Below are 529091 nucleotides of genomic sequence, written 5' to 3'. Positions count from 1 at the left end.
TACAAGTTTTCTGGTCTCTGGTTTTTGCTTGCTGTGTACCTGTTGAACCAAGGCATGGTAAAAACATCTGGGAGCAGCCTGGAATAAACATTTGTTTTTTTCCAGTGATGTCTTTTTGTGGATTCTTTCAAGAGTTTCCATGGACTATTGGCTTCCGGTTTTAGAAAAACTGCTTGATGAAATCGACCTTGACTCAATAACGAGAGATGGAGAAACTGCCTACATGGAAGTAGAACTTCCTGTGGTCTGTGCAGCATCATACATCTGTGCTTCAGAGCTGGGATGTCCCCAGCTAGCCCAGGTCTTGTGAACTACAAACTTGCTCTCCCATCCAAGACAGGACACCAGATTTGCCCAAGGAAGCTGGGTGGAGGCATTTAGCCTACCTGCATCCTGGGCTAGCGTAGGACACAACTGGTCCCACCGGCAAGGCAAGCTTTTACCAATCTCTGCGGACGCTGAGGATGCTCTCATCAACAGGCAGAGAAGGTGAGGGGAGGAAAATGGCTGGGATTTGATTTGTTCTTGTTGTATTCCACCCGCATTTGTCAAATTCAAGGAAAATCTCACAACCTTGCTTTTATTTCTTCCTTACAGGGCTCATGCATTTCAACATGGAGTCTTATTAGTGGGCAGGAAAGCAGGTAGGTCCTAACAGTATCTGGGTGCAAAAGGGAGAGGCACCGTGGGCTCAGCTGTAGTCACCTGTCAGTAGGGACCAGGTTTGGAGACAGCCATACGTTTTCACTTGTTTTTGAGCACCCGCGGTCAGGTACTTTAAACTGGATTTGCACTGCAAGGGCAGTTTGTGAATGCAAAAGGGAGCTTTGAAACTGAAGCCTCCAAATTCATGCACAAAAAAAATAAGTAATCAGATGCAGCAGCTCCTGCATTAAGATGCCGTGGTTGTGGCACACGCCGTTCAAAAGGCAAAAGTGTTATAAGAGCCACAAGTCAGAAGGAACCTCGCTTCCTACTGAGGGCCAGGCAAGGTAGTACTGGCTCTGTCTCAATCTCAGGGTGGCACTGTCGTGATCTGTTAAATTGGAGATGGCACTTGCACTACAGGCATGAGCAGAGAAATGACAAAAGCGGGAGCAGAAAAGGAGAGAAAGAGTCTTCACAAACACACAAAGGTGCAAAGTCCTCACTCACCTCCCTGCAAACAGCATGCTGTAAAAAGACGGAAAATATGCACCCTGGTGAGACAGGAGGAGAGCTGACTCTGTGTTTCAGCGGACAATAAGCAAGACAGGAGAAGAGTGATGCAGATAGAAGAGAACTCTGCTTAGCTCATGCTCACCCAGGTGCTGTGCTGTTTGGCACCCTAGAGAAAGCCCCAAGGTCAGGAGATTGCAAAGATATGAAGACTCTCATTCTGATCCCATTCGAGGTACAAGCTGCTTTCAAGGTGGTGGTGGTGGTGTACCCACTTGTGCCTACACTTCAAGGACTTCACAGGTGGCTGGAGGAAAGGACAGAGGTGACACCCAGAGACCAGAAGAGGTTTCATGGAGAGCTGTGAGATGAACAAAGAACTGGGACCTCCAGCACCCAGAGAGAGACTTTTCATCCAGGTCCAAGCTCCTGTCCTGGCAGTCACTTGGAGTCCTAGATCGGTGCTTACAGCTTTTGGCTGGCTCCAGATGGTAAATGAAACTGGACCATGGCTGCTTCCGTTTTAGGAAGATGGCTGTTAGCTGTGACTGCCAAGGAGGGTAAATCACAATTTTCTTCTGTGCCTTACAGGTGATAAATCTTTGTACATTTTATAATATTTGGTCGTGGTAGTGAAACATGCCTGAGTGCAGCAGGGAGGGAGGCTATAACCAGCCCTTGTGGGATGTGTTGTGTGTTCCCTCACCCAGTTGGTGCACGTATAAGGTAACTACCGGAACTCTTTGTGTATTAAATTATAATATTCACTTCTGGTTGCATTTTTTTCCCCTTTCTCTTCATGTTCCTGAAAGAAAAGCACTTAAATGTCACAATTTTGAAGCAGAACACCCACCAAGTGAAGGAATCCTTAAATGAAGGTATTTGAGGCTGTTTTGTGTCTTCGGTGCCACGGTCACCCCCATCTCTTCTGTTCCTGCTTCACACTGTGCCCTGGCTGCTCCTGGTATTTCTTTCATCTTCAAAAAAGATCATTTTGTACCTACTTAGAGGACTGAAGAGTTGATTTATCCAGGCAACTATTTCTGGGGTGATGCCCCACAAAAGGATGCCTGTGTTTTACTAGGAAAAACACCTTCTCGTGGTGTTTGTGCAAGCGATGAGAGGCTACTTTTCCCATGACAGGCAGGAGCTCGGGCACCCAGAGGATGGAAACCATCATTTTGGTGCTGCCCGAGCCAGCATGAGAACTTGGGAAGGAGTTCTGTACAGAGAGGTGGTGCACTGCCTGTCGTCCAGGCACCCATGGTGAAAGGCTGTGTTGCAGCAAGCAAAGCCATTTCATCTCCCTTACCGCAGCCTCCACCAGCCCTCTGAGCGATGCTTGCGTAGGCAGGCAAGCAAAGGAAGAGAAAGACGCAAGAAAAAGCGTGTGTGGCCACGGAAGAGGTTTATGCAAGTGCTTCAAAGCTCTGCCCTTGGGGTGAGCAGCAAAGTTCATCTGCCAAAAGGGCAGCTGCAAAGCTCAGTGTCCAAATCTTCAAATCTTCACCTCTCCAGACCTTTTTTTTTTTTTTTTTTTTTTCAGGGTTGCTCTTCCCAAAGCAAATCAGAGAGCTTTCTTTAATCATTTTGCACTTGCAAACACCTTTGCATGGGTCTCTGTCCCTGCCATGCCCACTTCAGATTTTTACAGACTTGCTCACTGCATTATAACGTTTACGCACCATGGTTCCCAGACATTTCCTTCTAATGGATTTTGCATTAGTAGCTAGTATCGGGAAATCTAGTACCAAAAGGTTAATGTACATCCATTAGTCCTCTCCCCGCCCCCCCCCGCCCCACTTCTTTATGTGCTAGTAGAAGACAACCAATTTCAGTACATACATTAGGTCTGGAAGCACTTGAAATTCTGTATGTGCAAAGCTGTGGGGCTGTTAATATTGCCCTGTCCAAGCACTATGAGTAAAGTGGGATTTGCAGATGCTGAATGATACTTTTCAGGTGTTCCCCAGCCTCCACAACCTTTCTTTTCCTCATAAAAAGAGCTTGGTTTTTTTGAGACCTGCTCTTTTCACTGAGTGGATTACTTGCTCTGCATCTCCTACGTCATGAAGAAAGCTGTGCTTTCATGTGCGTGCTCTCTCAGCAATAGGCAAGCTAAGGAGGAAGGATGTCAGGGTGGTTCAGAGTCTTCTAAGGGCAGCTGAGCTCGCTTTAACAGCTAGACTCTTCCTTGACCCGCAGCAAATGGTTTGGTCCCTCATCCCCCAAAGCCAGCATGACGATTTCTGTCTTGCTAATTGGAGCAAAGCTGAACCCTAAGCCTATCTCATTGCGTTCTCTGACCTGCACTTTAGACAAGATCAAGCTTTTTCACTGAAAAAAGTGGGGTAGGAGCGGTAGGGAGGGCTGGCTAATTGGTTTGCTTCCTGATGTATTTATGACTTGCAGAACTTGCCATGTTCTTTAACTGAAACCTTATGTTTTAGCACTGCAGATCTTTGAAAGTTAAGAATTTGGGTCATGATACTCTCATGCTGGCTGTCTTCGTGTTTAGCACGTAGTCAGCATGGGCTGAACCTCCTTGCCCTTCGAGCCATCTATCAAGACCCTAATCAAGAGCCACACCACCACCCTCAGTCTTCCCACACACTCTTGCCCACCCCAAACCAGGACTCAACCCCTCAGCTCTCCAGTTCCCCCAAGGTCCTTCCACATGTCTAACCTGGTTCTCCGTGCTCCATGGTATCCTGCTTTCCACCCCTGGCAGAGCTGAGGGGCTGAGCAGCAGAGCAGACATGGTGCATGAAGATGAGGCATGGCGACCTCACTGCTCTGTGAACCAGCAGCTCCTGGTCTCTGAACCTTGTTGCTGTTATTTCCCAGTACCACGTTGTTGTTCAGACTGAGGATTTGTGTCTGGCACTAAAAGCTGTGACTCATAGAGAACATCTGCACTGGTCTTATTTAAGGCCCCATTGCAGGTTGAGCTGCTGCAGGATGGTCTACAACTGTGTATGAGGCTTAGTTCTGCAAGGAGCAGTATCCCCTCGTCTCCGTCTTTAACCAATTCTCCAGATCCCAGGTAAGCTCTCCTCTACTGGAGGCTCACTGCCTTGAAGATATTTAGGTGAAATGGGGGTACACAAAGCTGGGTCCATGAGCAGCTCTGGGTATGCAAGTTCAAAACGTTGCAGAATCAAGGCCAAAAGAAAAGAAAAAAAAATCCCACGTGCTTTAATTTCACTTAATGAGAAACCATTCAGAGCTTTCCATTTCTGATCCGTATCTTTCCATTTCTATTCTAATGGTAATTACTGTAGCAGTTTATTAACAAAGAAACCATTTGATAGCTTTCACATATTTCCATACTTCAAGTATCTAACAACCTATTGATTTGATAGCTTGGCAGTGTTCCTGATCGAGGAGCTGGAGTTTGATTTTTTTTTTTTTTTTTTTTTAAAAACACTTTGATCATTTCACACGCAAAGGATAATTATTTTTCTCGTTGAAACAGGGAATGGATTGCAGATTGATGAAGTCTACAGTATGTTCTTGTGTGTGATCCTTGCCGCACCCACAGTAGGAGCAAGCAGTGTCCTCATTTTCTTACAGAAGGTCTTATGGAAGGACCTTGAAAAGTTATCATTGGGTTGGATTTCTGATCCCTGAGTTACTACAATCAGCAATGAAAAAGTTTGCAACACATGTGCAGAGAGGTAATTTCAATATTTGACACTAATGAGCTTACCTTTATGAAGGGTTTTAGTGGCTTTCCATTGGGCCCCAGCAAAGTGCTGCGTGGAGCAGGTTTTGCAATGGCAAAGCATTTTCATAGCCCTCACTCATGCTGCAGACTCATGACGCTGCTGTGCCCTTCACCACCCCTCCTCTCACTTTCTGGATGATTTCTCGCTTTTTCAAGGTGGCTGGAGAAATTTTCCCTGACACCAGTGCACACTGGTACAGAAGACAGAGGTCCCAGAGGGCTGCGCAGTGGGTGATGAATGAGTCTGCAACAGCGGCACACAAGCCCAGCCATGGTCCATGTGTGGTCCAGCCCTTCAGAGAGAACCAGCAGCCAGTTTGCCGCTGCACTGGGATGGCTGTGGTGCATGAGATGGGGTGGAGGAGTGAAAAACAAGGTGGCGCTTCTGGAAGCAGTGTGTGGCAAAGACTGCTTGTGTGCGCATTGCCGTCATGTTTTTTGTGGATTTCTAGCAAATTGTTCCCAATTATATTGGAATCCGACATGGGAATTGTATTTCTGCTGTTAAACAACAGGGAAGCTCGCCTAGAAAGAGGACTCGGCTACCTCAGTAAGTAGACTTAGACCACATGCCTTTGGTCACGTCACGAGCCCTTCTGGAAGGAGTGAGGAGAGCAAAATGGATGGAAGCGATTTGCTGTAAGTTTTCTCATGCAGGCTTGGAAAGAACAGAAACATTTGACCTCTATGAGGAGAAGCTGCTACCTGTGTCCTCGCAGGGCTTTTTATGCACATGACCCTAAATGGGCTTCTGAACTGGTTGGTTAATAATTCATGTGCTTCTGAGATGGCCCGGTTTGATCATGCAATGCCTAGGTGACCCTACAACCTATCGGGAATAAGGCACCGGGAGAACTTGAATTACAGGTTAGTCATTTTTCCCATCTAATATATCACAAACTGAAAGCTTTATGACTTCAGAGCTTACTGTATTAATTTTATGCATGAGTGCTTTATTTTTGCCATACGAGATATATCATTGGCTTACTAGAGCAAAATATCATTAGACCTGGAAAGGGATTTGGTCACTTACACTTTGTCACCAAGGATCATTGCTCATAGATTATGTAGGGCTGTACGGTGCCATTTCTCATGTGTTTATTAAGTGATTATAAATATCGAACAGCGTGCCTTCAGGGGACACTTGAGATCTGTTATTGTAGCAACATTTCATTTAGAAAGATGGCACACATGCAGTGATTTGTGCCTTGGGAGGGTCTGCTGAAGGGTTTGTCTGATGAGAAGACAAGAGGTAGCCTGTTCTGCCTTGAAGCAGCTCTCCTCTGTTGTTCTTAGTCTTAGCTGTTATCGTTGTGCATCTTCTCTAACCCTGGTGGCACATCCTGGTGGCTGGAGTCAAGGACAGGATCCTGAAACACCCTGAGTCCAGTGCTGCCTGTGCCAGAGTCCTTGACTAAATCACATCAAACTACTTTGGGTCCTTTGGTTTTCTCTGTCTCAGTTCAGGATGTCGTTTTTAAAACACCACAAACTTGACTTTTCAGAAGTGCCAAGCCCTCAGTCTTTATTGTTTCAATGATAATGAAAGGGTTCTGTATCTGAACCCATAAAATACAGCTGTTTACTGTGAACATTCAACTTACCTCTGCACGAGCCAAGGGAAAAGAGCCTGTGAAGGTACCAATGGCTGAGGGGGACGCCTGTGTCCCACCTTGGTGCCATTTCCCCCAGCCCAAAACTGTGTAAGAGTCTGCCTCGGAGTTCTTTCACTCCTCAGCCACTGAGACCAAAGAGCAGCCCCTACCTCCAGACTTTGCTTTCCATTTGCTGCCAAGACTGTCAGAGAGCTGATGCCTGGAGCCAAGTTTTCAGAAGAACTCCGTTCCTCTTTGGTCGCTGCAATAGGTTTGATTTTTCCACAAAAAAATTAACTTGTAAAGCACCTGCAGGGGGAGTTGGTGAAGGCTCGGCCTCTTCTGGAAACTGACTCTTCTTTAGGTACCTTCTTTTCATTTAAAATATTATATTAAAATGTTTCCTGCTGGGTATGTAAAGCAAAAACTGAAAAGGTAGCTGTTCTCCATTTCTGGATTTCCACTTAATAATGGAACAACGCAGGCCCACCTTTGATTAAGTGATCCACAGAAGAAAAAGAACGCACTATCTGCCTCTTAAATGTTAATTAATGCTTCCGTGATTCATTAATGAAAAAGACCGAGATGAGAAAAGAAGTAGGTGAGCAGTAAGGAGAAGAATAAGTTCACCAACAAACTGATAGAAATCTGTAATTGTGTTCTGAGGCTGAGAACGCGGGGAAATGGGGTAAAAATGATTTGTGGCCAGGAGAAGGAGGAATTTCCTTGTGTTACGTGACTGCACGCTTTTATTAGTTTGATGATGTACAGTGGGATTATTTCTCTCAGAAATGGCTTTTTGGTTAGCATTTCATTTTCCTTCCCAAAGTTAGCTCTTGCTCACAGCGATGTGAAACACAGTGCCCTGCAATTGGCTATCCCCGAACTTTATTAATACCATTTCTTGTTGTAAGTGATCTATTTCGGAACAAGTAATAAAGCTCTTGTTTTGCAGGTAAGCAAGCCCTCGCCCTTTATTGCACGGCACTTCCACAGCAGGGGAAGAATGAAAAATTTGTTAATAAAAAATAATAAGAATAAAACTCATAATATGTTGTATTGATAGTTATATCACTTTTATACCAGCCGCTTCTCTTAGAAATCTGAGGCCGTGCACTAATTTAATATAACTAAATTGGCCCAGGTTTTGATGTGATCTATCCTACTGATATTGCATTTCCAGCCGTTGTCGCTTTGATATTACACGGTGTATCTGAATAACAGCATCTGGAAAAGTACCAAGTTCACTTTTATCTGCAAAAGGCATGAGTTTTCAGGGTCAGAGGGGTGGTGTAGATCGGCCGGCGTCGGATTAACGTACATTTATCACCAAATAGATAGGAGAAAATTGGATTGAGGGGCTTGTTGCTCATACCCATGGGAATAATTTCCCATGGTGAATGGAGCTATTAATACTGGGGCTGAGGAATGGCGAGAGACTCCTGGTGTCGCTGGTCCTGGATGTAGCATCTTCGCATGAGGTGAAGTTTTTTCCCCTGCGTCTTCTCCAGGAGCAGGTTCTGGTCCAAATTTGTGCTTGTTTGAAGGGAATGTGGCTCAGCTGTTTCCATGTTTCTTTCTTTTCGTGTGTTTTAACCTGCTCAGTTTTCTCTTTTCTCTTTACTGGTAACAGAAAGGCTGTGACACCTCAAGGTTTCCCGAGGACAAGGCTCCAGAACTGTTGCCCACTGGTTGCCCCTGCACGTGGAGGTAGCAAAATCTTTGCTATGTGTTATGTTCCTACAGGAATTTTTCATTTGTCTCAAAGACTAAGGCCTTGTTGTATAATACTTGTTGAAAAGTGTATCTGACAAAATGACCGAACGAGTCTGTGGTGCGTGTGGATTTCTCTAAACCTCCTCTCTACCCTGCTCAAGGATGGAGGAGCAATGGGCCAGGCCTCGCCGGTGAATCTTTCCTTCACTGGTCAGAAATTCAGACATGCATCCACTTAAATTTCTATTTCCACACTCATCTGCTCTTAAGAATCTTGTCTCCCATTCAGCTACTACTTATTTCTGCTCTTACCATGGTTTTGCAGAAGAAAATTCCTGTATTTCCGCTACCAGGCATTACAGTCACTCATAGCATACAAACAGTGGGTGATTTTGGCCTAGGAACTGATGGCTTTTGTTTGTGATTCTCTTTCTCAGATCCAGAAGGATGGAGCCCACATCACCGCTGACGGTTTTAGTGAGAAGTGGGACTGCAAATGATGCAGTGGGTTCCCAAGCTCCAGCTCGATGGAGACCAGCCTTCTATCTTCTCATAAGCACCCAAGAGGAGCGGGCAGGGACAACCCATCGTCTCACGCGGTTGTGGTGTCTCTACCTCATGGGATTTATGGTATCTCCACTTTTTCTGTGCTGTCTACTTTCACTATCAGGGAAATGTTAAGGGTTGTGAGGAGTGGCCTTTCCCTACGTCCCTCCCGCTCCCTTGCCCGCGGCGCCTGCGCCCCCTTCCATTTGTTATCTTTCACACCGCCGACAAAACCAGCGGGATTTAGGCTGTTTTAAGCAAAACTATGAGGGCTAAAATATCCCGTGGGGCTTCACAGCATGATAACAAACAGGCTTTGTTTTCCAGGCACGTCTCCATTTGCTTGCTCTTCACGCCGGCGGGGTGAGGAGGGGCGGCGCTACTATTTGTTTAGAAATGCAATTAGCCCAAGCGCGCAGGCCTGCAGCGAGCCAAGACGATAACCTTGAATCCAGAGAAAGTTAGGGGAAATTTAAAGCCATCTGCAGCTCCAATGGGTCCCCACGCACCCCTTTTCGCTCGCAGTTTCTATTCATGCCGATAAAGTGCCGGAAGATATGCAATACAATGGGAAATTGCTTCTTTGGGTATCGTAGCATCTTGACTTAGAAGTGCTTTAACCTTGGCCTCATGCTTCCTGCGGGGCCTGTTGTCTTTGCTGCAGAAGTGCCGACACCAGCCAGGAACGTGTAGGATTTTTTTCATCTGAGTAAAATTAAACCCCAAAACCTTTACCATCCTCTCAATGCCAGACATGCTCTACCTGCATTAACTTGAGCTTAATGGACTGCAAAATGAGCGCTTCGGCGCGTGTGGGAGTGGATTATTCGTGGGAGAGCAAGTTCCTCACATTTTTGTCTCTTCCCTTTCCCATTCCACACCAGCTTCCCCTGGATCCATCCAAGATCAGGATGAAGACAGTCTATTAACACAGCACAACTCCAGAACAGCTCGGTTTTAGAACATTGCAGATGATTTTTTTTTTTTTTTTTTTTTTCTGGGAAGCTGCTATCTGCAATCTCGAAAAGTAAATAAATAAATAAAAATTAACAAAACTTTTGTCCTTCCAAAAAAAAAAAAAAAGCAGATACAGCTAAATTATTGGAACAGAGCCTGGCTCTAGGAAATCCAGAAAACTGTTCCAGCAAGGCAGAGGTTGCATCCATCAAGCCAGCTAAGTAATGAAAACAGCAAAGATCACCGGTCCCTACCTATGAAACTGAGATGATTTTTGTTAACCAAGTGCTTGATGGCAGTGTTGGGGATGATGTAAACGCTGAAGACAACACTTCTCAGCAGGCCAGCTGAACACCTCACCCTGGCTTTATTGCAGCTTCTTCTGAAGTCCTTCAAGGTAGGACGCCACGGTTCCCAAAGCTGGAGCCCGCTGGCCCCAGCCACCCCAGTGCCTGGCACGCTGGCTGCACAGCCGGGGATAGGACGCTCTGTCTTTGCAGCCCGTTCCAAGGCACGGTCTGCGGTCTCCACTCCCGTCATCGTGCGTCGTTTAGAGGGACAACATAAAGCCTGGCCAGCCCCGTTTTTCACCTGCTTCCTTGCAGTTTTGCCTTCCAGATTCAGATGATTTTTCCAAAAACTCCTTAGGCTGGGATTTGGCTGTTTCTCCAAATGCAGAGCCGAGCCACTGCTGGAATACCTGAAGGGATTAATCCGTGTGGGTAACAGGATAATCTTTATGGGTAACCGGGTGGGAGAGTGGCCTGGTGGTTTCTCTTCAAGCTTTCATGGGTTATCACTGTAAGGAGAACAGCAGTGTGAAACAACTGTGTATGTGTTGTAATGACCAAAAATACCTTGACGACGTCCTTTCCAGTGCCAGATGCCTTACAGTCTAAACGAGCATCTTTAATAGTGGCGTTAATTATTATTGAAATTCTGCTCTGTCCCACTGAAACAAATCTAATAGCTCAGACTCGCTCTTTCTCTCGCTCTCTCCCTTCCCCAGGTTGCCATCTCCTGTGTCTGAAGCAAACACCAGAAAGACACGCAGCGAAGGGTCCTCTCGCCTGACGAGTTGGTCCACTAGGGTGGAGAAACCATGGGAGAGCTGACTCCGCTGAGCACCGTGCTGGCCAGGTGAGTGGAAAGCATTCTCCGTGGCGTTGAGGACACAGCTCTGAGACGGGGTACCAGCAGCAGGGCTGCTGCACAAACTGTGGATTGGAAGGGTTGTGTTGGGAAGGGTGCCCTGAAACTGTCAGATAATGTTGCTCCTCTACTCACCCCCTGCCTTCTTCTAAGGAAAGCCCGGTGCCAAGAAAATGTCGGCTGGCAGCTCCCAGGGACGCAGATAACTAATTAATTAGTGACCCTAGAAGAATCAACATGGTCAGAGGACACAAACTCCCTGAGAAAGGAGAGGCTTTGACCTCCTCTTGCTGAACGGATATCGATAACACCCGGCTGGCTGCTTGCCCAAGAGATGAGGCTGGCTGTGCAGAAGGGGTGCAACCATCACACGTCCCCCCCGGCCTTGGCGGGGAGGGCACCAGCCAGTGCTGGTGGGGACACCGTCTAGCTCTGCACCATCCCTAAGGAGCCCATCTTAGCTTCCTAGTTGTGTTTTGTCTCTCCTTCCAGTTTTCTGGTATGTTATTATCCCTTTTTCTGGGCTTGCGCATCCCGTGTCCAGAAGCATGCCACCTCTGGGCAATGGCTTATTCTTGCCTGCTTTGGGCTGGTTATGCACGTGCAGCACAGTAAGGCCCCAAATAATATTTTATATGGCTTAATATGGGTCAGGGCCTCTGATTGTTGTTTACTTACGGGGTATTGGTGCTGGCCTTCTTGCTCCCCATTCATGGAGTCGGCACTCGTGACCGTGGGTACCGGGAAGGGAATTGCCAAAAGGAGCAATTCAGTGACCGAGGGCAGTTACCTGGGTTGAGATGCTATCCTAGGGGGAGAATGGGAGGTTCTGTGGATCTCAGGTTCTTCATTTTCTGTGTGGAGTTGCTGGAAAAAAATACCAGCCATCTATTTTTTGTGTTCCTCTGCTATTTATTCAGATGGCAATCTATGGTCACGGTGGCTAATGGGTTTCCAAAGTAGAGTTAGCTTCTGTCTAGGTGGCTTGGAGGGGGACAAAGTTCATGGTCATCCTGCAAAATTCTGTGCATCGAGAACCCCCTTGAAGAGAATTTGGAGGATCTCCATCACCTTAGTATATGAACCAAAATAGTCATGTTTCCAGACCTCCTCTGTCAATAGGGAAGTAAGTATAACATGTCATGTTGAACATAGTCCTGTGTTGGGGATATTCAGATGCAAAACTCTCACTGCATCCTGTGGCACTGGGGTGGCACTGGCTCTCCTGGGACCACGCAGGAAGAGTGTGGCTGAGTGGGGGCACGTACTGGCATCTTAGATAGTGAAGTTAGTCACGGTGTAAAGAAATGTTGCCTAAAAAACAGCTTTTGAAAACGTAGGAAGTATATCTGCAAATATAAATATATACATAAGGTATATTAAATACATAAATACAGGCACTCACTTCATTTCCATGCACTCTATTCCCTGTGTTGTAAAAGCTAACCTTCCACACTACAAAGGAAGGTGGATTTTTGATAAATTTTTCATTTTCTATATTGACTTGCTGTTGCAAAAACATGTAATTTTGCTATATAAAAGGCATTCATTCACTATACAGTCACTTGGGCCCTCTTTTCTCTTTAAGAGCCACCAGAAAGAAACACATTATTGCTCATGCTGTGCTGGAAGCTGAAGATTTGCTCTTTGGCTTTACATTTAGCAGAGCCATGGTTGAATAGGGGTTGCTGCAGCCGGATCCGGCATCCCTGCCGGCTGGGACAGCTGGGCCGGGGGAAGGTCACGTCAGACAGGACTCGATTCATTATGTGCCACTAAAGCCCTGACACGCTGCTGACTTAGGAGCAGTGGTGCTCAGTGCTAGTACTGCGTGGAGCCAGCTGGGCAGGATGGTAGGATGGAGAGTACTGAAAGTTCAGGCTTTTTTCCCAGCCTTAGCCTGGTTTGGAGTGTCCCTTGCAGGCTCTTGGTGGAGAACAGCAGTGCCCTACTGATGCTTTGTAGGCGATACGGAGCTGAGACAGCTCCTCCGCTGGGGTGTGCAGGAAATAATCCTGTAATTATAAAATAATCTTGGGTAACGGCATGTTAATGAGGATGGGGAAAAGGTGATGCTCTCAGGGTGGGCTTTCCCACTGCTTGGAGAAGGAGGGATGCTGTACACAGCTGCTGCACTTTGGGGCTGAAAAATGGCATCAAAGTGAGACTTGCGTGTAAAGCCCTGAGGGAGGAAGGATCGCCTTTCTGGCTCTGGGTGTGCTTCTTCCACAAAGTTCACTGTTACTCATGCTGACGGTGGTGCCCCTAAGATATCCACTCCCAGACCTTCTCTTTTGCTCCAGTTCAAGAGCTTTTGTCTCCCTTTTCCCTATGCACGTCTCCTAGGCTATATCATTTCTAACTTCCCGTCACGCTGTCCTCTTTATCCCTCATCTTTCTGACCTGTCAACTCCACCTTGCCCTACTTCCCCTACTTTCTGCCCTACCAAGCCCCCATCTCTTTTCTCTAGCTCTCAGCATCTTCTGTCACCTTTGTCCACCTTCTCCTCTTCTCCATCTCCCATGAATGCCTCTTGCATTTTCAAGAATGTCAGCCTGGGGGGACAGGAAGGACAGCATCTGCAGAGGAGGTTGTGCTCCCCCATCTAATAACATACGTATCAGACACCTTTCCCTTGAGATGGCAGCCTCTGGAAGCCCAAGACGAACCTTTCAGCAAGATTAAAGAGATGGTATTAATTGCTATCGATCATGGGTCAACAAATTAAATTGCATCTGCAACTGCATCTTGGAAAGGTCTAAATGAGAAGAGTAGTTAATGGGTCTGGCTGGCCCAGAGCTGTGATTAATTAAAGGGAGAAATGAACTAAAACATTTAAAAAAAAAAAAAAAAAAAAAAGGCAGAATAGGAGGAGATTGAGATGAGGCTGAAACTCTTTGGTTCAGAATGAAAATAGCGAGTGTGGAGAGAGCTCATTGGGATTTCAATTCTAGTTGCACCCTGTCTGGCCTGAGAGGGGCAGCCACAAAGCAGTCCTGCTGGCGATGATTTTTGAGGCTGTTGCTCCAAGTGCCCCAGGTGCTGTGGAAGTGCTGCCCACCAGTGACTGGTGAGTCTTCCACCCAGATCCCCAGAAAAGCCCATCTGTGGCCATCGCTCCTCCCTGCGACCCCAGACCTTGCCCCGTTGCCACCTTGGTGCTCGGGGAGAGCAACGGGATCCCTCAGCGGGACTATGTGCCTAATGCTGCTGGATTCGGGTGAAATGGATCCCTTCTGTGGTCTGAGCCAGCATCTTGTGGACACCTCACAGAAACATCCATGACGGGATCTGCAGGGCTTCCCCCCTCATTTCATCCAAACGTGCGTTCCAGCTCACTGTGTGTGGTCCTTGGGGCATCCCCCTGCCATCACCTTTTTTTTTTTCCCCACTTTTTTTTTTTCCACATTTTTTTTTTTTTTCAAACTCAATGCCCTGAAAGGGTGAAGGGAAAAAAACCTGACCATCCTTATGTTGCTGAGCAATCCCGCTCACTGTTGATACTGCTCTTCCCACTCCGGTCCCGTGTGGCAGCCAGCACCACAGCATCCTGGTGGGAGCCGGGAATAAATTAGTCCTAGGTGGGAATAAGGGCGCTACCGTGACTCCTTGGGAAATAATGAAGTAGCACAGCATGGAATGGAGATGGTGCTTAATTAATAATGAAGAAAATAATAATATGTGGCACGTATAGTGCTGTACTCGTTCCAAGCACTGTACAAACATTAACTACAGTAATTAAGCTGTAATTAATTAGAGTAACTACTAATCAGTGTAAATAATGATGCATCTGGAGGTACCAAATGGAGTCTGTGAACTGAAAGCAAATTTCCATGTTCAGGAAATGGCATCAAATATAAAATGGCACCAGAAAAAGACAAAAACATATGGAGGTTAAAGCGAGAGCCTGGGAGTTGTGCTGGTCCACGACGGCTCCCCAGAAGGGAATCACAGTTTGGCAGGTATCCTGCCACAAAGCAAAGCTGATTTACTGATTTACTCCTGAGGAGCTCCCTGAGCAACCCATCCCAACCATCGGACTTTTGCAGCAATTTCCAGGCTCCAAGCCGGCTCCTCCCACCCCAGCTCCGTCACTTCGCTCACCAGCGCTGCAGGGAGTCGGGGGCTGGAGCGAGGGATGGGACGGGGAAGTGGGAGCTTGCAGGGGGAAGATCAGCAGAGTAAAATACACCACAAATATATAATTTTGGTTGGTTTTTTTTCTGGTTCACACACTTTATATTTAACAAAATAATTTTTTAATAATATAGTCTTTTACACATCAAATATCATTTCTAGACACCCCTCCCCCATTTTTTACAGAATAGTTTTGTGTTGGTTTTTTTTTTTCTCACTAGTTTCAGGCACACTATTGTTGGAAAATTTTGAAACCAGATAGTCATTGATAGGCAACAGCTTGCAGAGAGATGTGGCGATGACTTCTTTAATGGTACCAGTTCAACTTCCAGGAAGCCATTGCTCAGCCCAAGTATGGCAACCACTGTGCTAGTGCTTGTCCTACCCCCTGCCCTCCAGTAAACACAAAAAACAGGGAAGAAATAGAAATATAAAGGCAACAGTGTGCATAAACCGAGACTGACCATGCTGATCTGTTTCGGTGGAGGATGCTGTAAGGACGTTTTGCTGCCATTGCTGTTAAAAGCAGGTGATGAACTGAAGGCTGAACAAAATAAGCACCATCACCAATGGCCATGACCAAAAACCAGCAAACTAAGCGTGGACAGTGATGGGAAAGGTTCCTGCGCTCACCTGGGCAGGGCAGAGCAGGGAAATGACACTGGTGGCTTTTCTCTCACAGTATCGCTTGGAAGCTGCAGCCTGAGGAAGCAAGAGGTGCTGGAGAGCCCGAAGGGGACCCTCGGCTGCTGGCAGGGACCACAGGGACCTCTCCTCCCGGCAGGCAGGCACGTAGCTGCTTTTTCACCAGGAATTCTCACGGATACAGCCAGCCTGTCCCTAGCCCTCCGTGCACCCTGGCTTGCTTTATTCCCAGCAGTACAGATGCTCCCGGGACTGGAGGAGAGGGTCTTACACTGCAGCAAAAGGGTCTTACCTGCCAGCTGAGCTGGTGGCATTAGTGGTGGCCCAGTGATGGGACATTTCTGGAAACCTCCCTAAGGGTGATGGGCAGAGGAGGAGGGGGGGATCAGATATTTTAATTTTGACTCGCAGCAGCCGTGTCCCGCTGTCACTGATGTGAATGAAACGGTGCCTTTGGCTCCAACGAGAGCAGCCTCGGCACCAGCAAAGCAGTGATGGGGGGAGGCAGGCAAGCGCCTGCTCAGCCCAAGAGCCGGCAGAGCCACAGCACAGCTGGTACCCCTCTTCCCTTCCACCACCAGCACCCCAGCTGGGCATCACACGAAGACAACAGTGCCTTTCCAGCGCTTTCTGTCTCGCCATCCCTGCCTGCCCGCGCAGCCGGTGTTGGCTCTGATCAAGGTGACGGTGACGGTGTAGGTGTCTTCGACTTTATTGTCCCCACTCAGTGGAGAAAGTGTAACACAGATACAGCTTGTGTCTTGGGTGTCTGGCCGTATACCTGTGCGTCTACCTCCGTCCTTCCACAGGTTACACTCCAGTTGAGTGTTTTTTTTTTAGCCCCTTCCTCCCCTTTTCATTTCTACCTCCCTCCTGTCCTTACTGCCCCCACCGCCCCTTATAGAATCATAGAATGGTTAGAGTTGGAAGGGACCTTAAAGATCATCGAGTTCCAACCCCCCTGCCGTGGGCAGGGACACCTCCACTAGAGCAGGTTGCTCAAAGCCCCGATGAAAATGATCCATCGCTTCACTGCTAGCTGTATTGCCCCGACGCTCCCAGCTTAGGAAGAGGCTTTAAAAAAAAAAACCAAAAAAACCAAAGCACAATAGCAAAAAACCCTTCAATAAATAAACGCGAAAACCCCGCAATCCGCACTGTAGAAAGTGAGAGCGGTGAATCAATCGGCGTCTCGGAGGTGTCACAAGTCCAAGAACTTGCGTGGGCTGTTTTTGTTTTCTCCTCCCCAAAGCTGACCACCGCAACCCTACCGAGCGCTGATAATTACAAAAAGCAGAGTAGATACCTAGATACTGGTTACATAGTGTGTAAAGCGAGAGAAGAGCAGGAAGGAGTGGGGGGGGGGAGAGGGAGACCCTTCCCCGTGAGTAAAAATCTCTGCTTGTGTGAAATCCTTGCAGGTTTTGCTGGTGACCCTGTTGCAGCTGGCGGGAGGTCGAACACCTGTGCAGCATTGAAGCCGGTCCTTCATCGTCACCATTACCGTCGTGGCGTTTGCCCGGCGGTGGCACTGGCAGGGGGCTGTGCCGCTACAGAGCCTGCTTGCCCTGGCACTCGCGCTTGGAGCACTGTGCTGGCTTCCACCAGTCCCCGTTGTGGCAGTGGCAGATGTTGCAGTCGTCCACCTTCACCTCGATGCCAGCGGGAATTATTGTGGTTCCCGCAAAGCAGTTCGGACCTGCAAAAACACCCGGGAGTAATAGAGATAAATACTTTTATTATTATTATTATTTTTAAATTGGCTGTAGCAGCTCTGCTATAGGTGCCTGGGAACAGGCAGGTGCTCTACCCCACACCCATCACTTCTCTCGGGTTTTTTTTTTTTTTTCTAGTGCCCTCAGACACTAAAGAAAAAACAAAAAGGCCTTGAAAGTTTCCTTTTCCTGTTTCTGTACCCAACCACTAACATCAACGGCACTGAACGCCCCATCGATGCACCCAGCTTTTTCTGCTTGGTTGCCCACTGATTTAGTATCGCTTTCTCCTAAGATTTGGCTCTGAGATGGACGAGGCCACGAGGACAAGCATCGGGACACAGACCAGCCTTTGCTGTTCTGCCCTGGTGAGCCTGCACAGATCTGCGGGGACCAGAGCCTGTGGGACCAGAGCCATCGCACAGGACCGCAGCAGCCATGCCTGAACGCCCCCGATAGCCCCAGCTCCCCCCCGCACCCTCCCGCCCCCGAGCTCAGGGCCATTAAACCATAAATGATCGATGGCATCAAATTAACAAAGACCATTCACCTCCCAAATAAGCTTTCTGATAAAATCTATTTTTTCTCAAGGGTGATTCCCTTCATCTGCTCATTATTGGTAATTTTTTTGGCTGCTTTATTGCATAATACCAAAGCTGAGCCGCAAATCCGCAAGGATCTTATTTTCCTCCTTCTCGTAAAAGCCCAGCGAATACCCATTGCCCAGCTGTCCCTCTGCAAACCCTCTCCTCCTCCTCCCCTCTCGCCCCTGCATTACTTAGCACGGGGAATTAATGTCAGAGCCAGCAGCACACGGGGGGGAAAAAAAAAATAAAAATCAGGGCAGTGGCATTCGTGGCATCAGGGAAGCGTGAAGAGATTTGAAAAGCCTCTCGTGGCTCGGGTGCTGCTCCAAAAATGTCACCCCTCAGCTGGCCACCGGTTTTAATCTACGCCTCTGGGGCACGAGGTGCATTCACAAGATGAAAGCGTGTACAGACTTAAAACTACCGGCAAGTTGTTAGTGCTTAAAAATAAGACTTAAGACTGTTTGAACAGGAAAATGGGATCCCTACGTGGCTGGAAACAGGCTGAGCTGTAGTCAATCCCGCGCCAGGGTTTCACATTTTATAGTCTCAGAGAACTATTAACTTCATGTCACTGATATAATCGTGCCCTGACTTTATTAAGATGCTCCTCAGGACACTATGTTTAAGCTCAACAGCCCACAAGTTTGACAGGGCTGGTCTTAACCACACGTAGGTGATTCAGATTGCTGCCAGGCCAAATGGTGCCTGAATGTTTGTTTTTATGAAACCTCCTCCCCCCTTTACTAAACGCCCTTCAAACATTTATCAGCTCAACAGCAACATTTCACATCAGTCTTGATGAAGCCACAGCAGAAAGGCCTGAGAAAGGTGTCTCCCAATGGCTTCTGTACCAGAATTTGGGGTGACTGGGTGCACCCCAGGGCTGCTGCTTCCTTCTGTGGGCAAGACTTGGGAAGGCCTGCTGTGGCACTGGGAAGGTTCTGTGTCTCTCTGTGAAAGGGGGATGATGCCTCCTCCTTTGCCCTGACCAGCACGTGAGTAGGATGCCAGGAGGAAGCAGACTTTTTCTCTAAACAATGACATTCACCATCAGTTGTTGAGCTAGAGTTCAGGCTCTGCTGGTCTGCAGGCAGCTGAGGACCATTGCACTGGGCGTGGGGATGTTTTAAGTCTGCTTTGAGCTGGACAACCTCCAAAGGTCCTCTCCAACCTCAGTCATTCCTTGGCGCAAAGATTTTCAAAGCCAGGAATGACTAACCAAGGACACACAGCGATACAGAAAAGCCTAACTCTACATATGCACATATATATATACACACTCTCTATGTGTTTTTCTTTCCATGCACATGGTTGAAGAAGTCATGACCTGTTTTGGTCACAAGCTGGAGATTTCTGAAGCTGGCGTCTCTCTGGAAGACACAATCCTGGTTGGAGAGCCTGTGACCCAACTGTGGTATTTCTCTGGCAACTCACTGATGTGTTTGCTTCTCCCCATGGCTTTCGGGTGCCTGTACTGGCCACGCTGCTGCCTCTGCTCTTCATCACAGATTTTAATTCTCTGCTTCACCAAGTCTGGCAGGGGGGGCGTTGCGTGATGAAACCCAGCGTGGGCTTCACCATCAGGTTGGCTCATTTTTTGCCGTTAAATGACCATGGCTCAAATGCAATGCCAATAATTGTAGGCGGCCGTATTTAAAGTTGAAGTAAGTGCCTGTCCCTCTTTCATAGGATATTCTGATTTCCTGCTGATGTCGGGGATGCCCAGGTGGGGCAGCCTGCTCTGCACTCCCAGAACAACAAAAAAACCAAAAACAACAAACCCCTTTTCATTAAAATTTAAACTAAAAGCTTCCTCCAGAGATTAGGGTGGCAAGGAAAGGGGAAGATTGTTTTCTCTCTTGTTGCCCTTGCAGCTGCCCATTAATCATCTCATTTGAGAAGCCAATACTGCCTTGACACCCACACGCGCCCCCCAGACACAGCCTTCTCCGGGTGCTGAATGACGGTGGATTTATAGCACCGCCGGCCCATTCACTGTGGCTGAAAACGTGCAGGAGGCAGGTGGTGACAGGGGCCGGCGTGTCTTCTCACTCGCAGGTGGGCCCACCTTGGCTGCCCAGCCTGGGTTTGGGGTCCCTGCACCCCCTCTGTAGGGTTCTGGCTGCATCCCTGCGCTGAAATGCCGCAGCGCAGCTCGGGGCCATGGTCGGCCGAGGGCGGGCGAGTTGGGACTGCCCGAATGGGGAACTGCAAACTGAGGAAAAGCTTCTTTTTCCTTCCAACCTGCTTATCTGTCCATCCCAATGGCTGCTCCATCACGGTCACAGCTATCCTTCTGCCCTCTCTCCTCCTCCCAGGAGCCTCAGGTCCCTTCTCCCTCTTGGGTTCCCCCGGGGCGGGGGGGGTCATTTGGGAAAAAAAACCCCAAACATTAAACACCCCTCATTAATGTCCCTATCCCAGAGCCAAGAAGCAGAAAGCAGTGACCACGATGAAAAGAAGAGATGGATGAGGGGGATGTACTAAAAGCCTCACCCATGCTTTTGAGGTCCCCAGCGGAGAGGGCATCATTCATTTTGGGGACAGCACCAGAGCAGCGACGCCCCTGCCCCGGCCAAGGACATAGGGCAGGTCTGCAAAACAGTAATTAAACACTAATAATCTGCCCCTCTGGTATCTGTCAAGCCAGGACGGACCTGGCAAACGCCTCTGTGTCTAAAGGAAAATCCTTGGGATGCTGCCACCCCTCCCAAAGGGGTGAAGGGAAGAGGAAAATTTAGAACTATTTTGGATAAACTGTAGGGACTGAAGGCTGTGAGGCAGCTCAGGGGCGGCCAAACCAGCCCTCGCTGAAGCAGCACCGAGCATCCCTGGGCTGGCCGGCTAAACATCACCCGAGCACACCTAAGGAAGGAGCTCTATTCAGAGGCTGAACTGAGAGGAAAATTACAGCAAGTGGGTTTGTTTTCCTTTTTCCTGCCTTCTAGCAAAATGGATGAAAACCCGGCTTTAGGTTCTACTGACATCTGCCCTCCTATGTGATGTTTTGTGGCTGTTCTGGCACATCCATCTCTTCTGTCAGACGCTAGTTCTTTTAATTGAGGCCAACACTACCGCTGTTCTAGACCTTTTTTTCCCCTCAAAATAGCCACCGCTGCATTGCCAGAGTGAAATGTTTCCTTTTGCCACCACAGCAAGCTGGATGGAGCATTTTTGCATCCCCTCCCCACCCTGCTATCCCTACCCCTGCAGAAATGTGGATTTCAAACAGAAGGCAAAATTTCTACACTCCATTTCTGATAATTCAACTTAAATTCCCACTGACTGGAATCACTGAAATCCAATTTTCCAGCACAATCACTGTCATCCAGTCCCCCCTCCCCCCCTCCCTTTTTTTTTTTTTTCTGGCATCTAAACCTCTCCCACTTTTATGTTGGAAAAGTCGATCCTGTCTGTCCAAAATGGGATGCAGTGAGCGTCGCATCTGCGGCTGAGGGACAAGAAAGACGCACTCGGAGGGGGACGCTGCACTGCTGAAATTCAGTGGAAAATACGCCCCAGAGAGGTGACATTTTCTATGCAACGGCGCAGCCACTGGGGAATTTTCCTGTGACCTGGGCTTTTCTAGAGCCGACAGCTAGTGCGTTGCCGGAGACAACATCCAGCACCTGGGGATGCTGCGTGCCTTTGCGACGGGCCTTAGAGCAGCTGCAGCCCGTAAGCCCATGACCAGATCCCACAGCCAGAAACCACCTCCTCGTTTTTGCTCCTCAGCAGAGCTAACCAGGCTCCTTTAAGTTCTCTAATATTTTTTCCCCTCCCTTAGATCAGCCTCCCAGCATTTCAGAAGCTCAATGCCCCACACCCACGCTGCTGGGGACCGTCCTGAGCTTTTCCCGCTGTGGAGGAGGAGGAGCATGCCGAGACCAAGATCTGCCAAACTGATATTAAAAAAAAAAAAAATCACAAAGAATGGGACAGAACAGCACAGCAACGTGGTTTTTTTAATTATTATTCAAAGGAAGACGCTGCTCAGAAACATTTGATGACATGTCAAGCATATCAAGAAAGTTATTTATGGTACTAGTAGTAGGAACAAGAAGCTGCTTTGGGCAAGGGCTGTCGTCCTGGTCTTTGTAAAAGCATCTTAAGCCACGACTGCAGTGAAAACAGGAGAGTAATAACCCTCTTTTCCTTGCTCAGGGAGGGTGATGGGAGAAGTTTGCTGCTCCCACAGACAACATAATTGTGAGATTTGCTTTGCTTAACATAATTAATACTCATAAAAGACCACAGCGCTCCAGGCTGTTTGCTAGAACAACTGTGAAGATTTTTATGGAGATATATTAGGGGCGTTCAGCTGCTATTTTGACGTGAGAGATGCAGCACAAAGAGAAAAATCATATATGGCTTGTTCTTCAGGAAGAGCGATGGCAGATTTTGCAACCGTATGTGTAAGACCAGATACATGGGTGATGACCCATGTCAGGTGCTGCTGAACTGCACCTCTGGGATGGAGAGAATATGTCTGAGGCCAGGCACAGGCACTGATGTGCTCCTGCTGCGTCACGTAATGCTACCCAAGGGTGTAGGACTAAGTCCTCTCGGGACTCAGTGGCAGGGTGGTGCTTCAAAGCAACCCAGAACCCCCCCCCCCCCCCCCAGATCAGACACTACCACACTGGAAAAAAACCTTGCCACCCAAAAGCAAGAGGAGCAGCCATCACAGCTCCCCAGCAAACTACATCTGCACGGTCCCCACCACAGCACTGCGGGGGCGCGGAGGAAAACATCTGAATTCAAAAGCAACCCACGTGGACAGTGAGTTAAAGCTGGAAACAGCAGGAGCACGGGGTTTGATGCTCTCCCACGCCAGGAGCACGCAGCGTCACGCCGATGCTTTGTGGGTGCTCAGCGCCGAACACCAGCCTGGCTCCTGGGGGCTGCGGGCTGCAGGCTGCTCCCAGTTGCTTCTTGAGTGAACTCAATGGCTTTGCCCGTGGCTTACAGCAGCTCTGAATTTAGCTTCGTGTGTGCAAAGAAGCAATGAAAGGAAAACAAATGTTAAGAACCGCAAGCAAGCACGAATCACTCCAGGCCAACCGTGATATTCAGATTTGCCCTGGATGGCATCTTGCACCAAGTGAAGCTCATCACCTTCACTGGAACTTCTCAGGGTACAACTTTCTATTTCAGCAAGAAGCAGTATTTTCCTCTTAGTTAAATATTTTTTGACGATAATCCTATGTCTCCTGCCTCTCCTTTAAGAGCCTGCTCATTCTCTTTAGGAAATATTAAGGTTGACTCCAAGAGAATTTAGCTTATTCGCTCAATGGATAACGTCAAGGAGAGAGGTGCTGGTGGCTACGCTTATCTACGTTGTACTGGTAGTTGAGAGAGTTGCTAAATAGCAACTCAATTTAGCCAACCATCCCTCAGGCTCCCGCGTGATGTGCCCCACAATTAAAGTTGCAAGGGATAAGCAGAAGACAGTGGTGTCTCCCAACAGTATTTAGGAATGGATATAGCCTGAAAACATCCCCATGGACGCTCATTCAGCTGAATGAGTCCTGACGATCCTGCTTTTGGAGCCTGACCGTGAATGCAATAGGGCATGGGAATTTACTGCTGGCACGCTGCAACAAACTGGGGAGCCATTTCTAGTGAATGTGGCCAAATGGGAAGGTGGATTTTTCTTTGCCTGTCTCCATGAAACACAGTCTGCAGCATGACCATCGCACACCGTAGCCTCCAGTAGCCTCCAGTGCCGGCATCCAGCACTCCCGGCACCACTCAGCTGAAGAAAACACTCATAAAGCAACGACCAGGAGAAGATTACACCCTGAAACCCGCACAAGGATGCTCATGGACAAGCCTCCGACAGAAAAAGAGGCAAAGCACAGCAGAAATACAAGTGACCCCAGGCTCTGGTGCAAAGGGCAGAAGGTGGCGGCTGCCCGCATCTTGTGACTTTTTCCATGTCCAGGCTGAACTCTGCGCTCACGGGGAACTAAAACCAACATCTTGTTTTTAACGATGTACCACCACCACCTCCCCCCACCCCGTTTCTGGAGGTGAGCACAGCTCGTCTCTGCTGATCCTGCAGGATCTTTTAAAACGTTCCTGGAGTTCTGTCAATGCTATCTATGTGATCACTTCAAATTGCAAGAAAAGACCTCAATTTGTGGCTTTAATTAACGAGTCAAGGAGGGAATAGGTCTTGTTTCTGCCGCCTGGTACCAAGACTGCCTGCCCCCTCTCCCCAGGGGGAGGAGAAGGCAGTGGGTGAAGCCAGAGGTGAGACATAAAGAAGTGAGCTGCTGATGCTGAGCTTTGCCTTACTGAAAATTAAATTTGACGATGCTCCACATGGGGGGGCTGAAAACCCCACCAAAAGACAACAGCCCTGGAGCTCTTTTGTGTTAAGAAGAGGCTGAAGGCAAAGGTCCCAGCTCGAAGAACCGCTGAAGCCCAAGGGCACATCACAAATGGGGCTGCCGTGACCACTGCATGGGTGTGTGGGGGTGTGTGTGTGAGTTTACACCCTGATGATGCCCAGGTCTAACCCCTGGTCTGTGGCTACTTGCTTCTTGGTGCTGGCAGGAGGGAGGGGAGTACACTGCAGTTCTGCCTCCTCCCTGCTCCCGGAGGCTACGTCCATGTCCCCCAGGCTATGGAGGACACAGGTCTTTGCAGATTAGAGGATGTGTATTCATCCCACACATTCCCAATACATATGTCGAGTGAAAATAACCCGCCTGGACTCCCCTATTGGCCAAGCCCATCCCCACCCAACCTGCTCCTGCAGGGCTGGAAATGGGACCATTTCAGGTCAGTGCCCCCATCCAGATCAGCAGCAAGACTTTGAAAGCCCTTTTCCAGCCCGCTCACCCTCTCTGGCACCAGAGGAGCTCTCTTAAGCCGTCTTGCGCCCAAACGTGGAGGCTCCATCAACACCTCAGCCACCACCCCAATAAAATCTGGATGCTGCTCCATCTTTGGGATGGACTAGAGTCAAGTGTCCCAAACCCCGCCATCCTCAGTGCCGCAAATTAAAACCCCCTGCAGCGGGCAGGCGGGGGATGCTGGAGGTGTCAGTCCTCGCCGCCGTTAAGCCAAACACTTTGCGGAGCCATCTGCCACCCCAAATGCTAATCGGCTGCACATCTCAGCTCGAAAGCGCTGCACGCTGGAGCACGTCAGTGCATTCAGCATGGGTAGGTGAAACTCGGATCACCAGCATAAACAAGCCATCCCCTGCCAATTCCCCCCCCCGCCGCGCCCCCACAGACCTGTTGGACGGCAATCGCATCCTTCGGGTGTAATGAAATCCCTACCCGGCCAGAAAGGCAGCATCTCCATCTGGAAGGTGTGTGTGGGGGGGATTCCGTCTTGCAGCGGGGCAGGGGGGGCAAACGGTGGGGGAGGAAAGCAAAAGCAGCGCCCTTTTTTTTTTTTTTCTTTTTTTTGGGCAACAGGCCCACAAGCGAGCGGGTGCCAGGATGAAATGGCTGTGCGTTTTTGTCCCATCCTCCCCCAGGAGTTGAGGGATGAAAAACCAAGCACAGAAAGGTTTGGGGAGGAGGTGTGAGTGAGCACAGACCCCCAGCCGCCACCTTCCTCCCCCCCCCCCCCCCCCCCCAGCCCCTCTGCCATTCAGGAATTCCTCTGTGCTTCTATTTTTTGTGTGTGTGCTGCTGTTGATGGTTTAAAATCCCCCCAAAAAATCCCCAAAAAGAGCCTTGCACAGACCTGAAGTAGGCGGGGGTGTGTGTGTGTCTATATACATACAAGCAAAGCCAAGGAAGCTTAAAAAATACATTTCCCCACAGCCTTTTTTTTTTTTTTTTTTTGTTGTTCATTTGCTTTCAGCCAGTGTTTTTCCTGGAAAGGCAGAATGTTTGCGCAAGCTTTCTCACCAAACCTCAGCCTACTCCAGTCTTGATTCACCAGCGCAGACAGTATTTTCTGATGTGTGCAGAGCTCCCAGAGAGGTGGGTATGTCACTCCTGTCCTCTCTGCTGAAAGGAACCAAAATATGGGTACGTGCAACGATGGACCAAGTGATGTTTCTCTGATAAGGCCACCTTCTGCTTGGGATGTTTCTACTTTTAGGCAGAGTATTGCATGATGATGGCTCTTACCCGCGGTAACAGGTGCCACCACCTCGAGGTGACCCCAAGGTGGAAGGTTCACTCTGCCTTCGCCGCCTTGTCCAGACACCCGTGGAGAGATAGCAGCTCCAATAAATGCCCCAAATTTCTCTGTGTTGTCTAAAACATTGCAAAATGAGAGACTCGTCTTTTTTCATCTGTGGACAAACCCCATGGGCTCTGGGTAAATGCTCCCTGGAGTCAACTGGTGGTATCTCCTAGCCATCCATGAGCTTTCCATCTTGTGCACTGTTGCCCAGAAGAATTAATCTCCTCCAAAGCTGATCTGCAGCTCTTTTCCATCCTTCCTGCATATTTCAGTCCTCACAAGACGATGCTAACAGCACTTCTCAAGCACTGCCTGTTTACATGAGCTATTTTTCCAGCCATAATTCACATTGCTGGGTGCCTGAAGATGACTAAAAGTTATTTAATCTCTGCATTAAAAAAAATATCTGCAGTATCCTTCGCCAACCTAAATCCAAATTGCTCACTCTAAGCAAGCCCTACATCATTAAAAGAAGGGCATTAAAATGGCAAGACTGAGTTGAAAAGCTAAATTCAGGGCAACGAGAGCTTTTCCACTGACTTTTGCCAGTGATGAAACCAGCACAAGGAGTGAGATAAAACACACCTGCAGCTCTCAACCAGCCCAGCAAGATGGGGATCTCTTGGTGGCCCCACATGGCTGTCCCCATGCAGAGATGTTTCATATCATCCGGGCCTTGCTCAGACAACCCCAAGCATCTGCTGCCTTGGAGTCTAACTAACGCAGGGGGCCCGCTCAAGTTCCCTAAATTATGTCCTGGCTCCCCGTGACACGGACTGATTTAATCCTCGCTGCTTTGCACCGCAGTTAGAAAATTACTGATAGCTCGTTATCTGTCTTAATCAGTATCAGCAAACAAATGAGGGACAGGGAGACATCCAGAAGGGAATACATCGCATTACTCCTCCTTATTGATAGCACAGTTACTTAATTTGATGTGGAGACATAACTTCAGGCATCACTAAATACTGGAGCAGGAATGTTTTGGTGCAAGGAAGATCTATGGGTGCAATTTAAAAGCAGTCTGTTTAGGAGCGGTGACGTCTACCAGCCCCGGTACAGATCTGAGCTGTGCGGACGGACGTGAGATTATCACTCAGCAAGTTAAATAAAGACAGCGGCTCTTTGACAGTTAAAAAGCACCAGCTGAAAACTGCAGCCCTGCTTCCCTCTGCTGCTGCTGCGCTCATGGGGTGAGCATGAGAATGAGGGACCAAGCCCAAGGGGTGATGGTCACCCCCGACCAAGCCCAAGGGTGATGGTCCACCCCCAACCAGCCCATCCCCGGCCAAGCGCCGTCGTTTGCTTTCTGACACACGGCACTGCCCGCCCCGGGGGGGGTGGCAGCAAAGCTCTAGATCAGACATTTGGCACGGCTCGCTGCGGGGAAGGTGGCAGGGGGGTGATGGAGAAAAACGCACGTTCAGCACAAGGCATCTGCCGAAAAACAGATCAGCCACACGCCGTGCCAAGGACTGGCAGCCGATGCCGCCGCCGGCAGGTACAAAGGGGATGCCAAACTGGGCAGTTCCCAGGGTTAAAGCCCAGAAGAAGCTGAACGTTTCCTCCAGCAGCAATGTTGTTGTGGACTGAGGTACAGTAATAAACCACCAGGAGTCTCAACCGTGAGAATGGGTCTTCTCGATCGGTTTTTAACAATCCAAGACTCGTGCAGATAATCTTAATAAAACTGATCTGGGTACGCAAAAGAAAACAGAGCAAGTGGTGTATTTCCCGCTGCTTTAGATAAGGGTATTTGCCCCATCGTATGGGCTTTCCCCCCAAGCCGATGCATCCGGCCTGTTTCTGATCCCAAGACCACCAAAACCAAAGCTGGGAGCACATCTGTGCACGCTTCAAACTCTGCCCCCAGTTTCCCTATTTTACTGGGTTTCTTAACCCAGTGGTGGGTTAAGGACTGTTGACCAGCGGGGTTACGCATTGCTGCGGTGCAGCTTAACGGCTACGATCAAATTCATAATAATTAACCCGCTCTGCTGATTGAATGCTACACCCGAATTGAGGCCAGCATTGAAGCCGAAAAACTGTCACCAAAGTCACAGAGGAGCCAACACACGGCGTGTCCCAGGATCAGCTCTCAGACAGCAGAAGAGCAAACTGCAGGGCTACAGACCTAGCCTTAAATATAGGGTTTTTTTCCCCTCCCTCCCCTCCCCCCCCACCTTTTAATAGAAAATACAGGTTGGCCTTTTCAAAGTCACCTATGGGATTTGCGCATCAAATTCTTCTTCATTTTAAAAGGATCTACGTGTGCAAATACCTTAATCAGCACTGAAAAGTTTAGCTTATGGTAAAAAAGCCGCGCAGGCAGGTGCTCAGCGTCGCACAGGCAGACGCCGTGCATATGAAACAGCTCTTCTGAATCAGATTTTCACCGGGTACATCCAAGGTTGAAGAAGGAAAACAGTAGCACCTCGAAGACAGCAATAACCACCCATTCAAGTGAGAAACGCACGTTTCAACGTTTACCTGACCAAATGAAAAGGATTAGCTCCAAAATTTCTTTGCAGACAGCACAAAGCTTTGGGAGAATACCAGAGATTTTAAAAAAAATAGAGGTAGATTTTAATTGCAGGCGATGAAATCTACTCCTGGGTCATTATATCCTTTCAGGTAAGTAATAGGCTTTTAAAAACTTGTCTAAATAGATATTTCCCAAAATGAACTCCAACAGTGCTGAAGGTACATTAATTCTTTTAATGGTTCCAACACGGCAAATAAGGGTGGGTGTTTTTTTCAGAGCTGGTATAAAATAGATTAATGTAAAAGAAATCAATTAATAAAACTACCATTAAAATACTGCCATCAGCTAGCAATGTTACCGATAAAATCAACAGCCACAGGGAGGAAAAGTTGGACTTTCCAGAGACTAAACCTTTAAGTGAAGAAATAAGACGCCCGCAGGGTATAACCTGCTGTGGGATTTCTGCTGCCTTCACCCGGCCAGCTCGGGTCCCAATGCCTGCTGTGTGGGACAGGCTCCGTCCAGGTGACCGTGCCCTTACAGCCACTATTCCCCAGGTCACCCAAGAAATTAACTGGGATGTAGAGCAGCAAAATCGGGCGCTGACTCGGCTGGATGTTGCTCCTGCGCGCTGCGACGGTGTCGGGGCGCCCTCCCCAAGAAGGCACTGCCCTCAGAAGCAGCAGCTCCAGCAAGTGTCCATTCAGACACGAGGGGAAACCCTTACCTAGGGAGCAAATGGCAAAATAGCCCTCAACTGCCCAAGTAGCAGGTCTTTGCTCCCTGCCTGGGTATCTCCATTCAAAGGCGAAGGTTAACAACAAAAGAATAACAACTAGGATTTTTTTTCTCACGAGTCCTTTGAGCTTTTAGCCAACTTATTCACCTCTTGGTTGTGCTCGGTGTGAAAATTTAATGATTTTTATGGCCCATTTAAACATTTTTATGTCTTTTTTCTTTGGGAAAAAAATGCCACATTTGGTGTAAGAATTAAAACAGTATTTCATTCTTAACTGCAATCACAGATGATGTATGGAAGAGAGCTGGCTGCGTGTCAACTCAATATAAAGCCAGAATTGAATCTAACTTGGCCACTACAGCTGTGCACGATGTTTTAGGGGGGGGAGTTTTTTTCGTATCAGTCATAAATGAAGTGGAAACTGTGACAGTGCTAATTTTGTATAAAACAGGAGGGAAAACATGCAAAATGGTGGTGGTGGTGGGGGGGGAGCGCAGGAGGGAAGAACCGGAATCACTCTACATTTATAGTTGTGCATTTAGATGTGCATTCTACTGAATACTCAACCCAACCCACCGTTGGATACCGACGCTACAGCAGTTAATGCACGACGACAGTGGCACCACCATGCACAACAGTCACGCCCAACAGTCACGCCAATGGTTGCCCTTTTGGTGATGCCAAGGGGCAGAAGGGTTTCTTCTTCAACTGTGGGAAACCACACGCTCAGAACCAACCTTCAGCTCCTGTCTGAAAAACAGCGCTTCGCCGCAACCCAAACGGCTGTGGGAACGTGTCAATTGGTAGAAAAAAAACCCCGCCTTTCTGCCTTTCTGCCAGAGTGAGATGAAACGTGACGCTTTGAAAGCATCAGCAACGGTCTTTTTTTTTTTTTTTTCCATCTAGCGACAGCATTTTCTGATGAAGGTTCTGAACATGGGATTGTATTTGAAATGGAACTTCAAAGCAAAGCAAGAACTTTTCATGTAAGAAGAGAGCTGCTGCTGAAACCATTTCTTTCTACTCCCGGCTCGTGTTTGAGTTTTAGGTTTTCTGCAGAACCTAATTTTTGCACTTTGCGTGACACAACAAGCCCATCTGCTGCCTTCTCCAGCATCTCCATCCTCCTGGCCTCCGATGACAGACACAGCAATGACTGCTCACGGGCGGGTAAGACTCAGGTGAAAGGCAAATTTAACGAACATGTGCGTGTATAAAAGCTCAAAGTCTAAGTTGCTCGCCAAGGGGTCCCTTTCCAGTTGAAGGATGGACTCTTCTGGAGGGTGCTTAACAGAGCCAAGCGACATCAGCCTTTGGGCTTACCTTTTTTTTATCCTTAAAAGTTTGCTAAATATAACCCCACCCCAACCTTCGGGTCAGGCTGCAGCGGCACAGCTCCCATTTCTACGCCAATCTGTACAAACGGTGGACTACCCAGAGAAAGAGAATAACCACAATGGCAGAAACCTAACAACTTCTTAATTCCTTTGCCGAATTAAATTACCTGCCCGGGAGACGGAAAAAAGAAATGCAGGAAAACACCTCCCCTCCAACCCCACCCCAAGCAACCGATAAACTCGCTGTTAGAGGAGACACAGCCCTGCTGTGCTCAAACCCACAGCTCCTGAGGAAACAGGAGGCAAGAGAAAGGGGCAGGGCAGGATGGATGGACCTTGAGGGCACACACGGGGAGAGCAAACCACAGCAAGGACGGGCACACCTTGGTCTGATGGACAGATGAGACATGCAGAGGTTGGCGCTTCTGGAATAAACGGGCCCCAAAACCCGCTGCTGGGACCTGTCCTTATTTCTCCACCAGCTGCAGAAGCAGCTTGAATCCATGTTTTGTCCCCAGATTTTGCTCTTCCGAAGGGCCCATTATGCTACCTGAATTTAATGGTATCCATGGCATTTGCACAATGCTTTCTGACGGTGCCGTGCAAAGAGTCAGGTTGCTAATAAAATGAGTGGTGCTGGTTTTGCATGTGAATAGTTGTATTTAACTAAATCATCACATGGAAAAGGATCGTCCTTTCCTTTGCTAATAATTCTGGGTGCCACTACAAAATGCATTACCACAATCTACGTGGGCTTTTAATACTCGAGCAGATGCCATGTGATATTATGCTGATGTGCCAGGACAGGATAGTTATTTTGCACTGTAAGGTAGCAACTAGGAATGACGAAAGGCTGGGGAAAATTTATGGTGGATGTATGTGGTTCTGCATCCCTCCCCCTTTAAATTTTCAGAATGCTTCATTACCCCTCATTCTGTCAGTCTGTTTTTATTACTTAATTACTGGATAAAACTACTACTCACTCCCTGGTCTCGGTGGCACCACAGTATGCAAGAGCCTGTTATCACCACAGCATCCCCATGGGGCAGGGAAGTGCACAGGGGAAACTGAGGCACGGAGGCAGTCCTGTGCTCAAGGGGCTGAGGGTTATTAAAACTAAACCCATGGCAGAAGCATTAAGCACTGTGTTGAAACTGATGTGCAGCCCTTACATTTTTGTCTCTTGTTGGAGGTCTACAAACTGTTTGGTTCTGGGGGCTTTTGCAATGGTGCTAAGACATGGGGTGATGGGGACCCCCCACCTCCATTCCACCTCCTGTAGATAAACGGCACCTAAAAAACCCAACAGTCATCCCACTAATGCATAGTTGTGGGTTTACTGGGGGAATTAAACCAGTTGTTGCCTCCTTTCCCTTATATTTGCAGCACAGGGCGCAGCGCTCAGCTGTGTGACGGGGCCAGCCCAGGCCACCCCATGCAGAACGCTCAGGTCACTCTCTGCCCTTCAGCAGAACTACTATTTTGAACAAAACTTGTAGGAACACGACAGGTTTGAGGCTGCAAACTGTGTTCCCAAATGTGATTAAAATTGGTTCAGACCTTATTGGCAGGGGAAAGGGACTGCAGGACAGAGCAGCGAAAGTGATGGACAAGGACTTCCAAATGAAACTCCCCATTTCTGAGTGTTTCCACGCTCTTTAGCAAGTATTCCCCTTCCTTGTTTTTCCTGCGTTCATTTTGTCCTTTAGATTTTTTTTTTTTTTTAAAGCCAGAAGGGGGATTTATACATTAGAACAGCTACTGACCTGATACCAGTTAATGATTTTATAAAACGACTAAAAAATGCTTTACTTTAAAAGATTGATGTTTCCTATTGTATTTTTTCAATGCCAATTAATTACTTAATTCATTAGCAATGTAACACAAGAATAGTCTTTGAAAATCCAGTGCTTTGTGTAGATGCCTTTAATTATGGATAATTAAATACTGTGGAAAGACCTGATTATACCTCTGAGCATTTTCTAATCTGGAAAATGAAACATGCTCTTGTACTCTCGAATGCATGAGTTGCATGAGTCTCGAATGTTGAGCTGAGCTCAACAACTACACGCAGGAAAAAAAAAGATGGGGGGGAAAAAAAAAAAAAGCACCCCAAAATCCAGACCAGTCCAAACCCCCACAAGTAAAAGAGGGCAGAAATTCCTGGGGAAGCTCGAGGGCTTTGTGCACACCTTGCCTGGTTGGCTTCTCCGCGTGGGGTTGTACCCGGTCCCTGCCGTGTCAGGGACACGAGCGCAAGCCCAAGCAAGCTCAGCGTGGAGCTGCTGCAGCCAGCGAGAGAACACGGGGCTCAGGGCAGCTCGCTGTTAATGCCTGCTCAAGTTGGGAACAGATTTCCAGATGGTCCTTTGTACATATGGCTGCAATAGCCAGAACTGCTAAAAAGAGCAAAGCACTCTCCAAATGAAATCAGGGCTGACCTTGGAAGAAGAAAACTCACCAGCGCCAGAAGTTACGCTATTAGTTTGGCTTTGCACTCATTCCCCTTTTTATTCTTTTTCTCCTCTTTATTCCTCTGCAGTGATCGCAGGGAGAAAGTCAGCATCCAGAGGGCTGTAATAACCAGCATCGCTGTCTCAGAAAGGGTTTTAATCTCAGAAGAAAGTCTGGGAAATGTTTGTTTTGAAGACAGCATCGCCCCAGCACTTTCAAGACAGATTCCCCTCCCTACCGCAGCTGAGGTCTTCCAGTAGGACACAAGGAGGTTTATTTTTGGCTCTTTTTCTACTTGCTGGAAAAAAGCGGGGGGAAAGGAGGGGCACCGATGTCTAAATAAAGCCAATTTGTGCTGTCACGCCAAGCACCCTCGCTGCATACTCTTCCCCTTCCTCCTCCCCTCAGCATCTTATTTATACCAATTCCTCCCAGCATCCCTGCCCCTCCTGCGCCCTCCACAACCGATTGCCTTCTGCCGTAATTAAAAGCCACCAATTATGGTGCTGAGCAATAAAACGAGGCCAGGGGCTTTTCATTGCTAGGGGCCAGTCCCGCTTGGCTGGCTGGGAGATGACTTTTGCCGCTGGGCAGCCCGACCCAACTCCCTAACGAACGGCATGTTATCGATGCACCGGGCACATACACTGCAGAAGGGGGTCGTTAAGCACCGTATCACAAGCAAGCCATCAGCCAGCGAGACGAAATACTTACAGAGAGCACAGGCCAGGGCTCGGTAAACCACTCCAGCGGATGCTTTCGTGAACAAACAGCATCCATTTATACCCTCCAGACTCTTACTTTGCATCCTTCTTCCCCGGGCCACGCAGTGATGGCCCAACTCAGTGAATAAACTCTGCCGTCTTTATTGAAGGTATTTCTCAGCTGGAAAATTTTGGGAGAAAAATCAAGACAGGTCTATGAAACCTCAGGGGCAGGATGACACGAGGGTGGCACATTAAGTGGGCTTCACGGTGGCACTGATTTACCAGAAGCACCTAAAAAGAGGGAAAATGTCACTCGTAACCTGCAGGCCGCCTGTCTGTGTTAAGGAGTCAACCTTAACAGCAGCCACAAAGTCAACCGCGACTTTGTGGCTGCTGATGTCCAAGCGTGGGGTGTTGCTCTGCCCTGGAGATCCCCCTCTGGGGTGCACAGCCCAAAACCCTCAGTGGAGGCAGCTGATTTCAGCTGAGAAACGCAGAAGCTCAGTGACCACGGGGTGAAACGCACAACGGGACACTACAGCCTATCAGACGTTACTGATACTGCCCAGGGACCTGGTGCCTACAGTCATTTGTCAGGATGACAATGACTACCTGACGCTGCCAGAAGGGCTCCCTCCTACAGACGAGGGGTCAGAGGCTCGCTGCTACCCCCACGCTAAGAGGTTACCTCCTCCCAGCATGATGGTGACGGGGGTAACGCTGAAAGACAGGGGTGCAGCGGACCCCCCAGAGGCAGCGATAACGCCTTATTAAAAGGTGCCATTACTAAAGGGACATTAAAAAGTGCTATGTCTGCGAGCACTGCCAGACTCACCGCCGCTTTGACTGTACCAGTTGGGAAAGATTTGGACATAAAGAGCTCATGTGGGGAGTTTTATTTAATTTTTTTTTTTTTTTTTTTTCCCCAAGAGAGTAGTGGAAACCAGAAAGCCAATGACACATAGTCTGTTTACTGACCTCCCTGCCTATTAACACATACAGCGATGGAGAACCATTGGGTTGGCCCCACATAGGAGTCTATTCCCCACAAAGCTGAAATTCAACCAGCACAGGCAGAACCTGATTTACTGCAGCCTTCCCTGTGCAAACATTTCATGTACCAGAGCAGGTCGTGACTAGAAAGCTCGATCCTCAGTTGGGAGGACAACATGCACCTACTTCCTCGATGCACCTTGGGTGTCATCTTCGCATCCGGCAAATTGTATTCCAAGAGGGAAAAGCTTTCACACAGCACTTTGGGATGCCGGTGCATCCATGGAGCTGGGACAGGATGGTCTCGGCACTTTGTTTAACCCGCTGTTAGGAGGTTTTTGTTTGATCACACTTGAACCCAAAGAGGGAGAACACACGGTGGCTTTTCCCGGAGACGGAGAAAGCAAACAGGGTAGAAGGGGCAATGCAAACTGCAAAAAACCAGTATCACACGCAACAGAGGAGTAAGGAAAGTCCTGGTTCTGTTGCTGGGGGCTTATAATCTCTTCCTTCGAGGCCACTCCCATCACCACTCCTTGAGCCTTCAGATCCACAGATGTAAGTTAGGCTAAGTCTTTAAAGAAAAGTGACCACCTTTATTTCACTCGTTGACCCACTTGGGAAACCTAAGTGACCATCTGGGCAGGGAAGTCCTTCAAGTATGGGCGAAACTGTTCAAAAAGGGGCTCTGGGAGGTTCACACCAAGCAACAGAAGAGCTGAACCCAGCAGATCCCCTCTGTGTTTCTCAGTCTCTTACTCAGATTTTAGCAAGGCATTTTTGGCAAAAAAAATGGCAGCAAACCAAAGGAGGCAGAGCAGCAATGTAGCGGGGGTGGGGAGAGGGTGGATGGAGGTGGGGGTGTGTGTGGAGACCCTCCTCGCCCAGAGAAACAAGTTCCCTTCATGGATAAATGCACTCCGGGAGGATGGCCGCCTGCAACTTTGCAGTTCATGCCAAGGGGCAGCGCCGCCTCGTAGGGGCAACGGCAGCATCACCCTCCAGCTCCGAGGGCAGGATGCCAGCGTACACGGGCAGGGGAACTGACCCTGGCTGTTCCTCACTTGTAAGAACTTCCTTGTCGAGCTGTTATGACAAACAAGAAGAGATGGACAGACCCTCAGCTGCTGAAAATACACGGGTGTTTCCCTTGGAGCAAGGCAGCCAGGCCAATTTACACCAGTCTTAGGAACTGGACCACAGTGTATATGTTCTCTAGGAGGTCACGAATGTAGCTGAGAAAACCTGTGTTTTCTGTGCAAAACACAGCAAATATATCTAATTGTTACTATTGTGGACAGGTTTCCATTTTTAATCACAGTTCTCCAAGTCCTTATAGTTACCATTTGACATCTCCTGTAATACCTGGCTTTTTTGTTCGACGCAGCTTGGAAAGTAACCAAAACTTCTCTCTTGCCGCTTTCCCCCTAGCACGGCGAGGGCACCAGAGCCTCACGCGCACCAGCCACGGCACGTCAAACAAAAGCAAGCTAAATTCATCCATTAATAGCTGGCAGCCACTGCCCTGACGCGGAACCCAGGGAGCAGGTCTGCGACTGCCGTGCTGCCGGGAAGGGGCCGGTGCCCACACCACGCAACTGCCGGCCTCTGCTTGCTGGGAGATAAGGGATGAGGCATCGGCTGCTGCCGAGGACGCGGTCCAGATGAATAATCCTCATGCAGAAGGAGTCCCTCGGACGTCAGCGGTGGCTGCGATGAGTCAGATCAGAGAACAAAGCTTTTCTGGAAGGAACACCCAACGTTGGCTCGGCCACCATGAAATCACAGCCTTTGACTTGCACACTGAGCCGGCTCGGCACCGAAAGGCTGCGCGTCGCCTGCAGCACGTTCCCCAGCCTCTGCTCAGATGCAGTCCAAGGAGCTGACGGGGGGGATTATTTACTCCCCAGTTTTTGTCGCTTTTTCTGTCTGCAGTGAGAGCTGAGAGGGGGTGGCACAAACGCATGTTTGTATTCCAGTTCACAAGCCAGAAACCAGGCAAAGGCACTGACCTGAGCTAATGAGACTCAGGAGCACTGAAGCAAAATCGAACGAGGGCTCTTCCACCCGCGCCTCCTGACATTTCCCATGCATTTCAATCAGATGAGAAAGCGCAGCTCCAGGTGCTATTTTGCAAATAGCAAAGCCTGCGGGTCTGATCCTGCACGGTGCGGAGGGTTTCCTGAGAAGCGCTGGATGCCAGCAGTCCTCTCCAGTCAGGCATGGAAGGTGGTGGCCCCAAAGGTATCCAACCCCAGGGGAGTATTTTAATCCCACCCTGGACCTGGCTGCTGATCCAGGTGAGGGCGGGAGCTGAGCGGGAAGGACACTTCCCATCGCAGTCGGAGCTATTTCTGCTATTCCTCTCCCACTCAAATGGGGAGAGAAAGTCAAAGTTGCAGGCACTTTTTGGTTTCAATAAAAATCAGAGCAGGTTGTCTGAAATTCACTGGGCAAAAAGGCTCTTCATTTCTGTCTTCCCTATTTGAAATGTGCCATATCATAAAATAAAGATCTACACCCAAAACCATGCCACCCCCTCCACCCTCCCAGATTTGAGTCAGTTCATTTTGAAAGCATTAAAATGGGGCATCTGATCATTTCAAGGCTTTTTTTCTCACCGACCTTCTTTAACGTACGAGTTTGCTGTAATTGGCCTTTTTCCCGGGGACGTTTCAGTGAGTCAGCATTTTCTGACCAACACATTCCCATCTTCTTCAAATACACTCAACTGGCTGCAGTGAAAAAAAATAGTATCTGAGCTTTGAAAGGTCGGGGAGAACTTTGTGTGCTCATCCGCACACAGACCCATTTCTCTCTACAGATCCCTGTGCAGGACAGCGGTGCTTTTTGGTACATCAGCTCCTGCTCCATTTATTCTAACAAACATGAGCTTCCCTACCAACGCCACTTGGCACAAAACATTTTTAACTGGGACAGAAATTTGGCTTAATTGACGAAAAATGAGTTATACCAGTTTACATCAGTCGTGGGAATGGTCCATATCTAAGTTTTTTTTTTCCTTAAAACTACTTACTGAATTCCTTGCGACAATTATCAAAAGAAGTGTTGCCAGCAGATCCAGAGAGGTGATTCTGCCACTTTGCTCTGCTCTGGTGAGACCTCACCTGGAGTACTGTGTGCAGGTCTGGAGCCCTCAATAGAGAAAGGACATGGACCTGATGGAGCAGGTCCAGAGGAGGGCCACTAAAATGGTCAGGGGGTTGGAGCACCTCTGCTACGAGGACAGGCTGAGGGAGCTGGGGTTGTTCAGCCTGGAGAAGAGGAGGCTCCGGGGAGACCTCATAGCGGCCTTCCAGTACCTGAGGGGGGCCTACAGGAAGGCTGGGGAGGGTCTGTTTACAAGGGCCTGCAGTGACAGGACGAGGGGCAATGGTTTTAAGCTGGAGAAGGGGAGATTTAGATTGGATATTAGGAAAAAGTTCTTTACCATGAGGGTGGTGGAACACTGGAACAGGTTGCCCAGGGAGGTGGTTGAGGCCCCGTCCCTTGAGATATTCAAGGTGAAGCTCGACGAGGCCCTGGGCAACCTCGTCTAGTTGGGGATGTCCCTGCTGACTGCGGGGAGGTCGGACTAGATGACCTTTGGAGGTCCCTTCCGGCCTGGACCAATCTATGAATCTATGAATTCTGATTTTGGAAATGGATACGAGTGGAATACAGTGGATGCAAGTACATCCTAGAGTTTACCTGAAAAGAATAACCTTGGAGAGCCCCCATGCACATGGAATATCATACTGCTCACATGGCTTAGAATACGTGTGATGAGGGTGTAGGAGCTCTGGAATACCTAAGGGGAGCTTAGATCACCTTTCCACCTTCCTCGGAGATGAAATCTAAATTTCAGTTGACATCTTTTGTACAAGAATAAGGTTAAGTCATATTACAATTAGATCACACGCATCCTGAGCACATCGCAGACAGGGTAGATTTCACTGGAAAAGGAGTGACAGTCTGTGGTGTTTTCCATGCTGTTTTGAAGGGGTTTTAGCCTGATTTTTTGAGTTTCTACTATGTGCAAATGCTGATTTTTTTACGGTTTTAAGTTTCAAGAACTTGCGTACAAAAAAGAAATGGTAAGGAATCCAGGCATTGCTAAGAGTGACCATGTTTCACAATGAGACCCACCTAGTACATACCTACACCCCAAAGGACGGGTTCCTTCAGCCCAGCAGAAAAGCAATATGTCCTCAGGACACAGAAGTTAGGAGGACCATGGGGCCATCACTGCCTTGCTAATGACTTCCTGTATCACCTGGGGTGCATCATTGCCCTCCTCTCTGTCCTCTCTCCTCCCCAGCCCCTATTTCAGGTGTGAGCTCTGCACCTCAAGTCTCTACACATGAAGTCTTCTGGTGGCTTAGTGCTTCTGGAGACAAAAATGTTAAGGGGTAAGAGTGCAGTGGCAACTTTCCTTGTGGAGGGACTCAGAGGGTGCACCCATATTGCTAAATAAAACAGGGCATGAGACTCTCCTCTGGCTCTAGTGTCACGTGGCAAAGACTGGCCACATTCATGCCACCCAGCACTTCTCCTTGGACCTCCCTCCTCCAGACCCCAGGGGGTGCCCGCTTCACCCTAAGACATAATTATTTTCTGTGCATTTCTCTGGACTGCTTGAGCTAGCAGGAGGGTGGCCCTGCGGCCCAACGGGGTGATAGTCCCTTAGCATCAAGGGTGCCATATGTGCCTTGGGGTTGGGATGAAGACATGGCTGGGCGGTGGAGCACGCAGAGCTTGCTGACTGCTGCAACTTAGGTGTGCCAGCCATTACAAAGTGCTGACACTCAGGGTCCCATGGGCGAGTGTTCTGCCCAGGCCTCCTTTACTTAGCTGTACCAATATGGCCAGAGGTGCGAGGAACCAAACCACACCAACCCAACCAAGCCAAAGCAAAGAAACCATCATTCTACTCTTTTCCACTGGGCTTTTATTTGCTGATGACCAAGCCTAAGCTCTTCAGTCTTAGGTACGAAATCAGATCAACATTGAAGAAGGGTTTTCTAAACGCAACCACAGAAAGTGAGAAATTACCCCCAACCAGCCAAGCTCTTTGCAGCCTGTGCTGCAGGAACTGAGGTGAGAAAAGCCTCATGCTCCAGGAGCGATGCCCTGGCACTGAGCTCCTAGACCTGAACGGAGAGCTGAGAGCACCCATGGGAAGTCAGAGCATGAAGACAGCTAATCGAGAGGGAAAGGGGCAGGCCAAGGGGGTGGAAGGAAACGGATGCTGATGTTTATGGGCAGAAGAGCATCTCTGGACAACAGGGATGGGCAATATCTGATGGCAGTCTTCGCACTGTGCCAGCCTCGAGCCTGTCCTACAGGAACCTTCTCCAGGCAGCACAGCTCAACCACTGTCACACAGCAGTATCACCGCCACGGATAAATTATCCTCTTTCACCCTCACCTAGACGTGCTGCAACAAATTGTGAGTCCCCCTGGCAAACGATTCCACAAAACTTGCACTTATTTCCATTCTGCCCAGGAGACGCACTCCATCAGAAAATCAGGGATAGAGATAAAGAAAAATGCACCTTAAAAATACTTTTTAGTCTCTTCAGGCAAACTGACTGGTTGGTTGGCAAGCGCAATAGGCTAGGATGATGTGCAAACACACAGTAATACCCAGAATGAGATTACTGCACTGATTTCCTTCACAGATGTGCGTAGGTGTAGAAGAGACAGAAGGCTGTGGCTGAAATGCAGGACCCTACCAAAGAAGCAGAGAGGATGGAGATGTAGAAAAGGCAGAGGGAAGGAAAGGAAGCGGGAGGAGAAAACTTCTAAGTGCCTTTTTTAATTCTAAGTTTTCTCAGACTTGCTTAGCTCTAATCTTTAATTCATATTTTCATTACAGTCTCTTTGCTCTGTAAAGTCTGCATTTCATGTAAAAGGAGCAGCTCAAACATCAATTATTTGACATAAGTCAACCCCTTGTTAAAGTCCTCTACTCTACATATATGTAGGCTCCAATAAAAGAAGCATTAAACATTCATTAAATTAGAAATACATGAAGACAGTGTCTGCCACTCTTCTCATACAGATATGCTTAATAATCCCAACCTTCTAGAGCAGCAAAAGCAAACCCATCTCTAATCCTTTTAGAAAGCCTGGCCATGCAAAACACCCCAGCCTCCTGCAATTTGCCTGTGAGTCATCCACAGATATTACCTCTCGCAGGTCAGATCCTCAGCTGGAGTAAATCAGAGTAAAACAACACTGCTGGCGTTACACCAAGCGACACAGACTCAGGATTTGACTTCAGGCTTCCCTTGCAGAAAAATGGTTTACAGCAACGTAATTGGATAATAATGTCACGTTTGGTCTTTTAAGTCACGCCAAGAAGGTGATTAGGTGGGGAACAGCAACACCATGCCTGCTTTAATTTCAGTACTGCCCGGGCTGCTTGTGTTCTGCAAAAGGAACCTGGTTTCCCAACCTGAATCTAGGAACCCAAAAAAAAATCCAAGCCCACCCCCTCCTCTATGATGATAGTGGATCTTGAACTACCACTGCCGTAGGCTTGTGCACAAAAACCTCAGCAACGTTTTCCCAAGGGGAAACAATCACCGGTGAACAGATGCTTCTTCATAAATATTTCTGAGGTTAAAGAGCAATGCAGTAACGTGTTTCTCACATCTCTGTGAGCTGTGTTTGAGCTTTGGAGCACGTCCCATCCAACAAACGACTCCTCACAATCCTCCTCGGCCCTTCCCTTTAGGGTGCCTCTAGACACTCATTTTGAACTCTCCTGGGGTGGAAGCGTGGCAACATGGTTAGGGCCTGGGGTACAAATTCAGGATAGCAGCTTTCAGCTCCTGTTTGGCCTTCGGCTCTCTGGCAGAGTCTTCTCCTGCCTGTTAAACATGTGAATTACCCTTTTCTTGCTTCCTGGGCAGAGGAAGAGACCACAAATACCCAGGAAGCACCTGTAGGCGTGCAGATGAACACGTCAGGTCAAAAGGGGCTGCTGTCCCGCTGGAGCTCTGCTGCAGTACTCTTTGAATCGGGTTTTTCCCGGCAGCATCCCTGTCACTCTGACGCTACACAGTCCAGCAGCTACCACTTTGTGCGGGCACTGAGCTGTGTGATAGAGTTAATCACATTAAGCACTGTTCAGTTCATGTCTTTTTTGTTCTCTAAAGACTTTTCCTCTCCCTTGCCTCTTTTAGTCTCTCCTTCTTCTAAACTTCAGGAGGTGGAGGATTCAGCTCAGCCCTCCCTGATGCTATCCAGCACATGGATGGCTAATTTTGGAAGGTTTAATCTCTATTTAGCTTTCCAAAGATCTACACTGTTATTAAACGACTCTTCCAACAGCTGTGTCCGCAGGGAGCAGGTCACAGTCTTGAGTCAGCAAGGCATTTAAGCACCTGGATAATCCAACGGCGGTGAGATTTCCAAAAGCGATGGAGGGGCTAGCTCTTGGTAGATGCTTACGCACCTAACTCTCATCAGCAAATTCAGCATCTACGTGCCTTTAACCACTTGGCCCAGAGCGGTGGAGGTGAATGAGCTCCCCTGAAAATCAATTTCAGTGAAAAGACTTCTTTTTCAAGGAACAGTTAAGCAAGTACAAAGTATTTTGTCAGGTCAGTGACTGCTTGGCCCAAATATACCATGTTGTTTTCAGTCTTGATCTTCTACCAGCTTTTAAATCAATCCTTTTTTCCCCTCTGCTGGTAATCAAATCACTCCTTTAATTGAGCTAATAGGGCACCACAGTTTACATTCCTGCTGGTAAACACAAAGAACATTAGCCAACAATCAATCAAAAATGCATCATTTGTAGTCTTAGGAATTTTCTTTTGCATTCAGCCTTCCAAAACCATTGATTTTCATAGCCTCGGTGCACTCTGGCTCTGTCATCCCAATGTTAAGGCAGCTTCTACAGGTTCTGTAAAAATGGAAGATGACTCCCGATTTGGGGTGGCATCTCTGCATCAGCACAGCAGTGCTAAGGAGTCGGCTGTGAAACAACCACCAGCCCCCACGCGCTGGGCAAACACTGCCTGAAGAGCAGCAGGTCCTTCCCGTGACCCCTCAGCCTGCCATCTGAAAGGGGTGGTAGTGGTGGGGTCAACTGAGTACCCAAAACAACTGGCTGGCTGCCATGAATATTTCATCCACCAAGAACGAAGGGTGATGTGGCTATGCTATGCTACCAGCTTCTGCCTCCGGGACCTATGAAGAGGATCGTGGAGTCCAGCAAAGTCCAGCGTGGGGAATGCATCTTCTTGGCTGGTCACATTCAACTTGCATCTGCACAATCAATCATCATATTGCATAGACTTTGACTGAAGGGGTTTTAACTGCAATCTTAAAATCTGGCCATTTCAGGAATTCCTGAAATAAATTAGAAGAGGAATTTTATTTAGTTGTTTTTTTTTCTCAAGGATTTTCCCCATGGCTCCAAACCACTGTTTTCCATAAAATAAATAAATGTGAAGTCTTCTCTTGTCCTCTTGCCGCATTTTCTGTGTCATCTTTATCCTGCAACAGTTGTATATAATCAAATGGCAGACAAAACATCCTCTCCCCAAAACCATCCTTTTTTCCTCAAACTTTTAGTAATTTTTTTTTCACACTTCATTGATTTTTTTGTCATTGATCATGTTAGAAGCAGATGCTTTCCAAAACAATGACATGGAGATTCAGTGATCAACACCTTGCAGATAATAACAAGCTATATTTATGCAATAAAGCACAGGTAGCTTAATATCCAGGCACTGGATTATTTGATATTAAAATCTTGGCACTTTTCAAGATAGCTGATAATTTGGAGACCACATGGAAAAGTTCTTTCTGTCATTATTAGGTAACAACTTGCACTCTTAATCCATTACCTTTACCTAAAATACATGAAATAATTTACATTTATATGGAGCCTTTTGTCCCCCAAAATTCCAAAGGGTTTTGCAAAATAAACACATTGCATTGACCCCCTAAGACAATACCTGTGCATTGATTTGGTTGTCTCGCTGATTCAGAAGAGCCCTGGTCATTGACTGCATCACCAACATCTCTTTCTGTGGCATCTAGATTTTCCTGGGAGGTCTACCCACCTGAGTGGTAATCAGTATTAAGCCTGCTTAATTTATGAAAGGAAATTCCTGAACTAACTTTCACCCAATGGGCAGGAGAGGAAGAGCCTGGCCGCAGCCTGGCACTGACTCCCACCGTTGTCCACAGTGGAGCTTTTCCAAAGGGACACCCATTTGGCCATTGGAGCCTTCAAAAAATCTCCCACTTAGAGAAAAAGCATTTCTACATATCACTTACTAGGAAAAGGCGGCCTCAAATGTCAGCCCCTGGGCCTTGTTCTACACAGTGGTGTGCAAAATTCACTTAGGAACACGTGTAACACCTATTTGTTTGCTAAAGGAAAGGATGCCCTAAGCTTCCATGGGCTGGGAAAATCCCCAGGGGTTTTCTGGGCAAAACACGCTGTGTTACAGAAGGAACAGGCTGAGGTGCAGAATGCTTATTTCAAATTAACTTGAGCGGAGAAATAATGAGCAGCAAGTTTATATTCTCAGTAAATTAAGAGAGAAGCTTAGGTAAAATGTGGCTTTATATGCATGGAAATAAATTATTATTTACTCACTTTTGTGCTCATGCCCTCAAAGATGAAGACATTTGTATGGAATTATTAATATTTATAGCATATAAAAATAAAAACCCGTAAGAGCTTTGTCTGAATACATGCTATTTTACCAAGGTAAAATCTGTTGAAGGTCAAAGGGATCTTTTACTTGTGTGTGGACAGCAGGATCAGAGACTTTACTTTGAAATCTGTATCAACTGTGATAATTTAAAGCTTTAATTAAAGACTCAGTGACAGATTATCTACAAAACGTCTTCCTGCTGCCCAGTATTTCATCACGAGTGTCTCCAGAAACCCACGCTACCATGAGTAAGCACACTTGCCAGGAAGTATTTCATTGTGGACATGTTAGCTTTTATCTGCCTTGTTGGGTAACAAATCCTTTTGTTGAGGATTAGTGGCAACAAAAATTAAATTAAAAGCAAAACCAGACCCCAAACCAGAAATTTATAATGCTTATTCTGTTCATCCCTCAAGAAAATGAAAATGCCAAGGCAAAGTCTATTTTAGCAATTGCGTTAATGTATGTGTAAATGGGTGAAGGCGCCTTTGAAATGCTCTGAAAAGAATTTCACACTTTGGAGAGGAGAAGTTAACAATTCTATTGTGGCATTTACTGGAATTCTTAAATTAATTTCCCCGACACAGCTGTGCCATAAAATCCCCTATCATGATGAATTTTTGCTAATGTCGAGATTATTTCTGGATAGAATTTTGGAGGAGCACTTTGTAAAACCAGGAGAACATGGGAACCCTGCGCTGCCCTTTCCTTGCCTCCGCTCACCTCCAGCCTTTCCCTGAGCAGCTGCAAGGCTGCTAATTTGAAATTGTGCCTGTTTCTTCTTCCGCAGAGAAGCAAACGGGACAGATGCACAAGTGGAGTGAAGCTGAGCCCCCTTAGAGCACTGGGCAAAGATCAGCATGTCGCTAACTCAGCATGGCGTTGGATGAAGGACCTCCAAGGGCACCTGGGGGACTCCCTTCTGGAGCACATCTACTCTCCCCCTGCCCCAGAAAGGGCACATCAGGAGTTGGTGGGTTTGCCTCTGAAGAAAGAGCACTGGGGAAGGCAAAATGCAATGAATTTCTCTCTTTGCACGCAGCAGAAGGTGAGAGTTGTTCCAAGTTGTCAAGAGGAACTCATTTAATCTGGAGGCCAAATTAAATCAGATTAAGAGATGTGAGTGATGACACGCTGGGGATCCCCCCCATCCCTGCATCCTTGCCAGACCACATCCAAAGGGCTGAAGGAAACATAAAGAGCAACCCCACAGCAATGCGTAAGGAAGGGCTTTGAAAACCACACACCCCACCAATAACGAGACTCAGCCTGTAGCAGTAGATGGATTTACAAGGAGGGACAAGCAGAGGTTAGGAAATGGAGAGGTCAAGGTCAGGTGAGAAGACCCGGGGGTTGTACGAGTAACACTACACAGGCATGTCTCCAGCCCTGGACACAGGAGGATGAGGAGACCTCGTGGGGGGCGGATTTTTGCTTGGAAAGGCTTCAGTGTAAGCAGAGTGGATGGATGTTCTCACTGAACTGCAGGAGAACCTGGGGGCAGGAGGGATAGCACAGACGGTGGCAGCCATGAGCTTGATTTTAACAGTGATAGGCAAGTTTTAGACCCCGCAGAGGAGAGAGTTAACAATAGCTGACACACTTTTGTCTGGAGAAGTCACAATGACTAGAAGTAAAAACTTGGGGCCATAATTCCGGCGATCTGTCACTACCAGGAAACGTGAAATCCAGTGACCTTTCATCTCCGCGACAGAAATGCTGCACAGCACCTGGAGCCATCACCCTTAAAATCCACTCTGACAAACTGGATGATGGGACAGGAAGGATAAAATGTCCTCTCCCTCCCTCGTTCCCAAATTGTAGCCTCCCAGTGAGCTCCGCCTGCTCCACATGTACTATGGTATCCCTTGCCCAGCAGAGCCAGCTTTGCACAAGCTACACCACATCCAGCGAAGCACGAGATAGCAATTCTATTTCTTTTGACAATAAGGAATAAATCTCCAAAGCCACTTGTTCAGACTGCTCTTAAATGATGGTAGAGGGAGGGAAATTGATATTGGCTTTTTATGAATCTTCAGGTCAGGTATGTTAGAATCAACAGATTTTTGCATTAACCTCACTGCTTCAAAGCACTTTTGCCCTTGGCAAGACATAATTAAGAAAGGCATGAAAATCTATCTGAATGTATGGAGAGGAAATTATTCTCCCGTTAATGGCAGCAACAGCTAAACAAGCAGGCAAGCCACATCGCTAGCAGAGTGCAGCAAACGATGCAGGGCTGTGCTTTAACCCAAAACAAGGATTTTCCTTACCAAAATTTTAAGGAGCAGCTTTTGAAATGAGGATTTGCACTACATGTTGTCCTGGGGATTAACACTTCTCCCCCTCTCCCCCCAACAGCTGTACTCCTTCAGCTCTTCTGTTTGGCAGTCTAAAACGATGACCACAGGGATGGAGACTAGGCTAAAATCTTTTCATCACACCGAGACATGGCACTGTAACTATCCTCACCACTTTGGTAGAAAGCAAAAGCTACTGGATGGAAGGAAAAAAACAAATAAATTAAAAAAAAAAAGGGGGGGGGTGTTCAGTCCTTCAAGTAGGTCTGTCAGTTTGTGTTATCTTCATGCATTTGTGAAACTGAGCTTTAATTGACTGGCTGCAGTGGAGAGACGAAAGATAAAATCTTGGTCTTGAGATGAACAGACAGCTTAAAGCGTTGCGATCCTCATTCATTAGGATGTGTCAGAGGGATTCAGAGAGGGAAGAGACACAGCAATGTCTGCAAATCTTTCACATGAAGTTCCCAAAATCTAAGAGGGAGGTGAAGGCGCCACACTCGGAGCCACGTCCAAGAGCAATAACAAAATCTGCTCATCACATTCTCTGTGACAACAGAGACTATCTTGGTACCTACTATGATTCTATGATTCTACTTATTCCTCTTGCTTTGTGAATGATTTAATTTCATTTGTGAAGGATAAAGTCAAAATTACAGGGATTTGGCCAGCGATTAGCCAGTCAGCACTGGCTGCAGCAGGAGGAGCAGAAAGCCCTGCCAGCTTGAGGGGGGGGGGTGTCCCCCATCTCATCCCTACAGCCAGGCTAGGATGCAAGAAGGGGTTCAGCTCCCCTCCACAGTATCCCCCATGCAGATATGCTCCTCAGCCCCAAAGAACAGCCACGCCACCGCGCTACCTCTTCCCTTCATCCACCGCTGGCTCAAAGCTGTGCTGGAAGCCCTGGTCTCCCTGGCCCCAGAGACCAGGATCCCCAGTGTGCATAGGCTGATCTTAAGAAATACTCCCTTGCCTAAAACAGGTTTGAGAGAACTTTGTATCTCCAACAGATGATTGAAGAGAGGAGTGGAGAAATTTGGCAAAACCATCCTGGCTTCTAGTTGAGGATCCAATCACTATACTGCGCCCTGGAGCCCCTTCAGCAGGTGGCTGATATTCCTTCTTCCTCCTGTCCTTGCGCTCATCAGTAGTAGCTGCTTCTTTCCCTTTTCTCCTGGCTCTCTGGGCACCCTGCCTGTTTTTGAAAGAAAGATGCTGCCCACTCCTGGTCACAAGGGATGTTCAGGACTGCAACACAGAAATCCACCAAGTGGGGGTGTCTGGTCATTGGGGAAAATGGCCATGGTGGTGGAGGGTCGGTGGGGAAATCCAGCAGCTCCTGGACCTACGTGAAGCCACCTTTGAGTCTGCACCCCTGGGAAGCCTGAGCGATGCTCACAGTTTGGATTCCTGTGAACCAGGTGGGAAGGAATCAGCAAGTGCTGCCACCATGAATGAGGGGGATTCAGCATGGTACCCTATACGCGATGTCAACACAGAGGTCAAACACGCACCAGCAGCGTTCATTCAGGTGTAAATGAGTCAGAGCTACAGTGACAGGCATGATGATGGTCACTGTTACCCCCCCCAGTCAACAACCCAAGACATCAATTTTGCTGAGTATGATGGAAAACCTCGTACCCAAGGGCAGTGGGCTATCTGCAAAGGTGGTGGATAGAGCTGGTTAACATACCTTTTCTCTGAAGATCATCAACAACAAAATAATGATGTTTCCTATGAACATTTTCTGCTTTTCAACAGAAACATAAAACTCTGAAAACCTTGTAAAATTTTTTTGAGTAAAAATCAAGGCTTACTGTAAACCTCAGCATTTCACGCAGTATTTTTGGTATAATTTTCCAGACTGGTCTTAATTTTGCCAATTCCTTTAGTAAAAATATTTTGCATTTCCAACTGTTTGCTTTTTCTCTGTTTTAAAGAGCAGAAAATGTGTTGAAAATGTTATTTCTTTGTAAACATTTTCACTTAGATCCAAAAGCAACCAGTACTCTTATCCAGCAGCGGGGATGTATGTAAAAGGAAATATATATGGGTAATGAATTTGACACTCAAGAAGATGAGTCTAAGCAGCCATTTCTTATATGTTAAGAAAGCCATGAAGAGGTTTATGTGAAGCTAGCTCAACTCTTAATCTGTCTTCATATCTATATTAGGAGAAAAATGCTTTTCCAGAGACATATGTGTGTATGGGTTGTGGTACAAGACTGGGGAGACCTTCTTGGAAACAGATTTATTTTCCAAAAAGGTACTTTCAGTCATCCCAAAACCGTTCTTGAAAGCATTGCTGAATCCAACTCCAATTCATGAAATCATTTCAGCAATGAGGGCCAACGCTACGCACCCAGACTCCAGCACACAACCTACAACGTTACAGGATTGGTGGGTGTCTTACTGGCCCCAGTGGAAGTTTTGCCATTGATCTCAGTGAGTTTTCCCCTGGTTTTAGGTAATAACGATTAGCTTCTTAATTTAGGGACAAAGACTCTCTCTTTTCTTGATTCATGCTAGACTAATTATGAGAAAAAAAGCAAAGACATGAAACGACTACCACTGATATCAGCACTCAGTCCTATAAAGCCTCACTCAAGTCAGCAATCCCACCATCTCCATATAAAGACACAGGCCAGGAAGGGCAGCCTTAATTTTCACAGTTGCCACCTCATAACTGAAGCTCACACGCAAGGAGAAGCAAGAGCCCCAACTCCAGCCTGTGTCGATGGAAGGAAACCTCCTGGTGATGCATGAGTAACAACATTTTAATAAACTGTTTCCTTTATACCTCTTTATTAAAGCCAATACAGTACTTTCTTACCATTTTTGCAGACCGGACAACACTGTTCTGGTTCATAGACTGGGTTGACACACTCGGGAACTGCGCAGTCTGCTACAACACAGTGAACTTCATTGCTGGGCTCGCAGCGACACCATTCGCATGGCGAGGGCTAGGAACAAATCTAAAATTAGCCCATTTCCTCCCGCAGCTCACAAGTTTGCAACATTTCTATCTTGCCATAAGATAAACACATCAGCGTTCAATACCTCTTGACTGCATTCATTCATCATGGGTAACACAAATTAACCTATAGGACAAAACAGCAACATCTGAAATAGGCAACAAGAACATTAGAAAAACCAATGAGCATGATACTTGTTTTCCCCGAGAGGATGTGGGGTTTTTTTTTTTTTAGCTTTCACAAGACTTTAGGTCCCTTTGTCAAAAGACCAAGCTGAAGCCACTAGGTTGTACCTCTGCGCCGGTGTTATCTTACACGTTTGCCCAGGAGCAGAGCAGGATTTTTGGAAGATCACAAGTGGTGGTTCATACTAGGAAGGGAGGACAGGGTGATTTTCCAGGTCATATTCTTATCTCATGTAGACCACCACCGCCAGCAAACCCCAATCTGTCAGAAAGGTGCTGCTGGGGTGGACTCTCCATTCACCAGCCTCTCTCTGGGCTTTAATTCTTGCTTTTCAGAGTGGAGGAGAACAGTGTTGCCTTTGGAGGAGCAAAAGCATTTTATTCTGTGTTTTTTGCAGCAGCTGCATCAGAGGTCCGTAAGCACTCCCATAATATAATTATTAGACCCGGCCCTGGCTCCACTCTTGCCTTTTTCAACAAGGTTTGTGAGCAACCACCTCACACAGAATATGTAAATAATTAAGAGCCTGAATAATTCTGCTGAAGTCAGGGAGTTCTGGATTAAAGCACCCAGCTAAACGGTTTTGCTTCAGCTCCATCAATTCTAACAGGAATCCCTATCCACCTCCGAATAGCAGAGTTGTCACTGTCTCACACTTTAAAAAGCTATGGAAATCTGTTGAAAAATAGAAAGGTCAGTGCTTTAAGGTTCCCAGTGTCCTTACGTGTGTGCAAGTGTGATGAAAGGATGACAACAGAGCTACGAAAGGAGTAGAAGAGGAAAGGAAAATAACTTCCTTTCATAAATAAAAATCTGAAAATTTTTCATAAAATTTTCATAAAATAAAAATTTGAAAGGAAAATAACTTCCTTTCAGTACCTGGAGATTCAATACATGAATCCCGATTCCTCAGCAACAGTAGATCCATCAGTAACACTTGAACGAGTACATTTGCAAAAATTTCTGCTTTCTGTTGCATTGATAGGAATCTGCAGCAATGGGAATTCCTCCATATTAAAAAAAAAAAAAAACAAAGTGAGATGCAAAGGAAAGGAGGATTCATCCCCATGTGTTTCAGACCCCAGTCGTGATGGGTCACTCACTTCTACAAGACAGATACAACCTGTGGAGCCTTGGTTCTGGCAGGTAATAAGCTTTTCAGTTCACCTCTAAGAAGCTCCGTATGTCTTGACTCAAATAATTTATTCTCAGGAAATTCATATCTACCTTAGAATGCACTAATTAAAGCTTCCCTTGCTTTGTCTCAGCGTCTGCAGTCTATAATTCCCATCACCTCTCATTTGCTCACAGCTTTGGCAATTTAGATAAAATCAGCACTCCTTGAGCAAGGGAAGAAGTCTGTGGAGGTGGAATTCCTCTCTCTAATTATCTTTCCTCATTCAATCCCGCTTTGATTTCTGTCTGAAGCACCAGGAATCTAAATTCATTTGACTGACATTTCTTATTCAAGGCTATTTAATAAGAAGAAACAATACAGAAGAAAATAGACAGAACTATTTGCTGAGGGATCAATAAGAAAATTTCTGCTTTGTTTTTACTCATTTTAATCACTAATTATATGGAGCAGTAGAACTAGATCTTGTGATTTGTGGAGGCTTTCACTGATGTATCCTTCAGGACTTATCCCCACCTTCACTACTACAATGGCTGCAATGCTAAGAAATACAGGATGCGTTTCCAGGACTACAGCCCAAACTGCGGCTTAAAGATGATCAGCACAAGTAGAAGATGCCCCTGAACGACTCTGCAACTGAGTAAATGAGACATGACATACACATCTTTTGCTTTTGCGTTGTTGGCGTAACCTGAAAATGACACTGTAATAAACCATGATGTTGCCTGACAAAGCTGAGAGCAGCTTTTCAAGAGGGAAGAACTGCGCACAATTAAAGAAGGAAAGCGCACCTCGGCGGTACAAGGAACGAGCAGCCAGCAAACAAAAAGGTCGCTTTAGCATGAATGACAAGACTTTTCTCAGCCACTTCCTCTTCCCCATCCTATCAAGGCCAAGCTACTTGTTCTTGACCCCAGGTTCTTCCTCTCTCTGACCATTTCACTCACTTGCCAGTGCCCCTTAACTGTGGATCCTCCCCAGCCGCTCAGCTCCACGGGTGACTCCAGTCTTCCTGTCTACTTAAGTTTATGCATGTCTCGGCACTTTCTCCTGCGGGATGTGCTGTGGGATCCGATTTGCCCTTTCAGAAAGGACTTTGCCCAAAGCACGCTGATTGAGCATCTTTTTACTGTTGTCTGTGAGCTCTGCATCCCAGCTATTAATTTCCCTGGAGCTATCCTTCTTGTAGAACAATTATGGGAACAATGGCCAAAAAAGTCCTCTGTTTATTTACATAGGCAGTAGGTAGACAAAGTGACAAAATGACAAACTGGGAACCACTGAAGAACAGCGAACCAGTGAAAGACATCCCAAAGTTTCGTTTCCTGGTTTAAAGATTTATCCCCCGTGGAAGAGGGGTAGTTTACGCTTTCGTAGCCACTGAAGTTCAAACAGCAGCTAACACCAGTTCCTGAAAAGAAACTCTCATCCCTACTGAAAAACACGGTTGAAAAAATACAGAGGGTTTCTGAAGTCTGAAGGAGAGAGGACACAAATCAGAGGCTATGCCGTTCCCACATGGACAGTGCAAACGCTTTATTGGTGCCCCTTAAACTGATATTCTGGAAAAAGTGTTAAGATTAAAGGATCATAAAAGGCTTGAGCCAGAAGACGATTTATTCACTCCACCTGTCCAAGGCAGAATCATCTCTTAGAATACTCTCCAGGGAAGGATTTGTTAGAAAGGATTTCAAGAGATGTTGGTGCAGAAATGTTTTTCTCACCATTGTCCAAAATGAAAGGATGTTCACAGTGCCCAGCCATAACACGGATACACATCCACACAACTGGACCCTTACTGTTCAAGGTATGTTTTAACAAATGGGCCTATTATTAAAACCAGAGGAGTGAACTGGGTCCTTTTGTAGAAGGTATCAAGACAGCTTTCTGACTTGGGAAAACTGGTACAAAGTACCTGAAATTCTTTTTACCCAATTTTCACTTACAAGGGTGAGAGCATTAACCCTCAGAAATAGTGAGGATATTCACTCTTTGATGTTGTCAGTGAAGGGACCGGGTCAAGCCAAGTTGGTGGGAAGCAGACGGGGCCAACATCTAACCACCATTCAGGGGTTTTTGAGAGCAGATGAAATGGGATACAGAGCACAAAGGACCTGGTCAGTCTCATCATTGACCCTGATGCACTTCTCCTTTGGCCAGTCGCTTCTAAGAGACCAAAGAAACATAAGAATGTGGACCCTGTACACCCCTGTTTATAACCACATCTATCGTGATCATGGCCCAACTTCTGTTTCTCTTCTGTTTTATTGTTCTCAAGGAGGACTGTAACCCCAGGCTTGGCTGGGAGGCCAGGTTCATTCCCTGCTTCTATCAGGGGATGGCCCCATCCCGCAAAGTGAGGTGGCAGGAGGAAGGAGCCAGCACTCCTTTGGCTGCATGGCTGGAAAACCTTAGTCTCAGGTGCTGTCAAATGGGAAACATCTGCGACCAGAGTTTGTTAACAAAGAAAGAAGGAAAGAAAATTAAAACAGAGAATAGAGAATACACATGGCTAATAAAGGTTTTATGTGCATGAGCACATAATGATAAATTTGATAGATGATATAAACAAACAAACAAAAAAGGCAGTGAAGGAAACAGAATGAGAAACAAGATACACCCTGAGCGGGGGAAATTGGGCAGCTGAACAAGGTGTGGATACTGCATCCCCTAATCTTCACTCTCCATCCCATGCACATCAGCTCCCCACCATTTTCACCCTCTGTTTGGAAGCAAATGCCAGCCCATGTAGGAATTATACTTGCTACTCCTCACAGTGGCAAAGGGCTCCCTCTCTTAAGTGACTGGGCAACATGTGGGCTCTTCTTTAGTCAGCCACTAGGTTTCATAAAACCACAGAAACTTCCTATCTCTAAGAGGTCTACACTTGAGGGCTCCAGCATGCCCTCACATCATCCAGAAGGACTGGTGCACAGACAGAGAGATCGCATGATCAAACACTTCTTCAGGAAAATAGCCTCAAATACTAATTCTTCCCAAACTTAAGGTAGAGGTGGAGAAAAGAAAATAGAATTCAAAAGTCGGTGCCTAAATCTACTCTTTTATGCTTTTCTACAGCTGAAGAGATCTGAATCAAGCATATTTTTTTTTAACCAAGGCAGCTGATACAGTCACACAAATAACCAATACACAAAACTTCAAGTTTTTAGGCAAGATCTTGTAAGATCTTGCTTTACTGCATCTCAGACATGTCATTTAAGCATAGAAATTCTCGTTCCAAATAACTTAACTGAACTTCACCTGTATTTCACCCTTTGCTTGCCCACAACTACAGCACCCTAAGCCGCCTCTCTGCTGTCCCAAACATGTGAAAGATTTTTCTGTAATACGTGGATTGCCCTCCAAAAGCTTATTACTGTGTAATAAGTATTCTCCTTGAGTGAATGAAGGAGGCATATATATATATATATATATGGAACATTATACTGCAGCCCTCCTCTTCCCTGCCCCCAATAAGGATTCTCTGTCTACACATCTGCTTGTCCATCAGTCTCAGCTGCTTGTACATGAACATCTCTGGAGAGGTGGAAAGGTAGTGATTTACCTAAGACAAATGAAAAACTTCGAAGATGACATCTGATTGATACTTTCTCTTTACCCGTTTGATCTGCCAATCAGAAGCAATTTCTCTCAGGTTTTGCTCTGCCGTCACATTCACCAAGCTAACTGTGCTTTCCAGGAGTTCCCTATCAGTCCTATATGAAGGCTGCTGCCCAGCTCAGAGGAGACATCAGAACAAGTTTTAAGGCCACAGACTCCTGTGATCAGCTGAGATTAATCCAGCTGGCTTCACTCAGACTGGGGGGTTGCAATTCATTTCCCTCCAGAAGCTGGGAAAACAGAGCCTGTTTTCCAAGCAGCCTTCTGAGAGCAAAGTGTTATTTGGCACCTAAGTATTTCAAGAGCCAACGGATCATATATCACGAAAACAGACTATACGCAGACCTGTTATTCCTTGAAACTTCCCACTCTACGAATTTAGATGCCATCTCCTTATTTCCTCCAGGCATGGTTAGCACAGCCACTTCCTGAGACTTTGGACCCCTCCTTGCCTTTTCAAGAAAAGACTTTGAATTGCGTGGTAGTACTTTCTTCGTAGCTGAGTTTTCAGCCTCATTGAAGAAGTTTTCCACCTGTGCTGGAGCTAGCATACAGGTTGCTCAAAGCTACTTCAAATTCTTGCAATTGCCCTCTAGTCATCTCTTCTGAGATCCAGTTACCAGAATTTATTGGGCTACTCTCTTCCCCGTCCTTCCTATACTCTCCAGCTAAGCTTGAAGAGGAATTTGTACAAGAATGTCCCATAATCCCATACTCAAAGACTTCATCTCATTGACTAGGTCCCATGAAGTGGTCACATAAGAACCATGTCCGCCTGATGTCTATCGCACAACAGCCCTTCATCAATTATACACAGCTACTAGCAAACAAGTACAGAGCAATACAAACTTTACAACTATTATACCACAAATACTTGACATTTATTTTCAGGAAGGGAACAGAAAAGCTTCATGTAAGTGTTTACAACCATCTGATCATATTACAATAAACACGTACATCACGCAGGGGCCATTCAAGTTAGTAGAAGACAATCTAAGTATTTCCACTGAATTGAACGGACCTGCTATTGGGGCCTGTGACGCTTTCTGCAGTCAAATAGGTGCCTTTACAAAATGGGCAGAACGAGGGGAGAAACCTCCTTGGTTGACTGGGATTTGAAGTGGTGTGTAATCAAGAAATTAAGCCAGTGGGATTTCTTTTTGAGCCCCATGGAAACCCAAGGATCCATCACACCAGAGCAAACGCAGAGCAGATGTGAGGACTCTTGATATCGCTGCAAACCTTAATCAGCCATGTTACCTCCCACCTCCTTTAAACATCAAAAAAGGAATGGTACACAAGTACATGGCTTTTCTGGACTATATTGCAACGGGAAAAAATGCTTCTCGTGGTAGTTTTACTGAATATGGGGCTGCAGTACTTTCTGCCCCTTTGAGAACACGTTATAAAGAGAAGTGCAAACCCCTTAAAAAGAAGGATGCCGTAATCTCCATTTCCACTGATATCAAGGCAGTTTTGAATGCAGTGGATCTAACCTGGTATTCCTGCACACACTTGCACTACCTTGCCTTAGATGGGGATCCGTTAGCTGCATCCACAGGCACCTCCTGCCTACGAGTCCCTGGGAAGGACCGGATGTGTCCCATCCCCTGCGAATGCTGGACTCCAAGGAAAGGAAAGCTGAAAACCATCGCTGCTGCCAGTCTCTCCATCTTTTACTTTTCAAGAGAGCGTGTGCCAGCGCTCATATGGATAATCACATTCGGCCTCCCCCCTCAGACAGGCTCGACTGATGGCATCCTGCTCCATGCAGATAAAACAGCAGGAAAAGCAGAGCGATGTAAAGTGAAGTCTGTCAAATTGGGCACTTACATCTTGAGAGCAGCTGTAACTTTTAATGACACTAAGGACAATGGCAATTCTGATGGAAATGATTTTTGTAGCTACAGTTTCAGGTGGTGAATTTATTGGCAGGAAGCAAGAAAGGGAAGCAAGTTAAAAAGGACCTGATGAATAAAATCGGAGGCAAAAATGGTTTCTGCATTACTGCTGAGGTGGGAAGGCATAAACCAGGGGAGATGAATAAAAAAGAAACCAGGATAGCATTCATAGAAGATACTCCCGAAGTCGAAATTAGAATCATTTTCATTGTTATTGAAATTGCCTGTGATCTCAGGCAGATTAGCAGGAGATTGCAGGAAAGTTCAGAGAAAGCTTTCAACTGAGAAATTTTGCAGGTGCCAAACTGTGGAGAACGGGCTAGCCAGCGAGTCCCAGCCCAAGGCGAGATTGAAATCAGCCCATTTCTGTTCTGGGCTGCTCATCTTGCCTTAACTACTAGCATAAATAACTAACTTGTGTTAAAAGTTTGGTAAATGGCTCTCTTGTGTGTGTGCGTGTGTGTGCACCAACGCAAGAACTTGCACAGGGCAAAAATTTCATTCATTTTTGTCACTTACTTAAAAAAATAAAAATCCTCCATCCAGCTAGCGGAGACACTATCAATTATGCTACGGAAACTGTAATGACTTGGACTTTCCATAGGTGGAAAGTTGCTCAAATAAACAATCCAGTGGGTGATTACAGATGAGTACAACCACTGAAAACACCATCAGGCTGCAAATGATTTTGCAACAGGAAAAAAGTACTAAGTCATTAGGTAATTTATTTGCAGTGAAAAACTGGAGCTGTGTCCTACTTATATGGAGCACTAGCAATACAAATGAACTGTGCCATCCAAATATTGAAAAATGCTTGCACCATGCTGCAGATCAGCTACAACAAGGAGCTGGCTTCCAAGAAGCAGCAGAAATGGATGCCGACATCCTGTATTTCGAAGGGAGTCCCCAACATGCACACAACCATTACAGTATAGGACTGAAATGAAACAACAAATTTCTCATTCAACTGAAAGGATGAGAGAGATACAAATACATTACTGAAAACATTTTCTATGAATGGTGACTCCATCCTATACTCAAACCAGCCCCATCATAAGGAGGTTGAAGATGACTTGCCTATTTTCTTAGCCTACAGATGTTGCAGCTCTCCAACCAAAGCTCAGTTTTAGTTACCCCTGACTGCTGCTTGTCTGTTCACAGCTACAAGAGTCTTGCCAGCAGGCTGGTGAGCAGGCTTGGATTCTGGAGAAGGAAAGGCATGACGATGCTATACTCCCCCCAGATCATGTATACCTCTCCTCCCTTCAGCCCCAGACCATGCCTGTCCATACGTGGAGAAAATATTACTCTTTCCATCCTTTTGTAAAACTTCCTGGGGAGCTACTACAGATCAGTAAGCCACATGAGGGAGAGAAGCACAGAAGATACGCCTCACCGTGGGTATCCTGAGCCCACATCTGATGATTCAGGATTGTGATGGCATTAGGAGCTTTGTACTCATATATTTGCTACGTACCATACAACTTGCTGCACTTAAAAAGCTCCTGGAACCACATCTGGGTCTGGAGAGCGACTCCTCCATTAGCTGATGGAAGACAACCTTCAGCCGAGCCCTGGCCCTTTTTCCATGGGAGCTGTGTATCTGCAGTCTCGTGGTTGTTTTTCTCCCCCGAGAGCAGCTGTGGAGTTTTCTTTAACAACATGACTTTGCACTTCTTTCGTAAGAATGCTCTCTTTGTTTTGAAATATGTCTCATTTTATTCCTGACAATAATTTCACCTCACCTACCCTGGGCCTGAGGGGACTGGAGGTCCCTATTATTTCAGTGATAATTTTTATGACTCTATTACAATAGTTTTTTTAGTTCAGACATGCCCAGTACACAGGGAACAAGACTCCTTTAGAAAGGTTACAGATACGACAGATGGGACCATGGCTCCAACGTGTGATGCGCAGTCCCATTCACATACAGACAAAATGTTTGTGTGTGCTTCACATTTGTTAAGCTCCTTTTAATATCAATAGGGAAAGCGAGCCCAGCTGGCAGCTTCCTGCTCTCCATTCCCTCCCTGTCTGCTCTTGCCATTACCAATGAAGGAGCCACATCTAGGAGAAAGCCTCCTAGGGCAGGGAAAAAAGGAATCAAGGACCTGGTCAGAAAGCTGATCCCTTTTACATGGGTTTTCCCTATACCTGAATCTGCTGTTTCATAGAATAGAATCATAGAATCATAGAATCATCATGTAGGTTGGAAAAGACCCTTGGGATCATCGAGTCCAACCATCAACCCCACTCTACAAAGTTCTCCCCTACACCATATCCCCCAACACCACATCTAAACGACTCTTAAACACATTCAGGGATGGTGACTCAACCACCTCCCTGGGCAGCCTGTTCCAGTGTCTGACCACTCTTTCTGTGAAGAATTGTTTCCTAATGTCCAGTCTAAACCTACCCTGTTGCAGCTTGAAGCCATTCCCTCTTGTTCTATCGCTAATTACCTGTGAGAAGAGACCAGCACCAACCTCTCTACAATGTCCTTTCAAGTAGTTGTAGACAGTGATTCCTTCTTCGTTTATGCTGAAAGATGGGAGAAGGTGGCAAGATCAGCTCTACGTCCTGATAAAATACTGCATTTGTATTAAGGAGATAGGTATAATGTAACCAGCCATCACTGGGGAGGAGATCTGGATCTCGGTCCCACTCCTTCTCCTGCACTTTTCTGTCCGGATCATCAGATTTACTTTCCATAGCCACAGTACAGGCCAGGCAGATTTACACCAGGGATGGATTTGGCCCCTTTTACTCACAAGATCGCCAGATCACGGCTGTACTGCTGAATTGAATGCAATCTTTGGAGTCAGTCTGCTTTGTCTGAAGACAAGCGCCATGTCGCCACGCAGCTCAGGCAGCTGGAAATAATCACCCTGTCAGGTGGCTGCCAGCTGGATCATGGCAGTCAAGGGAAGGTGTGAGCTCCTCTTGCTGGAGGCCCCACACCGCAGATTTCAGTGCTGTATCACCCTCAGCCTCAGCATTTCGCCCCGTTTTGCACCTCTAGTGCCCTAAGGGAAGCTGGTCCCACCTCCCTGGTACTGCAGAGGGAGCTCCTGCATCCCACCACCAGCACACCAAAACGCTCCCTTCCTTCCCTCTGAAGCAGCAGCTTCTTCCTGAACGCTTTACTCTTGCTCTGCCGAGCTGAGAATTTCCTCCGGCACCGGAGCTGATGACAAAAGCTCACTACTTAATACACTCTGTTGCTGTATCACCTTTTCCCTCTCCTAAGGAAAGACTCGTTGGCTGAAGCCAAATCTACATCTGAGGACTGGTAAGGAGTTGACTTGCTTTTTTCCTTTACGTTGCTGAGGGTATAGGAGGCTCAAGGGTGCTGAGCGCCCACGTTTACATCTACACACACAGCCCCTTCTCCTTCACTGTCTCCAGGCCCTGCTTCAAAGCCCTGTCCTGCCAAGTGGCGAGTTGTGGTTGCACCAGTGGGTTAACATCACTTGTTCTGCTTGGGTTTGCTGTGGGCTTGGTTTCCTTTGCTTCTGGACTTTGACACTGTCCCTGTGTTCACTGCATGTTGAGAGGTAGGAGAGAGGCAAACATATCATATGAGATATTGACTTGTTCCTGGTGGCTTTTTCTCTCTCATTCTCCATTATCTGTACCTTTTTGACAGCCTAGCCTAACTTTTGACTTTCTGACAGCTGGCAAGGTGGATTAGACTTCATGGGAGTACCCCTGGGCAAATCCTTATCTCAGGTCAGCGTCACGCAAACTCCACAGAGGGGTATCTAACTGGTATTGAACTTCACACCAGTGCAACGTCCCAATGGGCCACTCGTGATCCATGGAGCTGGAGCAGTTCGTAGCAGCAGAGAACCTGCCCCACAGAATAGAGCAGGTCTTTAATAGCTGGTACTACGGAGAAGGCATTGTCCAGATTCTCCCAGTCACCATTGCTTAAACCATCAGGAGAAAAGTCAGCAGGGTCCGAGAGGCTTCTGACCCTCGGGTGATGTTATCACATTTGGTTATTAGTACAAGCTGGGAAGGACGTGAAATGAAAACGGGTTTGAATAGGTTATCTGTGATGAGAGAATACGCTGGGGTGTGCTAACACGGGGAGCACACTGGGTTAGCCCTCGGTCAGAAAGATTTTCCTGCCCAGGATGACCACAGTGTGAGAGATTCCCTGCTTTGAGGAGCTGCTTCAAACCCTAATGCTACTCCAAGCATACTGATTTTATTGTAATTCCCAAAGAGTTACCTCTGAACTGTACTGCAGAGCAAAGAGTAAGGAAGCCTAACACTACAGGTATGTTTATTTTGCAACTAGACTGAGTGTTGTCATTACGTGACTTACCTAATTATAGTCTTAAAAACAATAACTAGGATAATTTGCTAATTAAGCATTCTTTTTAATGAACGCAATTCTGTGTAAAACACATTCCAGTAACAACAAACACACACCTGCACTTCCCCTCGCTCTGGTAGGAAATGGTTGCCTGAAAAACCTCTTGCCAATGGTCTGCCAACGTTTCTATGGATGACATCCTCCTTCACCCCTACAGAAAGATCTTGGGTGACAGAGATGGACATACCCCGGGCAAGCCAAGGGACAAGCGCTTCTCTCCTTGGCCCCACCAAGCATTGTCTGGCACGGTAATAAAGCCTCAGACTTGTTTTTACCACTCTTGGAAGGAGCTGGTAACAGTTGTGTGTACTACAAACCCCATTTTCTTACCAGCATGGCTCCAGCAGCAATGGAAGGGAAGGGGGATGCCAGAGCCCCTTCTCCAGCTGTGTGTCCCCTTCTCCTCTCTTTCAGTAGCTCTCTGGACAGCCCCCAATTCTGGAAGCAAGCAGAGCCAATGGGCTATTTCCTGGAGCGAATATCTGAAAGCTCAGCCACAGATTTGATGCTACAAACGTTGGGCACGTGTTCATTCCCATGTCATATTTACTGGAAAAATACCAATCCCCTGGGTTTGCATGTACAGGCCAAATTCTGCATTGCGCTCCCACACTGATGCATTTGATTAAAACATGGGGGCTTTGTGCTTAATTCCTGGTGATTTTAAATCATGCTGATGCCTGAGTTTTGGGTCTCATCTATTTCAATGGGGAGCTTGAGAGAAGTATGCGTGCTATGCAGCTGGCGCCACTGAGCTCTGAGCTTCTGGGGCCTCCATTTATAACTTGCATTGCTAGGATCTGGGGAAAACAACAGCATGGATTTTTTGTAGACAAATTCTGAATATAGATCATCATCTTTCACCTATTGTAATAATATACTCGTGCATAATGTAATATATATGTTATAGAATCCGTAGCTAAGTACACAACATAGTTTAAAAAAGAGGTATCACTATAGATCAATATATGACATGCCTATCTATTTTAGTATGTTTTCTTGGTACAATTATGACAGAAATACAGTAAGTCAGTAATTTCAGATTCCTTTGCATAGACATTGTCACTGTAATTTTGCCAGGAGGGAGATAATAAATCATACTTTTCCATCTGACTGATGTTCTGTTTCCCCTGTCTGATTTCAATGGCTGTATGCTATCTTCAGAGCTGGCATTGTTCATAGCTCCTTTTATTAAAGCACAGGCATGTTATTGAAATTTCTTTTGTATTATGATTTTCTAGCCGTACGTGAAATTGCAGAACACACAAGAAGAAAAAAAAAAGCCCCATTTGTTTGAGTCATAGTGGAAAAAAAATCTGCTGCACATACCTTAGAGAAAAATGCCAATATTAAAATTGGGACCCCATGCTGGCTTGGGTTAGTAATCAGTTTCTTGTAATTTAAAAGTGAAGTCTAAAACCTTCTAGTGATTTGGATGACTGGTTAGTATACTACCAAAAGGTTTTTAATAACACTAATTCTTGCGATGATTAACTTGCCATGATTTGAGCGCTTTCCAAGATTCACCAGGAAACGGAACACTCACATTATATAGAAGAAAACTCAGCGAGGAACCTTCCTTTTCTCCCCGTTCTGTTTTTCCAGTGGCCTAATGAAGCTCCTCAGATTTAAGGTGCCGTATCTCTGTTCTCTCACGCGGACATGGACCGCAGCATCCACACTCCATGCCTGCAGCTGGAAAGGTCCATAATCCGCCGGGCAGGGCGGAGGGGCTCTCAGAGCAGCCCACTGCACCCCACCAGGCACTAGGGGTGCACATTTCTCCCCCCTCACCTTCCTTTTCAACCGGGGGCTGCGAGGAACTCTTGTTTTTCACCTAACAGCCTCATCCCAGCAGTAACGCTCCCCGAGTGTCCCAAGTGTTTCATTCATGTTTGATAAGGTTGCACTCCCAGGCTGGGTAAACCAGTGGTCAGAGCCAGGCTGTGGTTTGCACCACTTAATTTCTATTTCTGGCACGGCTCCGGGGGAGGGGGAATCACTTTTTGGTTTCATTGCCTCCTTTTCTCCCGTGGCAGAATGGTCACACTGCATTTCAGTGACTGAGAGATGCCGGGATAGCAGCTGAATACGCTCTTGCCTGTGTTAATGCCTTTTGATGAGAGGTCTTATTTTGTTAAGTTATATTGAGATAATTGCATTAATAAAACATTTTTAAAGAGCATTAACAAAGGAGAAGGAGGTGCCGCTATTCCGAAGCAAAGGTTTCCATAATAAGATGAGAATTAGTATATGATAATGCTATGCTTATATAGTCCCTCATTTATTTTGGATTCTGATTATACCCTGAAGATCCCTGTTAGAGCTGTGATTCCTACTGTGCAAAGTGCTGCTCAAGAGGACCTAAAGTCAGCGAGATACAGAAGCCCTAGCTGAAGGATTACAGATGATTTGTGGACAAAACAAAGCAATGAACTTAAGATACACTGGCAGGAAAGATGGAAAAGAAAAATAAAGTAGAACTCCAGCCGTGAAATCCTGGCTCTTTTCAAGTCAGCAGAGATTTTGCCCTAGAATGAAGCTAAAATTTGCCCTTTCCTGGCTTTTTTTTTTTTTTCCCCACAGTGCGGAGGCCTGCCCAAGGGCAAGGGTTGTTCTCCCATCCCTCTACACTTGTGCTTGATGCAAGGGACAAACATTTAGGCATCATCTAGGGACTTTTTGAGTGAGAACGGAATTGGGAGCAGTGAAGGTGGAAGGGGAGAGGACAAGGAGGTGGAGAAGTCACTGGGAACGGCAGGCCGATTAAAGGCAGCAGCAGAGGTTAAGTACCAGCAGAAGAAACTGCAGTTCTGTGCTTGGCAGAATGCGGGGGGGCCACTGATGTGCGCCCAAGAAATGTCCTTGATGTTCAGAGCTGTTTCCAAGCTCAAGTTCACAGCTGCAGGTTGAAGCTGCCCTTCTGACATGAATATTACCAGGAAGGCCAAGCTGTGATGCCAAAACCTCTCGTGTTCCCACCCAAAGGATAACTTACCCACTGTGCTGCCAGGCGAGCAGAGATACTTTAGTTACTGTGGCTAGAAAATTTCTGTCACTGACTTTGAGAAGGATAGCACTATGCTACCAAATATCATGTCACCAGGATTCACCTTCCTGCAGGGACAGGGACCAGTTCCTGCCCGCAGGGTCCAAAATTAAGAGCACGTTTCAAGATGGTAGCTTGACGACCTCTTGTGAACCGATCGTTCATTTCCAAGCAATGGTATCTTGCTACAAATTCATACAGGTCCATAGAAATGAGGTTATTCTGCATATGCCTATATTGGATGATGAGGGATCTAGAAGTTCAGAAGTGACTATGGACTTTTCAAACTGACACCCGAATCCTTTTCAAATGGCTCCTAACTGTGGCTACAAATGTACCTTAAACCATGCATTGCATTTCTCAAACCTGGGCAGGCACGTGCTTTTCTGTCAGTAAGTTATGCAAGAGCGTAAAAACTAATCAGCACTTAGGAAAACTGTTGTCCCACTGACATTTGCACAATTTCTCCATAAGCTGCCAATGAACATCCATCACGCTGGTGGTACACTGTCTCCTTAAGTTTACGTAAGCTGCTGTCTGTGAACATTCATTTAAAACACAACCATGTGTACTTACAATAACCGAGCCTGCTCTCTGAGTTTGCTCTCCGAGTTATTTGCTTGTTTTCTCTCCCCAGGAAGAAAGGGGAGGGTTAGCAACCTCCCTGAAAGATCTCTCCTAGTACAGGCGAGCACAGAGCACCTGGGACTTGGACCTTTAACCTCCAGGACTGAAATCAAAACACGGCTGATGTGTGGGAGAAAAAGCAAGCTGTTAAGTGACCCTGAGAGTCCTCGCCAGATCTCTCTGGAGAAAACAGAGAGACTGCCTCAGACTTGCAGCATCTTCACACCACCTTCCCTGCAGCCACCGCAGCCGCCCGTCACCCCGCGTTTGCCTCTGAGAGGGACCGCAGGAGACTCGAGATACCAGATTCCGACAAAGGGAGAAGTGGCAAATGAGGTTGGGAAAGAGATAGAGGGATCCCAGTAAAAGCCACCAGACTTCCCCTTTCTCCTGCATGCTGCTCCTCAGGAGTCAAAATCCTGCACACTGGGCAGCAATCTACGTATTCAACACATTTGAGTCGGATCTTGATTCACACTAGGGAGACCGTGGTGACCTTTTTCCAAGTGGAACCGCAGCCTCAGCTGAAGCTGGGGATAAGTCCCAGACAAACCAAGGGGATGAGGCAGGCTCTGTATGGGCAGCTGGGGCCTAAAACCCACAAAGATCTCCCAGGACCCATTACAGAGCTATGAAGATGCTACACAGGGTTACTAAACCATCTGCCAGGGACACAAGGTTTTACAGAAGGACACAAGAAAAACTACTAATGAGTTTAGATTTACAATTGAACTTCAGTTCAGCATTTCATTTGCACGTGTAAACGATTTAGGGAACAAGCATAAACATTTGGACAGCTGTCTAAGCTAGATGGCTTGTTGTCATGTTTGTATTTTGCGCTTACGATTGTTGAGTCAAAAAAATCAGAGGTACAAGATCAGTTCACCAGAAGAAAGCTGAATATGCAAGAAATGGGTCTTTATAACTACTCCTTTACCCTGAGATAGTCACAGTTACTGTCAGCGGTAAGAAAAAAAACCATTAAATCACATTTGGATTTCTCACCCCAAACCTAAACAGAAACCTAGAAACAAGGCAGGAAAATTCTCCCAAATGGAAACCTCTCACAGATTTTGCTATCCTAGAGAAAAACAATTCCTAGAGGAAAAAAAAAATAAAATCCTAACTTGTGAAAGATAGGGCAGTTGAAATTTCTACAAGATGAGTCAGTCATGGTAATACTACTACAGCAAGGATGAACGTTTGTGTGCACGCACACACAGACACACACTCGCAAAAGATTTTTAAATGGAGGCTAATTTCAGTTGTAACTAAGCAGTGATGAGCACTTCTACGGATGACGATTTGGCACCTACACATTAGCCAAAGTAAATCAAGTGGGTGAAACGGTTTTGAGCTCACGTAAAACAGTGCCTCCATTTCCACTGAAAGCAGTCTGTTCGTGAGTCAGAACAACTGGAGAAAGCCTCTCCTCTTTCACTTCAGTGTGTGTGGAATGGACTTGAGAAAGTTTGCAGACCTTGTAAATTCAACAGGAAGAAGGAAGAGCAGAGCTCAGAGCCTGTAAAACCTATGAGCTGCTCAGAATTTAATCTGTGGAGTCAGCAGGTAAAACCTTTGTTCTGTTGAAGTAAACAGTAAAATGCTTGGATGCTCCAATGAGGTCAAGATCCCACTTCATAGCAGCAGTTTCCTGAATCTTGAAGTTCTGTTTTTCCTATAGAATTTATAAACTCATAGTTCACAGGTGCTCCTTCGCCCCCCCCCCCAAACACCCCTGGAAGTGCACAATAATCTGCCTGAATTCACGTTGCCTGAATCTCTTCTGCTACTTACAGGAAAAAAACTAATTTCACCGTTTATTCCAGGTAAACGCATAGATTTAAAAAAACCCACAACTGTTCCTGCCCTACTCCACAAGGTATTGAACTCTCAGCATAACACAGGTCCAGGTCAAAGGCTCAACTGTCAATAACTAAATAAAGTCTGAAGGATCTCACATTAGTCCTGGACTACTGAAGGTTACCGTGCGCAAAGGTGGCATCCCACCATCTCCTTTGTGTTTCTCAGAGGATACTGGAACTTTGCTTTCCACGCAACACCTACAGATTTTGAACACAACAAACAATGAGCCAGATTGCTCTTACTCTCTCTAATAGCCTTTCTCCCTAAATTCTGTTTCTCTATCCCTTAATCCGTTATCAGGGTGCAATATCTCTTTCGGGAAAAGCGATTAGTATTTTTGTACTTCATTCACATGCAAAAGACTCTTTAATGAGAAGATCCATCTCATTATTCTCCCACTGAAATCTCTCCAAAAAGAGTTCATGTAACTTTCTCCTTCCTAAAATCCCTCCAAAAAGTGTCCTTATAACTCTCACATAAGAACCTGACCAAGTGTCAGAATTAGACCTAGGTGGGACGCTTCATCACCTGACAACACAGCAGTCAAAATGGGACCACTGACACATGACTGTGGGATGAAGTTGGCCTAGGCCTTCCTAGGACAAGAAGAAACCATTATTTAAGCAGTTCACAAGATCAGCATCTTCACCTTCCTCAGCAAAGCAAAGCAGAGAACAGGCTGATCAAGATGGCCCTCAAGGAGATGCTCCCCATATATTTGTTTCACTTTGTGTCTATGACATTAAACTGTCTTGCCCATACTGAGTGACTGATGTTACAGATGGACAGAAACAGATTAACATAAACCGTACATGATAAGGAAGGAACTAAATACCGAAAATTACAATATAAGGGAAAAAGGAAATTGTGATCTCTGTTATCAAGAACTTGCAAAGTACACAGATCTATATAGAATTATTTTCTTTGTCAGAAAAGAAAATAAATTGGCAAGTGTATAATGAGATCGGGCATAGAGCCATGAAGAGTTATAGGCTGTCGTTAATTATCTTAAAGCCACGTGACCTGGGAGAACAAACTCATGTACACCTATTGCCTTTACAGAACCTGTTCTTCATTGTGAAATGCTATTTTCCTTTGCAGAATTGAAAACATGCAATCAAACTCATTAGAATGAGAGATGCAGGTTGTGTATAGGGGAATGGTTTCTGAAAATCTGGTCTTTAAGATATTTTCCAGAACGATTTCTTTACAACATTCCTAATGGGAACTCAGCCATTACAATTAAAACCCGTACTGCTTATAACTTGAGACGGTCATCTGCCTAGGAACTCATCTTCTGCCATTCTAGACAGCCTTATCACAGTTGAAATGAAAATATTAAATACAGCTTGCAATCTAGTTACTTGCATTCTCATACACTGATGAGTAATAACTCTCAGTACCGTGCCATCAATTTTTGCTATCCAAATTGGAAAAGGGGTTCTTAAAAAGCACTCAGTATTGATTTACCACCGTTTCTACAGACACCACTGGTAGTCAAACCTGACTCATGCTATGAGCAAAGAAGCAGGTTGTCCAGAGTAGCAGATTCAGAGAGCTGGCATTTCACACAGGGGGCTTTTGACTCACCATTGTCCCTCAGTGCGTCCACATAAGGAGGAAGGTGCCAGATCTGCATCACAGCTAAAAAGGACTTCAGCTTTAGCATCAATTAATAGCAGTAAGCAAATACTGAGTGTCTTTGAGGGTCCCCAACAGACATACAATTCCTATAGCATACTAATAGTAAATATTGAAGAAAGGGTTTCATACCTTAAATTCCTCCAAGATTTTGTAATTTTTCCCATGATATTCACAAAAGTTTTTCACTTCTTTGCATTCTGGACAGCACCCATTGTGTTCCACTTTTGTACACTTTGGGTGGATTTTAGGGCATTCTGGTTGATCGCAAACAGGTCCATCCTCAGTACAGACACAGGGACAGTTGGAATGTCCCGGGAAAAAACGTTCTCCCAGTTTGTACACAAAGCCACTGTCATCCACACAGCCTTTCCCTCGGTAGTCATCAAAGATCAGATTGTCATTACTGGAGGTCTGGTCCCCTTCATCGGCGGGGTAGTCTTCATGATTGATGGCAGCTGGAGTGACCAAAGCAGGGATTACAAACAGAAGTATCCAGGCTTCATGGATATGAAGAGCCATCCCCCTCCTCAGCTTCTCCATGGGATCTCAATGCCAGATAGAAACAGCTGCTTCCATAGGGAGACCAGTGTTGTGGTCTGTAAACAAATATTTTTAAGTGAGAACAGATTCAAAATTCTAAGGAATATTGACTTTTAAAGGGCATAGTTTCAACCAGTACCCAAGAATAAATCAGTGCTTTCAAACTGCACAGAAAACCATCACTGTCCCATTTCAATTAAGCCTCTTCTCAATTATTGTTAAAGAGATTAAAGCACATGAAATACATAAATTAGGCAGACATGCCTCTAAGCACATCCCCACAAAATATCTCTACAGAAAGGGTGGATGACAGAATCATCCCATTTTTATTTTCCTCATTCATGCAGTTGAGTTTTCTGATGCACCAGAAATTAAAATAGCTGCCGGAAACCGCATGGTGATGGGCAGCTCAGAGGGATTTGAACCCAAGTTTAAGCACGGTCTTAAGCTCCTGCTGTGGCCGCTGTCCCTCTGTGCTAGGTATGGTGCACAACCCACCTCATTAAGCTGAGTTGGGAAACCCGAGTTGAAAAATGAGATAAGCATACTCTGTAGGTAGATCTGTGTCCAATATGAAAGACGGTGCTGGGAATAGTGGAACAGTGCAGAATTTTATACACAAGCGTTTCTGAGGAGGAGGAGGAGGAGAGACCACCTGGGCTACCAACACAGCCCAGCCTGTGGCAGGTACATATAATCCCAACAGAAGCAAAGATGTTATTCACCTTCTCCATTATTTGGCATTTCAGTAATTCCCAGAGAGAAACACAGAGAGCGGGATGTTAAATGCCTGCGTAACGCACGGAGCCGCTGAAATCTCTCTCGTCTGATTAAACTGGAGCCTTAACTAAAACTTTGGGAGCGATGCAGCATGGCCCGACCCTCAGAGAGCTCTGCTGAAGGGGTGGAACCGAGGTTTGACCCGGAGAGAGGGAGAGGAGGTTTGCACTGCCCCCGGGAGAGTCGGCTCCAGGCGAAGGCTCCATGCCTTCATCCTGGCTGCCCCCCCGGTGCCACATCACTGCCACCAACGCACCGTCCTGCCTGCTCACCAGCCAACAGCCGGTGCAGCCCCAGCAGCAAAATGGTTTCTGACCTCTCTTAAGAGAGCCGGGCAAAGTATCGCAGGAAACTTATTTAAATGAGACGAGACGTTAGCGTTACAAATGAGGAACGGTGAAGGTAGTTGCTGGCACAAACCAAAAAACGGGCTGTCTGGATGTGCGTGTCATTCCTTCTCTTCCTCCCTTCCCGTGGTGTGCACACACAGACACACACAGTACGGATAAACAGGCATTAACCTACACACACAGGCAAACACGGACTCCCGCTCCACCCCTCCGGGAGATATTTTTTACGTATTGGGATTTTTGGTGGGCTGCAGATGTTCAGCAATTAATTCTCCCCTAATTGAAGCAAAAAAAAAAAAAAAAGCAAGCAGCAGCGGGAGGAGAAAGCTTTAATCCTAGAGAAGCAGCTAAGGGATCCTGTTGACAAAGCAGTTTTTGCAAAGCCACATCAGAGGGAGACACCGGATATTACACAAGCTTTATCAAATTCAAAAGATACCTTCTTAATTGAACTACCAGCTACGTTTCCATCGCAAGCACTAGGCACCCTGCTACTACGATCAGCAAAACCTATTGTAACGCGCTGTCTGGAAACGGAGTGATTCCCGCAGATAACAGCTGCTTTAGGTATCCACCGAGCAGAGAATCTTGCCCACTTATAAACGCTACAGGTAGGTCGCAACATTGCAGATTGGTGGGCATTTAGGGGGGGAAAAAGGAAAAAAAAATAAAATAAGAGAAGGCAAGCAGAAGCAAACGAAGTCAATCACGTCTGAGGAAACGTGAAACAATCAAGAGAATTTGTTGAAGTTTGATGAGGAAGCTCTCCCAATTACATATATATAAACAAAAAGTTCTCCAAAGATCATAAATAAGACCACTGTATTTCGCTACAGCATCCGAGATGTCCCACAGCAACTCCCAAGCACTCAGCTCGGCGGCGATCCTGGAAATCAGACAGACTGCAGACGCCTCGCACGGACAGATTTCAACAAGTAAACAAATGCTGCTCGGCTCAGAATTAGTTCACAGCTGAACTTTCTCATCATTTCTCATCGTGAGAGAGGCCAGGACCGTAGGTAAGTCTCCCAGTAAAACGCTTCCATCCGCCTTCCCTCACCCCGAGTGAATAATTTACACTTACCTAATCAGGCTGGATCTGAACGCTGGAAGGGGTCACAGGCCAACATGGACTAAAAGGTTAGAACCAGATTAGTGAAAGCAGTTCCTCTTAATCACATTTTCAGTGTTGACTCACGGACAATCCCTTTTCCTCCACCTCCCATCGCAAAACAGGGGAAAGCGGCAGCCCAGCAACCACAACATGAGAATTAAGCTTTAACCCAGCGTTCGGGATTCAAAGCCAGCAGCGGCGAGGCGGTCCAGAGGCTGGGATGCCGCGGAGAAACCCCGATGCCAGCAGCAGCAGAGTCATCGCGGCGAACTTGGGCTGGATTTCCTCAGGTCTCGGCTGGGGGGGGGGGAGAGGAAGAGGGGGAGAAAAAAAAAAAAACCAAACCAAAACCATATATATCTCCCCTCCCTGTGCCCAGCGGATCTCTTGCGATTCAAGGTTTGCCACGGCGGGGGAAGGGGGGGGGACAGAGAGGGGGGGCCGGTTAGGCTGTAGGCAGGCGGGAGAGGGAGGGCGGAGGAGCCCCGCGGTCGGCGGGCGGGCAGGCTCCGCGGCGGGCCCCGCTCCCCTGCGGGGACTCCCCGCTCCGGGAGGCGGGCATGCCCGCGCCGGGCCGCGCAGCTCCGCGCTCTCAGCCTATTATTATTATTATAATTAATTAATTTTTTTTTTTTTTTTTTGCAGGGGGGAAAAAAAAAAAAAAAGGGGGAAAGGGGGGGAAGAAAAAAACCACCACCCCACCCCCCCCCAAAAAAACCCCAAACAACCAAACAAACCAAAACAAAAAACCAAACACGAAAAACCACCCAGGCCTCAGCGCGGGCGTGCCATGGCGCGGAGCGGCGCGCTTCTCCCCGCGGGCGGCGGTGTTTCCGCGGGGGTGGGCGCTGCCTCCGCAGCCCCCGCGGGAGCCCCGCGCTCTCCCCCCCTCCCTCCCCCTCCGCGCCGCTCCCCCAAACTCCTGCTCCTTCCCGCTGCCCTGCTGGCGGCGTCCGGAGCCTTCGCTGCAGGGAAGGAAAGAAGGAAGGAAGGAAGGAAGGAATAAATAAATAAGTAAATAAATAAATAATAAAAAATCCCCCCATTTGCTGCATTATTAAAACTTCGCATCTTCCCACAGGCGGGCACTGGGGAAGGGGCGCCCGGCTCTTGGCGTCTCGGGCTGTGTTACATTAAGGAAAAAAAAAAACACATTAAAAAAAAAAAAAAAAAAATCAATCTCCTTGCAATTCGGCTGCTCTGTCATTAGGCGTCATTCTAAAGCTATTTCTCCAGAAACCACCAAAAGAGATTCCTGATGTTGGGAAAAACACAGTGTGAACAGAAAGAGGGAGAAACTGGGGATTTTTATTTGGAGAAAATGCAGAATACTACTCCTTTCGGGCGATTATTCCCACTGCAAGTATTAACTACGAAAACACTTCACTAAGCCCTTGCTGCTGTACTGTCAAACCATTTTTTGTTGGTTTTTTTTTTTCCACAATGCCTGGAGATCAAGGTTGCGTTAAGCAGCATGCGGGTCCTGGCGTCCAGAGACGAGCCGTGCCGCCGGCACCCACGGGAAGCTGCTGCCGTGCCGTGTGATGGAAGGTGGAGAGAGACAGAGAGAGATGGAAGGCTCTCCGCAGGCTGGAGAGCCGCCCAAACTCAAGTTGCAGAAGCGGAACGGATCCGTCGCCGCTCGCCAGAGCAACGGTACGAGCCTGAAATTCAGCAGAAAGTTAATCGAGGTTTGCAAAGGCAGAGCAAGAGAGCCGCGCTGAGAGTTTTGAGGTCCTTGCTTTAAAGACACCCATGCATACTCCTCTTTTCTGAGATAAATTATCAGAGAGTTGGACAGATCAATAATAATGAGATTGGATTTTGGAGCGATTAAGCAAATCTGGCATGTTACTCATTGGAAGCACAGCTATTTTACTTATATTTGGATACAATTATTCAGGGCTAGATTGCTGACACACTGACCAAGCACCAGAGAAGTAGATGCTCGTCTGATACCTGGAGGTATCAGCATCACACCATGATCTTAACACTGCTTTTCTTGTACAACTTTGTAAGGAATGAAGATGTGGGTTTTCAACTGAATTTCAAGGAGGTCAGGCATCTGACTGAACTGAGTGCCTTGCTCCCTTACATCCTTATGGAAAAAACAACCACAATGAAATTGTTACTGTAGAATTGGGTCCAACAGTAGAAAAAATAAAAGAAAATCTAAAAAAGGTTCTAAGGAGTTCCCTTGTGTTTATTTACGAACCAAACAGACTCAGTGTTCATCACTCTCAAGGAGGCAGAATGTGTTTATAAGATTATTATCTTCTTGCTTAAATAAAAGCAGCGGTAACAGTTGGTAAGTGGTACGTTTGAACCACCTTTTACTTATCCAGCCACCAGATAAAGACTTTCTTCTTTTAGAAATTAACTATAATAACCATGAGTTTCACGTACAAAAAAAAAAAAAAAGAGGATCAATACATTCATTTTGAAGCCGATACAGTCGTCCCAACAACAGGATCATTGTACTGCCAGTCATGATCTTGGTCAAACACCTTTTTCTATTAGCAAGTTCAATATGCCCTCCAAATGATTACAGCTCTTTTTATGTATCAGGATTTTCTCTCTGAAAGCAAAGACATCATCAGCAGAGGAATAATTAATATTGACACTGGCAAAGTCAAGCTGGCACCGAGGTCATCATTTTTGGGAAGATTATGAAAAACAGGAGATACTTTGCTATTTTTAGTCACTCGGAATATTCACCAAGTATTCAATGGGAACATATTGCCCAACAGCAGTTAGTATGGAGGAATCTGTCCCAATTTCAATAATGTGCAAGCCATAGGGCCCTGAGTGTCCCTCTATGACATGTGGTTTATTCAGGGAATGTATTGTCCCTCCGTTCAAACTAATTCATAACGATGTTGTTCTCTGATCTGCTCATCATGGCTTCATTTGACAGTCTGCGAAGTAAACAACTGCCATTTTTTCCATTTATCCAAGGAAATGCATAGTCTGAAACATCTTACAAATGCATTGAGAATATTTAATCACAAGTTAGGCTTAGCGTGGTCATGGGTATTTGTGCAAGAAAGGGAACTAGAAAGTAGAGCTAACCATGATAAATATGCCCTATTTGCAAACCTTTATAACTAGCCGGCTTCTTCATCTAGAACAAAGCCTGACACAGCAAAGATCTGTAGGATGGATTAGAGTGTCCAAAGCAGCAGATGTGAATATTTATTATAAACACTCTTCCAGCAAGTCTTTGCTGACAGAAGCATTGCATATGGATTTCACTTGCAGCCAGACTCTCCAGGCAATCGCTGGGATGACTTCTGTAGAAGCCAAACAAATGCCATTTTGCCTGGAGCCCTGACACCGCAACAGCTGGGCAGGGGGTTAATGTCACTTTCAGCTTCTCGAAACCAGTAACGAACCCACTCATTACAAAAAGGGATGGGAAGGAGGCAAGGTTTGGATAACTGCAGTTCACTGCCAGAAAGCAAGGGCAGGACAGCCTGATAAGCGAGACACCACCTTCAACATCTTAATTCCCACACGCACACCCCTCACCCTGGTTTGGCAGCAGGGCAGGAGCAGACCCCAACGCTGTGTTTTTCTATATTCTTTGCTAGGTGAGTCGTATGCCTGAAGAAAAACAACAGCACTCTTACCTGGTCAGTCCACACCAATATTCTGACAGTATCAGGAAATGACAAAAACCAATAGGAAAATAGAGAGGGACAATAAAAACCAGCCAGCTAGGAGGAGCAGTAGTAAACTGCTCATGACTTCATTGCTAGTACTCGCTGGGGAAAGGGTTTTAAGGTGTATGAGGCAGCCCTGGTGAGGAATGATTAATTTCATATGAGTTTTTGCTAGCTGAGTTATGAAGTGTTACTACGGTTGACTATGAGCACAGCCACCTCCTTGCTCGGTAGCAGCAGGATGCACAGGCGAACGCATGCGAGAGGGAACAAAAAGGGGAGGGGAACGCACAAAATGAGAACATCTCATTTCCGTCACCCTTTATGTCAACACTGATCTACGCACTCATAACAGTTTGCTCATTATAATGTAAATTTACTCCCTCCTTCCTTCCAAAAGGAGATGTTTCATTTTGGAAAGAGGGAACAAATTGTGTTTTATTGCTCTTTCAAAATGTTCTCCAATTAGGAAAGCAAACAAAAACTATTACATAATTGTCATGCACAGCTCTGTTTTTATGAAGGATACTTACTTGTGCACTAACAAAGGCACTTTGATAAAACACTCAGCAGAAGATAAAAACCTGGAGATATTTTTTTTTTCCATACCTTTCTCAGGTGGGGCTGGTCTGTGCAAACTCACTGAACTCAGCAGTTCTGCTGATTTGCACTGAAATTAGCAGTTTCTGCTTAGAAGATCCTTCTTCCTCAAACTGGCAGACAGTAGTCACGACAAAGCACATTGCCACGACAAAGAGACCCTGCAGTTGCAGCCTTTGTACTAATTACAGCTGATTTGCTGTTGCCCATTGCTAGAACATAGGTACTCATTTTTCTGATGTACCCCTTTATGTCCTTAGAATAACATAAGCTCTGACCATCTGGTCACTTGCTTCAAAAAGGATGCAGTGAGCTAGAAAAGGTAGAGAGAGAAAGGCAGCAAAGGCAATAAAAGGTATAAACAACTTCTATGCAAGGAATCGTTAAGAGGGATGACAACTTACCCCAGAAAAATATATTTGTGCACTAAAATGTACTTGGCTGCTCATGCTTTCACCATATGCAAACCTCAAGCTTCAGTCAGCCCGTGCTATCGCTGCTGCTTCCCTCCCTGGGGACCCACAGAGAAATCCAGAGGTGAGTCAGACCCCAAACTACAGCCCAGGTGGTGTGAGTGAAACACAGAGTTTCCATCAAAATGCTAAGTCTGAATCCTTGCTAACCTGGGAGCTGTGAGGCAGCTGGAGGAGCTGTCAGCAGCAGCGCAGCGTGGGACATGGTATTTCTGAACAGTCACCTTTCTTCTTGGACGAAACTGAATTTCCTCTGAGCAATCCACGCACTTCAGCTCCCTTTTTTTATCCCAGCATTTGGGTAAGCTACTGCTGTAGGTTTCCAGTCCGGGTGTCCTACAGAGAAAAGGAAAAATTTTGACACTGAAAGGGTTATTAAGGATTGGAACAGCCTGCCCAGGCTGAGTCACCACCCCTGGAGGTAGACAGGTAGACGTAGTGCTTAGAGATACGGTTTAGTGATGGTTTTTGTCAGTGTTAGGCTAATGGTTGGACTAGATGATCTGAAAGGTCCCTTTCAACCTAAGCAATTCTGTGATTCTATGCTTCTGTGCTACCTCACCAGGCTGCTGTTTCCAGACTGGCAATGCTCTTGGTTTTAGGCATTGATTAATTGCAAATGCAGTGCTGTTGTTTGGACTGGAAATACATTTGTACTTACTAAAACAATAAAAATCACTCGTGCCCTTCCAGAAAAACTATTCCTGATACTGAAACCATAACCCTACATTGTTTTAAGACCAGAACTGAATCCTAAAATCAATCATGAACCCTCAAAAGATGCGATTACTTTTATGACATGTACCCCACTTTTGACAATGGGGTAATTGAAATTAATTCTCTTGTATGGAAATCTGGTCCTGTAAATTTTCCAAAGGTATGCAAAGTTGTGGACCTAAGAAAGGCCATGGCCATAAAGTGTCAAAAGCAAGAATCTGGCAAAAAAAAAAAAAAAAAAAAAAAGTAATTTGATTGAAATCTCCACACTGACCTAAACGTGAGCTTAAAATCAAAGTTATTGCATTCAGTGAAGCTCAATTATGCTATGTATAAGTAAGCAACAGGTTTGTTCTCATCTGCAAGGAACTTTGCATAGTATTTACGTAGCAGCATAGGTAACAGAACCAAAGCCACTTACGTGAATACAATATGACATCTATCTCCTAATTTGAAGCGGTGGATACATTTAAAACCGTGCTGGTATATTGAAGCAATCTAATTTGTTACTGCATTTCTTCAGAAGACAAAACTAGACAATATTAATTTGCTGGGTTGATGGAACAAAATTACTTGGGCTAGAGGGAACAAAACCTGTACTTTTCAAAAGACAGTTTGACAATTTATATTCCGTAAGAGCCTAAGAGAAATCACAGCCATGATTATGGTGGTCTTTGTAAAATGAATTTTGAATGGAACCTTGCCAAGACCACATTAAGTACTGGTTTATGCATTCAAACAGCTGGAAACAGTGATATCTTTGGACTGGGAAAGCCTAAAAAGCAGATTACTTTACTGGTATTGGGCTCTGACAGTCAATAAATGATGCTGTGGCCAAAGCCTTAAGATTTCATCTCAAAACAAGCCTCAACTGTAAAGGCTGTCAAGCAGCTGATGTCTTGAACAGTTGGAAGCAGGGTCCTCTCCAGAGTGAATGTGACAGCAGACCTAACCTGCCCGCTTCATCCCCGCGCATCCCGCTCACGTTGCAGACTGCTACAGACACACGCTGCTGTGTCCAAACACACAACAACAACAGTCCTCACTGGCCAGCTGTTTATAGATAACACCAAAGCATTAAACTTTTCTTCAGGCAAACTCATTTACAAGTTATGTAACGTTCAATTATCAAATACTCTGAAAATTCCTGTTCTAACAGAAAAGTACTTAATGTTTCTAGAGTAGTCTAGCAGCTTAAACGTTAACAAAATAGTATGATAACAGAAGTCAAGAAGTTTGAGCCAGCAATGTGCCCTTGTGGCCAAGAGGGCCAATGGGATCCTGGGCTGCGTAGGGAAGAGTGTGGACAGTAGGTCCAGGGAGGTCATTCTCCCCCTCTACTCTGCACTGGTGAGGCCACAACTGGAATACTGTGTCCAGTTCTGGGCTCCCCAGTTCAAGAGAGACAGGGAACTACTGGAGAGAGTCCAGCGAAGGGCAACAAAGATGATTAAGGGATTGGAGCATCTCCCTGATGAGGAAAGGCTGAGAGAGCTGGGACTCTTTAGCCTGGAGAAGAGAAGGCTGAGGGGAGACCTTATCAATGCTTATAAGTATCTAAAGGGTGGGTTGAAGGAGGAGGGAGCCGGACTCTTTTCAGTGGTTCCCAGTGACAGGATGAGGGGCAACAAGCACAAGCTGGAACATAGGAAGTTCCATTCAAATATGAGGAAAAACTTTTTTCTGGTGAGGGTGCCAGAGCCCTGGAACAGGCTGCCCAGGGAGGTGGTGGAGTCTCCTTCTCTGGAGATCTTCAAGACCCGCCTGGATGCCGTCCTGAGTGATGTGCTCTGGGCAACCCTGCTTTGGCAGGGGAGTTGGACTAGATGATCTCTAGAGGTCCCTTCCAACTCTGACAATTCCCCGATTCCGTGAAGTCACAAACTCCACACCTCACTGTAGCGTGTTGGCCCGAGACGCTCATACTGATAACTAGCATGTTTGGTGTCTCAGAATAAATTTTTTTTTCCGTAGCGTCAGCAGCTAACATTAACTCTTTTACTCAGATACGGAGCAGAACAAGGACAGTGAAAGATCGAAACTCTCCTCTGTTCCAGCAGCCCTTGCTCCCCAAGCGAACAGGCTAGTGGAGGTGCTGCATTTGGACAATCGCTTCTAATAAAAGTACAGCAGTTATTTTAGACTTGCTTGTAAATAATTCAGATATAGTAACTTTCCCAATTTGAAAATACTTGCACTGCCTAACTGTAAGCAAACCATTCATCTTCAAAGACACAAACCCTGTTATTTCTTGTTCCATTAAAATTATAATCTTACATGGATTTAAGAAATTCTGTTTATCATAACTGCATAGAGAAGTCTGAGACCATTACCGATGGCAGAGATGAAGTAACATATCAAAGAAAGAAAGAAAGAAACGCTTTGATCAATAGGGAAATGATTTTTATACACATCAGAACCAATTTAAAGAATTCTCTAGGATCAATTTAGATAGACAGAAATGCTTCTCAGCATTTATTACCTGTGGAGGCAGTATTGATCCCATCCATTGATTTCTCCTATGCACGCAGAGCACCATCTGGTTTGGTTGTGCGGGGTTTTTTTAAAGAAAGATGTCCCAAAGTGGAAAGTATCAAGAAACTACTTATATTCTAAGGACTTACGCTAATGGTTCAACCAATGTCATTACTCAGAACTTTTAAACTCTATTCAAGAATAGGCAAAACGTAATTTAGCTTAATTTTGGCACCTAATTGTTAGTCAATAGAATATATTTTAAGAGAAGGGTTTTTTTGAAACTTTACTTACCAAAGGCTACTAATTCCTTACATAACACATTGTAGCAAACATATTTTCTTTCCTATTGTCTTTTTCAAAGTCATCTCTCTTCATGATAATATTATTAATCACACAGCCCTAATGGCTTGCATTCCCTCTGAATTAAGATCTTTTGTCATTATTGCAACCATTTGCATCATCATGACGATCACTCAACCTAGAGAGTCTCCTAGGAAGGGGGCAACTCTCAGGTTAGGTGTAAAAGGCAAAAATACCCCAGTCCCTGCCTTGAATAATCTGCAGTCTACGTATAATTAAAAAACAACCAACCACAACAAGGAATACAGCCAATAGATCAGGGAGGTCAAGGCTACAGATAATTACAAACTTAATTAGCCATGATCACACTGCCTTCCCCTAGTTAAATGTTTTATGTGTATCCTGGCAGCAGGAGACGACTTGGGCCTGAAGTCTCATCAGGGCACTGCACCATGTAGAGGTACCAGGTACCACCACCCACGCAAAGCTGTTTCAGGTATATAGAGCCCATCTAGAGCAGTATAGCTGTTTTGGTGCCCTCCCTGGCTCCCCCACCTGCATATACAACTTGCTTCTCAGCCTGAACACAGTATGGCATGACAGTGGCTATGTGACCTCCAGCTTCTGAGCTGGCATCACCCGATCAGCCGCGCTGCAGAGGAACGTGAACTGGATGGATGGGCTCGGATCCTTACCTGGGGAATGGGAGGAAAGCACCGAGTTCCTTTACACCAGCTCGTGATCTGGCCCGCAGTTTTTACTTGGTACAAAATTAGACAAAACTGTAATTTTGAGGAACCTTTCTGAAGGGGGTAGAAAGGCAGATGGAAAGGGTGCCAAACGCTACAATCTAAGGTTCTTCATGCAAATGTTAGCATGCTTGTCTAACTAAGAGTAAATAAAATGCTTAACAGATGCTGCAAACTATGATTACAGTGGCTGTAGATAAAATTCTTCATTACTGTCACACCAAGCAGAATGTTATTTACCAAGCAACTGATTTCACCATATGATAGATGTTGTACATTTTTTTTTTTTTGTTCTATAAACAGCTTTCAACAAATATAACGATTATTTCTTGTCTTCCAAATGTACACTATGTTTTGCTTAGGAATGCACTTTTTTTGACGCTGTTATAAAGTTCTCCATTCTCAAATGTGAATAAAATGTCCTAAATAGTCTTGTCTTGGAAATAATGGCAACCCCCTCCTCCTTTTGCCTTCCCACTGTGTTTATTTTAGATCTTTCATGGGAGAGGGCATAAAAGAATAATCTTGAGCAGGTTGTAATTCACTTGCAACAATTTACTAAACATTCTCAGTAATGGAGACGAAAAGGCAAGCTGGGAACGAGAGGAGAGGTGCAACAATCTGCTGATATAGGTTTTTAATATATTGGTACCAAAATAAAATCCTTTTGTCATTCTCTAATGTAATGACTTTTTTTTTCCCCTCCTTTCTCAGAAGTATTTAAATAGACGGAGATTTGGCAAAGTATATTAGGGAAAATTAACTCATCTCAGTATGCACTTAAACTCGTGACTCACCTTATGCATGTGAAGTCATTCAATTCAGTGTAATCATGTGCTTAAATGATGGCAGGATCAGGGCATCACAAAGAGATTCATTATTGCAATAATGAGTTACAGCACAAGGTCTTATAATGAACAAATTCACTTTTATTTGGCTTTTAGCAGTACACTAACAGTTCGACCTTTTAAAGAGAAAGGCAGCTTTATAGCTGAGTAGGGGCATATAATGCACGTTTCCTAGACCCAAGAATTAGAAGAAGGTAATAACAGAAAAGTACGTGCAGAGAAGTTTCTTAGACAAATTGTTCAATAGACATTTACAAAGGTGGAAAGTGATTTACAGAAAGACACAAATTACCCAGGCAGAGGGTCTACAGAAATTCAGTTATTATCTTTAAAAATGTGCATATAGAGATTTGTCCTGGATGAGAAGTGAGTGTGCGGTGGGATATGGCCTTCCACATTTCCCTCAAAAGAGTAAGGGTATGGAGTAATGCCTGGCCAATGGAAAAAGAGGACTTCTTACTGTGTGAAAAATGTGACCTAGGTGAAGGGGCATTATTTCCAGAGCTTAAACAGATCTCAGAACTCAACAAATCCTTTTTCAATCAAAAAAAAATCACCAGAAAGTTACTCAGAGCAAAGAAAGCATTTATCTGAAGAAAATCCTTTATATAAAAGAACTTAAAGCCTTTTTATAAGGATTCCTAGACCTAGGCCGTTAGTGTAAAGCTGCCTTTCAGCTGGACTTGAGCTTGTTTATATTAGATTTTAGTTGGCCTTTTAGTAGCATTTGGGATTTTCAAAATAATTTCAAAACAAACGAGAAAGTATTTAAAGCAGAAACTTTTGGAGTAGAGTCTTCAAGATGTCAAAACCTTTCTGCATGTGTTAATGAGGCATGCTTGAATATATTCAGAATATATTAAAAAATAATATATTGAGACTAAAAGGACAGCAACCTCCATCTTCTGTCCAGGACTGGAGGTTTTTTCATGAAAATTTCTACCAAAGAAGAATATTTTTTTGCATGTAATAGGAACACATTTGCCTAGCTTTCAGTGTTAACCTAGGATACCTACATGTGGGCAGATGTAGATCACAGAATCACAGAATGATATGGGGTTGGAAGGGACCTGTGGAGATCATCTAGTCCAACCCCCTGCCAAAGCAGGTCCACCCAGAGAAGGCTACACAGGAACGTGTCCAGGTGGGGTTTGAATGTCTCCAGAGAAGGAGACTCCACCACCTCCCTGGGCAGCCTCTTCCAGGGCTCTGCCACCCTCAAAGTAAAGAAGTTCCTCCTCATGTTTAGGTGGAACTTCTTCTATTCAAGCTTGTGCCCATTTCCTCTTGTCCTATCCCTGGGCACCACTGAAAAAAAGACCGGCCCCATCCTCTTGACACCCACCCTTTAAGTATTTATAAGCATTGATCAGATCCCCCCTCAGTCTTCTCTTCTCCAGACTAAAAAGACCCAAGTCCCTCAGCCTCTCCTCGTGAGATCTATGTTTCCAAGTGAATCTACCTGAGGGGAAAAAAAGGGTGAGGAACAAGGCAGATGGCATTCTGGCAAAAACCCTTGGACTGAGTGTGGGACCTTGGTCCCACTGAGCTCTTCCGAAATCTCAAATCCCAAAAGGCAATGTTGGGTTTTTATATTGCCACTAAAGGGGAATGTGTTCAGCGATGCTGCACCAAGAGGGAGCTGCCTGGAGCCTCGCAATATCCTCCTCAACACTTGTTGGCTGAGCAACTTCAGAGAAGGTGACATCAGTAATGTTGTTGCTGGTAGTGCTTGTGCTGCCCAGGGCAACAACATGACAAAGATGCCAAATTTTAGAATGCTGCATGAGGGGAAAGCAATGGAAGAAAAGAGTAAAGATCAGTATCATCTGATGATCTTCAAAAAGGAATAAATCACCATAAAATTATCTGCAGAAGTTGCCAAGCTGAAGCTCTGCTTACAAAGAAACTTTCTGAAGGACTTTTTATGTGATGGCAAATGCTCCAGAGCTTAGTTAAGGTTCACACTAAAATCTTATTCTGAAGAACAAGCTTTTCTCTCCTGTTAACCTTATATATTGGAAACAGTATATCCAATACTGTACTGTGGGCAATATTATCTCCATAATACATTAGCTGGTGTCTTGGTGTTTCAAGGGTCTGAGAGGAAAAAAAGTCACGCTTATGTTAAATAAAAATTTGCATTAAGAAAAATAAAACTTATTGATGGGTTAACTTAGGAAAATTAAGTCACAGCAAAACTTCTGTCACCACAAATTGAAATTTATTCCAGTTTCTGCTACAAGTGAGGTCCCTGAATATAGATTTGGGTGCAAAAACATGCTTTCCTCTGAACTTCCTACTTGACTGCAGCTGTATGTATTTTAGGTACCAGTATGTCTCATTTTCAAGAATTCAGTGAAGTTGAGCAATGTATAAAGACAAGAAAAATTCCAGGTATGCAGGAACATAGATCTGACTAATGGAAACACCGTTTTAAAAGCATTCAGAGAATAGAAGATGACCTTTTTATTAATATTCTATTCTTTCTCTTTTCCCCACTCTCTATTTTCAGATGCCTGCAGTCATTCAGTTAAAGCCTCTTTGATCCTCCTTCCTTTCTCAAACGATCAGATGAATATGCTTGAGTTACGGACGATGAGACCAGGATGTGAACAATGATTTATTTTTCCCTTGGACAGCATATGCCTCATCCTTTCCATTAACTCTAAAGGAATGACCAGATGCGTAATCGTTTTTTGACACAGAGTGGGATTCATCTCATCTAACCTTGCCATCCCGAGACGAGCAGTTAGTTCATCTGGGCTCCCTTCTGCAGCTACCAGTGAGAAAAACTTCCTTTTCAAAGGAACTCACCCTGCCTCTTTTAGAAAGCTATTGCAGGCGATCGTCTCTGTGCCCTGACTACAGAGGGACTCGACATAACTCATTTTCAGACAGCTGAGGCAGGGTGTGATTAAATCCCACTCAGAACTTGTAAACAGGCACCTCAAAGAAATTTTCAAAAGAAATTGCCTAATTTGCACTGCTGGCAGCCCTGCGTATACCGGAGCTTCTGAAAACGAAACAAGGCACCTGTATGCATCTCCAGGCGCTTAAATACTATTGAAAGTCAGACTTAGGCAGTGACCTCTCTTAAACCCGTCTTAATCATTTGGTGCAACTCTCATGCTGTGGCAACAAACCATAATTTAAGTAGCATTCGGTAGCAAAGCAGATCGCGTGCGCCGTCAGCATCTTGTAGCCCTAATAACTCTGAGATAATGGACTTGTCTCTGCTGTATTTTTAAGCTTATTGAAATGGACTGTAATTAGCACTTCCTTTTTTATACAAATCTCTTGACCCCAAGAGCCAGCTCCTAATAACCACTGCAGGTGGTCAAAGCCTGAGATGAAGGTGGGCTCAGACAAAAGGATTTGCCCATGGTTCTGCAGACCTGGAAGGCAAACTTCAGTTTACTTCCAGAGTTCAAGCAGGAGTCATGAAAGGTACTACTTCAGAGAACAAGCACTTTCGAGTAAAAATATTTCTCTTGCTTTACCTCACAATGTTCTGCCTAAATGTTTTATCTCTGAACATGCTCCTTAAAGAAAAGTTTGGTGTCCTTATGAGCCCAGATCAGAGCTGAAGTTCTGGGTAAACACTGTCGATTCCTATTGTTTCTTGCACTCATCAGTCTTTTCTAAGCAAATAAGATCAGGAAACACTTCTGTTTTGTCCTTAAGGCTAACTTGTTATCATTATTATTTCAAACTTAGAGAACAATCTAATGTATGTGAGTTCTGTTTTTTGTCAAGCAAAATGCTTCCCTACACAACGCTCCCTGGAGAGGAGGGCTGATGCAGGGGTGGCGGCTGGGAAAGCCGAGCCTGGTTTGTGCTGTGTATGCCTCCAGCTTAGCCTGAGGTTACCCTCCCGACTTTTCCGTGCCCAGTCTATCGCAGCTGTCTGGGCATTTTCTATGGTGACTGGAAAGAGCTGAGTAGAATAAAATGTGCTCTGCAGGTCCCCGCTCTCCACTTACTCCAGAGGTAGCCCCATGAGTAGCTTAAGCAAATTACCTCCTTTTTAGGTAGCCAGATAGATGGGTTCAACACCATCCTTGATTTTCTCAAACTTCAGCTCTCCCAACTCTTAAGTTGGTTTCTTTTCTCTGTTTATAAACTTTTCAGGATAAAAAAATGATGATTTTTAATACTAACCAGTGCAGCCTTCAGATGTTGCCTACACTACCATGATAACTTCAGTGAAACAGAGTATTACAGAATGACTTGTATCTTTTTTCTGTGTTACAACTAAATAGTATTTTACCACAGTAGTTAAAATAGACACACAGGAAGACTGAAAACAAAACAGAAAAACAGGCTTAAAAAAAGTCTTCTCCAAGTAAAGCTCAAACAAAGAGTCTACTTTTAACATAAGCATGTTATTGTCAACGGCGGCATCTCTATTAGGCTTGTTCCCTTACCTAAACATTCCTATTACTGTCATTTCTCAGGGTTGTCACATTCACTGCCTTGACAGCACAAACACTATGCTGTAAAATCTGTCAAAGAGGCCAGTTGATTTCCTACATCTTCTGACACTTGCAGGTCTTTAATATCGGGCTATCAGAACACCTAAGAGAGAGGCGGGTGCTTCCCTGTTCAGTGCTGTTACTGTGACTACCATCACACATACTTTAATCATTAGCCTTATACTACTATGAAATCCTGACTTTTATGCCCTTGGAGTCCCGTGCTAGAAAATGCTGCTGGCATAAATCTATCGCAGAGGTGAGCTGGCTCGCTTACCCATGGAGTTATATTTGGAAAATGAAGCTTCATATAGTTTTTTTTCTTAAACTTTCTTCTCTGACTTTTTTTTTTTTCCCCCGAGAGGGGAACTGTAGTAGGAGTAACAGTTATTCAGTGACAGGCGTAGGTGAAACTCAACTGCTTAAAATAAGCCCTACACACCCAGACCCTTTTTTCTGTGGGTATACTAACGTAGCAGATGAGCTGGGTAGGCAGCAAGTTTTCTGTAATGCAAAACTGCTTTGATTCAATATTGAAATGAAACCAAGAGAAGAACAACAAGAGTAAATCAGACCAGAACAGTTAACAGCCTTTAACTGTTTATGGTACTTACTTCACAAGTAGGAGGGTATCTGGATTCCTGCTCTCCCGTTGTCCCCCAGTGCAGCTGCATGAACTAGTTCCTGAGCTAATGATTATCCCGGGATAGGCCTTTTTGAATCTCTGCTGGTTTAGCATTCCACTTTGTAAAAAGAAAAAAAAATAAAAAATTAAAAGCTGGTAAAAAGAATTTTATAAGCCCCAGAGATCAGGGTGCTGCCCTGTAATGTGGCAGTCTCTGGTATTACTAGGGATCAAATTAATCACACAGTGTGGCACGGCTCCACAGAAGCCACACGGTCAATGGATTTAGGAAACCCCAACTGCAAGAACTAAGAATGCGATAAGCAAAGCAACGTACTTTCAGGTGGTGTGAGTCAGGTATATGGCCAGAAACCACAGGTGGATGTTTATGTGGCTTTAAGTGTCTGTATTGGCACTCCAAGGGTTTCTATTCACAGAGAAGAAGGGAAAAAACCCTAGGTCTTTAGTACTTTAATTACCAAAGAACATTTGCTGCAGGAACCTAATAACTTTTATACGTGCAAATTCACGAACACCCCGCAAAAGCATTAGTGGAGAATCAACAGACTTGTGGCTGAGGCAGAGGCAGGACAAGTTTGTAGATCAGTTCCAATACTTACTCCCTGGCAGTACGTGTCATTTAATTTCCCTGTGCCTCAGCTTCCCATCTGCAACAGTAAGCAGTGACACTACTTTGTTCAGCTCATCTCCTTACACCGACTAGGGCAGGAACTCTTACAGCTTGCCCAGTGGAGCCTCTAGGCATTATTTAAAAAGTCATAAATAATAACAAAAGTGTTCACTGCTGTAAGTCAACAGCAGACCTCCTGGCTACATGTACGCACAAGGCATCAACCGAACCATGGGAGATAACACACAGTGTCACTTCCTTGGGCCGCTCCGCTCCCACCGGCTGCCAAATTACTCTCACCTCTCGTCAAGTAATGGCTAACGACTAAAAGGAAATGCAGTCTGGCTGCTATTGCTTACAGTAATGAATGCTGCTGTCGAGTATAACAAATGTCATATGTCATAATGGCATTTATGACACTAATACTGAATCACTGGCTAGCATCCAGTAAAAATCTCTGATGAGGTAATGGGACGTAGCTAGAGAGTGTTGAAAAGGAATCCTGAGTTAATCTAGTTCTTATAGTGTCAGGTATACACAAAATATCTTGTAATAGTACAGCTAAGTGATAGTTAAAAAACAAAGAAAAGCTCATAGTAGGATACATTATACATTTTGCAGATTTATGGTACTTCAAGTGCAGCTCCCTACAGTGCTGCCTGCCAAGGTTTTAAGCGGGGTTAACGCTTTTGCCTGTTTTGTGGCCTCTCCTATGCTTTAAGTGTCTGAAATACATGAATTGTTTATTACTCGTTGTCTTGGACTGACTGGTACATTCCTGCTTTTATTCACAGCCAAAAAATGTTTTTAATTCTTTATGGATTATTTGTCCCTTGCCCAAGAAGCCAGCATAGGTCAAGTCTGAATGAGTTTGTCTCAGACCCTGCAAACTGACGGCTCTTTCAAGCCTTAGTCCATGACATGTAACAGTTTCCAAACTGGAAATGTCCTGCTAGACCCAAGTAGTCTCTCATATATCAGGTTAAGACATAAAATGTGCCTTGAACTGTGTCCCTCTTCCTTGAACTTGCCATTTGCAATACTACTGATTGCTTAGAGATGTTCGTTGCTCTTTCCTGTGCTCACAAAACCAGTTACACTATAAAATGATGGAGGTAGGGCTTTGTAAATTCAATCCATCCCTTTCCTAGAACTGCATAAGCATGGGTAGTTTAAATTATTTGCATTTAAATCCAGGTTTCCAAAGCAACCCTGTCAAATAGAGGCATCCACCTTTCATTTGCCAGATGGCATCAGCTAATATTTAGGCTGTCATGGTCTCCGAAAGAGGGAAGATTGCAGTCTTCTCCACCACTGTATTAACTTTTCTCATTGCTTTTTCTACTTTTATATTCTGGCAAACCCATAGTGGTAGGAGGTAATTCTAGCTTGTAAGATCTTAGAAGAATAGAATGCAAGTCCTAAGGTATATCTTTCATATCTAATTATGTAATTTCCTGCAACCTTCCTGTCTCCTTCCAGTTTACCCAAAAAAGGTCCTGGTGAGTACCTCACCTTCTCCCTTTCTTTAAAAACGTACGGTGTGCTCTAATAGCTCCTTTCCTCCTCCATTGATAATTTTTCTTCTTCTTGTACTAAAGCTCTATATTTACCTGCAGGTGGTGTTTTCAGTGTATCTTTCTTGGTTCTTCCATGGCCTCCTTCATCTTCTGCATCAGTCCAGTTCTTTGCTTCACACTCCTTATTCTTCATCTTCTCACCTATGCTTAAACTGGTCCCATTGTAAGTCACGGTTTCTAGTTACCCACCCTTCATTCCATTCATCAGGCGAAAACGTATCCTTTCCCCTCTTCCAGCCTCCATACAAAACCTACTCTTTTCCTGACACATTTCCCACTTGGACTATTGGTTTGCATTTTTTTTGGTGAGTTACGTGTTCTTTTGATGGTTTCTAATAAATAAATAAATAAATAAATCTTTTTCATGTAGCTTTCTAACCAGCATGTTAATGCAGCTGGGCTTCTGTAACCTTATGGATGACTAAATCACCTAAATGAGTATTCTGATAGGACAAAAAATGACCATACAGAAAAACACTTATGAATTCCATTGCTCCACGCACATTTTAAATGCTGTTTAAAATGTCTTCTATATTGTTCTTAATTAAGAAGTAGCTTATTAGTATTGTACTGGCATAGTCCTGCGTGGAACCAGAGCTATTACAATACCCAATTTTCATTGTCAAAGCACGAGTCTTATTCTTGCAGTGCCATGTGTTTTGGGACAGCACACAGAGCCAGGTACTGCTCCAAGAAAAGCTTAGACTGTACAGTGGGACAGAGTTATCAGCCACCTCTAGCCAGAGAAACCACCAGCCTTTGTCCTTTTACTTCATTTATACACAAGGCTTCTAAACCTTGTCCTCTGGTAAACAAGAAAGTATGATCTTAGGGCAGAATTCCAGGGACTTATTTTCTGTACAAAGAAACTATGGGTTGTGTTCCTCCACATCGGGAGAGTTTTTGTTTTAAATACTCCATTGTAGCCCCATGAGTCCATTTCCAGTGATGCAGCTCGCTTTCATCTGGATTGTCCAGGTGAATGGGTGATTCTGTAATGCAGTTAACATTTATTATTAACTTTTAATAAATTTATTTGACATTTCCATTAGACGGTACTTTTATCGTGTCTATTCTTTCTTCTCGCTGTGAGCCTTCAGATCTGCCTTTGAGTTAAAGCTGCAAACTCATTTAGCTTTATTAAATTATATTTGTTCTAAGTCAGGGTTCAAATCTAGTTCTAGATTTTCTCAAAAGCTTGAGATGCTCAGGATCGAGGTTTACATTGCAGCAATTACTGAAGGGAAAAACCAGCCTCCAGTTTCATATCCAAACTCTCTCTGAATCCCATATATATCTCTATCTATCTATCTATCTATCTATCTATATCTCTGTATCTGTATATGTCTCCAAAGGTTTGATTCAGATTCAGCTCCTATTTTCCTTATGCAGTACTAATAGGTTTGCCAGGGCATTAGTATAGCTTCACAAGAGCTTTAGCGACATAACCAAAGCAACCATGCCAGGCTGCATAAATGGAATTTCAACAAGTACTTTCGAACGGAACCTTTTCCCAAAATTGTTTTTCTGTAATTGAAAAAGGTCTTTCAAATGGAACCACTTAGCATAGCTCTGAACTGTATCCAGAATGGTCATAAACTGCTGCTCACAGGCTAAGGGCCAAGACTTTAACTTCAGATATAAACGCAGCAGCAGATGCCAATGCTGCTACCACTGAAATCTGGCCTGATAAGCTTGATTTTAAAGGGTTTGTTTCTTTGTTCTCATTTCTGCTTGTAAAATCAAGGAGTGTGTTTAAGGCTGAGCTGAAATATGAAAATTCACCATGAAAACTCTATCCAACCCAGGCTTCTGGTCTGCCTCAATCTTGTCATAACCCGCATAGCTTGTAAGGGAGCCATCTCCAGACTCCCTGATTCTTTATGAGCAATAAACAGGTCAAGAGCCTGAACACTGGCTTCAATTCCTTCCATCGAAACATCCCAGCCATATAAAATTTCATCACTTCTTCCATGACATCTCCAGTGAATCGCCTTCAGCTCTTTCTCACAACACCCTCCCCAAGATGTGCTGCTCTCTCATGCTGCCTTCCCCACAGCAAAACACTGCTCCTGAGATCGTCACTGTTAACTATTCTCAGCGTACCACTCTCAATGGCCTCCACTCCTCAACTACACCAGTTCAAACTTCTTTCTTCAAAGACATCTCTTTGAACATTTAGGGTTTTTTTCAGCTTCTTCCTTTCCATCTGTTTAGCTTACAATATCTCATTTGCCTGATTCACCCAGAAGTCTTTACATCGAGAAGTTCCACGGCTCAACTTACCAACGCTTTCTCCAAAAACACAGAAGACTTGAGTAAGATCAATCGAAGACACTCATGTCAAATTTCCTCAATCAGAAAGCTGTTCAGCAGAGTTCCTTCTGCTTCAGCAAAGGCACCTGCTCTTTAATGTTCTTCACACTTCTGGTAACGGCTGTTGAGAAAACAGCCTTCCATGAGACTTACGGCAAATTCAGAAGTCTGAACAGGGGCAGACACTGTAGATGGCTTAACAGGTAGAAATGTGTCAGCACTAAATCAAGAAGACAGGAGAGAGGGGGAAAATGCCTCTTATATTGTATTAACTTCTTTATTCTTGTTTTACCCCACCAGCAAGAACCCAGCTCTATAGGCAGCGACCATGCCACCTCTTTTACCTTCACTCCACCCTAATTGACAGGGTACAACTTAGATTTTCAGAATGACTTAGGGCACTGAGGTCTCAGCTTCTGCTGAAAGTTATTTCGATTTGGCACCCAATTCTCAATTATATTTCTGGTTAATACCCCTGGTGCACTAAGAAAGAACTGCCCTCATTTCATTGCACAAGCGATGCTTTGTCTGAAAGATGTACCACTGGCCTGCCTGTAGACAACAAACAACGTAAAGACTTTGGTACTTTTCAGCTAGTAATCATTTAACAAAGAAACAGAAGTTTCAAAAAGGGATCCAGCCTTAGGAAAAAATCTAGTTTCTATATTTACTGCAGCTGTTCCTGAGCTAATATGTCTGGCATAACAAGGACAAGAATTCCCACAGACCGATGATAATGACTAGAAATAGTTTGATATTATCTGTTTCTCTATCCCTACTCCTACTGGTGGAATATTTTGTTCCTTACAATTTTGGTTTTGCACCACAATAAATCATGGGTAAATTACTGATTAAATCTGAGGTCCTAAAGACATCAAGTGATCGTAATAACTACAATTAGAAAATCATTTAACTCTTGGAATCTACTGATTGACATATAATTCATGTGATTCTTTTTGTTGTTATAAATACAGCTTAATTTAAAGATAATCTTCTTATCCACTGTATTAAAAAGCAATTATGGCAAAAGTGCATTAACTAAGAATCAGTTGCACATCCCAGAGCCAATAACAGATGCAGAACTTCATTAGAAAACATTCACGTGGAGGTGACTGAACAAGTGGGGCAACAACTGAACAGCAATCAGCTAATCCACTTAATTATTTAATGCAATAGGATTTAATTTGCTAATGAAATTCACAAAGTTGTTGGATACTGAAAACATGCCGGCCTGTGAATACCAACCACAGCGCTTGCTACCACGCAGATACTCTTCCCTTCATTTGCAGATATGGTGGTGTGGTGGTGAATTGTTTATGTGCAGCATCAATATTGAGAAAGGCTTTTCAGATGCCCTTTTAGTGGAATTTAGAGACTGAGATGCCGGAAGAAGAAACAGCAATCAAGCCATCCTGTGCACAACACCAACATAGCTTCTGCAGGTGTCTCCTGGCCTGTATGAGATACAGTGATGCTTTTCAGGAAATCTGGAATCATTAAGTCTAAAGTTTTAGACAAAAATGTAGAATCCTCTCTAACTTAAAGAACGGCGGGGGGGGGGGGGGGGGGGGGGGGGGAGGGAGGGAGAAGAAGAAACCCACACAGAAAGAACTCCATTGTTTTGGATGCTAAAGAGAGATTCTGCTTAAAAATTAAAATCGGATTTTCCCTTAGTACCTGAATGTCCATAATTCAAATACTTGAGTCAGCAAAAACTGTTCAGTGTTGGATCTGAATGAACAGAAGTTGCCAATGGCAAATTCAGGATTAGGACCCGAACCTGTTTCTCGGAACATTAAATCACGTCAAAAAAACCTCCTTTTGAAATTCTCTTAGTGCTACACGGATCGGTTCTCATCACATCAGCTGCCTCAATGGGACGTATGGAGTAAGAGTTTAACTCCTGTGAAAGGCACGGGCTTATTACAAACGGTTAGCATCATCCATTGCCTGTATACACGAGTCGTATACCCATTTGTCTTCTGCACAAGTGTATTTCAAGCTTAGTTTCATTAGTAACTTGTACTGTATTTACATTGATTATTAAATGAAAAAGAATATGATTATATATGGCAAAGATGAAAAGCTTGCAAATGGAGAAGTATAATTCCCCAGTATTATACTCGTTGCCTCTCGGAGAGTATTATAAATCCAGATCCAGCACTGAAATTCTTCACCTGTATCTTAGTTAGGTACAACAACATCCCCTTTGTGATATCTTCAAGCTGCAAGCTTTGGGTGGTCTGAAAACACAATGTGGCCCTGGTAGCTTTATATTATTTACTGATATTGGCTCTATCTCACTGATCTGCCCTATGGAAAGAGAAAAGTTTCCTTGTTTCAAAGTCAGATTTATCGGAGAGCTGACTTTTCATTGTTTAAAAGCCCGGCCTAAGTTTGAAGTACGATAATAATTAAAAGAAATCAACTCTGAGTAGAGATTTGTTGTATACGCTAATCACAGAATCACAGAATATTTTTGGTTGGATGGGACCCTTGGGATCATCGAGTCCAACCACCACCACCACCACCAACAAAAAAAAACAACAAAAAACAAAAAACCACCCACCCAAAAAATCCCAGAACACCAACACCAAAACCAAACCAAAACACCCACAACCACACCCCACACCCACCCACAAACAGACACAAACCAACAATCTCGGGCACTAGCGCATGCCCTGAAGAGCCACATCTACACGTTTCTTAAATACCTCCAGGGATGGCGACTCCACCACCTCCCTGGGCAGGCTGTTCCAGTGCCTGACCACTCTTCTCAGTAAAGTAATTCTTCCTGATATCTAATCTAAACCTCCCCTGCCCCAACTTCAGACCATTTCCTCTGCTCCTGTCGTTATTCCCTTGGGAGAAGAGGCCAACACCCACCTCTCTACAACCTCCTTTCAGGGAGTTGTAGAGGGCAGCAAGGTCCCCCCTCAGCCTCCTCTTCTCCAAACTGAACTTGCCCACTTCCCTCAGCCTCTCCTCCTATGACTTGTTCTCCAGACCCCTCACCAGCTTGGTGGCTCTCCTCTGGACACACTCCAGCAGCTCAATGTCCTTCCTGTAGTGAGGGGCCCAGAACTCAACACAGCACTCGAGGTGAGGCCTCACCAGTGCCCAGTACAGAGGCACCATCACTTCCCTGGTCCTGCTGGCCACGCTATTCCTGATACAGGCCAGGATGCCATTGGCCTTTTTGGCCACCTGGGCACACTGCTGGCTCATGTTAAGCCGGCTGTCTACCAACACCCCCAGGTCCTTTTCTGCTGGGCAGCTTTCCAGCCACTCTTCCCCGAGCCGGTAGCGTTGCCTGGGGTTGTGGTGACTGAAATGCAGGACCCTGCACTGGGCCTTATTGAACCTCATCCCATTGGCCTTGGCCCATTGATCCAAATCAGAAGGTAACTTTTTCTTAATGAATGCCCCACAACATTGCGTCTATGAACACTGTTTGACACCAAAGCAATGAAAGAGTATGTCAGATTTAGCATTTTTATGTGGGTTAAAATAAGCTGGGATGGCAATTAGAGGTAGCTGTGAGGCACAGAGTACTGCAGAGGGGTGTGCAGCTAACAGGAATTACCTTCCAATCGCCGCTGCTGGCTGGACGTAGGAGAAAGGCAACGTGATGAAAAAATATTCAAGAAGACATCTACGTACAAGTGTGTTCTGAGTCCATTGGTTCTCCCAGAATTCAAAGCCATTACCTGGTTAATACAGAGGTTTTGGAGAGCATATCATTTAGTTCAGGGAGCAAAGATGAACTAGAGATAGCTCTATTAGTAGCTGGAGAACGTCACAAAGAAAGAAGAAAGATCCAAACTGACAGTCACTCAGGATCACCCATGGGTACCAGTGGAGTGGACTGGGCTTCCTCCAGAGAGTCGGTAGATTTCTAGACTGGAATGAGAAACTGAATTTTTGTTCATTGATACTAGTCATTAGAAAAGTAGCTAAGCAGAATCAGGAAAGAATTAGGAAAAACGACTTCCCAAGTAAGTGCAATGATATCCTGAGATGAAGCATGAACTGTTTTGCCCGTATGTTCCTGCCACCACTTCACGACGCAGCATTCCCATTTCCCTCCCACCTACTCTGCAATTTCAAGACAAACCAAAACTAAGACAATCTTGTGAATGCATCCGATTTACTTAAAAATCAACGGGGTTTTTTTTTTCCTCATCTTGTTTGTATGTGGCTGAGCTTTATGAGCTGCATTTATATTGCCTGGTTTGCACAGTCTGGGGCCAATGTGGATGTTTTTAAGTAAGAGTTACTCATTTAGCAGGAACAGGTAATTCACTGACTATGTGAATTGTTTAGGCAAATTCCCTGCACTATCAAAGCTTTTGTTTCTTATATGCTGATGCAGCTTATTTATTACTCTTTGAAATGCAGGCCTGGCATCTTTTACTGCATTCTCATGGCTAGAAACCTACAGCTGGATTCACAAATTATGACATCAGAGGCAAAATACCAGCATCATCGAGTCCCGAAAGTCATGTCTCTCTCTTCCCACTACTGTTAAGCTCCAGATTTCTGATCTTAGGGATCTGATGGAGAATAAGTACATGCTCTGTATTTGATTTATTTCTATGTTATTAAATCTTGTTTGTGCTTCACCCAGATACATGTAACAATGTGAACTTATTTCACGCCACAGTGGATCACGTCATCAAAAGTCAGTATTCCCATTGGAAATACAACAGTGGCTTGCAGGCTTGGGAGCATATGATATTCCTGACTCAAGATCCTGTGATGGGAACAAAATTCATAGCAAGTTGGTAATTACATCTGGTGCTATACTGTGAAGATACAGGCACTCAGAGACAAGCGTGTCAATACTCTGTGTTTATATTTTTGCAAGATAGGAGAAATTCAATTTTATTCAGCTATCTCCCAGTGACTTTCTGCAACTATGTATCAGCAGAACTTTTTTCACTTTTTATTTTAAAGATAAATTGCTTGGTGCACTATCAAGGATACTTAGAATTTAAGAATAGAACCTATTAGTCTGTCACTCTTCCAGAGACACAGACCTTGAAGAGTCTGAAGAAGTAGACTTTATGTGACAGCATAATAAGGATGTCAGGCCCCCTCCCTCCTCCCACAATCTTCTTGAACAACATTTTCCCCAGCAGGGAAAATTAATACACTTCAAAAGTTAAAACGTCCCGGAAAACATACAACAGCCATCAGCATGATTTTCTAAAATGAAGCAGTGTGGAAACCACATTCTTAATCAACTTTCGTAAACCAGCTCTCTTCTTTTTTCTCAAAAAAAAAAAAAAAAAATTAAAAAAAGAGCTTCATAATGCTTTTACTGTGCAGCATTAGATTTGCTAGTGAAGTGTGGAATATTTTTCTTCCTATGTTATTAAATTTCAAAGACATACTCCTTAGGGCTTGTCTTAAGTCTGTCATCTGTGCTGCTAGTAAAGACTCTTAACACTTGGACAGTTCTATCCCTCCCCTTGGATCCCACCAGCGAATCAATCAAAATAGCACCACCTCTCTTCAATGCAGGATTTCAGCAGCGTGCCAAAAACTGTTTATATTTCATCACTGCTTAGCTGGCTTTTGTCATCACTTGAGAGTTGTCTGTATCGCTTAGCAAGAAAGGGACGCGCACAAAGGGGTTATCTCCTTAGTGTCAGAGGAAGCATGATTATGTTATTTGATCACGGGAAAGAGAGTGGCTGGTATCTTGCAAAGGATGGAAAACTGAGAAAAAGTTAGGGAATTTAACTAAGGCAAAATAATAAGAGGAGGAAAAAAAATGAGAACAAATAAAGAGAAAATGAAGATGAATATAAACAAGAGGAAAATGATAGAAGATTAAGGATTACGAATCAAGAAAATATTATGTCAACAGGAAAAGTAAACATGCTAGAAAAAATAAACTGAGATACAAGGGAACAATATGAAACAAACCCAGTAGATACAACTTTAAATAAGATGCAAGATATCATTATTGATGTTCTCCTCCCCACCAGTACCTTCTGTACTGTTTTCACAGAATCATAGAATGGTTAGAGTTGGAAGGGACCTTAAAGGTCATTGAGTTCCAACCCCCCTGCCATGGGCAGGGACACCTCCACTAGACAAGGTTGCTCAAAGCCCCATCCAGCCTGGCCTGGAACACCTCCAGGGATGGGGCATCCACAACTTCTCTGGGCAACCTGTTCCAGTGCCTCACCACCCTCACAGGAAAGAATTTCTGCCCAATAGCTAATCTAAATCTCCCCTCTTTCAGTTTAAAACTGTTACTCCTCGTCCTATCGCTGCACTCCCTGATAAAAGAGTCCCTCCCCATCTCTCCTGGGGGCTCCCTTTAGGTACTGGAAGGCTGCTATGAGGTCTCCCCGGAGCCTTCTCTTCTCCAGGCTGAACAACCCCAACTCTCTCGGCCTGTCCTCATAGGAGAGGTGCTCCAGCCCTCTCATCATCACTGTTTTCTAGGTGTGTGCAGAGATATATATATAAATTATTGCCCATCAGCAGAATGTCTGAAAATAAAAGATAAACATCAGGTCAGGGAGAAAAGTGTACCATTTTCTGACTTGCTGAAGATGGGACGCTTTACTTTCTGGTATTTGTAAGGACCTCAGGAAAAGTTCAAGCTACAGAGCAAGCTGAAAACAGATGCCCTTGACAATGATTCATGTCAACAAAAAGCGAAAATATTCAAAGCACCTAGATGTTTGTGTCACTGACCAACCTGTGTTCAGGGAAATTTTTTAAGACTCTACATAGCAAAGCAGTTCCCTCATTACATCAGGTATGCGATGGTGAATCAGAAACTAGTTAAGAAATCTGTAAGCAATCCAAGAGTCCAAAATTATATCAGAGGCTTGTCATGAAAGGGCTGAGCCCAAGTTAGGAGTCTTGCAAGTGAAATGGGAAGGTCTAGAATGGTCTTAAAACAAATAGATCTGAGCTTACAGCGTCTCGGAGCCAACGCAGCAGAACAAGACAACTGCAGCATCAACTAAGGACTTTGAAATCCCTCAGAGCACAGCTGAATTAGACCAAGTAGATTCAGAAGCATCTTTGGGGAAAAATTATGAATATCTGATGGTGGATCCCACTGACTGAATGCACACAGGTAGCTTATATGTATTTCAGAAGAACCCATTGGTCCCAGGAAAAAAAAAATGCTGGCTTTGCATCGTGTTTGAAGTTACGAATGCAACCGGTAGTTGGTAGTAGTTTAAAGCTCTGCCTGTTTCCTGATTAGCTCCCTTAGAAAGAAAACAAACAGAGATGACAGATGATGACGTCCCTATCACTGAGCAATAGTTTTTGCTACACAAATCATGTTATTTTCTGTTTAGAGGAGGCAGCACGGTTATATCATTAAAAGAACTGCTGACAGCTCCTGTTATTAATGGTCCCAAATGTGCCTCCTGCCATCTGCGATGGGCAAAAGATAGTTGTAGGCAATGATCTGCATTGAAGCTAGCTTTCCTGACTACTACTTAATGAAAAGACAGATTTTTTTTTTTTTGAGGAATAGATCCATTTCTTAGTGGCTCTTAAGAATGCTATTGATTTGAATCATCTGGTAAAATATGGTAAAATTGGTAATTCCAAAAATTACCAATATGGTAAATATGGTAATTTCGCAGGGAAGAGCCACTATTCTAATGAGCGAAGGTCCAGTTTGCACTTTTCAACGTATTTTCATTACAAGCAAGTTTGGTGAGAACTGCCTTTGATACCAGCACAGCAAACTAGAACTGGGGGGGTTTGGCAACCTTCAGAGAAATAGCCTGACTTTGAGGTAATGCTGTATCAGTTTGCGACAGGGTAAAGTCTCTGTTCACGTCAATTAAGTCTTTCTCAAGGACACCAAGCAACTGCGTAGCCCCAAACACATGTGTTGGGAGGCTGCAGGACTGCTCTTCCCCCTCAACCTTCAATCAGAGGGCTCGTCAACATACAGCTTTTGCTATAACTGCAGTTTGGGCAGTACTGGGGTTAAACGTTTTCATTAATTTTCTTTTCTTTTGCAATTTCAGTATTATTTCCTTTTTGTTTCTAGAAGGTTATCTTGGTCAATCAAATTGAAGCTTAAGATGGCAGTCCCACATTTCTTGCATCAGCTGTCCAAAAATTCCGAAGAATCAACTTGAAAGATGGTCAAAAAAACCACAGAACAAGCTGCAAAATGGCTTGGGTTTTTTTGTTATAAATCAACAGAACTCAAGTGACTCAGCTGTGAGCACTTCTGCAAGCAGAATGGGAGAGAGAAGCACGTACAGGACTGAATTTCACTGACAGGTCAAGTGCCAGCAAAGGTGGTTTTGCTGGTTGGCTAGATAGATCTCCGTTTTATTCAACATAATGAACATAGATTCTCTTTCCATTGTTAACGGAAACGTTAATCTATCTCTGAATATTCAAAGTTTCGCCATCCTCCAATTTACAGTCCGCTAAATACAGAAAATGTATGACGCTTTAAAGAAACTTGCTTTGGAATAGAAACCGAAGAATGCTAAACTTTTCATAAAAAAAAGAAAAGGAGCACAGATGAAGAAAGTTGGGCATTTTTTTCCCCCCTTCTGAAGTAAACAATGCAAGTGAAAATATTTTCCCCTGTTTGTTTATGATGGAAGGATAAAATCATCACTTTAGGGTCAAGTACAGTGCACAAAAGTGAATTACTGACATGGCAGGAAATCCTGCCATCGGTTGCAGCAGACCTTTCCTTGAATTACATTATGCTATTAATTTTCAAAGAAAAATTAGGGTGGTAACACTTACTATGAAAAAAAAACAACCCTCTAAGCTGTAAACAGTTCCTGTACTGAGATATGCTTGACCCTGGAAAGAGCACAAAATGAACAAAGTGGGTGTGAGGGAGGAAAGGCAGCACAGCTATAAATGTTTCCTTAAAGAAGCTCAATCTACAGCTCTACTACAGCATTTGCACAACACGTTATTTTAATCATGAGTAATTACTGAGAAACAAAAGCCTCTTATGGCAGGATAAGAACTCTAATAAAGAAATCGTTAAAAACATCAGGAGATTTCTATTTAGATCAGATTTAAGAGGGTCATTCTTTTAATATTGCCAGCACAAAACATAATTAATGCAACAGAGCTCAGCTTTTATTTAGACAGTTATCCTCCTGGACTAATATGATGGTTAAAAACAAGAAAGGTCAATATTTGTATTTAATCTATTCTAGTGCCAAATTAATTTAACATTGCTCATGCTGAGTCCATCTTAGAAGGGAGTGGATCTTTGGTCTCAGGACCTAGTCCTGTGGCAGCATGGCAAGATGTCTCGTATCGTACCAGAAGGATCCCTGAGCTTAGAGCCTCATCTCAGGGTTTCAGTGATGGAAAGATGTCAGCCCACCCCATGCAGATACATTCAGCTCTTATATCGCTATACTGCTGATTTCCAGCAGCGTTAAACTAGCGTACCACCAGTGCAACAAGGAGAATCAAGCTCCGATCCCTCTCTCTCTCTCATACGTGTTTCAGCTCTCGTCTGGAACCTCACAGACATGAAACAGAAAGCCAAGGGTTCCCTCCTGAGAGGAAAAAAAGGTGAACTACTGCTGCATAGCTAGCGCATTGCCATTAGATACTCCTTACGCCCGTCAGAAGTAGAGGAGGAGACAAAAAAAGGAAGAGATCAAACTAGTGCATATTCTCATTCATTTACATTAAGTGACTTTGAGCATAAAGCTGGCTGCAGAATACTTGGGAAAAACATCACTGGAAGGCAGGTTCGTTCATAGTTCTCATCTCATGGTCCTTTTGCATGCAAAATTCCTGTTAACTTGTGCATTTGAAACACAGACAGGATTCTACACAAATTTGCCCAGGCATCCTCCATGTATATTCATTTAAAAACCACAATAAAAACCAGTCAGGCACTGCATACTTCTCTATAAGGACACTTCAAAAATACAATCCAACTTCTCTTTTAAAGACGATGTTTGAAATTTCATGTCCACACTGGGAGAGAGGGAGGTTCTCCGGGCAATTTAGAACTACTACTACTTCCAGGTAGATAGGAATCAACCTGGCCAGCCAGCCAGCCAAATATTAAATGAAAGAATGGCCGTTGTCCAAAGCTCGGTTTCTGATAGCGGCAGATTGGAGAGGCCGTGGAAGAGCTGCCGTTGCCAACAGATTTATGTTCTGTAGTATCCTGGCAGCTGTTGCTGACAGGATCTACAGCACCGAGGATGGATGAGAGTGCCTTTCTGCTGTGGCACTGGAGAAACTTGTCAAGTGCTCAAAAGCATCTGCATGAAGCTGCAAGACAGAAGATTCTTATTCAGATGAGCATAAGCTCCCTACATGGAGACAGAGAGAAAAACACGGGCTGGGAAGAGGTGTACAGGGTAAATAAATAAGAAAGTACAATGCTGGGAAAAATGAGGTTCTGGAGAAGTGCAAGGTCCTGCACCTGGGTCACAGCAATCCTAAGCACCAATACAGGCTGGGAAGGAGAATGGATTGAGAGCAGCCCTGAGGAGAAGGACTTGGGGGTTTTGGTGGACAAGAAGCTCAACACGAGCCGGAAAGGTTCGCTGGCAGCCCAGAAAGCCAACCGCATCCTGGGCTGCATCAAAAGAAGCGTGGCCAGCAGGTCAAGGGAGGTGATTCTGCCCCTCTGCTCTGTTTTAGTGAGACCTCACCTGGAGTACTGCATCCACCTCTGGAGTCCTCAGCACAGGAAGAACATGAACCTGTTAGAATGGGTCTAGTGGATGGCCATAAAGATGATGAGAGGGCTGGAGCACCTCTTCTATGAGGACAGGCTGAGAGAGTTGGGATTGTTCAGTCTGGAGAAGAGAAGGCTCCAGGGAGACCTTATAGAAGCCTTCCAGTACCTAAAGGAGGCCTCCAGGAGAGATGGGGAAGGACTCTTTATGAGGGAGTGTAGCGATAGGACAAGGGGTAACGGTTTTAAATTGAAAGAGGGGAGATTTAGATTAGATATTAGGAAGAAATTCTTTCCCGTGAGGGTGGTGAGGCACTGGAACAGGTTGCCCAGAGAAGCTGTGGATGCCCCATCCCTGGAGGTGTTCCAGGCCAGGCTGGATGGGGCTTTGAGCAACCTTGTCTAGTGGGAGGCGTCCCTGCCCATGGCAGGAGGGTTGGAACTTGATGATCTTTAAGGTCCCTTCCAACCCGAACCATTCTATGATTCTATAAATTCACATGCTCACTGAAATGAGAAATGTGGCATTTAAATGACCCAGTAAGTTTCTACAAGCAGTTATGGTAGGTGTGTTGTTACAGTGTTTAAGGGATTTTGACCATCGTACTTCAGGACATAAGGAGGATACCTGCTTGAGGTTGGCCAGAACAACCCACCCCCTTTAACCCCCCAGTATATTATTGCTGAATTATCCATTATAGGAGTTTTAAACCATTTTCTGAAGCATCTGGTCTTGGCTCCTCTCAAAGGCAAGACACCTTAGCAACTCCAGATGAACCATTGCTCTGACGTGTTATGACAACTTCTCTGTTCCCACAAATGCCTATATTAAACTCAATTTTTATTTCAGCTGAATGGTTCGCTTTACAAAAATAGGTTGTAGAAATACTCAGTGGAAAAGACAGAGGAAAGTAACCTGCCCAGAATATTTTGCAACTATGATAATTAAAATATAGTATCAAGGGCTTTGTCTAGAAATTATTTTAATAAGAATCGTATTATACTGTACAGTGTAGTGTCAGGCAACAGGTATTCCCAGTCAACTGACAACCCATCACACCGGATTGAGGAGATTAGTTTGATGTCTGTTTACTTGCTCTGTGCATTGTGACAAACACTCTAAAAGGTTAACCTGGATTGCAACAGTTCTTGATAGTAAAGAAAACATTAACTAGAAAGCCTGGATGAATGCTAACTTAGCGAGACTGACAGTGCCAAAAGAGTTCCTATCAAGAACAATGAAAAATTATCCCTGGGGTTTAAGCTAAAAAAGGGCACTGCATGATTTCCAAAAAAGTAAAAACTCTTTTGATTTTAAATCCTTGTAAAGCGAAGTCAAGTTGAAGCTGTCACGGTAATGTGAATGGAAGTTTCATTTCAAATCCCTCACAGCCTATAATGTTCTGATTTTAAAGGTTAAACAAGCAGTAGAAATACAAGTTGATTAACCCTTGTCTTCCCCTCTCCCAAACCCCTAACCAACTAAACCTAAACCAGCTAAACTAGTTGGAGGCCAAATTGAACATTGTAGCTGACGGCTGGTGGAAACATTGATGGAGGAGGAGAAAGATCAAGAAAACAGGAACTCTACCAAACTTGAAAATGGTGTCTTAGAAGATTTCACTCATCTTAAACTTCTGGCATCAGCCACTTCATAAAAGAGGGTGAGAGAAAGAGAGAGAGAGGGAAAGGTTCTTGTTGCAGAACTCTTTAACATACATGAACACATGAGGAAAATGTCTTCTTCCCCTTTGCCAGTCTGGTCTGTCAGAATGAACAATTCCCAATCCAAAGCAATTTCCTCCTTCTACTTTATGAATATTCTTTGTTTTACAACGTGCTGGATACCATCATTCACAGATCTCCCAAGTCCTTTTTTTCCCCCTGCAAAACCTGGGAGCTGCATCTCTCTTCCCTCCAGAAGAAGGAGGACTTATGCTAATTAAATTCACTTCTCTTTGGGAAGGAGGGATGTTGCTGTACTGGTGTTTTCATTACAGCATTACAAGCTCTCCTCTTCTTCACAAAGCAAGAAACACAAATGACCCTTTCTATGTACGAGCGAATTGCCAGACAGCAGGGATAAAGAGCCACAGGTTTCAAAAGACATATATAGAGGTAGGAGGAAATATTTAGCTATAAGATAACTAATGGTATATAAATTTTCAGTATGTGAATATTTTCATCAGCTTCCAGTGAAGAAATTACTTCCAAGAAGCTACCCATATGTGAAAAGTTAAGCATGTTCCTCACCATACTGAGATAGATCAGAAGGGCAGATTACTTATTATTGCTCTGGTTCTTTTATTAATTACTTCCCCAACAGGCTGCCACTCTCTCTCTCTTTTTTTTATCAATGCAGCCACTCACTGGTATGCAACCTATCTCTTGGTTTATGTCATCTCTAAATTTGCATCACGTGAAGCTGAATGACTAGGTGACAAAGTTCTGGAGATCTGATGACTTCACATCTGTCATTGACTTAACCTGTTTTCCTCTTCTGCAGAGGAAAGGCCATACAATAAGAGGAACGACACAAAATTACTGTCTTTCAACCCTGAGAAAAGAATGAAGTTTTTCTCAGAGAGCTTAGGTTCAACATGGCATCGATCCAAGGCGGATCTCCAGCTCAAAGAGATTCATGGTTTTGCCATCAATAAAGGAAGACAAATTGACTTGCTCTTGTCTGATTTTTTCCCCCCAGATGCTCTCCCTAATGAATGCATCAGGAATCACAACCCCCTCGTGCATAAAAATGAATGACCTCTGCAATATACCTCTAAATTTGAGCAAGAAAGTGCTGGGTGGTTATGCATGACCCAGTTTGATGAATTTGCTTATCTAAAGCTCTAGGCACCTTCAGCGTCAAAATCTAACAACAGAACAAATAACCAGAAACCACAGCCACAACAGAAGACCCAACAGCATAGGAATGCTTCTTGGAAGACTTCAATACCTCCATTTCAGCTGAGAACTGTAAGAAATGTTTTGTTTTAAGCTGGCTAACATTGGAAAACCAAATCCTAAGGGATGACAGTGTCAATACATGATGTCTCAGTAAGGTTTTAGGTTAAGAACTAAACTGAGTAGATTTGCATTGGGGAGGGAAACACCATGATGTATGGGATAGTTAAGCACTCTACCCTTGTTGCAGACATTCAGCAAGAAGCAAGAGGTATTAATAATTATGTCTTTTGCCATTTTGGTAATTCAGGAAGAAAACTCTACGCGAATCACAGTCTTTTAAGCTCAACTAAGAATATGTTGGAAATCTCATACATCAAGCCTTTGAGATCCTGTTATACGTCCATAGTTATGTCCCATGCTCGTCATTGGTGAAACACAGCTACAGCACTACAGGTTTCTGTGCCTGTAACAATTTGTAATTAGGGAGTTTTCATATAGAAGAAACAGATTTGCTGGATTTTGTAACCAAGCTGACCAGAACAGCAATGTGGGTAAGAGAAAGGAGTGCAGCTTCTACAAATGGACAAGGAAGAAAAATGACGTCAACAGTCATAACCTGAACAAAAGGAGAAATCATAAGGCCATTGAGTCAAGAAAAAAGTTTCAGCATGCATCGGGAAGCCTAGGCAACTGCCCTGTGAGCATGGTGCCTTTGCATCTATCCAACACGCTCCTCTCGCATGAATCTCCTTTCAAAAATCACCTTCTGCCAAAGTAACTTATCTGTCAACGAGGACACCCCTTCACACTTATTGCTGAAAAAACGTTTCCATTAGAAATGCGAAACCAACAGGCAAATGTTAAAAAAGGGTTATTTGCATCACAAGAAGCAATTCCACATAGAAAAATTAAATTATCTGCATTATGTCTTATGCCCCGGTATTAAAAGCTGTTACATTAGGTTAGAATCCTGTCCATTGACTGTAGAACTACTCATAATTTAATCTTCCTAATAAAATTAAGAGTGCAGTAGGATCCATCCAAACTAAGGGCAGGATGATCTATTAGCATTTCAAGTGTGTTTTCATGCAGGGTTACGGATAACAATATAAACAAATTCTATAAAGTATGACTAGTTTCAATACTTTATGTACTGAAACCTGAAAATAGAACCACTGCCTCATCAAAGGTATAGTTTACGCTTTTTAGGAGATTTTTGCAGAATTTATTAGAGATGAAATTAAAAGTGTTCTGTAAAAGCATAATGGGGTTCTGTAGAAATGATTCAGAAATCCTGCTGTGGTGAGCAGAGAATCCTTTTTACTCTGTGTAATTGTAAAAACAGTGAATTGAATAGAAAATTAAGGGGCAGATACTTGACATCGGCTCAGTGAAAGTAGGATTAGTCTACCTGCTGTGGATCGGGAGCTGCAGGTTTCTGTGCATGCATTTGCAAACTCCACAGAAAAATGAATGCATGTTTACCTTCCTTGCATTCTGGGGTGATCTATTAAATGAAAACTGAATGAAGTGTACAGAAAAGTGCCTACAGTCCAACACAGACTAAATATTGAATATATCCAACTCTCTCTTACTCCATTTTCAATTATTTTCCCATTCATGTACTCACCCCCGCTACTCACAAACTCTTTAAAAAATATTACATAAGCAAATGTATAAGCTCTTGTGAACTCACTTTTCTGAAATAGAATGATACAACTCATCCAAAGTAAGTTTGAAGTGTCTTTTTTTGGTACACTGGTTGTAAGGATCTTGAATAACTAATAAAAACAGAACAAATTTTTCTGCCATTTAAGAGGAGCCAGACCAACTCCATGGGGGAAGCCACGTGCCTTTAAAAGACTACTGTATGCTGGAATCACTATGCACAAGTAAATATTAAGTAAATATTAAAAAATAGTGAAAATGAGCCAGGAGTTATGATGAGATATAGGTAGAAATGTCTAAATTATTTGGTTCCAACACTTATGGAACATCAAGAAAAAATAGGCAGAGGTGCACCATAGATTTGGGGTAACGACTAAAGCACAAGTTTTACTTTTCATGTGGTGTCCAACACTCATATTTAAAGTACACCAAAAAGTATTAGTTACCGTTTCTACTGGCCATGTCCACTTCTTATCACTTGCAACAGAAAAAAAAATCCACTGCATCACTTCAAGATAGAAGCTACATGTGTGTAAATGAATTTTTCCAGAAATGACTCCTAGCATGTTTGAAATAATACATCATCTCCTTTTCCCATCTATTTCTATCTCCTTTTAATGTCTTATTTAGTTATCTTAGCAATACTTTTTTTTTTTTTTTTTAACCCAGGCTAAGATAGAGCCAGGATTCATGAATTTAAAAAGCGTTTTTGGCTTTGCTGACAGCCCTAAGGGACCCCACTGTGGATAGCAGGAGATGAGCTCGCAGTCAGGAATGATATCCCTTCTCTTATGACCTCCAGTTTTCTTGACAGACAAAACACCTCACAGAGTTGTAAGATAAAGGTCTGGGATGATTTTTGAGGCCACAAAGATTCTGAAAGTCATTTTTATATTCTTTTTAATGGTATAAGAAAGGGACAGCAGCAATACTAGTGCTAAAAATGACTTTGTGAAAAATCTCTCCTGATCTTCACACCCCAGACTCTCTGTCACAGGCACAAGTCTAATGTTTTCATTCATCATCTCAGCGTAGATAAAAATGATCCATTTTTTGAGGCGCTTATTGTCTTTGGATTACTTCTTCTAAACACATAACCTTATCTATTCAAGGTGGATGCCTGGCTCAACCATGACCTTGTCAATCTCATTAAGTCTTGAACAAATTTTCTCAAATTTTCTTATCAATCAAGGTAATTGCTTCTCGCAGGAAATCCAATCTTCTGTTAACCACATCATTACCTGGTGATCGAAGCCCTCAAACTCTGTGTAAGCTGGAATCATTCAAATCACCCAAGAGAATAGAGAAGCCTAAATTTATAAACAAATCTCCACGGGTAATTTCCATTTCAGCAGCTATTCCCCAGTTTGTCAGATCCCTTGAACTATTTTTAAGATTAAAAATACTTTGACATAATAGTTTTACATCAGGCTTTAGAGTCATAGAAGACGACACTATCCATACAACGGTCGTGTAAGATGAGAAGAACATGAAAAGAAGGAAGAAAAAAAAAATCTGAAGTGGATTTTAAGCAGGGATCTGAATAGTGTAGTAGATAAAAATCCAAGAATATAAGAAAATCCATACAGATGGGGCAAAAGGTCCATTTAATCTAAACCCCCCTACCTGGGAAAGAACGTAAGAACAGGGCAGGAACGTAGTGATACCTCCTCAGAGTAGTTTCCTGACTGTCAGCAACCTACAGCTTTCCTGGGACAGAGCAGTCTGATTATATTTAACAGCCCGCGCTGGATTTTTCTTTTGTGATTCTGTCCAGCTGATTTGAACCTACACAAGCTTTTAGCACATACATTCTCTCCACCTCTATTTTATCCATGAGTGGCTTGGATGCCATGCTAATTCAGGCCAGACATAAAATGCTTAACTTTGAAATACGGGAATGTAATTAAGATGACTGTGGAGAAACGTTTGGGAAGGGTTGGGAGCAAGTAAGGAAACTTGCTGTTCTGTTGGTACAGACCGTAGAAAGATTTACCAAGAGGTGCCCTACTTTCAGAGAGACTACATGCGTTCCTCTTCTACCAGCACAACAGCTCTCACGAGGTGAAGACTGCTGTTGTACGCTAATAATTCTGAGCTTTTATGAATCAAAAATAATTATTTCACATCTGAAAATAAATTAGTATTTCCAGTAACAATTGATATTTTTTACCAACATATAGCTCTGATACTTATTTTCAACATTTGAGAAAAAAATATATTAATATAGAAACCTGTCTTATCCTCTCTCCCGAGGATCTAGGCAGAAGTCTTTGTACTATTACGTTGGTGGGAATGTCATCATTGACTTCAGTGCAGCCAAGATTTTTTTTTTTTCCTATTGGGTGTGTTGTAGTGAAGTTGGTGGGAAATCTAACTAGGTCACTGAACAAAATCAGCAAATTCCTCCTCACATACAAAACTGAGCTAACTATGCACACAAACAAGTGTATGCACTAAGTAAATCCCTTAACAATTTAGCTTTATATATACATTATGGACTTTCTACAAACTTTAACGTAAGAAAATTTACATCCAGCCAGCCACATATCCATATGCCTTCTAACTCACCCCAGTTAACAGTTACACAAGTGCTGGGTCTGATGATGCTCTTTGTGAAGGAGGGATGCTGGATGATGCTATCAAATAAACTCAAGTCAAACTCTGCTCTCTCAGGAAAATCACGTTTGAACTTTCTCTCATCTCATGTCCTGTTCCACACAACACAAGCAATTCATCACATTGCAAACCTTATTTTGCACTACAGTAAGTATTTCTCAGTCTGTTAAGCTGCAGATTAATTTTCCTCCCATCTCAAGTCTGTTGTGCTATTGGAATGGTTACTTTTCTTCTGTTTCCAAACTTATTAGCTGAATAGAATAACTCAAATTGAGGGCATGAGATGGAAAGGTGCTTCTCAGTGGTAAGAGTATCTTTGGCTAGTATTTGATTAACACTAGCACTTCTCCTGAGCAGAACTAACTCGGGCTCATTCACAAAACTTACTGGGCAATACTGAGTTACAATGCAGAGCCGCGACAGAGAAACTTGCAGAGGACGTGTGTGAACCTGCTGCCTCGAGCCATCTCTGATGCTGCACAAGTGAGCCAAAAGGACCAAGCATTTACATGCTGAGCAAAGATATCCACAGCTTGAAGATAACATGGGGTTTTGCTTGTTTGGAAAAATTACAACTTCAAGGCTTCTGGAAAAGACCTAAGGCAGATCTGGGAGCTAAGACAGAGCTAGGACCCAAGACAAGACTCTGCTCAATGTGAAGTGGGAAGGTGTTCTGCCTCTTGCAAGGACTATCTGGCACTACACCTTTCAAGTGACCGTGGCCACCCTGCATCACCAGTAGGACTTTGGCACATCCAGATATAGACTCCACTTCCACTCGGGAAACTGTCACATAATGCAAACCTAATAATTTATAATTACAGTCGGATTTCTGTTATTCCATTCCCCTTCCCCCCACAAGAAACCTAACACTATGACTCAAACAGAATAATCACTTTTATGGAGGCTTTTGTAAAAAGATCACTAAGAACAGAAAATATATTATCACCAGAGAATTGCGGCTATCTGCCGGAGGACTGAAGATCAAGAAAATGACTGTGATTGTACTTTACAGTTCACCTCTTAGACAAACACAAGGAACACAAGGAACCCAAGGACAAGGGCAGCACAGAAAAGGAGACACACGAGTGAGCTACACAAAGTTACCAGCCACTTTATTTTCCCTTTTACGTGACCTAAATCTTTCCCTTTTATCTCTTGCTCTGGTCTCATAAGGAAAATAAATGCTGGATTTCCAGATAGCCTGCACTTGCACAATAACTATATTTAAGCCTGAAAAAGATTTTTGGCTGACTGCAAAATTTCAAGACATGTTTTGCATTAGAAATAAGACAAAGGCAACCACAAGGTTTTCATCTTTTCAGAAGTGGATTTCTCCAAAGTCACTGCCAGTCCAAGGCAGGAAAAGACAGTTTTCCACTTGCAAACTCTTTGGTAGCTCTGCAGAACCTGAGAAAGTCCTTACAGGATGCATTGCAATACTATTAACGAGGAGCACTCAGTCATTTGCAATAAACTTAGCCTGAGAAACAGCAGACAGAAAAATCTGTAAAGATCCCAAAATGCAATCAAAGAATTGTCTAGGTTGGAAGGGACCTTTAAGATCATCTAGTCCAACCATCAACCTAACTCTGATAAAAAAAAAACCCAAACACACAAAAGAAAACCATACAAAAGAACCCCCCACATCACTAAACCATGTCTCTAAGCACTCTGTCAACCCACCTTTTGAAAACTTCCAGGGATGGTGCCTCAACCACTTCCCTGGGCAGCCCATTCCAATGCTTAATAACCCTTTCAGTGTAAAAATTTTTCCTAATATCCAATTTGAACCTCCCCTGGTGCAACTTGAGGCCATTTCCTCTTGTCCTTTGTCCAATAAAGCAGCAGCTTCTCTTACGTGGAAGGAAAAGATGTTGTGGATGCATTAGTACCGTGAACAAGACTGCAGACAATGAGTACACCCAGACTTAAAACTATCTCTTCAGAAAAAGATTCACAAATTCCTATTTCTTACATAGAAAGATATTCACAAAATAAGCTTCAGTCTTCTCTCTCCCTTCTCTTTGTAGCTGAAGGTGAGAGATGAGCCTCTCCAGTTAACATGCCAGAGAAGTCTAACCTCAGGGCTTTGAATGGCCTCCAGCAAAACCGATCTGCCTCCACCAGCTTAAAAAGGGGCCTAAGAGAGTTTGGCCTTCCAAACCCAAGCTTAGCTTATGTAACCTCCTGTAGTGGAAGCCTAAAAAAGCTCCTTCTGGGATGTTTAATCCATTTTGATAGGCATCTCACATGCCTACAATAATGACAGGATCTCAAGAAATTACATTATTATACAATGAGAGCTTTATTTTATCATTTTTATTATCCTAGTCTATGTGCTGGTATCCCCCCAGGGACCTCCATCAACGATCAGCGCTCTATTCAGCACCAAAATGTATTCTTACATAGCGAGAGTAGGATCCCAATAAACTGTCACACCATTACTATATGCTAAGAATATACTGCTGACATTTAAGATTGGTAAATTAATATCTTAATTTTTTTAAATGACTATAGCAATGTGTTTACAGATGCAGAATTAAGCCTATGCTTTATTATTCATGAGCACTGTTGCTACTGATGCGAACGTCTCATATAGTAATTGAGTTTAAAGGTTACGGTACACCCTTCCAGATGTAGTGGCCCTTTTAATCAGCAAAACAAATAATGCAGCACATTCATTAACAAGATTTTTAAAATCTTTTTGGATGATAGACAGCAGTCAAGCATTAAAAATATTAACTTGAAATTTCTTTTTTTCTAATGCCTTAATGTTCCTTACCTATAGGTATGGAATTATCTGTAAAGCTAATTCCAAGGTAAAAATAAATATAAAATTATTCCTAAATTAATGATTGCTTCTTTGTTGCTCATACATCATAGAATTAATACCATGATGTGATCTAACATGTTAAGGAAATAAGAATTTGCCATCAGCAGGCTGAAAGAAATTTGTTTATTAGTTTACTGTGATTCAATTTATGAGAATGTGCTTCATTGATCTTTGCAAAAGAACTTTAATTGGAAATGAATATCACAACCTATTTACCACACCACTAAACCCAGTCTGCTACAGTTCATTAAAACTACACCTGCTACTTAATTTTCCAATAAGAGAAAAACTTTGAATTAATACAATGAGAAGCAGTTAGAAAGTAGGCTCAGTAGACCACTGTTTTAATCAAGGTGTTCCTTGTGTGCCCTTATGAAATTGTGCTAGGAGCTGACTGGGATTTTTTGTAGCGTTTACATCAGAGCTGGAATTCAAAGACTGCATTTTGATTACTGCTTTGAACATGGGAAGTCATTCCTCCTTTGCCTGAAAGTTATAAAAATCTATATCCAGCATGCAGATTCAGAAGATATATTTGAACGCTTAGGAAAATAGATGCTCCTGCCCTAAAGCAAGGGCAAAAAGACCAAAATGAGTCTTTTCCATCTCTTGTGTGATCTCTGGAGATTTAACCTGGGGCAGCAGCGTCATGTGTACCTAAAGTGAATTGAGGAAGAAGAGAACAGGGTATAATACCCTCATATCCTCATTGCTATATTTAAGCAAGAGTCAGAGCAATCTGAAAGGTCTCGGAGTCTCTAGAAACTGTACTATCTGTGGGCTTCTTCCAAGGACTTGTGCCAAACCTGCCACCTTTATTACTAGGTGAGGCAAGGGGTCCCTTTTAGCTGACCGACTGGGGACGAAGAATCACCAGAGTCTGTGTTTTGTGATAACACTGTCACAGAATTCAGGATAGAGGGATACCCCCCACGCCCCCCGCCAAAAGATGGTGGGGAAAAGCATTGCCAGGTTCAGCTGGCTTAATGCAGGTCTTCACACACCGCTCACCAGGGTAACGCAAAGCATCCCACCACGCAGCAGCAGTACCCAGTTACTCCAGTGAGCAGCTGGCCACGTGAAGTTACACACAATGAACACGCTTTACGTTAGACAACAATGAACAATTCACTGGGGATAACAAAAGATTGATTTGGAGATCTGACAATTTTTCATGACCGCTTCACTGGAACCTTTGCTATTCAACATAGCTGTGAGAACAGCAACAAACCCCTAATTGGGCTAGGACTGGGAGATTTTTCCCTAAAATCATCATCATCACACTCACAAGTAGCCCCCTGCCCCTATCTGAGTAGTCAGTCATTTCTGTGCTTAACTGTGGGGGTGAGATTTAGTCTTGCTTTATTGAAATTTCTTAAAGGTGAGCTTACTAAAAACATATAGCTCTTCCTGATGTAATATGTTTATCCTGATTAAAAAAACAAGACCACAGTGAAAGACTGTAGTCTTTTTCATAAAGCCTTTTTCATTTTAACACAGTGCCTAATTAATAGTACTCTTTTAACATGATTACCCTTTGTGTAATATTTTAAGATAATCTGAAAAATTAATTCTTTTACAGGTTATACTCAGATTGTTATAAATTTTCATTAAAGATGTTTTGCGGGGTCGACTTCTGACCCTGCATTTTGCAAAAATGGAAGGCACTAACTACTGCAGAATTATCATAGATCTCTCACCTCAAGAAAACATGGTATTGTAAAGCCTCATTGGGAAATCTGCCCTCTGGCTAGTCAGACCGCTGCTGACAGAATTATTTTTTTTCCTCTCGAAACACCTATTTGTCAAAATCGAAACTGCTTTCCAGAATGAAGAGGTTTCAGGTGATTCTCCAGACCTGGAAAAATGTTGGCAAATTTTTTAGAATAACCAGAATGTTCATTCTGATGCCTTTTGGGATGAGAAATCTCAAAGGGAGGTTGGCTTAAAACTACTTTTCATTTTGAAATGTAATTTCGCATTTATTTCCAAAAAGATGAAATATAAAATTAAAAAGATGAAACATAAAATTAAAAAGAATGAAGCTTGCAATGAAATATTTTGAAGATATCAAAAATAAATATTTTGAAAATATCAAAAGTAAATGTCTCTCTGGCCGCAAGATTTTTTCTATGCTAATGTATGAAGATTGTTGGATCACCTTTTATCTCAAGTGGGAATATTCTTACAGAAAGGGATGAATGGTTTCCATTTAGCTCTGTTCTCCATCCTGTGAAGAGAGGGCTTTTCAGTGAGTACCTGTGCAGAGAAGGGGTGCTGATTGATAACACGTCCAGACACTTTGGAAGGCCAAGATCTGCTGAGCACGGAGGCAGCTCAGTGGTTTGTGCAACGAGTTGCACTAATGCTTCACCGCATCAGAGATGAAGGAAAGCCCTGTAGCAGTGCCCGTTTTTTCTGACTTTCTGCGTGGGCCTATGAGTTGGACCATTACGTTAATTTTCCTGCACTTAAATTGCTCCCTACTGGCTTGTGAAAGTATGATTAATATTCTTCAAGAATCTGTTATTAATTCTTCATTACAGTGTAGTCGCACAAAAGGCAAGGGGAATGTTCTGTCTGGCTTGTTGCACCTCACCAACCATTTCAATAAATATCTTAAAGAACAGAGGGTGTGCAGAGAATGAAGAGTACCAGGGACTGCTTACATTCCACGCACTGCAAAATAGATCACCAATCTGTCTGATTTAATAAAAAAATAGTACAGAGCAGAGTTAAATCATAGAGCTGGATGTCAAAAAGTACAGTACTGTGAATGTGCCTTAATATATTCAGCACTGAGATGGATATGTATTATATAAGTTATTTATTTAGCTGCACAAAGGCAAAAAGGTGGCTGTTATATACTGTACTGTTCTAATAAATATCGTGGTTCCAAAGCAAAATTATGAATGGTATTAAAAAAGAAGTACACCCAAAACATGCGACCTGTAAATAAAGGATATCCTATGGGGGAATAAAGAGCTAAAAGAATTCACCACTGAATAAATACAATGCAGCATAATTACAGGCTCTTGTGTTTTTCAGCCAGGGTACAATCATACAGTTTACTCAAAAGTCTTCTAATATCCTCTGGGTACATACTGTATTTACCAGAAAGCTTTCTATTGTGAGCTCTCTCTCTTCCCTGCCTGGCCCTCTGCACTCTTTAAATGCACTTTTGGGAAAAAGTCTGCGCTTGAAAAGGGATGGAGCTGATTCTTAGAGAAATAATTGGCTTTTTGAAGTTCTAATTCTGACCATTCTCCCTTTCTCAGATCCTCCAAAGTCCAAATTCCACTGATGTTCATACTTATTTTTTGGTTTACTCTGCTGATTGGCCTTGGACCACATTTTTTTTTGCTACAACCCAAAATTATTTATTTATTTATTATCTTTCCCTGGCTAATAAGGAGAGGAAAAACGTTAATAATTAATTTATGCTAAGTTATTGCCTTATTAGTTTTAGTTAAGACAATTTAGCAAATCAATCATTTTAAAGATACTATGCTACCATGGTAATCCAAGTATGTGAGATCACTCGTATTTACTGCCATTGGTGCCCACTTCCTCCCAATATGTATCTCCTGGCAATGAAAAGAGTAAAGATAGAAAGAGACAATTTTGCAAATTCCTAATCATTACGCCTAACTTTAAGGGAGCCATAATTCTGAAGTAACGTGACGTTACGAGTGGACAGCAGCACTGTGCCAACTAATGAGGGTTTCGGCTATTCTACCAAGTCAGATGAGATCTGGTACTGTTATTTTTTTTTCCCTGCAGGTCACAGACATTCAACAAAAACACTATGAGTCTGTGATATGTAAGTATTTATATATAGTACTTTGACTCCTCCTTTATTTTCAGATTTCTACAACATGGGGAAAATTCATATTGAAAACCCAGTTAAAACCAGAGATTTTTTACAGAGATTATTTACTTTAAAAGGACCCAAATATAGTATCTTAAATCCACTTGTCATTGATACAAATGGATTTGCCTCCTTCTTGCTTTGATCAATGGGAATTTGGTAGTTTGTGAGGGAGTTGAGCTTTCCAAAGGCAAAAAAAGGCTGCTACAGGTTGTGTTTGTGGAAGCACCAACTACCAACAATGATAAAATTTGACTGATTTGCTAAACCATGAAATCAAAGCTTGCTTTGTTCAGAGCATTAGCACATTTTCTTTTGACTGTGATTTTATTATAGAAGGTGCACTTAAAAAAAGAGAGAAAGAATAAAGCTATTGGGATTGAGATCATGGGGATATTGAATCAAAACCAGGTTCACTCAGTTAACCACTAGCAGAAGTTTGGATTAAGATAAATTTTAAAGCAGTCTTGGGATCTGAAAATAAACTGTCTAGATATGCATCTGAATCAGCTCAAGAACACTGTTGTTATTACAGAGGAAGCTCAAGCTTTATGAATGAAGGGAGACTGGCTAATTCAAGGTACAGGACTGGATATAGCACCAGTCTCAGAGGGAAAAGGATAAAACCAGATTTCTCCCCCGACACAAATTACACGTGTTGAAGTGGATTACAGAAGACACACATTCTAATGAAAAGTACTGCAGAGTGAACACTCCTGAGATAACAATGAGATGAGAACTTGTTCTCCAAACCCCACTCTCCAAACCTCTCTTCCTCCCAGCTCCTTGGCACTCCTAAGAGCTCTCAATCACTCCTTTCTGTTAAGTACTTGCTGTCTCATTTCCCTCCTGCTCATCATTTACCTGCTTCAGCTCCTCTTTGTTCCCTTAACAGCGGGTTAAACTTTATTTCCCTCCCCTTCAATAACTAACCTCATCTTCAAACGCCACCTCCAGCCTTCGCCACCCTTGCAGTGGGACCCTTGCAAGTACAAGTACTATGTTAAGAGGAGGAGTTTCATTGAAGCTTTTATCGATGCACGGTTCCCACAGCACGCAACGCAGTGCCCAGGGAAGCAGCAAGGCCAAGCTGGATCAGGACAAGGTGAAAGGGTCCCCTAAGAAGTAACAAGACACCCTGCCTTTTCCTTCCAGTCTCTTGTCATCGTACTAATTAGCTGCGGAAAGTAGAAATTCAGGATTAAACTATGTAAACATGAATGTCCTGAAAGATGGACATGGATCACTTCAGAACATGCAAGAAATAGAACATGATCGTTATTATGTGCCATTTTAAACAAACCTTTAACCTTCATAAACACATACGAACACTCCTACAGTATCACATATCAAAGGTGAGATAGCTCAAGTGGGGCGAAATCCATCTCCAGGTTACATGTCTACATTATTCTTGTGATGTATTTAAACTATATTTGGATAAGATGAATCATCATTCAGAAAACAGCCCTATCTCTCCAGAGACCACAGAGGGAGCAACTTGTAGATGATTAGAGTCAGTTGAGATGGAGTCTTTCACAGATAGATGAACAAATTGCACAAACTGTACAAATTAGGACGATGTAATGGAATATTTTGCCCGATTCTCAACTGAAACATGCTAATTTACTACTATTCGAAAACTACTGACTTTTAAAAGCGTATTTAAACAACAGAATAGAGTTAGAGGAGCAACTTCTATTGTTATTTTGAAGCGCTGATGTTTTGTAATATCTTTTAGGAAGAAATTCTTTCCTGTGAGGGTGGTGAGACACTGGCCCGGATTGCCCAGAGAAGCTGCGGATGCTTCATCCCTGGAGGTGTTCAAGGCCAGGCTGGATGGGGCTTTGAGCAACCTGCTCTAGTGGAGGTGTCCCTGCCCATGGCAGGGGGGTTGGAACTAGATGATCTCTAAGGTCCCTTCCAACCCAAACCTCCTATGATTCTATGATTCTAATTTGGTAAATTTTGGAGAAGCACTTCAGATATAAGTTGGAACTGTCTCTAAGCATAAAGACACACCTTTAATACCATTCTTTCTCACAAGATGCATGGTTCTCAAGAAAAAAATTCTTCTGTACTCAGTAACCAGTTCAGTCTTAAATGACTGATCTTCATACCACAAAATAATCTGTTCACATTCAATGTAACAGCCAAACCTGGCAGAGAAAAGAATTGAGGAAATGTAGTTACAGCTGACATGAAAATATATGAGATCCAACAATATAAAATAAGCAATAGAGCTTTGATAAAAGAGTACGGTGAACACAATTCAGAAATATTCATTCATCAGATAGGTCTGTAGAAGTCTGCACTGACATTCTGAATTTGGATAAACGCACAGGTTTTAATCTGTCTCTGGGAAGACCGAGGAATTGCTACTTCATCCAGGATACGTACTAGAGAAGGCTTTTCATATAAGTCAAATGAGCATGTAGTATAGAGAAAGAATAAGAAAATTCTGATTCAAAATCAAATCCAAATAGATACAGGGTCTGTGAAAATTTGTATTCATATTGCATAGTCTGGGTCTGAAAAGCTGTAACTTAGAGATTCAAAGCAACTCCAGTTACAGCTAATCAACAGGAATATTTTGAATTTGTAAGGACCAGGTTCCAGTTACTTTAGTCATATTGAACTAACAGTCTCCCTTTACAAAAAGCCCCTCCTAAATCAATGAGTCTACTCTTGAAGTAACAGCATCACATCCAGTGTCCCTTATGAGTTGATATAAACATAAAACAGATGTCTGGGAAAGATAGTCCCTACTATACGCAGCTGTACAGTATTGAGTAGTTGTCATCCTAATATTGATTATTTGTTAGATTACAGATGCAGATTACAGATGCATGTGAATAAGAGATTCCCACACCATGTCAAAGTGGAATAAGCTTTGTCATGAAATCAAAATAATTTAAAAATACATTTTTTGCTTGGGTTAAACATTAAGATGCCTTGGCAGCTTTTAACACAAAGACTTAATGCATATTTATTCCAATCAAACTCCTAACAGAAACAGAGATGAGTTCTAAATGAGTTACAATCTCTTAAGAAAGAGATCTAGGAATCCTTGCAGACAACTCAGTAATTCACACATCAACATTCACACCAGCAAACCAGACTGCAGGCTCCATGGTACAGAAGTTCCTATATGAAATATGTATTAAATGTAGGCATTTCATAGTCTGAAAAGACACACTGAGGAGTGGTCCCTCTCGCTTTGAAAAGGTCATACTAGAAGAAAAGATGCTTCAAGGAAAGGCAAAGCAACAGGCACATACATATGAGGGGGTGTTCCCAAGGAAAAATTACATCTGGATGAGGTGAACACAACAGAAGCACGCTCAGCTCCACTCCCAGGTGAAGGATTAGTGTAGTCCTGTTTCACTGACAGTGCATTCAGCCCACAGGGACCATGGCATGCTGGCAGAGGCACAGACAGACAGACTGCTACAGCTAACCATGTCAGCGTGAGACACAAGTGCTCAAAGCTATCCAGACCGCCTTCTTGCCAGAAACGGCCACTCCTCTAGCAGTCTAGTTTATATTGTCCACGGGAGAAGAAATGGCAAGCAGGACAAGGTGGCAGCATTTTAACTTGTCACAGATGTCTGGGTAGTAAATGAGAGGCAAAGACCTTCCATAGAGCAGAGACTGGGCAATGCCAAGAGCCAAGGAGCATGGCTGTCCGTAGGGAAGCTGGAGACAGGTTGGCATGGAGAAAAGCAGGTTACAGAAAAATAGCAGGGGGTAAGAGGTTTTCTTTCCTACATTTAGCTTGTTAAAAAATAAGACTATGGCAAAATACTGCAGTTACCTTGCAGTGCCCAATGACACTTCACCTTTCTGAGTATCAGAACCTTATGTATCAACTTCAGAGTGCTTCCCAAGACTCTGAACTCATTTGTTTTGCAGTGACCATTACAAATCCCTACTAAGGGATATGTCTGAAAGGAATTGCTATTCTCCTCAGTTTTTGGGGACACAATTAACCATAAACACAGGAAGAAATTCTGTGTAGAAACTGGATAAGGTCCACAGACTGGCATATGGCTCATCAATGATTTCACAGCAACCCAATCCATGGATGACAGAGAGAGTTCACTGATCATACCTGCTACCTCTCCTGCTTCCAACACGTCAGGCCTGAGAAAGATGCATTTGATCGTAGGATAAATGGGGATATACAGCACAAGTGAAGGAGTATTAATGCCCTTTTCAAAGTTCCTCATGCCACTTCATCTGGAATACTGTGTAAACTGTAGTTTAACAGCTTAGTCTGGAAGTGGAGGTGCCGGCAAGCCCAAGAAGATGATCAAGGAAGCGAGGAGCCTAAAAATGCAACATAGCAGATCAAAACTGGGGTCTGAGTGAGGATAGATCTGATGTGATGGTGTAAGCTACAAGAGTAGGCATGACGTTTGAAGTTAAAGAAAAACATACAGGAAGATAATTCAGTATGAATTGACCATAGATGAATGTATGTAACCTAGAAATGAAAACCATTAGAAATGTGAGGTCTTCAAACAGACTTACAATAGAATTAATAGGGAGAAAAAAAAAAAAAAAAACAACCAAAAACCACCCCCCTGCTTAAATTATTTAAAAAAACCAACAGCTTGAAACTTTATGAGGAAGAAAACCATCAGTGATTACTACACTAAGAATGACACTACAACATCTGTGGTTTAGGACACAAATTGATCTTCAACAGGAGTCGAGGTGAAACCAGTACACTATACATACTTTTGAAGAGTATAAAAAAATGGACCACAGGAAAAGTCAGTGTGTTCCAATAAGGTAAGAAGTATACTAGCCTCTTTCATAAGCTAGCTGAAACCAGTGGCTTTCCAGTGCTTTCAGTGGAATATGAGACGTATCTTATACACGCATCCTCAGTATTTCATTAAGTTTTTCACTTACACATATGTTTAGTTAGTTTTCAATGACTGAAAATTACTAGGCATCCCAAGATTCACTTGCCACCCAACCTTTTTAAAGGTCAGTAAGTTAATGGCTCTAACATTTAGAGACATATTTTACCCTTTGTACATTTCTATTAACTTCCACAGAATAACAATGGGAAAGATTGCTGCAGAGTTCCCTCATGTGGTTAATTTATCTGTAGAAAGACTTCAAAAAACATGCATTACAAAAAGCATTTCAGCTTGAGAGGGAGAGGGAATGGACACAGACGTTATACGCACAGAAGATGGAAAGGCAAATAGGAAGAGAAAGACTTGGAACAGTAACATCTTGGCAATAAATGCCAGCCTACCTGAATTTGAAGGCAATGGAAAGAAAAAGCAGATTAAAAAGAGGTGCAAATTAAAATATTTTGAATTGCTAAAGATATTGTTTTCTCTTTGGAATAACTGTTTTATCATAAACATTAAAATGTATGATTTGGTTCATTAATCACACTCATTTCCCTTCCAGAGGTACGGATATGATCACAACTTATTTCACAGGACCAATATAAAAAGGTTGAGCTTTTATTTTCTTTCATTTCAGTGTTCGGTCTGATTACTGTGAAAAACATTCCCGCCTCAAAAAGTTTAAATGCTTTGTATCTGAATGTACAGGCTGCAATAGCCATCAGCATCTTTTGCCTACCTGGAGTTTCAATTCCAAATTCCCTTTCCTGACTCAGGAAAGAGAGATCAGTGATTTATTTCTAAACAGGTTACCAAGAATAAAAGATCTGGTTTTAGATTTTTTGGACTTGGAGAGAGCAAAACCAGCTGCAGCATGAATTAAAAGGAGAAGACAAGAAATAACATACGCAGGTACACTTTTGGAATTACGTGGTACTCAGTTAAAACAACACATACTAGTAGAGGGATTAATGAGGACTGAAAAGGAAACATGCTGGAGAAGCCGGAAGGAGCCAAACATTAGGGTTAGAAATACATGGGGAAATTACTTACTCAATCATCAAAGGAAAGGAATGACAGGTCATTCTAACAAAGAAACTGAGAAAGGCAAAGTTCAGCAATACCGTGGTTTAAATGCTTCCCCCCTAAGATGCATTAAATGAAATTCATTTAATATGAAGAAAGCTTCTCCTGAATTTATGGGCAGAATTTGTCTTTGTGCAGCTACCAAGGAGAAAAGGCAAGCAACACCGCATTGAATAACAATCAAGAGAAGGGGAAAATTTTCAAAGACAAAATATGTCAGTGGAGGGCTTCCTGGAAAAGGGGGTTATTCTCTATCCAAAATTAATCTGGATGAAAAACAGGCATGTCTTCAAAATATTTTTTCAGTCAATATGTTAGTCAATCCACCCAGAACTGCTTTTACAAAGGCAAACTAGTCCATTGGTGTTTATCATTGAAAGAATTGCTTTGGTATGAAATTACAGAGGATTCATTAGAAGTATGCTCTTGGGCAGGTGTTTTTCCTGGAAACTAAAAGAAAACACAAACCCAAGAGAAATCTTTAATAATTCAAAAAAAGAAAAAATATATGAAAGTAACAAATAGAAGTCAGTTTCACAGCTGGTATAAACTGGAAGGAATTATTTGTCTTCCCATTGAGGACACTCTTCTTTGAAGCAGCTGCCCAATGAGAGCAGTGCCCTTCATTATTTTTTTTTTTTTTCACCTACTCATCATTTCTAGTTTTCTCTAGTCCTTGTTTCATTCCACTACAAAAACGAGCAGAAGGGAGTAAAAGGTAATTGACCCTAACAGGTTTTCCCATTGTTCCCTTCCCATCATCCACAAAGTCAACATGACTGGACTTTCTTTGTATTTTGTTTTTTTCCACAAGTTATATCCCAGTACCAGAATCACTGCCTTTCTATATGTAAAATATTTCTTAAGAGTACATACCAGCGCTGCAGCTGAGATATAACTCCTTTCTCAGCACAGGAATTAATTTGACTTACAGCAGCTGAGGGTCATGCCCTGGTATCTGCACAGAGTAGTACCCGTATGTTGAATACAGGTTTGTTTCTCAGGATGCTCAAAAAATCATGAGCCAAAGCTTCAGCTGTCATATGACAGTAGATACACTTTAAAGTTACACAAATGCCAACCCTCCAGCAAGGAAAATGGCACAGAAAACCAGGGCCCGACCTTTCAGCATGAGAAAATGAAAATTAACATCTTAACCTCAGTTGAGGTTCTGGTTTACTGGCTTAAATGTCTTTTTCACCTTGAAAGATTAAGCCTGCTTGTACCTGATTTCTTCAGCATCAGCTGCAGCATTCCTTGAGTTATATGTCTTTAATCCTGCAAAGCAGAGGTGACAGCACATTTGCCGCTTGTTTCTAGAAGTTAGATGAGCTCCCTGGTTAACTGGTGAACTCTAGATCTCCTAAATCAAGAGGGAGTGTTCATATTAACAAATGGTTTTAATGAATCTGCATCTTAGTAAACTCCCGCTAAGCTTAATATTAATTTTACTGAATTTTTTTTTCTTCCCTCCAATAATTTGTGTGTGTACTTCACTAGAAGCTCTCCATATTACATTTTTATTTGTGTGTTAATTTAAGTTGTTGTTTAAACGAGAAGAGCAGGATTGGAACAATCACAAACGTGAACAGAGTCTGCTCAAATATCTTCATCCTCTGTGCCACAATGGTATGTGTGCGCTTAAAGCATTTTCCTCATTAAACACAAAGTGTAGCAGCAATATAAAATGCTGCCAACATCCTTCTAATGCATCGTTGGTTTGGAATAAAGCTTTTTATTCCATTTGAGCTCAAGTGGCTAGGTTGTATGTGAATAATTTAAAAAGTACCAACAAAACAAATTTACCTATGTTTGTTGGGAAAAACCAATAATCCTGCAATTCAGTAGGCAAAGGGTAAAGAGAAACATCACAATCCAAAATCAAGGAAAGTCCAAGGTAGTAACTGGATCACAACAATATCAAATCGTATCTGATAACATATCCTCCTGTTTGGGATAGTTCCCATCTGCATCTATGAACATGTAGTGGCATTGACTGCCAGTTTTTTTACCCAGTATCTCAAGTCTGCTCACCTCATCACCTTTTATGAATTTCCATCCATTCTGCACACATGTGATCCTATCAGCCTGGAGTAAAGCTTGCTCCCTCCATTACAAAGAGTGTTTCTCTGTCCAACTGGTGTTACACAATATATATCAAGATGAAAGGCAGAAAGCCAGCCTCCGTCCTTCATCTCTCTCTCAAAAGCTGGTATGTCCTCTCTACCTTTCTCTGGAACTAAATTTAAATTCTTAAAATAGCTAAGTAACATCTCCTGTGTAACAAGGGAAAAACTCTTAAGTTCTTATGTAATATGAACAATATCCAGTAATCCACAGGTAGAGCAAATAACCTAAAACTTCTAATGTAAGAATCTGAAGAGCTTTTCAGAATTCATTTTGGTGAAAAAAATGTTTGTCATCTAGGAATGGCCACATTATTTGAGCTCTTACAGTCAGCAGATATGAAAAGCGGTGCGAAGTCCACAGAAACCAGAAGTCCAAGAGTATTCCTGCCAGAAATACCTGTTGGTGTCCATCCATCAGATACACAAGTGTGGGCTTTCCTGAACCCCGAGCACCATGACCAGTCACACCCAGTTCAAACCCGCACCTTTCACAGGTTTCTCTTTACTGAGAAACCCACTGGGCTAAAAGAGCGGTTCTCTGATGGGAAAGAAATGAAGATATAAACTCAGAATGATAATATGGAAAAATAATCAATATTCTCTGTACCAGGCAGTCACACTAAATGCAGATGATATGCACTATATGATCCCATTTACTGGCTGTGAGCTGCTTGAAGGCACGGTGGATTCACTCCTCTGAATGGTCAGACATGGATTATTGTTATTGCCTCTTATTTTATGGCACACAAATAGTGAGTTAAGCACTTCAGAGAAGTGGAAAGATACAGTCCCCTTATCCCAGTAGCCGTGTTAATTCATGGACTGAAACCCAGGGCTTAAGAACTCTCCTTACTCTCCCGCACATTGAGCGAGTCCAGCTTTCACAATTTCTGAGGCACTCAAACTAGAGAACTGAAGGGCACTATGAAAGAATAATTCAGGTCGTTACAGCATGAAGGCCGAAGGCAATTAATGCTTCAATCGACAGACAAAGTACCACATGCATTTCCCTAAAAACCAGAGATATGCTAATTTAGGAAAGAAAAAAACAAAACCAAAACCCACCAACCAAACACAATGACTTCTAAAATTTGAACCAGAGAAGTTCAGGCACAAAACTATTAAAACCTTTGAAACGCACATTTATATGCAGGTATGGCAAGTTGTTTATCTCCTTCATTTGCATACACACTTCCAGTAGAGATGGACACCGCCTATTGACTTAGATCTGGTTGTAAAACGCACCTCATCTTTCCTAAACTGGATTTCTCCACACAGAAGCAGAGGTCCACAATAATTCCCTGTTGCACTTCAGAGGCCAAATCATAGCTCCGACAAGACAGTGGCTCCTTGATTGTAGCAAGAGTTGCACGTAGCTATAGACAAGACCTTTTATCCCTTTCCACAGAGGATTTAACTTCATGTTCAGGAGATTTTCCTGGAGAATAGCAGGAAGCCATCTGGGATAACTCGCATTCACCTGCCACTTTTACTAGCTTTAACTACCTACCTAAACATCTCTTAGGTCAACCAGTATATCCCAGTAAAGCATATTCCTTTTTCGTTTTCTAGAAGTAAATCTAGTTATAACGTGTCTGATTCGGGAAGGACACCCCAGATCTGCAACTGGTTGACAGTCAAGCAATAGCTATGCATTTAACACCTCCTCCAGGAAATAGCATACTAGTAGACCATTAAGCTAACTGAAGTTATGTCTGTAGTTATCTGTGAATGCACGACACCGGCATCTGCTCCTGCTAGCTCCAAAGCTGCGCACAGTATCAGGCTCACTTGCACAGGTTGTTCGTGCCCGTAAAGCAATCTCACACCAACTAGCTCAGATACTCGCATTTCCAGATTTAGTGTGCAGCACACACATACGTGCAAGGCTGCTATGTGGGAACAGCATTCAGTCACAAAGCTGAGGGTATTACCTTTAAAGAAAGTCTTTTTTAAAATTTGTTCTCTGGACATGCCCTTCATGACGCCACAGAAGAACTTAATGAAGGACTCTGCAATGCTACTCCAGTAAATGATGTATGAGCCAGACCCAGTAACTTCTCTGCTCAGTGCCAGCGATGGGGCAACTGTCCAACTGAACACAGGGAAACGCAAAACATGGCACGCACGTTCAATGCACCTCAGGGAAATCAAGAAAATGTGCCACTTCTGATAGAAGCTGTCCGCAATATCAAAACCCTACTATGCTAAGATTTAGCTGTGACAGAGCAGACAGAGGGTTGGCTTGACGAGCTTGATTTTGCATGTGTCCTCTGTAACACCACAGGAGCTTATCAGCTTCTCACACAAACCTCTTTGTTCCTCCTTCCTTGCAGCCTGTACACACGGCACAGCCTTCCTCAATTACTTTGTTAACCACCATTGCCTTTTTCATACTTCTTTTAGACCTACCTATTTCAAAATGACTATAAGAAAACAATAATAACATTTACAATATCAGGAAAAAAACTGATATATTTGTATGATTTTTTTTTTTTCCATATAGACAGACGTTAAACAGCTGGTTTTCTGAAGAAGTAGTAGCAACACAACAGGATTTAATTTATTTGTAGTCTAGAGCTACCTGCAATACCCAGAAAATAAAGACCCGCCAACAGAGAAATCATTTAAGGCATCTCGAAGAAGCATAAAACGTAACACAGTAACAACAATACCCTGAACATATGGTTTTCTTGAGTTTCATTCCTGTGAACATGTTATAGATGACTTTTCAAAATTAAAAGCAATAACAGAGCTTCTCAATAAATCACAATACAGAAGTCGCTGGTAAACATATTATGGCAAAGATCTATCTTGATTCCAGCAAAATAACTTCTTTAGTAATTCTTCCACTGAGCCTCTCTCTCATGGATATATATATATATTACCTCTTACTATATTATATCCCAGTGGTATATATTAGATTGTACTACTTTCATTCCCATACTTCATATGTTACTTGTATATGCTTATATAAAATCTCGGGGCTTGTGTAAGCCCTTGGAAGGAAAAAAATACGTCTATATGGATGAAGGTAAGACCAGCAAAATGCAATGCCAATTCCGCTTACAGCCTGGAGGCGTTGCTGTATAATCTAAACACCAATTGACCAGCTGTGTGGGTGTACCTGGAGGAGGGACGCAGCAATTCACAGCTGCTTTGCTGCCCCTCAGAAGATGTTTTCAGCTCTTATATCGCACTCTGTCCGTGTTTCAGCTCTAACCCCTGCTGGATGTGAACCGGCACATAGCTAGGCTGGAAATTAAAACTTCTCTCTCGTCAGACGCCCTCTGAGTCAATATGAATTCAAGATTTGGATTTCTTAAACCGTGCCATTCTTCCTGAAAAATTGCTTGACAGTGGCTTAAGAAGAAAAATGTATTTTCCGCCACGCAGTGCCACCTTTCTCTTTATATTAATCACATCTTGGTCTTAATAATACAAAAGTTAGAGCACCCCCACAAAACCATCAAGAATAGTACTGCAGCACCAGAACGCCTGAAACTTCCACAACACTGGCATTGACGTTACTCCGATGGTGAAGGGCACATCCAGTGGCAATGCCTGAAAGGTTAAATATACTATATTTCCAGAAATTAGAATCATAGAATTGTCTAGGTTGGAAGAGACCCTTGGGATCATCGAGTCCAACCATAATTCTGCAGGCTTTGTGAAAAGCCACAGTGTAACCAGAACTCCTGTTAAAGCTCACAGATTCTTCTGGTTCCTCCCTTCCATGAACTCCGATTTTCAGAAGTTGCCACGTGTTTCAATGTTTAGCAGAGAATAAACTAGTCTGAATGCTTCTTTTGCTATTTTAATTAAGCTCAAGCTTCCACCTACTTACATTTTCTTTAAAAATGCATAAAACTATGAATTAAATATATGCATCATTACTCATCAAATTGTTTATCTCTGTACTAATTTTATATATACACACAGATTAAATATTCACGTGCTGCTTTTCCCTTTCAAAGCATAGCAACTCCTAGTTCCTTATTCTCCTACATTGGTGATTCCAGTTGCATTGTCTAAGTTGAAGATCATTTAGGTAAAAGCATCCTTAGGGACTTCTGCCTAAAAATTCCAAATTAAGTGGGGTTTTTTTTCCCTATATTAGTAGTGAAGAGCTGTCCATATGCTTACGTTAAGCCTGACAGATCTTCGATTACCCCTTAGCTTGTAGTTATGCAGCTATAATGCAGTTTAGATACATTCCACAGTTGTTAATGGCTCAACACACTGAGACCTTGAAGAATAACAACCAAGGTTATTTAGTAATGTAACGCAATAAAATAAAATAGGCTTCACCATGTATGCAAAAGTAGTAAATGCTTTGCTGATTTTAAGGCATATGTTTCTTTAAAGTTCTCAGAACAGAAATGATTTAACTGCTACACACACGCACAAACACAAAATCACAAGCCAAATTTACTGCAAACTTTGCAAGCTGCAATAAATAGGTAAAGACATAAATTGCTGGCAATTAGGAATTTACTGAAGAGGGTAGTTAAGGGAATTGCGCTGATTCAGACAGATGAAATGCAAATCTATCATGCTTACATGTACGGGGCCACTGCACCTGTGCCCTAGCTAAAACACTACATCAGCAAGCCCAATCCGACACGCAGACCCCGAGGATGCAGATGACAATGCAGCAGTGAAATTCCAGAGATATGGGGTCCCCACTGACATTAACCACAACTGCGCTTGTTTGGCAACTCTGAAGACCACACCACCAGCAGTATACTGTATTTATAAAACAAAAACACGCAGGCAAGCACCGATTGCTACCGACACTGCTTCCAGTTACAGGCTTGAGACATTTTAAAACTGGTAACGGAAGGAAGATGCTGGAAGTCCTTCTCTCAGAGAATGTCTCATTGCCTCCAGGCGTCCTTGCTTTTGTGTCACACTGAAGGGCGACGGTTGTTAAAGTAAGAAATCACTACCACTGTAAGAAGTGCCTGCCTATAGCAGAATTATCATTAGCAGAAGCACTCTTTCGCTTCCTGGAGATTACATGGCTGAGTGAGGTTGTTCATGGATGGGCATGGATCAAAATGTCCCTGCTGCCCGTGGGTTAGCAAACCTCCATGTAACTGAGTTACTTCCCTACCTATTTATTCCGTTTGCAACAAATTGTTGTCTCATAGTCTAAGCTGTGGAAAAGGGGTTGGGGTTTAGGTGAGATACCTCTCCCACCCAGGAACACTCAGCGTGGCAATCCCACTTCTACGAGGGGCTCCAGCGGCAGGCTGAAACAGAAGGGTGATGACTTATAAGTAAAGGTGGGAAGGAGCATACTTGAACCTCTACAGTGCACAACACACAGGAGTCACACACAGACACAGGTCGAAGCCACCACACAAATGAAACAGACCATCGTAGCTGTGACAGAGACTCAGCGGGCAGCAATGTCCCCCCCCCCCTCCCTGCCAGCCCCTTTCGCAGTCCTGGCCCCAGGGCAAGCATAACCCCAATCCCCAAACTGCTGCGCAGGTGGCAGATGAACTTCCTTGCAGAAGTTGATCTTAAGTACAATCTATGCAATTAAAAGGTTTTTTTCCTTTCCGCTCCAAGTACACAGTTCAATAACCCAGGATTGCACTTAGCACCCAGTTGTTGGTGTTCACGATTGCTCGAGTCTCTGCACTGGCACATGCAAGGTCCTCTGCCCTCAGACCAAGTGTGGTCTGGCATTTTGTGGAGGCAGCTGTTGGCAGGAGTAATAACTATTGTTCGGATTCAGTCTATAGCTAAAATAAGCTGTAACACAAGCCAGGCACGAGGGAAATCCATTCAATGAGCAGCTTGAACAAATCTATGTTCAATTAATGTAGCTTTTCAAACACTGTGACAGTGTTTGTGCTCTAAGAAGATGGTTAAGACATTGCTGCCACCAATCATTACGGCAGTTCTCCTTCCTCTCGGGAAGCAGTGTCAGTCCAGGAAGGGAGCACAATTAGCAGTAACAAGAAAGTATGTGGGGGAGTGCAGGATTGAAGGCAAGAGTGAAATTACTATTGAGGCATTCCTTACGAGAAAAGGAATTTATGAAGAGAGGATGAGGCCGGGGAGGGGAAAGATGGAAAAAGAAGGAAAGAGGAAAACTTCAGAGACAAGAACAGGTGAAGAGGGGAAAAGAAAGGGGAGAAAATCTGGCGGAAAAATCAATCAGAACAAGGAGCTCGAAGAAGAAAAAACATTATTCTGTGATTCATGGTATTAACGTTGTCTAATTTGGGGTAGATTTATATCTTCTGTTGCCTTGCCCTGCCCTCATTGCCACAATTGCCCAGTTCACGCCACCTCTTCCATTTGGTCAGCACGGACAAGAAACACCACCAAGCTACAGACTGGATAAACCTGGACAGCCATTTTCTGCCAGATACGCTGTATAAGCGCTGAACTCTGCTACATATTCTTCCATCCACCACTCAACGCTCTCTGTCCTCTCCCTAATCGCTCGTTGTCATGAAACCTTAGGGAGTTTGCCATCTCGCACTGTGCTGCCCCTCCTTCTGGTTTAGCTGCAATTAGCAAACAGGTTCCAAGCTATTAAAGGAGGATTGACACACACACATGGAGGGCCTGACAGATGGACCAATTATATAAGCCTTATTTCTTGAGGCATCCAGGCTGAAAGGAGAACAAACCAGGAGGAACACGGATCATGCTGAGAGTAAAGAGAAAGTGTGCGGGTAGGTGACTGAAAGGGTGGGGAAGCAAGGGAATACAAGACAAGAGATTGCTGCAAGGGAGTTGAAAGGGAAGGGAATGAGCAACAGAAGGTGGTGATGTTACTGGGAGAGGTCTGGAGTTACGTGTCAGAAAAGGCAGCTGGGTTCGAAAGCAGAGAGTGTTACGTGGAGCTTTAAGGTGCTCTGTAATGACAGGAGCACCGTAAGAGAAAGGGTTTGCTGGGAATATGATCTAGGAAGTAATAAAGGGAGTCCAAAAAGTTAGAGGATGAGGTAAAGGACAAAGGAAGCTGTGGATAACCGTCGAAGTCTTCAAGGGGTGAAGGAAAAATGAAGAATAGAATAGATCTCTGCTTTGTGCAAAGTGAGATTCACCGAATTTGATGTTGCTATGGTGATTTACACCACCTGATGACCCAGGTTCAACTGTTTAAGGCAATGCATATAATTATTCTTTTTATTTTCCCAAATAAGTACCTGCAGCCTCTTGCTTATATATAAATGTTTCATAATTCAGAACTCTGTTACGGTTTGAGAGATGATTGATGTATTCACATTGCCAAAGGTAGTAGCAGTCTTAACTGGAAAGGTACAATTAAGAAGTACTGGATGAAACAAATGCCCTTTACAACTGAAATGTTATTTGAAGAAAAGTGTTTTATTTAACAGATATGTACAAAAGAGAAAAGAAGAAAAATTCAGTCTTTAGAAGATTGGCTTCATTTAAAAAGTAAAGAAAAGACAGTAACAAAGGATAGTGCTTCAAGGGTGATAGAGAGAAAGCCGTGTTATCCTCCATAGACAGCAGGGATCCAAGAATCCAATTCAGCATTACTACAAACTTCTCCTACAACTTCTGGCAAGTTATTTAAACCCCTGTGCTTCTGTTTCTCAATTTGAATAATTGCTGGAACTAAACTTACCCTAAGGATGTATTTTGAGACTTCAGTAATAATTCCTAAGTGCTTTGAAAAGTGCTACATCATGTAAGTGAAGAACGTCATTATTAAAATTGTGCTTCAGAAATCATCACTAACAAGGATTTGTTCTATAGCTAAAACTGCGCCAAAAACATTATTAGCTTGCAAATCACAAAGCTGCCACCGACACACAGGAGAGAAGCACAGACGAGAGCTCTGCCTGTACCGCGAGGGTAGGGTACGTACAACCCGGCCTCACTGAGGGTTGTAATGCTGGGTTGGTACTACCACTGAACCTACAGCAGCACAAAGCAGACCCACGTGCACAGCCCCTTTCCACCTGCAGACATCCGACCAGCCGTACCTCAGCTAAGGAGTAAAAGTGTTAAAATGACGTCTGCTGGCAGATGCTGCGGTCTCAGCTGCTGTGTAGGGGTGGCCTAGCAGACACAAATCATTGCTGGGGTTAGCTGGAAGAGGGATACATCGCCGGAAAGGGGTAGATGGCCACGTTGAGGTGTCACAGGCTTGATTTTGGGGGGCTCATAGTGACTGGTGTTTTTAGAAGATGAATCAGTATCTGCTTAGGGGTCTAGGACACCTTTCTTTGCACAGATGTTGGTTTGGTACAGACCCTGGCTTCACATTGAAAAATGGAATTTCAAGATGCATTTTAGAAAGAAGTCTAACTGACTGAATACAACGTAGGGAGGGAAATTTATTTAGGAAAAGCCAGGAGTGCATGTAAGCTTCACCAAAAACATTAATTATGTGAAAAGCAGGCCTGTCTCCATCTCACTTTGCATAAAAAGTTATTAAGGTAAGGCTATTAAAAAAGGTGCTAATCCTTAGAGAACACACTTTTTCCTCGTAAACTCTTTAATAATCTGAAATTTTTAGGAAAGTTGCTCGTGATTTGGAACTGCTCTACATAGGCTGTTATTTCTGACATGCTTGTCTTGCATATGGGAAAAATGTTCACATAAACTGCTATAATTTTTATGTGAACACCGAGATGACCGATTGTGTAATACAACAAGGTTATTTGATGCTATGACTGCCTGCTAGCATGAAAAGCTTCTTAGACGTCTAGCTGTCTGGCAATGCTTAACCGGCTTTATCTATAAATTCAGATGGAAAAATTATCTCCTTTCTAAAAAAAAAAATTCAGAAGAAGAGGCAATGTCTTCTGCAATACGTATGTAATTATCCTGTTGCAAGATTTCATCAAAAAACCCGCTATTTTGAAGCATCCAAGGTATGTTATACAAAATAAGCCTTTGAACTTATTTCAACCTTTTTAAAATTTCTTTTAAATTTAGGGCAAGAAGAGTATTTTGGAAAATAAGAATAAAAAAGAAGACCTAAAAACCTACCTCTGGTCTGTGAGTTTCACGCAACAAGAACAGATGCAAATAAGAAAATGTTGTATTTGTAGTGTACAGATTATATATGCATGAACTGAAAAGCTTACCAAGACACATGACAATGCTGAGGCAAGTGAAGGGTAAAAGCTAATTTTGAATCCAAACGTACCTGAAAAACCTAAGTTTTCCATCTTCTATGAAATGGTGAGGAAAAAGGTGTTATGAACGTTCTTCAAACTGAATGTTGAAATTGTTCATTCAGCACTTTTTCTGTAATACAGTATGTGCCTAAACTTTATAGCTGGGATGCCTCCTGAGGGAGATGCATCTCTCCAGCTGAGAGCCAATGGCTTAAACTACATACTCCTGCAAACTGAAAATGATTATATCCATGATTTACCTGTTCCAGGATAGCACCTTACACAGCTTTCTAGAGCCAATGACAAATACTTGGCATGTGTTCGTAAGTCTTATGTAAGTTTACTCCAACTGGCCACAATGGAAGTACATAAACTGCTTCATTTAACTGCGATGCATCAAAAATGAAGCCAGGACTCAAAGCCAGTTTTGTGTTGATTTGCAAACTACTAATTTATTTGTGGTACATATAAAGATGGGACACTGTACTGGAACTCATTGCTATGTCGGGCTGCTCTGCTCTCCTTTAAGATCAAACCTACTGACTAAGGTGAAACATGAACTAAAGAGGAGACACGGAAGTAGCTGTAAACTAAGTGACTGGAATGAGATTACAGTTTTACTTTGAATGCTTCCTGCATTCCTCATCACTGCTTGGTTTTTGGCGGTGATGTCCCTTACAAAGTTGCAAAGACGATCAACCACTTCTGCACCAACAGAAAGAATCCAAATCCTCCATTTGCTCATGTAGTGACAAGTCTTGAGGCTTAGTCTGAAGAAACAAAAGCAATACTTCCTGCTGTTTTCAGGATGTATTTTAGATTGAATATATCAATATTCAACAACTCAGAATAGCTCCCCCAGTCCACAACAACTCACTGATGAAACTCTGCCCCAGCCTTAAACCTGGCTGGGCTCTGTGCCGGCCCCGTGCCCATTCTGTCACTCAGTGACTGTGTCACACAGTCACTCTATGACTCCCTTTGCACCTCTTCAACTGCACCTCATCTCTATTTACACTGTACCTCCCCGCCTGCCTCAGCTGCTCATTAGCCTTTGCATGCAACATAGTGTATTGGGACATCAGCACTGGTTGGGTCTCTTCATTGCTGCTCTAATATTTAATAATAACAACCAGAATTTTCCAAATGAAGGTGCATAAATATTTGGCAAGTTTACACAAATGCTCTCCCACGGTCCCCCTTCCTAGCATATTTCAGGATTTGATAGCACATCTTTAAAGCTGGAAAGCTAAGTTAAATTAAAAAAAAAAAAAAAGCACATTCATTTTGTTCTGGAAAAATAAGGCATACAAAAGTCACTGCAATCAATCTGAATTTCTTCCTGTTAAAATCTAACCCTGTCTTACAGCTTTGTTTTGTTATTTTTGTCAGATCCCCAGATTCATCTTGTAATAATGTGCTCTCTCCCCAGAGACCTAGCCGATGCCTTTCATCAGCAACAGCCTTCCAGAAGTTCCACTTAGCTCACAAAGCAAACACAATGTTTGGCATAATATTTCAAAAAGGTCATACTGTGCTTCCTAACTTAATGGCCATTTATATTGCTTTACAACATTTAAATTCACACTCTGCTATCAAGTGGAGCCATGCCATCTAAAAATAAATGCTTAAAAGCTAAATAAAAAAAAAAATGCCCTAGATACCTGGGTTTGAAAATGTTTTCTGCTTCTCTGAAGACAAATTCTGATGCCCTTCTTCACAAGTCCTTTAACTCAAGGGTAGGTTCACTGAAAAAAGCAGCATAGATGCTGAGGCCATTACTCCCAGGTATTAGATAGTGCCATAGATTCCAAAATACCCACATCTACCTCATATGGCCAGCAGCAGAGCATCCAAGTACCCGGAATTTAGTATTTATTTTCACAATTCACCTTTGAAAGAAGGAAAGGGTATTAATCCCATAGGACAGGGATGCCCAGAGAAATTCAAAGCACATGCGTGCCATGTGAAACAGTCACAGACCTGCTCTACACATATATGAAACAGTGCCTATCCAGAAGTCCGTAAATCACATCAGCCTGACGCTGAGCCAAACCTGGAGTCCCGCTCAGAGGCATGGCATATGAATTTTAGCTCAGCACTCCACTCCCTCCCTTACCTGGCCCCTGGCTCACATCTGATTTCCTATTAGCAAAAAGGAATTTCACTACAGCTGACAGCACCATTTCAGCATGCGGCTGCCGAAAAGTCAGAAAAGAAGTATTTGCCCATAGGTAACCACTTAAACTAAAAGGCTGATAGTAACTCTTTTTTTTTTTTTCTGAAATGGGAAAGTTTAGACCTACACTATTGTTTCTTTTAGGCAATACAATCTGATTAACCAGCACAACAAAACTTCACTAGAATTTAAAGCAAGCACAGCTTGAAAATACAGCCACTATCATTAAAGTAAGTTATCCTTTAACAGTCTTACACACATCCATAGGTGTATTCTATCAATTCACTCATTTAGATAAAAAAAAAAAAAGAAAAAAAAAATCAGCTGAAGGGCACAGGGCATTTCTTTGTGACTTGAATTATTACTTAACTCTACTTGAACCACTGCATCCATCCTCTTTTTACCCACACAAGTGCAGTAGCTCCACATGGAACCCACTTAGGTACAAGCTCTAAAGCCACAAAATTGAAACAGCTAGTTTCTTGCAGGTACAGGCACATGGGGCGCAAACAGTTAAAAACATTGACATTTCCCACATTACAGTGTTTACCTTACCTGTAGTATTTGCAGTGATTCTCTATGCTCTGAGGGGGAATCACTACAAATGCCACTGACCCAATTTTTCATAGACTCATAGAATCGTCTAGGTTGGAAGGGGCCTTTAAGATCAACAAGACCAACCCTTAGCCTAACATTCCCCAAAACAACACTAAACCATGTCCCTAAGCACCACATCTGTCTTTTCAGTACCTCCAGGGATGGTGATTCAACCACTTCCCTGGGCAGCCTCTCTGTCCAGCCTCGACAGTTTCAATGTTTAATAACCCTTTTGGTGAAGAATTTTTTCCTAATATCCACCCTAAACCTCCCCTGGCGCAACTTGAGGCCACGTCCTCTTGTCCTATCACTTGTTACTTGAGTGAAAAGACCGACCCCCACCTCGCTACAACCTCCTTTCAGGAGTTATAGAGAGCGAGAAGGTCTCCCCTCAGCCTCCTTTTCTCCAGGCTGAACAACCCCAGCTTCCTCAGCTTCTCCTCATAAGACTTGTTCTCCAGACCCCTCACCAGCTTCGTTGACCTTCTCTGAACATGTTCTGGCACCTCAATGTCTTTCTTGTAGTGAAGGGCTCAAAACTGAACACAGTATCTGAGGTGCGGCCTCACCAGTGCTGTGTACAGCAAGATAATCACTCCCCTAGTCCTGCTCACCACACTCCTGATACAGGCCAGGATGCTGTTGGCCACCTTGGCCACCTGGGCACACCACTGGCTCACATTTAGCCAACTGTCAACCAACACCCCCATGTCCTTTTCTGCCGGGCAGCTCCAGCCACTCTGCCCCAGGCCTGTAGCGCTGCATGGGGTTGTTGTGACCCAAGGGCAGGACCTGGCACTTGAACCTCATACCACTGGCCTCGGCCCATCCATCCAGCCTGGCCAGATCCCTCTGTAGAACCTTCCTACGCTGAAGCAGATCAATACTCCCACCCAACTTGGTGTCATCTGCAAACTTACGCTGAGGGTGCATTCACCTCATCCGTGTCGTTGATAAAGATATTAAACAGAACCGGCCCCAATACTAAGCCCTGGGGAACACCACTCGTGACTGGCCGCCAACTGGATTTAAGTTCATTCACCACCACTCTCTGGGCCCAGCCCTCCAGCCAGATTTTTACCCAGCAAAGAATGCTCCCGTCCGAGACATGAGCAGCCAGTTTCTCCAGGAGAATGCTGCAGGAAATGGTGTCGAAGGCTTTACTAAAGTAAACAGGTAAAGAACATCCACAGCCTTTCCCTCATCCACCAAGCGGGTCACTTTGTCATATGAGATCAGGTTTATCAAGCAGGACCTGCCTTTCCTGAGCCCATGCTGACTGGGCCTGATCACCTGGGCGTCCTTTGTGTGCCTCATCATGGCACTCAGGATGATCTTCCATGGCCTTTCCAGGCACCGAGGTCAGACTGACAGGCCTGTAGTTCCCTGGATCATCCTTCTGGCCTTTCTTGTTGATGTGCATCACATTTGCTAACCTCCAATCAACTCTGCCCTCCCCAGTTTGCCAGGGCTGCTGGTAAATGATGGAAAGTGGCTCACTGAGCTTTTCCAGCAGCTCCCTCTGTCCCCTCGGGTGGATCCCATCCAGCCCCACAGGCTTGTGTATGTCCAGGTGTTGAAGCAGGTCCCTCACCACCTTCCTTTGGATTACAGGGGCTTCATTCTGCTCCCCGTCCCTGTCTACTAGCTCGGGGGCTGGGTACTCGGGGAACAACTGGTCTAACTGTGAAAGTCTGAGGCAAAGGCAGCATTAAAAAGAACGTGGCCAGCAGGTCGAGGTCAGTCATCCTCCCCCTCTACTCTGCCTTGGTGAGACTGCATCGGGAGCAACGCGTCCAGTTCTGGTCCCCCCAGTTCAAGAAAGACAGGGAACTCTACAGAGAGTCCAGCGGAGGGCTAGAAAGATGATCAAGGGAATGGAGCACCCCTCTGATGAGGAAAGGCTGAGAGACCTGGGTCTGTTTAGCCTGGAGGAGAGAAGACTGATAGGGGACCTCATCAATGCTTATAAATACCTAAAGGGCAGGTGGCAAGAGGATGGGGTCAGGCTCTTTTCAGTGGTGCTCAGCGACAGGACAAGGGACAACAGACAAAAGCTGGAACACAAGAAGTTCCATCTCGACATGAGGAAAAACTTCTTTACTGTGAGGGTGGCAGAGCCCTAGAACAGGCTGCTCAGCGAGGTTGTGGAGTCTGCTTCTCTGGAGATATTCAAACCCCACCTGGGTGCTTTCCTGTACAACCTGCTCTGGGTGACCCTGCTTTGGCAGGGGGTTGGACTGGATGATCTCCAGAGGTCCCTTCCAACCCCTACAATTCTGAGAGTCTGTGATTAAGTACCTCAGCCTTTTCCTTATCCTTGGTCACTGTGTTTCTGCCCTCATCTAATAAAGGACGGAGATATCTTTAGTACTCCTTTTATTACTAATGTATTTATTGAAACATTTTTTATTGTCCTTAATAGTAGAAGCCAGATTAAGTTCTAGTTGGGTTTTCGCCCTTCTAATTTTTTCCCTACAGAGCCTCACAAGCGTATTCTTTCCTAATTTCTATTTGCTCGTACGTATTTCATTTCATTGTCTTTCAAGCTATACCAAATCTTTGAAAATTGCAGTGTGCCAAAATTGTAGGCAATCCACACTGACAATTTCACAGGTCTGGAAATCCTCCCTCATTCATTTGTTCCCACTTATTCAAACCACAGGTTTTCACTCACTTGTATATGAAGATAAAGCAATCCAAGTATTTGAAAAATATGCACATTCAACACTATGTTTTCCGGAGTGTGTTACTTAACCACCTCCCCCTCCCCTATTCTATGAAGAATACTATATCAAGCTATGAAATGGCGTAACTGTGCTATGTGATTCTCTGTTATTTTAAAAATCTCCACTTCCTACCAAAAGATGATAAAGTCTAGATTTTTTTTAAAGTCGATGTTGTAATTAGTAATGTCTAAATTTACTATGCCATGCAGTTACTTCTGTATTTCTTATCTCCTGGGAAGTCTGAATTTTACTTATGCTGATATCACAACGGATTATGTACATTGTGTCTTAAATTTAACGCATGTTTTACACTAATTTCAAGTCTCCACAATTTTTCCTTTACAATAATTACGAAATGGCGATTAAGGTACGTATAGGAAAGGCTATGAGAACACTTATCCTAAATCCAGATGCCACAAAAGCTATGTGTAATTTTTCGAATGTAGGTGGACTCATCAACATCAGACAGATCTGAGGCAGCTCTATTCAGCACTATCCCTTTAGCGTCACTATCCAGACTTCCTTAATTTCCGTCTCTTTAATCTCTCCTCAAAATAGTCTGAATTTGATGACAGGCAAATATGCTGGGGGGCTTCTCATTAACTTCCAAGGACTTTAAGTGGAAAAATCAAGATATGCTTCCATAGCTTTCACAGACAGTGGCTCTTTCCCCACACTACATTAAGAGCCATTCCATTAACTTGATCCACATCGCACTGAGGTAGAAGACAAAACTGGAACTACTTTTTCTTCCCCTAGACAACACCAGTAGAAAACCCCCTCAAATTTCTCCATCTAGACATAAAAGTGACAACAGTTGTCTATATCACCACATCCTACAGATCTAACGCTCCGCAGACTTGCTGTCCTGCACTGAGTAGGATGGGAGGTGGCCAAGGATGAAAGGAGTGTTATCCTTTCCATTTGTAAAGATTGTGGAAATGATATAGCTAGCGTCCTGTCTGCCCTAAAACCAGGATAAGCCACACAATCATGAGACGAGTGAATAGAATAACAAGCAGAAAGTCTGCCCAAAAGAGGATTTCTGTGCGTCGGGTTCACAGAGATCACACCAAACTGCAGAAAACATCTGACTGACAGGACCCCTGAAGAACTGCCTCGGCCCCACACAGCAGCTGCCACAGCTTAACATCAGGATGCTCTTCGGTATCAAAAATCTAACAGGGGCTCTTAATGCTTAAGAAGTTATTTTGCAACAGCTGTTTATATCCCTACACAGCTTCACCACTGGCCGTGCAGTGACTTGATGATATTCCACAGGTCTATAGAACATGAACTGTCTGCCAGGAGACAAAAAGAAACAAGTCTTTTCAAATAAAATAACCTTTTCCCTGCCACAAATAGAGACAAATACTGCAATATTCTGAAGTTACTTGCACAAGTCAGGAAAGTAGCAGTTGTGACAAATTATTTCATCTTACAAACTTTCTTCCTTTGGGCATAAACTACTTTCAGTACTTATGATTTAAGTAACTGAATTATATTCTTCTATGAACAGAGAGGATAAATTAGAAATCAGATGCATGGTCATTCCTGATCACATTTTTGTGGATCTGTAATGAAACATTTGAGAAACCATTCATGCTGCCTCTGATCATGATTGTTCTGTTCATTAGTAACACTTTTGCAAGTAAACTTTCAGACACGGTGCCAATTAAAGCTATTTAGTGGTGTTTGGAAGTTAATTATTAGTAAATTAAAGTTCTGAATTTCATGCAGATTTTTCATCCATACGTTACATTTATCTCATGGCTGGCATTTCAGAAGAATTTTTTGACAAATTATTTTCATCTAACAAAGGAAGCAACTAAAATGGCCTTTGTGCTTCATTTCTTGGTGTCGTTGGAAGACATCCTTCAGGATATTTTACCAAATATTTTCAAGGAATCCTCTCTCCCTTTTCATATTTGTAGTAGCTGTCTATATTGTAGTAGCATTAATAGAAAATCTTTCAAAAACTAGAAGAAATCTTTCAAGCTCCCAATTGACTTCACCCTTGTCTACTCACACTCATAGGACAGTGTTTCTCCTTTCCAGCTAGCAGATGTGTTAAAAGGAAAACAAAATGAAACAATCTGCTCATCAGATAAGTAGATATTTCTAAGACAGATTTTTTTTTTTTGTCACACTAAAATATTTATATGGTAAAAATGAATTAAACGTGACATGCAAGAGTAAAAAAAAGTTGAAGAACAGCTCAGGGGAAAAAAAAAAAAATTTTCATAATTATTTGTCAGGCTTTCATGCTAATTAACTGATAGACCAGAGAATTAGCTAGTTCTTTTATCAGTTTGCTTCTATGTATGCTATGGGCTATGTAATATTTCCAGGTCCAGACTGGGGTCAAGATACCACCCTGGCCATGCATCACTGAGACACCTCACAAAGAGGCGCGTGGTGAACCCCCTTTGCAAGGGGAAATACTGCAGCAGGCACAAGCTAAACATGCAGCCTCCTGACACAGCTTTCTTTAGTCCAAGAAGAAGCTGGGATTATGCAAGGACCGTTTGCTGGAAACGGGGAGAATCCAAAGTCAGGGGCCTGGTGAAAATATAGTGAATTGTGAAAGGTACTTCCCTGACTTCATGCTGTATTCCACACTAGAGAAGTGACTGGGCTACAGAACCAAATCATAACAATGGCAAAACAACCTAATTAACTTGCTTAGCCCCGGGACTTCCTCAAGGAAAGGCCAAATTCTATATTGTTAATTTTTCTTATTAACAACACACAAGGAAGAAAGACTGCAATCCTCCAGATTAAACTGGTATAGCCATAGCGACTCTATTTGCATTACCTTTCTTATTCAATTAGCTTTCTTGAGTGGATCAAGAATCTACCTACCTCATTGAATCTCTGGGGCCACTGACTTCAGCAGAGTTGAAAGAGACATGAAACCTCCAACGACCACAACATCTGATTGCAAATTGCTTGATCAGGAGCCCATCACGGTTTCAGAAGTCAGCAGGAAGAACAAGGAGCCACTCGAAATGGAACACAATCTCTTCATTTTGATAATGGCTATTTTAAAGAACGGTTGAGGTCAGCTGTAAAATACAACAGTAATTGTACAGCTTAGCCTGTAAAATTACTCTTTGCTAATATAGCTATGCCAGTTTACACTGAGCAACCTGTGCTACGGAGCTTATGGAAACAAAAAAAATCGCTTAAAATTCGCTTAAAATCCTGTTTCAACAGGATGACACGCAGAAGGATGTCTGGAGGGAGTGCTAGTTTCTACGTAACACACAGTTCTGAATCACCAGTCAGCTATATGATATAATTGTCTATGTAATTCTAATGGTGACATACTGAATAGAAGCTAAAACCAGGCAAGAACCATTAAATTACTAGTTATTCTGAAATAAAATGTGTTTGAAGCGCGTTTGTGATGGCCAGGTCCTTTCTGTATGCTCCACTGCACGTTAGTATGTCAGAGAACATAACAAATAAAGGGATATCAAATCTCTCTAGCTTCTTCTGGTATCACTTTAAAATAATGCTTCATGTGATCTTCTAACTATATTTAAATTAATTAAAACCCATTTATCACTACAAGTTCTCTGAAGTACTTGAGGATTTGAAGTCAGTTTTTCTTGCTCTATCAAACATCCTAGTTTTCCGAGTGGGTAGGATGAGATCTATAAATTATCATGATAAATAACTTCATGAGTAAGAACGTGGGTCAGTTTTTCATTAAAATTAAAAGGTCCCGATTCTCTGTTGTCAGATTATCGAGTGCTGCTGCAAAGGGAAACAAAGCACTGTCAAAGCAGAGCGCTGGTATTTTACATCCAATTTGCCCTAGTGTAAGGAACACGTCATGTTACAGGACACTGCGTAGGCAGAACCATTAAGCTCTTTTTCAAGGACAGCAAGTAAGCTCTGATTTATTCACAGAGAAGGAATTTCTTGCTGGTTGAAACTTGCTTCCGTGAACACACAGGGTCAATTTACCACTTAATTCCTATATAAATCTTGTGAAGATGGACAAATTTCAAGCAGCACAATGGTGTATCATTTCTGCCAATCTGAGGGAAAGGCGGCGTTACTGATAATTCCTCCTTCTGATCCAAGGGGTTTGAAAGTCAGAGAAATGTGAGCAGGCTGACAACTTATGGAGATTGCTGGTAAAAGACAGATTTTAGGGTATTTTTAAAAATGCAGCAATGAAGCCTCCTGGCATTATTGTGCATTTCACACAGACAGAAACTACCAGCAGTACAAGACGCAGCTGAGAATCCTTAAAGAAACAGTTGAAGATAAACTAAAAGCAAGTTTAAAAGCAGCTTGAATACTCACAGGACATGACTTTGCAACTTCAAATTATACCTGTTCATGATGGGGGCAGCTGCTCCCAAGCGAAAGCCTAACAGATGCCATGTGAAACTGCTTACAAACAAAGTATTAAGCGCACCAAGGAACTTGCCCAGAGAACTGAAAATACACTGCTGTAAGTTATCATCACGGTCATGTGTAAGAATCATAAAGGAGAAAAGTTCAGCTAGAAATATGATGTTTTTCCATCAATGTGCCACCTCTCTGGTTTGCACACAACCTCAGCCTTTAGCCAGTGGGAGGCACTGGATGAAACTCTATGTCACACCAGTGGGTCGCGTTAATGCTCAAAGACTGAAAGCTGCTTTTAGGCACAGAGAGATTCCTCTTTTACCATTCTTGTCAAAGACAGGAGGCACCTTTGCATCTCCATCCAACCTGCCACTTCTCCAAACCAGTCAATTCCCAGATGAAAAGGGAACACATCTGACAGGGCTGACATTTTCCATCTAAGACAGTTTTCTGACGAGAAAGGAAGAGGAGGATCGGCAGAGAAATGGCAACCTCTTGCCCTAAAAGGAGAGTTGTCACCTACAAAATGCCCCCCTGAACTCTGTAAGATAAGGAGGGAACCACAGGTGAGCCTCTCCGGCTCAGCTCTGCAATCTGCTGTGCCGGTAGATACTTTGCAAATTTGGTGGTTATTTACTGATTTATAACAATGCCCTTCACGGAGATTTACAAGACTGTATAAAGCAGAACAAAGAAATGCTCTGAGTATCTCATCTCAAGTGAGCAGACAGACGGAATTTTTAATGTTTGACCTTAAACGTATTGAAAGTGTAATACGGTTTCATCTGTTTTCTCAAATGAGAGAAACTTCTAAACCAAGAAACTGCAGAGGACATAAACAGTACATGAAGTGAATTACCTGACCTGAAAAATAAGGCTTTGGGCAAATATGTGAACAATAATCAGCATACTAAGTTAATGAAGAGCCAAGGAATGAGGATTTTTCAATAGAAATAATGATTTACCTTTTAATCACGATTTTGTGCTGAAAGGGAGCTAAGGAAGCTGCCTGAATAAAGATGTGAGAAAGGCGGATGGCAGAGAATTATATTAGATATGTTACTGAACTCTGAATAGATCAAAATAGGTAAACAAGACAAAAATGTAATACAGAAATACTGTAAATAATAAAAAAAAAATCACAGAAAAGATCATATAGGGCAGTATCTTATGTAATACACACTATTATAAAATCCATAATTAGATATGTAAAGGCAAAAATGTGAATCAATTTCTTAATGGTTTAACTCGTGCAGCTTTGAACAGTAAATTACTTAGAAGGGCCTTATAACGACTTTCTGATGTTCTTCTGAAAACACCAGTTGATTCAGTCTAACACCAGACTGAAGTGAAACAAAATGTTCAAAACGGTATTTTCAATCACATCCAAGCTTTAGCACCCAATACGATTTACAAAGGTTTATTCTATGTGCTAATGCGTGAGATACAGATCGGCTATCTGCCCAATCTATACCTGGATTGTCTGTGCATACCCAGATGGACTGTCTAAGGTCATACAGCGTCACCGTTTCCCCACAGTGTGGGAAAGAATTTGGACAAAGACAGCTCCCACAAGGAAAGGAAATGCCATGTGTTACTGGTGGGAACCACTGAGCTTTAGGGAGGCTGTCGAGAAGAGGAGATGTGCCCAGACTCCAATTTATTCAAGATAGCTATAGTTGTCCCTGGAGATCCTGCTTTAAAGTATTTCCCTAAGCCAGCACAGAGGATGCATGCTAACCATTATGAAGTACACAGCTCGGCATTTCCAGGAGCTCAGCATACAAACAAAGACAAATGAACAAGTAGCTGCCTTTTTTATCTTTTAAAGAAAAAGGGAACAACCTAGCTCATCAAGGACAGATGTCAGCCACCTTAGCGCGCTAATATCAGCTAGTTCTGCAGATTTCATTGACCTGAAATACAAGTTCTCAGAGTCACAATGTGAATCTTTTGAACTTACATGCTCAATCTTACTACAAAGATACATTTCTAAAGAGAGGATTTTATAGCGAGCAGCAAATCATAGTAATGATTAATACCCTGATTGCCAGCAAGTGCTCTGAACAGCTCTTACTCTGCAGACAATGACATTCTCTTGCCAAAGAAAAAAACACAGTGGCATTTCATGTTAAAAAAACCAATGTTCATTGAAAGAGAAAAAGCACTAGCTGGCACCGAGAGTAACAAATGAGAAGGTCAGCTGAACAGACACAAACACTACTGAACATATATGCAACATATTCTATAAAACTGGTGTTTAATTCATTCTATGGAGTATTCACTTTAGCAATATTAATAAAGTTTATATTAGTTTAGCAAAAAGAAAAAAGCTATTGCATTAAATTTTCTGATTAAATGCAATTGTAACTCTTAATCAGCACCTTTTAGCAGGGCTACTAATGGAAATGCATTAATTAATGCTAGACACTTATCATTTTGTTCCGGTTTTAGGAGTCACTGTTATTTGCAGTTCTGTCACCCAGAAGAATACCTGTAATGTTCAGAAAACCCAAGCAAACCTTCAGAGTTTTAGACTATGATTCAGCAAAGGCTCATAGGCTCATATGCTTAATGTCTTATAAAAGTAAAACGTGAAGTAAGCATCTATCAAACCTTTTTACAGGGATGGAACAGAAAGAAGTACTCCTCCTTCTCCTCCTTTATCTGATGCATCTAGCTATGTGAAATCAAGGAGAGCCACTGCTCCCTCTGTGCACTCCCACAGGGCTTATGGTATTCCAAAAAGCTAAGTCCAGCTCAGACTAGGATATAAGGTAGCTCCAGAGCTTCGATTGGCTTCCGTGCATTCCTCTGTGCCAGGAAGCTCATAGATAAGGCAACAGCAACGTGGCCCTAAAGGCCAAAATCCAGATCAAAATATAGAATCAACACCTGGAGCAAAAAAGACGGTGGAGGAGCAAAAACTACACACGTGCAAAATTTGTGCACACAGAGGGGCCCATATGCAGGAGTTTTAAGTAATGAAGAAAAAGAATGAACAACTGAAATATTTCATCTAGATTGGGGTACTAACCCTTAGCTACACTTTTTTTCCCCATGATAAACAGACAGAAATACAACTTAAATTTGTATCAAAACATTAACTGCTTAAACAATGCTTTAGACTATTTAAAGTCAGGCTGTATTATCTTGTAAAGAGAATATGTAAGTGCTAAGAAATATGGTAGGTCGATCAAACTTCTGTCCCCTACCCCAAGTTCCCTGTGTGTAGACATAAAACAATACCATAAAACCTTGCAAAGAAAAAGGGAAATTATTTGGATTCCTGTGAAATAAATGAAACTTCCAAACGTTTCTCAATGATTTGGTTTTTAAAAAGGAAAAGCAATACAGGAGAGAGAGCAGAAGAGAGAACAATGATGGCACTTATGCAGTAGGAATCAAACAAAGGTACGAGTAAGATCTACAGATTTTAAAATGAACCTCGAGATAAACCAGGAATGGTTAAATACAACACTGACAAGGAAACCAACCCTAAAACAAAGAGTATTTTTTGATTCATTGAATTTGAAAAGCTACCAGAAAAAGACATCTGATCATCACCAAATTTTAAAGAGATGGAAAAAGAAAATACAATTTTCATATTTAATTATTTCCTCTCACTGAAATAAGATTAGATTAATTGTAAGACTTCAACAGATCCCATGCTAACTCTTCCATCCGGATGCATTAACTGGATGCATCAAAGTGAAAGAATCTTGCATAATATGCAAACTTACCAGCTGGAGTCTCACGTGTACGGTAGTATTGACGTGATCCTGAAAGAGCAAGTGGATCCTAAACAGCAAGTGGACACTGAAGGAGTTCCTCTGATTCACCTCTCAGGCTCACAGATTGCAGTGCTGGAGTTTATGCACGTTGCAGCGATGGCATGAAAAAAATCACCATCAGGATTTTACTAGCCATAAGCAAACACTCAACTGGAAAATAGGAAAAATAAATAGAAAATATCACTCTGTGACGGTAAAGGCTTTTTCACTGTCTCCAAAGAGAGACTTTAGATACAGCCACCCACTTATGCAACGCGTACCACATCAGGGAGCTATGTTATAATACAGTGGACATCGCCACTTCTTCCTAGATGTTTTTAGAGAGTTTTAGGAACTGCAGGGACTTTGGGAGGCGTGTGCCCTTGTAGAACTAAGCTAAGAGATCCTGTTTGACCTAAATTACAATGGTAATTTATAGCCTACTTCCAATACAAATGGGCATTAGCATAGAGTACAGAAACTGGATTTCCTAACCCCTGCCCTGAGGATGCCAGCAGCCTCTGAGTCCTTGGGACACCAGCACACCTCCCAGTAAAAAGGGAATATAGCAGGTTGTAGGTTACACCTGTGTTTCATTAACCTCGGCAGCATGGGAGCAATGGCAGCAAAAAAAACCAGCTCAGGCTTCGGCTCATCCACAGGTGAAGATCACGTCATTTGAAGTGTGTGTATTCGGGACACCAGCTGTCACTGCTTTTTCACCAAAATCACACCCTCATTCTCCTGTGCAGATGTATTCTCAGAAATAATTCCTGATAGCTTATATGTAAAGGATATATTAACAATTAAAGGTTTATCATAAAGAGCTTCGATGCATTTTAAGGGAATCGGAACTTATCTGTATTAAACAGGTGACATAAGCTGGTTAACACTTCCAAAAGTGTATTTGGAACAGAAACAGTTTGTCATAAGGTCCCTGCCATAATGCTGTAAGAACAACAGTGAACAAAATATTTAAATTAGAGATTTGTGGTGGTTTTTTGTTGTTTTTTTTAAAGTACAGACCTTAGAAATAATATTTTCCTCCACATACTTGACATTACCTAAACTGACAAAGGAAGATCAGTGAATCACACTAATCGCACATTATATCAGTTCAAAAAAAGCCCTAAGAGCACGGGCTTCATGGAAACCTGAACACCGTATGGAGTGGGGTTACCACCACAGCAAGAGAGACTGAATCCTTTTGTGAAAAAACAATTGATTTTTTTCTGACCAAAGAAAAAGTAAAAAAAAAAAAACTTTTCTGGGTTCCTGTAAAGTGTCAAATTAACTGCTGCATGGGAAAATTATTAAATTCAAAAATATTGGAATTAGCACCAAAATATGCTTTAAAAGAAATGTAGCTGAAGAGGATGAAATAAGATGTGGTAAAAGAGAAGCTACCAAATGGGGAGAAGCCTATTAATGAAAACCTCCAGGACTGGTCCTGAGACTCATTTATTTGGCATTTTCATTAGTTGCCTTGGCACAAAATAGAAGAATCAAACTAATTAAACATTAATGGCACAAAGTTAGATGGCAGTGCTGATGAGTATCACAATCACATACAGGAAGAGCTGGATGACATTAAGGACCGGAGTAAAAAAAAATGAAATAAATTATGATAGTAAGAAGTGCAAGGTCTTGCCCTGGAGATTAACAGGAATTTCTGCTATAAACTGAGGGCACAGGAGGAATATTGGCTGATCATAGGAAGATGATGCTCCTGCAGGGTGATACAGCCATACGTATCGGGGTGATGCAACCTGAGGGTATATCACATTGAGGTAGAAGATGGGGGTGTATTAGTGTGAGGGTCATCAAGAACCTGGAGAGACAATCTAATGAGAGGGCATTATAAGGCCCTAGTTATCTACCTCCACAAAACAAAGCCTGACAGAGGGTATGATAGCTCAGTGAAATTCTGCTGAAGATTAAATACCAACAAGGAGAGAAGGGCCAATATATGCAGGAGAAGAAAAGGGGGCTGGAACTCAGAATAAAGTTTTTAACTCTCCAGAGAATAAGGTTCTGAAACAGCCTTTTAAAGGCTAATAATTTTTAAGGCAAATTTTAGAAAAAAAAATATTATCTGACATATTTTCCTGCAATTACGGAGAAGTAAACATGCTCACCCAGGAGAGCTGCTTTTTACTTCTACATTCTCTGTTCCTAATGGCCAAAATCAGCTCAGGAAGACAGATGGAGCTTCATTTCTTCTGCCAAGTCTTGATCTGAACTTACAGATCTCAGGGACCAAGACAGTCAGAGACAAAAAAGAAATGCAGTCCATACCCCGCCCTACTGTGCTCTAGTATTTCATCTCCAATAGCACTCTGGATATAACTCTCTTTGGAGACCTCTGCAATCTCTCAGCAAACTGGCTAAAATAAGGCAAAAATTTTCTATTTAACTGTGAGTTTGGCAGTTGTTTTCATGTGATTTCCCATATTATTAGAGTGAAGGTTTTTTAAAACCTTCATAAAATCCAAGCATGTATTACAAGAAATGACTATGCTTATGACCTGACATTATGTCAAATAATTACATATTAATGTAATTTTTTAAATGACTGTTGTTTTTTTTTCCTGATTGCAGCAGAAACACTGCACATTCTGCCACACATAAATCCAGCAATATTGTGTCTTGCTTTGGAACATACTAGTGTATAGAATCATAGAATCATTCAGGTTGGAAAAGACCCTTGGGATCATCGAGTCCAACCATCAGCCCTACTCTACAAAGTTCTCCCCTACACCGTATCCCCCAACACCACATCTAAACGTCTCTTAAACACATCCAGGGATGGTGACTCAACCACCTCCCTGGGCAGCCTCTTCCAGTGTCTGATCACTCTTTCTGTGAAAAATTCTTTCCTAATGTTCAGTCTAAACCTACCCTGTTGCAGCTTGAAGCCATTCCCTCTCGTTCTGTCATTAATTACCTATGAGAAGAGACCAGCACCAACCTCTCTACAATGTCCTTTCAAGTAGTTGTAGAGAGTGATGAGGTCATCCCTCAGCCTCCTCTTCCTCAAACTAAACAGTCCCAGCTCCTTCAACCGCTCTTCATATGATTTGTTTTCCAGGCCCTTCACCAGCTTCGTTGCCCTCCTCTGCACCCGCTCCAGCACCTCGATATCTCTCTTGTATTGAGGTGCCCAAAACTGGACACAATACTCCAGGTGTGGCCTCACCAGTGCCGAGTACAGGGGGACAATCACCTCCCTACTTCTGCTGGCCACACTATTTCTAATACAAGCCAGGATGCCATTGGCTTTCTTGGCCACCTGGGCACACTGCTGGCTCATATTCAGCCCCTTGTCAATTAGAACCCCCAGGTCTCTTTCTTCCAGGCAGCTTTCCAGCCACACTTCCCCAAGCCTGTACCGATGCATGGGGTTATTGTGGCCCAAGTGCAGAACCTGGCACTTGCCCTTGTTGAAACTCATACCATTGATGTTCGCCCAATGATCCAATCTCTCTAAGTCTCTCTGTAGAGCTTCCCTGTCCTCCTGGGAATCAACACTCCTGCTTAACTTGGTGTCATCTGCGAACTTGCTGATGATACACCCTATGTCCTTGTCGAGAAGAGTGGATTTTTTGTCCGAATTTGAAAAGTGAGCACTTACAGTGTTCTCACAGAGGCTGTTTTACATTCTGGGCAGCAGAGAGGGTTATCCCAAGTCACCAGAAAACGTTACATGACAGCCTGCGGGACATTTCCAACTTCACAGGTTCACCCATAGTTTAGTGACTGGAATCCAACAGTAGTTTTACTGTATGACTTGGAAACAAATCTACTATGCGCAGAGCTTTTCAAGGAAGATTTCAGATGCAGTGTTTCAAATATATATTTTGGTGATGTAACCATGAATTTTAAGTGGTCTGGTTTTAGCCTCTCTTTATTAGAAACTCTTAAAGAAAGCTTAGTTTTCATCTTTCTGTCTTGTCAATTGTTGGTGTTCATAATCAAAATGAAAGACATGAAATAGTGTTTAGTAATAATTAAACATTATAATTTAGTTTTTCTCTTCTCTAAATTTATTAGCAAGAATTTTTGCTTTATTTGCCAATGGGCAAAGAGCAATCACTGATTTGTTATGGATAAAGAATTATTAAAATTGTTGTTACCTATTTCATTTCCCTACTTATGAGAGGATATCCCCTAAATTTATACTAAAATACTCCAGACTCTGCTTTCATAAATCAGAAACCTTAGAGAGCAAGGCAGCATTGAGACAAGGCAAATCTTCAAAATGCTGAGTAATGCCTTTACTCCATCGATCTTTTACTCTGTCAAAATATTAGCTTTTTCCTATACCACATTTTCCGTGCCACATACAGCAATTACCATGCGGCTGAAAAGAAAGGAAGCCTGACAGGTTATGCTCTTGTACTGTCTCCAGATTTTAATGGGGCTGACAAGTCTCAAGGACTCCCCAATTACAACAGAGGTGCTGTTCTGCACAGTATTTCCCACAGCCATGACACAATACAAGAGTCGAGTTCACATATTGCTTAAAAAAAATAAGGCAGCAGCAGCAGCAAGGAGAAAAGGTAGAAAGCTGTATAGAGGTTAAGAGCAAACCATGGTGTAAATCTCACTGGATATTTGCCGGTAAGTATTCATGTATTTGAACCGGCACGTGCAGAATCTTTTAAGTCCTTCCTTATCTACGTAAGGAAACAAAATCAAAACTCTCTGCCGCTGCAGGGGAAAGAAGGGGATTGCAATTGTACTGGGCCCAGCATTATGGCACTGAATTCAAGGATAGTTTCAGCCCTGACCTCCGCCTGATCAGAAATGGGCCTCAAGCACTGCTGGACCGTCTGCGTTTGCTTGTTGCTGGACTTCATGCAGCAATCCTGTTACCACTCCAAGGAAAACTGACTGCAAAAAGGCTGGGACAAAACACACGCTTGCAACTGCTCACTGATGTGAACGCAGCAGGCAAGCCTCCGCTTTTGTCAGCTACTTCTTTTGAATTTTTCCATTCCTATTTCTCCCCACAAGCAGCACTGCAACTGCAGAACGCACAGAACGCTGTGTATCCAGCCTAAGACACAATTGTGTTTGACAGCTTCACTCCGAAAGCAGCATCCTTAGGAGCTCTGAAGCCATCTGCATACCTCCGTTAATTCTCAGCTTTCAAGAAGTGCTGGCCTGGGAGTTCTGGATTAATGGGCTGGCCTCCTCCATCCACTCCTGAGAAAACAGCATCACCCCCCCTGCAGTGCAGCCACGCTTGCCGCCCCCCAGGCGAGTGCATTTTGCTTTTTCCATAATTTTGGGGAAGATGACATGAACAAGAACTCTTCATTTCAGTGGCCTCATTTACCATTTCTTCAATAGCAAGAGAACTAAGCATACTCCAGCTGTTGAAATGGATTATGACCTTCCATTAGATGCAAAAGTAGTTTGGGGGCCAGTCAGCGTTATGACAACGCAGCAGCCCTCTAGCCAGAGGTGTGGGAGCTGCTGTGGTTTACCTGCTCAAGATGTTTTTTCTGTAGCTCCTGGAAATCCAGCAGGCATTTCAGAACCTCAGAAGTCAGGGCTGGAGGGATGCTTAAGAGGTCATTACTCTTTCTGCCATCCCAAGGCAAGATGAACTTTACTGCAACTCTTTGTGCCAGATCTTCTGCTCTTAGAGCTGTAAAATGCTGGAGCTCCCACAGCTCTTCTCAGGACTCTGTTTTTCAGCAACAGTTAAGCAACTTTCCTTAGAAACTCACATATATGAAGAAGTTTGCACCTCAAAGACTTAAGAAAAGAATAGATATTTCATTCAGGGCATCACCATTACTGCAGTGAATGTTGATGGGGGAAACTTGAGCTTCAGATGTCTGGGGGCCATTACTATCCTGACCCTTACAGCTACAATTCCTAGTCTTTCTGATGGTAAAAAGCCTCGAGTGAGTCTTTCATTCATTGCCTTCCTGCTTCTTAAACTCTTAGAAAGCGAGAAGATCTTTCTCTGATAAAGTCAAACCAATATCTAACATGAGAATCGCTGGAAACATTTTTCTGTATTGCAGAGGGTTAGGATGCAGACCGGAATAATTTACATTACAATTACTTGTCCTATTGTTGTAGAAAAGATCTGCAGAAAGCATAATGCAGGGAAACATTTCACTCCGCTTGCTGAGTTTGAGCAACCTGTAAAGAGTTATTCCGTGAAGACTCAGAGAGCCCAGCTGCTGTGATGCATACAGGCACTATGCATTACTTCTAAAAATAGGGCACTGTGGAATAGGGTGGAAAAAAGGAGAAAGTCAGCAACAAAAGTTCACCCCCAAATTTTCCATTTTTCTGTCTTACCTGAAAAGGTATCTTGCAGTGAAAAAAAGGGAAGACCCCCCTGAGAGGAGGGGGAATGACACCCGGCTGGTTTGTTAGCTCTGTTACAGGCGTTGCCACATAACCTTGGGCAAGTCATCTATACCTGTTTCTCTGCCCATCTTCCTTTTTATTGTCTTTGTAGATTATGCAGCTTAGATCCCTAAAGGTGCTAAGGCACCTAACGCCCCTGTGGACACGTCTCTAAGTCCTCCCGGTCAGGCACTGTCTCTTACACTGTGTATATACCGGCTTTGATCTTACCTGCCATACTTCATTGCTACTGATACAAGAATTATCGTCACAGCTCGGCTCTGAGCTCTTCCGTTCTATAACATGAACAACAACCACAGGGACCTGTGGGAGTTAAGAAGTGAATTTTTGCTTCTTTTGTATATTCACAAAAGTCAGCATAAGAATTCAAACAGAAGGAAAAGCATATTGAGAATCCATGTCACAAAACCACCGTATAACATCATATCCACAATAATTACAGCTTGATTGTAACGGTAAAATTCATACAGAAGAAAAGTATGGAAACATCAGTTATTTTGAGAAGAGAAACTTCCCCCGGTGTTTGCTTCTCAGCAGCCAGCGGGCTCAGGACGACTCGGCTTTCCGAAGCTTTAGCAGCCTCCTGCGACCATGTCCAGAGCAAGGGAACCAAGGGGAAAGCCAGGAGTGTTTAAAATATGCTCCAACTTGGACCAGGAGCTGGGCAGATGCAAACCCACTCAGATTCACAAAATGTAGTTCTCGCTTATGAAATCAAAGGCTGAAAGGTGACCTTACTACGCGTGCAAGCTTACACACAGCAGCCTAAGGGACTGATCACAGGGAGCTTGTCAGTCTTAGCAGACAAAGGCATAATAAAACAGATTCTCTGGAAGTTAGAGAAAATCATTCCTAAAAAAGATGCGATCTCATGATGGTGTGTACTTAAATGCTGAGATGGTTACTGAAAATGGTGGTGCACCACTTCAACTTTTTAGATGCTTTACAGAAGAACTACTGGGAAAAAGTCGAGGGTCTGTATATACTGATCTGGTCAGATGTTCATAGCCTTGGTATCTCCTGACACCTCAAGATCTCTTTCAAAATGTTAATATTTCTTATTGTTTCTGTATTTCTATAGTGACTCCTTCTGGCCTTAGAAGATGGATTTTGCCCTTGCTGAGCACTACGGCGGTGTCCTTACCCAATCCCTGAGTAAAGGCCAATGAGTAACACGCTCCATTTGGCAAGTGCTTTCTCAAGTGTAAACAAGTGCATTTTTAAACACATCCTCCCCCCTTCCTTCTTACAAAAATAAACCAAATTCACCACATTAACTGATAAACTGTCTACTAAAGTACTGACAAAAACCAGCAATAAATAATAGAAGCCCAATTCTGCATTTTAAAAGAAGCCTTAGAACAGAAAGAGAGGTTATCACTTTAGCTCCCAGTAAGAACAAGGATAAAACTGCACTAAAATTGTGTACTGTGTTTTAAAAGAGTGGCAAAATTAGGAGGAAAGCCACTGTAAGATCTCAAATTATTACATGGTATAGTATAAGTTCTATAGGGATTTAAATGCTCGTGTCTTTTTAAACATTTAGATGCTTCAGGTAATATTTCTATTACATGCCATAAAGTAACGCATGTTAACAGAAGTATGTTTTCATTGTTCAGCTGGTTCCTTATGCAATTTCAGGAAAAAATCAAAGCCTATATCTTGGTTTTTTATACATACTAGGAAAAAAACCAAACCATAAGAGAAATAAATATAGGAATTAAAAGAACATACTTGAAAAAAAAAAAATTGAATGCTTAACTAGTAAAATTTAATGTCTTTTGGTCGATAATATTTTAATATTTTCTAGATTTTGACTGTTTAGTATTTGGCTTTTTGCTATTTTGGTACATATTTTGATACTGTTGAAAACTCTTTTATTTTAAAAAATGAGGTATAGCACACGCAGAGCCTTCTTTTCAATAGTAAACATCAAACATTGAGTAGGTGAAGGAAAGGTTAACAGGTTATTGGTCACTGTGATTTTTTGAAAAACCTTATAGAACCATAGACTCAGAATGATTCAAGTTGGAAGTCATCAGTCCAAGCTTCCGCTTGAAATACTCTCTGAGTACTTTGGGAACCCCCTTAGGTTCCTAGGAACCAAAGTCCAGAACTGAGATAGTCATCCAAACTCTTCCTACTGACAGCAAAGAAGTCTTCCATCATCCAGGGCCGTGCTAATAGAAGCACGGCTGTTAACCCATCTTTAACTAGGCACTCGTTAGACTGTATCTAGATACTGCTTTCAGTTTTGGGCCCCCAGTATGAGAAGGATCACAGAATCATAGAATCATAGAATGGTTAGAGTTGGAAGGAACCTGTTGATAAACTGGAGTGAGTTCAGTGGAGGGCCACTAAGATGGTCAATGGGCAGAGCACTTGGTCTGTGAGGCAGTAGGTGGTGGGAGACTGACAGACAATGGGCATAAATTGAAACAAAAGAGTTCAGATTTGACAAAAGGAAACTTTTCCACAGCGATGACAGTCGAGCAGTGCAAGTAGCTGTCCAAAGAGGTTGTACACTCTCCATCCCTGGAGGTTTTCAAGAGCAGGCTGGATAAAGTCCTCTAGAAGCCTGGTCTTACGTCGTATCTGACCCTGCTATGGGCAGGATGTTGGATTAGAGACCTCCTGCAGTTCCTTCCAACCTGATTTGCCTTATGCTACTACTTTCCCCACAACACTTAAGGCAAGTGAATTCTGAGAAAAATAGGAAAGCAACCAGGTATGTGAGCTAGTAGAGAAGCAGAGAGAATGATGAGAAATCTTTCTCTGTCCTTCTTCAATGTGACCCTTATACACTTTCATATGTAAAATTCTGGACATTGTCTGCTGTAAAAGCAGAACAACTTGCAGTGTAGTTGGGGAAAAAAGGATGGCAAAATTGCTTTCCCAAAGGAAACACTCATATGCATATAAACAGATGCCATAATTGAAAGGGACATAGAAAGAGGTAGATATGAAACTTTAGATCTCTAAGCCTGAGGTAGAAGAGCAGACATTCTCTGGCGTTGATCTAGTGTTGAGTTATCTCCAAGAAGTGCTAAACAGAAAACAAGATGCCTCAAAACCTCAGGCACTGTATCCCAAGGGCTGCTCCACTGAGACTCTAATACCTTCCTCGGCAGGATGAAAAGAAAAAAGAAAACTTCAAGGATTTTAAAGCGGGCTTATAGTCAATCCGTGCATAGACATACATGTACCATTTCTGATGGTGAAGGTATTGTCCGAATACTTTATTTGAGAGAAGAACCTACACTCTCCCCAAGGAGCTCAATTTTAGAAGGAAGTAATCCATATTTAATTCAGAGAATTAAACAGCACAGAGAAGCAGCACAGAGAAACTTGTCCAATACACGGAGGTTTTTTCATTCTCTGTAACTCTGATAGATTCCCTGACTTAGAGACAATTTACGATTCTCTTATGCTTGTCTGCGAGAGCAGGGAAAATATTAGATCGAAACGGGGCTTCAGATTCAAGAAAAAAAATTATCACTTGGAGAAATCCCTTCAAATGGAGGCATCTCCAGTGTTAAGGCAGACTCCCATCTTGTACAAAACCACACCAACAACACAAAATTAATATTAGAGACACTTACATCAAACAGTCACAGCAACAGTATCAATTGATGGAACTAGTCGTGTGACCACTGAAGTGATGCTGTGGCTGGATCCAGTAATTGCTGCAAGCTGATCATTGACATCCTTACATCAAAACTTCCTTCTCTCCCTCACTTCAGAAGCTTCCAAAATCCACCAGAGCTTATGCTTTGCCCTACATATAGAAAGGACCTTCACAAGGAGGAAAGCTCAGATTTGGGCAGAGCGATGTCAAAATAAATGGAAGCTTAAGAGTTCAGTGTGCCCGTTCCTTCAGGCCCGAGGCAGAGAGAAAGGCCATTTTGAGAAATAGCCTTTTGTGGGATACATTAAGCCACAGAAAGAGTACTTTGCTCTCGGAAGATCCCGTGATGTGAAGTCCTGTGATTAAGTCAGGTCTTAGGAAGAATTAATGCAGAACTGCAGAGTCACCTATACGGTGTGAACCTCTGCATCCATCCCTGATGCTTCCCATAATCTGTCTCTGAAGAATGTCTCTAAGAAGTCGAACATATAAAAGTTCTATCAAAGAAGAAAAAATCTTTAACATAGAATAAAACCCTAGTCCTCTGCACTTGGTAGAGAGATCTCTAATACCAGCTGAGTGTGGAAGGGGAAGCCGGCTTCCAGAACAAAAATCTATCTGTATTAATAAATACCTGAATGCAAATCTGCCTTCAGGGCTGTAATACAAACTTGAGGGTGCAAAGTCTTATTCACAATTCTTGAGATGATTTTCCACTTGTCTTTCTATTAAGGTACACATTTGCAGTGTGTAAAATTACAGTTATCAAAGACTATTGTGGAAATTCAAAATATATTCCAGTTTAAATACAGAAAAATGTTTAACAGAGCATTTAAGAACCATGTTTGTATCATATTCCACAGATTAAGATTCACCAATATCTCTAGACCAATTACATGAAGAGCCAGCATTTCTGTCAGAAATGAGAAGTCACAGAAATTATTTGCCTTTGGAGACCGAATCTGGTGTTTTTCTTATATTAAAGTCAGGTTCCTATTAAGTTTTTGGATTTACTGTGACTGTGTCCTAAATCTTAGGAAATGCCAATATTTCCCTCACTTTCTTTCCCATTTATTGCAGCATACTTCTTCTTCTTCTCTCTGTCAGCCTCCATAATTGGGGGAAAGTAAGAGAAAAGCCCAGCATGGTGCTGAATCAATCGAATAGTGAGTTACAATGATTGCTGGTGGATCTGAACTCCTGGAGGGAATGGGCTGTATTTTCACAAAAGGTAGTAATCTTTTTATTTTGCTTTCAGGGGCTTGGGAGGTACAAGTAGGCCAAGCAAACGGCACATCACTTAGCGCAGCTCACCGCACACGCGCGAGGGTGTTCGATGTCAGATCCAGGGTCTACCATGATACACAAAGTAAGAGGGTTTTTTTTGAGGGATTATCCCCCCTTCCTCCTTTTTATATATACTGGACCTTTTAATCCCATGCTCTTAGCCAGCTAACTTCCATTTTACCTTCCTGAATAAGGAACTTCAGGGAGGCAACCTGCTTGGAATAAGCTTCTGCTATGTACTATTAATAGAGCACAGGAATAACTTTGAGTTGTAAAGACTCCCCGGAGTTCAGATCCCAAGTCCACTCTGATGCTAGATCTGCTTAAAGAATATTTAAACTTTGCTGGGCACAGACATACATTAAACACCAAGGCTACGATAAAAGAAACCATCTGAAAGGTTTCCCTTTGCAGTTACTCTTCAGCAACCGGTAAGGGTGTGTTCCTTTTCTTTTTTTCATAGAATCATACAATCATCTGGGCCGGAAGGGACCTTCAAAGGTCATCTAGTCCGACGCCCCCTGCAGTCAGCGGGGACACCCCCAACTAGACCAGGTTGCCCAGGTCCTCGTCGAGCCTCACCTTGAATGTCTTCAGGGTCGGGGCCTCAACCACCTCCCTTGGCAACCTGTTCCAGTGTTCCACCACCCTCACAGTAAAGAAATTATTCCTAATGTCTAATCTAAATCTGCTTTTTTCCAGTTTAAAGCCATTACCCCTTGTTCTGTCATTGCCGGCCTTTGTAAACAGACTCTCCCCAGCCTTCCTGTAGGCCCCCCTCAGGTACTGGAAGGCCGCTATGAGGTCTCCCCGGAGCCTCCTCTTCTCCAGGCTGAACAACCCCAGCTCCCTCAGCCTGTCCTCGTAGCAGAGGTGCTCCAACCCCCTGACCATTTTAGTGGCCCTCCTCTGGACCTGCTCCATCAGGTCCATGTCCTTTCTCTATTGAGGGCTCCAGACCTGCACACAGTACTCCAGGGGAGGTCTCACCAGAGCAGTGTAAAGTGCTCTTTTTCCAGTTGGTGCACTTTTTTCATGGTTTTTTTACTAGTGTTTCCCTGTTGTGCTATCTGTTTTTATCCATTCGTATTGCAGAGGAGGGAAACTAAGCAAATTATAGAGTGACCCAAAAGAAAAAGATAACAGCTTGAGGTTTTTAGCATGAAAGGACCTAATTTCATCCAGTAAGATGCACTTAAAATTTAAAAGCAAATCAAACCAAATTTATAGCTATATAGATATATATCATCTAAATAAAACACAACAGTTCAGATATCTTTGCTGAATTTCAATTACCGTAAGACCCCACACATTTTAGAAACAACATTAAACAATTCTTATTAAGCCATCTGATATTCTGAAATATATGGTCAGATGTGTGTTCAATTTATATAAAATCCAGATTTGGTTCCCTTAGGAAAATGCATTAATGATTTTTATGCTCATTTAAGATAGACAGTTTCTTCCTGATAGATTCAAGTGCTAAACAGAAAATTGTTTAGATGATTTCAAGCATTATTGCTCTCTGATATTAATGCAGCAGCATATGAATAAATAAAATGAAGCAAATTCTTCCTTTGGAACTCACTTAAACAGCAATACTCTAAAGTCATCCTGAATTCTACTTAAAAAGTGAGGTGGGTTTGTTGGGGTTTTTTAGAAGCAGAGCAAAAAGTTACATATCAAAATTATGCCAATCAATCAGGAGCCTCTGCCTGCGCTTGAATTTGCTTTCATGAGATGTTGCATTAGTACATCATAGAAAAAATTTTCCTTGCAGTCACTGGTCAGCCATCGTTCGGATCACATACCCTCTCCTTGTTTGTCAAAGCCAAGAGAGACTGGGCCCCCACTCCACCAGTGACTTAATAGAAACCGCTACCACAGGAGGCAGAGGAGCCAGAAGCTCCCCATGTACCCTATTCACTCAGCCTGCAATGATCCAACTTGACCTCCCCTGACTGAATAAAACTAGGCTTTCCTTATTTCTAAGCATAATCGTACATTTTGCTCCGGTCACTTCTACTCCACAAACTTTGACAACCTAAGAAGAGTGTATTGTATTTGACGACCATTTGTCAGATCATCTACAACTCCCCCTTTCAGCAAAGAGGTCTGTGAATATAAACAGCCATTTGATGCAAAAGCTTCTCATTCAGCCAAACACAGAAACACACACACAAGCTCATTATTTTTAGCATAAAATAAATCTATTCCCTCCACCTGGAACTGGAGAGTATCCCACTCATGCTTTAAGAAGTGAATATGACAGGAAAGGAAAAAAAGAGCTGATGTATTATTCTTTGCTCAGTCCAAATTGGAAACCTACACGTCCTAATGGCATTTTGGTTTCCAAATGAGTTCTTTGAATAAAATTCCCTTCCTCTCTTTCCATTAGAATCTCCAGAAATTAATAATTTAGCCCAGTCATACTGTAGGCCACGAGTGGTGACTTTTGAATAAAACAATAACCATTCATACCCACATGAAAATCGCTGGAAGGCTTTTGAGGTTCAGTGCCAAATCACTAACCCATCTCAAGCGTCTGTAGTAACTGGGAGTTAACGAAAAGCGGCTGCAGCTCAGTCAGCGTTAACTTCAGTTTAGGAGTTTGGTTTTAATTCATTATGTTGATTTGCACGGGACTTCGTATCCACAGGGAAAGGGCCGCACAGGGAGTTTCATTTGCAATAACAACACAGCCGCACTGTGGCTGCCTACTGCTAAATACTACTAGTCTACTGCTAAATACAGCTCCCAGGGTCGCCACTCGCCCCTGCGACTTTTTGTATTGCCAGGTTACAGGAACAATTTCTAGGCTGCGACCTTCTGTCGGCCTTCGAGGAAGATCGACGATCATGATGCTAATGTCAGGCAAGGCAGTGAGCGCGTACACAGATCGAACCGGATCTCCGTATCACTACATTTGGAAATTTGGCATTTCAGGAGATTCAAGCAAGTCTGTGACAGGATTCAACATTTATGGGATTAGAGGGTTCCCCACTCTGCCTTTTAAGTGCAGTCAGAGTACGCAGTAGACGAAAGGAAAAAAACCTGAAAGGGCAAGAAAAAAAAAACCATTTCTGTACACCACACCACTGTAGAAAACTCGATCCATGTATTGCCGGGTAGATCCCCTAAGAGCTGAGGTTGAAAGGTTGAAAACCGCTGCGTTTTATTACGAGGGAGCACCGTGACAATTGCGGAGGCTCGACTCACGCAGCCCCGGAGGGTGTCATCCTCAGTGGTGAAGGCTCGTTGTCCTGCGAGCCCGGGAAATCTGCTCAGTGCTGATTGCACTCACCTCTGCCTGCAGACCTTCCTCCGCCGCCGCCTCCATTTCTCAATGTTTACATGAATTAAATTCTCCACTTTAGGATGCTGGCTTGAAATACAGGCAGGGCTTAGTGAATATAATTCCAGACTCCAACTGTGATATTAACACGAAAACACGCACAGAGCATGTTCAGAATTAAAAAGCCTCCTTCCCCCTCTTTTAAATGATGAGACAAAAAGGATTCAGATGTCTCAGACACAAGTGTATCATAAGCAGGGGCTTATGTTAGTGAGAAAGAGTCTGTTACGTGCCTGTTATATGCTTCCACGTTCTCAAAAACATTACTTTAATTTTGCCACTTATTTCCATTATTCTCTTCCTGCTTATTCCCAAAGCCAATTAAAATGCAAACAGGAGATTTTAAAGGCTTCAGTTTGATAACAGGCAACAAGACAAGCGAGGCATGGGACAGCACTGAAATATGGCTCTTTAATGCAAGCATATTAATAGAAATAATTGGATTTCTAAAGTCTCACAATTGCAAGCGTTACCTCTTATCGTCCATTAAATCAATTGACATCCTGCACTTGTTATTTCAAAAGCGTTATTCTTATTTCATGAGAGTGCTAAACATGCTAGGTTTGCTCTAACGAAGGTTGTGGAGTTTTCTTCTGAAGTACATACTAGCCTCATAGCATATAATACATCCAATGGGTTCATTAAAGCCAGTATCGTAAACGCTGGCCTTGGAGAAGTTAAAACTCTCAATTTTGTTTTTAGCAGGGCCAGAGTTTCATCCAAAACATATAATGTTTTATTAAGCTTTTAGCATTTATAATAAAAGAGTTAAAGAATTTAATCTCAACTTTGGGAGCCTATAGGAAGTAGATGCTGAAACTTGTCTGAATTTCAATGGGAGACTTAGCATCTAACATCCTCAGGAAATCCCTGCCTTGTCCTGCTGTTGATTCCTGAATTTAACATCATCCTTGGTTTCCATTTTATATGTTCAATTCAAATTATTCCCCTGGCTATGACTGCTGTCAGGTGATATGGCTAATGCAATCTTTAAACCCATGCAACAAGGCAGTGCCCGGTCCACCTTACACCCCCTCCCTGTTCCTGCCCCTTCTGTTACACCACACTGATGCTAAAGAGTCAAACCCAAAGGATTGCATCCCCCCCTACACATACCTTTTTGTTTGTAGGGTTAGTTTTCTATAGGTTTAACTCCTTGAACTGGCTCACGGAGATGTCAGGTAAGATAATCATGAGAATGAAGAACCATGAGAATGGTTCTCATGAGAATGAGAAGTTCAGCCAGGCCAAGTGCAAAGTCCGGCACCTGGGACATGGCAATCCCAAGCACAAATACAGGCTGGGAGGAGAATGGATTGAGAGAAGCCCTGAGGAGAAGGATTTGGGGGTGTTGGTGGATGAGAAGCTCAATATGAGCCAGAAATGTGCTCACTGGCAGCCCAGAAAGCCACCTACATCTGGGGCTGCATCAAAAGACAAGTGGTCAGCAGGTCAAGGGAGGTGATTCTGCCCCTCTGCTCTGCTCTGGTGAGACTCCACCTGGAGTACTGCATTCAGCTCTGGAGTCCTCAACTCAGGAAGAACATAGACCGCTTGGAATGGGTCCAGAGAAGGACCACGAAAATGATGAGAGGGCTGGAGTGCCTCTCCTATGAAGACAGGCTGAGAGAGTTGGGATTTTTCAGCCTGGAGAACAGAAGGCTCCAGGGAGACCTTATAGCAGCCTTCCAGTACCTGAAGGGGGCCTACAGCAGTGATAGGGAGGGACTCTTTATGAGGGAGTGTAGCGATAGGACGAGGGGTAACGGTTTTAAACTGAAAGAGGGGAGATTTAGATTAGATACTAGAAATAAATTCTTTCCTGTGAGGGTGGTGAGACACTGGAACAGGTTGCCCAGGGAAGCTGTGGATGCCCCATCCCTGGAGGTGTTCAAGGTCAGGCTGGATGGGGCTTTGAGCAATCTGGTCTGGTGGGACGTGTCCCTGCCCATGGCATGGGGGTTGGAACTGGATGATCTTTGAGGTCCCTTCCAACCCAAACCATTCTGTGATTCTACGATTCTAAGATCAGAGACAGCTCAAGGAAGCAGAGGGCCAACACGGCAAGGGACAAGGACAGAAGAAGAAACAGGAGGACAGAATTGCCTCTTATAGTTAAAATTAGCGATTAAACTGGTTTCACGTTCTTGTCAGACCATGTACTGCCTATGGCTGCACAGGATTAAGATTCCCTCCCACCTCTGATGGTATAATTTCAAGGTTTTTTATCCCAGCAGCAAGTGCACTGCTGACACAAACAGTGGTTCTGCTCTCCAACCCACTCCCAGGAATGCGTTTCTCCTCCTCTCTTTTTTGCCAACACAAACATCCTTGTGACTGTGCCGCGAGCTTAAGCGGGAAACAATTACAGCTGAAAAGTAACTTCCATTTTTCAGAGTGGATTTTATCTGAAGTGGTTCCCAGGTCTGGCTCACAAAGCAGCTACACACCATCAATGCCAGGAAGAAGGAAAGGGAGAGAAGAAGCGTCCATCCCTCCGAGCGGCACTGTGAACTTATGCCAGAACTGTTCATGGAGCTACAACTGTGATCCACGAGCTGAAAGCCAACCCTTCAAAACTGGGAAATGAAAGCCAGCCTTCTAACTTTGTTTACAGCACATACCACAATATGTATATAGGCTCTTCAATAGCTTAGGCATGAAGTTCCACTGATGACGAATTAGAAGTATGCCCCTGCTAGGCATAGTTATATACCCAACTCCAGATTTTAAGCACCCATTTAAAACATAAATTAACATTAAAAACATACATCTGATTTTTTATACTTATTCATTTTCTGTTACTTATTCCAACATGAATATTTCCCTATTTATAGCATGATAAATGATCTTCTATTTTTAAGTCTTCCTACAAGCAAGATTTCAGTTTTCTTTTCAGCTCCTTCAGATATTACCTTGTAGAGAAATGTTCAAGTACCATGTTTTTATTCCCGCTAATGCAGAATAAGTAATTTTGCCGGTTGAAATTATGACAACTATGTCACAAAGAGAGAAGTAAGAGCAAAAATGTGTCTATGCTTCTTTTTTTAATGGTCAAAAAAGAAAAAAAAGCACCACTTTTGTTGTATTTCCTGGAAGAACTGTCAGAGGAAGTTGAAGAGCACTTAACATACACCTTGTGGCCTTGAACACTAATAACTTCAACATAGGGCTGATTGGGAAATTGCTTTTCACTTCAAGGTAAAAACGCTAACGTCTATGTAGGGGATTAAGAGTTTCCCCAACAGAAAAGTATTTCAATTCAAGAGTTGGAGTTTTTGGGGTTTTTTTTAAGCAAATGATGGGAGAAAATAGTCACATGGTTCAGTTCTAACAGCTCTGTCCTCAGTTCTGGAGCTCTTCATTCATATACCTAAACGTATTGCATTGAGTATTTTACACTTCACCATGGATAATACAATGAAATACAAAAGGTTGAGAAAAAGTCAAAAACGGTCAGCCCTCAAAGCATGAGCAAAATAATCCATTAAGAAAAATGCAGAGACTAAGTTCAGCGACATGATCCTCCTGCTTTATGCCACTCCCCTGAAGTTATAAATGCAAACTGAACGTCTCGTTTCCTTCACTGAAGTGGCATCACGCGGAGAAAACGCATCTTTAAAAATTAAACTAATTTAGGGCCACAAACAGGAAAATGCTGTAATCATAATTTTATAGCAGAATTTTATGTCAGTACATAGTTTTTTAGATGCCTTAAACTGCTAATTTCCATAAATTAACATGCCTGGGTCTCTTTTAATAGTAATCATAACTTTGCATTTCCTGCTTGTAATGCTTGGTTTTAACATAATTACAGTATGTTCCTTGTTTTCAGTCCCGTACAGATCCCCCTCACTGCTCTCTTCCCAGTCAAGCTCTGCTAATACAAAACTACGTTGAAGAGGCACAAAGTGAACCTGCAAAATTTAGTCACGAGATTTATTGCATACATAACACTTGCACATGTATATGCAAACTCACATTTGCATATTCAAAATGTCTGACTGCTGTTGCCAGTGAACATGTTTTATTTTTGCATGCTATGGCTGTACATGCAAATTCCCTTCTTCCAGCATCAATTACCTACTCCCCCACAATCAATATGTTCCCTTTCCTAAAGCAATCACTTTCAGACTCCGTATTACTTTGCTTTCCCAGAAGTCAATAAATACAGCCATATTCCCTTACACAAAGGTCTTTTTCCCAATTCTTTTTACTGATTCTGCCCATTATGTGCTTGTCTCTGTTTTCATTCCTAAATCTTCAGCTTCCTTCCTCTTCTTTTGCCCAGACTCTGCTTTTGCTCACTCCATGCAGGAGGAGGAGCAGCAGCTCTCCCTCTTCTGCTGCTCTGTTTCTCACCTGTCCGACACAGAGGCACCTTCTGCTCCCTTTGCTAAAGGAACAGCATCCCTGGAAGGCAGTGTTCAACAGAATCCATGTAAGGCACTGTGACCAGAAACACCTGCCAAGGACAGGAATGAACAAAATACTGCAGAGGAAAGGGGATGAAAACACTGCATGGGTATATCTCCTTAATACCTACAACAAAATGCCATTTCTTTATTTTACTATTTTATGGGAGGCAGCGGTTTCGGGAGCTAAATGTTGCAGTCTCCATAGCCACGTGGACAAGGGCCAGGACAAGGCTGCTAAATGCTCTGCCCAAGAGTACTGTTAAAGGAGATTCTGCATCGGGGTTCTTCTGCGTCGGGGCCCAACTGCATGAACCAGTTCATCGCTAGAATACACACAACCTCCTGTATCAGTCAAGGGCTAGCAAGTCCCACTCCGCCTCATTTGAATGCTTTCGCCTGGCAAAATTTCAACTAGTGGCAATTCTGCACAAAGACACGATCCACTCGCTACCGCCCTCCTGCCAAACTACATCGTGCTCCATCTTAAGGTTACCTGCGCTGCCCCAACCACCAGTACGTGCAGACACACAAACAAAACCTTTACATGAAATGACACTGCTATGGTGAACTCATTTTACTAGCCCTTAACCTGCAGCTGTGCCAGCCTGTATTCTGGAGGCAGGACAGTGGGGAAAAGCAGTCACCTGGAGTCTTTATAATGAAGAAGACTCTCTCAGCTTTACCCCTATGGTGCTTGCTTAGAGTCCCCAGCTTTGTACTGCTTAAAGTTACATTTCACACCTGAATGAAGAAAAGTTTTGTTCTCTGAAAGAATCAAGTTCATGCTAGTTATAAGAACTGAGCTAGCTAAACTACAAAAATTTCACTGTTGATCATGACCATTAAAACACTTTAAAATATGAAAATCAATTCAAATTGGACTTGGTAGGCTAAATTTACTTTCAATTTTTTCCTATGTATAAGGCTTATTTGCCTAATTTAATGTTTTACAGCTATCTTTAATGTGCAAATACTTTCTACGGTGAATATGTAATATAAAAAAAAAAAAAATCAGAAACTCTCATTCTGAAGTTATGCTGTTTATTTTCTTCCTGAAAACTCAGCTGAGTGAAGTCAGGTTAATTGCCTCTAAGTCTCTGAATAATGTTGCAAAGCCTTGCATTGACAGCTACACCATTCTTCTGCTAGTTGTGTATCCCAGAGCTATTTCAATGTATAACTGTAATTCATTCTGGCTGCTAGATCTGCACGTAAAGATAAAAGCCAATAGCAAAATTCCTTAGCCTGCCTCCGGTTTTCATCAACTTTCTATCCAGTGGGTGTAATTTTGGAGATGTTGCTTGATCTAACATGCTCCAAAATAACGAGAGTCCTTGCTCCCTTTAATATATTCTCTGCACATTGTCATCATTCACGGTGGTAGCAGCAGTACGTTGGCTCATTATGTTGCACTAATCTTGCTACCCGATATTCTTTTCGCCAATTAATCTGTTGATTACAGCCAGTTTAAATCTTACCGATAAACAGGATTCTGAAATTTTTCAAAGGACAATGGAATCAGAATTAATTAGCAGCCGTCACAGAAAAAACAAAATCCTCCTACAAATAGAACTGAGAAACTTAATAGCGATGTTTATGGAGCAGCGGATGGGCAGTGCAGAGCAGAGCATCCTCAGCTCTCAGCTAAGCCATCAGGCTATGGAGAATAACGGAATCACAGAATTACAGAATCACAGAATATTTTTGGTTGGATGGGACCTTTGAGATCATCGAGTCCAACCAACGAAAAAAAAAAACCAAAACCAAGACAAACCCAAAACAGCAAAAAAACCCCCCAAAAAATCCCAGAACACCAAACACCAAAACCAAACCAAAACAAACACCCATAACCACAGCCCACACCCACCCACAAACAGACACAAACCAACAATCTCGGGCACTAGCGCATGCCCTGAAGTGTCACATCTACACGTTTCTTAAACACCTCCAGGGATGGCGACTCCACCACCTCCCTGGGCAGGCTGTTCCAGTGCCTGAGCACTCTCCCAGTAAAGTCATTCTTCCTGATATCTAATCTAAACCTCCCCTGCCCCAACTTCAGACCATTTCCTCTGCTCCTGTCATTATTCCCTTGGGAGAAGGGGCCAACACCCACCTCTCTGTAACCTCCTTTCAGGGAGTTGTAGAGGGCAATGAGGTCTCCCCTCAGCCTCCTCTTCTCCAAACTAAACATGCCCAGTTCCCTCAGCCTCTCCTCCTATGACTTGTTCTCTAGACCCCTCACCAGCTTGGTGGCTCTCCTCTGGACACGCTCCAGCAGCTCAATGTCCTTCCTGTAGTGAGGGGCCCAGAACTGAACACAGCACTCGAGGTGAGGCCTCACCAGTGCCCAGTACAGAGGCACCATCACTTCCCTGCTCCTGCTGGCCATGCTATTCCTGATACAGGCCAGGATGCCGTTGGCCTTCTTGGCCACCTGGGCACACTGCTGGCTCATGTTCAGCCGGCTGTCCATCAACACCCCCAGGTCCTTTTCTGCTGGGCAGCTTTCCAGCCACTCTTCCCCAAGCCTGTAGCATTGCCTGGGGTTGTGGTGACCGAAATGCAGGACCCGGCACTTGGCCTTATTAAACCTCATCCCATTGGCCTTGGCCCATTGATCCAACGTGTCCAGGTCTCTCTGTAGAGCCTGCCGACCCTCAAGCAGATCAACACTCCCACCTAGCTTGGTGTCATCTGCAAACTTACTGAGGGTGCACTCAATCCCCTTATCCAGATCATCAATAAAGATATTAAACAAGACCAGCCCCAAAACTGAGCCCTGAGGGACACCGCTGGTGACCGGCCACCAACTGGATTTCACCCCATTAATCACAACTCTCTGGGAACAGCCATCCAGCCAGTTTTTTACCCAGTGAAGAGTACACTTGTCTATGCCATGATTTGCCAGCTTCTCCAGGAGAACGCTGTGGGGGACGGTGTCAAAGGTCTTACCAAAGTCCAGGTAGACAACATCCACAGCCTCCCCCGCATTGAGAAGGCGGGTCACATGGTCATAGAAAGAGATCAAGTTGGTTAAGCAGGACCTCCCTTTCATAAACCCATGCTGGCTGGCCCTGATCCCTCGGCTGCCCTGCACTTGCCGTGAGAACTCACTCAAGATGATCCTCTCCATGATCTTTCTCGGTACCAAGGTCAGACTGACAGGCCTATAGTTTCCTGGATCCTCCTTCCGGCCCTTCTTGTAGATGGGCATCACATTGGTCACCCTCCAGTCGTCTGGTACTTCTCCTGTTGACCAGGATTGTTGACAGATAATGGAGAGAGGCTTGGTGAGCTCTCCCGCCAGCTCTCTGAGTACCCTTGGGTGAATCCCATCCGGCCCCATGGATTTATGTGTGTCCAGGTGCATAAGCAAATCATTAACTACTCCTCCTGGATTACAGGGGGGTTCTTCTGCTCTCCATCCTTATCTTCCAGCCCAGGAGGCTGTACGCCCTGGGGGTAGCTGGTCCGACTATTGAAGACGGAGGCAAAGAAGGCATTAAGTATCTCGGCCTTCTCCTCGTCCCTGGTCGCAATGTTTCCCCCCGCATCCAGTAAGGGATGGAGATTCTCCCTGACTCTCTTTTTGTTGACGTATTTATAAAAACTTTTTTTGTTGTCCCTTGTATTAATGGCCAGGGTGAGTTCCAGCTGGGCTTTTGCCTTCCTAATTTTTTCTCTGTATAACCTAACAAGATCTCTGTGCTCTTCTGTGAGAAGCTAAGTCTCACACAGAAATTTATTAATTACACCTTGAAACTCTACCAAGTTAGCCTGCTATTGACGCCAGATCTCAAACCGTTTGGATTCATAACTCATCTTTGAAACCTGCAAGCATGAAGATTTGAAGCTTCTGTCAAAACATTTCCAGGTAACACTTAGTGTTCGATCAACCACACGCCTCACAGAGCCAACCCCCCCCAGTCTAACATTTACATGGATAACCAGGGGAAATTCATATTAAAAGGGGGGGGGATCATGCCTGTTTTCTGCAAAGTATCTTTATAGCATGTTCCATAGTTGGCAACCTAATAAAGTTTCTAACATGAACAAGCTCTCACAATGTAAGCGCTTTTCGAAGAACACTAAAATACGTGAAAATGTGGCCTTTGAAAAAGAGGTGGAAAAAAGAGACATTATTTACATGGCTAGCATTTAAGGAAATAACAAAAATCACTCTTGCTTTTCTGGACAACAGTAACATTTGCAGTCCAAAAAATCATAAATGTCCTGTAACAGATGATGATAGCCTCACTGACATGACGAATAAGAGGCATTTAGTTTTTAATGGCTTTTGCTATTTTTTTTTTTCTTACAAGAGCAGCACATTGTGAAAATGTATTTTAGTCTTCAGTACTTGGAAGCAACTTCACACATTATTATTCTACATTAGCTCCATTTTTCGATTTGATGACTAACGACCTATTGGCCAGATGCAAATGCTGCTTTCTAATCTTGATCTATAACGCAGAACAGCCGTGGGTATGTCATTCCCCACGAAGGAGAATGAATCAGGAGAATCATTCTGTAGGTACGGTGTAAAGATAAACTAGATGCATTAATTATCAGAAGGAAGTTCTTGCTTACTCGTGAGAACATTTAGTTGCATAAAAAAAAAAAAAAGACGAAGATGTGCCCAAGCATAAAGATAAGCCTTGTCAAAGGTGTAGTCTTTCCCAGTCAGAAGATGCTGGCACTGGCCTTGACTCTCTATGTTGCAGAGCTCTTTGCCCTTGACCAGCCACGTGTGAATAAGTCTAGAGAAGTCAACAGGAATTTTGATGCTTTACTGGATCCAGGCCAGGAAATCGAATATACTTGATTTCTCATTTCCATCATACGTGCATAAGATGATATCCTCTAATTTAGACATGCATAAAATAATTATCTTGTTTTTCTTCAAGTGCGCATCAGGTGAAAATAGCGAGATGTGTTATGGGTTTGCTAATTGATGATATATTGCCTTAAATTAATTTTCTAATATTAATGTTACTTAATGGATTTTCATATTTCTTATTTGAAAAATGAGGGTCAAAGGAAGCAATGATAAGAGACAATTACAATTACCACTTAGGACCATTAATATGTAAATATATGGGTAAGTTAAGATTGCTAATTTAAGTTGCATAATTGCTGGATATTTTTGAAGTTAGAACCTAATAGGTTCTGCCATTATTCGTGCCTATTTTATACATACAATGTCAATGATTTTTATTCTTAAAATATCATGAATAATAGCATTGCATTTATTTTATTAACTGATATGGGCATTAATGTCGTATTATGCCACTCAATCACTTTCTTTCTAAAAATACAACAGGTTAAAAAATTGTATAACTTACACACCTTCACACATCAGCTCGTGAGTCAATCACAAGGAGCTGGTTTGAGAAGCACCTTACATACTGGGTAGATTTCTCCATAATCGCCCGGTGGTTTTTTTTCAACTTTCCTTTGCAACATCTGATATTGCAAACTTTAAAGCACAGATATTTTTAAAAGGTCAAGACAGTGGATGGATCTGATCCAAGGATCCCCAGCTTAGCAATCCAAAAGTCAAGAGAACTCTATCAAATGTCAAGAGAAACTGGAAAAGACTTCAACAAATTATTTCTGCAATATTTCTCATTTATGTAATGTGTGCGCAAGAGAACTATTTTAACCAGTTCTAATTCAATTATGTTTTACAATTTTCATCTTTTTTCAAACACTTAAAGTATGGATTGTGAGAATTTTCTCAGTTATGATTTTTTCAGGAATTTTTCACTATTACCTAATAATTTTGAAATCAAGACTGTCCTTCAAAAAATATAATCATAAACTATGGCCTGTATTACATGGAATATGAAAATAAAATCAGAAATCAAACACTGCAGCCCACTTAGAATCCCAGTACATTCTTAATTTTAATTTAAAATAGAGTATGTGTTCTCAGAATAATTTTTGCATAGACTGCCATGCATTCTCCTTACAGAAGAAAATGGTGACAACATGATGATGGCTATAGGAATTTTATTATATATCATTGTAAGACATTTTTGAAAACATGGGGTTTTTTTCCTTGAGATATATCTAGTGCAAATATTCAGGTGTCTCACAGTTAAAGAAAAGCTTTCTGTTTCCAAAAGGGCAAGGAATTTTCAGTTCTAAGCAAATTTGGTAAGATATAACCAAACTAAAATCATTAAGATCTTCCTTCTCTTTGCCTTGCATTATTCAAATTAATGCCTGACAGTTTTAGGGAGGTGTGAAGTCAAATCAAATACTATCATCAGGTGAACCAACTTTCTTTGGTATGTATAAAAGATACTTATATAAACTGCCTTGAAGCACATCCTAAGTATAAAGAACTGTGTTGTTAACTTGTTGCAACAACCTAAAAAGAATCTTGGTTTATTTCTGTGTTCTCTGTTCTGCCTCTGGAAGAAGTGATTTGGGCCCATGAAGAAGCAACTACCTTTGCTTTTTGCCCTTTATTCTGTAATAAGTATGATGTGGCCTTTCTACACACAATTCATTCATGTCACTACAGAAGATATAAAGAATAAATCAAGCCCGATATCTGAGCCATCTGTAATAAAGTTTTAACTACTGATTCAAGAGATATTTTTCCCATAAATTGACTCACCGTACAATAGGGATTGCTCCAAGCCTTTAAGACTTTATCTGCTAACCGTTTGGAAATAGTAGATGATAACTCCCCCGTAGCTGATAGAGCCAAGTAGTTAAAAAGTGTTTTAGACAATATCTTCAAAGGCCTCGACAGAGAATCCCGTAATACTCTAAATTTCTTTAGCTGTGATCTATTCTTAAATATAAACCTCTCCTTTAATCTCTGGACTGCTGGAATCACTGGATGGGTTGGGAAAAGTATTTTGTTACAGCTAAACAGTTGAAGAATACTATATCCAGATTTCTACAAAAGATAGAGAGACATCTACTTAAAATCTATCTAGAAAAGCCACTGTTACAATAAACATAGCAAAAAAGAGATGGATGCTGTTTATGAGAAATACCTATTAAAGTGAAGGCAGTAAAAAAAATATTAGTCATGGAACAGCTCAAACATCCTAACACTACGTTAACTCCAATACAGTCAGACAGAAATTCAGTTCATGTGGGTTACAAAGGAAAAAACCCCAGGGTAGTCTGTGCACTATTCATTTTTCTAGATTCACTTCTTCCCATGCTTCAGATGTCATCTGCACACTCTCAGCTACCACTTACATATGAAACGGCAACACATAGCCCACTTTACGTACAACCAAGAAGATGGCCATGAAAAGGTGCACCAGTAGAGTCAGGAGAATCAAGGCCTGCTGCTTCAAGCACCAGCAAAAACCCTTCAGTGTGCTGCTCTTAGCATGAAGAAATCAAGCACTAATCCACATTGGCTAAGGTTTGCTGTCTCCACTGCAGGGAAGAGCCCCTAGATACACCCTCTAGGTACAGAAATAAATGTCTATAACCCCACTAAATATCTGATCTACTCCTGCCAAATCTTTCTTTCACCCTTCATGGAAAAAAAAATGTATCAACATCCCCAAACCCAAAAAGGTTTTCAATCTGAGAATTGATCGGTCCACCGGTCCCACAAATATCAAACCCCACAAAAGTGCTGGATGATGGGTCCTTTGCACACTACATCCTACTCCGGCACTTACACAGAGACGGCAGCAGGAACATATCCCGTAACCTGCCTTTAGCCATTCCCTGTCAGAGGGAACTGCCCTTACTATTTCCTTCTGTCTCTAAGGCATCTGGGGCCACAAACAGATTACTGTGGAATAACCCACTTACCTGAAACACAGCTAGCCACTGTTTACAACGGAAAGAACAAATATTAGGTAAAATATTACTCCTCGTAAGTGATGCAGAAAACCTAGTATCACTTTGGCAATGAAGGGTGGGAGTTCATGGAAAAACTCTGCTAGGAAAGGCTGGGAAGTATAAATATGTGTATGCTGGGAAAGGATGCCAGAGCCCCATTTCTCCACCTGAGATATATACCATGCACCCAGACCCCCAAATAAGTAGCAGCAGCCTCTCACCAAGCAGAAATCATGGGGCAGAAGAAAAGACATTCCAAGCAAAAGCTTATGTTAAGAGAAGGCTAATAAAACTGAATAGCAATAACGGATACTTTAAAGCTACAACTTACTACTAATATGATCTTCACTTATGTGCTTCATTCACTTCCCACCAAAGCAAAAGGAATTTCACTAGGAACTGCATCTGGTTCTAGACAACTTCAATTGTGCAAAAGCATCAGTGAATCAGGGCAACACACCGCTCTATCTGACCTAAGTTAACCCAACTGTGTTGGTGCAGGCAGGCTGCTGGACTCCTGCGGTGGCTTGCTGAAGCAGACAGGGGCGTGATTCAAAGAGCAATCAGGTCTTCCCGAAATACATCCCTCAGAATAAAACATGGGCAGAGCATAGAGCTGCACCTCCTACCTTCAATGGCTTAGAAGCCAAAAATATAAGGAATATTTTGGTGGTCAGAATGGAATTACCTACCTGGGAAGAGAGCAGCACGTCTGAGATAACAGCCTTCCAAGCACCTGAACCACTAAAATTGGTTGGGGAATTTACTGTTCGAAGTGGGATGAATTAATGTATTTCAGTTCCACAGAAGCTGGTGAGAAAAAAACCCCACCCTTATTCTAAATCTGTAATTCAAAACTCAAAATCAAGCCAAGATTTCTTTGAAGGGGCTAATTGGATTTGCTGCTTTTTCGGCTTGACCTCATTTTAGTTTGTATTTGCTGTGTCACTAAAGTTTGTGTAAAGAATTTACACTTTGATAATTAAATCAGAAGTTAGAACTCTTCGAGACTTTTTTTTTGTTCTAAAACAATTTACAGAAGTTCAATAGAGTAGGAAGAAGATTAGGCCACCAAATGAAAGAAATTCAAATGATCTTCAAAAGCTGGGCTCCCCCCATCTTATGTTTGAGAGTGGATAAATCCCCCTTGATACTAGGATTTAATAAAAAGATCAAAAAAGTCCACATGCTTATATCTGATGTTATTCAGGTAATTTTGTTGTTGAAGTAGTTCTGTGGATGGAACATAAGCCAGGGTACATACGTCTGCTGCTTCTCTGCAGTAAAACATTAGCCCTGTATTTGCAGAACTCCTAGGAGTTGGGGATCCAGGGAAACACAAAGAGTTTGGAACTCGTGGGAACTCTTTTCTTTTTTTAAAAGAAGTTTTATAATCTCTCACTGACCAGATACCATGTAAACAGCAAACACCCTTTCCACATGATCAATGAGATATAAACTAACTTGTATCTGAGGTTTAACAAGAGATGGTCTGAGGGATTCAAGATGAGAATAAAGAAGTAGGAGGGGAGAGAGAAATCCAAGACAAGACCATAAGCCACTGTGAGTCAACAGAATATATAAATGGTTGGCAACCATTTTTATTCATTATGGAACCAGAAGAGAACAAACTCATTTAATTTTATATGCTACGTCCAGTGTTTGTCTTGTAAGTGTTCTACGAGACAGTACTGAAAAAACATTAATTCTATAGTTTCTTATAAAAGAAAGAGGGAGAACAAACAGGAAGAACATTCTTGAATGATAAAATGTCTGGGGGATCTGGGGGGAATTCTTCACATAAGATGTATTCTTCTTTAGGGAACAGGCGTAGATGTAAACAGATGGGCTTATATAAGTAGAACTGGCAGCTCCACAGATAGCTGCTTGCTTTTATATATGATTTTTCAGGCTCACCAGGGCATTCAGGACCACTCTGCTTAATTATTCTTAACATTTTGCCCATTTCATACGCTCGCAATATAATGGCCAAATATAAACATAATTTAAGCAAACTGTAGTTTAAATCTCAATGGAAACAATACATTTTATTCAAACAAACCACTTACAAAGGGAACTGTCTGGTTTATGAATGTTAGTCCATCTGTTCACAATAGCTCCTTTGGAAGTATTTGTTTTGCTTAGAAATACCAAAACTGACTTCGTTACGTGGTAGTAAATGGGCTGAAGTGTGTTTGCTGCTTTTAAATCACTGAGCATATCAAGGTGTTTTTACTTTTGTTGGTCCTGTACAACCAAAGAAAGGAAATGCTTGAATCCATTTTCACTGGGATACACTGCACATATGCTCCGTACAACAACTATTGCAGGTGTTCCGTTTCTGGAGAGGCTGTACTGACAAGCACTGTGTTTCCATGATGATGGCCAGGCTGTACCGGGGTTTGGTTTGCACCTCTCCTCCACAAACTATAAGAAAAGGATGATTCGGATAACACTAGAGAGAAGTTCAGTGCAGCACACTTCAAATATATACACGCATGGTATAGCAGTGCTTATAGTGCAGCTGATAGAGCCACGCTAGTAATTTTACAGTGGCAGAATCCCAACGGTCACTCTGCCACATCTTTATACAAAAACCAGCTTCACGCACCTAACAGGGTAATTTCTGGTAATAAAACCTCCTTGTCCAGCCCTTGGTATATCATTCTAAAAAGCCCAAACGGACCGTGAATGTGTACGTTAACAGCAAAACGGTAAAGAGCCAAAGGACTGTAATCGTCAGGTAACCTGCACATAAAGTGAATGTCAGGTCTATGTTAAGGGGTGTGATTGTGCTTTCATCTATTGAGCAACTCAGTTTGTGTCATTTTGGATCCATTCCGCTGAATTATTTAGACATTCACCTCAGTACTCCTAAAACTTATACTCATAGACAACATCAGGACAAATCACAGAAGTGAACAGCAAATATAAGAACAGGAAAGCTTTTATAGCAGTAAAAGGAAAATAATAACAGAAAACAAATGAGTAATGAATGAAAAGGAGTTATTATAAAATATGTAACAGTCCCTGGTTAGTGTACGAGTTTGAAGCAGGTAGCCCCAAGAGCGTGCATGCATAGAGGAAATTTAAATTAGGACTCCCAGCGAAGCTGTGTTTGAAAAACATCACGGAGCTGAGATGTCTGACCTAACGAACCACTAACGAAGAGAGTAGCCTGCTGCAGCATTCAGACATTGCAGCACTCAGTTGGGTCCCCGACAACATCTCAGCAAATGTCCTGGACAGACAGTATGGTGCCTGCTAGACAGAAGCTGGCTGAAGCTGGTTAGGTTGGACTACAGTAACAGCAACACAGAGCATGCTGTATCGATATGACAGAAGTCAAGAAGAAATCCTCTATGGAGGTCTGAGGCTCAGACTTCTCTTCCCTTGAAAGGACCAACACAAAGACTCAAGAGGCCCTCTACCTTGGTTCACCGAGTCCTAGCTTGCCACAGAGAACCTGCTGCACGAAGTAGGTGATGCCAAAGGGATGCTCAGCACTTCCCAGCAAACAGTATCAGTCTGCTCTCCAAACTTCAGATCTATCTATTAGCTAAAACATTGGGTGATATTTCAGGAAAGCATGTTTTTTTCTTTTTTTCCTTTTTTTTTTTTTTTCCTGGGCATTCTGAGATAAAGTTTCATAATTTCTGTGGGGTTGGTTCTGCTTATTGATTACCTTTCCTGTTTCCTTTCCCAATGTTTTGCTCTGATGTTAAGGAAGAAGTGTCCATTGTACCCAATAACCTTGTTTTCCTTGCTTTTGCGTTACCATTCCTGCAATGTCCTATCAAACATAAGCTGTCTACTAATTTACACAAATATGTTAAGAAAAATCTATAATAAACATGTAAATTCAAAATTTAAAATTACATGAACGTTACATCAATCACAATACCTGTATCATAAGGCTCAGCAGTCCCAGATTCAAAAGCTTCACCTCAGGTGTAGAAGCTGTAATGGGGAAGGAACGTGTGTTTCTAATGCCAGGGAGTTCACTCGGTCCTGGCATTTGAAGCTGCTCAGGGAAGAAGGTAGAGGAGCCCTCTCAGCCACAGTGCTGAGCGAGGCCAGCACTGGCACAGATCTACCCTCCCTACGGTATGATGCAGAGGGTTCATCTGCTTAAATGAGGCCCATTATTTTGCTGGTCCATCAGCCAATGACCCTAGGCAACTCTTTATTTTGCCAGTGCCTAAACTTAGCTTGCAAGCACAGCTAAAAGATTAATCATTAATTACAGTCATTGCTATAAATGTCCATTATACTATCGGAGACATTCCCAATGTCATTCAGGCCGACTGGCTGGTGTATGAAATTGAAGGAAAAAGAATACACAATAAAAATAAAAAACCCCAAATACTGGACACAAAATGGAGAGGGCTAATTCTACTGATGTAAGGAAAAACCTGTTTAGCCAAATACACATAATTGTATATTAGAGTTTTAAGTAGACAGCTGTGACTGCAGTCTGGAATACAGAAAGGGATGATCCTGAATATCTTGTTATCAGCTACTACAGATCTGGCAAGGAAGCCAGAGAGAGCAATGAATTTAACGGACTATGTTTTAAACTTTGCTTTTTCTATGGAATGCACAATTAAATTCTCAAATTCAACGAATCGTGCACTCCAAGGACAGTGTTAACAATTTAACTCCTGATCTTAACATCCAACTTTAATGTCACCATCCAACTTCAGATTCAGATGCACAACCAACTGAGAAACCAAAACATCTTATCTTATATAGATAGATGTCTTTGGTTGAATGAATTGCTGACACGTTCCTTTATTGGGAATAGTCATCCGTTCCTTTAAAGATCATAGAATCATAGAATGGTTAGAGTTGGAAGGGACCTTAAAGATCATCCAGTTCCAACCCCCCTGCCATGGGCAGGGACACCTCCACTAGAGCAGGTTGCTCAAAGCCCCATCCAGCCTGGCCTTAAACACTTCCATGGGGAATGAGGTGATGCAAAGAAAGTTAGGTGCCCCATGTACCAAAAGCCTAAATCCCTCTCCTCTATGGGAAGAGTGGCTGGAGAGCTGCCTGGCAGAAAAGGACCTGGGGGTGTTGGTTGACAGCCAGCTGAATATGAGCCAGCAGTGTGCCCAGGTGGCCAAGAAGGCCAACAGCATCCTGGCCTGGATCAGAAATAGTGTGGCCATTAGGACTAGGGAAGTGATTGTCCCTCTGTATTTGGCACTGGTGAGGCCCCACCTCGAGGGCTGTGTCCAGTTTTGGGCCCCTCACTACAAGAAAGACATTGAGGGGCTGGAGCGGGTCCAGAGAAGGGCAACGGAGCTGGTGAGGGGTCTGGAGAACAAGTCTTATGAGGAGAAGCTGAGGGAACTGGGGTTGTTCAGCCTGCAGAAAAGGAGGCTGAGGGGAGACCTTATTGCTCTCTATAACTCCCTGAAAGGAGGTTGTAGCGAGGTGGGGGTCAGTCTCTTCTCCCAAGTAACAAGTGATAGGACAAGAGGATATGGGCTCAAGTTGCACCAGGGGAGGTTCAGGATGGATACTAGGAAAAATTTTTTCACCAAAAGGGCTGTCAAGCATTGGAACAGGCTGCCCCAGGAAAGTGGCTGAATCACTCTCCCTGGAGGTATTGAAAAGACGGGTAGACAGGGAGCTTAGAGACATGGTTTAGTGGTGGTTTTGGCAGTGTTAGGTTAACAGTTGGCATCCTGGCAGAGATATTGTTAATTTTCCCAAGGACCTGGCACAGGACACATGGAGCTGGCTGGAGGAGGGGGCAGGAAATCATGCTTGGAGCTTTTCAGTCTGGTTGGTGAGCAGTGGTACAGTAATGGTGTTTTGTACATTCCTCTATCAGTATTATTGTTGTTGTTTACCTCTTTTTCCTTTGCTGTTCTGTTAAACTGCCTTTGTCTCAACCCATGACTTTTGCCTTTTTCTTTCAGTTCTCCCCTCCATCGCAGCTGTGTGGTTCTTTGTTGGTGGCTGAAGCTAAACCACAGCAGTTGGACTTGATGATCTTAAAGGTCCCTTCCAACCTAGACAATTCTATGATTCTATGATGGATTTCAAGGCTACCTATGCATTATTTCAATCCTATCCACCCAGCTTCAAACACGTCAGCAAGCAGAACTGAGACCTGAGTGCTTTGGTAACTCCTGAGACATACCTGAGACAGCCTGAGACAGGTCAGGCTGTTTTGGTTCTTTAACAGGGAACAGATATCTAAAATCTTGGAATAAAGTGATTAAATGCTTGCCAGGATCAGGGAGTATTCAAACTGGAGTTTTATAAAACCTTAAATATGAAAGTAACTGGAATAGTTTCTGAAGTATGAGATCTATTGCTTAACCTGGTCTAAGGAGCAGAGGAATGGAAGGTGGCAAACATTACAGCAACTTCTGACAGGATCTTGAGAAACTGTTAACTGGTACATCTGATTTCTTCACAGGCCTAATAAAGTCAATGGTACAATAAGGAACAGATTTAGTTAATGCACGGAGAAAGGTAATACCACAGTGAAGAGTTACCATAGCTTTTATAGTGGGAAACCACAGCTCAGAAATCTTTTCCAGTTCTTTGATGGTGCTGAGAAGCACAGGAGTAAGGGTGACCTGACTGACATAAGATATTTGAATTCCTAAAAGTTTTTGACAACCAAAGCAGCGAGGGGCAAAAGAAAAAAAAAAAAAAAAAAAAAAAAAAGGAAGGTTTCCAATGGGACGAAGTCAGGAAAACACAGGAACAGTTTACCAGAAGAACGTGACATCTATTCAGGGACCTGTGCTAGTGAGCATATTAATAAACTTTTTTTAAAAGGGTGGGAAGGTGAATATTGAGGTGACATTCACTGACAGTATAAAATTATTCATGTTTTTCAAGACGACAGCACATTTTGTAGACTCATTGAAGAATCTCAAGATGCTACCGGATTAAGTAATAAAGCGGCAGATGAAACTGAATTCTGAGAAACACAAAATGATTCAGATGGACAAAAATACCCTTAATTATACAAATCCAACAATGGACTGTAAACTATCCTTTGTCATTCAGGAAAGAGATCTCACAGTCACCGTGGATACTTGTTTGAAAACATCAGCTTGATATAACGTCAAGATTTATTGTGGGGAAAAAAAGAGCAAGAGAACAAAACCAGGAAACCTCACTAGACCTCTCTTTAAAACCATGATTTAAGCACATCTTAAACAGATCATACAGGCCTGCCACTCTCCTCTGTCTCTAAACGAATACACTCAAAGTCTCTAAACGAATATACTCAAACTAAGATTTACAGAAGGGCAACAAACGAAGAAAGATGAGGAAAGGTGTATGTATCTAGGAGATTAAACAGACACGGACTCTTCAGTTCTGCAAAGAGAGCAGGGGAAGATGTGTCAGCATGAAAAGGTTGGACAAGGACCAATTATACAATGATTCCCACAGTATGAGAATCAGAATGTATCATTAAGAGATTTAAAGCAAAGGCAGGGAAGTACTTTATGGGATCTGTTGGAAGCTGAAAGTATAAAGAAGCTCCAAAACAAAAGATCAGATGAGTTTAACAGATGAGAGCGCCACGAACGGCAGACAAATTGCATGAGGTCCCCAGCTCTGGGAGGTTCTAATCCACAGGGCACAGGAGAAGAGTAGCAGAGAAACCTCAGTGTTTACTCACTCTGGTTTTATCTATTTTCCCTAAGCATCACGTCCTGCCCCCTGCCAGAGGTGGGATACTGATGGCAAAACAGACCTTTGCTACGACCCACAAATACTCCATTTTTTGTCTCCTGTGTTTCCAGGCAGGATCACTGAGGTGTTCCACACATCTTCATTTACAACATAAACCGTGAAAAGGGCAATGATGTTTGACGTGAACCCAACATTAAAGAATTCTCCGCCATCACCACCACTCCCTTTTTTTCTCTATTCTAGAAGGAAAAAATAGGATTAATTAAGTTATTTCCTTTTTTCACTAATTTAATTGAAAGAGGAAAGACTATAGGTAAGTAGATTTTATCGAACTCCCCAAGAGCCTGTGGCACTCCGAGAGCTAACAGCTCTACGTAAAAGATATTTTCACAAGTTGAAAGACGTCAAAGACATTAGAAAAGTTCATTCCAGAGTCAACACCAAACCAAGCAAACAGTTCAAATACCCAAGCCAGACTTTGGAGGCTGTTTATAGAATTTCTTTTCTTCCTTGCTTTCCCATTCACCATCACGTCTAGTATTTTGCCACAGAAAAAGAAAGGGAAATAAAATACTTTATTTTGTTGCCCCAAAGTCTCCGTACAAAAGATGTCTTTCTGCCGAGGAAATGGCCACGTGCTTGCTAGTGTGGGCCTTTAGAAAAGGACAGGCAATATTTACAAGCAGTTTGAAGGCTTCCTAATGAATAACCATCTGGAAAAAGTGGATATGCAAGTTTTGCACTCTCTTTCTCCTCGGTCAGTTATCTAATCCCAAAATTGCATCCAATTTTCTCTGAGGCATAGTTCTGCATAAACCTGAGTTAAATGCCTCAAAGGCATCTAAATCATGATTTTCTTAGTAGTGGAACGGGATTAAAAACAAGGAAATGAAAAGCATGCTTTCATGACAACGGGAATTTCGTCTCAGGCCTTAAATTCATTTCAAGCCAAAGGGTTTGTTTTGTTGGCACGCAGGCCTGAAAAAAAGAGGCTGACAGATACTGTGGTAGGAGCAAATTTCTAGCATTTTTTCCTTTTCAGAAGACAAGGTGCCTTTCCTTGTGCATCAGACCACTATTTCCAAGCTGGTTCTGACTGCTAGCAGCAACGGGATAACTGCAGAGATGCCCTGAGCTTTTTCTCGCTCACCTTTTTCCACCTGGCCCATCAAATGCGAGCACGACTCCCAGATTGGTTCATAAAAGAATAACAAGCGCTCCTAGGACATCTGTATGGAGATTATATTGTTAATCAATTTATTCTGCACAGCCCCATGGATCACTTGCTATTGATGATTACGCATTTTAGCTCGTGACAATTTGTCAATAAACTAAAAATAAAAAAAGGCTAAAGACAGCATATTTTTCATTTAAAGATAATCTCTTTCTTGAAAAGAGACGCCACTTTCCAAGCCCTGAAAAGAACTAGCTCATGAATATATTTCATTTACCAAGTGGAAGAGCAAAATTTTCTTGATAATCACAATACAGGTATCCAAGGTGAGTTTACTAAATGAGGGGTAAATAATTTTCTTTTAGAGTTCAGTTACTTTTAAAAATGAATATTGGAAAAATAGCAAGTTTGACAATAATGTAGTCTTTTATTTACTGAAAGTGTGTTATTCAAACTCAACATAGGCTGGCATAGTTTTTACCTCCCAAAAAGTGGAAAGCTAAATACTGTTTACAGATTGTTTTAAAGACCTTTTTAGATTAAAGCATCTGACATTTCATTTCAAAGTTTCTATTCAAAATAGGAACTTTGCTACTTGAAAGGATAAAGAATGGTGGGTAAACAGACCAAATTACCTAAATTATTCTTAAGTTTGAAGCAACATACTTGAGTTACTTAGGTTGTCACAAGAACTATTTTTTTTCTCCAAAGCATCCAATCCCAATGGACTCTGTCTTCTTCTCTCCAAGTATTTCCTTCCTTTAAAAACTGTCCAATTTCTTCTTTTCATAAGTGTATGTTCTATGGTCCTAACACAATTCTGGACCGGTCCACAAAGCCACCAGCTAACTAATGACTCTTGGTTAGTGATGAAAATATATTTAATTTCAACAGTGATGAAGATGCAAATCGCTATCCCCTTACAGATTCCCTGACCTATCCAGTCCTCGGCAGAGAACGCCATAGCTGTTCTCCCTTGCATGTTTAACATACAGAAAGTACACACAAACACTAGATCAATATAATATCTTATTTCAAAAATCCCTTTCTTTTATTACAGGATATGAATGATGAATGCAGTATTGATTCATTTCCTTACATACAATACAGATGCTTTACTCAAAACACAAGACCTGGATAACTGTCGATATTTAAGAGGAGCTTTCATGGAAGAAAGGCTGTGATGACCTTCAGAGATCCTTACTTTCTGACTGTCTGCAGGAATAAGCTAATCAGGAGATGAAGCTCTTGTATCTAAGCCAGGCTTCAGGCAGAGCTGTGCGGTTTGAGTGAAAGAAAGGAGTTCTCATTCAATCACAGTAAATACATTTAAAGTGGGAATTTGCTAATCGTAGCATTCTGTAAGCTGGAATTCATATAAACAATAAATGTAAAATAGAACACATGGACCTAGTAAAGTTACCAAAGCAGTAAATGCTAGAGATGAGATGTTGAATACATTATTATTTTAAGACTTGTGCCTGGCTTAAATGGAATTAGAAAAACCCCAACCTGTTGCAAACCAATTTAATTCAGTTTGTGGACAGCTGCTGGAGAATCAAAATTTTGATCAGCTATGCACCACTCGGGATGCATAAACCTCCAATTTTCAGCTTCTGTTAGTTTAATACAAGGATGGCAAAAATCCTGTGGACATTCCCTTCATTTACTTTTGGAACAAACAATTTGCTCATCACCATGCTTTGGCTGACTGCCCGAACAGCCAAAACTGTTGCTTCTCCTTGAAGAATAACATTTAACCAGTCGGATAATAAACCATTCAACCTAGGGTCCTCAGAAAAACCCGAACAGGTCAATATATTGCTCTAATGAGGCACAAGCCTGGCTTCCAGAACATTGTTTTTATGCTGGGTATACACACGCAAGTGAGATGGGAATATTTAGTACTACAGTATCTACTTGAAAAAGGCTGGCTCTATTAAATAGCTGTCCATCTTCTTGCACTCCAGGGAAGGAAGCATTCCTCTCTAACAAAGATGAAGGGAATATCAATGGGGCTAATCTCTTCAAAGTGCTGAGCGCTCAAAGCAATCGCCTGCAGTAGTACACAGTCCCCACCCTCATTAGCTCAACAAAGAAAACACAGCCAGAGACAAAATACTACCCTGCAACTAGGGCAAAAATGTAAAATAAGGGGTTTTCAAGCCACCCCCCTTTCCTTTGCGAAGGACAAATATTTAATACATTTTAAATTACGTGTGTACTGAAAATAAACTAATATATTTTAAGAAGCCCTTTTCTTTTTCTTTCTACCATATTTAAATAACGTGGAGCTTGCTCATAGTGAAAAATAGTCATGACACAACCGAAAAACTGTGTGGCACAACTCTTCTCCTCATCAACAAAGGGGAAAAATTCATTGCCAACTTTTTCCCTTTTGAAAAACTGCAACAGTCAGAAATCAGGAGAGTGATAGTTTCATACCCCTATGAAAAAGGGAGGCAAAATGATCTGTCAATCAGCTTGTATTTGTGTAAGTTCCAATCTACCCACTGCCTCCGAATTAGAGAATTTTATGGTCAGGAAAACAAATGTTGAGAATGAGAGAAATGAAATACAGCAGCACTGAGGGGAGAAGGGAGAATTATGAGACAAGGAATTACTGTTGAATAATTGCAGCACATCCTTTTACTCCCATGCTGGCCACAGGAATAATTAAAGACGGTCAATAACTGTTGTAAGCAGTCCTCAGAGAAAGAGGGTTGACACGGACGTGTTGCCAATCTGACTTCCAAGACTAAGCAGTATGATCAGGACTAGAAAATAGGTCATGGGCTGTGTAAACCAACTCAGACCACACCGGAATCTCTCCAGGGAGTCCACTAATGGACTCATCAGTTCAAACACCCAGGCTGGGCAGGTTACCTAGGGACAAAACTTCAATATTGGTGCACTGTCTAAGAGCACACTGTTGAGGCACCAGCATTTGCTTATTGCAAAGCTCTGCCAAAGCAGGGATTTCAGCTTGAAGGACAAAGCACAAAACCTTTCTACTAGTGGGGGTGAGGTGAACCATCGCACCACCATTCCCTCTATCTGAGATAAAACTTTTGAGAATCTTTTGCTTGTATAAAACCAGCTTGGTCAACAAATGGTTGACCTGGAAGTTTATTTCCCACAGATCGGTTTAAAGTAGGGATGCACATTCGGATGTGGACCAAACACATATCACAGACTTTAAAACTGTCCTTCATTCTTCCTGTAATCCTTGTCTGATTGTTGATTCATGGTTCCTTTCTTATGAAAAGTTTTATAAAGTAATGAAAAAGAGAAAGAGAGATGGACAAGACAAAGGAGAAATGGAGACCCACCACTGCTTGCAACTTGCCAGTGTAAAGTAAAAGGCCTGACTTTGGCCATTAGCTCTATCCCATTTTGGAAGAAAGGAAGAAGAGTTTTTCGTGACTGATTGCTAATTGGCCCAGTTTCTGCAGAAGTGTCCCCTGCCTGGCCTGGCAGAGGAGGCACGCACAAGAACAGCGCTCAGGCGCAGAGCACTGACACAGCAATTGGAGACGAGCTGAAGCCAAGAAAGTAAAGACAAACTAAAAATGCTGATCACTGAATAAAGAATGGAGAACTGAGAGATGGGGGTCGCTGCATTTGTGCTCATCGAGCAAAGCTTGTAAGATTGTGGATCAATTATATTTGAAAGAAACAGAACATGTGAATCCTTAGTTTGTCCAGAAAAGGGTGTGTAAGGATGCAGTGAAAATGCACAGATCTTGCAGTGCTGAACCCATAGCAAAGAAAGGGGGTCTGATGGGACAGATATTAAACCATTCGTGATGGGAGAAAGGAGAGGGATGAGTGACGTACAGGATTGTAGGTTATGCTTTACGAATAGACTTGAGAAAAGCCTGAATGAGAAGCAAAGCAGGCAGCAAAATAAGGAAGAACTAGTCTCATTTTTCTAAGTAAAGAGCAAATGTTCCAAAGGAATTGGAAAGATGTGTTCTAAAAACATGGATTGATCACATTGCTGCCCTGTTAGGTGGAGCTATAGCACTGTAGTAAATGCAAACCGATTAATAACCAAAATCTGGAGTTGTCAGAGTTCCATGTAAAAAGGGAAGTGCCAGGACAAATCCACAGAATTATACCTATATCTATTTCAATCTATCTACATATCAAGCTCTCTTTGCATATTGGGCACCAATTTGCAGAGTTTACTACATTTGTGCGTGAGTGCCCAATTTATCATGCACAAGCACCCAATTAGATCCCACATGAGCACCCATTTACCTTATGCATGTGTGCCCTATCAGTTTATGCATTGACACTCAATTAATTCACACATAAGCCACCAATTAATTTACATGAGTGCCCCATCAGTCCACGCATGGATATACACCCGCCTGGGAGCAGGGACTCCTACGGCCTGTTGGTGACCTACAGTGAATCAGGGACAGCCTGGAGCAGTGGAGGAAGAGCAGTAAGGAGCATGGGGGAGCAGCTGATAGAAGCCATTACACACACAATCCCAACCTCCCACATCACCCTTTGCCATGCCAAGGGAATGGGGATGACGGAGCGCAACCCGCAGCAAAACCAAGGCGAGCAGAAACTAGGAAGGGGGGAGGTGAGATGTTTGTCTTAAACTGAGACTGGGAAAGGAAAAGCATTTACTTGTTTCATTCTTGGTGTTTTCTTTTTTCTCAATGCCCAGAATCAGTGTTCAGAATTTTGCGATAATTGGCAATAACTTAAATTAAGTAAAAATTTCTCAAGTCGAGACTGTATTGCCTGCGACAGCATATAGATGTAGTGGGAATTGAGGTAGGGACTCAGGCATTGAACCACAAGGGGAAAAGCACCCTAAGGAATCAATTTATGTTTTCAAGTAATCTGCCTTGGAGATTAAAGAACACAGAGCAATGAAGTGTTGTAACGAAAAAAGCTTTTTAGTCAGAAATGGGGGTCATAGGGAAAAACACACATTAATGTCAGCACATAAATGCACTATATGGACAAAATCAGCTGCCACTGAAAAGATTACTGTGGTAAATCCTGCACTAGAGGATTTTTTTCCCATCAAGCATGACTTTAACTGTAAGCAAGAGTGAGACAAATACAAAAAGTAAGCTTCAGAAACTGCAGAAAAAATGAGATAAAGAGTCAAGATCTTGTCCTGCTCTGGTTCTCTTGATACCTGGACACAGTCCCCTCCTGAGATGTGAGAGGTGCAGGTGCATTCCCTGCTCTCCCCACATCCAGCCACCAACTACGAAATCCATTGTACAGCTTCCCAGCAAAGGAGAGCTTCTTCCATCTCAGGAAACATCCCTCACCCTGCCAAGATGAAGCTTTATCTAGTCAGTGCCACTTAAGCGGTATCAATTAAAAAAAAATGTGAAGGAAAGAAGGAGAAAAGAAAGACACCTGGCACCTCAATACCAGCTTGTCTTTGCAGTCAATATAGGAATCGAAATTGAGGAAATCAAAGAGAAAACTGAGTGGGCACCTCACTGCAAGAGCTCTGCAAAAGCTCTAAATAAATGAGACTGCCATATAATAAATCAATATTATTTATGTTTCCTTTAAGAAATAGAATATATACTCAACTAGGCACATACGGATTTAAAAATACGATTTATACTTCTGAACTTTTTCCCTCAATTTATAAGAACTATTTGCCATGGGCAACCCCCCATGGCACGGGGGTTGGAACCCGATGATCTCTAAGGTCCCTTCCAACTCGAACTATTCTATGATTCTATGATTCTATGATTTCTACCACTTGTGTTCTGAGCATAGAAATTGTTATCAGATAAGGAATCTGAAAACTGGAATTCTGGAACTTTACCTGAAGACTCAGTATCAGCACAAATTCTAACAATCTAAGGTTAAATCTCTGTGCCTCCATCCCTCATGATGCCTGTGTGGATCACCTGTGGCTTTAATATTAATATTATAGCCCAAATAATGTCAAATGCAAATATTGAAAGTGCTTCAGCAATGGCATCCCAGAAAATCCCATCGATAATTCTGTTCTCAGTGAAAGGTGGGTAATATACAGAAGCAAGTTGTTTAGACCACTATGTAACCCCAAAACCAACTCCAGACTGAATAGCAAACAATCGTCACCCACTGGACTAATGACTATCTCATGATACCGGTCCTGTGTAATGTCACGTGATGTGTACTTCAGCAAATTAAGCTTGCTTTTATATAGCAACACTGAGTAGTCACCCTCACCCCACCGTGGTTGACAGCGGTACCATTTGTTCGAGAGTCACTTCCTAAAACAATGTGTCTCCTGCACCCCCAGAATTCCTATCCCCTAAGATAAACCACTTTTATCACAAGGCAATCTCGATCCTGGCATTTCCCAACTTTCACATTAATTTACAACCTTTACATGAATCATAGAATCATACAATCATTCAGATTGGAAAAGACCCTTGGGATCATTGAGTCCAACCATCAGCCCTACTCTACAAAGTTCTCCCCTACACCATATCCCCCAACACCACATCTAAACGTCTCTTAAACACATCCAGGGATGGTGACTCAACCACCTCCCTGGGCAGCCTATTCCAGTGTCTGATCACTCTTCACTGTGAAGAATCTCTTCCTAATGTCCAGTCTAAACCTACCCTGTTGCAACTTGAAGCCATTCCCTCTTGTTCTATTGCTATTTGCTTGTGAGAAGAGACCAGCACCAACCTCTCTACAATGTCCTTTCAAGTAGTTGTAGAGAGTGATGAGGTCACCCCTCAGTCTCCTCTTCCTCAAACTAGACAGTTCCAGCTCCCTCAATCGTTCTTCGTACGATTTATTCTCCAGGCCCTTCACCAGCTTCGTTGCCCTCCTCTGCACTCGCTCCAGCACCTCGATATCTCTCTTGTATTGAGGTGCCCAGAACTGGACACAATACTCCAGGTGTGGCCTCACCAGTGCCGAGTACAGGGGGACAATCACCTCCCTACTTCTGCTGGCCACACTATTTCTAATACAAGCCAGGATGCCATTGGCTTTCTTGGCCACCTGGGCACACTGCCGGCTCATATTCAGCCCCTTGTCAATTAGAACCCCCAAGTCCTTTTCTGCCAGGCAGCTTTCCAGCCACACTTCCCCAAGCCTGTACCGATGCATGGGGTTGTTGTGGCCCAAGTGCAGGACCTGGCACTTGGTCTTGTTGAAGTTCATACCATTAAGGTTCGCCCATCAATCCAACCTATCTAAGTCTCTCTGTAGAGCCTCCCTGTCCACGTGCAGATCAACGCTCCCACTTAAGATGCTTGTAATATACTCTCATGCTTTTAATATACTCTAAATGAAACAGGCACATATTGCCCTTTGAGATATTCAGGGGCATTTTAAGGCTATTTACTCATGCTCTGGCAGAACAATCACATATCCTTCACACCTCTTCAATGTTGAGAGCATTGCCCAGCTTGGATGGAAGTAGGTTAAATGATAAGACCTCATTCTATCTCCAAATCTCAAAATATAGCAGCATATTTTTCCAAATATTGTTTGCTTTCCCTTGGCCTTATCGAAACTGCTATTGATTTTGGACTGTTGCTGTTCTAGTGGGGTTTGTCTGGTTTGTTTGTTTTAATACATTACGATAGCAAATAAGTATGTCATGGAATATACATTAGGATCCTCTACAACTTCTCTAACTCTTACATATGCAGCAATGTGTTGTGATTAATCATATTAAGTACATTTTCTAAACAGCAACTGGAAACACAAAAGGTGACAACAAGAGGGTGTTTAAGGGATTCATGAATGCTACACAAGAATATAAGTACATGGAGATGCTGGTTAACCTGCATATGAAAAAATAAAAGTGAATTTAGTTGAAAAATCAGCCACATTGTGGCTCATCTTGCACAGTAACCACAACTGGTGCCCTCTCTGGGACCATTCACAGCACACAGAATACAAAGGACATGTTTCTTTGTATTTCTGAGATTAATTAATTTCTCCTCATTCACAAGTATGCCGTATCAGAAAGACCACCTCTAATTTGAGCTAAAGAAAAGCTAAGGCAGAGTGTAGGTAAAGCAGAAAGATTTATACACAACTTTTTTCATTAACTTATTTAAGATTTGAGCGTGGCTCTGATAAAGTACAAAATGGCTTTATGGTCAAGCATTTATGCCATGAATAGCATTCGGATCACTAGAGTTCACAAGGACCATCCCCAATAATGCCATCAGGAGAATCCCAGTAATTTATAAAATCATTCTTGCTACTAGCTCTTTGTTAAGCAACTCCCATCCAGTGCATGTCATACCAACAAAAGATAGCGCCACTTAAAAAACAAAAGGTAAGATGCGTTGGTCTACATTACATTTGCAATGATAATTACTTGAAAACAATACAATGGAAACTGTAACAAAAATCTCCCATTAGATGAGGCCTTACTATCTCTGGCTGCAGTCTCGTTTGCTGATACCGCCAAACTTTTCATAAAACCTTTCTACCTTTATTAGCTATAATTTAAATAATAACTGGGCGGAGGAAAAAAACTGTTCAACCATGGCTCTCTAATCTAGTCTTTAAATCCACCTGTAAGACGCTAAACAATTTGTTTCCAGTATCGATGACTATTAATGCAGTCAAGTATTTTACACTAGGTGGTATCATCTCCAGGAGAGGCTGAGGGATACAGCTGGAAACTAAACCACGCTTTGGTAAGGTCAGAAAAATCGACCCAAGCTTCTCCAAAAACAGAGGTCCCAAAGGAGACTGATGCCCCATGCCCAACAGCCTGTTAGTTAAATATGTTTCATATGTTAATATGTTAATATGTTTAATATATCCTATGGGATATATTCCCCCATCACCCGTTATATTTGGAGTATCCTGGCTGTTTGACATATTTCAACATGATTATTATTTTTAGTTACCTCCATTCAAATGACTGACTGAATAGTTTAGACTGACCAAATCCATGAATTACTGCTTAGACAAACAATGCAGGAACCCGCTGGAACATTTCATCTAGCCCTCTGCTGTGGCAGACAAGCACATCACTTAGCCTCTCTCAGTGATGTATCAAGGGCCATTTTAGGATTACTCAGGCTAACTCTGGCTTAGCTAGCTCGGCAACTCTGGTATCAACAAAAAAAAAACCAACCCCAAAAGGTATGACAACATGGTGTCAGCATGATTTAAAGATCCACAAACCCAGGGTCCCAGAGATATTCACCTCTACATTGAGTCCCACACTGCATTGTTGGCAGGAACGAAACCAAGCGAGGCCAGGTCTGCTAGACAATACTGCCTCTGTCTGTTAGGTGGCAGAGGCACCACCGTCTCTCTTCAAACGACAGGAATTGCAATAGTCTCATTTGGCTAGATATTTACCTATCTTTAGCTAGGTGCAATTGCATCCTGTTGCATTGTGCCTCATTGCGATCATCCATCCCAATTTGATATCTCTGTTGTATGGTTACTCCTGCAGAGAAAATTCTGGATTTTATCCAACTGATGGAAAAATTTGCCCATTTAGATTACCTGAAGCTGATAACCTTTCTACTGGAAAGTTCCCATCTGGCTAGAAATATTGCTACAGGGTTTTTCAGTGATGCCATTCCTTTGCAAATGACCCGCCATTATACTCCAGAAACAAAAATGCAAAACTTCTTCAAATCCTCCCGAACAAAAAATGAGCCCTTATTCCAAATTATGCACATAAATAGAATAGTGATTAAATTTGTCTCTGGGAAGCTGTCAAAATAGGACAGTGTCAATGCATTTTTTCCCCTTGGAAATGAAAATACCTTATTTAATGGTACAGCAGAGAGATCTGTGAAATCACTATACAAATAATATAGAATCTGATGGCAAAGTTTTCTGCCTAGTGACTCAATATATTGATATTATGCATTCCACAGTAAGTGGGTCATTATGACAAAATATCATACTATATGTTTGTTTAACAATTCCTTAATTAGCTCTCATATTCTATTGAAGCATTATATTTTATGCACATAACATATAATGCAAATGTATACATATTTTTCAACATACCTATATGTATTACATTATATATTACTGTATTATGTCATATCACATATTGTACCACCTTTGAGCAAGAATAATTTCCTAAGCTAGGACCTAATTCTGTGCTGCAACACGAATGCTTGTCTGTGCTTTGGAATTGAAGATTAATATCGCGTTTAAAACAACAAAACCCCCCATGTTTTATAACAGCCCCTCTTCAACTGAAAATGCACATTCACTCACAATATTGCTGACATGGTAATACGCGGTTGATGATGAAAAATAACTGATTACTTCAATTCTTTCTGCATAGTAGGCAATCCTGTCAACACAATGAAGTTCTGAGGCAATTATAAGAGGACTTAGTAAGATTGGTTATGAAACGCAACCACAGAATTAGCAAATAAAAGAACAAACAGTAACGGAGAATAAATAACACTAGAACACTCGCTAAGTTTTTTACCCCCAGAGATCAGTACTGTATTTTATATCATATTTATGTAATTAATTGCAGTTTTTGTTATTGCATATTTTTCATTTTATATAGTGGACCATTAGTCAATTTGCCAGTCTAGTCCATATAAAACAATTGTATCAATCATTGGCACAATCAGATATCTCTTCTTTAAAATTAACATATCTATGCTGTTTCACACACGCTATCTGGCTTTGGAACCAGAGAGAAGTTACAGAGATTTCAAAATAAACCACGTCTTAGGTAGAAAAAGTTGTTTTAGAATCCTACCAGAGCGATCAAAGTTGACCTGGTTGGCAGGATGTGGGCCTGCATCTACGGATAAAATGAGGACCGACTTCCGAATGTCCCAGAGCTTCATCACGCCGGAGGAGTCACAGGAAGCAATGGTATCACCCTGTCAATGATGGAAACAAAATAAAGGCATCACTTTTGTACTTCTGCAACGAAGAAAGGATATGACACAGGGCTGGATACCCATTGATGCCAGGCATAGTAACTGTACGTATTTAAAAAAATGTAAATTCTTGTATGTGAGGTTATCACAGTCTCTTAACAACTACATTGACTTGAATAGCAACAATGCAATCTGAGAAGACTTTAACTTTAGAATGTAAGTGAAAAAGAGAAAAGAGGTTCTTTTGAATTCTGATACCAGCGTCCCCTAAGAACGTGGCTTGTGATTATACCTTTTCTTCTCACAGAGACACAGGAATGGCCCTTTAGCCCTGATTTTTAATTTGTCTACTCATGTTTTCTACATGAAGCATAAGATCAGAGCAGAACAGACACTCTTTCATTGCTGTACATTCATTAATAGCCATCCTGCAGACAATCTCACTCATTTCAGTCAATCAGAAGCATGCAAGGATTATCTATGCAAGGAAAGACAGCAGGAAAGACCATGTCCCCCATGCCTCTCTTCAATATTAATTTACAAAAAGAAAAACCATACCCAAACAAAACCCTAAAAAAGCGGCAGAAGTATTCTGAATATGTAACATACAAACAAATGCAAAAATCAAAGGCAGCAGCGTAAAGGATGCCCAAACATAACTTTGTTTAGCTAATTACTGCCACCACAACAGAAAGAAACCCCTAGCTACCAATGCAGAAACATTTACTTTTCATTTTAACCTCCTAAATAAATATTCAAAATCCCCAAACCACCTCAGCTGGTGTGCACTCAGAGTTATCAAAGTCAACGTCTTTTCCAATTTAGGCAAGATTGCAAGATTAGATTAAAGGATATTGTTTTGAAGGAGAATCACAATGGTATGGAACTGAGAATCAGGTAAAACATAGGCCAGATGCTGCATCCATGACTTTTTAATATTCAGTTAATTTTCACGTCTTTCACATAAATAATATCTGCAAGAAAATGTGTGGAGTTACCAAGCAAACAGAGGAATTAAGATCTGAAAATATCCATTGCCTTCTCAAGTAGAAAGTAATGGCCTGCGAAACACCATCATGGTACAACTATAATGAAATCTTTAGGTTCATTTGGAGGAGATCTAAAATGTCAGAACTGCATTCTGGCTTGTTACAGGGACTAATACAGAGCAATACCGAGAAACAAAGTAATCATTGCTTGGAGAATTCCGCCAGCAACGTATAAGCTCTGAGCGCTCACCGTTTTGCAAAAAAGCTCAGTAACCGTAGGTACAACTCACCTCAACATCGTGGTGCTGAGCATTAGGGAAAAGCTATTAGCTTAACTAGCTCACCAGCTGTACCCGCCTAATTCTCTTTCATTTCCTCTGGCTCCTTTCATGAAGTTCAGCCTGTACAAACAACGAGGTCGGGCAGGCCATTCAGGAAAAAAACACCCCCACCCCCTCAAATACAACGGCTACACTCCGGATCGTTGCATGGCTTCAACTGCGTCTCAATAAAGCAAATTTTTAACGGAAACAAACAAAAAAAAAAAACCACACCAGCATCATCGCGGATATGAGACTGGAAGTCATCAATCCAGTCCCTTACTCTTACAAGCAATACTTTCATACGCTTGCCATGATAAAAGCACGGAATTGCAGGTTAGCAGCCGTCCCCCCATCCGCCCCGCACTGCTGCTGTAGAACCCGTCTGCTTTTGCGTTTATAAATCTTTCAGCTCATAAGTATAAAGTGAGAGTTTAAAAGTACTTGTTCACATGCAATCTATATCTTTTAGATTAAATAAAAGTTTGGTATGTGTTTTTTTGTTTTTTGGGTTTGTTTTTTTTTTCAGAAATACTCCTCCCTTCTTCCCTTTCCCTGATGCCTTTCACTTACAGACACTATTTTCTGGGCTAAACAGCTGAAGCTCTTCCTTCTCTCCTCCCCACGCTTTTCAGACAGCACGGAGTCTGGATTAACTATGAATGGACCCATCACTGATTTTTATAAAGCAACTCCTTGCAAAACTGATCAGCAATGCTGGAAGGCCATTCTGAGATCCCTGTAACCTGATTTTCAGAGAGATTTAAAGACGTTTTTATCTCAGCTGAACAGAGGTTTTGGTGAAGCTGGTACACAGCAGCCAACTATGGAGTGGGAGGGCAGGACATGCGCAATCAAGTAGCGTGTCTGCTTTACTTAGGTCGTTATCTATCATGCCAGCAAAGGGAAGAGGAACTGAGTATGTATGTGCACGTAGAGAAAATCCCTCCATTCCTCAATGTAAGTACTCACCTTCCGGACCAGCTCTTCACACCTCACCATGCTTGCTGTTTTCACACTCTTCTGCCCTATGTCCACCACTATCAACAGTCCACTTCGGAAATCACTAGTATCCCTTATACCTCTTATTTCATAACCTCTAATATGACTTTGACATATTCTTGCATTTTAGTCCTGATTTTTTTTCTATCCATAGAGGCACTTTAGGAAATAATTTTTTTTTTCTTCCGGGGGGGATCACAGGACGTTGGCTTTGTTTTGTTCTGTTTTAGAATATGCCTGTCTTCAAATTTGTTATGTATGTGTCCGATACACTTCAGTTCAATAAAAACTTCTTAATTACAGCTTTGGTAACTCAGCAATTTTGAACCAGATCAATGGACAGCCCGTGTGGATAAGACTGCACATAAGCCACTCAGTGTAAGTTACAGAAGACACTCCAGTGGGTGCTCTGTGACTCCTCCTTATGTTATCAACAGTTGTGTCCATGGATTTTCAATACATTTCTCCCTTAAGTAATGGCATGGTCTAGCTGATAGATCATAACAGCACCAAGAATGCTTCACTGAAATAGATATGCAAACATTGATCAGAGACAGTCCCTGCCACAAAGTGACTGCAACTCTAGAGCTGACTTTGACCTTCCCACTGGCCCTGATTAAGGGATCGTTACTAGTTGCATAATTATAAGGAAAACAATCTGATCTACTTTTATTACAGGTTCATCCTTCTATGAATTAATTTTGCTACAGTAGCTGGCAAACCACAAGTGAAGACCCATATCCCATCCTCTTTCAATATTGCTGTCCTATTTTCTGCCGTATTTATTTTCTCCCATTTCTCCTGAAGATCCCTCCGAAACACAAGGGTAAACAGGTTAAACAAACCTCCCCTCCTGCAGGAATTCACCCAAACAAATCATTAGTAGGTACCGGATACATTGAACCACCCTAACTTGTTATTTAAGCTCTCTTTCACAGGGAGATTTGTGGCCACATCAGAAAGGATGACACGGAAGCACTGCTGGAGAAACCTGGTCTGGGAGCACCACCCCACTGTGCTGTGTAAACAAGCTAGAGAAGAAGGTCCTGCTCAAAAGGGTTTACAGTCTATCTTACTAGCAGGGTCAACAAGTTCTTGCTGTCAAAAGTCTGCAGACTCCTTATCAATTTCCTCCCAAATGCCTGATATAAATGTACCGAGTTTAAACTAGGCTTGTTGGGGGAGGGGGATATTATCCAGCTTGCTTATGACAAACCAAGGGATGATGCTCCAAGGTCTGAGGGATAGGTCACTAGCAAAGGCCCTCAACCTGCTGCTCTGAGATGTGCTGGGTACACTGCAGCACAAAGCCTTACGGGACGAGCTAGGGGCTCCTGAGGCAATAGGAACCACGGAGTCACAGATAAAACACCTGAAAGGACGGCCACCTGAAGAGCAGCGTGAAGGAAATGGAGCCATTCCAGCCAGTAAGTCAGGTTCATCGGGCACCCAGCTGAAGTGCCTTTACGCAAATGCACACAGCATGGGGAACAAGCAAGAGGAGTTAAGAGACGAGTGCACGCCTCCAGGGCTACGATCTTATTGGCATCACAGAGACATGGTGGGATGGCTGTTATGACTGGAGTGTTGGAATGGAGGGATGTAGACTCTTCAGGAAGGACAGGCTGGGGAGACAAGGAGGGGGTGTTGCTCTCTATGTCAATGAACAGCTGGAGTGCATGGAGCTCCACCTGGCGATGGATGAAGACCATCAGAGAGCCTATGGGTTAAGATTAAAGGGAACACAGGGGCAGGTGACATTACAGTAGGGGTCTGCTACAGACTACCTGACCACAAACACGGAGCGGATGAGGCCCTCTGTGAGCAGGACATGGACCTCTTGGAACAGGGCCAGAGGAGGGCCATGAAGATGATGAGAGGGCTGGAGCACCTCTCCTAAGCAGCCGCTACTCTAAAAACAAACGAAAAGGATGTTGTTAATGAGCAGGCTATTACATTTCACCACTTTTTTGCTTGATGTCATCTCTATTATGTACCTTTTCTAAATCAAATGAGCTGGATATGTGGGATACCTTTTCAATGGAAAGAAAAAAACCAGGAATGTAATCAAGCTTAAGGATAATTTGAAGCTACATGCCATTCAAAGAAAAAGAAAGGGATGTCGTATGTTAAACAAACTCATTTGCATCTAGCAACGGCCATTCTGAAAAGCTTTAAAGCGGAATCACTTTAAATTCTCCAATAAGCTTTTTGCTTTTTAATTTCTTTTACAGTTACTAGTTTAGTTATTCTGCCTTGCTCTTCGTTTTCTTCTTTTTGTTTCTTGCCACAGGAAAGTCTTTTTTATGACGTCTTTTTGATGACATATTTTACTGAACAGCAAGCTGGACAATCAGGGCTTGACTGATTTTCCTACGTGTAAAAGGAGGAGACAATGAGATCCAAGAAGAAATGTGCAAAAGCAGATTCCCATTGTACCAATTTTCATTTACACTACATTTTATGCTGCAGCAGCCGCAGCTCAGTTCTATTACTTCCTCTCATCAAAGAGCATGTAGAACAATTCATAAAACCAGTAAGACTTGCTTCCTATTCTATATAATCAAGTTGGTACTTTTTTGTGTGTGCATGCTGAAGTAATTAAAAAATTTATACAAGGATTCAATTAGTCTGGATTCAAAGACTGGTTCTGTTCCAGGCTCCACTTAAAGGACTTTGAAAGCCCTTTAATTGCCTTTACAGTTCTACCCTCCACTCTTTACCTTCCCTGCTGACTTAATGAACATCTTTATATTACAGAAGATCTCCCATGAAAATGGGTACGCGCAGCTCCACATACATCACAATCCAAATAGGCACTTGCAAATCATTGTAACACAAATAATTGTAACATCAGGAATTAACAGATTTATATCACTTCCAGAAGGCTTTAAAAATCTGTTTCCTTCTTCCCTTTTTTAAAAAAATATACTATTTTTTCTTGTGAATATTAATAACAATTAACAGTAGGACTAATCACCAGGTACACTTTAGACAAATATTTCCTGAAAATTGCTGTTTCACACCAGCAATAAGGACAAAAATTTGAATAATTATATCTCTTGCTTATGAGCACACCTCCAGGTTTATTGCTGAAAGATCAAGAATATATGAACTGCAACAAGTGCTTTATTTAATTTGGACTGCGATAAACTCCTCCCAGGAGTATCCTCTTCAAAACTTAATTCCAAATGCAGGTCAGTAGTTGTGTCACGACCTTTTGCACATATTTTTAAAAAGGCAAAATAATGAGTGAACAGGCAACTCATTTTCACTATGACAAGTTCATATCAAATTTGTCAAGTTTACTGATTTGCAAGTCCTTTGTTTTCAAAACAGATGTAGCTGTATGAACTGTATTTTACAGGACTCTTATGATGACTAGATGTCGTGGTTTAACCTCAGCCAGCAACTAGGACCACGCAGTCACTCGCTCACTCCCCCCAGGTTGGGATGGGGGAGAGAATCAGAAAAGTAAAAGTGAGAAAAAACTAGTGGGTTGAGATAAAGACAGTTTAATAGGTAGAGCAAAAGCTGCACACACAAGCAGAGCAAAACAAGGAATTTATTCACTGCTTCCCATAGGTGGGAAAGTGTTCAGCCATCTCCAGGAAAGCAGGGCTCCGTCACGCGTAACGGTTACTTGGGAAGACAAGTGCCATAATTCCAAATATCCCCCCTAGAACACTAGACTAAGATTTTCATCAACCTTAGAGGAAACAGATTCAAGCTCTAGGCCTGTTGCTAACTAGGAAGAAGGTTGGTGATTATTTTCCCTTTCGATTACTGTTGGGAATCTGGTTGACCTCTAGCATAACAAAGGGCTGATGAGCCTGTTACCAGCCTGACCAGTCTGGTTACCAGTCTCCGAACTAAGTCAAAGGAGTTTGTTCCGTGTACATAAAGCGTGGCAGAAACTCCTTGCAATTAAGTACCAGTAGACAAAGTGGCCGCAGGAGGAATAGCTTCAGCTACCTCAAACCGAGACAGACTTGAATAATCTGCATTTTTAAGATGATCCCTGTGGGACACATCCTAAGTCACTTAACTCCACCACCATTTTATATGTGTTAAAGTGAATATTTTTAAGAGAAGGAATCATTACCTCCCACGTTTACAGCATGAAGCACATCAGAAACCTGATGAGAGTTATTATCTCAGGCCTTGTTGTAATGCAAAAACTAACTACACTGTAATGCAAAAACTAACTACACAAAATAACAGGGGGCACATACAGCAGAGAGACTCCTATTCCTGTGACACCCCATCCTGCAGCGTGGAATTTGGCTTTCTGAGCAGCAGCAAGCAAGGGCAGAGGGATCTCAAGAGAATCCAAGCAGGGGCGGGTGAATCTGCTGCAGTCATTACAGGGAAAAAGACTTTTATGTCCAATTAAGCCAAATGAATTATGTAAAACATGATAGAGATGGAGGAAAAAATGCAGATGTAGTCCATTATTAGACTGATGACTAATCAATCACCACCCATTTTTGAAGTATCAGGCTTAAATCATCCCAGTTTCAAATGAAAATAGCGTCTTCTTAGAAAGACATGGAATTAGCCCAGCAAAAATATAGACCTACACTGATTACCACTGTGAAAGTGTAGTGGTCAGTTTTTAATAATAAATTTCATCAAGAATGGGGAAAAAGTGGTGATTAAGAGTTATTTACAGGCAGTGACGGTGTCTTCCCATCTGCTTTTTTACTAGCTTTTCCCTTTTATAGTTTGAACTTCTGCATTGCAATCAGAGTGACAAAGGACCATCAACGTTTCAAAGCAACTGAACATCCAGACCTCAAGCAACTGGGGTCTGGTCCTCACTCCCTGTGACATTTTTTACAGCTTTGAATAGACATGAACTAGTGAGACATAACATCTTCTAGAGGTGAGGTGAATCCAAGGCATTGATACAGAAAGAATCATCTCCCAGAGCTTCACTGTTGGTTCCTGCAGAAGAAGCCTCCAACTTTATTACCAGTTGTCAATTAACAACTCCTAATTTTGCGCTGTGTAGAATTGGTAGAACTTGCTGTAAGAATTTGGCTATTTTTGCTGTAGCTGTTGTGATTACTGATCTATTGAAAGATACTATCAAGGGATTACAATGTGCAGGTTTTGAGACCATACTGACTGTGCATGCTCTGGGGCAAAAGCCTCCTCCTTCTAATCCAGCTTTCTATGCACTGTGAGCATTTGAACAAACGGGCAATACAATATCTATTATTAAAAAGACATTATGGATTCAAAACTACAAGAATCCACTCCAAGCACTCTCTTAATCCCACTTACATGACAATATCAGCACCTACCCCACCAGCTCAAAGGAGACGCCTCAGGATAACAGATGTTTTATGCCTGTGGGGAGCAGGGATCACTCCTGTCCCAGCTCCAATTCTTTTGCTGGCTCTTTTTCCTTCAGGCGCCCCAGCAGCTGGGGTTCATAATGAATGTGGTAAGTCAAAACAAGCTTTACAAACATAATAGGGGAATTCTATGTCAACGCTTTCCTCTTTCACATGATGCTGCGGTCCAGAACACAGGCATACTGATCACTTACCGTACGAAGGTGAGAGAATGTTAACTCATCAGAAGCGCTGTAAAAATGGAGGGTTCTTCAAATTAGCCACTCTAAATTATGGTCGAAGATTAAATACTTCGTAATTACTGCTGGTACGTGCTGGGACCTAATCAGCTCCAGCTATAACATGAAGACTGTCTGCAGGTACTCAGAAGAGTGCAGCTGGAGATGGCAAGTCCAAGTGGGAAGCGCAAAGGAGAGAGATGCACGGGGAGAAGCGCTGACCCAGGGGTGAGCGCTCTGAACGCAAACAACCACACAAGAGCAAAGGAAACAACCAGACAGTCCTCAGGAGGGGTTTCGAGCAGAAAGGAAATTTATTACAGAAGGGAAGAGGCACACAGATGCCTCTTTAATGTGATCACTGACCAAAAACTCTACTGCTATTAGAAAGCGGAGGAGGAAAAAAAAGCTATCAGGAAGCGGTGTGGATGAGATGTCTGTGCTGATGAATGAACAGGTATGTGGGCCACCGCACACCGAGAACCTTAAAGACAGATTTTTTTTTACTTCTTATCCTCATTTTCTCAGCAATTTTGATCAAGATGAAGAATATCCTAAAATGATATTATTTCTAGGTTATTAGTATTATTCTTTGAGAGCATATGAGACTTGTAAAGGACAGCCCTTGTTCCTCCAAAGGAGGAGTTCCATTAAAAATAATCAATGGAAATGATGGAACTTTGTTGCAGCAGAATTTCCAGTTCTACCGACTTTCAAAAATAATGATGGATCATGGGTCTCTTGTTTGTTTACACGCACTCTGCAGGTTTTCCTCTTGCTGCGTGAAACAGAGGGAATCTCTCTTCCCGTTGCCACATCAAGTAGCATGAAATGCCTTGTGGTGTTTGAGGAGAACAACACATGCTAGGCTTGCAGAAGCCCTTTGCATAAATTTACATATGAAACCCAAGATCACTGCACTCCCTGCAGAGTTACTGCTAGCCATAGTTGACATTGCACTTGAAACAGTACTGCAAAGAGAGCAGTATCTTTTGCAGAGAGGTTTAAAATAATCAATTTTGTTTTTTCTTTCTAACCATCAAAGAAGTGCCTTTGAATTCTGGGAGCTGTGCAGCGAGAGGAGATGAATGATAATTGCCATTACTGGCTTTTCTCAGTATTTTGAGAGATACTACGACTAAAGTGAAGTTAGGTGCCGTCATTACCTGATTAGACACTCTGGAGAACAAGAAGCATAACAAATTCCTAGGGTATGCCACGTTCGTGTACAGGGATTTTAATGTTTTTCAGTTCCTTAAAGGCTAAATAAGTACATTTTTAAAATCTGGGTAGTATCCATTGCAACAATGTTAATATACAGATGTAATACATACTTCCATAAATTCATAAATTAGTATTAGTGGCAATAGATCTATTGCTGAAATGTGGAACTGTCCCTTTTAAAATGCAGAACATCTAAGTCACAGAAAGAAAATAAGTGTCAATAAACTACATGTTCTTTTTTGAAATAGAAACTGTGAAAGGAACGTGAAAAAGCTTATTATTTAGCTCTTTACCTTGTCTTCAGGCACGGTTTAAGGGAAATTAAATGCACAGAGAAGAAATATCAACAATATATAAAATGGATTCAAGAAGCTTGCCCAGTTCTGAACCCTGAGAAGTGTATGACTGTTTCTCCCAGTTTCAAAGATTTCACGCAAAAGAACGATCAGTTCAACAAATCTCATCCCATTATTTCAAGAACTACCTCCCAAAAAACCAGCTATATATCAAAACAGAATAATCCGCATTTCTATCCCCGATGGACTTCAGCTGTGCATTCTCAATTATTTTCAGATGAAACCATTCTAATATTCAAGTACCTGCTAACAGTGATATTTATTCAACTACAGATTAATTGCATTTTCGTAACAGCCAAATTTGGCTCTCCTTTCACTCTTGCATAAATTCACTTTAAATCCAACTTTTTATTGTATAAAGCCATATACTTCACCGCCACGGATACAGCACTGTTTCAAGCACCCTGCTTCTCTTTAGCCATGATTTGGTAAGTGGCAAACAGTTCAAGAGTCCTCTTACCAGACACAAATCGTTGGTCTAAACTAAACCCACTTCTCTAACCCAAATTAGTTTCTTCTAATTCTTCTAAAAGCCCTTCTGAAGAGTAAACTTCGCACAAACATGCTTTTTGTTGGAAGAGCTGTTACCTCTCTGCTTTTAACCGATGCAAAACCATACCGATAGCATCTATTTTAACACGTAACCCGGCTAATGTAACGTGAGCCCCAGTCCACGCCTGACCACAGCAAACTGGGAGTGCTGGGTGAGCTGGAGTTGAGCAGATTCAGCGCGAGCGGCCACGTCTGGAGCCCCAGCCTCCCAACTCAGCACCGAGTGCCTGCTATCATTCCCATTCAAGTCAGTCGTAACAGCAGCACTGCGGATAAAAGCCTCCCAATTTATTGAGAAAATGACTGTCACATGAGAGAGTTACAGGAGAGAGGGTAGGGACGGTGTGCTGCTTTCTCATGTATTTTAAAACACTGTTTCCTGTGAAATATCACATAGAGAGGCAAGTTTGACTGCATTGCAGGTGGGAAATTGAATTTTAAATAATCTAGATAGATCTTCGTATTCTGATTTTGTTTGTTTTGCAAAACGACAAGTTTAAAAAACAGCTGTTACAATAAAAAATTAATTATGCTGGTGCCTGGACCCAGAGTGTACACCTGCCAGGAAAGTCTGGCGTGCCAGGCCAGGAGATGCAATTTTAAAAAGTCCTTATTCCTTAGGATACACAAATTAATTCTTCTCCTCTAAGAAAGAAGGGCAAACTTTTTCCACACTGCCAGCAGTTTTGCATGCTAAACAGCGCTTGCTTCACGTATTGTATACACAGAGGGTCACATTCACTGCAGAGCACACAATTAAGCAAACAAAATCACATTAAAGGAGATAATCTCTTTCTTTCAGTTATGAGCAAATGGACATAACAATATTTTTATATTTGTAAATATAAAGTCTGAAAACATGTAAGAAAATACTGTGTGGTCAGTTAATTATCAGTAATTATTATCCTCCATGCTGAGGATCTTTCCAAGGACCAATCGGATCTAAAACATACGGGTTTTTGAAAGTTACTCAAAAGAAAATGATATCAAAGCTAGTTAAAAAGGACGCAACATTTTCTCTTCTTGGGCTTTACAGAGTTGTGTAAAATCCAAATGTCTATGCGTTACCCCGAAGTTTTATCATGAAGAGTTGAGACAAAGCTTCATCATACGCAAATATTTAAACAAGAGCAAAATCTGATTAAAAGCTTCAATTAGAAATGTTAAATATTTCATTTACTGCTGGTTCAAAACAAATGAAAGAGACCATATAATGGCAGACACTTGCTCTGCTTCCTACCTCACATTCCTCATCTTCATGTAGTCTACTTCTGGAGCACAGACGTCTCAGTGATCTAGTGACTACAGCCTTTCAGGCATCATGGTATTTGCAGCTTGCTCCCAAGGAAGAGCAGCTGTCCCTCGGTTACGTCACTTTTACAGAGTCCAGGTCCCAGCAGACACCACGTTAACCTGATGTATGTCTTGCACTCACAGCACCGAGACCATGTAGAACGACTGGGATCCAGCAAAGAGTACATGCCACAAAGAGGGGACTGAAAGGACTGACCGAGTAGGAACGCGGCGCCTCTTACAGAACACGAGGCCTTTAGGTAATACCTGCGGACAGGCAGATATCCATCTTGTAATGCCTGGTGACACAGAAAGCCGAAAGTTATGTCTCTACAAACATCATTATTGGGGAAAAGTATATTCCTTTTTTTTTTCTCCATTGCAAAGCAAGAAAAGAGAACACAAGGCAGTGGCTTTTTCAGAAATGATCAACGTTACAGTAAGATTCTTTGCTTTCCATTTTTTGACGGCTTTGAAATACTTTCCTAGAACCTACCATCAGGAAAAAGAACAAAAGAAGGTTTTGCATGTTTGGTTGAATGTCGCAAGATGCTTTGTGATTTACTGAGAGTACCTGCATGGTGACAACAAAGAGTATCAGGAGGGATTCCTGGGTTTAAAAAAAAATAAAAATACTCAACTCCGTGGTAAATGAAAGAGAGATATAAACGCTGAGGCTGGAGGAGAGATGTCTCTGGCAGAATGAGCTAACCTCACGTCTCACAATACAAAGTGTCAAATGCTTAAAAAAAGAGGCGGCGAATTTTCTTGACCTGCGATTACTTTCAGAGTTAGTAATCTTGACAAGACTGGGTTTAAAATCTCAAACAAATAAATTACACTGGGGAGAACAGAAAGGCTGGTTAATTCCAAGTTTCCAAAGGCAACATGGGCCTTGATTAAACAATCTTCAAGACTAAAAGAAAATATTTACTTTTTTTTTTTTTTAATCAGAATAAATAATAACTGGGAAATTGATCCAAAAATAATCCAGGAAGCCAAATTTCTTCCAAATTAAGACAGTGAAGGAACTGCATGTTGCCTGATTTAGAAGTGCAGAGGTAAACTCTAGGGACAGTCGGTGCATTTAAACACTGGCACTGAAAGTCTCTCAGTCACCATCATCTACCAGCCGTGAAAGAAAAAAGGATTTTTCTCTGTCATTGACTTATAGAGGTGTATGACACCTATTACTAAATTTTTCTTTGCAAACAATCTCTGATAAGAAACCAGAAATGGCGATGGGAAAATGAATGACACCACCGGGGTGTGACCCTTAAAAATCAGGCTTGGATTTTTTTCAGTCTCATTGAAGCACCTTTGATAAAAGACTGTCTCTTTTCCCAGGGAGACAGAAATACAGCCCTTAGGGAGAGCCACCCCCATACAAACCAACGCAGCATGAATTTCCTTGGCCTTCCGAACATGGTCAGATAAGTCCATACATATCGGAGCTTCCTCACAGAAAGGGCCGGAGGAATTTTTTTTACTTCTAAGACATACGATAGACGTATTCTTACTTGTTTATCCAGCCTCCTATATCTCTCTGATATCAGAGCTGGATAGCAAGATTATTTAAACTTTCCAAAATAAAGATGGATCTACGTGACTCTTCTAGAGTGGTTTGAGAACACTTTATCTGGTCTACACGGAATGTGTAAAACAGGCACATACTTGCTAACTGTAGGGGTCTGTGAATACCAATAGCATCAAACGTGATGGGAACTAACTGAATAGTACGCCTGGCCAAGGGAATAGAGCCCTCCAGGAAAATTACTTCCAAAAATAGGGAATAACATGAATATTTCAGAGAATGGACGTGGAAGTGGATTCTAGCACAGTTTTCTGAGAATTTCACTATAATCAGGAAGAGCTTTTTGCCAACAGGTGATATGAGAGTATTTTGATGCAGATTTTATTTTTTGCCATGACAGACAGAATAGATTTATTTTTTTACTCTTAACATTTGATGGCCCGAAAACGGTTAACTAATGATACTAAAATCCGTATTTAAAATGCAATTCAGTTCTGTAATTATATTTCTTATGCACGGAGACAGAAATAAACTAGAGGAAGAACCTATTAGCCCTTTTGCATGTATAATTGAACACGTTTGATATTACTAGGTAACCTTTGTAAGTAACTGGCTTTGAGTTTATGCAAAGAGGTGAACACTTTGAATACATAAATAACAATAAGAGCAGATAGGTTTTTGATTTTGTATTCTGTTCTTTCCTTGTTTGTGTCTGCTAGATGCAGTCAGACATCCCTGGCTTTATTTGGCCATCCATAGAAACATCTGAAAGATCTGACTTTTGCATCATTTGGGTGCAGTAATGAATAAGAACTGACATCAAATATCAATATTATTGGCCCAGCTAAATGGTAGCTGACATCCAACTGGACTGCTGAGGAGGTAAACAAAATTGAAATTTTGTTTTTGTTTAAAAACTGCCTGACATTATTTCTCCTTCAGTAAATCAATGGAAAAATGACCTAAATGTTTGCATTTTGGCTTGGGGAAGTAAAATTGGGCAGTTGCTATCAAGCGCATTTTTTATAGTCTTTTGGTTCCTAATATAAACTGTAATTCCAAAATCTACTTTTTTGTTTTAAGTTAACTTGGTAACCTCTAATGATTTCTTAACATGCAAACATCATACAAACGCAGTATGGCAGATACAGATAAACACAGCTGAATGATAATCATAGTCTTATTTGAACACAAACACATATATACATACACATAAGGGAGCAAATTTCATTATACTTTAAATTCACAATGATTCAACCAAGCACCTATAGTCTTTCTACTTCATAAGCGTACAGGGATTTGCTAAGCTGGCAAAACGCCATGCAAAGTAGCAAAGTACACGCAAAACTTATTTCAAAAGCTATTTATGCCATACTTGGATTTTATATTACACTACAGAAAAGGTTTGCCAACGTTCAAGAAGAGATCACCGTTCCTCGGGGAAAAACAAGTAGTAATGTAAAAATGTCAGTGGTTTGATTTTTCATATTTACATGAATTACACAGATGCATAATCTCTCTCCATAACATCTACGAGACAGGAGATTGCCAGGGCCGACTTGGACATCCCTGCCTTAAGCTCCAGACGTAGGCACTTTGGTAGCAAAGGGGCTCCCTCCATCACCTGATGCCCACCATAAACCTACATTTGTGCAGTCATACCGAGTCCAACAATTAAGTGGGGTACCCTCAAATCCCAGTAACATTCAAAAGCTGGGGAAATTACTGCGCCTCTTAGATGCACTCTCACTTGGGTTTCCCTAGAGCGTGTATATTTGCTTTGCCAGGTAAGGTATGTTCACATGTATCTTTTACTGCCCTCAGAGCCTTTGAAGAGAACCGGAGCACGTAGAGTAGCCTGTAAAAAACATCCTTACAAGCACATGCACATGTTGCTACTCAGAGTTTTAGTCCTCAATGGAAAAGAAACACCTGAAACATTTTTCTCTACAAAGTCAGTTGTGTTATGAGGACACGGGAGTAAAAGCGACAGTAACATTAACTTTTAGGAGGAAAGATGCGTTTTTCTATGTCTTCAATTCAAAAGCAGCTACATGGATTTTGCTGAAATCTCCTCAAACTTTCCACAAGCAGAGAACAAACTTGAAAAAACGCAGAATTTAGACGCTCCTGAAAGTGGCTGTCCTGACATAACCACAACTACAGAAGGGGTAGACCAGAGGGTCTATCAGGGCAATATGACCACCCACCAGATTCTCCTGAGAGCTCGTGTCCCAGCCAGGCAGCCTCCAACAACCAGCCACGTTTCAGGTGCCAAACTGGCAGATATGTTCCATAGAAAGATTGCTAATTATGGACTCTGAACATTATTAAGAGTTCTGGCTTTAAACGTCGCCCACTTAACAGAAAACTATTAACTCTTTCAGAAGCATGTTATAGTAGATTTAATCAGTTTCATACTCATATTCATACTCAGATTTAATCAGTTTCACAGAGTTTAATGAGGATTTATTCAATTTGTATAAACGTATTATTCTTTTTTTCCTTCGTCCTCATACAATACTCCTTGCCTAAAATGTCCATTAATTTTTGGACACACTGCCGGGATCTAACTGGAAAATACGTTCTTCTTTGTTGTATCTTCTCTACAGGACATTGTGTAATTAGAATTTCACGTTCTTTCAAAACTCCTTTGGGCACCAAGTAGCCTGAGACACAACTGTCACAAGCCCACTGAAGTGACTTAGGAGCCTATTTAAACTGACCTATACCCTAAGCAGAAAAATGAGTGAACCTCCTGGGATCTTTCACCATTACAGCACAGCACCCACAGAGTCTGACCCTATAGACGAGAATTCTGACAAAGTATGGGATCTGCAGACCAGTAACACTGGGATATAAAAATTAAAAAAAAAAATTAATAAAAAAACCATCATCCAGCTAGGATTCTGTCAGCAATCAGCCTTCGGTTTGGCCATTTCAGAGTTAAGAAACCAGACTTTTCCAACAAATCTTCGCCTGGTTGCAGAGCTGCTTTGGCAAGGTCTAGCCATTAGGCTTTCTGCTGCCCACTCTGGAAGTGATGCTGCACCTTTGTTCAAATACTCCATGCTCAATCTCCAGAATCTTTCCAATTAAACTATTTTTTGAGAATACTGATGTTTCTATAAAAATGTTTTTCCTCATAAAACATGCACCTTTTAACAAAAAGAGTTAAATAAATGTCACTCAAAACACCCTAATTATCTGGCTTAGGGTGGAATATTTTAATTTCTTAGTGGGCAAGCACTAGAGAGTAAGAAAACAATTCTTTGGTGCTATATTTGGTTGAAATACAGTACTTGCTTTGCTAGTCAACCAATGTGACAACTTTTAACTTGTACAACTCAGGACCAACTACTTATTCTTTTCCGTAGTTTTCCAGTACACACAGAGTTAATTTATATACTGCAATTACAGCTTCTGAAATTATACTCCTCACTCAGTTTAATCAATGCTGCACAGGATGTTTCCATTTTTACTAATTCAATCATTGAGAATGTCAACCAATGATTTTAGTCTAGAGTTTAATGCCAACTATAATATTCTTTATCAAAATAACATGCTTATCTGGAAGATTATCAGCACACAGTCTTTCAGGTTCCTGTTAATCACTATAGGCCACATCAGAGCATGAAGCTCTTTGTAAATATTCACGTTAAAGACAGTGCTGTAGTATTGCTATAGTATTTCCCTCACAATTCCTGCTACTGTTAAATATTCTTTGTACTACACCACACTGTTTCAAAATACTGAGAGGCAGGTTGTGCCTGTCAAATATACAGATACGCGCATGTGACCAAGGAAAAATCAGGATGCCTTGGGAATTCCTATTCCCCTTCTTGACAAAAGCTTATCCCACACTTTCTGCTACGTCAACCCCTAGGGTTTACCCTATAAACACATGGGGTTGACATAAGCAGATTGTAAAGCAGTAGCTGATACTGATTGAGAGAAGAATATTCAGGATTTCCTACAGCAAAAATTGGGCCCTTGCTCTGCAGTGAGAGCCAGCGCACTGTTAAGATATTTTTTCAGAAAAGGTGGAAGAAAGCTGGTCCCCGAGAGAAAAGAGTGCAAGTGGTAGCAGAAACCAGCACACGCCTCACCACCAGCACATGTCCCACCACCAGCACGTGCCTCACCAATTTTAAAGAGCAGCGTGGCCAGGAGAGCTAGAGAAACCATACATCACAAATGTTTTAATCATTTCAGAATCTTTCCTATCACCTCAAAGAAACATTTTGGAAAAAATTACTTCCCTTCCAAAATTAACAGGCATTCAGACCACAGTCTGTCACCAATCCCAAACAAAATGATCCTTTTTGGATAACAACTATAAAATTAACCATCCAGGAAAAGAACCTAACAAGCAAATTTCATTTAAGTAAAGTAACTAAATGATCGTGACAAAGGAGAATGGCTTAGATATCACGCACTGATCGATGGAGAAAGGAGGTAGGTGCAAGGAGGGAGCAGCTTTATTGTAACAGTCTCTGGGACTCTGCTCTGGCTGGCCAGGTGTGTGCCACACTGAACAGCTCTAGAAGTCATTACTAATAATGAATTCAGCCACAGAGGTATCTATTTCACCAAAAAAAAAAAAAAGGAAGGAAATTCATACACAGAACGTACCTTTATGTTGAATGTAGCATGATTACAGGAATGCAGGTGGCCACAGAATGGGCAAACACGGAGACCCTAGGAATCAAACAGAAAAAGAAAGCAATTAAATAAGTTATGCTGATACAAATTCTTCTATACCCTTGTAAATAGAAAGACCTTAATTTTATGGCTGTGTGCCATAGCACTTTTTGTGCTAAAAACCACTTGCTAGAAGAGGAATGCATTTCTCACAATTACTAAGGATACATATCCTTACTTCACATAATAGCTAGCAGAAAAGGTGCATTCAAATATCGCCAAAAAAAGCCACCTCCCTTGCAGGAGGGTTTGAATTAGGAAGTGTAATCACTGCTTCCGAAAGACTGAGCTCGTGCTCTTAGGCAGTGACTTAGTACACGTCTCTTGATATTCCACACACACCATTAAAGTCTTCCTTAAGGAATCACAAGCATGAAATCAAAATTAATTATCTTTTGTCATCTACCACATTAGGCCATAAGTGACCTACATAGTGCAGTAACATATGTCAGATGTCATCACTGATATCTGACTTGTTCTCCCAATACAGAAGGCATCCAACCACAGTATCTCCTGCTAAAAAGAACGAAGTCTTCAGACGGGAAGACTGAGGTATTAAAAGTAGATGCACTTCTCTGTTTTCATAAAAATCACTGGCTTCATTGGTAACAGTAACAAAAATACTTTTTATTAAAAGTGAAACCCAGCTTTGAACAGTATAATTATATCCTGAAGAACAAGTCTCCACTCTAAGAAAACATTTTACTGACACTGGAATTGAAAGATAATTTGTTGCATTTTTCTGGAGAGACGAAAAAACCCAAAATTAAGATCTGAAATTCTTCTACTCATCCTAGTAGTCCTTCTTTGTACTTATTCCAGCTCGAATCAATCTCTCCAGAGCAGGGTTACATAGGTTAATCATACCTCTCCAGAGTTTATACCATCAGCTTAATTCTATTTTTATTTTCCCAAGCCACAAAAATTAAAATAAAATAAAAAACATCACTCCTACTCTGACACAAGATACTTGAATCCTCTTTTTCACGACAAAGATGCCTACATTTTTATCATCAGCATGCTTTATCAGTGTATTCCCACTGTTTGCAACGAGTCCTTTCAAGAAAGTAGTTAATGATGTTTGACCACAAAGTAATTCGGGGGTGACACGACTTGATCATACTCTGTAGTTCACATAACATCTCTGAACCATTTAGGAGAACTCAGTCCAACAAATCAGCAGTTAAAGGGGATTAGATTGCTGTTGTAAATATCCCAGGGGTTAAGAGCAAAGAGGGAAAAGAGCTATTGAAGCTGAAGAGCAGTATTGACGCAGGAACATATGGGTATTCATTATCTGCAGACAAATTTCCGTTGGAAATTAGAAGACAGTTCTCAAACAGCGAGATATGAAAACCCCCCTCCACTCCAAGTAGTGGGGATAAACAATTCTCATTAATTGTTAGAAGTTGCTTGAAAACTCTGGAAATAAATTACCTTCTCCTGCATGCAATCTTTTGCCTGAACTTGGAGACCAAGGAGACTCTTTCCAGTCTTGTTCATATGGCATTAGAATACTAATTTCTGATAATGCCCAGCATTTAATGTGTCGCAGAATTCCTCTTGTTTAAAAAAAAGGTCACCAAAAAAAGGCAACAGGCTACTTTGGCAAGCGCCATTTTGTATCTTACTGTATTTTTCATTTACCTTTCTGTCTTTAAGTAGTCTCTGCTTGAAGGCTGCATGTACTATTGAGATGAAACTAGGCAGTTAGTATTACGCCCATGGAACGACTGCAAGATAAACATAACAAGAAAAAAAGGCTCTGGACTGTTAAAAACAATCCACTGTTTTTAAAGAGTAAGCATGCCATCCACTTTAAGCATAAAAAGGTTGTCAGAGCGCAGTTCTTGAGTCCTCCACAGTTTTCAACAGACTCATGGGGGGAAAAAGAGCTAAAAAACCTCACCCCAAAATACGTGTATATGTATGTGATTTCTAAATAATAAAATATGAATGAATAAAACCTGATAAAAAGAAAATTTAAGTAATTATTGTTCAATTATAAATTCACTGTTGGAATGGAAATGTGATTACACAAAATTCCCAAGATATTGACAGTCAAATTACACTCGATAAAGGTAACATAATTGGAGACAAAGAGAACCAAACATATACCAGCAGTCTAAAAATTTCAAGGACATCAAATCTACCCTGTGGCCTAGCAGCAGTATCAATTGTACCCAGTCTGTAGCAACAAACCGAATGTCAGCACACATTTTGCATGCAAAAGATAGCCCTTGTAAAATAACTGCTGTTGCTCAGCAGGGCATAGTATTTACCCTCAGACACTCTCAAATACCAAGATATACACAGTAATCTTTCCACAAACGCAGAAAAAGCATGCTATCACAATGCAAAAAAACCCCACAAACCCACTAAAAAAACCCCACATGGATGCCATGCCACAAACTGAATGTGAACTTTCTGATTTCCCTTCCATAAATCATCTGAAGAGGATTTTAATAATAGTAGTAGTAATAGAAGAAATAATAGATAAGAAATAATAATGATAAAAGCTAGACAAAAGCAATGGTTCTGTAACGTGTTTCTCAATACTGTCACTGAAACTTAATTTCCAAAGTGTCACTTTATCTTTATTGAATGTACAGCTAGTGTTTCCTTTACCAATAGCAGGAAATCTGAGTTTTGCAGACAGAGATGCCATAAGAACAAAACTGGAAAGCTTACTATTTAACTGTAATGTCAGCAAAATCAATCTAATAAATATTCTCTGGATCAGACTGCGTGTTAAGACAGCACTGGGCTTTCAGCATCAAGAGCTTAGCAGTATGTTAATGATACCCCTTTTGCACGAGTTCTGATTTTCAGTCTTTAATTATAAAATAATCTACTATAACACCACCAGGACCCTTGTTTCATTCAATGTGGAACTGAACCAGTTGTGAACAGGGTGTTTAAGTCCCAGGCTTAATCTCCCTTGGAGCAAAGTTGGAGAATATCTTCTTTGGGGGGAATTTCACTGGGGCACCTTGCAAATTGGTCCTTGGCTTACTAACAGCTTCACGTCATCCAGGAACCAACTGTAGGCATCTGCCATTTACGGGACTTTCTTTCTGGTTCGAGATGTGCAGGGGCAAACATCTGGGGCTTGTATCACAAGGAAAAGAGCAGAGAAAAAAGGAGAAGCTTGTCTTAATGTTAGGGGAGTTGTCAGTTAGGCAAAATTGCGCTCCTTTGCTGCTACCTTCAAGGTCTCACTGACCATTACCGCACTGACCGACATAACATAATCACAAATTGGGAGTAGGAGAAACAACAAAGCATCAGAGCAGACCTCTGCAGCTGTAAAAAGGTCCATTTTTTCCACATTTAACCCATGGGGTCTATCCAGTGTCCTTGCATATAATCCCCTAGCAGTATAAAGGGCAGTAAATCATTAAGAATACATTATTATTACCTGAAGCATCAGGTTTTGATTGAAATATTAACAGAGGAAATTTCAGTTCTATTCACTCCTTGAACTACTGCCCAATTACATTAATAACCACACATTCTTCCTCTGTGGAAAATACACAGATAATAGCAACGTTCAAGGAAAACAAAATATGAAGTGTTCTGCAATGTGGATTATTATTTTTTTTAATGATTATTCACACATGCACACATACGTATAATTTTCCATTTTGAAACCCACAAATTAACATTAGAATCAGCGGTTAGATACATCATAGCATTATGTTATGGAGCCTATCAACCTCTCAGCTTCCACTGAGCACAGACATTAATTGCCTGCCTTGGACTGGAACTATCTAAAAGACTTCAGATAGAGAAAACATTTCTTTTTTTAAAAATGCGATCCAGTACTGAAGAAAAGCAGCCTGACCCTTGGAACTACAGATCTGGGAAGAGTAACCCTGCTGCAAAAGTAGTTAAACAAGGAACCTGAATTCAAATGATTTTTTGTTCTTACTTTCAAAGGAAAGAAGCTCAAGATTTCAGAATCAATAGTGAAATTCTGCTGTAAAACCTCCCAATTGTGTCCACATAGATATACAACTACCAGGACAAGACAAGACAGGCTGAAGACAGTCATAATTGATATACTACAGTTTCTTTGCATCAGTAGAATTAAGTTCAACTGTTAACTATGTAACAGAGCAGTTGTATCTTCCTATACTTATTTTAATTACCAGTTTAGCAGCAGCAACAACAAAAAAACCCCAAACCTAATAAGCACCTCTGGAGAAAACACACAGCCAAAAACTGTTGAGCATCATTTTAAAACTACTCATGTTTTTTTAAACTCTGTTGTTTTCATTATTTTTCTGGATTTTGAATGCCCTGCTATACATGAAAGTCTGACATAAACAAACTTACTTTGCCAAGTTCAAAAATCAAGATAACATATCCATTAGATCAAGCTGAGTGTAATATACTAGGTGCAATACGTAATTATCTTTATGAGTTTTATATGATATGAGCTTTTAGATAACAACATCTGAGTATGAGATTTATCTAAACAGTGTTCAGATAAAATTTATTCGTAATTTCTTGGTTCATTTAGAAATTAACTCAAAAGAAACATGTTCATTCAGAAGGACTGAATTAAGAAAAGCGTTCAAACCATGAAGCATTCAATAGAGGAACTCTTCACCTCATTCTCTTTATTAAAAACAAGCAAAACTTCCCAACAGTTTTTCATGAAAGGTTAAATTTTATTTGGGGAAAAAAAAAACTAGTATCTTGAATGAAATGTCTGATCTTACATAGGTAAAATTTTTGCAGAAAGTCAAATAATCTAATGCTTAGAAATCTTACTTCACTAAACTTGAACATTTCCTAAAAGAAGCGTCCTGTTAAGTGTACCAGGATTACCAGCTATTGACTCATTGGGGACGGTCTAACCTTTCTCTCAAATGTCCCTTTCTAAATACGGCCAAGGGTTTCACTTTTTACAGCTAAGTGCAAAATTAAAACCGTGACTCCTACTCAAATCCTTGCCTTACTCGTTACATGGTCTGTCTGCCTGGTCTACCTGCACTTCACATCAGCAAGGCACTGGCAAGCTCTGAAGGAAACGTGTGACATCTCTAGGCAGAACTGTGGGCTCTGAAGTCACTCCACGCTGCCGGGGAACTGCCTGCATTGTTGTCTTGAAGTAGGTGCACCGGAAACATCAAAAGGGCTTTGGATCTCTTTATTAGAGCACAAGCTATAAAAGGGTAACTTTTAAAAGAGAGAAAACTAATTTTCATGGGATACGACAGCTAAACACAGAAACCGGAGGAAAGTGTCTAAAAACACCTACGCCCTCTACTTTTCACAAGACAGCTCCTTTCTTTTAGTCTCTCCTTTCAGCCCAGTCTGTAATAACTCACTTCAGCAATTTCCTGCATCACACGAAGTCTGTGTGTCCCCCACAAGGCCAGCCCAGCTGCTCGCAGCAAGAGCTGCTCTTCTCCATCTGCCCCATCCCGTCTCATCCAGAGGGCACCACTCAAAGCAAGGCAAAAATGCATCCATCTCCCAGCTACTCTCTCAGAGACCTTTATGAGCACATGACATACAGTATCTGTACAGTAAGCAACGAACAAATTGGAAAATAATTTTACCATCTGTCACCCCAGGTTTTACTCGATAAGCTCAAGCATAGAACCTTCATCACAAAGTTTGCTTCCGTTCTCCTGACTTGGAATAGACCCAGGGGGGAAAAATCACATAGAGAATACTGTTTCTCAATGTCAGATCAAGGATAAGGCCAGGGCATTACTCAGATGTTTTGTAATCCTGTGTTTGGGGAAAAAAACTAACTTGCAACAATCACAAATACAGGTTGGGCGGAGAATGGCTGGAGAGCAGCCCTGACGAGAAGGACTTGGGGGTGTTGGTGGATGAGAAGCTCAACATGAGTCAGCAGTGCGCACTGGCAGCCCAGAAAGCCAACCGCATCCTGGGCTGCATCAAGAGAAGTGTGGCCAGCAGGTTGCGGGAGGTGATTCTACCCCTCTACTCTGCGCTCGTGAGACCCCACCTGGAATATTGTGTCCAGCTTTGGAGTCCTCAACACAGGAAGGACATGGACCTGTTGGAACGGGTCCAGCAGAGGGCCACGAAGATGATCAGAGGGATGGAGCACCTCCCCTATGAAGACAGGCTGAGAGAGCTGGGGTTGTTCAGCCTGGAGAAGAGAAGGCTCCGGGGAGACCTCATAGCAGCCTTCCAATATCTGAAGGGAGCCTACAGGAGAGCCGGAGAGGGACTCTTTGTCAGGAGATGTAGTGACAGGACAAGGGGTGATGGTTTTAAATTGGAAGAGGGGAGATTTAGATTAGATACGAGGAGGAAATTCTTTCCTGTGAGGGTGGTGAGGCACTGGAACAGGTTGCCCAGGGAAGCTGTGGATGCCCCATCCCTGGAAGTGTTCAAGGCCAGGCTGGATGGGGCTTTGAGCAACCTGCTCTAGTGGAGGTGTCCCTGCCCATGGCAGGGGGGTTGGAACTCGATGATCTTTAAGGTCCCTTCCAACTCTACCCATTCTATGATTCTATGATTTGTTTGCCTTAATACACAAGCTTTCACAGATGCAGGCATGTAAACCAAAGCTGAAGTGCATCAGCTGTTGGGCTCTGCTATTCTTACGGAGATCTCCCTTTCTCACAGACAGCCCCAACCTGACTTTTTTTTTTTTTTTAAACTCTATTCTCTACACCTTCCTAAAGAAATGAAAAAGAATTCTGAATCTCTTTAAAATGCATGAACTTATATAACAACTTTCATAATGTGAAACATTAAGAACTTGAGAAGCAGAGTTTTTCTAAAGCTGGTAGGTAAAAGAAACTAGAAATAGAGCTCTGCCTGCCGGCTAAGCCTAATGCCGTGCTTTTCATCAGACAAGCCTTCCTTTCACTTCAGAGTTAGTAACACCTGCTATTAAAAATATGGGAGAACCCTAAAGTAATCTTGCTCTGGGATACTCCTGAATTATCTCATTTTTCTGCATCTGAACTTTCACCTGAATGTAGCATTAATATATCTTTTGCACTGAACATGCAGTCATATTCATTTTTCTTAATTGGTAGGAAAAGTATGTTTCTAGGCCAAGACCTTGTCTGCTAAATCTGTTCAAAGTGAACCTCTAAGGCTCTCCTAAAACCCACTAAAAACAGGAGTTTATAGTAGAAATGCTGACAGATTCTATTCTTGCCAGCATAATGTAACCTGACTCTAAGATAAATGTTTCATGAATTGAAAAAGTTGAAGAAAGCTCCTCTGTTCAGCTTTGTTCTCAAGATGAAAGTGAATTATCTTTTTGTCTTCTACTGACACTTGGATTTTTGTACTGCAGTCTGTGGAAACCTGTAACCACAGGCAGTATTTAAACAGACAGGACTGTGTGGGATTCTCTCCTCACTAAATTCTCGTAAGAGACATCCCACTTCTAACAATATAAGGAGGAAAAAGGTTATAGAACAAGCAGATACCTTCCTGTACCTTACTCTGTGAAGACAGAGAAAAGTCATCTCTACTTGCAGAGATCACACACAAGCACAGTTCCACCTACATGGCCATGACAGACCATCCAGGAACGGGGAGGGACAAACTTCTTTGCTGGACACATCATTCCTTTAAAACAAAATAAATAGAAAAAAAAAAAAATCCCTCAAAGATATTGAAATTCTTTCACTAAAAGCAGACCTGTATATTATTCCCCTGGTTGATGGCCTCAGTAACAGAAGCTACTGCATCTTAATAAGGATCTGTAAGGCAGGTGAACATACATCACCCCGTCAGCACCAAAAAAGCCAAATTCGGTAATTGCATTCCTCCTATTCAATGTAACTCCTGGAGTTTAAATGACCCAGTGAGGGAGGGGATCAGCAGTGCAAGAGCAGGGACAGCCAGGGAAATCCCATATGCTGGAGCCCATTAACTGCAGGCTTCTCACCGTGGGATACAGCCTTTTGCTCCACAATATTAGGCAGCCCATTTTTACCAGAACTAGAGTTTACTTTAAATTACCTTGGTATTCCAATACTTTGCAAAACATACCAGAGAACAATGCCTGAACGACAGAAACCTAGTAGGACTGTCCAACGTTAAACTTTATGAGCTCTATTGCTTTCATATAAAAGAGATCAAAACTATTAATTTTAAATAAGCGGAAGTTGCTGGTGGAATATAACAGGAAAAGCTACGAGTGCAATGAAAGCACAGAAAAGAAATACTAAAGAATTTCTGTTGGCTTTGCAAACTAAATTACATGAAAACAGAATAAAACAAAGACTACATAATTATATACGGGAAAAAGTGGGAGGGCTACACGGGAAACCTTTTCTTCCCACTTTTAAAGGCAGAAGGTTTGAAATGTAAGTTTCACGCTTGGGAAGTTTTTACTTTTCCTCCATTCGGAGATGAACAGCTTCTGGCCTGCAAGAAAACTACAAAAGGCACGATGAGGTGGTTCAGCTGTATATAATTCAGCTTCTGCACACATACGGCTTCTACATCTGAATCTACCACTCCTGCGCAATGCCTTTAGTGTCTGCACTGAAGAACCGTGTTTCTTCACCTGCTAATCCCATTTTGCTCCTGTAACAAAAGCGTTAAGAAACAACAGCTGAGCAAGGCAACATGATGCACTATGTTCTGATCTTATCTGAAGATGAGAGAAGCTGAGTAGTATCAGCCTGAAGGATTTTAGCGCTCTTAAAACCCGAAGCTCAATTTTGCCAAACTGTTGCCTAATGTGAATTCATACCAGAACAGTATTTACTGTTGCTAACAAGAGAAAGGAAAAACTAAATGTTTTTAACTGAAAAAGACAGTCTAGAGGCAAAAGCAGGTACACAGACACAACTGTGATTACTAAATAAGACAAATGAGGTGGTCCAAAAGTTTAAAAAAAAAAAAAAAGAAAAAGCTGAAGAATTTTTTCCCTTCAAAGAGTCAGTATAAATCAAGAGTAAGCCAATAAGATCAAACTTATTACCTGTCTGACAGTCATTTGCAGAGTGTTTACTTCTACTGGTATAAACAAATTTGTAAGCCTCCTGCATTCACACTGTGAATTTCGTCCTGGCAGTCATTATGCACCAAACGCATCTCATCCAAATTTAAAATGGCAGATGCACAGAGAAAAATACCAAAATGAGAAAAACAAAAAAGGGCAAACTTAACAGAACATGTCCGCAGTTCTTTTGTTAACCTGCAACTGCTAAATAGCACTCTGGAAGTCAGGTTCTTCTCTGATCTCCGTTTTCTCCATTAACCAACAGGAAGGGATTGACTGGTTCCCAAAGTAGAGGTCTTGGCAAAGAAATCAGGCTCTGAACGGAAATGGAAAGCACATCACTTGCTCACCATGATCCAGTTTTGCCAACTACTGCCACCTTGGGAATAACAGTATTGCTGACCTGAGGGACCAAGATCAGGGAAGAGAATTCAGACTATTTGGCTAGAAACATGGAAGAAGTTATCAACTAGAAAAAGAAGTCACTGAAACAAAATAATAAAAAAAAATCAACAGTTTCATTTTAAAAAGTCTTTAGACTTCAGAATTTGAAAAGAAAAACATATTATCACCAGTGGAAGAGAAGAAAATGTTAAAATCAGCTCTCACAAAACACTGTCCATAGATTCTATACACCAGATCCTGCATACACTGTCTACATATTCTGAGAGAAAGCAGAAAAAAGGATTGAAAATGCCTATCAAAAATATTCCTAACCTTCTGCAGTTTCAAGTTCAGAATTTTGTTAAGTATTCAAAATCAAATTCACGTCAATATTTTCAAAAGTGAGATTTTCTAGAGAGAAGAGAAAACAAAGCAGGAAAGCCTGGGTAGCAATGGAAGTAGTTATATTTTCCAGTAAGTCTGCGGATGTCTAAGTTTTATTTAGCCTTCAAAGCACAAGTAATTAATTACTATGTCAGTATCTCAATAATATATATGATGGTTAACTTCCATTACATTTAGGAACAGGCTAACTTTGTCTCATAAACTTGCATGCTTTATATGCTATGAACCTTTCGTATTTTTGGTCTCTTGCTTAGCTGAAATAAAGATATCGCATGAAAAGGCATCACCCTTTTTGTCATTGCCTCACACTACCACAAGGGCATATCACAAAATGAAACGGATCTGGAGCCTACTGAAACTAATGAATGACAAAATTATTTCCAGTTTCACTCACAGAATGAGGACACTCACTAACGCCTTTGCTAGAAAAAACCTTTCATTTCATGTCAAGTTTCATTGCATATGAAATTACCTATGCCAATAAATTGGAACATGATGATCTTTAAGGTCCCTTCCAACCCAAAATATTCTGTGATATGATCATAGAATCATAGAATGGTTAGAGTTGGAAGGGACCTTAAAGATCATCCAGTTCCAACCCCCCTGCCATGAGCAGGGACACCTCCACTAGAGCAGGTTGCTCAAAGCCCCATCCAGCCTGGCCTTGAACACCTCCAAGGATGGGGCATCCACAACTTCTCTGGGCAACCTGTTCCAGTGTCTCACCACCCTCACAGGAAAGAATTTCCTCCTAATATCTAATCTAAATCTCCCCTCTTCCAATTTAAAACCATCACCCCTTGTCCTGTCACTACACTTCCTGACAAAGAGTCCCTCTCCGGCTCTCCTGTAGGCTCCCTTCAGATATTGGAAGGCTGCTATGAGGTCTCCCCGGAGCCTTCTCTTCTCCAGGCTGAACAACCCCAGCTCTCTCAGCCTGTCGTCATAGGGGAGGTGCTCCATCCCTCTGATCATCTTCGTGGCCCTCTGCTGGACCCGTTCTAACAGGTCCATGTCCTTCCTGTGTTGAGGACTCCAAAGCTGGACACAGTATTCCACGTGGGGTCTCACGAGTGCAGAGTAGAGGGGTAGAATCACCTCCTGCGACCTGCTGGCCACACTTCTCTTGATGCAGCCCACCATACAAAGCATTCCCATTTTAAGTACCTTGCTGAATCTCAGCCTAAGGATTACCAATATTACTCTTTCACCGTAGCACTCCACGCAGTAGAAGCCTGTATTCAGTCTTGGTGGGAAAGGAATTGGGCAAAACACCGATTTTGGAAGTCTCACCTGCTTTATAGAGTTTATCGATCATTTCATAGAAGAATTATTTTAATCATTAAAAATACACTCTAGTGGTTTAGTTTTGTTAAGCTTATTAATATTTTCCAATGAATTTAATGACTCAAATGAAATAGGACTAAATATATTTTTGAATCCATCAATACTGGCACTGTATCTGGTGACTGGACTTACAGGACTACAGAGTATGCAACTATTTATGTGACCTTCAAAGAAACATATGCAGTGGGCTGAAGCCAGAAAATCTTTACTGGGAATATCCCACAACAAAACAAATATCATAATAAGTTATAAATACATACATACATATAAACATAAATATCTAATCCTTCATGTGCAAGAAGATCAGCCAAATAATAAAAATATTGAAAATAATTATTCCAAAGCAGTATGAACACTTTCCCCAAAACATTTTTGTCTGGTGCTAACAAGGTTATTGGGGGCAGGGAGAATAAAAACATTTAGCATGTGAGAAAGAAGAGCTCTTCATCTGTTTCAGCACAATTTTCCCAAGATGCTGACATCAGGGCACAAGACCTGAAGAGAAGTAAAACTCCTGGAAGCCTTTTCAGAGACCTCTTGTAAAATTACAGCATGATTACATTACTTCTTAAATTAAAAAAAGTTTCTTACAAAGTTCAGCCTAACTGTCAGAGTTGCCAGGATTAGATCTGGGACCAAATGTATTATGACTAAGCTCAATGCTGTATAAATATTAGATCCATTATTCAAACAGCTCACAGGACACCACGAGCTTGATTTCACATTGACAAGAACTCCTCACGAAATATCTTTCCTGGGATTTTTCCCTAGTAAGGGTTGTGGCATGAGCCCCTATTTGAGCAGAAAGAAAATGTAAACAGCAGGTTCCCATTAAAGGGGTTATATCACGTCTGTAGCCTTAGACAAAAGAATTCCAGCATTCGGGTTTTGTGAGTTATTAATGGCAATCTGCTCTGTAATTGTCGGTGAAATAATCTCATTGACACATACAAGTTAGGAAATAGAGGTCTCATTAACAAAGCCTCTAGCCTTTATTAGATCATATAAATAACCAAGAGAGCCTGCAAAAGATCGATTACAGCCTTTAAACGTTTACAGAATCAGTGTTTAATTAAGACCATTTTAATATGCAAATCAAGCCTAATTATCATCATTTGTTAATGTTAGTCTGCCTGGGCTCTAAACAGCCTCAGCTGCAAATATGGTAACAGTATCATATTTTTGCTGCTTTTTTTTTTCCCTAGGAGGAATTGCAGAGGAAACAATGAAGTTGTGCTCCTAATACGTACGAAAGCTTTCAAAATCACATTTCCATTTGCCATTTGGAGACGAAGGTCAAAAAAGTGCTCAGCGTAGCATAAAATCTAGCTGAAATGTTATGCATTTCTTCACCCACTATTTTGTGGAGTGTTTTAATTAATGTATTTCCTTCAAAGTAAGTAACCCCTCCGGGAGCTTCTTTTGATGAAAATCTTCCCTTGTTCAATGCAGTGATTGAAAAGATGGGTTTCTAACACAAACCATTGTAACTCGGAAGCTGATATTGGGACTTGTTTTCTTCCTACCTCCTCCGCCCCAGGAATGATAACCCTCCTATGCTGAGAAGCCACAGCATTAGGGGAAAGCCCCTGGAAATTAAAGTGGGAAGCAAAACAAGAGAAGAACACAGCCTTCAGCAACATGATGGGAGGAGCAGCCAGGGGGGAATACAAAGCAGCAAGAGAGAAAACAAATGTCTGTGTTCTGACTCTTGAAGAAGTAAAATTAAAGCCTCAAAGCCCCTGTGAATTCGGTTTTGGGAAAGAGGGTGGGGCAGCTGCAACATAATCCTGGTAAAAATCATTCCCTTTTCCCAACACTGCTGTGCTCCTCCTGCCATGATGAGCTGCACAGATTGAAATGAAGGAAGAGAACCACTCACCGTTGGGCGGTATTGATTTGTTGTTGAATGCTTACACTTTGACAGCGGGGGAAATATGAAATGCTTCTGTTTGCAACATTTTACAATACAGAAGGTCACTTCTTTATTTAGCTTTGCCATTATATATTTTCTTTCCTCGTATTTCCAATGCATTGGGCCCTGAAGCTGCCAAGCCCTCAGCTGGCTGAAGGTAAAAGAAAAGCGTTATACTTTCACTTATTTTGCAATATATGCAGTATTTCTAAGTAAATTAAGTCCTCATCGAAAAAAAAAAAAAAGGACATGCAGTTACAGTAGGCGATGAGTCTTTCAAGACAGAATGAATAAAAATGTAATAATCAGAGTAGAAATAAAAGAGAGGACTTGAAAAGCCTCCAATTAAAATAGGAGCAGAGTGGCTTTCACCCAGCACCTTGACTGACTACTGGATGAAAGGACTTCATACAGACACCACATTTGGGTTACAGCTCGAAGCCACGGTTGGGTAGAGATCTGTCAGGCAGTCACTTCCCAGCTCCTTTTTGACCGGTCCTCTGCAGACGTTCGTGGAGGATGGGGTGTGTTCAGTAAAACCTGTGCACGCTATTGCTGGCATACCAAGTCCACAAAGAGGTTGAGCTAAGCAAGGGGGCAAATTCGGGCCAGCGAACAAACCCTTATATAGCAGGAGCCTCTAACACTTGTGAAACTTGCAGACAATGAAGAATTGAGGCACAGAATACAAAGGGGCTGTCGACACAGCTGGCAGGCGCTGAAGCTGGATTTATAGTATGTTCCCACTGAGAGCTGTGCGCGAAGGCACAGGGTTTCTGCACAGACTAATAATGACTGTGGGAGCTGCTATCATTTCTGGATGACTATCTGAACCTGAGAAAACCACAAGAATTGGAACTAACCATACATGGAAGGGAGCACCTACAAAGTTTAGTTTTCTAAAGCTCTCTATTAACTGTAATGAAAAATGTTGACACTTTCTTACTTATTCTTTGTTAGATAAAATGGCTGGCATTTTCACAGAGCCTATGGAAGCATGAATTTCAGTGGAACTTCACATAATGAGTGAAACAAGTCCATTTTCAGGAAATACTTGCAAACCCAGAGCAGAGAAAAAACGATTGGAAAATAAATGCAAACTAGGGCACATCTACTAGGATTAGTGGAGAAGTTTTGTGTTCAGATATAGCATACATACAGTTGCACGGCTGAGCTCCGAGCTACACCACCAGGGCTAGGAAAGGGAAGGAAAGTACGGAGGAGTACTTCAGAAGTTCAGTTCATTCAGTCATTTACTATGGTGCTGTGTTGGCTGGTTTTGTGCAGTGGATGTTTTGCTAAAAGGGGAAGTCAGCATCATGGATGCACTTCATCCAGACAGTAAACTGACAGCAAAGGAAAGCAAAACAACCAAAAGAATACTTGAGCCACGAATTCATAGCTGAGGGTTCACAGTCATTTTCCAGGTCCCCTCCACGCTACATACTAACATTGGATAAGAGGGAGTCCTTTCTATCCCCGATGAAACTTCCCAAAGTGTAGGAAGTGCTGTGCCCCAGTATATCTGCTACAGTTTTCCTATCCAGTTGCACACAAAACCAGCTACTTCCAAAGAAGGGTTTCTTATGGAACAGGTGATTATGCTGCCCATAAACATCACTTCCTGCTTTCAAGTCTAAACTTTCTACCCATATTCAAAATATATCAAAATATTTTGTTTGACACATTGTGTGGTCTCATTGTGCATAGAAATATCCATTCGCTTTTCTATCCTGCTAAAGTCTTGGCCTTAGTGTCTCAAACCTGTCTACAGCACCAGCGATGGAAAGTTAAAAACATTCCCAAACTCCCCTCTGTCTTCTCTGAGTGTTGTCATGTGCACTCAGCAAGGTGAAAGAGTACCTGAGCCAGACACAGATCTGATAACTTCCTGAGATATATAGACACATCTCAGAAAGCAGATATCCCTGGCAAAAATGAAAGAGTTTTAAAAATTAATTCAGAAAAAAATTGTCTGCATTAGACACGCACATCAACAATCCCGCTCCATAACAATGTTCAAGCACCTACCAAATTAAATGCTACTTCTTATGTAGTAATCTTCTCAGTGTTCAATCATTTGAACATTCAAGCCTCAAGAACATTGTTATAAGAACTGTCATAAATAAAAAGTACTACTTACACAGCATTTCACACCCTGGAACAGACTGAGCCTCTGTTGAAGTCTTACTCTCCAATGAGAATGGAATTAGCGCCCATTTTACAACGTGGAGAAAAGGAAGTACGCTGGCATTCGTGACTGAAAGCTGTGGGAGGAATCCTGACACTATGTTTAAGCAGAGCTGGGCAAAACAAAATTTCATTCTATTTCTCAGATACAGGGAGAGCTCAGCACGATTCTTAGCCTATTATATATGCTTTGCAGGTCAAAATTTTCAGCCACATGATTTTGACTAGTAAAGAATGAAATATGACTGAAAGTTTGTCTTTTCAGAAGACACCATTATTTTTTTTTTTAAATGAGAAAAGCATTTTTTTTCTAAAAAAGTGCTTACAGTTCAATTTGACTATAAAGCCCAAACAAATATAAAACTCTGTTTTGTTTTTTGCTCATTCTCCTGTTCCATCTACCTCATCACCAGGGCCAGTATAAGTAGTTATTCCTAGATCTGAGAAGTAGAACACTTTCATTAATTTTATTGGTTTTGTTATTTTTCAGTTTAAACCAGATTTTTCCTGATTACTGAAAGAAAGATAAGCAAGGATTTTTTTTTTTGTAAATTAGAAAAAATATGCATTTAACAAAACGAAGCTCAAAAGGAAAACATGTGAAGCACTTTAAATGCCAGTGACCTATAACTTGCATTTCATTCTGCAAATTTTCAAATAGAAGTTTAAAATCTTAACCAGAGCACTGTGGCTTTGCTTTCAGCCAGCTCTGCTGGGCTTGTGTCCTTCTCACCCTGATTCCCCGCAGGGAATTGCAGGAGGCAGGATGCCCTGGGGTCCCCCTCCAGCCAGCAGACGCTCTACAGCAGCACAGGGTTTGTGATCCCTGATGTGGGAGGGCTCTGCCCTTTGCACAATCCCCGCTGCTATACAGCAGGGTCACTGCAATGACACGGCAGAGCGAGTGTCTGAGCTCAAAAAGAAACTCATGCCCTTGCAAGTCTTCAAGCCCCACACAGGACCTCTTATCCACCATAAGAATATACGGCCAGAATAGCCTCTCAGGTCTCATCTGGATGTATATCTACCCACTGTACAAGACAAGATGGCACAAGAAGCATTGCACTATGAGAGATCACATTATGTTCATTTTCTCTTCAGTGAACTGAACTGCAAATAAATGACTCAGAAACCAGCATGAAATGAGGACATATCACCAACAGGGTTTTATAAACGTTATTTGTTAGAAGAAGTAACTCTCCTAACAATATACGACCCATGACTAATTTCAGGGGGTCAAGGTGATCTTTGCCCTCCACTGTGTAGAGTATTATTCTTCTCTAAAGAAGTTCAGAGGTTAATGAATAAAGTGTCAGCAAAGAAGAAATGAGACTAAGCAAGAAAATGCTTGTTCTTGGGCTCTGCTATAAATAATGCTCTCATTAAAATTCTGCCTTGGAAGAAAGGCAAGTCCATTAGTCTAGGAGCTAATTTTTACTGGCTCCTTAGATGTATGCATATTAAAAATTCAGCTTTTATAATTGCCAGCCATCAACCACCTAGTCAGTGCTGTTCTTGGAGTTTTTAATTATTTACTTCATTTGCATAGACACTCCAATTTATGATCAACCATTTAGTTATCAAGGGACAGTTTTAGTAATTCCTCTTTTACATTTTTATTTATTCCTTTTGTATCCCTAGCAGGAGCCCTGAGAGGGCCCTGCCCAAGCTGCGCGGCACTAGGACAGGCCCACCCCGGCACTGGCCGCCATGACACCCGGCCTCGCTCGCCCGCACCCTCTCTGCCCGGACCAGGGCTACATCTACAGTGGGGCTACGTGGCACCCGTTAAACGCCCGTATCCCACCTCAGAGAGCCACAGCAGGGTGTTAGGACAGCCCTCCTACACGATACCTTAACCTCCTCCTCCTCCTCAGCTGCTGCAGGCCCTTGCCTGGCACCTTGGCCTCAAAAGAAAAAAAACAACAACCTGGCACCTCAGTTAAAAACTGGCTGGAGGGCCAGGCCCAGAGAGTGGTGGGGAATGGAGTTAAATCCAGTTGGCAGCCAGTCGTGAGTGGTGTCCCCCACGGCTTGGTATTGGGGCCAGTTCTCTTTAACATCATCATCAACTATCTGGACAAGAGGATTGAGTGCACCCTCAGTCAGTTGGCAGATGACACCAAGTTGGGTGGGAGCGTCGACCTGCTGGAGGGTAGAAAGGCTTTGCAGAAGGATCTGGAAAGGCTGGATGGATGGCTGAGACCAACGGGATGAGGTTCAACAAGGCCGAGTGCCGGGTCCTGCACTTGGGTCACACCAACCCCACACAGTGCTACAGGCTTGGGGCAGAACGGTTGGAGCTGCCCGGCAGAAAAGGACCTGGGGGTGTTGGTCGACTGTGGGCTGAACATGAGCCAGCAGTGTGCCCAGGTGGCCAAGGAGGCCAACAGCATCCTGGCCTGGATCAGGAACAGCATTGTGAGTAGGACTCCAGAGGTGATCGTCCCCCTGTACTGGGCACTGGTGAGGCCCCACCTCGAGGGCTGTGTCCAGTTTTGGGCCCCCTACCACAAAAAAGACATTGAGGTGCTGGAGCAGGTCCAGAGAAGGGGAACGAAGCTGGTGAGGGGTCTGGAGAACAAGTCTTATGAGGAGAGGCTGAGGGAGCTGGGATTGTTCAGCCTGGAGAAAAGGAGGCTGAGGGTAGACCTTCTCACTCTCTACAACTCCTTGGCAGGAGGGTGTAGTGAGATGGGGGTTGGTCTCTTCTCCCAAGTCACAGGCGATGGGACAAGAGGAAATGGACTCAAGTTGCGCCAGGGGAGGTTTAGATTGGAGATTAGGAAAAATTTTTACACTGAAAGGGTTATCAAGCCTTGGAATAGGCTGCCCATGGAAGCGGTTGAGGCACCATCCCTGGAGGTTTTCAAAAGACAGGTTGACATGGTGCTTAGAGACACGGTTTAGTGATGTGGGGGGTTCTTTTGTATGGTGTTTTGTTTTGGGTTTTTTTTTTATCAGAGTTAGGTTGATGGTTGTACTAGGTGATCTTAAAGGTCCCTTCCAACCTAGACAATTCTATGAATCTAAAAGAGGAGGGAAGAGCTCACAGCCAGGAACATGTTGCTTCTTTCCTACGAGTGCTCTGGCACTTTGCCCCAAAGCTGTTCTCCTCTGGGTTTCCAGCTTGGGGCTGTTTTCCCCTCCTCCCACAACCTTGCTCTGTTGTCTGAGGTTACCACTCCGCTGTGAAACCTACCCCTCAACTCCAGCAGCGCCTTTCTGCATTACGAACAGGTCCCAGCTTTTTCTGTTCATACTTCTGAGCAGACTGTACACGCTTCTCCTCAAAACGCTGTCTGCCCAGCTCCTTGGACACACAAAAAGGAGAGAAAATATATAGGAAGATGCAGGCTTTGAAGAGAATGAGTTCTGATGTTGCACAGGAGTGTGCCTGTCCCACCGCTCCCCCAGGCGCATGCTGCGGGCAACCAGGCTCCACCACCACCAACGCACCCTTCAGCTGGACATCGTCCCCCCGGCCACCACCGGCCCAGAGACAGCAGTGAATCTTGAAAAGCCACCCAATTCTTTTTTTTGTTAATCCTTAAAAACAACTAAATTATCGAACGAAAGACGTGTTGTCTGTCTTCAGCGTTCAACAGCAGGCTCCGGCAACAATGGGAATGATTGATTTGTAATCCCCGGTATCATTGTGCTCCTCCCTGGGTACCATCTCTGACGGCATTTTGCAGACAGGATACCAGACAGCAAACGCGAAGGGAGCAAAGCAGCCTTGCCTGGCAGGGAGGGAATTGATTACCAATCCCTCTTTCTGCCAGGCAGAATTTCTTTGCTGCAATTCATACTTTTCAATGGGCTGTCTACAGACAGCCTCCAGATGGCTTTGGGGGGAAGCGAGGGCAATGACACTAGAGATTACAAATCAATCACTATTATAGAGCCTTTTATTTGGTAGAAGCTTCCGAGCAGAAAACAGATACCAAAAATATATAATACGTCCTGATTTTTTGTTTGCTGTTTCCTTTCCTTAAGCTCTTGTATGCTTTCTTTTCCTCCCGACACCACTCCTTTCTCTTCTTTCACTGTTTTTACTTCCATCTTTCTTAGTACATATTTCTCATTTATACTTGATTTTATCCTTCTGTCATCTTTCTCAGTGCTAACCCACGCTATCCATACTTACCTGATACAGAAGTAAAACATGACCCTTCTACTCTACGCTGTCATCCTCCCATTCTTTCACACCCGGATCCCTCTTCTCAAAAAATGGGACAGTAACACTGACAGAGAACGGAGCGAGGTCTACCTAATTTTTATTGTCTTGAAGCCATCTCATATATCATTCTGACTGCTTCTGCTCATAGCAGGATGTCGGGTTTCGTACGATAGGATCCACGCAATAATGAGAGAAGGTAAAAGAGAGTCTGGCGAAAGATGATAGTAGCCCCTCAGCAGCAATATAAAACATCCAGCGAAAGCTCCCCATACGTCAGGGTACATCCACACTGCCGGGCACTGAAGCCATGGCTGCCATATGTGACACTTCTCATCGGTGCGTTAATTTTATAAGGGAGATCATGGATGGAGTCCAACCCAGCCAGAGGAAATCAGAACATAAGGTTATTCCAGAGCCTTCACGCGAGAACAGTCCTGAACATGCAGGTCTGATTTTACTTGCTTTTATGCTTTCTTTCATGTTTTAATTCATGTCCTCTTATCAACAGAGGTATTGTCAACTGGAACAAGTGAGGTAAGTATTGACAATATGGTTGTTGGGGGGAAATAAAAACTTTATAAGCAATAAACCTGATTGAGATACAGGTCAGTTTACATAACTCAACTGATATGCATTTGGTAAAATAAACACCAGAGGTGCTGAAAATCACCTTTTAAAAAGCTTTAGCTTACTGAGTTGAAACAACTTTCTGTCCTAAAATGGTAACAAGTTTAGATTTAAGTAGATTTTTAGAAACTGAAAAATAGATCAAAATTGTCAAAGGAGAATATCTCAAAATTCTGGTGCCACTACGGCTTGGTTGTTCAGAACAGAGATTTTATCCATGTATTGATAAACAGAAAGCTTTCAAACTATTGACTTTTCATCCTAGGCCAAGTAAGAAGCTCAGAATCTCAGAAATGTGTTTGATTATTAAAAAAAAACCACTTCCTCCCAGGAAGGATGTCACTTTATTGTTGTTCCAAGATCCAAAATTAGGATAGAAAACCTGGATACACCTCTCTGATAACCAGCATTTCCCCTGCATGAAACATCCATTACGAATTTCTAAGTACACCAGCTGTTGCGAGCGACACTTCTGAGTTATGACACAGCTCCTATAAGGCAGACTACACAACTCGGTTCAAGTCAGTCATGTTCCACCATTAGATGAATTACTACAGCCAGAGAGTAGCACTTTTATAATAAAACAAGAGCATAAAGCAGTGGGCTAAAGGCTGCAGAGAGGTGAGAGACTGCCATGAAAACAGCATGGCTTATACAGCAAAGAGTGAAACTGAGATTTGACGTGTCTGGCTAAAGAAATCAACACCATGTCCCCTCTCACCTCATTCAAACTCTAGAGAAACACGGAGAGATGCTGGAGGATGTGTTTTTCACTTAAGGTTTGTTTCACTTTGGGATGGCTTCAGTTGCACAGTAGCACGGTGAAGTCAAGAAGTGAAAAGAAAAAAAAAAAATTAAAAAAAAAAAAGCCTGCATAACTCATTTTACGCATCTAATACAAGATACGGGGATCCAAATTTCTATTTATGGTAAAATTTTTTCACAGTATCAATTCCAGTCAGACATACTTGGGCTCTCCAAGTCTTCAGCAGCAGAGCAGCTCTTTTGCACAGCCCACGCCAGCACCGCAGACTCCAAGGTCTGTGCTCTGCCCACTTCAGAAGCCCTTCTCGGGGGGGGCAGCACTGAAACCCTCCTGCTCCTTCCCAGGGGATGAAGAAAATTTTTACCGGGACGCTGCCTAGCATATAGAAGAAGTTTATAAAATAAAGATGTTTCCATGAAATAGTTGGGTCAATCAGCATTTTATGGTTAAATTCTTGTTCATTAGATAATTTTCAAATGATCTTAAGAGAAATTTTGTATTTAGGTCTGTAACATATCCTTAATCTCTATCATCATGTGACTATCAACAACAATAATTCTGTTTACTCTATTGATTCAACTATTGGAAATCTTGAGATTTTGACAAACTATTTCTTTTTATTATGCCATTTCTGACAGTACAACATTGCCGAAAATAAATAGCAGGCAATTATTTTAATATACTCTTACTGCACGTTACTTTAGAGGATTGTTCTAAATTGCTAAATACAGAACCAATGTATCTAAACAGAATTATTTAACACCAGTATGGATTAGCATTATACAGTCAGGTAGGCAGAAACTATGGATAGAAACCACAATTCTTTTTCCATTTCTTGTCTTAATTTAAGAAAAGGGCTGCTCTAGAACAAGTCAAAATATTGACTTATACCAGAAATAATACATCCTTCAAAATCTCTGGTAATTTGGTGATGCTCATCGAGCAATTTGGTGATATTCAGAAAACTTATATTATTATACACTATTTGCAATCCAAGTTACCTGCACCCGAAGGCTTGATCATTTCCTCTAAACTCATATACACAAGGGAAGATGATTTATAGAAAAAGAAAACAATTTTTTGTGGGTTTTTGTCTGCAAATGCTGGCAGTAAGCCACTGTTTTTCTGAATCTGTAATTTTTATGCCTCTCTGTTAGGCAGATGTTTATCTAAATCATTTAAATCTCTGTCTTTTCTGTTTTAGACACATTTAGTATTAAAGGATGCTCCCTGAGTAACAGCATACATTAAAAGTTAATTAAGAGGAAGTTAAAGGAGAAGGAAAGTAATTACTTTTTTCATACCCCCAACAGACATTTATTTCATTTTGGCAGGTTAAAAATGAGAAAATTTTGAATAAAGGTGTGAAAATCAGCAATACATTTTTTAGGGAAAGGCTTTATTATCCATTTCCTTACATGCTAATTAAGAAATGCAATCCACTTGCTAATGTTGAGTGAGACTAGTAAGTAATATAAGTTGCTTCATTAATTTGTTTAATATCCAAACTTTTCAAAAGTGGCACATCTAATTCGAATAGCAGGCAGTTATGGGCTGTCATCACAAAACAAACCCATTTTTGAACATTACACTAGCAGATGCTATTTACTGGTTTTTTAGTTATTATGCAATATCAAATAATAATGTCTTTATCATTACAGGTTTAATACAATTATTTACTCTTGACTACTAATTAATGTTTCTGAGAGAGCAAAATATATCTAGAAAAATGTTTGTGCACACACTCCCCCACACTTGTAGACACCCACTTCTAAATTTGCAGGTATGGGTTCAACAATTGTTTAACCCTTATTTATAGCAAGTCACACTCCACTGAAAACACTAGGATCTAAATTAAAAATAAAACCTTGATATGGATATGTGCATTTTTTCCTCCAGAGAAAGAGTACAGTTTGGATTTCAAAAAAAAAAAAAAAGTAATAACAAAAGAATGTCACAAAGAAAAAATATCAGTCTTTGCCACAGCAAAGCTGCTCTATTTAAAGTAGGACAATTATTCTTCTAAAATAAAGCCCCTCAAGCTTCAAAGATGTTATCTGCCCTGATGTCAGGTCTCAGAAAGACTGTACGGGAGAGGAGTGCATGCACGCCCTTAAGGTTGATCAGCTGCGGGGTGTCCTTAGCCAGCCCCAGAAAGGCAGTCCCCCATGGGGGAATGTCAGCCCTCTCCCTGCCTACGCTCAATTGAATCCAGCTGAACTTCATCATCATGGGTCATGTCTGCTGCTGTCGGTGGCGGGGGAATTTGAGACATGAGGCTTTACATTATTCAGAGAGGATCTGACAGAGAGCTAATTTTTAATAACATGATTAAAAGGGAACCAAAAATGGGAATACTCTACAAATCCATAACAGATCTTGTAAAATCCATTTTCCAAATTTGGAAAGGAAAGATTTTTTAGAATCATAGAACGGTTAGAGTTGGAAGGGACCTTAAAAATCATCGAGTTCCAACCCCCCTGCCATGGGCAGGGACACCTCCACTAGAGCAGGAGTCAAATTCACAAAAAAAATAATGCCCCTATACCAAAATTCTTCAAGCATGTTACACGGTTTTTCCCAGGATAAAACTGCGGGTTTTTCCCCACCCCCACCCCCTCAAAGCATCTTCATTTCCTATGAACTTGACATTTTTTGAAATTCAAATTATACTAATTACAAATAAGACTGAAGCCTATTAACACTTTACCTGTGGAAAATAAAGTATTTGGGCCGCAAGTTTCTTATGTGAAAAGGTCTGACTCAACCAGCTGCTCGTGGCATGGATGGGCAAGGGTAAAATCTGGCTGGAGGGCCAGCCCCAAAGAGTGGTGGGGAATGGAGTTAAATCCAGTTGGCAGCCAGTCATGAGTGGTGTTCCCCAGGGCTCGGTATTGGGGCCAGTTCTCTTTAACATCTTTATCAATGACCTGGATGAGGGGACCAAATGCATCCTCAGTAAGTTCACAGATGACACCAAGTTGGGTGGGAGTGTCGACCTGCTGGAGGGTAGGATGGCTCTACAGAAGGATCTGGAAAGGCTGGATTGACGGGTCGAGGCCAATGGGATGAGGTTCAACAAGGCCGAGTGCCGGGTCCTGCACTTGGGTCATACCAACCCCACGCAGCGCTACAGGCTTGGGGCAGAACGGTTAGAGCTGCCTGGCAGAAAAGGACCTGGGGGTGTTGGTCGACTGTGGGCTGAACATGAGCCAGCAGTGTGCCCAGGTGGCCAAGGAGGCCAACAGCATCCTGGCCTGGATCAAGAACAGCATGTACTGGGCACTGGTGAGGCCCCACCTCGAGGGCTGTGTCCAGTTTTGGGCCCCTCACTACAAGAAAGACATTCAGGGGCTGGAGCGGGTCCAGAGAAGGGCAACAGAGCTGGTGAGGGGTCTGGAGAACAAGTCTTATGAGGAGCAGCTGAGGGAACTGGGGTTGTTCAGCCTGCAGAAAAGGAGGCTGAGGGGAGACCTTATCACTCTCTACAACTACCTGAAAGGAGGGTATAGTGAGGTGGGGATTGGTCTCTCAAGTAAGAAGTGATAGGACAAGAGGACATGGGCTCAAGTTGCGCTAGGGGAGGTTTAGATTGGATATCAGGAAAAATTTTTACACTGAAAGGGTTATTAAGCATTGGAATGGGCTTCCCAGGGAAGTGGCTGAGTCACCATCCCTGGAGGTATTTAAAAGATGTGGAGACATCATGCTTAGGGACATGGTTTACTGGTGGACTTAGCAGCACTAGGTTAACAGTTGGATTCAATGATCTTAAAGGTCTTTTCCAACCTAAATGATTCTATTATTCTAAGTTATCCCATAGCCCTTCTCTGTGATGGTGGCAGTGCAGGAGAGACACAAAGATAACCTGGGGGTTGGTGGGAGAACATGCCTGACAAGGCATGTTCATGAGGTCTCCAAAATGCTGCAGAGCCAGAGAGGGCAGTTCTCTCTATTTCTTACTTAACCAAAGGAGAGAGCATGGTGGCCAGGACCAACACGGTTAGGAATATGGTTAAAACATTAACTGTGTTGCTGTATGCAAATTTTCACTAAACACAGAAGGCAAACAAAAGAAAAATTACAGAGGTGTGTAATTGTCACAACTATAAAGATAAACTTCAAAATAAGTGGCAAGTAGAGTTAACATAAGGGCATTTGCCAAGAGGTTGCATACTTCCCAAGGCGCAGGCTCTGAGACAGGTGGACACGCTACCTGCATTTCCAAAAGCATCAAGTCCCAGATTCAACTTTCTAGGGCTCCATCTCACCTAGTAAAGCCAGTTGCATGCCCTTACTGGATGAGGCTGGAAAGGAGGGGTGGGTTTGGCAGCAGGATTGGGGTAGATCTTGGAATGCCATGTACAGAGGGGTAGATCTTGGAATGTCATGTACAGAGGGTCCCACCTGGCCTTACTCGAGTCCTGACCACTCCTGCTCTTCTGTGGCTTCTCGCTAAAGCAACTCTGTTGCTTTTGCACAAACCTAGTATAAAACAGGAGACATTTAAATAAAAAGTAGGACTCTGGCACAGTCGTATCGGCATAAATCACCAAGCACCTCCTTTCCTGTGAGCTCGTTCACAATGGAAAATTGGACTGTTGATATTTATTCTAGTCACCAACAGGGGAAGATTACGTACAAAGGCTTTGTCATACTGCTAAATTTTGCTTCTCGCCTATCAGTTTTGTCCCAGTGTTTCCAATCTGCGTATGATAAATGTCTTCTTTCTGAAAGATTATTGCTTCTTTATAAAACATTTTTGAGGAGAGAGAGAGTGGAAAGAAACAATCAGCTTAGTAAGGGACTGGCATGTAAAATACTATCATTTGCAAAACACTGGCCTGAAACGCACTTGGAGGCAGAGAAGCTGGGCTTGAGCCACAAAAGAGGAAAAACAGGAATGCAATAATCACATATTTATTTTTAGAGAAAATGAAAAGCTAAATAAACTGTAAAACTAGTGTTTACCGGTAAATCCTTTTTGTCCTGAAAACCACGCTGAGTGATGCGGGAACAGTCAGTTCCCAGGGGATCAACTGGTGGTACCTTTTTGGCAGCATCTCATTCCTCCTGTGTTGGTGCCAGGACACTTTAGGTCCTAAAACAATTAATTTTAGTAGTGCTGCAGCAAACTATTGCCAGAAATCTGAACTTGAGAGACAACGATGCTGCTGCTGCTGCTTTTTTTTTTTCTGTCCTAGCTCTGAAATCACCTTACAATCAAGAGGGGCTTTGAGACTGTGCTCCTGAAAAGAAGCTGACGGACCTCAGCCTGCCAGGAAAACAAACACAAAGCATCCAAAGACACCATTTGTGAAGGGATTAGTGTACTCACGATTGGATTTAGCACGGGATAGCGTATGCGACTTGGGATTTATGGTAGGGATGAGGAATTTTGTGCTGACTGCTTTGACAAATGTGCATCTGTGAGGTATACCTAATTGTTCTAAGAAAACAAAGGAGATACCATTAAACATAGGAGGAGAAAACACACAGAGGAAATTCTGTAAGCGATCCCATGGCACTCTGAGGAGAAGCTTCAGATGAAGAGCCTGGGCAAACGTTACAATGCAAGAAAACCTGGCTGTTAACTAGAATGACACAGCAGTTCACACTCCTGATCGGAATACTGTCCTGTTGTTAAGAAAGTCCAGACTGGCACGGTGACAGAGACAGATCTCTCTTCATTGCTTCACATAAATTACAGCATGCAATTAGCATTGTATTCATTGCAGCTGAGTGGGGACACTTGGGGTTCTCAGGATACAAGAACAGACAGTTCTCCGCAAAGTGAGTCACTACTAGTTTTGACAATTTCACAATTACGGCGCCGTCACATTACTCCGTCTGCAAGACAACAAAAGAACACGCACTCCTCTTTTTATAGGCAATATGAAATCCCATCAGGGTAGTCTACTGGACCAATTTTAAATAGAACTGTACAACACAAATTAGGTGCTGCCTCATTGCTTCCCCTCTCCAATAGCCCATGCTAATGTCTCCCAATGTCCACATCAACGCCGTTCAACACCTGAAGCTCCTTCTCAGGACAACTGCCATATATTTTTTCATTTCTCCACCATTTTAGCAACAAGATCTATCTTTCATTTGTACCCTTTTTTATCCATTTCGTATCCTAAATTAATCCTTTCTATGGAATAACCCAAAACACGAGTGGAGAAAAAGATTCCAGAAAGAGAAAATTGAGTATGTTCGTATCCTAGAACCTCAGCTGATCCTTAGATTATCAGTACAGCACACTGCGAGATGACAGGACTCTGACTTTTTAATGTGTTTTTTTCACACCGTATGCTGCAGTCTACATCAACAAGAAAGGGTGAAAGGGGAGATGGAAAATAGGTGAAGTGATATGCCTGCTACTCATAGGCACGTTCCTGGCTGTGTGAGGAAGAGAAGCAGCACCTCCCAAATTTCATATCCCTTTCATGTTAGACCAACCACGCTGCCTCTTAACATAAAACGTCCTCAAATATTTATCATGCTTATAAATGTGGAAGCTGAATTCAATTACAATCAAAGAGTTGCATTTTGGCCTTGGACCACAAAATGTGAACACCATCTCTCTATGCTGTTGCCTTGGGGGTACCAGAGCATAAAACTGTTTTAAATCTGTGTCTGTGTGGCAGTTCTCTGTCATTAAATATGTACTACAAAAAAAAAATATCTATCATATGGAAAATATTCTAAGTATGAATTACCACTGCAAACTTTCACTACCCATTGATGCTGCAAGGAGCATTCTACTCAAAAACAATTTGACAGTCTACAGCTTTTCCTTCAAAACTAGGACCCTCAACTATTTTACAGACAACACTTAAAATTGACTACTTAAGCTTTCTTGCAGCAGCAAGAAAATATTTTTAAGCAAATATCTTGCAAGCTCTGAAATTCCAGTTTTTTGAACACACAGCCGAAATCCTAAAGGTCTGCCTGCTTTTCAGTTCAAGCTGTTTCCCAGACAGTATCTCTTTTGCTATTATGAAAAGGACACGCGAGCGGGAAGTCTAAAGAAGTCACCCACTGAGGCTCCGGGAAACCAGAATGGGAATAAATCTACACACAAGCAGTAGCAGTTAGAAGGGAGTAATCTATACAAAGAAACAGATTGATTCACCACGACCATTTTGATTCAGTATTTACCAAACTGGAAAGCTATTTATTGAAAATATATTACTTACCTCACAACATTATTGTTAGTAGAAAAGAAATTGATTTGTAAGGTTTAGGGTTTATTTGGTTTTTAATAGATCTTTTTGAGAACGCGTAGCCACAATCACCATGTCATTAGACTTGCGAAACTTAATTTCTTACAGCTATGTCTGGGAAGGGACAGTGGAATGCATGGTTTGATATATAACAGTTCATGCTTGGACTAGAGAGTCTAGTCTAACCTTCAAATTTAAAAAGTAAAAAGCCATCATAGCACATTTTGTGTAGACAAGTGTCTCCAGATGTCTTTCTTCAACCTAACAGAACAGCAGCTCTGTATTTAGTAGTACATAAAAACAGCTCATGGGGAAGCCAGACAAAAGGAAAGATAGCAAACTACCTACTCCTTCAGCATAACATGGTAGAGCATTGTAGACTCGCAAGTGGAGAGGCTGACATGCTAATCCACTAAAAGGACCTTTCATAAAACGTTCATGTCTATAGTCTACTTTCCTCAGCTAGTATGCAAGGAAAGAAGATTCCACAATTAATTGTGGAAAGGAAAAAGAGTATTTAAGATGCAGTGCCTTTAACTTAACAGTCTAACAGATTTATTTATTTCTCGTACAACCTGAATGGCATAGTAATTTCCCCCCCTGCTGCCTCATCAAGAATAGGATTTGGTTCTCAGGAAATGTCTTGAAGCAGAATCTGACGGTAGCAAGCACGACAATTACTACCTAGAGAAAGCGTTTACAGTTGCTGTGCACAGTAACTATTCATGGGAGCTCAGTTCCCCAAATGTAAAAGTAAAATGTAAAATGTATAAAGCTCACAATATTAGATGACTCCTAGACAGGTCTCACATACGTTGCTTTGATGTACATGCTTCTCTGAATTCAGTCTCCCTTGGTTTAATGAATTTCCCTGTGCACAGGAATACACATGTTCTACAGGAACAGGAGGTGCCAACTATGGCAGGTGTTTGCTTAGCAAATTTCCACATCCATGCTTCAAAGTTTGGCTTAGTTTCCAATTAGCTTGCACGTGTAAGCAGCATGGTGATACTGAACTACATTTAGAACAGGCTGCAGAACAGGCTGTCTTCATACCTGTGAACTATTGCACCAATTAGCTACTTTCACAACGATATGTAAGCTGGACATTTTATACTGAGAGATCTGTGGCAGAGGGTAAAGTGTTTGTAATAGAGCTTTCATCTCAAATGTGTTTCCTTCTCTGGCTTGTCAGGACACGATAGCTAAATTTCGGAGACGATGCGAAAGCTGTGACTGATTTTACTTCCTATAGTGTTGTGAGCACCTTGTGAAAAGCCTGCAGGACAGAATACAACCAGTATGGAACTCGGTAGTTCTCCATGCAGGGGACGGCAAAGGGTGCCTGGCTGTGTACCTTGCCTACAAGGGGTTATTTTTTCCTGTAGATTCCAAACTTTCTATCAGTTCTTCAATCCTTCAGTGTCACCTCTCACTTCTGCTCTGTCAAAGGCGGCAGCGCTGAGTGGTCTTTTGAAAGTTTTCTAGCAAACACCTTTGTGCTTTCCTCGCTGCTGCCTTTCACGCTTATAAACATCCATGAACGAACCTGACTGACCTCTAAAAATTTCCCTTTGCTTCTCACGCTTACAAAAAAGTCGCTCACAAATGCTCTGTGTAGTACAAAGCATTGTTTATGATGTTAAACAGTAACATAATATTTTCACTGAAATTTTGAAGCTTCTGGCTTCTGCCTTGGTTATCAGCTGGCCGGAGTAGAAGCATCCTAAGGGCTATGTACCTTCTACTGCACTTCACACCATGGAGGCCTGCTCTCGGAAGAGAGGTGATCGTATAATATCAACTAAGCAAATGCAGCTATTATTTTTAATTCATTGAGGTATTGTGTGGCCAGTCGTAAACTGGTAGGGACCTTATTACACACATGCACACACTAAATTGCTTTTTTACTAATGACTCATTTGTTTTATACTTGCCTCTTTCAAAAAAAAGCGATTAAGTTGAAAATGACCTTTTGAAGATTGTACTTGTGGACCGATCTTTTCATTTTTAATTACTTTCTTTGCTTTAATTGTTACATTAGGAACTATTAAGAAAGCAGCCAGCTTCATAATCAATAATTTAATTAGAGTTTTAGGACCGAGAAGTCAATGCAAGTGTTATTGTGTAGTCAGGCCTTTCCCAAAGCCTTTGAAAGAACTTTACTCCCATTTTGTTTCAAAGTGACATTGGCGACATAAAAATTAAATTCATACTTACTGCAATATATCATGCACACGTATTATAGATATACGCAGGCAGCTGGTAAGAAGTTCAGATTCAGGTCAATCTATTTACTGCCCAGACAGGAATAGAGCCTGCTTCTCTGACTTCTAAATAATCAGCGACACAGCCAAATGCCAATACACTGGACACTCCGACGGAACCCACCCCCTGTACAGCACACCAGAAGCCATGGTATCTAAGTGTTTACTGAAATCTATAGCCAGACTTTTCCCCTGGCTAAAACTTCAAATATTTTAAATTAATCTATTTACAAGTCTCTAATTACTACTAATATTCTAAGATAACCAGCAGCAACTGAAAACTGATCCACTCTAACTTTACAACTGATGAAATCTGATTAAATCAGTGGTGAATTAATACCCTCCTCCTTTCCACTGTTGTCTCTCTGCCTGCCCTTGCAAGTTTATACCACTTGGGCGTCAGCGACACATCACAGGGAGCTTTCGGTGGAGCTGTGAATTGCACGGCCTCCCGCCCGGAATATGGACATCGCTCATGTGTAATTACAGGCGTGTGTTTCACATGACTGCATCACTCCAAAACACCTTGCCCAGAAACAATCCCCTAGCTGGTAAGGCATGAGTAAATAGAAACTAGTGCACTGAGACACGCAGGGCTAAAACACCTCCCCGCATCAAGAGCAGGCTGGATGGGGCTTTGAGCAACCCGATCTAGTGGGAGGTGTCCCCGTCCATGCCACAGCATTGGAACTCGATGATCTTTAAGGTCATGATCTTCCAACCTAAACCACTCTATGATTCTATTACCATCATTAGATTAGGGGGGACTATCCTGAGGAACACGAGGGAACCTCGGCACATGGATGAAAGAGATCCTCGAACCAGAAAAGAAGGTTTAGTGAAAGGCACAAAAACTTGCAGAGGTGGCTGCAGTGACCTGCTAGAAGGGAGGTGGGCAATCAGGAGTGCTGGGAGGTTTATGAGCTTGGCAGCAAAGAGGAGTTCAAAGGCAGTTACGCCTATAGCTTGCTAGGGAAGGATCAGAGGACTACTCTGACCATGGGAAAGGCAGTAACACAAAAAAGGAGCCAAGACTTGCTCTAAAACACGCAGCAAGTTAAGACCAGGCTGAGCTACACTGCAAGAAATCTTGCCTGAAGGGTGCAATGGCACTTCCAGCTACAGGAGGAAACTCAGGCAGAGGACCTGGGGAAACCTCAACGATACAGGAACAGAAGCAACAGGCTGCTGAGGACCCTGTCGCTCTCTTCTCTAGTAGCAGCTTAAATGACTGTGAACACCCTGATGAAAAGGTGTTACTTTAGTCTGACTAAATAACTACATCACTGCCGATATAAAGCCATTTATACATTTCACATGAATTAGGAATCAAGCTGGATATTAAGCTTTAACATACGTAACTGTCTTGTCTTCTAAAAGACTTGCCCTTGAAATGAAGTAATAATGTGGCTTTTCTACATTGAAAGACAGACAGTGTTAAAAGGGGCTGCCTTCCCACTGGCAAAAGGACTCTGACGTCCAGCGGACAGGCCCAGGCTTGTCAATGAACAGTAACAGCTTAATAAAACAATAATTATAACCTCTTAAGAGCCACTAATTCACCTGGAGCTTTGCAGAACAAGGTAACTTGTCTGATCTAAAATGTTTAGAGTCTAATTTAAACCTAGTTTAACAGGGGAAAAAGCCCACGAGATCAACTGATTATACAGTTTATTAAACTTTGGATTTAATGGTTTGATTTGGGAGCAAAGTCAGGAAGGCAAGAAAAAGGAGGGACAAGTCACTAATGGCAGGCCAAATGGAATACATAGTTCCAGTCTGAGGGTTATTCTCGGGACAGCAGCCACATACAGTTTGAAGGGCAATGGTTTTCCTGCCTCTCAGAAGGAAAAAAACAAGCAGCAAAACAAGAACATAGGATATTTTCTTGCTTGTATCTGAGTTAATGGATCCAAATTCCAGAATTATATGCTCATTATTTGAAATATTTTATTTTAATCCACATTTCCACAGAAGTTGCTTTGGAGGAAAGTCAGAATGTTGCATTTTTAAAAATGACAGTGACCATATCAGCTTTTTTCCCAACTATTTTTCAAGATTAGAAAGAAATTAAGACATTTTTCCTCAGCGATATTTTTGGTTTTGAAAAAATTGGCACTAACCTCTAGGAAAACGTCCCAAATAGATTTAACATAAACCTCTTCAAGTTCTACTTTTGTCTTTCTTGGAGAAAACATAATCCTTAGTCATAGCTATTTGTTCTCGATTTCCTATTTTACTGGGACACATACATTCCTTTTCACATTAAGACAGGGACTTTTAAAACATGAACCCATCACTTACAAATAGGTAGAACAGAATCAGGACACAGAATTTGTTACACTTCATGCCAGAAACTGGACTCATCCTTGCATGTCCCTTATTTTCAGCAAAATAATTCAATTACACTAAGAGATTCGTAGTTTGCATGGAAGATCTCTTCGCCTCCACGACTGACGACTTCAATCTTTGACCTACTTTTGAAGAGGATTGACTTGAACCATAAACTGCCTGTCAAAGATTTTTTTTTTTTAAATGACCCATCCTGTCTATCCACTCAGCTCTTGAATTCATTCCTCAGAAGTTCAAAAGAGTTCAAATAAAACTGACAAATCCAATACCCTGAGGATATTCTGACTGATAATTTTGTGTCTACAGCGTTTACTCAGGGATAAATCAACTGGACTAGGCCAAAAAAAAACCACCCGTAAAGACGACCAGATCGGCTTTTAAAATAACTCCCTTTGGCTGCTCTGAGCCCGTCTCGTATGCCTGATCCTTTAACACTGCCATTTTTCCTGAATTTGCCTCGTGAATTCCCACTCCAAATGAATACAGGCATAAAAGCCTCCACCCCAGATAAGCAGCGTCCCTACAAAGATCTGGGAGTTCCCACATACTCTAAACCTGACAAAAAAAGTTCTGACAAAATCCATGTTGAAAACCAAGTAGTCCAAAGGATAATTTATATTTCACTGGAAGAAACTGGGGAGACCTTATTAATGCCCACAAGTACCTAAAGGGTGGGTTGAAGGAGGAGGGAGCCGGACTCTTTTCAATGGTTTCCAGTGACAGGACGAGGGGCCACGGGCACAAGCTGGAACATAGGAAGTTCCATGCAAATATGAGGAAGAACTTCTTTCCGGTGAGGGTGGCAGAGCCCTGGAACAGGCTGCCCAGGGAGGTCATGGAGTCCCCTTCTCTGGAGATCTTCAAGACCTGCCTGGATGCAGTCCTGAGTGATGTGCTCTGGGCAACCCTGCTTTAGCAGGGGAGTTGGACTAGATGATCTCTAGAGGGCCGTTCCAACTCTGACAATTCCGCAATTCCATGAAACAAAAACAGGACAGGTTATTTTAGGGAATTACTAATTTGAAAATTACTAAATTCTGACAAAACCAGCACTGAAAAATAAGTGGTCTAAAAGATAATTTCGTTAGAAGAAAGAAAAAAAAAAGGTTATCTGAGGAAATTACTATGTTGGAACAATTCCACCGAATTTAATCAAGCGAACTAGCTTTCAGGCACAATACAGCTGTAACAGGAACCACAGTAGGGATGTCCCATGCCATGGGCATCACACCGTGCGGAATGATGGGCTGTATTGTGAAGGAAAAAAGACTGGAGCTTAGATCAGCATCGTTGTAATTATTCTACATCCATATGAAACACATAAGCAGCTAAGCCTTCATCATTAAAATGCTGCACCACAGCTGGCAACCTTAGCAGAGAGATGAAAAACTGGTGTACCTAAGTATTTGTTCTCTGGTAGGACACAGCGTGAAAAGTCCTTTTAAACAGCCACTGTCCTCAAATGATCTGTATGCCTTAAATGCAAGACCGCAAAAATGCAAATTACACTGCCCCAAATTCCTGGGGATTTGCTCTGCTATTTCTTTGAACTCACAGACAGATCATTTCAGGATCTAAAATTCCGTGGGGCAGATCATGAAAAGACAAGAAAGAAAAGTCCCAGGCAGTATCTTACCACCACCATCTTTAGGCCCTCTGAAGAACAAGGGTAGTGGCGTTGCTGTGGATGACGGGAAAAGTGGAGCCTGACAGGAGAGCTGAGCACCCACTGCCGCTTCTCCTACCAGATGGGGCATTCATTTGGGTTTCCCTGCTGTTGCCCAGAGACCTGACGGCATGGAAACTTATACTCTATCACACCTTGGCTAACATTCAAAAGCAGAAAATGATAAGCAGACACCATGAGTACAGAAGCCTCAATTTGGTAGGAAATAACGCTTTAGAACGGGCTGTACATAAGACTCTTCTTTATCCAATGCCACATTTAAAGAAAAAAAACCCTGCCCTAAAGGAACACCCAGCTGCCTCTCATTCTTTTCACTGACTACTTCTTCCTAATGTCTTTCTCTCAGTGTGATGTGGCCATAAAAGCCCAGCCTGCCCTACTGTATAAAGTGTGGCTGTACCACACTCATGAACGATTTCCAGGAGCTAAGAGAGAACCAATTTCTTCACGCCCACGAAGAGACATGCCTGGATGAGCGTGGAAGGAGGCTATGCCTGGATTCCCACTCCCCTCCCTTGCTTTGGGGTAGGTGGAAACTTTACAGCAGTCTCTGAGGAGTATGATGGCCACAGACGGGTTCTGGCTCGATGAGAATGAGTTATCTATTTGCTGCTTTTAAGGCAGGATTTTGGACAATCTCATTCTGTTTTTCCTCTGAGATTGGTTTCAAAGACCACGCTACCTCAGAACTTCTAACTTTTGAGTGTGCTGTACAGCCCACAAATTACTGTCAAGGATAAAATTTGCTGCACAGAGCTAGAAGTCGCATCTGGTCACTGTTCTGCTGTGCTGTCTTACCCGTATTTAAGTCATCTTTGACCCAAACAGTAAAAAGCTGACATGTGTGATGCCTTCCTGTCTGGGTGTCAGGGATGTTAGTTTGATCGAGCGGTGAGAATGGGATCCTTTCATTTGTGTTATATGCCAGCAGTCTTCTGCAAAAGGAATGCAGAAAAATAGGGCTCGTCTTAAATCACTAGGCAACATCGCATAAAGTCAGGAATATATCCTGGATAATTAAAAAATGAAACTATGAGCACTTGAGTATCAGTGATCAGTAGACACCAAAATGGACAACAATTATCACACTATCTCAGTTACTTAGTATTTCACAAAATCAAATAGAAAAATAGAACATTGTAGGAATCTAACTTTTTACAGAGCTGTGCGTGTGCTGACTTAATTCACAAGAATAGTATCACCGATGTGAATGGGACTGTCCCATTAAGTACCCACAGATGCCTTTCCAAGTCCCTGTCGGACACTTTCCTTAGGGCATTGCTACTGAATGCTGACTTCTAAATGAAAGTCACCGCACAACTTTTAGAAAAATGAAATATCCAGTTATAGAACCTGACATTTCAAAAATCAGAAAGCAGATGGGATAGTTACTAAATCAATAAGTTTCAAACATGTAGAATGAAAACTGTGAGTACTTTTTTTCCCTCTATTTAATTATTTAAGTGTATAAATATTTGGCATTTTATCTGAGAAAGAGCAAAGATTCAGCTTGGCTCAAATGTTATCCAGACAAACCTGACTAGCCCCAAAAAATTACTCATCAGAACGTGGGGGATGCAGACGAATGGCAGACCGCTTATCATCAGAATTAACCCAGGCAGGTGAACTCCTACTCTTGGGGTCTTATGTTCTTTTGCACCTCTCACATTTATCATTGGACACACTCTGCAATTCATGAGATGCTCGCTCTGATGTGTCAGCAAGAAAATATTCTGGTAAAAAGCCAGAATATGCTTGTCTTTCTATGAAACTGGCATAAAGAGAAATAAATTCTGCAGCTTATCTTGGCACAAGAGCCATCAGCTTTACTGGCAACAAATTCCTACCGATGAATTGCAGCCTCAGTCTCATACATCTTATCTACCGGGAGTCTAGCATGGCATGAGGATGGTTCCCATCCAAATCCAACACCAAATCCATATTTTCTCCCAGAATGTTTGGAAAGAGCCATAATCATCTAAATACTATTCATCCTTCTCATTTCCCTATAGGCAAAAACTATTTGTTAGTTTTGAAATTGCAGACAATGTGCAGTAGATTTTTTTGAAACCACTAGATACGACCCTACGCTATCCAGAAAAAAAAAAGTAATGTCATGTGTTTCAAAAGTCTGAAGGCTGCATTATAGCTTCATCTTAGTAATTACAAAGATTTATGTCCCATTCTGGCCCAAATTCAGAGCTCGTTGTCCATTCAACTTGCACTGCTTTGACTTACAGTTCTCTGTATCCATTATCTTTAATAATAAAGAGCTGACTAAAGTTAATGATTGAAGAGCAAGATGTGATTAATAATATGAATCTAATTTATGAGAAAACAAACTGGAGTATGATTTTCATGTTTCAGTAAGATTATCTTAAATGTACTCCTTAATGCTAATTGATCTCACAGAGGTGAGAAAATATTCTGTTCCAAATTAATGGGAGAAAATAATTCATCTTCTTTTTTGGAAGGAACATTTGATATCATTCAGTATTTAGAGGGAGACAGCATCTTCGCAGTGATTTCACCACTTAAAGTGATGCTTCAATGTGGGCACATATCTGAAATCTGCAAGATTTCCCACCGAATAGGGAAACAATTCAACAGAATAAATACAAAACTAAATGACATGTGAAATGTTTTCTTTTCACAAAAGATCTTTCCTATCTTAGCAAAATTAGCCAAAGCTGAAAAGCAGTGCTGGTGAACAAAAACTGAGTAGGCTTTTTCTGTAAGTTTATCAAAGAAAAATACTTTTATAATTCTGTTAATCTGCTATGAACAGGAGATTACTGAGACATTTGCAAGACAAAGTTCCTTGCAGGATTTATTGGAAACAAAACAAAACAAAGCAGAAATCTGTTTTTTCCGTCCAGTTTTTCACTTTTGTTTGTATTTCAAAATTTGTTTCTCTTTTTGAATTATTCATATTTGGATATCAAGTATTCTTACAAACCAACACATTTAAGAATAATGAGTCTTGACTGGCTTCATTTTAACTTGTTTTGCTTTATGTCCAGGATTATTATTAAATGACCTTCTATTCAGTCTGTTTCTATGATCCATAAATAGAAATTCCCTAATGAGCGTCTCAAATATTCCACTGTCATTTTCATGTCAGTTTTTCTTATCCTACCTTTGTATAGCCATGATGACAATACCTGCTAATACACAGCAATAGCTCTTTGCCTCCTTCCTCTCAAATCCCTTCCACGAATACAACTTCCTCTAACCTGGGATGGATTCTTATATCTTTACACTGTTTGAGAAATGCAAAGTGACCAGAATACCAACTGAAGTAGCAACTTGAGAATTTCAAGAGTTGCTCTATAAGAAATGCCACAGCAGCAGCAATAATTATTGAATTTTCTGATGAAAGAGAAAGAAATTCCTCTTGCACTGTTCCCGTCTTCTACTTGAACAGGATTTACATATTTGGTCTGCAAAGCAGCAGGGACAAATACAGTCTCCAATGCCCTAAATCCATTTATAACTATACCAAAGAACGAAGGTAGAGATGAATAAAGGAAAAGATGCAGAGTTTCTGACACTACCTACAGTAGTATATTAAGGAGAAAATAATACACATTCCATGAGAAATCAGCAGTGAGTTCTGGGGCTGGGGTGGGGGGGGAAGCCCTTCAAGAGGAAGAATAAATATATTAGACTTCTATGCAGCTTGTGTTACTTCTATGGCATTTTCCCCCATTACTTTTATATGTACCTTAAAGCACACGCCAGCACGTACAAAAGAAGCCCGACAAAACTGACCTTGAGTTGCTCTATCTATTGAACTGACACAGCACAGTGTGCAGCAATGCAGTCTTCCAGACCCAGACCATCAGTTGCTAAAACCACCACCACCTAATTAAGTCCTCCTGTTTAGTCAGTGATCTTGGCGCATGTCCATTTGTTGCACTGTGAGAATTCAGTCCTTTCAGATGTCAAGGAAATGTTACACGGTGATATTTTTGGTCACAAGATAATAACTGTGTTAGTGAACGCTCTACTGCTAAATCACCCTTACTTTCTATTTTGATTTTATACTGGCTTTTGTTTTTCTCACACCGAACATGCCATCACTTTGCTTGAATTCAAGAAAGACCAAGAAAAAGACCGTTTACCGTTCTGGCATCCCAGAGAGATAAAGTCTTGTCAGCAGAGCTAATGAGGACAGTGTTGGACAACGGAAGAAACTCAATGCTATTAACCCAACCTTTATGGCCACACATCATGTATCTGCATCTCTTATTACAAAAGAAGATGAAAGAAATACAGCATCTGCCATTCAGGGTAATAAGAACAAGAGAAAAGTTTAGGTAAATTAGTAATGCATTTCATGTATCTTTCCTAGCTATTCTTCAGAAAAAACGAGCTTTGACAGCTATTCATCACCCAAGCACTACACCACAGAGAAAATAAAAAAAACCAAACCAGTTAGGGTTTGCTTCCCAGTAATGAAAGCTATAGTGGGAAGGTAAAAAGAAATGGAGAAACAAGTTTTAAAAAAATGAATTGTGAGGACCAACAATGAAAGCATCACTTTCTGTTTCCTGGGTGCATCCTCAAAAGCCTTGTTGATACAGAATTTAAAAGGAACATGGATGAAAAGGTAGGATAGGGACAGCACCATTTCCTTCTTGCTTACAAAGGGCGTCTAAGAAATCGATAGCACCATGCTATAGATTGCACCTTGAAGAAAGCCAGAGAGTGCTGGCAGCCTGACATTCTTCTCAAGATCTACAGAAAGAAACTAAGTGATGTCTGGGAGTTCTTCACTGAGGGTAGAGTCTTGTCACCGTGGACACCCAAGAGGCCTTTTCCCTGAAGAAAGTCTCTTACTATGGGTGAGCCCCTAGCCATTATAAGCTGTAAGTTCTTAAAGCAGATCTGAGGAAACAGAGGTGAACCCCAAGAATCGAGGTCTTTACCATGAACTGACCACAGTTCCAACGGAATTACTCTGTGACATGGTTCTGGAAGTTCTTCCAACGCTGAAAACTTCCAACTATCCCAGTTTCTCCCAGCTGATCAGCTATGAAGTAATACCCTAGAGATATTTGCTTTGTTTTCTTATCTTTTAATGAGTTAATTTCTGAGACAACACTATTGATCCTTCTCAGTTCAGGCTGTCAACCTGATACAGATGGAACACAAGACAGAGGCTTTTCCCATCATAAGGAATAGAGACACAACCACTATGACACTGCTGGAGAGAATCAGTCCTCTCACAAAACAGCCTGAAGTTGGCTATATAGCTATGATCTTATAAAAGCTTTTTGGCTTTTGTTTTGTTTTCTGCATGCACACCAGAGAAGAACGTTCCTTAAACCAGAGTCCAGAAGAGAAGGAAGAGCCCAAGGATGCCTCACCAGGAGCCCACACAAGGTAAGAAACAAATCCGGGTTATTAAAACCAAACAGAACGGCAAAGGCTTAACTCCCACACGAGCATGTCAAGAAGGGAGACAACTGAAATGAACCAGCATTCACCACTCGTTATGGCTGTACACAAGAGTCATCCATGCTGATAGGGTTTCAGTCTATGATTTCTTTAGATATACGTGAAACTTGATGAATTTGCAGTGTTTGTATTGTCATATCCTGTGAAAGCATTCAGGTAGGTGAGCATACTATGGAAAAACCTAATCAATGTAAAGTCAGTAGCAGTTCTAGTCTCTTTGTTCAGCTGAGTCAAAAATAGTATGAAAAAATAAAAGCCAACAACTCACCATAAATTATTACAGCTTTCGGTGACAGCTCAGAATTTTATTCCCTGCTCATGTGATTCTGACAGTAGAAACACACCTCCCCTGAGCTGGCTGCTGAATATATCATTGGGGCTTGCAAATTAGATTACCGGGTGGCTCTTAACTGAGAAATTTCTTACAATATTTATTAAGGAAGCTGTCAGCAGGGGGAATTAAAGATGTGATTTTTTTTTTTTTTTTTTTTTTTTTTTCATTTCTTCCTGCCTGGATGTCACCAGCAGACTCTCAGAGCTCTTGCAGGTTTTGTATCAACAGCACAGATCAGCATCTGCAGATCAGATACAGGCCAGTAAAGCTAAAGGGTTTTGATGGACATTACCCTGATCACTGATCTAACAAAGTGACTTCTCAGATGTCTTTTAATGCATTTCCATTTCCCAGACTGAACTGCATATGCTGAGCTGAGCTAAACATCAAGCCTGTCCCCACAGAAGGGATAGTGGAAGGGAGATAAGTTGCTTCTGAGTAGAAATACTATCCTGGAAATATTATTTCAAAGGAATATTAGATTCCACTGGTATCATTTTACAGAATCTATGTTTTTCTATTATAGATAATACATTACACCATTCAGTATTATCTGTTATATAGAGTACATGTGTTATTTTATCACAAGGACTCGTTTTAAACTAGTCATAAAGTATTGTGGCTGTTAGAGCTTGGCGCACAAGATACCCGATATTCATGATCACTTGATATAGGACAATAAAATAACTCCAGTAAAATAATTTTTTGTTTCATAGACTCATGGTAATGTTTTACACCACAGAATAGGCCTTTTTAATCTCAGATCATATACTTTTATTTGTATATAGGTATGCCATTTCTAAAAAGTGACCAATGTTTTCCTGCTTGCCTGTTACACTGTAAAGACTTTGAGTTGCTGAACAGTTTCTGACAAGCAAAATCCTGCTCTGTATTTTTGTTGGCACTTATTAGTTTTGAAAACATAGACAACTTTACATACCACAGTGTGACAGTGTTCCACTAGAAGAAAAGGGGATGTCTTCCTGTAATAACAGGATGTATGTATGTCCTCTTCAAAGGCAGGTGCAGAACAACATCTTCAACCTGCTTGAGGGGGCTTGCGGTGAAAGAACATAGAAAAAGGAAGGAACGTAAAGTAAAAAAGAATATTTTGTTTGTGAGTCACTGACATAAGATATAGACCATCCCAGGCAGACAGGCTGCAAGACCAGGCTTGTGAGAGATTAATTAGGTGCCAAAGCAGGAAGGCCCATTCAGAATCCCTTAGCAAGGTGAAAATGGACTAAAGTGATGGACCATGACAGCAGCAGAAGGGAAGGAAATGATTTGTACTTTTCCATCAAGAACATAAACACCCAGACCTGATGCAGTTGTCTGTCTCTCTCCTTGCCACTTCCATATCATTGCGTACTGATGAGTGAGCTCTGGCTCTCAAGATTTAATTTACCACTCTGGTGACTGACTGACTGATATTTTTAAGAACCTCCAACTGCTACATAAAATAAACTCATCTTTCCTTCCAGCTGAGATATAATTTCAGCAAGACTGTCTTGTATACAAGTTATCTTTTGGTTGGAGAGGGGAACATTTTATTTAGATGTTCTTTTTCCACAAAAAAGAAGTCAACATGAAGGGTACAGCATCCCCCTGTTTTTCATGGGAGCTCATATTTCTATCTAATGGTTCAAGTTTGTCTACATTAGAATAAATCTGTAGTAACGTTCATTACCTAATAGTTTTTTTTTCCTCATTATGATTACATAGTCTCATGGATATATGCTTCACCATCTCTGAACATTTTTGTTGAGGAGAGAGAAGGAATCATCTAGCTGGTTAGGCATTTGCAGTACTCTTGTTGCTTACATCCAGAGACAGAAAAAGAGGTCCTGAATAAATGATGCCATTGTAGAAATACTGCTCAGTAGTTCAGTATTTTGCAGATTGCATTCTGAACCTCCTCCGAGACAGCGATTCCAACCTTCATCCTTTATTTGTGTTATTACTACTTTTTCAACGTAAAACACCAGCTAACACATTTTCTTGACTCATGACTAATTATCCTCAGCGTTCTCTTTTTCCCTACAAAGTCAATTTCCCTTACCTTAATAGCAGGTAAGGTAATGACGTCAATCAATAAATCAGCCTTTATTCTACCTCACCAGGTTTCGATTTTTCTTAACGGGTTCGAACAAACATGGACAGACTGCTAGAGTTACAAGAAGAACACCTATACCATGACCGTTAGCATTTAAATTAATCATACCATTATCTATATCACTAGCTCCACAGTTATGGGAAAAAGTTACCTGCTTAATTTTTAGAGACTTCTAAGAATCACATCCCAGAATGGTTCATTCAAATTTGAAAGGGCTTTCAGTAAAACTGCACTGAAAACAGAAGATATGAAACATTTCCACTTACATAAGACTTCACCGAATATTAACAGGCTGCCGACTCCACACTAATGTACAATAGCAGCCAAATAATGCACTAGTTAGATATTTCATCAACTGTACAATAATTAAAAAGAAAATACTGGGTAGATTTCTCTTACCCTGTATACTTTCCCGTCTGCACAGAGTTAAAACTCAGGAAGGACAACAAGCTGGCATGCCCTGAGAGGAACATTTTCAAACTGCCTGGTACATATTTATTGCTAAAGGGCAATATAGGGCCCTTTGGCAATGCTTTGTGGGCATTTATAGGGCACAAAGCATTGGACGACATCAGTGCTCCACGCTAGCTTAGAACTAATTTCCAAAGACACACAGCAAACCAGAGCAAAAAGTGAGATTACATGTTGCCAATTCTTTTGCTATTTAAAAGTGTTTTAAGAAAAAACACCCAATGCACAACATATGCTTACTAGCAATCCTATGAAAACAGGACACGCTCTGCCTCCTTTCTTCATTTTTTTTTTTTTAAATTATGTGGTTTCTATGTTAAGCTCTAGCTGGAAAAACTGAGGGGGGTGGGAGGTGATACCATTTCAATTATTAGTTAGGTAGTCATAGTTACTTATTTTATTGCCGTGCCATATTAAATCTCATTTCAAGCATGGTAAGTGAAAGCACCTACACAGTCAATCTAAATTAATGAGATTTTAAGCATGTACTTTTGAGTCAGTGCCTCTACCAAATATCTTTTTACATGCCTTCCAAAGGAATATATCAAATGCACAAACACTCTCAGACTGCACTATCTTTCCCAACAACTGCTCTCTCAAATCGTCCCACAGAACGAACACTGAACTAAACCCTTTCTCACGCCTATTGAATCAAATCCTTCTGTGTGACCTGCAACCACGAGCAGGTAAAACATCAAGGTAAATTACACCAGCAAGTCACCTGCTATGAAGGTGGACACAACATTTCTGAGGAAGTTTTGGAAGGTCACACAACAACCAGCCTCCAGTCCTGTTATAGTGATATAATTGTAACAGTGCAGAGGAGATTACTATTAACAAACCAAGTCCTAGCCCTTTCCCATTCTATGGCTTTATCTCCAAAATCTGTTTAAATTAGGCATAGAGCTTTTCCAGCCAAGATCAATGGGCAAGTGTGGCAAATGGGCTGACTAAAGACATTAAAATGCCAGTTTGGTTTATGCTGTTATAAATGCATCCTATCATGTCTTTACATTTTATGACCTCCATTTTATTTCTAGGTAGCTTCACATATGACACACACAATTATTCATGTCAAGAATGTAAAACTACCAGTATTTCAGTAAAAAGTGCCTGCCATTATTTATGACAACGATTTTTTTTCTTGACTCATTATTTCACTAAATGTAATGCATTTTGTAAGACATTGACGTGTGAGGACACTTCCTCCATAAAGTACATTTGTCTTTGAAAAGAAATATGCCAGTATGATGCTGCCAATATGTGCCATTTTGTTCAATTACTACTTACCTTCAATAAAATGAAGCTCTCTTCAAATTGTGAACGTTAATTTGTGCCCTCTTTCAAAACAGTGTCGGACACTGAAAATGCAGTGCTAAAGTATACGCTACTACTATCTCTGTGAAAATGTAAGCGTTTCTTCTCCAGTATTTACAAATTTAGAAAGAAAATATAAATAAAATCCTTCTCTGTATAATTTATCTTCATACTCAGCACTTAGGGAACACAATCCGAGCGCTCTGCAAAACAAAGAACAATCCCCCAATTTAAAAGAAGTTATAAGTCAGGGTTTCTCTAGCAACGGTCAGTTTGCAGAGTTACTCCTGAGTTATTAAATCATGTAAAAATCACTTTATATTGTTGCTTTCAGATAATTTTAATTGTTACGCTTTTTAAATTCACAGTGAGAAGAAGCAGGATTAAGTATTAAATCTTCCTGTCATCACTCACATCAGAGGCTGCTCTGAGCTCGGGCAGGTAAGACTGCCTGAATCAACCAGCACGGTGTAGATAAGTCCCTCTCCTACTGAAAGCAACACAAGGGTTGCCACTGATGTCAGTAGGAGCAGGATTAGATCCAGGTTTATCACCACAGGAGCCTGACAGCTCGCACTTTTGGTCTAGTGCACAGTAAATTGAGCATGTAAAAGGAAACTGATCTCTGAAGCGGTATGGATTTAACTGGTAAGTTCAAGGGTGTAATTCTTTCCCTTCCCCTGTCCTTTTCCTCCTCCTTCTGCCAAAAGCAAAGCAAAGGCTTAGCAACTAGGAAGGTTTAGCTAAGGAAGAAAAAACCCCAAACATGATATAAGTGTTTTATTAATATTTTCTAGGTATATAGACAAACATTACTCATCTGACTCAGCAAGTTACAAGTCTGCAATAAAATACCATTACATCCTTTTCTTAGACATCCTTGAGAAATATGAGAACTTCGGAGTCATACTGCTAAAACATGGAGGTTCTGAAATGGCTCAAATTGCTTCTCTTAATTAAAAGGACTTAAGTTGACTTTAATAGTTACATTTTCATCTTGCTTGGTAGGCTTTGAAAGGCTGCAGCAGTTAGTTTATCAGAATACGGATTTCTTCTCTGAAATTTAGCAAGGTTCTTTTCCCCTTCCTTTTCAGGAGCTGATCTGAGCACGGCAGCTTTCTTTTAACACCTATTTATAAAGACTCCACAAAATTGTCACCAGCCCCGCTTCAGATCCTGCTGAAATCAGTAATACAATCTACAGTGATTTAGTAGGTGAATATACAGCACCCTGCTGCAAGTGGGAACTGTAGTCACAATCCTCTTCTGGCCTTGTTTGTATAAGGAACACCTTGCACACACAGGGCAAGCTTTTGTGCTCCCACAGGATGCTGCTACACTTTCAGGTAAGCCCCAAGTCCGGACAGAATTTTTCTAACACATATTGCAAGCCCTCCATTTTAGCAAAACTCACGGAATCTTCATGGTTGGAAAGGACCTCTGAGATCACCGAGTCCAACCACACACACACAAAAGACCCCCACAATCTCAGGCACAAGTGCCACACCTACACGTTTCTTAAATACCTCCAGGGATGGTGACTCCACCACCTCCCTGGGCAGGCTGTTCCAGTGCCTGAGCACCCTCTCAGTAAAGTCATTCTTCCTGATATCTAATCTAAACCTCCCCTGCCCCAACTTCAGACCATTTCCTCTGGTCCTGTCATTATTCCCTTGGGAGAAGAGGCCAACACCCACCTCTCTACAACCTCCTTTCAGGTAGCTGTAGACTCTAAGAGAAGCTGAAAGGCAACATTCGAGCATGACTGGCTCTTAACTTTGGATCTCATTTTATGAGGTCAGGGCACATTAAATGTTCCCCAGCCCAGCCCCGTCCCACGTATTTTGGGGGTCAATCTTTGCAAGCACCACAAAAGTGTTAAAATCTACCTAAAGCAGGAATGTGGGCCAAAAGTAAGTCCATCATAGTGTGCCCACAAGCTTGACTGCAAACCTCAAAATACAAATATGGCCCTCCTTTATTCTGTGGTTCCACCTCCGCTAGTGCTACCATTTATGCATTTGTGTGTTGTCAACAAGCTACTCAGTCAACAGCAACACCCAAACAGAACAGGAAAGCTATTTTGTTGTGTTGGAAATTTATTTCATCTCCAGGGACCTCGCCTCCTTACATATTTTGCTGTTCTAAAGATTATTCTGTCCTATTTCTATAACTTGAAAGAGCCTCTTTGGAAAACAGAAAGGGAAAATTGAACACACCTGAGAACACAAAAAAAAACCCACAAAAAAGCAGCACACGCAGAACAGAAAACGAGCACAATGCATTACATTAAATGAAGTCTAATAGCTTGAACTTCAGCTTCAGCAAGGCCTAATAGTGAGGGACATTTGGTCAAAACTCCCCTAATAAATTTATAATTAACCAGCAGAAAGCAATGCTGCAGTCAGATTTCTATTCTGCAGTGAAATTAGATAACAGCCAAATAATCACAGTCCTTGAAATAGAGTTCTATAAATGCAGGAGAAAGAGGTTACAAAACTTCATGACTTACCTTTGGGATTAAGCTTATTTGTCTCAATTTCTTGCAATTTATGTAACATAATACGTACGACTGGAAAGTAGCCAATTATAGCACCATATTTATTTTTCTGGAAGGCTTCTAGTATACGTATTTTAGCAGAAGCTGCATATTTATTGAGTGCGTGGAAACTTCCACTAGTAGTGAGAGACTGATCAGCTTACTAAGACACATCACTGGTAAAAAAATGGTCTCAGAGAAAAAGCATAAAGGCAAAGTTTTAAGGACACAGTGGTTGCTATGGTGTTGAACATAGACTTGACTGCCTGATGCTGGTATGGGAAATAATAAGAACCCTTCTTTTCTACTATTAATTATTGAGCATGTTTCTGCATAGAGCGCACACAGATAGTGGTTGGTTGGGTTTTACTGAACAAAAGACTTTCACAGGTACCGTGTTTGGTTAGACCTATCTAGCAAAAGTAGACAAAAAAGAAATACAAGCAGCTACATTATGTTCTGCAAGTTATTCAAATACTACTCAAAACTGGGATCTATTTTGATAGACACTGAGAATAATAAATATGATTGCTAATAGCTTTATATGTTTTTTGAGTGAAGAGCACAAATTACTAAATTAATAATATTCTACTTAGGCTTTCACTAGAAGGTTTTCACAAAAACTAATAGTATATGCCAATAATCTACTTCCTTTTTTATTGGCTTGAAACATGAATAATGAATCTGCTCATTATTATACCAAAGATTTAGCCTCTTTACATCTTACATTTCTTTGAACAAGTGAAGTGTTGTGTAAGAGGTAGTATTATTTGCATTATTTTCTGCTTCCAGACAAAGGCTTTTCATTGTGAAGCTTAATTTTTTTAAAAGAGAAGATAAAACAGTAAGGCATAAGATCTCTACTTAAGAATGGTTTAGTCTTTTTGTTCTAACTTTCCCTCTTAAGGGTATGATTTTATATCAATATAATTAAACCTATATAATCACAGTGCGCATCCCAAGTAAGCGTCATTGTACAGGAAGAACAGCATGCACAATTACAAGATCACACTCATTTCTAAAGCAATACAGTGATGCCGTAGAATCCTTTACAGATGTTATCTGGAACTAAGCATGTAATTAAATTATTTTCTTAAATGTTCCAGGACATTTAAGAACGAGGACCAGAAGACACATCACTTGTCAAACTTAGCCTAAAAGTAGCAACAGAAATTAGTACCTCCATAGGTTTCTCAACAGAGACACCAGCAAGTGATCACCATAAATTGAATTGACCATTTTTTTTTTTTTTTCCATGTGTACTGTTCTGGACCGAGTCGCTGTAGCAAGGGATGCCAGAGAAGCCTGAACGCCTCGGCAGCAAACCGTGTCCACCCTAACCACAGAAAAACGGGTTGTAGTTGCCAGGTCTGACTTCAGGAGGGTGAGGAATACTTTGTGGTGCCAAGAGAACATCTGCCAACACTAAAAATTTTGCAATATAGCACATACATTTTCATACCAGATTGTAATATATTCTCCATTACCTTTTACTATGTAGGCTCAGTTGAACTCTGTACTTTGTCAAGGTTTCTTTAAAATCTCACTAGTCAACACCTAATCACTGGCAGCACCAGGCATTTTTCAGCTCATGGCAACAGCTGTTACAAAAGCTCACTTTCCATTGAAACTGGGCTCCAGATCAACTTTGATAATTTATTTCAGCTACTTTAGTTTGAACAGAAGCATGTTACTTACAATCCAAATTTTCAGAAGTGAAACGCATTTTTATATGCAACTTCGCATTATTTTGCATTTGAAAAGGGACATGTTTTCCCAAGTTTAAAATCAGGTCATTTAAAATGACTTTGAAAGTCATGGGACAGGAACAAGATTTAGGCAACTTATATCCAAAAATCTTAGTAAGTGCCCTTTTCAGGGACCATCTTGGTCATACACAGAACCTTGGTCTTGCTTGTAAGTATTAGTAAAAGATCAATGTCTGGGAACAGTCCAAAGTATTTTTATCCTGACAATATTTAGAAATTTGCAATCTGTCTTACCCTGAACTCAGTCAGAAACAATTAATTTGTTAACACTACTCTAAGAAACTCAACTTACTAGGCATTCCCAGAACATCTGTAACATATACCTATGGGTTTTGGACCCCACATAAACTGCACCGGTACCCACTCCTGACACGATGCAGGACAGCACAGCTTAGATTCCTCGATCCAGTTTCAAAATCTAGGTTTAATTCTTCCCTCTGCCTGAGGAAAGTCAACATTCATGTATTAAACCCTTTGTTCATGGCTATAACTTTCTAGCTTTTTCATCGAGTCTGACTATGTGCAGAAAATAAATTCAGTCAGCTGAAGAAAAAAATTTCTGCAGACCAATGGTCCCAGAACTTGGAGTGACAAGAACTAAAGCGATCTTCCTCCAAGGTCAGCTCTTGTATTTCATAGTTATTGAATAAAATGCCATTTCAGTCCTTAGGACAGGAACTAGAACACAATCTTGTCTTCCTCTGAGATGCCTGGGTCTTCCTTGCACTATACAGAAAGAATAATCATCTATCCCAGAATTACTGACATCAATCCAGGGGCAAGGTGCACTCGGGTTCAGAAAGGTACACGGTGGTGCTTATATTATTTTTTTACTCTAACTCTTGCTCAGCACTTTCTGCAACTCAAGCTTCCTTAAGGGATTTTTTTGTTGGACAGTTAAAGACAGAAGCACTAGAAATCACTTATTGAAAACCGTAGCCTTATTTTATTAAACAATTATCTCCTACTCCCTCAAGGCATACGGGTACTAGATAATCAGATAAGCGCAATCTCAGTAATAATAAAATAGATCTAAACCATTTAAGCCAACATTAAACACTGCAGAACTAGTACGAGCATGTTTTCTGCTCAGCAGTTCTGCAGCCGAATAAGCAAAGTCTTGCTCCCTGGTGACAGTGGGTTATCCTCAATTATCATATCAGCTGGCATCAGCACTGAACTGATGTTCTGTTTTCGCAGTCAGTGCGGAAGCTACCATGTTTTTATTATTTTTGCCTTTTTTTTTTTTTTAAAAAATACGAAAATCTGAACAGGTTTCTTACCTTATTTCACTTCTGCCTTTTCTGGCTAACCCTGAAGAACTAAATTCACACGTCTCTTAACTCATCAAGAATGTACCAAGGTTGATATTGAAAGATATACGTGTATTTTGATGGATCCCTACCAAGTGATTTAATTGTGCGTGTATATTAATGCTTATGTTAGAACTGTTCCATTCAAACATGTTATCGTCCAGTTTTAGGTTTCTGCTGTTCAAATAAAATATTGGGGAAAATTCAACCTAAATCAATTAATCTAAATTACATATTCAGACCTCCTTTATGGTGCATTTCAAGCACCTTGAAGAATTTGTCACTTCTTTCATTCCCTTCCTTTTCCTCATTTATTTCACTTTTCTATCATAGAATCATAGAATGGTTTGGGTTGGAAGGGACCTCAAAGATCATCCAGTTCCAACCCCCCTGCCATGGGCAGGGACACCTCCACTAGACCAGGTTGCTCAAAGCCCCATCCAGCCTGGCCTTGAACACTTCCAGGGATGGGGCATCCACAACTTCCCTGGGCAACCTGTTCCAGTGTCTCACCACCCTCACAGGAAAGAATTTCTTCCTAATATCTAATCTACATCTCCCCTCTTTCAGTTTAAAACCCTTACCCTTCATCCTATCACTACACTCCCTGATAAAGAGTCCTTCCCCATCTCTCCTGTAGGCCCCCTTCAGACACCAGAAGGCTGCTATAAGACCTCCTCGCAGCCTTCTCTTCTCCAGGCTGAACAACCCCAATTCTCTCAGCCTGTCCTTGTAGGAGAGGTGCTCCAGCCCTCTCATCGTTTTCATGGCCCTTCTCTGGACTCGCTCCAACAGGTCCACATCCTGCTTACGTTGGGGGCCCCAGAGATGGAGACAGTATATTCCAGGTGGGGTCTCACCAAAACAGAGTAGAGGGGTAGAATCGCCTCCCTCGACCTGCTGGCCACACTTCTTTTGATGCAGCCCAGGATACGGCTGGTTTTCTGGGCTGTGAACGCACATTGCCGGGTCATCTACTTGATTATGTGAATAGATGAAAGAATATGGCATTATATGCGCAAGTACTGACTGGTCACACACAACCCAGAAAATGAGAAATGTGATAATGAAAAATAAAATTTGAAATATCTTTACACCAGAAGACCAGATAAACCTACTATGCTACATTGAAATGCACATTTTCTGTTGAAACCTGGTATCCTACTGTGAGGCCGATCAAATTATTTCTTCTGAAAAGTCACTCACAACTATAATAGAAAATTGCTTTTTATAGGATTTTAAGTCTATAATAGTATATAACAACACATTTTTTAAAAAAAGCTACTCCTGTGTAAAAGACCTTGCCAAAGTCTACCCTGAGTTCATCCTCTAGAGATCTATCATACCATATTCTATATAAATTTGTACATTTAGGATGAAATTTCCACACTTCCCTGGCAATGCAGGGTCTCAGATTCATATAGCTTTTGGGTGCTTAAATAATCACTTAGATCCTTAATGGGATTTTCCAAAGTCACAATGTGCCTGCTCCAACAGCTTTTCAATCAACCCTTCAGGCACTTTTAAAGATCCAATTTTTCATGCACATTAAATGAAGGGAACCCACCCTCTAACATCTGCTTAGGTGACAACTTTGTTCCATGGCTTTACCAGAATTAGGCAGAAGCTGACAAGAAGACTTGTCTCACTGAAGAATAAGAAGTCGGGGCTTCTGTTTGCTAAGAGACAACATTAAGCTGCATCAAGGATTACCTAGATTTTCACTGTTTCTACAACAAAATTCTTGTCTGCCTTCCAAAATATCAACTGTTGTAAAACTACGGACCAAAGGGTAAAACTGAAACAAGAATTATATAGTAGACAAGCAAAATAAAGGTAGAGAACTCAACTACATCCACACAGTTTCTATAAAACTGACTTAATTAAGCTATCAGCCCTCAAAAAAAAACCAAACCCCAACAATGCCCTCCTCCCCAAAAACCACCCTCCAAACAAACAAGAACTCCACCATTAACTTACCTCAGAATCCATTCATTGGTCTCGCTTTATAGTGATGAAATTCCATATAGGATAGAGAAAGCAGTACCAGTACTTCATAATGTAATTCCACCAGCTTCTTAACTTATTTTTTTTTTATATGAGATTAGACTAACATCTCTATATCTTAATCCCAACCCATATTCAGGAAGACTCATGTAAGCAACACGGATAACTTACACTGGTCAACGCACACGTAAAGGGATTTCCGCAAGCTGTGCTCACTGAACATCACATACAAATGAATTAGCACCAAAAATGTATACATGCACCATGAGCTACCAGAAGGTGTCTTACTGTTTCCTGATATATATAGAAGAAAATGCCTTTATTAAGAGTCAGATAAAGAAAAACTCACAGTCTCAAATTAAAAAGTGCAGTGACAAGTGAATGTTAGAAGCCCCTCTTTATTTATTACTGTATTGCAAACCAGGAACTTTAGTCCTTCTCATTTTTCAAATAAAAAACTATTTTATTTAAAAAAAACCCAAAAACAAACTAACAAAAAACCAGTCACTTGCAACAGTGCAGAGAACCATGAGAGCCTGGGCCAGTGCTGTGGTATTGTAAATTAGTATGCAGTTACACAGAATATTAATGGATGGGTTTAATCTACAGAGTGCAGATTCACTGCATAAAAAGCAGTGTTACTCTTGTCATACGTTAGTTTATTTTCTTCCATATTTTAAATTTACTGAAATTCTGTTAGACCTATTAAATGAGCAAATCCTTTTTGAAAACAGTACAACATGGCTGAAATGCAATAAATATAAGCACTTTAATATTTAAGTGAGGAAAATGAATTTCAGTGTGTTTTCAAATTGGTTTTCTTCAGTGCAGAGTTTCTTTATTTGTCCAAATAAAATGGATTTGAGTGGGTGGCAGCCTTAAGGAGATATGCAGCACTATTCAATGGCTTTGTGAACTTGGGAAGACATTATGAATAATGGATTTGCTGTGCTCTTAGACACGGAGCCACAACAAAAACAAAATAATTCTAGGTTCTCTAATAAGCAGATACTGGAGTCAGGAATAAAAAGCCTGGCCCACTGATTTAAGCTACAGGTGCTAGAATTTTTGTTCGGATCATTGTAGCAAACTATGGGACTGGCTCTGTGTTTTCAGCAGGGAAAACTACTCAAAAACTCCCCAGGCTACCTCCCACCACGCTGATTTGCTGCTATCTTCTTACAAGTCCATTTTTATATTATACACTACCCCCACTGCCCCCAAACAGAAGTGGAAGCAAGATGTATTTCCCTCTGTCAAAAGCTGGAGGAAAGGGTTGACTCGAAGCTTTGGAGTCCTCAACACAGGAAGGACATGGACCTGTTGGAACGGGTCCAGCGGAGGGCCATGAAGATGATCAGAGGGATGGAGCACCTCTCCTATGAAGACAGGCTGAGAGAGCTGGGGTTGTTCAGCCTGGAGAAGAGAAGGCTCCAGGGAGACCTCACAGCAGCCTTCCAATATCTGAAGGGAGCCTACAGGAGAGCCGGAGACGGACTCTTTGTCAGGAAGTGTAGTGACAGGACAAGGGGTGATGGTTTTAAATTGAAAGAGGGGAGATTTAGATTAGATATTAGGAGGAAATTCTTTCCTGTGAGGGTGGTGAGACACTGGAACAGGTTGCCCAGGGAAGCTGTGGATGCCCCATCCCTGGAGGTGTTTAAGGCCAGGCTGGATGGGGCTTTGAGCAACCTGGTCTAGTGGAGGTGTCCCTGCCCATGGCAGGGGGGTTGGAACTCGATGACCTTTAAGGTCCCTTCCAACTCTAACCATTCTATGATTCTATGAAACACATACACAAAACAGAAGAGTACTGTTTCCTCCTTTTGTTGATCTGAACATATACCCCCCTTCTCAAGGGGACAGTCTCCTTTGTTTTAGTTCATAAGTAATTTAAAAGACTTAAATTTCATCAGCAAATTACTCACTCTTAAGCATGAATGGAAAAAAAACATCCAACCATTTCAGTATAGACAGATTTGACCAAAATAAATTTGAGAAGTGCACCTCCTTGTCCTTTTGAAAAGAATCTGACCTAAGGCTGATACAAAATCAGAACATTTTGGGACGTCTAATCCATTCCTAACTCTGCAAGTTTTCATTGCTCGACACCACAGGACTGGAAAATGTAGCAACTTCTCTGAGGACTGGACACTTCAGAGTAGGAGGAAGTAGGGTATCTATCTATTGTGGTGGGATGATCTTATCCACGTTTTCTTCCCAAACTTGCAAATGCAAAAACCTGTTCACTTTACACGCATCGGAACATAAAGTAGTTTCTCATATTAGTATACCTAATAGCATATTGAAGAGAAGCTCAATCATCAGGATCTCAGATTCTCGTCTGAAACCCCCAACTGGTATACTTGATAGCCAACAGATCGGTACTTGCCAAGATTTTAATACTGGCATTGTAATTCTAGAAGTTGTGACATCATCTTATCTTGTTGATAAATATATCTGCAGCAAGTCACTACTAAAATCTTCAGTTGCGTAAACCAAAGCTTAGCTTACACTATTGTTGTAGGTGCTGGATATGTAATCCAAGTATTGCCAAGCCATGAGTGATAACCTGGTAAGGATTACTGAAAAGCCTGACTTTTCAAAATTAACTTTTCAAAAACCCACAGTGCTAGCTCCTAACTTCACACCTAGTATCGCACGCTGCATCCTCAAGCCCTTATTTTCATCTTACCCTTCCAAGCACAGTTAGCTCCGATCTATATTACTATGAAACAAACTCTGGTATGAAAAAAAAAAAAAAAAAACTATGAAAAAGGCTTTTTAATTGGCAGAACGTAACTGCAGAAGATCACATATAGTATTTTTATTTTTTTCTTAGGCCTTCAGAGGAGAGATACAAGTAGAACTTTGACTATGTTCACACTGTGCAGCTAACTGGCATGCCCTTTATGCAACAGAAATGGTCTATGACTATCTGCTCTGTATTAAATAATTCACAATTTTTGTTGACATTTTACCGCAGTCTTGATATTAAGACTCTATTATCTAGAATTTTTGTTTTGGTGACAGAAATATGTTTGAAGGAGATACTAAAATATAAAGAAATTCATTGGGTTTGCATCAGTGGGGTAATTCCAATACATATTTAATAGGTTTCCCACAGATACATGAGCCTTTAGTGAACTCAGAGCCTGCAAATAGATTAATAAAAATTTTCTTTCAGATGGTGAGCTGTTTCCTAGCTGGGAAAGATATTGGCCAGTCTAGAACGAGATTTTTTCTGTCATGTTGTGTCTCAATTCACATCAGAAAACTTCCTTTGAATATTGGAAGTGCAGAGGAAAAATTGCCAACATTTTTTATTTTCTTCATCCTGATCTTATGGCAAACCCTCCCCCTTATTTTCATGAGAAGCACCAGACTGGCTATGTAAACAGTTCAAAGACTTAACCACTTCTATCGTGTGGATATAAGCTTTATAGCTTTCAAAGTCTACTCTGAAGATTTTGAGATCTAGCTCAAAGAAAAATCTGCACAGGGGACCAAATAAATTGTATTATATGTATGTGGTCCTACTAAGGGAAATTTAAGATTTAGGACAGAGCCACAACTTTTTGAAAACTGCCACTGAGAAGAGAAAAGAAACCACTGTTGGGCTTAAAACAATATTCAGTCACATTTTAAGAAGGTATAAACACAATTCAATGTCTTCCAACTTCAGTAAAAGACCCAGGAGACTAGTTTTGTATGTAAAAAGTCATTGTTTAAGGATTAAGATGTGACTTGTGTTCATATTCCAGCTGAGGCTAATCAAAGATGAGTGTAGTTTGCTTTAGCAGGATACATGTAGTAGACAACTAGAGTTCCAGCATTTGGGAGAGAAAATAATCTGGCAATACAAGATATTGTGTAAAGTCTGAACTCTTAAAAAAAAAAAAAAAAGAAGAAAAAAACAAACCCAAAAAGCATCAACACGCACACATCTCCGAAGACTGCCTGGAGCCAGAGGACAAGTATTCAAACAATAGGAATTTATATGTATAAAGGCATCCATTACAGCAGATTTTCACTTTGAAATCAAATGACCAACTCATCTGATTTCAAACTAGAAGATATCGGCAGCTAAAAATAGTTAAACATTCATAGAATTGTCTAAGTTGAAAGGGACCTTTAAGATCATGTAGTCCAACCATCAACCTAACTCTGATAAAAAACCATCACTAAACCATCTCACTAAGCACTATGTCAACCCGTCTTTTAAATACCTCCAGGGATGGTGCCTCAACCACTTCCCTGGACGATACATATGCCTATCAAAGTACTGCTGCTTATGAATAGAAAGACATATTCCTGTTCTTGTTAATACACTGGAGCTACAAGCAGGGAAACAATCTACAATTACTTGTATTGCTGCACACTGTGATTTTTAGGTAGCAGTACTCGACTTTAACATGTATCACAGACCATACATGTAATATTTGCACTAACTGGTACTGACAGAATATGGTTGTGATGATTGAAATACATCATTTTAATGAACTCTTGTCTTCACTGAATTCTGTAATAATATCTGACAGCTTTCACTGCTGTATGAATGACTCTCCGTCGGTACAATTCATTTTTGTTTTGTCTGAGATACTGTAAGACAATATTTCCAGGAAAACAGGTTAGGTAAAGAAGATACAGCCAATAATGAGTGAACGTAACATGAAGGATAAAGAAAACAACTGGATAATGAGCCTGGATACATAGTGAAATACTACACTATGACTTCAAACGTGCTGAATGTCTGCAGTGCCAATTCTTTGCATTTGAATACCGAATGTAGGACAGTGGAAACACCCTGTCAAGATCTGAACAGTATTTTGCAGAAGCCATAGTTCTAATATCTGCACACTTGCAAATAAGACAAGGAATTCAACTTGCAGATTGTCAAAGACAGCAAACAAACCAACTGAGCCTGCTATAGTATACACAATCAAAGCAGACTGAGTTTTCTGGACCTGCCAGGTGGTTTGGTTAGGATTTGATGGAAGGAAGCATACGCATTACTTTCATAATTCATCCTGCTCTTGAACTAGCTGTCAGGGAATCTAGGAGGCATTTTGACAAGTAGAAAGGTGTCCAGCTTGCAGAAGATCACATTACCTTAGCAGTTCAACAAATAAAGCATTCTGCTGTCCAACAGGAATCTTTCAGCTATACATATTTTAGGAAATCTGTGCATCCCCGGACTGACAAAGGGCCACTGGAACATAAAGGAACCCCAACCACATCTAATAGGTTTTTCCAAGTGATACTGGATGCTGAACTAATGGAAGCAAGGAAACTGTTTAGATAAGAAAAGGATACATCCTTTTATGCAAATCAAGTGCAACTTTCTCTCCATCCCTCCATCTTCCATAAAGAAGATGGAAATCTTATTTAGATAACTGATTGTAGAGTTCAGATAAGCCTACTAAAAATATTTGCAGAGACGAGAACTCAGACAATTCAGAAAGCAGCTCCATTCAGCACACCCTAGTTTTAAAAAAAATATAGCAGTAAGTTGGGTTTTTTTTCCCCTCCCTTAATCAAAACCAGTGCTGTGCATTTCAAGACCAACTCTTATATTTCCGTCTTTTCAATGCTTTAGGAAAAAAAAAACACACAACTATTTTTCGGTATTTAAAAAAATATTGTCATTTTACCTACTAAGAAATTCAAATATGCTTCTTACGTACAAGCTAAATTGCCAGAGACAGTTCCAGTAAAAACCACAGAGATCATGGATTTATCTAGACCTGTAGCCAACAACCACAAATACAAACATTTCAGTGGAAGCCACACAATTCCTGTCATGCTTACCAGTGTAATTCCACAGAGACACGTGTGTCTACTGTGTCCCAAATGGCGATTAGTTTATGTCACAAAGTGTGAAGGCTGACAGTCATTGCAATATTGCTAACAGCATACACTTTTAATTTCTCTAAGTATATGTGTGCTTTTGAACATTGATATGCAACTGCAAACAAGTCCAGCATTGCTTTATCACAGCATCTTTTAAGTGACAAAGAAATAAAAATCATATAAACATATTTTTCTCATGAATCTGTACTACTACGGAAAATCCAATTCTGATTTTCTTTCTTCTCACTCTGTAGGAAAATTTAAAGACAATTCATTTTGACTTTCTTTTTAATGTTACCAAGGAACGGAAAGCTAAGTTCTTAATGATGGCTTCAGTAGTAGCTCACTATATGGCCTTGAGTAAAGCACTTCGCCTCTTTGCTTAGTTTCACCAAATGTAAATAATTTTATCACTTGCCCAGTTCAGGCATTCCGTGAGAATTAGGTAAGACTCATCTGGTTTTTTTGGATGCAAATATGTGACTATATTAAGCATTTCTCATTATTAATGCCTATTGTCTCGTACTAACTTTGTAACGTGATTTAAGTAAATTTACAATATGGAGTTCAGCTACACTTCTTGATTAAGTTTTGTACTTCAAGATTCATTTTTGTCAGTATTATGAAGATTAAGCCATATTTTCCCCTTAACTGAACATCTATGCTTTGGATACCATTTTTCCCTGATAATTCACATCTTCAAATTGATTTTTACAATTGACTTTCTGGGAATTATAACAACTAGATTTTAGACTTTCTTTGGTCCTGAAAAATGTATTATGGAACTCTAGCATAATTATAAATTTGGAGACTTGGGCATAGGCCTCATTTTGATTTGAGGGATTAATAGCAGGTTGTCTCTCCAGTACTCCTTAGAGGATTCCAAAAGGAATTCTCCTTTATCAAAATGGCAAGCATTTTCCGATGTGCTGTCAGGACCGACATTACAAACTACCCAAAGATGGTCCTTCCACATTTCCTCCGAGTTCTTCTACTTGCCTTCTAATTTCCTGGAGGACATTTGTCTTTTCTGAAAATAGATTAGCTTCACTTTTACTGGAATCAATTAAACATGGTATCTGGCGAGAAGAGCTTGTGGCTTCTGTCCCACTGAAAGGCAAGTCAGATAAGTGTCATCTGAAAAGGGGTATTTTGACAAGGGCTGGTTAAACTCCCTCATTCTGATTCAAAACGTGAAAGTGTGGCTCCATATTGGAGAAACTAGACAATCTTTGAGTTTCTTCAAAGGAGATTTTATAGAGTCCCAACAGGGATACATTTGGTGTGGTGAAAAATGACTACAAATCTGAGAGTAAATGTTTCATTTAAAAGCTGTCCATTGCCTAAGAGAAAAGGAAGAAAAAGAAACAGAGTATGAGTGTGAAAGATGCCAGGAGAAGTTAGGCTAAACTCTGTGCCTTTTCACCTTGCTTTGATGGTACAAAGCAGTTAGTTTGACTAGCCAACTTGGCGACTCAGGCATCATTAACTAAATTCTTTATTGAGACTAAAGCAAAAAAAAAAAAACACCCCAAACCAACCAAAACTATCATAGCAGTTTAAAATCAACTTGTGTCTTGCACTGCACACTGTCAAGATGTGTTAATAATAAAAAAAGTACAGTATCATCATTGCAGGGTATCATTCCAAGGAAAGCTAGAGTTGATTAGGGGCTTCTAATTAAACAAAATCCATCCCTGCTTAATTTCTTTAAAATGTATACTAACCCTAAATTTCCCCAAATTAAAATAGTTCTTAGGAGAATAAACAAAACTAAAATCAGCAGTTATCCAGTTGAGAGAAGTTATAACAGAAACCAAGAATCTTAATGTAGGCTAAGAACAAAAGAAGGAATTATTTAAATAAACTATGAATTAATTTATGTCATATGCGTCTGACGCTAGGTAAAGAAGTGAAAATTCCCAGTCTTGTTCTAGAAAAGCAAAAGCTGTCGACAATTATCTTTGTGTATATTTAGAAATAAGTAAAAAATATATTAACACCTTAGTAACAAGATACTACATTAGTGGTTGTACAGGATTATTAACAGTTATCATGATAGATTAGTTACTTTTTCAATTTGCACCTGAAAAAATGCACCCAAGGATACTAGTAATGAACGAGCATTTTTCATTTTTTCAGAATTTTACAAGAAAATTTTTATCATTGGAGAAATTTCAGGGAGCTAGACAAAAGTTACGGTGTTAAATGAAAAGGAAAACAAATAAGTGATGGATTAAAAAACAGCAAACAGAAAGCAGCAATGGCTCCAATTCGCAAACATTTATTCACCCTGAGGTCTGCTGCAGGACAGCAGTACAGAATCGCATTTCTCTGTGGCTTACTTCTGCCAATATTTTTCACTACAGAAAGAAATCAGAGAAAAATGGAGAACTGGTCCAATGACTATGTAATGGATAAACTGGAGGAAAAAAAAAATTATGTTATGACTTTGGTGCAAAATATGTCTAAAGCTTAAAGCATAAATAACAATGTTTGCATTTAACATACAGTCTACAACATATGTTTGCAAAACTAAATAACTGCTGTGTTTACATGAGATATAGGATGTTCAGTTTGATTTGCATATCAGAGATCAGGCTGTAAATCTCTGATGATATTTACAGTTGGATAATTGAAATTAATCCTGCCAAAATGACTTTGACAGTCCCGAATTTATGGGCTGAGAAAACAATCCTGGAACTGTTTGCTGAGCTATTAACATGGCTGGCTATATATTTTCAATCTGAGCTATGCTGCTGAATATAAACCTGTTCACAAATTATAAGCCTCTTCTTCCCCCACTTTGGGTTCAAGTCGCTTCCTGTAATCCTTAAGAAGATGGGGGCAACCTTGAAGATAGCAGATATGTCTGTATTTTGCTTGTTTTGATTTTTTTTTTTTTTTTAAATTAATTTTTCTAATCATGGCAGGTACATTATGTCCCCCACCCCCGGTGTTATGCCATTTTCTTTTTAGCTTCCTTTAAAAACAGCCAGTTCTCCCAGAAGAAAGCATCAAGAAGTTCCAACATCAGAACTCAGACTCCCTCAAATCCTTCAGTAACTTGGATCATGGTTGCACCTCAGCATGTGTTTGTGCCTTCAGGGAATATGAAAGTGCTTGGATTCTTTTTTGTTTGTTTTCTGTTTTGTTTTTCAAATTCAGATCGCATCTTTAAATAGAAGGCACAGAAGCTGTCAAGGAGAAGAACATTGTTAACTACAAAGCTACCTCACGTTATACTCCTGGTAGGAATGACATTTGTGGCTAGATATATGACAGAAACTTCCAACACACATGAAAGAAAAATGCTTGTGAATAATATCCACTGGGGGGGGTGGGGTGGGGTGGGAATTCAGCAGTAGTTTCACCTTCTAATAAAACAAAATCCAAACAATTAGCAGCCTGAATTTTCTTATCATTGGCAAAGAACTACATAATTTATTAAAACTGTTGGCAACCTTTTCCTATTTAAGAGATGTGGCACATTGCATTCTTTGGACTCCAAGAATGGATTTCATGATTGTGAAAGTTGCCCCTTGGGTTCCGGTGCTAAAAGTCAGCAAACAGCCTCCCCGCTTTCTTGATACCAAGTTTTCAACCAGTGAGAAGTCTGTTGTAGGTATTTCAAAAGTTGCGTTTCTAGATAAAAACATATGTTTCTAATACATAAAAGCAGCTTTTGGAAGTCTGGAAATAAAAAGATGTCTACCACTCCTTACAGAAATGTATGTTTTTCTATTCATAGCATTTATTTACAACATATCACTTTTAGAAAGATGGCAGTGATACCTTTGATATTCATCTTGCTTTCTATCCCCCCCCAGCCCCAACATGCTGCTTTCCAGGACCACTCAGTTTGAAAGCAGGCATCCACCCAAATAGGTAATAACAAGGAAGAAAGCCCTCATTTATAAAATGTTAATTCCTTATCAGTGGAAAGAATAAATCACTAGACTAAGCAGAATAACTGTGATCACTGATTATTATCCTACCACCAGTATGTTAGCTTGAGCTTTGTCCCCTGTTCAGAGGTTGTGTCAACTGGCAGAAGAGGGAAAATTCTAAAGAGTAGCACTAGATAAGTGCTAGGACAAGAGGAAATGGGCACAAACTTGAATTTAAGAAGTTCCACCTAAACATGAGGAGGAACTTCTTTCCTGTGAGGGTGGCAGAGCCCTGGAACAGGCTGCCCAGGGAGGTGGTGGAGTCTCCTTCTCTGGAGACATTCAAACCCTGCCTGGACACGTTCCTGTGCAGCCTGCTCTGGGTGGACCTGCTTTGGTAAGGGGGTTTGGACTAGATGATCTCCAGAGGTCCCTTCCAACCCCAACTGATTCTGTGATAAGCACGTATTCTGTGAGGACTGGAAGAAAAAAACTTTGTAAGCACCTAATACCCTTGTGAAAAGCCTGCTCCCCATTCCCACTTTGTTGCACACACCCAGATTGTAACGGAGTCTGAAGGAGGTTACATATTTATATAGTACCTAGTACAGCTGGCTTCATTCATATCAGAGAACTCCAGGCATGTAACAAATTTACAGCTGACACTCTGAGAAACATATAGAATTAGTGTTGCCAAACTCAGCCAATTAGCTTGGCAATTAGTAATGCCAAGCCAAAATACACTGAACGTTATTTTGCATAGCATTTCTGTTTATATGCATCACCAAATTAACAATTCAGACTGGAAACTACCAGACTGATTAATCTTTCAATAGCTTTGTCTTACTTCCACATCTTGCCATATATTCTGTACAGGTTGATTTTTCACTTGAATTAGTCAACACAGGCATAAGGATCAATTACAGCTGACTCTTCTGCAGAGTTAGGTCATCAGGCAGGATGTCTTAAGCTTGAAACAGCCATGTCTTGTAATCAAATCCCTTTTTAAAGAAGCTCTTCAAGAGCATCTAATTTTTGCACTGTACTCATTTTACACTAAGTTCATATACCACATACACGTCTGCAGCACATCTTAAAAATTCACCTAAACAGACTAGCTAAACAGAACTCAATTGTCTTTTGGACACATAGCTAATGTAATATAAATGAACAGATAGGCTTTTACTGTGAACAGATTGGAAGTCTACCAGCGAGGTCTCCACGTGAAGTTTTTTTAGTTCAAACTCTGAATACTCCTATTTTAAGCACACTACACCACATTTTTGTGCCACCTCCTGCTCCCATTAGCCACTGAGATTTTTGCATGACTTGCGGTTTCAATAATTATATGCTGATAACTAGCCTTTCACGTCATGGCTGTGCTCCTTACTCTCTTATTTTCAAATGCAAAACGCACATCAGCTACACCGAAGGTAGAAATGAGAGCTGGTAATGAGTGTGAGTGGGAGGCATGGGTTGGCGATGAAGATTTGCTTTGATTCCTCTGACTACAAAAGCCTCCTCGGTGGAGACAATATTTTAAAGTGTCTAAACAAAACATTTGTCTACACCAATTCAAAACCTTTCTGACATAAAATTTAAGCTGTTCTTACTATTATTTCTTAAAGGTTATGAATAGGCCACAAAGGATGATCAAAGTGTTAAAATCCCTGAGTGATGTGCTCTGGGCAACCCTGCTTCAGCAGGGGAGTTGGACCAGATGATCTCTAGAGGTCCCTTCCAACTCCGACAATTATTATATTTATATTTATATTATATTATCCTACAATGGGTTAAGAAAAGAGGCAACAATGTAATAGATTTCAGGTGTTTTCATTTCTAAGCAAAACACTGACCATTAATTCTTACTACTGATAGTAATGGTGGAAGCATAATCTGTTATCAGAACAGGCTGACAACTTCTGTTATAAACCACACTTCTCAGTTGTCTTGAACTTTGCCAAATTTTAACTGCTTTGTCTATGACTTTATAAAAATTGAATATTTGTTTCAAGCTTTTAAGCAGCTGCTCTCAGCTTAGCCAAAATAATTCTGAATATTTCATTAAAAGATACGTTACTTATCCCATTTGGAAAACAATGCTTTTTTTTAATGCTTCCTTGATTCACCATTTGAAAGCAAGACTGGAAATCTGATACTGACAGAGTTACAATTAGCTCTAAAAAATATGGCCGAACGATAAAATTTTGAAAAATCTGAACTCGTACATGCCTATCGGAGAAGTACATCACTCCTACAACAAACCCCCTCCACGCTCCCACTTCACCAAGCTTGCTTGCAAATAGGTCTCTAGCTCTCAACTGCAGGGCTCGCTGCAATTGCAGCAGACAGGGAGTGATCTAGGCAAAAAAGAACGAAAGAAGAAAGTCTCCCTTGCTTTTTCAGTGAAGCTTCTTTCCCTGCGGTGGCCAACAAGCTTGAAGGTATATTCCACCTCATTCAAATGCAAAGGAAGACGACGACTGAGAGGAAATAGAAAAATCCATTAGGACTGGATAATAAAGAACTAGTGAAAACAGAAATGAGACTGGAGACTTGTCTGTGGATTGATGGTATTCAGTTGTTAAAAATCAGACCTAGTACAGTACAGTGGTGTCAGTAACACTATTCCTAAGTTATTCAGGAGTCTAGAAGGAATAGTTTGGAAAAAAAAATATCAATCCATTCCATTCCTTTAAGGTGTAAATTAATTAAACTATGTCACCTCAAACATAACTGGAGAAAGTTGAGGAACTAATAATTAATTGGTAAGCAGGAATATGCTAATATTCTAGAATCATCATCATAAAAATGCATTTGTATGGATAATACAGAAAATGAAGAGGTATACCTTGATTTATTCATCAGGAGTCACCTTGCCAAAACATATATAATGAATAAAATAAATTTCCACTTGTCCAACCTCAAATTAAAGTGTGTTGTATACCTATGAGCTAGAAACACTATATACAAAACTTACTTAAACTTTTGTTCATTTATTTAAATTACATATTGAAGTTCCACAAAGCTATGACCTTAAAAAAAAAGCAAACCAATAAGCCCACAGAGTAACAGATGCCAAATAAAAGCAAATACTTTTTTTCGGCACTATCTTAAATTAAGTCTTTCCCAGCTCCCTATTTGGTACAGCCTTTATCTAGTAAATCACATCAAAGCCTGGTTTTTGCACCACTTCCCTTTAATTTACCTATGTTATTAAAGTGAAGTCCACAAATTGACGCTAGACATCTCTCTCACACTGGGCTAAAACATAAACCAGTAGTTCTTAAGTAAAGCTACCAATCACAGCTAATAAAGAATCTCCAGTAACTCCATACCTCTTATGATCCCATATTTTGCTTGTGTCATCCATGGAGGCAGAAGCCACGAAATCACCACATGAATGCCACGAGCAGTCCCATGCAGCGTGGGCATGTCCGCACCGGTGTATCCCCACTTGAAGCGACCGGCTGGGTTTCACTGTTATGAGGAATAAAAAGAGTAAGTAGTTTGTAGCAAGGATACAGGTGTAGATTTTTCAAAGTACAGAGCAAAATAATTTAACTATGTTTAGAGAGACAGGTTAAGTAGCAATTGTTGATTTTACATTGCAAATTTATTAAAAATTACATTCATATACATTTACATTACAAATGCATATGAACAAAAAATTATGTTTGAAAACATTCATATTATTACTTTACACAGTTTTCCGACACATCATAGATGAAGTGGTCATGTATTAAATATGCTATCAAAGGAAAAGAAAAGGAGGTATCAAGTAGCTATCTTCCATGGGAAAGTAAGTATGGGTTCCAAAAATTACATTCTTACTTTCTGTAATTTATTTATGAGTTTATCAGTAAAATAAATTAAGCCCAGAGAACTGCTTTCAAAATAGAATAAAATAGCTTCAGGGAAGAATATTTTCTTATTTCCCAAATCCATACCATTTTCTACATATAAGTTACAATTTAAGCATCACAGTTTTGTCTGTTCTGATTCAGTATAAACACTCTGACACATTCACAATCTCTTGGGGCCGTCGATACGTTATATAAATGAAAAATGCAAAATTAACTCAGGCTTTGTGGCCAAATCTTCAGAAATAAATGAAATAGAACTATACTAGTTTAAGTATGGACATATGGCTTCACCATAAAAGTCCACCTGGTTCAGTATCATGTTATACAGTAGGGGTTTCTTAACAAAAAGAAGAAGAAAAAGCATGTGAAGTGATTCTCCTATTAAACTCTCCCAGACCTAGCCTGTGGCTTAGGTTTTCTTTGAGACAGCAGCTTTGTACTTAACAAGCATCCATGGAGACTTTTTTCTATGAATAATTAATTTTTGAACATATGCAAACCTTTGGCACCCACAATCTCCTGTGTCAATGAATTCCAAAATTTAATATCCATTGTGTGAATAACTATTTTGGGGTGTTAAATACCTTACTTCATTCGATGCTTCTAATTCTAGTGCTGTGATTAAAAGTAAACACTGCCTATACATTTACCTTCTGTAAACCAACTGTGATACTACAGGTTCCCTATTACATCATATTTTACCCGCAAAGCTGAACACTCCTACTTCTATTGAGTATCGTTCCTCATACAGGCATCATTCCAGCTCTTTTGTCACATTTACCAACTTTCCGATCACCTCTTGAGCTGGAACATGAGTACTGAAGAAACAGGTACCCAATATACAATAGCTATACAATAGCACAGCAGCGTTTTCTGGTTTATTCTGTATTCTTTTCATTTGATTAGCATTTTTAGCACTAGTGCACGGAGATTTTCAGAAAACTGACCACAGTGGCTCCAACATTTCTCTCCTAAGCACTAATGATTAGTTTATATCCATTATTATCTATGCATAATTAGGACCATTTTTTCTCATGTGCATTACTTTACAGTCATCTGCAATGATTTTCATCTGCCACTTCACTGTCAACTGTTGCGACAGGAATTCTTTTACTGTAATTCTTCACATGCAACCTTTGTTTTTACCGCCCCAACTAATTCATATGATCAGTAAGCTCATGCACCTCATTCTCATCCCCAATTTCCAAGATCATCTTAATAATTTAGGACCAAGCACAGATCCCTATGGGACCTAAGTAATAATTTCTTTGTTCTGAAAGTGACATTCCTGTCATTTTGCCAGTTTTTAAATTCGGGAGATAAATTTCCATTTTATTCAGGGCAGTTTTGCTTCTTTGAGAGTTTTTGTCAAATGACCTTAAGAAGAATTTACTGAAAATCCAAGTATACCAAATTTACAAATCTTCCTCGATCAAATGCTCAGCACACCCTTCAGAGAACTCTAACAGATTTCTGAGATGTAATTTCCAAAGCCATGCCGGCACCTACCAATGTTTCACTATAACAAATGTATCCAGGTATCCTGTATTTTTGCTTCTTAATATCATTTCTACTAGCTTTCCCAGTATAAAAGTTGGATCAACTGATCTTACAGCCCCTTCATCCCAAACTCTTTCAAAACACCGAAAAAAATCAATGCAGCCTTTCCAAATTATACCAGGAATAATGGAAGTTTTCTGTTTTGTTAACTAAAAAAAAAACAAAGGAAAAACGTTTGGGGATAATACACAAAAATACAGGCGAAAAATATTTCAACCTTGGGCTTTCAGACCAATTTCTGGTGTTATCTCACCAACATCAATGTGAAGATCTTGCCTTTAGGATCCAATAAAGTCTGTTTTTATTTGAATAATGGAAAATGCGCTATCACAGGCAGTAAAAATCCTTCTTCCAAATCTCTGGATATAAAACTGTGGGAACTGAAAACAGCTCAAGGGTTGATACCAAGCACTACTGTGAAACTTCATCCTAAGAATATACTCAGAGATATTTAGTTCATCGTTGCACTTTAAAAAAAGAAAATAAAAAAAGGTCAGGGGCGGGAAGTGCGTGAAACTTTTTTTTTTTATATCCTTCCTTTTCCAACAGATATCCACCAGATTGTTCTGTAAAAGCAACTACTAAGACAGCTTGAAATATGTGCATCATTTACCTGATAGATCTTAAGGGGGGAACTTGCCATTATGAAATATCACCTACCTAAACTTTTGACTATTTTTAACACTTACGGTTTAGATTGCTATTTTTTGTGAAAATATCATTATAATCCTCATTACGGCGGTCACACCCCCATGCCTAAGACAAAACTTTGAGAGATTAATCTCTCAGAAATTTTAACACTGCACAGGAATAATTCTGAAGCTTTTTTTCACATATAACAAAGCATAAAGGCTTGAAGCGTGAGGAAGGGTTTGGAGGAGACCCTAATTTTGTCAGGCTGCTAGGAATAAATGTGCTTTTATTAATGAAACACTTGTACTTTTAATAACTCAAGGTGGATCTCACTTCTGGAGACAGATAAAATTAGCAAAATGACAAATTATCATACCCCTTACACATTTATGAAATAAGAGCTATTTTAAAACAAATTCAGAAGCAGGTATAAAGTGGGACTGATGAAATCTATAATTGATTCAGAGGGTAGTATGTGCTGCCACTGTTGTGAATCACAAAAAGAGATTTATTGCCTGCGTATTTTTTAATATATGATCCCCAAAATGCTACACGAATAACTGGTTTCTTGGGCTGAATTTTAAGAATACACCATCCAGGCAGTGATGAAAATCTTTCAGAAAACAGATATGAGCGGGAAGGTAGTTGAAATGGATTCAATTTGGCAATCTGTGGCAGGGGAAAGAGTTACAAATGAGGTTTAGTCCTCCTTACAGATCAAAGGAGAAAAAAGCCGAGATGGAAAACAAAAGTGTAGCTTGGAAAAGTTTTGAGGGACAGACTGACAGCCTGGGGCAAAAATATTCAGGAACAAAGGGGCCCAGCGCCCCAGTCCCCTGCAACACAAGCTCCCTAATTTTCCCTGGGCATAAAAAAAAGCATCACTTCACTGAAGACAGGGGACTTTTATTAGTTGAGGATCTGCAAGTATGCATGTATCAACTTCAGATCAGGATTTCTGGGAAGCACAAACTGCTGCTTAGAGGAATGACAGCTGTCAGAGTTGTTTTAGCACTGGGGCCTGCACTTTTTGGTCGTGAAATCTTCGCTGCACCCTAGTTTTCAAACCAGACACACACGTTACAAAGAAAAAGTGCTACGTCAAGCCAAGTCAGGCATCCAAATCAAAATGCTGCTTTTAGAAAAAAAAATCCTATCTACTTAATAGCTGACTGCTAATGACTGTCTGATTTGCAGCATTTTTTAGTCCTGGGAGATAAAAGAAACACCCCAAATTCTGAGGTAATGTTTTGTTACCCACAGCTGCAACATTTTTTTTACTGCCCTATACATAAGATTAGCCGGGGGGGGGGGGGGGGGGGAGGGGCAGGATATCAGGAAAAGCAGATGTTTTAATGATTTAGGCTATCAGTGTAACAGTCTGTGATTCCCAACACAGTCCTCTACCATATGACCGATTTTCAAATAAAACGCATACTGATCTTTATATAAAAACCACGGAAATATGACATTAGATGCTCAGTCTTAATTATCAGCAGCAACACACATAACCTCCAACTGAATTTAAGCTACAAGTAATCGCGCATTGTGTATATCTTTAATTCAGATAATAAAACGCTTTAATTCTTCTTTACCAAACAAATCAAAGAACCGGACAACATGTTAGGAGACAAGAACAATGTAATTCTGATCTTTTTCTGTCACTTGAAACACATTCACATATATGCAAATAACTTTGTCACCTTTTAGAAGGTTTTTTTTAAACAAAGTAGCAGTACATTCACGTACAGCGTTATATGGACCCAATCCGTTGGGTTCGTGTGGCCTTGCTTGGTCTGTTTGGGGTTTTGTTTTCTGTTTAGTCTTTCTAGCAGATCAAAGCACTGTAAGGGATGAAATATGCCTGTAGAGTTTAGAAAAAAGTATTTGAGTAGAAAAACCTTGTAAAAGTTTTAGGCAATGGAAGGTCTACGGCACGTGTAACCCCCGCGTTGCCTCTATGGGTAGATCTTTTTTCTTAATACGAAATACGCATACCCTTCTACCCTTCAACTGATTTCAGGTATTCCTAATTGATGCTATAAACCTGCCCTTCCAGAAACAATTACAGTGGACAAAAACTTTGCATTCTGCATTCCACAAAAGCAGATGGAGCCTTACCTTCTCAAGCCTTAACAAATCCTTCCTCCCTCATGTTCTAAACACGCCCATTTCCTTTCATTATATATTCCTCCTTCTTCCAGCTTCACTGTTCTCACTACAAGATGCCTCTCCATTAATACTTACTGAGTTGTAGACACATCAATAATTAAGTGTCATATTCAACAACAACATGAGCCTTTGGCACAGAGTTATTCTACAACATTCCAGGTGACTGATTACCTTTCTGGATTACCAGTCACATGGAGACAACAGCTACACTGATAGTGTTGCCCTGTGAATATAGCAAACGTAATATCAACAGTCAAAGCAGGTTCAAATACCGCACTTTGTTCAAATGTTTCTGGACAATGGACTTAGATCTGAACCCTGAGCTACTCCAGGGGGATTACTAAGGTTACCTCTGAAGATGATGTGGAAGGTAGAGCTAGCAAGCTACTCTGCTTTACAACATCAGCTGTCAAGCAGGACCGCAGTTCCCATCCTTCAAAATTTACAAGGATTGTCATTTTGCATCAGCCAAAATAAATGATAAAGCCATCTGTATCATTAGATCTAGCTGCCTAGGATATCCCTCTTTCAATCTCTCACATCACTGACTGGAGCAATATCTCTTCACAACCACTGAGCATCCTTGGTCAGCTTAATTCTGAATAGTGATGGAGAGAGAGAACATCTTGCTCTACATTTTATTTGGTACATAACAGTAAGGCAGACTTCTCTGTCCACCGTATCGTAAGAGTTATACACAGAAATACTATTTTTAGCAGTTGCCAGGGACAGTACCGGGAATCAGTCAACAATTTTGTTACTGTATTCTACATGGCATTAAGTGAACACAGCAACATCTGTGCTACTAGCATTTGTATGTATTATTTATGTCGTGCTGTGGACGTGCCCAGTGCTCTGCAAACTAAGATACAGCTCCTTTCCTGAGACAATTACATTCTAAATCAAAAGGTAAAGCCTTACACACAGTGTAATAATGGTTCTCAAAGCAACACATTAAAACAAACACAACTTGTGTTAAAGTTTTCTGTCCTAAAAGAGCTGCAGCAACAGGTGGCATCTGACTAGGACTTTACCATACAACATAAGCATCAGCAACTCAACAACAAATTTTAAACATACAGTCTAAAACATTAAAGGATTAAGAGTCTCTTACCATGGCAATTGAAAAAACACTTTACAATCAATATTCCAATTGCTTAACTGGAAAAATTATGTCTCTTATTTACCTCTATTCATGCAAGTATTCTAAAGCAAAATTCTGAAAGCTACTATACTATTTGCAATATCAGCACAGGTAGACCCTAAGCACAGCAAAGCCCAAGGGAAGAACTGCAAATACTGTTAAAGATTAATTTTGCTGACATTTTATGCTAGGCCAAAGAGGAAAGATAAAGACAGGAAATGTCTAGAAAAACTGAATTTTTCCATGAAAACAGCACAAACCAAGCCTATGGACTTATCTTTTGCCTCTTCGCCGTTGATTAAATAAATGTATCAGGAACTGATTGATCCATTAGATTTGTGTCTTCTGAGTTTTGTCAGTATTAGCCTGCAGGTTAAAAGTTACTAGAGAGCATGGGAGAGGGTGTAAGGAACATGCGCAGAAGCAACATAGGAAAGGGCGGGGGGGTAGTACATCCTTGTAAGCTTCATTGACCTTGGAAACAAGGTTAAAAACAGTGATCCAGACAGTTATGCTTAGGAAAGTAAATACCTACCAATGAGGTCCCATCTTTGGTTATGAGAGCTATATTTAAACACTCTCTTTCCCATTTGATACTAAAAACAACGTAAGGGATTGAAAATGCCAAACATCAGTTCAGCTGTGCCGTCATCGAAACTCTATTGTCCTGCTTGGCCAGGGTGTGTTTTTGTCATAGCCCCTCATTTTCTTCTGACTAGAGAAGGTGAAAATCAGGGTGAATTCAAAGAAGGCTGGGGTCAACATGTTATTATAAAAGTTCCCATTAAAAATATTTAAAAGACAACAGCTGATTTTTCCACACCAGGCAGGAGACTTGCAGAGTTCCTTGAAAAAGGACAACATGGATCCAACTCTTTGTGGGTATAGAGGAAGGTGGGATCAAGTCCTGGAAGAGGAATACATCAAGGATTACATGGAAACTGAATCCAGCTCAAGAACCTCTGAAATAAGAAGTAGAGTCCAGGAGGGTAGTAAGACAAAACCTCACAACAGCCTTTCCTATTCTTATACATTCCTAGGCAACCCCTGGTTCTCGCTGCTGGGGACAGATGATGGTCCAGAAGAATCTGGCACGTGCGACCATCCTTGTGTTCTTAGTCTGTATTTAAGCAGAACAGCCGCAAAGATTTTGTTTCTAATAGATTTTCTAACCTTGAAACAGACTTGAGATACAGTTCACTTCTTTTGTTACTGGAACTCTGAGCCACATTAATTATTTACAGTGACACTTCTTATTAAAACCCCTAGGTTTTTTGATATCTATGGTTCATTTTGCATGTTGCTTTCATTATCCTCATGGACTATGTGTCTAATATCTTATGTAGTAATTGTAATATGTTTCACCCTTCAGAATAATCTTAAGCCCAATTTTACTCCTGTTTTATTAATAGACATAAAATGTCATTTACCCAGAAGGTGAATGCCAGAATACCCAGCAGTAGAAATACAAAAATACCTTGTCTTTTCCTCATTTATCATCAAAGCTGAGGGGGGAAAAAAAGAATTAAATTTCAAAAATTCAAAATCAATCATAAACTGACATTCTATAAACCAATGAAGACGTTTCAAAGCCAGGAAGCACGGCAGTAACAAGCAGATGGTGAACAGTACATAGGTACATGGCGTTTTGTCTCAGAAGAAAAATGCAACCGTCCTGCAAAAATCTGTGACACAAGGCCAGCAGCTGGAAATCTTCAGAAAACCCTCAATGCATAGTATGCCAAGTGCAAAACTCAAGGTAGTTTTTCATTCTACATTACCTAATGGCTAGATCTTTTTATCATATTTCATGCTTATATATTGACCCAAGACAGGATAACTGTTTCCCCCTGCCACTCTACCTGGCTGACAGCTGGCTACGACATCAAGGGAAAAAACCTAAAGCAGTCTTTTGGAAAAGCACCACTTGTCACTGATTCTAGATAAGACAGACACTGGGAGTAAGCATCACAAAAATAGTAATCTTTTGTTTTAATGAAGCTCGTCTTCTTTATTAAAACTTCAGTAAGGCTACATTACACTTCAAAAGTGACAATTTCATATCTGCAATAATTTAAATATAACATGCTCCTACTACCAAAAAGAGTCCAAGTATGGTATAAATGAATTTTCACACAATGAATTAAAATCATTTATAAACAAGTCCTCCATATTTTAAAGCATTTTCCCTTTCTGAACCAAGTACTGATGACAGAGACTGGCGTATCTAGCCCCACACACACAGAAAAATCCTGTTTCACTTGGCGCCTTTCCCACTGCTCTTACCAGCTTGTCTCTGTCCCAGTGCACAATTATTCCTTTATTTCAAGGTTTTGGCCTGCTCTATACACAGCCTATGCTTCTGTATTCTGGATGGTTATGATGATTTTTTTTGATGTCCACAAGGCAGCAGGTTGCTCCAATTCAGGTTATAATCTATACAGACCAGTCAGGCCTGCAACATTCAAATCCATTAGCTTGCTAAGATTGGCTTAGTACCCCCGCAAAAATATTGAGCGTTACCATTCACTACAGGCTAGTCTTTTTAAAGTCTGAAAAATGAGTCAGCTGTCTTTCAATGTCATGTAATTAAAAGTGGTTAAATGAGATTTTAAAATAATTTGGGCACCTGGTAGAAGGCAATTTTTAGTACATGCAAAATTGCCTTTTAGGAGGCTTTGGAAGTATGCCAGGTATGGAATAAAAATGAAAAGACAAAAGATAAACTAGTTACAATACTTGGAGATTAGATATAGCAAAACGCATGCCAGCGGGACAGCAGACACTAGACATGAAGGGCTCCATGCAAAATTTAAAAGACCAATGAATAATTACCTTTTTAACAAAACAAAACAAAAAATTTAAAAATTAAATTTAAAAAAGTCTCTTCTAAAAGCTTTCTGCTAGTGCATGTCCAGCAACCCACACCAAAATTCTACACATACCAAGAGGTAGGAGCATTTGGGCATCCTATTTGAAGCAGGGAGCTTCTAGGAGCCTAGCTAGTGAGATCTCCAGCAGTTATGAAGGCTGCTTATGCTGAAGGTAAATGCTGTTTCTGGGTCCAGTCATGCAATCTTGCTTTAGGATATTACCAACTAATTCTTCCTCCATTAACTTCACAAGGAATAATTATTTCGCCTGAAATTAAATATAATGAGTAAACATTGCAAAGCTTCCATATTTTCCAGAAACGGTATCTGTCCTATGCCGTTCCAATATTGTCCCTCAGACAATGTCAAGTTAAACTCTCCCTATACACTATTTTTAACATAAACTAGTGTATTTAGCTCACATAAAATCACGCATAGTACCAATCAATATCCATAACATACATTAAATAGCATGCTAATAATGTGCGATACTTAATCTCAGTACCCATCCCATTCAGCATGTGTTGGTTTTCCTCCCTTGGAGGGATTCCAAACCCTCAAATTTTAATGGAAGGCTGTTGAAGTAGGGAAAAATGTGGTTTGGAAGGAGTTCAGATACATGAATTCCATGTATAGAACAGATTTATGACCTACATTAGCAATGATAATCCTGTGTCACAGTTCCTCTGAAACACAAAGTTGTGGATCAGTCATTTCAAATCCATTATCATCCCCAAATGGTTGTCCAGTGATGCCTAATCTCAATCAATAGCCAGTAATGAACCACAGTCATTAATCCCATTTCCATGTTTGTACAAAGCATCATTTTTAAGCTGCATATTCATATGCATAGAGAGTTCAGTGAGTGCACAGAGATTTCACAGCCTGTGGGAAGTTCTGCATTGGGATTTGAACGTTTCCCAGGCACCTGGAAGAATTTTTAACTCACGCTGTGTAATGATCTTGACGGTGAAGCCCAAGAAAACAATGGACAGTGCACTAGCCAAGTGTTTGTATCTTGGGCAACTGAGGACCTTACTGATCCATGCCCTGGGGATGTGAACATAACCAAAGGCAGGGAATTGGTTAATGGAGACAGTGATCGATAACAATTCGAAGTCCAAGAGTGGAGGAGGAATAGAAATGCTGAACACGAACAGGATCCTGGATTGGTATAAGAGAAAGCAGCATACCAAAAGTAATATAATCTTCCATCCTTTCATATAAAGGCTTTGTATGAAAACTGAATTTCCATTCATGAGGCCATGCAAACTAACAACTGATTGCTCGAGAAAGGGGAAAAACAAAAAAATAACAAACCAACAAAACTTCAAACCCAACAACTCTCAAAGCTGATCTGAAGTGTGGACACCTATACTGTGGCCTTTCTTTCTGTTTCCCATTCATTTTATATACACACTACTCCAATGCAAGGAATACAGTTACAACAAGCTAAGAACATGGTTCCACATCCACATCCTTCAACGGCTAAACAAGTCCCAACGCTCATTTGCAGTGAGCCCACTCCCCCTGCTACTTGTGCCACTGCAACTGTTTTGTACACAAAGTTACCCAAATTCTTGCAATGATACACCTTGAGGGAAAGTACATAATTACAACTACTAAATGACAGTTGTACAGTTCATATCTGGAGTTTGTACTCAGGACAAGTTTTCCTTACTTCAGTCAGTAAACCTTATTGCATTCTAACGATTACTTTTAAAGTAATTCACAATTGAAAGCAGTAACGTAAGGCCCAGTCCTTGAAACAAGACTCCTGCCAGGAAATCCTAAATCTCCATGCATTGATCCCAAAGCGTACTACCCAAGGGTTATAGGGCATAAATTCCACATGGTTTACTAAAAAAACCCACATATTAAATACAGAAGAAACACATTAGGAAATACTGCAGATATACAATGGAATTAAGTAGCATCCAGGACTAAAACAACCATATTTAAATCCTTGCAAGGATGAATCTTGTATATTTGAGCTGAAATATCTAATTAAACGTCATGCATCACCAACCAGTGAGCATTAATCATTCCAACATCTACTGAATTGTACCCGTCAGATCATTTTGGGCAAGATGAAATAAATGAAGGACACTGATGCTACTGTATCAAAGGGAAGGTGCTGACTTCAAACACGACAAACCAGTAATCAAGTTTTGCCTCCATCTGATTCAGAATGCTATTTTTCATCATCACAGATAGATCATTGTGACTAGGATGAGGTTTCACATTGCATTCCTCAGACGCACATTCCCCTCATTAGCATTATATTAGCAGAAAATTAATCCCGCAGAAAAAAAATAGAAATGAAGTGTTCTGACAGTCAAGTTCTCCAAACAGCCTCACTGTTCCCCAGAGCTTTCCAAAGTCCAGGGACTGGAAGCGAGTGGCTGGATACAGACAGAGGAGGAAAGACTCAGGACCCCCCCCTTCACAACAGCTAGCCATAGCACGGGCATAGCAAAAACCTGCAGCATCTGCCAAAACAGGGATTTGAACCTCTGCCTAAATACTTCAAGCCAGAGATGTAATAAGTCAGTCATACTGATAAAAAAAAGCACCCTCACCTTCTAAAATCTTTTTTAAAAATATCAGAGTGATATTTACATAAAACCTAAGCCTCCTACCTTGAAAAGAGACATTTCAGTGCAATTCAATTTTTGTAAACGCTCCAAATATTCGGAGTTTATTTCCAATTCAAGTATCTTCGACATTAGCTCAATTGAATTGCCATTCTCTAGTCAACTCTAACACTAATGTTTGTTATTTTAACAGCTACACTTTAGGAAACACACATTTTAACAATATAAAAAACATGGATATCTCCTTAGCTACTCCACTAGAACCCTTGCAGCAGACTCTAGGGAAAAAACAATTGCCTTTATTGCACAGAAGAAAACAATAATGAACCAGGAATGTTAAAGCCATCAAGATTATAATTGCACACAAAGAAACATAACACAAGAGATTCTATTAAGAGAGATGTTTTGACGCGCATAACAACTCTGAATAGAATTGAGAGTAACATGCTCAGCAGGAACACAGGATCAGACCAGCGAAACCAAAACCAACCCAAGAGAGGAGGCAGCTAGTGCTCTGTAATTCCAACTCTTCATCCTCAAATGGGGATGCTGATGAAGCTAGAAGAAAATCTAAACTACTCAAAATGTGAAGCCACCACAGTGAACAACACCTTTTTTTCCTCACAACTTAAATAAATGAATTGAAGGTCTGCAAAACTGAATTGCTTCTGGTGACTTCCTGGCAGCAGCTGTACCAGGAATAGTAGAAACCGAAAATCAGGGTCAGGTGTAGGAAAAGAAACCCAAGAATTCCATGATGAGCAGGCAAATTTCTGCAAAACTTTCACAGAACATATTCATTGCTTCACTGAAGCTGAACTAATAGGTTTAGAAGGATACCATTTTATTGGTACTCCATAAAGAAATTTCAACTGCATATTCCTCCTCCCTTTCTCTATCAAAGTGGTTATCGTATAGAAATTATTTTCTTTCTTTCAAATAAACACCAGATCTAATTACCCACACAGCTGATCAGTAAGTTTCCTCTTAATTTCTGATTCAAAACAATCACATCAAAATATTACTGAATTTAAATAACTGAATAAACTTTTGTTGCAAAGAGAATGATTAAACTTGACACCTGTTTTGTGAAACCCATAAAGATAATCATTATGCCTTTTCAACCAATATGATTAGATGGGTTTAATGTTCCCAATACTAAATATGGCTGTTTTCAGGTGTAAAATTCAGACAATGAGAAAGTGTAGCAACACAAGACAATCATTTAAGAATAATGAGATTATTTCTATGTAAGCAAAGCATTCAGTACATTTAAAAACTATTTATCTTATAGCCAGGGATAAAATTTAAATGACATTATAAAGATAAGATAGCTAAATAATAATTTAAATAATACTATACAAAGACTAGGTATCTTTTTATTCCCATTAGGAGTTCAAATACTTCATACTGTGGGTGTGAAGACTGAGGTCTTTTTGAAAGAGGCTTTAAAGAGATGTTTCATATTTGTGGTGGAGGGACAACACACTAAAAGTGGCATTAGTTCATCAAAAAAAAAAAAAAAAAAAAGAAGATAGCAAATGAATAAGGTAAAGATCAGACAAAAGAAACCACAAAAGCCCTACAAAAGCTCCCCAAGAAATTCTGAGTTTGAATTCAATTGTTGGATTTGACCAAAATGGAATCCACTTTTATCATATTAAAACTGTTTCAAAAACAAAACTAGAGTGTTGACATACCAATCCTTTGGCACCTCATCTCACTTTCTCAGGGAAAATTATTTGAAAAATTGTGGTTAAGGATTCAGTTTCATTTGAGAGAATGCGTGTGTGCATGCATGCATGTAAGACTGGCCAGACTTGTAACATCTAAGAAGGAAAAAAATCCTGATAATTACAGATTTTCTACATAGAAAGGGATAAAAGTATCATCCAATATATTACATAATCAAAAATAATGAGTAAAATCAAGGGGTATTGCTTTGTGAGGGAAATGCAGTCCTTCCTCAAATGTGTGACTGTACAACTTAACGGCTTGTTTCAGTAGAAAGTTACAGAAATGAGGGTTTCGTGTTATCACAGTTTCCATTTTTCAAGCTGCTGACACTTCTGGTTGGTGACCCATGGGCTGAGTCCTTCCCTCTGGCCCCGTCTTCTCAGGAGTAAACGAGCTACGGAGCTTCATTCGGCACCAGCAGCTGCCAGAGGAGCAACTGCTCCGAGCGGAGTGAGCCAGAGGGATGTGCTGCTTCTGGTGTCAATCTGGCTAAGGGGGTGGTGGGGACCCAGCATCCTCCAGCAAGCACAGAGAGCTGGTCAGGGCTGATGTCACTGATGTTTCTCTGGATATTTCTCTAGGTGTTTTATAAGTCTGAGTAACAACCCTTTGAAGTAGATTGCCTCCAACTCTCTTCTTTGCCCCCTTCCGTACACTTTAACTGCCTTTCCCAGCATAGTCTTTGCTTTCCCTGAAAGCAAACTGCCTTAACTCTGGGGTCCTCTGGAAAAACACATCATTTGATAGCTTGCTGGGAAGCGGGCATATGCTCATATGCCCTGTGAAACAAGAATTATATCTCCGAATCCACATTCCTTTCTCCCTCCACCAAGACAAAGAGAAATGAAGTTTCTCATTGTGTCTCCACACAAAAGAAAACTAACATACAGGAGACAGAAAACATACATACGAATGAAGAAGCCAACTACACTTTTCACAATGTTTACAACTGCAACTCCTTAGCAATACAGAAGAAACAAAAAAGAGAAAAAAAATCAGTGTAAGCACCCTATCATAAATTTCTAAAATGCAAGAGACGTTAACTTCATTCCCGTTACAATAATACCTTAGAGGCTACAGCAAAGCACTTAAAACCACCACCAGACTCCAGACACCTTTTAACCAGCTCCCACTGCACAAGGGCTTTTTAAGAATCTGAGCTACAAGTTTTAACCAGCAGAAAATACCTAACAGGACAATCCACAAAATAGCTCTGATATAAAATCTTTGGTCTTCAAAAGAAGATGTCATGGTTTAATATTGGAAAGGTTTCCTACTATTTATTAGTTTCACACTAAAACTTCAATACGTTTTTCAATCACTGGTTTTGAAATTCAATCAGTGTGTAAAGCTACCTGTGAAAGTAACTATAGAGCAGTTTCATAAAAGGGCAGAATTTTATTACAATATATTTTCTTCCTGTAATTATTTCAAATATATATTCAAATTACTCAATAGGAGGACTGCTGCTTCTGTCAGCCAGTTTCTTCCTTTTCCCCCTCTTCAACTGCCATCAGCCTTTCTCTCTCCTGCTGTTTGCTGAATTATTGTAATGGAGATATTATTAGTGAATCACTCTAACTTTGAGTGGTCAATATTTCCACCAACTAAGAAATAGAAGCCAAAGGTAATTTTTCATTAGAGCATGGTCATTCTGGATGAAAAGTGAAGCCTATTTCAGTAACCACACTATGGAACTGCAGACTGTTTGCTTTTTAAAATCAATATAATGATAGACTCTTAAGGCTCCTGATATAAAAGAAAGAAGTTGCATTTTGTCCTGCAAAGTATTTCTAGTTTAGAATAGCTTTCAAGGACAGTTCTGGTAACTGAAGGATATATTTAAAAAGAGGAAGAGTGGAGCAAGGACCAAACAGATTTCTACAACTAAAGCAGCTGTGACTCAACTGCATGCAGTAGTCTTTTTTCTTCTTCCTTTTGGTATGGAAAACTACTTCTTTAAAGCCCAGATAACATCCGTGGAGAACACTAATAGTCTAATTATTACTGTTTCTTGAAGATGAACATTACAGATGGCCCACGGTCTGCCAATCTCAAAGACAGAAGACCAGAAGGGCTGGCGTAATGGAGACACCTGATGATTTGAGCAACAAAGAAAATCTCCAGAAGTCTGGACATGTGCGGTATCCTGGACTGTGTAATAAAAAGCTCCTCAGCGTGGCAGGAGTAGCAGAAAAAAGGTGGCAACTTCTGCACGACAAAACAGGATCTAAATGTGTAGCAAAGTTACAATTATTATCATCCCATATTTTCCAGAAGAACATTGCGGAACTGATCTCTCTAAAGAAAAATACTATGAGATACATACATTGCTTTTTCTTAAAATAGATACTCATCAACAGTTAACACAGCCCTCTGAAATGATATAAAACATATTTTTAATATATATATCCCCAAACTCCACAGAGAATAACCAACAGTTACACGTGCCAGAAGAGATTAGTATGGGTAGAAACATTTGGCTTGTGGGAGTGGGTTGAAGGGGAAAAATTTTAATCAAATCCATTACCTGGTTATTGATTTCTCTTTGCCAGACTGATCCTGTAGAATACTTATAAAGCCTTTGACATTGAGACGTTTGGCCAAAGATATTGGATTAGACTAAGCAAAAGCTGAGCTTCTCATGTAATCTCTCATATTTCATTTATATGTGATTTATTCCTTTGTCCAGCAGAGGCTTTTTATTGATAAAAATAATGAGATTGAGAATCCCAAAGGAAATCTAATGCCCACCCACTCAAACATGTTTGTGAAGTAAAAATAGTAGGCTTTGTGGGCCTGAGAGAGAATGATGTTATGTGAAGACTGCTTCCTTGTATCACAAGTAGGAAGCTTGCCAAAGATTTTGAAATAAACAAAGCTACTTTTGAAATTAAACTTTTGCTATACCTTAAAACATGAAGTACACAGTTAATACTGTAAGCTGTGGACCTGGCTGAAAGGCTTCTGAAATAGTTTTCTCTTTGCAGAATAAATCAATGCAACTTTTTTCTTTCGACTTCCTGTATTAGCTCAGTTTGACAAAACATCTTAAATGTCTAGTTTGCTTAGTATGATGTGTTACATAAAGCCAGTTAGATGACTGAAAATTAATCGTGCCACTCAAAAGAAGTTTCCAACCATTGTCAATTTTAATATGTAATCTGGTAACTGAAGGCTTTGTTGAACTATATGAGAATCCAAGGCTCTCTAAGAAATTAAATCATTATGCCTTTGCAATACAAACGCTGTTCAAAAGTCCTAAGTAAAATGTAGTAGACTATCTTGCATTTCTTTAATAGCTATCAACAGTAATAAAAGGATAAATAAAAAACATCTGTTTCTGCAGTGAACCCTGGATTAGGTTTTCAAAGCCTCTATTCAAAGCACAAATCAGAATAATTCTATTCCACCGATAGCTAATAGAGACCTTTGTGATAAACATGAATCTTACAACTCTTTCTTTTGTTAATGCTTAGAGTGGAGTTAGTGGCTTTTAAGTCTCAGCCTCGTTTAATGTATAATGTGGAACTCAGCATTTGTGACTTAAAAACTAACAGAAAATGTTCATCTGAAGATCACTGGTTGTGGATAGTGATCTCGTATATTAACAGTAGTATCTGAGACCCTTTCATTGAAAAGAACGTAAGTCTGGTTGGCTCAGTGGCCAGACAGAAAGGGCGAACATTGACATTTAAATTTGTCCTCCTCCCTGGCTCTCTTAAGAGTTACAGGGCAGCTTGCCTGGCCAGTCTTACTCTTTGTTTGAACACAGCACTTCCCTTATCAATGAGCCCTGTGAAACCTCCTGGGGCAGCGAGGTCCCTTCCTCCCCCATGAGTATCTTCAGGCCACAAGCCATGAGTATTGTTAACTAGAAAGGCTACTTCTACGTTACTGCAAGCTCCTCGCTCTCAGGCTGAAAGTTGCAATTAATGGCACTCCATGCTTTAAACAGTATCCGTACTTCTAAGAGACCATGAAACCACCTCAGCCTTTTTCCAGGGTTTTTGTATACGGAAACCTCTGTTGTCCAGCATGAACCCAGCAGTTCCCCAAATGGGCAGAACACATCTCTGGAATGTGTTGCACTTGCTGCAGATCCACAGGCCACCCGGGCAGCATGTGCTCAGCACTGCTAACTCTTCTGGAAGTAGACAACAAACTGGAAGCACATTGCAGAGTGCCTACACGATGAATTCTCTGGGAAGCCCAGAGCCTACACAGACAAGTTTGGGATTGGGCAGTAATCCCATGAAAACACACACAATTCTTTAACGCCACCGGAAAAGCAATCTGGAGCACAATAGGAGGGAAGGGTACCTGAGCACATCATAGCTGAAGCTTTTCCGTAATGGAATTTGGAAAGGATCCCTGATGGAGCTGAATTCTCAGCCTGTTCCTTTCTTGACTTCTCAAACAACTTCCTTTGGACCCGAGCGGATTAACACGTGTGGTGCTGACCCAGCCTGGGTAGTGGCTCTAAGGGATGGGTAGTAACAAAACCCAACACTTGAAAATCACTGACTCCAAACCTTTCTTCCTTTCTGCAGATTTTTTGAAGAGCCACAGAAGTGTATGTGAGGGTCTCTAATTAGAAAGAGCATCCAGTAGCATAGTCAAATCACACAACTTTATGTTAAATTACAGCTTACACACAGACAAATACTCCTGTATTTAACTAAAACTAACATTAGCTTGTAGCAACATTTTGTAGATCCTGGAATCAAAACTTAAGCAGTAACTGTTTGATCTGGAAGCCTCCCTAGTTTCACCAAATAACTATCGCATCAATACTTGAAAGTCAGTACATTAAACCAAATGTCATAATAGATAATTCCTGTTGCTTTTCATAGAAATAAAAATAAATCTAAGACTGGCATTAGGAATTATTAAAGTATGAGGAGGAATATATTTGATGTCAGTAGAATTTTTAAAATTATCCTGTTATTGTGACTAAAGAACCTACTCACTCAATATGTCATCAAATGCTTTTCATTTGCTGAGGCTTCATGTACAGTTTTAGTTATTTAAAAGATATTATTTACTATATGTAATTAAACAGAAAGCAGCCATTTGTTTTTAGTGTCAGATTGTCTGCTTGACTCTCTTTGTACCGTGCTCACCGCACACTGATATATGAGAATATTGTAACTGGGAAGAAGACTGGTGTGGGCTGATGCATCAGCACCTACGAGTAACAGGACCCTCCTCACCACTTCAGTCCATATGGAGCCAAGAGCTGTAGAGGTGGCAGACAAAAAAAAAGAAGCGTGCTCCCTGCTTTTAATTCACTTTGATAATCAAAGCAGTTCGGGCTCTCAAACTACAAAAGCGTGTCCACTGTGAAATTCTGAAATTGTACACGTACCTGCCAACCTGTCAAGTCTGATTTTTGCTCCTCAACAGTGTTTCCCTCCTTCTCCAAGCACAAGTCCTCTGAGACACAGCAAGCAATGAGCAGTGTCAGATTCTGCCTGTTACCTCTGAACAACTGATGATGGCTGTCTTGAAATCCGATCTGACTCTCCTTCCTGTGAATGTCTACCCTCCTAAACTTTGTCCTTCTCTCCCATCGCTCCTCAGAGGTTTCTCCATACCCTCCCTCCATTTATGGATCACTGTTCTGCTGGGCTTTACAGTCTACCCTTTTTTCACATTGAAATCCACCTCTGGATGGTTTCTTCACAGGCCCAAATGATGACATGGTTAAAAAAAAATTTAAAATAATGTAAAAAGTAAAATCAGGGACTTACTTGAGCAAGAATTCGTTTCAGTTTCTCAGTTTATTCTGACTTCAATTCTGCCCAGGAATTAATTCTTTCAAACCTTAAAAGTTCTCGTACAATGAGGTAATCACTTCCCCACTGACAGAGTCTTACTTACACAATTTCCTATTTATCAATTACTGCTCTTTAAAACTTTGAGAAAATGTAACTAACCTGGTCCCTTTCATTCAAGATAGTCAGCAACATTTTGTACTTAGACTCGAAAGACCACTCTGGCGCTCAGTCACCCACAGCACTGTAGATTTTAAGCCTGGAAGAGGGTACTGAGCATCCAACTGGATTTTCCAAATTGTATCCTCTGTTCCTCATTGAGCCTTAAATTTCCACTAGGGACAGGGCATAGCTAAAGTCAAGAGCAGACTTCACAGCTTTTGGTTGCTTACATGTTGGTCAGCGTAAGACCAGTAGTGATTTTGTGCTGCTCAGCTTTACACAGCTGGAAGAGACCTTGGGTTTAAAGACAGGTGCTTAGAGCTTTCTGCAGACCAAGTGTTCATGGATATTTCACTGCTGACTACCCCTAGCCTTCCAGTCACTTAGGGAGCATCAAAATCACTGTCACCACCTAGTCTGCTCTTATGTGCTACAGAATTCCTCTGAAAGCTTCTTACGTGAATTCAAGCCCACCTGGAGTTGTTAATCCCGCCCCAAGCCATTCAACCACTCTCTGAGTCCTCAAATTCACCCTCAATACATTTTGCTAATTCCTTCTGTGCCTTGTCTCTACAAGGTTTTCTCTTTCTCATCTATCCACGCACGAATTTTTATCAGGCTAACATCACCTTCTTCAGCTTTGAGATACACAATTTACAGCTGCTTCTGTTCTCTCAGAATATGGATTGTTCTTTTAACCCAACACCTTATCTTTCTCTTGCATCCCCTCACGGGCACCTTCTCCTAGAATATCAAACATAATTACCTTTATTTCAAGATGCTTGATGCATGAATGTACTTGTCCTATCTTTCCCCCCTAATTACTGAGGGGACAATACCCACCCTCCAGTTTTACCTTAAGCAGAACTTAAAGAAAATCCACACAGTTCAAGATAACTGTTGTGATATTATTTGGTATAGTAAACAAATTGATAATCGTTTTGATTTCTTTCCTGAGAAGCTGTGAGAGTTGAAATCACAACAGAAAGAATACAGGCAATTCAGCTTCTGGCTCGGGTGAACAGGACATTACAAAGGAGTTGACAATTTTCAGTACAAGTTTTAAATAGTTTTAAGAACCTACAGTTTCTAGTTCTTTTCAATTCGGAAATTCATTGTATTCCACAGACTGAAATAACATTTGCATGAAACAGGCTACAAACATTTTAGAACAGTTGACTTGATTAATATTTATGAATATATTAAGGACATTACGTATTATATCAGCACACACGGGGAGGAAGAATACAACATTTTACTGTTTACTGAGATTTTATCGGACATTAACAAACACCTCTGCTATGCTGCACAGCTTGATTCTTTAGCCACCCAGGATGGTCAGTAATAAAGAAAAATAAATCTTGCACGTGCCCTGAAACATCTTAGTGTAATTAGAGTGTGGTTCTTAAAGGTGCAGCATTAGCATCGTCAGCTTATTCTGGAAACTGGCACAAGGTGCAGATTTTTGTCTGCTGTTCCAAACATTTGGGCCACCTGATATCCGCAGCTGCACTACTCAGCTCTTCTCCAGCCATCCAGCTTTTTAACATGAAGCCCGTGTAGATGACTGTGGCAGGAGTCACTCTGGCTCCCTCACTCCTTCACACATTTAAAACACAAGTTGGAAAATACTCCTAAATTTTTCAACAGTGAAAGGAACTTGCAATAGCTAATTCATCTGCAACATACTATTCAGCTGGACTGGAGTAAAATTACTGTTTGTTTTTGAAGTTTGACCATTTGTCACCTGAGCTTCAAAAAGGAATCACTGTTCTCCTCCTTTCTTCCAGCTGCTGTATTCTGTAGATGAGGGGACCTGTTTGAAGTTTTACTTTTATTTTAAAAGCTTGAGGCAAAATTCTACTCTCAGATCTGCAGAGAGCATCACAACAGAGATGTTCTGCTCTCCTCACACGCACAGAGCTAGTCTGCTCCCCTTCATCTATTGTCCTGGGAGCCACTGCCATGCAGGGAGAACACACAGGGTACTAAGACCCTTTGTACAGACTGAAGAGCACTAGATGCAATGCGAAAGTGATACACCACCAGACCCCAAAGCTTCAGCAAACCATGCACTTTCACCTCACTCTACTTTGCTCAGATGTGAAGGAAATGTGTTTTTAAGCAAAAATGATCATGGAATGAAGCACATTGTCAGTGAGGTAGAAAAAGAGACTCCTCCATGCCCTCCATCCAACAACTCTTCAAAAACTCAGTGGCCTTTGTCCCTAAGACTCAATGGCATTATGGTACTTAAGGGTATCGTTGTACATCAGTACTGGGAAAGATTCAAATTACAGTCCTCATCACTATTATGTATTAATCAGCAGGCAAGGTCCAGGCCTAAAACATACCTGTATACAATAAAAGGTAAAGGTAAGTTCCTGCTACCAACCCACATTCTCTCGTTGCTTGGAAAAGCTGAGGATATGTAAACCCAACGGCACCTTCAGCCTGAAGGTTATAAATCTTCACAGCTACCAATGAGACCTGCAACTGTGCCAGCACCGCGTAAATAAGGGTAAAAAGAAAACTACAAGACCGACCCTTGTTCAAGTGATAGTACACTGTGAACATGTAAAAATGGATTTCTGGGATTTTAAGTCATTTGTATGTGTAAAAGCACCAGTTAAATTCACATAGTAGCTCTAGATTTGTTTCTCCTCAAATTATTAGTACACCCAATGTCCCTGTGTGGATTATTCTGATGTTGTCCAAAGATGATTTGAAAGTGGACTTGCGTGTGTGACTGTGCATGCATATATGTCCTGTCACTACACACCGAATATTTCTCAGACCAGAGGTGAAGATTGCTTTAAACCTGATTTTGCAGATGGAGAGAAAAAACATAGAGGAGAAATGACCTAACAGAGGACAAAAGGAAAGAAAGTAGAAGTGTGGGAATTCTACCCAGATTTCTGGGTACCCTTCACAATTCCAGTGCCACAAAAATATTTTTCTTTCCAATTTTTGGATGAACATAATTTTAAATCTTTAAAAGGGGAACAAAACTAGAGGCTATCTATATTTGATTCCAGAAAAACTACATGGGAACTTTCAATTTTTATTTTATTGTTTTTACTTCTGGAACATCTGATATATAGAAGTCCCTTACTTTAAAAAAAAAATAAAAATTAAAGTATGATTAAATGTATTCTGTCACATTATATATATTTTATCCAGTAATGGAAGACAACATTTTAACAGCACTGCTTTTGATTCACTCCAGAGAATTCAGCAGGAGTCAATTTATACTGCAAGAGAATAATGATGTACCTCAACTCATTTTAATTTCAATAATTGAATGAGAAATAGGAAAGCCTATTGAAAGGACTGTATTCTGGTCAAAGACTAATGAGAAAATAGTTTTGAGTCTCTGAGTCAGCGGGTGTCATGGTAACAAAGCATTATCGAAATCTGATTAGCATGCCCAGCAGCTTTATAAACGATAACATGCTCTTCTAATTGTATTTCCCCTTCTTTCCCGGTGATGAGTTTTATATTCATAACAGGTAAGAGGTAAGGCAGCATTCTGTTTATCTGCAAGTTAGACTTGTCCAGCATGTTCACAAACTGTGCAATTTGTCATTCAGTAATAGAAAAATTTTCCTACTGTCTTAAAATAAGAAGCTGAACCTTCCAATTCTCTCCTTCCTGTATTAGATATAATTAAGGCAAATATTATTCTCTTTTTAAATAAATAAAATTATTTCTAAGGATATACACATGAAAAAGAGAACATTGTGAAACATGAGCATCTTAACAAAAAGCCTATGTTTCATGGGAGAAAGAGACGCAAGAAAAGAGTAAGTGCATGTTTAATCCATCCCAGAAACCATGAAACCTTGTTCTTGAGGTTTTGAAAACAGGGAGAGGATTTTCTTGTATTTAGAGGATTGTGTGTGTTTGCTAACTCGTTACAATATCAGAAAGAACCACGAAATTAAATAGAGTACTTTTCCTTCTCATAAAGAAAAGAGCTAATATTGCTTCATAAATACATTGAAAATAGAATTTTAGAGGTTTAATAACGTTCTTTTGTAAGTAAACCTCAGGTGAGTAGCCTGGCAGACCTTTATTACATTAACAGTAAAGAACTCTATTACAACTGCAGCCTCACAAATCTGATGCAAAATCATTTTAACATATAGAGGCTCAGTGTTAAAAAAAATTTTAAAATTCAATTTGTTTTTAAGAGTAGAATGGAATTCTATTTTTCAAGAGAATGACCAAGAAATCTAGTTCATGTTTGGCCTACTTCTGTGACCCTCATAACCTAAATATTTATTTCTTGTTTTCAATGTTCACTTTCATTTATTAATTCAGCTTCAAATCTGTATAAAGAGAAAGAAGGAAAGCTCATATTCTTACTCTCTTGGTAAACTCAAATACTCTTACTCATAGGACAAATAATGCCTAATACATGAAATCAACTATTCTGTATTATTAATAATGGAACTGTGTTATAGTGCGTGAACACAGAGAAAATAAATACGGCGAGACCTAAAAAGCTTATTACTCCTTGTTACGTGCACTGGCACATGGACAAAGTTTAAGATGTACAAAATACTAAAAGCAATCAATCTTAAGTCAACACACTGAAAACCAGAGGAACATTTATCTACATGTTTGGAAATTCAGCAGAGAGCGCAGGGTTACACTGAGAATAGAAAGTCATCAAAGCACGCCAGTGAGCAAAGAAAGAGCAAACAAGTACTCCCCAGAAGGGATTAGTGCTAGTTCAGGGGACTGTTTGCACTAACCTTGGATGGAAGCAGCAGCCCGAAAGCTAATCAGTGTGACCTTCACCTGTCACAATGATGTTCCCATCAGGTAAAGCCCACATTTTCCAGAGGTGGTCATCACTGCCAGCGACTACAATGTCTTTTTGGGGATGTAAAGCCAAGCTACAACAGAAAAGCAAAGCAGATTATATTCTGTATTAATTCCATTTTATGTGAAATACACAGCAGTAAGATTCATTTAACTCAGGGCAACAGCTACAGAGGACTCTGATTCTATATGGACTGAACAAGCGGTGATGCTTTCAATGCCCATAAGAATTTAAAATATATGCTATGTAGATGAGTTTATCCTGCTACTGAAGAAAAAAACAAAACATTCTGTGAAGCCAGAATTGTTTTCACAGTGTCTTGAAGTTCCAGTTGATTAAAACACTCAAATGCATTTTAAAATACTTTGTTAGCTTATGTTCTTACAAACATGTAACAAGGTAACACATGAACCAGCCGTACCAGAATGAATCCCTTTTTCCCACACCCAAAATAACTTCACAAGCACTGGCTTGTCAGTCTGCTGCTGATGGCCAAAGGGAAAAAGGACTCTTTTTTTTTTTTTTCCTCCTTGCACCCACAGGTCTAAAGTCTCCTACCACTGAGAAATAACTCAAATGACAATTACTGTCCAGGAGCTACAGTCTTTGCCATCACTTCAGCACCTATTCACTGGGACTAGGCTAGAAAATCCATTTCAATTCTATACTCAAAATGTGTTATATGTTTTCATTTTTTATTATGTAGCACGCTGGGATGTAATGGAAATCATACACTTATCACACCCCTATGCTGAAAACTTGGTTTATTTTTGATTTGGCAACTGCAGGGCAGCTTAAAATGGATCCAGGGAAGAAAATAAATCTGTTGGGAAGATAACAAGTAGTGCATTTCATATGGATTTGGTTATTTGATTTAAATTACTGTAATGCTTTACTATTTGTTGAACATCAAGAAGTATCTAGGAGTTGACTTAAGTCCCAGGAGTAGGTTATTTAAATAGATTAAATCTGGAGTTCAGAATCAAAACGCAACAACAGGGAGAGGAATCATAACCTGCGTGTGCACCTATTTCAGTTGTGTATCAGAGCCAACAGTTTACAGAGAAAAACGCTTATTAAAACAGAAAGAGAGTAGAGAGACGATACTAAGCAGCCAAATGGGAAGAAAAGAGAGGTTTCAGATGGCACACTATTATAAAAATATCTTATTTAATACTACCTTTCTCCTGCACTCAAAATTATTTCATAAAATTCCTAAAACAGAACCCCATCCTCTACTATATTGAGAAAAATAATTTCCTCTTTCAAATCCATGCTAAAAACATAATTATGTCAACTAGATTTTCATCAGAAAACACGTCTGTTGCAGTCTGAAGGCACAGTCTAGGAAGATTCTTGCAGATTCATCAATTGAATTCATTTGCTCGACCAAGTAGCCTGTGTTTTACTCATTCTCTAGCTTCTTAGAGGGGGAAAAAAAAGTTTTCTATCTTTGCCTAAAGAAGAGAAACATCCTCTACATTTATACGGAGAAGAGAGAAGGAAGGAATGATGCTATTTAAATTCTCCAGAGATGCACAGAGAGCAATCGTATCACTTAGATCGGCCAAAACAGATATCTAGAAGAGCAAGGAGGGAACAGAGATAAAAGGGGAGAATTAAAGGCTGAATGAAGGCACACCAGTAGCCTGCAAATTACAGGACAAGAACAACCATCCCAGAATCCCTCTACTATCGGAGCCTTCTGAGACACCAAAAACCCATTGCTGTTTTCTGCAGCATGCAAAGGCGAACGGCTAGGGAAAAAGAAACAGGAGTGGGCTCACAAAGACTAGAGAGGGAGGAGAGGATGCCCCCTGCAAAACCACTGACAGCATGTGCTACTGCAGGAAGCTTAATCACCGATTCAGGCCTGCCTATGATGCAGTTAAACGACTGGATGTTTCTGGTTTGGCAACAACTTTACCTTTATGTTATTTGGAGAAAACAAACAAGCAAACAGCTTGTTCATTAGTCATACAAATACAGCTTACATTTTATCTTAATCTATTTCAGATAACTTCAGATACCTTCCAATTTTTCCCTCCGGATATTTCTGCTATCAGTCGAGTGCACGCCTGCTGTGAAGACTTTCCCTCAGTTCTCTCTCTTACATTCTTCCTAAATATCTGCCTTCTCAGTTTTCAAGACGTGTTACACAGTCTTACTTAAATCGCCTTCAGTCCACCTTTCACTCAAAGAAAAGTTCATCTACTGGCTTCCTCCAGATCCTGACTCACTTTCTGAACAGTCCTTACCCAGCTGCCTACGGATGCGAGCTGTGTTCCTAAATGTCGGCTGCCAAGAACATTTTTCCTGTCCTTAACCCTCCCAACACACTTCCAGTCCAACTTTTGAAATGTCCAAACTTTTTCAGTGACTACAGGCTCTTAAAGAGCTTTGAGACAATCCATGGAGTGAATTTCATATGGAAGAAAATATCTTGCCATCAGTAGGAAGCCCACAAGTTTATTTTTCACAGGCTTTTCTTTTAATTGCAGAGATCTAAAATGCTGCTGCTGTCCAACGTGTTGGTTTTTTTCTCCATGCCATTTTTACAGGCACACAATAAACACTATTTAATTAACAGCACATTTGTGACATAACCACTGTTGAGCTGCTTCTGAGAAAGGGAAGCCCATTCATCCAAAAGGCGTTCTATATGCAACATTAATTAGGCACCCTTGTCTTCATTTCTGGCAATCCAGCATTGTATAGATTTTTGCTTCATCTCTGTTCACAGGGTCTAATTATTTCCAACACAGAAGACTTTGGGTAGATTGGAATGAAAATCAATAATGGAACATGTGTGATAGGAACATCGGTTTTCTCCTCCTCCTCTTCTAGGATAGAAGTGGGATCAGAGGAAACACAGCCAAGAAAAAAAAAAAAAAGGCAAAAAAACTCTCAAAGATTTGCTGCTGTTGAGTATATAAATACCCATGTTTACACAACTCATTCTGGCATTATAAGATATTCTCATCTCTTCAGCACTTGCCATGGTAGATATATAGCGCTCCCAGTAATTTGCTTTCAAAACAATCATCGATTATTTTAATTTATTTTGACTGAATCATAAATAAAAATATGATATCTTCAGATGCAAAATACTTCCAGTCTCAGCATGTACTACATTTGATCATTTCACACATATAAAATCAACCTTCAGGTTAAAAAAAGTGTTAAATCCAAAGCTATCTGCATAACCCTAACTGTGTGTTTGTTTTAATACAACCACTAACTACGTTGCACTGAGGCAGGGGAGATTTCAGTTAGATGCGAAGGAAAACTTTGTGGCAATAAGGTTTCTGAAGCACTGGAACCGACAGCCATCTGCCATTATTGAGAGCTCTTAAAGCTCTCAGCGTACCTCTCAGGTATTACCTGGGTAGATTAATTCCATCATGGTTAGGAGAACAGACCGGTTGGTGTCCTGAGGTTCCTTCAAGTCCTAAGATAGCAATGTTCCTACTGAAGCGTGGTTCATTTGATGCCCAAAATAGACAGTGTTTAGATGTGAAGCTGTCCCGGTTTGAAGTAAAACCGAACCAATTTTCTGTTCTGTAACTTTACATCCTAGCTCGGCCTCCTCTAACTCTCTGAAATTAACGGCATATTGTGGAGAAAACTGCTCGTTCTCAGAGTGATAAGACCAATGTTTGTGCTCCATGCCAAGGAATGGTATGCAGGGAGGCCCTTGCTTATACTTATTGCTATAACAACCAAGGTCAGCCAATTTCCTTATTTGCCCCCTTAGAGGGTCGGAAATGGAAAAAACGTAGAGGGGTCACATCAGTGGGGAGGAGTGGACAGGACAGGTGACCCAAACCTGACCAACTGGGGTATTCCATCCCATCTGCCCCATGCTCAGTATAAAGGCTGAGGGATCAAAGGGTCAGCCCCCTTCCTGCGATGGCCGACGTCCAGAGAGGACTCTGTCTGTTCATCTGCCTTTGATCCCGATCCGTGTGTTCCTGACTCCAGAGCTGGAATCCAGTTCCCATTCGTCACTGAGTCCAGTCTGGGACTTCCCCAGTGCCTGCCGGTGATGTAACTGACATCCTGGGAGCTTGATACGGTTTTGTATATATTGTATCTATTTCATTATTTTCTTCTTTATTTTTATTTTAATATTAATTTTTCATTAAAGTAGTTTAGTTCATTCTAAACTTCTGAATCTCCTTATCTCTTTCTCCTCCTCTCTCCTCTTTTAGGGGGGGGAAGGGGGGGAAGGGCCATCTGCCGGTCCGGTTTTGGTAAATTCAGCCAAAACCACGACAGAAGCGCAATTATAAAATAATAAAAGCATCACCTCAAACCTTTTCTAAGGCGTAACAGCAACCAAACCCAATTGCACAGATGCAGGACAGTCAGGCATCCAAAAAACCTTATAAATTTAAAATAATTTTAGTGGCTAAAATATTTCACAGAATCACCAAATATTCAGCCTTTTTAATAGCTTCCTACAGATCTCAGGAGACTGCAAGAACAGGAGGAGTTCAGAACTAAAAATCTAACCTAAACAGTCTCAAAATTAGGTACACAGAGAATGAATAACGTAAAATTAATGACCAGCTTAGAACTCCTTAACTGACTTATCTAGCCTCACACAATTGCTCTGTGGCAGAAATAAGGACAAAATGCAGTTTTCTCTGGTTTCACATATAGGGGTTTTACAGAAAAGTATGTTCTCAATATAGACAGCATTTAGCTGCCAAATTCTAATATAGCATTGTATTGAATATCACTTGCAATACATAATTTTTAGAACCTCATTATTTGATCAAATTTATTTGCATTCCTGAATACTGGCAAAGAGGATTGTTGCAAATGCCAGTAACTGCTTTCAGACCAGAAAGCTTTCCTGCTGCACTTCCTGCTCCAAAATATGAGAGCAGCAGAGCTCCTCCAAGATTAAAAAAAAACCAAACGCATTTTTCTTGGGTCACAGAAACATTTTCGCTAACCTTTTCTTACACAAAAATTCAACCTTACTCAGACACCTCGCACAGGGAAACTTGGTCTGAGTCATTACATTTCAGAGAAGTTATAAATGCCTGAAAATGTCTGTTTTCTTACAGAAACTGTTGGGACACTGCAGGTGTTTCTTCCTCTACCATCAGGCTTTCTAGATATGTTGGAATGGAAAAGCAGAGTGGGTTTTGAAGGCAAGGACATAACATGCACTAAATTCTAGAGGATGGCTACTGATTCTGGCCTCAAGCAAGAACAAATATGTGCCTAAATATGAGGGCATCAACGGCCCTACTGATGTTGTTCACACATATAACAATTATATTGCTGGCACTTCCCTAAAAAAATCATAGAATCATAGAATGGTTAGAGTTGGAAGGGACCTTAAAGATCATCAAGTTCCAACCCCCCTGCCATGGGCAGGGACACCTCCACTAGAGCAGGTTACTCAAAGCCCCATCCAGCCTGGCCTTGAACACCTCCAGGGATGGGGCATCCACAACTTCCCTGGGCAACCTGTTCCAGTGCTTCACCACCCTCACAGGAAAGAATTTCCTCCTAATATCTAATCTAAATCTCCCCTCTTCCAATTTAAAACCATCACCCCTTGTCCTGTCACTACACTTCCTGACAAAGAGTCCCTCTCCAGCTCTCCTGTAGGCTCCCTTCAGATATTGGAAGGCTGCTATGAGGTCTCCCCGGAGCCTTCTCTTCTCCAGGCTGAACAACCCCAGCTCTCTCAGCCTGTCTTCATAGGAGAGGTGCTCCATCCCTCTGACCATCTTCATGGCCCTCCGCTGGACCCGTTCCAACAGGTCCATGTCCTTCCTGTGTTGAGGACTCCAAAGCTGGACACAGTATTCCAGGTGGGGTCTCACGAGTGCAGAGTAGAGGGGTAAAGAAGATCTAAAGAATTTTTTTAAAAACTGAGATCTCTTCCAGTCCCAATTTTGCTGGTTGCTAACTGAGGCCCAAGACAAGTCAGCGAAACCACTAGGAACAGTTTTTGTAGCGATGGATGGGCAGATTGCACGTCAAACCACATTTCTGTACCGCCTGTATCTGAAACAGCTTTTGAGGCAAAACACCCACCACTAGCCAGGTAGGTCGCAGACTGCTCCATGGGGAGGGTTGACAACCACACTCCAAGAATCTAATCACACTCAAGGTTGATGTCTATAATTCTGACAAGAGGTGGAAGACCACACAAAAAAATCAGATCAAGAGAAACCCAAATTATTACCTCATGATGGACCAAAAGGCAATAGCTGGCACTTAGGAAAGGCCCTTCATTTTCTCCTTATGAGCAGAAAGGGAGCGATAGGAAAACACGCAGTCTTTGTTTGCAACACCTTTTGGCGTATCTCTTATTTTACCTCCTTACCTACGTAAAGGCGGTGTGCTAGGGGTGAGAATGAGAAAAAAAAAAAAAACGAAAGCAAATAGAAGCATTTTGTAGGGGGGGGTGCTGGCAGCAGAGGGGCCATCTCCTGTCAGGAGAGGTGGGGGCCGTCCTGCACCGGGCCCAGGCGGATCCAGACGGTTCTCACCGGCATCACCACAGACTCACCACAGGATATGGTGGAGCCGTGCCAGTGACACCGGTGGCACCTCTGGGAAAACATTATTAAAGAGAGGGCAGAAAATGGCAGACAGAGAGAGGAGGAGGGAACAGAAAGAGTGAGAAACAGCAAGGTGAGACAAGCAGAGGGAGGAGCTCCATGGTGCCAGAGCGGGTTATCGCCTGCAGCTAGCCCGCGCTGGAGCAAATTTTCCTGACAGGAATTGTGGCCCATGGAGAGCCCATGCTGGTGCAGACTTTTCCTGAAGGAAAAGGCCCATGCCAGAGGAAGGAAAAAGTGTGAGGAGGAAGGAGCAGCAGAGAGAACACGCTGCGCGCTGGCCATATGCCCCTGGCCCTCATGGAAGGGTGGAGGGGTCTGCAGCAAGGGTGTGAAGGGAAGGTGGGGAGAAAGGTGCTGTTTCTCCCTACCCAAACCTATTTTAATTGGCAATAAATGAAATCAGTTCTCCCTGAGTTGAGTCTGTTTTCCCCGTGACGGTAATTGGTCTTTATCTCGAGCCATGCCCTTTCTCAGCCTATTTTCTGCTCCTGCTCTACTGAGGAGGGGGAGTGAGCGAGGGACTGGGTGGGCATTTGGCCCTCCACTAAGATTAACCTGCCAATAAATTAAAACCAAACACCTCACAAAAGCCAGCCTAATCAATTGTTTTGCCTGCTACAACTTACCCTAACATGTATTCTTTGAAGCAGATCTCTCTAATATAGTTATTTCTACCACCTTTTTATCTTGAGTTATCCAGTCTCAGCTGCTAGCATACTCCAGCAATAATTATAACCCTGACATTTAATTCAGAGTTTTATTATACAAAGGTAGCATAACTGAAAAGCTTTGCATTCCTGTTTGAGGTCTTAAATTTTATCTTTTCATGACAAAATGGAAGAGGGAAAAATGCTTTCAAAAGAGAAAATAAGAGCTAAAACAAACAAAAAAAAGGATAAAGGAAAAAAAAAACAAAAAAAGAACGTAAGTAGGGGGAAATACCCATAGCACAAAGCTCATATCTTTTGTTTCATTTATGTAAATGCCCGTCTGGAAGTCAGTGATAGATCTCACACACAGCAATGCTTAAAAATCCCTATCCTGTCTCATGAAATTCCTGGCTGCTTCCCAAGCTCCTATGACTCAGGATCTGGGAGGGAGAAAACTTGCCAGTATCTCAACACACCTGAAGTTAACCTCCTAGACTGCCCAGCAGATATTTGTACAGCTTAGAAAAGAATTGTAAAATAGTCTTCCAGAAACTTAAACCCATATCTCTAAGAGGCCAAAAGACTTCATCATTTACAGTGCTAGCTAATTTACTTATTCTATTCACCACGCACACAAAATCTTCAATCTTAGCTGTAAAGCAGTAGCAAACATATTTATTCTTGTGAAGAAGCGGAATAAATTCACACACTAACTTCCCAAAACTAGCTCTCAACAAAAACCAACTTCTGAAAGTGAACACTCCATACAACATACAATGCCTCCACAAATAACTGTACTACACACATCATTGTAATGGACAGATACAGACACAGTTGTAGTGATAAATTCATAATGTCCATTTTGTGATGCTGTCTTTGATCACTTTCTGTTTACCCAGGCTGTGTGCAATTATTAAAACACACTAATTTGTATTAGCTGACTGTTGTAACCTGCCTAGGTTTTACCCATTCAATCTGATTATGTACATGCTGGGCCAGTCTAAAATAATTTTCTTCTTAACAACAAAGTTTGGCCCTGCTTCAAATCTTAGAAAAATTTCAAAACTATCCTGTTGATCTGCAAGTGTTTTATTTAGGTCTCAGTCCTTTGAAGATACATGCATATTATTAAATTATGCACTGCCAGGAGTCCTGATGATTTCACAGCATATTAACTTAAAAACATACAAAATCCTTTTCAAGACAGAATCCTTAATCAGATCAGAGAAAGAGGATTTTTCTGGAACCTATACAATAACATGCAAATTGTTTATGTCATTATAGTCTTGTGTGCTGTGAACCTCTGCAACCTAAGTTACGCCTTTTAACTAGAATGCTTGTAAGTAACGACTGCCACGAATCTAAATCACATCTTAGAGAATCTTTACTTATTCATTCCTTCCTTTTGCTTACAAGGTTATTGATAATTACTGCTGGCCAAAACGTAAAAAAAAAAAAAAATAAAATCACTTAGTCTACAATGTCAGCTGCTACACATTACAGAAACAGTACATTTCGAACCTGCCTTAAACCAAAGCAGCAGGGAACTAACAGATCTCCACCTTACTTCACACAGAAAGCCACTGCCTATCTGCAGTCTGCAGAATCTATGCAGGTTTTTTGGTTGGGTTTGGGTTTTTTTTAATTTAAATTGTCATGCAGTTTAGATGATGACAAAGCTGTGAATAGAACAGCAGACAGATCAAATAGCTTGGGATGTTTTTTGGTAAGACAGCAGGTGCTTTAAAAAAAACCCAACTAACTCAAGAGTCATTTCCTGTGATTGCAGTAGCTCACAAGCTCTTATTTCATATGTATCTGCACCAATTTGTAGAGCTTAGTCAACTTACTAGGTACCCAGTGTACTTTAAGGAGAATTAAGCCAGAAAGAGAGAATGAAAGCAGCAACAAACAAGTAGATGTAATTAAAATGTTAAAATATTGGCATCCCTTCCTAATATCTTCCCTCTGGAGTGAAAGCTGTACTTCCCCACCTGAAATGATTTACACCATGATTCATACTGCCCATCACCATGTAACTGATCTTTTACTATCACTTCTTTTATGAAATATGCTAAGTTACTTTCTTTCAGGGAAAGATAGTCCCACAGGAGTATAAAAGACAGCGTTCAAAATAGTATTGAAACAGGATTAGCTTAGATCTGCAGAATCTTGAAGCCTATTCTGAAAGAGATTGCAGCTCACAGGACAGCTCTCTAGAGCAGCAGGGAAGAGGCTATACATAACCAGGGTTAGACCACACACAAACCTTGGCAAAGGAACAGCCCATATATTTTTACGCTGCACCTGTGATTGTGAACCACTTCAGAGTCAGAGAAAGAAAAGGAAAGGCAATGAAGACAAACTTGCATAAAACTTTCCCTGTTCAGTATATAATTGTTGCCTATTTTTTGACCTGTGCGTTAGGTATTTGTTGGGTACTGAGATAATAGCTTGTCTTCCTTTGTAATGAAAGACAAACTGCTTTTCTAAGAGGCAATTTTAGCTTGACCAACTTGAAAAGATGCAGATTGCTTTTGCAAAAGCTTCTACCTGTGGCCTGGTTTGAATTAGTTTTCATCATCACTGTTAGCAATTCCCAGTCTTCTGTTGCATGGCAGCTTTTTCACAGATGATTAGGAGCAGTGTTGTGGTATAGAAGAGTTTGGAAAGAAAACTACTTGAAACTTGCCAGTTGGTAAATTCTGTTAAATTATCAAGGTTGATAGAAGAAAATATTTTAAAATATAATTTGCAATTAGAGCATCAAACTGTCAACTCACATTTCTAAATTAGTAAGAAACCAAAGCATTAACTTTTCAAGGTCAGTTTCCCTCCTGTGTTTCTTTCTCACTTTTGAAGGCGGGAGGGGTATTATGGTCTGTGCTCTATTTCAGTACCGTAATGCTGAAGAATGCTTCCATCAACAGGATTAATGGAAACTCTTGTGGGAAGAAAATTAAATAAATAAACAGTCCCTTCACAGTTAGGACTAAGAGGCAAAGTTGATGACTATAAATCACGTTCTTCCTCTGACGATCTTCTTAACTGGACATATATGTATGAGAGAGAAATGGATTCCAGATTCGGAAAGGATCACGCTAATTCTCAAGTCCCATGATCCCCAAAGTTGTAGGCTGCAGAGCCCGGGTGGCCTGCAAAGCTCTGCTGAATAGCTTGCCTGCCCCAATGGCTGCAAATTTTTCCCACTGAAGGAGGCCATTCAACTTTTCCATGATGTTTCAAAAGAAAAGTTTTTCAAGCTATTTTCTCTACTCTGATCTCCTGCACAGAATTAAGGGAAACATACGCTGAAAGGCATCGTCTAGTTCATCTTGTGCTACAGAAGGAGTGTGTAGACTCACCCAGCATAGATTTGTATAACTTTTCCTTGAAAAGGAGGTTCTACAGCAAGGTGGTTCTAAAGTCACCTCTAGGTGGCTTTTTCTGGGGTTCACACTTCAAAAAGCATTTTCTGAAACGCAACCCTTATCACTCTGAATGCAAATTCCATGGATTTCCCTTAACTCTTCTCTCAGGATATGGATAACAATTTCTTTGTACCTTTTGTCTTAATCTTCATATATCAGATGGTTGTACTAACTTTGTCTTAAATTAGTCAAACTCAGTTCTCTAACTAATCCAGTGTTCTAAACTTTTTAAAAAGTCATGACCAAACATAGATACAATATGTCAACTCAGACCTCACGAACCCTAATTTGGAATAATCACCCAACATTTTACACACCACATCCTGCTTCACACATTCCAGAATTACATCTCCCTAGTTTACAACAGCAATGCACTGTAGACTTTTTTACCCATTTTCTCTCTTGACAGGTATTCCCTATCTTGTATTTGTATACCTGAATTCTTTTTCCTATATATATATATCATATGGCACTTCACTTTATTGAATTTAATCTCGCTGATTTCAGACCATCTCTCCAATTTGCCAAGTTTATTTTGAATGCTGATCTGATACAGAAAGGTATTTGCAACTCCTCACAGCTCAGTGTCATCTACATATTTTATAAGCTATTCTGTATTCCATCACCTTCACTGCTAATGAAAACGCTGAATGGAACTGATTTCCTAAGCAAATTTTCAAACTGAAATGCAGGCTGTGGAGTTCAACCAAGAGGTTCCTGTGCCCAATCCACTACACTCGTTTTGTGCTAAACTTATCCTTTAGAAAGGCACACAATACATATTTAAAACCTTAAATCCAAGAAAAGCCACCATTTGCTCTGCTAAATTGTTGCAATAGTTAATTATACTCTTTTTACTTTTGCAGAACTTTAAAATCAGGCCAGCTTCACTCTCCAGCTGCATATTATACTCTGTTTATTATATCAGAGAGAGAACACCCCTAGAAAAGACTGACTTCTAGAACTTACTGACTGGTAGATTCTCCTATACCATTCCTTAAAAAGTCTATGGAATAATCTCTACAGACGGTATTAATGGAGGTTAAAAATTCCTGAAATGTTCTTTAAGACTTGAACAAAGCAATGCCGTTTTAGGAGAATTAAGTCATATTTTGTTTGTGGTTCCTGGCTCTGCTATGGAATTATGTACAATCACGTGCCGAGAAAGAATACCCTACTAGGCAAAGCTGAGCCCTTTAAGATCATGTAATTTCTAGAATATTTGCTATGCGATATTTCACATATTTGTCAAATTCTCTCCCCTTCTCTCCCCCTCTGCCCACAAATTTGCTGTCCCTAGGCAGAAAGCAAAGCCCTTCAGTAAGGAAAACAACCTTAGAGAGACCCAGATCCACAGTTTCTTTATGAAAACTAGAAATAGGTCTCAGGATTCCCTTCAACTTCCAGCACGTGCAGCAAGAAAGAATTTGGGATAGAAGAAAAACAAGACTTTTTCATTCTGCTTTCCCACCCTTCTCTCAGACAAATTCCATTTAGGCTATTATCATCTTATCACAACGAATGCAACATTTACATTTTGAAAAAAGCCTAAAAACTTCTCATGTAATGAACGTTGACCACACACAGAATAATAAGCTTCACGGTCAGATCTCTGCAATTGCTACATATTTCTCTACATCCTCCTAGATCCAAAAACTGTAAGACACCAGACCCTGTAAATTCTTCAGTAAAGTGTTTCTAGCCTTTCTAAAGTATAAAGAGTTTGAAACTATGTAAACATGTAAGCATTAAAAATTATTGCTGGTAAGCGTGAGTCTCTCTGATATATATGGGAGCCTTATAGTCAAGTTGTAGGAGTTATCTGAAAGGAATTATCTGAAAGTTGTCTTCACGCTGTTAAAAATGTGACGCTTTTCAAGACTTACTGTTATCTACAGAACAAACCTCCGAAAACTCAAGTCTCGTGCAAGACAGAAATTTTCAATTCAAAGCGTATTTGGAATAAATTGCCTTTTGCCAAGTCACATCCAAATGAAAATTACGGGATTCCAGATTTCAGTTTTTCATCTTTCTTAGCATCCCCACTGTCTGCTAGCATCTACAGACTCCAGCTGTATGTTCAGCAGTGGTTCTAAATCTTATGATGGTCCCAACAACTGAAGTCTTTTGCTGTGCCATTGAGTTAGCCTATTAACTACCTTGTTGCCATTAACATCATTGAACACAGTATCATACTACTGTATGATCAAGAAGGCTTTCTACCCCTCCGTGTAACCATTTGGTTAGCTGTTGTCATCTCTAGCAAACATCCAAAAAGCAAGACTCCTGCAAAGACAGTGCTTATGTAAACTGTGCTGGAAGGGTAAAAACATGCACACAACTAAAATGACGGCTTATTTTCAACAACCCCAAGTTTATAACAAAACTATCCGCAAGAGTCGGCATTTATCCTGCTTCCAAATGACTTCCCATTCACTTCAAACTGGGCTATAATGAAGGATAAAGATCAGTCTCAAAAGATGACTGCTGCTTCCTTCAGTGCTCATTAATGAGAAGCAATGAATATGTACTTTTAAAGTACACTACATAGTCCTGCTGCTGGAGCAGGAAAAAGAGGGAGAAAGTTGCTTGCCATAGTGCAGTGAGACTCTTGCATCACTCCAGTGGAAAGAGTGTATATAGAAAAGATATATGGTTTTCTAAGCGCTTGGTATCCTATGTCTGAGTCTTAAAAGAGCTAAAAACATCTCGGTTTCACTTTGCTGCCACTATTTTGTGTCTTACAGCACGTGCATCACCTACCTGTTTATCAAAGAGAAAAAAAAACAAGACTCTCATACCTTGGTTTGCAGACCAATACTAGCCTGCAGAGAGCTAAGGACCTCTGAGAATCTGACCAAATATTAGCAAAGAAACCAACAGCAATTTTTCTGAGTTGGTTTGGTTTTTTTTTTTTAACACATTTCAGTGTTAGTGTGTATTGGGTCTGGCTGAGATGGAGTTAATAGCAGCCCATAGCAGCCCTCATAGCGCTGTGCTTTGCACGGGTAGCTAGAAAGGCATTGATAACACACCAGTGTTCTAGCTACCGCTGAGCAGTTCTCGCACAACATCAAGGCTCTCTCTCCAACATTACCCCCTCACCAGTAGGCTGGGGGTGGGCAAGATCTTGGGAGGGGACATAGCCAGGACAGCTGACCCCAACTGACCAAAGGAATATTCCATACTATACGTCATCTGCTCAGCAATAAAAACTAAGAGAAACAAGGAGGAGGGGAGGCATTTGTTATTACAATGTTTGTCTTCTGCAGCAATTGCTGCATGTGCTGAAGCCCAGCTTCCCTGCAAATGGCTGGACATCACCTGCTGATGGGAAGTAGAGAATAAATATGTTGTTTTACTTTGCTTCCGTGCATGGTCTTTGCTTTTGCCTTATTTAACTGCTTTTGCCTGGACCCATGAGGTTTTTTCCATCTTATTTTCTCCCCCCTGCTCCGTTCTGCTGAGGAGGGCAGTGACAGAGCAGCTTGGTGGGCAGCTGGTGTCCAGCCAAGGCAAACCCACCACATACTGTATCATTAAGGTGCCAGAGGTCTATAAACGAGGAGAGAGGATTCCGCTTATTTTTGACATGAGAGAGACTAGACTTAGAGAAAATGTTATTATTATGCTATCTATTCTGTAAAAAAATAATGATGCCTTTAAGAAAAAGATGGATGAACTAGGGCATTGCATCTTGCACAAGTCATTCAGAAAAATCTCATGTACACAGTTGCAAGGTTTGCTTCTGATGAAGCAAAGATATGAAGCATAACCTCAAAGAATAGTTTGCTTTTGAGGGTAAGCATATCTGCATTGCTGCATGTTTTTACCAAGACATGGGCTTTTTAGTGAACAGAACCTGGCATGTTACATATGAAGGGTTGCCAACAGCTGCTTTAGAGAATCCTTCTGGATTAAATGTTAGGATATTCATTGATTGCCTGTTCAGTCATTGATGAGTCTGTATATTTTTCAACAGTACCTATATGCCTGACGTCTGTATAATATTTCCAGAAAGACCATGCAAGGGTTTTTTTTTTTGAAGCACAAATCCTAGTTCCTCTAAACTCAAAATATCAGAGTATTTTGTACCACTAAAAATAATCCCTTTGTACTAACTAAAAACCAGCAACCTAAAAGCCAATTCTTGATCAGCTTTACAAAACAGCCAATCAAGTATAGGAGCTATTAGCTTTATTACACATTCTGATTTTAACATCTGTATAATACCATTTACAGTCGATCAATATATACTGCAGACTGACCCCCTCATGCCTATTGCAAGCTCATTATTATTGTAAATTTAAGAACTGCTAGGAAGTAGAAAGTGCAACAGAACTCTATAGTCTATTTGTCATAGAAAAAAATCATCAATGTGGTAATTGTAGAAGTGCAAAAAGCAGTTTAAAGACCAATGCTGGCCATGTTTTTATTATTCCCACGTAGTAGGAAAACCAGTGAGGCACATCTTAGATTAGTTTAGTGTAATTCTAAAAGCACTAAATAACTCTTCCTATATAAGTACTTTAAAGTAGATTGCTTAAAGTTAAAACAACACAAGAGATTCTGCTCTAATGTTACAAATGCAGAAGTGTAAGAGTTTAAATCACCATTAAATCAGAAGTTACATGGATTATTTTTATTATCATTAATCACGCCAATCTGGCCGGATACGTCACATCATATGAACCTCAATTTTAATATGAATATTGTTTCATTTTGTAATTAAAAACCATCTAACTTAAAAAAACCACACACCACTAACAAATAATAATATCCACTAGACAGAAACATCAAAAACCTAAGCAAACAATAGATTTTAGGGGACCCACTCTATATAAGGCTATATACTTATCTAAAAGAAGCCCTCATCAGTTCCCCTACCATGCGGAGTAAAAAAAAGGAAGCAATCTGAGCATGAATAGCTTAAACTTTCTATATTAAAATGGCAACTGTACAGACAAAAATCTCTTACAATAGCTACAGAGAGCTGGAAGTAGAGTCTCAGTCAGTAAGTGAGCTACACCGGTACTACAGTTCAGCTTCTCAAGTAAAGGTGACAGGCACACTGCTCTCTCCCACGTGGCCGTTCAGTATCGTATTATGCAGAGCAAAGCAGTTTGCTATTTGTAGTGGAAGTTCATAATGCCAGCAATGGAGATGTTGAACTCTTTTTTTTTTTTTTTTTTCTTTCCCCCCAGTCCACACCGAAAAGATCCAAAGGAACATCCATAGCAAGTCCAGGGCTTGGTTTCGCAAAATTCCTCATGAGTGAAAAAGCAATGGTGCAGTGTACCACAGAGCCATACCTGTGACATGCAGCATCTGCCCTGAAACGGGGTCTTTCCCAGGTATGCTCCAAAAAATTCATTTTTATCTATCGGTCTCATGACAGCTTGTAAGCGGTCAGCAAGAGGTATGCTTTCAAAGTGGTCTTTGGGACTATCACCACAGGAACGTCTTTAACATTAAGAGATTTCTTTACATACCAAAATATTATTTTCCTTCGCATGTAACATGGATAGAGCCTTGCAGTGTTCGTGCTTGAATCCCTGCAACAAGATGCTAAAACTAACGTAGTCAATGGAAATCCTTTGTTCATTTGATGGGACTTGTACAGAGAATTGCTTAGAAAAAAAAATACCATTAAAGTTCATGGGAATTTGGACTGACTTAGTATTTCAGCATATAGAACTGTGCAAACAGTTGCTTAATGTGCTTGATTCTCCCTCTGTAAATGCCACCGCTCATATGCGTGTACTGAGCAGCAGGGCAAAAGGAAACAATACCCTATGTCCTATTCTATGAAACAACTGCACTTACAGTAATAAAACAGGGATTTATAGAAACATCTACTTTAAACTGTTTTTAAAGCTTCTGAAATATATCTGGTCTAGTTTATTTTACCCCTGCAAACTTGTACAAATATATGTACTCGGGCCATTAAGGCTTTACAAGAAAATGAAGAAGGTAGCTGTACCAAAAATACGTCAGTCTATTAAACCACACCTAAAATCTCTTTTAAAACTAATAAATAGATCAGATGTTATGCGTGTACACGAGTATGTAACAGCAGAGCTTTATAATGCTCTGCTTAAGACCTACTCCTGCACATATAATGAGCTGAATACAAATTTGTATCCATGCAAGTGTTCCAAATAAGAGCAAATTTGGAAGAACAAGGCTAATTGAGGGGGATACAGAAATGGAGTGTCACTATGATATTTTAAAATAGGATCCTGTACTGCGCTTTAAGTTCCGATTGTAATGAAGTCAAACACTTAAGTTACATGCATAACTTTATGCACACAATTAGCTCCTCAAAGCAGAGCTGAACAACAAACTAGAGCAATTTATTTTGGTGTCAGAAGGATTAATTACATCCTTAAACTTAACTACTGCCCTGTGTAATTATATCACTTGCGCAGAAGAGCAGTTGATATCAACATAGCACTATGCACTTAGAAGCCCCTATTCCCAACTCCCTCATATCCACTGAGAAGATATTCCAAGTTCTTGTCCGAGTTGTACACAGTGAAAAAAAGCACATTTTATGAACCTGAAAAATAATACATCTTGCCCTTGTTATTGTGTGTATATATATATTACAAGAGCTTGCTATTGCAGCTGGCCTTCACATTTGTATGCAATAAAGCAGAATATTGAGAACAAGTATCCATGTAATTAGCACATCAATCATGTTGTTCTTTAATATAAACGAAGTATTAATTCACTTCTCCATAAACTCTCTCACCATAACTAATCTAATGCAAATTATTAATTAGCTCACCACAAGCAAAAGAAATACAGAAAAAACACTGGAAGCGCACAAAATTTCAGCAGCCGTAGCTCAGGCAACATCCCCAGCAGCTACCCGCTGTCCCACAAGCCACAGTTGTGTGGGTGCAGAGGCATGGAGCACCGTGCCACAGAAGTTTGCCAGCTTCATCAAGATGGGCATCTTCGTTACCTGCCAGCGCACAGGCTGCTGCGAGGTGTGATCCTCTCTGCTAAACCACTGCTAGAGCTCCTGTGTTTATTGCTGCTATGTCCTGTTACTGGGAGTCAAACATTCCCTTTTCAAGGGAAGCGAGGAAGGTTTAAGACATGTCTTCTCTAACATTTTTCTCTGAGGGCCCTGTGATAGTTCCCTGCAGGAATACCATACAACCATATTCCTAAAAGGCTTTCTGAAATTCTTCCGCAGTAACTGCTTCGGAGTGTTGAGCTTCTCCCCAGATAACACCACGGCTGCCCCAGTGCAAGGCAAAAAGTCCAGTAGAAGGTTAAGGCGAAACCACACTGAGGAGAGCAAGGTTGGCACACATGCTATGATGGTCCACTGACCCCACGCTTAAATACAGACAGTTCACTCTGCTTAATGACTTGTAAAGCTCTTATTTGTGTAGCTGCAGGTACTATCTTCTTCCTTCCTGTCTTCTTATTCAAACTCAAAAAGTTATTCTAAGAACAAAGCTAAGGTCTTCACGTTAAACGCACACCCTCTCATGAAGCAAGCCTCTCCAAAATGCAGAAAGTTGTTACGACGTTAGCGTCTGTCGCTGTGGTGTAGCTACTCACTGCTCTCCCAAACGACAGCCTTCTTGCTCTGCTTTTACAAGTATCACTAAATATTTCTAAAACATCAACTTACTGAACCCCATTTCTCTGTTTCTTCTGGTGCATGTTTCTTGCCACACATAAAATGATTTTTCTTACTGGTTGCGACAGGGACTGTGCCTAGCATTTTTCAATGCCACACTACTTAAGAATTCAAATTTCCTTCTTCCTATCTACAACGCACACACATACTTCATACATGTATTTTTCACCAAGACTCATAGCCAGAGGCAGCAATACAAGACCATCCTTCCATTGGTTTCCCCCAAACTATGTATTGACCCTGTTTAGAGGTCCTAATAACCTCAACAGAATTATTACACCACTGAAAACTGGATACCATGCTGAGACATATCCCTCTAAACAATACACCATGGATATCTCTTCCCTCAGGGACATTACAATTTTAAATGTCATGTGCTAATTTTTGTTTGCAAGAAGAACCATCTTCCTCTTTCTGCATGTGTTAGCAGCAAATAAATAAAAAAAACTTTAATTTCAAGAGACATTTTGAAAAGCCAGCTCATGAGAAACTGCAACTTTCCCCACTGGATCAGAGTATCATCAACCCATCTAACTTCACTGGCGCGTGGTGCTGTGGCGGCATAGCACGTTCTACAAGTTTCAAACAACATCTGGGCAAGTTTGCCATGCAGTCCTGTTGTCCCCCCCCTTCTCCCTCACATATTTTTGAAATAGCTTTCTTATAAATTAAACTATTAACTCTTAAGAAAGTACTTTTTAAAATTTTGCTAAGTTTTTTAGCTCTCACAAAATTTTATGCCTATATTTGGCTCAAAAGACAAAGTGGGAATGGCTTTTCTTTTATACCTGCATCCTTACCAGCTACCGTCCACTGAAGATCAGCAGTGCACTGGTCATTAAGTAAAGGAACCATATTTCTGTTTATTTTTAAAAAAAAAGGGCTTTGAGGAAGAACAGTGTCTGTTAATCACTACTGTAGATTATGGCAAACAGGGTTACAAGAGTTCTTTTTGAAAATCATTATGTTTATCCCAAGAAATAAATTTTCATCACCCCAGCACCCCCAGATAACTGTTACTGAAGTCACTGGACATCAATAACTGCTGAAGAGCTCCATCGTCATCTGGTCAGCTGTACAGGGTCATCTTTTACAGAAAAAAAATGGAAAATGTCAGTTTACTAAGAAAGGGAACAGCATAAACACCCCATTGAGGGAAGAAAAGTGAAATTGTTTCTATTGATTTGTCCAGCTGTCCTTTCAATATGATTTAGCCAAACATTCTTCCAAAACTTACTTACGCTAGGAAGATGACAAGCTGTAGAACTCTTCCCCTCAATAAACACTCCTCTAAAATAGCTACTAAAACCCCTGTGGTTTTGAGGGCACAGATACAGGATTGTTTGAGCACCTTGCCTGAAATCTCTTCCTTCACCTACTATCTTGCCGTGGCAGAGCCCTGGAGCTGGCTGTGGCCCATGACACGTGTAGGTTCATTTGGGACCGGAGGCCTTTTCTAAACTCAGACACCTGATGTGGTACACCCTGCATGGGAAACATGATCATTTTTGCTATTTTGTTCCGTCCTTGATGCCTAATTAAACAACTGCTTCTCTGCCTGATAGATGAAAACCTTGTCGTCCTGAGATTAGACGAATCCTATTTCAACTTGCCTGAGCTTCCTCCTCTTTACATCTTTCCCCAAAAGCAAACAAAACAAATGAGAGCAGCCGAGTACACCGAGCACATCCAGGGGCACTGGAGAAATCAGCCAGCAGCATGCTACCACTTTCTTCTCAACTTTCACTTTTATCTGTGCCTACACGGCACAGATACCTACTGCGGAGAGGGCAGGATGACACAAGAAGGACAAGGAATACTGTTGCAGAAGCAGTGGTAAAAGGCTGGTTGGCTTGAAAGATCCTTACCCGCTGCTGTAAAGGAAAAATTAATACCGATTTTGATGCTGCATTCATCAGGAATCCTAAGGTGTATCAAATATTCCTGCCAATTAGAAGCAAGGTATAGCCTGGTTGCCACGTAGTCCAACAAAGCTGGCTGAGGGGAAGAGGAGACAACAGCAGCAGCACAGCAGAAGGGACACTGGGAGTGTGAAGGCACCAGGAGTGGCATTCAGGTGGGCAACAGGAGAAAGAAATAACAGAATCATAGAATAGAATCATCTAGGTTGGAAGAGACAAAGATCATCTGACAAAAATAAAACAAAAAACAAAAAACAAAAACAACCCACATTACCAAACCATGTCTCTAAGCACTATGTCAACCCATCTTTTGAATACCTCCAGGGACGGTGCCTCAACCACTGCCCTGAGCAGCCCATTCCAAGGCTTAATAACCCTTTTAGTGTAAAATTTTTTCCTAATATCCAATCTGAACCTCCCCTGTCGCAACTTGAGGCCATTTCCTCTTGTCCTATCGCCTGTGACGTGGAGAACAGACCAATCCCCGCTTCTCTACAACCTCCTAATTTATGTGTAGAAAGAAAAACAAACTGGGGAGGGAAAGGAAAAGGCAGAGGTAGCGAGCTTTAGCTATGACAAGACTACAAAGGCTGTGAGCCACTGTGCTGCAGTTTACAAACATCATAAATATAGGCTGGGAGCAAAGAAGCAGTTGTAACGGACTGTCAAAGGCTCATCCCGAGGCGCCTCGTTGTCTTTGCAGGTGTTGAGAATGCTGTAAAAGCAGGAGGTGGCTCCACTGACTCTGTCCAAAATCAAGTCTTTAAGTGTAGTATAATATACAAAGAAGGTCCTATCACTGGCAAAAAAAGGAGGACAAGTAAAGAGACAACAGGAAATTCCTTTTCAAAGGGCCGAATTCCTTCAAAGCAATAACCCCACACATACATCAGCAATCACCAGATGGCAGAATTTACTTACTAAACTGAAAACTATTCCCACACCTTTCAAAAGCGGTAAGGGAGTGGATGAGCACACAAGTTGCTCATCTACCACAGTTCCTGCCTAGGGACAGAGGAGAGGCTAGAAGGGAAAAAATTAGAGATGCAGCAGTGCTATTCAGATCTGAATTCATTCTTTTATTTGAATTCCTGTTGAAACACCTATAGTTCAGTAACTTTTTTCTACTGACATCCTTTCCCGCCCCCCCCCCCCCCCCGAAGGATTCTGGATCATGCTTCCACGTAAAGAGTGAGGCAGAAATATATAACACAAACCAACTTCCAAACTTTTCTTTTTAGTTTGGGGGTTTCTTTGGTAGGTTTGTTTGTTTTTAACTTCCCAGATGTGCAAAGAAAGAAGATGGCAGTGAAATACCTGACATTTTTACCTTGGATTGGTTGCAAGAGATTCTGAAAATAATACTAATCCACTTTTGCAGGTCAGGGCTCTTCTGCCGTCTTCCTTCAAATTATCAAATGATAAATGATCAAATGATGTGGGAGTTGGTTAGTTGTTTTACAATTCACTTTGAAGTGAAAAGGCTCAGTATAAAGAATTCCATGATGAAGCAAATGCTGCCATTTCTATCTGCCACTTCATGGATCACGTTTTTCATATTTTCCTAACTGTTGAGCATGGAAGAAATGCTGGATATATATTTAAACAATTTTTTTGGACCATACCAGGTTCTCACCAGGGTAAGAACAAGAGTTGTAAAACATCCTTTTCTCAGTGACTCTCTGACACAGAAGTAGCAGCTACAACATATACATAGGGAGAGAGGGAGAAGACAAAGTACCTTCCAAACACAGAATGAAATCTATGTGCAATCAATGCATAAAGGACACACTGACAGACACTTGAGCAGAAAGTCTCTGTAAGATAAGCAACGTGAAAAGGCCATTTTTTCAAATAAACATAACTGTGACAGCTTTTTTTTTTACAAGAAAGAATTGAGCAAAAGGTAGGCCTAGCAGAATAAAATTGGAAAGATGGAATCGTGTTTCACAGCAATTGACACGGGCCATAAATGATCACAGGAGAAAAAAAAAACACCTTAGAATGAGAGATAGAAGTTCTCTCTCCTGTACTCTGATACTGCTGAAATAGCTAATTACTCTGATAAAATATTATGTTATTTATATACATATACACACACAAGAAACAATCTATTTTCTAGCATCCTTGTGTGAATTCAAGCAACCCACTACCAAAGCACAGCAACACAGTTCAGTCCACCAACACCAGACTAAGCAACCCCAAAGACCAGTCCTCCTTTCGTGTTAGCTCTGTATTTGCTTTTATGCATCCTACATGGAAAAAAAAAAAAAAATTAGTTAGTTTTGCATATAACCTACAGGGCAGCTTGTAAGAGCCGCACCATTCTAAACAAAAGAATACTCGCAAAACTGAAATGTTTGTGTCAGAGAGTAAGAAATGTAAAGTTTTGGATTCTGCAAGGAATGTTTTTTCCCCACAAGGTGCATATACACATAAGGGTTGTCTCCAGCACTTAAAAGGTCTGTTTGGCATTTTTTCCCCATCACTTATTGATACCTGATAATGATCACTGACACATGTACGCCAGTGCTTGACAAAGATGCCACAGAGATCTTGACACACAAACTCACTTATACTACTTGGAGGAAACAGTTCAACTACACGTGACATGCCGGGAGAGTATTCCCTGCAGGCTGAAGATGAGGAAGATGATGGCCTAACTCTTGCGAGATGCAGAAGGCTTTGGAACCACACAGCACAGATGCAGCAGAATTCTGCAGGGCAAGAAAACTGGTATGTCACACTAAATCTGGTACACTGGAAAGGTATGAATAGAGAGCATCCTCATATTTCACACAAATTAGAATCGGTTTCTCCTGGCCAGTGCTTAGAGATTTCTAGTGTCAGGCTTTGTGCAATTGTCTATGGCAGGAGAGAACTGATAGACTGTATCACCAATTTCTTGTTAATTTGTAAACTTTAAAAGAAAAAATCAGTTGCAAGTTGGACAGGAGACATTTACCATACAGAAATTTGTGTTTTCCAACTATTCCACAGTGCCTAGAGCTGTGGGCTGGTGCCCTAAATATTCAATAAATATACAGAAAACTCAAATGCTTTATTTCCAGAAAACTTATTTCTGAGCTTAACACAGTAAGTTTTCATTAATTTCTTCCCCTAGGTTAATAAGAAACAAATTACATTTTAGAAAATGTTAATGAAATTTCCCTACGGTTTCTCTCTTATGTACTTGCACCTGTAAATATTTAAATAATATAAAAATATTAAGTAGGGCGAGACAATGGACAATTTATTCTACTGTAAGCACAGTACTGCGTAGGATGGATTGAAAACATGAAAATAAATCACATCTCTTAAGCTATCTGAAAGACCTACCAGGCCTGCTGCAACAGTTTGATCTGTCCTTAAAAGAATCGTTAAGAGCAATGAAAGCATTAGATGGTATCTTGCAGGGTTAGAGCAGAAATGGGTGGAGATGCAAGGTTTAGTAGAGAAGAACAAACGGTAACAGGTACAGAAATAAGAACAGGCAAACAAGAGAAATAAGGTTTGGGGTGGTTCATCTGTAGCAGAATAGGCAGAGAATATGACCGACAGCAAATCAAGAAGCCCAGATGGTACTCACTACTATAAAGGTGTAACGGTACATGATTTCATGTTACATTTAAACAGGATATAGATCTGTTCTTCCAAACCTTAGGATAAACCCCCTCCTGAGTCAATACATCACCTTTCAGGATGAGTTGTGATCATGCTGTTACGTATTTTTTACTTTTTCTGTTTTGACATATCCACCCACCATGCGAATAATTTCTAATAGATAGCTAAAACTAAATAGTAAAGCGGGTATCTTCAAATGTACTTCATGTTCTTTTTTGACACACTCTCTAGAATTTTAAAGCTCCTCATTTCCATTTCTTGTGCACAAAGGACAGTAAGAAGCAAAGTTATTTCAACTGATTCACCCAATTCACTTTTCAAGTGCGAAACTGCAGATGGAATTTTGCCAGTCTACGCAACGGTGTTAGGCTTACATCAGGATGTTTCCCTGCAGGGGATCAATGGCAGAGGTTCCAGCAGCACTTCACATGGGCCAATACAGGGAGTCTTCTGCTAACTGGTCAAGCCCCCAGTGAATGTACGGAATTCTGTTTTAAATGGCATCTATTTGCAACCTACTTTTTCTCTGGTGCTCCAAGAGGTAGAATTTCCTGTAAGGATCCCTAAGGGGCAGCACAGCTCCACAAAAGTGCAGCCCTGTATTTCAGTGACAATCCCAACCCATGTTTTACAGGGAACACATACCTTTCATTCTGAGTCTTCCAGTACTAGACAATTTCTAGAAAGATGTCGTTATGGTTCCCACAGACTCAGCACAGAACCCCCACCGCACACGCAAACATGCCCTGCCGTTCCTAGCCCACGCTCAGCACAACCACTTGTTACAATACACTTTGCAGGTAGCTTTGCGCATATTGCCATGGCTTGCTGGGGCAGATACCTCCCTTAAAGCAAGGCTTGAGGCTTCCGTGTGTTTTAACACTTTTAAAGATGGAGGAGCTCCTTTATAAATTAAGAGTCAACCCAGTCTTTTACAGTAAGGGACAATCAGTTACTCTGTCTGAGCCTCCGTAGGTCAGGAACAAACCTCTGGTATTCATACAACTAAAAGTGAGAGAAACGGTCTACATTAAGAAGGGTGGAAAATTAAATGGTCCACCTAGGGTGGTGATCAAAGGGTGTGATCAGCAGTATAAAGTACAGCTCACATCAAGTTAGATGTGGCATTCCCCCAGGATTAGTGATGGGGCTGAGACTATCTACCATCTTTGCCCATGACCAGGATGGTGGAGGACCTTAACACACCCTCAGCAAGTTCGCAGCCACACTGGGGGGTGAGCAGTCAACATGCTGTGGGGTAGGGCTGCTGTTCACGGGGAGCTTGGCAGACTGGAAATAAGTGCTGACAGAAATCTCATGAAATTTAATCACAGTTCACGCAAATTCTCATACTTTGGATGCAAATTTCCACAAAACGCTGCAGGATAGGTGTTGGACTGGCTAGTGAGCAGCTTTGCAGAAAAGGACTGGGATGAAGTCAGGAGGAGGTCGTGGAGGACACAAATTGAACACGAGACAAAAGCTCGTCCTTGTAGTAAAGGCAGCAAACACATACTGTGCTGTATTAGCAGCAAGGTTGTAGCCAACAGCTTGAGGCAGTGGTAATTCCCCTCTGCCTAGCTCTTGTGAGAAGACAGCTGGGGTACTGTGTCCAGTTTGGGACCTCGACAGACATCTCCAGATGGACACTGACAAATTGAAGTGAATCCAGCAGAGGGCTGCCAAGATGACCAGAGGCTTGATGGAGCATATGACATACTGGAGAGGCTGCAGTCTACTCAGACCCAGAAGTCCTATTATCAGTCTTAATACCTTACGCCAGCAATTCTGCTTTCTTCGCATGCTATCTAAAAATAGTAATCAACTTATTATCATTTAGGAAAGCTAATCAAGTACTGTGAATATTTTATCTTGAAAAATAGTACTAACAGAGTAAAACAGAACACTTTTTTTAAGTTTTCTGCTAATGAAGATGAGAATTCTCAGAGTCCAATTCTCATTTCACCACAAACCAAAAGCGACTTCACTGAATTTAGAAATATTCTGATGCCAGATTAGTACTCATAAGACAAAAGAAAAGCTCCATCAATTCAACAATTACTACTTTCCAGAAAAACAAAGCTTTTAACAACCTTTCGCAGTATGTATACAGTCATCATGATTCAAGTGTTTTCTTGATAGCCAAACTACAGTCTCCCTTAGACAACTCAGAGCTTTTCCTGAGAGCAACATATATGACAGGACACATACATTTACAGTTCCTCATTTTTATCCGACACGCTGCCTGCCTTCACATTAGTCGGTGCATTGTTAATGGCTCGGGCAAAGGAACTACAGCTTAGTTCATTAAATGTGTTAAAATGGCATTTCTGTCTCACTTTGAAATCGCCCTGTTACTCTAAAACACAGATTTCATCCTAGCTCATGGTTGCTTGATGCATGGTTTGTCTTAAAGCAAAATAAAGTAAAATTATGCCCCTCCTGCTCTCATTTTCCTTAGAGTAGACCTTTCTTGGTCCCCCACCAGCCTTCACAGGGGGAGGGTCTCACACTGCCAAAGTGATGCACAAGATGTAAAGCTACTCCAGGGTGTGTGCGTATCTATCCATCAGTGTTTGCACATGCAGACATGCACATTTTATTTTTTTTCTTTTCAAATCAGGAACAGTCCTGTATACATGCAACAAAACAAAACAAAAATCAGAAAGCAGAATTCCCCCTGGAGACTTATTTTCAGGGAATCTCAGTTCTGACTTTCTGGTTTCCCCTACAAGCACCCAAATTTCAATAGCAAATTTAATGAGGGCAGAATGCATGATGCAGTTCAAGGAGACGGGTCTGAAACCTTGTTTCAATATCAAAGGAAAAAAGTCACAATTAAATTGATTGGAGCAGAAAATCATTTTTACTGATGCAGAAAAACAAAACTCCTTTAATTTGTATTTCCTTTCTGTATGGTCCGTAAAGAGAATCCATAGAAGAGAAAGGTATTTTAAGACAGAATGAATTAACATAGTTCACAAAAGCCAATAAAACTACTGAAAATACAGTCAACATGCCACATTTTAAAGAAACCCTGTCAATTCAGCAAGAGAAAATCAGGGGCTTATTTATAGTTAAAGTCACTTCCCTTTATGGTAGGGTATTTTCTGTCTTTCGTAATACTGACACATAAATGACATGCCTTTTTTTTAACCCCGATCTAAAATAATGAGCTATTGGGCTGTGCAACTAATGTAAGAAACTGCACTTTTCTATGGCGGAAAAGAAAACCACACATTCAGAAGTTTCATGTCTACAAACGTTAACATTTCTTACACCAACTTCTTGAAATAAAACTATGGTTTGCAAATGCTAAACTCCTTTTTGTTAATATGGAAGTTCAACTAAATTCTTCAGGCTAAGGTATCTCAAAATTTCAAATAAAAATTATTAAAAGGTCATCATACCCCATTATAATGGGGATAACTTGAAAGATATAATTATAAGGTACAAATTCCAGGAAAAGAAGAACAGATGGAGTATAGAAACATACCTGTAGTGTATAACGCAAAACAGTTCTTGGCAAACAAGGAAATAACAGGCTTCTATTAAAAATTGAACACCGGTGCTTGGGTTTAAACAGACATTCCCTTGCTTTCAACCACCACACTTACAATAGTGTAGCTCAGCCTTGGCTAATTCTAAATAAAAATCTCTGGACAGGAATCTGTGAGTCTTCTCAAATCACTAAAAAGAAATGCAGGGTGTGAAATTCTGCCCCCGCAGAAAGCCACAGCAACACCTCCCGCTGACTCCACTAGAACCAGAATTTCCCTCTAATTGCGTCTTGCTAGGGACTGGATAGCTCTGATTTTTTTCTTAAACTGTGAATTAAAACCTAATCCTTTAAGAGCCTGATCCATACAGGTGATGATTTTGTTCTGACAAATATTTATTAGCACAAATCTTCCTACTCATACAGATAATCCCATCAGGTTCAGAAGGAGAAACAAATACTATGCTGTACTAAGGGTTTTAGACAGGAGAAGCGGTGTGGTCACAGATACCGATGGATGCAATGAAAACAGAGCAGAACTTGGAGAAAACAAAACAGCAGGAGGTTGAAGTGCTGAAGGAAAGAGATGAAAGCCTGGGCGACACAGCCCCAAGAATGAGAGAAAAGGGCACCTCTGTCAGCAATGTTTTCTTTAGACAACAAAATGGGAGAGTATGAAAGAGATGAAGGGAGGCAAGGACAGCAGTGTTTTTAATCTGTGCAAGTCTGAGTAGTGAAGACCACTAAACATTGAAAAACAGCTAAGCTTCATCAAGAGGAAAGAGGAGAGTCTTAATGGAAAAGCATAAGGAATACAAGATAACAAGGTTGGGAATACGTGTGGAAGAGTAATGCAAGACTTATTTAAAAAAAAAGCTAAATACAAGCTTACATTTAATATAATGGGAAAAAACCCTCATCATTTCTTGATAGCTACAGGCTCTTTATCTGTGTCTATTAAAACTAAAACAATGCACTTCAAAATGTCAGTACCGCAAAGAGAAATCTTGAACTGGTAGAAGCAAAAGCTTATAGCTCTACCTCTAATTTCTCTATTTTCCAACATGGTTATTAAACCCCCTGAAAGACTGGTTAGGTTATGGCAACGTGTATGACAACGCACAACAGGAAAATATGTATGAATCCCATTCCAAGGTCCTGCATTTCCACCAGACAAGTATTGAAAACAAGTACACGAAACAATTATTTTAAAACATCTATATTAAGTCCTACGGATAATATTTCAGAGGAAATCTCAGTAACAAAAAATAAAAAAAATAAGAAGAAAGTAGGGACTCGATAAGATTCAGAATATTTGACTACAAAGAGAAATTATAGGTTATGTGTTACAGTCCAATACACTTCAAGGAAGAGATGAAAATTTCCAAAAGGTAACTAAACTCTAGAGAATACTTAAATCCTAATCTAATATAGATTAAGACAGCAAGGAAAGTAAGAACTTTCAGTGGATGTTTAAGTGTTGTAGTGAATCAGGTTAAAATTGGAGTATTGTTCTTCTCCCCTGTGACTCCTAAGCATCTTATTAGATGCAATTATCAGCTAGTTAATAACAGCAGTTTAAGAGGATGACAATGTGGGGTTTTGTTAAACATTTTTGAATAGAATGAAAAATGCAAGCTTTTTTCATTATACTATGCACAAGCACCATCACACACAAGTATCACAGGAGAGAAGAAAAGCTGAAGTAAGATCCCGAGCCCTTTGGATGATCAGATCTTGATCCACCTCTAGATGACTGGATCAATTCTACACCTACTCCCTACCAGCAGCATGATACACCTGGGACAAATTGGTACCTGCAGGTATACGCAAGCTCGCAAGCCACTGAACCCACTATCCCATAATGAAACAAGTTGATAGCTGTTGTGTGTGCAGTCGTACAAAAGCAGGTCCTGCCCTGTCCTACACAGTTTCTGGTATTCTCAGTCAAGCACCTTCCAACGAGCCCCATAAGCAGAAATCTGGTAAGCGCACATTTATTTTGCTGACTATGTCAAGAATTAAAAAGGCCAAACGTGTCATTTCGAGGAAGTGCCCAAGACAAGGAGAGATCCAGCTAAAATACAGCCGTCGTGGAATGTGCCCGACTGTGGTGGGCTCTGCTGTCCGTATGCCTCTTCTGATGAGCAGTACACAATCGGCAAGACAGGTTTCCACAGTCCTGCAGCAATAACCTTGGAAAAGCACATCATGGGTGAAAAGCCATTAAGTCTCTGCATGATAAGCATTCTTCTTGAAGTGATCTGGGACTAGACTGGCCACTCCTTTGTACGGCACAATGCTCTTACCTTTCATTGCAGTACAGCTGCAGTCACGGAGCTCCTAAGTGGCAAAGAGTGAGAACAAGGAGCAGCAGGATGAGAAGGAGAGATGGGAACCGGTTGCTTAAAAAGCACAAAGTAGGTCTCACAGTAGGAGCTGCCCATCTTCCCTGTCATATCTGAGGTTATTCAATAAAGGGTTGCAGAGTTAGTACTGGGGCATGGAGCTTCTACAGCGTGACTGCTAATCAGATCCTCTGAGCTCCAGTTTCTCCACCTGTAAAACTGTAATCATAACTTTCTCCAGTTTTTTCAAGCTCCTTGCGCTCAATGCTGGGAGCTAAGAAAGCTCAGTGAGATCTGGGTCTCAACCATGTTGTTCTGAAAAAAAAAAAATATATATATGCATTAAATCCTGCAGTGTTTGTACCTCTTCCCTTAGAGTGTAAACGTATTGTCGAAGTCTTGTTATTCCAAATTGACTTTTCAAGTACACAATTTAACAGACAATTCTTCCTTGTATATCCACAGGGCACAAGAGATAATCTCAAAACAAAACCTTTGATAGAGGTTTATTAAGATTTTACATATTCTGACTACTCATAAGCTAATGAGGAAAAAAAAATATTTAAAGAAATTCTTTCTATAGTAGAAATTAGCGATAAAAATGCCCAAAGAAATCAACATTACACTCATCACGAAGCAACAACAGCCATACGCAGGGATGAATATGGCTTGGAGGCTCAAGCATTTATAAGGTTGCATGTCGATTCAGAAAAGACTTCTGAATGTAATCTCCTTCCCACAATATAGGCAGAGTTATAGTTTTGCTTAGAGCCAAACCGTCATAAAATAGTACATCCTAACACACAACCATTTGGCAACAGAATTATGGTATGTTACATACCACAGAATAACAAAAGACTATAATCTTCTCACCGGGAGACTGCTGAATCAATTTTAAATTTTACACCTGAACTGTCTGGCTTTAATTAGAGTGTTGCAGTATCTCAATGTTGCTACTAATAACAATATCTCCAGTAAACAGATATCGATATTAGAGCACCTGGAAAAACCCTACTACTTACTGCTTCTAACTAGTCACAATGCAGAGACACATACATACTATTTAATCTGCTTGTAAGAGGTAACAGTTTTCACCACCTTAGAGGCAGCAACCAGTTACTGCTCATTCATACAAAGAATATCACAAGCCTGAGTTTGTTCCCAACTTTTTTTTAACGTTCTTCTCTGAAGAGCTGAAATAAATTTGTGCTTCTCATAAAATTACCATCACTTCCTCATAAAATAATTACTTTCTCCATTGTCTCTTCAGTACGTTCAGCAATATTTACTTTCTGAAATGCACATTTTTAAAGGTGACTGGTTCTGAGATGCGACATTTCCAAAGCAGTCATCCTGAAATACCTTCAACAGCTTGATTTGCAAAATCACAACTTCAAAATCCTCTCCCGGCTGTCACTACTCCAAACCTAATATTAATCATCGGCTTTAAAAAGAAAACATTACGTTTATCTTAACAAACCACTATTTTGTAAATAATTACTAAGGAAACTAATAGCAGAGGGCCAACAGTAGCAGGAGCAAAGAGCTTCCTTCTTTAATTTCCTTAAAACCCAATCCACCTTTCAAGCAAAGTGTAAGCATGAACGTCATACTATTAGGTTAATAATACTTAGACTAATATTTGTACTAAGCCTCTGAATCCACCACTGTAAACATGACTTTTCCTAAATCTGCAACAATCTGAATATGCTTTGTGCTTACACAGTTAATAAATCTCCTCGATAAACCTGACTCCAGAGTTCTTATTACGTCTCTATAACACAGCGCAGAGCATTTTTTTTATTCAGGATTTAGATGAATGGAATCACCAAGAAGCCAGTTGTGCCTAGCCACAAAAACATCCAGATCCAATCTCCCCTTTCTCCAAGAGTTTATGTTTAAATGGTTAACACAAAAGGAATCCTTTAAAATCAGCATAATTTATTGATATTTTTTAACACTGGCCTGATTAACTTTACCATAGCTGACACTAGTCATTTGTCAATAATATAATATTAACAACTCTGAAAGCCGTGTAATTAAAAACAAAGGAAACACCTGCTGTAACATCAGAATATTACTGGCTACGCATTAGAATTTCAACATACTCATCACACAAAGTCTGTAAGGTCAATTTTATATAAGACGGGCTTCAAGTTCCTTGACAATCATGACAACTGCAATTAAAAATCCACATGAACAGTTCTGAAGTATCTCTAGATTTTTGACCAAAGCAGCACAAACACACTTTTGTAGACAAGTTCCTATCCTGAATAACCATTAATTTTTGAATACTAAAAATAGGTATTTTCATAGGGTTTGGTTTTGGTTGTTTTTAATCTAGACTATCTTTAACACAGCAAAGGCCAGAAGTCCCCGTCATAAACTTGGATGTCATTCTGCCCCTTTTTATATGAAAAATAGTACTGTAAAGATTTTACTACTGCTGGCTTCAGGCTGAGCCAGAGCAAGGCCCTTTTGGTCTAGATAAGATGCTGCTATTTTTCTGTAGAAACTGTGAGTGCTTCCAAATCTGAACGCTGTCTACTCACCTTAAAACCTTATTCCAGCCACCATTTACACAGTAATAGATTGGAGGAAGGAGATAAATACAAAACTGCAAATTCAAACTAATGAGGTCTGAGTAAATGGGTAAAGCCAAAGTTGTGAAATAATGTTATTCTTCTCTGGCATAAAAAAAAATAAATTATGGCAATATGGTATATCCCCATAGAACCAAATCATGCACTCCTGCAGAAAACAGACAAATAAGTAGTGAGACAATATAGAAATATTCTGAATTAACATTCCACTCAGCTCACGCTCTTACCTAGGAGAGTCAAGATGCCTGGTTTCCAAAGAAAGTCAAACTAAAAAACTCTCACAGGTAACAATCAAATTTTCACTTGCATTTAAAATACACAGGGAGAGAATCAGGCTTTTTTAAGAAATCTAGACTGTTCTCTCAACCATAGTGATAACAGCCGACAAATTTTAGTTAGATAACTATAATAACCTTTCAGTAAGAATTACAATTTGCTACTTATTTGCACAGAAAAAAAATATCTAAATTTTGTTCCTTTAGGTTTTAAATAATAATAATTACAATAATTTATTGCTGAACATAAAACCTTTGTACCACCTGTACTGCAAAACATATACTAAAATTAACATGAAACCCACCTTCACCTTTCCCTTCAACAACGGCCCTTCTCATTAAAAAAACAAAGTTAGTGTTGGAAATCCATCCTAATAATGACATGTTAATTACTGTATCAAGAACTTCATCTTTGGCCCTAGTATCATTGACTTTGTGCAGATCACAAGATAAATTAACACTCCCGGTTTGCCATTTTGTATCTACCATCCTATATGTATATAATTTTAATTCTCAAGACCAAATTCCACTGCACTGCTTTTCCCACAGAGGAATATAAATTGAAGGAGATGGAAAGGGCAATAATTTGACTGTCACTTAGCTGCCACCAATTCACCCTCTTGCTAGCTCAGTTTACAAATGAGCATAAAATCTCACATAAAAATTAGGGTAAGCTTTCGGAGATGACAGACATCTGCTTTGCTCCTTTCTGCTACAGATGAAGGGAATAAACCATATCTACAGGATCTGCCAAAATCAGTCCTCAATCAAGTCGAATAATAATTTGCTTATATACTATAAGCAATAGTTACAACTATTGCTAGTACAGTAGTAATATAGTAATACCATTGTCATATTTTTCCCGAATTGTGAGTTGCAGGTAGTAACAAAATCATTCTAGGTAGAAGAACTGCATTCTCAGAGTAAGTCCTTCGCTTCCACACAAACACAAGTTGGATCTCCTTGATTGAATTATAAAAACACCAATACCGCTCTAAAACTTTGAAAGGTGTTTTTTCTGCTTTCGTGCTGCTGAAGGAATGCTCCATCCGATGCTCTGAGGCATACAAATTGCTATACATTGCAGCAAATGGCCCTTGTTCAAAACCTGCAACTGAAAGAAACACTCTAGAAGAGAAGGGAAAAATTTACCTTTGATCAAAGCCTTTAAAATCTTCTTTAATGTGGTCATTCAGGTGAGCAGCACTTTATGTGGTGCTCATCCTAAAATTACATATGTATACCCAGCACACATCTGTGAACCTTGTGTATGCTGTGACACCTCTCCCCCCCAATTTCAGTCTTAATTCTCCCCTTTCTCCTTTTTTTTTTTTTTGTTTTTCCTTAAGAAAACACATTCTGCTCCTCAGTGTTATCCCTTTTACAGAGGGGTATTATTACAATTCTCTCTCTTCCAAAAGAGATCACACTCATTACGTACAGTGGATCTTTCCCCAGTATATAGGCTACAACAGCACTAACCAGACTCAGTAGAAGTAACCCACCAAAACCATTTGATTTCATCACACAAGCCAGTTTAGTCTTCTAAGTAAAGAAAAAATTACTGCTTAAAATCTCAGCCCCTTCTTGCATCCCATAATGGTTCTCAGTTTCTATTGACTCCTTTGGGTCCCAGTATTCATGCCAAGGAAGACTTGTGGGTGTAGACACCTTTCAAAAAGAAATTTTTTTTCTTCTTTTCTAACTATGTATAGCATTTTCGCTTTTTCAGTAAGTTTCAGAAAATGCAATGTTTCTATTCTGACATTTTTAGGGGTACAATACAAATGTAAACTATATATTTTCTTAATGATACTAAAAGAAATCTAAAATCCTGAGTGAAAAAACTCTTTTCCAAGACTAGAGGAAGCCTGTTATATGCTGACCTTCGCTGATATCCTTTTAAAATCCCCAAATGGTTGCAGCTGCCATGGTTTCTTTTACAGGTCAACAACCTTTTTTGATTAAATGTTAAAAGAACCCTTCTCATTACTTTTGGAAGACAGTATTTCTCCAAGGTTTGTTAATTTAAATGAACATACAAGTTCCCATCTTTTAAAGGCTGTTATTTTCTACATCCATTTTCAGAACTTAGAACAGAAGATCCCTTTAACTCCTTTAATCTTCTCGTTAGCCATACCCATCTGTACTTGCAAGAATCTCACAGAGTAGCAAGTAACACAGTTGGCAATTTGACACCAACACATAATCATTAGTTTCAAAGTCACATTTTAGGATCTTCAGCTTTAGAGAAAAAACAGCTTTTCTCCCTTGACTTTTGAAACTTATTTTAATTCTGACAACAATGGAAACTGTGATTATACTAAAAGCATTTTAAAGTTGAAATTAAGTTACTGATACACATGAACAGAGATGCTAGCCCAAACAGAATCCTCAAATAGAGGAGAGGATCTGAAGGGAAAACACACCCATGGAGAACAAAAGGAAAGAGTACGTCACAGAGGCAAACTGAAACAAAGCAAGCAGCAGAGTTTTCCTGTTATTTGTCTTATTGCAAACAAGAAAAAAAAAAAAAAAAAAAGTCCCACAAGTTACTAATATATACATAGACACTGAAAACCAAGCTGGCGGTTTGATTGGATCCCCTGGCTTTGTTTTCCTGCAGTTAAAGAGTATCCTCATCTGCATTACAGCTTATCTTTTTAAAATAAAAAACATGTCACATAATTCGCTAAGAGTAAGCAAACTCCAGAGTGGTAGGAAACAAGCAGAACGGACACAGCAACACAGAACCTGTTTGCATTTGAGACATTTGCTGGTTAAAACAGCACTTAAGCCACCAAGGGGCAGTCATTTATCAGGCATAAGAGAAGTTAACAAATACCAAGGGAAGATTTTATTTTTTTTTTCTTAAGATGTCTGTGATTGAGGAGGCTGAACTGAGTGAAGGACTCAGTATATAATCCAGGCAACAAGACAGAATGACATAAAACGGAATGTACTAATTAAACAGCAGTTGATCCAGTACAACCCCAAGACAGAAGCCCTCCAACACCAGGAGAGCCTCTATTCCGGAACAAATCACAGCCGAGCTAATGAGCGTGGTCGGGGCTGGTGGAAAGATGCAGCACAGCAGTAGTTGTTTGCAGCACGAGGGGACACTTGGTTGTGCCTTCTTAGAGGACGAATACAGGCAACTAAGTATATGAGGAAACAGGAAAAAAATGTCTAGCATATATAGCACAAGTATATAGAGCTCATGGGCTATATATCTAGCATGAGTTTGTATTTATAGTGTGTTTTGGTATAAAAACCTGCACTCTAACAATTTTCATACTAAAAAAATAAGCTAGTGATGTTATGTTTTGATGTTTTCTTAAACTTATAGCTAAAGTGTTTTACCAAGTTGAACCTGAGTGTAGATTGTTCCAACACAGCAACTACTTGCTTGTCAACTAACAAGTTACCAATAACGGGTAAGCTTTGTCCTTAATTTATTTCTGTACTGCCTCAGAATAATCAGGCTATCAAAGGAAGACCAAACCTCCTGAGGATGTACAAGTTCCAAGCAAATCAGAGGGCCGGTGGCAAGACAGCACAAACTCTGGGATGGTTTACAAACAATGCACAACTATGTGAACGCATGAAGAAACTATTTAACAACACTGATTCTTATCTAGTAATTGTTTTTCAACTCTAGAATGAAAGTACTAGTAAAACTGAAGTATCTTCAATGCTTCTTTTCCTTCCCCAAGAATACTCGTTGCTGAGTAACTTGTGTGAAGGCTCAAGAAATTACACCAGAAAATATTAGCTGCTGGCGCTCTTGGCTTTGACTACTACATCACAAATCAGATGGTGCAAACGCTGAGAATGAAGTAGAACCATCATCTTTCTAAAACACAGGTACAGAGAAGTAATAATGAAAATACAACTACTGATAGCAGTTGCATTTGGATAAACTTACTGGAAGCCCAAATAGCTGTGTCCCTTAAAAGAGATTTTTCCCTTCACAGAGATACACTGAAATATTCAGAGCTGCACAAATTATATTACAATATTAATTGAAGTACAAATGCAAATGAGGGAGTTATATGTTGATACAATTACTAGCAATTTGCAAAGCTTGCTTTGCGAGTTATATACACTGGAGAAATATGTTCTTTGCCTTGTTTTCCTGTTGATTCTTACTAAGGTTTTTCTTCTATATACACTTTGTTAAATTTAACTAGTCACTAAGTAATAAAATAGATTGCTTTGGGTTTTTGTTTGATTCTTAGAATCACAGAAAGGAAAGAACAGAGGTCTCCAGTCCAGGCTCCTGCTTGAGGCAGGACTATCATCAACACTCCATCAAATCAGCTGTGGCTTTCTCTAGCCAGCTCTCGGAAATCTCCAGGAATGGATTTTCCATCACCTCTCTGGGTACATCACATTTCTGGGTTGCATTATCATCCTGGTGACACAGCGTCTTCTAATGTGCAATCTGCACCTCCTAAAGTACATCTTGTGGCCACAGGCCTGTTTTATCATCTGCCACTATCAGAAAATGGATGGCTTTGGCTCCATCATCTTTGTAACCCCCTTAAGAGTAGTTGTCAGTCAACTGAATTCTCCCCTCAGTCTCCTTTTTGTGGACACCTAAATAAGACCAGCTCCTGCTCACCTCTTTCCATAGAGCAACCACTTCCCTTGTATCTGCTGGCCACAATCCTCCCAGTATAGCCCAGTATGCTGTTATCCTTCTCTGGGATGACTGCACATGGCTGGCTCATATTCAGCTGTGTCTTTTCCAGTAGGGCTGCAACTAAGCTGACTTCCAGACTGTACCCATGTGTGGGGTTATTTACCCCAGGACAGAATTTCAATCTTGACAGATGCATCTCCAGGTTTAGTTGCTGTTTTACCCCTCCCTTATATCACGTTTTTCTCTAGCTCCCCTGCCCCATGCCATTCCCTCCTGCATTATTTTTAAGAGCTTCAATTGCAAATTCAATTGCAAAGCTGAGTAACTTTGCACATGCAGAAAGATGATAAAAATGAATCAAGGCAGACAAGGAATTAGTTTGTATCTTTAAGTGTCTCTGAACACTGGGTTACACGACTACATAAAAGTGAGAGTTAGCATATATTCATTGTATAAGTTACCTGGAAACTGTCACTGATCGCTTTGGTAACTTGTTCTACCTGCCTAAGCCAGCACTGAAGCACTGAAACACTGACTGATGGGAGTCAGTGAATGCTTTTCATTGACTACTACTACTATATAATCTTCCTGTGGCTCCTAGCTCTACAGTAACTCTATGGAATATAAAATTATAATATTAAAACAGTTTACCACTATTTTAACTGATGAAATGGCTTCCTGAAAACTCAAAGATAGCTAGAAGCAGATTTAGGATAAGAAGACAAATCTAAAAACGGGATATTAGAAGTTCTGGATTTCTTACTTCAGTAGTTTTTGGACTTCCCATTTCAGGATCCAAAATGAATAGTGCTTTATTTGCACCACAAAGCCTAAGAGACTGAAGCCATCATTCTGTGGCCTGAGCATAGATTTTATTTTCTAATTTCATACACACTTTACAACTTGCTGCAGAGGTTCCACGCTATTATCAGGTTCATGTTCTTAGCATAAAAGAAATAAATTCTGCCAGTTAGCTGAATTTCCATCACAGTATCTGGATGAAGCAGTATTAAGACTGAGCTCAAAAGAAAGGTAATGAATTTTTGTAAGGCACTAGATCAGTGATCATTTTTACTAAGCAAAGCAGATAGGTTAGAAATATGTCCCGAAATGTGGAAGAAAAAAAAAAAAGTAGATCTTCCATTCAGGCTGCAATTCATCTTTGCTAGCGTTGTGTGTATTTGTTGTCTGTTGGCACCAGTGTCAGGATTGGTGCCAGCTGCTTATCATAGTATTCAAATTCAAAGCAGAGCATTTATTCATTAATAAAGAAAAATAGAGTTCTTTTTTAAAGATCTTCAATCCTTTAACATTTTAGATCTTTGGCAAATAACTTCAACTCTTCTTTGAAAGCTGGAGCTGTCAATTCTGGCAAGGAGATGGAAGAAGCCCAGAGATCAACTGCTACATCTGCGTTTGTGCACTTCGTAGCAGATCATACCCAGAACTACACCAGTTCAGCCAAGAAGACAGCCAAATGAGTAAAATCATTTTAGTAGCCAGCTATGGGTAATTAAACAATTAAATTATCCACTCAGGGTATGACTAATCGCTCCGAGATAAGGAACTTGAGCCATTTGATGCTGTGTAGGTCCCAGTACACAAGTGCAATGCATTAATGGCCCTAACATCAAGAGAAGTTGTGCAAAACAGCAGAGCTCAGAGGTACATGCTGCAGCACTATTGTACTGTGTGAAGACACACAGACAATAATTGTGACTGCATCATTGACTACAGAGCTCATTTATCAGTCTCTGTGGAAAAGTGGGATAGGTTTTGATGTTTTCTACTGCCACTTGAAAGCCAAGTGATCTTACTACCCATGTAAATATTGTCTGGTTCATTGAAAATTTCCTTGGCTATAAGAGCTTTTTGCTCAGCTGACTGGTCATTATGTCAGCGTTCCTCCACTATGGATGGACATAAGAGACATCGTTTGTTGCACCTGGAGAGTCATCCACTGATGACCCTTTACTATTCAGGTAACAAGAGTAATTATCCTCTCACTGTCATTACATGTTGGAAGTTTTCTTTGTTTGCTTTTCCTTGTTTCTTTAGTGTTTCTGCTTTCTACAGTTTTAGGAAACGTATAATCCCTTCCCTCTCTACCTCTCCCCAGACTGTACAGTGTACAGACAACACTTCTCCTGTAACAAGCCACATCTTCAACACATGCATTGACATCTGCAGTGTTAAGCGAACTGCTTCCAGTTATGACGCCTACTCCCAAGCAAAGAGGATTCTTAAGGAAAAGGATCACAGGTTCCTATAATTCCTCCGTTTCTTTGGACGTAAAGATTCATTGGGATATATTATACGTGTCACTTCATAGCAGAGTAGAATTCTAGAGGCTCATCCGTTTCCGACAAAGAAAAGGCTTACAGTGCAGTCACTGCAACCATCTGTACTCCAGAATGGGCTACTGGGCTAACAAATGAAGCCATCCTTTACAACATCTGGGCACCATTCCAGCTTCTTTGCTCTACTCATCCCATCAAACCACCCATCATACGGAGACAGATGCTGCTGCTTTCCAGGAACTCAAGCCTTCCCTTAAATTTTCAGAAAACCTGATGATGAGGTTTGTAACACCCTCTTAAGAGGAATACTGCATACATGTATGATGCTATAATCTAGTCATTGCAATAAACAAAAGTAACAAAACGTAGTATTCATTGCCTTTCACCAAGCCATGCTAAGCATCACACTTCCATGCCAACATAGTACTAAAAACAGATCACATCAAGAAAACAGGATCAACGTGTACCTGACGCAATAGAGATCAGTAAAACTCATGAAAATGCCAAGAGAATCTATAAATATCATTTAACTAAGATACTGAAATTTATCGTACAACTATTTTAAGCATCACCGGGAAAATTTAGTAATATCTTACAGGAAAAAAAAACAACAGAAAACCAGACATTTTGAACATTAAACTGTCTGCAACATTCATTCTGTGATCTTGGTATTATGATAAAGTAGAAAAACACTTACGTTTTTGTTTAGTACTTTTCAAGGTGATAACATAAAAACCATAAAAGGAAGATCCAGTGAGAAATCAATTTCCATATACAATTTGCTGCAGCAAGACCACGAAAGTACAACACTTCCATTAAAAACTGAAAGCTATTCCTGTATTACCAATGACAAAACATTCACCATCAAAATCAGCTGGGACATCTGCAAGGTTTTGAAGCAGGGCTTCACACAATCAAGAGCTGTAATTTGCATTTACAAGAAATAAAGGCATCCTTTCCTTACTTTGATGTGCTAAGTGAGAAGTTAACAAGACAGTCACTTCAAAGATACCTTATTTCACTGAAGGACCTTCAATTATGCTATCAACTGGACAAGGATTCCTTCTTCCCAGCGGTATCCGATTATTGGGTGGCACACTTTTTAAGCCATCTGTGCTTATAAAAACCACAGAGCCTTTGTGTAAAAAAAAAAAAACCACACCACAAAAAAACCCAACAAAAAACCACATGTTGCCCATGGAAGTCATCCTGTAATACATTGTTCCTCCTCTACTTCATGCAGTCTTTTTGATCTCTATGTTTCCGTAGAGAATAAAACACTTTTTTTTACCACTGCTGTTGCAGTTTATTTCATATATGCACATTCTAGTTAAAGCTCACGAGATGCAGAATTTTAGCCTTACAAGCTAACAGAAGAGCGTAAAAGTCATGTGCTGCTACATCTTTTAGTCAAGCTATTTTTTCCTGTGGTCAGCGAAGCCAAGGGAAACAACAATCTAGTACTAAGGAGCCTTTATATATAAAGTCACAAGAAAAAGCAATTCATACGTGCTATTCAGCAATCCGGAAAGACAAATTCTACAGAAACTGCAATGGGGATTGAAAGTTTTAAGGAGTCTTTACGACAAAGGAGGGTTAAAATTCGTTGTTTTAAATTCTGTAACCTGCAGTTCACTTCTGATGTTAGAAGTCTTGAAATTTAAAAGTTATATTTAATAACATTTAAAATAATAAATGCTGTACTGTGACATCAAAGAAGTTTTATGGATTAGTGCTATTCACAATACTCTATTACTGCCCTTCTGGTTTCAAAGTATTAACTTTTCATAATTCCTTCCCAATCCACTCTCTCATACGTGCACGCAGCCAGACCTCAAGATGATGTGTCATCTGAATTAATTACACCAGCAACTTCAGATTCTTCAATCCCATGGCAATCTGGTGTCCGGAGAGATCATCTTAGACTATAAAAATTAAAAAACATCCTAAGGCGATCAGCACATTACATACTGGTGACACGTGTCCGTGTCCTCAGGGAGCAGGATTGTTAGCTACGCACCACGACACTGTGTCAGTTTATGCAGTTTATCTAGCATGGCTTCGTAAACAGATAGTGTATTTTTCACTCCCTGGAAACTCAAGAACAGTGCATTCTGATCAAATCAAAGAAGAAAAAAGACCCCCAAAAAATGAGAGGGAGAATGAAGTTACTCCAAACTAAATGACCACTCAATACAGAAAAATACCCAGAAAACTACAGCCACTCATACATAAACACCAGAATATAGTTCACGACTATTCACCTGTGCTTTCGAGCCTACCAAAGTTTCTACAAACACATCCCAATGAGTTCGACTCTGAGAGCCACGTCGAGAAGCAAAGAGAAGCTCAGACGTTTTAATGACGTAACGCACAGCCACGGTGTCCAAGATCACAACTTCATGAGGTGTCTTGCAATAGACAGTTTTGTAAAAGTAAAAGCAGAGTTATACAAGTGCACCCTAAGGGATAAACACAAAGAGGTGACATTAATCTCATTTTTTAATTTGTAAAGAACACATAATTTTAAAAGCAGTCTCTGAAGGGTGTCTTTTTTTTTTTTTTTTTTTTAATAAAAACATGCCCATATGCACAGTTGGGAATGGTGAATTCTGTTTAACACTACATGCATAATTCTCACTAGCAAACATTTTGGGTATTCACCTCAAAAAAAAATTTTTCACCCAAACAGAAGCTCTGAAATTATTCGTTCAAACTAAAATGCATGCTTTCAGACAGAATTTTCCTGAGGAAACAAAGAGAAAAAACAGCATCTTTTCTTTAGTTCTAAATATTAATAAATTTAAGATCCAGCCAAGCCTCACATGTGCCTTCCACTTTTACACTGAAATAGCTGACACTCGTACATTCCAACTTGATCATTGAAGGGGACGTGTATTTTACAACTCATTTGGATGAGAAGTTTCATTAAACGAATGCTTATTTTTAAAAGACATACTTAACAATTTAGCTTATAGCTCATTGAATAATTATTTGCAAAGTTAACAGAATTAAAAAATATGCAAGTAAATCTTAGAATAAAATTGCTTCATTTTGATGGAAAATGGGCTACATTACTAATTACTCTGCTAGCCTTTACTCACACAAGGTAGTAATCACAAGAACAGGACATACTTTGTTTTCTTATCTAACAAAAAAAGAATTTGTTCTTGTTTTTCAGAATTCTTGCACGTTCCATGCCTCCTTCAAAAAAACCCAACCCTATGCCTGATCTTTACAGCAATACATTTTTTCCTGAAAGTGTTTTCTATATTCTTAGATATTATAATGGGAAAGGTAAAAATGTTCGCTGCTTGTTGTGGTTTGGGCCAGATTGGCTAATGACACCACAACAGATGCTCTCCCTCACCTCTCACTCCAAGGAGAGGAAGAAAATAGAGAAAGATTTATGAATTTAGGAAAAAACTAAACTACTTTAATGAAATATTAATAATGAAAATGAAATAATTAAATAGATGCAATATATATAATTAAATATACAAGACCATATCAAGCTCCCAGGGAGATGTCACCAGCAGACACTGGGAAAGTTCCAGACTGGTTTCAGTGAATGGGAACTGGATTCCAGAACACACTGCTGGGGACTGAAGGCAGACAAACTGACACTGTCCTCCTCGGGCATCAACCAACAAAGCCAGCCTTCAAAGAAGCCACGCCATTGAAGAAGATCCAACCTGCCCCCCTTCGCTCCCTCAGCTTTCACACCGAACATGGCGGACGGGCTAGAACACCCTATTGGTCAGTTGGGGGCCACCTGACCTCTCCACTCCTCCCCACAGGTGCGAGCCCTCCACGGGGTAAACCACCGAGTCAGCTGACCCCCGTTGCCACGGCAACCAGCGAGAGCAGGAAGTTGGCCCGGCTCCACCCCAAAGCAGGCCGCTTCTTTATTTTAAAACTCTTTATTTTAAAACTACTTCCCATAGTATGTACTTCTTTATCCCCAAACGGTGAAGAAAACTTCTAATAAAGTTTGTAAGGAAACCCGTTATAAAAATAAAACAAATTTCACCTGCTCTGCAATGGGTTATTTGTCATTTTCAACACTTTATACTAATGTAAATCTACACACTGTAATTTAACTAGCAAGAAGTTTTCCATCAATCTGACAGTCTTATTAGCCTCAGTAGAAAAGGAAAACAAAGAGGAGGTAGCTAATATGCATGCAAGCTTTCTGCATCTCTCCTGTCTTTTCAAACTTCACCTTGGTAATGAAAGGACCTTAGCAATTCTAAGAAAGCCTAGTTAACTCTTCACAGCTTGTTGCTTGGGTCCAATTCTAAGGCCATCTTTAAATTAGGCAAGCTCTTACCCAAATGTTTAACACTGTTCCGTTTTTTAAAAAGGCAAATAGAATCACCAAGATAATAGGTTCTTCTCCTTGTGGAATCTCATTTTTCTCTGTTCTGTTAGTAACAAGTACAAACCTAATATAAGGAAATGGACAAGGGATTTTATTTTTTATCATAAATGCATTAGTTTCTTCATTCATTTATAAATAAAAAAAGAGGGAACAGCTGCTTCGGTGACTTTTACAAGCAAACTCAGATTTAATACTACAGGTTGTTTTCCACTGGTAGCTAATTAACTGATAAAAAGAATTTCTATTGATAGGAAAAAGAGCCTCACCATGGGGTCACTGGTAAGTGCAAGCCTAAAAGTGAAAACTTATATAAATTCACACTCTTGGGATTACTTACTAGGAAAAAAAGGTTAGTTGATTTATCACCTCCAGCCAATAATCTTTAACCAGTAACAGTTTCCCCAGAATTGCTAAATGGCAAGCACTTTTTAATACGAAAAATTACAAAAATCATAATTTTTAATATTCTCAGCAGACTGTAACTCCACTCTTGTCTCTCAATTCAATCAACATGGCAAGTCCCTTGGATATATCACATCGTTATGGGATACTATGTCATAGACTGGTATACCACAGACCAGTCAAGCCATACAGTTTATATTCCCAGAAACACCTATGGAATGATGAGGATCTCCATAATAGTTCCTCATCTCACACATTTCCATGGCCTCCATTTGTTCAGGAGTTATTACATTTATTTTTGTTTTACTTCCTAAAGAAACAAACAGTATTACTTACATATACAAGAGAAGGAGAACTAGGTCTAAAATGTAACAATCCCAGAAAACAAAATAAAAAGCTATTTTCAAGCTAATAGTAATAGATTCTATGAAATCATGTTCACAAAATTTAAGTAGAAATGCTATCCAGCTGAAGAAGAGAACTGAATACAACCTTAATTCCTTTCACTGAGTGATGCACGAAAACAAACTATAAACACAAATATATGAGCTGCTGTGAATTGTCACAGCTCCATTAATTTCCACTTTCCACCTGAAAATGTTCTTACCCTAACACTTAGATATGAATATCTGCTTTGTTTCTCTTCTTCTGAATTTAAAGTAGCTGTGCTGCTAGTTCAGGCATTATAGTTAATGCAAATTTACTTATTCTCATTTGATCTGTGAAAAATGAGTATAAGCTTCTATACTACAATGCCAGTCTGGTTTGGGTTCATTTCTTTTTCAAAAATATACCTATAATACAACACTTTGCCAATTTCTGAGCTCTCCTTTCTTCTTACAAATAGAAAAGGCACCATCTGAATTAAACGCCCTGCTGGAAAACCCCAAGGTCTATTATAACACACAAAACATACGTCTTTCAGTCAGCAGGTTATGGAGATAATTAAGCAAAAATGGTGAACCTTCAGCAAAAGTTCATCATTAAGAAGGACTCAGATCACTTACTATGATGTGCAGATTATATTAGACAAAGAAAGTAAGACAATCAACATTAATTTTATTAATAAGATCTTGTTATTTAAAACAACTGTGAAGGAGCCACGCAGCCTACAATGGATCGGTGAAAAATATAGCAAGTTGACTGTAACTGTTTTAAAGAAAACCTGTTAGAGTGAAAAATGGTACCACCATTCTACTCACAGATGAAAATAAAATACATCATCCACATATTCGCCATAGTGCCTTCCTGTGCAAATGAAAATGTGCCACCAATGCAGTCTCCAAAGAACAGAAAGTTAACTTTTAAAAATTGAAATTATTTTCTGGTGATAACCAAATGTATTCTTTAAATGTAGTCTTATTAAAATATATTGCTCAAGATGCCTGAATGTACTGGCAGACCAGTACTACTGCTCTCAAAGATCCACATAACCTTTTATCCTATTTCTGATACTTGCCAGAAGTAGATGTCTAGGGAAGAAAGAACAGGAAACTGCTACCTCCCAGCTGTCAGCCACTTGGAGACAGCACACTTCTTGAGCCAGCTACATGTCCTGTGAACTCCAGAAACTTCCGTGCCATGACCTTTGGCTAATCTCCTTTAGAGCCTCTGCAAATATCCACAATGGATGGATGCAAGGATAAGAACCACTCTTACGCTTCCTTTCAACATGCCTCTTCTTGGTTTAAATTGCCTATATTTTAGTCATTGTGTTAGAAAAGACAGGCAAAAAACCCCAAAACAAAACCAACTTCAAAAAAACCACCAACCCCTCTTCTCTCTTCCCAAGTCATTCATGACTTTATAGCCAACTCTGTTCCAGGAGGAAGAACCCTGGTTTCTTGGTTGTTCCTTATAAAGCAGCCTTTAAACACCCTGTTGCTCTTCTCTGGATAGTTTATCAATCCACTATATTGTTCTTTAGGTGTGGGGACCAGAACTATACAAACTATTTTCAATTGTCAGCAAACTATAGATTTATTCAGTGATGTCCTCTGCTTTATTCTCTGTTCCTTTCCAAAGAATTCCTAATATTTGCTTTATTTTTTAACCGCTACTAAGCACTGAGCTGATGTTCTCATACAGCCACCTATCATAATCCGAAAAACTTATTCCCGAGCAGTAACAGTCAGCTCTTTGCTACTTTTAAGTTCCCAAGTACTAAGGAACTATTAAGGAAGACATTATACATCACAATTAATAGTTAAACTGTTTGGCTCCAGTTCTTGAGTCAATAGAATCTGATCTTGGTGACTCATTGCTATTCCTTTTGTCCATTTATTCCATACTACATAATCCCATGCTCTCCTAGGAGACATTTAGATTTGAGACACATATTCTGCTAAATCCCCCACAAGGAACAGTTCCCAGGTGGTAACCTCTCAAATGTCTTACACAGTGAACACAGGTAAAAATAATTACTTTAGATTCTTTGCTATGCCCTTATGCTCCTTGACATGAAGCCATTGTGCAGCAGGACATCTATGATGTAATCGCCATCACAGAAACATGGTGGGATGATGGTCATAGCTGGAATGCTGTGATGGATGGCTATAAGCTCTTCAGGAGGGATAGGCAAGGAAGGAGAGGTGGGGGTGTGGCTCTGTACGTTAGGGAGTGTTTTGATTGTATGGAAATTGATTGCAGCAATGATAGAGTTGAGTGTTTATGGGTAAAGATGAAGGGCAAGGCTAGCAAGGGAGATCTGGTGCTGGGAGTCTGCTATAGACCACCCAACCAGGATGAGGAGGTAGACGAGGCATTCTATAAGCAGCTGGCTGAAGTGTCTCGATCGCCAGCCCTTGTTCTGGTTGGGGACTTCAACCTACCGGACATCTGCTGGGAATACAACACAGCAGAGAGCAGGCAGGCTAGGAGGTTCCTTGAGTGTATGGAAGATAACTTCCTGACACAACTGGTAGGTGAGCCAACCAGGGGAGGTGCCTCTCTAGACCTGCTGCTCACAAATAGAGAGGGACTAGTGGGAGATGTGGTGGTCGGAGGCCGTCTTGGGCTTAGTGACCATGAAATGGTCAAGTTTTCAATTATTAGAGAGGTAAGAAAGGGGGCTAGCAAAACCTCAACCTTGGACTTCCGGCGGGCGGACTTCAGCCTTTTCAGATCACTGGTTGGAAAAGTTCCATGGGGGGAATCCCTGAAGGGCAAAGGTGTTCAGGAAGGCTGGGTGTTTTTCAAGGAGGAAGTCTTAAAAGCCCAGGCGCGGGCCATCCCTACGCGCTGTAAAGCGAGCCGTCGGGGGAAAAGGCCGGCCTGGCTGAGCAAAGAGATAGGGGCACAGCTTAGAGAAAAAAGGAGAATTTATGACCTTTGGAAAAAGGGGCAGGCCACGCAGGAAGATTACAAAGGTATAGCAAAGTTATGTAGGGAAAAGATTAGGAAGGCCAAAGCCCAACTAGAACTCAACCTGGCTTTGGATGTTAAAAACAATAAAAAGAATTTCTATAAATATATCAATAGCAAGAAGAGATCTCGGGAGAACCTCCATCCTCTACTGGATAAGGGAGGTAACATAGTAACCAAAGATGAGGAGAAGGCTGAAGTCCTAAATGCCTTCTTTGCCTCTGTCTTTAGTAGTAGGATAGGGGGTTCCCTAAATATCCAGACCCCTGAACTAGCAGGCAGGGGCGGGGAGCAGAGTGAAGCCCCTGCAATTCAAAGGGAGGTGGTGAGGGACCTGCTCCAACACCTAGATGCAAACAAGTCTATGGGACCAGATGAGATCCACCCGAGGGTACTGAGGGAACTGGCAGAAGTGCTTGCAGAGCCACTCTCCATCATTTACCAGCAGTCCTGGCAAACTGGGGAGGTCCCGGCCGACTGGCGTCTGGCAAATGTGATGCCCATCCACAAGAAGGGCCGGAAGGATGATCCAGAGAACTACAGGCCTGTCAGTCTGACCTCGGTGCCTGGGAAGGTGATGGAACAGATCATCCTGGGTGCCATCATGCAACGCATGAGGGACACCCATGCGATCTGGCCCAGCCAGCACGGGTTCACGAGGGGCAGGTCCTGCTTGACAAACCTGATCTCCTTCTATGACAAAGTGACCCGCTTGCTGGATGAAGGAAAGGCAGTGGACGTTGTTTATCTGGACTTCAGCAAAGCCTTTGATACAGTCTCCCACAGTATCCTCCTGGAGAAACTGGCTGCCCATGGCTTGGATGGGAATACCCTCTGCTGGGTTAAAAACTGGCTGGAGGGCCGGACCCAGAGAGTGGTGGTGAATGGAGTTAAATCCAGCTGGCGTCCAGTCACGAGTGGTGTCCCGCAGGGCTCGGTACTGGGGCCAATTCTCTTCAACATCTTTATCAATGATCTGGACGAGGGGATCGAGTGCACCCTCAGTAAGTTCGCAGACGACACCAAGCTGGGTGGGAGTGTTGATCTGCTGGAGGGTAGAGAGGCTCTGCAGAGAGATCTCGACAGGCTGGATCGATGGGCCGAGACCAACGGGATGAGGTTTAACAAGGCCAAGTGCCAGGTCCTGCACTTCGGTCACAACAACCCCAGGCAGCGCTATAGGCTGGGGGCAGAGTGGCTGGAGAGCTGCCTGGCAGAAAAGGACCTGGGGGTGTTGGTCGACTGTCGGCTGAACATGAGCCGGCAGTGTGCCCAGGTGGCTAAGAAGGCCAACAGCATCCTGGCCTGTATCAAGAACAGTGTGGCAAGTAGGGACCGAGAGGTGATCGTCCCCCTGTACTCGGCACTGGTGAGACCCCACCTCGAGTACTGTGTCCAGTTTTGGGCCCCCTACCACAAGAGGGACATTGAGGTGCTGGAGCGGGTCCAGAGAAGGGCAACGAAGCTGGTGAGGGGTCTGGAGCACAAGTCTTACGAGGAGAGGCTGAGGGAGCTGGGGTTGTTCAGTCTGGGGAAGAGGAGACTGAGGGGAGACCTTATTGTTCTGTACAAGTACCTGAAAGGAGGCTGTAGAGAGCCGGGGGTCGGTCTCTTCTCCCAAGTCACAGATGATAGGACAAGGGGTAATGGCTTCAAGTTGCGCCAGGGGAAGTTCAGGTTGGATATTAGGAAACATTTCTTTACTGAAAGGGTTATCAGGCATTGGAATGGGCTGCCCAGGGAGGTGGTGGAGTCACCATCCCTGGAGGTATTTAAGAAACGTGTAGACATGTTTCTTCAGGGCATGCTCTAGTGTCCAAGATTACTGGTTTGTGGTGGGGTGCTGTGTGGGTGGGTGATGGTTTTTGGTTTGGTTGTTGTTGTTGTGTGTTCAGGTGGTGGGTGGTGGTTTTGTTTGTGGTGGGGTTTTTTTGTGTTTTTTTTTTGTTTGTTTGTTTTTTTGTTTTGTTTTGTTTTGTTTTTTTACTGTTGGTTGGACTCGATGATCTCTGAGGTCCCTTCCAACCACTACGATTCTGATTCTGATTCTGACAGTTTACCTATGTTTCATTTACGTTATCAGTTACAGACATCTACTGGCTTTATTGTTCTTAAGTGATCTCACCAGTTTACCAAAGGAATGGCCACTGTCTGTCAACTGAAGGGGCACATGAAGAGGTTTCCCGTTGCTTTCCATTCACAGATCTCTATGTAATTTCATTTCAGAAAGTGTATTTTGCACATAGTATATTATCAATTTCATCTTAACAATTATGCCTAAAACCCATTAAAGTGTATTTGTGGAGAAAAGAAACCTATGAAGTATTACTGGTAACAGCTTAAATATCTGCAGTGCCTTAGTAGTATAAAAACTTGCCATAAAAGAGAACAGAGTAAAAACTAAGTTCTTGGCCTTATCTTATTAAAAAGATTAGACAAATGCTGCAGAGATGGCAAACAAAAAGAGATATTTATGCAAGGATATGTGAAAAAGTCTCAAAGCCACAGATTAAGAAATTAAATTTGAAGGAAGAGAGCAGGGATATTTGAGAAAGCATGAAAGCACAAAGAAAGAAATACTGAGAACAGAATAGTGAGGAAAACATTCTAGAAAATTAGAGGAAATTAAGGCAGACTCCTAGCTACGCAAGAGATGTCTCAATAGCTTTATAGATGAAAAGAAAATGAAACCATTCACATAAATTCTACTCCAGTGAGCTGAACTGTCTCAGATAAAGACGATTCCCGCAGGAGTGGCTAGAATGGACCAGACTAAAAACACTGATGGTAAGGAAGGCAATTAAAATAACAAAAGTGTGACTTTTGAAAATACAGGATGCCTTTTGGTCCACAGCTGAAGATAGTAAGAGCTAGAAAGAATCTAAACAGAAGGTTGAAAAGGGAAAAAACTGACGCCAGGGACACACATGCTACATGATGGAAGAGATAATGGTGACGTTAAACCAGAAGAATTCATAACTGAATGTGTCCAGATAACAGACATCAACTGACTGCAGACAGTAATACAATGAGGGTGGGATAAAAAGCGAGAGACACAAGAGAGTTTTGTAGGGGGAAATACAGAGCTCTGCTTTACCTTTGTTATCAGCAAGCTGTCAAGCCAGGAGTGCTGAAGATGCTAGATGAAATGCATGCTTGAACAGAGGCAAACAAACCGTGGGCTGACAAACAGATTTGCAAATCATCTGCATAAAAATAGAACCTGACCATGTACAAGAAGAGGAGGTCATCCAGTGATAAGATGCAGAGAAAGAAGCCAGTCAAAAGCAGAACAGCATTCCTACAAGCTAAAGGAAGGAACAAGGGAAGTATCTACAAAAATGATGGTGCAAGAAGCTGGAACACTAACTCCATAGAGAACTGTACAATAATGGACGGAATAGAAATTATGATAGAAGAGTGAATGAGTAAACAGCTTTATCAACGAGGAAGCATGAGGCAAAGGCTGTGATCTCTGATCAAGAAATTATTATTTTAGGCTTGCTGAAACAGTTTCTGTTGTAAAAAAAACAAAAAACACACACAAAAAAACAAACAACAAAAAACCCAAAGGAAACAAAACAGATGGAAACTAGACTAGGGTATATTTTGGAGTAAATCTGAGGAACCCAACACTTTTTAGAACATATTAATATGGGGGGAGAACAAAAAGGAGGAGAAATGTGGACTAAGGAAGTGATAGTGAGAAAAGAAAGTATCTGTATAGGATGAGGACATCTGAGTAGTGAGTGGCTAAACCCTAAAGAAAAGTAGTAGCAGTAGTTGTTCCTGAGAACAGACAGGATAAAGAAATCTCCAGTGAGCTGTAAAAGAAAATAGATGCAGAAGCAGAGGGAGACACTAGCACTCAGCTGGGTTTGGCAGTCTGATGGAAATACATAAACTACAAATGAAGTACTTGACTGTGAAGGAATAACAACAAAATTGAAATGAAGGGATTAGGGAGTCTGTATGTGTGTGTTAAGAATACAAGCTTACCTATATAAGAAAAGCATCACGGCACTGGAACAACAGCACTGAAAGCAGCTGTAGAGTATGAGTTAGGAGTCTAGTTGACAAGGATTATGCAGTTGTAGGAAGCCTGGAGAAACCAGAGTTAACAGTATTGACTACAAAATTATTAATTGTACCAGGCAAGGTGAGGAAGGAGGAACTAAGAGATGCCCTGAAATGAAAAAAGATTACTGGGTCATTAAAAGATTCTCTATTCATTATAAATAAGGGAGAAGAATAATTATGAAAAAATTTGAATCACGAAGAAAAAAAAGTCTGTTAGTGGAAACAGGTGAAACCAAGAGAGAATTTGGGGCGTGTAAGATATCCGAACTATGCCACCAAACAAGGAAGGCTGGAGCAAAGGGCTAATTTGTCATGCAAGCAAACATGAAGATTAAGGACTCATCATGAAGCCAAAAACTGTGTGGGCCCTCAGATGATAGCCCAGATGTCACCTGTAGTTTTACATCAAGATTGGTACCAGTGGCCCATGGTGATGCTATGTGCTACATCAGAAAAGGGAAGAGTCCCAGAACAGCCAAAAGTCAGTGTGACTCTCACTTTATCAGACTATAAGAAGCAAGATGACACGATCAGTGTGACTCATTGAAGAATTTTATTTGTCTTTAAGAATATGCAAGAACTCGTGTGTTAGTGGTATATCTGCTGACATTAGGAAAGCTAGGCCTTCTACATGAGGCAATATCCAGTTCTTTGACTCCTAACTCATCGACCTGTGATTCAGTCATTTTCATTGCCATGCTCAAATCGTGTTTCCTCTCACAGACTGCAAAGCAAAACTAGAGTTCATTCTTCAGCATGGAATCTACTGTTTGTCACAAAAACACTCTGCTAATAATGAGCCTATAATTTACAGGTGTTTTCCAACGCCTGCAGTCAATGTATTTTCTTATTACCTAAGCAAGATTTATTACAATAGCACTTCATTAACAAGTCTTAGAAAGGAAATGTAGCATTGCAAATGAGAAATGCCTATGCTTAAGATCCTTCAGGTATTCTCTTCAATGTCTTTTGTGGCTTGTTAGTCAAAACCCCTAAACCACATTGGGCCAGACTGTATCCTTACCAAGTTACCTACAAACTTTCTTGAATAGCCCCATAAAAATCAATAATCCTGCTTATGAAGGTGCTATTCACTGAGAAAAGGAGCCAAATAATATTGCAATACATTCCTTCCCACCAATGGGATGGCCAATAAAATTTAAGAACAAACAAGTTTCCAAGTAACTGATTGCTTGTAACTACAAACTGAAACCCACAGAGGTAGCGATAGCTATTCTTGAGCGATTCAGTGAAAACTTTCTATTAACGATTCTAAAACGAATCAAAATTCAAATTGGTATTGAAAGATACAACATTTCTATCTCACTTTGCCTACTTAGTAGTAGGCAATTTCTCTTGCAGTTATCTTTTTTTAAAAAATATATATTAAATTAGCATCTTGGAAGATTTGCTGTAAGCTTATACACAGGTTTTATACGCTACAAGAACAACCACCAAAAAAATCCTCAGATTTTTCTTCCATTTCACTAAATGCATAGAGATCAACTATATTATGAGTTACACAAATAGCAACATTTAAAGGGAATGATGAATAGCTTGATACATAAAACAGCAGCTGTAGATTTACACTGGTGTAAATGAACCTCATCAGTTGTTCTCAGTAACTCACTTAGCTACAGAGTAAGATCATGCTAATCTGCATGAACAAGTAGGCGAATAATTGAGGTCTTTGTGGCTTTTTACACTGTATTTACAGTTGTTTTGCATGACTAGAGATGTAGAAAACAACTGCCGCATGCTAGTTAATCTGGTTCATTTATTCATTCGTTTATTTTGACCACTGTAATTTGTTTCACATTTGTGCTGTAACAGAATTCTATAGTAAACGTAATATAGAACACTCCATCAAGTCAATAAAGTCAACTGGAATATGAGCCCTCGGTACAACATCCTGCTGTTAAACCTCTGTTAAACAGCAGGAAGAAAAGGCACATTTTCTATGTGGTAATTATAACGTGAGAGGATTAGCGAGGTGTTGCTGTAACACGCAGACTAAGCTCAGCAGCTCCTGGGTGTTTGTTTCCAACTTGAAAAGGTTTCATTTACTTCAAGTCTGTTTTCTCTCCAGCATCATGTTTTTCTCCACTATTTGTGGACTCCTCGCTTATAATAAAACACTGCTGAGAATCTACAAGACGCTGTGCTTTTTTTTATTATTTATTTTATTACAGCAGTAGTACTTTATATTTAAAATCAGTTAAGTGCTGCCTACCTTCAGTTTACCAGCAAGATTTTCCTCTGTGACTACTATTAAACTCACTCAGTCAAGCAGTTGGCTCCAAGAATGTATGGGAATAGGGAATTTGAGCACTGCCTCTCTCCTCCTCTCTCCTTAAAGTCCATTGGGGCAATCAGCAGTAGTTACTCACATTTAAAGCCTCCAGAATACTTCCCTAGTGCAGTTATGCAGTGAGTGGAGATGTGTAGAGTGGTGACGTTCAGAAAGACTACACCCCAGTAATCAAGGGAAAACATAACTCGACATTGTTTTGCTCAAAAATCAGGAATTTGGCTGACAAGCAAAAAAATCACTTACGTGTATGACTGTATCACTGTTTTGCTGGTTTGTACAGGCTACCATGCGAAGACCTACTGATTGGAGTCCCAATGTCCAAGAAGGACATGAACTGTGTTACATGTAAATATGCAAAGGTTTTTTTTCTTATTCATACAAGAACAGGAGTCACAAGACTTAGCTGAACATTGTACTGTTGCAGACTCAGTTTTCCTCTTTATAGGTGGCAAACAAACTCTCACCACGTTTAAACCATACGAGGAAAAAATGATAATGTATCACTATGAAAGAGGGGTAATTCCATAATACTTTGGGGTACTAAGTGATCAAGCATGTTCAGATTGAATTACTTCCATCTCTTACTAAAAATCGGGTAGATAACTGAACCTTTCCCTCCCGTGCCCAAACACACACTATAGATCTGCAAATAAATACAGTGAAACCACAGGGAAGCTGCAAAATTAATAAATCAAACAACATACTACAATTATCCTAGTTAAAAGCTATCACAGACTTTATAGAGATATCTTGTGACTTTTTTAATCTCAATGATTTGGGAATCGTTTTGCCAAAATACCAAAGCTCCATTTAACAATAAATTACAATCATATTTGGGAAACAGCTAGACTCTGACAGGGATTTTTTTAAAGCAGATTTTATTGTTGATTATTATTCTCAATATTTATTATTCTCAATTATTATTCTATATATTGTTGATTATTCTGCTCAAAACTGATGCTACAATATGGTCCTGAGACTTGGCTACTGGCAAAATGATCCGCAAAGACAAACATTGCACCGATGTGAAGTCCTAATGACTTCAAAAGGAAGGAGCGTTCTCATAAATGTGATTGCGGAATTAGGGCCTACAGCATTACCAGTAATTTGCAGCAAAATAGTCCAAAATTTCTCATCGTTGCATGATGTATAACAGAACTGCATATTTATATTTGAATAAATTTGTATGTTAATTAATCTTCCATTGTACTCTTTTTCCCCTCCTTTTCCCCCTTTACCTCTCTCCTTCAAAAATTCAGTTTTACTCTTCGTATATTCTAAGCAGCTTTGCAATCAAAGTTTTATAATCATTACTAAACAGCTACTACAGATGTCTTCTGGTTTAAGTACAGCATAAAGCCAGGCAATTTCAGATGCTATCTTATGGTAAACAGTAAAAAAAAAAAGTTACTTTTAAATACACTCTACTATATGAATGGAAATTTTGGGAAATCTGAAACATGGTGCGCTCCTTGGCTTGGTGATCTCTACAAGTGGTGCTCTTTGGGACTAGCAGTGTATCAGGTATGCAAACCCGGTGCAACAGCTGTGCGACATTTGGAGATGTTTCAATAGCAACCCCATAGCAAAAAAAAAAAAATATATATATATTTTTAGAAGCATCTACAGACACACTTGGCAGACCGCCAATGGCAGTATCCACAAGGTTCCCCATAGATCTGGCTGTATCAGATTTTTCCACACTAGTATCTTCTGTACTGAGTTCTCCTGCAGTTCTGCACTAAACAACGATTACAAAGAACATCTACAGGGAACCTGACTTAGAGTCATCCAGAAGGTTGTGGGATGTTTTAAATTTTCCACTTCCACTGCCACTAAGCAGTATTAGCAGCAGAATGAGACCAGCCTGCAACCCAGCTTATCCCTGACCACTTGAAACACAAAGTGCAATTTCTTTAGATGCCCGCTGGAAAATAAGCAATTTCTCGTTTTCTTTTGTTCCAAAGACCTTTGCAGCAGGCCAATAATTTCTTCCATGTTCAGTCTAATTGAAACTGGAACTCAAGGCAATTGGGAGCCTAATCCAGAGGTTTTAATAAAACTGGTGTCTTTGAGGTTGTGCTGCTGGTAAAAGTGCTACTTACCAATTCAAAAGCCACAGTCCCACATGGAGGTGATCAATCAGAATTTTTTGGGCTAGGCTGTCACTTGACAGCTGCAAAGATTTCACTTCCAAAATATAATCATTTAAGTATAATACCAACATATGTTGCCCAGTAACTAAACAAGAATTATGAGGAGGCAAGTCAAAAATGCTGCACAATAAAACAACTCGCCTCCCTAAAAGAAGAGACAGGTAGGTGGAAAAGAGAAACTCCCATTAGTAGTTGTAGTAAGTATACTGGAATAGCGAGTAGAAATTGCTGAGCAACTTTAAGTCAGCAAATGAAAAAAAAAAAATTAAGTAAAAATAACTGTTAATGCCAGGTTATCATTTTGCCCACCCTCCTGCAAGTTGCTGAAGACCAGCAACAAACCAGTGAAAAAGCATTTCAGCAAAGTTTAAAATCTAAACTGTAGTACCCATGCTTAATATTAAAGTGCACATATTAAGGTAATGTAAAGAACCTTTTGGCCCCTCTTCGCTTTTAGTCCATTGAGATCTCTCAGATTCTGGCAGACACTACAACTACATCCCCTTAATTGTACAGATCGTGACATATTGGAATAATTTGGCTCTCCTGTCTCCTCCCCTCCACCTTCTCTTTCATAATTTCAGTGAGCTCTGTACTCTTGACCAGAAAGTTCTTACAAAAAAATGAACTGGTCTTTTTCTTTCTCTTTTACAATTGCTTTAAAAATTTGAAGTAGTTTAATTTTAAGAATACAGGCAACATAAATTATTAATTAGATGTCAAAGTCTAACTGCAGCTTTCCAGCATGGTATACCAGAAAGACATCAGAAAACACTGGATCAGATGAATCCATTCTCACTGGTACCTCATGCTCTATTTAACCCGTTGCTTCCCGATGTAATAAAGTCACTAATATGCAAAGAAACTGCACAGTAAACTGACACTTTTGAAATTTCTCATACACTTTCTCCAGTCTGCACTCGCTGATCAGTGTGCACAGGGAAAGCCTCACTGATAACTGTACTGCATTGGGGAGATCAACATGGAGTCAGGAACAGGACCTTTATTGACTTGTGCAAATGAAAAAGGAAAAAATCTCAGAAAGTTATAATGCCTTTGACCTATGACATTACTACATCTGCAATCTAACTACTCAAGACTTAATGCAGTTGGGTCTTGAAAACTTCCAAGGACAGAGACTGACAGCTTCTCTAGACAACCTGTCCCAATGCTTCACTGTCTGAATGGTGAAAAAAATTTCTCCTTATATGTACTCAGACTTTGACCTCCAGCAACAGAGATGTCCTGCGTGACATATTATGGAATCCTTTCCTAGAAAAGGGTAAGGGCAATGTATGAATATTCTTTTTCCCAGTTCACAGGCCAAAATATATTTCCTTGGCTGGGACCTCAAGACCAAGGTTCCAGTTATTTGCATGCACATAGCTCTTATGGGTTTCAGAGGAAAAAGTACTTCATGCCCAAGAGCAGAATATAACTGGAAATGACTAACTCTATCTGACATTAATATCACAATTACAGTTCATGCACTGTAGCTAGTCAATTCTCTCAGCTAAATTACTTCATCTTATTTACTAATCATCTGGAGTAGGATTCAGGATTTTATGATGATGGCAAAATGGAGATACAAGGGTGTCATTAACTTTGCCTCTATTTTCACATTTAGATGAAGCGTGCTCAAATTTGGAGGAAAAAAAAAAGCTTGGCAACATATTTGATAAAAAAAAACCCCAGGGCACTAAATTACTAAAACATTCAAGATGGACTTTACTGAACAATTTTAAGGTCAATAACGTATCCCTATCATGGATATATTATTTTCTACACTTTACGGAAAAGTTTGAAAAACTTTTACATTAAACACACATAGTGCAGGCAATAGTGTACTAGACAATATACACAGAGTTAAAAACATTATTTTCTTATTAACCTAAGTCTTTCTAAACACTGATAATAATAAAACAGCATATATACTTTCTGTTCAACTGCCACTACTGGTGCTGGGAATCTGAAGGCACTTCATAAACCACAAAGGAAATTTCAAAATACATGGGAGAAATGAAATATTCAAATCAGTCTTCTGCAGCCTTACAACGAGCACACATCTACAGAGCTCCACACACCACGATCATAACGTAGCCAGGACGCACTGAGCAGAAGAGAGAGTGGATACATTGATGCGCATATACCCCCTATAGTAAACATTCCCATAAAAATTGCAATGATGCCTTTTTGCACGCATTCAAAACACGCGATACCCTGTTGCTTTCTGTCTTACCTGAACAGCAGATAGGCTGTCCCAAAAGACAGCCACTAAGAAACCCAAAAGAAGAAAAGATGGTATTGTCTGCCTGTTCAGCTATCACATGCTGAAATCTGGATATTGATGTGAAGCTCAAAGTCAGTAATGATATCAAGGGGAAACAGTTGCTCCCATAACAGCAATCATGCAGTGCTAATACAATGATTATGTGATCCTGAATGGTGACAGTATATGAGAACAGAGGCGCGACCATTCAAATTTCATTTAGAGTCTTTGCAAAGGAGCTGAAAAAGTTAAGGTTATACTGACAACATGCCGTAGAATACATTTATTTCTCTAACACGGGCCCTACCAGAATGTCATGTTGCTCCTTGTAAGCACCATCCGTGCATCTTGCACACCTGGTTTCTCCCCACTGAGCACCATCTCTGCCCTTTTCATTCCTCTATGATACATCTCCACAATTTTGCCTTTATATTGCTCCCAATTCTGTGTCAGGCTTTCATTCACTTTGAAAAATACCAAGAAAATGAGTTAAGACCGTCAATACAAATTTATGGAGGTGGCATTGCAGTGTCAAATCAAGAATACGGTATCAAGATGAAATACAACAGTGTCAGGATAAATGTACCAACCCGACAGCACAAAGTCAAAATGGAACAATGTCACTGCAGATCTACAGAAACAACATTCATCTGTCAAAACAAAATCATGTCATTACACATCAAAGAATAGCTTAAATAAACTGGAAGGCTTAACTATTCATTCAGATTAGCAAATCCCACCCACACTCTCTTCCCAGGAGGGAAAAAAATGTGTTTGGCAGACATAGGCAAGTAAACATTGCAATGGGACTTGGTATCACAAAACCAGTTAGACTTAGAGCAGGAGAGCACGCTAGTATAAGGCAACTTCCAAGTAAGGACCAACCACCACTGGTCAAGTACCAAAGTAACGACTCAAGTAATTGCCCAAGAATGATCCCAGCACGAGTAGCAACTACTCATGCAGGAGGGAGTTCACCCATCAACTCATCTTCAGCTCTTCACTTTCAAACAACTGAGATGTGCTTCTTCACCCATCAAAGCTCAGTCCCAAACACAACGTTTCTTTCCTTCTTTTCCTGAATAGCGCAACCCTTCGTCCTCACTCGCTATTAAGTGGACAGTGTGTAGCCCCAAGCAAAAGGTCTCCAGAAAGCCCTCACAGCCATAGACCTGCTCTAATCCTATTTCTGGGGCTGAAGTCCTTATTAAACAAAATGCAGAACACTAGTTTAAAAACTGTGGATTGAGCTCAGGACTTCTAATCTTAAACTCACAGTTGTTTTGGAGAATTAACAGATTATTTGATGTCACATGCAAATACAAAAGGAACACTTTTAGAAATGTTTGAAAGTTACCACTGTAGAAGCAAGGTCAGGTAGAACAGAGAGGTAAGCAGAATGTTCCTGTAAGTCACTGAGCGGGTACTGCTTTCAGCAATGTCTCCTGTAACCTTAAATTACGAACTACGTGCTTAGTCTCTACACTGTCGAGCCCCGCAGCCCAGTTCAGCACAGTAATCACTACACATGGAATAAACATAGCAGCTCTAGCATCTCCATTTTTCAAATCTGGAATGGAAGCAATATTGCTTTCTTTTGGTCTTTGTGCACAAAGTCACTTGAATTACAAATTTCTGTTTGTAAAAGATATAATATTAAATCTAAGAGAACAATCCCTTTCTTCGTTGATGATCAAAATCCTGATTTCAGTAAGTATGATCCTACAAACGCTGGGTTATAGCGTTTGTATAGCTCTAAATTTGACCTGAAACTAAAGAAAAGGTAATTTTCTCAATGCTTGTAGCTGTAACCATGAACACATCCTTCACACTCTTCAAAACTGGAGATTAAATTATCAACATTAGGAGTGTATGTAAGAGAAATACAATACAATAATCAAATTCTTTGAAAGGTATGATTTTATGTCTGTGTGTCTAGTTTTCTAGTGAATTAGAAAAGAAAATACAAGATGTGCTAACATGAAGAATGCATTCTCTCTGTCCTACCATAGCTTTAGTACAGAAAGGAACTATGGATCAGTGGAAAACTGTAAATAAAGTAATCATACTTAAGGAAAAGACTTCTTACTCCTAAGGGAAGAAAAACGGGTAAACGAAAGTTTATATGTCATTGAGGAATGTCTAATATTGGTGATTACTCTAGTCTTCTTCAGGAAATTCAGTGAAAATACCCATGTTTTTTATGTTTCCAGCCGGGAAGATCTTTTATTGAAATGTATTCTGTTTTATACATCACTTTCCCGAAATAACTTTCTGGCAAATTAGATTTTTTTATCATCGATTTAAAAAAAAAAAAAAAAGGGGGGGGGGGAGGAAAAACTCCAAACAAATCAGGAGAATAAAAAGGCAATCCACTTCTTATTGTGAAAGCATCATGCACATTAGTCACTGACTATGACCCTCCATGAGACGTTGGCTTGAAGTGTTAAGCGTAGGGATACCTCTGCGAAGGCCACATACCCAAAAGTTAAAGACGAGAACTAGTGTGTTATTTAGTATTGCTGCAGAACATATCAGTTAACCATGCATAACCCTTATATCCTTCCCCATGCTCCTATTTTCAGTAGTTTCCAATTAGGTGAAGACCGCAGGTGTTGAGGATTCACAAAGAAACATCTGTGCTAGTCAGCCATCTTCAGTGAAAGGCTATACTGATTTTGCTATAGTCAATATTTCAACTGGATCCTCGACCTGCGGCTGTGAACTTAAAGTAGAAAATTAGAAATTGGGATTTATACCCTTGTAAGACATTTCATAGTAGTGAATGTAATTTAACGTACGAGTATGTATGAAGAGACTGAGGCACTGACCTTTAACAGAGGCACTGAACTATGCTGTGCCATTTCTGAGGCAGGACAAACTAAGATTCTCTGCGGGGATGGTTCACAGAATCATCGAATACCAGGTTGGCAGGGACCTCAGTGATCATCTAGCCCAAACTTTCTTGACAAAAGCACAGTCTCGGCAAGATGGCCCAGCACCCTGTCCAGCTCAATCTTAAAAGTGCCCAGTGATGGGGAATCCACCACTTCCCTGGGGAGATTATTCCAATGGCTGATTATTCTCATTGTGAAACATTTTCCTTTTGTGTCCAATCAGAATCTCCCCTGTGGAGTAACTTGCACCCACTCCTCCTTATCTTTTCCATGTGACTCCTTCTAAAAAGGGAGTCTCCATCTTCTTTGCAGCCACCCTTTAAATACTGGAATGTGGTGACAAGGTCTCCTCTCAGCCTTCTTTTCTCAAGGCTGAACAAACCCACTTCTCTCAGCCTTTCCTCATAGGGCAGGCTTCCCAGTCCTTTGATCACCTTTGTGGCCCTTCTCTGGACCCTCTCCAGCCTGACCACTTCTTTTTTGCGTAGCAGAGACCAAAACTGAACACAGTATTCCAGGTGTGGCCTGACGAGCACTGAGCAGAGTGGGACAATGACTTCTTATTTCTGGGATGTCCCGCCATCTCCATGACTTCTCCAAGATTATGGAGAGTGGCCACACAACTATGTCAGCCAGCTCTCAACACCCTCAGGTGGATATTGTCAGAGCCCATCAATTTGTAGGCGTCAGGCTCCTGTAACAGTCCACATATCAACTCTTCCTTCGCTGATGGTGAAGTGCTCAGACTCCTTTCCCCAAAGCTCTAGAGACTGGAAGTGGAACTAAAGTTTTCTCAAGCAACATTGATATGAAACTAGGTACACTCCTTCAGTGACTGTTGTGGTTTAACCCCAGCCAGCAACTAGGACACGCAGCCACTCACTCCCCCAGTAGGGTAGAAAGAAGAGGGAGAAACGGACTCTGAATTGGTTGCCCAGCCCGTCCCAAGCAGGGATCACGGATCCCTGCCCCCTGGCCAGCCCCCAGTTATATACTGAGCATGACGTCTGTGGTATGGAATATCCCCCTGGCCAGCTTGTCCTGTCTATGCTCCCTCTCAGCTTCTATGGGAAGCTGAAAAAGTCTCTGACTAATATAAACATTACCTAGCAACAACTAAAACAATAGATTATCAACATTCCTCAGCATTCTTCTCATGCCAAACATAAAACGCAGCACCTATTAGAAAGAAAATTCATTCTATCCCAGCTGAAACCAGGACAACAACGGTGTTATTCCTCACTCCCTCTGACTAAAAGGACTAAATGCAGCTAATAGAAAAATTGTTAGGGTATTCTAACATTGAATAGTTAAAACCTCATGGTCAGGAAGCACAAAGCTAGCACACTGCAAGCACAAATCCATACAACTTATGTCAATTGAACCATGGCCCCAAAAGCAAATGAGAATGTTATTCTGAGGCTAACCATTCCTTTAATTACTTACCCCATTTTGTGATGTTTCATCATAAACAGGAATTTCTTCATGCAGGAAGATGATGAGCTTCTGAACAATTTATTGTGAATTCTTTCAGACAGTACTTGACTACCAGCTACACATAACCAAAGACAATATAACATTTTTTACAATACGAGGAATTTTCTTCTTCTTTTACCACCCTTTCATTTTAAGTAACAATATTCAGTTTTCCACCCAACTTGTTATCTGATTTCCGGACCAACAGGAATCAGCAGGGGAGCTTGTTAAATAGAGATGAGATTTTCACCACAAAAGCACAGAAAACATTATCCTGATATGCTATGGAAGCAGGCACAAAGCATATACACAAACACATACTGTTGGAAGGCTCAGAAATTGTTTTCACGTGGTCTAATAGAGAGGATACCAAAGCAATAAGCTAAGCTCCAAATATGTTCCTTTACCTCGGCTGAAATTAGGGTAATTATCTAGCCCATTCTTCCTCCAAATCCAAAAATTACCTCTCAGGGCATGACGTATCCTAAGCCTGGTATGACCCTATTTTTGTGTCTAATCTTCAGATACCAGGCAAGTCTTCATTAAAACGACCATTTGGGGCAGAACAGCAATACAGTTCAGCAGCTCCTTAAGTCACATTACCAGAAGCTCCCCCGAGTTGGTACCAATTCTCAAACACTGAAATCTTTCATGAAACATAATTGCAGCTTTCCCCCATGCAAGGCTTACCTCTCCTCTTAGGACTCTATTTTGGTATATAGCATTAGTGATAGCTATTATGAAGCATGGTAATAATAAGTTTGCAGAACCACGTGGTCCCAAAGCTGAAACTGCATATAAATTTTAGTGCTGCTAATACACACATTTGCATTATCTAAACCGTTACTTATTAAATTATCTGGCCAGAAAGATTGCTTTGTATTTGCCAGGTCAAAGATACAGGAATTCAACCAAGCAGCTTAGATTCATGCAGTCTTTGCAGTTTGCCTTGATATTACATCGTGGAATGGTTACCTAATACTTTAAAGTTACATACTACTTAAGTATTTCTCACGCAGAACAAGCGCAAAAGGAAAGACGCTACTACCCAGCCTAAAGAAGGCATCTGCAATCAAGTTCTGCTCAAACACGAAGAAAAACTAGCTCAAGCTGCCATGGCTGCGTTTTTGTTTCTATACAGCGGGCTGTGGATAGTCCATATTAGTACCAGGTAGTCCAGTTTGCAAGGTACTGTGCAAACAAATAAGAGTATCTGCCTCAAGAGCTCCCAGTTTAGGATTATGAAAAGACACAAAAGACAAAGCAGAGATAAGGAAGAAGCAGCAGCAAGATGAATATCATGCGCATAATAAGCAATTCCCCTAGTGCTACCAACACAGCTACTGAGAGGAATTATGATAAACTATTCTACACATGCCAAGAGCTAAGTATTGAAAGGAAAGAAAAAGCCTCTCCTCCAAAAATGAATTCTCACATCTGCGGAGAAAACTACACTTTTTAATTTTCTCCCAGCTTCTCAAAATCTAAACATCCAATGGAAGCAACCTCAATTTAGCAAAGTTCTGATGGAAGCCAGAAAAATCCTTGATGGATTTTGAGTTGTTTCTTCCTAGCTTGCCCACCAAGTTCTGTAGTGCCTACCAATGACACACTCTGGAGTCAGTCTGCAAGACATGCACTTCCATAGCAGCTCAGACTATTTTTTTCTTTCACAGTGAATTCCATAATCTTGGATTTCTTCTCAGAAAGAGTTCAATCTAAAATACCGAAATAGTGATATTTTTCACAGATCATAACTTCATTTTTCTTCTTAACACCAAAATTCATGTTAGTGGTCCCACCACACAAATCATAACTTCTGAAATGGGGAGAAGTGTTGAATTTAAATTCCTGTATTGCAAATCATTCAAATGGTTTAACGCTAGAGAAGGTGCAAACAGTGGCAGTCTTTTCCAGTGTATAAAAGAAAATGCATGTTCATAAAACTAAAAAAGACTTTTTCTAAGAAGATAACAGCCATTCTAAGATTTATAGTTGTTTGTACAATAAATATCTGTTCATATGAATATCTCCATTAACCCAAGTCAAACTGTAACTTTCCAAAATCATTTATCAATGTGCCCAGCCAAATTCCTAACATTTAGCTGACTTTGAATGTAGATCTTAGTATGTCGAATAGTCTCCCTCTTGAGGAGGCTCTGTTCTTGAAACAAACCTGAACTACTAGACTATCTGGTGTTCTCTACAAAAATGTGTTGGCAAGGAGGGAGGAAAGGTACCTACAGAAAGAATCTAAGCTCTGCCTACAAATGCCCCAGTGATGGTAAGCACTGTAAGGACGCCCAAGCCATGCAGATGGGCAGTGGAATGGCACCAAGGGGAGAGAAAAAGGCTTGTGTGCTGTTGCCAATTCAAAATCACTTGCAAATCCAGTACTTCCAAATGAAGCAGATAACTAACTGAACAGATTGCTACCAAAGCAAAATAAATAAAACCATAAAACTGTGAAATAAAACCATATTAATCTTGTATACTGAAAACATACTGCCACACACTCCCAAGGCTTCTCCATGCTCCATTTTCCTCGTTGGACCTCTGTATTTTGATTCATGCCGACTTCATGCTTAACAAGACAACCAGTTTGCCTGTCAGGTTTTCAGAAATACAGGATGGCAGCCTCAGTTTCTGGGTTTGCTGGCTTCTAAGAGCGTTCAGCTAGCTGATGCTGGACCTTGTTCCTGCTCAGCACATGTGACAGCCAGTCTTCCATGCAAAGCCCCAACAGCGCAGCCACTTCTGCTAAGGATACCCTCATGTCACTGGTTTATGAGGAATGAGATTAATTGCACTCTCTCCTTGGATCCAGTTTCTTTACACCACATCCCACAGAACATAGATCTATGCCCATCTACTCATGAAACAGACCTCTCTCGATCATCAAGCATCATTTTTTAAATCCTAAGCTGCAAAATATTTCTCCTGAGCAATTAATACAGGTGTAATAGATGACTGGTATGCCACAAAGTCCCCTTTATAGTTCACAAACATGTCAAGAATATCTTTAGGGAGATATATCTCTCATCTCACATCTGCTGAATAGCCCATATACCAAAAAAACTGACTTTAGCTATTAATAACATGGTATTGAAAAGGCTTAAAGTACAGCAGGTTTTTTCCTCATACTTGACACAAAGAAAACAATTTAATTACTCTGCTCTTAATAAAGAACATCTGCACATTTTGTTGTCATGACTGATATGAGCCCTTCATTGAAAGTGCTACTGCCTCTCATTAAGATCAAGTTCAGACCCTGCAGAACAGCCAACTCTGTAAGATGCTTTACACAAGGAAGGAAAGAAAACATGAGAGGCCAACTGTTCACAGGATAATGTCTTTACATTGTGGTTTAGCTGTCTACAACAATTAGAAGAGCTTTGATACATATCTCACATTTGGGTGAATGTTGCTTTCACTTCTGCAGTAGTGTGAACAACTACATAGATATGAAAAGTGCAAGTCAGTTATGATCATTTTAAAATGTGTTAACTTCTGTAAAAAAGTAGCCTGTGGTTTATTTCTCGTATGAATTGTTGGGGTGTTAAAATGTTAAAACTTACAGCCTAGAGATATTAGAACTCTAGCTGAAAGCATATTCTTGATGGAGATTTATCCTGGGCTGACTAGTAGTGACTCCAGACAAATACATAGTTCAAAACCTGCAGTGTAATACATTGAATTACCGTCACTTCAATCACATCATCCTGTACTTTAATGCCTTCTTCAGCAAACAACAGAAAGTTTCCTGAGAAATGCTTGAAACTACCTGCAAATAAACTGTGGCTACTTTCTGCTGGGTATGCAAAAAGAGAAGAGTGGCGGTTGGCATCATCATTATCATTTGTGTTACACTGATCACCTGAGCTCAGGCACTAGTTATTAGGTATCAGTTTTCCAGGACCATTGGTAGAAGGCCAGACTCTCCTGGGACATTAGCTCCTACATCCGGTTATTACAGAGCAGCTCTGTCCAAAATCTGACACAGCACAAGATAAAACAGATGATCTGACACCAACTAGACCCTAAAATTTCAATTGCACTCTCAACACCGAAGAGCACACTTAAGACTTTACATACACAGAGTGGTCATCAGACACTCAGCAATTCAGCTGAAATCCCTGGATTTGACAGAATAAAGACAATGTAAATACACACTGAAAGCATGTACAGTTTTGAAAGAAATAAAGTTACAAATATATTTTATAGCCAACATTCTAATGTTAAAGGAGGTTTTATCTTACTGCTTCTTTTTAAGAAGTGAGACCCAAGTAAGTAAATCACAGTGGATCTGAGCGATGCTGCTCCAAGCAGCTTGCTATGTCCAGGCACTGGAATCTCTGTGCCTACTAGAGACCCTGACGAGCATTAAATTACATTTACATATTCCAGTGGAAGATCAGTGTAAGGTAATGTGAATACAGAACCAAGACACTTTTCAACAATCATGCAAATGACCACAAAACTCATTAATAATCTTTTAAAGTCTAAGCAGAGTCTGTATAGTTTAAACGAGTAAGGACTTGGTTTTGCAACACCTTTGAAATCAATTAGGTTGCAAGGAGATTATGTCAATGATGAATATTCTTAATGTATTTACTCAGCATACAGATTATCTGTGTATGTTTTTATGTAAAAATGACTACGAAATGGAACCCAAACACTCAGAAATGCAGGCGCACGTACCATACATTATTCTGAATATTGAAATCTACAAAGAAATGGACCTGAAAAAGTATGGTGGCAAAGGCACAGCTACGTCACAGTAAATTATGACCATGGAGTGAAGGTACAGAGAGGTTACGTGACTTGCCACCTGCCAAATAGTAAGTCGGTGCCAGCTCAGAAACAGCAGATGGGTCCAAGAGTTCTTACTCTTGACTTCAACCTCTGAAACACCATCATTTGTCAACAACACTGAAAAGAATGAGATATTTTAAAACAATGATCTCACACCGAATTAACAGAGGAATTAGAAGCAAAATCTATGAGAATTTTATGTTTTGAATTTACGTGCTTGCTAGCTGTCCCTCACAAACACACTACCTGTTGCCACTGTCTAGTCTCCAAAGCTGTACTTCACCACCCCTTCTCGGCTTAAGTGACACGTAAAACAGGCAGAGACCGAAGAAGTGCGTGTACAGACAGTAACACACTAAGAACAGCCTGGAAAGGTTAAAAATAAAGAGGCAGAGCTAGAAATAAACAATAGCATGGAAACATAAACCCCTTGCACTGAAAGTACAGGAGTGCTCTGATAGAGCTTCTGCAAATGTTTGTGCGTGTCAGCATCATTCACACCCGTGTCTCTCTCAGTTTGAAAGACTTAATTTATTAGTTCTCTTCTAAGTTAACTATACATCTGCATCCAGATACAACCACACTGGCAAAATGACCCGAAGGCTTGGTTTATATGCAAGGTCCAGCAAATTCTGTAAACTAATTTTGGGCTCCGACTGTAAGGTTTTCAAAGAGGAGATGTTTTCCTGCTCGTGTAGAACATCTGCTTTAATGGGGCAATAGTACCCCTCAGGGTCTCATCAGGCTTCATAACACAAAGATTACTGCATTACTAAATCAGCCCTGTTGTGGCATTGCCACCTTGATTAAAACACTAAAAAATGTGCACATCCTGTCAAATCAGAGAAACACAACTCATCAACACACCAATTAACATACTACGTACAGGTTAAATACTAACAGACACAGTCTTGGGAGCTGCTACATGTTAGGAAACGCAATGAAAATAAAAGAATAAAAGGATCTGCTGTCAGTTTGATAAAAGAAATAGATCGAGTGTGACATATACCACACCACAGATCCTTCCTGTTGTCTAACATCTTTAATGCCACATGGGGCTGCGTCCTTGATTTTGTCAACACATTACTGCTGCAACCCTGGTGAGCACACTACTCTCCAAGCCCAAGCACAACCCCCGAGCTCACTCTGTTCCCTCAAGAGGTTTCCTTCTCCTCAGCTGGTTATTACAAACAAGCTGCAAGTCTATTTTGTTCCAGTCTGCCTGCCCTAACTAATGCGCATCCGATGGGCCTGCATTTCATTAGAAATCAAGCATGTAAAACAAGGTAACCCGACTGGCCAAGAATCCCAGGCACGGCTGTAATCATCATGATGAACGGCTCCAAGTGTGGAGCCCTAAATATCATACTCACAATTCAGGTTTCGTATTATCTAGTTTGAAGCCTTGTATTAACACAGTATGAGTCCAGCATGAGAACCATCACGTTAATTCGCTCCTACTTATGCTGACAGCCCTCTGTGGCCCCATGCCAAATAACAGGCACAGATTAATGTATTTTATACCTAACATGGTTTCCTGACTAAGAAAACCGTCCACAGACTACATCCCGAGGTCCTTAGTTTTCATTCATACTCAGCCTAAGAAATTTCAATCAAGTGTAACAGAATTTTGTCTAAGAAATTATTTTAAAAAGGAGACAGAGTTCCTGAACTGTACGTATAGGTAATTTCCGTGAGTGTTCTGAGAACTGAAAGAAAATTATTTTAAAAGCACCTATAATTGCTACAATCACATGGACTAAACTCTGCTTATGTCTATGTTATGTGTACATATGTACTATGTACATACATATTATGTATTCTCAGTTCCACAAAGCAACACAAAAACAGCTGGTGCAAATAAATGTATATTTGATAAAGAGGAATTCTCCTTGACATTTTAAAATAGTTAAGACCAACAACAAACCCACCAGATCTAATACAGATATGCCACTGATTAATCTATGGGTTGGAGTGGAATTCATGGCTCTTAAAGTGTTCTCAAACCGTGTATCTAGACACACCTTATGCCAGAATCAGACAGCAGTTGAGAAAATGCTGCAGCCCCATTCTTTGCCCCCCGCCCCATCTCCCTCCTTGTGCTTAAGACCCGTACAATGAAACAGGGTCAGTGAGCTTGTCTGTATTTAAAATAACCCAACGTCATCCTACTGGTCTAATTTTAATCTGTACCAGGCTCCTGATCCAGTTCACGGCACAGCCATTAACTGCTGCAGCAAGTGAGAGGGCAGTGAAGAGGCTGGAAAAAGAGACCGAGAAACGAGTAACAGGAGGTTTGTTCCTTTTGGCAGCAACACCAAATGCCTCCCTGGCACCCCCACCAAACTGCAGCGCTGGTTTCAGCCAAGACAGCCCCATGCTGCCACCTCAGCAGCTACCCCGAGAACAGCACAGACCAACCGCGGCTCGCTGGATCCCAAATTCAAACACCCGCAAGTGAGAAAGCCTTTCTCCTAGGCAGCCAGGAATGGTTTTGATGTCCTAACTTAAAGACAAACTTATTCAACCGTGCACTGGGATCTTGTATTTTGCCCAAGTTTTTTGCTTGTTTATATTTTTAAGCCAATTTGCCTGTCTTGGATTTTTGAAAGATTAGTATCTTATTTTTCCCCCAAAGCTTTTGCTTCTTCCTTTAACCAACAAAATGAGGTACACAAGAAGAGCATACAAGAAAGCAAGCTTTTCAAAAAAGAAAATATTCACAGTTTAATATTACAACACCAACGTTAAGGCCATTTAGCTTGCCCTACCTGCTTTCTTTCAGATGCTCTTTTTTGTGGGGAGGAGAATTTGGACAGAGAAGAGGTTTTTCAGAAGATTTCTTACTACATTAATAATTCTAAAATTTCCTCACATAGCAAGTTTGATGTATGTGTTCCACAGGACACAACAGAGTTAGTCGTCAGACACTCTCTTCCAGAAACAAAAGAGAATAAAAGCTCTGAGAAAATAGTTTATCTCTGCAGGACATGAGTGAGGGACAAAAAAAAAAACAAACCCAAACAATGAAGACTCAATCCAATAACAAGCCGTTTTATCTGATCTTGTCCCATCAAAACATCTCAGAAGGGTAGACGGATTATTGCTGCACAACCTGTTCTCTGAAAATTGCTTCCCTCCAGAGCTTTTTATTATCTTTCAGCAGCATAGTTTTTAGGGGTGTAAGACCACAAGACAACCAGGTCTCTTAAGATTGCTAATTTGTTCGCAACGGGGAAATTCGGAAACAAGCCTAAAAGCTGGAAACAGGCACATTGATCTGCAGATGTCCCACCATTACCCATTGCCACGAAAGGGATCATCTCTGGGATAGTAATACTAATTTCCCCTAAGAGGTGGCCATGAAGTCTTCCTGCTACAAAGCAGATTCTGTACAACCATTACCACACCACCAAATTATCAGAAGTAAACAAACTATAAATAAGCATCTTCATGATCCTAGCCTTCCAGCTGAGAGTGCATATTAAGCCATATTACGGTATTAAAATACAGGTTACATTCACCAGTATAGAGAAAGAAAGAAAACACTTCATATTTTCAAATGTGATTCTGCAGAAAGCTGCTGCTTGGAAAGTGACTTTCCAGTAAATCCACCTGTCAAAATTCAGAACCGAAATGAATTTGTTTTCAGTGAATAGTTCTGCACCAAGACACCAATAATTCCCTTCCAGTATAAAGATATTTTCTGTGATATTCCACGCATGGAAGATACCCTTGAATCAAAAAGGAAAGAGATCAAGTACAATGTTTGAAGCTCACTCCACATGCTAGCTAAGGTGAATTATGGAAGTTGTCCTTTAAAGAAAAATACATCATCAAAAGGAAAGAACGGTCTACCATGCCAGGAATTATGGAGCACAGAAAGCTGCCCAATACACGCTGGCCGTAAGTGGACTTGAATAGCGAAGGGCAAAGCCATTAGACAAAAAAAACCCAACAAACAACAAAACCAAACAATCCAGGAAATAAGCTTCTATTCCCATGCTTGTAACATGATTTCTAAGCTAAGATCCTTTTAGCATATACAGATTGAGCTCAGCAAAGTACACATACATAGAGCACAAAAGTAACAAGCTCTCTAGAAACATCCACGTTGACTTACAGTAAAGAATGACCTGACCCTGCAGGGTTATCTTACCCCCATCTTTGAGAGCTGTGGTGCCTTTTAAGGTAGTTTCTTGCTACCATATAGATAAAGCCTTGGTCTAAATGCTGCAGAACTACATCAAGATCTACAGGCAGGATTTAACTGCGCTCAACTTCTCAATTCAGTATTAACTCACAAGGATTTTTTCCTATATTGTTCCAGGATATCTTTCTCATTTTGACCTCAGTACATCATTAAGATGCCAGTGTCATCTTTCCCCATGCGTAAAGGCAAAGAGCATTAAGTTGAAGAACAAGCATCCCTCTAGTGTAGCAGGCTTAGACTTGATTTAGATGCCTTCTCTCAAGCACGCTTTTCCTTTACTGTAGTAGGATATGAAATCCTTCCAGATTTAGCAGTAGTTTTAAGTAATTGCTGTCTAACTGATACTTAACAAAACCACTCTTTTTTCCCATTCATCCTCAATATAGAAAAATACCCACTTCCAGCCCAAAGGAAATACGCCTACTGAATTATCCACAGCAGATCATGCAACATGTACCCACTGGTGGCACTAATTAGGATGCAAACTCCTGTGCAGGACAAGAACGTCCTGAGAGGCTGGATTATAAAGCTCTTTCTTATGCCTTTCTTACCCCAGCCTAACCAAGTGAGTTGCCCACTGGATACTTCTGATCAGTATCTGTTTGGAGATGCTTCCCTCTATCCTGGCCTTGGCAGGAGCGGTGGTTTAATGAAACCTATTTCTATTGCCAAGATAAGGCCTCCTACAAACATTCCAAGACTAGCTTTTTTACTCCTACTGAAGCCTTATTTTATTTATCTAGTATATACCTCCTAGAAACCAATGCTATCACAAGAATTTTAGCTGTGCCCCTTTTGGAGTTATCATGAAATTCTGTTTCACAGAGAACACTAAAATAAGCATCGCCTTTTCTTTCAGTTAAACAACAGCCCTCGCATCTTTCCGGTACAGCTACTTAGTGGGTATAAAAGACAATGTGCCAGATACCAAAAATTCTGCATGTGTGATGTCTCATCATCATGTAGCTACAGCTCCTCATAAATATCTCCTTTCTTCCTATGAGACTTTAAGTAATAATACTTAGCACTTGTACACTACATCTTGAAAGCACTGTACAAACATGTACCTAATTAATCTTCCCAATTTCTCTACAAAAAAAGCTACAAGGAACTAAGATTATTAATAATCATTCTTCTATTTTTTAAGTCCTGATAGCTTACTTGGCCCTGAGCATGAAGATAAATATATCTGCCTCAAGGACTTCACAATCTAAATTGTGAAGAACTTTTTGAAGAATTGCCAAAGGCACACATTATGCTGACAGCAAAATTCAGACCAAATAAAAGGTTCAGATCAAACAAAAAGCCAAGGTCAAGTTTATGATGGAAAAAATCAAATAATTTCAACAGTAAACCAAAAATTTTAAACATGGAAATTTGTATTGGAAATAAGCACAACAGGACCACTGGATGCTTTATTTCATAAGACTATCATTCTATGAAGAGTAAATGCACATATTCAAAAAAAAAAAAAAAAAAAAAGGAAAGAAAGTAAAAGATAAAATCTGACTAACAGAAGGAGGAAAAAAAAACCCACGGGGAGCTTATTCATGGTCCTGAGCAATCAGTCATTAAAATAACCAAAGTTTTCTCATAGTTTTGTTTGCATATTTGATGGCTTTTTTTATTTTGCTTTTCTACCAAATCCTGATGAAACACATAGGTTATTTTATTAGTATTAAATATGACTACCTTCTGGGTTTGGACAACAAACAAACACTGCATCTCCCAGCAATCTTTCATGCAGCGTTAATATGTGCACACTAAACTAGACACCACAGCTTCAGGAATCCTTTTTAAACCAGGATAAACAGTTACCAAACTTCCAGGCATCACGAAAGACATCTACAGAGTTAAAATTTACACTCCACGTTTTGTTTGCTAAATCTCATTTTAAAAAAGCAGATTTGTGTTGCTCACCTAAGAACCGTGAACTGTCAAACTCCTCAGTGTGATGATTCTAACAACAAGGAAAAAAGTATCAGATATCATTCCTGGAAAAGTCAACACTCAGATGGGGAACACGACTGGATGAGAGATACAATTTACACATAGATGAGACACGACACTGCATATCAACTCTGTATTATTGCACTTCTATGAAATCAATGATCTCTTTGAGCCACATCCCCGCAGCTGTTCAGCTGAACCCTTCAGAACAGATTCCCAGAGTTCAGAAGCCAGCATAAACAAAATCAGGAGCTAACTACTAACAAAAAAAAAAATCATCCAGCTATATTACTATTTGTTATCTTCTCACTTTGGCTTACATTCAAATCTTATGTGACTTCAGTTCCTAACAAAACTGAAAACACAAAGTCATTTAAACGGCATATAGCTCTGTATCACAAAGCTGTCCTGGGAGGATTCACCACACAACAATAAGGTAGGGTATTAGTTTATTAACTGTAGTTTGTACTGCTACCAACTAGGGGGAGGGGGCAGAAAGTCACAGCTTTGGAGCAGGCTGGGGCACCCCAGGTGCAGTTGGTGAGTGGTGGTATCATAATCGTGTTTGTATATTCCTCTATCTGTGTTACCTTTACTGTTTTCTTGTTCCCTCTGCTGTTCTGTTAAACTACCTTTGTCCCAACCCACGAGTTTTGCCTTTTTCTTCCGATTCTCCCCTCACCGTGGCAGGGGTATGGGGGCTGAGAGAGTGGCTGCTACGTGGTTCTTCATTGCCATCTGAGGGTAAACCACACTGTGACTACCAAAGTAAGGCTGCAGCAGCCTACTAGCAAAGAATTCACATCATCCTTATTCCACCAGCCTCTTCTATTTACTACATCTTATCCCAGCAATATCTAGCATCCGGAATTCTTTCTTGCCTTCTCAATCCAGGCCAACACAAGAGACCTTGACTTAGGAGCACAAAGGCTTCAGAAGTCCCACAATATCCTGCATCATAACTAACCTGGAAATCTCAGCCAGCACTAAGTAACTCATCACTGAAAATGAATGTCTTGAAGTAAACCGGGCCACAGTCCTCTGTCCTACTTAGTAGCTCCTCTCTCTAACTACACATTGTAGAGCAGTAATTGATACTTCAAATTTAAACATTTTCTGTACTGCAGCTTTTAACATGACTAATGCATTCTCCCTCCAAACGTTGTGGAGAGCAAATGATAGGACAGAGAAGCTTGGTTTTTGAGGAGGAAAAAAGTGAAGGTGGAATTACAAAGCCTTTGAGGTCTGCCATGGTTTGGACCAGGTTGGCCAATGACAAAAGATGCGCTCGCCCACCTCTCATTTTAAGGAGACGAAGAAGAGAAATAAAGAGATTTATGAGTTTAGAAACAACTAAATTAATGAAATATTAATAATTAAATAAAAAAGGAAATAACAAAATAGATGCAATACATACAAAACCATATCAAGCTCCCAGGGAGATGTCACCAGCAGACACTGGGAAAGTTCCAGACTGGTCTCAGAACTGGATTCCGGAACACACTGATAGGAATCAAAAGCAGACAAACTGACAGGATCCTCCTCAGACATCAGTCACTGAAGAAAGCCAGCTACTGAAGAAGAGCCTAGTCCAGAAGATCCAACCTGCCCCCTTTCCTCCCTCAGCTTTCACACCGAACATGGCGGACGGGCTAGAACACCCTATTGGTCAGTTGGGGGTCACCTGACCTCTCCACTCCTCCCCACAGGTGCGAGCCCTCCACGGGGTAAACCACCGAGTCAGCTGACCCCGGTTGCCACGGCAACCAGCGACAGCAGGAAGTTGGCCCGGCTCCGCCCCAAAGCAGGACAAGGCCTTCGTGACTCTAGTGTCACCCAGCTCCATAGGAAAACCATACAAAAATCATGCAGGCTGAATGAAAACACCTCCTCAAAAGGATCTGCTTCCCTAGGGACTCATGACAGAACTCAGTCAGGTCCACACAGGTGTGAAAAACAGACCCTCCACTAGAATGGCTAACACTTACTTCAACAGAAGTATGTCATTTTTCAACAACTTGGAACCTGCCATCTCAGCTAAGGCCTGTTTTCCTCTTTTTACACAATACACAGAGACAGAATGAGAGTTCTCCTTCTTAAAATATAATATGCAATATATCCACTTAGATGTTGAGTCAGGCTTTTATTTCCCCAAACAATAGTAGTTAAAAACATCCCAGGTACACCAAGAAGATACAAAGGCGCACACACTATTCATAACTTATTTTAAGTTCTTCCCCACTCTATTCTCTTGATATTGTTTGTTTCTCCTAACTCATTATTTCAGGTCTAAAATAACGTTGGAAACCCTTCTGAATATAGCAAGCATTCTTTGCTCCATGTGCAAAGCACAAGACATTTGAAATACTGTACTAATAACACACTTTTTCTAAACCCAGAGAAATATTCAGGTTCAGAGGAGGAGGCATGTATTGATTAGACCAGGAGGCAGTTTAGTAAGCAAAGTCAAATCAGATTTAATTAACAGTTACTCAAACATACGTATTGATGGAGAAGATTTACTCTAAGTCTGTGGCTTGTGGTTTGGTAGCTGACACAGAGACAGCACTGACAGAACTCTATTTTCGGCTGTCACTTGCATATTATCAATGTGACACCGAGGGAATGCCTTGGCAGCCAAGCAGAAGACTCTAAAGCCCCACAGTAAGAGATGTTTGACATTCGCATTAATTATACATATGTCAAATGTTACCGTTCCCCTGACAGTTCAAAATAGGTAAAACACAATACCACAGATGAGAATAAGCAAAGAGTTAAGAAACACTTCAGTGTTTCTTAAAGTGTAACCTAAATTAGATTGGAGCTAATGTTCTTTTTCCATACGTCAGCTAGGAACTTGCATTAGCACCGCTGCTCACCATCATAGTCAGTTACACTGAAGTAATCCCTGATGCAGAAGAAGTCACAGACAAGCGTACAAACTTCTCGTTAAGGCCAGGAAGCCCGAGGTCAACATTTCTCCCTAATATAGATGAAGCAGCTGCAGAACAGGTCTAAATTCACCAACCAGAATAGCTTCACGAGGACTACTTGCCTGACTTCTCCAACTCTGGAGTGAGGTACTTCAATAAAGGAAGGTGTAGGGTGCTGCACCTGGGGAGATATAACCCCATGCACGAGTACAGGTTGGGGGCTGACTTACTGGAGAGCACATCGGAGGAGAAAGACCTAGAAGTCCTGGTGAACAATAGAATGACCATGAGCCAACAATGTGCCCTTGTGGCCAAGAAGGCCAATGGCATCCTGGGGTGCATCAGAAAGAGCGTGGCCAGCAGGTCGAGAAAAGTCATCCTCCCCCTCTACTCCCTGGTGAGGCCCCATCTGGAGCACTGTGTCCAGTTCTGGGCTCCCCAGTTCAAGAAGGACAGGGAACTGCTAGAGAGGGTACAGCAGAGGTGTAGCAGAGGGCTACAAAGATGATGAGGGGCCTGGAGCATCTCTCTTATGAGGAAAGGCTGAGGGACTTGGGTCTTTTTAGTCTAAAGAAGAGAAGACTGAGGGGGGATCCGATCAATGCTTATAAATACTTAAAGGGTGGGTGTCAAGATGATGGGGCCAGTCTTTTTTCAGTGGTGCCCAGTGACAGGACAAGAGGAAATGGGCACAAGCTTGAATAGAAGAAGTTCCACCTAAACATGAGGAGGAACTTCTTTCCTGTGAGGGTGGCAGAGCCCTGGAACAGGCTGCCCAGGGAGGTGGTGGAGTCTCCTTCTCTGGAGACATTCAAAACCCGCCTGGACACGTCCTGTGCAACCTGCTCTGGGTGGACCTGCTTTGGCAGGGAGGTTGGACTAGATGATCTCCAGAGGTCCTTTCCAACCCCATGTGATTCTGTGACTTTTCATCAGCAGAGGGTATTCTAGCCATACCATTTCAATTTCCATTCCCAGCCCCGGCCCCACCACTTATTTGCTGTGTTGCCAGAAAAATGGGTGACTTGAACCTAGCCTTAAAACCCTGGGTATGTATCTTTGTCACAGGAGTCCTTTAGAAGCAACATAAGGGAACCCAACTCAGACCAAGATCTTTGATCATAAAATGAAGTTTGCATATTTAACAATGAGAAGAAATATAGAACAAAAACTAGCAATGGCAGACAAGGACAGAATTAAATACATGCATTTCATTGAAAAGTAGTAAAAATATTAATTTTAATATATAATGAAAAAGAGAAAAGGAATAAAACCAAAATGTGGTTTTCACAGAGGGGGAAATAAATTATGAATACTTCTTTTAAAAATTTTTATTTCATCTCCAAGACTTTCATCTTGGTCTAAAAGACATTTAATTTAATTTCTTAAGTCCTGGTATTTTACTCTGTATAGACTATATGGAAACATTTACACTCAAGGCCAGCGTAGACATAAGATCACAGGAATCTAAAATGTAGGCTTGCACCACATCTTCATCCCAGAAACGCAGCTCTGTGCAGAATACAGGAACTTTTTTCAAGGCAGTTCTAGGACAAGAAGCAAAGGATATTTCTGTTGCTACTAGATTTGGAACCACTATCACATTCAAAGAAATAACAAAGGACATGGCATTCCCCTTTTCTGTGCAACAGCCTACCTCTCCTAGACATTTTCCAAGTATTAATACATGCCCGTGGGAGTGTGGATATAGGCACATAAAATATAACTCCTGTGACATTAAGAAATAAACAAAAAAACGTTCCCAGCTTTTATTTATTGCATAAGACACATTACTTGAGGGTATATATGTGAGAGAGCGCTAAGAAAATAGCTCATTCATTATTTAAATTGGGGAATGGACTCAGAGAGGTATTATTAATGTTCAAAGAAGTAAAAAGCCGAATCTCCTTATGCAGACTATATCTGTCTAAATCCTGTTTACAGCACAGACATTTGACAACACTATTGAAGTTCTACATTATTTCTACAGCATAGCAGTACTTTGGGTAATTTTTTCTGCTCTTTTTCTCTTATGTATTAAAAACAATCATGAAAATATCCTTCCAAGGTCACTTTACCCAATTCCTCATATAAGATAAAATGACAAGTCCATAAATCATTGAAACAGTGAAGTATTGTAAAGTATATCTAGAGTTCAGTACCACAACCTGCAGTGAATCATCTTCAATCAATTAACAGATTACCTTAATTCAGCAAAATCCAATACCTGCATTTTCCTGATTAATACTTTTTATACATCCAGAGTTCTGGTAATTACTGCTAGAAGTACCCACTGAAATTAAAGACGGATTATACATTTGTGGACACAGAATGTTAGAGCCTGTGAGACTGGCCGAAAACTCCCTTAAATAGATAACTGGGATAGCTAGAGCTGTGCATGTTATTTACAAAATTAGGGGTCAATTTACAAAATTACAGCTTGATTTATTGGGGCCTGAATGCTGTCAACTGAGAAATCTTGGTATCAAGATCTCTAAAATGCATACATGGTGGGGTATATACATTGAATCAAGCATTGGAAGAGGCTGCCCAGGGAAGTGGTGGAATCGTCGTTCCTGGAGGTATTTAAAAGATGGGTAGACATGGGGCTTAGCGACATGGTTTAGTGATGGGTTTTGTCAGTGTAATTGTGATGCTTGGACATGATTATCTGAAAGGTCCCTTCCAACCTAGGCAATTCTGATTGGCATGTACTCACAGCCATGATGGTTTCTATCTGGGATAGGGCATTCCAGTGCAAAAGTCCTGAAATCTCCGCTGACCTGTCCAGAAGTCTGATGGGATTCATCTGGAAGCACCTCAATGCAGACACTTCTTGCAAAAAACCCCAAATTCAATCCAAAGTGCAGCTGCCTCCAGTAATTCAAGACTGTTAGATGATGGGTTCTGCAAAACAAACTGATCGCTTGCACCCATCTTGGGATGACAAAGAGCTAGGGCCTCCCAACTGGAGTAACTGCTGCCCTTCTATTGCCATTCCTATGCCAACCCCTTCTAACAGCTTCCATGTGAAAACTGCTAAGACAGGACGTGATTGCTGTCCAGGAAGGGAAACAACGGCTGTGAATTCCCCAAGGAAATGCTGATTAGCTCAGGCTGAAGATGGCATAACAGGAGCTGAAAGTATTGCAAGTGTTTAAGGAATATTAGGCGGGACAGAAGGAAGATGAACGTATCAAGGTGGAAACTCATGATAGTGGGAGATAGCAGGCGGCAGACAGGAGGAAGGGAACATTCGGCACTGACAGTGTTAGAGGATGGAGGCTGCGCACAGATGAGCCTGCCTTTGTCCTGCTAATAATAGAGCCCTTGGCTTGTGATCTTCTAAAACTGATGAGAGGATTTTCTTCTGTGGACTATGATTAAATCCCACTATACTGAAATTCAGGAAAACACCAGAAGCGTCTAGATAATCATCTAGCAGATTAGAAACAATAGTTCTGCCTGATAAAGTGAGCCCGGTGCTCTTATCTTTCAATACTGGGTAGCAGTCAGGAGCCGGGATCCCGTAAAAAGATTGCTATGATGGTAGCGTTACGTGACGGTGCTGGGGCTAGTTTTAAACTTGATTGTACAACCGGTAATTTTGCTTTGGCAGTTTAGAGATCAGTATAGCTGCAGTGTAAAGAGATTCACGGTAGGTTACCCAAGAAAATGGGTAACAATCAAACACTTATCCCAAGCTAAACTTCATGTTGCCAGTATTCGAGCTAACTATTCTCACACAGGTTTCCTTAAGTGTACACAATGTAGTAATCACTAGAGGTGGTGTAGACGTATTTTTAGTTATCTGTGATTTCTAGCCAGACATTTAATTATTGGAAGTGTATTCTAAACTATCCATCAAACTACACAAAAAATGGCTACTGATCTCTACAGAGTGACCACACAGACACCAGAACAGAACTGGGAAAACTCTAGCCTGTGCAACTCAGTTATTTTACAGCAAAACCAGTCGAGCATCATTAAGATTCAGAACACAGGTCGGCTTCAAGACAAACATCAACGTGTACATGAGCTCAAATTTACCATGAAAAAAACCCAAACTAGAGATTCAGACAACAGACTTCAGTATACCACTGAAGTTAATGAAAAAGATGAAACCAAGGTTGTACAGTCTGCTGCAGAAACTATTTTCTTCAGTCGCATGCATGCAGATTTTCTCAAGCAAGTAACTAAGTGACTTTGAAGTAAACAGTCTACCAAAATAAACAGAACTTTTCTAATTGATTATAGACTTTCAGATTTTGTACATTTTCCTACCCCAACAAAACTCACATTAACAAGGCAATGTGCTATCAAAATAGCTATACCAATATTAATTACATGAAAATAAAAAGGAAATTTAACATTTTCAAGTCTTAAAATTATCTAATCTGTAACTAAAATTGTATTACCCTGCTTTAATTAAGATATTATACACTCATTTTCCTTGGATGCTCACGATCATAATTATTGCATGCGTGGGTGAGCCCTGGAATAACTTTTAATAGAATTTAGCATGTGTATTGGTTCCCCACAGGCAATAGCATATTAATAAAAAAGCCACCTCCTGTCAGCAGTAAAAGAAAAGTGGAAATAGAAGCTACTTTACAAAAAAAGCAACTCTGAAGACAGAAGTTTAACAGAACGTAAATTTAAGTCTTTTTTATAAGCCCCTCGGGAATATCACCATCACAGACCTTTTCTTACTTAGCTACCAGAATGTCTAAACTCCACTCTCTGCAAATACTAATGATATGACAGGCTCAAGTCTTTCAAGCCACTCCTTACGTTTCGAAATGTATCATTTTTCCAGTTTCTGAAGAGTTTTACATACATTCAAGCAGAGACAGCTGTATGCCAGTTGGTGCTATTGGTAAAATATTACATCAGTTTCTTTAACACCTGCAAAGCGAGTACGACAGGATCTTACAGGAATACATTATGCTGTTAATTCTTCTGTCGAAACAGCTGCCAAGAGGAGTAGGTGATTAAACAGCCATTATTCACATTATTACTATTTTAAAAGAAAGCTAGCGAGAATTACAGTACTAAACCCCTCAATATTATATATAATAGACTTATCATTATATACATAGGTATATATCAGTAAGTCCACTGTATATAAAGTAGTAGTATATAATATATATTCATACACATAGGGAAAAACAAAGATGTAAACAGTATGGGTGAAAGTCTCCTACTCAGCACCAGACAATGAATTCTGCTGTCTTCAAAGGCACAGAAGCAGCAGATAGGACTGCTCTCTTACATGAGCTGGCTGCGAGAGGATGCAAGGAAAAACAGAAAGCAAGCATGAGGTTGTCTCTCCTTCTTGCATTTACTCTAGTTTACAAAATAACACTCTACACAAATATGAAAGTATTATCTACAAAGATGTGGAGTTTTTTAAAAGACTGTCAGGAATGTGGACTGTAAGATACACAGAAAGGCTTACATATCTAGCAGACTAAGCCATGAAAGATTTCAGATGCACTGACATCTGGAGAATAGTTCTTCCACCTCTTCTGCTTTTAGTTATGCCAACTCAGTACGCACCGAGCTGTGTACTCCATTGCCTTGCTCTTATGTCAGACTTTTCTTGGTTACTGCTGGTCTCTGGAAGCACATCTTGTTCCCTGGGTCTGCCTAATAACAGATTTAAGACATCCGTCACACTTTTGGTGTCCTCAGTAAGTTCTCTAGGGAGCTTGGATATGTAAGTCTCAGGATCCCAGTTTTAAAAACCATGAAGTACAGCTTACTCCCAGTTTTAGTCCCACATTAAAGATTAAATAAAAAACAATTTTTTATTTAAAAACCTAGTTCTTAAACATAAATAAAGATTTCAATATGAAACAAGACTGAATTACATATCAGAGTTGTAAAAAGGTCTTATATGGGACACAGGAACTTCAGTGTCCTCATCTACAGGGCCACAAATGTTTCTTGGGTGGCTAAGCTAAAAATGAGTTAGCACCTTCAGCAAAAAATTATGATTGTGTGAATATGGTTAACTACTTGCAAAGAATAACTTTTGTGCCATGATACTCAACAACAATCCTAAAATCTTGGATGATCTCAAACTGCATTTACTTTCATTTAGCTCAGTAAGTGGATTTGTCATTTTTAAGCTTTAGGGGGAGCATCACATACTTCTGCAAAAAGTTTTGAAGACCAGGCAAGTAGCAAGAAGGATGCTCCGGAATCCTTCAGGCAAGGGCATTTGAGGAAAAAAAAAGTATTTTTCAAATGTACCTAATGTTTCTGCCTAGAAGCTTCCCCTAATTCATAGAATAGTGTGGGTTGGAAGGGACCTTAAAGATCATCAAGTTCCAACCCCCCTGCCATGGGCAGGGACACCTCCACTAGACCACATTACTCAAAGCCCCATCCAACCTGACCTTGAATGCTTCCAGGGATGAGGCATCCACAACTTCCCTGGGCAACCTGTTCCAGTGTCTTACCACCCTCACAGTAAAGAATTTCTTCCTAGGATCTAATCTACATCTCCCCTCTTTTAGTTTAAAACCGTTACCCTTCCTCCTATCACTGCACTCCCTGATAAAGAGTCCCTCCCCATCTCTCCTGTAGGCTCCCTTCAGATATTGGAAGGCTGCTATAAGGTCTCCCTGGAACCTTCTCTTCCCCAGGCTGAACAACCCTGACTCTCTCAGCCTGTCTTCATAAGAGAGGTGCTCCAGCCCTCTGATTATTTTCATGGCCCTTCTCTGGACTCGCTCCAACAGGTCCAGGTCCTTCTTATGTTGGAGGCCCCAGAGCTGGACACAGTACTCCAGGTGGGGTATCAGCAAAACAGAGTAGAGGGGGAGAATCACCTCCCTCAACCTGCTGGCCACACTTCTTTTGATGTGGTCCATGATATGGTTGGATTTCTGGGCTGCAAGCACACATTGTCGGGTCATGTTGAGCTTCTCGTCCACCAACATCCTCAAGTCCTCCTCCTCAGGGCTGTTCTCAATCCATTCTCCACCCAGCATATATTTGTGCTTGGGATTGCCGCAGCCCAGGTGCAGGACCTTGCACTTGTGACAGGTTGAACTTCATGAAGTTTGCACAGGCCCACCTCTCAAGCCTATCCAGGTCCCTTTGGATGGCATCCCTTCCTTCCAGTTTGTCAACTGCTCCACACAGCTTGGCGTCATCAGCAAATTTGCTGAGGGTGCACTCAATCCCACTGTCCACATCGCTGACAAAGATGCTAAACAGTACCAGTCCCAGTACCAACCCCTGAGGAATGCCACTCGTCACTAGTCTCCACTTGAACATAGAGTCATTGACCACAACTCTTTGAGTGAGGTCCACCAGCCAGTTCCTTATCCACCGCGTGGTCCATCCACCAAATCCATGTCTCTCCAATTTAGAGAAAAGGATACTGTGTGGGACAGTGTCAAATGCTTTGTAGAAGTCCAGGTAGATGATGTCAGTTGCTCTTCCCTTATCCACAAACACTGTAATACTGAATATGAATATGAACTGAATATGAATATGTAGAAGGCCACCAAATATTTCAGACACAATGTTGGCCGTCGCAAATCACCTCCTTATTTTCCTTGTGCCTTAGCAGAGATTCCAGGAGGATCTGCTCCATGATCTTGCCATGCACAGGGATGAGACTGACCTACCTGTAGTTCCCTGGGTCTTCCTTTTTTCCTTTTTTAAAAATGGGGGTTATGTTTCCCCTTTTCCAGTCAGCAAAACTTCACTGGACTGCCATGATTTCTCAAATATGATGGATAGTGGCTTAGCAACTTCATCTGCCAGTTCCCTCAGGACCCACACATGAATGTCAACGGGTCCCGTGTAATTGTGCACCTTCAGGTTCCTTAGATGGCCTTGAACCTGGTCTTCTCTTACAGTGGGCTGTTCCTCATTCTCCAGTCCCTGCCATTGCCTTCTGCGACTTGGCCCTTGCTGGTGAAGACTGAGACAAAAAAGTCAGCCTTGACCATATCCCAGGTAACCAGGTCTCCCATTTCCTTCTGGAGAGGGCCCACATTTTCCCTATTGTCTAAAGAACCACAATTACAAGCCCTTTTCATTGCCCCTCTCTCCCCCCACCCCCTGTGTCATTCTGTCTACCAGATAAGGATCATCTTTCCTTTTCCAGTGCTCTTTTGCAGTTGAACAACAGACAAAACAAAAATATCATTATGGTTCCTAGATTGGAAACAGACCTGCAAATTCAACTTCTGGTTCCTCCACATTTTTTGTTGCAGAATCATTATTCAGTTGCATTCTTTCTTCAAATGCCCTTGTCTGAAAAAAAAAAAAAAAAGAGGGGGTGCTCTACTTCTTAATTTCTTCTACTAATGTAGCTAATGTAGCATTTTTATAAGATATTAGCTTAATTTAGCACAACACAATGTGACCAGCCGTCTATTTTTTTTTAATCTGTCAGTGCTCCAATGGAGCATGTCACAGCTGGATTGATGATGGCTAGGTATGCCCCTCCAAAAATTCTGCGCTAGCTGCACTGTCTACACTTCATATTGCCTTACCTCTGATTCATGAAGTTGACTTGCTTCAGAATCTTTATTACTGATTTTACTAAGAGCTTTACTGTTTTAAAAATAAATATCTATTTATTGAAGCCGATGAAACGAGACTAATGTAGCCAACAAGAGAGCTGCAAGAGCAGACGGAACCTTGACACAACTGCAGTGCCTGAAAGGAAGCAGATGAAGCTAAATCAGTAATCCAACGCTCACCGTATCGCACATTCCCACCAGAAAGTAGGCTCACAGTCTCCTATTCCTTGAGGGTTTCAATTAAAACTTAATCAGAAATACCTAGCCATATTATCTGTATTAATAACATCAACGGAAAGATAAAAAATTCACCTCCCAATGTTCATAGTCACCTACCTAACAAAAACACCCCGTAGTGTTTCTGTAAACCACAGATAAAATAAAGGAAGCACGTAAACCCAACAATTTACAAAAGCCCTTTCAGGCAGAGAGATCAAAGAAGAATACCCAACATCCCTAAAAGCATATGGACTGCTAACTTTCACTAATTTCTCTTCAATCCTAATGCCTGCGATTTCAAAATGCATTTATATACCACCTTTGAATACGTACTGTTGGAAAATGAGTATCTGCTCATGAAAACAGTAAGTAGGCTACGTACATTGTCACAGACCTACCCAGTGAAGAAAAGTCAGTTTTTAAGACCATCGACAGGTAGAATGGCTTTCCCCACCAAGAACACAAGACCAGCCAGCCCATGCAACACTAGAGGGAATCACTAGCAGCTGATGAAGATTGAGAAAGGTGTCCCCAGAGCTAGTTCCATTCCAAGAGTACTGTGCCTCCTCAACACTTTGATTAGCTTTTAAATTTTGCAATTTTTATGCATCTCCATTTACTAGCTGAAAAGATTGATTATAGACTAATTCTTGCAAGTGATGTTATTATCAAAGTGAGGGTGCTTTACTAAGTGATTATTAATTTAATAACACCTTTCCCTAGGTAGTAATCATCTCATTATGTGACAACAATAGCAATACTATGCTTGACTCCTATACTAACATTAATAGGAAGGAACTGGAATTTTCACTGTACTTAATTTCATACCTCTAAATCCTATCTCGAAAGGGTATCATTTGTTTAGATAATGAGGGAAAAAAAGCATTTAAGTACCAAAATTCCCCTCAAAAAATTTCACATTCATCATGATAACTAAAGTGCTGACTTTCTGAAGTCTCTTCTCTTCCCAGCCTTATATTTTTCTCATTTGAAAGACAGCTAAATAATATTTCCATTCTTTCCACTAACATGGAAAGTGAAAGGCTTTCTGATGTTTTACGTTTTTATGATTTTAGAAGATACAAGTGAACAAACGTTAAAGAAAAATTAAAGGGTTAAAGCAAGCTATAAGAACACATCATTAATGAATTTCTCAGGTTGTTTTCAGCACTTAAAAATGGGGAAAATTAAGAACTACTGCAATTCTTCTACTAGGAATCATCAGCAGGAAGAATCCTCAGCAGCAAAAGCAGTTTTGTGAAAAAGTCTCTTGTTGTGAACATCAGATTTTAAGCCTATTACTTATCAAAATCATAATGGTGTTCTCGGTGCTTCCATTATTTTCAGGTTGTTAGAGAATGATCATCAGAAACTATCAACTGTAGGAGAGATGTCATGCTACAATGTGGTTCAATTTTTATACCTACTTTAACTGTTGAACTAGTAATGATTATTTACAGGAAACTAAACCCACAGACATTAAGAACTGATTGCTAAATCATGATATTTGAAAGACACTCCATTAAAATTATAGACGATAACAGAATTTCCAAGGTATTATGGATGCATATAATTTTAGCAAGGACTTTATTGTCTAGCCTTCCACTGGACTTTGAATCACAGCAGAAAGTGGGCTGCAAAGACTGAAATCAGGCAGTTCCTCCCTTTCTCAATAAAATGTCTTCCAGGAATTAAAAAAAAAAAAAAAAGCAAATCAAACCAATGAAGAAGGTGGAGGGGGGAGAAGAAAAAGGGACAGAAAAATGTTTCTTATTATCTATGCTTTTTCTTTCTTCAAGTTAACTCCAAGTCAAATTCTTAACAATGCTGTTAGTCCTTTGAAAAGAGGTCAATAGCTGATAATTTAGAATGAGCTCCTGGATAAAGGGTCAAGTAAATTGCTCATTGAAAACGATGAAGCACACTTTGGGGAAAAATCCAATAACTTCCTCATGAAAAAGGAGATTAAAGTTCTGGGTTGCACAAAACCCATTAAGTCATCAAACGAGTTGGCTGATTTGGAGGAGGTATTCGCTCCCCCACCAAGTGCAGTTCTGGTTCAACTTGAAATACTCCATTTGTGCTGAATTTTTCTGCTCAGCTTAGGTTGGACCTTTTCCCTGGCAAGTCAGAAAGGTCAACTCTGACACACTCTGTAGGAAATGTTTATATGTTAGACACAGAAATACTTCTAAATATAATAATAAAAAGTTCAAAAGCATCAAGCCAAGATGAACTATGTAGTCTGGTTTCAAACAAAGCATGTTTGTTTACTTAAAGACATTTTTTCCCAGTTTTCTTCCTTATCTGAAGAATATGACAATATTATTTGTGATCAACCAAAACGAGGTTTTCTTGACTTTATTTCAACTGCCAAATTGAAAAGAAAATTTACAGAACTCTAAATAGAGTACTATCAGCTAGTAATACCAGCCAAGGATCTACATGGATAAGTAAAACTACTTACAGGGGAAACTGGATGCTACTTAAATAGAAGAATTAGAATCAAACCAAACTCAGCTCAGGTTTTGTGCTGAAGACACTGCTAATCTGTACTGTCTGTTCACATGTGATTTAAAAAAAAAAAAAAAAAAAATTCAGTTTAAGTGTTTCTCTTATTTGTGAAAGACCAAAAAAGGATTTTTTTCCTCAGCTGTGATCCATTCAAGGAGAACGTTGTTCTTCGCTTTATTGAAATAAAGGAAACAGGCTCAAAGCATTGCTTATAGGAATGTAACAATCCACTAATCTAGAATAATACTATGTTCTTACAGAAACAGATGTCCTTATAGTTATATAACAGGTAGCTAATAAAATGAAAGTTATTAATAAAAGCCTTTAAGTCAAGCATAATTTTTCATAGGAAATGTAAAACTAGTTGAGAATTATAGAGAGCAGAAATAAATCTCTAAGTTTCCCTGTTCCTCACATTTCCAGTAGAATACCCCCCATTTTTTACTATGCTTGTGAGTTAGAATTCTTAGCCCCACTAACTAGCCCCACTTAGCTTCTACTTTACCACACTAAAAGAGCTGTGCAATCTTAGGTACTGTTTTGTTATATGCAGATTAGTTTATGTATGGGTAATTTATCATTTAATTACTCAGTAATAATTGGAAAAAGATCAAATGATTTCTCCCTTTATAGATCAGATAATTAATGGTTATTTCTATGGTAATTTGTCAAGGCATAGCTGGAAGAATTAGACAACTATTCAGCTAAAGTGCACATAATCATTTTAGCATTAACATAATCTGAGCAATACAACTATTTCTGCAATTATAGATAGCTCTAGAAGTCCTTACCCTTGCCACTTACAAGGACCTAAGTGAGTATGTATTTTTTTAAGATATCCCAGTGGATACCTGGAGGGAAGGGAGGGGTTATCAGTTTAGCAAATAAAAAATAAGTAACACTAATCCTGTTATTAAGATATATCATTACATTTGAAAGTTTAAACTGCAGTTTTGCAAATGCCAGAAAGGGAGGGACGGAGTGCAGAACTGGTGAGCTATGCTGGCTTAAAGTATATCTTAGACTGCAATCTGTGATCAGTAGATCCTGTCCTGTAGCAGGGTTCTTCTACCACATAGAAGTCTTGATAACAAAGCTTTCTTACTATTCATGTTTGTAACAAATGTATTTGGCAGAAAGATAAACTCTATGAGTTCCCCCCTTGGTTCTTTTTATCTTCAATTAGTTGGTTTGTTGGGATTTTAACTGCGTTGTCTACTTAGCAGAATAGATTTAAAAAGAGAGGTGCATTAATTTTACCTTCTGTGCTAAGGACAAACTTATTCAGATGCCAAAAAAGTTACTTTTGGGTTAAAACTAAACTTTAATGATCTACATATTGCATTATTTTTTTCCAATTTGATTCTCATATAAGGAAACCAAAAGTTCCTTTGTTTCAAAAAATGCCTTGAACAAGTTTGCTAAAATAGAGGTAAAAAAAAGAGAATATCAGAATAATGAAAAATATAAACACAAACCGAACACATGGTTCCAACTTAGTCATGTAGCCCCAGTAAACTAGCTAAGTTCTGCCCAGGTCACAACCACACAGGTTAAAAACAATACTTCCAAATCTGCTGTTGCATTTCTCTGTACACATGTTTAATATATGGCTTTTCTGTAGAGATGTTCAATTAATTCTGAAACTACTTTCTAGAAGGCTGAATAATATTATTCATTTTTGTCGTGTTAGAAGATTTACGGTATTCCATTATGAACAGAGGAAAAGGCAGCATATTCAAATTGTGTTTTACAGTATTGAATTTACAGCACCAAACCTGGGAATTTGCCCTTGCAGAGATTCCAGTAAAGTCCTGCAAAAGATAAGCCTTTGGACTCTAAGTTTGTCCTGAAACAAGAGGCCACGTATGAGCATCACATAAAGTCCAGCTCTACCTAAATATACTATTGATGACCTTTTACTACCATAAGCAGTGAAACGCAGGATTCACCAAGAATTTCATCCTCTTTGAATTGCATTTCAGTAATCAACTTCTTGTCTACCCTTCTTTATTTATTTTCAGTCAGCTCTGTTTACTAAAAAGCATGCAACAAATGCGATGGAGTTCTGTGTGTGAGCTAGACAGCGCACGAGGAAAGTCTTGGTAGGACAATATATTGCTTTTTCACTTTTACAGAGACCCAGATAAATGGTTGTAATCTGATCTTCAAAATGAGCATCCTATTTTTAAAAAGGGAAGATATATAATAACACAATTTTTTCCGGGTTGAAGACACTTCATACTGGCACAATATTAATACAAATCTGGCATCAATATCTTAAATCCATATATGCTCCTATATTTGTGTCTATTTATAATACTATTAATTTATAACGCAACAGGCCACTTATACTTCTAAAGTGTGTAAAAAAACCAAACCAGCCGTCAAGCAAAAAACCATCAAGCTAAAAGCCAAAACCACTTACATTATGCAATTCCTTAGGCCCTTAGCATTTGAAAACATTTTATCAAAATGACAATTACGACTATATTGCTTTTTCATGCGCATTTGTGGTGTAACTACGCATTAAAGATCGCCCGAGTGCCAAATGCCAGCTGCTGTACTCATGGGAATCCAATGGCCAGTTGGGCCACCAGTTCCATCAGGAACAGACACAACTGCAGGCAGCAACGCCCCCGTCCACTTTTCATTTCAACAGGATTAGAGGCATTCGGAACCACCCGGATGGACTCTTATTTAAGTGAGCGCAATTAAATACACAGCGAAAGTAAGGATTTTATTAAACAACTGCAGGGTGCGCTTGAATGCCACTCTATGTAAGAAACTTAAACCAGCCACAGCTAGTCAGAGAAATTTCAAAGAAACTGGATGAGAGAAGACAGGCGCTGGGTTGTACAAACCAGTCATCTTTTAAATGAAAAAGATCATCATAAGAATACATTTTTCTTCCTTGTCTTGAGCCTTTCTTATTCTATATAAATTCTCATTCGGAGTGGAGTGTAACCCATTAAAAGAAAGAAGACTGAGGAAAAAAACTCTAACAGATTTGCATTCGCTCTAGAATAATAAAAGAACTGGAAAAGAAAAAGCAAGTCCATTAACTAGGATTTTAAATAACACGAACCTTGGCCCTATCTGCCTAGAAAACAGCAACTCGGAATAGCGGTACAAATAATGCCTGCAGCTGTAGTCAAGGCAGAGAAAGCAGCTGGGCCATTTTAAAACTTGATGTGATCTTGAAAGCATACAAGGCTTTAAAATGATTTTTACTAAACATACCGTTCTGAACTAATTCAGCAAGGTAGCCAGTGTTCAAGGCAAAGCTGGTCAAAGATCAGCTGAGGCGACGAGTAGTATTTAGCATTTCCATCTTCCAACAGGAAGATGAGACTGCAGTGTTAAGTACACAGGCAAACTGGAATAATAAAACTGGGGATCAAAGGAAGAGAAACAGGATGTAATTTGATACCACAAATCAAGAGATTACGCAACTGCCTACAATAATTTCTGCTAAATTCTGGAGATGCTAACAGCTGGAAATGAGCAACATATTTTATATGAGGAAAACTGCTTAATGTGGCCATCAAAAGGCTGCTACAGTCTTTGACCATAATTTCATGAACGACTGAATCAAAATAACAGTTTGCCTTAACCCTGTTTCTACTTTCCACGATCCCCATTTTTCCCTCACCAGCTCCAGGCCATACAGTCCTGTGTTTTCCCTCTGATAGGTGTCTCAGGTCCCAGGTCCATCTGTGACTCAATTCAAAACACTAGTGCAGTAGATTTTTTTAATTTATTTTATTTTTGTTTGTAATATACCACAGACTGACCTCGCTTGAGGTTGGACAGGTACTTCTGGATGTCATCTGGTCCAATACCCCTGCTCAAGCAGGGCCAGCTGCCCAGGACCATGTCAAGATGGCTTTTAAAAATCTCTAAGGATGGAGGCTACACAATCTCTGTGGGCAACCTGTGCCAGTGCTTGGTCACACTCACAATGAAAAAGCATTTCCTTAAGTGTTTACCCCTTATCCTGGGTTAACACGTTAAACAGTCTCACACAAACAGGATCATAGAATCGTTTTGGTGGGAAAAGACCTTTAAGATCATCAAGCCCTACTGCTAACCTAGCACTGCCAAGTTACCACTAAATCATGGCCCTCAGCATGACCTCTACACATCTTTTGAATACCTCCAGGGATGGTGACTCAACCACTTCCCTGGGCAGCCAATTCCAATGCTTAATAACCCTTTCAGTGTAAAAATTTTTCCTGATATCCAATCTGAACCTCCCCTGGTGCAACTTGAGGCCATTTCCTCTTGTCCTACAACTTGTTAGATGGGAGTATATACTGAGCCCCACCTCCCTACAACCTCCTTTCAGGTAGTTGTAGAGAACAATAAGGTCTCCCCTCAGCCTCCTTTTCTCCAGGCTGAACACCCCCAGCTCCCTCAGCCTCTCCTCATAAGACTTGTTCTCCAGACCCCTCACCAGCTTTGTTGCTCTTTAGACACGCTCCAGCACCTCAATGTCTTTCTTGTAGTGAGGGGCCCAAAACTGGACACAGTACTTGAGGTGGGGCCTCACCAGTGCTGAGGAGGACAGTCAGTTCCCTACTCCGGCTGGCCACACTATTTCTGATCCAGGCCAGGATGCTGCTGGCCTTCTTGGCCACCTGGGCACACTGCTGGCTCATGTTCAGCCCACAGTCGACCAACAGCCCCAGGTCCTTTTCTGCCGGGCAGCTCCAGCCACCCATCCCCACACCTGTAGCGCTGCATGGGGTTGTTGTGACTCCAATGCAAGACCCGGCACTTGGCCCTATTGAACCTTGTACCATTGGCCTCAGCCCATCAATCCAGCCTTTCCAGATCCCTCTGCAACACCTTTCTACCCTCGAGGAGATCAATGGAAAGCAAGCAGAGGGAGAGAAGTAGGTCCTTCCTCTCAGCAGCAGAGAACTACTAAATAGGCTCCTCCCATCTGTGAAATAAAGCCTGGAAATGTATCAGATGAAAAGGGAAAGTATCACTAATAAAGCACCAAACCTCTTCATGTATGTAAAATTCTGGTTACTTCAAGAATAATGAACCCAAACTGGGGAGGGTACAAAGGAAAAAAAATGGTAAAATGCACAAAGAAATGGACAGCTGAAGTTACAAGAGGAAAGTGACCTATTTAGCTTGATAAACCAAAGACTAAAGGAGATGTGAATGCTTACAGTGTTATTTGGATTAAATTATAAAAGCAAGACAACAACATTGTAAAATCTATAATGAGCATCTGTCATGAATAAACCTGAAATCTGACAGGTTAGCGAATAATTGACATGAAAGGTTCTAGAAACCCATTTGATTGAAAAAATATAAATCCCTATTTTTAAAAAAGGAATTAATTTTTAAGATGCAACTTTAAGGTATCAAACTGTGGTTTTCTTTAGCAATACTGGAATGCAATACGAATACCTCTTCTGTATTCCTGAACTTGCAGCATACAGTGTTAATAAAACAAGAAGTGTAAGGCTGTATGAAGTCACAAACAGAACGTGAGCCACCTCACGTGTCTTTGCAACAGACATTTTCCAGGGACTGCTATAATCTTGCAGAATATATTATAAAAGTTTCTGCTATTGAAGAATCTATTCATTCTCTATACACAAAGATCTGAACTACCTCTTCATGACCTCAACAGTTTGGGGAGGTTTTCCCATCCCTTTCTGCTTTTTCTTTTGGTTTTGCTCCTTTCTCTGCTTCCACTGTTACTCACCATAAAAGAGAGCATTTTGAATCTGATTACCATTCCACAGTGAAGGCTGCAGTCCCGAATGCCTGAAAAGCCTAAGTGAAACATTCAGTTAGATACACAGCTCTTTCTCTCCTTGCTGAACAATTCCTTCTTGATGCGCTCTGGGCAGATGAGATCAGATACCCCTTCCACAAAACTCAGCATCCAATTACCAAGAAGAACAAGGACTGGAGCTCAGGCTTCTCTCCAACATATTAATCTCTTCTCCAGACAACAGCAGTCGCAGGAAAAGCAGCAAGGGAAAGCGTGGGGCTCTGAAGCGGTTTCTTTTCACAAAGGGAGAGAGCTGGAATTTCCTTCAGGTTGTGAACTTCACGGCTCAGTTTATCTTTTGTAAATGGGTGTATTCTGCAGTAGAATTACAGACCCAATGTGGTGTAAAGCATGCTAAATTCTTAGGTGAACAGAGCTAGACAAATATAAAACTTTTCCATTACCACAGTAGGCCTGCATATTGTTGGCATTTTCGGTTGAAGCCATCAGAAGATTAGGACATAGGAGCATAAACCTAAGACTTTACAGCTCAATCTATGCTAGTTTTCTTACGTTTCTTCAGTGTGCATGAGATAAATATGTGCAGCACATAAAATCAGCCCTTAAATTTCAGGGAATAGACTAGCGCTTATTTGGAATACTGATTACTTGTCCACAGGCACTTAAAACTTCAAGCTTGCTGGTCTAAGAAGATAACGCGATTGTGCCAGTTTTCTTTCTGGTTGTGATCCAACTATTTTCAATAATTTAAGTAGCATCATCACTGAAAGTATTTTTATTATGTGCCTGTTTAGTTTTGGACATGCACAGGAACACTTTTTTCCTTCTCAAATACGTCTGTTATCAAACCTTATGTATTGCATTTATACAACTTTTATATCTTTCTGAATAATCCTATATAAAAGGACTGTACCTTCTAACGCAGAGAAGGCAACCATTTTGTTTGCTACTCATGGTTATAAGCAAAGGCTGCAACCAAAGCAGTAGCAATGAAGCACAGTAAAATTACTCCCATTAATCTATATAGTAGGACAAGTTCAGCTGTCCTCAGTCCATGTGGAGCACAACAGGAAAGAAAGAATGCTTCTGGAATAATCCCAGTCATCAACTAAGTCACAAACTCTGCATAAGATGCGTTTTCAATCTGAAAGTTGGAGAAACCTCAGAGATATTTTTTTTTTCGTGGTGCACAAGCTACTTGAAACCAGGTACCTAACTAAAGTCACAAGCAGCGGATAGTCCAGCCAGGGGCTGGATGGAACAGGCTCGTTGTTCAACATGATAAAGACAAATTAGGGTTAGGGGTGTGGGGGTTTGGGTTTTTTTAAATACATTCTCTAATTTTTATTTTTAGTGGGTCAGTAATTGTTCTGGACACATCTTGGTAACTCTACCTGCATGCACAAAGAGCTGCAGACATCAGAGATTTAAAGTGGTGCTGCTTCCCAATATTGCTTCAAGCAGTAGTCTTAACACTGGTTTTTAATAAATAAATAAATCCAATCCAGTCAGCTTCAAGAATACAAATATTTGTACAAACACACGAATATTGAAAATTCACCACCATGTCCTAAAAAAAGCTTAACTGGTAGACATGGAAGTAACTCTCTAGCATCCTCTAAAATTTTCAAAATGAAAGAAAAATTACACAACTGACATTGATTCCAAGTTCATTTTATCTACTATTACTGAATATGAAGAAATTTATTCCCTTCATAAGTCACGCTGAGAAATATTAAACAGCTACTCTCACAAGTGTATACTTGTGTATAAGGAATTCTTTAGAAGATATTTAATCATTATACAATATACACTTAATGAGGTAAGTTTTCTACAGGAAACTTCTCAAATTTCATTTAGCTTGCAAATTGCTGGTTTTTTGTTGGTGTGGTTTTTTTTTTTTTTTTAAGGCAGGAACCAACAAATTGAGAAATTTAGCACTCACTTGCAAACCTTCTTTTGTGGTTCCTTCCATCATAAAAGGTGAGTGAAATCCTCATGTTTAGATATCACCAGCACAGTAATCTTTGTGTTGGTTAGAGACTTGTACCAACCAACTGCTGCAAATCCTCGAGACATTTTTATCAACACAGTAGAGGCATTCAGAAGAGCACTCTCATCAAGCACACTGACTAGATAATGGACTTCCAAAGGCTGGTCAAGCAGAACAGATGCATCATGTAAGCCCTATTTAATCCTAACTCTATCAGGAGCTTAGACATTCAACAGCTGAAATTGTGACTGGCTGATGCTTCAGTTTTGCATGGCTAGCTTTTATCTCGTCTCATTCTTACCACTGCACATGAAATATGAAGTCCTGACAAACAAGAACTCCTTCAAGAAAACGTGACTCCATCCTTTTGGCAACATCCTGACAGAATTTAGGTTCAACATGCTAGCACGGATAAGTATGTGGATTTGCCTTCCGAAAAAGAAATGGTAAAATGCATCTATCACAAAATTTATGGATGATGTGATGATCCGATCAGACGAAATTTTGATCTCAGGCATCTCCTCCTCCCAAGGCTAAAAAAATAAAAAATATTACACATTATTCAAGTGAAGTGTTTCTGACACTGTGGTATCTTGACAGGAAATGAGCATTTCCTATTCAGAAAAGGATGGCTTGATACCTCATTCTCAGTTTCTGAAAACACGCCTTCATGGGAACATTAAATCACTCTTCAGATCCATTTAAATTCCTAATTGATTTCTCTTGTATCATTTCTTGGTAAGCTGTAAAAGCTTATCTGTTTGTCCATGACTGAACTTGCTGAAAATGTCATGGAAAAGAACAGTTCTAGCTTTTACAGTAAGCCCTCCATATTTCATTATTCTTTTTCAAAACCTTTCTTTGTCAGTAGTGATTAATTCTGTGGGACACAACACTGAATTGCAGAATACCTCATTTCTCTGAATCTGAAGCAAAACCATCACCTGGGAACACCATCTGTGTAGCCAGTTAGCTGACAAATTTCTTTTTCATTATAATAACCCGTCATTAAAACAGAGATGGAATATTTCATATTGTACTTCGTATCCAAAATGTATTTGCCGAGCTAACTGTTTGCCTCCTCACCCTGCCTAAGTTAAATACCCATTTTTCTCCTTATTAAATCATGGCAACAAACTAGAAGATTGTCAAAGGTTTATCTTTTTCATACTAACTGAAGGGATAGAATCAGAGGCTTAATCCTAATAAAGTGTTTGTTCATTAACTTCCACTTGCAGGATAACTTCTATTTAACTTAAAATAAAGCTGTTATTGCAAATACCTTAATGACTTCACCTGCAAAGCAAAAAAAATAAAATTAATGTCCCCCATTTTCTGTTCTTCCAAAAGAGAATTGCAGTTTGGGTAATTTAGGGCGAATGCTTTCCCTTAAAGTATTTTGTGAATCTTGTTTCTAGATATAGAAAGATTTCTTAGTTTTATTTATTTCATAACTACAAAAAATCAGGAAAATTACCAAGTTAGTTAAGCTTGCATACTTTCCATGTATTAATTAGATTTTCCGCTTGGTTTGAGGATTTAAAACATGAGCATGTTCCACAGCAAAAACATAGTGTCAAATTAGTATGTTTAAGACTTGCAGTCGGTATCAATTATACTATAGGAGAATTAATTAATTATTAATGTATTAATGTACTCTGATGCATTAATGCATTTTGATGGAAAACTATCAAAGGCCTGAACTGAACTCATGTAGTTTTCAAATACAGCCTCAAGCTCACTTTCAAATTTGAATAAAGATCTTGCAGAAGTGCTTCTGGACTGATGAATAAAGCTTTATGGTCGAGTTTGGGTGGACCTTGGGTTCACAGAATGACATATCTGAGGTTGGAAAGGAACTCTGGAGATCGTCCAACCCAATCCTCTGCTCAAAGCAGGGTCATCTAGACCAGGTTCCCAAGGACCATTTCCAGTCAGATTTTGAATATCTTCAAAGCCCACAGGGACTCTGTAGCCTCTATGTGCAACCAGTTCCACCCTCAACATGAAAATGGTTTTTTCTGATATGTAAATTGAATGTCTTGCATTTCCATCTGCAGCCAGGTTTCCAAGTCTGACTTTAATCCAATTCACCCATCTTTTTAAAAAGTTTCCTGCACAACTTTGGGGAGCAAACTACCTCCCACTGTAATTTGAAAATTTGATATTTGAAAAGTCATGGCAGTCAGGTGAAGTTCACCGTAACTGGGAAAAGGAAAAAGCTGCATCCATTTTTTAACAGGGTAGAAAGGAGGACCCCAGGAACTCCCGACCTGCCAGTCTCACCTCTGTGCCTGGGAAGATCATGGAATAGATCCTCCTAGCAGCCATGCTAAGGCACAAGGAGGACAGGGAGGTGATTCCAGACAGCCAGCACAGCTTCACCAAGGGCAAGTCCTGCCTGACCAACCTCGTGGCCTTCTATGATGAACTGACTACAGCAGTGGACAAGGGAAGAGCTATGGATGTCATCTGTCGGGACTTCTGTGAGGCCTCTGACATGGTCCCCCACAACATCCTTCTCTCTTAATTGGAGAGATATAGATTTGATAGGTGGACTCTTTAATGGATGAGGAATTGGTTGGATGGTCACATCCAGAGGGTAGTGGTCAGCAGCTAAATGTCCAAGTGGAGACCAGTGATAAGTGATGTTCCCCAGGGGTCAGTATTAGGACCAATGCTGTTCAACATCTTGGTCAGCGACATAGTGGGATTGAGCACACCCTCAGCAAGTCTGCCAACAACACCAAGCTGAGTGGGATGATTGACATGCCAGAGGGATGGGATGCCATCCAGGGGGCTCGAGAAGTGGGCCCATGTGAACCTCATGAGGTTCAACATGGCCAAATGCAGGGTCCTGCACGTGGCTCAGGGCAACCCCCAGCATCAATACAGGCTGGGGGATGAAGGGATTGAGAACAGCCCTAAGGAGAAGGACTTGGGGGTGTTGGTCGATGTGAAGCTCAACATGACCTGACAATGTGCGCTGGCAGCCCAGAAAGCCAACCATATCCTGGGCCACATCAAAAGAAGTGTGGCCAGCAGGTCGAGGGAAGTGATTCTCCTGCTCTACTCTGTTTTGCTGAGCCCCCACCTGGAGTGCTGCATCCAGCTGTGGAGCCCCCAACATAAGAAGGACCTGGACCTGTTGGAGCGCATCCAGAGAAGGGCCACAAAAATAATCAGAGGGCTGGAGCACCTCTCCTGTGAAGACAGGCTGAGAGAGTTGACGTTATTCAGCCTGGGGAAGAGAAGGCTCCAGCGAGACCTCATCGTGGCTTTTCAGTACCTAAAGGGGGCTTATAAGAAAGATGGGGACAAACCTTTTATCATGGCCTGTTGCAATAGGACTATACGTAATGTCATTAAACCAAAAGAGGGCAGATTCAGGCAAGATAGGAGGAAGACATTTTTTACGATAAGTGTGGTGAAACACTGGAACAGGTTGCGCAGAGAGGTCGTAGATGCCCCATCCCTGGAAACATTCAAGGTCAGGTTGGACGGGACACTGAGCAACCTGATCTAGTTGAAGATGTCTTTGCTCATTGCAGGGGGAGGTTGGACTAGATGTCTCTTCCAACCCACACTATTCTGTGATTCTATGATGATTCTATGAACCTCTTTTATAGCCTATAACTGATTTTAAATGCAATAAGATAATCTTTGGCCCAAACTTCTTCTACAGTACTTTTGAAATGAGAGTATTTCAGGATCATACCGATAAGTCTTACGTATATACTCAGCCTTAGACTGATGGTATTTATCATCAGTGATGGCCTAGAAACTTCCATATCTTGAAAGTACCAGCTAATTAGCAAAAAGATTTCAAGCTGTAATCATGAGCACTGCCAGACCCCACACTTCAATGTAGCTGCCAACCACACAGAAAGGTTTTAAAACTGCCTACTGACCTTATGAGCTCCCATTTTCCCCTCCTCAGTCTGAAAAACCCTAAAGGTAGAGTTCTTTCACCCTTTCTTTGGCACCTTCACAGAGCAAATGAAGCAAAGAATACATGAACTTACATACACACAAAAATAGCATCCACCGCTACTAAAGCGATCTCTAAACCTTAGTCAATTAAAATGGCTACTCAAAGAGATTTTCTGCCTCTCCTCCAGCTCAGTGGGTTCGAGACCAAGCCAAAAATTTCAGAGAACTTATTTATGAATCACCTTTAAAAAATAAGTCATCTCAAGATTTTGCCATACCTATTATTACCATCTGGATCAAATATAAGTCCTCTTTCAGCTTCTGAACTGCAAAGTATTCAATGAAATCTCTTGGTTTGCCATTAAATGTTCTTATAAGTTTCCCTTGGGGACATCAAGTTTTGTAGTTAACATGTAATATTTTGATAGTCACTATAAAGCATAAGGAATTGGACAAGTAGCTCTAATTTTCATTAACATTTAGACCATAATTTGGTGGTTACAGTTTCCAATGCAGTAATTAATAAAGAAGCCGGAAGCTAATTCCTAACATGCTTTCACTGCATATTTAAAAAGCCAATCTGTCAAACAAAACACTGTTTCTTATAAATCATACTTTCAAATATTCAGAATGTTTTATATAGCAGTACAAACATCCCATGATAATATTGTATTCCTGTACCAAGCTAAGTATTTCATCAATAAAAATCACAGAACTTTATCTCAAATGTCATTACACTTAAACATCTCAACATACTGAATTTGTCTACGGAAATAATCTTCCAGTCTCAACTACTTTCAGTCAACCGGAAGCACTGTCCTTCAAATGCTGACTTAACTGCAATAAAAAGAAATTTTATTTCTCCTTTACTTTGTTTCCTTGCAGTACATCAGGCCGTGAGACAATAGTCACGCTGCTATAATTTGATTTTCATTTGATTCACGGCATCCTTAGGTCAGATGTTGAAATCTGGAAAGTAAGGACACACTAGAAGGTTGACAATCCTATTTTTAAACCTTTCCTGCTAGCTACGTACATCTCCCCAGACGTACTGCAGTCAACATTAACAATAAATGTCTGTGGATTACAAAGGCAACAATCCTGGCTCTGTCGAAAACTCCTCAGTATGAGCCTTTTTTCCTGACAGGTAAATGCCTTCAAACTTTCATAGGCAAATGAAGCAAGGGCCCTGCAAAGTCACCCTTATTGCCCAGTTATGCAGAGAGCAATTCGGCCCATGCATTTTGCTTGCTCACACGTTCTGTGAAGGGATATATATTGCAGCTTAATAATAAAAAGAATTTGTAACTCTTTCTGGAGAGAACTGTTCTTTATTATTTAGACACGTGCTAATGGAAAGCAAAAGATATTATACTCTAGTTGCAATTAAGAATGCTCTGGGCAAATATCATCATGATAATATTCTTTCACTAAAAAAATTTTAAAAATCCTAGTACCCAAAAAAACCCCAAACCAAAACACCTGAACCCCAACCACCAAACTACTACCAGTGACAGAGAAAAATAAAACACGACAGCCAGTTAGAAGGCAGGATGATCGTTTTTATCTGTAAGCAACTAAACTAAACAGCTTAAAATCAAAGCGATTGTTATGCAAATGTATTATGAGGCTTCCATATGAGGCAACACACCGACTGACACCAACTACTCTTACTTAAAGAGTATTCAATATTCGATACTGAAGTTTGGATCATTATACATAGTTATTGTATCCACAGTATGATGTAGGACTCAATCTCACCAGCCAAAGGGAGAGATGCAGAGATTTACAAACTACATTTTGGCTTCAAGAAAAAGATAAACTAATCTTTCTTACAGTGGTAGTGGGCTATGGTTCTTTTTTTAAAAGGTAGTAATTTGGTTTTAAATACAGGCTTAAGTATAAACATTCACATTTCAAGAAAATGATTACTACATTTAGATTAAGTTAATTTTATTAAGCAGTTTGTCTCAATGAACAAAGAAGAAACATCAGACCTTTATGCAGAACTAAAAAAACCTATTACACGGACACGTGACAATTAACCAAGCAGCTCATAGAATACCTTCTCCAAATTTCAAAAGCAAAAGGAGCCGTGTTTCAGAGACCCTTACAATCGCTTTGTAGCAAACACTTTGCATTAAAGCAAAGCAGACCACGGGTTTTCTTAACTCTTACCTCCTAACTCTCAACCGATTATGCTGTTTTAAAATTACAAATTAAGAACGGTAAAATATTAAGAGATTGAGAAAGGGAAGAAGATTCCTATTCCACATTCTTTTCTATGCAGTAGACAATAGGCATAATACGAAGGAGGAGAAGAGGAAATGAAGCAAGTAATGCAATAAAAAGTCCTGTGGCAATTCTTCTGCTTGTGCTGCCTAGAAAGTATTGTATCGACTCCTTCAGCACTCTGTGTTAAATATAAAGGAAGTCTCAGACCACTAAGACCGTTCAGACTTTAAAAAAAACAAAACAAAACAAAAAATCAGCGTAAGAGTAATCAAGGTAGTTGCCTGAGTCCTTATACATACGATAGATGAATTTAGCCAACAATGACAATTTCTTCTTGCCTGGAGGCTTCCCGGCCTCATACCTCACTTATTTTGTAAGTTGTACTGGGAAATAAGGCCCTTTTGTGACATTTGCTCCCTGCAGAGAGTTACTGAAACAGAAGGGTGTTTGAGAGGCTTAGTTGTAAAGTAATAACAGTTATATTTACATTGCACATTGAGAACTTTGCAGAACTAACCAACTTCAACTGGTGAGAAGCACTGCCACTGAAGCCATGCAAAATGATACAACGAAGTCTAAAATACTATACATTCTTCGTCCTTACTACACAGAGGACCAAAGACTAGATACAGAATTATATAAAATGTAAAACCTCGACACAAAAAATGTCCAGAAAATTAAATAGCTTCAGAAAGCTACTGAGAAAGTCTGTTCCATTCTTAAGTCACAGATATATAATTAAAGTTGAAAGAATAGTGTCCTCATCATTAAGCCTTTTGATCCGTTGTTTTTGTTGGGTTTTGGTTTTGGTTTTTTTGTTGATTTGGTTTGCTTTTTTTGGGGGGGGAGTGGGGTGGGGCTGGGCGGGTTTTTTGTGGTTTTTTGTTTGGTTTTTATTGGGGGAGGTGGTGGTGGTGAGGGGGTTGTACCCAAAGAGAGCTCTGTAGTTTGTAACAGATCAAAAAAACATGAAAGTTTATGATATTCAGTAGACAGAAAAGGAGAACAAAAACCAAAAAATATTTTAAAAAATGGAGAGGGATTTTCCTTATGCTAACATTTTAAAGCAATCCTACTCCTGCTGTAAGCACATTGGCACTTTTTTGTCTTATTTAAAGAATGTAATTGACTGTAGGAACAAAAACAAAACAAAACAAAAAAAAACCCCCCAAACCAACAAACCAACAAAGAAACAAACAACAAAACATCAGCAAGCTCATAAAACAATAAAAACATCCTGCAGAAAGAGCAAACTGTTTGTAAATGTACTGCAGTTCACATAGTTGGGTAGAATATGATTAATATTTCAAGTAAGTCGTATCAAGAATAACCAAAACTGTGTCTGGATATATGTAGGTGTGGGTGCATACCCACGTGTCAATCCAGTGTTCTTCTACAAGAGCATCTGCACAGCTAGGAGTTTTCTGTTCATTAGGGAGTCTGATTATGCATCAGAAAATAAGCACCTCTTCATCAATGAAAACAGTTACTTTCAATTCGATGAAATTAGTAACTTCCCGGGGTTTTTTCCAAGTTATCAAACATATGCAAGAACCTAGAATGTTCAACATAAACTTCCCAGTGATTTCTCAATTTTCTTTCATAAGAATAGCCATCTCCAATTAAGAAGTCAGTGCTCAAACTTCCTCATTTTGGAACTTCCCAATTAAAATAATGTAAGTTTATGACGCTAAGTTCCCATTACAGTACGGAGTTGCATGCAGTTACAGTTCTTACACACAGTACACGCAGGTATTAATGCCAAAACTTGCCATTAAGTTAACTTTATAACACCAGCCATGCAGAGAACTACTAAATGCACTAGGAAATTCATAATTATTTGCATTTTGCAGACATAAATTTGCAGACATTTATCTTGAACTACCTTAAAAGATAGGACTCTCAGCGGAAAGTTCAACTCGGTCAAAAGTACTGACTGATAAGAAAATTCTAAAAGTACTAAGAAAAGTAAGTTTGTAATTCAAATGCCATTCCAGCAATGAAGTATGACTGGAATATTGGTTACAGAACAGCTACAGCACCGTGGCTATTCCATTTTGTGCTATCTATTCCAAAAATTATGAGATCCTCAACATCCCTTCGGTATTTCATAATATGGCTTAAAGGCTCTATTTCAAATTTGGCCCAGTATGAACATCTGCAGTTAAAAAGCAATAAATGAATTAACTATAGAGAGGTGAATTTTGGACAAAGGGTTGAAAAAACTGTTAGCTGAACAGAATACATTCTTCAAATTAAAAAAGTAAAAAAACAAAACAAAACAAAAACCAAAACCAAATTAGGGTTGGTAAAAGTAAATGCCTAAACACAGTTACTGTAAGTAGAAAACATTTTAAGTTTCATAGCATTGATTCCTGCTTATATTTAAATCTTATTTATTATTAATGTGGTTTTAATAAAGACTTTAAAAGCTTGAGAAAAGGAAAACCTATTTGGTAACCTTTTATGGTCTAGGAAACCAAAAGTACTTTCCCCTTGGTGAAGCGGGGGAGGAAGTTAAGCAAAACCACCTGAAGTCTTATTCACAAGTCACATGCAAACTTCAGAATGGATCTTTTTCTAATTGAGAAATAATATTTTTATTTTTTGTTATTTTTTTTTACTATCATTCTGAAGACCTATAGAAGAAAAGATGACAAAGTTACAGGATGTCTGCAAAAATATATATATGTATACATATATATATATATATATATATATCACATTGAATCTGTCTCCAATCCAAACAATCACTTTCTAGCTTGAAAATAAAATGTTGGCACCTTGTCTTGTTAAATGCAAAAAAGCTGTTGTATTCATTATAGTTCTTGCAGCAAAGCCTGTCACATTTCATTAAACAATATAATACTGTGATGTGTTTAGTAATAAAAAAAGCAATAAAATTTCAAATTTGAATTTCTTCTGGGGAAGACACTTATGATTTATGTAGCATTTCCTCCAAAAAGTGACATCTAATGGAGCATGATTGATGTACATCAAGAAGGCCAATTTGTTTGGTTTTAAAAGAGGAAGAACAGCTTATTTGTGTAGGGATTTATTTTAAAATCAACAGTTTAAGACCAAGAGTTACAAAAACGTTAAACGGCATCTTTCTTTTTTTTTTGTGCAAATAAACTATATCATGTATCTTAAATATAAATCTTGACATTCATTCAAAGATTTGCTGTCAAATTTTGTTAGTGGTTTAAGCTTTTGTTTTTTCAGTAATGTTCCATTTAACAACTTAATAGACATGAAAGATTTGAATCCACAAATAAGTTTTGACTCTTATTTACACACAGCACAAAATATAAATGCACTACATCCACAGTAATCCCTAATGGTAAGCAACACCTGAATTACTTGTGTCTTTCATACTTGTCTGCACAATAATTAGTGCGTTACTATCATTTTTTAAAAGCATTCTTGAAGTACTGGATTCCTAAACTATAATCCCACGTACGGAGTTAACTCAGACTCAACACCTTGCTTAAGAAAACCCACTTTAAAAGGTTAAAGTGGACTTAAAAATACTGAGTAGCTTCAGACAGCAAATATTATACTAGTTTCTGTTTTCTTTTGTTATCACAAACATTTCTTCTTTGTTGAAAAAAAGATATAGTAAAATAGTAAAACCTGACAAAAACATAAAATTAAACCCTTTTGTCCTTGTCCACGTAACGTCGCCACTCCCATCAGGATCTTAACTTCCCTTTATGTCCTGCATGGGAGACAGCGGGGCTGGTGAAGAGCAGACTCTAATTTCTGAACTGTACAGCCTGTGTCCTCAAGAGGGAAACCACTTGGTGTATCGTTCCTCTCGTCGACCACTCACTGTGAATGACATTTCAGTCTGTCTTTCAAATTCAGCTGGAATTGACCTGTGAATTCAGCGGTTATGGGAAGAGGAGAACAGACAGTACCGACGACCAAGTGTAAAGCCACCTAAGCTTTGTCTCCAAAAGCTAAAGGTCTGTAATCTCACCCACTTTTTCCTAATGATCTGAAGAAGTAGAAACCTGCTGGGAGTGCATATTTGCACTGAAGGTCTTATTCTGCTCTCTTAAGAAGTGGAAAACAATAGATGATAAAGCCTTACTGTGTAACCTCATAAAAGTTCTGCTGGAATTCCATAAATAAAAGTCTAAATTTGCACTTTGTGCTCCCCCTTCCTCCACTTTTTAAGAAGCTTGTATCCCCTCCCCAAGCCTGTTTACTTTCAACTGGCATTAAAATATTTTTGAGCATTTCACTAAAAATTTGGAAAATATTAGATTGAAAGCATCTGTAAGTTTCAGTTAAGTAACTTGCGGTTTTTTTAGTCATTATTGTTATTATAGTCTCAGCATCCAAGCTTTCCGGATAGTTCTTTGAACTGAATACATTAAACACCTCTTTGCGTAAGATACAGATACATTCTATTTAAAAAGCATTTCAGGGAAGGACATGAACAACCTCTAGAGATCTTTCAGAAAGAGAATTTTTTTTTCCAGTTCAACCCTCAATTTGAGAAGAGTGAAATGTTAAAAAAATAAATAAATATATTGGTGAAAAAAATTGCACTGGTGTGATAAACTTGCTTTATTATTAAGACAGATTTGGTATCTCAGTCTGTATTGATTTTACCGAAATTCTCAGCCTTTACTTTAAGGTGTCAGAAACCCTAAAACATGAAACACTGATGAGTTCAGACTACAGAATATCAACAGAAGTGCAATAATCATCTCCTTTGAAAATTTGTTAATATGGCTAAGGAAAAGACTTTTTCCTCTCGTTTGTTAAATGGATTGTGTAAAGATGTAGCTAAAAAGAACATAAGCAAAAAGCTGATAAAATGCTTCATCAGAAGAGGAACATAGCATAAGCTCTTTCTGCTTTTGCTATAGAAAATATTTTTGCCGACCCCCCAAAAAACCTGATCATTTTTAGTAGGCAGCTGTGAATTCAGATAGATGATGCGTCCCCCAGACTCACTGATATGAGGTAAAATAAATAAATAAAAAAAATCAGCCAATGAAGTACATCAATAAACGCCATGGATCAGTAGCTACAATTACCGTAATTACTTTGAGTGGTTCAGTGCACCTCTGAACCATTCACTATACCCTTTAAATAACTTGGTCGTGTGTTACGCAGGAACACTTAGAACTAAATGAGTTTGGTCACAGATGGGTATTTTTGCTTAACGGGGTGTTCTGGTATCACTGCAAGTGTACCCCCATACTCACAGCACTTACCCGGCCGCAGCCTCCGACGCTGCTGCCTGGATACTACATTTCACAAGTGAATTTTAGAAACGTATACGTTACGAGTGTCAAAAAAATGAAAGCATAGCTACAGCAATATAGGCGCTGTCATTAGTGTACTTAGTGCGGAGAATGAAATGTCGATGGGTAGTTTGTATGGAGCCCAGTCATCACTAACAGTAGCAGCACCCTTTCACATTAAACACAAACTATCTTGATGCTGTATCAAAAAGTCATCAAGGTCTGAGGAAAAAAAAAAAAAAAAACCAACCCACAAACCAAAAAGAACAATCCTTAGAAAGCCGTTGAGAAAACATACATCTGTGAAATAATACATAACTGTTCTCTGCTAGTTTTCAACTCCCATTTTCTAACACCTTGTCATTGTGCTGTGAAATCTAGAAGTAGAACAAGATTCATATTCCACAGTGCAAAGAAAACCATAAACTGAACTCAAAAACAACCTTGAATTGAAATTACTGAAGTGGCAAAATTGAGCATCAAAAGCTAGATGTGCCCGCAATCCTCTTGCAAGTTTTATGTACGTAATGACAGCTTTCAATAACACGACCACACGCTTCTTCAGGCTGGACATTGTCCAATCATCAAGCGATTAATCAGGATTTAATAAGCAGTCTTATGATGAAAGACATGCAAGTTACTATTATTATTATCATTAGGTCATATTAATTAACTCCAGTGGCACCTTACACTGAAAACAAAATTAATGTCTTCAGTTGGGGGTTTGTTGTTGTTACTGTTTGGGTTTTTTACAGTGCTTTTTACTGACAGCATTTAAGTCCTTCAAATCCAGTAATTAATCTTCTCGGCCCAACAATCTCATGAGCAAAGCTATTTACATATTGAAACAGTCACAAAAAGATTTTAAAGTGTCTTAAGTAAGGAGCCATAGGACCCAACTTGACAAAATACCATCGCAGAATATTAAAACACAGCTTCAACTGACATCCACCCCTACTGAGTTCTTGCCTTCTGTGCACGTCATGGCCTTAAAACTGTGCATCAACTAAATATAGAATGTGTACTTTGAAGCAAGCGAAATAGTTTGCATTGCACAAGAACTGCCAAAAGCAAAGATACGGAAAATCTTTGGTCCTAACTCTTTCCAATACTCCAAAAGAGAGGCATCACAAATGCTTTCATTTCTGTGCATTCACGTGATGTTATTGTAACCAAGTACCAAAGAAAAACTTTGATTGTGTTGTTCTTCACCATAACATCTTATTATTTTCACTGTTTTTCTTAAGAGCGGTACTAGACAACAAGGATGAATGTCGACACTGTAAAGTTTATCATTTGCTTGTCATACACCTATTCGGATGAAAATGAGGGATATTCCAATGAGGTACTCTGGATAGTACACAACTATCAGAATTTAGTATATACTCCTTAACCCTCAAGCAAAAAACAGAGTATGGGTTTTTGTTTTTACAAAACTTGGTCATTCTTACGTTATTTTTTAAATCCAGTTTGCATTTACTGTAAGCAACATACTATATGAAAAAAACAAATCAATGCAAAGACAAAAGTATATCTACCACCATATACTTTTGGAGCCGAGACACCCCTCCCTTAGTACAATCCTAAAGCCAAGTAATACAAAAAAGCCAAAAACAGAATAATAAAAATCCTTATAAGACAGACATCAATTTCATCAGTTCTTTCGGATTTTATCTCCACTGACACCTCCACTGGGTTAAATTATTTTCATTGGTTTGTATTCCTCCCAGCACATATTAACACAAGACAGCCAGCATTTTATACTCCGCTGAAGTTAACATCTCGCAGTCCCTGTTGCTTCCTAGTCAGTGCAATTTCACTTGACACGCTATTAATAAACATTAATTTTGTTACTGCAACATGTTTAAAACTATTCAGTGAGCAAGAAAAAAAAAAAAACAAACCAACAAAAAAAAACCTGTTGTCAGTTGCCAGTGTGCCCTTTTGGAAAGTGATATTTGATAGTGATCATTTGCATATTTTGAATTGAGAATTATCTCTACTCAGAGATAATATAGTAACAGTTGTCAGAGCTTCACAGACAAGAATCTGTGGATTTTTTACGCTCTCTACCAATTTCACACACCACACAAAAAACTTACAGGACAAAGAAAAGCCTCTGAAAACTAAACACAGCCCAGCTTTGCTTCACCTTTCCTCATAAACATGTATCAGACCTCCAGTACTGCTAGAGGAAAAAGTGAAAATAACTCAGACACGCTACTATATGTGCAGTGGTTAAGAGCTCCTGCCTGCAGACGTATCCACCTCTGAACAAATCTTCAGTGGTGCGAGGTATTTGCAATTAATACTAAAACACACTTTAGGGTGCTCGTCTTAAGCCAAAACTGCTGGCTTTGCTTCTTTTAAAGTAAATCCAAACCGAAGAAAACCAATCTCAAAAGCACAGTAATTTTATTCACCTAAGAGTACTAACCACTACTAAATGACAACCGGTCCTCGAGAGTTCGTGCACCTAGCCCATGAATAATTGTAGAACGTCAGCAACTCCTTAGACCCAATTCCCCTTTAGCAGTAACGCTCACTACTGGAACAAGAGAGTTTCAGAAAGACTCGGGATGCCAAGCGTCACCTCCAACTTTTCACCTCTCTCCTTAGAAATAGGTATCTTGACAAAATTAATCATCTAAGAATTCTTGGTATAATGCCTTTCCAAAAGAAAATGGCAACTTTATTATTTAAAAAACAAAACAAAACAAACTAATAGTAAATTCCCCATTCACAGGGATGTTACATTCTAGATACTACCGATGAGACCCCATCATGAGCTATTTTAGTTAATGGTTCCTTTGATACACATTCCACCGCTTTACCTCAAAATTATTTGGGTCCATCAGTGTGTCTACCACCAGAACTCCATTGCTGTTAAATTAGTACTAATTTTCACCAAAGACACCATTATGATTATTCAGATGACTGATATCTCCCTCTCCTGAATACCCACCACCGCTGCTGAGCGACTGTGCCATACAAGCTCACGCTGAATAGACTAAACGCTCTTCCATAAGGCAAACTTCTTTCAAGAATCTTCTCTCCCTTTGAAGGTGCCGAAGAGCTCAGCACCACTACCACCAATCTGGGAAGAGCACAGTACATGTTCTCCCCTGTCCCATATATAAGCATCATTTACATAAAACGTTGAACATAAGAGAAGAGAACCATAGTTTTGCTTCCATCAACACCGCTATGCTAGCCACCACACCGGAGCCATCAATAAAGCAACCACTCCCTTGTTACTTTCCAGATTATAACCAAACACTGCTATTAAACAGCTATCATTTAACTTAATCGGTCTGCTATAAGCCAAAAGACTGAAGGAATGATGAAAATCATTTCCAATCACTTTCTAATACAGCAGTGAATAGCAAACCAATGCATCTTGTGGAGATCGACACCTGATGATCATTTACTTCCAGCCAATTACCATTTAATGAAGCACAAAGCCACAATGATGAAACACACAAGGCTGATTGCAGAGTACATTTTCAGTATCACATTATTGAATAATTAATGTTAAGATAACTTACAGTACAATTTCAGCACGAGGAAATAAAGGTAACTAGGACTTTCAATAACACCATGCCTGCTTGTGGCATAATAATGACAGATTGTTTTTGCTCCAATGATCAGTGCTTAACCAGCACTCCTTATCCGCCAGTAACTCATAAACACGCTTCACTGGGAATTTTTGATTGTCAAGGGGTGCATTGACATGTACATTGACATTATTTAGCATTTCACGGCTACGAAATTAAAACAATACTAACACAGCAATTAACAGTGTGTTGGAGATACGCATTTTACAGAATGATTAACCCAATAAAAAAAAAAAAAACCCACAATGCTTGCTTAAACCTTTCACCAAATATTAATGGTAATTCCCTTTTTTCCTTCAATTTCTAGCTCTTCTGGGTTGCCAAAGATATTTATCTTTACAGAAAGAAACAAACAGTAGCTCCCTTTAAGTCACAACCACTGTCCTCCACAACTACCTCTTCGTTCCATTAGTCAAACTTCTGGCAGCATCCACATACAAAGTTCTTAAAGTGAACCCAAAAAGTGAATAAAATGTCAGGTTTGATGTATTTAAAAAGCAAAGCTGCATTTCTTTTTAAGTCAATTGACAGTAAACAGACTTGCCTGTCTATCTGTCTTTGTCTAACTTTTTCCAGCTGGATAAACCCAATTGCTATTAAAGTTGACAAAGGACAATGATATTATTAATGAAAGCAGCTACATGATGTTAGACTTTTCATTACAGGCTCCTAGTGAGCTTCAATTAATTGCATGGCTGCTATGCCTAAAAAGGCTGCAGACAAAAAGAACAGTTGGGGGTGGGGGGAAGTATGTATTTTTAGCTTTTTGCTTTAAGTATGGTGTTCAATCCATCATTTTCCTCCTCAATCGTAAATAAAATATCGCTTCAGAAAACGCCTCTTTAGATTAACCATATGTTTTCTTCTTCTAAGCACAACCAATATTAAATTACACATCTGTATTTGCCAACTATTCAGACACCTTCTGATATAACGAAGGTTTATATCCTGTCTTCAGTGATACTGTATTTGGTTAACAGACTTAAGTTTATACAAAGCATTTCTGAATAGAATCCAGAAATAATAAGACCATCACAGCCCACTGTGCGTTTAGGGAACCTTTCTCTTGCCCTGCTCTTTCCAGGAAGCTCTCTCTGCTCACCCAAAGGCATTCCCTCCACACAAACCTTCAGCTTAGCAGCTTGAACCAGGATGTGCAGCTTAGATAAAATACCTCCTAGTACTCTCAAGGAAAATACTCCCTTCCAGGTGGCTTTCTGACCACTTTCTCTTCATCTGAAACTGCAAATACCTCATTAGCAGGAAAGATGCAAATGAGAGCTGTGCTTAACTGAGCTGTTGGTAAATTATTAATAATTCACATTTTACATCATCTTTCTCACCCAGGAAGGCATCATGAATATCTCCTTTTGAATGCTTCCCATACACTGAGCTCTGTGCTTCCTATAAACGTCTACATCAGCAATTCATACAGGCATATAAATGGAATTAATCATTGCACTTCATTAGAGACCCTTCATCACTGACACATCCAAACTCAACTACACTTCAAAATGGCTGGCCTTCTAAGTTTTGAGACTTATCAACAGACACCGAAGAGAAACCACAGATTTGCCCAACACAAGAGTGATATTCCTTTATAAGCAGTTCCTGATATCTAATATCTTGCTCTCTTTCAGCACAAATTTAGGTAGAGGCTGAAGAAATTAAAGTAATTTCTTGGGTCATGGACTCCATCCTTTGTAACAAGTGCTTCAGCTACCCTGTCCCATTCGTACAAACATTAAATCCAATTGTCTCTTAATTAAAGCGGTGAAGCTTCAACAGCCTCTAAAAGCGCTACTCCTTCCTTCACTTAACCTTACTTGTAGGTTTTTCTACTTCAGAAAACTTCAGTTGAATTTTTCTTTTTCTGCTAGTATGATCTCATCCCTTATGATCTTGCAATGACCTCAGACCATATTCTGTTTTGTACTATTCGATTATTTTTACATTGGTATTACCTTTCAGTGAGCGTTTCGGGCCCTGGACAATTTATTGTTAGAGACACAACTTCTGTCCCAACCAACTTGTGTGAGCAAGTCTAACTCTCACTTTCTTTCTCTATACCTTTTACTATTCATCCCTCTTTGAGAAGGGCTTTAATCCTTTGTATCAATTTTCATTATGGTCCTGCTGAAAAGAGGGTATTACAAGCATCTTCAAATGTAAAATTCTGTTTTGTCTTGGGTTTCCTACTTCTGTCCTCTGCCTTCCATCCTCCATTTTAATTCATCCTATCTATTTTTATGAGCAGGTAAGAAGCAGTAGCTCAGCGTTCTGTACAACAATTCTTTTGCCATCGCATGCATTTATGCAGTTGTATTAATCACTGTGCCTTGGGTTGTACATAGCTAAGCTTAATTAGTTTCAGTTAATCTTGCAAAAAGCGAGCATCAACGGAAGGCTTCCGTGGCGAGTACTCAAACTGGCATGTTCCAGGAGGGGGTTTCGGCACATACTACCCACCAGGGAATTGGCTGATGTAGTTGCCAAGCCACTCTCCATGATATTTCAGAAGTCAGGTGAAGTCCACCATAACTGGGAAAAAGAAAACATTGCACCCGTTTTTTAACAGGGTAGAAAGAAGGACCCCAGGAACTCCCGACCTGCCAGTCTCACCTCTGTGCCTGGGAAGATCATGGAACAGATAGATCCTCCTAGCAGCCATGCTAAAGCACAAGGAGGACAGGGAGGTGATTCCAGACAGCCAGCACAGCTTCACCAAGGGCAAGTCCTGCCTGACCAACCTCGTGGCCTTCTATGATGAACTGACTACAGCAGTGGACAAGGGAAGAGTTACTGATGTCATCTGTTGGGACTTCTGTGAGGCCTTTGACATGGTCCCCCACAACATCCTTCTCTCTTAATTGGAGAGATATGGGTTGCTAGGTGGACTGTTTGGTAGATAAGGAACTGGCTGGATGGTTGCATCCAGAGGGTAGCGGTCAACAGCTCAATGTCCAGATGGAGAGGGGTGACAAGTGGTGTCCCTCAGGGATCCATACTGGGAGCAGTGCTGTTCAATGCCTTCAGCAATAATATAGACAGTGGAATCAAGCGCACCCTCAGCAAGTTTGCAGATGACACCAAGCTGAGTGGTGCAGTCAACATGCCAGAGGGATGGGATGTCATCCAGAAGGACCTGGGCAAGCTAGCGAGGTGGGCCCGTGCAAACCTCTTGAAGTTCAACAAGGCCAAGTGCAAGGTTCTGCACTTGGGCCAGGACAATCCTCGCTGGGGGAGGACATGCTAGAGAGCAGCCCTGCGGAAAAGGACTTGGAGGTACTGATGGATGAAAGTCTGGAGATGAGCCAACAACATGCCCTCACAGCCCAGAAGGCCAATTGCATCCTGAGTTGCATCAAAAGAAGCATGGCCAGCAGATCAAGAGGTGATTTCCCCGCCTCTACTCTGCTCTGGTGAGACCCCACCTGGAGTACTGCGTCCCAGTCTGGAGCCCTCAGCACAGGAAGGACACAGACCTGTTGGAACAGGCCCAGAGGAGGGACATGAGGAGGCTCAGAGGGCTGGAGCACCTCTGCTATCAAGACAGGCTGAGAGAGTTGGGGTTGTTCAGCCTGGAGAAGAGAAGGCTCTGGAGAGACCTTATAGCAGGCTTCCTATACCTGAAGGGGCCTACAAGAAAGCTCAGGAGGTACTGTTTGCAAGGGCTTGTAGCGATAGGACGAGGGGCAATGGTTTCAAACTAGAGCAGGGTAGGAGGGTGGTGAGACACTGGAAGAGGTTGCCCAGAGAGGTGGTGGAGGCCCCGTCCCTGGAGACATTCAAGGTCAGTCTTGCCGAGGCTCTGAGCAGTCTGATACAGTTAAAGATGTCCCTGCTTACTGCAGGGGGTTTGGGCTAGATGACCTTTAAAGGTCCCTTCCAACCCAACACATTCTATGATTCTATGAAGTTCTCCGAGTCAGGATTTCCGTGGTTTCCATGCTCTTAGACAAACTTTTAATTAAAAAATAGTGAATTGTAGTCTACACATGGTGAGCAGGTAATGTTTAGAAAAATGCCAAGACAAAACCCATTATTTGTCATGCCTTCAAGCAATAATTTGCACTTGTGGTTCCACGGCAATTTCAAAATTCCTCACTTAGTTTTGCTGCCTTGGGACTTCCTACAGAATAGCAACTCTAATTTTGGACAGTTTTAGCCAACGCACTTCTTTCTGAGCATCTTAAAGTTGAGAGCAACAGCCAGTCATGGTAACCGTTCCATTTTGTTTTCATTAAACACATAAGCTTGTATTCTCTTCTCTTGACAGTGCACTTTTTGGCACTGATGTCATCTATGATGTACAAAAAAAAAAAAAAAAAAAAAAAAAAAGGTGTGCATTTCATTATCACAGTGGAAAGGTGAAAAGAATGTAAGTTCTGGAGGAGCAGAACTCCACAGTTGTACAATTCCTGCCCTTCCAGTATTTTTAGCTTCAGCTCACAATAAATAGGGCTGCTTCATGAGCGCACTCACCCACGTGGTACCGAACACTTGCCATACTCTTGGTTTTGAGATGTAAGAGAAGAGAAATGTACTGGAATCTCGTATTGGAGAAAGAAAGCCATACTGGATATGAAATAAGCAATTGTTTCAATGGACTTCTAATATTTACTAATATTAAATACTATAATATTTACACTTCATGATCATGAAGCTACTTATATTGTATACTAGAGTATTCCCTGCAACAAGGTGCGTAACTATAGCTAGTGCCAAGCATCTGAATTTTATTTTTATATTCATTCAGCAATGTAATATAAAACCTCCAATAATCTGTAGACAGTACAATTTCCAGTCTCCCCACTAGAAGTGACTTAGGTATGTCAGAGCTCATTTTTAACTCATTTGATATGCATTTTGTAAAGAAGGAGCCTGAGCAACCTGATCTAACTTTAAAACTAGATCTTCCAGAACAAGTTAGACTGGGCAACCTCTTACGGTCCTTTCTAGTCTAAATTACTCTGTGATTAAGTAACATCATCCTGGCCACAACAGAGGGATTTTTCATAGCCATAAACATGTCTACTACATAAATGGGATGAAATAGAAAATTATAAATATTGTTATTTTCTTACACAGGCAAGCATTATTAATTTTATTGCATGCACATGTGCTCTTCTACTATTTCTCTGTGATTTCTTAAAACAGGCTATCTACTTAATAGCACCTTGAACCAAAATTCATTAAGAGCACCTTGAAATAAAATATTTATTTCAAGGTATCAAGTAAAATCAAATCTTTCCAAGTCACAAGCTGTTGTTACACCTTACAGTTCAGACACGCATTTGGTAAGTTTTACTCTCTTCTTAACAAAGCTGTAATATTCGGAACACTTAAATAGGGTATCACATATGGTGCTCAATTTTTATTAGTTTTAGAAAATACAAATTTTACATATTTGTGTGAAGTGCTAGACAGTATTTAAGGGATGTATATTATCCCCTTATAGAGTCTCTGACGCACTTCCAAAAAGCCTCCAAAAAAGAAATGTGCTGCAATGAACCTACACATAGCGCAAGCTACATCTGTCTTGCTTTCTTATCCGTGTTACCTATGCTTCAGTGAACACAGAGCTTAGACTCACTTCTCCCCATCCACTTTTTCAGAGACCGGGATCCAACAGTCACATGCAGGGTCCTCACACTGGCAGGGACCAGTTTCTTAAAGGGTAACATGAACAGCCGGTACAGGAACACAACAGAGAGCTCTTGCACCCACTACACATAAGAACCTCTGTATTAGCGAGACCACCACCTGTCCGTAAGCGAAACAAGGATGATAACACACATACCACTTTCGTTCATCTCCTTACCAGTCACCCCAAAAAAGTCAGTCATTCGAATTTATTGCACCCAAATGGGAATCGGTGAGGCTCTCGTACACATACTGTGCAGCCGTGTAACTTATATTACTAATACTCCCTGCATAATAAAAGTACTTTTGATAATAAGCTTTGTGATTCTGTATGCTTAACCATTCAAATGGAATACAGGAAAAAATAAAAAGCATTACCACAATGTCATCTTTTCTCACTTCTCAATTTTATTATGTAAAAGTCTTCATGAATGTTGGATGAGGACAGCACATCTCCGCAAAAATAACATTAATAGCTTTCAAACCGTCCAAATAGCACGGTTAATAAATGTTAGCATAGGTCTACATTTTGATAGGTTACATTCAATTTCCTGTTAAACAAGCATTATATTACTATGAGGAAGCCATCCTTTTGATAATAAGTAGTGGAAGACACATAAATGGTCTATTAAAGGATAAAAAGAGGAAATGAAATAACGGAAGGTCTTTTAAATCACTTGTGTGCCATTTTGATGCATTCAGTGTGGTACTTTAATTTTAAACTCTTTATTTCATAAAGTATATGAAGTTCATGATTTAAAACAAATTTCCTAAGAGACTGATTTGCTCCTTTTCTTCTGACCCATTTCATGATCATAAAAGGACATGTTATCTAAAATTTGCTACCTTTGCATATCCTTCACATTAAACGGCTTCATTAGTGAAATTTCTATTCACAATCACAAATACACGGCATTTAACAGTTTTAATGATTGCTGGACTGAATGAATGGATTTTAAAGGTCAGCAATTAATAAAAATACTAAGTGATCCCTAAGGTCTATAACATGACTGAGCATGGATTTACAAAAAAAAAAGTACTCATTAAGAAGCATAATATATTCTATAGGAGATTTGCTAATCTGCTTACAATTGCACATATATGTAGGTATAAATTTGACAAGAATTAAGTCTTTTAATCTTGCTTTGTGGCATTTCATTTTCAGAAAAGACAGCAATAAGTGTATCTTTCTTGCCGATATGGCACTTCAGCTGATGATTAGTGGAATTCAAACATATGCAAGAATACTTAAAAAACTAATTTATTGAGCTGTAAAAGAACGTTTTACTTAGCTCAGACTGTGATTTTATTATTTTAGATTTAATGAAATTATAATCAGAACACCATCCTTTTCAAAGGTGGCCACAGTACTCTCTAACAATAAAACTTCTGCAATTAACCCTCCATAAAACTTTGAAATATACTTTTAAAGAAAATGTGGATACTTTACTATTTGATCCAGTTATTAAAGTAGTTACTTAAGAAAGGCTCTAAAAAGGTGCTGAGACTTAGAATTGCATCTGAATGGGCTCCTATAAGTGGAACCTAGAGAAGCAGCCTTTAAGCTAACGTCCCATGCTTTAGTCACACATCTTGAAATGTGTGAGTATTCAGAGTACAGCGTAGCTCTACACTGAACTGTACACTGTGTCACGTCACTGAACTTTTATGTTCTATTCATGAGAAAGCCCCCACAAAAATAAGAAACAGAATTTCCATAAATACCTGTTGGGAGAGAAAGATGCAAAAACAGTTCCAGGGGGTAGAGCGGGGAAAAGCCTTTGACCCAGCAAAGAATTATGATTATTCAATTCCTCAGTAGTGTTTTCTAGGTTTTTTTATTACCCTCAAACTCGTATAAGCAGTACAAGTAACTACTGCCAATATGTCATTCTTGCATTCCTCTATTTCCATTTGATTCTCTTTAATTGTTTTTGGAGCCCAAAATATAACTTGCAAAAAGAACAACTTTATTTTAAAATATATACTTTGATGCTCTCAGAATTTTCTGTACATCTTAGATTACTACATCTTAGTTTCTATGGAAAATCTGTTTTCTTAAAGCAATATTGAAATTAGAGGTTACAAAACAGAAAATACCGACTCCTGAAGTGTGAATTAAATTGATTCTTAGACTAACAGATTCAAGGCTGATGGCAAAAAAGCACCAATGATGCAAACAGAGTTCCAACTCCAACTTGCACTTGCTCTCTTAAGGGTAAAACATTATGCATGAGTGTTTACTGCCCTTTTATTGTCTACCCCTCACTACTATATCATAATAGGATGCTTACAAAATATCCAGTGCTGATTTGTTGCTAATAGCTACAGCTTACCAATAGCTACATATTAGTTACGTATAGGTAAATGTATCTCATTTTCATGATTTCTTTTTAAATTTGAAACTCTAAGATAGCGTTCCTTTAATTGAAATAAAATATCTTCTGCCACAGTAGACAGATTCATAACAGTGTGACTAATACAAGCCAAACGCATAACCCCAGCATTCATTTTAATGTTAAGATTATTTCAAATGTTTGTTTATACCTTTAAATATATACATATACAATCTTGAGCCTCTGCATACATCAAATTCTTATATTTAGCTGAAAATATGACAGACATGGATTTAAAAAAATTTAAACAAAAAAAATACACATCAAAGCATAGACGACTTATCTTCTCAGTATTGACTGAAGTGACATTTTTCAGCTCATTAATCCATAGTCTGCCAAATTAAAACTGTAAGTCATGGTCACTATAAACACCTGTTATGCAACTACAGTGTTTCTCAGCATTTATAGCACTTTTTATTCTCAACTCAGACACTTGTGCAAGGGCTAATAGGAAATAATTTCATTTTACAATGTAAAAGGAAGTAAAAAGAGCAGTTACTCAGCTCTAACGATACCAAACTGTACATGCACTGAAAACTACCAAGCTTCTAAACGGAAAGAATTGATACTGACAACTGGGTAACAGTCCAGAAGCAAGTATTTTTATCATGCTGTTACATGACAGCTAATTCAAAACTTCCCCTAAAATACGGCAAAAAAGGCATCTTGTATGAACCGAATTATTTCTTCCCTGCCTTGCCTTCTCCTCACCCCCCAGCATTACATCTCTTGCTACCTTAGACACTCCAGATTTTGAAGGTAAAAAAATAAAGTCTTGAAACCCAGGTTATGAACAAGAAAGTTCTGCCAGCACAAATGGAAATTTAAGGAAAAAAAAAAGAAAAAAAAAGAGGGGGATGCAGGGGAAGGGATGCTGCTAGAAGTGAAAATATAGGCTCAGTATAAGCCATTTCCTTCACATGAAAGTGTTATAAATCCACCTACTACTCTGTCAGGATTTAGAGCTGATCAGTAAACAATTCAGATTTTGCAAGCCAGCCCGTGAGCAGGCACTGCATCTCCTGCACTTCTTCAGGTGCTGACTTTGCTGTGCCGCGTACGTTGGTTATAACACTATACTTTGAAATCAATGATCACACCTGCTACAATTTGCTTTCTAGACAGAATGGCAATGAAAAGAAAAAAAAGGAATCGGCCCGACTGAAAAAAAAAACACAAGGAGGAAATAAAAAATGCGATAATGCCATTTCAGAATTCAAAAGCATTCGATTTATACGTGGTCATTCCACCCAGAAAAGATGAGCTAAAGAAGAGGGGAGAGTAGACATAGATGGCATTTAAAGCGGGGCGAAGATACAATTTTTAAGCCATAACTGTTTGTAAGGCAGTCTTTCACCAAGACCAGCACAAAGTAACATAGCTAGATTTGAAATGAGCTTTGCTATATTAGAAACTTCCCTCCCTGTCCCCATTTTTAAGGTCAGAAAAACACTGGTGATGGAGAAACAGGAAAAGAAGGTGCAGCTATACCACTGTAAAGAAAAAAAAAAAAAAAAAATCTTTGAGCATAGTTTCTAAGGTGAAACTCTTCTCTACAGTCCAATTTTTATTCTGTGAGAAAGCAATAAAATCCCTATGGAGAATAATAACCGACAAAAGTTATTTTTAACAGTAAAGTTTTACAACACAATTTACATAAAACAGGTGTTGGAACTGCAGGAGTAGATTTGTGCAATGATAACAGTTACACCCACTGCTATTGTTACAGCAATTGTTACTCTAACAAAAGAAAAACCCATCTCAGCCCAACCAAACGGCATTTTTCACTCTTCAAGGCCGGAAAGAGCAAGAGCAGTTAGAGTTACCTACTGCTGTCTATGTCTACACACACCCCCGCTTAGCGCTCCTCATGGCTGGTTGGGGCCACAAGTGTCCTTGGCCAGTGCCAGCGCCCCAAGGGCTGCACTGGTACCCAGGCATCACTCGGGGCTGTTGCGCCCTCTGTCCGCTTGGTTCTGCGCCCAACAGGAGACGGAGACAGCATTTTAAACCATCGTCTGTTGCCCCAGAATTCCTCACATCTCTGGATTTTGGCTAAAACTGCCATTCACAAGCCAAACTTCTGAGATCCGTACACGAATTTGTCCAACTATAACATCTACTGCTGCCACGAAGGCATCGTTGTACCTCATGATCTAGCGCACCACCTAGTTCTGTTGCACACATCATCGTTCAGAAGCTGCATAAAAATTATTAAAGATTCTAATTGACTCTCTGTCAATAGCGAACAGACTAGATATTCTGTACCGACTTGAGGTCATTATCCTTTTGTCAAAAATTACTCTGAAGAATGGTAATTTGCTCATAATTATCACACACACGGAGTTATGAAATTCAGTTTAGTGTACTCGCATGCTCAACACAGGGTTGAACACTTGTACTACAAATTACTTTTTTTTTCCCCCTTTGAACAAGTGTTCTCTAATCAAACAAGCCTTCACCTAAAATTTGTTGTATCAGGTCATCCTGCCAGCCTCACTACGGTGGGAATAGCCAACACAATTCACACGATCTCCAGCAGGCCTACTTAATGGAACTGACCAAAAGCACTGGTTGAAATCCTGCCGGGCACTGAAAACACTAATTATAAAGTTACCTTTCTTCCTATAAGAAGTCAGTGCTGACCTCGACCACACTGCCGAGATCTTGATTCGTACATTGAAATAACAGACTTGACTTACAGCAGTTATATAAACTAATAATTCTGGTGTGACTTAGACAGGCAAACCTGTTAAGCACTGCACTCTGCAAAAATACAAGACCCTGGATACTCTACAGAGGTACTACAGAAGATGACTTGCAGCTACAAATGGGTTGGTTTTTCTTCAGCACACAGTGGGGCATTACCACGCTTCACTCAACGCTGGAAACAAAAAAAAGCTTTATGACAGACAGGACTTTGTGTCTGGAGATGGCAAGGGGCCCTTCTGGACAGAAGCGCATGTACACACCTGTTTGCACTTTGTGCAAGAGACTGCGTATCCATCCTGTGGCAAGAAGTAGCAGAGCAGATACTGTGGGTGGAGAAGCAGGCACCGGGCTAGCCGAGAATCATAGAATCATAGAATGGTTAGAGTTGGAAGGGACCTTAAAGATCATCGAGTTCCAACCCCCCTGCCATGGGCAGGGACACCTCCCACTAGAGCAGGTTGCTCAAAGCCCCATCCAGCCTGGCCTTGAACACCTCCAGGGATGGGGCAGCCACAACTTCCCTGGGCAACCTCCTCCAGTGCCTCACCACCCTCACAGTAAAGAGTTTCTTCCTGATATCTAATCTAAATCTCCCCTCTTCCAATTTAAAACCATTACCCCTTGTCCTGTCACTACATCTCCTGACAAAGAGTCCCTCTCCGGCTCTCCTGTAGGCTCCCTTCAGATATTGGAAGGCTGCTATGAGGTGTCCCCGGAGCCTTCTCCCCTCCAGGCTGAACAACCCCAGCTCTCTCCCAGAAGTGCCATACCTAATGCTTGTCTCAACACACAGCATGCCTCATTTTTCATTTCACACTCTTTATTCTTCTCCTGTGCCGGCTGTCAATTTGAAGAGATTGAAAAGCCATCAAAGACAACGTCACTTCATTCATTCAGAAATAAAATACATACCTGCCCCCTACAGACATTAGCAGCAGCACCATTATGAGCAAATTAATGGGCTTGGGTAGATTAGTCCCAAGGTTTTGTAGCAACCAAAATGAGAGTAAGGAGAGCAGTTGGTTGTTATGCAGAATTTGTCCCTGGCAAACTGCTGCATTTTTACAGGAAAGAAGCAGTCCACAAATGGCTGCAGTGTCGCTGAAGCAACACTACTAGACCGCAGTTCACATACTCCCTAAACGCAGTATCAAGAGCAACTTTTAGTGGATCTAGAAGGCCTAGTATTTTACAGATGATTTCACAGAATCACATGGGGTTGGAAGGGACCTCTGGAGATCATCTAGTCCAAACCCCCTGACAAAGCAGGTCCACCCAGAGCAGGTTGCACAGGAACGTGTCCAGGCGGGTTTTGAATGTCTCCAGAGAAGGAGACTCCACCACCTCCCTGGGCAGCCTCTTCCAGGGCTCTGTCACCCTCACAGGAAAGAAGTTCCTCCTCATGTTTAGGTGGAACTTCCTATGTTCAAGCTTGTGCCCATTTCCTCTTGTCCTGTCACTGGGCACCACTGAAAAAAGACCAGCCCCATCCTCTTTGACACCCTCCCTTTAAGTATTTATAGGCATTGATCAGATCCCCACTCAGCCTTCTCTTCTCTAGACTTTTTAGTCCCAAGTCCCTCAGCCTCTCCTCATAAGGGAGATGCTCCAGGCCCCTCATCATCTTTGTAGTCCTCTGCTGTACCCTCTCCAGCAGTTCCCTGTCCTTCTTGAACTGGGGAGCCCAGAACTGGACACAGTGCTCCAGATGGGGCCTCACCAGGGCAGAACAGAGGGGGAGGATGACCTCTCTAGAGCTTTCCACCTAAGCATGTCCCTAATCTTCTCAGGACCATGCTGAAGTGAGTGATATGAACACATTAAGAAAGAGTTACCTACAACGTCTCTTAAAAATAAACATTTACTTCAGTAAAACTAAAGAACACACAACATCTATCACGCCGGATTCATGGAATATGACAAAAATCCAACGACATAATGACTCAGGGTTTCTGCAAACCAAGTGTCATAGTAGAATAGCATAAGCCTGAAATGTCCAAAGACCAAGTGTCAAATTGCTGCATGTTGCACCTGTTTCTCACAATATTTGAAACATCTTGCCAACAACAACAAAAAGACATCTACAATAAAAAACGTACTTAAAGAAAACTACCCAAAACTACTTTAGGACTCCAGGAGTGACTCTACAAGTCTACACGCTACTTCTGGGCAACGTTTTAAACTTACACACAGAAGCAGGAAGGAAACAAAATACTAACACTTAAAACTAAACATTTCAGCAGTGCAGTTACAGTGACTATTGCAACTCAAATGATTAAAAAAATGTATATAAAAAGTATAAATATGTATAAAAATATTTAAAAACTAAAAAGTATTTAAAACTCAATTGATAAAAAAGTTGATAAAAGTAAATTGCAACTCAGCAGATAAAATCCTGTCTCGACAGAAAGCTTCTACTAGCTTTGGCTCTCACACTGGGCCAGAAAGCTACATTCTTCAAGCTATGTTCTTCAGGTTTACTCAAGAAAGCCACTGTTTCACGATGACATCCCACTCCTTGGAGTAATTTTGCAGGTACTCAGGCTTTCCAACTATAAGGTTAGACAAGTGTAACTTCAGCTCAGCAAAACCACCATTCAATTAACACTACAAAAATAAATTCTCTATCTGGTGTTCAGAACTTGGGGGCTCACTATTGCCAGTGACTCCCAAGTTAATCTCTGTTAGGCCACGTTGGAGGTGCATACGCATCTTGCCTCATTGGTTCTCACCTCTAAAGGAGGAACAGAAAAAAAAAAAAAGTTCAGTTTGCAATAAAATGGTTGAAATCCTGTGCATAAGGATGTCCATTGGTTTGCTTAATCCTGATGACTGGAAGAATTCCTGAAGTCATATTTGAAAAACTATTTTAAAGTCCATCATCTAAGTAACATAAAAGCACAAATATGTTTTAACGCATTTAGTAAGGATCACTTTTGAAAAAGTTGGCCCTTAATCCTGAAGGAGTATTTGTATACAGTACTAGATTCACAAGTGCCTTTGGGACTGTAAATTTTAGCACCTGATCTATACAGTTGTAACAGCAGCCTAACTTTTAAATCTAATTCATCTGAATCTTACAGATATAAAAATAGCGACACTGAAAATTTCAATACCTGATAGATTAGATAGTCTGAACAGACATACTATTGTCAATGAAAAAGGAAGGTTGCCTTAAAAATCCATAGAAAGCAATGATAGATGTAGATATACCACCACCTCCTCCAGCCTCGAAAACCCCACCCCAAAAAACTTTACAGCCTGCTGAACTTCAGCAGTCATACAAAAAGAGAATGGTAAGAGGAAAGATGGAAGCTGATTCCCCAGCCTCCTTGGAAAACCAAATTTCAATTGGAGAACAAAATCAGCTTAAACATGTTTTGTTAACCAGTCATTTCCCAGCTTCTTATTATCCTACAGCATACACCTGATCCTGCCTCCTTTATCCCCCAGAGATCCTGAAACGCTTCAGATACAGAACTGGGTCTGAGTAAGAGCACTGACTTTTGTAGAGTTATTACTGATTAATACACAACTTCAGAGTCCTCGTACATGGCTCTATGATCCACTGTTATGTAATCACATTCCATGCACTTTCCAGTTTGGATTTTTCAAACCCAGAAATTTCATCTTTTATTTAACCTTAGCAGATGTGGTTTGGTCGTTATTCCCTTAGGCCTCTGAAGGTAAAGCACACTGATTCATTTTCATCATTCATCTGACTGCTGAAGTCGCAGCCAGCTCTTTTAATCCCACAAAAGGCTTTTTTAATGGCTTTTATATACAAAAGCCCACACCACCGAACATATAACACAAGATTCATGGAAGAAACGAGGCTATGGTATCCACAATATACTCTCCCTGTCACACCTAAGGTTGTTAGCCTGCTGCTCTGGTTGTCGGCGTCTGTGACAGGGAAACCCTGCAGTGGTGATAGTTCTAGATGATGTTTCATGCCACATGTCTCTTACTGTGTTGTCAGATTTAGTGTACAAATTTTTCTTCCCTGGCTCGTTGCTACCAGAAGACTGTTAAATGGCTAACAGCTTGAAAAATGAGTTAACTTTGGCTTATTTTTCTTTCCTTTTTTGTATTGAAGTACTTGATTTTGTTTTCAAATTCCCTAAAGGCAGGTGAAAATAACTACATTTTAGCAGCCAAAAAAACCCACCAAGATAACTTAATTCAAATTTATTAAACAAAATACTAGTGGCATAGATACTACATTTAATTATGCTATAGCACAATGACACATACCAAAACCATCAAATATGTATTTATAAGTTTCAGCATATATTATTCCTGCAGTTTTGACTTAATGCAAAAAATGTAAAAGACGTTACGTAATGTGCAAGTGTGGAAATGAAACCACATCACTTTCATAAATGAATGCACATAAATCCAAAACACATCCATTTCAACAGTTATGAGATATAAAATGCAAGCTTCAGAAAATTCTAGTTACAGTCCCTGAAGTAACTGGAAATTAGAGGAGATGAACATGCAAGAAATAGCATGGTACTGAAACATGCAGAGTTTCTCATTCCCTTTTTGCACGTGTGGACCTGAAATCACATAAGGCATCCAAGATACAACCACCCAGACTGTAGATTTTTAGTCTGCAACTTCAAATAGTTCTCGATCCTAGACATGAGACACAAAGGGGAACCACAAGGAAATTATTTCCAAAATCTGAAAATTAAACTTCCATGAGGTATTACTGGACTTGACTAGTACAGCAACACAATTTTTTTATGTAGCACCGGAAAGAAATACCTGATTTTTTTAAAAAATAACCCTGAGCAGGCCAACCTGGCATGTTCTGCTAAAAAATCTAAAAAGCCAACACGACATGCTTTTCATCAAAATACATCAATAGAAGCATACACAGGTACAGGCCAGGAACTGCTAAAGTTCTTCAAGGTAGGTCACCTTTATTTGCTGAATTTTAGTAAATTGCTTCCTTTCTTTTACTTTAAAGTTCTACATCAAAAAGAAAGCTTGTAAAAATTCCAGTATTTGAAAAATAAAGATACAATTCTTGAAATACTTCAGTAAGAACTCGGTACATATGAAAACAAAAGCATTTTCAGGAGCAAAGGAATCTATGAAGCCCTGTTCCCTACAAATATCCATTTCATCACTGACTGAAAACTGACTCTAGTTCCTTCCAAGTTTTCTGACATTAATAAAAATCTCTTAATTGCATGGATTCTCTACCATCAATAGATGTGGGATCACAGAGCAAACTTTCCCTATTGTGCGCTTTACATGATCTTTCTTTTCTCTCTAATCTTATTTTTATGCAGCTGATGACTTCTAAATTGAATGCAGTAACAGAGAAACAGACATACATACACATACCAAATAATTTCATAGATCTCCTTTTCTTCAGGAAATAAAAGTAGTTAGGTATGAATATTGACATCAGAATATGGGTACACTGCTGTATACGCTGCTACACTGACGGGTCCTGCCCTTGGGTCACAACAACCCCACGCAGCGCTACGGGCTTGGGGCAGAGTGGCTGGAGAGCTGCCCGGCAGAAAAGGACCTGGGGGTGTTGGTCGACTGTGGGCTGAACATGAGCCAGCAGTGTGCCCAGGTGGCCAAGGAGGCCAACGGCATCCTGGCCTGGATCAGGAACAGTGAGTAGGACTCGGGAGGTGATGGTCCCCCTGTACTGGGCACTGGTGAGGACTCACCTCGAGGGCTGTGTCCAGTTTTGGGCCCCTCACCACAAAAAAAAGACTGAAGGGCTGGACCAGGTCCAGAGAAGGGCAACGGAGCTGCTGAGGGGTCTGGAGAACAAGTCTTGTGAGGAGAGGCTGAGGGAACTGGGGGTGTTCAGCCTGGAGAAAAGGAGGCTGAGGGGAGATCTCGCTCTCTACAACTCCTTGGCAGGAGGGTGTAGCCGGGGGAGTGGGTCTCTTCTCCCAAGTAACAAGCGATGGGACAAGAGGAAATGGCCTCAAGTTGCACCAGGGGAGGTTCAGATTGAATACTAGGAAACATTTTTACACTGAAAGGGTTATTAAGCCTTGGAATGGGCTGCCCAGGGAAGTGGTTGAGGCACCATCCCTGGAGGTATTTAAAAGACGGGCTGACATAGTGCTTAGTGACATGGTTTACTGACGGTTTTCATCAGAGTTAGGTTGATGGTTGGACTAGATGATCTTTAAGGGCTCTTCCAACCTAGACAATTCTATGTTGCTAGGATTAGTAGAAAGGATGCAGGACGCTGCCCTCCGTTGAACAGTGGTGTTCAACCAGATAAGATGGGAGAGATCCCCGCAGCTTGTCCATAGTCCCAATGTTGGTGCAGCAGAAGACACCAGCAGAGAGTCATTATGTTTGCTTTTGAGCAGCTTCAGACTGCGTTGTTTCTGCCCTTTTGTGCCTCTGAGCTACCAACTTTGCGGAGAACCACAGCTCAGAGATGCCAAATAGTCTCTGAGGACATCTGCTGCTCTGAAATGAGATGTGGAGAGTGCTCCATCTCATCCTGTCCTGTCCCAGCCTAGAAAGCTGGCTTGGACCCGTCACCTCAGTAAAGTTCGGAAAGATAATCCCAGTTATTTGGTATCCAGTATTACAGCGTTGTTCTCCAAAATAAGATATTGCCATAGGTACAGTTTTGGCATTAAGGTATTACTTCACTGTCGGTGTTACAATTACAGACAGTAACTAACTGAAAGTAAGATCACGCTCCGAAGTAGCGGAAGATCTTCTGATCAAGCTCCCATTCCCCAAGAATAAAAGAAAAACAGGAGCCCACACTTCAGCAATAAGAAAACTATTATGAATTAAATCAGTACTGTGACTTCATTTTAATGCAATTACTTGTTAATTTAATATCTCCAAATCATTATTGCTCTGGGGCTTTTGCCTGTAACTCCATTAATTCTTCTCATTTTATTCAGGTTGTAGTGTACTGAACAATACTATGCTAATGGAAAAGTTGCAATTATTTATTTTGTGCGTTTCCTGCTGACTGAGGTTACTGCACCATGCAAGAAGTGTCAGTGTGTTCGAATAAAATACTGATAATGGCATGACTTAAAGTAAGAAGAGACTGCAGTTCCGTCTTTTCTCGTTGAGTTTTTGCCTTTTGGGTAAGCAGAAAGGGATTAAGTTGTTAAGTGAAAGCCTGGCATTACTGAAAGCCTATCTTCAATTTTCAACAAGAATTAGACTGTTTTTCCATTACTGAGGTATTCCAAATTCCATTTAATTTACTTAACTATGAAATGCATACAGTCAAGTTCTTACTGTTTAATCCAGCAACAGCTGTTTAAAATGCTTATTATAAACATGTTCTAAAACTTGGATGCATGGAGGTTTATAATAGAGATCAAAAATTAAGGGACTTTTCTGTAAAAACCTAAATTAAATTGTATTATTTTGTATTACTAGGTTATTTAAACATCAATAATATAAAGACTAATGAATGAAGGAGAAGGTCACACTGCCAAGTTCTACTTATCCAAGCTCCATAAGGCAGGGCCTTTCAGTGAAAAAAAAAAACAAAACCCTAAAAAATAATAATTAAAGAGTTAAAAGTGAAATAAGTTTTTATGTATCCACTTATTAGTGTATGACAATTCACCATAATATATTACATTTTATTCAAGCCGAATGAAGCCTGGGGTACCACTGCTATGATATAGCCGTGGGACTGCATTGCTTTCTGAAAAGTCACAGGGTTAACAATGTACCAGGGTCCTGGCAATCTACTCCAACCTGTAATTAAACTGAATTCTGTAGTATTAAGGAAGACTGCTGTAGTCTATATTCAGTGGCCTTTATGAAACATATCAGTACACCTAGATAACCTCACAAAAATCAAAAGCCTCCAACCTATAAAAGGTAAAAAAAAAACAAAACAACAAAAACACCCAACCAAACAAAAACAACCTCCCAAAAAACCCAAGAAAACACCCCCCAAAAACCCACCAACCAAAACCCAAACCGCAAAAACCTCACATAGATTAAAACATAATACTAATTCACAAGAAAGCAAAAAATGTTTACTCATGGAGAGGGTAAGACGTAGAAATACAGATACATAAAACTCAAAGGAATCAATAGAACAAAAAAAAAAAAAAAAGCCAGAAGATGTGTCATCAAAACATTAAAGCATTAAAGACTTCAAGAATTCTAAACTGGAAAAGGCAGGCTTGAATTTCAGCCACAGCGAAGAGTCCTTCGCTAAACTGAATTGCTGGCAGAAATGCTGTCCTGTTCTAAAATCATAGAGTCAGAATTAAGATAATAGACTTTAAAAGCAAATAGGAAAAAAAGTGATTCCCCTGGTTTTGAATTGCTCTCCACGGCAGCTTTCTTTTATTGGTTGTGGGGTTTTGATTTTTTGTTTGGTTTTGGGTTTTTTTTTTTTGGATTGTGTTAGTTTCTTTTTTTCAACAGAAGGATTCTCATGTATTCCGTCGCATACAAAACAAGACAAAAACATCACACAAAACAAGACAAAGCAACACATACAAAAAAAAACCAAACAAACCAAAAACCACCAAACAAATAAAAAAAAAAATGCAAAAACCAAGCAAGTTCCATGAAACCTGTAATCTAATTTTAAGAACCACCAACACCAGAACTGGTTATCCCTAGTGTTTAAAGAGTTTATAGATTATAAGTAGGAGAACAACTGATTTAGGACTGCATGCTCCCTACTTATGCTACAGAATGACAGAAGAAACTATTCCGCTTCTTAACACCACTGTCACCATTTTAAAAGCAACAGGCACCTTCCATCTGCAACAGCAAGTCTCCGGATATGAGACTTTGGGGGACTTTCATTTTAATGAAATTAAATTAAGCAGAACTTTCACATTAATGAGGCTCATACTGTCTTTATCAAATATTCTTCCCCTCCAAACACACATCCCTATTATACAGGCAAGATATTCCTTCCAGAAAATTTGTACAAGTCTTCAGAAAGCAAAAACTAAAGTCTCTGTAATCTAACCTGTCTTGTTAGCAGATACTTTACCACCTGAATTTTGTAAGCTTTCCCATTTTCTGAGCATAAGAAGCTGAGATTTCTCAACTCGTACACCTTTTGTGCCATTTGATTCACAGAAGTTCCTAAATGTCTCGAACATCCAATTTTTATAATGAAAGAGCTTTCATTTATCATCCAATCACCTTCCACTAATGCTATTCTATTACTCTCAAATGCAATAAGAAGTATAAAACACTCTGTGGGGCTTGTAACAGCATGGAATGAGAACTGTATTAAAGCTGGTGCCTCTTGACCCAGAAAAAAAAAGTACTCCCTGATTGCACCTTTCACTTGGGGTAAGAACTGTCAGTCAGTCCGCTCAGAAAAAGAGCAAATCACTCCAGAAGCAGCAGGTATTCAAGTCTTGCAAAAGGTTTGGAAACGTGTGAATTTCACAGCAAATTAACATCTTAAATCAAGCTTAAAACTAGGTTCATTATCTTCAAATCCTTCCTTCGACTTAAAGGTTCTGCTGTACAGGTGGGTCACAAAATGAAAGTCCACACAAAAATTAAATTCTAAGTTTGGTGATAAAAGTTAAACCTTTGTTGTAAGTTAAAAGAGTATGAAAGTTACTGACAGCACCTGAGAAAAAGAGTCTCATATGACTTTATTTCAGCAGATGTAGCGCAGCTCAGCGAAGAGCTATCTTTTATCTAGAAAAGATAGCTTTCAGACTGATAAGCATCCATCACTGTGTGCTCCAAAGTATACCCCAACAAAAAAAAAATTTCAAAGGCAGAAAGGACAGCAAAGAGCAGCTCCCAGTGCAAAATTAATGCTGAGGTGCTCAAAAAGCCAACAAACATGACTCTGTTCTTAATAAGGTGCTTATACCTGTTACAGACATATGTATCAGTGCTCCTTTTTCTTCTCTGCAGAATAGCGCGATACTGTCTCAGAACTGGCCTGACCTCAACAAGAGAGAAGCAAGCCAATAGTCACAAAGGAAGGGTATGTAATGAAACTATTCAAGCTTCTTCAGTTTAAATGTAGCTTCCCTCAAACAGGGCACAACCAACAAAAAACAAGCAAAAAGGGGCCGCAGAGTAGCAAACAGGCTTTATACAACAGAAAAATCATCAACAGGTAGAAAGGCAAAAAGAAGGATTAGTCTCTTCAAACTTCACTCTAAATTAGACTAGAATAAATTGAAGTGCTTGACGCATATTCCATAGGAAAACTTGAGTCATCAAAAATGAAAAACAAACTACCTTTGTAGACAACCACAGAGCAAGATTCAGCTAAAAACTTGATGATACACAAAACAGAAGACCAGAAGAACTGATGTACAAGACTGACAACAAAAAAGTTAAGAATATAAAGTGTGAAAGATGTTTTAAGACATGCCTCTAAGCATTGTTCTGGTATTCTCTGTACGTCAAAAAGCTTGACATTAGACTGTACTACACAGTTTTTCCAAAGACAACAGCGATGACCGGTTAGAAGTGATGAGAGTACAGATCAAGGCACGATTACAGCAATGTGGATGAATTTAAAGATCATATCAACAATTCACAGTCTATTTCGTATTAAATTAAGGGTTGGAAGACTGCTTAGTTTATGAGTGGTAAAGAACACTAATCTGTGCTATGGTTCAAAGTGGCTGTCTTCCCGCAGAGATGCTGAGCCCACGCGGACGTCAGAGAAGTCTAGACCAGTAAATTTCCTGAAAGTGAGAAAAAACCCCAGTTCTCCCAAGTTAGTATAGGCTCAGTTTCTTGCTCAAACTGCCTCCAATATCACCCAGTCTGCCAGCCTGCTCAAGACTAGTGCAGATACAGCCCTTGTATCTAACTTACGAACACTCCCACATGTATAGATGGGGGGGAATGATAACCCTCCAAGTTATGTACAGAGAGTTTCTCTTCTCAGGCGAGTTGTTCCTCTTGGGCTTTACTTTGAAACATTTCCCTCCCACTTAGTTATTTCTAAATCTTAATGTTATCTAAAAACTCTTTCATTTACATATTTTGTGTAGATAGGGAAAACAAAATGAGTATAAATGGGTGGGTTATCTTTACCATGCCTCTTGCGAATTTCAGTCCTTCTTCCATCAACAGATAATGTTTAATCTAGTAAACTTCGGCATAATTTAAAATAGCACTAGTCTCAAAAGTCTTGCAGACCTCTAGCATTTGGAATTTTATTCTTCAGGGAACCCATTAATCTTCACAAAAAGGTCTCAAAGGGCTGTATTAATTAACAGATCCAAGTAATCTACAGAAACTGAAATACTGCCAAACCACTCTACACATACTCCCAGCTCATTCAAAATACCAAAATCATCAGTTTAACATTAAATAATTCCCCCAGGACTTTCGAAAAAGCTTACAAAAGTGCGATATTTAAAACTTGTTTTAAATGCTAAGGAAATTTACTATGATTTATTATCACAATTGCACATAATAAGCCTTCCAGAGCTATGGTTCTAACATAAGTTATAGCTGCTACTATATGATAACGTGCTTCATTGGTACGTCCTTTCCATAGGGATTTTGTGCTCCCACTCCCCTCTGCTTTTCATTGAGCATTTTACTCGACTTGTCTCAAGGAAAGGGACTGGCAAAGAATGGCAAAAATGTAGAAAAAAGTAATATCCCCTGAACTTGAATTTCATTAGCTACCAGAGCCACTCCTTGCACTCCAATGAAGACTTCTTTTCAAGATGTGTGACACTGAAGAAGTCTCAGTAAATGTGTTATCCTGTTACTGATCCGTCTCTCAACACACCCTTTTCTAATCAATAGCCACGATTATTTGTTTAGCTATGCCAAATGCCACAAATATACTTGAAAAAGGTCCCAGTTATCTTACTGGAGTTTTTTATGTTCACCTGACTGTATCTTTATTCATCACTAAAAATAAAGGTATATATACTTTCTGGGATAAAAAAGATTTAAAAAAAAAAAAAAAAATCAACTTTCCCTCATCACTTCAATCACAAAAAGCATTCATAAAATTACTAGAGAAACATACTCAACCTTACACCACAACTGATATGCAGTCTGAAGAGGATGAAGAGCTCCAGAAGTTATACTAAAATATGACAGGAACTGATCCTAAGGAGATGAAGAAGCAAACAAGGCCAAGTGGGGTATCATTTAAACATAAAAATGGGTTGAGAAGGATGCCCATGGCTTAGAAATTATTTTAAAATACTCAGCACCTGCTGTTTAATTCGGATGGCTCTTGAGAACTCTTATAAGAGAATGCACTGAGAAAGTTTCAATGACTACTCAGCTATGCCATCATAGTCCCAACCTTATTCTATTCCAACTATACCAAGTGCCATATTTCCTTTTGTCTTCTCCTTCCCCTCCATCCCTGCACATGACTGTGCACAACCCAGTTTCATCTGTGTCCAAAGATCCCAACTGCAAGGTCACATGATTCTATCCTCATTACAAAATTCAGACATTAAACTAAGCAGTTTTTCTTTATAATCTGTCGATGATAAAACATGTCTTCTCTTTAAGAAAAAACAAACAAAAAAAACCCAACCAACCAAAAAAAAACCAACCCAAAAACCAACCAACCAAAAAAAAAAAAAACAACCCAAAAACCAACCAAACCAGAAAGCTTTAAAACCCTGTCTATTCCCATCATCTCTTGCTTTCAAGTTTTTAATTTTTGACCCTGTCTTGACTTTACTCTCGTAAGAGAATGTCTTTACAATACCTCTTTGTCTGCATTTTAATTAAAGGTCTTTCAGTCCTTTCTGCAAATACACACTTAAACTTGTATAATGGAATTATCAAGAACTGCAATAGTGAAGACTTTCTCACAGATACAGACATGAAAAGCACATTCAAGTATTTCGCCATACAGTGTTTAAGGTGCACAGAATATCACACATGTTGAAGTGCACCAGCATATGACATGCATTGCACTATATACATATACTTTTTATATATATATATATATATAAACTTACTTTATTTATATACATAGAATACTTTAAAAACCTGAAACATACACTGCAGTGTTTTGCTTTATACTGCAACAACATACAATACAAAATGGGGTTGAAGGACATATCAGTATCAAAGGTACCGATTATCACATAATCAGTGTAAGCCCACGTGTCCTTATGTAGGCTAATGAGTTAAAATCAGTCCCCAAAAACTATTAAATCAAGCATTACCGCTTCATTTTCTGAGGCACACTGAGTTCCATGCATGTGCATCAGGATACAGTGTTAAAATGACTTCTTTTTTTTTTTTTTCCTATTTTTCCACGACTATTCAGAAACTCAGGGAAGTTATTTTTAGACAAAAAACTCTCCCTGATCTCAGTAGGCATCAATCTTTCTTCATTTACCGTTGTCTTGTTTGTCCTTTCCTTGCCACTATCTGTCTTCTGAGAGAAAAGTGATTCATTTAAACACTGTTCAAAGCACAGAAAAAGATTCCTTGCCTCCCTAACTCCCCCTGAAGCCACTCAGTAACACTGCAGTTAATGTTGTACTTCGGAGGAATTCAAATATGCTACGTAACATAGCCTGGAAAACTACATGGAACTGCACCTGAAATATTTCTGATTAGGTGAAACAAGAAGTGCTACTCATTTTCTGGCTGATGGTACCTCTGCTTTTGAAAGCAGCTATATAAATATGTGCATATTTACTAAGACACATTTTTTACAAGAAGGGGTACATTAAAACAACAGTGCTTGGGAGAGCACTCTCGTAGACTGCAGCCATCAATTCCTGTAAGATTTTACCAACCACCTTAAACATGTCTTAAAAGGTGATTTACAGATGTTTAGACAGCAGAATCATGAGGTTTGGTTTCCCAATACACTCAATCCATAACCCTGAAAAACATGGAAAAAACCAAACAAGCACCACACAGAAGCACGGAGACTTTATTGATTCTAAGTTTAAAAACCAAACATTTTTTAATTCAAAGAAACTCAAAAAGAAACTGTTACTACTCTACAAATGAGGCCAATAAATCAATCTAAATGAGTTGATTGGATGTGCCTGCACCAGGGAGACCACACTACTACACCAGAGAGGCAGCAGCTGCTCGCCTCCGACCCTACAATCTTCAGAAGCTACAGAAACTACTCCTGTTACACCAAGCATTTGGTGTCAGAGAACTTCTCTAAAATACCAGGTAAAAGAGTGTTCTGTTGAGGAAATGACTAGTACACAAAGCATGCAAGACCTTAACAACAGTAAGGCACCACTGAATAGCAATTTAATGATATGAAGATCTAGCAGTGACACCATGAGCATGAAAACAACCAAAGCAACACGCAGAATCTAACCCTCATTACCCAAGCACCAAGAACAAAGGAAAAAAGTTCAATTGGTAGCAAAACATCCGTTACTAACCTGAAGTTGGTGGTAGAAGATACTCAGCATTCAGTTGCTGAAGAAACTGAACTATTCTTACCCAGTTAACCACACCTAAATTTAATAAACCAGTATTTTGGATTTGTGGAGATTTTTTACTTAATTTTTCCAGGTCAGCCTTTACACACGTTACATGGCTACCTCTGTGCTGGAACATTACAGCCACTTACATCCACCTCCAGGGCTGTCCCCAGCTACCACTCACACCCAGCCCAGGCACTGCAGGAGGACAGAGCTATCCAAGGGAAGGAGTCGTTAATTAGTTAATTAATCTTGCACGAAAAGGGGCGGGAAACCTTGGGAAAAGTCAAATAAGTAAACAAATACCCCTTCCTACCTCCTTTGCAAGTCCATTCTGGAATAACTAGGGCAGTTTTGGCAGGATTCTTGGCCAGCAAGGAAAAGCGAGCCAACAAAAATTAAAGAAAATATTACAGATTATATGCCTCTGTTTCAAAAAATCATTTTAGGTGCATGTGTGTGTAACTATCCAACTGATGTTAACGTGTAGTGAAAAATTTCTTTGAGCTGGGCATTGCAACCCAATATTTGGGTGGAGGGCTGTCTCTATCCCTTAGCCACCGCTTCTAGGATGAGGAATAACTTGTCGTGCAGTTCTAGATAATAAGGGGATGGGTTTGTTTTTTCTTTTTTTTTTTTTCTTTTCTGAAACCTCTGCCATTTCAAAGACTATTTTAAAAGGAAGATGTTTTTGAATGTCAGCTAGGAACCCATCCAAGATATTTTCCTTCATAACAAAGCACAGGTTTGGCCTTTTCAATACAAGAAATTAATGGAAAAGATTTAAAATAACCTCTGTTTCTGAATTAATTTTTAAATCAAAATATAAAAATAAAGCAGGCTAAAAAACCTGTCTGCTTGTACATGGTATAGCTACATTGACAATATATACTATCAAATTTAATAAAGAAAACTTGTTTTGTTTTAGACAGCCTCTGCCTAAAACATGCCATTACACATACAGATGGTTTTATTTCTAAGGGAAACAAAAACCCAAACAAATAAATATCAGCAGTACAGAATCTTATTCTGGAAATAATGCTGATAAATGTAGAAACTTTGGTTTCCAGTGTTGCAGTCCATTAACTTTCATGACTGTGAACACTCACAAGGAAACAAGGATGATCATAGCCTTAGACAGACATTCACCTGGTTGACATATTTATTTTCAAATGCAAATGTCTACATCCCAGGGACTGGAAACTGAAATCTCCATCAATTTTGTTTTGATTACAAGTTAGAGTTATAAGTCTAATTGTTTTGAAACAAGCAAAGAAAGAGATACGAGGCAATCTGGCAAGTATTATTCTACATTTAGTATCAATTAGTGTAAAATGAAAATCAAGATGTTCTTTTGTCTGGTTCGACAGAAGCAGTTTGTTGCTTACCTCAGTAGACACTGTCCTACATTGATGATTGAAAAATCTTAATGTGAATTTAATAGCGTAGTTTAAGACTGAACTAAAAACTTCATAGATTTTCAAATTTTAGTAACATCCACAACTGGGATGAGATTTTCAGAATATGCTGAGCATGTCCAAGGAAATCTAGTAATTTTGTCCAAGTCCCTACAAGGGAATTGTCTCTTCTGAAACATGGATGCTTGTTTATACACCGGCATAGTAGCTGCTGAAAGTTGGATCTCAATTAGAATTTGAGCATTTAAGCGATACAGGAAGTATGTCCCTGAAGCTGAGCACAGCCCCTGAAAATTTCCAAATTAGTGAAAATATTCAAGTAACATTATTATTGCCATACATCTGCTCCATTTCATAGTTCCCAAATCCCTAGTTAGGGGTCCCTTACTCCTTAGCTGATCTGCACAGAACCTAGTGTAGATAAAAAACACAAACCAATGTAATCTGATTATGATGCTCAAGACATGTTCAGGTTTTATGTCAGTCCTAATTATTTATGACAGCAACAACAAAAGTCTATTTGGTAAATAAACCCATAGCAACAACTCGTCACTGTCATGCATCTTTCACCTGCTCCTAAGTACTTGTTTCAATAGAAGGACATACCATCATTCTCGCAGCTGGGAGAAACAGAACAAAAGCACCCATTGACCCACCCACATGACATCCTGGTCTCAAAATTGGAAAGTCATGGGTTTGATGGATGGACCACTTGGTGGATAAGGAACTGTCCTGATGGCCACACTCAAAGGGTTGCAGTCAATGGTTCAATGTCCAAGTGGAAGCAAGTAATCTTTGGTGTCAGTACTGGGACTAGTGCTGATTAACATCTTTATCAGAGACATGGACAGTGGGATTGAGTGCACCCTGAGCAAGTTTGCCAACGACACCAACCTGTGTTGTACGGTCACCACGCTGAGGGAAGGGATGCCATCCAGAGGCACCCGGACAGGCTTGAGAGGTGAGCCCATACGAACCTCATGAAATTCAACAAGGCCAAGTGCAAGGTCCTGCACTTAGAACTTGGCAATCCCAGGCACAAATACAGGTTGGGAGGAGAATGGCTGGAGAGCAGCCCTGAGGAGAGGGACTTGGGGGTGTTGGTGGACAAGAAGCTCAACATGACCCGACAGTATGTGCTCGCAGCCCAGAAAGCCAACCACATCCTGGGCTGCATCAACAGAAGCATGGCCAGCAGGTCAAGGGAGGCAATTCTGCCCCTCTACTCTGCTCTGTCGTGAGACCCCAGCTGGAATACTGTGTCCAGCTCTGGAGTCCTCAACACAGGAAGGACATGGACCTGTTGGAGCGAGTCCAGAGAAGGGCCACGAAAATGATCAGAGGGCTGGAGCACCCCTTCTATGAAGATAGGCTGAGAGAGTTGGGGTTGTTCAGCCTGGAGAAGAGAAGGCTCCAGGAAGACCTTATAATGGCCTTCCAACACCTGAAGAGGGCCTACAGGAGAGATGGGGAGAGACTCTTTATGAGGGAGTGTAGCGATAGGACGAGGGGTAATGGTTTTAAATTGAAAGAGGGGAGATTTAGATTAGATACCAGAAAGAAATTCTTTCCTGTGAGGGTGGTGAGGCACTGGAACAGGTTGCCCAGGGAAGTTGTGGATGCCCCATCCCTGGAGGTGTTCAAGGCCAGGCTGGATGGGGCTTTGAGCAACCTGGTCTAGTGGAGGTGTCCCTGCCCATGGCAGGGGGGTTGGAACTCGATGATCTTTAAGGTCCCTTCCAACTCTAACCATTCTATGATTCTATGATTCTGTAATTACAGACAGTGCACAGCCTCTTATGTTTATGGCATCTCCTTCAAAACCAGGTTTTAAAATCTATCACGGAATTCCTGGCAGTAGTATATTATTCCAAGTCCTCTTAACTACAGCAAGAAATATGTAAATTCTCGGCCTAAAATACTGCTATAAAAATTGACATCAGTTACAGAAGTGAAATTACTGAAAAGTTTTTTTTAAAAAATGGTAAACTTTGGTAATGTCCTCCAAATATAAAGGATTCTCTATGACTTGATTTTCTGACCAATTGTGTTTGGACATTTTATAATATAATGCTGGAAATTCTCCAGGGAGATATTTGTGAAAGATTAAGAATGGAAGTCAGAAGTAGAGGAACAAGGAAGAAGTTGTGCTGAGAACTGGTCAACAGGTGAAACAGACTTTTAAAAGTCAGCTTCAGCATTTCAAGTCATAAACCCAGGGGATTTTACTCTCCTCCCATAGGGCTTGAACACGTTTTTCAACATTTTTAAAACTTCACCTTTCAAAATTAGTACAGCTCTTACTTTTTCTATTCATCTTATCAAAAGTTGCATAGCTCGAAGCGTGTCGATATTGTATTTTCAGAATTTACCGTGAAGAAAATATCAAAAATAAAACAGAATAAAAAGAAAATAATCATCAGGAGTGGCGAAAAAATCCTAAACAACCCAATATGTATATTTTGTGAGCACAGTCAATATGTACACTTTTTTATATACAAAAGATGAAATGTGAGAATACATGTGTACACCTGCAGATGGGACAGCAGTGGAAGTGTGGAGTAATTCCCATAATCTGATTTAAAAGGAAATCAAAAGGCCAGCATTAAGGTATCCAACCAGATGTTTCCAAAATTGGGTATCTTAAATTTCAGTCAATTATAATTCTGTCTTGAAAGTAGAGCTCTGAAATGTCTATACACTGAAAATACAGTGTATGCAAAGCCCAAGATACTGAAGTTGTAACCTTGGAGATGCTTTTACTGGGCACTTCAGATCACCCCGTAGTGTGAAACCACAGGGGAGTGCTGTTTTACTTTGTCTTTTAGGCAGGAATGCCTGGTGAGCGTAAAGAAAAAGCAAACCCTCATAATTTTAAGCCCAGAACTTCGTCCCGTGTCCTGTCTGGTCTTCATGTGGGCTATACAAAATTGGCTAAGATAATTTTTTTATGCTTTTTCTTTTCCACTGTCCTGGGCACAAAACTAAAATTATGTGTCTTTGTGGAATAATCCCAACCATTTTGTTACAGTTTAAAGGTTATTCCATGACATACAAAAGATAGCACCTGAAAAAACTCTATAATGGATATCATCTTAACCATATTGAAGCACAAAGGACGTGAATGTCCTGAGGTAACATTTCAGATCAGTCTTGGAGTGGCTTCATCAGTTCAGTTTTCACAAATATTTTTCCTTATTATGAACTTTCATTCAACAATACAGCAAGTTTGCCCACAATCCAACAATTTTTTATTTGTGGTTTGTTTTTTTTTTTGCTTGCTGGATATTTACTCACTGAAACACAAGAGTAAATACACTATTTGCTTCTTTACATCTCTTGTATTTGCCTTGCTTTTCTTCAGAGATACTGCAGCTGCTACAGTTCAAGTACTATGTTCATTTTAATAATTGAAAACCTTCTTTAAAAATATTTAGATAGTGAAAAAAGAACTGAAGGTTTTTATTTTTCTAAACTTCAGATATTAACATCTCACAAGATAAAACACCAATATGATATTTTCCAAACCAAACGGATCAGGAGATAGACTTGTGCAAATAGAAACTGCCATCTTTATGTACCTATGTGCTAGTGTTGTATCTCTAAATCATCACAACCACAAATAACCAAAATCTTTAGTGATTTTACAGTCAGGTTATGAAACTGGCCTACAAATGAATGGTAGGTGATTTCTGTTTCTATTACCTCAGCCAATAAAAAAGGAATCATTAATATGATAGGTTTCTAACAGAAGCACAACATCTTGTACTCATGTAAGTCGCTTCCATCTATTTAGAATATATAAATTTTAATTTGCCACTGTATTTTTATTATGTTCCACTTCCTTATTCTCTATCACAATGTACTATGCGTTGAACACTCTGGTCCTCAGAAACATCACTCAGCAATGCTCCTTACTTTCCCAGATAATAAACTGATTATCTATAGGCTAATTGTATATATGTTGCTGATTCCAATATTTATAAAGTCTCGATATGACTGCCTAAATACATTTTCTAAAAAATTTACTTTTTCAAAAGACATATATTCCTTTACATGGAGAAAACAATTGCCAAATACAAGAAAACTTAAAAACTGCTATATGGAATCAAAACAAAGTTCTTAGATAAACACTTCCGCCTTTCTTGACAAAAGAGTAGTTCTGAATGGGTGCTAAAAATATAATTAAAATGTAAATGAATTTTCCATTTACAAGAAAATTTCAGTATTGTACATTAATTGAGGATCTTTTTGCAGAAAACTATTTACAACTGTGTCAAAGTCAATGAACTAAGACAGATATTATCCACCTTTTTGAAATCCTAGTTTAGCATTTTTCTACTCTAAAATAGATTGAGCACCTTTTAAAAAAAAAAATCCACAATGTTAATTCCCTCATACAATTAAATAACTTTTTTAGCTCACCAATATATTTCATGTCAATAAAATCTCAACATCTTGTTCACGCTTTATAAAATAAATTTATAAATAAATTTATTTTCAAAATAACTTTGTTTAGAAGTTAGCACTTCATCCTATATGATGTGTCAAAACAATTTCTTTTATTTTGTATGAATTACATGTGTTGAAAACGAGCACACTTCAATTAAATATTTAGCTATTAGCGTATATGGTGTTCAGAATATTTGGATCACCACAGGCTGATTGCTTTCAGTTAAACACTTAGCAGAAAATTACTAACCCGATCTATTCAACCCCCTTCCTGTCCACAGTCTATTGGGAATAAAAAGAAAATAACTCAAATTTAGTAGAGCTTACAGTTAGCAGGCATCATAACTTTCAGTCTATGGAGAGTATGCAAGAGCCTTAATAAAGTTAAGACAATATATTTTTACAATCATGTTTTCGTAAACAAAGTCCTTCCAGGTTTTTCTGCAAAGTCTGCTTTAAAAACTATGAAGGTAACTAGAAAATAAAAACCGAAAACCTATATGCTTTCCCTCTTGTTGACCTTCCCTGAAAATTTTCTGTTTTTCCGATAAAGATGCTGGTTCACTAACAAAGTTACAGATACCCAGCTCATTTCATGTGTGCACCATAAAAGAACACAATATGACTCCAAATTATTACTGCTAGGGTTTCAAGCTGCCCGTTAAAGTGACAGCCAGTGCCTTCCCACAGGAGTAAGCACTTGTGGCCAACGTTGCAGGCAAAGCTAATGAGAAATAAAAAGACTTCTTAAGACTATGATAGCCCAAAGCTTATAGAGAGGAACAGGAAGGAACATTTACCAGGGAAAAGGCAAATGTGAAGTGCTAAGGGAACCATTTACTTCTCTTAATCATTACTGTGTTAGGTAGAAAAAGCTACAAATGTGGTTGAAAGGGTCATCGCCAGGAGCTGTGCGTTCATACCAACACTGCAGCAAGCCCTCACAGTGCGTATCAAAGTGTGATCCACACAGCTCTCGCTTATTATTCACGGAGAGCTCACTTTTATTCCTTATTAAACTGCATTACAGAGAGCTAAACTACATTTGACATTCTCCTATGAGTACTTCCTCCCCATAAACTGCATTAAAGCTGTTACAGAGAATGTACGATAATGAACAGGCTGAAGGCCATGAAATAAACTCTCTGTTACAACGTGGGCCCTAATGCAGAAAGAAATTAAGAACTTAATTTCTATAGGAAACTGATACTCTGAAATTGAAGGCTAAAGCACTGAAGTGTGACTCGGAAGACATGAATTTAATTTCTGGATCTTCCACTTAGGTAATCTTGCAGGAATTATTTCACATGAGGATAATACGGCCTCGCAGGACTGCTGGGGAGATAAGTGCGTGCGTGAGGTCTCAGCTCGCAGGACAGTCAGAGCCGTATGAGCACATGCACAGATACATACACCTACTCTGTCCTTACCGCGCCTTAGATCTAAATTAAATCTGTGCTGCCCACTGCAGCCTGGCACTCCTCACTCCTCCCTGACTCAGCTTTCCAGTTTCCCCTGCTGGCGCTGTCAGCTCCACGTGTCTGAGGGCAGCTCAAGCCCGGGCTGCCTTGCAGCGTATCTCATCAGCTCTGCCTGAGATGGCACCGGGGCCTCCGGGGAGAGGACCTCGGTGCCAGTCCGTGTGCCTGACATCGGCTACACGTGCTTCCAGGAGGACAGAGGCGCAGCCGGAGCAATAAGCCACACAAAGCATATTCCTCCCACTGTAGGTGTTGTTAATTGTACCCGCCACACTTTGTTATTTATCACTTGTTCTTTGGCAGGAGGATAAGAACTTCATTTATTTGCAGTGTAAACACACCTTTTATATTTTTTCATCAGGGCCAGAGAAATTACTTTTCAGTCATGGGTAAAAAAGGCATTAATGCAAGCATGTATGAAAGGAAATTACTTGAATTTCCTACATTGTAAAGACAGATATAGTAAATTTATTATTAACATTAATTTAATGCTACAATACTTGACAGAATGTATCAGATAAAACTAAAAGTTTAAAGCACCACAAAAAAACCCCTTGCTGCAAGTGTACAGACTGATCTGTGCAGAGTGACCCAAGTCACAAGTTGCTCTTCCTTCTCCCTTGTGTCAGGAAGATGCACTGAGCGACTCTAGCAGATTCTACATTTAATGGTCTCCTGCATTAGCTCCCTCAAACATCTTCAAAGGTTATCGAAGTGGGGAGAGGGGAAATAAAGTAGAAGAAATAGGAATTTCTTTGCATATATACAAAGAGATAAGGATCAACCCAAGCTTCAACTCATATTTCTTCTACTTTTGAAAAAAGGCAGAATTTGAATATATCAAGAGGCAGAATTGAGTATTTGAGTATTTCAGCACACACAAAAATCCAATCCTGCAACTACACTGTCTACACTTATTCACCAGACATTAAAATTAATAGCACATACATCTAAAAGTATTATTAGATATATATAATATATACATGTTTGCATATGTGTATTTCTACATATAATTAAATTACAGAATGCTTGAGGTTGGAAAGGACCTCTGGAGGTCATCTGGTCCAACCCTCCTGCTCAAGCAGGGCTACATAGAGCCAGTTGTCTAGGACTCTGTCCAGATGGCTTTTGAGTATCTCCAAGGATGGAAACTCCACAACCTCTCTGGTAAACCTGTGCCACCGCGCTGTCACCCACACAGTGAAAAAGTAGTTCCTGACATTCAAATGGAACCTCCTGTGCTTCAGCGTGTGCCCATTGCCTCTGTTCCTGTCACTGAGCACCGCTGAAAAAAGCTTGGCTCTGTCCTCTGCACCCTCCCTTTAGATATTTGCACATATTGATTGATGAGATCCACCCCTGTGACACCTTTTCTCCAGGCTGAACAGTCCCGTCTCTCTCAGCCTTTCCTCATAGGAGAGATGCGCCAGTCTGCCATCTTTGTGGCCTTTTGCTAGACTCTTTTATAGTATATCTCTCTTATACTGGGGAGTCCAGAACTGGACCCATCACCCCAGGAGTGGCCTCACCAGTGCTGAGTAGAGGGGAAGGATCACCTCCTTTGGCCTGCTGGAAACACTCCTCCTAATGCAGCCCCAGATGCTATTCACCTTCTTTGCTGCAAGGGCCTCCAGGTTCTTTTCTGACAAGCTGCTTTCCACCTAGATGGTGCCCCGCATATATTGGTGCCTGGGGTTGTTCCTCCCCAGGTGCAGGACTTTACAGTTCTCCTTGTTGAACTTCATGAAGTTCTTGTAGGCACATTTCTCCTGCCTGTTGAGATCCCTCTGGATGGAAGTATGACCCTCTGGTGTGTCACTCAGTCCCCTCCCAGTCTGGAATCATCTGCAAACTTGCTGAGGGTACACTCTGCCCCATTGTCCAGATCATTAATCAAGAGCTTAAGCAGGACTGTATCCTAGAGGTCAGTGCTGGATCCAGACCAGTGGGTGGCCTCCAACTGGACTTTGTGCCACTGATCACCACCCTCTGCAGCTGGCCATTCAGCCAGTTTTCAATCCACCTCGCAGTCTGTAAATACATGTCATACCTAGATAGTAGGGGACTGTGTATTTTTATACATAGGTGAAACTCAGTTTTTTCATCTTTGACCTCAGTGTTATACATATAAGTTGAAGAAACAATTAAAGCTTTAGCTTTTGAAGAACAATAATGGAAAAGGGATATCTGCAATTCTAATAAAAAAGCTAATTCCTTGCATAATAAGTCTTTGAAAGGTTCAATATTATATATTACATTCTTACAGAATTACAAGGACATATATTGGTTTTAATGGAATGTCTAAGATCTGAAAACAACGGCCTTCTCTCCTAAAGATATTTTTAGAAAGTTGCTCTTTTGTCTCAGGCAAATTATAGAAATGTTTTGAAAGTGCTAACATGAAACATCACATGCTGGGATGGTTAGTCCCAGAGAAATACACGTGCCTCAGGGTTCCAGAGCAGTTTGGTAAAGAAATAAATTCCATTATGGAGCTAAGTCTTAGCTGTCAGAGATACAGCTCTGAAATCCACACTTTAAAAACCCAAAAAATTTTCTTTTAAAAAAGTCATGGACTTGAGTCTGAAGCATGTACTGGAAAAGAGAATAAGTAAGATACAAAACAAAGTGAACAGAAGAAAAATCACATGTGGTTTCTGAATCACAGAAGTTGGAAGGCAGGGAGTGTCATACTGTCCCAGCAATCCATGGAAGACATGCTCCAAAAAGCTTCAAAACCCGCTATGCTGGAGCTGATCAAAATGGCTACAGCATGAGGTTGGGCTCCGCAGTAGCCACCTCGTATGTCATATTCCTTTAACAACAGGTATAATTTCCGTAGGAATATTAAGCAGCAGCTAGTGTTGCTAATGCAAATCTCCAATTCACTGTGGCTACTCATGCAAGAAATCAACACATGATGGCACAATTAAAAAGCTTTACTGTTATTTCAAAAATATAGTTTAATAAAAATATATCTTTTCTAGTGCTGTAGGGAGGCGAGAAGAGGGTTTAAATAATTAATAAGGATTTTTCTACCTCCCTAAATTTTTCTTCTTCGACAGGAAATTTCACCATGTGAATTTTGAACTTTGAATCCTGTTTTCTAGCTTGTGTTATACAAAGACACAATATGATTCGTATGACTGATCACCTTGGGGTAGATGGACCCATCGTTCAGACACAGAAGAAAATGGCATTAGTTCACCATCTCTAAGACAACAGAGAGATGGAAACAAATGGGCAGGACACAGGAAAAAGGGAGACAACATTCGTCAGGATGACAGGCAGCAGTCTCAGCAAACCATCGGGCTAACTGTCATCAGAACTGCACAGGCATCACAATAAAGAAAAATATCAAGGAGTGACAGGAAAGACTATGAGAAAGTTGCTTTGAGTTGTTAATATAGAGCTCTTTCCAAATAGAAGGAGCAACAGAGAAAAAATACCAAGATGTTGGCTTAGAAATAATCTGCACTGATTCTGTTAATTTGTTTATACACAGCATGATCTTAACGGCCTGCTCTTCCTGTAAGCAATGCTATGAAAACAAAAGTTTGAGAATGAAACTGAAAACCAGGAGGTATGTCTAAAAGGGACTAAAACGGAGTACAGCCCAGATATCAAGGCTTGACCGACACAAAAGAATGCGTGGTTCTTCACACTACTGCCAAATTCTCTCTTCCTCACCGCCTCACTGTATAAATGGAAAACTTAAAACTCTAAAGAGACAATGCAGATCAGCATGACTTCATTTTATAGAAACTTTCAGGCTATAAGCTATTTCAAAACTTCCTCATGTCAACACTCACAAAGAATTCTCTTTCCTGCAAAGATTACTCCTCTGTGTGGATGTGTATGTGCATCTGGGTGCATGTATGTAATTCTATGTTAAGGAGGAGAAAAAGTAGTGGAAGGCAATTAAAGAGGGAAACAGTACAGGGTTTTGCAATAATTTCTGTGGAGTTTTACCTCCATAACTTTGCACAAGCAACTACAAGACTGTAACTTTAATTTCAATTTGTGTTATGTCTCGTATAATCACCTTCACAATTTTATGCCGCAAGTCAATTTGCATGGTTCCCAAGGAGATAAGTTTTTAAAAATCTTCTCTGGCACCCACTGAAAATGGGAGAAAACAGTATAATAAGATATAATGATGAGAAAAGTTATCTTTTACTGAGCCCATCAGGAAAGCCTAGATAATCACTAAACATTTTGTATTTGCTTTTCTTTATTATTATCTCCAGCTTCATATTTTTACTCTGCTGAGGCAGAGCATTTGCCATTCTCTATCTTTTTCTTTTACAAAATATTGAACAAGGATAAAGGATTTGGGAACATCAGGTTATATGTAAACAAGAATAATATACGATCCATTTTCTATTTATGCAGGTATACTTACTAGGTGAAGCATCCCTTTAAAAAATTAGGTCATATACTTCACAAATTCTAGCCACAATCACAAGTGGCTTTTTTACAGCAATTACTATACATGATAAACATCAAATAAGCTTTGAATGGAGAACTGTAACCTCTGTGTGTGAGGCATGGGAGGGAAAGAGGACAAGATGACAACATCTTAAAAAACTTAAAAAAAGGACAAGGCGATGGAGCCTTCACTTGTCATTCTGCTTGAGTTAAGAGGTATTCAAAAAGGTCACAATTAAATTGCAAATAGTATTTTCACAACACTAATTTTCTGATCTGAGATTTAAACAAGAGAAATAGAATTATTTTCTATCTACAAAATACATTATATGCTAAATTTAGCATTCCACTAATCTGAAACTCTCATGCCATTACTGCTAATTTTTCAGCTACATCTTAGATAAGCATCTCTCCAAAATAATACATGACATTTTCACATTTTCCAACACTGTGCTAACCATTAGAAAGGCACTGAATAATGTTTGCATGGGCATTTTTCTTTTCCCAAGTGAAGACAATATAAACCATGACAGATGTAGTATTGCGTATGGTGACTGTAGAAGTACCTTCCCCGGAAAGCCATGCAAGCCCTTGGGTTTACATGAAAGATGTAGGCAGCAGGTGTATAGAATAAAAACTGAATAGTAAGCGAGTAAGGTTGGGAAGATCATTTAGGCAGTGTAGATCTTCCAGAGACTTTTGTAAGCAGAATAAGGTTTACCAGGATATTTAAAAGGATACTAGAGAAATAAGTGTAATGCAGAAGAGGAATGCCTATGTGATGATTTGAAGAGTGGAAAACATTCAGCTTAGCAGGAAGCAAACACAGTTTCCCAAGGGGTCTCTCTTTCCCCTCCACAAATATAAGTTTCAGTGAATACTGATGAATGTCTAAAGAACTAATCTACATCAGCTTTAAAGCATGTAAAAACTGTGAATTTGGACTTTTGGGTGCTCCTGTTTCTAGAGAAATATAAAGAAACCTAGTAATATGCATACATGAACCAGATTCTGTTCTGTATTTTTGATACACTGGTTCTGGCGAGAAAAACCTAAATCATAAAAAAACAAATTTGGTCTCCTAAGTCAGTAGAATGTTTTCTATCTATCTCACGAACTAGAAGAAGGAATCAATTCTCATCTAATGGATACTGATTTCTACCTCCTGTCTGTAAAATCAAATAGACTATAAATACATTCAGTGAAAGTTCAGAATTTCTTTAAATGGGCCACTTTTAATCTAAGTAATTTTTTTCTGAAAAAGTCTTGATTTATGCATTTAACAACCTCTTGGATTTCCAAGGAAAGCCAGATTCGGGACTGAATCACTGCTGTGTCAAACAAAAAATGATAAACCTAACTGTGTGTCTTGAGATTGGATTCCATAGCATCTAATAAGGTATGAGCTTCATTTGACGCTCTTCCAAAAAAACAAGAGTATTCACAACTTCTCTCACCTCTTTGAACTCTTAGCCACCTACAGCCAACAGGGTACTAAAAGTGACCCTTTCTTCAACACAGAAATCTGTTTTCTTGAAACACATGGGAACTTATATACTTCAGAGTCTGTTATTCCTCTATCCAATTTGTTTGAAATTGGGCAGGGTGTTAAAAAAATACTGTAGGACTTGTTGTCAAAAATAGGCCTACCTGTAGCAAGCCAGGCTACAATATAGCCTTTAGCAATAACAAGAGAAACACGTAAATAGATTAATTTTAAGTAGTGGTATTCAGGTAGAAAAACCTCTTTGTTAATTGAAATGACTATACATTTTAAATGCTGTTTTTCAGACACTGCTCAACATGTAGAAACTACAATCCACCACGTTCACAGATTTTTAAGTGAATGAAAAGTTCAATTACAGTGTTTATGTTTTTTCAGGAACATTTAAAAATTCTTCTCTTGTTCTTTATAATCTTTTATATTTTTACATTTTTAAAATAAGCATTTCAGTTAATTTTAGAGCACTATCCCAGGCTCTCATTTTCTTTAAAGCATTATCATACATGAGAGTCAACATCATATTGCCAGTATATGAAATTAAATATACATGGTCTTTTTTTTTTTTTTTTTTTTTGTCAGTTTAGTTGCTGTTTCTCCTAGGAAGTTCTAAAGTGTTTCCAAATAAGTTTAAAGACATCCAATTTGGTTTTATTCCAGTAAGGTTCTTTCTCAAGTGGCATTGTATCCTTAAGGTGTAATATGTGTAATATCCAGTTATTAACTGTAGAAAACACTTGGAATTTCCCAGTACAAAAGGGTATCTCTTCTAGAAATACCTAGAAGCACTGAATATAAGGATCTAGAACAATGCTTTCAGCAAGATATAAAAATATAATTCAAGATAGATAAGGTATAGTCTTACATGAACATGTACGATATTTATGCTATTGCTCAAGTATAATATAACAGAAAAAATTAGGCAGAGGTGTCCTTTCTTGACTATCCTATGAGCTTTTACCATTTTCAATTACATATTATATATTTTAACATTCACAAGTAGTTTGCAACAACATTCAAAAGTAATTTGCAACTCAAACCTGTCTTCCTAATACAGGTAAAGGTAAACTTTTAACACGGCAAACATATCATGAAAATGATTATTTTACACTTGCCCCTCTTTCGGTCAATTGTCAAACTCTTAATCTGCATGATAATTCCACTGTCCAAGTTTTTAGACTTCTAAAACATAACTACATTGGATTATGCTTCTTGGATGCAACAAGAAATTAAGCTTCTGAAATTAAGTATAGGAATATAGTTCTTCTTCTTTAGGGAGATAACTTCAGAAGTAATCTACTTGCAGCCCGAGTGCAATAAGAACAGCATCAAGCTATATAAAGTTTATTTGAATGATAAAAGTATTGATTATTTTTAGAATTAATTTAAAAATATATTCATCCCTAGACAATGTGTCAGAATTGTCTGAACTTTGCTACTAGTTTTAACTTCTTTTTTCTAAGATTTTTATGTTTATTCTTCCTCAGCCTGCAGCTAGCAAGCCCTGAAGCGTCATTGCTTACAGGCTATTTGCACACCTAAACTGATCTACGTTTAAACACTTCTGATTTTTGACCCAAGGGAATAAACCGCAATCAAATACAAATTGCAAAAATATTCAGCATTATAATTCAGTTTCCTGGAACCTGAGTTTATAGTCATCTCTGGTTCTCATTTTTGTATCTACTAACCAAATCCCACCCTTCTTACATAAAAGATGAATCTCATAATCTGTAAACAGTTCTGCCCAGGTACTTTACTGTATTTACACTCCCACTACATTTCAGGATCATTTTTTCCCCTTTCACGTTCTTCAGAGAGAATGTCCCCCTGACTGCTGCCAGTAGTTTTTTTTAAAATTTACTTAAAGCAAATGCTTCTTAATGACCTGTTGAAAAATAAAACTCAACACATATATAGCAATAAAATTAATGTACTGTTAATGGTTCCTACCAGCTTGCTGCCAAGTCATGCACTTTTAAAATGTTGCTCAGTTTAGACTCTCCAGATTTCAGGGGTTGAGGATTTTCTTCAGCATGCGCAAAGTATGGGTTCATTTGACTATCAACAGGGAACTCTGAGTCCTGGAGAAACAAATAAAGTTATTAATTCTCAGAAGCGCCGCTTAAGTTCATACAACGTACTACTTATTATGTTTTTATTTTGAAAACACAATTTTGTCTTATTTTTCCACTCTACTTTTGTCCTCTGTGTGCAAACATACCTGCACCTGAGCTGCCCCCGGTGAGGTGACCTACTTTACTTGGGTAAGAAGACAGAATCATAGAATAGAATCATAGAATCGTCTAGGTTGGAAGGGACCTTTAAGATCATCTAGTCTAACCATCAACCTAACTCTGATAAAAAAACAGAAGAAAACCACACAAAAGAACCCCTCACATCACCAAACCATGTCTCTAAGCACTATATCAACCCGTCTTTTGAATACCTCCAGGGATGGTGACTCAACCACTTCCCTGGGCAGCCCATTCCAAGGCTTAATAACCCTTTCGGTGTAAAAATTTTTCCTAATATCCAATCTGAACTTCCCCTGGTACAACTTGAGGCTGTTTCCTCTTGTCCTATCGCCTGTGACTTGGGAGAAATGACCAATCCCCGCTTCCCTACACCCTCCTTTCAGGTAGTTGTAGAGAGCGACAAGGTCTCTCCTCAGCCTCCATTTCTCCAGGCTGAACAACTCCAGCTCCCTTAGCCGCTCCTCATAAGACTTACTCTCCAGACCCCTCACCAGCTTCGTTGCCCTTCTCTGGACCCGCTCCAGCAAGATCCTTTTCTCTACTTGATTAAAGGCTGAAGGACCAGTTCCACGCGTGCCACGTAATCCCCAATAAAATTCACCACCACAGTAACACTTGCTGACGAGGGAACTGGAACTCCAGGCTGTAGTTCAGAGGAGACCTTTTCCTTTGCTGATGCTGTTCAACAGCATTGATGACGCCAGCGGGCAGCTCCAGATTTGCAGCCCTTTAACAGCCTCTCCGAAGCAGCAACCCAGGGAGACAGCACCTGCCCTGAATCCGCGCCTCTCTAAAATTCAGTCACAGACCTGAGGAAAAGCCCTTTCTTCCAGGCTCTTGTTTGCTCGTCATAAAAGGACAAAGACAGACCTGACTTTAGGGAGGTCTCAGTCCTAGAAGTCTGTGGCTTCAAGAACAAACAGGAAAGCTAATTCTGTAATTCAGATTAAGCTAATATGTTAGATACAAATTTACAATGAACTCTGAAGATAACTTTATCTACGCTGAACAGGGCATCTTAAAAGTATGCTATACAGACTTCCCTCATTTGGTAGAAGTGACTATCATCAAGAAAAATATCCTCATCATCAGACAACAGAAGGCAAAATCAGATGTTGATTGAAGTGGATTGCTCCGCAAAGATTCACGGATGGCATGCTTAAGATCCACCGCAGGAATGGATTCCCCAAAAGGTTGAAATCATTCAGATATATATATGGAGCAGACGGTAGAAGACAAAAGTACTGAACACCAACAGAATCCTAAGATAGCCTGAGCTGTTAGCCCAGTTTTCTTCAGCTCCAGCAGTTTGCCTAGAGGGATAAGAACCTCGGAACTAATGCTGGACTGTACCAGCTTAGGAGCAGAAAATCTGGTTCCCTGGACACAGCAGAGATGTTCTTGCTATTAATCAAGAACCTTACTGTCGATATATACGGACTTGATATTCAGCATGCATGCCATCAGATAGAGGGGGCTGAGGTTTCCACAATAAACCTTCTCAAACTGACCGCCAGTCAGACATGAGCAGACACGAGTTTTCAGGCCCCTCACCAAAAAAGAATACAGACTTCCTGCAGCCAGGACTAGCTGGGCCAGGTAAGGGGCAGAAAGGATAGCAGCATGAGAAAGATTCTGGATAGAAGGAAACACACATCATCTTTCCCAAACAGGGAACTAGGAAATTATTCAGCATGGGCCCCAGAAAGAAACTGGCCCTAAATTAGAGAGAACAGCCCTTCATTCAAGTCAAAGAAAAAGACTTCAGAGTACTTTCAAATAGTTATTTGGACACCATAATCTGCACCTATCGTGAAATAACTGCCCAGGATTTTAGGCAGGTAAATGGCATACAATGGTATTCAAGACTCATAACATCAGCTCTGCTGAAAAGAGTTGGTATTACTGCTTGATACAGAATATTGTTAAAGGTTGGGGTTTTTGTGTCAGTATCTGCACGTGAGGGTATTAACTACATTTGAGCACCGTTAACATTAATGGTTAACGATGTGCTTTAAAATAACAAATAGACACTCCAGACCAAAAGGAAAACCTGTTGCTATGGAACTGGGTGATAGAATTAAACTGGCAGAATCAAATGCATGTATTTTTAGCACTGGATGAAGAGAAAGCCTCTGACCTATCGCAGGTGACTGTACAGTCCGATCAGAAGCAGATCACAGTCTGCGGTCACAACTATACAGCCGCTTGGTTTCGCCTGCGCACAGCTGACATGTCCCAAAAAGGGGATTATACAAGTGTGATCAAGTAGTATTAAGCAGAGTGAGCGAGTCTGTGCTGGCTTTACAGTTTGCTCCAGTGATATTCTTTGAAAGGCTGAAAGAACTCTCCTGTGAGTTCCGAGAGTGAATTACATTTGCTTAGTACAACATAGTAGAATGTACCAGTTTAGGTGGGATTAACAATGATCTACTCTGACCTGAGACTCCAGAAACTGAGGACAAGAACGAGAAAGCTTCCAGGTGCACCAGACAGTGAAGAGAAGCTGTATCACAATATGGGGCGGAATTGTAGAGAGAGAAGCTTCAATGGTTGCAAGAGGCCTCAAGCTAAAAAACTGGATACGATAAACATAGAAACATAGAATTGTCTAAGTTGGAAGGGACCTTTAAGATCATCTAGTTCAACCATCAACCTAACTCTGATAAAAAAACCGTCACTAAACCATGTCACTAAGCACCATGTCTACCTGTCTTTTAAATACCTCCAGGGATGGTGACTTAACCACTTCCCTGAGCAGCCTGTTCCAGTGCTTAATAACACTTTCAGTGTAAAAATTTTTCCTAATATCCAATCTGATACACCTCTGCCAAACGGCATACTGCTGACATAAAACACTGGACTAGAACTGGGAATGAAGGTTTATATCAGCCTCTCTCTTTGAGATTACTGGCACAGGCTGTTCTCCCATTTTTCCACAGCCTATTTTTTTTCTACCACTATTTTCCATGAAGGTGAGCTCTATGACTTGCATCAAGAAGCTAATCTGTATTCCTAAAGGCTTTTCTTGCAAGTATAATGCTGATAAAAAGCCAAAAATACAAATATATGTATAGTTAATCTTGCAGCCTCATTTTCAATCAGTGTGGTCTAAGTATTTTCTAAGATTAGTCAGCAGACTAGGAGACTTATTACTTCCTCTAATTAACCAAGCTAAATGGCTTTATTAAAAATAGATTGTCATTAAAGAATGTAAGGAGGGTAACCGTGCACAATATATTTTAAGGACTACACTAGTCATTACAAAACCACTTACAAAGACTATACAGTTTTCTGAAGACTTCGCTGATCATTCACGTTCACAACATTTTCAGGACATCCTGCTGTGAGAAGCTTTAAAGGAAAGACTGAAATTACCATACTCTTTAAAATGCCCATCGAGCACTAAGATTAAGAATGGAATAAAATCAAGGTATTTTAATCTGAAAATGCACACACACAGCAGGGGCAACCACTAGCTTTTTTTGTAGAATTTTTTTGCACTTAACTTGATGGTAGCCATTGTGTTAATTTGCAGGAATGAGCGTAGAGCGTCTGAAATTTTCAGAACTACAGACTATCAAGGGAATATCACTTTCCCTCCCATTTCAGAAGCTCTCTACCCTGCACGTTCTATAAGGATGCTATTAACCAGAGTCAAACTTTTTAAATGATTATGAAAACAATTAAGCTAATGACCTAACGATCAATAAAAGTGCATCTATTACAGACCCAAGACCTGGAAGATATTTTTCAGTGTACTGTGGCTTCAATCACATACATAGACTAATAAAACCACTCCAAAATCTAAAAGTTTTTTCATTTATTTATCTTTTTGTACTTTATTATAAAAAAAATTAGACTGGATCTGACAGAAGCTGTAGATGGTCACTGCTAAGTTTTGTTCCATCTAAACCGTATTTATGTTTCCTCTTTGAAGCTAAGAAGCTACATACAAAATTTTGCTTGCAGAAAATACTTCTCAACATTATTATCCTATGCAATTATTTTGTAAGCTTTCATAGATACGCAAAAGTTTAGCTTCCAACTGCCTTAACGATGCTCAGAAATTACACTCCCAGAACACTGGACTCAATTTCCATGGAATTGGGAACTTAGAATGGTGACTGACACAGGACATCAGTCTTACCTCTCTTCTCTGACCGGAGAAGACGACAGAATCTGAGTATCAAGGAGAGCAGATGGTCAAAAACATCCTTTGTTGTCTCAACTCGGGTATTAGCAAGATACCTATACCTTGTACTAAGGTGCTAACTAAACTAATCAATGTCTTGAACTAGCTATTTCACATAGATTAGCTGTCTGTCTAGATACAGTTTTCCACTTACTTACGTGTACTTTGAAGTGTACTAGGAAGCAAAGAAAATCAACCTCAAATGAGGTTAGCAGAATTAAAAATCCTTATTATCTCACAGATAAGAAGAGTTTTGGAGAGAAAGGTTAACCATGTGGGGAAAAAACCTAAACAAAATCAGAAACATTGAGAATTAGGAAATAAAAATGTAAGTACAAATAAGTAAAGATTAAAGTAAGCATGCATTGCTATTGCAGGAAGAAATTATAATATGTTTGTGGCTAAAGTTATACATTTTTAGAGAAATACATGTAATGTTCTGATTGTGTTTCAGCATAATATTCCTGCAGATCTCTGAAGCCAGTTTCAAGAAGAATCCATACATTTTCCAAATTTGAGAATGATTAACATGGGTCTGCAGTCTTGCATTTTTCAGTGAAAAAGACCAGATACTACCTCAGGAGATACTGCTGTAAAATTCACAAATACAATAAAAAGAAGAGCATAATATAAAAATATTAGTATTTCTATCATTCCTTACTGAATTTCTGAAGTATTTCTGAAATTGTAGTTTTTACCTCCTTTGCTTGATAATCCTTTATTTCATTAGAACTTGAGATTCAGCCTTAGATGTTGAGACAATTCATACCTATCGTTTATACTTCAGGGTGTGAACAGCGTGAACATAGGTATCACTTGTCATGGCCAAGTGAAATGTTGATTTCAGTAGCTTCCCAGAACACACCTGGTGGAAGCCACAGCTTAAACATATCAAGTCTGTTGACAAGTTTATTTCCTGCCTGAGAAAGGTACCAAGGAGCTTAGAATCACAGAATCTTCATGGTTGGAAGGGACCTTTGAGATCATCGAGTCCAACCATACACACACACACACACACACACAAACCCACAAAAAAAAAAACCCAACCCAACAATCTCAGGCACTAGAGCATGCCCTGAAGTGAAGAAATACCAGCTTAAGGTGCTCTCTCACAGTATTTCCAAAATATATTATTTCTGTATTGATTTATCAAAGCTTCATCGGAACTTCAATGTAGCTTCTGAACTCCACAAAAGGAACACAAACAAGCTACCTATGAAATTACAAAGGTCACTGTCGTTTAGCCTCAGCCACCCATAACTATCCAGCCTCGGGGCAGATCCCTGGGTGGTAGTCTTAAATAGTTGTTTGACCCTAAACAAGACCTGAAGCACATTCAGGAAACAAAACCAAAAAAAACGGTCCCCAAGAGTATTCAAAATTCTCAAAAGCTGTCAGACCTGGCCTGAAGGACAATGGGGAGGTGGGAGAGCTGGGGAAAGCGTCCCCCTGTGTTTCCCCCATAGGTTGGGTGTGATTATTAATAAATTCCGAGAGACGGTGCCCAAGATACGGGCGGGACAACAATACCACATAACCGCCTGACCAGTGATGCCATCACATCATAAAGTGATATTACACAGGACAGCAAAATTATAATCCTGATCCCTCTTCCAGAGGCGATAAACAACACCACGCGGAGTACATAAACCATATAGGAATTTACATAGCAGAGCCACCAGAATCACAGAATCGTCATGGTTGGAAAGGACCTCTGAGATCACCGAGTCCAACCACATACACACACAAAAGACCCCCACAATCTCGGGCACTAGAGCATGCCCTGAAGTGCCACATCTACACGTTTCTTAAACACCTCCAGGCATGGTGACTCCACCACCTCCCTGGGCAGGCTGTTCCAGTGCCTGACCATCCTCTCAGTGAAGTAATTCTTCCTAATATCTAATCTAAACCTCCCCTGCCCCAACTTCAGACCATTTCCTCTGCTCCTGTCATTATTCCCTTGGGAGAAGAGGCCAACACCCACCTCTCTACAACCTCCTTTCAGGGAGTTGTAGAGGGCAATGAGGTCTCCCCTCAGCCTCTTCTTCTCCAAACTAAACATGCCCAGTTCCCTCAGCCTCTCCTCATATGACATGTTCTCCAGACCCCTCACCAGCTTGGTAGCAAAGCAAGCAATGTGGTGGCCGGCGGCTACTCAACTAGAATCATAGAATCATGTAGGTTGGAAAAGACCCCTGGGATCATCGAGTCCAACCATCTACCCTACTCTACAAAGTTCTTCCCTACACCATATCCCCCAACACCACATCTAAGCGACTCTTAAGCTCATCCAAGGATGGTGACTCAACCACCTCCCTGGGCAGCCTGTTCCAGTGTCTGATCACTCTCACTGTGAAGAATTTCTTCCTAATGTCCAGTCTAAACCTACCCTGTTGCAGCTTGAAGCCATTCCCTCTTGCTCTATCACCATTTGCTTGTGAGAAGAGACCAGAACCAACCGCTCTACAATGTCCTTTCAAATATCAAAAAAGCACACGGCAAATTCGTTTTAACGAGCTCTGGTGGGATTTTGTCGCTACCTCAACCCTCTGAGTGCCCCACGTTGGGCGCCAAAAAGGGCCTGTCCTGGTTTGGCCTCAGACGGCGACAAGGAACCACGGGGCAGCCGCGCTCTCTCAACCCACCCTCCCCATCCTCCCCCCCCCCCTGCCCCCGCCACGTCCCTGAGGGGAGAATGGGGACAAAAAGGCAAAACTCGTGTGTTGGGACAAAGGTAGTTTAACAGAACAGCAAAGGGAACAAGAAAACGCTAACAGTAACACGGAGAGAAAAGAGCATAGACACTGTTACCATACCGCCGCTCACCGACCGCTCCCCCGGGACGGTCCCCCCGACGGCGCCAACCCCGGCTTCCTGCCCCCCCCCCCCGCCGGCAGCTCCCGGCTCCCCCCCCCGGGGACGGCTCCCGTGGGATGGAATACCTGTGTCCCTGCTCGATCCTCGGGAGAATTAACCCTATCCCTCCCGGAACCAGGACAGTCACTGTAGATTTCCCCCCCCCCTCCCCCCAGATACAGTTCTTTATCACTGTGAAATAAATGTGGTATCTTTATCCTAGAAACTTCCTCCAAAAAAAAAAAAAAAGCCTCAAAAATGCAAATATACAGATACCTCTCCTCCCCCCCCCCCAAAAAAAAAAAATTTGGCAATGAAGCATCATTATTTAATCCTTATTCTATTATTTTTCACAGAAAGAGTGGTTGGGCATTGGAATAGGCTGCCCAGGGAGGTAGTTGAGTCACCATCCCTGGATGTGTTTAAGAGACATTTAGATGTGGTGTTGGGGGATATGATATAGGGAAGAACTTTGTAGGGTAGGGTAGATGGTTGGACTCGATGATCCCAAGGGTGTCTTCCAACCTGGATGATTCTATGATTCTATGATTCTATGATTTTCAATTGCTAAATCCTAAGAGTGGTGCTCAATGGCGTTAAATCCAGCTGGCGGCCGGTCACAAGTGGTGCTCCCCAGGGCTCAGTGTTGGGGCCATTTCTGTTTAACATCTTCATTGACCATCTTGATAATGACATAGAGTGTATCATCTGTAAGTTCGCAGATGACACCAAGTTAAGCGGGAGTGTTGATCTGCATGAGGACAGGGAGGCTCCACAGAGAGACTTAGATAGATTGGATCATTGGGCCAATCAATGGTATGAACTTCAACAAGACCAAGTGCCAGGTCCTGCACTTGGGCCACAACAACCCCATGCATCGGTACAGGCTTGGGCAAGTGTGGCTGGAAAGCTGCCTGGCAGAAAAGGACTTGGGGGTTCTAATTGACAAGCAGCTGAATATGAGCCAGCAGTGTGCCCAGGTGGCCAAGAAAGCCAACGGCATCCTGGCTTGTATTAGAAATAGCGTGGCCAGCAGAAGTAGGGAGGTGATTGTCCCCCTGTACTCGGCACTGGTGAGGCGACACCTGGAGTATTGTGTCCAGTTCTGGGCACCTCAATACAAGAGAGATATCGAGGTGCTGGAGCGGGTACAGAGGAGGGCAACGAAGCTGGTGAAGGGCCTGGAGAATAAATCGTACGAAGAACGATTGAGGGAGCTGGGACTGTTTAGTTTGAGGAAGAGGAGACTGAGGGGTGACCTCATCACTCTCTACTTGAAAGGACAATCACAACTACTTGAAAGGACATTGTAGAGAGGTTGGTGCTGGTCTCTTCTCACAAGCAAATAGCGATAGAACAAGAGGGAATGGCTTCAAGCTGCAACAGGGTAGGTTTAGACTGGACATTAGGAAGAAATTCTTCACAGTGAGAGTGATCAGACACTGGAACAGGCTGCCCAGGGAGGTGGTTGAGTCACCATCCTTGGATGAGTTTAAGAGTCGCTTAGATGTGGTGTTGGGGGATATGGTGTAGGGAAGAACTTTGTAGAGTAGGGTAGATGGTTGGACTCGATGATCCCAGGGGTCTTTTCCAACCTACATGATTCTATGATTCTAAGGGTAACGGAGAATCCATTGCGCAAGTTGAGGCTTTGCATAACAAGGCTTTGTGAAAGCTATTTATTACAAACATTGATTGCAAAGACTGACACTACTTCAGCATAAGCAAGGGTAATGTGCATGCCAGAATCCAAGAAATGCATGTATTGAGTGCTCGGGAGCCCAAGCAATAGATTATGGTTTTGTTCTCTCTTGTATCTGCGATGTGCTAGACATTTGTACTATGACGAACACAAAAAGCTATTAAGGTTTTCTCTTACATCAGTATAAAAGAGAAAGTAATGCATTTCCTGCCTGTGAAATTAAACATCCTATTACTTTACCATCAAAAGCAAGGAACATTACATTCAAAATAGCGTCCCAGAAAGAATCTCTGTGAACCATAACCATTCTGAATGCGTGTCCTCAGTCACTGACAAGGGTAAAAGCAAACGGTGCGTTGTATCTGCCCAAACTGTCATTTAGAAACTACACTTTCATTGTTATCTAAAGTTACAGGTGTAACGGACTGCCAGCCACTCATAACAAGTTAGCCATGACTCTTATTCCATTTACATGTAGTATTTCCACAGCTCTCAAAAAATATTAGCAGAAGGGAGTAAGCATCATTATCTCCATTTGTTTTAGACACAGGGAAGACAGTCAAACGGTAGATCCTTGGCAGAGGGAATACTGCAAACCCCTCTACACCCCCACAAGTAATAAAAGGATCTGCTACCGATTCTTATGATTTACCTAGAGAGCCCTAGAGAAATCAGGATTGCAAGAACTTATAAAAGTATTCCCTGCCCTAAGACCTCACAGATTCATATAAATCTGAATATATAAATATATTCAGAGTCTCAGACCATTACTTAATTCTCCCTACTAAGATACGAATCTTGTCTTGATGGAAATCATCATGCAAGTAAGATAATTTACCCTTAAAAGTTCTTAGAAATCTTTCTTTTCTTTCCTGTCCTGAATTTTCACAGTAGACTGCTTTTTCACTTATGATAGCGGGGCTCTTCAGATCAAGTCTACAGCTTTCATTTTCCTTGAGGAAGACGCAAAAGACTCATTTGTCAAAACATACAGAAGGCAATGAATAGATAAGTGGAACTGATCTAAATCATCCCACAGCTGAGAAAAATGGAGTAGTTTAATACAAAACAGAAAGCATCCAAATCAGTTTATCTACATCACAGCTTGGCCTTGTCCATATCATCATTACACATAGTTCTAAGTTTCTTCTTACTCAGATGTTAAAAATTGAAGTAAAAAAGAACTAGCATCACTATGCAATTGCAAGCAAGATCAAGCCTTGTTACTTTATTTCTCAAAAAAAAATAATAATGCAAGTTTAACTGAGGCAAAGATCATCGGACAGTAATTTGGTGATTCGAAGTCCTTTGGTGGGGGAGGAGGAGAAGCAATCTTCTATATTTATTTATTTTTTTGTAAAAATTGACAACTATCATCATCAGTAGTTCCAATTTGAAAATTATCAAGGTCACTCCAAGACACACTAAGGGCACAATCAGTCAGACGTGCTGCTGAACCCATACATTAAATTTAAAAGGCAAATACTAGATATTTTGTTCAGAAATGAGAACAGTCATGAAAATTAAATTCTTCTTAGGGCATAGCTACTATCTATGTTCAAAATTCAGCAAGATAGACTGACTTGTACCACTCAATATTTTCAAGGAAATATTCTGTTCTCAGTTCTCACACAAAAATCAGGATTATCTCTGCTTTTCTGTACTTGGAAAAGTACTGCACTAATCACCAATAGCTACACTTATATACCATTAAAATTATCTTTTCACTCAAAGTTAGAGGGGGAAAAATAATTTTAATGATTGTTTGCTTAATTTCCCCCCAAAATCTGATATGCTTATATTATGGAGGATATATTTTGTATTTTTGCTTTTCTTTTAGATTAAGCAAATTTCAATATATTTCAATATATCAATATAATTCAATATATTTCAATATATTGTAATTTCCATATTTTAGATCTTAATACCAAAGCAGTCCCATGGAATTCAGTAGTCCTACTCAGAAACTCCATATTAAATATATAATTTTCACAATAGGACTTTAGTTTTACACTGTATCTCGGTTTTTATCCAAAATATCACAGCTTCCAAAGCAATTTAAGGATTACTAAGAACCCATACCTTAAATAGTGGAAATAAACAAAATACATTTTTAAAACACAAATACATAAATAAGAATGAAAATAATCTTTGCTGTAATTGGTCACAATGAATGAATCTTAATCATGAGACTATCAAAAATAAAGTATGTCAAAAAAACCTAAAAAATTTTAAAAAGCAAACTGGATTACAAGATGTCCAAATCCTATTTTACTTTTCCTCAACTTTTAGTTTTCACACAAATCAGACAATTCCTGAGGAAAGATCTGAAGAATGATTGCTATTAAGATGATATAAGACACTACTTAAATTTATTTTAAGGTTCAAAGGAAGTTTTTAAGAGAGATGAAAATTGTGATACTCACCTCTGTTCACCGAGTAGCTTAGTTTTGTTGCGATGGAGATAGGCGGCTTCAAAAGGGACCAAATACTAAGCTGGAAACTACTGAACGAGTATGAAGTGCTTTGCTGCAAAAGTGACAGGAAATTAATATAAAATATAGTAATCGCGCGTTATTTTATATTCTTTCTCGTTTTTTTCTGTAACTGAAGGAATAAGCTATCCTTTTCTAGCAGGCTATGGAAAAAAAGGAAGATATTTAGTGCATCCACTGAACAGACTGCCATCAGCAAAATATTCAGTAGCTGATGTTATACGATTCTTCATACTGAAACAACTCAATTTCAAAATGTTTACAGTAACTGTACTACAACACATTCGCACTTTCTTTTACTGTTTTAATCATGACCACAATGATTTTAAACACATCTGCAATGTAAGGAAAGGAAGTTGAAAGCAGTAGCAGGAGTGCATAGTAAAACTTTCATTGCACACTACATCTTGCTTGGCTTGATAATAAAAACCATAAAAATCACCCAACAAAGGTTGCGGCCACATAAATCCTCCTTATTCAGTTTATAACCCTGACAATTTTTCCTTTTTCTTGAATAAAATAAAAATGAAGATAATATGTAACAGGTAGTAAAAGTCAGATTAATTAAAAAAGCAATGGCAAAACTGTTTGGATTTCATGTCCAGGGCTAGTGTGTTCACGCAGCTCTTCAGAGAGTTTGTGAACTGGTGCCAACGCTACATTTAAACTTGAAACTGCTCCTGACAATGTCAGTTTTAAGGGTCTGCCAAATCAAGTCCTCCTACAGCCATCGCCTATGCAATAAAGAAACTAGAAAGCAGTACTACTGTAAACGTTTAACTGTATCACAGACACTTGATATCTTTTTGACTGGAGCTCTTGTTAGTACTTATTGATAAATTTACAGAAATTATTTGTATACAACAAAAAGGATAAATTTGAAGATCGAAAGCTGCTGCACTTCACTAATGTTTTGTTTCTTTTATCGTGGCTACTAAAACCGTATTTCTCAATAATTAATAATCTGAGAGACTTGAAGAATAAGAGAAAGTTAGCAATTATAAAAATAACCGTAATTGAAATGCAGTATCTTCCAATTTTTAACACTACAGCTTCTTTAATTTTTATTGTCACTATTCCAGAAAGTAAAGGTATAAAAGGAAAAAACTCTATGCAAAACATATTGGCCAACCCTACAGAAAAAAAAAAAAAAACACAAAACAAAAAAACTGTAACATTTTCGCTTCTGCTAAAACTTAAAAACTTCTCAGCAAACATCTAAATAAAGCACATTTATAAGTTTAAAGCAACATCATTGCGGACGATGCTGTTGAGGATAAACATGCCACTCAGGGGTGGGGACTGTAACATAATTTGGACACTAGAGACTAATGCCCAGTAAGTTGCACAGTTGCTTAGAGGACTGAGAGTCCTGAGACTGAGACTTGGAGTCTCAGGGCCAAGAGATGAGAACCGGAGAATGGCTCCTTGAGGTTGTTCACGATTGACCATTGAATGATTAGTAGGTTTTAAGGTGCTCTGCCCCCGTGCTGAAAGGAAAACAAATACTTAAGCTTTATAAAGATGAACAGATTATTTTTCCACAGAAGAAAGAGCCTTCAAAATCAATTATTCATTGAAGACCTGTTCTGTCTTAGAAGGGATATCCATGCTATGCAGAAATACTACATGCAGCTTCTTCCATCACGTCTGCCATGCCAGCTACATCACCAAATGTATTTTAACCCCTTCTTTTGATTAATCTAGTCTGTTACAGGGTATATATAGCACGACCAATGATCGCTGTTGAGTCGATAAGGTGAGGAGTCACAGTGAAATTATTCTAGTACATAAATGCAGTAATAATTCTGAGTGATAAGTTCAGTTACAGTCTCAAAGTGATAAAATGATCATCCAAATTTTAATTTACTACTCCTTGATGGCGGGAATTTAACTTAATACATGCACTTAAAATTAATTTCTGAATTTAAAATTATGCAATTCAATATTATAACTCTAAGATACAAAGTCTATACTGGTACTGATATGCCTGGATTTTAAATATCTGCTTCTGATTACCATTAATTATTGTTTATTAATTATGAATGTAAAATCATGATGTGAAAGATTAAATTCAGTATCTCTTTACTGGTAGGAATTCTGAATGTGTTGACCTGATTCTTGTCATCACCACATCATAATAATAGAATATGCTCCTGCTTGTTTTTCAAAATAGTATTAAATGTCATAATCAACATTTTACAAGGCACAAAACAACTATGTTCATACAATATAGACGTACAGCACAACTACATATATAACTTAATCTTCCATAAACACGTGAAAACAGTTACAAAGCTCAGCTTGATCATTTGCCAAGGAGAAGTAAAATAACATTAATGAAATTGCTGCAATAAATTATGATGATACAAGGCATGAATTTAGTTGCCTGTTTTTTTATAGCAGTTTTGTAAGTCACAAATAACCACGTGCTGTTCCCAAAGATGTTCCCTATCCCTTCCTTTAAAAGGCCTATGCTTGGGAAAGCGACTATATTTATGATAAATGTTAAAATAAACAATGGTGCAATAAAACATAGAAACTTTTACCAACTATAATTTTATTTTCTGGATTTAAATTTTTATTATGGTGCAATTAAACTTCACCAATATTTTTAGTTACAGCAGCACATGATGCATATGCCATACAAATCAATTAGGCATGTTAAAGAGGTAATGCTGATTATATGATAGACATCAAGTTTCTTCAGTTTTCTGACCTACTCCAAAATATGTGGCAGTATTGTCTTTTTTATATATATATTTAAAAATTTGTTCATAGTGATTAGTACAAATTTTCTCTATTACAGAAGCATTACAGAAGTAGAGTCGATTAACAAATGCAGATGCTTTCTTCAATCACGTTCTCTAATTTCTATTTGCTTCCTTGAAACAGCCATATGGAGAAATTAGTTATTAAACGTCACATATTCAGATCTATACATATAAAAAGTCCTCTAGATCATATGTATTGATGTAAGGTATGGGATCACGGATACCATGTTATCATTTTTATTAAATCACAACCTAGATCAAATCCATGCTTCATGTATGATTCTTCCCATTCCAGTACTCAAACTGATTTAAAGATCCTAGGGCTAGACTTAGTAACAGCTAAGGTTGCTACCCACTGGTTGGGAGGGTTAAGAGAACAAATATATTTAACAAATGTGAATAAAGACACTTAAATTCAGTACACATTATGCAATAAGTTACCATGAAATATTTGTATTGCTAACCTGAGGTCAAAAGGAAAAAGAAAACATACCTAAAGAAAACAACTTTCTGCTTTGCTTAATAAAATTGTAATTCATCCAAGCTCTGTATTTGAAAAATACTTTTGAAAAATACTTTCTTGCATGCCATTCTAGCCCAGTGCAGTGTTGCTGTGAAAACAAAATGTATTCAATGTCATCACCAAGACAAAGCATGCCCTTTACCTTTCCTGGAAACCGGTCAAGTTATAAGTCATATAGGCTGCTTCGTCCTGGATTATTCAGTCCTGGTGTCAGCAGTTGGCGGTGTAAGGTTTATGGGTGGACTCAATGACCTTAAAGGTCTTTTCCAAACTAGATGATTCCATGATTCTGTGATCACTGCATACCTGCCTCCTTGCTGACACTGTTTAAGAGAATCCTTTGCCTGCTGCCCAGGGAAGTGGTTCGGGCACCATCCCTGGAGGTATTTAAAAGATGGGCAGACATAGTGCTTACAGAGATGGTTTAGTGACGGTTTTTATCAGTTAGGTTGATGGTTTGACTCGATGACCTTAAAGTTCCCTTCCAACCTAGACAATTCTATGATGGGAAAGTAAGGAAGCTCCACGTATCTCCCATGCCACGGCAGGTAATGTAACTGCTCAACCCTGAACGCGGGTGCTCTCACCCCTAGCCCCTCTCTCAGCAGCTGACAGTGCTTCTTCCCCTCGTACATCACAAGAAACCTGGGCTGTACACTGGGCTGAAGCGCGTGTCAAGGGAAGGGTTTGGCTCTTTCAGAGCCGGGTAAAAGGTGCAAACTCTCTGTGGCCTGAATCGTGGCTATGGACTGCGACTGCACATGGACCAGCCTGCATAAATAAACAACGTTAAGTCAGCTGTTTTCTTCTTAAGGTATAGCATTAACAAGTAGCTATCACATCCATAAACCATCTTCAGGAGAGAAATTTTGCCCTAAATTTTGCCTTAATCATTTTTAATTCAACTAAATGCTTTCAAACAGTTTTAAGGGGTTAGCTTGCATCTACTTCTATTACAAATACTAACCAACAAAGTAATTTTAAACTTTAAAAGTTTAGAGACATAAAATTGCTATTTTTACACAGTATAGTATAAATGTCAGTATACAATTCTACGATTCTATTACATTTCTATGGAATTACCAGGTTATTTATCCCATGTTGTCTTTCCACTCAAATATTTAATTTTGAAAAGTTCATCCCGACTGTTACTGGTTCTGTTTGTTTTGGGGTTTTTGTTCCTTTGGTTTGGGTTTGTTGTTTTGGGTTGGTTTTGGTTTGTTTTGGTTTTCTGGGGTTTTTTTGGGGGGGGCGGTGAGGGGGCAGTCCCCTCTCTATTCATTGAGAAATATACAGGATCTCTGATTATCTGATAATATAAAAATCTACCTCCATGTCTACAGAATCCCAATGCGCATTGGAAAAACAATACTGTAATTGCACAGTAGACTGGAAAGATGAGAGATTTACACAGGGAAACACTGGTTCTTTAAACATAGCAAGACTGCAGTAAAATATCTCTGAATACATTTTATAGAAGTATTTGTTGTAACAGCAGGACTAATGCATTGCTCTAATATATTTCAAATGTTTTAATTATAGCTAATATATATAAAGACGGTATGTATTGCATACGTACAGAATATATATATAAGTTTTATACACACACGTAGCTATATGTCCATATATAAAACCAGTGTGCAAGATGTGAAGCAAGAGGAAGGAAGAACCTGAATTCACCAATTTTAAGTATTGCTGCATGTAGTGGATGTTGTTTTTCTTCAAACTAGAAAACCAAAAAAATTTATTCTTTGAAAAAAAAGTTGTTACTTGACATAAGCACTGATTAAAAGAAATAGAAAATGGAAAGACTCCTACCTGTATAGGCCCTGTCATGCTTAAGGCTGGTATGTCAAATACTGATTTATAATTATTAAAATTAACTTAAAATATTTTCCCAACACAGGCTTGTTAAGTCATTATGAAGTTTAGTCCAAAAGATCATAATTAAAATGAGCATCAGTTTTACCAGATATCAAAATGTTTTGATGCTACAAAATACTGCCAAGTGTTTCTTCACTAATTCACTAATTCCTCCCTCCAGCACGTGTTGTGTCTTTTGTAAAAAACATCTTCCCATCAATCAAGATGGCAAAATCACAAGCCTATGATTTCTGAAATAACAGTAAGATTACAGAATGGTTAGAGTTGGAAAGGACCTTAAAGATCATCGAGTTCCAACCCCCCTGCCATGGGCAGGGACACCTCCACTAGAGCAGGTTGCTCAAAGCCCCATCCAGCCTGGCCTTGAACACCTCCAGGGATGGGGCATCCACAGCTTCCCTGGGCAACCTGTTCCAGTGCCTCACCACCCTCACAGGAAAGAATTTCCTCCTAATATCTAATCTAAATCTCCCCTCTTCCAATTTAAAACCATCACCCCTTGTCCTGTCACTACACTTCCTGACAAAGAGTCCCTCTCCGGCTCTCCTGTAGGCTCCCTTCAGATATTGGAAGGCTGCTATAAGGTCTCCATCAGACCTATAAGATCATCAGAACAATTTTCCTGGCATGTAAGCTATTGGACAGATTTGCCATGAAACTCAAATCCAGTGCAAACAAAAATTACTACATTCTTCTACTTTACATGCAGTTTTTCCAGGGTTACCGGCAATTTTAGAGAGACTTTTTACATAAATTGCCTGTTTAAGCTAAGCAGCAGGCAATTAATTACACGTGGTCCCAGAACTGTAAGCACTGTCCCTACAAATTCAGTTGAAAAAGTGCAAGCTAAAGCCCCCAAAAACATCACGAGTGCAAGTGGAAAACCTGACAGAAGCAGCAGTGCCAAAAGACAGGACAAAATTCCTTAGAAGCCAGTGCAAGATCAAGCATTCATTTACGGATGTTCCCAAGTACAGTTCATCTGAATTCATTTTGATTTTATTTCTAACACATGCACTGTAACAAACTGTGGAAAAACTCTATTATTTTTTGGATGGACAAGATCCTATCTTGCACTTGTAATGAAAGAAATATCTATCTTCTCCCAAAGACTCTCCTACCACTAGTAATGTCCAAACATTGGTGGACATAGAGGTTTAAAGGATTTTAAAATTTTGCCACTTTTATTAAATTTCCAAATATTAACAACTAAGTTTTATTTTTCCTCAAGTTAATATTCTACTCCTAAGGCTTTTTCAGGAACCTCAAAAATTGCCTTTATATTCTTAGTATCTAGCGCCCATTTATTTTTCACATGACTAAAGTACATATTGTAATCATCTCAGTAACTGTTATAAAGCACATAGGGTTTACAAACGTCCATATATCACTACAACGAACCAGTAAACACATTCAGGGACCATTAGTTATTGATTTATTTGCAATTATCCTTTATTTGCAATATGTCCATATTACTCGCCTTTGCATTTAATCATACTGATTCAGTTTCAGGACAGGTAGTAACTGTCATTCCAAGCTCCACATAATGATAAATAACGAAAACAAAGCTGTAAGAGTACCTTGACATGCAGGTACAAAGCACTCAACTTGCCAATACTGGAGAGTAATGGATTCTTTATAATAAAAAGCTAATTAATTGATTACAGTAGTTGTTAGCAATACGTACCGTATCAAATAGTGATACTAGTGATTATTTATCGCTGTAAATCAGCATAAATATTTTCAGTGCAGCAGGAAGGGGATCCTACAGAATATGCGAGCGAGGTACTGCCAGACTGGCTTCGCAAGCGTGCCAGCAGTGAAACTGAAACTGCTAAAAATTGCCTTAAGGTGCAAGGAAGCCAGCCTGTTCTAAATCCATCAAGACATGTATTATAAAGCCAGACCAGACACTGTCTGTAATTTATTTTGGACCACATAAAACCCAGGGCATTGCACTTTCTTGAGTTAATTTCTACTTGAGCTAGACATAGCTTAAAACAAGCCATTATTTAAAAATTGTCAGTTTTTTCAAGACTGAAGAATTTACTGTAACTGCTCAGCAACAACCAAAAATCAGTGCGCAATCAAGAGTATTCCTGACCCAAACCCAAAATGTAGCACTACACAGGATGCTAGAAGAAAGTCAACTCCATCCCCACAACAAAGTTTACTCCAATTGGTATTTATTTCAAAGTGTTCTACAGCGGAAAAAACAACAGCATAAGGACAGGAGCAGTTTCAGAAAAATGGCATTTCCGGAAAATGGCTTTTGGATCTTGGTATAAAATCCATTTCTGCTGGCAGGTCTTCTTCAGTTTCTCGTTTCTGATCTGGAGCGCATGACTGCAAACTTCCACTTGTTGGTATTCAAGCAAGCATAGAATCGTTACAGCTCACTTTTCATCTGCAACACAAGATTCACAGTCACCTGTTTGCCTCTGTGCTTCCCCAAGTTTACATTAGTTTCTGCATTATGTTGCAAATTGCCTTTTTATTTCAAACTCTCCAAAGATCCAGTCATCTTACTCATACAGCTGCCTTTGTCTTCCTCATCTGTCATTTCATTCTTTTATCTTCCATTTCTACCCTCGGCTGTCACACCAACACCTTAAATTGTTTCATTTTTTTGTTGTGCTTCTGCCTTCAATCTGCATGCACTGAAGGCAATATTTGGCAAGAGCTTTCACACAGTAAAACTGGAAAAAACCAACACAATTTTTACTCAAAGGAACTGCAGTTACTGAAGGCATTTAATATGTTTTTAAAGATCTTTTCTATGTAATTGCAGCCACTGCTACACATCAGATAAAAGGCCTGTAATGTTTCAGGCATAAATCACAGAATCACAGAATATTTTTGGTTGGAAGGGACCTTTGAGATCATCGAGTCCAACCAACAAAAAAAAAAAAAAAACAAACCAAAACAAAACCCACACCCAAAAAATCCCAGAACACCAACACCAAAACAAACAGTATTCCAGGTGGGGTCTCACGAGCGCAGAGTAGAGGGGTAGAATCACCTCCCGTGACCTGCTGGCCATACTTTTCTTGATGCAGCCCAGGATGCGGTTGGATTTCTGGGCTGCCAGTGCAGACTAGAAAGACTTTTAGGATTCTGTAAGAATCATCACAAACTCGAAATTCCCCTCGTAAACTGTCACCTACTGTCACCAGTGAATAGGAAATGAAAGTGAGATTTCATGAAACATACTAATCTAACAAGGAGCAGCTAGAGATGATCCTGTGCCATCACACGTGCTACGGCACCTTCACCTTCCCTTGCACTGAATAGCATTACTTCGATCCCATGGTGATGCTGTTCACCTAACTGAACCGACAGAAAACAACCACCACCACCAGAAAAACAAATTCTTCTCTGTAAAGAACGAAAAGAGAAGGGAGAAAAAAAAAAAAAAACAGGGGCAGAAAATTGGAACCCCATAGGTGGCAAGAAGCCATTAGATCTGTTTAACTGATTATTAAGGTACTAGATTACTAGAAAATTAAGCTTTGCAGTACAACGTTACATAACGAGAGCTGACTTTAAACAGAAGCTGGATATTTAACTCTATAGCATGCTTAGAAAAATTATTAGACAACAATATCAACCCAATCTCCGCATATAAGCCTTAAATTCTCAAAAGCATTTAGGCACCTACTCCTGCTAACTTCTGTGTCAGGGAACTTAAACACCCTGGCTGCTAAATGCACAGACACTATTTTGAGATGAAAAAATCACCTTAAAACCTATTAGTAAGTGGCTTATATGTATTGGGTGTGCAGCTAAAGTGTATTAAGAGGATATAAACACAAGTAGATCAACCTCTCATTGCTAAAACACAGGCATGCACTCGTGTAGCTAAAAATAATAACCAAATTAGGGTTGAAGCAGACTCATCAAAAAAGATAGCACTAATAAAATCAAATCTTAGCTGTGTCATTAATATACTGACTGGAACAATCCAATGACATACTAAAATGATATTCAAATACATTTGGCTGGGAAGAGAAACAAAAAGGTTATCCTTTTCTTGTTTCCTCTCATTACTTTTATTACAGTAACTTCTGACACCAAATTCATGATGAATGAATTCAATTAGTAAAAAGATTTTTAAAAAGTAATAAAAGCAGGATTTGCAGTATTAGGAACAATATTTATAGCTCCAAAGTCTCCAATTTAAAAGCTGTCCTGACATTCATAAATTATTTAAGAAAAAAGACTTACTATTCCAAAGAAACAAAAAGAGGTTTGTTTCAAAAGGTATAAAACTTAAGACAGTCCAAAGCATCGCTGGGTGGCTGATCTAGCTGAGTAAGGATGGTCTCCTGCACAGGTGTTGGCATGTTCTGACTAAGCCCCTAACCACAGCTCTGGCCCCTGCAGCCTGTTGTACGGCCACAGAGGCTGCCTACTCATACAGATTACCAGACGGTGGCTAGAAGCTTACTCTGTGTGTATCCTGATGAAAATGGAAATAAACTACACACAGACTGTAAAGAGCTCCTTGCTATGATTCTCAGACCAAAAATCGTACCAAGGTTAAGAATACGTGCAAGTATATTAGCTTGTTTGGTTGCGTTTTTAGAAAGAATACAGGAGTACAACACTAGGACGTATCCAATTAACCTTAAATGTGTTCCAAATAGCGTCAGCCTTCCCCTCTCATTCTTTTTATGTTTACACAGTTTTTAAAATACTTAATTAGTACATAATAGGCTGCCTTCCATTAAAATAAAACAAAACTCTATAAATAAACAATAGTGCCAACAAAGCCCTTTCAGCTCCTCTTCATAGTTATTTCCAAAACTACTGCAGCCTGTGTAGATATTTGAGATCAAAGTAAGTCTACACACATTGGTTGTTAAAACCAACTGTTCGGTGGCAGGCAGAAATTGGCCATGAACTATTAGTTTACAAAACAGAAGAGAAGCTGGAGATGCAAGATCAGAACAGATGAAGTTTAGTCAACAGCAGAGAACAGGAGCAGCAGAAGAAAAAGCCTCATATCCTGGAACTCAAGAGAACAGAGAATTTCCTTTCAAATTACTACTATGTTTGGATGAAACCAATAATTTAACAACTGACTGTATATCAAAAATTTCAAGTACAGTACACTCAAAATAAGGATTTTTTTCCCCAAATGATAACATTTAAAAGAGATGAAATAGGAGCTATTTATCTTCATTACTATTTTTCTTACTTGCAATAATGCAAAACCAGGGACAGTATCTTGATCTTAACCAACCCTGTGATCTATGCTAAAATACATAATTGGGGTATTTTCCTTAACTATTATATTAACATGGATGTGTGCTGCTCTTTCTGATTATTTTATCTGCTGGGTTCAAGCCAGGGTATGCACACCCTATAGCAACTATTCTTGCATGAAGAGTGAAGAAGGCTTGTGGATTTCTTTACTATTTCGAACATCCTTTTACAGCCATTTTCTTTGGTTATGGGAATGAAAAATGTATATATAAACAGCTGAGATAGACATCACAGCTACATGCGTTGTTCCTAAATGAGTTACAAGAGCTAAGTATTCTAAACAAAATTAAAAAAAAAAAAAAAATCAGTATACATCAGAAATGTGGAAATACAGCGTACACAAAGGATTCTCACATTAACAAATACCACTGGTACACATGACTAAATGAACACTCTGAAGAGTGACTTTTTTTTTCTTGGTTATTTGTTCTTTTACTTTTTAACCTATAAAAATTAGTGGAAATTTCTCTTGACAGCTTTAAATCACAGCAAACAATCTCAGTTTTTGCTGTATTGCTTCAAGAGAACAATTTCTTTACAGGTACTACAGAAACATTGGGTAGGTTTGCTTTCTATCATGAGTGAAGCATTCCTGCAAAAATGAAAGCAGCTTCAGATGTGTAGTAAATTAAATGCTTGATCGGCTGATCTGCTTTGGATGATTTACAATATATAGCATATTATCTCAACTGTATATACACAAGATGATGAAAACTTGTAAACATAAATACAGAAAAATATTACAAAGTATGCAAGAGACACTGAAACCCTCTGCTGAGCAACATGGTAATATTGCAATCACTTTGTGTTTTGGCCTGTGTTTTGAGTAACAGAATTCTATACTAGACTTTCTAACTTATGGAAATAACTTTCTAATTCAGCACCTTAGTTGAAAGAATTTGGAGTATTTACAAAGAGAGTAGAAGAAAAGAGAAGGGTAGCTGTTAGGGAGAAGAAAGGAGGACTGAAAGGAAACAGCTAAAAAAAGCATTATTTTAGATGAGATGTAAAACCACTTAAGTACAAAAAAAAATACATTGTGCTTCTTTCCCCTAAGACAAAGCGGCCAAACTCCACAGTGAGACATCAGACTGCACTAATATAAAACAAATACTTTTGCAATATAATATGAAAACATTCTTAATGTGTCTACAAAATTGTTTCCTGTTGTAGAGTGCACGCTGTTTAACAGTTGTGCTTTACACAAGCGGTTGCATTTAGCAGCAGCAGATTTGATCCACCTTTATTGTCTAAACATCACTCTGAAATTATTTCTGTTCCGCTGTTATAAAAACCCCGCCTGTATATACATCATTACAGGTTAGTTTCCAGCAGAAATCCTTCAGCAAGGAACAGGAAAGGAAAACCTTCACTTGACAGGAATGAAGGTGTTACCATTTGCCAGTTGTTCAGTGATCTGTATAAAATGAGCTGGTGTTAAGGACAAAGAAAGTACGAATGGGGGTGGAGGGCAGCAACCTTAATGGATCTCAGACAACACAGGAAGGCCAACAATAGCTTCTCTCTATCCCAGACATGTTTCTCCTGAAAATTGAGGAGATTATACATTTTCAGTACTCTGTGAGACCTCAGTCTCCCTGCTGACAGAGATTTCACTTCGGTTATTGCATGGAAGAGAAGATAAAATCAACAAATCCATGATTATACAACAACTAGTTTTAATCATGATCAAACCCGTCAGGCCTAGATTTGAACTGGAAATCCAATTATGCAAAGTCCTGTGACCCATTAACATTATCTTCATAGTATGTGACACTCCAGTGAAAAACAATTAAATTTTCTGGAGGAAATATTCTGATTATTAATTCATAAACTGTTTGGAATAGAGCCTTAGCATTTTATTTCATGTCATTGAATTCAAACAAAAACAATTAAGACTTTATTTTCTACTCCCAGAACTACTGTTTGAATATCTAAGACAAACAACCCTGAACACTATGAGTAGCGCATGTTCCTGCCACTCTACTTGTGGTATGTTAGAGAGATTTGTTACCATGAAAACTAAATGCTAATGTTGAATTTCATTTTCCTTAAAGTGATGTTTACATATGCAAAGGCTTTGTTTAAATATTGGGAAAGACTGAAACACCCAAATCCATAACTTAGTATAGAACAGTTAATTTAAAATATAAATACCACAGTTAGTGAGCGCCTGAGCCCTTCCTTCCAGATTTTAGGGGTCTGAGTGCTTACTTCATATTTCAATCACATTTCAGTAATTGGAAAGGGATCCAGTTTTATGCATGAGTAATTTAAGATTAACTACACTAAAATGGAAAACCAAAAAACAATTAGTATTGTTAACTTTGCCCTCATTTAATCTACTTTTTTTGTAAGTACACCATGCAGTAGTTCACATCGCCCTTCCTTTTAACCGCATCCCTGAACTGCTTACCAGTGTAAGTGAACTGCTAAATTTTATATTGCAAATCTTTCTTCTGTAAGAATATTTCTTTAAAAATGAAGGGGTGATTATTCCCCCAGTTCAAATACGTTTATGATTCCGAACATTTTGACTTGCATTGTATATCAATTACAAGTAACTAATTAACATTTTATATGTATTTTATCAATATCCAAAAAGACCAAACCACATCATTGCTTTGTTGTATTAGAAACTAAAACTATATATCTAGTGTTCCAGAAACTAAAACTATATATCTAGTGTTCCAAAATTATTACATAACCCTTTCCACCTCTTGCATGATAAATTTTTTATTATGAAACTGACCTGAAATAACAGAATTATAATTGGAAATAGACTCTATGGAATTTAGGTTTTTCTCCCCCTCACACAAAAAAAATCCCTTCTTAAAAATAATTGACAGGTTTCAAGTGTAATGAACATCGTAACGAAGGTACCCAAGCAAGGGTGGACTGCTGTATAAAAGGAAATAGGTTCTTTTTTACCTCAAACCAGGACAGTCTTGTGCAGTGCATTCCAATGCTACTTAGCGATTTCTCTTTCCTTTAAAAGAATAGACACCTTGGCAAAAGCTAAACATTCAAAAGAGCATTACAATCGCACCGTTACAGAGAGACGTTGTACTGGCAGAATGCCATTTGGTGGTATTTTGCCTGAGCATGTTTCAAAAAATGTGCTGTAAGCGCTATATACATTTTCTTAGTGAAGGAACAAGCACAACTGAACCATTCCCCTCTTGACCCCTCCAAAATTCCCAGCTGATTTCCGAGACAAATTTTAAGGTCTTCACGCTCTAATTAAAGAGAAACCAAAGCAGTAGTCCAGAGTTAATGAAATTACTCAATTATGGTCTCAAATGCCAAACAATGCTGATGTTACTGATAGTTGTGCAAGCATCATTCCACCACATGCTGCGCGTGCTTTGTATGGAAGCTCTTGTTCTGTTGTCATGTTGTCTCTTAAACCATGAAAAATCAAATCCTATCATAAAGTCCAAAGCGAATGAGCGAAAGCATTGCAGGAACTCCTGTGGGATAAAGGAAACCCTTATGCACAGCACAGTTCTTAACTCTCCCATTTCACAGGGCTGTCTGTCCTGAGGAGAGATAGCAGCAGCTATCAATAAAGAAAAACAAACATTTTAAAGTCTTTATATTTTTTATATTTATAGAAATTCTTTATTTTTTTTACATTTTCTCAGCAGCATTCAAAGGATTTTTCTTAAATTAAATATAATTTCAGTAGGTCCCTTTTCTGGGGAACTGAAGCATTTGCATATAAAAAAATAGCAATTTTATTATCAGCAGTTTTTGCAAATGATTATAGCAAGACTGAGATTCAGTCTCACAGAAGACAGGCTATTATTCTAAAATCTGTCACTATTTACACTCAACTACAGAAAGAAATATATGAATATGCAAAGCATATCTACAATTAGGATCAAATGCATCTTAGTTTCCAACATTTTTTTGTATTTGTTTTCAGTCTCGGGGGGGGCCTCTTATTTTATTATTCTTAGCAGCATGTAATGACTAAAAATAAGCAACGTTCTTTAACACACAGAAACCCTTTGGATGCTCTGCAAGGTAATTTTATCAAGGACTAATGCCTTCAAATATCAAACAATCTATTTCTAGAAATGCACAGGTTTGGGTGTCTCGATTTAACAAAGCTGCAGTGATGGATGGAAAATTATATGTGTGTTGTCTTTTATAATTTTTTTCTACAGATGTACGATTATTTTTTTATATACATCTTTATTTGTAGCTAACATTCTTATACATTTTCTAATTTTCTCCATGCAGGTCTATCATTTAAAAATACATTTTTAGGCAAAGCCTAAAACTCAAGCCACATCACATGATATATTACATACAGAATATCACACACAAATTAAAACAAAAGCATGCATTTTGTCTTAGAAGTTTTTTCTTTTTACCATTTTCAAGTCTATAGCAGTTTTTAAAAAAGTAGTCTAACAAAACGTAATCCTTTTAAAATAAATTGCCTCAAAATCAACTAAAGAACTCTTTTTAGCTTACATCCATATTCTTATCGTATTCTTAACATGTGAGTCACAGAACATTAATTCCATAAGTAGAAATAAAGAAGCATCATCTTCTAAAGATGCATATGCTTTGCTGCTTAATACCCACTATCACCACAATAACACCCAGCTCCCACTGTGTACCTGGTGATAGTCCCACCGGAGAAGCAGCTGCACGTTTGTGCTTGTTCTAGGGTTAAAGTCATGCTCATCAGCTCACAAATACACATTTGCTGTCTGGCATATCTTTGAATGCTTTTCCAGGCACTTATGTGAGTCTTTCCCCACTCATCAAGTCTAACGGGAATTATAAAAACTTATTTTGATATTACTGTTCTTTAATGGGAAGTTAGAAGTGGACTGCTAGTTTAGGGCAAGGCAGAAAATTTCTTCCTTTAAGGACAACTTTTTGGAGGAAATCAAACTAATAATGACAGCTAAACAGATCCTCTGCTGGTCAATAAGTACATCTCCATTCCCAAGGGGACAACTGCACCTATGTTATTCCTCAGAAAAATCTGTCTGTCCTATACCAGTAACACAAACTCTCTAAGCAATCTATTCCAGTGCTTCACCATATTTACCACCATAAATTTTGTTTAATACAATCTGAATCTTTCTTATTGGATTTTTACTTTATTACTTCTTGTTTTAACAGGTTGTTTTCCTGCGTGTTTTTTTTTTTTTAAACAGAATTCTTTTAGCTTTTAAGGATGTATCCTCTCTCCTCTCAGTGTTCTTTTCTGTAGACCGTGCAATTTCACTTTTCACCTTTTCTTTGACAGTTATGTTTCATAGCCTTCTTATCATTGTTATTGCTCTATTGTAGATATTCCACTTGTCTCCTGAAGAGCTGTGATCAAACTGAACACAATAGTGCAGCCAAAGCTACATGCCAGCTGAACAAAGCAAGAAGAATATTCCACATCCTCCATACAATATTCCTGGTTCACATTGCAGTATGGTGTTCAGCTATTCTGCAATACCATGTTGACTCATGCTAAGCTTGTTTTATACAACAAACCCTTAAGCCTATTCTAAATAAAAGCTATTTGAGCAACCGTTTTTTATCTTCTTGTTCTGTATTTGTACATTTGATCATTTCTCAAAGGTAGAGTGTTGTACCTGTTCTTACATTGCATATTATTTCTTCAGATCAATTCTCCAATAGGTCAAGTTTTGAACTGTACTCCTGAACTGCACTTGCAGTTCCACCCCCACCAAACCCAGTTCACTTGGTCTGCAAATTTAGTCAGCGTATTTTCTGTACCATTTTTCAGATCATGAATAACAACATATCCTGGCAAAAGCCTATTCAATATATCTGTGGATTTCCAATCTGTTTCCCATTAATTTAGGAAAGTTTCCATGAGGCCAGATCTTATCTCATTTGAAATACAGACATCGTATTTTCTTTTCCCTTTTCTAGACTGCAGTCTTAGATCTTTCTAACTGGTATTAATTTTCTTAGCTATCTGTCTGGAGTTTTACCATGCCAGCGAAGGACTGTTGAAATAAGTATTCCCGGTATTATCTGTCAGTCATCTTCTCTGTACTGAATATCTAATCAGTGCTTTCTTAGTAACCTCACTACAAACATAGAATGATTGCCTATTTCATTTACGACCCTTCCTAACTATTTTGGGACCTCATCTTTCCAATTCTGTCCAAATACGCCTGTGCGCATTTATATTCAAGCTCAATAATCTGATTAAGTAATCATTTGGTTTTAGCTTCCCTTCTGTTTGAGAACACAGAACCAGCAGCTCTTATGAATTTGCACGCTTCCTTCCATAGAACTGAGGAGAAACTGGGGGTTTATGCACGTATACATGTGATAACTCAAAGTCTTATTAATTACAAAAGCTATTAAGGTTTGTATGATCATTTGATTTTACTTTTGTATTTTTTCAATATACCATTTGTGATACTTCCAAAACCTGTTCCACAGAAACAGATAGCGCGTCAGCTCCAGAAATGTCCAATGCACCTTCTGATAAAGTTTTACACCAAATAAAACTTTAGAAAATGAAATAGCGTTGTAATACATTATAGGTGGAAATAGAATTTACTGAATGTAAAGAAGCTGCAATTGCCCTGCTAATAACTAATAAAAGCAATCAAACATGGAATGTACTCTGTGAGGAACCTAAGAGAATAAAAATATAAAAATAGGAAAAGTATATTTCAACAGGATAATGAAAATCACATTATCAAATGTTGTCTACAATTTTAATGACCTCTGTGTGCATTTTAATTAATTTAAATGTTTAAAGCAGTACTCTATGCACATTTTTAATCTAAGAATATTTAAGCTATTGATACTGGCTTATTAAGGGCTAGATGTGTAAACAGTTTAGCCTAATTGCCTGCTACTGTATAATTTAATTGAGCCGTGTAACAAAGATTTAAAAATCAGGAGAATACATTCTCTCTCGGAAAAATTCCAGTTGCTTTTTCACTGTTTCAGTGACAAACTTCAGACCAAAAGGACCTTAGGTTTTGAATTACGTGTCAGCTTTTACAGGATATTACAATAACACAATATATGTCTGTCCTTGAAGTAAATGTTCTAGCTCAGCTATGACTCATATTTGCACCTACTTAAAAGTAAGCACGGGCATTTGTTAGATCACTATTTAGCTAGAAGACACAGAAAAGATTTTAAATCATTTTCATCACCATAGTTCACTCCTATGTAACATTACAGTTAATACAAACATTTTTAATTTTGTCTCAAGGATACAATTTCATGACAATATATTTGCTTCTTATTGAATGTGATGTAATCCAAATGCCTAAATTTTAAAACTAGAAAAACTGTTCACTCTGAACTTTTATAAGTTTTAAATGTTCACTTACATTTGCTGAAAAGAGCTAAACAATATTTGACAGTGAATTTTACCCAGATTTCCCACATTTTCTGGTTTCTTTTTCTCTATTTTTTCATAAATGCACTGTTTGAATATCGGGTTTTTATTTGCATTTATTTCTTCTATATATTCCTCACCCGAACTCCACGGAACTGACCAATTTATGCTCTGACTCTTACTTCTTTTGTGGTATAAAGAGAATTTAAATGAAGTGTAATCTTAATCTGAATAATGTGTAAGTCGCTTTTAAAAATCCCAAATAAAACATTTAAAGTGTTATTCCAATTATTGTAAATGATAACAAGACGATTATTTATGGTATGCTCTTCAATAAAGGCATTGCCATGTTGAATCATTTTAAGAACGTAAATCACGTAAGAAATGGCAGAATTGAAAAGATCTTTTGATATAGGTTAAAGGACATGAGGCACCGCACAGAAGTTTGATTCCAAATATCACATAAAATGATCTAAGGAAAGCAAGGCACTCATTTATACCTAATTCTTTTGACTGGAACAAATACTTAGACAACTAAATTGTTCATAGAATCATAGAATGGTTAGAGTTGGAAAGGACCTTAAAGATCATCAAATTCCAACCCCCCTGCCATGGGCAGGGACACCTCCACTAGACCAGGTTGCTCAAAGCCCCATCCAGGCTGGTCTTGAGTTAGCCCCATCCAGCCTGTTGAGCAAGAATGGACTATTTTAAAAAAAAAAAAACCCAACAAACTTAGAACAATTTTAACGCACCCCTTCACCCTCTACAGACTCATAATTCCCTTGGCCATTTATTTCTAGCAGCCTAAGAAATAAGACAATTTACATGCAGTATCCAAGGTAGTACCTTTTGTTAGGAGAAAGGAAGTATTTGGAAAGAATAGATCCAGGAAATTTGAAGTGAAAAAAATGTATTGTTCCATTGTTGGAAAAGATGTTAGTCTCACATCTGAAGTTTTAGATTATTCCTTAGCCATAGTAAAATCTAGTGTATTCAAACATGCCCCCATTTTCTGATGTCTTATTTTCTGGAGCTACTCCAGTTTTCTAATCCATTGATTAAATAAAGACATCAGGGCCGCTGGTAGGACTCATTTGGGAAACACAAGATCTGCAGAAACAGAGATGCCTGCCAGAACCAGTCAACCAACAGTGCTCATGAATTTCAAAGAACAAGGAAGAGCCAGACAGGCATACTATCTGCATAGAGTTTATATATTCTGGGGGTGAAACATGACTCCACTGAAGTTCACTATAAAAATCCTGATGACTTCAGTAGAAACAGGAACAAAAAAATAAGATTTCATAAGCCAAGAAATACTTAACTGCAAACAAGTCAAAATAAAAAGAAGAAATACCTATAAGAGTCTAAGGTAGAAGTTTCTAACTACTGAATGAAGAACAGGGAAAGTGGATGGACCGACTGGCAGGTACCTCAATAATAGGTCAGATACCAATAGGTGGGGAGACAGTACAGAGAATTATTTCCAATATGTGGTGAGAAGTGTTTTAGAAAGCAACTATATATATATATTTATTATTCATTTGGAGGTTCAGAAGAATGAGAAGGGATGAAAACAGCCAGCGTCAGACAGAAATGCCCTTGCAAAACCGGATAGAAACATACAAAAAAATAAATCACCATGGACATATTCTTGCGAAGACAGGGAAAAGAAATACTGAAGCTGATTCCGTCTACGTCGAGGCAAACTAAAGCTTTTTTTTCTTCTCAAAAAACACAGTTTAAACTCTAACTGTGGTTCTCAAACAAAAATAGGCCGGTGTAAAAGTTTTAAGAGCTTAAGAAATTTTAAATATTAGAATGCTTATCCTTATTTGGAAAAATAAAAAGCACTGTTATATAGTCCCCAAATGCAACCTTAATAAATAAACCAAGTAGAATAAAGTAAAGAGAACAAATTCCTTTCAACAATTAAAAAAAAATAAAATCAATCAGGAATTCATTTTGGTTTTGTACAACTTCCCACCTGAAATAGCAACACACCTTTGAGATGCTCAAGTTTAGAAATTTCCATTGACTACTAAGAAATGACCAATTTTTGGCCTTAGTCTTCCAGATGTCACACCTTTTAGACCCAGCTGAAACAGGTTGAAGTTCTTGAGAAGTTTGCAAACACTACAGAATACGTTAGGATTTCTCCAGTTACAGAAGAGACATAACAGAGGAACCAGCATTTATAACCAGTGTTCTTCCTCTGCAGGGTGATTACATCAGACTCTCAAAAAGTAGCTTGCTAGCTTCAACTAATCAGAGTTCCTGTTACTCCCTGAAAAATTAGTTGCGATAGAAACTCATATTAAAAATAAAAAAATCTTCTTACCGACCTGTCCTATTTACTTTTACTAAGCATTTGTCACTACTTGACAGACTTCTTTCAGTCATGGTGGACAAGTGGGTTTCACCACAGCTTAGTAAAAATTTGAAGTATACTTTGGATTAGATACTGAGCTACTGCAAAGAATGCTGCATACCTTCGGATATCTATTGCCTATCTTCTTTGCATCTTTGACTGGATCATACGAAGAGCTTTCAGCATCAAGGATTTTTTGCTGCCTGGCTGCCTGAAGAGCTTTCTGGGTGGGACCTTCCAACCCTTTCTTCCTTTGACATTCGTGGCCAGCTATAAAAGAAAACCAACAAAAATATCATCCAAATGTATTTTTTACTTACTCTTCTAGAAGGTCTCTCTTATATCTTACACCTTATATATCTCATATATCTCTTATATCTGTTATACTTAATATTAGCTAGATATGTGAAATTCTAAAAGAAATAGCACTTTAAATAAAAAGATACTCAGGTTACTGTGCCATCCATATAAAATATTCCAAGACTACATAAAACTCTGCTCCACAAATTATTTCAGTGTGACCTATTTCAGCTTACCTAACAGTACCCTAGATTTTGCCCCCTAAATGCAACAATGATTTTGAATCTTGCAGTACAGGACAGAGTCACAGTAAAATGGATGCAATTCTTCATTTCCCTCAGAGCCAGAAGAAACACCATTGCACTGCATCCTATCCAGTACCTACCACCAATGCATTATTCAGATTTACAGCCTGCATTCGCTTTTTATAGAATGGTTTGGGTTGGAAGGGACCTTAAAGATCATCTAGTTCCAAGCTCCTGCCATGGGCAGGGACACCTTCCACTAGACCAGGTTACTCAAAGCCCCATCCAGCCTGGCAGAAAGTATACTGACAATCTTTATATTGGCAGCTCACACATATCTGAATACAGCCCCTTGTGATCCCTGTATCTTGTTGCAATGCTCTGTACTATGTACATGGGTCTACAGGAAAAAGAATGGAACGCCAAATTCCAACATGATTTGGGCACTTAAATCCCTGCAGTTCTTTGAAAAAAATCTCCGATTGAAAAAAACCCCACATTATACAGCTAAAAACCAGACTGAAATAAATATACTTCACACCATGCATTTCTAAATGTTTGCTCGCATAAAATACTTTCATTAAAAACTTGACACCAAAATGCAAACTTTCTGACTTGAAAAGAGAAAAAACCCACCGTCTCCACTCCTTGAGGAAAAAACAGTGGATCAAGTAAACACAAAACCTACCTGTATACCCAACCTGAGTAAAACTGTAACTGATAAAAAGAACTGTGCCTGGTGTAACAAAATGTCTGTATTCTCACTGCTTTAAAAGTTAAAGCTACTGTCACAGATATCCTGAATAGTAACTTTCTCTGAGGAACGGCATACAGCAAAATTGGTTTACATGTCAAACACTTTCTACTCACTCAGTAACTGCTACCCACTAGCCTGTTGCTCACAGAATATTTGCTTTGTTGGTGCTTTTGAAATACACATACTTACAAACTAACAGTTATGACAATTGAAGGGCTTAAAAACTCAGTAACCATTAAAAAAAAGAACGAACAGATTCTAAGGAACTGTTGTGATTGCACTACCATGTCAACAGCTTGTGTTTACAGATTTTCTATTCTGGTTGCATTGAAGATGGAATATGGACAACTGGGTTCAAGTACTTTAACTGGTGCATTTTAAATTTCTTTTTGCATGACCTTCTAACAGCAATTACATCAGATAAAGGAAAGGAAAAGCACAGTTAACAGTCTTAGCAATGAGTTAATTCAACCATGAGTATAAGAAACTCATCGAGTTCAACTTTTGAATATAATTGGGTAATAAATAAGCAGCTGTTGATTTTAGAAAATACAAGAAATGTACTGAGCAAGTAACGGTTTTATAACATGTTTTTAGAACCAGCTGTTACAGCAGCATTCACTTCAGTTTATAAGCGAGCCACGATCAACATTGCTTAATTCCTTCAGGCAAAAGTGGTCTTTTTTCAGAGTACCACTTAACGCTGTGTCTTGATCTGTAAGTAAGGGTGCAAGCGCTCTGTAAATATTCACCAATAACCTAAATAAAAAAAAGAGTTATTTCTCTCTGATAATTACACATCTCTATGTATGATCTTGCTACCATATCAGGGAGGACCAGTTTTTAAAAAAAACCCAACCAAACAAAAAACAACCAACCCAGTTTTAAATGCAAATCCTACACAAAACATTGAATCCCTTTTAAAAATGATCTGAACTCAAAAGTACAACTTTTTTTTTTCAGAGCTGGCTTCTGAAAGAGCATAGCAGGGACAGAGAAACAATCTACAAGAGGACTGAATCCTAATTCTGTTAACTAGTTCCTCTCCAACTATTAGATGTCCTTCATACCAATTTCAAACAAGCAAGGTAAGCAAATAGCAAATAAAGACTTAGACTTCTAATAATTTTTAAGACACCCGAAGAAAACTTTCTCTTGCAGGATTTGTGTACAAAGCACTGTTTGCAAAGCTGAACAGCAGTCTGGAAGTGGAATAGCAAAAAAATCCCTAATAAATAAATTACATGCTATCCTTTTCAATTTTTTGAAATGCATCAGGCTGAAAGATGCTACATCAAAGGCCTAAGACCAGAATAGTTGTCCTAAAATTAACACTAACTATTATTATTTTTTTCCTACCTAGCCACCACACACAAATTTAAAATGTTAACTCATTGTGAATACTACGAAAGCTTCCCTTTATTCTTCACTATGCACTATATGACACCCTCAGAAAAAAAACAAAAAAACAAAAAAAAAACCCAAATGGAAAACAAAACCCATAATGGATTGGATGTGCAGGACCTCATTGCCACTATTAAAACCTCAAACACTTCAGCAAACCCAAAACTAATTAAAAGCCACTCTCAGTGCCCTCCAGCCAAAGCCAGCAGTCCGGGTGTTCTGTGGTCAATTCAGGTTGTGGGACAAAAGCAGCATCAGCAGCAGTGATGGGCAATTCTCATTCCTTCATGCACTGCAGTGAAAGCAGACAGCTGGCCAGAAAAGGCATCTTAACTTGGCAAATGATAACTTGCCAATCTGAATGTTCAATATCTTATAATTACAATGTACCAATGTACTAGTGCATAGAAGTCAGCCCAGTAAGTCATTTTTTCAGTCAGGCAACTGAAAAAATACAGCTGTAGGCCTCCTTACAGGAGAGATTTGCAAGTCCAACAGCACTGGTTCCTTCCGAACTGAGAACTTAAGTTTAGAGAGAAATGCAGCAAACATTTCTCCAGTATCCACACACTGCTTGCTTCTCAAGGTTGCATTTGTATGGTCACAGGAATAAGAATTCAAGAGGCAACAGAACATGACCATCTTTCAAGAGGCAGCAGAAAGTATCTGAATATCACCCACTAAGACATGAGTATGACCTACAGAGGGCAACAAAAATTATGTAGTATTAGAGGGAAAAGCACTGGAAAGAAATGAACTGAAATATCACTTAATTTGTGATACACAGGGTATGAAGTAAATTAAGGCTTGTACAAGCATGTGGGTGGCTGATGAGCTTAATAATTTGTGTTGGAGACTAAGCGATTTTTAAAAAAAATATTATTATTTACAGAACGGTTCGGGTTGGAAGGGACCTTAAAGATCATCAAGTTCCAACCCTCCTGCCGTGGGCAGGGACACTTCCCACTAGACCAGGTTGCTCCAGCCCCATCCAGCCTGGCCTTGAACACCTCCAGGGATGGGGCATCCACAGCTTCTCTGGGCAACCTGTTCCAGTGCCTCACCACCCTTACAGTAAAGAATTTCTTCAGGGAGCCTGAAACGTGCCTTGCTGAGGAGTATGATACTAACTCATACCAAAAAAAGGGCATCAGAATTCAAAACCAGAAAGACACTGTGAACACTGAAGAGGATGCTGCCAGTACTTCAGTATTCCATCATATTAACATTCTCCAACACCCCCAAGTCCTTCTCCTCAGGGCTGTTCTCAATCCATTCTCCAATCAGCCTATATTTGTGCTTGGAGAATGCACAGGATGGGCCCTGACCCACATCCAGGACCTTCCATTTGGCCTGGTTGAACTTCATAAGGTTTGCATGGGCCCATCTCTCAAGCCTGTCCAGGGCCCTCTGGATGGCATCCCTTCCCTCCAGTGTGTTGACTGCTCCAGACAGTTCAGTGTTGTCAGCAAACTTGCTGAGGGTGCACTCAATCCCACTGTCCGTGTCTCCAACAACGATGTTAAACAGCGTCAGTCCCAATACCAACCCCTGAGGAATGCCACTCATCACTGGTCTCCACTTGCCTTAATGTCCAAGTGGAGATCACTGACAAGTGGCCATTCTTCAGAGGTCTGTAAAGTCCTTCCACAATTACTCACATATTCCATATTGCCATGAGTAGTCTTGCCGTCCTTAGTGGATACATTTTAGAATAAATATTCAAATGATAAAATTGCTGCTCTGTCACCATGATAGCTGATAAAATGTTTATAGTGTAAGTATTTTTGATTTAGTCTTACACCAGATTTTGAAATGCATCACAACAACAAGAAACCCATAACCAGTCTGAGCTTGGTGATGGGAATATTTTACCTTTTGTCGCAGGAATCTGAATAGCACGTCCAGACTCTAAATTTTGTAATGTGGCTTGCAAACCTATAACCTAATTTTAAAAAGAGGAGAGAACAACAAGGGACAATATGAAAACATTGCTTTTGAACTGTCTGTTCACAACACACAGCATTTATATCTGCCTATTTATGTAATAAATTCCATCTATAATATTTTACTTTTCTGATTATTGCCTCTAAATTACAAACATTACTCCTAATTTGAGATTTTGGAAAGGCCCAGTGAAACAATGCAATAAAATACAAGCCATCCAGAATATCTCAAAATATTTTTACAGCTCTCTTAAAACAATGCAGACATACAGAATACTAGGGATATTACCGCATCGTCAACTTTTAACCACTGCTATCACTTCACTAATCTTAACTTAATGGCACAATATGACATACAGATTTGTCATGAGAAAATGTCACAAAATATGGTGTTATGTGTTACAAAAAAAGCCATCACTCTAGAATGCATAAAATTCATAACCAGATAGGCCTTCTATATGTTCCTGAAATTTCATAGCATTGGAACTGTTCTTTGCTTTGTACTCCTGATTGAGCATAATTTTATATGGATGTTAACCTTTCTTTTTCTTTAGGACATTTTCTTTTACTTATTGAAAATTCAAACACACGATCCTCAAGTTCTTAAAAGTCAGCTCTCAGGTGACCTGAGAAAAATGGGAGGCAGAGGAATGGAGAAAACAAGAAATGAGGATTATTAGAAGACAGTGCAAGCATGGTAAATTCCTTTCATGTTACCCACATATAACTGATGCTACTGCTGAAATGCAATGCATTTTGGGAGCCCCTGTCTCTCTTTTTTTTTTCCTTCCTCCTCTGTTTTGAACAAACAAATTGGTAAAACACATGCAAGATAATATTCTGTTCTTCATCCATCCTATCTGTGCTTATAGTAGCTCCTGCTAAAAGGAAGAATATGATGTATACCAACCTATACATCAGATAAGATTATAGGAATAAAATACTACTCTCTTATTCCAGTCACAAGACAAAAAACCTGTGTCTGATATCTTAATGTATTTTTTCCTAAACTAGTAGGTAATTCCTGGATATATTTAGGAAAAATAAAATAGTGAATAATAATAAAGAAAGTTAAAGCAAGAGATTTCTAAAGACATAGATGGAAACATATGAATCTGTGGCAATATCACACCTTCCCTCAAGTTGTTGAGACTGAAAGCATAACAGAGTCTGCATATTGCTGGCTCATGCAGAGCAGCACTGAGCAAGTACAGACTGAGAACTATTACTTTGTGGCACGAAGGTTCATATACTTTCAATATTAACATTTCGCCAAATAACACAAAACTCACTAAAACATTCTGCTTCAACCTATGGCATAAGTGAGTTGCTTTAACAGAAATACCCTATATATTTACCAAGGTAACCACCAAAAACATTCCTTATAGCTTTGCAAGTGATGTTCACCATAGTTTTACCTGCCCAACTGCTCTGTCTCTCTCCAAACTAGTTAACATTTTCTGTCTCAGTGTAGTCTGGTATTTTTCAGTCAACTGCTTCAGCACTGGTTCATATGATGCATAATGTGCCTTCAGCCTGTGAAAAAGAACAGGACAAATGATTCCTCACAGATGAGTTTAATCAGAGATTTATGTCTCTCTAACTTTTTTCCTCCCCAAGTAAAAAAGTGCCAAAAGGTCAACATAAAGGAGGCAACTGGAATACCACAAGAAAAACCATAAAAACAAGAAGTCAGATCAATAAGAGGTTTCATAGTTTTTTTAGTCGTATCTTTTAAAACAATCTATCCAGTTTTGGCCTGTTCTTAATCCTTGATGCACGTATTGACCATTAATTTTTGTTAATTTCTGTTTTCTTGCAGATGGACGATATTTCATTGGAAAAAAGAGAATTACAGGTATTATCCACCTACCAACTAAGATCCTAATCTAGACAACACAGTCATAATACGATTGCTATTTCTTTCTTCGCTGCACGTTACATTTAGAATACTGAACCACTTTGGTTCTTCATAACAACTAAAAGTTAGATATATAATCTCTCAAGAGAAACACAGGACACTAAGCTCCAAAACCACTGCATTTTTCAAAAAGCTGACACATAGAGGATAAGGATAAGTCAGTGAATAGTGCTCTCCTGCACTGGTATGTATGGACTTCAAGGTTAAAGATGTAGAACATGTAGTTGCTATTACATGAATTTATTGCTAACACTTGACAAGCCAAATTTCTGTGACTTGTTTAGATGTAAGCCACTCCCCAATGTTATTTTTAAACAAGCGCTAGCATGAACATGTGCAAAGAAAAGATTCTGATTTCAACTCTTTCACCTGGCCCAGTGATCTTCAGATGGACAATACCAAAGTTCTGCTTATGGAGGGAAAGGAAAGAAGCACAACAGTTAATAGAAAACTTAGAGAATTCCAGAATGACAAAATTACAGAATTAAATACTATGAAATAAACTATTACAACTCAAGCCCAAACTAGTTCATTGGTACTATTTCCAACCAAAACAACATAGCAAATTTCATATAGGAAGTTCAAGATGTAAAAGGACAGAAAATACGAGCTATGGGAATCACAAATGCAAAGATTCCAAACTCAGTGTGACACCAGTTACCCTTGAAATGGATAGAGGATCTAAATCCAGAAATCACTACATCCTTATGGAAAAAGAATTGGATAAAAGAAAATCTCATTTTTATTTTCAACTATCAGATATACTATGTATTATTAATGCCACATCACATCATGAAAAATATTAAAAAAAAATAAAAATCATTAGAAGCTGTTTAAGACACTTGGCAGAATGGTCAGATGGAACTTCCATTTATGAGGACACTAACTAAATGCAACTAGCTTTACTTCAGCACTTTAAATTCCACAATGTTACCTCATTACCTTTAATGTTGCATATACAGTAATTAAAACAATATTTTACCTTTTAATGTCACAAATAAGCCTGTTTTTCTCCTGGATCACTCGCTTATGATGCATTCGATGGAAATCACGTTCTTTCTGCATTTTTAGGAAAGCCTCTTTTGCTTTGCTATATGTTAACAGAGAATGTAAGAGAGAAGTATCAGTCTCCTCCTAATTAATTGCTCATCAGAGTATGTTTACATATAGAATTAATTTTCAGATATGCACATGCCTACTGTATGCAAGTTAGAAACTTTTGGTAGTATGCCCTGTGGTGGAGAACATGTACTTTTGAGGTCTTTTTGCTGCCAGCTGGTGTACAAAACCCCGGGTACTCTTCAACATTACCTTTCCTCAGTTCCTTCAGATAGAATCCATAAGAATTCTGTCATTATAAAATCTCAGATGTCAACCTTACTTTATGAATAAGGGGTCTGGTGGAGGTACACATTCAAATTTCAGGGGATTAGAAAACAATAATCTTCTTGTGGGTTTAAAATTCTACATGAAAATGTATTGCAATACTGATTTTCTTACATCTACATCACATCTGAAGCCCAACATAAAGGTACATGCTAGAAGGACACACACAGAAGGGTAACTATTGTTGCCTTGCAAATAGATTAATTTAGAGAGATTCTGGAAAAAATTGTGCTAGAAAAGTTCTATGCTCTATTCAATCATGTTTGCAGCTTGTCACCAAGTGTACCCTGTATGTGACATCAGGAAGGAAAAGGAATCAATTTCAAAATTAATCGCAAACATACTGATAACTTGTTATTCTCTTTAAGCATGTTCTATACACAGCCATAGGACACCCTGACATATTCTGAACCATAAACATAAAAGAAAATACCCTCTATATATATTCCATACATTTTCTCCTTGCCTTTACCAACACAGGTTTGGCAGGAAAGATTAGTAGATGAATTGTTTAATTGAAAAGGAAGCTTGAAATTGCCTTGCACAGAAATTAGGTATTTGCTCTTTGCAAAAATAAAGCTCATTTTCCTCTTCAACAGGAGTTGAAGAGCTAGGAAAACCTCTATGACAGTGGAGTATACCAAAATCACAGGTCCAGGAAGAAGACACATAACTGCCAGCACATTATATTTAATTGTACAAATAATTTATATTTACTATATATGCATTTGCTATTTTTATTACCTACGCAAGCTACCATTTTTATATGTGTGCATTTATATGTGAATTGTTGCTTGTAGTGGGAAGAGTTAGAAAGACCTGAAGAAGAGCACAGTGAATTAATGCCGCTATGTATCAGTCAAAGCTGAGAAAAAGATGGCAGGGAAATGAAAACAGACATGGCTGCCCCTGCAGTAACTCTGTGAAAGGCTCAAAGGAGCTGTGGGCACGCACATAGTTTTGTGTATGTATGTGCATCAGAAGTTGTGAAACAGAGTTAATTTAGGATACAGGTATTGGGATACAAAGTACAGATTATAATTCTGCTCAAACTCGTATGAACAGCAAAAGATTTGAGAGGTAAATGAATCTGTGGTCTCAGGATAGTTCCATGAAACAACTCCATCATGACACCATTCACAAATCTGACTTGCCGTAAGATCTTGAATACAAAACCTGCCCCCTTCAGAGCTAAGCAGAAGGCTTATTCGAAGAGTAAAAGATGTTGCTACAGCCATAGCAAAGCCAATATCCATTTCTTTTAGTTAAGATATATGTCAAAGGCCACAGGTCTCTCCATTTAAACTTTTCTCAAGCAAGCAGTTTTATAAAAATAGCAGAAGGCGGCACGGTTCAATAAAACCAAGAAGGGATTTTTTATAAGTGAGTTACATGCCCTGCTCCCACTGAATTTAGGTGGGACTTTATTCCTCAGCATGCTGCAAGTTGTAGCCCTAAAATCTGAACTGAAATAAAGAAAGTTTTAGAAAACGTATACTCTCATGCTTTTAGTCTAGATTATCTAGTTTATATAGTATTTAGTAGCAAGGATGGTAGATGTATCTTAAATGCATCTGCTTAATTACATATGTGGCACACAATACAAAAAGTCTGCAGTTTATTTTTTTCATTGTGTAAGTGGAGAAGTACAATCCTGGCAATACAATACAATCCTCTGGGCAATCCTGCTTCGTTCTGGGCAATCCTGCTTCGGCAGGGGAGTTGGACTAGATGATCTTTATGGTCCCTTCCAACTCTAAAAATTCAGTGAAATTCAGTGAAATACGTGCAGGAATGGTTAGATTTCGGCAGAGAAATAGGAGATAAGCTGAGGATTTTATTGCTGGTGATAGCACTAACAGTAATAACAAACAGTATTTCCAGGATTGCTTTATATTTTGGCTATTACTGTGGTTGTAAACTGGTTGTATATTTGTGAGCATGCTTCCAAAAATCAGGACAGAAAGATACCTGCAAATATTTAAACTTCCTAACTGATGTTTGTGAACACACTTACAAACCTCAGACAAAAGTGGTACACAACTTCCATTCCATTTACCTAATAAATTCCTAAATGTTTAAAGACATTACAAATATCACAGCTAGTAGTCTCTGTGATTAACACAATCTTAAACCTAATATACAAAATACAGGTATAAATACAAAGGCAATACAAAGAGTTTGGCTATAGGAAAACAGCAAAATATATGTGATTCAAGCTATCTTAAATCATCAAATAGGCAGAGTTTAATATTGTTAGGAAATTACAATCTATGTCCAACTCACAAGCAAATATTACTAGAATATTAAATGCTTGAATGACACAAATCATCACTGAAGACACTGAATTACACTTAACTAAACTCCTGTAAGAGTTAACAATTTTCAGAGATGTTGTTTTTAAATTTTTCTTCCATATTGGAAAGAAAATCTATGCTTCCATTCAAAAAAAAATGCTGCAACAAATAACAACATCCCTTACCAACCAATCAGGGCTCAACTGTAGCCTTCAAGATAAAAGAAAAACAAAGCGAGCACACAAGGTATACTTTAACTACTGTCACATGGCAAACCAACATAAAATTAGTTTTGATTTCTATCACAACACAATGTCTGTTTTTAGAAATAATTTAAATAAAGATTAGTAATGTATCTAAACTTTAAGGTGATAACTATCACTAATGTTGGGAGTAAAATAATTTCTTTATTATAGGCATTCAGGGAATTTTTTACATCCCAAGACGCCTTCAGACATTGGACAACCTATTAAAAATACATACTCATTATATACAGCAATTCTTTAAATAATGAAACGTCATAGTGAAATGTAACCAACATCCTGCAATCTACTCTATTTGCCCACCTGCTTGCCATGCCATCATGTAAATACTATATTAAAAGACGCAAAATAAAATTACAGTTAGCTTCTAGACACTGAATCTCTTCCACCAATTGCTAAACAACATTAAAGCAGGAGGTAATTGGTTTACAGTCATTTAATCTGGGCCCTCATACTGCCTAAGTCCCAAATAACATCTCTCTTCTGCAAGATGATTGTCAAGAGTACCAACCTCAGAAATACCGAATGTAATTAAAAGCTTTCTTCAAATACACTTCACAGCACAGTATCTCACAATTAAAGTTTTCTGACTAATCCACACAGCAAAATACGAGACTTCCTTTGTTCACAAATCCTTAGTTTCTAACCAGTCAAATTAGCGTTTCTTCAGTGCTCTTAGGCATTCTGTTTTCAGCGTAAGCTGGTGAATTCTCTCATAATACTTCAAAACTCAAATTGTCCTTCCAGTAATTTTGGCTCCTGCTGGGATATTTTCTGTATCACAGCAAGGGTACCGACTACAGTTATTGAGGGTATGAACACAGAAAAACGTCGTTAACAGTCACTACAGTAAATGGATTTACTATAGAGTACTATGATCAGGCTTTACCCAAAAAACACAAAGGAATTCTGTAACTCGTGGTCCATATAGCAGAAATGCTCAATTTCACCCATTATTCCAGAAACAGTCCTAGTTTAATTCATACATTATTCAAAACAAGTCAAACGAATATCACAGAAGTGCCAAACTTTTAACATCAGTTAGTATCAATGAAAACTTTCAAAGTTATTTGAAATAAAAAGGTTGAAAACTGAAGTAGTGACCATAAGCACAAACCACTTCTTATATCTCCATATACTGCCCATTCTAATATTAGGAAAAAGACTAAGAACATAGAGCTCTCCCTACAAGTGGAGAGAGGAGGACTAATTTTAATAGTATTTTAACAAGGTACATGCAGAATAAGTGTAGTATTTAACAGTGAATGCCAATGAACAGAAATTACCCACTTCTAATTTGTATCATACAGAATTGCCCTATATCTCACTGCCCTCTCTGGAATACTGAACAGGTGATGCGAGTCGCTTGTTTACCAGCAGAGAATTGCGATTTTAGGTTTCATCAAACATTAGAATGTGAAAAGGCAAGGCATGGCTTCAGTTCACGGATTTACTTATCTTTTTTAGCACAGTTCATTTCAGTGATTGTTGGGAGTTTTATTTAACAGCCTGTAGGAACTAGCAAATTGGCGATGTCTTTTCCCTTTTCTGCTTTCTTCCTGTTGCACAATATTATGTCATCTTTCAGCTTTTTAACTAGGCATCTTCTATAAAAAAAACTTCTGGCACCCCATAGAGTATGTAGACATTCTTATGGGAAAACCCCAATTCCTTCATAAGCTCGGTGAAAAGCTCGGTTTTGAGCTTTATGTTCTTAAACAATCATGTAGCAATGCAACAAACCCAGGAAAACCGTTAACAAGTCACAATCCACGCAGATTATCTTATAGCATTTTCTGCTTCATACGGGGGGAAAAAAAAAGAAAGAAAAAAGGTGGGGAAAAAAAAAAAAGAAGAAAGCAAGCCTGTTAAAATTACTACTGAAAATAATAAATTTCAGAAGGGCCAGATCTTATCTTTCCTTCTTTTACTATGCCTTACCGCTTCTTACTCTCCCACTCAAATGAGAGACACAATCCCTAACCATCCATTGTCCAAAGAAACTGCAGATTAAAAGAAAGGAATGTTTTCTATATGGCCCATCTCCCAGTGCAACAGTATATTTTGACTACACAATATTTGACTTGATCATTAAGCTGTTTACTTAACTATTAGAGTATGGGCAATTAATTTATTAATTTAAAATGTGATACATCATTATCATTGGAAAATAATTTGATTATCTCTGTTATCAGCAGCAACGATTACGATCTGAGTAGCTATGTTTCATATAAAGGAACAATCTAAATGAAAATTAATAGCTTGAGCAATCTTGAGGAAAATCAAAGAGATGGAGTTAACATTTTATTACAGCTCCAGATTTTAAAACTGTGCACTGGCAGAATCCAAGTCAGTGGATTATTATGTCTCAGGATAAATTCTCAATAAACACATACATATGCAGATGTACCGTTCTTCAGAAAAGGCTACGTTACATGTAGTTCATTATTGCATCTCTCCATTGTAGAGGCTAAATATTTTAACTCCCTTATGACAAAAGTACAACTGACTTGTAAAATGAGCTACTACAATGTACACACAAGTATAATCAATTATGGTCATTTACACTGAAATGCCACTTACTGGTAGGGCCAAAGTGTCAGATTTTTTGCAATTAAAAAAATGAAGAATAAATACATAATGATTTCGCTCCTATGGTGATGTTTTGTGGTAGCTGTAATTTATAGTACTGTATTTTAATACAAAATGCACATAACCATTTATTTTCTAGTTCTACATATTATACTCTCATGATTCTTCATAGTAATTTGTTGTGATTACTGGGTATTGAAAATTACTTTCTATAGCCCAGTAAATACAAATAAAAGAAATTAAGATTTAGGTTTTTAATAGAGCTCAGAGAAAATTGAACTTTAATTACAAACGTCACCTAGAAGTAAAAATATGCACAGCTAGCATAACAAACAGGAACTTCTTATTTCCATTAAATACTTGGGTTTACTTTATCTGGCCATTTACTACCGTATATCAAAGTTTCAGTAAGATCAAATAACATACTTCGCAGCAAGTTTATAGTTTTCCAAATCTTTCCTCAAACGCATATTCTCAGCTTCAAGTTGCTGGTTGCAGGTATACACAGTCGGAACCAATCCAGCATCTTTGGGTGTGAACACACCTCTCTCTATGAATTCATACCTAGTAGAAAATAAATGGAGAGAGATTTTATTCCAGTTTTCCTTTTTCTCACTACACTGATGTCTCCCTTCTCATGCTAACATTTACCTAAACTAGAATCACAAAGATATTTATAGTCTCATTAACAATTAGCAACAAGTACTATCCCACCACACTCCATTTTACTGCTTTCATTCTAAAATGTATTATTTTTCATAAGTCAAAAGACATGTCCTGTATAACACACTACTTCAATTTAAACAACTGTTCTTTTCCTTCCTTTCTTCCAAATAGCCTAAATAAAAGCTTAAGTAAAAGACACACAAAAATATTCTTGCTCAAATGACATTTGTATATACTCGCAGTCTTTTTTATCTCATATGCTCAAATATATGCAAGATTTTTTTTTTTTTTTTTTTTTTTAAGGACTCAAATAAGATGACAAAGCTCTGGATAACCTGGATGAATAATTCTATGAGCTATCTTCAGCATGGAATACAGAGCTCACCTAGGGAAACATCTTCATTCCTTCCTGTTTACTTATGTTGCCCTCTCCTTATTTATTATATTAACCAATATTTACTTATTTTACCAGCCTCTGAGAAAACAGGATTCCATGATATAGAAGCCTGAAGGGTGCTTTAGGTAAATTAGCATACAGACTAACATGTATTTTGTGAAGTAAAAGGGAATCTGGAGCAGCATGTAATGCTGTGTAGCAACCTATGCATCTCAATAGCCCCTAGCAATAAAGTCTACTCAGTCAGTCTCCTATCTTTTAGGACTATCCACCTTTTGGTAGGTTGTCAGTGAAGGCTAAGAACGCTCTAACGGGCAGTAAAAAAGACATAGGTATTGATGCTATTAATTTTAGGCTTAATTTAAAGGCATTTCAATACAAAGCAACTTAAAGTACCTAAATATATTCTATACTGAAAAAAAAATTTAAAAAAAAAAGTGTTGATATTAGAATGGATTCGGAAAAGCTAAATTTGATCAAAAAACTGTGGCCAGAAGATAAATGCTTTTGCAGAATCATGCTTGCTCAAGGAATAAGCTGTCAGTATTTTCTAAACTATTTCAAGAGACATCAAGATTCAAGTCTACATATATGAGTGTAAGGTACTTCCGCGCAAGCAGACATGATAGAGGTGATTCCAGAATCCAGTACATGTATGTACAAACACCTATTTCTTCACTTACTCTTATCCCAGAAGACAGAAGAGCAAGACATTCGGTTGGTATGAACTTTTATAGACCTACTAAAGACAAAGACGTCGTGCACTATTGTAGCCACGATATCAGTTCAGCAGAGGTTCAAAGGAGCTGTAAGTAATTTATATCAGACAAAGACTACAGGCCCACATTCTTCCCTGCTGATCTTGACTGCAGCTGGAAGATGTTCTGGATGGGAACACACTAGAAGAACTAATATCAACATTATTTGCCTTTTCAAGGGAAAAATATATTGAATCTGTGCTTTTTTTTTTTTTTCCCCAATTAATGAAGGAAGTATGAAAAGAACAGAAGTAACTAGAGATAAAAATTATACTAAATGCTATCTCCTGCGTTTGGATACAAGCAGCAGATTTGAAACTTGAAGACAGTAAGCACAGCATTCCTAGATCGATAAAGCATGTTGCAGAAACAAAAAGTGTTTATAGAATAAGGTATTCTTACTTGACAAGCAACTTTTACTTAACACCCTCCACAAAAATTGACGGGAATGTTAGAAACTTATGTCCAAATGACTTCCTACGCTCAGCTACTTACCTGCAGTCTGTGGATACTTCTAGGAATGCTCATAGCTATGAATTAAGCTGTCACTCACATTCACCACCAGTAAATGAAAGGTTTTTGAAAAGTTAAATGAACACGTCCAACGCAAAATTAATTCTATCATCACTTCATTTTCTTAAGCAAATTACAGCAGCAACAGGCTTTAATAGTAAGGAAGAAGCTTAGTCTTTTTTTTCTTTTTTTTTTTTTTTTTTTTTTTTTTACTTCAAATAAACACTAACTGATGATCAGGTACAATTCCTATTGGAAATATTGAAAATAAGGGCACTTTTCCATGCAAATGATCACAATTCTACATGCTCCTCTATTTGCCAGAAAACATTATCACTGAATGCCCTAACTACACCTCATGAAACCCATCAAATTTCTGCACAAAGACACATCAAACATGGATAATTGATGAAATTAGCCTCCAGCAGAGCTAAGAACTCTGAAAGACAATTTTAATGAAATACAATTAATACCAATAAATTCACTACGCCCTTGCCTAAGAAAACTACTAAGAATACATGCTTTTGTGCATGTAGTAGAAATGGCATAGAAAACCACACAACAAAATTGCATTGTGAACTTCCATTATCTCTCATCACCCTAGTCCTGTAAAACTTCTAGAACTTCTACATACCTAACCAACTGCCAAATAGCTATTGTTCTCACTTCTTTCCATCAGAGAACTGTGATGCAAATTAGTTAGTTCCGTGCACACGAGCTAAGCGTTTCAGGAGAATTGAGTTATTATTCTTGAATCACTATTTAAAATTAACCAAGAATCTGGAAACCTAAGGAACAGATGGTCAACTATGATTTTATGATCAAAGCCCAGTGCAGACTGACTAAAAAGAATAAATTATTACTATATTACTATATACATCACATGGAAATCATCTTTCTAAGAGTTCTAAAGGAATCAGCTGCGGAGAGGCCCTGGAATAAACTACTGTATAGCTCAGGATAACCCTTTACCAAGCGATAACTCACCTAGAGATGCATTCAGGGACTAAAATATCAACTTTTAGCTTTTACAAGAACTTCTTACTGAAAGTTATAATTCCAATTGATAACGTCTTAAACAGTTTCAACAGAAGGCTAAGAAAGAAATGAGCACAGAGAAATAAACCACCTTTTCTCCCTAGCATACTCCTCCTCTGTTATGGCATACAAGTAGAAAATTTATATTATCACGTTATGCTTGTTCTGTAGGCCAGAAAGTAGGTATGTCCATGTGGCTTTTTGCAAATCAAACTTGAGGTTACTTCACTTGTGTTCTGAGCTAGTTCTAATACATAAACTGTATCTGGTTTTGTGTTATGCTGTCCTGGAAGTGATAACCCTTGTTTGTCTCAGGATTTATGAACTTAGAGCACAACAGACATTAATGTGACCACATGATTTCCAGGTCAAAGAGAACAGAGAGCAGAGGAAACAGGTCTGTGTGAAATGAACAGATTGTTTTCACTGTCTTCAGGGAGTTGTGACATGGAGGATTACCACCTATATCCATTTTCTTCATTCTGAAAAAAAGAATTTTTTGCTATGATTCTACCTTTGTGCTCAAAGAAAATATAGTAGCTTTGTTACATGTGCTCTGTTATGCACAACCCAAGCAATCTTTTCAAGGCATACACAAAACAGACATGGCTTTTAACCTTGTTTCATCATGTAAGTTTATTCATAGTTTTAACCACATCAAAAAGAAAGGAATTTTCAATCCATGGTTCCATAATTAGTCTGCAGCTCTTCTTTTACTCACACGCTGAACCACTGCCGGGTCTCTAGGAACATTTAGTCAGAGATTACCAGTCCAATGAGTGTACTAATCACGGCAATAGCTCCGTGCATATGTGTGAACAGCAAATGATTCATCTGCTCATCAGACTGGCAACATGCTGCCAGAAGCAGCAAGCTCTTTGGGATTAGGAGGTATAGACTGTCAGATGCATGAATTTACAGTTGATCAGCCCTTGCACTTCACGCTCTAAAGCTGTCAATCCAATATTTTCAATAAGCAACAAAAGAACTATAAAGTCCTTTATATCAAAGGAATAGGAAATTTAATGGGTAAATAAAATATTCTAAAAATCATTTAAGTCCAATTTTAAGTTCCTCAAAGTATAATTGAAGCAAAAAAGTGTATGTACAAAATCACTACAAGTGTGATAAAATTATTCCTTACATCAAAGAAAAAGAGGGGGTTTGGCTTAAAATAAAACATGATCACATCATGACATTTTATACAGCTGGATAGAATAACAGAATGTTTTCTCAAACTCTGAAATAAACACAGATAATTTGGTCCAAATTAAGTGACCTTTAGATCTCAGACAGACAATTATTTCAAAGCAAGCCTTTTGATAAATTTTCTCTACGTTAATTAATTTTTCATTTTAAATTCCATTAGTACTTGATCACCACAGCATGAGAGTGAGAGCGCCGTCCCAATACATAATGAGGAACCTGAGTACACTAATCTGCTCTCACTGTCATTAATATTGTAAATTATCTATTTCAAACCAACATGAAACATTCTGAAATAAGGTATTAATGCAGAAAAAGTCTCAATATAGTAAGATTAGATCCTGACATGCTGAGCTCATTTGTAATGCTACTGGAATTAAAATTATTACTTAGGAAAAAAAAATATATGTACAGCTAAGGATTTACAAGATAAGGCCTGCTAAGACCTGCTCTAGCTCTGTTAAAAAGCAATCTGAATTTTACCACTGATATATAAATTTGAACTCTAAGTGCTTCAAAGAAAGGTGTAGTTTCATAAAAAGGTCACTATTTATATCTGTCTAGCATAATTATCTTTTTCCATAAAAACTGTTAAAACTTCTTCAAACTTAATACTATTCGTATCAGTTCTTTTGTTCAAAAAGAATACAGAACTATAGCCCTCCTTCTTTAAGGAACCATTTAAGTTACAGCTACGCTATCAAAAACCAGATCATTATTAATTCCAAAGGCAATGCCTGATTAGTGAGCTCTACACTAGTAAGACCACAGCCTTGCAAACGACTGCAACGATCCCCCATTAGAGAATATTTCTGAGAAAATTTAAAAGCTTCAAGGCTTTTGTAGGAAAAAATAAGATGTTTCTAACTTTTCAAATTTACTCATTTTCAGATTAAACAATTTCAAAAGACCTTATTAAAAAAATCTCTGAACGGCTCATGTTTAAAGACTGTCTACAAGGTAATTCAAAGAGAGGCGTTTCCACTTCTCAGAATCTTTCCAATGTAATTTGTAGGTTCAAAGCAAGCTTGTAACTGAAAGTATTTCAATAGACCTTCATGACAAGTGTCATGTTTTGCTCCAAAATAATTCAGCTATCCTCTCAAGCTTTGCAGCATTCCTGGCACATCGCTCTTAATCAACATTGAACAAAAGTATACATCCTGTGGGATTCCATGTATGAAGAGAGTGGCTGAAGAAGTGGAGCATTTAGACAAAGCTGCATGTTTAAACTTATGCACAAAGTATGGACAAAATCCCCACAACCTATAAAAGCCGTGAAAAAGAAGAGAGCAACAGCTCAAGAGTTTACTCTTCTGTTTACTATATGAATTAAATTTTAAAAAGAAAAAAAAAAAACAACAATCATTATTTTGACTGCTGTACCAAAAATCAACAAGTACCAAAAATTTTGATTAGTCTACTTAAAATACAAGGCAGCTATGAAGAACACCCAAACCCACCCAAACAATCAAGGTGCAAATACTATAGCATACTACAAAATATTCAGTTTTTACACATTCTAGAAAGCAAAAAAAAAAACAAAACCACATGATTTCTAAGCACTGCACTGCTAAAATGAAATGCTTATCATTTTTCATTGGACTGATTTGATCCATTGATAACTTCTTCAGTGTAGCTGGTTTCTAGTTTTCATTGGTAGTCAGTGGAGAGAGGAATATACTTGAAAAAACCTAATTGAGTTCATTTTGTCTTAAAGGAGATGGCTTAAACAACTCAGGTGAGCTGCATCCTGAAAATGAGCGTTTCTCTTCACTGGTCACAGAAGAGGCCTAATGTGATCACTCCAGGCTGGTAAACGTCTAGAGTTAGGTGAAATGCATACAGTGCTTCAAAGGTACCCATTTAGGAGCTCCCTGGAGTCAGCTTTCTTGAAAGTCTGTCCTTAAAACAATAGTCTGTGTCCTCATTCTCAACATGAACATATTTATTTGGTAAAACACCGTATACTTAAGAACAATTTGTAGTCGGAAGAGTTTTCTGGAAATATATCCTGAAATACTGGAAATATTTGAATCCTGAGCATCTACTCCCTAATTCTCAAAGTAAAACGGTCACTTAAAATATTTTACCATTCAGTTTGGAAGCAGTCAAGGGTTCTGGACATTCCCAGTCTGACCAGGAAATTGCAGAAGAAGTCATCCATCGCTTCAGGTATTTCAGACACTGATTTCTCAGAAGTCAGAACTGATTGCAAAGCCTGAAATTAAAATTTGATAACTGTTATTAAACCTGTAAGAGAAATGTAATTATGTTAGCTTCTATTTCTGAAGTCATCTGAAGTCACACATCTACTGGAGTACAGCTGAATGTTTCCCTTGTCTTTATTGATCACATCTGTAAGCACTGATCCTTCTAATGTCAAGGTCTGTGAAAGGTTACAGAGAAATAACTCAAAAATCACCTGATTGAAGCAAGTATTCTGAACCTGACATACTCTCATACAGACTTGAAACTATTTAAACTGATTGACTATCTTGTATCTCTGACCAGAGAGAAAATGTTAGTTCTCGTATTCCTGCACCCTTCAGCAACCTTCGGAACTACTGATAAGAAAAATCAGTACTTCCATCTAATGAAAAATGCTTAAGTCCAAGGTGATAGAAAAATGCCTTATGTTCTTTTTGTAATGATGCATGCAACGGAAAGGCTGAGAGAACTGCATCTCCATCATTACATCTCTTACAAAGTTTCACAAAGATCAATTCTACCTCTTCTCAACATCCATATGCAGACACTGAACGAAGCTGCCAGACAACATTGCTACAAGTGTTAGCACAATGCAGATGGTGCAACGCGGCTTCATATGCAGCTCCTCCAGTGCCATCAAGATAGACAGCTATTCAGATAAGATCAGCTCATGGGTCAAGCACAGTTGCCAAAAGCAGAATCAAAACAAAACAGAGCAATCGTACTACAGAGAGAAAAAAAAAAAAAAAAAATCCCTTTCACAGCTTTTTGTTGCAATGCAAATTTTTTTCCTTCACCCAATCCCATCCAGCCCACTCGAAGCGTAGCTTGATATTAAGCTCCCCCAGAGAGATTTCAAGATGCAGGGAGTATGAAAAAAGTAAAATATGACCCAGTCTGCAACTACCCACCCCTCCCCTGGCAAAATACATTTAAAGATAACCAGATGAGAGAGACTACTGCGACTTGGCAGACAAAGAGATGGCCTTAATTCATTCAGACTTCAAATGGATTACAGCGACTTGACATACCTAAATGTGAAGCTCTCAGCATCTGGGAACTCCACACAGGGCACAATGCTATGATGTACTTACTTAACAACACAGGCTACTAAGACAGATACTGCACTACACACGCCTGCCTCCTGGTGAAAGGATGACAGAAAAAATCTGGGCTTGACAACTATCACTTAGAGCGCCCTTGAAAGAAACTCAGATTCTATGATAACATGCGCTACATATTAAAAAAAAAAAATAAAAAATACCAGTGTAGTGAACTGATGAGAAGCAGAAACAGCTTCCACAGATGCCTACCTTCTTTTCATTTCAATACTACAGAAACTGAAAAAAATTCCAGTGAGATATTCATCAAGACACACTAAAGGCTGTGACTGCAAATTATTTCTTCTATCCATTTAAAAAAGAATCTGTAGGCCAGGGATTTTTGATAACTCCATCCATTTATGGCTTATTCATGTCCTTAGTGGGAGCTCTATTAACATGACTGCATACATTACCTGGAGACAAAGGCATTTCTCTTGATAAAATAAAAACACTGGGAAAATCTCATAGCCATTTTGTGTAATACAGAAAATGTTGTGTTCAATCCAAGCAACCTACCTAATATAAACAAAGAAATGTACATGTACCATCAAGGCCACATAACGCTGTATTATGAATAATACAGTATGCCAAATGCAATGTAATATTTAGCATATTTTCATCACTAGAGATACAGTGCATCAGACAGGTCTATTTTCTAATTGTGGTAATACAAGAACCAAAGAGAACACATCTGTAGACATGCAGCTGCATCCGTTTTCTTGCTTCTTTTCTTTCTTTATTCTAAGTGAGGAAAATGTCTAATATTGTTGCTTGTAGCTTCCCAAACACATCTATAAAGGCAGTCTTCGGAAGAAACGACACTGATTCCCTTAATAAATGGAAATATGATAGGAATTCATGTCATCCGTGCAGAAGAGAATTTATTAGCTAGATACTAGCACTGAGAGTCATTTCAGGAACTGACGCCTGAGCAGGGAACAATATAGGGAAAAATGAATGCAGTCTAACTGGCAAGGTATTGGAACAGCGCCTCAGGAAACCAGAATTAAATTCCTAGCTCTTCTGAAGACTTTATGAGTCTTTAGGCTGACCACTTTCTTTAACTTCATCTTAACCTTGGGTGACTACCCATAGAATGGCATAACAGTAATTTTTTGTATATAGTTACCTATTTAGAAATCAGGAAAATAGAGTCTACTAATTGATGTGGTACAGACACCCTATAGTAGCTATATAGACAACATCTTATCAAAGGATTCTGACCATTAAGTCAAAATAAACAAACTAAATACTTGCTTTGTTAAATATATCTTGGTTAAATTTTTTGAATTAAAATCTTCAAAACATTTTAAGTCTAAGGATTGCAAATATTGTCAGGAAAATAAGTTAATTGCTATGAGCATAGCTTTAAGGACTTCTTTCTTCATTGCACAGAAATTTTTGCGAAATTGTAGATTAACACCAAATAAATTAATAATTTCTCTGGAAAACAAAATGAGATGTTCTTGCAAAACTTATTAAACTAACAAAAAATAAAAAGGTAATTCAAAGATTTTTAACAGAGTCAAACAAATCAGATCTACATAAAATATAAGGTTAATAAAGGGCAATGTGCCTTCAGATTATCATTTGGGATATTAAGAAAATTAAGATCTTGAAATTGAAGTGTAATAGCTGTAACTACTAAAGAAAGTAATTCAGGCAGCTTTCTTTCTGTGTGGTTTTCCAGAAGTTCCATATCCTTTTCCTAGGATCCCTATCAGCTGAATATTTTATTTTAAATGCAAAATATTTTATTGTTTGTGTTTTAAAACACTTTATGTTACTTTACACTGTCTCAAAACAAGGACAACAGAAAAAAAAAAAATCACGTCCATGAAAGGACAAATGATGACTAGAATGGGAACAGCCGGCAGAATCACTGCTATCCAAAGCACGTGTTGCCCAGCACAGCTGTATTTTGAATCAGCTGCCATTTCACCACCAGACTATGGGAAATGATATTTAGAAATTAGAGCTCCATCCCCCTCATTTCCCTGTTGGGATCCAAACAAAAACATGAACTGTAACTGTTTAAGGAGTCTTATCCAGCTCCTTAAAGACCAATAGTTTCACTACATGCATGCAGAGGTCCAGAAGGAAAGCAAACATGTCTCAGTATCCCCTGAAGAAACATAGCCTTAATTCCTACGCACCATTTTTTTTTTATTTATTTTTTTTAAGGTGCATAGCACCATCTCTCATTTGCTTATGTTTGCTCTTCTTCATTTAGTAATTAGTGCTAATTACTTTGGAAGGAAGTTTGGAAATAAGTATTTTTCTTAGATTTTCCTGGTTATACTTGACCTTTTTAACAGAGCATAAAAGACACTGTAGTTACTCAGTTTAGAAACTGTGGATATTTATAGTATCTGCATTTGGCGAATCACTTAAATATTTTTGGACGCTCACTTTATCCGTGCCTTCTCTAAATAATTTCTTTTCTTTAACAAACAGATTTGTATTTTGTATTGAAACGCAATCTTTAATACGGGATTAGGTATACAAGTTACTATGACCAGCAAATATCCACAATTGCTTAAAACTCTTTATCACAGATTAGCTATTCCAGGATATGGCTGTTACCTAATTTAACCTATTTTAGCCAAGATTAGAAACTAAAAATTGAAAAAGTGTACCAATTATTTATCATGTGAAGACAGCCTTTTACTGTGCTTCTGACCTCAGAGTTTGGATACTGATTCAATATTAATTCACAGGAAACAATGCTTCTAACTTGGGTCACTCAAAGCATCCACTGCAGCACTTGGTTTTTCCAGTGAATTAGCATCAAACAATCTAGTCACTGAGCCTCACAAAATATTTGGTAAATCGTTAGGAAAGCTGTCAAGGAACTATCAAGTGTATTAAAACATTTTCTATTCATGTCTTTCTGTCTAAAGGCTGAAAATATTATTTCCATTTCAAAATGATGGGAAAATATGAAGCCTCCAAATAATGAGTCAGGAAGCAAGAAGGCAGATATCTATTAGCATAAGAACAAAATCCAAGAGAATCTGAGTTTAAGCACACATGTTCTTCTTTTGTTTTAAAGAAAGGTAACACTTTTTTCAGTTTGATTAAATGGGATAGATATTAGCATATTGTTTCCTACCACTCAAAGTTCAATCAACAAAGAGGTAAAAGGTTACTTAATTACAGCACTGTCAAAAGATCAATAGATTAAAAATACCCTTCCTTGTTAGAAGTGAAACAATTTGGATTCTTATTTGAATGTCAACTCACACAGTAAAACAAACATAGCTTCGGTTATCCCTAAAGAACATTCAGAATTTCCACTACTTGGTTAGCATCAAGTATGTTCAGTCTTAAAATCTTATGCCATCTTTCTCTTCATTTTCAGGTATATTCAGTTTCTAAACACATAAGACTCCAGTATTGTCAGTTTTCATTCAAAGTTTGATCTAAAATACAAAACTGATCTGTTGATATAAACTAGCGCAGAAGAAAAATGCACATTTTTCCTCCATTTTGATGTTAAGAATTATTCACATAATTATATCTTTTCATTCTTAATCATTTGCTTTTGCAAAACAAAGACTATGATGATAGCTTACTGATGAGGCTATAAGATAGTGGTGATATTAGAAACACAGCAGGGAAAACCACTTTTCCATTAGATTGTTATAAGCAAGTAAATTCAGGTAAATAGTATTTTGGAAAATGCGACATAACAATCCTATTGTGTAACTCTATTACATGGCTGTTTTGAAATCAAACTGTAAGAAGTGTCAAAAACTAATGGTGTGAAATGATTGACAATGTCATTAATATTTTGATTTAACATAGTGTAACAGCCCATTCTTGATTTTCAATACATCTGTCCTGGTTTGGGCCAGACCGGCCACTGAAATGAACAGCAAATGGTCTCCCCCACCTCTCTCTCCGAAGATAGAAGGGAGTGAGAGAATGAGACTTACGAGTTTAGAATAAACTAAACTACTTTAAAGAAATATTAATAATAAAATAAAAAGAACGTAATGAAATATATACAATATATAGAAAATCAGTATCGAGCTCCCAGGATGACCATCACGTCACCGGCAGACACTGGGAAAGCCCCAGACTGGACTCAGTGGCAGGTGGGAACTGGATCTGGATTCAGGAACACACGGATTGGGATCAAAGGCAGATGAACAGACAGAGTCCTCCTCAGACGCCCACCACTAAAGAAAGAGAGGTGGACCCTTTGATCCCTCAGCTTTTATACTGAGCATGATGCAGATGAGATGGAATACCCTCTTGGTCAGTTTTGGGTCACCTCTCTTGTCCCCTCCTCCCTGCAGGTGCCACTCCTCTACGCTTTTCCGCTTCCAACCCTCCAGTGGGGCATATAACAAAGTTAGCTGACCTTGGTTGTTACAGCAATAAGTATAAGCAAGAGCCTCTCTGCATACCATTCCTTGGCATAATTATGAATAATCAGGTCCTACCTATCTCTCTGAGAGAGAACAGTGTCTCCACAGTATGCTGTTAATTTCAGAGAGTTTGGTTAGTTAGAAGAGCCTTAGCTGAAAAGTAAAATTACTGAACAAAAAATTGGTTCTCTTTTACCTCAAACCACGACAATATCAATAATATTTTTTAGCAGAGTACAAGCTTCTGGGGGTCTTAAGCATACACAGTTTCTTTCCTGTGTCAGGGATCACACTCTCATTCAATCTACTCAGATAAAGAAACACACCCTAAAATACTCATGTGTTTTCATAACATTAATATGTTTTAAATGATCTATCTATATATTTGTTACATGTATTTGCAATATCAGGTTGTTTATGGAACATAAACCGAACAAAAGTTAAAGGAAGATGAAACGCAGGAAACACAAGTTGCCTTTTCCGTTGTGGCATATGTTTACCCCTAGAAAGTTCTAAAAAAAAATGAGAGAATCTTTTCCACACAAATATTTCATAATTAAAGTAAATTATGATATGCAAATTTTAAGCCACTAATGCCAACTGAACTACAGACAAAGTCTTAGAATGTTTAGGAAGTTCTTACTAAAATTTGGGCACCTTCAGCCTGCTCTTGAATAGTCTGCAAAGCCTTTGTCAGATCCTCATCATCTTCCTGAAGACTAAATTCATCATCTGCTGGAACCTAAATGAAATGATTTACAGCTAGGTATCAACATATTTTATACATCTTTCCACTCCCAATAAAACTACTGAAAATAATCTTGTTCTTGTTAAAATAATATTTCGCCATTATTAAATAGAATTTATATTACTGAAATATTTATTATAAACTGAAATATCTAAATAGAAATACCTGCGTCTTCAAGAAAGTATTTAACATTAAAATAAAAGTGAAACATAACAAATCAACTGACACTAAATCTTCTCTTGAAAAATAAAGATATGCCTGACATCATCACACTTTACAAAAAGAGATTCGTGTCATTTCTCCTAGGATGTTTTTGTGGCTGAGGAAGTAAAATAAAAGAATGAAACATGAATACTCTATCACATATATCAGAAGATTATCAATTTAGTAAATTACCTCTTCATACTGATAATCATCCTTAGAGTCGTCTGTTATGGTAAATTCTGCAGATTTTGTTAAGTCTGAAACAGTTGATGAATGTGATGAGTACCAACTTAAACAAAAAAATATCACAAAACAACCACCAATAAATCTGTTATCGCCACCTTCGCCCTTCTTTGTGACAAAAGACTCTACACTTTCAAGGCTTCTTTCACCCTTCAGGTGAACGTGCCCAGCTCCAGTGAAAATTACGTACACAGATTCAAAGTTTTCATAGCAGGCTTAAACACCATTAAAATTTGCCTCGTCAGATCTGTCAAAGTTAGAAGTCAAACCCTGTTCTGAATTAAACAGTAGCTAAATTCTGCTCTTACCCACACAACCATCAGTTTTCATAGGGGTCTTACTGTACTGAGGCTTCTATAGACTTTATGCTTCTAAGCATAACTAACCATGCTCTCAGAAAATGTTGGGTTTTTTTTTTTAATCAAATTCAGATGTACAAGTTCAAACACAAGCATCTGAGATCAAACACGAAGTACTAGAAGACCATTTACTGAAGCTGATACAAGTGCCTTAATAATTGCAGGACACCAACAATAAAAAGATAAGGAACTTTCAAAAAGTAAAAATTCATTTGGTAATTATCTACAGTTCCTCCAAATGCTTCAGAGGCAAACTTTTCATTAAAAATAACTACAAATAGTGTAAAACGAAACCCAAATAAACATTTTTCATCCACTAGCCTCACAGCCCACAAAAGTATAACAAAAATGTTTTTAACAAGATGCTCTGTTGACAGTCTCCCTAGGAAATCAGTTAGCCTACAAATGACCCATGTAAATAAACCAGAAATTAGCTTCTGAAGAAAAGCTGGCAATTCAGTACTTCACACACATCAAATTTAAGTGGTAACTTCAATATATAAAAAGAAAAAAAAAAACAAACATACGTGACTTTCCAGCTTTGCATCAAGTTTCCCAAGCCTGAATTATTCTCTTTAAAAACAGACCTTTTGCTACAGTTCTCACAGTACAATATATACATGTAAAAGTACCATCTGCATTCAAGACCCCAGCATCACAGCATTAACAAAACTAAAAGTTAAATTGTAACCCTCTGGAAGGCTAACAGCTGAAGACTATGTCCCAACAAAGGACTCTCATCTGTTTTAGAGATGTGAGGTTTGAGAAAAAAGTCGGAGAGATGTTGCTTTCTATTGTAAACCAAAAAACCAAACAGGAAAAGACACTGAGTGAATAAAGCCATCATTTTCAGTAATCAAGTCAAAGCACATCTGCGTACCTCCAACTGTCCAATTAAACTACATGCTTACTATAAAAATTGTATATATAAATAGGTAGCCGGCATAAATGCTTCTTAAGTACCTCCTATCTAGGCTTAGTACATGAAAGCAAATGCCTGTAATACATGTGCCCCCAATTTACTGTATCACAGACTGCAGATGTGGAACACAGGACTTCAATTCAAGACACCATCTCTTTGCATCTCAAATTTGGCTTTCTGCAAAAGCTTCACTTTCTAACTTGATTGATTCTGGAATGCTTAATTCTAAAACCTGAACGACACAGAAACTCAGCTCAAAAAAATGTTTGCTATGCTTTCTTTCATAAAGGGGAAAAAAAAGGAAGGAGCCTCCAGACAACTAGATTTCATAGAATCGGTTAGAGTTGGAAGGGACCTCAAAGATCATCTGGTTCCAACCCCCCTGCCATGGGCAGGGACACCTCCCACTAGAGCAGGTTGCTCAAAGCCCCATCCAGCCTGGCCTTGAACACCTCCAGGGATGGGGCATCCACAACTTCCCTGGGCAACCTGTTCCAGTGCTTCACCACCCTCACAGGAAAGAATTTCCTCCTAATATCTAATCTAAATCTCCCCTCTCCCAATTTAAAACCATTACCCCTTGTCCTGTCACTACACTTCCTGACAAAGAGTCCCTCTCCGGCTCTCCTGTAGGCTCCCTTCAGATATTGGAAGGCTGCTATGAGGTCTCCCCGGAGCCTTCTCTTCTCCAGGCTGAACAACCCCAGCTCTCTCAGCCTGTCTTCTTAGGGGAGGTGCTCCATCCCTCTGATCATCTTCGTGGCCCTAATTAAATTAGGGCCTTCGTGGCCCTAATTTAACAGCCTAAAGCTGTTCTCAATTACACCAGAAGATTCAGAAATCTGGATTAACTATTCTGACTTTAGCAGGAGTGCAAAGAAAGTCTGTGGTTCAACGAAAGCACCTTTTCTCAGCATGGTACTCCAGGACCATACGTGGGTCCTCAAGGTAAGCAAAGAGAAGACAGATGAAAATAGCTCATGTTGAGACAGGACTTTCAAGAGCTGACCCAACAGACTTGAGATAACAATCAGGGACTCGGGCATCAGTTGGACCCTTCCAATTGTCTGCCTGCTCCCCAGTACAACACGAACGTTTTGGTCCTTGCATCAGGGTCTGACCACATCCTAATGGAACAACTCCTAATTCCTGGACTTAGTTCCTTCAACTCCGAGAAACAAAAGTTCACCTGAACTGCTCATGACGTAAGAACAGGGAACAACAGCAAGGCAGGACTGCAAAGCAGGAGGAACAGGTTTCCTTTATTGTTTGAAAAAGCAAGAAGGATGCTTGCAGCAGGCAAGTCAAGATAAAAGATACAGTAATACTGACTGACTAGTTAGGGTAATGTTCTAAAAAGACTCTTTTTTAAATTGGATTAAGATATCCTAGCACTAGCTAGCTGACTACACATTCTCTCTTTAAATGATGAGACTTCAAAAAGCGTGGTCATGTTTGTATAGCCTGAATACTTGGGTACAACATTTTTTGTATGAAGCAAGGGACAATTTCCGTATATATGTATTAATTCCATGTACGAACTAAATATCTGCATACTTCTCTGCAACCTCAAAGTCTCTTCATTACTTTATAGCACAATATTTGTAAACTTCAAATTAATTTAAATAAAATACTGTACCCAGCAATTTTTCACACCATATTTAGTGATTTGATCAGAGGCTACTTTTTCTAAAGCTATCTTTTGTGTGGCTACAAATGACCCTTCACCCCCCATCTTGACTGTTTCTTTCTGCATTTATCAAATCTTTCAATGCCGACAGAAGCATCACTGCAGTATATCCTTGATGAGTAAAACACTTTCAAACACTGGTTTTTTACTGAATTTTCTCCTGACCAGACCATCCTTGTAATCCATTATGGTCTAAACTAATGTGTCATTGCAAACAGTGTGCACAGACTAAAATATTACTTTTTCCTCTTTTTTCCAAAAATCATAGCAAGGAGCACAACAAAACTGAGGAATTATTTTTTAAAAGTATTGTATTTTCCCAACAAACACTGTCAAGTATTTTTTTTAAACACGTGTCCTAATGCAGTGCTTTTTTAAGCACACTACATACTGTGAAAGCAGCTGTGCAGTTTCAAGGAGATAGAAACTGAGGCACAAGCTTGCGAAGGACAACCTTCCACTTTTTTAAAAAAGATACTTTTATATTGGCTTACATCTTAATTCTAGCAAGGCAGGAAAAATTACGGTACTGGTAGGGCCTAACACTTAAGCTCTGATTATTTAGCCTCTAAAACAAAGCTCACAAGATCTTCTTGATTCGGCAGCTCACAGCTACGAAACAGAATGGGTACAGCTAGTCTGACCTAATGACAAAACTAGAACTTGAGTCATCTAACAAAAAATTATACACTTAAGAGCCATAAATTCCTAACATAACTTGCCACAACTCACTTGAGGAAAGAATTCAAACTGATTTTTTTTCCTCTAAAAGCCATAACAAATAAAATTATGTCTAGGTTATTGTATCCTAATCTTTTATAACTTGGTCATACGCACCACTAAACAAAACCATGACTGTCTAGCCAGTTACTGAGCGTGGCAGGCATTGGGGAATTAAAGGAGCACTTTTTACAACAGCACATTGGGACTGTGAGTCTTAATGACAAGTCTTGTCACTCCTCTGTTGATATTTTGCATTAACCGATCAGCAACTAAAGCAAAAAAAAGGCGACAGGGGACTTTTAAGTTATGAATTTTAACACTTGCTTCGACTGCTTGGAGCCGAGGGGAGAGGGGGGACAGGAAGACATAATTATCACAGATTTCCTAAGGGTTGCTCAGGGACTCTGCCTCTTCACCAGCAATGAAAAACCCATCACGCTCAAGCCTGCAAGACCCCACCATCTCTTCAGAACACACACACACACACACACACGCATATTGGCCCTTTTTAGCCTCCGGCGGCAATAACCCACAAAAACCAGCAACAAGGCGGCGAGGGCGGGGGGTTCTGGCTTTCCCCCCTGCCTTGCTGTGTCAAGTAACGCGGCAACCCGCGGGTCTCCTGTCGGGACGGTCCTGCCCCGGCTCCCAGCCAGCAGCCGGCGCCACAGGCAGGGCCTTCCCGCCTCAAGCTGCCGCCGAGGCAGGCCCCGGGGTTCCCGGAGAGCTGGGCCCGCCCGCGCCGCTCGCCCCCCGAGGCGGGGGAACCGGCGGGACCCTGAGGGTGCCCCGCAGCCGCCAGCCTCAGACGAGGAGGAGGAGGAGAACGCTCCGGAGGAGGAAGGATACTCTGCAGGCAGAAGGACGCCTCAGAGCCCGCCGCCTCCGCCATGGCCGTTGCCTCCCCGCCGCCGCGTCAGGCCGTTGCCGGGGGCGACGTCTCGCGAGAGGAGGCGCCCGCGCCCGTCCCGTGGCGAGGAGCCGCTGAGGGGCAGGGGCAGGGGCGGTGGCAGGAACAACGATCCCAGTGGCCATTTAATGAAAATTAGCCTAATTTAGAGTTACTCACGTTTCACTTTCTTGCCCCTAAAGGTCCTGTCTTTAAGTCGAGGCGAAGTCTCTCAGGCGTTTTGCCAGCGCGGGAGCGGTCCCGGCGCCGGCCGTGAGGGGATGTGCTGAGGAGATCTCTAGGGGTTTCCAGGGTGGTCGCTGGCGAAGGCGGGAGCGGCCTCGGCCTCCCCTCAGGGTCCTTCCCGCGGGCTTCTGCGGCGTTCCTGACTAGGAAAGGCTATATTTTCTTAAACGGAAGGAAAAACAACAGAAGGGAGCAGGAAATGGCTCCAGTCTCATAAGAAGGGACAAACTTCTTCTCATGAGAAAGCATTTTTGTAGCTGAAACAGGTGCTTGCTGTTTCACCTGAGCTCAGAGCTGTGCAACTGATAGCTTAAACTTAAGTTCATAGAATGGTTCGGGTTGGAAGGGACCTTAAAGATCATCTGGTTGCACTCCCCCTGCCATGGGCAGGGACACCTCCACTAGAGCAGGTTGCTCAAAGCCCCATCCAGCCTGGCCTTGAACACCTTCAGGGATGGGGCATTCACAACTTCTCTGGGCAACCTGTTCCAGTGCCTCACCACCCTCACAGTAAAGAATTTCTTCCTAAAAGCTAATCTAAACCTACCCTCTTCCAGTTTAAAACCGTTACCATTCATCCTATCACTACACTCCCTCATAAAGAGTCCCTTCCCATCTCTCCCGTAGGCACCCTTTAAGTACTGGAAGGCCGCCATAAGGTCTCTCCAGAGCCTTCTCTTCTCCAGGCTGAACAACCCCAACTCTCTCAGCCTTTCCTCATAGGAGAGGTGCTCCAGCCCTCTCATCATCTACATGGCCCTCCTCTGGACTCTCTCCAACAGGTCCATGTCCTGCTTATGTTAGGGGCCCCAGAGCTGGACACAGTACTCCAGGTGGGGTCTCATGAGAGTAGAGGGGCGGAATCATCTCCCTCGGCCTGCTGGCCATGCTTCTTTTGATGCAGCCCAGCCAGTATGTTCTAGTTTAATTAAGAGCAGGAATTTCCTAGGCAAAAGCTTGGGAAAGAAGCGTTCCATATCCTACACGTTTGTGGAGAGTACGTTATGGTTCTTAGGAGTTTGAGATACGGTTGCAGGAGTCAACAGAAAATTTTCACTTCCCTTTTTTCTTTTAAAATTAAGCTTAGAGGTTCCAGACCTAAATTTCCATTGAGTTAATGGGCTTTGCATGCAGTAGGAACTCAGAATCAGGACTTAAATTCATGTAAAGTAACTGAAAATAAATGCTCAAAGTCTCTTTAAAAAAAAAGAGAAGTATTAGTAGCTGGTCTGAAGAGAGGATGTCCTGGGTTGAGAGACACAGGACTAACTTTTCTTCTAATGCTGGGGAAAATTACACTTTTAGAAGACTCTAGTGTCTGAATTTGTGAAAATATTTACTTTATAGCCAGCCAGGCTCTGTGGGATTCAAGGTTAGTGTTTTCGAGCCTTGCCAGGTGCAGGGACAAGGAGGAGCAAGGCCTGGGCATTTGACCCAGGCTGGCCAACAGGAGTATTTCATACCATGAACGTCACATCCAATATAAATTAGAAAAGTTTGCTGCGTAGCTGGCTCTCTCCCTGATGGCGGCGGTCCGGACAACTCCTTGCCCCGGTGCCAGAGCCCTGAGGCCTTCCCTTCCTCCTGAAGCCATTGCGCTCGCAGTGTCTGATACTTGCTATCCACTGCTGGGAGTGCACAGCTTCCTCCTGATATAGATGGCTGAGTATAATTTCTGTATATCTTATATCAGTATCGGGATTAATACTGATTCTTTAGTATTATTGTTAATTATTTAGTCTTAGTCTATTAAATCTATTTATACTTCAACCTTTGTGTTTTGTGTTCCCCGATTCCCCTTTCCGGGTGGGGAGGGGTCATCGGGTGATAGAATAATTGTCTAACGACAATAGATTGTTATGGGCTCTCTCAAACCATAACAGAGGGGCACCAGTTTTGCTTGAAGCTTTAAAAAAAATAACAATTGAAACACAGTCTGAAGATCAGAGAAGATGGAATCAGATGAAATTGAATTATAACATTACATCCAGTCTTTAGCCTGAAAAAACCCAAGATGCAATCCTGCAAGAGGGCCTGTTACCTATGAAACTATTATTTTAGCATTTTCTTTCCAAAGACTGTCACTGAGGGAAGATTAAGATTGGAAAACAATTAATAGTGAAGGACAAAAGGCTCTGTGTCTTCTTGGTTTATTAAAGGAATAGTTAAACAGCTTGATCAAAGCACATGGGTGATAGATTCTTTAAAAAAGGCTACACAAAGATAGAAACATATCCAACCATATCAAGAATTAAATCAAAATAAATTACAACAAAGAGCAAATTTTAAACAAATAACTATTTCACTGATTTTCAAGTGTAATGGAAACTATTTCTGGCGGATTTTAGCAATGACAGAGTTCTTCATAAAAGTTATATTCTACATTCAGACAGCAGCTAGTTCGGGATATCTCATGGCTTGCATTTTCAGAAAGGTCAGCTATGGTCATTGCAACAGTACTTTCTATGAAAAAAAGGTTGAAATGAGAAGATAACCAGTTCTACCATAAGTGGAGATTTGCCAGTGTCCTAAAGGACCCATAGAGTTTATTTGTTTGCCTTTAAAGAAGAATCAGTTGGTCAGCAATTGTTATTTCCCAAAGGTTTCAACCTCTGTTTGGAAACGGTGTTTGGTTGGCAACTTCCAAACTATTTACGTCATCCCATTGTGACTACATAAATGACCTGATAGTACAATAATTTTCCTTCAAAAGGCATAAACAAGCCAACTTGTTTCTCCCTACCTCGTTGAGAGCCACCAACCATAAATACGTTATATTTTGTTATTGCTAAGCTGAATTCCAGGCACCCGATTCACCCTGCTTTATAGTCTCATAACCGTCTGAGTTATAAATGATTATCATCTCCCAAATGGCAATAACCGGTGTTGTTACTGTATCCCATAACTTCTCATGAGAAAGACACGGAGGCATCCTCTCCTGTAGCTTGAGCGTTTCATTAGACAGACCATTTACTTTTCTCACACAGCAAAGACTAAGCCATGCAACTTGGCCAGATACATCAGCCAGATGAGTTACAGTATTTGAAAAACATCATTCATGAAAACTGGACTGCGCCAAAAGTGTCACACACACCCCTAAGGGCCAGATACTTTTCCAGCTTTTTACCACCAACTGAAGGACTGTGAGACTATCCTCTCATTCCAAGCAAAATATCCCCTCCTGCTAAATTCGACAAGCAAACTGACTACAATTCTGTCAAGTTGAGTTAAAAAACCACAACATCCATCCAAGCCACTTTCAGTGACTTTCCCCCCCCTGCGGGAAGACATCAAAAAGGTCCAGTTTATGTACTTCATCCCAAGAGAGAAGCAGCCCAGCAAAGGATTATCTACCCCACTGACTCTTACACACCCATTTCTGATTGTTCTTCAGGGCAGCTTTTGGGAAGAGGGGACAAGGGAATGTCATCAATTCAGCTTTTTGAATGAGCACATAGCCTGGCCAGGAAGACTATACAGACAGTATCACGGTGACAGTCCATTGTCCACATGGTCATGGTGGAGCCATGGGACCACAGCTGGAAGCAAGAATGAGTTGGCAAACATCTTGTTCCAACTTCTGCTGTGCCATCTGGCTTCCAGTTAGGTGACTGACGTTAAATGTCTTTTCTCCGCACAACCATCTGGCAGCGGCTTGTACAACAACGGAGTAACATGCAGAATTTGGCTAACAGTTACCCTTAGAATCGCATCAAGGATACAAGCAACACTGAGATTCTGAGATTAAAAAAGGCTTACAAAGAAAGTTCCTTTGACTGCTGGCATTCATGCACAGAGTATTTCAGGTGGGTTGCAGGGACAGGGAAGTTATACATCCTTATATTTTGCGTTTATTTGTTTTACAGAGGTCCAGTAAAAATTTCCAGGGAGTAGAGGGGGGCCATACAATGTTCACTCCCTGTTGAAAACTGTATCTGGTGAAATGTTTGTTCTTGGAAAGTATCAACACTTCTGCCATGCTACGGAAATATGTGCACTTTTCCAAAATTAGAGGAGCAGGGCCTTTTTTATTTTTTTATTAAACAAATGTAATGAAACGAAAGGAATTGATTAGTACAAATGACACAAAGTCTCAAAAAGATGGAACTTCAACAAAAATTTCATCTAAAAACGTAAATATTGCCAAATGCAGCGTAACTGTAGTAGGAAGTACAGTGCAATAGCTGTAATGCCAGGTCTTCATATTTATAAAGGTCACATTTGCAAAGCTTAGGAGCCATAGTAACCTCACTGGGCTTTAAATAGGACAGAATGGGGTGCTTTAAAAAAAAAAAAAAAAAAAAAAGAAAAAGGAGTGGGATTTTCATTAAATACAATCCCATGATGGCTTAAGTCAAAAAATCTTATACTCTACCTCCTGCTGTGATCCTGTTCAAGCATAAAGTTCCTTCTACTCATTATGCCACCGGTGCTACCTGGAGTAATTGGGTTGCCTTAATCACACAGCGAGCTCGAATAGGAAGCCCAAATTGTCCAGGAATCGTAGAAGCTATCACAAACTGATCCAAAGGCAAAGACTCCGGAATGCCACCGGAGGCAGGTGCTCATATGATCCTCAAATAAATTAAACCTAAAAAAGCTAATCCAGAAGGTTTTTTGAATACTAGGAAAAGCAATACTAAAATTCTAGAGGTTTGGGATTCAGAGTTAAGCTGAAGTTATTAATTGTAGTACTGTTTTGTCTCTAGTCTGCAGAAGAACATTCAGTGCATAAGCTTCTACTATGTTTCTAGATATTTCTGTAGATTAGATCTAGGATATACTAAGTCTCTGAAAAGAAGGGTTTGAGTTGAGACTGTATGGAAACAAGAATGTCGTTTTCCCAATACATCGGCACTTCTGTTGATGTTCATTCTCCGAAACATTTTATTAATAGCATAACTAGTATTAGTTGGAATACTTGTTATACTACTTAATCACCTCATCCAAAAAGCTGTTTTTCTTTGATAAATTTCTAAAATTTATTCCAGCTTCAATTTCACACATCTTTTTCCACAGGACAGAAAGTGTAAGACAACACTCTGCTCAAAACCCAACAACAGGTGTGCAAACAGATGTATGAAGAGATTTGACTCCACTTACAGGAAAAATTAGGATTGAACAGTCAAGCATTTTGTCAATAATACAGAGTGACATCGGTGCAGTGTGATCACACGGCACAGGTTTTACAGGGCACCGTACTGTGGAGTGCAGGTTTCCCACTGCGGACACTGGAGCTGTAATGTATACAGTCTAGTCTGTACACTGTCATGTATAATAAAAGAGTTATTCTATCCACGCTGATGCTGCTGTTTCCAAGAACTACAGCCTCCACATCTTCTGCTGTTGTTGCCTTTGAAAATTCTCAGGAGCATTGGACAGATGGTACATTTTGGCTTTCCATGTACTAAATTTGGGAGTATTTCTGCATCACAGACAAGAATAAATTGTACTAAGAGAGAGAAGAGAGGTGGCATATAGTAATTTTTTATTTTAGAAGTGTAAGTGACCCATGTTCTCTCTAAACTCCAGCTTTATGAACACGAAGTTATTTATGCAACTTATAGGAACTAATGATCATCTGTTCCTGATAATTAGAGGCTTCTCATTTCATATGTTCTTCTCCTCTTGCAAATTAAGTTTAGTTAATATGCTTTTCAAATTTAGGTAACTGACCACAAAGCAGATAACAACCTCCTACTACAAGCTAAAAAAAATAATTTATAAGTATATATGACAGTTCTGAAAAGGCAAGCCACCATCCTTAACACAGAAGACCAGAGAAAAAGTGCTGTATTGCCCTAATCTGTGCATAGTAACAGAGGCAAGAACTGAGATGGCATCATGTCAAAGAACACAAAAGCTAAAAGATAAGCAACAGAAAAAGCTAGCAGAAGTTACTACCTTTTTTATTTTACATCCTTCCAAGTAATCTGCTACTTGTTACCCAGGTAATGCGTCTTCCCATTGGAAGCCTGAGTCTCACACTAACGAGCACATGCCATTTTAGCTTGTTTCTGGCACAATTTTATTTTGAGAGAGAGGAGGAGTGGATGTATGTGTCCACATTAAGACCTGACATGACCAAGACCTTATAGCAGCCTTCCAGTATCTGTAGGGCCCTCCAGGAAAAATGAGGGACTCTTTATCAGGGAGTCTAGTGAATAGGATGAGGGGTTATGGTTTTAAACTGAAAGATGGTAGATTTAGGTGAGATATTAGGAAGAAATTCTTTACTGAGACACAGGAACAGGTTGCCCAGAGAAGCTGTGGATGCCCCATCCCTGGAGGTGTTCAAGGCCAGGCTGGATGGGGCTTGGAGCAACCTGGTCTAGTGGGAGGTGTCCCTGCCCATGGCAGGGGGGTTGGAACCAGATGATCTTTGAGGTCCCTTCCAACCCGAACCATTCTATGAAATTATCAAAGTCAGATTAAAAATACACATAAAGAAATATATCTAGCAAAAACAAATTATTCAAAACTGTTACATATTTTGAGAAAATTAACTTTTCTCCCTGCACCCAGTCCTCTTACCTGTATCTTTATCAGCTCAGCATGGAAGACTTCACTTCTTTTCACCCTTGTTGCCCCAAAACACATTTGCCTGTTCTTTGCTGCTTTTCTTTCTGGGACTCATTGCTTCCTTTTTGCTTTGGTTTTCCCTATTCTGACCAACCTCCTTTGAAAACTGATCATTTCATGGGTGTTTTTAGCCGATTTCTTCAACACACATCTTTTCAGAGATACACCTGGAAGATACTGTGTATTCCTGTTCCAAGAAAGCAACCAGGAAATTAAAAAATAAAAGGTCTGAGCAGTCAAAGAATTTGATGCAAGATGGGCAAGGACTAGCAGGAGATTTGTAGCCAAAAGCAACATTTGCTACCAGAGTATTTAGCCAAGCCTTCCCTAACTGCTTAAAGCCAGCTGCATTGATCGAGACCAAGCATGGACTTCTTTTAACTTCCTCTGTCTGCTTTTGTTTGTTAGCGCAGCAGCATTTTCTCACATACATAATATGAAGCTATAAATAATTAGATGTCAAATCATCCCTCTCTAATCTGTCTTAACTCAGCTGAGGGTGGCAGTGTACACTAGTTTCTATATATTAATGCATGACAGAAAATGCACAGTCTTTATGTCCGTCTTTTTACTTTGTTAGCGTTAACAGAGATATAGGACTTTGGGCAACAATTCTGTAAAAATCCAGTACTTTGTATAAAAGATTTTTTTTTTGGATAAAAGGTGATTTTTATTTTTTTTTTTTACGTCTTTTGTATGCAATAGTGATTTCAATTTGTGATGTGAATGAAGCATTTTATGGTTTTCATTTTCATGTATCTCTGATGAAAGCAATAGTACAATATTGACACCCTATACTTAAATGTCAAAGCTTTGCTTTCTGGGTTTTGTAATATTTTGTTTAAATATTGAAGTGCCACAAAATTGAAGTCTGAAAATGCTATGTTTAAGTTCTTTGCTTTTACCTTCATATTGCTTATACCACAGCCGTAACTTTTGCTATCAAGCCATTTGTTCATTTTGGTATAGAATAGAATGAGCAAATATGGGTAATTTCTTAAACAATACCTAGATCTTGGGCGCCCTGCATTGCATTTGAAGGTGCCCAAAGTAGTTTAAAATCTTCTAGCTCACACACTAGAAGCTTAACTTAATATAAACTCTTACTATAATTCATGCTACTTTATACTTCGGATACATTCCCAGCAATTTAGACACAAATCCCTAAGATATTCTGCGAATCTAGAGACGCCTAAAGGCATTCAAGCACCTGAAACCAAGAGGAATATCCTGAAGGTTTTCAGGGACTGTGAATCCTTAAAACCGGCTTTGCCAGCTTCATCCCCTTTCTGAGAAGAGCTGTTGCCGTGCTAGTGTCTAGAAGATGCTTGTTCTATATGGGCTCCTACTACTCTCCAGTCCACTCCTTGAAGTCAGGGCTGAGGTACTCAAGCCCTCGAGAAGGATGTCATTTCAGATAGAACTCTTTCCAGTGCTGTGTTTTGACCAGATGAGACAGGTCCTTGCTCCGTGTGTTGATAACTCTACAGCCATCCCCTGGCAGCTAGCTGTCCAAAACATGCATTTATAAGGCAGTCTGGGGACTGCGGATTCCTCTCCACTGGTCAGGAAGAGAGAGAAATGGAGCCTTACTTTATTAATAGTTTATTTCACTGGAAGTTAAGATGATAAAGCTATTTAGGGGGTACAAAACTGATGGTTAAATTAACCAGATTTTTTAACAAATACTTCCCCTGTAAAGGCATTTCTGACCCCCCAACATATACAGCTGTATCAGAAGAGGAGAATGAGAATTATGAGAATTCCCTCACCTGAATTCACCTCTAATAACTTCTGAACACGTATTTGTACTTCACTGGGACATATACAAGTGTCTTCACAGACCAACAGGAGCACCTGTCTGACCATCTTCTCCCTTATGGAAGATCCACAACTCGCCTTGCTCTGCTTTGTAGAGATGGTCACTCTTTAAATGGTTCTGTTCAGAAATGACTGTTCAATACCAGCTTGGCAATGTTCAGTTTCATATCTACTACAGGTAGATATGGTATGCAGAGAGGCTCTTGCTTATACTTATTGCTGTAACAACCAAGGTCAGCTAACTTTGTTATATGCCCCGTTGGAGGGTAGGAAGCGGAAAAGCGTAGAGGGGTGGCACCTGCGGGGAGGAGTGGACAGGAGAGGTGACGCCTCCATCCCATCTGCATCATGCTGGTTCCCATACCAGTAGTCGAACCCAGACCACCTGGGTTTTAGTGTCATGTGTTTTATTGGGCAGCCCAAGGCACAACAGTAGCCTATACAAATCCCTTTTAACATTTCCATCACAGACGTGTAATTTTCACTTTCTACACTTTTTATGAAGCTTTTTAAAGCAGAAGGAAACATTACAGTTTGCACAAGCTGGCAAGTACAAATCAGAATTTTGAACATATGACAAGTGACTACAGTTGTAATTCCCACTCTTGCAGAAGGTAAGACCTTGCTTTAAGGAAAAAAAAAAAAAAAAAACCACAAAAACCACCACATGCCAAACTTTGTGGACAAACCCCATCTTTACAGATGAAGTTGGGTTCTGAGTGAGCTGGACTCGTTGCAGGAGTACGTATCTGTCCAGACCCAAATTCCTCCTCCCTCTCTCTGTTCAGGAGGGAGCATGCATATATGGCACAACGCAAAGCATACGTCTGTCTTCGACTGTCCGTCACATGAAGTCAGACCCCTGATGTCCCATTAGCTGGAACATTTCTAAACCTGGACACTCCACTTGGCAAGGTAGAGCATCTTGCCAAGGCCTCACCCCTCCCTCCCTTCGCCCACGCCAGCTGATTTCACAATGAGACAGCAATTACTCAGATTGGCACATGGTCAGGTCATGTGTCAAAGACATTTATCTCATTTACAAGCAGAAGTCTCCCCAATTAATAATTCAGAAAAAAATATAACCACCCTTGTGGTCCATTTTTCCAACCCAAGGCTCTGTCTACAAGCACCCACTGAAACTAGTGAAACGTGTTGACTACAGAGTTAATAATTTAAAAATCTTTGTGTATACCATGCCTGTAGACATCAGCCACTGATTTTACTTACTGCTGAAGGCAAAAAGCAATCTGTTGGCCCAACCCTCAGTGAAATCAGATGAGGTTTTCCTACCAACTTAGAACGGAGCTGGACTGGATCTAAAGAAATTGAACCAATAACATCCATCACTCACAGGCTTTCATCATCACAAGTTAAATCACTGGCTTTTTGGAAGCTACTTGTTACGTTCTTTTCAACAGCCACAGGGCACATTGAGTTACACAAAGCTTACAAAAATAGAAATAGCTACAATATGATACTGCCTAGCAAATCTAAGGCTAAGGAAGGTAAACTCGATGGCAGCAATGTTTTCTTCATCCCTCCATTTTTTAAATGAGATTTGCCATACTTCATAAACACATGGCTAAGTCTGCTTCCTCCTAATTTGTGCATGAATCTATTATAAATATATTAAGACGGTGCAGTGAACCTATTTCTTACATCTCTATAATATCCCGTGGGTTGCCTTACTTCAAGCCAATGGCATCCTGGCTTGTATTAGAAATAGCGTGGCCAGCAGAAGTAGGGAGGTGATTGTCCCCCTGTACTCGGCACTGGTGAGGCCACACCTGGAGTATTGTGTCCAGTTCTGGGCACCTCAATACAAGAGAGATATCGAGGTGCTGGAGCAGGTGCAGAGGAGGGCAACGAAGCTGGTGAAGGGCCTGGAGAATAAATCGTACAAAGAACGATTGAGGGAGCTGGGACTGTTTAGTTTGAGGAAGAGGAGGCTGAGGGGAGACCTCATCACTCTCTACAACTACTTGAAAGGACACTGTAGAGAGGCTGGTGCTGGTCTCTTCTCACAAGCAAATAGCGATAGAACAAGAGGGAATGGCTTCAAGCTGCAACAGGGTAGGTTTAGACTGGACATTAGGAAGAGATTCTTCACAGTGAAGAGTGATCAGACACTGGAAGAGGCTGCCCAGGGGGGTGGTTGAGTCACCATCCCTGGATGAGTTTGAGAGTCACTTAGATGTGGTGTTGGGGAATATGGTGTAGGGAAGAACTTTGTAGAGTAGGGTAGATGGTTGGACTCGATGATCCCAAGGGTCTCGTCTAACCTAGATGATTCTATGATTCATGCAAATGAAACAGCTGAAATTTTGGCAATTAGATTACACAAGAAAAAGATGATTTGTGTTAAATAGCAACTCTAATGAAAAAGTGTAAAAACATAACCTTTCCCCTCCCATCGGTTTTTCATGCTGAGCATGGCCAGCAAGATCAGTGTAATTGTGATGTCCAGCCCAAATCCTCTTATATCTGAAAGAGGACAGATAGGACCAAACAAAAGTCAATTTTTTTTCTAACTACATCAGCGAGTCTAATTAAAAAATATTATCATTCCTGTTAACTGTTCCTAAAGAACAGCACTTCGAAACACAGGAGGAATGCAGGAATAGCCTCTACACTTTGGACACTAAATTGCCTAACAGGCAAAATAGCCTGTTTATGATGTTTTTTGGGAAACTTGCCTTCTTCATGGCAAGTTGCTTAACACTTGATTTTCTATACAACTCTAAGCTGCTTAATTGGACAGTCTCAGATTTGACATCCTGCTTGCCTCAGTTTCCAGAATCCGTCACAAATGAGACTCCCTGTATGACACTGGGCTCACAGCACGATGGCACTTGAATGGAACAAAAAAGAGCTAGTATCTCAAGCTCCAGCCGTGCTCTCATTGCCCAGCTCTAAAATGGAAGTGAATGTCCTCTAGCCCACTTCAGCCCTTCCCCGACACCCTCAAGTGAAGACTTCAGTCCATATATGAAACGAATTGTGACCATTAATGCACTTTTGTCTGCTTCATCATCACACAGAACTCAGTGTCTTAATTAGCATTTAACACTACCGTTAGTGTAAATTCATACTGACAAGTAACAATGATTCTTAACATTGATGAAGTTGGTCCCTGTGTCTAGGCATGACAGCAGTACTGATACACACAGACCAAAAGCTTCGCTCTGAAAATCCTGTCTGAACTGGCACTGAAAGAAGCTGGACACCAGCTCTGGACCCGCATTTCACAGATGGACTTTATATTAAAGTCAGCCAAAGCCTCCATGCCTGAACATTTATTCTTGCACACGTGTGCAAATCTAGATCCCAGCTTTGCAGCTTAGTCCTCCTTGGAGTTATCAAACAAGATGAGATTTCATTGCAAATGTAGTTTTATATGGTTGTTAGGATACAGCTTTGTTCACCACAGTTAACCAAACCGTCTCAATTCATCATGCACCCACTGTACTGTAATTTGTTAATTAGAGAGACTCATCCTCTCTTACAGTATTTTTGTAACAGCCTTCCTCTTAGGCATGTATTCCAGTATCTTTCTGTCGCTGTACTTTATCAACTTTATGTTTCCACTGGTCATAGCTAATTAGGACTGAGTGAGCTATGCTAGCGTGGATCTAAAATGTTCATGTTATAAGCAGCTCATAGCCATCTCTTGCCTATCTCCCCAACATGAGAGGGTGAGAGGAATCTCCCGAAGAACCAGGACCCTTCATAGCAGCCTCCCTGCTCTCCCAGCCTTAGCCACTGCTTTCTGTGGCCCCTTTAAAACTGCCCAGGAGGAGATACTAAGCGAAACTTGGACCAGGCTCAGCTGGTTTCAACACCAAAGCTTGTACCACTGCTGTAAAGCACAGCCCATATCCAGTGGATCAGACGTGAAAAAGCAGTTGAGCAGAGGGTCTTCACATCTGAATGCTTACAGAAGGTGCCATTTGTCTTGGGTCACCATTAAGCTATGTGGCATTATCAATGCTGAAAGCCTGTATGAGGAGCGTTGGCTTTGCCCATAAGAGTTCCCTGCTTTTTCTGTAATTACATCAGTGAAAATGAGGGCCCTTAATGAGGATATTTATTATCTTTGTCTGAACCATCCTCTTTACTCCTTGGCCATTTTTGTATAAAAATCTTTACTTCCACAGGGAATTTATAGTCCACCTGCATCAATTCCTCTCATAGTATATTGGCTGTTCCTTTATTAGAGGGAAAATTCGAGAGGGAGAGGCAGAGGCAGAGGGAAAAAATATCCCGTGTGGTTGAATGGTTGTTGGGGTAGGTCCTCATGGAAACTCCTGACAAAGCAAATTTCCACAGACCGAGCATTTTTGAGGCAACCCATTAATAGCAAAAAGATCAAATATTTGTCATTTTCTTCCCTTCTCATCTTCTCAGGTGTTGTCGCATCTACTTGTCTCCTGTGGCGGTGATAAACCATGGCCACTGAGGACACAGGTGTGTTGTCCAAAACTAAAGGAGACACAGTGAACCTGTAACAAAATGCTTTTATCCTCCAAAGCAGATAAGCAGTGCACGTAGTAGAGACGTACATAGAACAGAATCATAGAATGTGGTTGGAAGGGATCTTTCATGATAGTTAAACCGTGCATTAAGGCAGATGGTACACCCTCCTTCCCATGGCACTTCATCCTCTGCAGAAAGAAAGCGTCACTGGCAGAGCCCGGATCCCGGCCAGGCAGAATCACACACTCCACACGCTGCTTTTACTCAGGTTTCTCCTCTGTCCCAGGGAGCTGATTTACTAGTGCCTTGCCGATACAAGGAGAGGGCCTTGAAATACTTTCCCTGAACAGCCCAAAGATCCTCCTCATCCTCTCGTTACTTTCTGCAAGCGCAGACAGACCTAAAAATCCCTTTTCCTTACCTCAGCTTTCAGTGCACTGACTCACAGCCGGATCTTTTCAAATCATCTCCGTGCCTCACAAATTGTCCCGCTATTTAACAAGAATTTATTTTTTTTTGATGTTTAGAAAAAGCAAGGCACTTCTAAATTATCAGATATTTGGGTCTTAAGCGCGAGGCCATTTTGTAGCTCACGCCTTGAATTTGTCACGGTATTTCCCCAAGGACTTTGTGCTACCCAGTTTCTCCCCCAACCAGCAACTTTACAAATTGACAAACTATAAGAAGGGCTTCTGCTACAGAATGAAGAATCAATAGCTGTCTACTTGGATAGCCTCAAAAAGTGCTTAACTTTTAATTGAACGCTGGAAAAGAAATGGCAAAGCACAAGAGCTCAAAACAGCATGAAGCCTGCATAATTATCTTTCTCCTTGCAGTTCCTATGCAGACTGGAGACTAATTAAACACATGTGCGGGCAAGAAAATGATTTGCAAAGATGTATCTTTTGTCAGTTTGCAAGTCCAGGAACCAGAAGGAAAGTACTAGCAAGGAACAGGAGCCATTGCCAGCTGTCTTGCACTACCGTTTTCACTAGTACCTTGGCTTTTAATTTCACTCATGTAGAGCAAAGACAAATTAGATTTGTAATCTGCTTTGCAATGAGATGAACCGAGTTCAGGACAATAGTGGACTCAGGCCCCAGGCTTCAAGAGTACTATAAACACATACGCAGGAGTTTTAAAGCATTTTAGTGCTATAATAATATATAATATTTTAGTGCTTCATGCACTATACAAATATATTTTTCATTATGAAGCTACCTGTCCTAACATGACCCATTCATAACATTGAAGCAAATGAAAATAAGCTTCTTTTTCTTCCGTCAGTTGCAGAAAAGCAAAACCAAGTAAGGCTTTCAATCTTAAAACCCAGTCTTTGGTATTTATGGTGCTAATAAAAAGACCTAAAATATCCATTAAAAAAACCCAAAACATAATTAGTAAGGTATTTCTCCAGCATACAACCACTACCTACCTCTCTTGCCTTCTTTCCAGGAGAAAAAAAAATCTCAGCCTGCTCACCGGGGCCTTAAATCATGTCTCTTTTCATGTCCAAAGTGAAAGCACCTGCTCAGGCTGGCTCTCAGCTGGCAGGATTGAATTAGAGCCCAGCAACCATTGCCCTAATAGGAGACAATATTATTAACTTTAATTTATTCACATCAGCATTGATCAGAAGCGGTTACTGAGTATCAGGAAGACATTGGGATGTCAGTACATGGCGTTCAAGGCCAATGTAATTACCACAGAAACGAAGGATGCTGTGATCAGTCCAAATAATCGTGTGTAATTATAATGGAAAATTCTGATCTTTTGTCATTTTCATCCCACACGCACCATCTGAAGATCCATGTTGTTCAAAGGGTTGTGGTTTCTGTGAGTCGGGAATCCAAAAACCAAAAGTGTCAGCTCTAAAAACTGTAGCTGGTGAGTAGATTTTTAAGGTGGTGATGACAGTCTTCAAATGATATTTCCCACCAGTGAACCGCTGTAGGGCAAGAGAAAGGAGACCACACTGCTCATAAATGGTGCTTCTCCAAGCTTTCAAATGCCTGCGCAAATTAAAATGAAATTTTAAGTATGTTATGGCTCTGCACAGCCCTGGCGGTGTAGTTCAATGCCACTTTCGGATCCCAAGAGGGCTGGTGGAGCAAGTCTACAAGACTTTGGATGTGTCAGTCTCTCCGATAAAGTGTTAGTTCTAGATATCCCAAAGCTAAAATCCCACATGCAGAGGGATGCCTTCTTGAAAACACATTTGCTGTGAGAGGGGCTGCGGCAGAAGTTGGGAGGGGAGAAATCTTCCAAGATGAATAATCCTTTCTCATCTTTACCAGCGATTGCACTCCATCATCATTTTAAAACTTTCCATGTAAATAAATTAACACTATATCCTGTCTCTGGTTCTCCTCCATTTCCCTAGCTCCTCTCCTCCTGCCAGACATCCCCTTTCTCCCTTCATGCCTGGGGAAGCACAGGAAGGGTTGGGGGGACACACTGTTGGCAAATGACTGGTCTCTTTTGCTCTCACTCCAGTGCCCTCCAGATGAAGTCCCTTTCATTGGCATCACTGCCCCCCACCCCAGCGGGAACTTTGTGTCCCCAAACTCCATCCGCCCCCTTTTCAATATCCTGAAATCAGGAGGTGACAGTGAGGACAAGAAGGCTGGCTGCTCACATGTGTCCTCGCTGTGGCAAATACCACACTCAGATTCAGTTTGGTGGGTACCAGCTGGCCACATGCGGGCTGCCTGAGGCCACATCATGCCATAAAATATCCCAGAGCTGTCAGAGAGTAACACTTCTCCTCTCAGCGTGGTGAAACATCGGCTCTGGAGGAGCTTTGCAGGATCTGGTGGTATATGCTCTATTGGACTGCTTTGTGTCCAAGAGCCAGCAATGTGCCCTTGTGGCCAAGAG

The 529091-nt window shown here is 40.4% G+C and overlaps 2 protein-coding genes across 2 annotated transcripts; both read right to left on the bottom strand.

Annotated features, from left to right (window-relative positions):
- Positions 1-17187: 17187 nt before the first annotated feature.
- On the bottom strand, positions 17188-68743 carry VWC2L (von Willebrand factor C domain containing 2 like). The gene is made up of 3 exons (XM_074145748.1): positions 68333-68743; positions 49646-49775; positions 17188-17336 (listed from the first exon to the last, which is right to left on the bottom strand). Exons 1-3 carry the CDS (start codon positions 68741-68743, stop codon positions 17188-17190), a joined length of 690 nt encoding a protein of 229 aa, XP_074001849.1.
- A 123617-nt stretch (positions 68744-192360) lies between these two features.
- On the bottom strand, positions 192361-513106 carry SPAG16 (sperm associated antigen 16). The gene is given in 16 exon segments (XM_074145844.1): positions 192361-192546; positions 210036-210101; positions 248558-248678; positions 274844-274945; positions 274947-274985; positions 298793-298936; positions 450179-450309; positions 482045-482193; positions 486505-486574; positions 487994-488111; positions 489479-489586; positions 495461-495598; positions 501706-501833; positions 507949-508047; positions 508450-508496; positions 513044-513106. Coding segments are annotated over 16 exon segments (1689 nt in total). The 5' UTR covers positions 513087-513106.
- Between the last annotated feature and the right edge of the window lie 15985 nt (positions 513107-529091).

The sequence above is a fragment of the Numenius arquata genome, chromosome 3 (genome assembly GCF_964106895.1).
Source record: "Numenius arquata chromosome 3, bNumArq3.hap1.1, whole genome shotgun sequence".
NCBI lineage: Eukaryota > Metazoa > Chordata > Aves > Charadriiformes > Scolopacidae > Numenius > Numenius arquata.
The sequence above is the reverse complement of the archived record's forward strand: the minus strand, read 5'-3'. Positions and strand labels throughout refer to the sequence as shown.

Bases quoted from the DNA above. Each gene is read 5' to 3' on its own strand.
- VWC2L (XM_074145748.1), bottom strand. From the start codon at position 68,743: ATGGAGAAGCTGAGGAGGGGGATGGCTCTTCATATCCATGAAGCCTGG. The intron at 49,776-68,332 runs GTATGAAACCCT...ATTTGTTCCTAG, and splicing joins AAATCTTGGAGGAATTTAAG to CCCTCGCCATGCGAATGGTG. The intron at 17,337-49,645 runs GTAAGAAAGTAC...GTGTTTTTGCAG, and splicing joins TTGTCCGGTCTGCAAAAATG to GTCCGAACTGCTTTGCGGGA.